General features: G+C 40.8%; 760 non-coding genes and 49 pseudogenes across 760 annotated transcripts; all 809 read left to right on the top strand.

Annotated features, from left to right (window-relative positions):
- Nucleotides 1–29,380: 29,380 nt before the first annotated feature.
- On the top strand, nt 29,381–29,499 carry LOC146031530 (5S ribosomal RNA). Its single transcript, XR_014456995.1, has one exon. It is a non-coding gene; the product is annotated as a 5S ribosomal RNA (ribosomal RNA).
- Nucleotides 29,500–29,844: 345 nt separating this feature from the next.
- LOC146032992 (5S ribosomal RNA) lies at nt 29,845–29,963 on the top strand. Its single transcript, XR_014458402.1, has one exon. It is a non-coding gene; the product is annotated as a 5S ribosomal RNA (ribosomal RNA).
- A 345-nt stretch (nt 29,964–30,308) lies between these two features.
- On the top strand, nt 30,309–30,427 carry LOC146031612 (5S ribosomal RNA). Its single transcript, XR_014457074.1, has one exon. It is a non-coding gene; the product is annotated as a 5S ribosomal RNA (ribosomal RNA).
- A 345-nt stretch (nt 30,428–30,772) lies between these two features.
- On the top strand, nt 30,773–30,891 carry LOC146031158 (5S ribosomal RNA). Its single transcript, XR_014456630.1, has one exon. It is a non-coding gene; the product is annotated as a 5S ribosomal RNA (ribosomal RNA).
- A 345-nt stretch (nt 30,892–31,236) lies between these two features.
- On the top strand, nt 31,237–31,355 carry LOC146030486 (5S ribosomal RNA). Its single transcript, XR_014455979.1, has one exon. It is a non-coding gene; the product is annotated as a 5S ribosomal RNA (ribosomal RNA).
- A 345-nt stretch (nt 31,356–31,700) lies between these two features.
- On the top strand, nt 31,701–31,819 carry LOC146032714 (5S ribosomal RNA). The gene has a single exon (XR_014458136.1). It is a non-coding gene; the product is annotated as a 5S ribosomal RNA (ribosomal RNA).
- A 344-nt stretch (nt 31,820–32,163) lies between these two features.
- Nucleotides 32,164–32,282, top strand: LOC146031556 (5S ribosomal RNA). The gene has a single exon (XR_014457021.1). It is a non-coding gene; the product is annotated as a 5S ribosomal RNA (ribosomal RNA).
- A 345-nt stretch (nt 32,283–32,627) lies between these two features.
- On the top strand, nt 32,628–32,746 carry LOC146032991 (5S ribosomal RNA). The gene has a single exon (XR_014458401.1). It is a non-coding gene; the product is annotated as a 5S ribosomal RNA (ribosomal RNA).
- A 345-nt stretch (nt 32,747–33,091) lies between these two features.
- LOC146029831 (5S ribosomal RNA) lies at nt 33,092–33,210 on the top strand. Its single transcript, XR_014455396.1, has one exon. It is a non-coding gene; the product is annotated as a 5S ribosomal RNA (ribosomal RNA).
- Nucleotides 33,211–33,555: 345 nt separating this feature from the next.
- Nucleotides 33,556–33,674, top strand: LOC146032599 (5S ribosomal RNA). Its single transcript, XR_014458026.1, has one exon. It is a non-coding gene; the product is annotated as a 5S ribosomal RNA (ribosomal RNA).
- Nucleotides 33,675–34,019: 345 nt separating this feature from the next.
- On the top strand, nt 34,020–34,138 carry LOC146032803 (5S ribosomal RNA). The gene has a single exon (XR_014458221.1). It is a non-coding gene; the product is annotated as a 5S ribosomal RNA (ribosomal RNA).
- A 345-nt stretch (nt 34,139–34,483) lies between these two features.
- On the top strand, nt 34,484–34,602 carry LOC146032144 (5S ribosomal RNA). Its single transcript, XR_014457587.1, has one exon. It is a non-coding gene; the product is annotated as a 5S ribosomal RNA (ribosomal RNA).
- Nucleotides 34,603–34,947: 345 nt separating this feature from the next.
- LOC146032990 (5S ribosomal RNA) lies at nt 34,948–35,066 on the top strand. Its single transcript, XR_014458400.1, has one exon. It is a non-coding gene; the product is annotated as a 5S ribosomal RNA (ribosomal RNA).
- Nucleotides 35,067–35,411: 345 nt separating this feature from the next.
- LOC146029830 (5S ribosomal RNA) lies at nt 35,412–35,530 on the top strand. Its single transcript, XR_014455395.1, has one exon. It is a non-coding gene; the product is annotated as a 5S ribosomal RNA (ribosomal RNA).
- Nucleotides 35,531–35,875: 345 nt separating this feature from the next.
- LOC146031980 (5S ribosomal RNA) lies at nt 35,876–35,994 on the top strand. The gene has a single exon (XR_014457430.1). It is a non-coding gene; the product is annotated as a 5S ribosomal RNA (ribosomal RNA).
- A 1,944-nt stretch (nt 35,995–37,938) lies between these two features.
- On the top strand, nt 37,939–38,057 carry LOC146031038 (5S ribosomal RNA). Its single transcript, XR_014456515.1, has one exon. It is a non-coding gene; the product is annotated as a 5S ribosomal RNA (ribosomal RNA).
- Nucleotides 38,058–38,402: 345 nt separating this feature from the next.
- Nucleotides 38,403–38,521, top strand: LOC146031833 (5S ribosomal RNA). The gene has a single exon (XR_014457285.1). It is a non-coding gene; the product is annotated as a 5S ribosomal RNA (ribosomal RNA).
- A 345-nt stretch (nt 38,522–38,866) lies between these two features.
- On the top strand, nt 38,867–38,985 carry LOC146034630 (5S ribosomal RNA). Its single transcript, XR_014460035.1, has one exon. It is a non-coding gene; the product is annotated as a 5S ribosomal RNA (ribosomal RNA).
- A 345-nt stretch (nt 38,986–39,330) lies between these two features.
- Nucleotides 39,331–39,449, top strand: LOC146032018 (5S ribosomal RNA). The gene has a single exon (XR_014457467.1). It is a non-coding gene; the product is annotated as a 5S ribosomal RNA (ribosomal RNA).
- A 344-nt stretch (nt 39,450–39,793) lies between these two features.
- Nucleotides 39,794–39,912, top strand: LOC146032326 (5S ribosomal RNA). The gene has a single exon (XR_014457767.1). It is a non-coding gene; the product is annotated as a 5S ribosomal RNA (ribosomal RNA).
- A 345-nt stretch (nt 39,913–40,257) lies between these two features.
- Nucleotides 40,258–40,376, top strand: LOC146031103 (5S ribosomal RNA). Its single transcript, XR_014456579.1, has one exon. It is a non-coding gene; the product is annotated as a 5S ribosomal RNA (ribosomal RNA).
- Nucleotides 40,377–40,721: 345 nt separating this feature from the next.
- On the top strand, nt 40,722–40,840 carry LOC146027367 (5S ribosomal RNA). Its single transcript, XR_014454771.1, has one exon. It is a non-coding gene; the product is annotated as a 5S ribosomal RNA (ribosomal RNA).
- Nucleotides 40,841–41,185: 345 nt separating this feature from the next.
- LOC146032989 (5S ribosomal RNA) lies at nt 41,186–41,304 on the top strand. Its single transcript, XR_014458399.1, has one exon. It is a non-coding gene; the product is annotated as a 5S ribosomal RNA (ribosomal RNA).
- A 345-nt stretch (nt 41,305–41,649) lies between these two features.
- On the top strand, nt 41,650–41,768 carry LOC146029829 (5S ribosomal RNA). Its single transcript, XR_014455394.1, has one exon. It is a non-coding gene; the product is annotated as a 5S ribosomal RNA (ribosomal RNA).
- Nucleotides 41,769–42,113: 345 nt separating this feature from the next.
- On the top strand, nt 42,114–42,232 carry LOC146032017 (5S ribosomal RNA). Its single transcript, XR_014457466.1, has one exon. It is a non-coding gene; the product is annotated as a 5S ribosomal RNA (ribosomal RNA).
- Nucleotides 42,233–42,576: 344 nt separating this feature from the next.
- Nucleotides 42,577–42,695, top strand: LOC146030515 (5S ribosomal RNA). Its single transcript, XR_014456006.1, has one exon. It is a non-coding gene; the product is annotated as a 5S ribosomal RNA (ribosomal RNA).
- A 345-nt stretch (nt 42,696–43,040) lies between these two features.
- On the top strand, nt 43,041–43,159 carry LOC146031102 (5S ribosomal RNA). The gene has a single exon (XR_014456578.1). It is a non-coding gene; the product is annotated as a 5S ribosomal RNA (ribosomal RNA).
- A 345-nt stretch (nt 43,160–43,504) lies between these two features.
- On the top strand, nt 43,505–43,623 carry LOC146029828 (5S ribosomal RNA). Its single transcript, XR_014455393.1, has one exon. It is a non-coding gene; the product is annotated as a 5S ribosomal RNA (ribosomal RNA).
- A 345-nt stretch (nt 43,624–43,968) lies between these two features.
- Nucleotides 43,969–44,087, top strand: LOC146032598 (5S ribosomal RNA). Its single transcript, XR_014458025.1, has one exon. It is a non-coding gene; the product is annotated as a 5S ribosomal RNA (ribosomal RNA).
- A 345-nt stretch (nt 44,088–44,432) lies between these two features.
- On the top strand, nt 44,433–44,551 carry LOC146032802 (5S ribosomal RNA). The gene has a single exon (XR_014458220.1). It is a non-coding gene; the product is annotated as a 5S ribosomal RNA (ribosomal RNA).
- A 345-nt stretch (nt 44,552–44,896) lies between these two features.
- On the top strand, nt 44,897–45,015 carry LOC146031990 (5S ribosomal RNA). The gene has a single exon (XR_014457439.1). It is a non-coding gene; the product is annotated as a 5S ribosomal RNA (ribosomal RNA).
- Nucleotides 45,016–45,360: 345 nt separating this feature from the next.
- LOC146027470 (5S ribosomal RNA) lies at nt 45,361–45,479 on the top strand. Its single transcript, XR_014454870.1, has one exon. It is a non-coding gene; the product is annotated as a 5S ribosomal RNA (ribosomal RNA).
- A 1,934-nt stretch (nt 45,480–47,413) lies between these two features.
- On the top strand, nt 47,414–47,532 carry LOC146032016 (5S ribosomal RNA). The gene has a single exon (XR_014457465.1). It is a non-coding gene; the product is annotated as a 5S ribosomal RNA (ribosomal RNA).
- A 345-nt stretch (nt 47,533–47,877) lies between these two features.
- LOC146030171 (5S ribosomal RNA) lies at nt 47,878–47,996 on the top strand. Its single transcript, XR_014455673.1, has one exon. It is a non-coding gene; the product is annotated as a 5S ribosomal RNA (ribosomal RNA).
- Nucleotides 47,997–48,341: 345 nt separating this feature from the next.
- LOC146034629 (5S ribosomal RNA) lies at nt 48,342–48,460 on the top strand. Its single transcript, XR_014460034.1, has one exon. It is a non-coding gene; the product is annotated as a 5S ribosomal RNA (ribosomal RNA).
- A 345-nt stretch (nt 48,461–48,805) lies between these two features.
- LOC146033491 (5S ribosomal RNA) lies at nt 48,806–48,924 on the top strand. Its single transcript, XR_014458900.1, has one exon. It is a non-coding gene; the product is annotated as a 5S ribosomal RNA (ribosomal RNA).
- A 344-nt stretch (nt 48,925–49,268) lies between these two features.
- On the top strand, nt 49,269–49,386 carry LOC146029038 (5S ribosomal RNA; annotated as a pseudogene).
- A 345-nt stretch (nt 49,387–49,731) lies between these two features.
- LOC146030428 (5S ribosomal RNA) lies at nt 49,732–49,850 on the top strand. Its single transcript, XR_014455923.1, has one exon. It is a non-coding gene; the product is annotated as a 5S ribosomal RNA (ribosomal RNA).
- A 345-nt stretch (nt 49,851–50,195) lies between these two features.
- On the top strand, nt 50,196–50,314 carry LOC146030411 (5S ribosomal RNA). The gene has a single exon (XR_014455907.1). It is a non-coding gene; the product is annotated as a 5S ribosomal RNA (ribosomal RNA).
- Nucleotides 50,315–50,659: 345 nt separating this feature from the next.
- LOC146030159 (5S ribosomal RNA) lies at nt 50,660–50,778 on the top strand. Its single transcript, XR_014455661.1, has one exon. It is a non-coding gene; the product is annotated as a 5S ribosomal RNA (ribosomal RNA).
- A 344-nt stretch (nt 50,779–51,122) lies between these two features.
- Nucleotides 51,123–51,241, top strand: LOC146030409 (5S ribosomal RNA). The gene has a single exon (XR_014455905.1). It is a non-coding gene; the product is annotated as a 5S ribosomal RNA (ribosomal RNA).
- A 345-nt stretch (nt 51,242–51,586) lies between these two features.
- On the top strand, nt 51,587–51,705 carry LOC146034517 (5S ribosomal RNA). Its single transcript, XR_014459922.1, has one exon. It is a non-coding gene; the product is annotated as a 5S ribosomal RNA (ribosomal RNA).
- Nucleotides 51,706–52,045: 340 nt separating this feature from the next.
- Nucleotides 52,046–52,164, top strand: LOC146029826 (5S ribosomal RNA). The gene has a single exon (XR_014455392.1). It is a non-coding gene; the product is annotated as a 5S ribosomal RNA (ribosomal RNA).
- Nucleotides 52,165–52,484: 320 nt separating this feature from the next.
- Nucleotides 52,485–52,603, top strand: LOC146034598 (5S ribosomal RNA). The gene has a single exon (XR_014460003.1). It is a non-coding gene; the product is annotated as a 5S ribosomal RNA (ribosomal RNA).
- A 345-nt stretch (nt 52,604–52,948) lies between these two features.
- Nucleotides 52,949–53,067, top strand: LOC146030084 (5S ribosomal RNA). Its single transcript, XR_014455595.1, has one exon. It is a non-coding gene; the product is annotated as a 5S ribosomal RNA (ribosomal RNA).
- Nucleotides 53,068–53,412: 345 nt separating this feature from the next.
- LOC146033811 (5S ribosomal RNA) lies at nt 53,413–53,531 on the top strand. The gene has a single exon (XR_014459220.1). It is a non-coding gene; the product is annotated as a 5S ribosomal RNA (ribosomal RNA).
- A 345-nt stretch (nt 53,532–53,876) lies between these two features.
- On the top strand, nt 53,877–53,995 carry LOC146030402 (5S ribosomal RNA). The gene has a single exon (XR_014455898.1). It is a non-coding gene; the product is annotated as a 5S ribosomal RNA (ribosomal RNA).
- Nucleotides 53,996–54,340: 345 nt separating this feature from the next.
- On the top strand, nt 54,341–54,459 carry LOC146033810 (5S ribosomal RNA). Its single transcript, XR_014459219.1, has one exon. It is a non-coding gene; the product is annotated as a 5S ribosomal RNA (ribosomal RNA).
- Nucleotides 54,460–54,800: 341 nt separating this feature from the next.
- On the top strand, nt 54,801–54,919 carry LOC146033346 (5S ribosomal RNA). Its single transcript, XR_014458756.1, has one exon. It is a non-coding gene; the product is annotated as a 5S ribosomal RNA (ribosomal RNA).
- Nucleotides 54,920–55,264: 345 nt separating this feature from the next.
- On the top strand, nt 55,265–55,383 carry LOC146030728 (5S ribosomal RNA). Its single transcript, XR_014456218.1, has one exon. It is a non-coding gene; the product is annotated as a 5S ribosomal RNA (ribosomal RNA).
- Nucleotides 55,384–55,728: 345 nt separating this feature from the next.
- LOC146034325 (5S ribosomal RNA) lies at nt 55,729–55,847 on the top strand. The gene has a single exon (XR_014459731.1). It is a non-coding gene; the product is annotated as a 5S ribosomal RNA (ribosomal RNA).
- Nucleotides 55,848–56,192: 345 nt separating this feature from the next.
- Nucleotides 56,193–56,311, top strand: LOC146032801 (5S ribosomal RNA). Its single transcript, XR_014458219.1, has one exon. It is a non-coding gene; the product is annotated as a 5S ribosomal RNA (ribosomal RNA).
- Nucleotides 56,312–56,656: 345 nt separating this feature from the next.
- LOC146030846 (5S ribosomal RNA) lies at nt 56,657–56,775 on the top strand. The gene has a single exon (XR_014456329.1). It is a non-coding gene; the product is annotated as a 5S ribosomal RNA (ribosomal RNA).
- A 345-nt stretch (nt 56,776–57,120) lies between these two features.
- LOC146029965 (5S ribosomal RNA) lies at nt 57,121–57,239 on the top strand. The gene has a single exon (XR_014455499.1). It is a non-coding gene; the product is annotated as a 5S ribosomal RNA (ribosomal RNA).
- Nucleotides 57,240–57,584: 345 nt separating this feature from the next.
- On the top strand, nt 57,585–57,703 carry LOC146034324 (5S ribosomal RNA). The gene has a single exon (XR_014459730.1). It is a non-coding gene; the product is annotated as a 5S ribosomal RNA (ribosomal RNA).
- A 345-nt stretch (nt 57,704–58,048) lies between these two features.
- LOC146032799 (5S ribosomal RNA) lies at nt 58,049–58,167 on the top strand. Its single transcript, XR_014458217.1, has one exon. It is a non-coding gene; the product is annotated as a 5S ribosomal RNA (ribosomal RNA).
- Nucleotides 58,168–58,512: 345 nt separating this feature from the next.
- Nucleotides 58,513–58,631, top strand: LOC146030845 (5S ribosomal RNA). The gene has a single exon (XR_014456328.1). It is a non-coding gene; the product is annotated as a 5S ribosomal RNA (ribosomal RNA).
- A 345-nt stretch (nt 58,632–58,976) lies between these two features.
- On the top strand, nt 58,977–59,095 carry LOC146029924 (5S ribosomal RNA). The gene has a single exon (XR_014455486.1). It is a non-coding gene; the product is annotated as a 5S ribosomal RNA (ribosomal RNA).
- Nucleotides 59,096–59,440: 345 nt separating this feature from the next.
- Nucleotides 59,441–59,559, top strand: LOC146029912 (5S ribosomal RNA). The gene has a single exon (XR_014455475.1). It is a non-coding gene; the product is annotated as a 5S ribosomal RNA (ribosomal RNA).
- A 344-nt stretch (nt 59,560–59,903) lies between these two features.
- LOC146030408 (5S ribosomal RNA) lies at nt 59,904–60,022 on the top strand. Its single transcript, XR_014455904.1, has one exon. It is a non-coding gene; the product is annotated as a 5S ribosomal RNA (ribosomal RNA).
- A 345-nt stretch (nt 60,023–60,367) lies between these two features.
- On the top strand, nt 60,368–60,486 carry LOC146030763 (5S ribosomal RNA). Its single transcript, XR_014456252.1, has one exon. It is a non-coding gene; the product is annotated as a 5S ribosomal RNA (ribosomal RNA).
- A 345-nt stretch (nt 60,487–60,831) lies between these two features.
- LOC146030844 (5S ribosomal RNA) lies at nt 60,832–60,950 on the top strand. The gene has a single exon (XR_014456327.1). It is a non-coding gene; the product is annotated as a 5S ribosomal RNA (ribosomal RNA).
- A 345-nt stretch (nt 60,951–61,295) lies between these two features.
- On the top strand, nt 61,296–61,414 carry LOC146034322 (5S ribosomal RNA). Its single transcript, XR_014459729.1, has one exon. It is a non-coding gene; the product is annotated as a 5S ribosomal RNA (ribosomal RNA).
- Nucleotides 61,415–61,759: 345 nt separating this feature from the next.
- On the top strand, nt 61,760–61,878 carry LOC146032798 (5S ribosomal RNA). The gene has a single exon (XR_014458216.1). It is a non-coding gene; the product is annotated as a 5S ribosomal RNA (ribosomal RNA).
- Nucleotides 61,879–62,223: 345 nt separating this feature from the next.
- LOC146033692 (5S ribosomal RNA) lies at nt 62,224–62,342 on the top strand. The gene has a single exon (XR_014459101.1). It is a non-coding gene; the product is annotated as a 5S ribosomal RNA (ribosomal RNA).
- Nucleotides 62,343–62,687: 345 nt separating this feature from the next.
- LOC146029901 (5S ribosomal RNA) lies at nt 62,688–62,806 on the top strand. Its single transcript, XR_014455464.1, has one exon. It is a non-coding gene; the product is annotated as a 5S ribosomal RNA (ribosomal RNA).
- Nucleotides 62,807–63,151: 345 nt separating this feature from the next.
- On the top strand, nt 63,152–63,270 carry LOC146029890 (5S ribosomal RNA). Its single transcript, XR_014455453.1, has one exon. It is a non-coding gene; the product is annotated as a 5S ribosomal RNA (ribosomal RNA).
- Nucleotides 63,271–63,614: 344 nt separating this feature from the next.
- Nucleotides 63,615–63,733, top strand: LOC146030407 (5S ribosomal RNA). The gene has a single exon (XR_014455903.1). It is a non-coding gene; the product is annotated as a 5S ribosomal RNA (ribosomal RNA).
- A 345-nt stretch (nt 63,734–64,078) lies between these two features.
- LOC146030762 (5S ribosomal RNA) lies at nt 64,079–64,197 on the top strand. The gene has a single exon (XR_014456251.1). It is a non-coding gene; the product is annotated as a 5S ribosomal RNA (ribosomal RNA).
- A 345-nt stretch (nt 64,198–64,542) lies between these two features.
- On the top strand, nt 64,543–64,661 carry LOC146030843 (5S ribosomal RNA). The gene has a single exon (XR_014456326.1). It is a non-coding gene; the product is annotated as a 5S ribosomal RNA (ribosomal RNA).
- Nucleotides 64,662–65,005: 344 nt separating this feature from the next.
- On the top strand, nt 65,006–65,124 carry LOC146031064 (5S ribosomal RNA). Its single transcript, XR_014456542.1, has one exon. It is a non-coding gene; the product is annotated as a 5S ribosomal RNA (ribosomal RNA).
- Nucleotides 65,125–65,468: 344 nt separating this feature from the next.
- LOC146030406 (5S ribosomal RNA) lies at nt 65,469–65,587 on the top strand. Its single transcript, XR_014455902.1, has one exon. It is a non-coding gene; the product is annotated as a 5S ribosomal RNA (ribosomal RNA).
- A 345-nt stretch (nt 65,588–65,932) lies between these two features.
- Nucleotides 65,933–66,051, top strand: LOC146030487 (5S ribosomal RNA). The gene has a single exon (XR_014455980.1). It is a non-coding gene; the product is annotated as a 5S ribosomal RNA (ribosomal RNA).
- Nucleotides 66,052–66,396: 345 nt separating this feature from the next.
- Nucleotides 66,397–66,515, top strand: LOC146028127 (5S ribosomal RNA; annotated as a pseudogene).
- A 346-nt stretch (nt 66,516–66,861) lies between these two features.
- On the top strand, nt 66,862–66,980 carry LOC146031563 (5S ribosomal RNA). The gene has a single exon (XR_014457028.1). It is a non-coding gene; the product is annotated as a 5S ribosomal RNA (ribosomal RNA).
- Nucleotides 66,981–67,326: 346 nt separating this feature from the next.
- Nucleotides 67,327–67,445, top strand: LOC146033669 (5S ribosomal RNA). The gene has a single exon (XR_014459079.1). It is a non-coding gene; the product is annotated as a 5S ribosomal RNA (ribosomal RNA).
- A 345-nt stretch (nt 67,446–67,790) lies between these two features.
- Nucleotides 67,791–67,909, top strand: LOC146030725 (5S ribosomal RNA). Its single transcript, XR_014456215.1, has one exon. It is a non-coding gene; the product is annotated as a 5S ribosomal RNA (ribosomal RNA).
- Nucleotides 67,910–68,254: 345 nt separating this feature from the next.
- On the top strand, nt 68,255–68,373 carry LOC146032236 (5S ribosomal RNA). Its single transcript, XR_014457681.1, has one exon. It is a non-coding gene; the product is annotated as a 5S ribosomal RNA (ribosomal RNA).
- Nucleotides 68,374–68,718: 345 nt separating this feature from the next.
- Nucleotides 68,719–68,837, top strand: LOC146033809 (5S ribosomal RNA). The gene has a single exon (XR_014459217.1). It is a non-coding gene; the product is annotated as a 5S ribosomal RNA (ribosomal RNA).
- Nucleotides 68,838–69,182: 345 nt separating this feature from the next.
- Nucleotides 69,183–69,301, top strand: LOC146031610 (5S ribosomal RNA). The gene has a single exon (XR_014457073.1). It is a non-coding gene; the product is annotated as a 5S ribosomal RNA (ribosomal RNA).
- Nucleotides 69,302–69,647: 346 nt separating this feature from the next.
- Nucleotides 69,648–69,766, top strand: LOC146033016 (5S ribosomal RNA). The gene has a single exon (XR_014458427.1). It is a non-coding gene; the product is annotated as a 5S ribosomal RNA (ribosomal RNA).
- Nucleotides 69,767–70,111: 345 nt separating this feature from the next.
- Nucleotides 70,112–70,230, top strand: LOC146032235 (5S ribosomal RNA). Its single transcript, XR_014457680.1, has one exon. It is a non-coding gene; the product is annotated as a 5S ribosomal RNA (ribosomal RNA).
- Nucleotides 70,231–70,575: 345 nt separating this feature from the next.
- Nucleotides 70,576–70,694, top strand: LOC146033808 (5S ribosomal RNA). Its single transcript, XR_014459216.1, has one exon. It is a non-coding gene; the product is annotated as a 5S ribosomal RNA (ribosomal RNA).
- Nucleotides 70,695–71,039: 345 nt separating this feature from the next.
- On the top strand, nt 71,040–71,158 carry LOC146031608 (5S ribosomal RNA). Its single transcript, XR_014457071.1, has one exon. It is a non-coding gene; the product is annotated as a 5S ribosomal RNA (ribosomal RNA).
- Nucleotides 71,159–71,503: 345 nt separating this feature from the next.
- LOC146030857 (5S ribosomal RNA) lies at nt 71,504–71,622 on the top strand. The gene has a single exon (XR_014456340.1). It is a non-coding gene; the product is annotated as a 5S ribosomal RNA (ribosomal RNA).
- Nucleotides 71,623–71,968: 346 nt separating this feature from the next.
- LOC146033015 (5S ribosomal RNA) lies at nt 71,969–72,087 on the top strand. Its single transcript, XR_014458426.1, has one exon. It is a non-coding gene; the product is annotated as a 5S ribosomal RNA (ribosomal RNA).
- A 345-nt stretch (nt 72,088–72,432) lies between these two features.
- On the top strand, nt 72,433–72,551 carry LOC146033137 (5S ribosomal RNA). The gene has a single exon (XR_014458548.1). It is a non-coding gene; the product is annotated as a 5S ribosomal RNA (ribosomal RNA).
- Nucleotides 72,552–72,896: 345 nt separating this feature from the next.
- On the top strand, nt 72,897–73,015 carry LOC146029879 (5S ribosomal RNA). The gene has a single exon (XR_014455442.1). It is a non-coding gene; the product is annotated as a 5S ribosomal RNA (ribosomal RNA).
- Nucleotides 73,016–73,359: 344 nt separating this feature from the next.
- Nucleotides 73,360–73,478, top strand: LOC146030841 (5S ribosomal RNA). The gene has a single exon (XR_014456325.1). It is a non-coding gene; the product is annotated as a 5S ribosomal RNA (ribosomal RNA).
- Nucleotides 73,479–73,823: 345 nt separating this feature from the next.
- LOC146029866 (5S ribosomal RNA) lies at nt 73,824–73,942 on the top strand. Its single transcript, XR_014455430.1, has one exon. It is a non-coding gene; the product is annotated as a 5S ribosomal RNA (ribosomal RNA).
- Nucleotides 73,943–74,287: 345 nt separating this feature from the next.
- Nucleotides 74,288–74,406, top strand: LOC146029854 (5S ribosomal RNA). The gene has a single exon (XR_014455419.1). It is a non-coding gene; the product is annotated as a 5S ribosomal RNA (ribosomal RNA).
- A 345-nt stretch (nt 74,407–74,751) lies between these two features.
- On the top strand, nt 74,752–74,870 carry LOC146033529 (5S ribosomal RNA). The gene has a single exon (XR_014458937.1). It is a non-coding gene; the product is annotated as a 5S ribosomal RNA (ribosomal RNA).
- A 345-nt stretch (nt 74,871–75,215) lies between these two features.
- LOC146032015 (5S ribosomal RNA) lies at nt 75,216–75,334 on the top strand. The gene has a single exon (XR_014457464.1). It is a non-coding gene; the product is annotated as a 5S ribosomal RNA (ribosomal RNA).
- A 344-nt stretch (nt 75,335–75,678) lies between these two features.
- On the top strand, nt 75,679–75,797 carry LOC146032287 (5S ribosomal RNA). Its single transcript, XR_014457729.1, has one exon. It is a non-coding gene; the product is annotated as a 5S ribosomal RNA (ribosomal RNA).
- Nucleotides 75,798–76,142: 345 nt separating this feature from the next.
- On the top strand, nt 76,143–76,261 carry LOC146030938 (5S ribosomal RNA). The gene has a single exon (XR_014456419.1). It is a non-coding gene; the product is annotated as a 5S ribosomal RNA (ribosomal RNA).
- A 341-nt stretch (nt 76,262–76,602) lies between these two features.
- On the top strand, nt 76,603–76,721 carry LOC146030544 (5S ribosomal RNA). Its single transcript, XR_014456035.1, has one exon. It is a non-coding gene; the product is annotated as a 5S ribosomal RNA (ribosomal RNA).
- Nucleotides 76,722–77,066: 345 nt separating this feature from the next.
- Nucleotides 77,067–77,185, top strand: LOC146031083 (5S ribosomal RNA). Its single transcript, XR_014456560.1, has one exon. It is a non-coding gene; the product is annotated as a 5S ribosomal RNA (ribosomal RNA).
- A 346-nt stretch (nt 77,186–77,531) lies between these two features.
- Nucleotides 77,532–77,649, top strand: LOC146027995 (5S ribosomal RNA; annotated as a pseudogene).
- A 345-nt stretch (nt 77,650–77,994) lies between these two features.
- On the top strand, nt 77,995–78,113 carry LOC146031978 (5S ribosomal RNA). Its single transcript, XR_014457428.1, has one exon. It is a non-coding gene; the product is annotated as a 5S ribosomal RNA (ribosomal RNA).
- A 345-nt stretch (nt 78,114–78,458) lies between these two features.
- Nucleotides 78,459–78,577, top strand: LOC146030840 (5S ribosomal RNA). Its single transcript, XR_014456324.1, has one exon. It is a non-coding gene; the product is annotated as a 5S ribosomal RNA (ribosomal RNA).
- Nucleotides 78,578–78,909: 332 nt separating this feature from the next.
- On the top strand, nt 78,910–79,028 carry LOC146029814 (5S ribosomal RNA). Its single transcript, XR_014455391.1, has one exon. It is a non-coding gene; the product is annotated as a 5S ribosomal RNA (ribosomal RNA).
- Nucleotides 79,029–79,373: 345 nt separating this feature from the next.
- On the top strand, nt 79,374–79,492 carry LOC146034644 (5S ribosomal RNA). The gene has a single exon (XR_014460048.1). It is a non-coding gene; the product is annotated as a 5S ribosomal RNA (ribosomal RNA).
- A 345-nt stretch (nt 79,493–79,837) lies between these two features.
- Nucleotides 79,838–79,956, top strand: LOC146033172 (5S ribosomal RNA). Its single transcript, XR_014458583.1, has one exon. It is a non-coding gene; the product is annotated as a 5S ribosomal RNA (ribosomal RNA).
- Nucleotides 79,957–80,301: 345 nt separating this feature from the next.
- On the top strand, nt 80,302–80,420 carry LOC146032797 (5S ribosomal RNA). Its single transcript, XR_014458215.1, has one exon. It is a non-coding gene; the product is annotated as a 5S ribosomal RNA (ribosomal RNA).
- A 345-nt stretch (nt 80,421–80,765) lies between these two features.
- Nucleotides 80,766–80,884, top strand: LOC146029843 (5S ribosomal RNA). Its single transcript, XR_014455408.1, has one exon. It is a non-coding gene; the product is annotated as a 5S ribosomal RNA (ribosomal RNA).
- Nucleotides 80,885–81,228: 344 nt separating this feature from the next.
- Nucleotides 81,229–81,347, top strand: LOC146031545 (5S ribosomal RNA). Its single transcript, XR_014457010.1, has one exon. It is a non-coding gene; the product is annotated as a 5S ribosomal RNA (ribosomal RNA).
- Nucleotides 81,348–81,692: 345 nt separating this feature from the next.
- LOC146034794 (5S ribosomal RNA) lies at nt 81,693–81,811 on the top strand. The gene has a single exon (XR_014460198.1). It is a non-coding gene; the product is annotated as a 5S ribosomal RNA (ribosomal RNA).
- A 345-nt stretch (nt 81,812–82,156) lies between these two features.
- Nucleotides 82,157–82,275, top strand: LOC146029832 (5S ribosomal RNA). Its single transcript, XR_014455397.1, has one exon. It is a non-coding gene; the product is annotated as a 5S ribosomal RNA (ribosomal RNA).
- A 344-nt stretch (nt 82,276–82,619) lies between these two features.
- Nucleotides 82,620–82,738, top strand: LOC146034642 (5S ribosomal RNA). Its single transcript, XR_014460047.1, has one exon. It is a non-coding gene; the product is annotated as a 5S ribosomal RNA (ribosomal RNA).
- A 345-nt stretch (nt 82,739–83,083) lies between these two features.
- LOC146033171 (5S ribosomal RNA) lies at nt 83,084–83,202 on the top strand. The gene has a single exon (XR_014458582.1). It is a non-coding gene; the product is annotated as a 5S ribosomal RNA (ribosomal RNA).
- A 345-nt stretch (nt 83,203–83,547) lies between these two features.
- LOC146030839 (5S ribosomal RNA) lies at nt 83,548–83,666 on the top strand. The gene has a single exon (XR_014456323.1). It is a non-coding gene; the product is annotated as a 5S ribosomal RNA (ribosomal RNA).
- Nucleotides 83,667–84,011: 345 nt separating this feature from the next.
- On the top strand, nt 84,012–84,130 carry LOC146029761 (5S ribosomal RNA). Its single transcript, XR_014455385.1, has one exon. It is a non-coding gene; the product is annotated as a 5S ribosomal RNA (ribosomal RNA).
- A 344-nt stretch (nt 84,131–84,474) lies between these two features.
- LOC146031544 (5S ribosomal RNA) lies at nt 84,475–84,593 on the top strand. Its single transcript, XR_014457009.1, has one exon. It is a non-coding gene; the product is annotated as a 5S ribosomal RNA (ribosomal RNA).
- Nucleotides 84,594–84,938: 345 nt separating this feature from the next.
- Nucleotides 84,939–85,057, top strand: LOC146033911 (5S ribosomal RNA). The gene has a single exon (XR_014459320.1). It is a non-coding gene; the product is annotated as a 5S ribosomal RNA (ribosomal RNA).
- Nucleotides 85,058–85,402: 345 nt separating this feature from the next.
- Nucleotides 85,403–85,521, top strand: LOC146029643 (5S ribosomal RNA). Its single transcript, XR_014455373.1, has one exon. It is a non-coding gene; the product is annotated as a 5S ribosomal RNA (ribosomal RNA).
- A 344-nt stretch (nt 85,522–85,865) lies between these two features.
- Nucleotides 85,866–85,984, top strand: LOC146031543 (5S ribosomal RNA). The gene has a single exon (XR_014457008.1). It is a non-coding gene; the product is annotated as a 5S ribosomal RNA (ribosomal RNA).
- A 345-nt stretch (nt 85,985–86,329) lies between these two features.
- Nucleotides 86,330–86,448, top strand: LOC146033910 (5S ribosomal RNA). Its single transcript, XR_014459319.1, has one exon. It is a non-coding gene; the product is annotated as a 5S ribosomal RNA (ribosomal RNA).
- Nucleotides 86,449–86,793: 345 nt separating this feature from the next.
- On the top strand, nt 86,794–86,912 carry LOC146030415 (5S ribosomal RNA). The gene has a single exon (XR_014455910.1). It is a non-coding gene; the product is annotated as a 5S ribosomal RNA (ribosomal RNA).
- A 345-nt stretch (nt 86,913–87,257) lies between these two features.
- On the top strand, nt 87,258–87,376 carry LOC146028126 (5S ribosomal RNA; annotated as a pseudogene).
- A 346-nt stretch (nt 87,377–87,722) lies between these two features.
- Nucleotides 87,723–87,841, top strand: LOC146031561 (5S ribosomal RNA). The gene has a single exon (XR_014457025.1). It is a non-coding gene; the product is annotated as a 5S ribosomal RNA (ribosomal RNA).
- Nucleotides 87,842–88,187: 346 nt separating this feature from the next.
- LOC146030423 (5S ribosomal RNA) lies at nt 88,188–88,306 on the top strand. The gene has a single exon (XR_014455918.1). It is a non-coding gene; the product is annotated as a 5S ribosomal RNA (ribosomal RNA).
- Nucleotides 88,307–88,651: 345 nt separating this feature from the next.
- On the top strand, nt 88,652–88,770 carry LOC146029109 (5S ribosomal RNA). The gene has a single exon (XR_014455311.1). It is a non-coding gene; the product is annotated as a 5S ribosomal RNA (ribosomal RNA).
- A 345-nt stretch (nt 88,771–89,115) lies between these two features.
- On the top strand, nt 89,116–89,234 carry LOC146033527 (5S ribosomal RNA). The gene has a single exon (XR_014458936.1). It is a non-coding gene; the product is annotated as a 5S ribosomal RNA (ribosomal RNA).
- A 347-nt stretch (nt 89,235–89,581) lies between these two features.
- On the top strand, nt 89,582–89,700 carry LOC146031875 (5S ribosomal RNA). The gene has a single exon (XR_014457327.1). It is a non-coding gene; the product is annotated as a 5S ribosomal RNA (ribosomal RNA).
- Nucleotides 89,701–90,045: 345 nt separating this feature from the next.
- Nucleotides 90,046–90,164, top strand: LOC146031082 (5S ribosomal RNA). Its single transcript, XR_014456559.1, has one exon. It is a non-coding gene; the product is annotated as a 5S ribosomal RNA (ribosomal RNA).
- Nucleotides 90,165–90,510: 346 nt separating this feature from the next.
- Nucleotides 90,511–90,628, top strand: LOC146027994 (5S ribosomal RNA; annotated as a pseudogene).
- Nucleotides 90,629–90,973: 345 nt separating this feature from the next.
- On the top strand, nt 90,974–91,092 carry LOC146029523 (5S ribosomal RNA). The gene has a single exon (XR_014455359.1). It is a non-coding gene; the product is annotated as a 5S ribosomal RNA (ribosomal RNA).
- Nucleotides 91,093–91,437: 345 nt separating this feature from the next.
- On the top strand, nt 91,438–91,555 carry LOC146027992 (5S ribosomal RNA; annotated as a pseudogene).
- A 345-nt stretch (nt 91,556–91,900) lies between these two features.
- LOC146031965 (5S ribosomal RNA) lies at nt 91,901–92,019 on the top strand. The gene has a single exon (XR_014457416.1). It is a non-coding gene; the product is annotated as a 5S ribosomal RNA (ribosomal RNA).
- A 345-nt stretch (nt 92,020–92,364) lies between these two features.
- On the top strand, nt 92,365–92,483 carry LOC146030837 (5S ribosomal RNA). Its single transcript, XR_014456321.1, has one exon. It is a non-coding gene; the product is annotated as a 5S ribosomal RNA (ribosomal RNA).
- A 345-nt stretch (nt 92,484–92,828) lies between these two features.
- LOC146029405 (5S ribosomal RNA) lies at nt 92,829–92,947 on the top strand. The gene has a single exon (XR_014455344.1). It is a non-coding gene; the product is annotated as a 5S ribosomal RNA (ribosomal RNA).
- Nucleotides 92,948–93,291: 344 nt separating this feature from the next.
- Nucleotides 93,292–93,410, top strand: LOC146031506 (5S ribosomal RNA). The gene has a single exon (XR_014456973.1). It is a non-coding gene; the product is annotated as a 5S ribosomal RNA (ribosomal RNA).
- A 345-nt stretch (nt 93,411–93,755) lies between these two features.
- Nucleotides 93,756–93,874, top strand: LOC146034670 (5S ribosomal RNA). The gene has a single exon (XR_014460074.1). It is a non-coding gene; the product is annotated as a 5S ribosomal RNA (ribosomal RNA).
- A 345-nt stretch (nt 93,875–94,219) lies between these two features.
- On the top strand, nt 94,220–94,338 carry LOC146030770 (5S ribosomal RNA). Its single transcript, XR_014456256.1, has one exon. It is a non-coding gene; the product is annotated as a 5S ribosomal RNA (ribosomal RNA).
- Nucleotides 94,339–94,683: 345 nt separating this feature from the next.
- Nucleotides 94,684–94,802, top strand: LOC146031653 (5S ribosomal RNA). The gene has a single exon (XR_014457115.1). It is a non-coding gene; the product is annotated as a 5S ribosomal RNA (ribosomal RNA).
- Nucleotides 94,803–95,146: 344 nt separating this feature from the next.
- On the top strand, nt 95,147–95,265 carry LOC146030836 (5S ribosomal RNA). Its single transcript, XR_014456320.1, has one exon. It is a non-coding gene; the product is annotated as a 5S ribosomal RNA (ribosomal RNA).
- Nucleotides 95,266–95,610: 345 nt separating this feature from the next.
- On the top strand, nt 95,611–95,729 carry LOC146029288 (5S ribosomal RNA). Its single transcript, XR_014455333.1, has one exon. It is a non-coding gene; the product is annotated as a 5S ribosomal RNA (ribosomal RNA).
- Nucleotides 95,730–96,073: 344 nt separating this feature from the next.
- LOC146031406 (5S ribosomal RNA) lies at nt 96,074–96,192 on the top strand. The gene has a single exon (XR_014456873.1). It is a non-coding gene; the product is annotated as a 5S ribosomal RNA (ribosomal RNA).
- Nucleotides 96,193–96,537: 345 nt separating this feature from the next.
- Nucleotides 96,538–96,657, top strand: LOC146028777 (5S ribosomal RNA; annotated as a pseudogene).
- A 345-nt stretch (nt 96,658–97,002) lies between these two features.
- LOC146029170 (5S ribosomal RNA) lies at nt 97,003–97,121 on the top strand. Its single transcript, XR_014455318.1, has one exon. It is a non-coding gene; the product is annotated as a 5S ribosomal RNA (ribosomal RNA).
- Nucleotides 97,122–97,466: 345 nt separating this feature from the next.
- LOC146034396 (5S ribosomal RNA) lies at nt 97,467–97,585 on the top strand. Its single transcript, XR_014459803.1, has one exon. It is a non-coding gene; the product is annotated as a 5S ribosomal RNA (ribosomal RNA).
- A 346-nt stretch (nt 97,586–97,931) lies between these two features.
- Nucleotides 97,932–98,050, top strand: LOC146032261 (5S ribosomal RNA). The gene has a single exon (XR_014457705.1). It is a non-coding gene; the product is annotated as a 5S ribosomal RNA (ribosomal RNA).
- A 345-nt stretch (nt 98,051–98,395) lies between these two features.
- Nucleotides 98,396–98,514, top strand: LOC146032106 (5S ribosomal RNA). The gene has a single exon (XR_014457550.1). It is a non-coding gene; the product is annotated as a 5S ribosomal RNA (ribosomal RNA).
- Nucleotides 98,515–98,859: 345 nt separating this feature from the next.
- On the top strand, nt 98,860–98,978 carry LOC146029048 (5S ribosomal RNA). Its single transcript, XR_014455301.1, has one exon. It is a non-coding gene; the product is annotated as a 5S ribosomal RNA (ribosomal RNA).
- A 345-nt stretch (nt 98,979–99,323) lies between these two features.
- On the top strand, nt 99,324–99,442 carry LOC146027551 (5S ribosomal RNA). The gene has a single exon (XR_014454948.1). It is a non-coding gene; the product is annotated as a 5S ribosomal RNA (ribosomal RNA).
- Nucleotides 99,443–99,787: 345 nt separating this feature from the next.
- Nucleotides 99,788–99,906, top strand: LOC146032127 (5S ribosomal RNA). The gene has a single exon (XR_014457570.1). It is a non-coding gene; the product is annotated as a 5S ribosomal RNA (ribosomal RNA).
- Nucleotides 99,907–100,252: 346 nt separating this feature from the next.
- Nucleotides 100,253–100,371, top strand: LOC146034613 (5S ribosomal RNA). The gene has a single exon (XR_014460017.1). It is a non-coding gene; the product is annotated as a 5S ribosomal RNA (ribosomal RNA).
- A 345-nt stretch (nt 100,372–100,716) lies between these two features.
- LOC146032381 (5S ribosomal RNA) lies at nt 100,717–100,835 on the top strand. Its single transcript, XR_014457819.1, has one exon. It is a non-coding gene; the product is annotated as a 5S ribosomal RNA (ribosomal RNA).
- A 345-nt stretch (nt 100,836–101,180) lies between these two features.
- Nucleotides 101,181–101,299, top strand: LOC146032379 (5S ribosomal RNA). Its single transcript, XR_014457818.1, has one exon. It is a non-coding gene; the product is annotated as a 5S ribosomal RNA (ribosomal RNA).
- Nucleotides 101,300–101,644: 345 nt separating this feature from the next.
- Nucleotides 101,645–101,763, top strand: LOC146029802 (5S ribosomal RNA). The gene has a single exon (XR_014455389.1). It is a non-coding gene; the product is annotated as a 5S ribosomal RNA (ribosomal RNA).
- A 346-nt stretch (nt 101,764–102,109) lies between these two features.
- LOC146032715 (5S ribosomal RNA) lies at nt 102,110–102,228 on the top strand. Its single transcript, XR_014458137.1, has one exon. It is a non-coding gene; the product is annotated as a 5S ribosomal RNA (ribosomal RNA).
- Nucleotides 102,229–102,573: 345 nt separating this feature from the next.
- Nucleotides 102,574–102,692, top strand: LOC146034171 (5S ribosomal RNA). Its single transcript, XR_014459577.1, has one exon. It is a non-coding gene; the product is annotated as a 5S ribosomal RNA (ribosomal RNA).
- Nucleotides 102,693–103,037: 345 nt separating this feature from the next.
- LOC146033007 (5S ribosomal RNA) lies at nt 103,038–103,156 on the top strand. Its single transcript, XR_014458418.1, has one exon. It is a non-coding gene; the product is annotated as a 5S ribosomal RNA (ribosomal RNA).
- Nucleotides 103,157–103,501: 345 nt separating this feature from the next.
- LOC146028928 (5S ribosomal RNA) lies at nt 103,502–103,620 on the top strand. The gene has a single exon (XR_014455284.1). It is a non-coding gene; the product is annotated as a 5S ribosomal RNA (ribosomal RNA).
- Nucleotides 103,621–103,965: 345 nt separating this feature from the next.
- Nucleotides 103,966–104,084, top strand: LOC146034597 (5S ribosomal RNA). Its single transcript, XR_014460002.1, has one exon. It is a non-coding gene; the product is annotated as a 5S ribosomal RNA (ribosomal RNA).
- Nucleotides 104,085–104,429: 345 nt separating this feature from the next.
- On the top strand, nt 104,430–104,548 carry LOC146031783 (5S ribosomal RNA). Its single transcript, XR_014457238.1, has one exon. It is a non-coding gene; the product is annotated as a 5S ribosomal RNA (ribosomal RNA).
- Nucleotides 104,549–104,894: 346 nt separating this feature from the next.
- On the top strand, nt 104,895–105,013 carry LOC146033332 (5S ribosomal RNA). The gene has a single exon (XR_014458741.1). It is a non-coding gene; the product is annotated as a 5S ribosomal RNA (ribosomal RNA).
- Nucleotides 105,014–105,358: 345 nt separating this feature from the next.
- LOC146032378 (5S ribosomal RNA) lies at nt 105,359–105,477 on the top strand. The gene has a single exon (XR_014457817.1). It is a non-coding gene; the product is annotated as a 5S ribosomal RNA (ribosomal RNA).
- Nucleotides 105,478–105,822: 345 nt separating this feature from the next.
- LOC146032377 (5S ribosomal RNA) lies at nt 105,823–105,941 on the top strand. Its single transcript, XR_014457816.1, has one exon. It is a non-coding gene; the product is annotated as a 5S ribosomal RNA (ribosomal RNA).
- A 345-nt stretch (nt 105,942–106,286) lies between these two features.
- On the top strand, nt 106,287–106,405 carry LOC146031203 (5S ribosomal RNA). The gene has a single exon (XR_014456674.1). It is a non-coding gene; the product is annotated as a 5S ribosomal RNA (ribosomal RNA).
- Nucleotides 106,406–106,751: 346 nt separating this feature from the next.
- Nucleotides 106,752–106,870, top strand: LOC146033331 (5S ribosomal RNA). Its single transcript, XR_014458740.1, has one exon. It is a non-coding gene; the product is annotated as a 5S ribosomal RNA (ribosomal RNA).
- Nucleotides 106,871–107,215: 345 nt separating this feature from the next.
- On the top strand, nt 107,216–107,334 carry LOC146032376 (5S ribosomal RNA). The gene has a single exon (XR_014457815.1). It is a non-coding gene; the product is annotated as a 5S ribosomal RNA (ribosomal RNA).
- Nucleotides 107,335–107,679: 345 nt separating this feature from the next.
- Nucleotides 107,680–107,798, top strand: LOC146032375 (5S ribosomal RNA). The gene has a single exon (XR_014457814.1). It is a non-coding gene; the product is annotated as a 5S ribosomal RNA (ribosomal RNA).
- A 345-nt stretch (nt 107,799–108,143) lies between these two features.
- Nucleotides 108,144–108,262, top strand: LOC146029790 (5S ribosomal RNA). The gene has a single exon (XR_014455388.1). It is a non-coding gene; the product is annotated as a 5S ribosomal RNA (ribosomal RNA).
- Nucleotides 108,263–108,608: 346 nt separating this feature from the next.
- Nucleotides 108,609–108,727, top strand: LOC146033330 (5S ribosomal RNA). Its single transcript, XR_014458739.1, has one exon. It is a non-coding gene; the product is annotated as a 5S ribosomal RNA (ribosomal RNA).
- A 345-nt stretch (nt 108,728–109,072) lies between these two features.
- LOC146032374 (5S ribosomal RNA) lies at nt 109,073–109,191 on the top strand. The gene has a single exon (XR_014457813.1). It is a non-coding gene; the product is annotated as a 5S ribosomal RNA (ribosomal RNA).
- Nucleotides 109,192–109,536: 345 nt separating this feature from the next.
- On the top strand, nt 109,537–109,655 carry LOC146031202 (5S ribosomal RNA). The gene has a single exon (XR_014456673.1). It is a non-coding gene; the product is annotated as a 5S ribosomal RNA (ribosomal RNA).
- A 346-nt stretch (nt 109,656–110,001) lies between these two features.
- On the top strand, nt 110,002–110,120 carry LOC146033328 (5S ribosomal RNA). The gene has a single exon (XR_014458738.1). It is a non-coding gene; the product is annotated as a 5S ribosomal RNA (ribosomal RNA).
- A 345-nt stretch (nt 110,121–110,465) lies between these two features.
- LOC146032373 (5S ribosomal RNA) lies at nt 110,466–110,584 on the top strand. The gene has a single exon (XR_014457812.1). It is a non-coding gene; the product is annotated as a 5S ribosomal RNA (ribosomal RNA).
- A 345-nt stretch (nt 110,585–110,929) lies between these two features.
- Nucleotides 110,930–111,048, top strand: LOC146032372 (5S ribosomal RNA). The gene has a single exon (XR_014457811.1). It is a non-coding gene; the product is annotated as a 5S ribosomal RNA (ribosomal RNA).
- A 345-nt stretch (nt 111,049–111,393) lies between these two features.
- On the top strand, nt 111,394–111,512 carry LOC146032371 (5S ribosomal RNA). The gene has a single exon (XR_014457810.1). It is a non-coding gene; the product is annotated as a 5S ribosomal RNA (ribosomal RNA).
- Nucleotides 111,513–111,857: 345 nt separating this feature from the next.
- On the top strand, nt 111,858–111,976 carry LOC146030489 (5S ribosomal RNA). Its single transcript, XR_014455982.1, has one exon. It is a non-coding gene; the product is annotated as a 5S ribosomal RNA (ribosomal RNA).
- Nucleotides 111,977–112,322: 346 nt separating this feature from the next.
- LOC146033326 (5S ribosomal RNA) lies at nt 112,323–112,441 on the top strand. Its single transcript, XR_014458736.1, has one exon. It is a non-coding gene; the product is annotated as a 5S ribosomal RNA (ribosomal RNA).
- A 345-nt stretch (nt 112,442–112,786) lies between these two features.
- Nucleotides 112,787–112,905, top strand: LOC146032368 (5S ribosomal RNA). Its single transcript, XR_014457808.1, has one exon. It is a non-coding gene; the product is annotated as a 5S ribosomal RNA (ribosomal RNA).
- A 345-nt stretch (nt 112,906–113,250) lies between these two features.
- On the top strand, nt 113,251–113,369 carry LOC146031201 (5S ribosomal RNA). Its single transcript, XR_014456672.1, has one exon. It is a non-coding gene; the product is annotated as a 5S ribosomal RNA (ribosomal RNA).
- Nucleotides 113,370–113,715: 346 nt separating this feature from the next.
- LOC146033325 (5S ribosomal RNA) lies at nt 113,716–113,834 on the top strand. Its single transcript, XR_014458735.1, has one exon. It is a non-coding gene; the product is annotated as a 5S ribosomal RNA (ribosomal RNA).
- Nucleotides 113,835–114,179: 345 nt separating this feature from the next.
- Nucleotides 114,180–114,298, top strand: LOC146032367 (5S ribosomal RNA). The gene has a single exon (XR_014457807.1). It is a non-coding gene; the product is annotated as a 5S ribosomal RNA (ribosomal RNA).
- A 345-nt stretch (nt 114,299–114,643) lies between these two features.
- LOC146032366 (5S ribosomal RNA) lies at nt 114,644–114,762 on the top strand. The gene has a single exon (XR_014457806.1). It is a non-coding gene; the product is annotated as a 5S ribosomal RNA (ribosomal RNA).
- Nucleotides 114,763–115,107: 345 nt separating this feature from the next.
- LOC146029779 (5S ribosomal RNA) lies at nt 115,108–115,226 on the top strand. Its single transcript, XR_014455387.1, has one exon. It is a non-coding gene; the product is annotated as a 5S ribosomal RNA (ribosomal RNA).
- A 346-nt stretch (nt 115,227–115,572) lies between these two features.
- On the top strand, nt 115,573–115,691 carry LOC146033324 (5S ribosomal RNA). The gene has a single exon (XR_014458734.1). It is a non-coding gene; the product is annotated as a 5S ribosomal RNA (ribosomal RNA).
- A 345-nt stretch (nt 115,692–116,036) lies between these two features.
- LOC146032365 (5S ribosomal RNA) lies at nt 116,037–116,155 on the top strand. The gene has a single exon (XR_014457805.1). It is a non-coding gene; the product is annotated as a 5S ribosomal RNA (ribosomal RNA).
- A 345-nt stretch (nt 116,156–116,500) lies between these two features.
- On the top strand, nt 116,501–116,619 carry LOC146031753 (5S ribosomal RNA). Its single transcript, XR_014457211.1, has one exon. It is a non-coding gene; the product is annotated as a 5S ribosomal RNA (ribosomal RNA).
- Nucleotides 116,620–116,964: 345 nt separating this feature from the next.
- LOC146032105 (5S ribosomal RNA) lies at nt 116,965–117,083 on the top strand. Its single transcript, XR_014457549.1, has one exon. It is a non-coding gene; the product is annotated as a 5S ribosomal RNA (ribosomal RNA).
- A 345-nt stretch (nt 117,084–117,428) lies between these two features.
- Nucleotides 117,429–117,547, top strand: LOC146031150 (5S ribosomal RNA). The gene has a single exon (XR_014456623.1). It is a non-coding gene; the product is annotated as a 5S ribosomal RNA (ribosomal RNA).
- Nucleotides 117,548–117,892: 345 nt separating this feature from the next.
- On the top strand, nt 117,893–118,011 carry LOC146034596 (5S ribosomal RNA). Its single transcript, XR_014460001.1, has one exon. It is a non-coding gene; the product is annotated as a 5S ribosomal RNA (ribosomal RNA).
- Nucleotides 118,012–118,356: 345 nt separating this feature from the next.
- Nucleotides 118,357–118,475, top strand: LOC146029767 (5S ribosomal RNA). Its single transcript, XR_014455386.1, has one exon. It is a non-coding gene; the product is annotated as a 5S ribosomal RNA (ribosomal RNA).
- Nucleotides 118,476–118,821: 346 nt separating this feature from the next.
- LOC146033323 (5S ribosomal RNA) lies at nt 118,822–118,940 on the top strand. The gene has a single exon (XR_014458732.1). It is a non-coding gene; the product is annotated as a 5S ribosomal RNA (ribosomal RNA).
- A 345-nt stretch (nt 118,941–119,285) lies between these two features.
- LOC146032364 (5S ribosomal RNA) lies at nt 119,286–119,404 on the top strand. The gene has a single exon (XR_014457804.1). It is a non-coding gene; the product is annotated as a 5S ribosomal RNA (ribosomal RNA).
- A 345-nt stretch (nt 119,405–119,749) lies between these two features.
- On the top strand, nt 119,750–119,868 carry LOC146033322 (5S ribosomal RNA). Its single transcript, XR_014458731.1, has one exon. It is a non-coding gene; the product is annotated as a 5S ribosomal RNA (ribosomal RNA).
- A 345-nt stretch (nt 119,869–120,213) lies between these two features.
- On the top strand, nt 120,214–120,332 carry LOC146032363 (5S ribosomal RNA). The gene has a single exon (XR_014457803.1). It is a non-coding gene; the product is annotated as a 5S ribosomal RNA (ribosomal RNA).
- A 345-nt stretch (nt 120,333–120,677) lies between these two features.
- Nucleotides 120,678–120,796, top strand: LOC146033321 (5S ribosomal RNA). Its single transcript, XR_014458730.1, has one exon. It is a non-coding gene; the product is annotated as a 5S ribosomal RNA (ribosomal RNA).
- Nucleotides 120,797–121,141: 345 nt separating this feature from the next.
- LOC146032362 (5S ribosomal RNA) lies at nt 121,142–121,260 on the top strand. The gene has a single exon (XR_014457802.1). It is a non-coding gene; the product is annotated as a 5S ribosomal RNA (ribosomal RNA).
- A 345-nt stretch (nt 121,261–121,605) lies between these two features.
- LOC146032104 (5S ribosomal RNA) lies at nt 121,606–121,724 on the top strand. The gene has a single exon (XR_014457548.1). It is a non-coding gene; the product is annotated as a 5S ribosomal RNA (ribosomal RNA).
- A 345-nt stretch (nt 121,725–122,069) lies between these two features.
- Nucleotides 122,070–122,188, top strand: LOC146030812 (5S ribosomal RNA). The gene has a single exon (XR_014456296.1). It is a non-coding gene; the product is annotated as a 5S ribosomal RNA (ribosomal RNA).
- Nucleotides 122,189–122,533: 345 nt separating this feature from the next.
- Nucleotides 122,534–122,652, top strand: LOC146033320 (5S ribosomal RNA). The gene has a single exon (XR_014458729.1). It is a non-coding gene; the product is annotated as a 5S ribosomal RNA (ribosomal RNA).
- A 345-nt stretch (nt 122,653–122,997) lies between these two features.
- LOC146032361 (5S ribosomal RNA) lies at nt 122,998–123,116 on the top strand. The gene has a single exon (XR_014457801.1). It is a non-coding gene; the product is annotated as a 5S ribosomal RNA (ribosomal RNA).
- A 345-nt stretch (nt 123,117–123,461) lies between these two features.
- On the top strand, nt 123,462–123,580 carry LOC146032360 (5S ribosomal RNA). Its single transcript, XR_014457800.1, has one exon. It is a non-coding gene; the product is annotated as a 5S ribosomal RNA (ribosomal RNA).
- Nucleotides 123,581–123,925: 345 nt separating this feature from the next.
- On the top strand, nt 123,926–124,044 carry LOC146031200 (5S ribosomal RNA). Its single transcript, XR_014456671.1, has one exon. It is a non-coding gene; the product is annotated as a 5S ribosomal RNA (ribosomal RNA).
- Nucleotides 124,045–124,389: 345 nt separating this feature from the next.
- Nucleotides 124,390–124,508, top strand: LOC146029753 (5S ribosomal RNA). Its single transcript, XR_014455383.1, has one exon. It is a non-coding gene; the product is annotated as a 5S ribosomal RNA (ribosomal RNA).
- Nucleotides 124,509–124,854: 346 nt separating this feature from the next.
- On the top strand, nt 124,855–124,973 carry LOC146033319 (5S ribosomal RNA). The gene has a single exon (XR_014458728.1). It is a non-coding gene; the product is annotated as a 5S ribosomal RNA (ribosomal RNA).
- Nucleotides 124,974–125,318: 345 nt separating this feature from the next.
- On the top strand, nt 125,319–125,437 carry LOC146032359 (5S ribosomal RNA). Its single transcript, XR_014457799.1, has one exon. It is a non-coding gene; the product is annotated as a 5S ribosomal RNA (ribosomal RNA).
- A 345-nt stretch (nt 125,438–125,782) lies between these two features.
- LOC146032357 (5S ribosomal RNA) lies at nt 125,783–125,901 on the top strand. The gene has a single exon (XR_014457797.1). It is a non-coding gene; the product is annotated as a 5S ribosomal RNA (ribosomal RNA).
- A 345-nt stretch (nt 125,902–126,246) lies between these two features.
- LOC146031199 (5S ribosomal RNA) lies at nt 126,247–126,365 on the top strand. The gene has a single exon (XR_014456670.1). It is a non-coding gene; the product is annotated as a 5S ribosomal RNA (ribosomal RNA).
- Nucleotides 126,366–126,710: 345 nt separating this feature from the next.
- LOC146028811 (5S ribosomal RNA) lies at nt 126,711–126,829 on the top strand. The gene has a single exon (XR_014455271.1). It is a non-coding gene; the product is annotated as a 5S ribosomal RNA (ribosomal RNA).
- Nucleotides 126,830–127,174: 345 nt separating this feature from the next.
- On the top strand, nt 127,175–127,293 carry LOC146030327 (5S ribosomal RNA). The gene has a single exon (XR_014455827.1). It is a non-coding gene; the product is annotated as a 5S ribosomal RNA (ribosomal RNA).
- A 345-nt stretch (nt 127,294–127,638) lies between these two features.
- LOC146032126 (5S ribosomal RNA) lies at nt 127,639–127,757 on the top strand. The gene has a single exon (XR_014457569.1). It is a non-coding gene; the product is annotated as a 5S ribosomal RNA (ribosomal RNA).
- Nucleotides 127,758–128,101: 344 nt separating this feature from the next.
- Nucleotides 128,102–128,220, top strand: LOC146032436 (5S ribosomal RNA). Its single transcript, XR_014457871.1, has one exon. It is a non-coding gene; the product is annotated as a 5S ribosomal RNA (ribosomal RNA).
- A 345-nt stretch (nt 128,221–128,565) lies between these two features.
- Nucleotides 128,566–128,684, top strand: LOC146034399 (5S ribosomal RNA). Its single transcript, XR_014459806.1, has one exon. It is a non-coding gene; the product is annotated as a 5S ribosomal RNA (ribosomal RNA).
- A 345-nt stretch (nt 128,685–129,029) lies between these two features.
- Nucleotides 129,030–129,148, top strand: LOC146032347 (5S ribosomal RNA). Its single transcript, XR_014457788.1, has one exon. It is a non-coding gene; the product is annotated as a 5S ribosomal RNA (ribosomal RNA).
- Nucleotides 129,149–129,480: 332 nt separating this feature from the next.
- Nucleotides 129,481–129,599, top strand: LOC146028693 (5S ribosomal RNA). Its single transcript, XR_014455255.1, has one exon. It is a non-coding gene; the product is annotated as a 5S ribosomal RNA (ribosomal RNA).
- Nucleotides 129,600–129,944: 345 nt separating this feature from the next.
- LOC146031350 (5S ribosomal RNA) lies at nt 129,945–130,063 on the top strand. The gene has a single exon (XR_014456817.1). It is a non-coding gene; the product is annotated as a 5S ribosomal RNA (ribosomal RNA).
- Nucleotides 130,064–130,396: 333 nt separating this feature from the next.
- LOC146031460 (5S ribosomal RNA) lies at nt 130,397–130,515 on the top strand. The gene has a single exon (XR_014456927.1). It is a non-coding gene; the product is annotated as a 5S ribosomal RNA (ribosomal RNA).
- Nucleotides 130,516–130,861: 346 nt separating this feature from the next.
- Nucleotides 130,862–130,980, top strand: LOC146029741 (5S ribosomal RNA). The gene has a single exon (XR_014455382.1). It is a non-coding gene; the product is annotated as a 5S ribosomal RNA (ribosomal RNA).
- A 345-nt stretch (nt 130,981–131,325) lies between these two features.
- Nucleotides 131,326–131,444, top strand: LOC146032125 (5S ribosomal RNA). Its single transcript, XR_014457568.1, has one exon. It is a non-coding gene; the product is annotated as a 5S ribosomal RNA (ribosomal RNA).
- Nucleotides 131,445–131,787: 343 nt separating this feature from the next.
- LOC146028575 (5S ribosomal RNA) lies at nt 131,788–131,906 on the top strand. The gene has a single exon (XR_014455240.1). It is a non-coding gene; the product is annotated as a 5S ribosomal RNA (ribosomal RNA).
- Nucleotides 131,907–132,251: 345 nt separating this feature from the next.
- On the top strand, nt 132,252–132,370 carry LOC146032124 (5S ribosomal RNA). Its single transcript, XR_014457567.1, has one exon. It is a non-coding gene; the product is annotated as a 5S ribosomal RNA (ribosomal RNA).
- A 343-nt stretch (nt 132,371–132,713) lies between these two features.
- On the top strand, nt 132,714–132,832 carry LOC146028456 (5S ribosomal RNA). The gene has a single exon (XR_014455225.1). It is a non-coding gene; the product is annotated as a 5S ribosomal RNA (ribosomal RNA).
- Nucleotides 132,833–133,177: 345 nt separating this feature from the next.
- Nucleotides 133,178–133,296, top strand: LOC146032132 (5S ribosomal RNA). Its single transcript, XR_014457575.1, has one exon. It is a non-coding gene; the product is annotated as a 5S ribosomal RNA (ribosomal RNA).
- Nucleotides 133,297–133,641: 345 nt separating this feature from the next.
- LOC146032356 (5S ribosomal RNA) lies at nt 133,642–133,760 on the top strand. The gene has a single exon (XR_014457796.1). It is a non-coding gene; the product is annotated as a 5S ribosomal RNA (ribosomal RNA).
- Nucleotides 133,761–134,106: 346 nt separating this feature from the next.
- On the top strand, nt 134,107–134,225 carry LOC146029729 (5S ribosomal RNA). The gene has a single exon (XR_014455381.1). It is a non-coding gene; the product is annotated as a 5S ribosomal RNA (ribosomal RNA).
- A 346-nt stretch (nt 134,226–134,571) lies between these two features.
- Nucleotides 134,572–134,690, top strand: LOC146033317 (5S ribosomal RNA). The gene has a single exon (XR_014458727.1). It is a non-coding gene; the product is annotated as a 5S ribosomal RNA (ribosomal RNA).
- A 345-nt stretch (nt 134,691–135,035) lies between these two features.
- LOC146032355 (5S ribosomal RNA) lies at nt 135,036–135,154 on the top strand. The gene has a single exon (XR_014457795.1). It is a non-coding gene; the product is annotated as a 5S ribosomal RNA (ribosomal RNA).
- A 345-nt stretch (nt 135,155–135,499) lies between these two features.
- On the top strand, nt 135,500–135,618 carry LOC146031751 (5S ribosomal RNA). The gene has a single exon (XR_014457209.1). It is a non-coding gene; the product is annotated as a 5S ribosomal RNA (ribosomal RNA).
- A 345-nt stretch (nt 135,619–135,963) lies between these two features.
- Nucleotides 135,964–136,082, top strand: LOC146032103 (5S ribosomal RNA). The gene has a single exon (XR_014457547.1). It is a non-coding gene; the product is annotated as a 5S ribosomal RNA (ribosomal RNA).
- Nucleotides 136,083–136,427: 345 nt separating this feature from the next.
- Nucleotides 136,428–136,546, top strand: LOC146028340 (5S ribosomal RNA). The gene has a single exon (XR_014455213.1). It is a non-coding gene; the product is annotated as a 5S ribosomal RNA (ribosomal RNA).
- A 345-nt stretch (nt 136,547–136,891) lies between these two features.
- Nucleotides 136,892–137,010, top strand: LOC146034595 (5S ribosomal RNA). Its single transcript, XR_014460000.1, has one exon. It is a non-coding gene; the product is annotated as a 5S ribosomal RNA (ribosomal RNA).
- Nucleotides 137,011–137,355: 345 nt separating this feature from the next.
- LOC146029718 (5S ribosomal RNA) lies at nt 137,356–137,474 on the top strand. Its single transcript, XR_014455380.1, has one exon. It is a non-coding gene; the product is annotated as a 5S ribosomal RNA (ribosomal RNA).
- Nucleotides 137,475–137,820: 346 nt separating this feature from the next.
- LOC146033316 (5S ribosomal RNA) lies at nt 137,821–137,939 on the top strand. Its single transcript, XR_014458726.1, has one exon. It is a non-coding gene; the product is annotated as a 5S ribosomal RNA (ribosomal RNA).
- Nucleotides 137,940–138,283: 344 nt separating this feature from the next.
- On the top strand, nt 138,284–138,402 carry LOC146032354 (5S ribosomal RNA). Its single transcript, XR_014457794.1, has one exon. It is a non-coding gene; the product is annotated as a 5S ribosomal RNA (ribosomal RNA).
- A 345-nt stretch (nt 138,403–138,747) lies between these two features.
- LOC146033785 (5S ribosomal RNA) lies at nt 138,748–138,866 on the top strand. The gene has a single exon (XR_014459193.1). It is a non-coding gene; the product is annotated as a 5S ribosomal RNA (ribosomal RNA).
- A 345-nt stretch (nt 138,867–139,211) lies between these two features.
- LOC146031198 (5S ribosomal RNA) lies at nt 139,212–139,330 on the top strand. The gene has a single exon (XR_014456669.1). It is a non-coding gene; the product is annotated as a 5S ribosomal RNA (ribosomal RNA).
- A 346-nt stretch (nt 139,331–139,676) lies between these two features.
- LOC146033314 (5S ribosomal RNA) lies at nt 139,677–139,795 on the top strand. Its single transcript, XR_014458724.1, has one exon. It is a non-coding gene; the product is annotated as a 5S ribosomal RNA (ribosomal RNA).
- Nucleotides 139,796–140,140: 345 nt separating this feature from the next.
- LOC146032353 (5S ribosomal RNA) lies at nt 140,141–140,259 on the top strand. Its single transcript, XR_014457793.1, has one exon. It is a non-coding gene; the product is annotated as a 5S ribosomal RNA (ribosomal RNA).
- A 345-nt stretch (nt 140,260–140,604) lies between these two features.
- LOC146030774 (5S ribosomal RNA) lies at nt 140,605–140,723 on the top strand. The gene has a single exon (XR_014456260.1). It is a non-coding gene; the product is annotated as a 5S ribosomal RNA (ribosomal RNA).
- A 346-nt stretch (nt 140,724–141,069) lies between these two features.
- LOC146033313 (5S ribosomal RNA) lies at nt 141,070–141,188 on the top strand. The gene has a single exon (XR_014458723.1). It is a non-coding gene; the product is annotated as a 5S ribosomal RNA (ribosomal RNA).
- A 345-nt stretch (nt 141,189–141,533) lies between these two features.
- LOC146032942 (5S ribosomal RNA) lies at nt 141,534–141,652 on the top strand. Its single transcript, XR_014458353.1, has one exon. It is a non-coding gene; the product is annotated as a 5S ribosomal RNA (ribosomal RNA).
- A 345-nt stretch (nt 141,653–141,997) lies between these two features.
- On the top strand, nt 141,998–142,116 carry LOC146031750 (5S ribosomal RNA). Its single transcript, XR_014457208.1, has one exon. It is a non-coding gene; the product is annotated as a 5S ribosomal RNA (ribosomal RNA).
- A 345-nt stretch (nt 142,117–142,461) lies between these two features.
- On the top strand, nt 142,462–142,580 carry LOC146027821 (5S ribosomal RNA; annotated as a pseudogene).
- A 345-nt stretch (nt 142,581–142,925) lies between these two features.
- On the top strand, nt 142,926–143,044 carry LOC146030330 (5S ribosomal RNA). Its single transcript, XR_014455829.1, has one exon. It is a non-coding gene; the product is annotated as a 5S ribosomal RNA (ribosomal RNA).
- Nucleotides 143,045–143,389: 345 nt separating this feature from the next.
- LOC146034464 (5S ribosomal RNA) lies at nt 143,390–143,508 on the top strand. The gene has a single exon (XR_014459871.1). It is a non-coding gene; the product is annotated as a 5S ribosomal RNA (ribosomal RNA).
- Nucleotides 143,509–143,853: 345 nt separating this feature from the next.
- On the top strand, nt 143,854–143,972 carry LOC146031749 (5S ribosomal RNA). The gene has a single exon (XR_014457206.1). It is a non-coding gene; the product is annotated as a 5S ribosomal RNA (ribosomal RNA).
- Nucleotides 143,973–144,317: 345 nt separating this feature from the next.
- Nucleotides 144,318–144,436, top strand: LOC146031866 (5S ribosomal RNA). Its single transcript, XR_014457319.1, has one exon. It is a non-coding gene; the product is annotated as a 5S ribosomal RNA (ribosomal RNA).
- Nucleotides 144,437–144,781: 345 nt separating this feature from the next.
- LOC146028222 (5S ribosomal RNA) lies at nt 144,782–144,900 on the top strand. Its single transcript, XR_014455199.1, has one exon. It is a non-coding gene; the product is annotated as a 5S ribosomal RNA (ribosomal RNA).
- Nucleotides 144,901–145,245: 345 nt separating this feature from the next.
- On the top strand, nt 145,246–145,364 carry LOC146030811 (5S ribosomal RNA). The gene has a single exon (XR_014456295.1). It is a non-coding gene; the product is annotated as a 5S ribosomal RNA (ribosomal RNA).
- A 345-nt stretch (nt 145,365–145,709) lies between these two features.
- LOC146034532 (5S ribosomal RNA) lies at nt 145,710–145,828 on the top strand. Its single transcript, XR_014459937.1, has one exon. It is a non-coding gene; the product is annotated as a 5S ribosomal RNA (ribosomal RNA).
- A 345-nt stretch (nt 145,829–146,173) lies between these two features.
- LOC146031582 (5S ribosomal RNA) lies at nt 146,174–146,292 on the top strand. Its single transcript, XR_014457046.1, has one exon. It is a non-coding gene; the product is annotated as a 5S ribosomal RNA (ribosomal RNA).
- A 345-nt stretch (nt 146,293–146,637) lies between these two features.
- On the top strand, nt 146,638–146,756 carry LOC146032352 (5S ribosomal RNA). Its single transcript, XR_014457792.1, has one exon. It is a non-coding gene; the product is annotated as a 5S ribosomal RNA (ribosomal RNA).
- A 345-nt stretch (nt 146,757–147,101) lies between these two features.
- On the top strand, nt 147,102–147,220 carry LOC146031196 (5S ribosomal RNA). The gene has a single exon (XR_014456667.1). It is a non-coding gene; the product is annotated as a 5S ribosomal RNA (ribosomal RNA).
- A 345-nt stretch (nt 147,221–147,565) lies between these two features.
- On the top strand, nt 147,566–147,684 carry LOC146029706 (5S ribosomal RNA). The gene has a single exon (XR_014455379.1). It is a non-coding gene; the product is annotated as a 5S ribosomal RNA (ribosomal RNA).
- Nucleotides 147,685–148,030: 346 nt separating this feature from the next.
- On the top strand, nt 148,031–148,149 carry LOC146033312 (5S ribosomal RNA). The gene has a single exon (XR_014458721.1). It is a non-coding gene; the product is annotated as a 5S ribosomal RNA (ribosomal RNA).
- Nucleotides 148,150–148,494: 345 nt separating this feature from the next.
- On the top strand, nt 148,495–148,613 carry LOC146032351 (5S ribosomal RNA). The gene has a single exon (XR_014457791.1). It is a non-coding gene; the product is annotated as a 5S ribosomal RNA (ribosomal RNA).
- Nucleotides 148,614–148,958: 345 nt separating this feature from the next.
- LOC146032350 (5S ribosomal RNA) lies at nt 148,959–149,077 on the top strand. Its single transcript, XR_014457790.1, has one exon. It is a non-coding gene; the product is annotated as a 5S ribosomal RNA (ribosomal RNA).
- Nucleotides 149,078–149,422: 345 nt separating this feature from the next.
- LOC146031195 (5S ribosomal RNA) lies at nt 149,423–149,541 on the top strand. Its single transcript, XR_014456666.1, has one exon. It is a non-coding gene; the product is annotated as a 5S ribosomal RNA (ribosomal RNA).
- Nucleotides 149,542–149,886: 345 nt separating this feature from the next.
- LOC146028103 (5S ribosomal RNA) lies at nt 149,887–150,005 on the top strand. The gene has a single exon (XR_014455184.1). It is a non-coding gene; the product is annotated as a 5S ribosomal RNA (ribosomal RNA).
- Nucleotides 150,006–150,350: 345 nt separating this feature from the next.
- LOC146030316 (5S ribosomal RNA) lies at nt 150,351–150,469 on the top strand. Its single transcript, XR_014455814.1, has one exon. It is a non-coding gene; the product is annotated as a 5S ribosomal RNA (ribosomal RNA).
- Nucleotides 150,470–150,816: 347 nt separating this feature from the next.
- LOC146029694 (5S ribosomal RNA) lies at nt 150,817–150,935 on the top strand. The gene has a single exon (XR_014455378.1). It is a non-coding gene; the product is annotated as a 5S ribosomal RNA (ribosomal RNA).
- Nucleotides 150,936–151,280: 345 nt separating this feature from the next.
- LOC146032123 (5S ribosomal RNA) lies at nt 151,281–151,399 on the top strand. Its single transcript, XR_014457566.1, has one exon. It is a non-coding gene; the product is annotated as a 5S ribosomal RNA (ribosomal RNA).
- Nucleotides 151,400–151,743: 344 nt separating this feature from the next.
- LOC146030965 (5S ribosomal RNA) lies at nt 151,744–151,862 on the top strand. Its single transcript, XR_014456445.1, has one exon. It is a non-coding gene; the product is annotated as a 5S ribosomal RNA (ribosomal RNA).
- A 345-nt stretch (nt 151,863–152,207) lies between these two features.
- On the top strand, nt 152,208–152,326 carry LOC146034398 (5S ribosomal RNA). The gene has a single exon (XR_014459805.1). It is a non-coding gene; the product is annotated as a 5S ribosomal RNA (ribosomal RNA).
- Nucleotides 152,327–152,671: 345 nt separating this feature from the next.
- On the top strand, nt 152,672–152,790 carry LOC146034759 (5S ribosomal RNA). Its single transcript, XR_014460163.1, has one exon. It is a non-coding gene; the product is annotated as a 5S ribosomal RNA (ribosomal RNA).
- Nucleotides 152,791–153,122: 332 nt separating this feature from the next.
- LOC146034573 (5S ribosomal RNA) lies at nt 153,123–153,241 on the top strand. Its single transcript, XR_014459978.1, has one exon. It is a non-coding gene; the product is annotated as a 5S ribosomal RNA (ribosomal RNA).
- Nucleotides 153,242–153,586: 345 nt separating this feature from the next.
- LOC146031338 (5S ribosomal RNA) lies at nt 153,587–153,705 on the top strand. Its single transcript, XR_014456806.1, has one exon. It is a non-coding gene; the product is annotated as a 5S ribosomal RNA (ribosomal RNA).
- Nucleotides 153,706–154,038: 333 nt separating this feature from the next.
- On the top strand, nt 154,039–154,157 carry LOC146031459 (5S ribosomal RNA). The gene has a single exon (XR_014456926.1). It is a non-coding gene; the product is annotated as a 5S ribosomal RNA (ribosomal RNA).
- Nucleotides 154,158–154,503: 346 nt separating this feature from the next.
- On the top strand, nt 154,504–154,622 carry LOC146029682 (5S ribosomal RNA). The gene has a single exon (XR_014455377.1). It is a non-coding gene; the product is annotated as a 5S ribosomal RNA (ribosomal RNA).
- A 345-nt stretch (nt 154,623–154,967) lies between these two features.
- Nucleotides 154,968–155,086, top strand: LOC146032122 (5S ribosomal RNA). The gene has a single exon (XR_014457565.1). It is a non-coding gene; the product is annotated as a 5S ribosomal RNA (ribosomal RNA).
- Nucleotides 155,087–155,429: 343 nt separating this feature from the next.
- On the top strand, nt 155,430–155,548 carry LOC146031499 (5S ribosomal RNA). Its single transcript, XR_014456965.1, has one exon. It is a non-coding gene; the product is annotated as a 5S ribosomal RNA (ribosomal RNA).
- A 345-nt stretch (nt 155,549–155,893) lies between these two features.
- On the top strand, nt 155,894–156,012 carry LOC146032605 (5S ribosomal RNA). Its single transcript, XR_014458032.1, has one exon. It is a non-coding gene; the product is annotated as a 5S ribosomal RNA (ribosomal RNA).
- Nucleotides 156,013–156,344: 332 nt separating this feature from the next.
- On the top strand, nt 156,345–156,463 carry LOC146027982 (5S ribosomal RNA). The gene has a single exon (XR_014455171.1). It is a non-coding gene; the product is annotated as a 5S ribosomal RNA (ribosomal RNA).
- Nucleotides 156,464–156,808: 345 nt separating this feature from the next.
- Nucleotides 156,809–156,927, top strand: LOC146032172 (5S ribosomal RNA). Its single transcript, XR_014457616.1, has one exon. It is a non-coding gene; the product is annotated as a 5S ribosomal RNA (ribosomal RNA).
- A 345-nt stretch (nt 156,928–157,272) lies between these two features.
- On the top strand, nt 157,273–157,391 carry LOC146031219 (5S ribosomal RNA). The gene has a single exon (XR_014456689.1). It is a non-coding gene; the product is annotated as a 5S ribosomal RNA (ribosomal RNA).
- Nucleotides 157,392–157,724: 333 nt separating this feature from the next.
- LOC146031458 (5S ribosomal RNA) lies at nt 157,725–157,843 on the top strand. Its single transcript, XR_014456925.1, has one exon. It is a non-coding gene; the product is annotated as a 5S ribosomal RNA (ribosomal RNA).
- A 346-nt stretch (nt 157,844–158,189) lies between these two features.
- Nucleotides 158,190–158,308, top strand: LOC146029671 (5S ribosomal RNA). The gene has a single exon (XR_014455376.1). It is a non-coding gene; the product is annotated as a 5S ribosomal RNA (ribosomal RNA).
- A 345-nt stretch (nt 158,309–158,653) lies between these two features.
- LOC146031693 (5S ribosomal RNA) lies at nt 158,654–158,772 on the top strand. The gene has a single exon (XR_014457153.1). It is a non-coding gene; the product is annotated as a 5S ribosomal RNA (ribosomal RNA).
- A 346-nt stretch (nt 158,773–159,118) lies between these two features.
- LOC146030293 (5S ribosomal RNA) lies at nt 159,119–159,237 on the top strand. The gene has a single exon (XR_014455791.1). It is a non-coding gene; the product is annotated as a 5S ribosomal RNA (ribosomal RNA).
- Nucleotides 159,238–159,583: 346 nt separating this feature from the next.
- On the top strand, nt 159,584–159,702 carry LOC146032101 (5S ribosomal RNA). Its single transcript, XR_014457546.1, has one exon. It is a non-coding gene; the product is annotated as a 5S ribosomal RNA (ribosomal RNA).
- Nucleotides 159,703–160,047: 345 nt separating this feature from the next.
- Nucleotides 160,048–160,166, top strand: LOC146033541 (5S ribosomal RNA). The gene has a single exon (XR_014458949.1). It is a non-coding gene; the product is annotated as a 5S ribosomal RNA (ribosomal RNA).
- A 345-nt stretch (nt 160,167–160,511) lies between these two features.
- On the top strand, nt 160,512–160,630 carry LOC146032161 (5S ribosomal RNA). The gene has a single exon (XR_014457605.1). It is a non-coding gene; the product is annotated as a 5S ribosomal RNA (ribosomal RNA).
- Nucleotides 160,631–160,975: 345 nt separating this feature from the next.
- Nucleotides 160,976–161,094, top strand: LOC146027862 (5S ribosomal RNA). The gene has a single exon (XR_014455156.1). It is a non-coding gene; the product is annotated as a 5S ribosomal RNA (ribosomal RNA).
- Nucleotides 161,095–161,426: 332 nt separating this feature from the next.
- On the top strand, nt 161,427–161,545 carry LOC146032703 (5S ribosomal RNA). The gene has a single exon (XR_014458125.1). It is a non-coding gene; the product is annotated as a 5S ribosomal RNA (ribosomal RNA).
- Nucleotides 161,546–161,891: 346 nt separating this feature from the next.
- LOC146027743 (5S ribosomal RNA) lies at nt 161,892–162,010 on the top strand. The gene has a single exon (XR_014455130.1). It is a non-coding gene; the product is annotated as a 5S ribosomal RNA (ribosomal RNA).
- Nucleotides 162,011–162,356: 346 nt separating this feature from the next.
- Nucleotides 162,357–162,475, top strand: LOC146030948 (5S ribosomal RNA). Its single transcript, XR_014456429.1, has one exon. It is a non-coding gene; the product is annotated as a 5S ribosomal RNA (ribosomal RNA).
- Nucleotides 162,476–162,820: 345 nt separating this feature from the next.
- Nucleotides 162,821–162,939, top strand: LOC146030439 (5S ribosomal RNA). Its single transcript, XR_014455934.1, has one exon. It is a non-coding gene; the product is annotated as a 5S ribosomal RNA (ribosomal RNA).
- Nucleotides 162,940–163,285: 346 nt separating this feature from the next.
- Nucleotides 163,286–163,404, top strand: LOC146030292 (5S ribosomal RNA). Its single transcript, XR_014455790.1, has one exon. It is a non-coding gene; the product is annotated as a 5S ribosomal RNA (ribosomal RNA).
- A 346-nt stretch (nt 163,405–163,750) lies between these two features.
- On the top strand, nt 163,751–163,869 carry LOC146030438 (5S ribosomal RNA). Its single transcript, XR_014455933.1, has one exon. It is a non-coding gene; the product is annotated as a 5S ribosomal RNA (ribosomal RNA).
- A 346-nt stretch (nt 163,870–164,215) lies between these two features.
- LOC146031084 (5S ribosomal RNA) lies at nt 164,216–164,334 on the top strand. The gene has a single exon (XR_014456561.1). It is a non-coding gene; the product is annotated as a 5S ribosomal RNA (ribosomal RNA).
- A 332-nt stretch (nt 164,335–164,666) lies between these two features.
- Nucleotides 164,667–164,785, top strand: LOC146029660 (5S ribosomal RNA). Its single transcript, XR_014455375.1, has one exon. It is a non-coding gene; the product is annotated as a 5S ribosomal RNA (ribosomal RNA).
- Nucleotides 164,786–165,117: 332 nt separating this feature from the next.
- LOC146032702 (5S ribosomal RNA) lies at nt 165,118–165,236 on the top strand. Its single transcript, XR_014458124.1, has one exon. It is a non-coding gene; the product is annotated as a 5S ribosomal RNA (ribosomal RNA).
- Nucleotides 165,237–165,581: 345 nt separating this feature from the next.
- LOC146027624 (5S ribosomal RNA) lies at nt 165,582–165,700 on the top strand. Its single transcript, XR_014455015.1, has one exon. It is a non-coding gene; the product is annotated as a 5S ribosomal RNA (ribosomal RNA).
- A 346-nt stretch (nt 165,701–166,046) lies between these two features.
- LOC146029649 (5S ribosomal RNA) lies at nt 166,047–166,165 on the top strand. Its single transcript, XR_014455374.1, has one exon. It is a non-coding gene; the product is annotated as a 5S ribosomal RNA (ribosomal RNA).
- A 346-nt stretch (nt 166,166–166,511) lies between these two features.
- Nucleotides 166,512–166,630, top strand: LOC146029636 (5S ribosomal RNA). Its single transcript, XR_014455372.1, has one exon. It is a non-coding gene; the product is annotated as a 5S ribosomal RNA (ribosomal RNA).
- Nucleotides 166,631–166,975: 345 nt separating this feature from the next.
- On the top strand, nt 166,976–167,094 carry LOC146032309 (5S ribosomal RNA). The gene has a single exon (XR_014457750.1). It is a non-coding gene; the product is annotated as a 5S ribosomal RNA (ribosomal RNA).
- A 345-nt stretch (nt 167,095–167,439) lies between these two features.
- On the top strand, nt 167,440–167,558 carry LOC146032160 (5S ribosomal RNA). Its single transcript, XR_014457604.1, has one exon. It is a non-coding gene; the product is annotated as a 5S ribosomal RNA (ribosomal RNA).
- A 345-nt stretch (nt 167,559–167,903) lies between these two features.
- LOC146032308 (5S ribosomal RNA) lies at nt 167,904–168,022 on the top strand. The gene has a single exon (XR_014457749.1). It is a non-coding gene; the product is annotated as a 5S ribosomal RNA (ribosomal RNA).
- Nucleotides 168,023–168,367: 345 nt separating this feature from the next.
- Nucleotides 168,368–168,486, top strand: LOC146032159 (5S ribosomal RNA). The gene has a single exon (XR_014457603.1). It is a non-coding gene; the product is annotated as a 5S ribosomal RNA (ribosomal RNA).
- Nucleotides 168,487–168,831: 345 nt separating this feature from the next.
- Nucleotides 168,832–168,950, top strand: LOC146027505 (5S ribosomal RNA). The gene has a single exon (XR_014454904.1). It is a non-coding gene; the product is annotated as a 5S ribosomal RNA (ribosomal RNA).
- A 333-nt stretch (nt 168,951–169,283) lies between these two features.
- LOC146029625 (5S ribosomal RNA) lies at nt 169,284–169,402 on the top strand. The gene has a single exon (XR_014455371.1). It is a non-coding gene; the product is annotated as a 5S ribosomal RNA (ribosomal RNA).
- A 332-nt stretch (nt 169,403–169,734) lies between these two features.
- On the top strand, nt 169,735–169,853 carry LOC146033461 (5S ribosomal RNA). The gene has a single exon (XR_014458870.1). It is a non-coding gene; the product is annotated as a 5S ribosomal RNA (ribosomal RNA).
- A 346-nt stretch (nt 169,854–170,199) lies between these two features.
- Nucleotides 170,200–170,318, top strand: LOC146027388 (5S ribosomal RNA). The gene has a single exon (XR_014454791.1). It is a non-coding gene; the product is annotated as a 5S ribosomal RNA (ribosomal RNA).
- A 332-nt stretch (nt 170,319–170,650) lies between these two features.
- LOC146033460 (5S ribosomal RNA) lies at nt 170,651–170,769 on the top strand. The gene has a single exon (XR_014458869.1). It is a non-coding gene; the product is annotated as a 5S ribosomal RNA (ribosomal RNA).
- A 346-nt stretch (nt 170,770–171,115) lies between these two features.
- LOC146035123 (5S ribosomal RNA) lies at nt 171,116–171,234 on the top strand. The gene has a single exon (XR_014460527.1). It is a non-coding gene; the product is annotated as a 5S ribosomal RNA (ribosomal RNA).
- Nucleotides 171,235–171,566: 332 nt separating this feature from the next.
- On the top strand, nt 171,567–171,685 carry LOC146031560 (5S ribosomal RNA). The gene has a single exon (XR_014457024.1). It is a non-coding gene; the product is annotated as a 5S ribosomal RNA (ribosomal RNA).
- Nucleotides 171,686–172,030: 345 nt separating this feature from the next.
- On the top strand, nt 172,031–172,149 carry LOC146031022 (5S ribosomal RNA). The gene has a single exon (XR_014456500.1). It is a non-coding gene; the product is annotated as a 5S ribosomal RNA (ribosomal RNA).
- Nucleotides 172,150–172,495: 346 nt separating this feature from the next.
- Nucleotides 172,496–172,614, top strand: LOC146029613 (5S ribosomal RNA). Its single transcript, XR_014455370.1, has one exon. It is a non-coding gene; the product is annotated as a 5S ribosomal RNA (ribosomal RNA).
- A 345-nt stretch (nt 172,615–172,959) lies between these two features.
- LOC146031681 (5S ribosomal RNA) lies at nt 172,960–173,078 on the top strand. Its single transcript, XR_014457142.1, has one exon. It is a non-coding gene; the product is annotated as a 5S ribosomal RNA (ribosomal RNA).
- A 346-nt stretch (nt 173,079–173,424) lies between these two features.
- On the top strand, nt 173,425–173,543 carry LOC146030290 (5S ribosomal RNA). Its single transcript, XR_014455788.1, has one exon. It is a non-coding gene; the product is annotated as a 5S ribosomal RNA (ribosomal RNA).
- Nucleotides 173,544–173,889: 346 nt separating this feature from the next.
- LOC146029602 (5S ribosomal RNA) lies at nt 173,890–174,008 on the top strand. Its single transcript, XR_014455369.1, has one exon. It is a non-coding gene; the product is annotated as a 5S ribosomal RNA (ribosomal RNA).
- Nucleotides 174,009–174,353: 345 nt separating this feature from the next.
- On the top strand, nt 174,354–174,472 carry LOC146032307 (5S ribosomal RNA). The gene has a single exon (XR_014457748.1). It is a non-coding gene; the product is annotated as a 5S ribosomal RNA (ribosomal RNA).
- A 345-nt stretch (nt 174,473–174,817) lies between these two features.
- Nucleotides 174,818–174,936, top strand: LOC146032158 (5S ribosomal RNA). The gene has a single exon (XR_014457602.1). It is a non-coding gene; the product is annotated as a 5S ribosomal RNA (ribosomal RNA).
- Nucleotides 174,937–175,281: 345 nt separating this feature from the next.
- On the top strand, nt 175,282–175,400 carry LOC146032306 (5S ribosomal RNA). The gene has a single exon (XR_014457747.1). It is a non-coding gene; the product is annotated as a 5S ribosomal RNA (ribosomal RNA).
- A 345-nt stretch (nt 175,401–175,745) lies between these two features.
- On the top strand, nt 175,746–175,864 carry LOC146032156 (5S ribosomal RNA). The gene has a single exon (XR_014457599.1). It is a non-coding gene; the product is annotated as a 5S ribosomal RNA (ribosomal RNA).
- Nucleotides 175,865–176,209: 345 nt separating this feature from the next.
- On the top strand, nt 176,210–176,328 carry LOC146035001 (5S ribosomal RNA). The gene has a single exon (XR_014460405.1). It is a non-coding gene; the product is annotated as a 5S ribosomal RNA (ribosomal RNA).
- Nucleotides 176,329–176,660: 332 nt separating this feature from the next.
- Nucleotides 176,661–176,779, top strand: LOC146029589 (5S ribosomal RNA). Its single transcript, XR_014455367.1, has one exon. It is a non-coding gene; the product is annotated as a 5S ribosomal RNA (ribosomal RNA).
- Nucleotides 176,780–177,111: 332 nt separating this feature from the next.
- On the top strand, nt 177,112–177,230 carry LOC146032700 (5S ribosomal RNA). Its single transcript, XR_014458122.1, has one exon. It is a non-coding gene; the product is annotated as a 5S ribosomal RNA (ribosomal RNA).
- A 346-nt stretch (nt 177,231–177,576) lies between these two features.
- On the top strand, nt 177,577–177,695 carry LOC146034879 (5S ribosomal RNA). The gene has a single exon (XR_014460282.1). It is a non-coding gene; the product is annotated as a 5S ribosomal RNA (ribosomal RNA).
- A 332-nt stretch (nt 177,696–178,027) lies between these two features.
- LOC146029577 (5S ribosomal RNA) lies at nt 178,028–178,146 on the top strand. Its single transcript, XR_014455365.1, has one exon. It is a non-coding gene; the product is annotated as a 5S ribosomal RNA (ribosomal RNA).
- A 332-nt stretch (nt 178,147–178,478) lies between these two features.
- Nucleotides 178,479–178,597, top strand: LOC146032698 (5S ribosomal RNA). Its single transcript, XR_014458121.1, has one exon. It is a non-coding gene; the product is annotated as a 5S ribosomal RNA (ribosomal RNA).
- Nucleotides 178,598–178,943: 346 nt separating this feature from the next.
- Nucleotides 178,944–179,062, top strand: LOC146034757 (5S ribosomal RNA). Its single transcript, XR_014460160.1, has one exon. It is a non-coding gene; the product is annotated as a 5S ribosomal RNA (ribosomal RNA).
- Nucleotides 179,063–179,394: 332 nt separating this feature from the next.
- LOC146035156 (5S ribosomal RNA) lies at nt 179,395–179,513 on the top strand. The gene has a single exon (XR_014460560.1). It is a non-coding gene; the product is annotated as a 5S ribosomal RNA (ribosomal RNA).
- Nucleotides 179,514–179,859: 346 nt separating this feature from the next.
- On the top strand, nt 179,860–179,978 carry LOC146027601 (5S ribosomal RNA). Its single transcript, XR_014454994.1, has one exon. It is a non-coding gene; the product is annotated as a 5S ribosomal RNA (ribosomal RNA).
- A 4,787-nt stretch (nt 179,979–184,765) lies between these two features.
- On the top strand, nt 184,766–184,884 carry LOC146034635 (5S ribosomal RNA). Its single transcript, XR_014460039.1, has one exon. It is a non-coding gene; the product is annotated as a 5S ribosomal RNA (ribosomal RNA).
- A 332-nt stretch (nt 184,885–185,216) lies between these two features.
- LOC146035155 (5S ribosomal RNA) lies at nt 185,217–185,335 on the top strand. The gene has a single exon (XR_014460559.1). It is a non-coding gene; the product is annotated as a 5S ribosomal RNA (ribosomal RNA).
- A 346-nt stretch (nt 185,336–185,681) lies between these two features.
- LOC146033294 (5S ribosomal RNA) lies at nt 185,682–185,800 on the top strand. Its single transcript, XR_014458704.1, has one exon. It is a non-coding gene; the product is annotated as a 5S ribosomal RNA (ribosomal RNA).
- A 345-nt stretch (nt 185,801–186,145) lies between these two features.
- LOC146028738 (5S ribosomal RNA) lies at nt 186,146–186,254 on the top strand (annotated as a pseudogene).
- Nucleotides 186,255–186,595: 341 nt separating this feature from the next.
- Nucleotides 186,596–186,714, top strand: LOC146032150 (5S ribosomal RNA). Its single transcript, XR_014457594.1, has one exon. It is a non-coding gene; the product is annotated as a 5S ribosomal RNA (ribosomal RNA).
- A 345-nt stretch (nt 186,715–187,059) lies between these two features.
- Nucleotides 187,060–187,178, top strand: LOC146033702 (5S ribosomal RNA). Its single transcript, XR_014459111.1, has one exon. It is a non-coding gene; the product is annotated as a 5S ribosomal RNA (ribosomal RNA).
- A 969-nt stretch (nt 187,179–188,147) lies between these two features.
- Nucleotides 188,148–188,266, top strand: LOC146032305 (5S ribosomal RNA). The gene has a single exon (XR_014457746.1). It is a non-coding gene; the product is annotated as a 5S ribosomal RNA (ribosomal RNA).
- A 345-nt stretch (nt 188,267–188,611) lies between these two features.
- Nucleotides 188,612–188,730, top strand: LOC146032155 (5S ribosomal RNA). Its single transcript, XR_014457598.1, has one exon. It is a non-coding gene; the product is annotated as a 5S ribosomal RNA (ribosomal RNA).
- A 345-nt stretch (nt 188,731–189,075) lies between these two features.
- Nucleotides 189,076–189,194, top strand: LOC146032304 (5S ribosomal RNA). The gene has a single exon (XR_014457745.1). It is a non-coding gene; the product is annotated as a 5S ribosomal RNA (ribosomal RNA).
- A 345-nt stretch (nt 189,195–189,539) lies between these two features.
- Nucleotides 189,540–189,658, top strand: LOC146032154 (5S ribosomal RNA). Its single transcript, XR_014457597.1, has one exon. It is a non-coding gene; the product is annotated as a 5S ribosomal RNA (ribosomal RNA).
- Nucleotides 189,659–190,003: 345 nt separating this feature from the next.
- LOC146034512 (5S ribosomal RNA) lies at nt 190,004–190,122 on the top strand. The gene has a single exon (XR_014459916.1). It is a non-coding gene; the product is annotated as a 5S ribosomal RNA (ribosomal RNA).
- Nucleotides 190,123–190,454: 332 nt separating this feature from the next.
- LOC146029565 (5S ribosomal RNA) lies at nt 190,455–190,573 on the top strand. The gene has a single exon (XR_014455364.1). It is a non-coding gene; the product is annotated as a 5S ribosomal RNA (ribosomal RNA).
- A 332-nt stretch (nt 190,574–190,905) lies between these two features.
- LOC146032697 (5S ribosomal RNA) lies at nt 190,906–191,024 on the top strand. Its single transcript, XR_014458120.1, has one exon. It is a non-coding gene; the product is annotated as a 5S ribosomal RNA (ribosomal RNA).
- Nucleotides 191,025–191,370: 346 nt separating this feature from the next.
- On the top strand, nt 191,371–191,489 carry LOC146027922 (5S ribosomal RNA). Its single transcript, XR_014455164.1, has one exon. It is a non-coding gene; the product is annotated as a 5S ribosomal RNA (ribosomal RNA).
- Nucleotides 191,490–191,821: 332 nt separating this feature from the next.
- LOC146033101 (5S ribosomal RNA) lies at nt 191,822–191,940 on the top strand. Its single transcript, XR_014458511.1, has one exon. It is a non-coding gene; the product is annotated as a 5S ribosomal RNA (ribosomal RNA).
- Nucleotides 191,941–192,272: 332 nt separating this feature from the next.
- Nucleotides 192,273–192,391, top strand: LOC146033759 (5S ribosomal RNA). Its single transcript, XR_014459168.1, has one exon. It is a non-coding gene; the product is annotated as a 5S ribosomal RNA (ribosomal RNA).
- Nucleotides 192,392–192,737: 346 nt separating this feature from the next.
- LOC146031194 (5S ribosomal RNA) lies at nt 192,738–192,856 on the top strand. Its single transcript, XR_014456665.1, has one exon. It is a non-coding gene; the product is annotated as a 5S ribosomal RNA (ribosomal RNA).
- A 332-nt stretch (nt 192,857–193,188) lies between these two features.
- On the top strand, nt 193,189–193,307 carry LOC146027400 (5S ribosomal RNA). Its single transcript, XR_014454803.1, has one exon. It is a non-coding gene; the product is annotated as a 5S ribosomal RNA (ribosomal RNA).
- Nucleotides 193,308–193,653: 346 nt separating this feature from the next.
- On the top strand, nt 193,654–193,772 carry LOC146027600 (5S ribosomal RNA). The gene has a single exon (XR_014454993.1). It is a non-coding gene; the product is annotated as a 5S ribosomal RNA (ribosomal RNA).
- Nucleotides 193,773–194,117: 345 nt separating this feature from the next.
- On the top strand, nt 194,118–194,236 carry LOC146034388 (5S ribosomal RNA). The gene has a single exon (XR_014459795.1). It is a non-coding gene; the product is annotated as a 5S ribosomal RNA (ribosomal RNA).
- Nucleotides 194,237–194,577: 341 nt separating this feature from the next.
- Nucleotides 194,578–194,696, top strand: LOC146030962 (5S ribosomal RNA). The gene has a single exon (XR_014456443.1). It is a non-coding gene; the product is annotated as a 5S ribosomal RNA (ribosomal RNA).
- A 345-nt stretch (nt 194,697–195,041) lies between these two features.
- LOC146033701 (5S ribosomal RNA) lies at nt 195,042–195,160 on the top strand. The gene has a single exon (XR_014459110.1). It is a non-coding gene; the product is annotated as a 5S ribosomal RNA (ribosomal RNA).
- A 959-nt stretch (nt 195,161–196,119) lies between these two features.
- LOC146034266 (5S ribosomal RNA) lies at nt 196,120–196,238 on the top strand. Its single transcript, XR_014459673.1, has one exon. It is a non-coding gene; the product is annotated as a 5S ribosomal RNA (ribosomal RNA).
- A 345-nt stretch (nt 196,239–196,583) lies between these two features.
- LOC146031182 (5S ribosomal RNA) lies at nt 196,584–196,702 on the top strand. Its single transcript, XR_014456654.1, has one exon. It is a non-coding gene; the product is annotated as a 5S ribosomal RNA (ribosomal RNA).
- A 345-nt stretch (nt 196,703–197,047) lies between these two features.
- Nucleotides 197,048–197,166, top strand: LOC146031181 (5S ribosomal RNA). Its single transcript, XR_014456653.1, has one exon. It is a non-coding gene; the product is annotated as a 5S ribosomal RNA (ribosomal RNA).
- Nucleotides 197,167–197,511: 345 nt separating this feature from the next.
- On the top strand, nt 197,512–197,630 carry LOC146031180 (5S ribosomal RNA). The gene has a single exon (XR_014456652.1). It is a non-coding gene; the product is annotated as a 5S ribosomal RNA (ribosomal RNA).
- A 348-nt stretch (nt 197,631–197,978) lies between these two features.
- On the top strand, nt 197,979–198,097 carry LOC146033468 (5S ribosomal RNA). The gene has a single exon (XR_014458877.1). It is a non-coding gene; the product is annotated as a 5S ribosomal RNA (ribosomal RNA).
- A 345-nt stretch (nt 198,098–198,442) lies between these two features.
- Nucleotides 198,443–198,561, top strand: LOC146029553 (5S ribosomal RNA). Its single transcript, XR_014455363.1, has one exon. It is a non-coding gene; the product is annotated as a 5S ribosomal RNA (ribosomal RNA).
- A 345-nt stretch (nt 198,562–198,906) lies between these two features.
- On the top strand, nt 198,907–199,025 carry LOC146031581 (5S ribosomal RNA). The gene has a single exon (XR_014457045.1). It is a non-coding gene; the product is annotated as a 5S ribosomal RNA (ribosomal RNA).
- Nucleotides 199,026–199,370: 345 nt separating this feature from the next.
- Nucleotides 199,371–199,489, top strand: LOC146033614 (5S ribosomal RNA). The gene has a single exon (XR_014459023.1). It is a non-coding gene; the product is annotated as a 5S ribosomal RNA (ribosomal RNA).
- Nucleotides 199,490–199,821: 332 nt separating this feature from the next.
- Nucleotides 199,822–199,940, top strand: LOC146030758 (5S ribosomal RNA). Its single transcript, XR_014456247.1, has one exon. It is a non-coding gene; the product is annotated as a 5S ribosomal RNA (ribosomal RNA).
- A 332-nt stretch (nt 199,941–200,272) lies between these two features.
- Nucleotides 200,273–200,391, top strand: LOC146028032 (5S ribosomal RNA; annotated as a pseudogene).
- Nucleotides 200,392–200,737: 346 nt separating this feature from the next.
- On the top strand, nt 200,738–200,856 carry LOC146034795 (5S ribosomal RNA). The gene has a single exon (XR_014460199.1). It is a non-coding gene; the product is annotated as a 5S ribosomal RNA (ribosomal RNA).
- A 345-nt stretch (nt 200,857–201,201) lies between these two features.
- On the top strand, nt 201,202–201,320 carry LOC146031935 (5S ribosomal RNA). Its single transcript, XR_014457387.1, has one exon. It is a non-coding gene; the product is annotated as a 5S ribosomal RNA (ribosomal RNA).
- Nucleotides 201,321–201,666: 346 nt separating this feature from the next.
- On the top strand, nt 201,667–201,785 carry LOC146030764 (5S ribosomal RNA). The gene has a single exon (XR_014456253.1). It is a non-coding gene; the product is annotated as a 5S ribosomal RNA (ribosomal RNA).
- A 345-nt stretch (nt 201,786–202,130) lies between these two features.
- LOC146032077 (5S ribosomal RNA) lies at nt 202,131–202,249 on the top strand. Its single transcript, XR_014457523.1, has one exon. It is a non-coding gene; the product is annotated as a 5S ribosomal RNA (ribosomal RNA).
- Nucleotides 202,250–202,594: 345 nt separating this feature from the next.
- On the top strand, nt 202,595–202,713 carry LOC146033968 (5S ribosomal RNA). The gene has a single exon (XR_014459377.1). It is a non-coding gene; the product is annotated as a 5S ribosomal RNA (ribosomal RNA).
- Nucleotides 202,714–203,058: 345 nt separating this feature from the next.
- LOC146031179 (5S ribosomal RNA) lies at nt 203,059–203,177 on the top strand. Its single transcript, XR_014456651.1, has one exon. It is a non-coding gene; the product is annotated as a 5S ribosomal RNA (ribosomal RNA).
- A 345-nt stretch (nt 203,178–203,522) lies between these two features.
- LOC146029542 (5S ribosomal RNA) lies at nt 203,523–203,641 on the top strand. Its single transcript, XR_014455362.1, has one exon. It is a non-coding gene; the product is annotated as a 5S ribosomal RNA (ribosomal RNA).
- Nucleotides 203,642–203,986: 345 nt separating this feature from the next.
- LOC146031178 (5S ribosomal RNA) lies at nt 203,987–204,105 on the top strand. The gene has a single exon (XR_014456650.1). It is a non-coding gene; the product is annotated as a 5S ribosomal RNA (ribosomal RNA).
- A 345-nt stretch (nt 204,106–204,450) lies between these two features.
- LOC146031177 (5S ribosomal RNA) lies at nt 204,451–204,569 on the top strand. Its single transcript, XR_014456649.1, has one exon. It is a non-coding gene; the product is annotated as a 5S ribosomal RNA (ribosomal RNA).
- A 345-nt stretch (nt 204,570–204,914) lies between these two features.
- Nucleotides 204,915–205,033, top strand: LOC146030977 (5S ribosomal RNA). The gene has a single exon (XR_014456457.1). It is a non-coding gene; the product is annotated as a 5S ribosomal RNA (ribosomal RNA).
- Nucleotides 205,034–205,378: 345 nt separating this feature from the next.
- On the top strand, nt 205,379–205,497 carry LOC146032690 (5S ribosomal RNA). The gene has a single exon (XR_014458113.1). It is a non-coding gene; the product is annotated as a 5S ribosomal RNA (ribosomal RNA).
- A 345-nt stretch (nt 205,498–205,842) lies between these two features.
- LOC146030976 (5S ribosomal RNA) lies at nt 205,843–205,961 on the top strand. The gene has a single exon (XR_014456456.1). It is a non-coding gene; the product is annotated as a 5S ribosomal RNA (ribosomal RNA).
- A 345-nt stretch (nt 205,962–206,306) lies between these two features.
- Nucleotides 206,307–206,425, top strand: LOC146030933 (5S ribosomal RNA). Its single transcript, XR_014456414.1, has one exon. It is a non-coding gene; the product is annotated as a 5S ribosomal RNA (ribosomal RNA).
- Nucleotides 206,426–206,770: 345 nt separating this feature from the next.
- On the top strand, nt 206,771–206,889 carry LOC146031580 (5S ribosomal RNA). The gene has a single exon (XR_014457044.1). It is a non-coding gene; the product is annotated as a 5S ribosomal RNA (ribosomal RNA).
- A 345-nt stretch (nt 206,890–207,234) lies between these two features.
- Nucleotides 207,235–207,353, top strand: LOC146035141 (5S ribosomal RNA). The gene has a single exon (XR_014460544.1). It is a non-coding gene; the product is annotated as a 5S ribosomal RNA (ribosomal RNA).
- Nucleotides 207,354–207,685: 332 nt separating this feature from the next.
- On the top strand, nt 207,686–207,804 carry LOC146032416 (5S ribosomal RNA). Its single transcript, XR_014457852.1, has one exon. It is a non-coding gene; the product is annotated as a 5S ribosomal RNA (ribosomal RNA).
- Nucleotides 207,805–208,149: 345 nt separating this feature from the next.
- On the top strand, nt 208,150–208,268 carry LOC146032929 (5S ribosomal RNA). The gene has a single exon (XR_014458340.1). It is a non-coding gene; the product is annotated as a 5S ribosomal RNA (ribosomal RNA).
- Nucleotides 208,269–208,613: 345 nt separating this feature from the next.
- On the top strand, nt 208,614–208,732 carry LOC146035074 (5S ribosomal RNA). The gene has a single exon (XR_014460477.1). It is a non-coding gene; the product is annotated as a 5S ribosomal RNA (ribosomal RNA).
- Nucleotides 208,733–209,077: 345 nt separating this feature from the next.
- On the top strand, nt 209,078–209,196 carry LOC146033613 (5S ribosomal RNA). The gene has a single exon (XR_014459022.1). It is a non-coding gene; the product is annotated as a 5S ribosomal RNA (ribosomal RNA).
- A 332-nt stretch (nt 209,197–209,528) lies between these two features.
- On the top strand, nt 209,529–209,647 carry LOC146032415 (5S ribosomal RNA). Its single transcript, XR_014457851.1, has one exon. It is a non-coding gene; the product is annotated as a 5S ribosomal RNA (ribosomal RNA).
- A 345-nt stretch (nt 209,648–209,992) lies between these two features.
- On the top strand, nt 209,993–210,111 carry LOC146031306 (5S ribosomal RNA). Its single transcript, XR_014456774.1, has one exon. It is a non-coding gene; the product is annotated as a 5S ribosomal RNA (ribosomal RNA).
- Nucleotides 210,112–210,456: 345 nt separating this feature from the next.
- LOC146035073 (5S ribosomal RNA) lies at nt 210,457–210,575 on the top strand. The gene has a single exon (XR_014460476.1). It is a non-coding gene; the product is annotated as a 5S ribosomal RNA (ribosomal RNA).
- A 346-nt stretch (nt 210,576–210,921) lies between these two features.
- On the top strand, nt 210,922–211,040 carry LOC146033612 (5S ribosomal RNA). Its single transcript, XR_014459021.1, has one exon. It is a non-coding gene; the product is annotated as a 5S ribosomal RNA (ribosomal RNA).
- Nucleotides 211,041–211,369: 329 nt separating this feature from the next.
- Nucleotides 211,370–211,488, top strand: LOC146032040 (5S ribosomal RNA). The gene has a single exon (XR_014457488.1). It is a non-coding gene; the product is annotated as a 5S ribosomal RNA (ribosomal RNA).
- A 332-nt stretch (nt 211,489–211,820) lies between these two features.
- LOC146029529 (5S ribosomal RNA) lies at nt 211,821–211,939 on the top strand. Its single transcript, XR_014455360.1, has one exon. It is a non-coding gene; the product is annotated as a 5S ribosomal RNA (ribosomal RNA).
- Nucleotides 211,940–212,284: 345 nt separating this feature from the next.
- Nucleotides 212,285–212,403, top strand: LOC146032768 (5S ribosomal RNA). Its single transcript, XR_014458187.1, has one exon. It is a non-coding gene; the product is annotated as a 5S ribosomal RNA (ribosomal RNA).
- A 345-nt stretch (nt 212,404–212,748) lies between these two features.
- LOC146031176 (5S ribosomal RNA) lies at nt 212,749–212,867 on the top strand. The gene has a single exon (XR_014456648.1). It is a non-coding gene; the product is annotated as a 5S ribosomal RNA (ribosomal RNA).
- A 332-nt stretch (nt 212,868–213,199) lies between these two features.
- LOC146031243 (5S ribosomal RNA) lies at nt 213,200–213,318 on the top strand. Its single transcript, XR_014456714.1, has one exon. It is a non-coding gene; the product is annotated as a 5S ribosomal RNA (ribosomal RNA).
- A 345-nt stretch (nt 213,319–213,663) lies between these two features.
- Nucleotides 213,664–213,782, top strand: LOC146031174 (5S ribosomal RNA). The gene has a single exon (XR_014456647.1). It is a non-coding gene; the product is annotated as a 5S ribosomal RNA (ribosomal RNA).
- A 345-nt stretch (nt 213,783–214,127) lies between these two features.
- Nucleotides 214,128–214,246, top strand: LOC146031172 (5S ribosomal RNA). The gene has a single exon (XR_014456645.1). It is a non-coding gene; the product is annotated as a 5S ribosomal RNA (ribosomal RNA).
- A 344-nt stretch (nt 214,247–214,590) lies between these two features.
- Nucleotides 214,591–214,708, top strand: LOC146029141 (5S ribosomal RNA; annotated as a pseudogene).
- Nucleotides 214,709–215,053: 345 nt separating this feature from the next.
- LOC146034587 (5S ribosomal RNA) lies at nt 215,054–215,177 on the top strand. Its single transcript, XR_014459992.1, has one exon. It is a non-coding gene; the product is annotated as a 5S ribosomal RNA (ribosomal RNA).
- A 332-nt stretch (nt 215,178–215,509) lies between these two features.
- Nucleotides 215,510–215,628, top strand: LOC146032039 (5S ribosomal RNA). Its single transcript, XR_014457487.1, has one exon. It is a non-coding gene; the product is annotated as a 5S ribosomal RNA (ribosomal RNA).
- A 332-nt stretch (nt 215,629–215,960) lies between these two features.
- LOC146030773 (5S ribosomal RNA) lies at nt 215,961–216,079 on the top strand. Its single transcript, XR_014456259.1, has one exon. It is a non-coding gene; the product is annotated as a 5S ribosomal RNA (ribosomal RNA).
- Nucleotides 216,080–216,424: 345 nt separating this feature from the next.
- On the top strand, nt 216,425–216,543 carry LOC146032409 (5S ribosomal RNA). Its single transcript, XR_014457846.1, has one exon. It is a non-coding gene; the product is annotated as a 5S ribosomal RNA (ribosomal RNA).
- A 345-nt stretch (nt 216,544–216,888) lies between these two features.
- On the top strand, nt 216,889–217,007 carry LOC146033611 (5S ribosomal RNA). The gene has a single exon (XR_014459020.1). It is a non-coding gene; the product is annotated as a 5S ribosomal RNA (ribosomal RNA).
- Nucleotides 217,008–217,339: 332 nt separating this feature from the next.
- LOC146031979 (5S ribosomal RNA) lies at nt 217,340–217,458 on the top strand. Its single transcript, XR_014457429.1, has one exon. It is a non-coding gene; the product is annotated as a 5S ribosomal RNA (ribosomal RNA).
- Nucleotides 217,459–217,790: 332 nt separating this feature from the next.
- LOC146031291 (5S ribosomal RNA) lies at nt 217,791–217,909 on the top strand. The gene has a single exon (XR_014456760.1). It is a non-coding gene; the product is annotated as a 5S ribosomal RNA (ribosomal RNA).
- A 345-nt stretch (nt 217,910–218,254) lies between these two features.
- LOC146031171 (5S ribosomal RNA) lies at nt 218,255–218,373 on the top strand. The gene has a single exon (XR_014456644.1). It is a non-coding gene; the product is annotated as a 5S ribosomal RNA (ribosomal RNA).
- A 345-nt stretch (nt 218,374–218,718) lies between these two features.
- LOC146031170 (5S ribosomal RNA) lies at nt 218,719–218,837 on the top strand. Its single transcript, XR_014456643.1, has one exon. It is a non-coding gene; the product is annotated as a 5S ribosomal RNA (ribosomal RNA).
- Nucleotides 218,838–219,181: 344 nt separating this feature from the next.
- On the top strand, nt 219,182–219,299 carry LOC146028671 (5S ribosomal RNA; annotated as a pseudogene).
- Nucleotides 219,300–219,644: 345 nt separating this feature from the next.
- LOC146027613 (5S ribosomal RNA) lies at nt 219,645–219,768 on the top strand. Its single transcript, XR_014455006.1, has one exon. It is a non-coding gene; the product is annotated as a 5S ribosomal RNA (ribosomal RNA).
- Nucleotides 219,769–220,100: 332 nt separating this feature from the next.
- Nucleotides 220,101–220,219, top strand: LOC146032038 (5S ribosomal RNA). The gene has a single exon (XR_014457486.1). It is a non-coding gene; the product is annotated as a 5S ribosomal RNA (ribosomal RNA).
- A 332-nt stretch (nt 220,220–220,551) lies between these two features.
- On the top strand, nt 220,552–220,670 carry LOC146030772 (5S ribosomal RNA). Its single transcript, XR_014456258.1, has one exon. It is a non-coding gene; the product is annotated as a 5S ribosomal RNA (ribosomal RNA).
- A 345-nt stretch (nt 220,671–221,015) lies between these two features.
- LOC146032408 (5S ribosomal RNA) lies at nt 221,016–221,134 on the top strand. Its single transcript, XR_014457845.1, has one exon. It is a non-coding gene; the product is annotated as a 5S ribosomal RNA (ribosomal RNA).
- Nucleotides 221,135–221,479: 345 nt separating this feature from the next.
- Nucleotides 221,480–221,598, top strand: LOC146033609 (5S ribosomal RNA). Its single transcript, XR_014459017.1, has one exon. It is a non-coding gene; the product is annotated as a 5S ribosomal RNA (ribosomal RNA).
- Nucleotides 221,599–221,930: 332 nt separating this feature from the next.
- On the top strand, nt 221,931–222,049 carry LOC146031977 (5S ribosomal RNA). Its single transcript, XR_014457427.1, has one exon. It is a non-coding gene; the product is annotated as a 5S ribosomal RNA (ribosomal RNA).
- Nucleotides 222,050–222,381: 332 nt separating this feature from the next.
- LOC146031290 (5S ribosomal RNA) lies at nt 222,382–222,500 on the top strand. Its single transcript, XR_014456759.1, has one exon. It is a non-coding gene; the product is annotated as a 5S ribosomal RNA (ribosomal RNA).
- A 345-nt stretch (nt 222,501–222,845) lies between these two features.
- Nucleotides 222,846–222,964, top strand: LOC146031305 (5S ribosomal RNA). Its single transcript, XR_014456773.1, has one exon. It is a non-coding gene; the product is annotated as a 5S ribosomal RNA (ribosomal RNA).
- Nucleotides 222,965–223,309: 345 nt separating this feature from the next.
- On the top strand, nt 223,310–223,428 carry LOC146032767 (5S ribosomal RNA). Its single transcript, XR_014458186.1, has one exon. It is a non-coding gene; the product is annotated as a 5S ribosomal RNA (ribosomal RNA).
- Nucleotides 223,429–223,773: 345 nt separating this feature from the next.
- Nucleotides 223,774–223,892, top strand: LOC146031549 (5S ribosomal RNA). The gene has a single exon (XR_014457013.1). It is a non-coding gene; the product is annotated as a 5S ribosomal RNA (ribosomal RNA).
- A 345-nt stretch (nt 223,893–224,237) lies between these two features.
- LOC146034129 (5S ribosomal RNA) lies at nt 224,238–224,355 on the top strand. Its single transcript, XR_014459535.1, has one exon. It is a non-coding gene; the product is annotated as a 5S ribosomal RNA (ribosomal RNA).
- A 345-nt stretch (nt 224,356–224,700) lies between these two features.
- Nucleotides 224,701–224,819, top strand: LOC146029517 (5S ribosomal RNA). Its single transcript, XR_014455358.1, has one exon. It is a non-coding gene; the product is annotated as a 5S ribosomal RNA (ribosomal RNA).
- A 332-nt stretch (nt 224,820–225,151) lies between these two features.
- LOC146032036 (5S ribosomal RNA) lies at nt 225,152–225,270 on the top strand. Its single transcript, XR_014457484.1, has one exon. It is a non-coding gene; the product is annotated as a 5S ribosomal RNA (ribosomal RNA).
- A 332-nt stretch (nt 225,271–225,602) lies between these two features.
- Nucleotides 225,603–225,721, top strand: LOC146029506 (5S ribosomal RNA). The gene has a single exon (XR_014455357.1). It is a non-coding gene; the product is annotated as a 5S ribosomal RNA (ribosomal RNA).
- A 345-nt stretch (nt 225,722–226,066) lies between these two features.
- Nucleotides 226,067–226,185, top strand: LOC146032826 (5S ribosomal RNA). Its single transcript, XR_014458242.1, has one exon. It is a non-coding gene; the product is annotated as a 5S ribosomal RNA (ribosomal RNA).
- A 345-nt stretch (nt 226,186–226,530) lies between these two features.
- Nucleotides 226,531–226,648, top strand: LOC146027626 (5S ribosomal RNA). Its single transcript, XR_014455017.1, has one exon. It is a non-coding gene; the product is annotated as a 5S ribosomal RNA (ribosomal RNA).
- A 345-nt stretch (nt 226,649–226,993) lies between these two features.
- Nucleotides 226,994–227,112, top strand: LOC146032766 (5S ribosomal RNA). The gene has a single exon (XR_014458185.1). It is a non-coding gene; the product is annotated as a 5S ribosomal RNA (ribosomal RNA).
- A 345-nt stretch (nt 227,113–227,457) lies between these two features.
- LOC146031169 (5S ribosomal RNA) lies at nt 227,458–227,576 on the top strand. Its single transcript, XR_014456641.1, has one exon. It is a non-coding gene; the product is annotated as a 5S ribosomal RNA (ribosomal RNA).
- Nucleotides 227,577–227,921: 345 nt separating this feature from the next.
- LOC146032260 (5S ribosomal RNA) lies at nt 227,922–228,040 on the top strand. The gene has a single exon (XR_014457704.1). It is a non-coding gene; the product is annotated as a 5S ribosomal RNA (ribosomal RNA).
- Nucleotides 228,041–228,385: 345 nt separating this feature from the next.
- On the top strand, nt 228,386–228,504 carry LOC146032765 (5S ribosomal RNA). Its single transcript, XR_014458184.1, has one exon. It is a non-coding gene; the product is annotated as a 5S ribosomal RNA (ribosomal RNA).
- A 345-nt stretch (nt 228,505–228,849) lies between these two features.
- LOC146031538 (5S ribosomal RNA) lies at nt 228,850–228,968 on the top strand. Its single transcript, XR_014457002.1, has one exon. It is a non-coding gene; the product is annotated as a 5S ribosomal RNA (ribosomal RNA).
- Nucleotides 228,969–229,313: 345 nt separating this feature from the next.
- On the top strand, nt 229,314–229,432 carry LOC146032259 (5S ribosomal RNA). Its single transcript, XR_014457703.1, has one exon. It is a non-coding gene; the product is annotated as a 5S ribosomal RNA (ribosomal RNA).
- A 345-nt stretch (nt 229,433–229,777) lies between these two features.
- LOC146031168 (5S ribosomal RNA) lies at nt 229,778–229,896 on the top strand. Its single transcript, XR_014456640.1, has one exon. It is a non-coding gene; the product is annotated as a 5S ribosomal RNA (ribosomal RNA).
- A 345-nt stretch (nt 229,897–230,241) lies between these two features.
- On the top strand, nt 230,242–230,359 carry LOC146034733 (5S ribosomal RNA). The gene has a single exon (XR_014460136.1). It is a non-coding gene; the product is annotated as a 5S ribosomal RNA (ribosomal RNA).
- Nucleotides 230,360–230,704: 345 nt separating this feature from the next.
- On the top strand, nt 230,705–230,823 carry LOC146029495 (5S ribosomal RNA). Its single transcript, XR_014455355.1, has one exon. It is a non-coding gene; the product is annotated as a 5S ribosomal RNA (ribosomal RNA).
- A 332-nt stretch (nt 230,824–231,155) lies between these two features.
- Nucleotides 231,156–231,274, top strand: LOC146032035 (5S ribosomal RNA). The gene has a single exon (XR_014457483.1). It is a non-coding gene; the product is annotated as a 5S ribosomal RNA (ribosomal RNA).
- A 332-nt stretch (nt 231,275–231,606) lies between these two features.
- Nucleotides 231,607–231,725, top strand: LOC146032278 (5S ribosomal RNA). Its single transcript, XR_014457720.1, has one exon. It is a non-coding gene; the product is annotated as a 5S ribosomal RNA (ribosomal RNA).
- Nucleotides 231,726–232,070: 345 nt separating this feature from the next.
- Nucleotides 232,071–232,189, top strand: LOC146032825 (5S ribosomal RNA). Its single transcript, XR_014458241.1, has one exon. It is a non-coding gene; the product is annotated as a 5S ribosomal RNA (ribosomal RNA).
- Nucleotides 232,190–232,534: 345 nt separating this feature from the next.
- Nucleotides 232,535–232,653, top strand: LOC146031302 (5S ribosomal RNA). Its single transcript, XR_014456771.1, has one exon. It is a non-coding gene; the product is annotated as a 5S ribosomal RNA (ribosomal RNA).
- A 345-nt stretch (nt 232,654–232,998) lies between these two features.
- Nucleotides 232,999–233,117, top strand: LOC146029482 (5S ribosomal RNA). The gene has a single exon (XR_014455353.1). It is a non-coding gene; the product is annotated as a 5S ribosomal RNA (ribosomal RNA).
- A 345-nt stretch (nt 233,118–233,462) lies between these two features.
- Nucleotides 233,463–233,581, top strand: LOC146030737 (5S ribosomal RNA). Its single transcript, XR_014456227.1, has one exon. It is a non-coding gene; the product is annotated as a 5S ribosomal RNA (ribosomal RNA).
- A 345-nt stretch (nt 233,582–233,926) lies between these two features.
- LOC146031167 (5S ribosomal RNA) lies at nt 233,927–234,045 on the top strand. The gene has a single exon (XR_014456639.1). It is a non-coding gene; the product is annotated as a 5S ribosomal RNA (ribosomal RNA).
- A 344-nt stretch (nt 234,046–234,389) lies between these two features.
- Nucleotides 234,390–234,508, top strand: LOC146033608 (5S ribosomal RNA). The gene has a single exon (XR_014459016.1). It is a non-coding gene; the product is annotated as a 5S ribosomal RNA (ribosomal RNA).
- A 345-nt stretch (nt 234,509–234,853) lies between these two features.
- Nucleotides 234,854–234,972, top strand: LOC146031995 (5S ribosomal RNA). Its single transcript, XR_014457445.1, has one exon. It is a non-coding gene; the product is annotated as a 5S ribosomal RNA (ribosomal RNA).
- Nucleotides 234,973–235,317: 345 nt separating this feature from the next.
- On the top strand, nt 235,318–235,436 carry LOC146032764 (5S ribosomal RNA). Its single transcript, XR_014458183.1, has one exon. It is a non-coding gene; the product is annotated as a 5S ribosomal RNA (ribosomal RNA).
- A 345-nt stretch (nt 235,437–235,781) lies between these two features.
- On the top strand, nt 235,782–235,900 carry LOC146031166 (5S ribosomal RNA). Its single transcript, XR_014456638.1, has one exon. It is a non-coding gene; the product is annotated as a 5S ribosomal RNA (ribosomal RNA).
- Nucleotides 235,901–236,245: 345 nt separating this feature from the next.
- On the top strand, nt 236,246–236,364 carry LOC146031646 (5S ribosomal RNA). Its single transcript, XR_014457108.1, has one exon. It is a non-coding gene; the product is annotated as a 5S ribosomal RNA (ribosomal RNA).
- Nucleotides 236,365–236,709: 345 nt separating this feature from the next.
- On the top strand, nt 236,710–236,828 carry LOC146031165 (5S ribosomal RNA). Its single transcript, XR_014456637.1, has one exon. It is a non-coding gene; the product is annotated as a 5S ribosomal RNA (ribosomal RNA).
- A 345-nt stretch (nt 236,829–237,173) lies between these two features.
- LOC146034732 (5S ribosomal RNA) lies at nt 237,174–237,291 on the top strand. The gene has a single exon (XR_014460135.1). It is a non-coding gene; the product is annotated as a 5S ribosomal RNA (ribosomal RNA).
- Nucleotides 237,292–237,636: 345 nt separating this feature from the next.
- On the top strand, nt 237,637–237,755 carry LOC146029471 (5S ribosomal RNA). Its single transcript, XR_014455352.1, has one exon. It is a non-coding gene; the product is annotated as a 5S ribosomal RNA (ribosomal RNA).
- Nucleotides 237,756–238,087: 332 nt separating this feature from the next.
- On the top strand, nt 238,088–238,206 carry LOC146032034 (5S ribosomal RNA). The gene has a single exon (XR_014457482.1). It is a non-coding gene; the product is annotated as a 5S ribosomal RNA (ribosomal RNA).
- Nucleotides 238,207–238,538: 332 nt separating this feature from the next.
- LOC146029460 (5S ribosomal RNA) lies at nt 238,539–238,657 on the top strand. Its single transcript, XR_014455351.1, has one exon. It is a non-coding gene; the product is annotated as a 5S ribosomal RNA (ribosomal RNA).
- Nucleotides 238,658–239,002: 345 nt separating this feature from the next.
- Nucleotides 239,003–239,121, top strand: LOC146032824 (5S ribosomal RNA). The gene has a single exon (XR_014458240.1). It is a non-coding gene; the product is annotated as a 5S ribosomal RNA (ribosomal RNA).
- Nucleotides 239,122–239,466: 345 nt separating this feature from the next.
- On the top strand, nt 239,467–239,584 carry LOC146027625 (5S ribosomal RNA). Its single transcript, XR_014455016.1, has one exon. It is a non-coding gene; the product is annotated as a 5S ribosomal RNA (ribosomal RNA).
- A 345-nt stretch (nt 239,585–239,929) lies between these two features.
- On the top strand, nt 239,930–240,048 carry LOC146034363 (5S ribosomal RNA). The gene has a single exon (XR_014459770.1). It is a non-coding gene; the product is annotated as a 5S ribosomal RNA (ribosomal RNA).
- A 345-nt stretch (nt 240,049–240,393) lies between these two features.
- Nucleotides 240,394–240,512, top strand: LOC146031163 (5S ribosomal RNA). Its single transcript, XR_014456636.1, has one exon. It is a non-coding gene; the product is annotated as a 5S ribosomal RNA (ribosomal RNA).
- Nucleotides 240,513–240,857: 345 nt separating this feature from the next.
- Nucleotides 240,858–240,976, top strand: LOC146032258 (5S ribosomal RNA). Its single transcript, XR_014457702.1, has one exon. It is a non-coding gene; the product is annotated as a 5S ribosomal RNA (ribosomal RNA).
- Nucleotides 240,977–241,321: 345 nt separating this feature from the next.
- Nucleotides 241,322–241,440, top strand: LOC146031162 (5S ribosomal RNA). Its single transcript, XR_014456635.1, has one exon. It is a non-coding gene; the product is annotated as a 5S ribosomal RNA (ribosomal RNA).
- A 345-nt stretch (nt 241,441–241,785) lies between these two features.
- LOC146034730 (5S ribosomal RNA) lies at nt 241,786–241,903 on the top strand. The gene has a single exon (XR_014460134.1). It is a non-coding gene; the product is annotated as a 5S ribosomal RNA (ribosomal RNA).
- A 345-nt stretch (nt 241,904–242,248) lies between these two features.
- Nucleotides 242,249–242,367, top strand: LOC146029448 (5S ribosomal RNA). The gene has a single exon (XR_014455350.1). It is a non-coding gene; the product is annotated as a 5S ribosomal RNA (ribosomal RNA).
- A 332-nt stretch (nt 242,368–242,699) lies between these two features.
- Nucleotides 242,700–242,818, top strand: LOC146032032 (5S ribosomal RNA). Its single transcript, XR_014457481.1, has one exon. It is a non-coding gene; the product is annotated as a 5S ribosomal RNA (ribosomal RNA).
- A 332-nt stretch (nt 242,819–243,150) lies between these two features.
- Nucleotides 243,151–243,269, top strand: LOC146032277 (5S ribosomal RNA). Its single transcript, XR_014457719.1, has one exon. It is a non-coding gene; the product is annotated as a 5S ribosomal RNA (ribosomal RNA).
- Nucleotides 243,270–244,607: 1,338 nt separating this feature from the next.
- Nucleotides 244,608–244,726, top strand: LOC146032327 (5S ribosomal RNA). Its single transcript, XR_014457768.1, has one exon. It is a non-coding gene; the product is annotated as a 5S ribosomal RNA (ribosomal RNA).
- Nucleotides 244,727–245,057: 331 nt separating this feature from the next.
- Nucleotides 245,058–245,176, top strand: LOC146032031 (5S ribosomal RNA). Its single transcript, XR_014457480.1, has one exon. It is a non-coding gene; the product is annotated as a 5S ribosomal RNA (ribosomal RNA).
- A 332-nt stretch (nt 245,177–245,508) lies between these two features.
- Nucleotides 245,509–245,627, top strand: LOC146032275 (5S ribosomal RNA). The gene has a single exon (XR_014457717.1). It is a non-coding gene; the product is annotated as a 5S ribosomal RNA (ribosomal RNA).
- Nucleotides 245,628–246,970: 1,343 nt separating this feature from the next.
- Nucleotides 246,971–247,089, top strand: LOC146032823 (5S ribosomal RNA). The gene has a single exon (XR_014458239.1). It is a non-coding gene; the product is annotated as a 5S ribosomal RNA (ribosomal RNA).
- Nucleotides 247,090–247,434: 345 nt separating this feature from the next.
- Nucleotides 247,435–247,553, top strand: LOC146031301 (5S ribosomal RNA). The gene has a single exon (XR_014456770.1). It is a non-coding gene; the product is annotated as a 5S ribosomal RNA (ribosomal RNA).
- A 345-nt stretch (nt 247,554–247,898) lies between these two features.
- LOC146029436 (5S ribosomal RNA) lies at nt 247,899–248,017 on the top strand. The gene has a single exon (XR_014455349.1). It is a non-coding gene; the product is annotated as a 5S ribosomal RNA (ribosomal RNA).
- Nucleotides 248,018–248,362: 345 nt separating this feature from the next.
- LOC146030736 (5S ribosomal RNA) lies at nt 248,363–248,481 on the top strand. The gene has a single exon (XR_014456226.1). It is a non-coding gene; the product is annotated as a 5S ribosomal RNA (ribosomal RNA).
- Nucleotides 248,482–248,826: 345 nt separating this feature from the next.
- LOC146031160 (5S ribosomal RNA) lies at nt 248,827–248,945 on the top strand. The gene has a single exon (XR_014456633.1). It is a non-coding gene; the product is annotated as a 5S ribosomal RNA (ribosomal RNA).
- Nucleotides 248,946–249,289: 344 nt separating this feature from the next.
- Nucleotides 249,290–249,408, top strand: LOC146033607 (5S ribosomal RNA). The gene has a single exon (XR_014459015.1). It is a non-coding gene; the product is annotated as a 5S ribosomal RNA (ribosomal RNA).
- A 345-nt stretch (nt 249,409–249,753) lies between these two features.
- Nucleotides 249,754–249,872, top strand: LOC146033916 (5S ribosomal RNA). Its single transcript, XR_014459324.1, has one exon. It is a non-coding gene; the product is annotated as a 5S ribosomal RNA (ribosomal RNA).
- Nucleotides 249,873–250,217: 345 nt separating this feature from the next.
- On the top strand, nt 250,218–250,336 carry LOC146032349 (5S ribosomal RNA). The gene has a single exon (XR_014457789.1). It is a non-coding gene; the product is annotated as a 5S ribosomal RNA (ribosomal RNA).
- Nucleotides 250,337–250,681: 345 nt separating this feature from the next.
- LOC146034752 (5S ribosomal RNA) lies at nt 250,682–250,800 on the top strand. The gene has a single exon (XR_014460156.1). It is a non-coding gene; the product is annotated as a 5S ribosomal RNA (ribosomal RNA).
- A 345-nt stretch (nt 250,801–251,145) lies between these two features.
- On the top strand, nt 251,146–251,263 carry LOC146027588 (5S ribosomal RNA). Its single transcript, XR_014454982.1, has one exon. It is a non-coding gene; the product is annotated as a 5S ribosomal RNA (ribosomal RNA).
- A 345-nt stretch (nt 251,264–251,608) lies between these two features.
- LOC146029423 (5S ribosomal RNA) lies at nt 251,609–251,727 on the top strand. Its single transcript, XR_014455348.1, has one exon. It is a non-coding gene; the product is annotated as a 5S ribosomal RNA (ribosomal RNA).
- A 390-nt stretch (nt 251,728–252,117) lies between these two features.
- On the top strand, nt 252,118–252,236 carry LOC146034144 (5S ribosomal RNA). The gene has a single exon (XR_014459551.1). It is a non-coding gene; the product is annotated as a 5S ribosomal RNA (ribosomal RNA).
- A 345-nt stretch (nt 252,237–252,581) lies between these two features.
- LOC146031081 (5S ribosomal RNA) lies at nt 252,582–252,700 on the top strand. Its single transcript, XR_014456558.1, has one exon. It is a non-coding gene; the product is annotated as a 5S ribosomal RNA (ribosomal RNA).
- Nucleotides 252,701–253,032: 332 nt separating this feature from the next.
- On the top strand, nt 253,033–253,151 carry LOC146031946 (5S ribosomal RNA). Its single transcript, XR_014457397.1, has one exon. It is a non-coding gene; the product is annotated as a 5S ribosomal RNA (ribosomal RNA).
- Nucleotides 253,152–253,496: 345 nt separating this feature from the next.
- Nucleotides 253,497–253,615, top strand: LOC146030792 (5S ribosomal RNA). Its single transcript, XR_014456277.1, has one exon. It is a non-coding gene; the product is annotated as a 5S ribosomal RNA (ribosomal RNA).
- A 345-nt stretch (nt 253,616–253,960) lies between these two features.
- On the top strand, nt 253,961–254,079 carry LOC146032324 (5S ribosomal RNA). Its single transcript, XR_014457765.1, has one exon. It is a non-coding gene; the product is annotated as a 5S ribosomal RNA (ribosomal RNA).
- A 345-nt stretch (nt 254,080–254,424) lies between these two features.
- On the top strand, nt 254,425–254,543 carry LOC146034022 (5S ribosomal RNA). Its single transcript, XR_014459429.1, has one exon. It is a non-coding gene; the product is annotated as a 5S ribosomal RNA (ribosomal RNA).
- A 332-nt stretch (nt 254,544–254,875) lies between these two features.
- Nucleotides 254,876–254,994, top strand: LOC146032422 (5S ribosomal RNA). Its single transcript, XR_014457858.1, has one exon. It is a non-coding gene; the product is annotated as a 5S ribosomal RNA (ribosomal RNA).
- Nucleotides 254,995–255,344: 350 nt separating this feature from the next.
- On the top strand, nt 255,345–255,463 carry LOC146031838 (5S ribosomal RNA). The gene has a single exon (XR_014457291.1). It is a non-coding gene; the product is annotated as a 5S ribosomal RNA (ribosomal RNA).
- A 346-nt stretch (nt 255,464–255,809) lies between these two features.
- LOC146031250 (5S ribosomal RNA) lies at nt 255,810–255,928 on the top strand. The gene has a single exon (XR_014456721.1). It is a non-coding gene; the product is annotated as a 5S ribosomal RNA (ribosomal RNA).
- Nucleotides 255,929–256,273: 345 nt separating this feature from the next.
- Nucleotides 256,274–256,392, top strand: LOC146032030 (5S ribosomal RNA). Its single transcript, XR_014457479.1, has one exon. It is a non-coding gene; the product is annotated as a 5S ribosomal RNA (ribosomal RNA).
- A 345-nt stretch (nt 256,393–256,737) lies between these two features.
- Nucleotides 256,738–256,856, top strand: LOC146031567 (5S ribosomal RNA). Its single transcript, XR_014457032.1, has one exon. It is a non-coding gene; the product is annotated as a 5S ribosomal RNA (ribosomal RNA).
- Nucleotides 256,857–257,202: 346 nt separating this feature from the next.
- LOC146032113 (5S ribosomal RNA) lies at nt 257,203–257,321 on the top strand. Its single transcript, XR_014457556.1, has one exon. It is a non-coding gene; the product is annotated as a 5S ribosomal RNA (ribosomal RNA).
- A 345-nt stretch (nt 257,322–257,666) lies between these two features.
- Nucleotides 257,667–257,785, top strand: LOC146033437 (5S ribosomal RNA). The gene has a single exon (XR_014458847.1). It is a non-coding gene; the product is annotated as a 5S ribosomal RNA (ribosomal RNA).
- A 345-nt stretch (nt 257,786–258,130) lies between these two features.
- On the top strand, nt 258,131–258,249 carry LOC146031529 (5S ribosomal RNA). Its single transcript, XR_014456994.1, has one exon. It is a non-coding gene; the product is annotated as a 5S ribosomal RNA (ribosomal RNA).
- Nucleotides 258,250–258,594: 345 nt separating this feature from the next.
- On the top strand, nt 258,595–258,713 carry LOC146029411 (5S ribosomal RNA). Its single transcript, XR_014455346.1, has one exon. It is a non-coding gene; the product is annotated as a 5S ribosomal RNA (ribosomal RNA).
- Nucleotides 258,714–259,058: 345 nt separating this feature from the next.
- LOC146030492 (5S ribosomal RNA) lies at nt 259,059–259,177 on the top strand. The gene has a single exon (XR_014455985.1). It is a non-coding gene; the product is annotated as a 5S ribosomal RNA (ribosomal RNA).
- A 345-nt stretch (nt 259,178–259,522) lies between these two features.
- On the top strand, nt 259,523–259,641 carry LOC146031383 (5S ribosomal RNA). The gene has a single exon (XR_014456850.1). It is a non-coding gene; the product is annotated as a 5S ribosomal RNA (ribosomal RNA).
- A 390-nt stretch (nt 259,642–260,031) lies between these two features.
- Nucleotides 260,032–260,150, top strand: LOC146030309 (5S ribosomal RNA). The gene has a single exon (XR_014455808.1). It is a non-coding gene; the product is annotated as a 5S ribosomal RNA (ribosomal RNA).
- A 345-nt stretch (nt 260,151–260,495) lies between these two features.
- Nucleotides 260,496–260,614, top strand: LOC146034116 (5S ribosomal RNA). The gene has a single exon (XR_014459522.1). It is a non-coding gene; the product is annotated as a 5S ribosomal RNA (ribosomal RNA).
- Nucleotides 260,615–260,959: 345 nt separating this feature from the next.
- LOC146028874 (5S ribosomal RNA) lies at nt 260,960–261,078 on the top strand (annotated as a pseudogene).
- A 345-nt stretch (nt 261,079–261,423) lies between these two features.
- On the top strand, nt 261,424–261,542 carry LOC146031559 (5S ribosomal RNA). The gene has a single exon (XR_014457023.1). It is a non-coding gene; the product is annotated as a 5S ribosomal RNA (ribosomal RNA).
- Nucleotides 261,543–261,887: 345 nt separating this feature from the next.
- On the top strand, nt 261,888–262,006 carry LOC146031613 (5S ribosomal RNA). Its single transcript, XR_014457075.1, has one exon. It is a non-coding gene; the product is annotated as a 5S ribosomal RNA (ribosomal RNA).
- A 345-nt stretch (nt 262,007–262,351) lies between these two features.
- LOC146029054 (5S ribosomal RNA) lies at nt 262,352–262,470 on the top strand (annotated as a pseudogene).
- Nucleotides 262,471–262,815: 345 nt separating this feature from the next.
- Nucleotides 262,816–262,934, top strand: LOC146031221 (5S ribosomal RNA). The gene has a single exon (XR_014456691.1). It is a non-coding gene; the product is annotated as a 5S ribosomal RNA (ribosomal RNA).
- Nucleotides 262,935–263,279: 345 nt separating this feature from the next.
- Nucleotides 263,280–263,398, top strand: LOC146032827 (5S ribosomal RNA). Its single transcript, XR_014458243.1, has one exon. It is a non-coding gene; the product is annotated as a 5S ribosomal RNA (ribosomal RNA).
- A 345-nt stretch (nt 263,399–263,743) lies between these two features.
- LOC146034771 (5S ribosomal RNA) lies at nt 263,744–263,862 on the top strand. The gene has a single exon (XR_014460175.1). It is a non-coding gene; the product is annotated as a 5S ribosomal RNA (ribosomal RNA).
- Nucleotides 263,863–264,206: 344 nt separating this feature from the next.
- On the top strand, nt 264,207–264,325 carry LOC146029398 (5S ribosomal RNA). The gene has a single exon (XR_014455343.1). It is a non-coding gene; the product is annotated as a 5S ribosomal RNA (ribosomal RNA).
- A 345-nt stretch (nt 264,326–264,670) lies between these two features.
- Nucleotides 264,671–264,789, top strand: LOC146032180 (5S ribosomal RNA). Its single transcript, XR_014457624.1, has one exon. It is a non-coding gene; the product is annotated as a 5S ribosomal RNA (ribosomal RNA).
- A 332-nt stretch (nt 264,790–265,121) lies between these two features.
- Nucleotides 265,122–265,240, top strand: LOC146028353 (5S ribosomal RNA; annotated as a pseudogene).
- A 345-nt stretch (nt 265,241–265,585) lies between these two features.
- Nucleotides 265,586–265,704, top strand: LOC146032402 (5S ribosomal RNA). Its single transcript, XR_014457839.1, has one exon. It is a non-coding gene; the product is annotated as a 5S ribosomal RNA (ribosomal RNA).
- Nucleotides 265,705–266,049: 345 nt separating this feature from the next.
- LOC146031341 (5S ribosomal RNA) lies at nt 266,050–266,168 on the top strand. Its single transcript, XR_014456809.1, has one exon. It is a non-coding gene; the product is annotated as a 5S ribosomal RNA (ribosomal RNA).
- Nucleotides 266,169–266,500: 332 nt separating this feature from the next.
- On the top strand, nt 266,501–266,609 carry LOC146028715 (5S ribosomal RNA; annotated as a pseudogene).
- Nucleotides 266,610–268,964: 2,355 nt separating this feature from the next.
- LOC146032401 (5S ribosomal RNA) lies at nt 268,965–269,083 on the top strand. Its single transcript, XR_014457838.1, has one exon. It is a non-coding gene; the product is annotated as a 5S ribosomal RNA (ribosomal RNA).
- Nucleotides 269,084–269,429: 346 nt separating this feature from the next.
- Nucleotides 269,430–269,548, top strand: LOC146034409 (5S ribosomal RNA). Its single transcript, XR_014459816.1, has one exon. It is a non-coding gene; the product is annotated as a 5S ribosomal RNA (ribosomal RNA).
- Nucleotides 269,549–269,894: 346 nt separating this feature from the next.
- On the top strand, nt 269,895–270,013 carry LOC146031941 (5S ribosomal RNA). Its single transcript, XR_014457393.1, has one exon. It is a non-coding gene; the product is annotated as a 5S ribosomal RNA (ribosomal RNA).
- Nucleotides 270,014–270,358: 345 nt separating this feature from the next.
- On the top strand, nt 270,359–270,477 carry LOC146029387 (5S ribosomal RNA). The gene has a single exon (XR_014455342.1). It is a non-coding gene; the product is annotated as a 5S ribosomal RNA (ribosomal RNA).
- Nucleotides 270,478–270,809: 332 nt separating this feature from the next.
- LOC146033135 (5S ribosomal RNA) lies at nt 270,810–270,928 on the top strand. The gene has a single exon (XR_014458545.1). It is a non-coding gene; the product is annotated as a 5S ribosomal RNA (ribosomal RNA).
- A 345-nt stretch (nt 270,929–271,273) lies between these two features.
- Nucleotides 271,274–271,392, top strand: LOC146030742 (5S ribosomal RNA). The gene has a single exon (XR_014456231.1). It is a non-coding gene; the product is annotated as a 5S ribosomal RNA (ribosomal RNA).
- A 346-nt stretch (nt 271,393–271,738) lies between these two features.
- On the top strand, nt 271,739–271,857 carry LOC146031340 (5S ribosomal RNA). Its single transcript, XR_014456808.1, has one exon. It is a non-coding gene; the product is annotated as a 5S ribosomal RNA (ribosomal RNA).
- Nucleotides 271,858–272,247: 390 nt separating this feature from the next.
- LOC146031339 (5S ribosomal RNA) lies at nt 272,248–272,366 on the top strand. Its single transcript, XR_014456807.1, has one exon. It is a non-coding gene; the product is annotated as a 5S ribosomal RNA (ribosomal RNA).
- Nucleotides 272,367–272,711: 345 nt separating this feature from the next.
- Nucleotides 272,712–272,830, top strand: LOC146029375 (5S ribosomal RNA). Its single transcript, XR_014455341.1, has one exon. It is a non-coding gene; the product is annotated as a 5S ribosomal RNA (ribosomal RNA).
- Nucleotides 272,831–273,220: 390 nt separating this feature from the next.
- LOC146034178 (5S ribosomal RNA) lies at nt 273,221–273,339 on the top strand. The gene has a single exon (XR_014459585.1). It is a non-coding gene; the product is annotated as a 5S ribosomal RNA (ribosomal RNA).
- A 345-nt stretch (nt 273,340–273,684) lies between these two features.
- LOC146033249 (5S ribosomal RNA) lies at nt 273,685–273,803 on the top strand. The gene has a single exon (XR_014458659.1). It is a non-coding gene; the product is annotated as a 5S ribosomal RNA (ribosomal RNA).
- Nucleotides 273,804–274,148: 345 nt separating this feature from the next.
- Nucleotides 274,149–274,267, top strand: LOC146033062 (5S ribosomal RNA). The gene has a single exon (XR_014458473.1). It is a non-coding gene; the product is annotated as a 5S ribosomal RNA (ribosomal RNA).
- Nucleotides 274,268–274,612: 345 nt separating this feature from the next.
- On the top strand, nt 274,613–274,731 carry LOC146029363 (5S ribosomal RNA). Its single transcript, XR_014455340.1, has one exon. It is a non-coding gene; the product is annotated as a 5S ribosomal RNA (ribosomal RNA).
- Nucleotides 274,732–275,076: 345 nt separating this feature from the next.
- LOC146029351 (5S ribosomal RNA) lies at nt 275,077–275,195 on the top strand. Its single transcript, XR_014455339.1, has one exon. It is a non-coding gene; the product is annotated as a 5S ribosomal RNA (ribosomal RNA).
- A 390-nt stretch (nt 275,196–275,585) lies between these two features.
- LOC146033898 (5S ribosomal RNA) lies at nt 275,586–275,704 on the top strand. The gene has a single exon (XR_014459307.1). It is a non-coding gene; the product is annotated as a 5S ribosomal RNA (ribosomal RNA).
- A 345-nt stretch (nt 275,705–276,049) lies between these two features.
- Nucleotides 276,050–276,168, top strand: LOC146029340 (5S ribosomal RNA). The gene has a single exon (XR_014455338.1). It is a non-coding gene; the product is annotated as a 5S ribosomal RNA (ribosomal RNA).
- A 332-nt stretch (nt 276,169–276,500) lies between these two features.
- Nucleotides 276,501–276,619, top strand: LOC146030633 (5S ribosomal RNA). Its single transcript, XR_014456121.1, has one exon. It is a non-coding gene; the product is annotated as a 5S ribosomal RNA (ribosomal RNA).
- A 345-nt stretch (nt 276,620–276,964) lies between these two features.
- Nucleotides 276,965–277,083, top strand: LOC146033551 (5S ribosomal RNA). The gene has a single exon (XR_014458959.1). It is a non-coding gene; the product is annotated as a 5S ribosomal RNA (ribosomal RNA).
- Nucleotides 277,084–277,429: 346 nt separating this feature from the next.
- On the top strand, nt 277,430–277,548 carry LOC146031300 (5S ribosomal RNA). Its single transcript, XR_014456769.1, has one exon. It is a non-coding gene; the product is annotated as a 5S ribosomal RNA (ribosomal RNA).
- A 349-nt stretch (nt 277,549–277,897) lies between these two features.
- On the top strand, nt 277,898–278,016 carry LOC146031005 (5S ribosomal RNA). Its single transcript, XR_014456484.1, has one exon. It is a non-coding gene; the product is annotated as a 5S ribosomal RNA (ribosomal RNA).
- A 345-nt stretch (nt 278,017–278,361) lies between these two features.
- LOC146030761 (5S ribosomal RNA) lies at nt 278,362–278,480 on the top strand. Its single transcript, XR_014456250.1, has one exon. It is a non-coding gene; the product is annotated as a 5S ribosomal RNA (ribosomal RNA).
- An 8,637-nt stretch (nt 278,481–287,117) lies between these two features.
- LOC146034234 (5S ribosomal RNA) lies at nt 287,118–287,236 on the top strand. The gene has a single exon (XR_014459641.1). It is a non-coding gene; the product is annotated as a 5S ribosomal RNA (ribosomal RNA).
- Nucleotides 287,237–287,582: 346 nt separating this feature from the next.
- Nucleotides 287,583–287,701, top strand: LOC146030514 (5S ribosomal RNA). Its single transcript, XR_014456005.1, has one exon. It is a non-coding gene; the product is annotated as a 5S ribosomal RNA (ribosomal RNA).
- A 349-nt stretch (nt 287,702–288,050) lies between these two features.
- LOC146031003 (5S ribosomal RNA) lies at nt 288,051–288,169 on the top strand. Its single transcript, XR_014456482.1, has one exon. It is a non-coding gene; the product is annotated as a 5S ribosomal RNA (ribosomal RNA).
- A 345-nt stretch (nt 288,170–288,514) lies between these two features.
- On the top strand, nt 288,515–288,633 carry LOC146031558 (5S ribosomal RNA). The gene has a single exon (XR_014457022.1). It is a non-coding gene; the product is annotated as a 5S ribosomal RNA (ribosomal RNA).
- Nucleotides 288,634–288,978: 345 nt separating this feature from the next.
- LOC146030403 (5S ribosomal RNA) lies at nt 288,979–289,097 on the top strand. The gene has a single exon (XR_014455899.1). It is a non-coding gene; the product is annotated as a 5S ribosomal RNA (ribosomal RNA).
- Nucleotides 289,098–290,066: 969 nt separating this feature from the next.
- LOC146032283 (5S ribosomal RNA) lies at nt 290,067–290,185 on the top strand. The gene has a single exon (XR_014457724.1). It is a non-coding gene; the product is annotated as a 5S ribosomal RNA (ribosomal RNA).
- A 345-nt stretch (nt 290,186–290,530) lies between these two features.
- On the top strand, nt 290,531–290,649 carry LOC146027525 (5S ribosomal RNA). Its single transcript, XR_014454923.1, has one exon. It is a non-coding gene; the product is annotated as a 5S ribosomal RNA (ribosomal RNA).
- Nucleotides 290,650–290,994: 345 nt separating this feature from the next.
- LOC146029329 (5S ribosomal RNA) lies at nt 290,995–291,113 on the top strand. The gene has a single exon (XR_014455337.1). It is a non-coding gene; the product is annotated as a 5S ribosomal RNA (ribosomal RNA).
- Nucleotides 291,114–291,458: 345 nt separating this feature from the next.
- On the top strand, nt 291,459–291,577 carry LOC146029317 (5S ribosomal RNA). Its single transcript, XR_014455336.1, has one exon. It is a non-coding gene; the product is annotated as a 5S ribosomal RNA (ribosomal RNA).
- A 390-nt stretch (nt 291,578–291,967) lies between these two features.
- On the top strand, nt 291,968–292,086 carry LOC146031617 (5S ribosomal RNA). Its single transcript, XR_014457080.1, has one exon. It is a non-coding gene; the product is annotated as a 5S ribosomal RNA (ribosomal RNA).
- Nucleotides 292,087–293,151: 1,065 nt separating this feature from the next.
- Nucleotides 293,152–293,270, top strand: LOC146032968 (5S ribosomal RNA). Its single transcript, XR_014458378.1, has one exon. It is a non-coding gene; the product is annotated as a 5S ribosomal RNA (ribosomal RNA).
- A 345-nt stretch (nt 293,271–293,615) lies between these two features.
- Nucleotides 293,616–293,734, top strand: LOC146030401 (5S ribosomal RNA). The gene has a single exon (XR_014455897.1). It is a non-coding gene; the product is annotated as a 5S ribosomal RNA (ribosomal RNA).
- A 345-nt stretch (nt 293,735–294,079) lies between these two features.
- Nucleotides 294,080–294,198, top strand: LOC146033218 (5S ribosomal RNA). Its single transcript, XR_014458628.1, has one exon. It is a non-coding gene; the product is annotated as a 5S ribosomal RNA (ribosomal RNA).
- Nucleotides 294,199–294,543: 345 nt separating this feature from the next.
- LOC146032051 (5S ribosomal RNA) lies at nt 294,544–294,662 on the top strand. The gene has a single exon (XR_014457499.1). It is a non-coding gene; the product is annotated as a 5S ribosomal RNA (ribosomal RNA).
- Nucleotides 294,663–295,007: 345 nt separating this feature from the next.
- LOC146031794 (5S ribosomal RNA) lies at nt 295,008–295,126 on the top strand. Its single transcript, XR_014457248.1, has one exon. It is a non-coding gene; the product is annotated as a 5S ribosomal RNA (ribosomal RNA).
- Nucleotides 295,127–295,471: 345 nt separating this feature from the next.
- On the top strand, nt 295,472–295,590 carry LOC146029305 (5S ribosomal RNA). Its single transcript, XR_014455335.1, has one exon. It is a non-coding gene; the product is annotated as a 5S ribosomal RNA (ribosomal RNA).
- A 345-nt stretch (nt 295,591–295,935) lies between these two features.
- LOC146033776 (5S ribosomal RNA) lies at nt 295,936–296,054 on the top strand. Its single transcript, XR_014459184.1, has one exon. It is a non-coding gene; the product is annotated as a 5S ribosomal RNA (ribosomal RNA).
- Nucleotides 296,055–296,399: 345 nt separating this feature from the next.
- LOC146029294 (5S ribosomal RNA) lies at nt 296,400–296,518 on the top strand. Its single transcript, XR_014455334.1, has one exon. It is a non-coding gene; the product is annotated as a 5S ribosomal RNA (ribosomal RNA).
- A 345-nt stretch (nt 296,519–296,863) lies between these two features.
- LOC146029282 (5S ribosomal RNA) lies at nt 296,864–296,982 on the top strand. Its single transcript, XR_014455332.1, has one exon. It is a non-coding gene; the product is annotated as a 5S ribosomal RNA (ribosomal RNA).
- Nucleotides 296,983–297,327: 345 nt separating this feature from the next.
- Nucleotides 297,328–297,446, top strand: LOC146031954 (5S ribosomal RNA). Its single transcript, XR_014457405.1, has one exon. It is a non-coding gene; the product is annotated as a 5S ribosomal RNA (ribosomal RNA).
- Nucleotides 297,447–297,791: 345 nt separating this feature from the next.
- Nucleotides 297,792–297,910, top strand: LOC146030835 (5S ribosomal RNA). The gene has a single exon (XR_014456319.1). It is a non-coding gene; the product is annotated as a 5S ribosomal RNA (ribosomal RNA).
- Nucleotides 297,911–298,255: 345 nt separating this feature from the next.
- Nucleotides 298,256–298,374, top strand: LOC146030834 (5S ribosomal RNA). Its single transcript, XR_014456318.1, has one exon. It is a non-coding gene; the product is annotated as a 5S ribosomal RNA (ribosomal RNA).
- A 345-nt stretch (nt 298,375–298,719) lies between these two features.
- LOC146027523 (5S ribosomal RNA) lies at nt 298,720–298,838 on the top strand. The gene has a single exon (XR_014454921.1). It is a non-coding gene; the product is annotated as a 5S ribosomal RNA (ribosomal RNA).
- Nucleotides 298,839–299,183: 345 nt separating this feature from the next.
- On the top strand, nt 299,184–299,302 carry LOC146029270 (5S ribosomal RNA). The gene has a single exon (XR_014455331.1). It is a non-coding gene; the product is annotated as a 5S ribosomal RNA (ribosomal RNA).
- A 345-nt stretch (nt 299,303–299,647) lies between these two features.
- Nucleotides 299,648–299,766, top strand: LOC146029259 (5S ribosomal RNA). The gene has a single exon (XR_014455330.1). It is a non-coding gene; the product is annotated as a 5S ribosomal RNA (ribosomal RNA).
- A 390-nt stretch (nt 299,767–300,156) lies between these two features.
- On the top strand, nt 300,157–300,275 carry LOC146031615 (5S ribosomal RNA). Its single transcript, XR_014457077.1, has one exon. It is a non-coding gene; the product is annotated as a 5S ribosomal RNA (ribosomal RNA).
- A 1,046-nt stretch (nt 300,276–301,321) lies between these two features.
- LOC146032967 (5S ribosomal RNA) lies at nt 301,322–301,440 on the top strand. Its single transcript, XR_014458377.1, has one exon. It is a non-coding gene; the product is annotated as a 5S ribosomal RNA (ribosomal RNA).
- A 345-nt stretch (nt 301,441–301,785) lies between these two features.
- On the top strand, nt 301,786–301,904 carry LOC146030400 (5S ribosomal RNA). The gene has a single exon (XR_014455896.1). It is a non-coding gene; the product is annotated as a 5S ribosomal RNA (ribosomal RNA).
- Nucleotides 301,905–302,249: 345 nt separating this feature from the next.
- On the top strand, nt 302,250–302,368 carry LOC146033216 (5S ribosomal RNA). Its single transcript, XR_014458626.1, has one exon. It is a non-coding gene; the product is annotated as a 5S ribosomal RNA (ribosomal RNA).
- A 345-nt stretch (nt 302,369–302,713) lies between these two features.
- Nucleotides 302,714–302,832, top strand: LOC146032050 (5S ribosomal RNA). The gene has a single exon (XR_014457498.1). It is a non-coding gene; the product is annotated as a 5S ribosomal RNA (ribosomal RNA).
- Nucleotides 302,833–303,177: 345 nt separating this feature from the next.
- Nucleotides 303,178–303,296, top strand: LOC146031793 (5S ribosomal RNA). The gene has a single exon (XR_014457247.1). It is a non-coding gene; the product is annotated as a 5S ribosomal RNA (ribosomal RNA).
- A 345-nt stretch (nt 303,297–303,641) lies between these two features.
- Nucleotides 303,642–303,760, top strand: LOC146029247 (5S ribosomal RNA). The gene has a single exon (XR_014455328.1). It is a non-coding gene; the product is annotated as a 5S ribosomal RNA (ribosomal RNA).
- A 345-nt stretch (nt 303,761–304,105) lies between these two features.
- LOC146033653 (5S ribosomal RNA) lies at nt 304,106–304,224 on the top strand. Its single transcript, XR_014459062.1, has one exon. It is a non-coding gene; the product is annotated as a 5S ribosomal RNA (ribosomal RNA).
- Nucleotides 304,225–304,569: 345 nt separating this feature from the next.
- Nucleotides 304,570–304,688, top strand: LOC146029235 (5S ribosomal RNA). The gene has a single exon (XR_014455326.1). It is a non-coding gene; the product is annotated as a 5S ribosomal RNA (ribosomal RNA).
- A 345-nt stretch (nt 304,689–305,033) lies between these two features.
- LOC146029224 (5S ribosomal RNA) lies at nt 305,034–305,152 on the top strand. Its single transcript, XR_014455325.1, has one exon. It is a non-coding gene; the product is annotated as a 5S ribosomal RNA (ribosomal RNA).
- A 345-nt stretch (nt 305,153–305,497) lies between these two features.
- Nucleotides 305,498–305,616, top strand: LOC146031942 (5S ribosomal RNA). Its single transcript, XR_014457394.1, has one exon. It is a non-coding gene; the product is annotated as a 5S ribosomal RNA (ribosomal RNA).
- A 345-nt stretch (nt 305,617–305,961) lies between these two features.
- LOC146030833 (5S ribosomal RNA) lies at nt 305,962–306,080 on the top strand. Its single transcript, XR_014456317.1, has one exon. It is a non-coding gene; the product is annotated as a 5S ribosomal RNA (ribosomal RNA).
- Nucleotides 306,081–306,425: 345 nt separating this feature from the next.
- Nucleotides 306,426–306,544, top strand: LOC146030832 (5S ribosomal RNA). The gene has a single exon (XR_014456316.1). It is a non-coding gene; the product is annotated as a 5S ribosomal RNA (ribosomal RNA).
- Nucleotides 306,545–306,889: 345 nt separating this feature from the next.
- LOC146033531 (5S ribosomal RNA) lies at nt 306,890–307,008 on the top strand. Its single transcript, XR_014458939.1, has one exon. It is a non-coding gene; the product is annotated as a 5S ribosomal RNA (ribosomal RNA).
- A 345-nt stretch (nt 307,009–307,353) lies between these two features.
- Nucleotides 307,354–307,472, top strand: LOC146032274 (5S ribosomal RNA). Its single transcript, XR_014457716.1, has one exon. It is a non-coding gene; the product is annotated as a 5S ribosomal RNA (ribosomal RNA).
- Nucleotides 307,473–307,817: 345 nt separating this feature from the next.
- LOC146031209 (5S ribosomal RNA) lies at nt 307,818–307,936 on the top strand. Its single transcript, XR_014456679.1, has one exon. It is a non-coding gene; the product is annotated as a 5S ribosomal RNA (ribosomal RNA).
- Nucleotides 307,937–308,281: 345 nt separating this feature from the next.
- LOC146030856 (5S ribosomal RNA) lies at nt 308,282–308,400 on the top strand. Its single transcript, XR_014456339.1, has one exon. It is a non-coding gene; the product is annotated as a 5S ribosomal RNA (ribosomal RNA).
- Nucleotides 308,401–308,745: 345 nt separating this feature from the next.
- On the top strand, nt 308,746–308,864 carry LOC146031931 (5S ribosomal RNA). Its single transcript, XR_014457383.1, has one exon. It is a non-coding gene; the product is annotated as a 5S ribosomal RNA (ribosomal RNA).
- A 345-nt stretch (nt 308,865–309,209) lies between these two features.
- LOC146034953 (5S ribosomal RNA) lies at nt 309,210–309,328 on the top strand. Its single transcript, XR_014460356.1, has one exon. It is a non-coding gene; the product is annotated as a 5S ribosomal RNA (ribosomal RNA).
- A 952-nt stretch (nt 309,329–310,280) lies between these two features.
- LOC146033408 (5S ribosomal RNA) lies at nt 310,281–310,399 on the top strand. The gene has a single exon (XR_014458817.1). It is a non-coding gene; the product is annotated as a 5S ribosomal RNA (ribosomal RNA).
- Nucleotides 310,400–310,744: 345 nt separating this feature from the next.
- On the top strand, nt 310,745–310,863 carry LOC146032294 (5S ribosomal RNA). The gene has a single exon (XR_014457735.1). It is a non-coding gene; the product is annotated as a 5S ribosomal RNA (ribosomal RNA).
- A 345-nt stretch (nt 310,864–311,208) lies between these two features.
- On the top strand, nt 311,209–311,327 carry LOC146033523 (5S ribosomal RNA). Its single transcript, XR_014458932.1, has one exon. It is a non-coding gene; the product is annotated as a 5S ribosomal RNA (ribosomal RNA).
- A 346-nt stretch (nt 311,328–311,673) lies between these two features.
- LOC146029212 (5S ribosomal RNA) lies at nt 311,674–311,792 on the top strand. The gene has a single exon (XR_014455324.1). It is a non-coding gene; the product is annotated as a 5S ribosomal RNA (ribosomal RNA).
- A 346-nt stretch (nt 311,793–312,138) lies between these two features.
- LOC146031517 (5S ribosomal RNA) lies at nt 312,139–312,257 on the top strand. The gene has a single exon (XR_014456982.1). It is a non-coding gene; the product is annotated as a 5S ribosomal RNA (ribosomal RNA).
- Nucleotides 312,258–312,602: 345 nt separating this feature from the next.
- On the top strand, nt 312,603–312,721 carry LOC146029200 (5S ribosomal RNA). Its single transcript, XR_014455322.1, has one exon. It is a non-coding gene; the product is annotated as a 5S ribosomal RNA (ribosomal RNA).
- A 512-nt stretch (nt 312,722–313,233) lies between these two features.
- On the top strand, nt 313,234–313,352 carry LOC146027517 (5S ribosomal RNA). Its single transcript, XR_014454916.1, has one exon. It is a non-coding gene; the product is annotated as a 5S ribosomal RNA (ribosomal RNA).
- Nucleotides 313,353–313,697: 345 nt separating this feature from the next.
- On the top strand, nt 313,698–313,816 carry LOC146031590 (5S ribosomal RNA). The gene has a single exon (XR_014457054.1). It is a non-coding gene; the product is annotated as a 5S ribosomal RNA (ribosomal RNA).
- Nucleotides 313,817–314,161: 345 nt separating this feature from the next.
- LOC146033284 (5S ribosomal RNA) lies at nt 314,162–314,280 on the top strand. Its single transcript, XR_014458694.1, has one exon. It is a non-coding gene; the product is annotated as a 5S ribosomal RNA (ribosomal RNA).
- A 345-nt stretch (nt 314,281–314,625) lies between these two features.
- On the top strand, nt 314,626–314,744 carry LOC146031265 (5S ribosomal RNA). The gene has a single exon (XR_014456735.1). It is a non-coding gene; the product is annotated as a 5S ribosomal RNA (ribosomal RNA).
- A 345-nt stretch (nt 314,745–315,089) lies between these two features.
- LOC146029188 (5S ribosomal RNA) lies at nt 315,090–315,208 on the top strand. Its single transcript, XR_014455321.1, has one exon. It is a non-coding gene; the product is annotated as a 5S ribosomal RNA (ribosomal RNA).
- Nucleotides 315,209–315,553: 345 nt separating this feature from the next.
- LOC146031792 (5S ribosomal RNA) lies at nt 315,554–315,672 on the top strand. The gene has a single exon (XR_014457246.1). It is a non-coding gene; the product is annotated as a 5S ribosomal RNA (ribosomal RNA).
- A 345-nt stretch (nt 315,673–316,017) lies between these two features.
- Nucleotides 316,018–316,136, top strand: LOC146030831 (5S ribosomal RNA). Its single transcript, XR_014456315.1, has one exon. It is a non-coding gene; the product is annotated as a 5S ribosomal RNA (ribosomal RNA).
- Nucleotides 316,137–316,236: 100 nt separating this feature from the next.
- Nucleotides 316,237–316,359, top strand: LOC146029703 (5S ribosomal RNA; annotated as a pseudogene).
- A 345-nt stretch (nt 316,360–316,704) lies between these two features.
- Nucleotides 316,705–316,823, top strand: LOC146031223 (5S ribosomal RNA). The gene has a single exon (XR_014456693.1). It is a non-coding gene; the product is annotated as a 5S ribosomal RNA (ribosomal RNA).
- A 345-nt stretch (nt 316,824–317,168) lies between these two features.
- Nucleotides 317,169–317,287, top strand: LOC146033161 (5S ribosomal RNA). The gene has a single exon (XR_014458572.1). It is a non-coding gene; the product is annotated as a 5S ribosomal RNA (ribosomal RNA).
- Nucleotides 317,288–317,632: 345 nt separating this feature from the next.
- LOC146031934 (5S ribosomal RNA) lies at nt 317,633–317,751 on the top strand. Its single transcript, XR_014457386.1, has one exon. It is a non-coding gene; the product is annotated as a 5S ribosomal RNA (ribosomal RNA).
- Nucleotides 317,752–318,097: 346 nt separating this feature from the next.
- Nucleotides 318,098–318,216, top strand: LOC146033039 (5S ribosomal RNA). The gene has a single exon (XR_014458450.1). It is a non-coding gene; the product is annotated as a 5S ribosomal RNA (ribosomal RNA).
- Nucleotides 318,217–318,561: 345 nt separating this feature from the next.
- Nucleotides 318,562–318,680, top strand: LOC146034401 (5S ribosomal RNA). Its single transcript, XR_014459807.1, has one exon. It is a non-coding gene; the product is annotated as a 5S ribosomal RNA (ribosomal RNA).
- Nucleotides 318,681–319,026: 346 nt separating this feature from the next.
- LOC146032076 (5S ribosomal RNA) lies at nt 319,027–319,145 on the top strand. Its single transcript, XR_014457522.1, has one exon. It is a non-coding gene; the product is annotated as a 5S ribosomal RNA (ribosomal RNA).
- A 346-nt stretch (nt 319,146–319,491) lies between these two features.
- On the top strand, nt 319,492–319,610 carry LOC146031933 (5S ribosomal RNA). The gene has a single exon (XR_014457385.1). It is a non-coding gene; the product is annotated as a 5S ribosomal RNA (ribosomal RNA).
- Nucleotides 319,611–319,955: 345 nt separating this feature from the next.
- LOC146027867 (5S ribosomal RNA) lies at nt 319,956–320,074 on the top strand (annotated as a pseudogene).
- Nucleotides 320,075–320,419: 345 nt separating this feature from the next.
- Nucleotides 320,420–320,538, top strand: LOC146032918 (5S ribosomal RNA). Its single transcript, XR_014458329.1, has one exon. It is a non-coding gene; the product is annotated as a 5S ribosomal RNA (ribosomal RNA).
- Nucleotides 320,539–320,883: 345 nt separating this feature from the next.
- Nucleotides 320,884–321,002, top strand: LOC146032434 (5S ribosomal RNA). The gene has a single exon (XR_014457869.1). It is a non-coding gene; the product is annotated as a 5S ribosomal RNA (ribosomal RNA).
- A 345-nt stretch (nt 321,003–321,347) lies between these two features.
- On the top strand, nt 321,348–321,466 carry LOC146034317 (5S ribosomal RNA). The gene has a single exon (XR_014459723.1). It is a non-coding gene; the product is annotated as a 5S ribosomal RNA (ribosomal RNA).
- Nucleotides 321,467–321,811: 345 nt separating this feature from the next.
- Nucleotides 321,812–321,930, top strand: LOC146031791 (5S ribosomal RNA). The gene has a single exon (XR_014457245.1). It is a non-coding gene; the product is annotated as a 5S ribosomal RNA (ribosomal RNA).
- A 345-nt stretch (nt 321,931–322,275) lies between these two features.
- LOC146030830 (5S ribosomal RNA) lies at nt 322,276–322,394 on the top strand. Its single transcript, XR_014456314.1, has one exon. It is a non-coding gene; the product is annotated as a 5S ribosomal RNA (ribosomal RNA).
- Nucleotides 322,395–322,494: 100 nt separating this feature from the next.
- Nucleotides 322,495–322,617, top strand: LOC146029702 (5S ribosomal RNA; annotated as a pseudogene).
- A 345-nt stretch (nt 322,618–322,962) lies between these two features.
- Nucleotides 322,963–323,081, top strand: LOC146031222 (5S ribosomal RNA). Its single transcript, XR_014456692.1, has one exon. It is a non-coding gene; the product is annotated as a 5S ribosomal RNA (ribosomal RNA).
- A 345-nt stretch (nt 323,082–323,426) lies between these two features.
- LOC146032800 (5S ribosomal RNA) lies at nt 323,427–323,545 on the top strand. The gene has a single exon (XR_014458218.1). It is a non-coding gene; the product is annotated as a 5S ribosomal RNA (ribosomal RNA).
- Nucleotides 323,546–323,890: 345 nt separating this feature from the next.
- On the top strand, nt 323,891–324,009 carry LOC146031932 (5S ribosomal RNA). Its single transcript, XR_014457384.1, has one exon. It is a non-coding gene; the product is annotated as a 5S ribosomal RNA (ribosomal RNA).
- A 346-nt stretch (nt 324,010–324,355) lies between these two features.
- LOC146032682 (5S ribosomal RNA) lies at nt 324,356–324,474 on the top strand. Its single transcript, XR_014458106.1, has one exon. It is a non-coding gene; the product is annotated as a 5S ribosomal RNA (ribosomal RNA).
- Nucleotides 324,475–324,819: 345 nt separating this feature from the next.
- On the top strand, nt 324,820–324,938 carry LOC146032566 (5S ribosomal RNA). The gene has a single exon (XR_014457994.1). It is a non-coding gene; the product is annotated as a 5S ribosomal RNA (ribosomal RNA).
- A 345-nt stretch (nt 324,939–325,283) lies between these two features.
- On the top strand, nt 325,284–325,402 carry LOC146031930 (5S ribosomal RNA). Its single transcript, XR_014457382.1, has one exon. It is a non-coding gene; the product is annotated as a 5S ribosomal RNA (ribosomal RNA).
- Nucleotides 325,403–325,748: 346 nt separating this feature from the next.
- On the top strand, nt 325,749–325,867 carry LOC146032447 (5S ribosomal RNA). Its single transcript, XR_014457881.1, has one exon. It is a non-coding gene; the product is annotated as a 5S ribosomal RNA (ribosomal RNA).
- Nucleotides 325,868–326,212: 345 nt separating this feature from the next.
- On the top strand, nt 326,213–326,331 carry LOC146035057 (5S ribosomal RNA). The gene has a single exon (XR_014460461.1). It is a non-coding gene; the product is annotated as a 5S ribosomal RNA (ribosomal RNA).
- Nucleotides 326,332–326,677: 346 nt separating this feature from the next.
- On the top strand, nt 326,678–326,796 carry LOC146032074 (5S ribosomal RNA). Its single transcript, XR_014457521.1, has one exon. It is a non-coding gene; the product is annotated as a 5S ribosomal RNA (ribosomal RNA).
- A 346-nt stretch (nt 326,797–327,142) lies between these two features.
- LOC146031929 (5S ribosomal RNA) lies at nt 327,143–327,261 on the top strand. Its single transcript, XR_014457381.1, has one exon. It is a non-coding gene; the product is annotated as a 5S ribosomal RNA (ribosomal RNA).
- A 345-nt stretch (nt 327,262–327,606) lies between these two features.
- LOC146027866 (5S ribosomal RNA) lies at nt 327,607–327,725 on the top strand (annotated as a pseudogene).
- A 345-nt stretch (nt 327,726–328,070) lies between these two features.
- On the top strand, nt 328,071–328,189 carry LOC146032329 (5S ribosomal RNA). Its single transcript, XR_014457770.1, has one exon. It is a non-coding gene; the product is annotated as a 5S ribosomal RNA (ribosomal RNA).
- Nucleotides 328,190–328,534: 345 nt separating this feature from the next.
- On the top strand, nt 328,535–328,653 carry LOC146032433 (5S ribosomal RNA). The gene has a single exon (XR_014457868.1). It is a non-coding gene; the product is annotated as a 5S ribosomal RNA (ribosomal RNA).
- Nucleotides 328,654–328,998: 345 nt separating this feature from the next.
- LOC146034316 (5S ribosomal RNA) lies at nt 328,999–329,117 on the top strand. The gene has a single exon (XR_014459722.1). It is a non-coding gene; the product is annotated as a 5S ribosomal RNA (ribosomal RNA).
- Nucleotides 329,118–329,462: 345 nt separating this feature from the next.
- On the top strand, nt 329,463–329,581 carry LOC146030937 (5S ribosomal RNA). Its single transcript, XR_014456418.1, has one exon. It is a non-coding gene; the product is annotated as a 5S ribosomal RNA (ribosomal RNA).
- A 345-nt stretch (nt 329,582–329,926) lies between these two features.
- On the top strand, nt 329,927–330,045 carry LOC146032432 (5S ribosomal RNA). Its single transcript, XR_014457867.1, has one exon. It is a non-coding gene; the product is annotated as a 5S ribosomal RNA (ribosomal RNA).
- A 345-nt stretch (nt 330,046–330,390) lies between these two features.
- LOC146034315 (5S ribosomal RNA) lies at nt 330,391–330,509 on the top strand. Its single transcript, XR_014459721.1, has one exon. It is a non-coding gene; the product is annotated as a 5S ribosomal RNA (ribosomal RNA).
- Nucleotides 330,510–330,854: 345 nt separating this feature from the next.
- Nucleotides 330,855–330,973, top strand: LOC146030936 (5S ribosomal RNA). Its single transcript, XR_014456417.1, has one exon. It is a non-coding gene; the product is annotated as a 5S ribosomal RNA (ribosomal RNA).
- Nucleotides 330,974–331,318: 345 nt separating this feature from the next.
- On the top strand, nt 331,319–331,437 carry LOC146032211 (5S ribosomal RNA). The gene has a single exon (XR_014457654.1). It is a non-coding gene; the product is annotated as a 5S ribosomal RNA (ribosomal RNA).
- Nucleotides 331,438–331,782: 345 nt separating this feature from the next.
- Nucleotides 331,783–331,901, top strand: LOC146029176 (5S ribosomal RNA). Its single transcript, XR_014455320.1, has one exon. It is a non-coding gene; the product is annotated as a 5S ribosomal RNA (ribosomal RNA).
- A 345-nt stretch (nt 331,902–332,246) lies between these two features.
- Nucleotides 332,247–332,365, top strand: LOC146033852 (5S ribosomal RNA). The gene has a single exon (XR_014459260.1). It is a non-coding gene; the product is annotated as a 5S ribosomal RNA (ribosomal RNA).
- A 344-nt stretch (nt 332,366–332,709) lies between these two features.
- LOC146033465 (5S ribosomal RNA) lies at nt 332,710–332,828 on the top strand. The gene has a single exon (XR_014458873.1). It is a non-coding gene; the product is annotated as a 5S ribosomal RNA (ribosomal RNA).
- A 348-nt stretch (nt 332,829–333,176) lies between these two features.
- LOC146029163 (5S ribosomal RNA) lies at nt 333,177–333,295 on the top strand. Its single transcript, XR_014455317.1, has one exon. It is a non-coding gene; the product is annotated as a 5S ribosomal RNA (ribosomal RNA).
- Nucleotides 333,296–333,640: 345 nt separating this feature from the next.
- Nucleotides 333,641–333,759, top strand: LOC146034957 (5S ribosomal RNA). Its single transcript, XR_014460361.1, has one exon. It is a non-coding gene; the product is annotated as a 5S ribosomal RNA (ribosomal RNA).
- Nucleotides 333,760–334,104: 345 nt separating this feature from the next.
- On the top strand, nt 334,105–334,223 carry LOC146032089 (5S ribosomal RNA). Its single transcript, XR_014457535.1, has one exon. It is a non-coding gene; the product is annotated as a 5S ribosomal RNA (ribosomal RNA).
- A 345-nt stretch (nt 334,224–334,568) lies between these two features.
- LOC146032431 (5S ribosomal RNA) lies at nt 334,569–334,687 on the top strand. The gene has a single exon (XR_014457866.1). It is a non-coding gene; the product is annotated as a 5S ribosomal RNA (ribosomal RNA).
- Nucleotides 334,688–335,032: 345 nt separating this feature from the next.
- LOC146034314 (5S ribosomal RNA) lies at nt 335,033–335,151 on the top strand. Its single transcript, XR_014459720.1, has one exon. It is a non-coding gene; the product is annotated as a 5S ribosomal RNA (ribosomal RNA).
- A 345-nt stretch (nt 335,152–335,496) lies between these two features.
- LOC146030935 (5S ribosomal RNA) lies at nt 335,497–335,615 on the top strand. The gene has a single exon (XR_014456416.1). It is a non-coding gene; the product is annotated as a 5S ribosomal RNA (ribosomal RNA).
- A 345-nt stretch (nt 335,616–335,960) lies between these two features.
- Nucleotides 335,961–336,079, top strand: LOC146031972 (5S ribosomal RNA). The gene has a single exon (XR_014457422.1). It is a non-coding gene; the product is annotated as a 5S ribosomal RNA (ribosomal RNA).
- A 345-nt stretch (nt 336,080–336,424) lies between these two features.
- On the top strand, nt 336,425–336,543 carry LOC146029151 (5S ribosomal RNA). The gene has a single exon (XR_014455316.1). It is a non-coding gene; the product is annotated as a 5S ribosomal RNA (ribosomal RNA).
- A 345-nt stretch (nt 336,544–336,888) lies between these two features.
- LOC146033851 (5S ribosomal RNA) lies at nt 336,889–337,007 on the top strand. Its single transcript, XR_014459259.1, has one exon. It is a non-coding gene; the product is annotated as a 5S ribosomal RNA (ribosomal RNA).
- Nucleotides 337,008–337,351: 344 nt separating this feature from the next.
- On the top strand, nt 337,352–337,470 carry LOC146033463 (5S ribosomal RNA). The gene has a single exon (XR_014458871.1). It is a non-coding gene; the product is annotated as a 5S ribosomal RNA (ribosomal RNA).
- A 348-nt stretch (nt 337,471–337,818) lies between these two features.
- Nucleotides 337,819–337,937, top strand: LOC146029140 (5S ribosomal RNA). Its single transcript, XR_014455315.1, has one exon. It is a non-coding gene; the product is annotated as a 5S ribosomal RNA (ribosomal RNA).
- Nucleotides 337,938–338,282: 345 nt separating this feature from the next.
- On the top strand, nt 338,283–338,401 carry LOC146031919 (5S ribosomal RNA). The gene has a single exon (XR_014457371.1). It is a non-coding gene; the product is annotated as a 5S ribosomal RNA (ribosomal RNA).
- A 346-nt stretch (nt 338,402–338,747) lies between these two features.
- LOC146032284 (5S ribosomal RNA) lies at nt 338,748–338,866 on the top strand. The gene has a single exon (XR_014457725.1). It is a non-coding gene; the product is annotated as a 5S ribosomal RNA (ribosomal RNA).
- A 7,266-nt stretch (nt 338,867–346,132) lies between these two features.
- Nucleotides 346,133–346,251, top strand: LOC146030963 (5S ribosomal RNA). The gene has a single exon (XR_014456444.1). It is a non-coding gene; the product is annotated as a 5S ribosomal RNA (ribosomal RNA).
- A 345-nt stretch (nt 346,252–346,596) lies between these two features.
- Nucleotides 346,597–346,715, top strand: LOC146033575 (5S ribosomal RNA). Its single transcript, XR_014458983.1, has one exon. It is a non-coding gene; the product is annotated as a 5S ribosomal RNA (ribosomal RNA).
- Nucleotides 346,716–347,060: 345 nt separating this feature from the next.
- Nucleotides 347,061–347,179, top strand: LOC146031837 (5S ribosomal RNA). The gene has a single exon (XR_014457290.1). It is a non-coding gene; the product is annotated as a 5S ribosomal RNA (ribosomal RNA).
- A 345-nt stretch (nt 347,180–347,524) lies between these two features.
- Nucleotides 347,525–347,643, top strand: LOC146032647 (5S ribosomal RNA). Its single transcript, XR_014458073.1, has one exon. It is a non-coding gene; the product is annotated as a 5S ribosomal RNA (ribosomal RNA).
- A 345-nt stretch (nt 347,644–347,988) lies between these two features.
- On the top strand, nt 347,989–348,107 carry LOC146028679 (5S ribosomal RNA; annotated as a pseudogene).
- A 345-nt stretch (nt 348,108–348,452) lies between these two features.
- Nucleotides 348,453–348,571, top strand: LOC146030760 (5S ribosomal RNA). The gene has a single exon (XR_014456249.1). It is a non-coding gene; the product is annotated as a 5S ribosomal RNA (ribosomal RNA).
- A 345-nt stretch (nt 348,572–348,916) lies between these two features.
- On the top strand, nt 348,917–349,035 carry LOC146032613 (5S ribosomal RNA). The gene has a single exon (XR_014458040.1). It is a non-coding gene; the product is annotated as a 5S ribosomal RNA (ribosomal RNA).
- Nucleotides 349,036–349,380: 345 nt separating this feature from the next.
- LOC146031362 (5S ribosomal RNA) lies at nt 349,381–349,499 on the top strand. Its single transcript, XR_014456830.1, has one exon. It is a non-coding gene; the product is annotated as a 5S ribosomal RNA (ribosomal RNA).
- A 345-nt stretch (nt 349,500–349,844) lies between these two features.
- On the top strand, nt 349,845–349,963 carry LOC146031052 (5S ribosomal RNA). The gene has a single exon (XR_014456530.1). It is a non-coding gene; the product is annotated as a 5S ribosomal RNA (ribosomal RNA).
- A 345-nt stretch (nt 349,964–350,308) lies between these two features.
- On the top strand, nt 350,309–350,427 carry LOC146029873 (5S ribosomal RNA). Its single transcript, XR_014455436.1, has one exon. It is a non-coding gene; the product is annotated as a 5S ribosomal RNA (ribosomal RNA).
- A 345-nt stretch (nt 350,428–350,772) lies between these two features.
- On the top strand, nt 350,773–350,891 carry LOC146029128 (5S ribosomal RNA). The gene has a single exon (XR_014455313.1). It is a non-coding gene; the product is annotated as a 5S ribosomal RNA (ribosomal RNA).
- A 345-nt stretch (nt 350,892–351,236) lies between these two features.
- LOC146029116 (5S ribosomal RNA) lies at nt 351,237–351,355 on the top strand. The gene has a single exon (XR_014455312.1). It is a non-coding gene; the product is annotated as a 5S ribosomal RNA (ribosomal RNA).
- Nucleotides 351,356–351,701: 346 nt separating this feature from the next.
- On the top strand, nt 351,702–351,820 carry LOC146033483 (5S ribosomal RNA). Its single transcript, XR_014458892.1, has one exon. It is a non-coding gene; the product is annotated as a 5S ribosomal RNA (ribosomal RNA).
- Nucleotides 351,821–352,165: 345 nt separating this feature from the next.
- LOC146031220 (5S ribosomal RNA) lies at nt 352,166–352,284 on the top strand. Its single transcript, XR_014456690.1, has one exon. It is a non-coding gene; the product is annotated as a 5S ribosomal RNA (ribosomal RNA).
- Nucleotides 352,285–352,629: 345 nt separating this feature from the next.
- On the top strand, nt 352,630–352,748 carry LOC146031256 (5S ribosomal RNA). The gene has a single exon (XR_014456727.1). It is a non-coding gene; the product is annotated as a 5S ribosomal RNA (ribosomal RNA).
- A 345-nt stretch (nt 352,749–353,093) lies between these two features.
- On the top strand, nt 353,094–353,212 carry LOC146031854 (5S ribosomal RNA). Its single transcript, XR_014457307.1, has one exon. It is a non-coding gene; the product is annotated as a 5S ribosomal RNA (ribosomal RNA).
- Nucleotides 353,213–353,557: 345 nt separating this feature from the next.
- Nucleotides 353,558–353,676, top strand: LOC146029103 (5S ribosomal RNA). Its single transcript, XR_014455309.1, has one exon. It is a non-coding gene; the product is annotated as a 5S ribosomal RNA (ribosomal RNA).
- Nucleotides 353,677–354,021: 345 nt separating this feature from the next.
- Nucleotides 354,022–354,140, top strand: LOC146031734 (5S ribosomal RNA). Its single transcript, XR_014457192.1, has one exon. It is a non-coding gene; the product is annotated as a 5S ribosomal RNA (ribosomal RNA).
- Nucleotides 354,141–354,485: 345 nt separating this feature from the next.
- On the top strand, nt 354,486–354,604 carry LOC146029091 (5S ribosomal RNA). Its single transcript, XR_014455307.1, has one exon. It is a non-coding gene; the product is annotated as a 5S ribosomal RNA (ribosomal RNA).
- Nucleotides 354,605–354,949: 345 nt separating this feature from the next.
- LOC146030412 (5S ribosomal RNA) lies at nt 354,950–355,068 on the top strand. Its single transcript, XR_014455908.1, has one exon. It is a non-coding gene; the product is annotated as a 5S ribosomal RNA (ribosomal RNA).
- A 346-nt stretch (nt 355,069–355,414) lies between these two features.
- On the top strand, nt 355,415–355,523 carry LOC146028737 (5S ribosomal RNA; annotated as a pseudogene).
- A 348-nt stretch (nt 355,524–355,871) lies between these two features.
- Nucleotides 355,872–355,990, top strand: LOC146029079 (5S ribosomal RNA). Its single transcript, XR_014455305.1, has one exon. It is a non-coding gene; the product is annotated as a 5S ribosomal RNA (ribosomal RNA).
- Nucleotides 355,991–356,335: 345 nt separating this feature from the next.
- LOC146033361 (5S ribosomal RNA) lies at nt 356,336–356,453 on the top strand. Its single transcript, XR_014458771.1, has one exon. It is a non-coding gene; the product is annotated as a 5S ribosomal RNA (ribosomal RNA).
- Nucleotides 356,454–356,798: 345 nt separating this feature from the next.
- On the top strand, nt 356,799–356,917 carry LOC146030829 (5S ribosomal RNA). Its single transcript, XR_014456313.1, has one exon. It is a non-coding gene; the product is annotated as a 5S ribosomal RNA (ribosomal RNA).
- A 345-nt stretch (nt 356,918–357,262) lies between these two features.
- LOC146030294 (5S ribosomal RNA) lies at nt 357,263–357,381 on the top strand. The gene has a single exon (XR_014455792.1). It is a non-coding gene; the product is annotated as a 5S ribosomal RNA (ribosomal RNA).
- A 345-nt stretch (nt 357,382–357,726) lies between these two features.
- LOC146031503 (5S ribosomal RNA) lies at nt 357,727–357,845 on the top strand. The gene has a single exon (XR_014456970.1). It is a non-coding gene; the product is annotated as a 5S ribosomal RNA (ribosomal RNA).
- Nucleotides 357,846–358,190: 345 nt separating this feature from the next.
- LOC146031264 (5S ribosomal RNA) lies at nt 358,191–358,309 on the top strand. The gene has a single exon (XR_014456734.1). It is a non-coding gene; the product is annotated as a 5S ribosomal RNA (ribosomal RNA).
- Nucleotides 358,310–358,653: 344 nt separating this feature from the next.
- LOC146033158 (5S ribosomal RNA) lies at nt 358,654–358,772 on the top strand. Its single transcript, XR_014458569.1, has one exon. It is a non-coding gene; the product is annotated as a 5S ribosomal RNA (ribosomal RNA).
- A 345-nt stretch (nt 358,773–359,117) lies between these two features.
- On the top strand, nt 359,118–359,236 carry LOC146029067 (5S ribosomal RNA). Its single transcript, XR_014455303.1, has one exon. It is a non-coding gene; the product is annotated as a 5S ribosomal RNA (ribosomal RNA).
- Nucleotides 359,237–359,583: 347 nt separating this feature from the next.
- Nucleotides 359,584–359,702, top strand: LOC146032473 (5S ribosomal RNA). Its single transcript, XR_014457906.1, has one exon. It is a non-coding gene; the product is annotated as a 5S ribosomal RNA (ribosomal RNA).
- Nucleotides 359,703–360,047: 345 nt separating this feature from the next.
- On the top strand, nt 360,048–360,166 carry LOC146029055 (5S ribosomal RNA). The gene has a single exon (XR_014455302.1). It is a non-coding gene; the product is annotated as a 5S ribosomal RNA (ribosomal RNA).
- Nucleotides 360,167–360,511: 345 nt separating this feature from the next.
- LOC146034553 (5S ribosomal RNA) lies at nt 360,512–360,630 on the top strand. The gene has a single exon (XR_014459958.1). It is a non-coding gene; the product is annotated as a 5S ribosomal RNA (ribosomal RNA).
- Nucleotides 360,631–360,975: 345 nt separating this feature from the next.
- LOC146032579 (5S ribosomal RNA) lies at nt 360,976–361,094 on the top strand. Its single transcript, XR_014458006.1, has one exon. It is a non-coding gene; the product is annotated as a 5S ribosomal RNA (ribosomal RNA).
- Nucleotides 361,095–361,440: 346 nt separating this feature from the next.
- LOC146031895 (5S ribosomal RNA) lies at nt 361,441–361,559 on the top strand. Its single transcript, XR_014457347.1, has one exon. It is a non-coding gene; the product is annotated as a 5S ribosomal RNA (ribosomal RNA).
- A 345-nt stretch (nt 361,560–361,904) lies between these two features.
- On the top strand, nt 361,905–362,023 carry LOC146030546 (5S ribosomal RNA). Its single transcript, XR_014456037.1, has one exon. It is a non-coding gene; the product is annotated as a 5S ribosomal RNA (ribosomal RNA).
- A 345-nt stretch (nt 362,024–362,368) lies between these two features.
- On the top strand, nt 362,369–362,487 carry LOC146028232 (5S ribosomal RNA; annotated as a pseudogene).
- Nucleotides 362,488–362,832: 345 nt separating this feature from the next.
- Nucleotides 362,833–362,951, top strand: LOC146031235 (5S ribosomal RNA). The gene has a single exon (XR_014456706.1). It is a non-coding gene; the product is annotated as a 5S ribosomal RNA (ribosomal RNA).
- A 345-nt stretch (nt 362,952–363,296) lies between these two features.
- On the top strand, nt 363,297–363,415 carry LOC146031157 (5S ribosomal RNA). The gene has a single exon (XR_014456629.1). It is a non-coding gene; the product is annotated as a 5S ribosomal RNA (ribosomal RNA).
- Nucleotides 363,416–363,760: 345 nt separating this feature from the next.
- LOC146033184 (5S ribosomal RNA) lies at nt 363,761–363,879 on the top strand. Its single transcript, XR_014458594.1, has one exon. It is a non-coding gene; the product is annotated as a 5S ribosomal RNA (ribosomal RNA).
- Nucleotides 363,880–364,224: 345 nt separating this feature from the next.
- Nucleotides 364,225–364,343, top strand: LOC146031156 (5S ribosomal RNA). Its single transcript, XR_014456628.1, has one exon. It is a non-coding gene; the product is annotated as a 5S ribosomal RNA (ribosomal RNA).
- Nucleotides 364,344–364,688: 345 nt separating this feature from the next.
- On the top strand, nt 364,689–364,807 carry LOC146031204 (5S ribosomal RNA). Its single transcript, XR_014456675.1, has one exon. It is a non-coding gene; the product is annotated as a 5S ribosomal RNA (ribosomal RNA).
- Nucleotides 364,808–365,154: 347 nt separating this feature from the next.
- LOC146029042 (5S ribosomal RNA) lies at nt 365,155–365,273 on the top strand. Its single transcript, XR_014455299.1, has one exon. It is a non-coding gene; the product is annotated as a 5S ribosomal RNA (ribosomal RNA).
- Nucleotides 365,274–365,618: 345 nt separating this feature from the next.
- Nucleotides 365,619–365,737, top strand: LOC146031616 (5S ribosomal RNA). Its single transcript, XR_014457078.1, has one exon. It is a non-coding gene; the product is annotated as a 5S ribosomal RNA (ribosomal RNA).
- A 345-nt stretch (nt 365,738–366,082) lies between these two features.
- On the top strand, nt 366,083–366,201 carry LOC146031253 (5S ribosomal RNA). The gene has a single exon (XR_014456724.1). It is a non-coding gene; the product is annotated as a 5S ribosomal RNA (ribosomal RNA).
- A 345-nt stretch (nt 366,202–366,546) lies between these two features.
- Nucleotides 366,547–366,665, top strand: LOC146031505 (5S ribosomal RNA). Its single transcript, XR_014456972.1, has one exon. It is a non-coding gene; the product is annotated as a 5S ribosomal RNA (ribosomal RNA).
- A 339-nt stretch (nt 366,666–367,004) lies between these two features.
- On the top strand, nt 367,005–367,113 carry LOC146029008 (5S ribosomal RNA; annotated as a pseudogene).
- A 345-nt stretch (nt 367,114–367,458) lies between these two features.
- Nucleotides 367,459–367,577, top strand: LOC146033955 (5S ribosomal RNA). Its single transcript, XR_014459364.1, has one exon. It is a non-coding gene; the product is annotated as a 5S ribosomal RNA (ribosomal RNA).
- Nucleotides 367,578–367,923: 346 nt separating this feature from the next.
- LOC146030421 (5S ribosomal RNA) lies at nt 367,924–368,042 on the top strand. The gene has a single exon (XR_014455916.1). It is a non-coding gene; the product is annotated as a 5S ribosomal RNA (ribosomal RNA).
- A 345-nt stretch (nt 368,043–368,387) lies between these two features.
- LOC146031155 (5S ribosomal RNA) lies at nt 368,388–368,506 on the top strand. Its single transcript, XR_014456627.1, has one exon. It is a non-coding gene; the product is annotated as a 5S ribosomal RNA (ribosomal RNA).
- Nucleotides 368,507–368,845: 339 nt separating this feature from the next.
- Nucleotides 368,846–368,964, top strand: LOC146030791 (5S ribosomal RNA). Its single transcript, XR_014456276.1, has one exon. It is a non-coding gene; the product is annotated as a 5S ribosomal RNA (ribosomal RNA).
- A 345-nt stretch (nt 368,965–369,309) lies between these two features.
- LOC146033102 (5S ribosomal RNA) lies at nt 369,310–369,428 on the top strand. Its single transcript, XR_014458512.1, has one exon. It is a non-coding gene; the product is annotated as a 5S ribosomal RNA (ribosomal RNA).
- A 346-nt stretch (nt 369,429–369,774) lies between these two features.
- On the top strand, nt 369,775–369,893 carry LOC146031981 (5S ribosomal RNA). Its single transcript, XR_014457431.1, has one exon. It is a non-coding gene; the product is annotated as a 5S ribosomal RNA (ribosomal RNA).
- Nucleotides 369,894–370,238: 345 nt separating this feature from the next.
- On the top strand, nt 370,239–370,357 carry LOC146031928 (5S ribosomal RNA). Its single transcript, XR_014457380.1, has one exon. It is a non-coding gene; the product is annotated as a 5S ribosomal RNA (ribosomal RNA).
- A 345-nt stretch (nt 370,358–370,702) lies between these two features.
- Nucleotides 370,703–370,821, top strand: LOC146030420 (5S ribosomal RNA). The gene has a single exon (XR_014455915.1). It is a non-coding gene; the product is annotated as a 5S ribosomal RNA (ribosomal RNA).
- Nucleotides 370,822–371,166: 345 nt separating this feature from the next.
- Nucleotides 371,167–371,285, top strand: LOC146034478 (5S ribosomal RNA). Its single transcript, XR_014459884.1, has one exon. It is a non-coding gene; the product is annotated as a 5S ribosomal RNA (ribosomal RNA).
- A 345-nt stretch (nt 371,286–371,630) lies between these two features.
- Nucleotides 371,631–371,749, top strand: LOC146029030 (5S ribosomal RNA). The gene has a single exon (XR_014455298.1). It is a non-coding gene; the product is annotated as a 5S ribosomal RNA (ribosomal RNA).
- A 345-nt stretch (nt 371,750–372,094) lies between these two features.
- Nucleotides 372,095–372,213, top strand: LOC146034956 (5S ribosomal RNA). Its single transcript, XR_014460359.1, has one exon. It is a non-coding gene; the product is annotated as a 5S ribosomal RNA (ribosomal RNA).
- A 345-nt stretch (nt 372,214–372,558) lies between these two features.
- On the top strand, nt 372,559–372,677 carry LOC146029018 (5S ribosomal RNA). The gene has a single exon (XR_014455297.1). It is a non-coding gene; the product is annotated as a 5S ribosomal RNA (ribosomal RNA).
- Nucleotides 372,678–373,022: 345 nt separating this feature from the next.
- Nucleotides 373,023–373,141, top strand: LOC146031685 (5S ribosomal RNA). Its single transcript, XR_014457146.1, has one exon. It is a non-coding gene; the product is annotated as a 5S ribosomal RNA (ribosomal RNA).
- Nucleotides 373,142–373,480: 339 nt separating this feature from the next.
- On the top strand, nt 373,481–373,599 carry LOC146030790 (5S ribosomal RNA). The gene has a single exon (XR_014456275.1). It is a non-coding gene; the product is annotated as a 5S ribosomal RNA (ribosomal RNA).
- Nucleotides 373,600–373,942: 343 nt separating this feature from the next.
- On the top strand, nt 373,943–374,061 carry LOC146031495 (5S ribosomal RNA). Its single transcript, XR_014456962.1, has one exon. It is a non-coding gene; the product is annotated as a 5S ribosomal RNA (ribosomal RNA).
- Nucleotides 374,062–374,406: 345 nt separating this feature from the next.
- On the top strand, nt 374,407–374,525 carry LOC146031926 (5S ribosomal RNA). The gene has a single exon (XR_014457379.1). It is a non-coding gene; the product is annotated as a 5S ribosomal RNA (ribosomal RNA).
- A 343-nt stretch (nt 374,526–374,868) lies between these two features.
- LOC146031381 (5S ribosomal RNA) lies at nt 374,869–374,987 on the top strand. Its single transcript, XR_014456848.1, has one exon. It is a non-coding gene; the product is annotated as a 5S ribosomal RNA (ribosomal RNA).
- A 345-nt stretch (nt 374,988–375,332) lies between these two features.
- On the top strand, nt 375,333–375,451 carry LOC146029006 (5S ribosomal RNA). The gene has a single exon (XR_014455296.1). It is a non-coding gene; the product is annotated as a 5S ribosomal RNA (ribosomal RNA).
- A 345-nt stretch (nt 375,452–375,796) lies between these two features.
- LOC146031684 (5S ribosomal RNA) lies at nt 375,797–375,915 on the top strand. Its single transcript, XR_014457145.1, has one exon. It is a non-coding gene; the product is annotated as a 5S ribosomal RNA (ribosomal RNA).
- Nucleotides 375,916–376,254: 339 nt separating this feature from the next.
- Nucleotides 376,255–376,373, top strand: LOC146030789 (5S ribosomal RNA). Its single transcript, XR_014456274.1, has one exon. It is a non-coding gene; the product is annotated as a 5S ribosomal RNA (ribosomal RNA).
- Nucleotides 376,374–376,716: 343 nt separating this feature from the next.
- LOC146031262 (5S ribosomal RNA) lies at nt 376,717–376,835 on the top strand. Its single transcript, XR_014456732.1, has one exon. It is a non-coding gene; the product is annotated as a 5S ribosomal RNA (ribosomal RNA).
- A 345-nt stretch (nt 376,836–377,180) lies between these two features.
- On the top strand, nt 377,181–377,299 carry LOC146031925 (5S ribosomal RNA). Its single transcript, XR_014457378.1, has one exon. It is a non-coding gene; the product is annotated as a 5S ribosomal RNA (ribosomal RNA).
- A 343-nt stretch (nt 377,300–377,642) lies between these two features.
- Nucleotides 377,643–377,761, top strand: LOC146031143 (5S ribosomal RNA). Its single transcript, XR_014456615.1, has one exon. It is a non-coding gene; the product is annotated as a 5S ribosomal RNA (ribosomal RNA).
- A 345-nt stretch (nt 377,762–378,106) lies between these two features.
- Nucleotides 378,107–378,225, top strand: LOC146032340 (5S ribosomal RNA). Its single transcript, XR_014457781.1, has one exon. It is a non-coding gene; the product is annotated as a 5S ribosomal RNA (ribosomal RNA).
- Nucleotides 378,226–378,570: 345 nt separating this feature from the next.
- On the top strand, nt 378,571–378,689 carry LOC146031023 (5S ribosomal RNA). The gene has a single exon (XR_014456501.1). It is a non-coding gene; the product is annotated as a 5S ribosomal RNA (ribosomal RNA).
- A 345-nt stretch (nt 378,690–379,034) lies between these two features.
- LOC146030560 (5S ribosomal RNA) lies at nt 379,035–379,153 on the top strand. Its single transcript, XR_014456051.1, has one exon. It is a non-coding gene; the product is annotated as a 5S ribosomal RNA (ribosomal RNA).
- Nucleotides 379,154–379,497: 344 nt separating this feature from the next.
- On the top strand, nt 379,498–379,606 carry LOC146029408 (5S ribosomal RNA; annotated as a pseudogene).
- Nucleotides 379,607–379,951: 345 nt separating this feature from the next.
- On the top strand, nt 379,952–380,070 carry LOC146030828 (5S ribosomal RNA). The gene has a single exon (XR_014456312.1). It is a non-coding gene; the product is annotated as a 5S ribosomal RNA (ribosomal RNA).
- Nucleotides 380,071–380,415: 345 nt separating this feature from the next.
- Nucleotides 380,416–380,534, top strand: LOC146032407 (5S ribosomal RNA). The gene has a single exon (XR_014457844.1). It is a non-coding gene; the product is annotated as a 5S ribosomal RNA (ribosomal RNA).
- Nucleotides 380,535–380,878: 344 nt separating this feature from the next.
- On the top strand, nt 380,879–380,997 carry LOC146031651 (5S ribosomal RNA). The gene has a single exon (XR_014457113.1). It is a non-coding gene; the product is annotated as a 5S ribosomal RNA (ribosomal RNA).
- A 345-nt stretch (nt 380,998–381,342) lies between these two features.
- Nucleotides 381,343–381,461, top strand: LOC146028994 (5S ribosomal RNA). Its single transcript, XR_014455294.1, has one exon. It is a non-coding gene; the product is annotated as a 5S ribosomal RNA (ribosomal RNA).
- Nucleotides 381,462–381,807: 346 nt separating this feature from the next.
- LOC146032397 (5S ribosomal RNA) lies at nt 381,808–381,926 on the top strand. Its single transcript, XR_014457834.1, has one exon. It is a non-coding gene; the product is annotated as a 5S ribosomal RNA (ribosomal RNA).
- A 345-nt stretch (nt 381,927–382,271) lies between these two features.
- LOC146028982 (5S ribosomal RNA) lies at nt 382,272–382,390 on the top strand. The gene has a single exon (XR_014455292.1). It is a non-coding gene; the product is annotated as a 5S ribosomal RNA (ribosomal RNA).
- Nucleotides 382,391–382,736: 346 nt separating this feature from the next.
- Nucleotides 382,737–382,855, top strand: LOC146032395 (5S ribosomal RNA). Its single transcript, XR_014457833.1, has one exon. It is a non-coding gene; the product is annotated as a 5S ribosomal RNA (ribosomal RNA).
- Nucleotides 382,856–383,200: 345 nt separating this feature from the next.
- Nucleotides 383,201–383,319, top strand: LOC146031489 (5S ribosomal RNA). The gene has a single exon (XR_014456955.1). It is a non-coding gene; the product is annotated as a 5S ribosomal RNA (ribosomal RNA).
- Nucleotides 383,320–383,662: 343 nt separating this feature from the next.
- Nucleotides 383,663–383,781, top strand: LOC146031477 (5S ribosomal RNA). Its single transcript, XR_014456944.1, has one exon. It is a non-coding gene; the product is annotated as a 5S ribosomal RNA (ribosomal RNA).
- Nucleotides 383,782–384,124: 343 nt separating this feature from the next.
- On the top strand, nt 384,125–384,243 carry LOC146030966 (5S ribosomal RNA). Its single transcript, XR_014456446.1, has one exon. It is a non-coding gene; the product is annotated as a 5S ribosomal RNA (ribosomal RNA).
- Nucleotides 384,244–384,588: 345 nt separating this feature from the next.
- On the top strand, nt 384,589–384,707 carry LOC146031252 (5S ribosomal RNA). Its single transcript, XR_014456723.1, has one exon. It is a non-coding gene; the product is annotated as a 5S ribosomal RNA (ribosomal RNA).
- Nucleotides 384,708–385,053: 346 nt separating this feature from the next.
- On the top strand, nt 385,054–385,172 carry LOC146028970 (5S ribosomal RNA). The gene has a single exon (XR_014455290.1). It is a non-coding gene; the product is annotated as a 5S ribosomal RNA (ribosomal RNA).
- Nucleotides 385,173–385,517: 345 nt separating this feature from the next.
- LOC146028810 (5S ribosomal RNA) lies at nt 385,518–385,626 on the top strand (annotated as a pseudogene).
- A 345-nt stretch (nt 385,627–385,971) lies between these two features.
- LOC146028958 (5S ribosomal RNA) lies at nt 385,972–386,090 on the top strand. Its single transcript, XR_014455288.1, has one exon. It is a non-coding gene; the product is annotated as a 5S ribosomal RNA (ribosomal RNA).
- Nucleotides 386,091–386,435: 345 nt separating this feature from the next.
- LOC146030419 (5S ribosomal RNA) lies at nt 386,436–386,554 on the top strand. Its single transcript, XR_014455914.1, has one exon. It is a non-coding gene; the product is annotated as a 5S ribosomal RNA (ribosomal RNA).
- A 345-nt stretch (nt 386,555–386,899) lies between these two features.
- LOC146028946 (5S ribosomal RNA) lies at nt 386,900–387,018 on the top strand. Its single transcript, XR_014455287.1, has one exon. It is a non-coding gene; the product is annotated as a 5S ribosomal RNA (ribosomal RNA).
- A 345-nt stretch (nt 387,019–387,363) lies between these two features.
- On the top strand, nt 387,364–387,482 carry LOC146028408 (5S ribosomal RNA; annotated as a pseudogene).
- Nucleotides 387,483–387,827: 345 nt separating this feature from the next.
- LOC146028934 (5S ribosomal RNA) lies at nt 387,828–387,946 on the top strand. The gene has a single exon (XR_014455285.1). It is a non-coding gene; the product is annotated as a 5S ribosomal RNA (ribosomal RNA).
- A 345-nt stretch (nt 387,947–388,291) lies between these two features.
- LOC146033115 (5S ribosomal RNA) lies at nt 388,292–388,410 on the top strand. The gene has a single exon (XR_014458526.1). It is a non-coding gene; the product is annotated as a 5S ribosomal RNA (ribosomal RNA).
- Nucleotides 388,411–388,749: 339 nt separating this feature from the next.
- Nucleotides 388,750–388,868, top strand: LOC146030788 (5S ribosomal RNA). Its single transcript, XR_014456273.1, has one exon. It is a non-coding gene; the product is annotated as a 5S ribosomal RNA (ribosomal RNA).
- A 342-nt stretch (nt 388,869–389,210) lies between these two features.
- On the top strand, nt 389,211–389,329 carry LOC146030903 (5S ribosomal RNA). Its single transcript, XR_014456385.1, has one exon. It is a non-coding gene; the product is annotated as a 5S ribosomal RNA (ribosomal RNA).
- A 345-nt stretch (nt 389,330–389,674) lies between these two features.
- LOC146031924 (5S ribosomal RNA) lies at nt 389,675–389,793 on the top strand. Its single transcript, XR_014457377.1, has one exon. It is a non-coding gene; the product is annotated as a 5S ribosomal RNA (ribosomal RNA).
- A 343-nt stretch (nt 389,794–390,136) lies between these two features.
- On the top strand, nt 390,137–390,255 carry LOC146030787 (5S ribosomal RNA). Its single transcript, XR_014456272.1, has one exon. It is a non-coding gene; the product is annotated as a 5S ribosomal RNA (ribosomal RNA).
- A 345-nt stretch (nt 390,256–390,600) lies between these two features.
- On the top strand, nt 390,601–390,719 carry LOC146028922 (5S ribosomal RNA). The gene has a single exon (XR_014455283.1). It is a non-coding gene; the product is annotated as a 5S ribosomal RNA (ribosomal RNA).
- A 345-nt stretch (nt 390,720–391,064) lies between these two features.
- On the top strand, nt 391,065–391,183 carry LOC146030826 (5S ribosomal RNA). The gene has a single exon (XR_014456310.1). It is a non-coding gene; the product is annotated as a 5S ribosomal RNA (ribosomal RNA).
- Nucleotides 391,184–391,528: 345 nt separating this feature from the next.
- Nucleotides 391,529–391,647, top strand: LOC146030825 (5S ribosomal RNA). The gene has a single exon (XR_014456309.1). It is a non-coding gene; the product is annotated as a 5S ribosomal RNA (ribosomal RNA).
- Nucleotides 391,648–391,992: 345 nt separating this feature from the next.
- Nucleotides 391,993–392,111, top strand: LOC146031656 (5S ribosomal RNA). Its single transcript, XR_014457118.1, has one exon. It is a non-coding gene; the product is annotated as a 5S ribosomal RNA (ribosomal RNA).
- A 343-nt stretch (nt 392,112–392,454) lies between these two features.
- Nucleotides 392,455–392,573, top strand: LOC146032037 (5S ribosomal RNA). The gene has a single exon (XR_014457485.1). It is a non-coding gene; the product is annotated as a 5S ribosomal RNA (ribosomal RNA).
- A 346-nt stretch (nt 392,574–392,919) lies between these two features.
- On the top strand, nt 392,920–393,038 carry LOC146031795 (5S ribosomal RNA). Its single transcript, XR_014457249.1, has one exon. It is a non-coding gene; the product is annotated as a 5S ribosomal RNA (ribosomal RNA).
- Nucleotides 393,039–393,384: 346 nt separating this feature from the next.
- Nucleotides 393,385–393,503, top strand: LOC146032394 (5S ribosomal RNA). The gene has a single exon (XR_014457832.1). It is a non-coding gene; the product is annotated as a 5S ribosomal RNA (ribosomal RNA).
- Nucleotides 393,504–393,848: 345 nt separating this feature from the next.
- Nucleotides 393,849–393,967, top strand: LOC146030821 (5S ribosomal RNA). Its single transcript, XR_014456305.1, has one exon. It is a non-coding gene; the product is annotated as a 5S ribosomal RNA (ribosomal RNA).
- A 343-nt stretch (nt 393,968–394,310) lies between these two features.
- LOC146032806 (5S ribosomal RNA) lies at nt 394,311–394,429 on the top strand. The gene has a single exon (XR_014458223.1). It is a non-coding gene; the product is annotated as a 5S ribosomal RNA (ribosomal RNA).
- Nucleotides 394,430–394,772: 343 nt separating this feature from the next.
- LOC146032909 (5S ribosomal RNA) lies at nt 394,773–394,891 on the top strand. Its single transcript, XR_014458321.1, has one exon. It is a non-coding gene; the product is annotated as a 5S ribosomal RNA (ribosomal RNA).
- A 345-nt stretch (nt 394,892–395,236) lies between these two features.
- LOC146034303 (5S ribosomal RNA) lies at nt 395,237–395,355 on the top strand. The gene has a single exon (XR_014459709.1). It is a non-coding gene; the product is annotated as a 5S ribosomal RNA (ribosomal RNA).
- A 346-nt stretch (nt 395,356–395,701) lies between these two features.
- On the top strand, nt 395,702–395,820 carry LOC146028910 (5S ribosomal RNA). The gene has a single exon (XR_014455282.1). It is a non-coding gene; the product is annotated as a 5S ribosomal RNA (ribosomal RNA).
- Nucleotides 395,821–396,165: 345 nt separating this feature from the next.
- LOC146031907 (5S ribosomal RNA) lies at nt 396,166–396,284 on the top strand. The gene has a single exon (XR_014457359.1). It is a non-coding gene; the product is annotated as a 5S ribosomal RNA (ribosomal RNA).
- A 345-nt stretch (nt 396,285–396,629) lies between these two features.
- Nucleotides 396,630–396,748, top strand: LOC146034262 (5S ribosomal RNA). The gene has a single exon (XR_014459668.1). It is a non-coding gene; the product is annotated as a 5S ribosomal RNA (ribosomal RNA).
- A 345-nt stretch (nt 396,749–397,093) lies between these two features.
- Nucleotides 397,094–397,212, top strand: LOC146032301 (5S ribosomal RNA). Its single transcript, XR_014457743.1, has one exon. It is a non-coding gene; the product is annotated as a 5S ribosomal RNA (ribosomal RNA).
- Nucleotides 397,213–397,557: 345 nt separating this feature from the next.
- On the top strand, nt 397,558–397,676 carry LOC146027329 (5S ribosomal RNA). The gene has a single exon (XR_014454733.1). It is a non-coding gene; the product is annotated as a 5S ribosomal RNA (ribosomal RNA).
- Nucleotides 397,677–398,021: 345 nt separating this feature from the next.
- Nucleotides 398,022–398,140, top strand: LOC146030723 (5S ribosomal RNA). Its single transcript, XR_014456214.1, has one exon. It is a non-coding gene; the product is annotated as a 5S ribosomal RNA (ribosomal RNA).
- Nucleotides 398,141–398,485: 345 nt separating this feature from the next.
- On the top strand, nt 398,486–398,604 carry LOC146032073 (5S ribosomal RNA). Its single transcript, XR_014457520.1, has one exon. It is a non-coding gene; the product is annotated as a 5S ribosomal RNA (ribosomal RNA).
- Nucleotides 398,605–398,949: 345 nt separating this feature from the next.
- On the top strand, nt 398,950–399,068 carry LOC146028899 (5S ribosomal RNA). The gene has a single exon (XR_014455281.1). It is a non-coding gene; the product is annotated as a 5S ribosomal RNA (ribosomal RNA).
- Nucleotides 399,069–399,413: 345 nt separating this feature from the next.
- LOC146027652 (5S ribosomal RNA) lies at nt 399,414–399,532 on the top strand. The gene has a single exon (XR_014455042.1). It is a non-coding gene; the product is annotated as a 5S ribosomal RNA (ribosomal RNA).
- Nucleotides 399,533–399,877: 345 nt separating this feature from the next.
- On the top strand, nt 399,878–399,996 carry LOC146031747 (5S ribosomal RNA). The gene has a single exon (XR_014457204.1). It is a non-coding gene; the product is annotated as a 5S ribosomal RNA (ribosomal RNA).
- Nucleotides 399,997–400,342: 346 nt separating this feature from the next.
- LOC146028987 (5S ribosomal RNA) lies at nt 400,343–400,451 on the top strand (annotated as a pseudogene).
- A 345-nt stretch (nt 400,452–400,796) lies between these two features.
- LOC146033411 (5S ribosomal RNA) lies at nt 400,797–400,915 on the top strand. The gene has a single exon (XR_014458820.1). It is a non-coding gene; the product is annotated as a 5S ribosomal RNA (ribosomal RNA).
- A 345-nt stretch (nt 400,916–401,260) lies between these two features.
- LOC146030666 (5S ribosomal RNA) lies at nt 401,261–401,379 on the top strand. The gene has a single exon (XR_014456157.1). It is a non-coding gene; the product is annotated as a 5S ribosomal RNA (ribosomal RNA).
- Nucleotides 401,380–401,724: 345 nt separating this feature from the next.
- On the top strand, nt 401,725–401,843 carry LOC146030983 (5S ribosomal RNA). Its single transcript, XR_014456462.1, has one exon. It is a non-coding gene; the product is annotated as a 5S ribosomal RNA (ribosomal RNA).
- Nucleotides 401,844–402,188: 345 nt separating this feature from the next.
- LOC146032472 (5S ribosomal RNA) lies at nt 402,189–402,307 on the top strand. Its single transcript, XR_014457905.1, has one exon. It is a non-coding gene; the product is annotated as a 5S ribosomal RNA (ribosomal RNA).
- Nucleotides 402,308–402,652: 345 nt separating this feature from the next.
- Nucleotides 402,653–402,771, top strand: LOC146034579 (5S ribosomal RNA). The gene has a single exon (XR_014459983.1). It is a non-coding gene; the product is annotated as a 5S ribosomal RNA (ribosomal RNA).
- A 345-nt stretch (nt 402,772–403,116) lies between these two features.
- On the top strand, nt 403,117–403,235 carry LOC146028887 (5S ribosomal RNA). Its single transcript, XR_014455280.1, has one exon. It is a non-coding gene; the product is annotated as a 5S ribosomal RNA (ribosomal RNA).
- Nucleotides 403,236–403,580: 345 nt separating this feature from the next.
- Nucleotides 403,581–403,699, top strand: LOC146032299 (5S ribosomal RNA). Its single transcript, XR_014457741.1, has one exon. It is a non-coding gene; the product is annotated as a 5S ribosomal RNA (ribosomal RNA).
- Nucleotides 403,700–404,044: 345 nt separating this feature from the next.
- Nucleotides 404,045–404,163, top strand: LOC146030399 (5S ribosomal RNA). The gene has a single exon (XR_014455895.1). It is a non-coding gene; the product is annotated as a 5S ribosomal RNA (ribosomal RNA).
- Nucleotides 404,164–404,508: 345 nt separating this feature from the next.
- LOC146031444 (5S ribosomal RNA) lies at nt 404,509–404,627 on the top strand. Its single transcript, XR_014456911.1, has one exon. It is a non-coding gene; the product is annotated as a 5S ribosomal RNA (ribosomal RNA).
- Nucleotides 404,628–404,972: 345 nt separating this feature from the next.
- Nucleotides 404,973–405,091, top strand: LOC146032072 (5S ribosomal RNA). Its single transcript, XR_014457519.1, has one exon. It is a non-coding gene; the product is annotated as a 5S ribosomal RNA (ribosomal RNA).
- Nucleotides 405,092–405,436: 345 nt separating this feature from the next.
- On the top strand, nt 405,437–405,555 carry LOC146028876 (5S ribosomal RNA). Its single transcript, XR_014455279.1, has one exon. It is a non-coding gene; the product is annotated as a 5S ribosomal RNA (ribosomal RNA).
- A 345-nt stretch (nt 405,556–405,900) lies between these two features.
- Nucleotides 405,901–406,019, top strand: LOC146033687 (5S ribosomal RNA). The gene has a single exon (XR_014459095.1). It is a non-coding gene; the product is annotated as a 5S ribosomal RNA (ribosomal RNA).
- A 345-nt stretch (nt 406,020–406,364) lies between these two features.
- On the top strand, nt 406,365–406,483 carry LOC146033302 (5S ribosomal RNA). The gene has a single exon (XR_014458712.1). It is a non-coding gene; the product is annotated as a 5S ribosomal RNA (ribosomal RNA).
- A 346-nt stretch (nt 406,484–406,829) lies between these two features.
- On the top strand, nt 406,830–406,938 carry LOC146028986 (5S ribosomal RNA; annotated as a pseudogene).
- A 345-nt stretch (nt 406,939–407,283) lies between these two features.
- On the top strand, nt 407,284–407,402 carry LOC146033410 (5S ribosomal RNA). Its single transcript, XR_014458819.1, has one exon. It is a non-coding gene; the product is annotated as a 5S ribosomal RNA (ribosomal RNA).
- A 345-nt stretch (nt 407,403–407,747) lies between these two features.
- On the top strand, nt 407,748–407,866 carry LOC146030286 (5S ribosomal RNA). The gene has a single exon (XR_014455784.1). It is a non-coding gene; the product is annotated as a 5S ribosomal RNA (ribosomal RNA).
- A 345-nt stretch (nt 407,867–408,211) lies between these two features.
- Nucleotides 408,212–408,330, top strand: LOC146030982 (5S ribosomal RNA). Its single transcript, XR_014456461.1, has one exon. It is a non-coding gene; the product is annotated as a 5S ribosomal RNA (ribosomal RNA).
- Nucleotides 408,331–408,675: 345 nt separating this feature from the next.
- On the top strand, nt 408,676–408,794 carry LOC146032471 (5S ribosomal RNA). Its single transcript, XR_014457904.1, has one exon. It is a non-coding gene; the product is annotated as a 5S ribosomal RNA (ribosomal RNA).
- Nucleotides 408,795–409,139: 345 nt separating this feature from the next.
- Nucleotides 409,140–409,258, top strand: LOC146028864 (5S ribosomal RNA). Its single transcript, XR_014455278.1, has one exon. It is a non-coding gene; the product is annotated as a 5S ribosomal RNA (ribosomal RNA).
- A 345-nt stretch (nt 409,259–409,603) lies between these two features.
- LOC146031217 (5S ribosomal RNA) lies at nt 409,604–409,722 on the top strand. The gene has a single exon (XR_014456688.1). It is a non-coding gene; the product is annotated as a 5S ribosomal RNA (ribosomal RNA).
- Nucleotides 409,723–410,067: 345 nt separating this feature from the next.
- Nucleotides 410,068–410,186, top strand: LOC146033973 (5S ribosomal RNA). Its single transcript, XR_014459381.1, has one exon. It is a non-coding gene; the product is annotated as a 5S ribosomal RNA (ribosomal RNA).
- Nucleotides 410,187–410,532: 346 nt separating this feature from the next.
- LOC146028852 (5S ribosomal RNA) lies at nt 410,533–410,651 on the top strand. The gene has a single exon (XR_014455277.1). It is a non-coding gene; the product is annotated as a 5S ribosomal RNA (ribosomal RNA).
- A 345-nt stretch (nt 410,652–410,996) lies between these two features.
- On the top strand, nt 410,997–411,115 carry LOC146030520 (5S ribosomal RNA). Its single transcript, XR_014456011.1, has one exon. It is a non-coding gene; the product is annotated as a 5S ribosomal RNA (ribosomal RNA).
- Nucleotides 411,116–411,460: 345 nt separating this feature from the next.
- LOC146027857 (5S ribosomal RNA) lies at nt 411,461–411,579 on the top strand (annotated as a pseudogene).
- A 345-nt stretch (nt 411,580–411,924) lies between these two features.
- Nucleotides 411,925–412,043, top strand: LOC146032646 (5S ribosomal RNA). The gene has a single exon (XR_014458072.1). It is a non-coding gene; the product is annotated as a 5S ribosomal RNA (ribosomal RNA).
- Nucleotides 412,044–412,388: 345 nt separating this feature from the next.
- On the top strand, nt 412,389–412,507 carry LOC146028678 (5S ribosomal RNA; annotated as a pseudogene).
- A 345-nt stretch (nt 412,508–412,852) lies between these two features.
- On the top strand, nt 412,853–412,971 carry LOC146031063 (5S ribosomal RNA). The gene has a single exon (XR_014456541.1). It is a non-coding gene; the product is annotated as a 5S ribosomal RNA (ribosomal RNA).
- Nucleotides 412,972–413,316: 345 nt separating this feature from the next.
- On the top strand, nt 413,317–413,435 carry LOC146034692 (5S ribosomal RNA). Its single transcript, XR_014460095.1, has one exon. It is a non-coding gene; the product is annotated as a 5S ribosomal RNA (ribosomal RNA).
- A 345-nt stretch (nt 413,436–413,780) lies between these two features.
- On the top strand, nt 413,781–413,899 carry LOC146031216 (5S ribosomal RNA). The gene has a single exon (XR_014456687.1). It is a non-coding gene; the product is annotated as a 5S ribosomal RNA (ribosomal RNA).
- A 345-nt stretch (nt 413,900–414,244) lies between these two features.
- Nucleotides 414,245–414,363, top strand: LOC146031504 (5S ribosomal RNA). Its single transcript, XR_014456971.1, has one exon. It is a non-coding gene; the product is annotated as a 5S ribosomal RNA (ribosomal RNA).
- Nucleotides 414,364–414,709: 346 nt separating this feature from the next.
- On the top strand, nt 414,710–414,828 carry LOC146030519 (5S ribosomal RNA). The gene has a single exon (XR_014456010.1). It is a non-coding gene; the product is annotated as a 5S ribosomal RNA (ribosomal RNA).
- A 345-nt stretch (nt 414,829–415,173) lies between these two features.
- On the top strand, nt 415,174–415,292 carry LOC146027855 (5S ribosomal RNA; annotated as a pseudogene).
- A 345-nt stretch (nt 415,293–415,637) lies between these two features.
- Nucleotides 415,638–415,756, top strand: LOC146032645 (5S ribosomal RNA). Its single transcript, XR_014458071.1, has one exon. It is a non-coding gene; the product is annotated as a 5S ribosomal RNA (ribosomal RNA).
- Nucleotides 415,757–416,101: 345 nt separating this feature from the next.
- LOC146028677 (5S ribosomal RNA) lies at nt 416,102–416,220 on the top strand (annotated as a pseudogene).
- A 345-nt stretch (nt 416,221–416,565) lies between these two features.
- LOC146032603 (5S ribosomal RNA) lies at nt 416,566–416,684 on the top strand. Its single transcript, XR_014458030.1, has one exon. It is a non-coding gene; the product is annotated as a 5S ribosomal RNA (ribosomal RNA).
- Nucleotides 416,685–417,029: 345 nt separating this feature from the next.
- Nucleotides 417,030–417,148, top strand: LOC146034691 (5S ribosomal RNA). Its single transcript, XR_014460094.1, has one exon. It is a non-coding gene; the product is annotated as a 5S ribosomal RNA (ribosomal RNA).
- A 2,459-nt stretch (nt 417,149–419,607) lies between these two features.
- LOC146028890 (5S ribosomal RNA) lies at nt 419,608–419,726 on the top strand (annotated as a pseudogene).
- A 342-nt stretch (nt 419,727–420,068) lies between these two features.
- LOC146032011 (5S ribosomal RNA) lies at nt 420,069–420,187 on the top strand. The gene has a single exon (XR_014457460.1). It is a non-coding gene; the product is annotated as a 5S ribosomal RNA (ribosomal RNA).
- A 7,106-nt stretch (nt 420,188–427,293) lies between these two features.
- On the top strand, nt 427,294–427,412 carry LOC146033525 (5S ribosomal RNA). The gene has a single exon (XR_014458934.1). It is a non-coding gene; the product is annotated as a 5S ribosomal RNA (ribosomal RNA).
- Nucleotides 427,413–428,389: 977 nt separating this feature from the next.
- Nucleotides 428,390–428,508, top strand: LOC146028425 (5S ribosomal RNA; annotated as a pseudogene).
- A 796-nt stretch (nt 428,509–429,304) lies between these two features.
- On the top strand, nt 429,305–429,423 carry LOC146028105 (5S ribosomal RNA; annotated as a pseudogene).
- A 342-nt stretch (nt 429,424–429,765) lies between these two features.
- LOC146027369 (5S ribosomal RNA) lies at nt 429,766–429,883 on the top strand. Its single transcript, XR_014454772.1, has one exon. It is a non-coding gene; the product is annotated as a 5S ribosomal RNA (ribosomal RNA).
- A 345-nt stretch (nt 429,884–430,228) lies between these two features.
- Nucleotides 430,229–430,347, top strand: LOC146034259 (5S ribosomal RNA). Its single transcript, XR_014459665.1, has one exon. It is a non-coding gene; the product is annotated as a 5S ribosomal RNA (ribosomal RNA).
- A 345-nt stretch (nt 430,348–430,692) lies between these two features.
- Nucleotides 430,693–430,811, top strand: LOC146031382 (5S ribosomal RNA). The gene has a single exon (XR_014456849.1). It is a non-coding gene; the product is annotated as a 5S ribosomal RNA (ribosomal RNA).
- A 345-nt stretch (nt 430,812–431,156) lies between these two features.
- On the top strand, nt 431,157–431,275 carry LOC146029100 (5S ribosomal RNA; annotated as a pseudogene).
- Nucleotides 431,276–431,620: 345 nt separating this feature from the next.
- Nucleotides 431,621–431,739, top strand: LOC146033117 (5S ribosomal RNA). Its single transcript, XR_014458528.1, has one exon. It is a non-coding gene; the product is annotated as a 5S ribosomal RNA (ribosomal RNA).
- A 345-nt stretch (nt 431,740–432,084) lies between these two features.
- Nucleotides 432,085–432,203, top strand: LOC146028484 (5S ribosomal RNA; annotated as a pseudogene).
- Nucleotides 432,204–432,548: 345 nt separating this feature from the next.
- LOC146029097 (5S ribosomal RNA) lies at nt 432,549–432,667 on the top strand (annotated as a pseudogene).
- Nucleotides 432,668–433,009: 342 nt separating this feature from the next.
- LOC146027834 (5S ribosomal RNA) lies at nt 433,010–433,127 on the top strand (annotated as a pseudogene).
- A 345-nt stretch (nt 433,128–433,472) lies between these two features.
- On the top strand, nt 433,473–433,591 carry LOC146030525 (5S ribosomal RNA). Its single transcript, XR_014456016.1, has one exon. It is a non-coding gene; the product is annotated as a 5S ribosomal RNA (ribosomal RNA).
- A 345-nt stretch (nt 433,592–433,936) lies between these two features.
- LOC146030524 (5S ribosomal RNA) lies at nt 433,937–434,055 on the top strand. The gene has a single exon (XR_014456015.1). It is a non-coding gene; the product is annotated as a 5S ribosomal RNA (ribosomal RNA).
- A 345-nt stretch (nt 434,056–434,400) lies between these two features.
- Nucleotides 434,401–434,519, top strand: LOC146029536 (5S ribosomal RNA; annotated as a pseudogene).
- Nucleotides 434,520–434,864: 345 nt separating this feature from the next.
- On the top strand, nt 434,865–434,983 carry LOC146033877 (5S ribosomal RNA). Its single transcript, XR_014459286.1, has one exon. It is a non-coding gene; the product is annotated as a 5S ribosomal RNA (ribosomal RNA).
- A 343-nt stretch (nt 434,984–435,326) lies between these two features.
- Nucleotides 435,327–435,445, top strand: LOC146028455 (5S ribosomal RNA; annotated as a pseudogene).
- A 340-nt stretch (nt 435,446–435,785) lies between these two features.
- LOC146028266 (5S ribosomal RNA) lies at nt 435,786–435,902 on the top strand (annotated as a pseudogene).
- Nucleotides 435,903–436,247: 345 nt separating this feature from the next.
- On the top strand, nt 436,248–436,366 carry LOC146034188 (5S ribosomal RNA). The gene has a single exon (XR_014459595.1). It is a non-coding gene; the product is annotated as a 5S ribosomal RNA (ribosomal RNA).
- A 345-nt stretch (nt 436,367–436,711) lies between these two features.
- On the top strand, nt 436,712–436,830 carry LOC146034186 (5S ribosomal RNA). Its single transcript, XR_014459593.1, has one exon. It is a non-coding gene; the product is annotated as a 5S ribosomal RNA (ribosomal RNA).
- A 344-nt stretch (nt 436,831–437,174) lies between these two features.
- LOC146029160 (5S ribosomal RNA) lies at nt 437,175–437,293 on the top strand (annotated as a pseudogene).
- Nucleotides 437,294–437,637: 344 nt separating this feature from the next.
- LOC146033511 (5S ribosomal RNA) lies at nt 437,638–437,756 on the top strand. Its single transcript, XR_014458919.1, has one exon. It is a non-coding gene; the product is annotated as a 5S ribosomal RNA (ribosomal RNA).
- Nucleotides 437,757–438,101: 345 nt separating this feature from the next.
- On the top strand, nt 438,102–438,220 carry LOC146031098 (5S ribosomal RNA). Its single transcript, XR_014456574.1, has one exon. It is a non-coding gene; the product is annotated as a 5S ribosomal RNA (ribosomal RNA).
- A 341-nt stretch (nt 438,221–438,561) lies between these two features.
- LOC146032131 (5S ribosomal RNA) lies at nt 438,562–438,680 on the top strand. Its single transcript, XR_014457574.1, has one exon. It is a non-coding gene; the product is annotated as a 5S ribosomal RNA (ribosomal RNA).
- Nucleotides 438,681–439,024: 344 nt separating this feature from the next.
- On the top strand, nt 439,025–439,143 carry LOC146027760 (5S ribosomal RNA; annotated as a pseudogene).
- Nucleotides 439,144–439,485: 342 nt separating this feature from the next.
- Nucleotides 439,486–439,602, top strand: LOC146029112 (5S ribosomal RNA; annotated as a pseudogene).
- A 345-nt stretch (nt 439,603–439,947) lies between these two features.
- LOC146034700 (5S ribosomal RNA) lies at nt 439,948–440,066 on the top strand. Its single transcript, XR_014460103.1, has one exon. It is a non-coding gene; the product is annotated as a 5S ribosomal RNA (ribosomal RNA).
- Nucleotides 440,067–440,408: 342 nt separating this feature from the next.
- Nucleotides 440,409–440,527, top strand: LOC146033018 (5S ribosomal RNA). The gene has a single exon (XR_014458429.1). It is a non-coding gene; the product is annotated as a 5S ribosomal RNA (ribosomal RNA).
- Nucleotides 440,528–441,083: 556 nt separating this feature from the next.
- Nucleotides 441,084–441,192, top strand: LOC146029758 (5S ribosomal RNA; annotated as a pseudogene).
- A 345-nt stretch (nt 441,193–441,537) lies between these two features.
- LOC146028526 (5S ribosomal RNA) lies at nt 441,538–441,654 on the top strand (annotated as a pseudogene).
- Nucleotides 441,655–442,000: 346 nt separating this feature from the next.
- On the top strand, nt 442,001–442,109 carry LOC146029528 (5S ribosomal RNA; annotated as a pseudogene).
- A 345-nt stretch (nt 442,110–442,454) lies between these two features.
- On the top strand, nt 442,455–442,573 carry LOC146033147 (5S ribosomal RNA). The gene has a single exon (XR_014458558.1). It is a non-coding gene; the product is annotated as a 5S ribosomal RNA (ribosomal RNA).
- Nucleotides 442,574–445,912: 3,339 nt separating this feature from the next.
- Nucleotides 445,913–446,031, top strand: LOC146033116 (5S ribosomal RNA). Its single transcript, XR_014458527.1, has one exon. It is a non-coding gene; the product is annotated as a 5S ribosomal RNA (ribosomal RNA).
- A 339-nt stretch (nt 446,032–446,370) lies between these two features.
- On the top strand, nt 446,371–446,489 carry LOC146031754 (5S ribosomal RNA). Its single transcript, XR_014457212.1, has one exon. It is a non-coding gene; the product is annotated as a 5S ribosomal RNA (ribosomal RNA).
- A 793-nt stretch (nt 446,490–447,282) lies between these two features.
- On the top strand, nt 447,283–447,401 carry LOC146034689 (5S ribosomal RNA). Its single transcript, XR_014460092.1, has one exon. It is a non-coding gene; the product is annotated as a 5S ribosomal RNA (ribosomal RNA).
- Nucleotides 447,402–447,746: 345 nt separating this feature from the next.
- LOC146031080 (5S ribosomal RNA) lies at nt 447,747–447,865 on the top strand. The gene has a single exon (XR_014456557.1). It is a non-coding gene; the product is annotated as a 5S ribosomal RNA (ribosomal RNA).
- The last annotated feature ends 28,550 nt before the right edge of the window (nt 447,866–476,415 follow it).

The raw sequence follows: 476,415 nt of genomic DNA, 5'->3' as shown, positions 1-476,415 counted from the left end.
TTGTCTTTTTTTTACAGTGCCAGCATCCGAAAGCCTCCCCACCACCCAGGAGGAGGAGATGAGCACCTCTACCCCGCCCCAGGACCATGGTAGCCCAGAAGGGGGAAGCCAGAGCTCTGGCAGTGGTAATCATTGTTACTGTATTGTTACAGTCACTATTTTCTGAAAGTACGGTATACTGTAGTACTGAACTGTATTACTTATTTTACAATACTTGATATCTTTTATACACAGGGCGTCTTGTCATTGACACAGACGTGGGGGAGGTGGAGGAAGAGGAGCAGGAGGAGGAGGGACAGGAGACAGAGGAGCCAGTCCCCAGCACGCACGGTAAGTATTGTACAGTATAACAACAGGGGTTATCCTGCCATGTGTACCGTATAATAGTGTACTGTACTGTACTTGTGGGCCCAACATGTGTACCATACTGTATAACACCTGTGGTTCACCATGTACAGTGATTAACGCTGAAAAAAGATGTTAGCCCATCAAGTTCAACCTACAGTATCAGACTTCTAACTACTGACTTCAGTAAGTCATATCTACTGTATATTGTAGAATTCCCATAGTGGCCAAAAATGTATCCAATTTTGATAGAAATTCATGCACAGTAGTTGCTGTAATCACCCCCACCGCCAATGACTTCCAGAATTTTACTGCTCTAATGGTGAAGAATCCTCTTCTTACAGTACAGTAATTCAGTATGGAATTTCTTTTCCTCCAGCATCAGTACAGTACATCGGCACGTGTCCCAAGTATACAGTAGGCATGTTAATGAACTGTTACAGTATTTGTACCGTATACCATCTGGGGTCCAACCATTTACTCTACTGTATGGTACAGTATGTTTATTTTGTCTTTTTATTTACAGTTACAACATCCGAAAGCCTCCCCACCACCCAGGTGTCCCTCCGCCCCATCAGCAGCGAAGGTCATCCCTCCGGGCCGTCGCCGGCTGGTAAGTACTGTACTCTTCATTTAATGCTCTCTGGGACCGAGATGGCAGGGTGATGCAGAAACAATGGGGACACTGACAGGAAACAGGCGCTACATGGTCTGTATGACCCCCTCTCCTCCCAGCACAGTGGCCGTGGCACATCCGGATGCCGCGGCCAGAATAGATTTTGGTGACCATAATTGAGGTGCAGCTGTCATGGTTACACTACTGAACATGTGTCCTGGATACTGTACAGTACGTTGCAAACTAACTGCTTTTCCTGTGCTTTTCTGCAGTGCCTCCCACCCAGATGACTCTCCGCCCCGGACGACGCAGAAGCAGCGAACCCTCTCCCCCCAGGCCATTGGCAGCTGGTAAGTACTGTACTGTACAGTACTCTGATTTCATCTGGGACAGAGACGGCAGGGGTGATACCTAGACAATGGGGACACTGACAGGAAACAGGTGCTACACAGTCTGTACGACCCCCCCTCTACTCCCAGCATGACGGCCGTGACCCATCCAGATGCCGCGGCTAGAATAGATTTTGGGGACCATAATTGTGGTGCAACTGTCACGGTCACTCTACTGAACATGTGTCCTGGATACTGTACAGTACATTGCAAACTAACCTCTTTTTCTGTGCTTTTCCACAGAAAACCATGAAAGGCTGCGGCAACTGTGGGCAGTGTTCCATGAGATGGTGCGGGCACTGTTCGTGGCAATTCAGAACAGCCACCCTCCGCCCGATGACCCACGATCAAGAGGTAAATCCTAATGTATAATGCTTTGAGTACAGTACCTCTATAGCATGCCGTAAGGTAGGGTTTCAGTTACTGTACAGTACTAAATGTACTACAGTACAATGTAAATATAATTTTTTTCTAAAACCATGTACTGGCAATTCTTTCATCGCCTACAAGGTTAACCAAATTCATAATGTGTACAGTATACACAGTGGGCGATGATGCGTGTACTCGCAGTCTATCTATTACATTTTTAGTTGATGATGCCGCCTGCACAATGTAGAGTACAGTACTGTATTTGGCTGTGGCTGCGGAAGAATGGATGTACAGGTCATTACTGTAGTTACTGTACTATACAGTACATCTAATCTGTGATGGCTAACTACAGTGCATTACAGTCTATCTTGATTACACATGTGGCTCAGTGCAAAACACATGGTACAGTACCTGTACCGAGTCATGTGTTTACAGTACATCCCTTAAGTTAGAGTACAGTACTACATTATCATTATTATACTGTACAGTATTTGTGTTATACTGTACAGTAATACTGTCCCTTTTTCCCCCCAACAGAAAATATGCAAAGGCTCATGTCCCGGACGGCCGTGGTGTTCCACCAGGTGGTGCGCCACATTTATTTTTATTTTTTTTTATATATATTTACTGTACAGTAAAAAAAAATTTTTATGTTGAATAGTATTGTCTATTTTTCGTTTTTACTGACAGCAGATGATGCAATCAGTGGGGAAAAGGTAACAAGGTACAGTACAGTTCAGTAACAATAAAAAAGGTACCATTACAAACACACACACACCATCAATTTTTTATTTATTTTTTATTTTTTAAGGGGGGGGGGACAGACCGTTCAAGTACAGAGATGGCAGGGTGACTCATAAACAATGGGGACACTGACAGGTATGCTACATGGTCGACACCCTCTCCTCCCAGCACAGCGACCATGACACATCCGGATGCCGCAGCCAGAATACATTTAGGTGACCAGAATTGTGGTGCAACTGTCACGGTTACACTACTGAATATGTGTTCTGGATACTCTACAGTACAGTATGTTGCAAACTAACCTCTTTTTCTGTTCTTTTCCACAGTTCCACCCACCCAGATGACCCTCCGCTCCCGCCGCAGCAGAACAACAAGCGAACCATCTTCCCCCAGGCCATTGGCAACTGGTAAGTACTGTTCAGTACTCTGACTTCATCTGGGACAGAGACGGCAGGGGTGACAATGGGGACACTGACAGGAAACAGGGGCTACATGGTTTATACTGTCCATACGACCTCCCCTCTCCAGCGGCCGTGACACATCCAGATGCCGAGGCCAGAATAGCTCCCCTCTACGGCGGCTGTGACACATCCAGATGCTGAGGCCAGAATAGATTTTGGTTACCATAATTGTGGTGCAACTGTCAGTTACTGTACAGTACATTACTGAACATGTGTCCTGGATATTGTACAGTACAATACTTTGCAAACTAACCTACAGTTTTTTTCCTTTGCTTTTTCACAGACAACCATGAAAGGCTATGTAACAAAGAAATGTGCACTGGACACATATAATTCGCTATATTTCCTCCTGCGAGCCAAGAGATTAAAAACGGACAGGGACGTTCCTATCTCACTGGGAGCGGTCCTCTTCTCCGTTGTATATATTATTATACCAGGTAGGTAGTGGGTGTAGACACTCTCCCTTCACCAGATAATTCTTAAACATGAAAAAGAGGTACCATACGCCCCTTCAGGGTAGTGGCGTCTCCTCTTCTCCGATTTGTAAAATTTCTTAAACACACCAGAACGACCCAGATATCTTGTGTATTCTCAGAGGTCTCTCCAAAGGTTAGAAGTACATGTGGGAAACACAATATGGCCACCAATAGAGTAGTACAGTACTTTTATTTTTGACAACATAAAATATACACACTGGGGTAAAGATTAAAAAATATTTTCCAAACGCCACACAAAAGAAAAACTGAACAATTACCAGAACAGGTGGAGAACAAGGTGGACCAAGTTCTCAAATGCGCTAGGTGTAAAGAGTCCCGGGAACCCTCACATGGGCACTATCCACAAAGTCCTGGCAAAAGGGGCTTCTCTCAGGTGGGCGTCTGCAGTAGGTCCAGATCCAACGCGTTTCGACCGTTCGCTACGGTCTTTTTCAAGGATGTATTCTCCATAGCTGCAGAATGGAATTTAAAAGGCATGATAACCAATCACAATATGGTGCTGTTTCGCGCCTCCTGTCACGTAATTACGTGAGGGGGCTTGCGGTGCATGTTCCGTGCCTCACTTCCGGCAACGTGTCTTCCGTCATCGCGTCTTTACGTCTATGCCCCACTTCCGGTTTTGTTATTATGCAGAGCCGGCGGGTGTGCGTTCAGAGTCCTGCTCCCGGAAACAGGGGCAGCGTGTTATTGTTCCGTTTCTGATGTTTATCTCGGGGAAGGCAAAGGATGTATGTTACTGCCCCACTTCCGTCCCGAATATATTCACGTTTTTGCCTCACTTCCGGCTCCGTTTTTGACAAGGAGGATCTTTAATGACTATGGAGAATCTCAATATAGGAAATTCCATCGGAGACAAAGTGCGCTGTGCTCCGTGCATATTTGATCAGGCATGATCCACATATGAATATAAAAAAATACAATAAATTAGTACAATAAAAAAGGGGTTACGCTGACAATATAAAAAGGCAGGTAGTAATAAGCCATATCTTTAAAAAATATGAATTTCTTAAAAAATGGGACCATAATGTATTTAAATATTTAAAAGAAGAGGCTATATCACACAGAAAGGGAATTTTTATAAAAACAGCTTAAAAGCAGAAAAAAAGGGATGATAGAATCAACATAGATAAAAGTAAGGTGGATGCTTCTTATAAGAACCATTTGATTTCGAAGTCCTTATTTAAACCATGAGGATGAAGAGTGTCAAGTTTATATATGCACTTCATCTCCTCTCGTGCTAATTGGGATGCTTTATTTTTCTTCCTGGGGTCATCTTTGACTTCTTTGATGCCTACGAATCTGATGATATGATTTGTGTTGGACCCATGTACTGTTTTGAAGTGGTGGGACAGATTATGGGTTTCAACTCCTTTTTTAATATTATTTAAATGTTCTGTTATTCTCGTTTTCAAAGGTCTAGATGTTCGTCCAATATAAAAGAGATTGCATGAACATTCGATGGTGTATATAACGTTAGGAGTATTGCACGTAATAAAATTCTCTATGGTGAAAGAGGTCTGGTTTATGGACAGTTCAGTTGTCTTAGATTGTCCACCACTTTTCACCATTTTGCATCCTCTACACAGACCACATCTATGGAAGCCCTTTGTGCGAATTCTTCCGCTTGTGTTAGAAGTAGTGAAAGCACTCCTGACTAATTTGTTCTTTATATTAGGGGCTTTTTTATAGATGAATTTAGGGGCTTTGGGTAAATGATTGCCTATAATGGGGTCTTTCAGCAGAATATTCCAGTTTTTCCTAAATGATCTTTCTATCGTTTTGTATTGTGAATTGAAGCCTGTTATGAAAGCCCACTTAAAATCATCGTTTTCCTCTTTAGCTTCTTTAGGCTTCAACAGAGTCTCTCTATCAATTTCTCCTGTCTTGACAAGGGTTTCTGAGATATTTTCAGGTTTGTAACCACTTTGAATGAAACGATCTGCCATATTGTTGGCTTGTTCAGTATAGATGGCAGTGTCAGAACAATTGCGTTTAAGTCGCTTAAACTGGCCCCCTGGGATCGCGTTTAGCCAGGTATTATGGTGACAACTGTTCCTCTGTATATAAGACAGGCAGTCAGTTGGTTTAGTATATGTTTTGGTTTCTAAGCGACCATTGTTGTCAAAAATGGTGATGTCTAGAAAGTCAATATGCATCTGGCTGATATTGAACGTAAGTTCTATATTTTCATCATTCAAATTCAAATGGTCACAAAAAGCTTTTAGGTTGGGCTCATCTCCACTCCATATGAAGACGATATCGTCGATATATCTTGCCCAAAATACCAGGTCCGCCCCAAAGCCATGCCCGCTCCATACATGTTCCTCCTCCCAGAGTCCCATGAAGATATTGGCATAGCTTGGGGCGAACCTGGTACCCATCGCAGTCCCGACTTTTTGGGTGAAAAAGCTGCCGTAGAACATGAAGTAATTATTATTCAAGATCAGGTCTACACTCTCAACAAGCATTTGTTGAAGGTCGGGATCAAGATTGCTTCTTTCCAGGAATGTAGTAGTGGCTCTGATTCCTTTATCGTGATGAATTATGGAATAAAGGGATTTGACATCCGCAGTAATTAGAAAGAAACCGGTCTTCCACGGGATTGTGGGTATAAGATTCAGCAGGCTACTGGTATCTTTCAGGTGAGAGCGATTAGTTAGGACTAAAGGTTGTAAGAAGAAATCTGTGAATTCAGATAGATTAGCGGTGGGGGAATTTATTCCGGACACTATTGGGCGTCCGGGTGGGCATGTGGAATTTTTGTGGATTTTAGGGAGTAAGTATATGACCGGTATCATGGGTTCCAAGATATTCAAAAATTTATGTTCTTTCTCCGTTATAGTTCCAAGGTCTTTGTATTTATCAAGGAGGTTGACTATTTTACTTTGAATCTTGGGTGTGGGGTCTGTTCTTATTTTTAGATAAGTTTCACCATCGCTTAGATGTTTCACAACTTCACTGATATACCACTCTTTATCTAAAATCACAACGCCACCCCCCTTGTCCGCTGGTTTTATAATAATTTCTTGGTTCTTGCTTAGATCTTTCAAGGATTGTCTCTCTTTTTTTGTTAAATTATATTTGGTCTTTTTAATTGAAACTTTCTTAATGTCTTCAAGCACCATTGTGCTGAAAGTTTCTATAAAATTCCCTTTTATATATGACGGGTAAAAAATGGATTTTGGTTTAAAATGACTCGTACTGGCGATTTCGGCCGTTTCTGGTATATCAGCTGTATTGTTACTGAGGAAAAAATTTTTTAGACACAATTTCCGAACAAATTTATGTACATCTATAAAGCTTTCAAATTTGTTTATGTTCGCTGTGGGGGCGTATTTTAATCCCTTTTCCAGGACGGATAATTCCGTAGTGGAAAGAATATGTCGGCTTAAATTAAAGATTTTAACCTTGTTCAGCTGTCCTTTTTGAATGGAGTCTTGGGTGATAGCATCATTGGGGATTGTTAATCTATTGGTTTTTTTCTTCTTTTTTCTCTTTTTTCTCCGATTAGTGGTTCCTCCCCTTTTGCCTCGATGAGTGTTTTTATTCACTACTTTATGTGGCGTTGATCGCCTGTCTCTCCTAAAAAACGTATTCTATCAGTGTTTTTTATCAAGGGAGAATATCTGTTGTAGGTATCTATGGGCGATTCGGGGTGATCTGAATAAGATATTCGTCTCCGGAAGGACCTTTTGGGGTGGTCCCATTTTTGGGTGTTAGTTTCTTTTATTGTTTCCTTTCTATAATTTCTGTGTTGGGGAATTCTATACGGACTCATTCGTTCTTTATTAGTGAAAACCTGTTTATGGTCTTCATACCTTCTATGGTTATCTCTTCTATAGTTGTCTTTTTGAATGTGGTCCTGAGAGTGATTTTCTTCAAAATCTCTCTTGTTATGGTGTCTCCATTTGTTGGGGGTATTTTTATCTGGGCGTCTATAATTGTATGTACGTCTATAATTACGTGGGTAAAGTTCAGAATTACTCTGATGATCTCTATTAGTCCTCATGATACCTTGATATTGTTTATTAGGTCTAGGATTTGAATGTATATATTTTTCTGAATGTTTACATTCACAGGTAGAGACTGGGTTGGATTTTTCTACCAAATCTAAAGTATCCTTTTTGTCCCTAATAAATTTTCTTAATTTTCGATCTATCATGGGCTTGGACATTCTTTTGATATTGCTTTCTATTCTTTTTTCATATTCTGCATATTCCGGTAGGTCAGCAAATGGTTTGATTAGTTCTTTATATTTTTTTATCTCATCATCTAAAATAGTAAGTTGTTTCCTTCTCTCTTCTATAATTAGAGTGATAAGACGTATTGAGCAATTATGTGTGATTTTTTGCCACTCCTCGACAAATTTGTCAGTGGCTGTTTCAAAAGATGCTTGTTTATCGATCACAAGACCTTTGGGGATTATGTCATGGGACAGGTATTTCTCAAGTGTAACCACTTCCCACCATATTTTATTTTCTTTAATTAACACTTTTTCAAGTTTTTTCATTATGCTCTCTAGGTCTTCATCTATTAATTCTGTACTCTCAATTTCATTACAGAAGATGTGTCCTAAGAGGGTGACTCTTTTTTCTCTGTAATTAAACATGATAGCAGCTGTAATAAATCTGTTTCACACGTGGGGGAGATAGCAATAGTGGACAGAAAGATGATAAAACAGAAAAATAGCAGCGCTGAAGGTCAGCTAGGGTGAAATATAACACGTGGTGACCCCGCACCACAAAAACACAATGTAACAAAGAAATGTGCACTGGACACATATAATTCGCTATATTTCCTCCTGCGAGCCAAGAGATTAAAAACGGACAGGGACGTTCCTATCTCACTGGGAGCGGTCCTCTTCTCCGTTGTATATATTATTATACCAGGTAGGTAGTGGGTGTAGACACTCTCCCTTCACCAGATAATTCTTAAACATGAAAAAGAGGTACCATACGCCCCTTCAGGGTAGTGGCGTCTCCTCTTCTCCGATTTGTAAAATTTCTTAAACACACCAGAACGACCCAGATATCTTGTGTATTCTCAGAGGTCTCTCCAAAGGTTAGAAGTACATGTGGGAAACACAATATGGCCACCAATAGAGTAGTACAGTACTTTTATTTTTGACAACATAAAATATACACACTGGGGTAAAGATTAAAAAATATTTTCCAAACGCCACACAAAAGAAAAACTGAACAATTACCAGAACAGGTGGAGAACAAGGTGGACCAAGTTCTCAAATGCGCTAGGTGTAAAGAGTCCCGGGAACCCTCACATGGGCACTATCCACAAAGTCCTGGCAAAAGGGGCTTCTCTCAGGTGGGCGTCTGCAGTAGGTCCAGATCCAACGCGTTTCGACCGTTCGCTACGGTCTTTTTCAAGGATGTATTCTCCATAGCTGCAGAATGGAATTTAAAAGGCATGATAACCAATCACAATATGGTGCTGTTTCGCGCCTCCTGTCACGTAATTACGTGAGGGGGCTTGCGGTGCATGTTCCGTGCCTCACTTCCGGCAACGTGTCTTCCGTCATCGCGTCTTTACGTCTATGCCCCACTTCCGGTTTTGTTATTATGCAGAGCCGGCGGGTGTGCGTTCAGAGTCCTGCTCCCGGAAACAGGGGCAGCGTGTTATTGTTCTGTTTCTGATGTTTATCTCGGGGAAGGCAAAGGATGTATGTTACTGCCCCACTTCCGTCCCGAATATATTCACGTTTTTGCCTCACTTCCGGCTCCGTTTTTGACAAGGAGGATCTTTAATGACTATGGAGAATCTCAATATAGGAAATTCCATCGGAGACAAAGTGCGCTGTGCTCCGTGCATATTTGATCAGGCATGATCCACATATGAATATAAAAAAATACAATAAATTAGTACAATAAAAAAGGGGTTACGCTGACAATATAAAAAGGCAGGTAGTAATAAGCCATATCTTTAAAAAATATGAATTTCTTAAAAAATGGGACCATAATGTATTTAAATATTTAAAAGAAGAGGCTATATCACACAGAAAGGGAATTTTTATAAAAACAGCTTAAAAGCAGAAAAAAAGGGATGATAGAATCAACATAGATAAAAGTAAGGTGGATGCTTCTTATAAGAACCATTTGATTTCGAAGTCCTTATTTAAACCATGAGGATGAAGAGTGTCAAGTTTATATATGCACTTCATCTCCTCTCGTGCTAATTGGGATGCTTTATTTTTCTTCCTGGGGTCATCTTTGACTTCTTTGATGCCTACGAATCTGATGATATGATTTGTGTTGGACCCATGTACTGTTTTGAAGTGGTGGGACAGATTATGGGTTTCAACTCCTTTTTTAATATTATTTAAATGTTCTGTTATTCTCGTTTTCAAAGGTCTAGATGTTCGTCCAATATAAAAGAGATTGCATGAACATTCGATGGTGTATATAACGTTAGGAGTATTGCACGTAATAAAATTCTCTATGGTGAAAGAGGTCTGGTTTATGGACAGTTCAGTTGTCTTAGATTGTCCACCACTTTTCACCATTTTGCATCCTCTACACAGACCACATCTATGGAAGCCCTTTGTGCGAATTCTTCCGCTTGTGTTAGAAGTAGTGAAAGCACTCCTGACTAATTTGTTCTTTATATTAGGGGCTTTTTTATAGATGAATTTAGGGGCTTTGGGTAAATGATTGCCTATAATGGGGTCTTTCAGCAGAATATTCCAGTTTTTCCTAAATGATCTTTCTATCGTTTTGTATTGTGAATTGAAGCCTGTTATGAAAGCCCACTTAAAATCATCGTTTTCCTCTTTAGCTTCTTTAGGCTTCAACAGAGTCTCTCTATCAATTTCTCCTGTCTTGACAAGGGTTTCTGAGATATTTTCAGGTTTGTAACCACTTTGAATGAAACGATCTGCCATATTGTTGGCTTGTTCAGTATAGATGGCAGTGTCAGAACAATTGCGTTTAAGTCGCTTAAACTGGCCCCCTGGGATCGCGTTTAGCCAGGTATTATGGTGACAACTGTTCCTCTGTATATAAGACAGGCAGTCAGTTGGTTTAGTATGAAAGGCTGTGGCTCCTGTGGCCCATTTTTCACAGGATGGTTCATCTGGTGTGTAGAGCTGTGGCGGACAGCCAAACTCCCCCAGAAGATCCACTGTCTAGAGGGAAATCATACTGCACTGTATATCTACACCATGCTGGAAAGGTATCTACAGTAGGAGTCATTATTTCAAGTGACTTAAAGGCAGGAAAGCAATGTACTGTACAGTAGCAAAGCAATAAGGAAGGCTAGTCAGATGCTTGGTTGCATAGGGAGAGGAATCAGTAGCAGAAAAAAAGAAGAGGGAACAGAGAAAGGAAAGGGGGGACATGATAGAAATCTTCAAATATACTGTATCAAGGGTTTGAACATAGTACAGGAGGGAAATTTTCTTCAAAGAAAAAGAAGTTATAGAACACGAGGACATGCACTGAAATTGGAGGGAGGCAGGTTCAGGGGAAATGTTAGAAATAATTACTTCACAGAAAGGGTAGTGGATAAGTGGAATAGCCTCCCATCAGAGGTAGTAGAGGCTAAGACAGTAGAACAATTTAAACATGCTTGGGATAAGCATATGAATATCCTTACAAAGAAATAAGGATCAAAAAGGGTTGAGATGACCTGAAGGATAAATAAGGGCAGACTAGATGGCCCAAATGGTTCATATCTGCCATCAAATTCTATATTTCTACAGATATGTTTCTTAAAGTAGGGTTTTAGTTACTTTGTCGTAATACTACAGTATCCCTTCCCCCCTTTTTTTAACTACAGTATATACTATACAGTAGTATTACAACTTTAATGTTTAATAGAATTGTCTCTTTCTTTATTGACAGCAGATGATATGGGATACAATCAGTGGGGAAAGGGTAACGAGGTACTGTACTGTAGAGTACCAAACAATACAAAAGATACTGTAAAGATACTGTACAAACAAACACGCACAACATCAATTTTTTATTTATTTTTATTAATTTTTAAGGGGGGGCAGGGTGGTCAATTACAGTACACTTTTATGGAAAGCGGAGGGATGACAAGGGATACAGTCCAATCAGTGGGGAAAAGGTAACAAGGTACAGTACAGCACAGAACAATAAAAACAATGGTAACATCACACACAACTTTTTTTTTTGGTATTTTTTTTTTATCTTTGTTAGGGGTGGGGGTGTAGGAACAGCAACACACACACATGGAAAACAGACCGGTGAAGAGAAATACTGTACTGTAGGGTGAAGTGAGGTGTGGGGTTTTTTTTGTATTTTTTTTTTTGCTTTTTTGGGGGGTACAGTAGTTTGGAACACTGACACCTGACACACACAGAGGACAGATCGGTGAAGGAAAATAGCAGATGCTGGATGCACGGTGCCGCAATGGACTCAGCTGCAACTGGAAAGAAACACTTTTATTGACAGCACATAGATGATATAGTCGAATCAGTGAGGTAAAGGTAACAAGGTACTGTACAGCACAGAACAATAAAAACAATGGTAAATCACACACAACTTTTTTTTTGTATTTTTGTTTTATTATAATTTTTTTTTTAGTTTTGCTTTTTGAATATTATTTTTGCTTTTTTTATGTTTGTATTTTTATTATGTTTTGTTTTAGGTTTATTTTTGCAGGGGGTTAGGAACAGTGAAACACACATGGAAAATAGACAGGTAAAAGGAAATACTGTACCATATGGTGTGGTTGAAGTTTCATTTTCGTTATGGGGATATTTTGGAACACTGACGGAGGATAAATCAGAAAATACTGTACAGTAGCTCCACAGCACAAATAGAAATTCATGCAAGATGAAAGTGCTGTGAACACCCCTGCTTCATCACCAAGTTGTGCACAAGGGAGGACAAACTCTGGGCAATGGTGATAAAGGTGTTGTGACATGATTGAGACGGACCCACGGTGTTATCCTCTTCATCCGTAGTAGTCCATTGATTGTATTGATTATCGAGGTTCTATGGTGCTTCTCAAGTTCAATCCGTTTCCCACATCTTCTCATGATGTCTTTGGCCAAATTTTTTGGCACTGCAAATTTCCCACTCTTGCCATTGTAGTTGACACGATTTGCCCATGTCAAATAGACGTCATGTGGCACATGCTCTTGGAAAAGAAATTGTGCATATCTGTTGCGTTGGTCCTCTGATTTTCCATAAATGGGTGCTCGAGGAAGCTGCAAAGTTACTTCACCCAAGTTCACCACTGGATGTGCTGTTGAAGACAGTTCTTCATGTCTATTGAAGTCCATTCTGGTGTCCACTTCACTGGGTGCATCCACTTCACCGCCAGCATCCACTTCGCAGAGTGCATCCAGTTCGCCGACTGCATCCAGTTCGCCAAATGCATCCACTTCGCCTGGTCCCTCCAATTCGCAGAGTGCATCCAGTCTGCCAGGTCCATCCTCAATTCGACATACAGGTACAGCTACTTAATGCGTTTGTGGCATTGATTTTTTCACTGCATCAACGATGGTGTCCTTCACTGCTCCGATGATGTGGTCCTTCACTGATTTGATGATGGTCTCCTTCACTGATTCGATGAGGGCGTCCTTGACTGATTCGATGAGGGCGTCCTTTATTGATTCGATGGTGTCCTTCAAGGCATCTTTCTGCACAGCATTTTCCATCTCCAGCCAATGTACCTTCGCTTGAAGGTCCTGTGCTCCATGGGCATCTTGCAGGTTGTCCGTCATCTTCCCCAATGCTTTTTCTGTAGCTTATTGAGACGCTCGTAGCCAGATAAAAGTTATGCCGTAGTTTACTCCATAGACCTTGGCTGCCACGAGGCTCCATGGAGCTGGCGGCCTGGGACACACTAGCCAATGGGACGCACTAGCTAATGAGATGCACGATCAGCCAAAACCGTAGCCAGATAATAGTTATGCCATAGTTTGCTCCGTGGACCATGGCTGCCACGAGGCTGCATGGCTTTTGGTGCCATTTTGTAAATTCCAGCGCCCGAGTGAAACTTGCTCGAGCAGTATCGAGCGAGGCTTGTCCGTAAAGCATGCCCCCCTCCTCCCCCAAGCCTGGGACACACTAGTTAATGAGACACATGAGCAGCCATGACCGTAGCCAGATAATAGTTATGCCGTAGTTTGCTCCATGGACCGTGGCTGCAACGAGGCTGCACTGCGTTTGGCGCCATTTTGTAAATTCCAGCGCCAGAGTGAAACTTGCTTAAGCAGTATCAAGCGAGGCTTGTCCGTAAAGCACGCCCCCCTCCTCCCCCGAGCCTGGGACGCACTAGCTAATGAGATGCACAAGCAGCCATGACCGTATCCAGATAATAGTTATGCCGTAGTTTGCTCCATGGACCGTGGCTGCCACGAGGCTGCATGGCGCTGGCGGCAATTTTGTAAATTTCAGCGCCCGAGTGAAACTTACTCGAGCAGTATCGAGCGAGGCTTGTCCGTAAAGCACGCCCCCTCCTCGCCTGGGACGCACTAGCTAATGAGACGCACAAGCCTCTGAGTTCTGAAGTTCTGAATAGTATCTTCTATTATAGATGCATTAGCGACTGAGTGCTGTACGTCATTTTCATTTATTATTATTGTTTTTTTGGGGGGGATAAAGATTACATTTTTAATAAAGTTTAAAGTAGTAATTTTTATTGAGAAAAAGTCCATGTCTTCTCAAGCAGTATTTAAAAATGTATTTTCTTCACACAGGAACGTGTACAGTACAGTTGTACAACATGTCAGTTAAAATCAACGAAACGATGAGCAAAATACTTGCAAACATGAAAAACGACAAGAAAACTACCAAAGAGATCCAGGCTTGGTTGAAGGAAAGTGGGATTGTAGTCACTTTACAAACAGTGCGCTATCATGCTTTCGAGAAAACAATGGCCAGAAAGCAAATATTTGCTTCAAAGTGCTTGTGGTAAGATCAGTATTGTACAATAAATTAATGTATTGTTTGTTAAACTGGCTAAAATTACTGTCTTGACTATAAACTATGGTAGTATTAACCTTTGCTGTAATAATACTGTATAGTGAAAACCATAAAACATTACTTTTCAGTCATTGCCTTGTTCATTAATTCTTATTTATGCACTGTATGAGAGCTGAAAAAATTGTGGAGCAATTAACTCATGACAATGATGAAATGACTGCTCGACAAATCAAACACATCTTCAAAACAGAGTATGACATTGACATATCACTCACCGGCATTTGAAAAATGCATCGGAATATGGGATGGCAATATGGAGCTACAAGGTAAGACTACTGTATACAGTATAAAGCACCTTTTCACATTTATTACCTGTACTTTACAAAGTACAGTATGACTGTATAATGATGTACAGTATACAGTATTTAATTATATTTTTGTGCTGTTGACAGGATATCTCCCATGATTAGAGATGTGAACAAAGAGAAGAGAGTGGAACAGGCACGTTGTTGCATTGAGAGTGGTGAAACATTTCCGGATGTAATTTTCACAGAAGAATCCTCAGTAACACTCGAGAGGTTCTCACGAATGTCATTCCGTAAGAAGAACCATATCTCATTAAAGCCACGTCCAAAGCATCCTTTAAAGATCCACGTATGGGGAGCCATATCACGATTAGGAGCTGGTCCCTTGTTAATGTTCGAAGGTACAGTACTACTGTCTATTTGATGCTGTGCCTGTGTTTGTAAGAAATACTGTACACTACAATAATTAAAATTGAATAAGGTGATTATTAATAAACAATACTGTTTGTTATTATGTCTCTAGGGATCATGGATAAACAATTCTTTCAAGAAAAAATAGTAGAGGGATGTATGGTGCCATTCGTGCAGAAATATTACCCATCGCATCACAGACTATTCCAGGATAAATGATCCCAAACACTCTGCCTCCATGAAATTCATGGAAGAGAAAGGCATCAATTGGGAACGCACACCACTAGAGTGAGTATTGCTTTAATATTGTACTTTAATGGTTTTCTATTGACATACTTTACCATACTGTTTACTTTAGATCCCCAGACATGAATCCAATTGAATTGGTATGGGCTCAACTGAAGCACTACATCAGGAACACTGCGAAGCCAACAACAAAACAGCAGCTGTTGGATGGGATCCGTAAATTTTGGGAAGAAGTGCTGACACCGGACAACTGTAATAATTACATAAATCATCTGTATACAGTATTGCCTGTTGTAGTTGAAAGAAATGGCCAATCCACTGATATGTTGTACTATACGCCGGGTGTTAAGAAGAAAGTTAATTGGAATCTACTGTATGCATTTATAAAACGGACTACTGTATCTCATATCATCCGCTGTCAATAAAAGTGTTACTTTTGAGTGGAAAAAAAGTATAAAAAATACAAAAATTTTGATTCTGTGCGATGTAACCAGTCTGTTTTCTGTGTGTGTCTCGCTGAACCCCCACCCCAAACAAATATTAAAAATACAAAAAAAAATGTTGTGTGTGTGTGATGTTACCTTTTTTTATTATTCTGTACTGTACCTTGCTACATTTTCACCACTGATTGTACTAACATAGAAACATAGAATTTGACGGCAGATAAGAACCATTTGGCCCATCTAGTCTGCCCCTACTGTATGCCATATCATCCATTTGCTGTCAATAAAAGTGTTTATTTGCAGTAGCATACAATAAGTTACTGTACAGAATTGTCCCACCCTGGAAAAATGACAATGATACATTGGAGTAACAATAAAATATTTATAAGGTAATATACATGAAGATATATAACAAAAATACAAAAAAATTAAATTAATCGGACCAAAAACTGGTAAATTGATAAACTGGTGCATCAGCACTCACACCATTTAGAGGGCCCTCAGCCGTTGAGCCCTTTGTTGCTGTTCTGTGGGGGGAAGTAAAATATTATTGTTACTGTAAGTCCAGTACAACACAAATACAGTTATGGTTTTTATTACTGTACATCTTCAATTGCTTCAGTTATTGTTATTGAACAGTGTAGTAGTGATAATACAGTACTGTATCTTGAGGGGGGTGCACACAGGCGATTTACTGTAGTCCTGAGGTGCAAAAGCAATCCAAACCGTTGAATCACTGACATTACTGTACCTCCAAAATTTGGGCCGGTGCCCGGGCCAGGGCCCTGGGAGCCTGGATCTGGCTTGCCCTGTTGAGGGCGCCGATGGGGGATGGCCAGCCACTGTTCGGGCCTTGGGCCCCGTGGACAATTGGCACTGTAGTGGGAGAAAAAAATGAGCATTAGAATACAGTACTGTACAGTATACTAATTTTAGCAACTGACAGTACCAAGGGAAATACAGTAAAGTGAGAGAGCTACTGTATGGAGAGATACTGTACAGTATTGATAGAGAGATACTGTACAATAGATTTAGAGAGCAACGGCTACACTACAGTCCATTTACTGATTTCACGAGATTAGTGACAATCCCTGCTTAAAGTGGTCCTGGAGAGGTTGTGGGGCTCCTTTCCCCTAACCCCCCCCCCCTGTACATTAGGCAGAGACTAGAGCAGTGCCAGGGAATTTGTGACATACTGTACTGTACTGTACTGTAAATGGACAATGGTGCCACAAGGAAGGGGTGTGGTCACACAACATAGTCTACTGTACAGTAGCACAATCATATACACATTACACAACATGTAGTGCCCTTCTTCATATTACAGTGTCACACAGTTTTGCCCCTTATACACATAATGTGCACAGTTGTGCTGCTTATACACATATGTCTCTGTCAATCCAGTAGCTCTCTGTCCATGTCCATTAGAAGCTCCATTCCCTGTGTCCCTCCAGCAGCTTCCCCACCTCTGAGTCCCTCCAGCCCCCTCTCACTTGTCTGCAGCATGCACAGAACCTGTTCCACTTAGTGGCCCTTCTTCACTTTGACTGCGGTGATGGTATGACATCAAATACAGTATGCCATCACAGAAGAAGAAGCTGCTGGGACAGGCTTTTCTGTTGGAATTACTGTTCAGGACTGTGGCAGAGGTGGAACTCAGTTCCCCCTACCATTAGAGGTGGTGGAAATCAGTTCCTCCCCGTTCCCCCTCACTTTAACCCTTGGTTACAATACAGTACAGTACTACAGTAATTCTTACCGCTTCCATCCTCCTCCTCATATTCCTCCAGATCAATTTGGTCATCCTCCACCTCAATGATGTCTGAGTGGAGAATAAAGGAAAAACAGTATTAAAAACATTATTTGCCTACTACTGTACAACTGCATAGAAGAAGGCCCTAATAGGCTGAAATGCCTAAACACCATCTCCAAGCAGGCACCACCCACCTACTGTACAACCAACCAAGGACCAAAGGCTGCGTGACACCCACTGCAGAGCACCCCAAAGTGAATACCTACACCAAACGGCAGCGGCAGGTCCAGAACCACCTGCACTTCCACCCTCTCCAGAAACCAACCCCCACCTCCACATCCCACAAAGTACCCCCTCCACCGGACACAGGCATCAGGCTGTCTGACATCCAGCCCCCTCCTTCTCTGGAACTGTAAAAAGTACAGTAAAGTAGGTCCAGACTAGCGAGATGAAGCAGTGAGACAAGGTGTACTGGCCACCCCCCACCACACACCCAATAACAACACGATTGTACTGTAGTTTACCCCATTCTCCATACCACCACCAGTACCCTTGGCCAATTGCAATAAGCGACCACATCACCATAGAACCACCTACTGTACTTTGTACAGTAGCAGAGATACAGTACTGTGAGATCTCTCACTTCTCTCATAATGGTTGGCAATAATATTGCACAGTACCCCTGCATTGTACAGTATAATTTACTGTATGCAAGATCGTGTATTGTTTTATTAAATACTGTAAACCTTGTTTAGCAATTACACTACATTGTTGATCGCTATTCACACACAACCCCAATTGTTAATACTGTACTGCTCCTCCTCCTCTTCCTCCTCCTCCTCCTCCACCGCGGCACTGGGAGCAGTGAAGGCCGTGAGTTCCGTGAGCCCACGTCCGTGGGTATCCGGCAAAGCAGGGGGCCTCACATTATTGTTCATTACTGTTTTTTATGTGCATTGTATGTGTAATAAAATAGGCTTCACTATTATAAGCCTTTTTTCTTTCATGTATTGGAGCATTTCACCCGTCAGAGGAGACTCTGGTCACTGATGGAACATTATTACATGGAAGTATAATTATTAGTTTATTTACCACCTCTTTCAACACCTGTATATCTTATTACATACCCACTGACACTGGGTTCACCTGGCGCCGTGTGGAGTTGTTAAGCTTTCTTCTTGTGTCTACTCACCCCCTGTCGCCGGTCGTCTCCCGTTCCCTTGGCGGTGTTAAAGTCGAGTTGCACACACTCCATTTTAGGATAGTATGGCCGCCATTTTGGTACGCAGAGTTGCGCAAATAAAGTATAAATACCCGAGTCTGTGTAACAAAGTGGATCATAAGCGCAGCCATACTAATACACATAAATTCATAATACCATACCTACGCCAAATAAAATATAGTTAATTAAAGGTTTAGAGCACTACACATAGTTTAATCAGCAATACACACTATGGGTGAAATGTAATAGGATGAGAGATTCAAAAAGTGAGAGATTTGGTAAGAAATCTCCAGGTTTTTTAAAGCGGCAATCATTTACACTGCAAAACCAGTTTGATTTTCAAATGTAAATGATTGCCGCTTTAAAAAACCTGGAGATTTCTTACCAAATCTCTCACTTTCTGAATCTCTCATCCTATTACATTTCACCCTATGTCTGCATAATGTTTAGTATCGTTATGTTCCGTTTCTCATGCGCAGCACTCCGGTCGTTACGAAAACTTCGCAACTCACATGGTCCGATAATTACGGACAAAATCCATATTTCAAAGACTATTTCTGCTAAACTGTGTGAGACAAAGGAGTCCAGTTATAACCGGTTCTTGATGCTGTTTACGACCCCCGACGACGATGCCAACACACAAAGGACACCAAAGTTCACTCCCCCTGCACCAATCCAAACCAGGTGTAATACTTTGCCCCAATCACTGAGGACTGGACATTCGAACCCTGACCAATAGGAATGGCCTTTGACCTCCCCCTTCTGACCCTATAAGATAGCTAACCCTGGGCTGCCTCAGTCACTTTTGGCATTGCTGTTGTCCCCTCACCATTGACCCGGGCTATAGTTCTATTTGAATATAGCGAGCTACGACCGGACTGCGCTGCGCTATTCCATGACGGTAACATTTGTATTCCTGTTCTGTGTAATATGGCTGTTTATAGTTGTATCTGTTTCTGTTCCTCTGTTAGTGTTTTAAAGTATACTTATTATTGTTAGATAAATTTATCACGTGTTATCCTGTATTTTCTTCTTTCTGTAATCCCCTTTTGTCCGCTAGGGACTAAATACACTATTTTGGAGGATCTATCTCCTCACTTTTTATATCGTGGTCTCGTCTATTATTCGCATTTAGCGATAACTTATATTACGGACATTGTCCTTAAAAGGTATTCGCAGATTAGAGACTAAGTACTGTGAAGGGATTTCCCATTACTGTTATTGATTCAGCATGTACAATACACGGAAAAGGTACGCTACGCTGCGCTACGTTTTGTTCGCACGTAGCTAGGAATAAAGGGTACGCAAGTTACGGAATAAGTACGTAAACTGCGCATTTCACTTATTGTTCTTTGGCTATATAAATATCAGTTTTGATAATGGGGAGCTTCGTCCGCACGTTTCACAATCTGGAACACTGTACCGAGTGCGCGGCTTGACCTATACCAGCAAAAGGGTGGAAGTGATTATTTACCCATTGCTGGAGAGGCCAAGTCCACGGCGGTGCAGGGTTCGAGAGGTGCTAGCGTCTGAACCCGAAGTACAATAAGTGAAATCCAAGGAAATATTAACCCACGTGTTTTAAAGTATATTAAGTGTTTAGTAAGCTGTACTTCTGCCTGCCACAAGTAGTTTAACGGGGTATAGTGTCTTGAGTTGCTTGTTTATTACAGTATATGTGCCACATGCGAAAAAGTTTGCACATGTGGAGGCAAAGGCCTGTGTTTATTATAGTACATAGAGGATTCCTTCTGTGCAAAACTATAATCTTTTATTGTTAGTTACTGCAGGGCCAGGGACTCCGCCACATGGCGATAAGTTCTGGGCCTTTACAGTAACGTGAAGCGTCTATTGTGCATTACGTAAGGTACGCACACACATTCTTACGTTAGGAAATTTTCGCATCTTTGTACTTAATTTACGGATTGAGTGCGGGATTTATTTCGCATCTTTATACGTAATTTTCGGACCGAGTTAAGGGATTTATTTCGCATTTCTTCACAATTACTGCGTTCAGCGAAACCCGATTGCGACCTTACAAATACACTGTAGAACACGTGGGTGGCCGATTCTTCGGCGGCCTGTGAACAGGTTTAACAAACACACGTACATACATGACTGTTTATTGGCACTGCACATGCAGCACACATAGGAGCCCAGAGGTGGCTAGTATTAATCACAAGCTCTATTTAAATGGTATATTAACATACTGTGGATAAAGCGGTAATTAATAAAAGTAAATACAGTAAGTTTTTTTTTTTGTTCATTTTTTGCAAAAAACAAGCAACTCAAGCATTATTTTAATAGATTCCTATAGCCATTTAAGGGATTTATACCTGCATAAGTATCTAGTGAGAAACTACCAACTAGGGAAGATTTTCTGTACAGCGTAAGACCAAGGTGTAACTAGCACCCAGTGTGAAACAATCATTGAGGTGAACGGGTGTGTGACGACACGAATCAGCGCAGTCCAGATCAGGATATTATTTGTGTGTTGAAATAAGACATATAGGTGCACGTGACGACGTGCCCATAGGAACTGCCCCTTTCTTGGATCTACCTATTGTGATCCACCGGGAGGGTAGAAGAAGCTAAATCGGAACCCAGTGATCTGATCAGCTGCTTTAGAAATACCAGTTTTGAGGATACAGGAAAAACAAGTTTTGTTGTGTTCTGCAAAACTCGGCCGCACCCTGCAAGTCGACTAGCAGTTCGCTGCTAGCTGAAGGCGAGTGGTGATTGAGTACAACCTCGTAGGCTGTGCGCCTCGCTTAAGTGCGGGAACGTTTCAGGAAATTGAGGAGGAGTGTTTTGGGTACTGCTCACTGATAAATTACCCACCGGCCCTTTAAAGTGAACCTATCATTCCCTTAATGTGGAACCGTAGCTCACACCAAGGGGTCGTGCTACCTAGGGAAGAATTACGCCGACCACAAGGATCGGCGGCATTCATAATGTGCAGGAAGCACGGTGAACGAGCAGTTGTTTACTTAAATAAATGGAAGGAAATGACACAAGGCAGTAGTAGAATTTCCCGGTGTTGGTAGTTTCGATCCAGAAGTCTTATCAGCAGTTAGAGATCAGATATGTTTGCTCTCGTCACTCAAGGAAAGAGTTGAACAGAATGAGTGTCTAAACTTGTGGCAGAAGGAAAGTAAAATTCAAAGGGATCATGGTTATTTGGATCCAAACGTAATCCCGGCGGTCGGGATCCCGGCGGTCGGAATCCCGACACTGGAATCCCGACCGCCGAAATCCAGACATGGGGGGGACGTGGATCGCTCGCCACGCAGCGGGCCCGGTGCCTTGCTACGCTCGGCACGCTATTTTATTCTCCCTCTATGGGTGTCGTGGACACCCACGGAGGGAGAAAGTTTCGGGATTTCGGCGGTCGGGATTCCAGTGTCGGGATTCTGAACGCCGGGATCCCGACCGCCGGTTATTTGTCAGATGCAAATATAATCGGCCCCCGGAATACGAATGTTCCTATCTCCCAATGTGTAAAAAAGGGAACAATTCAAGTCCAAAGAGAAACCAACAAAAACCTGAAAATGAATAACCTGTATACTCTTTTTACCCCATGTAAGCAAGGTAAAGGTCCACAGGAAGAGTTCCTGACACCAGCCATCCCTTGTGAAGCTAGCGGAAAGGAGAGAAAGACTGAGAAAGTCCAAGCTGCTGCTGCCATCCTGGCCGAGGAGATGGCTGGTGCCAGGAACACACTTGGAGACACAGGTAAGTACACACAACACAGCACAGAGATGGTTATTCCTGGGATGTTGTCCAGTGGTGCAGAGGGGATACAAGTCTACCCTCTGCACACAGTGGAACCTCCTTGGGGATGGGGAGACAGGGATGAGGTAATGCCTGTAAGGGATAGTGACATGCACAATACATGGACAGGATTGAAACGTCGTTCAATCATCTCAAATTTCCCTGATCCCAGGAAAAATCTGGCAAAGTGTCAGAAATTTGTAAGGGATCTGGGAAATTCAGATGAGCCCACCAATAAGGATTGGGGATACATGTTGAAGGCTTGCCTCCCTTCACACATAGATATCCCGAAATTTATTTGGGATAGTGGTGTGGAGAGCGATAAGATTTTAACTGAACAGGGCAACCAGGAAAATATACGCCTAATAAATATACAATTGGGTGTATATTTCCCTGCGACGGTTGAAAATATCCTGACGTTCACTATCAAACAAAAAGATGGTGATTCTGCCAGCGAATATTTCAACCGTGCTTTGCAAGCATTGCCAAAACACACTGGTGTCCCTGACCCCAAGGACAACATACATTGTAGAGGAGTGATTGTCTATGTGCTGATACAAGGTCTTAAGGAAAACTTGAGAACCAGTATAGAAACCATTTTTCCCAACTGCAGAGAAATGACCATAAACACGCTAAGAAAATCTGCTGTTGATATAGAAAAACAAATTATGAAAGAAATGCAAAGAAACGGTGTGTTTAAATTGATGGCAGTTAGCAGACAAGCTTTCAGTAAGGCTCCAACCAAAAACACACAACACACAAGGCCAGACACGATAAGACGGAAACAAACTGTGTGTTTCAACTGTGGTAACAAAGGACACCTAGCCAGACATTGCAGGGTAGGTAACCATAGGAAACATAACACATACGTAAGTGACTGGGAGACACACCAGGAGGAGACAGGTAGCCATAGCCCCACCTAGTAGCCAACGCCGCCCTAAGCATGACACACTATTCTCGACTCCACGCCGACGTGGATAGTGGGGGTATGAAAAGGTCGTAGGACACGTACCGCCGCCCCTCGCGGAGCTCGCTGCGCTCGCCACGCTTCGGGTTGGCGTGGATAGTGGGATTTACAAGGTCGACAGCTGTTGCGTCGACTAGTGCCACTGTGGACAGGTTTAAATAGTGTACCCCTAGACCCAACTAAATTTGGTACTCTTTACCTAGAACGGCGCCCATCGCGGCCATCGCGATGTGCCCGCGATGGCCGCGATTTCTTGCTGTGGAAAACTGAAAAGTGAAAAACTGAAAAAAAACATCAAATTACATGGCAAAAAAATTAGAATACATGCAGATTGAACCTTAGACTATTAAATGACATATAATTACATGGCATCCCTTAATTAAAAGACAAGATAACATTAAAACGGCGCCCATATCGCGGAGATTGCGGGCACATCGCGGCCACATTACTGGGCACACGTGATGTGACCGACACGATCACGACGCGATTAACGATCATGTCGCGTGTCGGTCGCATCACGAGTGCCCGTGGCCATGATCTGGCCGCAATCACCGCGATATGGGCAAGCAAAAAACAACAAAATACATGGCATCCCTCAATTTCTAAAGGGAGAAAAAAATTAAAATACACACAGGTTCAACCTTACAATAGAAAACCACATCAAATTACATGGCATCCCTCAATTAAAAGACAATGAAATAAGACACGACACAAGTTATGAATTTTAAATAATTAGTTTTTTTTTTCCCAATAGAAATGGGGGAAGAATATGTTCTGGGAGAAGGTCATTGTTCTGGGGGAAGGTCATTCACAGTTTAGGAGAATAGATGCCTCATGGGAGAAATTGCATTACAACAAGGCAAATTGGAATGAGGCATACAAAAAATGGGGCTTACTGTACAACAAGGAACCATGATGCACTGGGTACAGAACAAAATGCAAATATGCGGAACAGTCAATGGTGAAGGCGCAAAACGAGTACAGACAGCTCAAAGTTCAGGAGTCCGATACTGCGACCCTCAGTAACCGAAATTATGGTCTACGAGCTACAAAGTTCATCGTGGAGCAAATAACGAAAAGAGTGGAACAAGGACATTGCTGCATGCCAAAATAATTTAAAACGAATAAAGCCAAATTGTTAATTAATTGAAATCGCGCTCTTCACCTGGGAGGGGACTTTGTGTGCTCAACAGAGCACTTGAAATAGTCCCAGGCAAAGACGAAGGGTCTGTGACTGGTGGCATAGGGGGCCTCGGCACGTACATAAAAGGGTGAGGAGGAGGCGGAGCATAACCCGACGCACTGTACGTAGGGTAGTGATAGGGGTAGTTGGGCGTTTGGGCTGCTTACCTTACGATCGTGGCAGATGGCTCTATGGTGCACTCAGCAGAGAGACTTTTCTCTGTTGCGCGCATCATAGTGCAATATACCAACCTCTTACAATGCATGACCTGGTCTTTATCCATGGTCCGCATTTCCACGGCAAGGTTATTTGCAAAAATTTGGAAATCGTCAGGGGGATTTTGCACTGCCTCCGGTACAGACCTGCAACAATGTTGGACATTGGGAGCAGTGCTGGACAGCTGTCTTCTGCGGCGCCTCCTCGGGAGAGCGGGTGTAGTGCTCTCCGTCGTCGGAGTGTCCACCTCCGCAACTGTACCAGACTCCTGCTCTGTCTCAGGGGGAACTTCCTAGAAAAAAAAAAAAAGGGCAAATGGTAATAACATGACATTTCACAGTCACTTACATGCAAGACATGTCACAGCAAATACTTAAAACGTCCACACTCTCCACTGCACTGGACGAAGAGGTGTCCTCCGTATCCGTTCCCCATGTTCCACTCTGTTCTCTCTGCTCCAAGATGAACTTCATCCGCTCGTAGTACCATAATTTCGGCATGTAAACGTCTTCAGCATCGGCTCCGGAACTTTGAGACTGCCGTACTCGGTTAAACTCCTTCACCATGACTGTCCGCATATTTGTCATTTTCTTCTGCACCCAGGCGATGTTTGCAGCAGGTTCCCGTGTTAGACAGTAAGCCACCATTTTCTGATATGCCTCATTCCTCTTTGCCTTGTTGTAATAATCTTTATGCTTCTTCTCCCAGAGGCATCTTTTCTCCTTGTAAATGTCGATGACCTTCTCCCAGTAATGATTTGTCAATTCACGTTTTTTTGACATTTGTGGAAAAAGAAAACACAAACCATCTATAAATAATTGATGTCTATACGGTACTTGTGTAGTATCACAACTCCCATGCCATCTGATGTGATGCGATACCATTTTTCCCCAAAATCATTGACATTTGCCAGTGTACCACCCCCACTATCCAGGCGCACCCGAAGCGTGGCAAGCGCAGCGAGCCCCGCGAGGGGTGGCGGTACGCGTCCTCCGACCTTTTCATAACCCCACTATCCACGTCGGCGTGGAGTTGAGAATAGAATAGTGTGGCGAGCGCAGTGAGCCACCGAGCCCGAAGCGTGGCGAGCGGACGCGGATACCTTCACAGGTAAGCGCGTCCCTTCGCGGGCTTCACTGGTATCCGCGTCCCCTCGCGGGGCTCGCTGCGCTCGTATACCAGTGAAGCCCGCAAAGGGACGCGCTTACCTGTGAAGGTTTCCGCGTCCCCGCGCGGGGCTCGCTGCGGTCGCCACGCTTCGGGCTCGGTGGCTCGCTGCGCTCGCCACACTATTCTATTCTCAACTCCACACCGACGTGGATAGTGGGGGTATGAAAAGGTCGGAGGATGCGTACCGCCGCCACGCTTCGGGTGCGCGTGGATAGTGAGGGTGGTACACAAGGGAAGGGGGTCATTTAAAAAATTAGGGTGGGGCTCTGGGGGCCATTTGACATAGTACCCTATGTAAATTTATGGTCCATTGGATTGATCTGGTTTTTTGGAAGAGAATTTCAAATTTTACACTGTAAATTAACATTGAAATGGTGGTTGCTATGTGTAAAAACGCATAGCAACATATGTCACCAACTGATAATCAGTTAGTGACATATGTTGCTATGCGTTTTTACACATAGCAACCACCGTTTCAATGTTAATTTACAGTGTAAAATGCTGGTTGCTATGTGCAAGAGTGCATAGCAACACTTGTCACAAACATAATATATACAGGTGACGTATGTTGGTATGCGCTATTTGACATAGCAACCAGTGTTATCCACTGTAATTTTCACTGAGTTACATTGGTTGCTGTGTGCAATACCATATAGCAACATAAGCCACTCACTGATATATGGTGACATACATTGCTATGTGCTAGTGCACATAGCAAGCAGTGTTATATGCAGATTTTTGTTATAGTAACATTGATGATTCCCCCTGGCCATCTCCCCTACTCCTCTGGCCCACTCCACCTGCCCCTGGGCCCCCCTCCTACCCTTCTTCCCCACAACCCATCTGCCCCCCTCCTCCCCCCTCCCACTCCCTCCCTCCACCCCCCTATCATTTTCCAGCCCCCCCCCCCACTCTTCAAATTTAGTTAGAAACGCTTCAGGGCACTTACATTTCAGCAGGGGCAGGGTGTGTAATGGATTCCGCGCTCTTTGCTGAGTGAAGTGCTTGCTGGGACACTTCCTGTCTTCCCTGCATGCAGTTTTCCAGTTTGAGTGACATTAGTGGATGAAATCACGGTCATCGCGGTCATCGCGGGCATTGAGGTGTACATTACACAGCTCAATGCCCGCGATGACCGCGATTTCAATGTTAACTTGATTAAAATGATTCTGGAATACCATTGCTGTGATCCTCTGTCACACATAAGCAGTGTGAGAGGTGACAGCAGATGATTTGGGCAAAATTTACAGGGACACAATAATTACAGGGACACAATACGGCTAGGGGTGATACAATGGAATACCATTGCTGTGATCCTATGTCACACATAAGCAGTGTGAGAGGTGACAGCAGATGATTTGGCCAAAATTTACAGGGACACAATAATTACAGGGACACAATACGGCTAGGGGTGATACATGAATAATTACAGGGACACAATACGGCTAGGGGTGATACATGATAGGTGAACACTGCTTAAGATAACAGGGAATAATATAACTTATTTTGGGGGAAGAGTAGGAAATGGGCCTAATTCAGGTGTGTATGCAAATATAGTCATACATGCAAAATCACTCAACTGACTCAAGTCAATGCAATTTTAACTGTCTTTTTCTAATAGAGTCAATGCATATAATATTCGCTCAAATGTATTGTCCATACCCAGGCTCTTCCTCCACATAAATTCCTGGAGGTAACTTTCCAGCAAATGTCTGGCAGTCCCCCGGTAGCGTTTATTGCAACATTTTGCGGCCCCCCACATTCGTTCAATGTTTTGTGTGTGGACCCCTGTTGTGGGGTCCACAAAATTGTACCGATGGTTTACTTTTGCGTGCTGGAATCCTGCCGCCTCCAGTTGCTCGGTATTGTAGGCCCTCCAGCAGTCGCTGTATATGCTAGAGCCAGGCTCCACATGTTCCACAATGGCAGCCAATAAAGTGGGGGCATCCCGGGTGGCCACTTTCGTGGCAAAGCACTGGCCGGTTTCCCGGCAGATGCCCCCAAACACCCACTGTTGGGGTAGCACGCGGCCGACATTGGACTTTCTGCGGACAAAAAGAGTCTCGTCGACCTCGACTATTTTGTCGGGCAGACCGATGCGCCGCTGGGGCTGAGCCATGAGGTCCATGAGGCACGCCACCCTCATGTACTTATTATAAAGTACTGTTGTCTTGGGGGAGATACCAAGGTGACGCTCACAAAAGTCGCCGGTTGTCAACTCCTCTGCCCAGTTGAATATGAATCTGATGATGGTCACGTAAGACAACCGGCATCCAGGAATGAACAGCCCCGCACGCAGACTAATCTTCCCCCAGCAGGCTCTGACGTGGCAGCGCCACATCCCCTTCTTGTGGCTCAGCTTCATGGCATGGCCATTGCCACAAGTAGCTTCCTTGGGCAAAAGCTTATACTCCTGGAGGAATGATATAGCCTCCGCCTCCGTCTGGGGCAAGGAATACATGGTCACTCCAGATGCCATCACAGGAACCAGGAGCACAGAGGGGATTCAGGATCAATCAGCAGCAGGGACTCAGGAATCAGGAATAATCAGCTCACCAACTCTCCAAAAATCAATTAATACGCACAAATCTCTCTCTCTCTCAAACCACAGCTCTTATCTCCAACAAAACTACCCACAAAATGAAACTCTGACAAGCTGTCACAGGAGGTCGGTCTCAGACAGGGGGATGTACCCTTTTGTGTTATGAAAAATGTCATGTAAACATCAGTTACTATGCAGAATTAGAGTTGATATGAGCCATTGCAGATGTTACTATGCAGACTAAGGGACATTCCACCTATTACAGATGTTACTATGCAGAATTAGGGTCATTCCAACTTATTACAGATGTGAGTGTGAGCGGGAAATCGCGAAGTCGCGGGCATCGCGGCCATCGCGGGCATCTTGTCCCGCAAATAACACCCGCGATGCCTCAATCACTGCGATTTTCAATGGGGCCGATGAAAAAGTTGAGGAATCGCGGGCATCGCGGGCATCTTGTCCCACAAATAACACCCGCGATGCCTCAATCACCGCGATTTTTCATGGGGCCGATGAAAAAGTTGAGGAATCGCGGCCATCGCGGTCATCTTGTACCGCAAAAAACACCTGCGATGCCTCAATCACCGCGATGACCGCGATTTTCGGCCCGACGACCGCAATGAACATCGTGGGCGCCGTTCTAGGTAAAGAGTACCGTTTAATTTGAGACCACCTGCTAATATTATGTCCTGTAGGTCTTTTTACATTACCACCACATGATTTTTTTCAGTAAGCCAATACAGTTAGGAAACTTTTTTATTAACTTACCTGGTTATAGAAGTAGAAGAGGGCAAAAAAGTGCCTGTATCTCACCTACAGCCATACCACATTGGATACGCCCAATCTCGTCTGATCTTGGAAGCTAAGCAGTGTTGGGCCTGGTTAGTACTTTGGTGGGAGACCACATAGGAACACCAGGTGCTGTAGGTTTTTTCCCATTACTGGCAAATTGTTTTTATTCTCTAGATATTTAAATTGTAAACCTTTTTTTTTTATTGCCAGTACAGACATTTGGAAGAGGTCAAACAGACACAATAGCCATCACCTAAAAACTTAACACACTGTTTAAGCTCAATTCCAACTGCTTTTGGCAGCTAAACAGTGTTGAGCCTCTTTAGTAGTTTAATTTGAGACCACCTGCTAATATCATGTCCTGTAGGTCTTTTTACATTACCAACACATGATTTTTTTCAGTAAGCCAATACAGTTAGGAAACTTTTTTATTAACTTACCTTGTTATAGAAGTAGAAGAGGGCAAAAAAGTGCTTGCATCTCACCTACAGCCATACCACATTGGATACGCCCAATCCCGTCTGATCTTGGAAGCTAAGCAGTGTTGGGCCTGGTTAGTACTTGGGTGGGATACCACATGGGTGCACCAGGTGCTGTAGGTTTTTTCCCATTACTGGCAAATTGTTTTTATTCTCTAGCTATTTAAATTGGAAACTTTTTCTTTTTATTGCCAATACAGAGATTTAGGAGAGGTCAAACAGACACAATAGCCATCAACTAAAGACTTACCACACTGTTTAGGCCCAATTCCAACTGCTTTTGGCAGCTAAACAGTGTTGAGCCTCTTTAGTAGTTTAATTTGAGACCACCTGCTAATATCATGTCCTGTAGATCTATTTACATTACCAACACATGATTTTTTTCAGTAAGCCAATACAGTTAGGAAACTTTTTTATTAGCTTACCTGGTTATAGAAGTAGAAGAGGGCAAAAAAGTGCCTGAATCTCACCTACAGCCATACCACATTGGGTACGCCCAATCCCGTCTGATCTTGGAAGCTAAGCAGTGTTGGGCCTGGTTAGTACTTGGGTGGGAGACTACATGGGAACACCAGGTGCTGTAGGTTTTTTCCCATTACTGGCAAATTGTTTTTATTTTCTAGCTATTTAAATTGGAAACTTTTTCTTTTTATTGCCAATACAGAGATTTGGGAGAGGTCAAACAGACACAATAGCCATCACCTAAAGACTTACCACACTGTTTAGGCCCAATTCCAACTGCTTTTGGCAGCTAAACAGTGTTGAGCCTCTTTAGTAGTTTAATTTGAGACCACCTGCTAATATCATGTCCTGTAGGTCTTTTTACATTACCAACACATGATTTTTTTCAGTAAGCCAATACAGTTAGGAAACTTTTTTATTAACTTACCTTGTTATAGAAGTAGAAGAGGGCAAAAAAGTGCTTGCATCTCACCTACAGCCATACCACATTGGATACGCACAATCCCGTCTGATCTTGGAAGCTAAGCAGTGTTGGGCCTGGTTAGTACTTGGGTGGGAGACCACATGGGAACACCAGGTGCTGTAGGTTTTTTCCCATTACTGGCAAATTGTTTTTATTCTCTAGCTATTTAAATTGGAAACTTTTTCTTTTTATTGCCAATACAGAGATTTAGGAGAGGTCAAACAGACACAATAGCCATCACCTAAAGACTTACCACACTGTTTAGGCCCAATTCCAACTGCTTTTGGCAGCTAAACAGTGTTGAGCCTCTTTAGTAGTTTAATTTGAGACCACCTGCTAATATCATGTCCTGTAGTTCTATTTACATTACCAACACATGATTTTTTTCAGTAAGCCAATACAGTTAGGAAACTTTTTTATTAGCTTACCTGGTTATAGAAGTAGAAGAGGGCAAAAAAGTGCCTGAATCTCACTTACAGCCATACCACATTGGATACGCCCAATCCCGTCTGATCTTGGAAGCTAAGCAGTGTTGGGCCTGGTTAGTACTTGGTTGGGAGACCACATGGGAACACCAGGTGCTGTAGGTTTTTTCCCATTACTGTCAAATTGTTTTTATTTTCTAGCTATTTAAATTGGAAACTTTTTCTTTTTATTGCCAATACAGAGATTTGGGAGAGGTCAAACAGACACAATAGCCATCACCTAAAGACTTACCACACTGTTTAGACGCAATTCCAACTGCTTTTGGCAGCTAAACAGTGTTGAGCCTCTTTAGTAGTTTAATTTGAGACCACCTGCTAATATCATGTCCTGTAGGTCTTTTTACATTACCAACACATGATTTTTTTCAGTAAGCCAATACAGTTAGGAAACTTTTTTATTAACTTAACTTGTTATAGAAGTAGAAGAGGGCAAAAAAGTGCTTGCATCTCACCTACAGCCATACCACATTGGATACGCCCAATCCCGTCTGATCTTGGAAGCTAAGCAGTGTTGGGCCTGGTTAGTACTTGTGTGGGAGACCACACGAGAACACCAGGTGCTGTAGTTTTTTTCCATTACTGGCAAATTGTTTTTATTCTCTAGCTATTTAAATTGGAAACTTTATCTTTTTATTGCCAATACAGACATTTGGGAGAGGTCAAACAGACACAATAGCCATCACCTAAAGACTTACCACACTGTTTAGGCCCAATTCCAACTGGTTTTGGCAGCTAAACAGTGTTGAGTCTCTTTAGTAGTTTAATTTGAGACCACCTGCTAATATCATGTCCTGTAGTTCTATTTACATTACCAACACATGATTTTTTTCAGTAAGCCAATACAGTTAGGAAACTTTTTTATTAGCTTACCTGGTTATAGAAGTAGAAGAGGGCAAAAAAGTGCCTGTATTTCACTTACAGCCATACCACATTGGATACGCCCAATCTCGTCTGATCTTGGAAGCTAAGCAGTGTTGGGCCTGGTTAGTACTTGGGTGGGAGACCACATGGGAACGCCAGGTGCTGTAGGTTTTTTCCCATTACTGGCAAATTGTTTTTATTTTCTAGCTATTTAAATTGGAAACTTTTTCTTTTTATTGCCAATACAGAGATTTGGGAGAGGTCAAACAGACACAATAGCCATCACCTAAAGACTTACCACACTGTTTAGACGCAATTCCAACTGCTTTTGGCAGCTAAACAGTATTGAGCCTCTTTAGTAGTTTAATTTGAGACCACCTGCTAATATCATGTCCTGTAGGTCTTTTTACATTACCAACACATGATTTTTTTCAGTAAGCCAATACAGTTAGGAAACTTTTTTATTAACTTACCTTGTTATAGAAGTAGAAGAGGGCAAAAAAGTGCTTGCATCTCACCTACAGCCATACCACATTGGATACGCCCAATCCCGTCTGATCTTGGAAGCTAAGCAGTGTTGGGCCTGGTTAGTACTTGGGTGGGATACCACATGGGTGCACCAGGTGCTGTAGGTTTTTTCCCATTACTGGCAAATTGTTTTTATTCTCTAGCTATTTAAATTGGAAACTTTTTCTTTTTATTGCCAATACAGAGATTTAGGAGAGGTCAAACAGACACAATAGCCATCACCTAAAGACTTACCACACTGTTTAGGCCCAATTCCAACTGCTTTTGGCAGCTAAACAGTGTTGAGCCTCTTTAGTAGTTTAATTTGAGACCACCTGCTAATATCATGTCCTGTAGATCTATTTACATTACCAACACATGATTTTTTTCAGTAAGCCAATACAGTTAGGAAACTTTTTTATTAGCTTACCTGGTTATAGAAGTAGAAGAGGGCAAAAAAGTGCCTGAATCTCACCTACAGCCATACCACATTGGATACGCCCAATCTCGTCTGATCTTGGAAGCTAAGCAGTGTTGGGCCTGGTTAGTACTTGGGTGGGAGACCACATGGGAACACCAGGTGCTGTAGGTTTTTTCCCATTACTGTCAAATTGTTTTTATTTTCTAGCTATTTAAATTGGAAACTTTTTCTTTTTATTGCCAATACAGAGATTTGGGAGAGGTCAAACAGACACAATAGCCATCACCTAAAGACTTACCACACTGTTTAGGCCCAATTCCAACTGCTTTTGGCAGCTAAACAGTGTTGAGCCTCTTTAGTAGTTTAATTTGAGACCACCTGCTAATATCATGTCCTGTAGGTCTTTTTACATTACCAACACATGATTTTTTTCAGTAAGCCAATACAGTTAGGAAACTTTTTTATTAACTTACCTTGTTATAGAAGTAGAAGAGGGCAAAAAAGTGCTTGCATCTCACCTACAGCCATATCACATTGGATACGCACAATCCCGTCTGATCTTGGAAGCTAAGCAGTGTTGGGCCTGGTTAGTACTTGGGTGGGAGACCACATGGGAACACCAGGTGCTGTAGGTTTTTTCCCATTACTGGCAAATTGTTTTTATTCTCTAGCTATTTAAATTGGAAACTTTTTCTTTTTATTGCCAATGCAGAGATTTAGGAGAGGTCAAACAGACACAATAGCCATCACCTAAAGACTTACCACACTGTTTAGGCCCAATTCCAACTGCTTTTGGCAGCTAAACAGTGTTGAGCCTCTTTAGTAGTTTAATTTGAGACCACCTGCTAATATCATGTCCTGTAGTTCTATTTACATTACCAACACATGATTTTTTTCAGTAAGCCAATACAGTTAGGAAACTTTTTTATTAGCTTACCTGGTTATAGAAGTAGAAGAGGGCAAAAAAGTGCCTGAATCTCACTTACAGCCATACCACATTGGATACGCCCAATCTTGTCTGATCTTGGAAGCTAAGCAGTGTTGGGCCTGGTTAGTACTTGGGTGGGAGACCACATGGGAACACCAGGTGCTGTAGGTTTTTTCCCATTACTGGCAAATTGTTTTTAATTTCTAGCTATTTAAATTGGAAACTTTTTCTTTTTATTGCCAATACAGAGATTTGGGAGAGGTCAAACAGACACAATAGCCATCACCTGAAGACTTACCAACCTGTTTAGACGCAATTCCAACTGCTTTTGGCAGCTAAACAGTGTTGAGCCTCTTTAGTAGTTTAATTTGAGACCACCTGCTAATATCATGTCCTGTAGGTCTTTTTACATTACCAACACATGATTTTTTTCAGTAAGCCAATACAGTTAGGAAACTTTTTTATTAACTTAACTTGTTATAGAAGTAGAAGAGGGCAAAAAAGTGCTTGCATCTCACCTACAGCCATACCACATTGGATACGCCCAATCCCGTCTGATCTTGGAAGCTAAGCAGTGTTGGGCCTGGTTAGTACTTGGGTGGGAGACCACATGGGAACGCCAGGTGCTGTAGGTTTTTTCCCATTACTGGCAAATTGTTTTTATTTTCTAGCTATTTAAATTGGAAACTTTTTCTTTTTATTGCCAATACAGAGATTTGGGAGAGGTCAAACAGACACAATAGCCATCACCTAAAGACTTACCACACTGTTTAGACGCAATTCCAACTGCTTTTGGCAGCTAAACAGTATTGAGCCTCTTTAGTAGTTTAATTTGAGACCACCTGCTAATATCATGTCCTGTAGGTCTTTTTACATTACCAACACATGATTTTTTTCAGTAAGCCAATACAGTTAGGAAACTTTTTTATTAACTTACCTTGTTATAGAAGTAGAAGAGGGCAAAAAAGTGCTTGCATCTCACCTACAGCCATACCACATTGGATACGCCCAATCCCGTCTGATCTTGGAAGCTAAGCAGTGTTGGGCCTGGTTAGTACTTGGGTGGGATACCACATGGGTGCACCAGGTGCTGTAGGTTTTTTCCCATTACTGGCAAATTGTTTTTATTCTCTAGCTATTTAAATTGGAAACTTTTTCTTTTTATTGCCAATACAGAGATTTAGGAGAGGTCAAACAGACACAATAGCCATCACCTAAAGACTTACCACACTGTTTAGGCCCAATTCCAACTGCTTTTGGCAGCTAAACAGTGTTGAGCCTCTTTAGTAGTTTAATTTGAGACCACCTGCTAATATCATGTCCTGTAGATCTATTTACATTACCAACACATGATTTTTTTCAGTAAGCCAATACAGTTAGGAAACTTTTTTATTAGCTTACCTGGTTATAGAAGTAGAAGAGGGCAAAAAAGTGCCTGAATCTCACCTACAGCCATACCACATTGGATACGCCCAATCTCGTCTGATCTTGGAAGCTAAGCAGTGTTGGGCCTGGTTAGTACTTGGGTGGGAGACCACATGGGAACACCAGGTGCTGTAGGTTTTTTCCCATTACTGTCAAATTGTTTTTATTTTCTAGCTATTTAAATTGGAAACTTTTTCTTTTTATTGCCAATACAGAGATTTGGGAGAGGTCAAACAGACACAATAGCCATCACCTAAAGACTTACCACAGTGTTTAGGCCCAATTCCAACTGGTTTTGGCAGCTAAACAGTGTTGAGTCTCTTTAGTAGTTTAATTTGAGACCACCTGCTAATATCATGTCCTGTAGTTCTATTTACATTACCAACACATGATTTTTTTCAGTAAGCCAATACAGTTAGGAAACTTTTTTATTAGCTTACCTGGTTATAGAAGTAGAAGAGGGCAAAAAAGTGCCTGTATTTCACCTACAGCCATACCACATTGGATACGCCCAATCTCGTCTGATCTTGGAAGCTAAGCAGTGTTGGGCCTGGTTAGTACTTGGGTGGGAGACCACATAGGAACGCCAGGTGCTGTAGGTTTTTTCCCATTACTGGCAAATTGTTTTTATTTTCTAGCTATTTAAATTGGAAACTTTTTCTTTTTATTGCCAATACAGAGATTTGGGAGAGGTCAAACAGACACAATAGCCATCACCTAAAGCAGGGGTGGGGAACCTTTTTTCTACCGAGGGCCATTTGGAAAATTTTAAAACCCTTCGGGGGCCATATAAAAATTATCAATTATCGGCATATACGCGTGGGCATTATACACAGGGCAGCGGCATATACATGTGGGCATTATACACAGGGCAGCGGCATATACATGTGGGCATTATACACAGGGCAGCGGCATATACATGTGGGCATTATAAACACTGGCAGCGGCATATACATGTGGGCATTATACACACTGGCAGCGGCATATACATGTGGGCATTATACACACTGGCAGCGGCATATACATGTGGGCATTATACACAGGGCACCGGCATATACATGTGGGCATAATACACAAGGGCAGCGGCATATACATGTGGGCATAATACACAAGGGCAGCGGCATATACATGTGGGCATTATACACACTGGCAGCGGAATATACATGTGGGCATTATACACAGGGCACCGGCATATACATGTGGGCATTATACACACTGACAGCGGCATATACATGTGGGCATTATACACACTGGCAGCGGCATATACATGTGGGCATTATACACAGGGCACCGGCATATACATGTGGGCATAATACACAAGGGCAGCGGCATATACATGTGGGCATTATACACAGGGCACCGGCATATACATGTGGGCATAATACACAAGGGCAGCGGCATATACATGTGGGCATTATACACACTGGCAGCGGAATATACATGTGGGCATTATACACAGGGCACCGGCATATACATGTGGGCATTATACACACTGGCAGCGGCATATACATGTGGGCATTATACACACTGGCAGCGGCATATACATGTGGGCATTATACACAGGGCACCGGCATATACATGTGGGCATAATACACAAGGGCAGCGGCATATACATGTGGGCATTATACACACGGGCAGCGGCATATACTTGTGGGCATTATACACACGGGCAGCGACATAAAAAGTGACAGTGTGGAGGAAGGGGGGCTGTCACCCCCAAACAGGTTAATGTGATAATGTCTGATTATGAGAATCAGACATAATCACATTAACCTGTTTGGGGGTGAATCCAGGGGTAAATGACAACCCCTGGATGTGTCAGTCACTGCCTGGGAAGGGAGGGTGATTATCGCCCTATATTACAGCCGCCCGCCCGCCCGCCAATACTACAGAAGTATCATCCGCCCGCCGGCTGCCTACATTTCATACCAGCCGCCCGCCCGCTGTATCAGCCGCCCGCCCGCCTATATTAAAAGCCGCCCGCCCTCCTATATTACATACCAGGCGCCGGGGATGGCTGCTGCTGCTGCTGCTGCTGCCGCCGGGGAGATGTGTAGAAGACGCGCCCTCCAATCACAGTGGCTGTGGAGGGGATGCGCCGGCAGTGATTGGCGGGCGCGTCTTCTGCACATCTCCTCGGCGGCAGCAGCAGCAGCCATCCCCGGCGGCTAGTATGAAATGTAGGCAGCCGGCGGGCGGATGATACTTCTGTAGTATTGGCGGGCGGGCGGCTGTAATATAGGCAGGCGGGCGGGCCGGACAAACTGGGTGCGGGGGCCGTATCCGGCCCGCGGGCCGGAGGTTCCCCACCCCTGACCTAAAGACTTACCACACTGTTTAGACGCAATTCCAACTGCTTTTGGCAGCTAAACAGTGTGAGCCTCTTTAGTAGTTTAATTTGAGACCACCTGCTAATATCATGTCCTGTAGGTCTTTTTACATTACCAACACATGATTTTTTTCAGTAAGCCAATACAGTTAGGAAACTTTTTTATTAACTTAACTTGTTATAGAAGTAGAAGAGGGCAAAAAAGTGCTTGCATCTCACCTACAGCCATACCACATTGGATACGCCCAATCCTGTCTGATCTTGGAAGCTAAGCAGTGTTGGGCCTGGTTAGTACTTGGGTGGGAGACCACATGGGAACACCAGGTGCTGTAGGTTTTTTCCCATTACTGGCAAATTGTTTTTATTTTCTAGCTATTTAAATTGGAAACTTTTTCTTTTTATTGCCAATACAGAGATTTGGGAGAGGTCAAACAGACACAATAGCCATCACCTAAAGACTTACCACACTGTTTAGGCCCAATTCCAACTGCTTTTGGCAGCTAAACAGTGTTGAGCCTCTTTAGTAGTTTAATTTGAGACCACCTGCTAATATCATGTCCTGTAGGTCTTTTTACATTACCAACACTTGATTTTTTTCAGTAAGCCAATACAGTTAGGAAACTTTTTTATTAACTTACCTTGTTATAGAAGTAGAAGAGGGCAAAAAAGTGCTTGCATCTCACCTACAGCCATACCACATTGGATACGCCCAATCCCGTCTGATCTTGGAAGCTAAGCAGTGTTGGGCCTGGTTAGTACTTGGGTGGGAGACCACATGGGACCACCAGGTGCTGTAGGTTTTTTCCCATTACTGGCAAATTGTTTTTATTCTCTAGCTATTTAAATTGGAAACTTTTTCTTTTTATTGCCAATACAGAGATTTAGGAGAGGTCAAACAGACACAATAGCCATCACCTAAAGACTTACCACACTGTTTAGGCCCAATTCCAACTGCTTTTGGCAGCTAAACAGTGTTGAGCCTCTTTAGTAGTTTAATTTGAGACCACCTGCTAATATCATGTCCTGTAGGTCTTTTTACATTACCAACATATGATTTTTTTCAGTAAGCCAATACAGTTAGGAAACTTTTTTATTAGCTTACCTGGTTATAGAAGTAGAAGAGGGCAAAAAAGTGCCTGAATCTCACCTACAGCCATACCACATTGGATACGCCCAATCTCGTCTGATCTTGGAAACTAAGCAGTGTTGGGCCTGGTTAGTACTTTGGTGGGAGACCACATGGGAACACCAGATGCTGTAGGTTTTTTCCCATTACTGGCAAATTGTTTTTATTTTCTAGCTATTTAAATTGGAAACTTTTTCTTTTTATTGCCAATACAGAGATTTTGGAGAGGTCAAACAGACACAATAGCCATCACCTAAAGACTTACCACACTGTTTAGACGCAATTCCAACTGCTTTTGGCAGCTAAACAGTGTTGAGCCTCTTTAGTAGTTTAATTTGAGACCACCTGCTAATATCATGTCCTGTAGGTCTTTTTACATTACCAACACATGATTTTTTTCAGTAAGCCAATACAGTTAGGAAACTTTTTTATTAACTAAACTTGTTATAGAAGTAGAAGAGGGCAAAAAAGTGCTTGCATCTCACCTACAGCCATACCACATTGGATATGCCCAATCCTGTCTGATCTTGGAAGCTAAGCAGTGTTGGGCCTGGTTAGTACTTGGGTGGGAGACCACATGGGAACACCAGGTGCTGTAGGTTTTTTTCCATTACTGGCAAATTGTTTTATTCTCTAGCTATTTAAATTGAAAACTTTATCTTTTTATTGCCAATACAGACATTTGGGAGAGGTCAAACAGACACAATAGCCATCACCTAAAGACTTACCACACTGTTTAGGCCCAATTCCAACTGGTTTTGGCAGCTAAACAGTGTTGAGCCTCTTTAGTAGTTTAATTTGAGATCACCTGCTAATATCATGTCCTGTAGTTCTATTTACATTACCAACACATGATTTTTTTCAGTAAGCCAATACAGTTAGGAAACTTTTTTATAAGCTTACCTGGTTATAGAAGTAGAAGAGGGCAAAAAAGTGCCTGTATCTCACCTACAGCCATACCACATTGGATACGCCCAATCTTGTCTGATCTTGGAAGCTAAGCAGTGTTGGGCCTGGTTAGTACTTGGTTGGGAGACCACATGGGAACACCAGGTGCTGTAGGTTTTTTCCCATTACTGGCAAATTGTTTTTATTTTCTAGCTATTTAAATTGGAAACTTTTTCTTTTTATTGCCAATACAGAGATTTGGGAGAGGTCAAACAGACACAATAGCCATCACCTAAAGACTTACCACACTGTTTAGACGCAATTCCAACTGCTTTTGGCAGCTAAACAGTGTTGAGCCTCTTTAGTAGTTTAATTTGAGACCACCTGCTAATATCATGTCCTGTAGGTCTTTTTACATTACCAACACATGATTTTTTTCAGTAAGCCAATACAGTTAGGAAACTTTTTTATTAACTTAACTTGTTATAGAAGTAGAAGAGGGCAAAAAAGTGCTTGCATCTCACCTACAGCCATACCACATTGGATACGCCCAATCCCGTCTGATCTTGGAAGCTAAGCAGTGTTGGGCCTGGTTAGTACTTGTGTGGGAGACCACACGGGAACACCAGGTGCTGTAGGTTTTTTTCCATTACTGGCAAATTGTTTTTATTCTCTAGCTATTTAAATTGGAAACTTTATCTTTTTATTGCCAATACAGACATTTGGGAGAGGTCAAACAGACACAATAGCCATCACCTAAAGACTTACCACACTGTTTAGGCCCAATTCCAACTGGTTTTGGCAGCTAAACAGTGTTGAGTCTCTTTAGTAGTTTAATTTGAGACCACCTGCTAATATCATGTCCTGTAGTTCTATTTACATTACCAACACATGATTTTTTTCAGTAAGCCAATACAGTTAGGAAACTTTTTTATTAGCTTACCTGGTTATAGAAGTAGAAGAGGGCAAAAAAGTGCCTGTATTTCACCTAAAGCCATACCACATTGGATACGCCGAATCTCGTCTGATCTTGGAAGCTAAGCAGTGTTGGGCCTGGTTAGTACTTGGGTGGGAGACCACATGGGAACGCCAGGTGCTGTAGGTTTTTTCCCATTACTGGCAAATTGTTTTTATTTTCTAGCTATTTAAATTGGAAACTTTTTCTTTTTATTGCCAATACAGAGATTTGGGAGAAGTCAAACAGACACAATAGCCATCACCTAAAGACTTACCACACTGTTTAGACGCAATTCCAACTGCTTTTGGCAGCTAAACAGTATTGAGCCTCTTTAGTAGTTTAATTTGAGACCACCTGCTAATATCATGTCCTGTAGGTCTTTTTACATTACCAACACATGATTTTTTTCAGTAAGCCAATACAGTTAGGAAACTTTTTTATTAACTTAACTTGTTATAGAAGTAGAAGAGGGCAAAAAAGTGCTTGCATCTCACCTACAGCCATACCACATTGGATACGCCCAATCCCGTCTGATCTTGGAAGCTAAGCAGTGTTGGGCCTGGTTAGTACTTGGGTGGGATACCACATGGGTGCACCAGGTGCTGTAGGTTTTTTCCCATTACTGGCAAATTGTTTTTATTCTCTAGCTATTTAAATTGGAAACTTTTTCTTTTTATTGCCAATACAGAGATTAAGGAGAGGTCAAACAGACACAATAGCCATCACCTAAAGACTTACCACACTGTTTAGGCCCAATTCCAACTGCTTTTGGCAGCTAAACAGTGTTGAGCCTCTTTAGTAGTTTAATTTGAGACCACCTGCTAATATCATGTCCTGTAGATCTATTTACATTACCAACACATGATTTTTTTCAGTAAGCCAATACAGTTAGGAAACTTTTTTATTAGCTTACCTGGTTATAGAAGTAGAAGAGGGCAAAAAAGTGCCTGAATCTCACCTACAGCCATACCACATTGGATACGCCCAATCTCGTCTGATCTTGGAAGCTAAGCAGTGTTGGGCCTGGTTAGTACTTGGGTGGGAGACCACATGGGAACACCAGGTGCTGTAGGTTTTTTCCCATTACTGTCAAATTGTTTTTATTTTCTAGCTATTTAAATTGGAAACTTTTTCTTTTTATTGCCAATACAGAGATTTGGGAGAGGTCAAACAGACACAATAGCCATCACCTAAAGACTTACCACACTGTTTAGGCCCAATTCCAACTGCTTTTGGCAGCTAAACAGTGTTGAGCCTCTTTAGTAGTTTAATTTGAGACCACCTGCTAATATCATGTCCTGTAGGTCTTTTTACATTACCAACACATGATTTTTTTCAGTAAGCCAATACAGTTAGGAAACTTTTTTATTAACTAAACTTGTTATAGAAGTAGAAGAGGGCAAAAAAGTGCTTGCATCTCACCTACAGCCATACCACATTGGATATGCCCAATCCTGTCTGATCTTGGAAGCTAAGCAGTGTTGGGCCTGGTTAGTACTTGGGTGGGAGACCACATGGGAACACCAGGTGCTGTAGGTTTTTTTCCATTACTGGCAAATTGTTTTATTCTCTAGCTATTTAAATTGAAAACTTTATCTTTTTATTGCCAATACAGACATTTGGGAGAGGTCAAACAGACACAATAGCCATCACCTAAAGACTTACCACACTGTTTAGGCCCAATTCCAACTGGTTTTGGCAGCTAAACAGTGTTGAGCCTCTTTAGTAGTTTAATTTGAGATCACCTGCTAATATCATGTCCTGTAGTTCTATTTACATTACCAACACATGATTTTTTTCAGTAAGCCAATACAGTTAGGAAACTTTTTTATAAGCTTACCTGGTTATAGAAGTAGAAGAGGGCAAAAAAGTGCCTGTATCTCACCTACAGCCATACCACATTGGATACGCCCAATCTCGTCTGATCTTGGAAGCTAAGCAGTGTTGGGCCTGGTTAGTACTTGGTTGGGAGACCACATGGGAACACCAGGTGCTGTAGGTTTTTTCCCATTACTGGCAAATTGTTTTTATTTTCTAGCTATTTAAATTGGAAACTTTTTCTTTTTATTGCCAATACAGAGATTTGGGAGAGGTCAAACAGACACAATAGCCATCACCTAAAGACTTACCACACTGTTTAGACGCAATTCCAACTGCTTTTGGCAGCTAAACAGTGTTGAGCCTCTTTAGTAGTTTAATTTGAGACCACCTGCTAATATCATGTCCTGTAGGTCTTTTTACATTACCAACACATGATTTTTTTCAGTAAGCCAATACAGTTAGGAAACTTTTTTATTAACTTAACTTGTTATAGAAGTAGAAGAGGGCAAAAAAGTGCTTGCATCTCACCTACAGCCATACCACATTGGATACGCCCAATCCCGTCTGATCTTGGAAGCTAAGCAGTGTTGGGCCTGGTTAGTACTTGTGTGGGAGACCACACGGGAACACCAGGTGCTGTAGGTTTTTTTCCATTACTGGCAAATTGTTTTTATTCTCTAGCTATTTAAATTGGAAACTTTATCTTTTTATTGCCAATACAGACATTTGGGAGAGGTCAAACAGACACAATAGCCATCACCTAAAGACTTACCACACTGTTTAGGCCCAATTCCAACTGGTTTTGGCAGCTAAACAGTGTTGAGTCTCTTTAGTAGTTTAATTTGAGACCACCTGCTAATATCATGTCCTGTAGTTCTATTTACATTACCAACACATGATTTTTTTCAGTAAGCCAATACAGTTAGGAAACTTTTTTATTAGCTTACCTGGTTATAGAAGTAGAAGAGGGCAAAAAAGTGCCTGAATCTCACCTACAGCCATACCACATTGGATACGCCCAATCTCGTCTGATCTTGGAAGCTAAGCAGTGTTGGGCCTGGTTAGTACTTGGGTGGGAGACCACATGGGAACACCAGGTGCTGTAGGTTTTTTCCCATTACTGTCAAATTGTTTTTATTTTCTAGCTATTTAAATTGGAAACTTTTTCTTTTTATTGCCAATACAGAGATTTGGGAGAGGTCAAACAGACACAATAGCCATCACCTAAAGACTTACCACACTGTTTAGGCCCAATTCCAACTGCTTTTGGCAGCTAAACAGTGTTGAGCCTCTTTAGTAGTTTAATTTGAGACCACCTGCTAATATCATGTCCTGTAGGTCTTTTTACATTACCAACACATGATTTTTTTCAGTAAGCCAATACAGTTAGGAAACTTTTTTATTAACTTACCTTGTTATAGAAGTAGAAGAGGGCAAAAAAGTGCTTGCATCTCACCTACAGCCATATCACATTGGATACGCACAATCCCGTCTGATCTTGGAAGCTAAGCAGTGTTGGGCCTGGTTAGTACTTGGGTGGGAGACCACATGGGAACACCAGGTGCTGTAGGTTTTTTCCCATTACTGGCAAATTGTTTTTATTCTCTAGCTATTTAAATTGGAAACTTTTTCTTTTTATTGCCAATACAGAGATTTAGGAGAGGTCAAACAGACACAATAGCCATCACCTAAAGACTTACCACACTGTTTAGGCCCAATTCCAACTGCTTTTGGCAGCTAAACAGTGTTGAGCCTCTTTAGTAGTTTAATTTGAGACCACCTGCTAATATCATGTCCTGTAGTTCTATTTACATTACCAACACATGATTTTTTTCAGTAAGCCAATACAGTTAGGAAACTTTTTTATTAGCTTACCTGGTTATAGAAGTAGAAGAGGGCAAAAAAGTGCCTGAATCTCACTTACAGCCATACCACATTGGATACGCCCAATCTTGTCTGATCTTGGAAGCTAAGCAGTGTTGGGCCTGGTTAGTACTTGGGTGGGAGACCACATGGGAACACCAGGTGCTGTAGGTTTTTTCCCATTACTGGCAAATTGTTTTTAATTTCTAGCTATTTAAATTGGAAACTTTTTCTTTTTATTGCCAATACAGAGATTTGGGAGAGGTCAAACAGACACAATAGCCATCACCTAAAGACTTACCACACTGTTTAGACGCAATTCCAACTGCTTTTGGCAGCTAAACAGTGTTGAGCCTCTTTAGTAGTTTAATTTGAGACCACCTGCTAATATCATGTCCTGTAGGTCTTTTTACATTACCAACACATGATTTTTTTCAGTAAGCCAATACAGTTAGGAAACTTTTTTATTAACTTAACTTGTTATAGAAGTAGAAGAGGGCAAAAAAGTGCTTGCATCTCACCTACAGCCATACCACATTGGATACGCCCAATCCCGTCTGATCTTGGAAGCTAAGCAGTGTTGGGCCTGGTTAGTACTTGGGTGGGAGACCACACGGGAACACCAGGTGCTGTAGGTTTTTTTCCATTACTGGCAAATTGTTTTTATTCTCTAGCTATTTAAATTGGAAACTTTATCTTTTTATTGCCAATACAGACATTTGGGAGAGGTCAAACAGACACAATAGCCATCACCTAAAGACTTACCACAGTGTTTAGGCCCAATTCCAACTGGTTTTGGCAGCTAAACAGTGTTGAGTCTCTTTAGTAGTTTAATTTGAGACCACCTGCTAATATCATGTCCTGTAGTTCTATTTACATTACCAACACATGATTTTTTTCAGTAAGCCAATACAGTTAGGAAACTTTTTTATTAGCTTACCTGGTTATAGAAGTAGAAGAGGGCAAAAAAGTGCCTGTATTTCACCTACAGCCATACCACATTGGATACGCCCAACCTCGTCTGATCTTGGAAACTAAGCAGTGTTGGGCCTGGTTAGTACTTGGGTGGGAGACCACATAGGAACGCCAGGTGCTGTAGGTTTTTTCCCATTACTGGCAAATTGTTTTTATTTTCTAGCTATTTAAATTGGAAACTTTTTCTTTTTATTGCCAATACAGAGATTTGGGAGAGGTCAAACAGACACAATAGCCATCACCTAAAGCAGGGGTGGGGAACCTTTTTTCTACCGAGGGCCATTTGGAAAATTTTAAAACCCTTCGGGGGCCATATAAAAATTATCAATTATCGGCATATACGCGTGGGCATTATACACAGGGCAGCGGCATATACATGTGGGCATTATACACAGGGCAGCGGCATATACATGTGGGCATTATACACAGGGCAGCGGCATATACATGTGGGCATTATAAACACTGGCAGCGGCATATACATGTGGGCATTATACACACTGGCAGCGGCATATACATGTGGGCATTATACACACTGGCAGCGGCATATACATGTGGGCATTATACACAGGGCACCGGCATATACATGTGGGCATAATACACAAGGGCAGCGGCATATACATGTGGGCTTAATACACAAGGGCAGCGGCATATACATGTGGGCATTATACACACTGGCAGCGGAATATACATGTGGGCATTATACACAGGGCACCGGCATATACATGTGGGCATTATACACACTGACAGCGGCATATACATGTGGGCATTATACACACTGGCAGCGGCATATACATGTGGGCATTATACACAGGGCACCGGCATATACATGTGGGCATAATACACAAGGGCAGCGGCATATACATGTGGGCATTATACACAGGGCACCGGCATATACATGTGGGCATAATACACAAGGGCAGCGGCATATACATGTGGGCATTATACACACTGGCAGCGGAATATACATGTGGGCATTATACACAGGGCACCGGCATATACATGTGGGCATTATACACACTGGCAGCGGCATATACATGTGGGCATTATACACACTGGCAGCGGCATATACATGTGGGCATTATACACAGGGCACCGGCATATACATGTGGGCATAATACACAAGGGCAGCGGCATATACATGTGGGCATTATACACACAGGCAGCGGCATATACTTGTGGGCATTATACACACGGGCAGCGACATAAAAAGTGACAGTGTGGAGGAAGGGGGGCTGTCACCCCCAAACAGGTTAATGTGATTATGTCTGATTATGAGAATCAGACATAATCACATTAACCTGTTTGGGGGTGAATCCAGGGGTAAATGACAACCCCTGGATGTGTCAGTCACTGCCTGGGAAGGGAGGGTGATTATCGCCCTATATTACAGCCGCCCGCCCGCCCGCCAATACTACAGAAGTATCATCCGCCCGCCGGCTGCCTACATTTCATACCAGCCGCCCGCCCGCTGTATCAGCCGCCCGCCCGCCTATATTAACAGCCGCCCGCCCTCCTATATTACATACCAGGCGCCGGGGATGGCTGCTGCTGCTGCTGCCGCCGGGGAGATGTGTAGAAGACGCGCCCTCCAATCACAGTGGCTGTGGAGGGGATGCGCCGGCAGTGATTGGCGGGCGCGTCTTCTGCACATCTCCTCGGCGGCAGCAGCAGCAGCCATCCCCGGCGGCTAGTATGAAATGTAGGCAGCCGGCGGGCGGATGATACTTCTGTAGTATTGGCGGGCGGGCGGCTGTAATATAGGCGGGCGGGCCGGACAAACTGGGTGCGGGGGCCGTATCCGGCCCGCGGGCCGGAGGTTCCCCACCCCTGACCTAAAGACTTACCACACTGTTTAGACGCAATTCCAACTGCTTTTGGCAGCTAAACAGTGTGAGCCTCTTTAGTAGTTTAATTTGAGACCACCTGCTAATATCATGTCCTGTAGGTCTTTTTACATTACCAACACATGATTTTTTTCAGTAAGCCAATACAGTTAGGAAACTTTTTTATTAACTTAACTTGTTATAGAAGTAGAAGAGGGCAAAAAAGTGCTTGCATCTCACCTACAGCCATACCACATTGGATATGCCCAATCCTGTCTGATCTTGGAAGCTAAGCAGTGTTGGGCCTGGTTAGTACTTGGGTGGGAGACCACATGGGAACACCAGGTGCTGTAGGTTTTTTCCCATTACTGGCAAATTGTTTTTATTTTCTAGCTATTTAAATTGGAAACTTTTTCTTTTTATTGCCAATACAGAGATTTGGGAGAGGTCAAACAGACACAATAGCCATCACCTAAAGACTTACCACACTGTTTAGCCCCAATTCCAACTGCTTTTGGCAGCTAAACAGTGTTGAGCCTCTTTAGTAGTTTAATTTGAGACCACCTGCTAATATCATGTCCTGTAGGTCTTTTTACATTACCAACACTTGATTTTTTTCAGTAAGCCAATACAGTTAGGAAACTTTTTTATTAACTTACCTTGTTATAGAAGTAGAAGAGGGCAAAAAAGTGCTTGCATCTCACCTACAGCCATACCACATTGGATACGCCCAATCCCGTCTGATCTTGGAAGCTAAGCAGTGTTGGGCCTGGTTAGTACTTGGGTGGGAGACCACATGGGAACACCAGGTGCTGTAGGTTTTTTCCAATTACTGGCAAATTGTTTTTATTCTCTAGCTATTTAAATTGGAAACTTTTTCTTTTTATTGCCAATACAGAGATTTAGGAGAGGTCAAACAGACACAATAGCCATCACCTAAAGACTTACCACACTGTTTAGGCCCAATTCCAACTGCTTTTGGCAGCTAAACAGTGTTGAGCCTCTTTAGTAGTTTAATTTGAGACCACCTGCTAATATCATGTCCTGTAGGTCTTTTTACATTACCAACACATGATTTTTTTCAGTAAGCCAATACAGTTAGGAAACTTTTTTATTAGCTTACCTGGTTATAGAAGTAGAAGAGGGCAAAAAAGTGCCTGAATCTCACCTACAGCCATACCACATTGGATACGCCCAATCTCGTCTGATCTTGGAAACTAAGCAGTGTTGGGCCTGGTTAGTACTTTGGTGGGAGACCACATGGGAACACCAGATGCTGTAGGTTTTTTCCCATTACTGGCAAATTGTTTTTATTTTCTAGCTATTTAAATTGGAAACTTTTTCTTTTTATTGCCAATACAGAGATTTGGGAGAGGTCAAACAGACACAATAGCCATCACCTAAAGACTTACCACACTGTTAAGGCCCAATTCCAACTGCTTTTGGCAGCTAAACAGTGTTGAGCCTCTTTAGTAGTTTAATTTGAGACCACCTGCTAATATCATGTCCTGTAGGTCTTTTTACATTACCAACACATGATTTTTTTCAGTAAGCCAATACAGTTAGGAAACTTTTTTATTAACTAAACTTGTTATAGAAGTAGAAGAGGGCAAAAAAGTGCTTGCATCTCACCTACAGCCATACCACATTGGATATGCCCAATCCTGTCTGATCTCGGAAGCTAAGCAGTGTTGGGCCTGGTTAGTACTTGGGTGGGAGACCACATGGGAACACCAGGTGCTGTAGGTTTTTTTCCATTACTGGCAAATTGTTTTATTCTCTAGCTATTTAAATTGAAAACTTTATCTTTTTATTGCCAATACAGACATTTGGGAGAGGTCAAACAGACACAATAGCCATCACCTAAAGACTTACCACACTGTTTAGGCCCAATTCCAACTGGTTTTGGCAGCTAAACAGTGTTGAGCCTCTTTAGTAGTTTAATTTGAGATCACCTGCTAATATCATGTCCTGTAGTTCTATTTACATTACCAACACATGATTTTTTTCAGTAAGCCAATACAGTTAGGAAACTTTTTTATAAGCTTACCTGGTTATAGAAGTAGAAGAGGGCAAAAAAGTGCCTGTATCTCACCTACAGCCATACCACATTCGATACGCCCAATCTCGTCTGATCTTGGAAGCTAAGCAGTGTCGGGCCTGGTTAGTACTTGGGTGGGAGTCCACATGGGAACACCATTGCTGTAGGTTTTTTCCCATTACTGGCAAATTGTTTTTATTTTCTAGCTATTTGAATTGGAAACTTTTTCTTTTTATTGCCAATACAGAGATTTGGGAGAGGTCAAACAGACACAATAGCCATCACCTAAAGACTTACCACACTGTTTAGACACAATTCCAACTGCTTTTGGCAGCTAAACAGTGTTGAGCCTCTTTAGTAGTTTAATTTGAGACCACCTGCTAATATCATGTCCTGTAGGTCTTTTTACATTACCAACACATGATTTTTTTCAGTAAGCCAATACAGTTAGGAAACTTTTTTATTAACTTAACTTGTTATAGAAGTAGAAGAGGGCAAAAAAGTGCTTGCATCTCACCTACAGCCATACCACATTGGATACACCCAATCCCGTCTGATCTTGGAAGCTAAGCAGTGTTGGGCCTGGTTAGTACTTGGGTGGGAGACCACACGGGAACACCAGGTGCTGTAGGTTTTTTTCCATTACTGGCAAATTGTTTTTATTCTCTAGCAATTTAAATTGGAAACTTTATCTTTTTATTGCCAATACAGACATTTGGGAGAGGTCAAACAGACACAATAGCCATCACCTAAAGACTTACCACACTGTTTAGGCCCAATTCCAACTGGTTTTGGCAGCTAAACAGTGTTGAGCCTCTTTAGTAGTTTAATTTGAGACCACCTGCTAATATCATGTCCTGTAGTTCTATTTACATTACCAACACATGATTTTTTTCAGTAAGCCAATACAGTTAGGAAACTTTTTTATTAGCTTACCTGGTTATAGAAGTAGAAGAGGGCAAAAAAGTGCCTGTATCTCACCTACAGCCATACCACATTGGATACGCCCAATCTCGTCTGATCTTGGAAGCTAAGCAGTGTTGGGCCTGGTTAGTACTTAGATGGGAGACCACATGGGAACACCAGGTGCTGTAGGTTTTTTCCCATTACTGGCAAATTGTTTTTATTTTCTAGCTATTTAAATTGGAAACTTTTTCTTTTTATTGCCAATACAGAGATTTGGGAGAGGTCAAACAGACACAATAGCCATCACCTAAAGACTTACCACACTGTTTAGACGCAATTCCAACTGCTTTTGGCAGCTAAACAGTGTTGAGCCTCTTTAGTAGTTTAATTTGAGACCACCTGCTAATATCATGTCCTGTAGGTCTTTTTACATTACCAACACATGATTTTTTTCAGTAAGCTAATACAGTTAGGAAACTTTTTTATTAACTTAACTTGTTATAGAAGTAGAAGAGGGCAAAAAAGTGCTTGCATCTCACCTACAGCCATACCACATTGGATACGCCCAATCCCGTCTGATCTTGGAAGCTAAGCAGTGTTGGGCCTGGTTAGTACTTGGGTGGGAGACCACATGGGAACACCAGGTGCTGTAGGTTTTTCCCATTACTGGCAAATTGTTTTTATTTTCTAGCTATTTAAATTGGAAACTTTTTCTTTTTATTGCCAATACAGAGATTTGGGAGAGGTCAAACAGACACAATAGCCATCACCTAAAGACTTACCACACTGTTTAGGCCCAATTCCAACTGCTTTTGGCAGCTAAACAGTGTTGAGCCTCTTTAGTAGTTTAATTTGAGACCACCTGCTAATATCATGTCCTGTAGGTCTTTTTACATTACCAACACATGATTTTTTTCAGTAAGCCAATACAGTTAGGAAACTTTTTTATTAACTTACCTTGTTATAGAAGTAGAAGAGGGCAAAAAAGTGCTTGCATCTCACCTACAGCCATACCACATTGGATACGCCCAATCCCGTCTGATCTTGGAAGCTAAGCAGTGTTGGGCCTGGTTAGTACTTGGGTGGGAGACCACATGTGAACACCAGGTGCTGTAGGTTTTTTCCCATTACTGGCAAATTGTTTTTATTCTCTAGCTATTTAAATTGGAAACTTTTTCTTTTTATTGCCAATACAGAGATTTAGGAGAGGTCAAACAGACACAATAGCCATCACCTAAAGACTTACCACACTGTTTAGGCCCAATTCCAACTGCTTTTGGCAGCTAAACAGTGTTGAGCCTCTTTAGTAGTTTAATTTGAGACCACCTGCTAATATCATGTCCTGTAGTTCTATTTACATTACCAACACATGATTTTTTTCAGTAAGCCAATACAGTTAGGAAACTTTTTTATTAGCTTACCTGGTTATAGAAGTAGAAGAGGGCAAAAAAGTGCCTGTATCTCACCTACAGCCATACCACATTGGATACGCCCAATCTTGTCTGATCTTGGAAGCTAAGCAGTGTTAGGCCTGGTTAGTACTTGGGTGGGAGACCACACGGGAACACCAGGTGCTGTAGGTTTTTTTACATTACTGGCAAATTGTTTTTATTCTCTAGCAATTTAAATTGGAAACTTTATCTTTTTATTGCCAATACAGACATTTGGGAGAGGTCAAACAGACACAATAGCCATCACCTAAAGACTTACCACACTGTTTAGGCCCAATTCCAACTGGTTTTGGCAGCTAAACAGTGTTGAGCCTCTTTAGTAGTTTAATTTGAGACCACCTGCTGATATCATGTCCTGTAGTTCTATTTACATTACCAACACATGATTTTTTTTAAGTAAGCCAATACAGTTAGGAAACTTTTTTATTAGCTTACCTGGTTATAGAAGTAGGCAAAAAAGTGCCTGTATATCACCTACAGCCATACCACATTGGATACGCCCAATCTCGTCTGATCTTGGAAGCTAAGCAGTGTTGGGCCTGGTTAGTACTTGGGTGGGAGACCACATGGGAACACCAGGTGCTGTAGGTTTTTTTCCATTACTGGCAAATTGTTTTTATTTTCTAGCTATTTAAATTGGAAACTTTATCTTTTTATTGCCAATACAGACATTTGGGAGAGGTCAAACAGACACAATAGCCATCATCTAAATTCCAACTGGTTTTGGCAGCTAAACAGTGTTGAGCCTCTTTAGTAGTTTAATTTATGATCACCTGCTAATATCATGTCCTGTAGTTCTATTTACATTACCAACACATGATTTTTTTCAGTAAGCCAATACAGTTAGGAAACTTTTTTATAAGCTTACCTGGTTATAGAAGTAGAAGAGGGCAAAAAAGTGCCTATATCTCACCTACAGCCATACCACGTTGGATACGCCCAATCTCGTCTGATCTTGGATTCTAAGCAGTGTTGGGCCTGGTTAGTACTTGGGTGGGAGACCACATGGGAACACCAGGTGCTGTAGGTTTTTTCCCATTACTGGCAAATTGTTTTTATTCTCTAGCTATTTAAATTGAAAACTTTTTCTTTTTATTGCCAATACAGAGATTTAGGAGAGGTCAAACAGACACAATAGCCATCACCTAAAGACTTACCACACTGTTTAGGCCCAATTCCAACTGCTTTTGGCAGCTAAACAGTGTTGAGCCTCTTTAGTAGTTTAATTTGAGACCACCTGCTAATATCATGTCCTGTAGTTCTATTTACATTACCAACACATGATTTTTTTCAGTAAGCCAATACAGTTAGGAAACTTTTTTATTAACTTACCTTGTTATAGAAGTAGAAGAGGGCAAAAAAGTGCTTGCATCTCACCTACAGCCATACCACATTGGATACGCCCAATCCCGTCTGATCTTGGAAGCTAAGCAGTGTTGGGCCTGGTTAGTACTTGGGTGGGAGACCACATGGGAACACCAGGTGCTGTAGGTTTTTTCCCATTACTGGCAAATTGTTTTTATTCTCTAGCTATTTAAATTGGAAACTTTTTCTTTTTATTGCCAATACAGAGATTTAGGAGAGGTCAAACAGACACAATAGCCATCACCTAAAGACTTACCACACTGTTTAGGCCCAATTCCAACTGCTTTTGGCAGCTAAACAGTGTTGAGTCTCTTTAGTAGTTTAATTTGAGACCACCTGCTAATATCATGTCCTGTAGTTCTATTTACATTACAATCACATGATTTTTTTCAGTAAGCCAATACAGTTAGGAAACTTTTTTATTAGCTTACCTGGTTATAGAAGTAGAAGAGGGCAAAAAAGTGCCTGTATCTCACCTACAGCCATACCACATTGGATATGCCAAATCTCGTCTGATCTTGGAAGCTAAGCAGTGTTGGGCCTGGTTAGTACTTGGGTGGGAGACCACATGGGAACGCCAGGTGCTGTAGGTTTTTTCCCATTACTGGCAAATTGTTTTTATTTTCTAGCTATTTAAATTGGAAACTTTTTCTTTTTATTGCCAATACAGAGATTTGGGAGAGGTCAAACAGACACAATAGCCATCACCTAAAAACTTACCACACTGTTTAGACGCAATTCCAACTGCTTTTGGCAGCTAAACAGTGTTGAGCCTCTTTAGTAGTTTAATTTGAGACCACCTGCTAATATCATGTCCTGTAGGTCTTTTTACATTACCAACACATGATTTTTTTCAGTAAGCCAATACAGTTAGGAAACTTTTTTATTAACTTAACTTGTTATAGAAGTAGAAGAGGGCAAAAAAGTGCTTTCATCTCACCTACAGCCATACCACATTGGGTACGCCCAATCCCGTCTGATCTTGGAAGCTAAGCAGTGTTGGGCCTGGTTAGTACTTGGGTGGGAGACCACATGGGAACACCAGGTGCTGTAGGTTTTTTCCCATTACTGGCAAATTGTTTTTATTTTCTAGCTATTTAAATTGGAAACTTTTTCTTTTTATTGCCAATACAGAGATTTGGGAGAGGTCAAACAGACACAATAGCCATCACCTAAAGACTTACCACACTGTTTAGGCCCAATTCCAACTGCTTTTGGCAGCTAAACAGTGTTGAGTCTCTTTAGTAGTTTAATTTGAGACCACCTGCTAATATCATGTCCTGTAGTTCTATTTACATTACAATCACATGATTTTTTTCAGTAAGCCAATACAGTTAGGAAACTTTTTTATTAGCTTACCTGGTTATAGAAGTAGAAGAGGGCAAAAAAGTGCCTGTATCTCACCTACAGCCATACCACATTGGATATGCCAAATCTCGTCTGATCTTGGAAGCTAAGCAGTGTTGGGCCTGGTTAGTACTTGGGTGGGAGACCACATGGGAACGCCAGGTGCTGTAGGTTTTTTCCCATTACTGGCAAATTGTTTTTATTTTCTAGCTATTTAAATTGGAAACTTTTTCTTTTTATTGCCAATACAGAGATTTGGGAGAGGTCAAACAGACACAATAGCCATCACCTAAAGTCTTACCACACTAGACGCAATTCCAACTGCTTTTGGCAGCTAAACAGTGTTGAGCCTCTTTAGTAGTTTAATTTGAGACCACCTGCTAATATCATGTCCTGTAGGTCTTTTTACATTACCAACACATGATTTTTTTCAGTAAGATAATACAGTTAGAAAACTTTTTTATCAACTTAACTTGTTATAGAAGTAGAAGAGGGCAAAAAAGTGCTTGCATCTCACCTACAGCCATACCACATTGGATACACCCAATCCCGTCTGATCTTGGAAGCTAAGCAGTGTTGGGCCTGGTTAGTACTTGGGTGGGAGACCACATGGGAACACCAGGTGCTGTAGGTTTTTTTCCATTACTGGCAAATTGTTTTTATTCTCTAGCTATTTAAATTGGAAACTTTATCTTTTTATTGCCAATACAGAGATTTGGGAGAGGTCAAACAGACACAATAGCCATCACCTAAAGACTTACCACACTGTTTAGGCCCAATTCCAACTGCTTTTGGCAGCTAAACAGTGTTGAGCCTCTTTAGTAGTTTAATTTGAGACCACCTGCTAATATCATGTCCTGTAGGTCTTTTTACATTACCAACACTTGATTTTTTTCAGTAAGCCAATACAGTTAGGAAACTTTTTTATTAACTTACCTTGTTATAGAAGTAGAAGAGGGCAAAAAAGTGCTTGCATCTCACCTACAGCCATACCACATTGGATACGCCCAATCCCGTCTGATCTTGGAAGCTAAGCAGTGTTGGGCCTGGTTAGTACTTGGGTGGGAGACTACATGGGAACACCAGGTGCTGTAGGTTTTTTCCCATTACTGGCAAATTGTTTTTATTTTCTAGCTATTTAAATTGGAAACTTTTTCTTTTTATTGCCAATACAGAGATTTGGGAGAGGTCAAACAGACACAATAGCCATCACCTAAAGACTTACCACACTGTTTAGGCCCAATTCCAACTGGTTTTGGCAGCTAAACAGTGTTGAGCCTCTTTAGTAGTTTAATTTGAGACCACCTGCTAATATCATGTCCTGTAGGTCTTTTTACATTACCAACACATGATTTTTTTCAGTAAGCCAATACAGTTAGGAAACTTTTTTATTAACTTACCTTGTTATAGAAGTAGAAGAGGGCAAAAGAGTGCTTGCATCTCACCTACAGCCATATCACATTGGATACGCACAATCCTGTCTGATCTTGGAAGCTAAGCAGTGTTGGGCCTGGTTAGTACTTGGGTGGGAGACCACATGGGAACACCAGGTGCTGTAGGTTTTTTCCCATTACTGGCAAATTGTTTTTATTCTCTAGCTATTTAAATTGGAAACTTTTTCTTTTTATTGCCAATACAGAGATTTAGGAGAGGTCAAACAGACACAATAGCCATCACCTAAAGACTTACCACACTGTTTAGGCCCAATTCCAACTGCTTTTGGCAGCTAAACAGTGTTGAGCCTCTTTAGTAGTTTAATTTGAGACCACCTGCTAATATCATGTCCTGTAGTTCTATTTACATTACCAACACATGATTTTTTTCAGTAAGCCAATACAGTTAGGAAACTTTTTTATTAGCTTACCTGGTTATAGAAGTAGAAGAGGGCAAAAAAGTGCCTGAATCTCACTTACAGCCATACCACATTGGATACGCCCAATCTTGTCTGATCTTGGAAGCTAAGCAGTGTTGGGCCTGGTTAGTACTTGGGTGGGAGACCACATGGGAACACCAGGTGCTGTAGGTTTTTTCTTATTACTGGCAAATTGTTTTTATTTTCTAGCTATTTAAATTGGAAACTTTTTCTTTTTATTGCCAATACAGAGATTTGGGAGAGGTCAAACAGACACAATAGCCATCACCTAAAGACTTACCACACTGTTTAGACGCAATTCCAACTGCTTTTGGCAGCTAAACAGTGTTGAGCCTCTTTAGTAGTTTAATTTGAGACCACCTGCTAATATCATGTCCTGTAGGTCTTTTTACATTACCAACACATGATTTTTTTCAGTAAGCCAATACAGTTAGGAAACTTTTTTATTAACTTAACTTGTTATAGAAGTAGAAGAGGGCAAAAAAGTGCTTGCATCTCACCTACAGCCATACCACATTGGATACGCCCAATCTCGTCTGATCTTGGAAGCTAAGCAGTGTTGGGCCTGGTTAGTACTTGGGTGGGAGACCACATGGGAACGCCAGGTGCTGTAGGTTTTTTCCCATTACTGGCAAATTGTTTTTATTTTCTAGCTATTTAAATTGGAAACTTTTTCTTTTTATTGCCAATACAGAGATTTGGGAGAGGTCAAACAGACACAATAGCCATCACCTAAAGACTTACCACACTGTTTAGACGCAATTCCAACTGCTTTTGGCAGCTAAACAGTGTTGAGCCTCTTTAGTAGTTTAATTTGAGACCACCTGCTAATATCATGTCCTGTAGGTCTTTTTACATTACCAACACATGATTTTTTTCAGTAAGCCAATACAGTTAGGAAACTTTTTTATTAACTTAACTTGTTATAGAAGTAGAAGAGGGCAAAAAAGTGCTTGCATCTCACCTACAGCCATACCACATTGGATACGCCCAATCCCGTCTGATCTTGGAAGCTAAGCAGTGTTGGGCCTGGTTAGTACTTGGGTGGGAGACCACATGGGAACACCAGGTGCTGTAGGTTTTTTCCCATTACTGGCAAATTGTTTTTATTTTCTAGCTATTTAAATTGGAAACTTTTTCTTTTTATTGCCAATACAGAGATTTGGGAGAGGTCAAACAGACACAATAGCCATCACCTAAAGACTTACCACACTGTTTAGGCCCAATTCCAACTGGTTTTGGCAGCTAAACAGTGTTGAGCCTCTTTAGTAGTTTAATTTGAGACCACCTGCTAATATCATGTCCTGTAGGTCTTTTTACATTACCAACACATGATTTTTTTCAGTAAGCCAATACAGTTAGGAAACTTTTTTATTAACTTACCTTGTTATAGAAGTAGAAGAGGGCAAAAGAGTGCTTGCATCTCACCTACAGCCATATCACATTGGATACGCACAATCCTGTCTGATCTTGGAAGCTAAGCAGTGTTGGGCCTGGTTAGTACTTGGGTGGGAGACCACATGGGAACACCAGGTGCTGTAGGTTTTTTCCCATTACTGGCAAATTGTTTTTATTCTCTAGCTATTTAAATTGGAAACTTTTTCTTTTTATTGCCAATACAGAGATTTAGGAGAGGTCAAACAGACACAATAGCCATCACCTAAAGACTTACCACACTGTTTAGGCCCAATTCCAACTGCTTTTGGCAGCTAAACAGTGTTGAGCCTCTTTAGTAGTTTAATTTGAGACCACCTGCTAATATCATGTCCTGTAGTTCTATTTACATTACCAACACATGATTTTTTTCAGTAAGCCAATACAGTTAGGAAACTTTTTTATTAGCTTACCTGGTTATAGAAGTAGAAGAGGGCAAAAAAGTGCCTGAATCTCACTTACAGCCATACCACATTGGATACGCCCAATCTTGTCTGATCTTGGAAGCTAAGCAGTGTTGGGCCTGGTTAGTACTTGGGTGGGAGACCACATGGGAACACCAGGTGCTGTAGGTTTTTTCTTATTACTGGCAAATTGTTTTTATTTTCTAGCTATTTAAATTGGAAACTTTTTCTTTTTATTGCCAATACAGAGATTTGGGAGAGGTCAAACAGACACAATAGCCATCACCTAAAGACTTACCACACTGTTTAGACGCAATTCCAACTGCTTTTGGCAGCTAAACAGTGTTGAGCCTCTTTAGTAGTTTAATTTGAGACCACCTGCTAATATCATGTCCTGTAGGTCTTTTTACATTACCAACACATGATTTTTTTCAGTAAGCCAATACAGTTAGGAAACTTTTTTATTAACTTAACTTGTTATAGAAGTAGAAGAGGGCAAAAAAGTGCTTGCATCTCACCTACAGCCATACCACATTGGATACGCCCAATCTCGTCTGATCTTGGAAGCTAAGCAGTGTTGGGCCTGGTTAGTACTTGGGTGGGAGACCACATGGGAACGCCAGGTGCTGTAGGTTTTTTCCCATTACTGGCAAATTGTTTTTATTTTCTAGCTATTTAAATTGGAAACTTTTTCTTTTTATTGCCAATACAGAGATTTGGGAGAGGTCAAACAGACACAATAGCCATCACCTAAAGACTTACCACACTGTTTAGACGCAATTCCAACTGCTTTTGGCAGCTAAACAGTGTTGAGCCTCTTTAGTAGTTTAATTTGAGACCACCTGCTAATATCATGTCCTGTAGGTCTTTTTACATTACCAACACATGATTTTTTTCAGTAAGCCAATACAGTTAGGAAACTTTTTTATTAACTTAACTTGTTATAGAAGTAGAAGAGGGCAAAAAAGTGCTTGCATCTCACCTACAGCCATACCACATTGGATACGCCCAATCCCGTCTGATCTTGGAAGCTAAGCAGTGTTGGGCCTGGTTAGTACTTGGGTGGGAGACCACATGGGAACACCAGGTGCTGTAGGTTTTTTCCCATTACTGGCAAATTGTTTTTATTTTCTAGCTATTTAAATTGGAAACTTTTTCTTTTTATTGCCAATACAGAGATTTGGGAGAGGTCAAACAGACACAATAGCCATCACCTAAAGACTTACCACACTGTTTAGGCTCAATTCCAACTGCTTTTGGCAGCTAATCAGTGTTGAGCCTCTTTAGTAGTTTAATTTGAGACCACCTGCTAATATCATGTCCTGTAGGTCTTTTTACATTACCAACACTTGATTTTTTTCAGTAAGCCAATACAGTTAGGAAACTTTTTTATTAACTTACCTTGTTATAGAAGTAGAAGAGGGCAAAAAAGTGCTTGCATCTCACCTACAGCCATACCACATTGGATACGCCCAATCCCGTCTGATCTTGGAAGCTAAGCAGTGTTGGGCCTGGTTAGTACTTGGGTGGGAGACCACATGGGAACACCAGGTGCTGTAGGTTTTTCCCATTACTGGCAAATTGTTTTTATTTTCTAGCTATTTAAATTGGAAACTTTTTCTTTTTATTGCCAATACAGAGATTTGGGAGAGGTCAAACAGACACAATAGCCATCACCTAAAGACTTACCACACTGTTTAGGCCCAATTCCAACTGCTTTTGGCAGCTAAACAGTGTTGAGCCTCTTTAGTAGTTTAATTTGAGACCACCTGCTAATATCATGTCCTGTAGGTCTTTTTACATTACCAACACATGATTTTTTTCAGTAAGCCAATACAGTTAGGAAACTTTTTTATTAACTTACCTTGTTATAGAAGTAGAAGAGGGCAAAAAAGTGCTTGCATCTCACCTACAGCCATACCACATTGGATACGCCCAATCCCGTCTGATCTTGGAAGCTAAGCAGTGTTGGGCCTGGTTAGTACTTGGGTGGGAGACCACATGTGAACACCAGGTGCTGTAGGTTTTTTCCCATTACTGGCAAATTGTTTTTATTCTCTAGCTATTTAAATTGGAAACTTTTTCTTTTTATTGCCAATACAGAGATTTAGGAGAGGTCAAACAGACACAATAGCCATCACCTAAAGACTTACCACACTGTTTAGGCCCAATTCCAACTGCTTTTGGCAGCTAAACAGTGTTGAGCCTCTTTAGTAGTTTAATTTGAGACCACCTGCTAATATCATGTCCTGTAGTTCTATTTACATTACCAACACATGATTTTTTTCAGTAAGCCAATACAGTTAGGAAACTTTTTTATTAGCTTACCTGGTTATAGAAGTAGAAGAGGGCAAAAAAGTGCCTGTATCTCACCTACAGCCATACCACATTGGATACGCCCAATCTCGTCTGATCTTGGAAGCTAAGCAGTGTTGGGCCTGGTTAGTACTTGGGTGGGAGACCACACGGGAACACCAGGTGCTGTAGGTTTTTTTCCATTACTGGCAAATTGTTTTTATTCTCTAGCAATTTAAATTGGAAACTTTATCTTTTTATTGCCAATACAGACATTTGGGAGAGGTCAAACAGACACAATAGCCATCACCTAAAGACTTACCACACTGTTTAGGCCCAATTCCAACTGGTTTTGGCAGCTAAACAGTGTTGAGCCTCTTTAGTAGTTTAATTTGAGACCACCTGCTAATATCATGTCCTGTAGTTCTATTTACATTACCAACACATGATTTTTTTCAGTAAGCCAATACAGTTAGGAAACTTTTTTATTAGCTTACCTGGTTATAGAAGTAGAAGAGGGCAAAAAAGTGCCTGAATCTCACCTACAGCCATACCACATTGGATACGCCCAATCTCGTCTGATCTTGGAAGCTAAGCAGTGTTGGGCCTGGTTAGTACTTGGGTGGGAGACCACATGGGAACGCCAGGTGCTGTAGGTTTTTTCCCATTACTGGCAAATTGTTTTTATTTTCTAGCTATTTAAATTGGAAACTTTTTCTTTTTATTGCCAATACAGAGATTTGGGAGAGGTCAAACAGACACAATAGCCATCACCTAAAGACTTACCACACTGTTTAGACGCAATTCCAACTGCTTTTGGCAGCTAAACAGTGTTGAGCCTCTTTAGTAGTTTAATTTGAGACCACCTGCTAATATCATGTCCTGTAGGTCTTTTTACATTACCAACACATGATTTTTTTCAGTAAGCCAATACAGTTAGGAAACTTTTTTATTAACTTACCTTGTTATAGAAGTAGAAGAGGGCAAAAGAGTGCTTGCATCTCACCTACAGCCATATCACATTGGATACGCACAATCCTGTCTGATCTTGGAAGCTAAGCAGTGTTGGGCCTGGTTAGTACTTGGGTGGGAGACCACATGGGAACACCAGGTGCTGTAGGTTTTTTCCCATTACTGGCAAATTGTTTTTATTCTCTAGCTATTTAAATTGGAAACTTTTTCTTTTTATTGCCAATACAGAGATTTAGGAGAGGTCAAACAGACACAATAGCCATCACCTAAAGACTTACCACACTGTTTAGGCCCAATTCCAACTGCTTTTGGCAGCTAAACAGTGTTGAGCCTCTTTAGTAGTTTAATTTGAGACCACCTGCTAATATCATGTCCTGTAGTTCTATTTACATTACCAACACATGATTTTTTTCAGTAAGCCAATACAGTTAGGAAACTTTTTTATTAGCTTACCTGGTTATAGAAGTAGAAGAGGGCAAAAAAGTGCCTGAATCTCACTTACAGCCATACCACATTGGATACGCCCAATCTTGTCTGATCTTGGAAGCTAAGCAGTGTTGGGCCTGGTTAGTACTTGGGTGGGAGACCACATGGGAACACCAGGTGCTGTAGGTTTTTTCTTATTACTGGCAAATTGTTTTTATTTTCTAGCTATTTAAATTGGAAACTTTTTCTTTTTATTGCCAATACAGAGATTTGGGAGAGGTCAAACAGACACAATAGCCATCACCTAAAGACTTACCACACTGTTTAGACGCAATTCCAACTGCTTTTGGCAGCTAAACAGTGTTGAGCCTCTTTAGTAGTTTAATTTGAGACCACCTGCTAATATCATGTCCTGTAGGTCTTTTTACATTACCAACACATGATTTTTTTCAGTAAGCCAATACAGTTAGGAAACTTTTTTATTAACTTAACTTGTTATAGAAGTAGAAGAGGGCAAAAAAGTGCTTGCATCTCACCTACAGCCATACCACATTGGATACGCCCAATCTCGTCTGATCTTGGTAGCTAAGCAGTGTTGGGCCTGGTTAGTACTTGGGTGGGAGACCACATGGGAACGCCAGGTGCTGTAGCTTTTTTCCCATTACTGGCAAATTGTTTTTATTTTCTAGCTATTTAAATTGGAAACTTTTTCTTTTTATTGCCAATACAGAGATTTGGGAGAGGTCAAACAGACACAATAGCCATCACCTAAAGACTTACCACACTGTTTAGACGCAATTCCAACTGCTTTTGGCAGCTAAACAGTGTTGAGCCTCTTTAGTAGTTTAATTTGAGACCACCTGCTAATATCATGTCCTGTAGGTCTTTTTACATTACCAACACATGATTTTTTTCAGTAAGCCAATACAGTTAGGAAACTTTTTTATTAACTTAACTTGTTATAGAAGTAGAAGAGGGCAAAAAAGTGCTTGCATCTCACCTACAGCCATACCACATTGGATACGCCCAATCCCGTCTGATCTTGGAAGCTAAGCAGTGTTGGGCCTGGTTAGTACTTGGGTGGGAGACCACATGGGAACACCAGGTGCTGTAGGTTTTTTCCCATTACTGGCAAATTGTTTTTATTTTCTAGCTATTTAAATTGGAAACTTTTTCTTTTTATTGCCAATACAGAGATTTGGGAGAGGTCAAACAGACACAATAGCCATCACCTAAAGACTTACCACACTGTTTAGGCTCAATTCCAACTGCTTTTGGCAGCTAATCAGTGTTGAGCCTCTTTAGTAGTTTAATTTGAGACCACCTGCTAATATCATGTCCTGTAGGTCTTTTTACATTACCAACACTTGATTTTTTTCAGTAAGCCAATACAGTTAGGAAACTTTTTTATTAACTTACCTTGTTATAGAAGTAGAAGAGGGCAAAAAAGTGCTTGCATCTCACCTACAGCCATACCACATTGGATACGCCCAATCCCGTCTGATCTTGGAAGCTAAGCAGTGTTGGGCCTGGTTAGTACTTGGGTGGGAGACCACATGGGAACACCAGGTGCTGTAGGTTTTTCCCATTACTGGCAAATTGTTTTTATTTTCTAGCTATTTAAATTGGAAACTTTTTCTTTTTATTGCCAATACAGAGATTTGGGAGAGGTCAAACAGACACAATAGCCATCACCTAAAGACTTACCACACTGTTTAGGCCCAATTCCAACTGCTTTTGGCAGCTAAACAGTGTTGAGCCTCTTTAGTAGTTTAATTTGAGACCACCTGCTAATATCATGTCCTGTAGGTCTTTTTACATTACCAACACATGATTTTTTTCAGTAAGCCAATACAGTTAGGAAACTTTTTTATTAACTTACCTTGTTATAGAAGTAGAAGAGGGCAAAAAAGTGCTTGCATCTCACCTACAGCCATACCACATTGGATACGCCCAATCCCGTCTGATCTTGGAAGCTAAGCAGTGTTGGGCCTGGTTAGTACTTGGGTGGGAGACCACATGTGAACACCAGGTGCTGTAGGTTTTTTCCCATTACTGGCAAATTGTTTTTATTCTCTAGCTATTTAAATTGGAAACTTTTTCTTTTTATTGCCAATACAGAGATTTAGGAGAGGTCAAACAGACACAATAGCCATCACCTAAAGACTTACCACACTGTTTAGGCCCAATTCCAACTGCTTTTGGCAGCTAAACAGTGTTGAGCCTCTTTAGTAGTTTAATTTGAGACCACCTGCTAATATCATGTCCTGTAGTTCTATTTACATTACCAACACATGATTTTTTTCAGTAAGCCAATACAGTTAGGAAACTTTTTTATTAGCTTACCTGGTTATAGAAGTAGAAGAGGGCAAAAAAGTGCCTGTATCTCACCTACAGCCATACCACATTGGATACGCCCAATCTCGTCTGATCTTGGAAGCTAAGCAGTGTTGGGCCTGGTTAGTACTTGGGTGGGAGACCACACGGGAACACCAGGTGCTGTAGGTTTTTTTCCATTACTGGCAAATTGTTTTTATTCTCTAGCAATTTAAATTGGAAACTTTATCTTTTTATTGCCAATACAGACATTTGGGAGAGGTCAAACAGACACAATAGCCATCACCTAAAGACTTACCACACTGTTTAGGCCCAATTCCAACTGGTTTTGGCAGCTAAACAGTGTTGAGCCTCTTTAGTAGTTTAATTTGAGACCACCTGCTAATATCATGTCCTGTAGTTCTATTTACATTACCAACACATGATTTTTTTCAGTAAGCCAATACAGTTAGGAAACTTTTTTATTAGCTTACCTGGTTATAGAAGTAGAAGAGGGCAAAAAAGTGCCTGTATCTCACCTACAGCCATACCACATTGGATACGCCCAATCTCGTCTGATCTTGGAAGCTAAGCAGTGTTGGGCCTGGTTAGTACTTGGGTGGGAGACCACATGGGAACGCCAGGTGCTGTAGGTTTTTTCCCATTACTGGCAAATTGTTTTTATTTTCTAGCTATTTAAATTGGAAACTTTTTCTTTTTATTGCCAATACAGAGATTTGGGAGAGGTCAAACAGACACAATAGCCATCACCTAAAGACTTACCACACTGTTTAGACGCAATTCCAACTGCTTTTGGCAGCTAAACAGTGTTGAGCCTCTTTAGTAGTTTAATTTGAGACCACCTGCTAATATCATGTCCTGTAGGTCTTTTTACATTACCAACACATGATTTTTTTCAGTAAGCCAATACAGTTAGGAAACTTTTTTATTAACTTAACTTGTTATAGAAGTAGAAGAGGGCAAAAAGTGCTTGCATCTCACCTACAGCCATACCACATTGGATACGCCCAATCCCGTCTGATCTTGGAAGCTAAGCAGTGTTGGGCCTGGTTAGTACTTGGGTGGGAGACCACATGGGAACACCAGGTGCAGTAGGTTTTTCCCATTACTGGCAAATTGTTTTTATTTTCTAGCTATTTAAATTGGAAACTTTTTCTTTTTATTGCCAATACAGAGATTTGGGAGAGGTCAAACAGACACAATAGCCATCACCTAAAGACTTACCACACTGTTTAGGCCCAATTCCAACTGCTTTTGGCAGCTAAACAGTGTTGAGCCTCTTTAGTAGTTTAATTTGAGACCACCTGCTAATATCATGTCCTGTAGGTCTTTTTACATTACCAACACATGATTTTTTTCAGTAAGCCAACACAGTTAGGAAACTTTTTTATTAACTTACCTTGTTATAGAAGTAGAAGAGGGCAAAAAAGTGCTTGCATCTCACCTACAGCCATACCACATTGGATACGCCCAATCCCGTCTGATCTTGGAAGCTAAGCAGTGTTGGGCCTGGTTAGTACTTGGGTGGGAGACCACATGTGAACACCAGGTGCTGTAGGTTTTTTCCCATTACTGGCAAATTGTTTTTATTCTCTAGCTATTTAAATTGGAAACTTTTTCTTTTTATTGCCAATACAGAGATTTAGGAGAGGTCAAACAGACACAATAGCCATCACCTAAAGACTTACCACACTGTTTAGGCCCAATTCCAACTGCTTTTGGCAGCTAAACAGTGTTGAGCCTCTTTAGTAGTTTAATTTGAGACCACCTGCTAATATCATGTCCTTTAGGTCTTTTTACATTACCAACACATGATTTTTTTCAGTAAGCCAATACAGTTAGGAAACTTTTTTATTAACTTAACTTGTTATAGAAGTAGAAGAGGGCAAAAAAGTGCTTGCATCTCACCTACAGCCATACCACATTGGATACGCCCAATCCCGTCTGATCTTGGAAGCTAAGCAGTGTTGGGCCTGGTTAGTACTTGGGTGGGAGACCACATGGGAACACCAGGTACTGTAGGTTTTTTTCCATTACTGGCAAATTGTTTGTATTCTCTAGCTATTTAAATTGGAAACTTTATCTTTTTATTGCCAATACAGACATTTGGGAGAGGTCAAACAGACACAATAGCCATCACCTAAAGACTTACCACAATGTTTCGGCCCAATTCCAACTGCTTTTGGCAGCTAAACAGTGTTGAGCCTCTTTAGTAGTTTAATTTGAGACCACCTGCTAATATTATGTCCTGTAGGTCTTTTTACATTACCAACACATGATTTTTTTCAGGAAGCCAATACAGTTAGGAAACTTTTTTATTAGCTTACCTGGTTATAGAAGTAGAAGAGGGCAAAAAATTGCCTGTATCTCACCTACAGCCATACCTCATTGGTTACGCCCAATCTCGTCTGATCTTGGAAGCTAAGCAGTGTTGGGCTTGGTTAGTAATTGGGTGGGAGACCACATGGGAACAACAGGTGCTGTATGTTTTTTCCCATTACTGGCAAATTGTTTTTATTCTCTAGATTTTTAAATTGTAAACTTTTTTCTCTTTATTGCCAATACAGAGATTTGGGAGAGGTCAAACAGACACAATAGCCATCATCTAAAGACTTACCACACTGTTTAGGCCCAATTCCAACTGGTTTTGGCAGCTAAACAGTGTTGAGCCTCTTTAGTAGTTTAATTTGAGATCACCTGCTAATATCATGTCCTGTAGTTCTATTTACATTACCAACACATGATTTTTTTCAGTAAGCCAATACAGTTAGGAAACTTTTTTATAAGCTTTCCTGGTTATAGAAGTAGAAGAGGGCAAAAAAGTGCCTGTATCTCACCTACAGCCATACCACATTGGATACGTCCAATCTCGTCTGATCTTGGAAGCTAAGCAGTGTTGGGCCTGGTTAGTACTTGGGTGGGAGACCACATGGGAACACCAGGTGCTGTAGGTTTTTTCCCATTACTGGCAAATTGTTTTTATTTTCTAGCTATTTAAATTGGAAACTTTTTTCTTTTTATTGCCAATACAGAGATTTAGGAGAGGTCAAACAGACACAATAGCCATCACCTAAAGACTTACCACACTGTTTAGGCCCAATTCCAACTGCTTTTGGCAGCTAAACAGTGTTGAGCCTCTTTAGTAGTTTAATTTGAGACCACCTGCTAATATCATGTCCTGTAGGTCTTTTTACATTACCAACACATGATTTTTTTCAGTAAGCCAATACAGTTAGAAAACTTTTTTATTAACTTAACTTGTTATAGAAGTAGAAGAGGGCAAAAAAGTGCTTGCATCTCACCTACAGCCATACCACATTGGATACGCCCAATCCTGTCTGATCTTGGAAGCTAAGCAGTGTTGGGCCTGGTTAGTACTTGGGTGGGAGACCACATGGAAACGCCAGGTGCTGTAGGTTGTTTCCCATTACTGGCAAATTGTTTTTATTTTCTAGCTATTTAAATTGGAAACTTTTTCTTTTTATTGCCAATACAGAGATTTGGGAGAGGTCAAACAGACACAATAGCCATCACCTAAAGACTTACCACACTGTTTAGATGCAATTCCAACTGCTTTTGGCAGCTAAACAGTGTTGAGCCTCTTTAGTAGTTTAATTTGAGACCACCTGCTAATATCATGTCCTGTAGGTCTTTTTACATTACCAACACATGATTTTTTTCAGTAAGCCAATACAGTTAGGAAACTTTTTTATTAACTTAACTTGTTATAGAAGTAGAAGAGGGCAAAAAAGTGCTTGCATCTCAACTACAGCCATACCACATTGGATACGCCCAATCCCGTCTGATCTTGGAAGCTAAGCAGTGTTGGGCCTGGTTAGTACTTGGGTGGGAGACCACATGGGAACACCAGGTGCTGTAGGTTTTTTCGCCTTACTGGCAAATTGTTTTTATTTTCTAGCTATTTAAATTGGAAACTTTTTCTTTTTATTGCCAATACAGAGATTTGGGAGAGGTCAAACAGACACAATAGCCATCACCTAAAGACTTACCACACTGTTTAGATGCAATTCCAACTGCTTTTGGCAGCTAAACAGTGTTGAGCCTCTTTAGTAGTTTAATTTGAGACCACCTGCTAATATCATGTCCTGTAGGTCTTTTTACATTACCAACACATGATTTTTTTCAGTAAGCCAATACAGTTAGGAAACTTTTTTATTAACTTAACTTGTTATAGAAGTAGAAGAGGGCAAAAAAGTGCTTGCATCTCACCTACAGCCATACCACATTGGATACGCCCAATCCCGTCTGATCTTGGAAGCTAAGCAGTGTTGGGCCTGGTTAGTACTTGGGTGGGAGACAACATGGGAACACCAGGTGCTGTAGGTTTTTTCCCATTACTGGCAAATTGTTTTTATTCTCTAGCTATTTAAATTGGAAACTTTTTCTTTTTATTGCCAATACAGAGATTTAGGAGAGGTCAAACAGACACAATAGCCATCACCTAAAGACTTACCACACTGTTTAGGCCCAATTCCAACTGCTTTTGGCAGCTAAACAGTGTTGAGTCTCTTTAGTAGTTTAATTTGAGACCACCTGCTAATATCATGTCCTGTAGTTCTATTTACATTACAATCACATGATTTTTTTCAGTAAGCCAATACAGTTAGGAAACTTTTTTATTAGCTTACCTGGTTATAGAAGTAGAAGAGGGCAAAAAAGTGCCTGTATCTCACCTACAGCCATACCACATTGGATATGCCAAATCTCGTCTGATCTTGGAAGCTAAGCAGTGTTGGGCCTGGTTAGTACTTGGGTGGGAGACCACATGGGAACGCCAGGTGCTGTAGGTTTTTTCCCATTACTGGCAAATTGTTTTTATTTTCTAGCTATTTAAATTGGAAACTTTTTCTTTTTATTGCCAATACAGAGATTTGGGAGAGGTCAAACAGACACAATAGCCATCACCTAAAGACTTACCACACTGTTTAGACGCAATTCCAACTGCTTTTGGCAGCTAAACAGTGTTGAGCCTCTTTAGTAGTTTAATTTGAGACCACCTGCTAATATCATGTCCTGTAGGTCTTTTTACATTACCAACACATGATTTTTTTCAGTAAGCCAATACAGTTAACAAACTTTTTTATTAACTTAACTTGTTATAGAAGTAGAAGAGGGCAAAAAAGTGCTTTCATCTCACCTACAGCCATACCACATTGGGTACGCCCAATCCCGTCTGATCTTGGAAGCTAAGCAGTGTTGGGCCTGGTTAGTACTTGGGTGGGAGACTACATGGGAACACCAGGTGCTGTAGGTTTTTTCCCATTACTGGCAAATTGTTTTTATTTTCTAGCTATTTAAATTGGAAACTTTTTCTTTTTATTGCCAATACAGAGATTTGGGAGAGGTCAAACAGACACAATAGCCATCACCTAAAGACTTACCAAACTGTTTAGACGCAATTCCAACTGCTTTTGGCAGCTAAACAGTATTGAGCCTCTTTAGTAGTTTAATTTGAGACCACCTGCTAATATCATGTCCTGTAGGTCTTTTTACATTACCAACACATGATTTTTTTTCAGTAAGCCAATACAGTTAGGAAACTTTTTTATTAACTTACCTTGTTATAGAAGTAGAAGAGGGCAAAAAAGTGCTTGCATCTCACCTACAGCCATACCACATTGGATACGCCCAATCCCGTCTGATCTTGGAAGCTAAGCAGTGTTGAGCCTGGTTAGTACTTGGGTGGGAGACTACATGGGAACACCAGGTGCTGTAGGTTTTTTCCCATTACTGGCAAATTGTTTTTATTCTCTAGCTATTTAAATTGAAAACTTTTTCTTTTTATTGCCAATACAGACATTTAGGAGAGGTCAAACAGACACAATAGCCATCACCTAAAGACTTACCACACTGTTTAGGCCCAATTCCAACTGCTTTTGGCAGCTAAACAGTGTTGAGCCTCTTTAGTAGTTTAATTTGAGACCACCTGCTAATATCATGTCCTGTAGTTCTATTTACATTACCAACACATGATTTTTTTCAGTAAGCCAATACAGTTAGGAAACTTTTTTATTAACTTACCTTGTTATAGAAGTAGAAGAGGGCAAAAAAGTGCTTGCATCTCACCTACAGCCATACCACATTGGATACGCCCAATCCCGTCTGATCTTGGAAGCTAAGCAGTGTTGGGCCTGGTTAGTACTTGGGTGGGAGACAACATGGGAACACCAGGTGCTGTAGGTTTTTTCCCATTACTGGCAAATTGTTTTTATTCTCTAGCTATTTAAATTGGAAACTTTTTCTTTTTATTGCCAATACAGAGATTTAGGAGAGGTCAAACAGACACAATAGCCATCACCTAAAGACTTACCACACTGTTTAGGCCCAATTCCAACTGCTTTTGGCAGCTAAACAGTGTTGAGTCTCTTTAGTAGTTTAATTTGAGACCACCTGCTAATATCATGTCCTGTAGTTCTATTTACATTACAATCACATGATTTTTTTCAGTAAGCCAATACAGTTAGGAAACTTTTTTATTAGCTTACCTGGTTATAGAAGTAGAAGAGGGCAAAAAAGTGCCTGTATCTCACCTACAGCCATACCACATTGGATATGCCAAATCTCGTCTGATCTTGGAAGCTAAGCAGTGTTGGGCCTGGTTAGTACTTGGGTGGGAGACCACATGGGAACGCCAGGTGCTGTAGGTTTTTTCCCATTACTGGCAAATTGTTTTTATTTTCTAGCTATTTAAATTGGAAACTTTTTCTTTTTATTGCCAATACAGAGATTTGGGAGAGGTCAAACAGACACAATAGCCATCACCTAAAGACTTACCACACTGTTTAGACGCAATTCCAACTGCTTTTGGCAGCTAAACAGTGTTGAGCCTCTTTAGTAGTTTAATTTGAGACCACCTGCTAATATCATGTCCTGTAGGTCTTTTTACATTACCAACACATGATTTTTTTCAGTAAGCCAATACAGTTAACAAACTTTTTTATTAACTTAACTTGTTATAGAAGTAGAAGAGGGCAAAAAAGTGCTTTCATCTCACCTACAGCCATACCACATTGGGTACGCCCAATCCCGTCTGATCTTGGAAGCTAAGCAGTGTTGGGCCTGGTTAGTACTTGGGTGGGAGACTACATGGGAACACCAGGTGCTGTAGGTTTTTTCCCATTACTGGCAAATTGTTTTTATTTTCTAGCTATTTAAATTGGAAACTTTTTCTTTTTATTGCCAATACAGAGATTTGGGAGAGGTCAAACAGACACAATAGCCATCACCTAAAGACTTACCACACTGTTTAGACGCAATTCCAACTGCTTTTGGCAGCTAAACAGTATTGAGCCTCTTTAGTAGTTTAATTTGAGACCACCTGCTAATATCATGTCCTGTAGGTCTTTTTACATTACGAACACATGATTTTTTTCAGTAAGCCAATACAGTTAGGAAACTTTTTTATTAGCTTACCTGGTTATAGAAGTAGAAGAGGGCAAAAAAGTGCCTGAATTTCACTTACAGCCATACCACATTGGATACGCCCAATCTCGTCTGATCTTGGAAGCTAAGCAGTGTTGGGCCTGGTTAGTACTTGGGTGGGAGACCACATGGGAACACCAGGTGCTGTAGGTTTTTTCCCATTACTGGCAAATTGTTTTTATTTTCTAGCTATTTAAATTGGAAACTTTTTCTATTTATTGCCAATACAGAGATTTGGGAGAGGTCAAACAGACACAATAGCCATCACCTAAAGACTTACCACACTGTTTAGACGCAATTCCAACTGCTTTTGGCAGCTAAACAGTATTGAGCCTCTTTAGTAGTTTAATTTGAGACCACCTGCTAATATCATGTCCTGTAGGTCTTTTTACATTACCAACACATGATTTTTTTTCAGTAAGCCAATACAGTTAGGAAACTTTTTTATTAACTTACCTTGTTATAGAAGTAGAAGAGGGCAAAAAAGTGCTTGCATCTCACCTACAGCCATACCACATTGGATACGCCCAATCCCGTCTGATCTTGGAAGCTAAGCAGTGTTGAGCCTGGTTAGTACTTGGGTGGGAGACTACATGGGAACACCAGGTGCTGTAGGTTTTTTCCCATTACTGGCAAATTGTTTTTATTTTCTAGCTATTTAAATTGGAAACTTTTTCTTTTTATTGCCAATACAGAGATTTGGGAGAGGTCAAACAGACACAATAGCCATCACCTAAAGACTTACCACACTGTTTAGGCCCAATTCCAACTGCTTTTGGCAGCTAAACAGTGTTGAGCCTCTTTAGTAGTTTAATTTGAGACCACCTGCTAATATCATGTCCTGTAGTTCTATTTACATTACCAACACATGATTTTTTTCAGTAAGCCAATACAGTTAGGAAACTTTTTTATTAGCTTACCTGGTTATAGAAGTAGAAGAGGGCAAAAAAGTGCCTGAATCTCACTTACAGCCATACCACATTGGATACGCCCAATCTTGTCTGATCTTGGAAGCTAAGCAGTGTTGGGCCTGGTTAGTACTTGGGTGGGAGACCACATGAGAACACCAGGTGCTGTAGGTTTTTTCCCATTACTGGCAAATTGTTTTTATTTTCTAGCTATTTAAATTGGAAACTTTTTCTTTTTATTGCCAATACAGAGATTTGGGAGAGGTCAAACAGACACAATAGCCATCACCTAAAGACTTACCACACTGTTTAGACGCAATTCCAACTGCTTTTGGCAGCTAAACAGTGTTGAGCCTCTTTAGTAGTTTAATTTGAGATCACCTGCTAATATCATGTCCTGTAGGTCTTTTTACATTACCAACACATGATTTTTTTCAGTAAGCCAATACAGTTAGGAAACTTTTTTATTAACTTAACTTGTTATAGAAGTAGAAGAGGGCAAAAAAGTGCTTGCATCTCACCTACAGCCATACCACATTGGATACGCCCAATCCCGTCTGATCTTGGAAGCTAAGCAGTGTTGGGCCTGGTTAGTACTTGGGTGGGAGACCACATGGGAACACCAGGTGCTGTAGGTTTTTTTCCATTACTGGCAAATTGTTTTTATTCTCTAGCTATTTAAATTGGAAACTTTATCTTTTTATTGCCAATACAGACATTTGGGAGGGTCAAACCGACACAATAGCCATCACCTAAAGACTTACCACAGTGTTTAGGCCCAATTCCAACTGGTTTTGGCAGCTAAACAGTGTTGAGTCTCTTTAGTAGTTTAATTTGAGACCACCTGCTAATATCATGTCCTGTAGTTCTATTTACATTACCAACACATGATTTTTTTCAGTAAGCCAATACAGTTAGGAAACTTTTTTATTAGCTTACCTGGTTATAGAAGTAGAAGAGGGCAAAAAAGTGCCTGTATTTCACCTACAGCCATACCACATTGGATACGCCCAATCTCGTCTGATCTTGGAAGCTAAGCAGTGTTGGGCCTGGTTAGTACTTGGGTGGGAGACCACATGGGAACGCCAGGTGCTGTAGGTTTTTTCCCATTACTGGCAAATTGTTTTTATTTTCTAGCTATTTAAATTGGAAACTTTTTCTTTTTATTGCCAATACAGAGATTTGGGAGAGGTCAAACAGACACAATAGCCATCACCTAAAGACTTACCACACTGTTTAGACGCAATTCCAACTGCTTTTGGCAGCTAAACAGTGTTGAGCCTCTTTAGTAGTTTAATTTGAGACCACCTGCTAATATCATGTCCTGTAGGTCTTTTTACATTACCAACACATGATTTTTTTCAGTAAGCCAATACAGTTAGGAAACTTTTTTATTAACTTAACTTGTTATAGAAGTAGAAGAGGGCAAAAAAGTGCTTGCATCTCACCTACAGCCATACCACATTGGATACGCCCAATCCCGTCTGATCTTGGAAGCTAAGCAGTGTTGGGCCTGGTTAGTACTTGGGTGGGAGACCACATGGGAACACCAGGTGCTGTAGGTTTTTTCCCATTACTGGCAAATTGTTTTTATTTTCTAGCTATTTAAATTGGAAACTTTTTCTTTTTATTGCCAATACAGAGATTTGGGAGAGGTCAAACAGACACAATAGCCATCACCTAAAGACTTACCACACTGTTTAGGCCCAATTCCAACTGCTTTTGGCAGCTAAACAGTGTTGAGCCTCTTTAGTAGTTTAATTTGAGACCACCTGCTAATATCATGTCCTGTAGATCTTTTTACATTACCAACACTTGATTTTTTTCAGTAAGCCAATACAGTTAGGAAACTTTTTTATTAACTTACCTTGTTATAGAAGTAGAAGAGGGCAAAAAAGTGCTTGCATCTCACCTACAGCCATACCACATTGGATACGCCCAATCCCGTCTGATCTTGGAAGCTAAGCAGTGTTGGGCCTGGTTAGTACTTGGGTGGGAGACCACATGGGAACACCAGGTGCTGTAGGTTTTTTCCCATTACTGGCAAATTGTTTTTATTCTCTAGCTATTTAAATTGGAAACTTTTTCTTTTTATTGCCAATACAGAGATTTAGGAGAGGTCAAACAGACACAATAGCCATCACCTAAAGACTTACCACACTGTTTAGGCCCAATTCCAACTGCTTTTGGCAGCTAAACAGTGTTGAGCCTCTTTAGTAGTTTAATTTGAGACCACCTGCTAATATCATGTCCTGTAGGTCTTTTTACATTACCAACACATGATTTTTTTCAGTAAGCCAATACAGTTAGGAAACTTTTTTATTAGCTTACCTGGTTATAGAAGTAGAAGAGGGCAAAAAAGTGCCTGAATCTCACCTACAGCCATACCATATTGGATACGCCCAATCTCGTCTGATCTTGGAAACTAAGCAGTGTTGGGCCTGGTTAGTACTTTGGTGGGAGACCACATGGGAACACCAGGTGCTGTAGGTTTTTTCCCATTACTGGCAAATTGTTTTTATTTTCTAGCTATTTAAATTGGAAACTTTTTCTTTTTATTGCCAATACAGAGATTTGGGAGAGGTCAAACAGACACAATAGCCATCACCTAAAGACTTACCACACTGTTTAGACGCAATTCCAACTGCTTTTGGCAGCTAAACAGTGTTGAGCCTCTTTAGTAGTTTAATTTGAGACCACCTGCTAATATCATGTCCTGTAGGTCTTTTTACATTACCAACACATGATTTTTTTCAGTAAGCCAATACAGTTAGGAAACTTTTTTATTAACTAAACTTGTTATAGAAGTAGAAGAGGGCAAAAAAGTGCTTGCATCTCACCTACAGCCATACCACATTGGATATGCCCAATCCTGTCTGATCTTGGAAGCTAAGCAGTGTTGGGCCTGGTTAGTACTTGGGTGGGAGACCACATGGGAACACCAGGTGCTGTAGGTTTTTTTCCATTACTGGCAAATTGTTTTATTCTCTAGCTATTTAAATTGGAAACTTTATCTTTTTATTGCCAATACAGACATTTGGGAGAGGTCAAACAGACACAATAGCCATCACCTAAAGACTTACCACACTGTTTAGGCCCAATTCCAACTGGTTTTGGCAGCTAAACAGTGTTGAGCCTCTTTAGTAGTTTAATTTGAGATCACCTGCTAATATCATGTCCTGTAGTTCTATTTACATTACCAACACATGATTTTTTTCAGTAAGCCAATACAGTTAGGAAACTTTTTTATAAGCTTACCTGGTTATAGAAGTAGAAGAGGACAAAAAAGTGCCTGTATCTCACCTACAGCCATACCACATTGGATACGCCCAATCTCGTCTGATCTTGGAAGCTAAGCAGTGTTGGGCCTGGTTAGTACTTGGGTGGGAGACCACATGGGAACACCATGTGCTGTAGGTTTTTTCCCATTACTGGCAAATTGTTTTTATTCTCTAGCTATTTAAATTGGAAACTTTTTCTTTTTATTGCCAATACAGAGATTTAGGAGAGGTCAAACAGACACAATAGCCATCACCTAAAGACTTACCACACTGTTTAGGCCCAATTCCAACTGCTTTTGGCAGCTAAACAGTGTTGAGCCTCTTTAGTAGTTTAATTTGAGACCACCTGCTAATATCATGTCCTGTAGTTCTATTTACATTACCAACACATGATTTTTTTCAGTAAGCCAATACAGTTAGGAAACTTTTTTATTAGCTTACCTGGTTATAGAAGTAGAAGAGGGCAAAAAAGTGCCTGTATCTCACCTACAGCCATACCACATTGGATACGCCCAATCTCGTCTGATCTTGGAAGCTAAGCAGTGTTGGGCCTGATTAGTACTTCGGTGGGAGACCACATGGGAACACCAGGTGCTGTAGGTTTTTTCCCATTACTGGCAAATTGTTTTTATTTTCTAGCTATTTAAATTGGAAACTTTTTTCTTTTTATTGCCAATACAGAGATTTAGGAGAGGTCAAACAGACACAATAGCCATCACCTAAAGACTTACCACACTGTTTAGCCCCAATTCCAACTGCTTTTGGCAGCTAAACAGTGTTGAGCCTCTTTAGTAGTTTAATTTGAGACCACCTGCTAATATCATGTCCTGTAGTTCTATTTACATTACCAACACATGATTTTTTTCAGTAAGCCAATACAGTTAGGAAACTTTTTTATTAGCTTACCTGGTTGTAGAAGAGGGCAAAAAAAGTGCCTGTATCTCACCTACAGCCATACCACATTGGATACGCCCAATCTCGTCTGATCTTGGAAGCTAAGCAGTGTCGGGCCTGGTTAGTACTTGGGTGGGAGACCACATGGGAACACCAGGTGCTGTAGGTTTTTTCCCATTACTGGCAAATTGTTTTTATTCTCTAGCTATTTAAATTGGAAACTTTTTCTTTTTATTGCCAATACAGAGATTTAGGAGAGGTCAAACAGACACAATAGCCATCACCTAAAGACTTACCACACTGTTTAGGCCCAATTCCAACTGCTTTTGGCAGCTAAACAGTGTTGAGCCTCTTTAGTAGTTTAATTTGAGACCACCTGCTAATATCATGTCCTGTAGTTCTATTTACATTACCAACACATGATTTTTTTCAGTAAGCCAATACAGTTAGGAAACTTTTTTATTAGCTTACCTGGTTATAGAAGTAGAATAGGGCAAAAAAGTGCCTGTATCTCACCTACAGCCATACCACATTGGATACGCCCAATCTCGTCTGATCTTGGAAGCTAAGCAGTGTTGGGCTTGGTTAGTACTTGGGTGGGAGACCACATGGGAACACCAGGTGCTGTAGGTTTTTTCCCATTACTGGCAAATTGTTTTTATTTTCTAGCTATTTAAATTGGAAACTTTTTTCTTTTTATTGCCAATACAGAGATTTAGGAGAGGTCAAACAGACACAATAGCCATCACCTAAAGACTTACCACACTGTTTAGCCCCAATTCCAACTGCTTTTGGCAGCTAAACAGTGTTGAGCCTCTTTAGTAGTTTAATTTGAGACCACCTGCTAATATCATGTCCTGTAGTTCTATTTACATTACCAACACATGATTTTTTTCAGTAAGCCAATACAGTTAGGAAACTTTTTTATTAGCTTACCTGGTTATAGAAGTAGAAGAGGGCAAAAAAGTGCCTGTATCTCACCTACAGCCATACCACATTGGATACGCCCAATCTCGTCTGATCTTGGAAGCTAAGCAGTGTCGGGCCTGGTTAGTACTTGGGTGGGAGACCACATGGGAACACCATTGCTGTAGGTTTTTTCCCATTACTGGCAAATTGTTTTTATTTTCTAGCTATTTAAATTGGAAACTTTTTCTTTTTATTGCCAATACAGAGATTTGGGAGAGGTCAAACAGACACAATAGCCATCACCTAAAGACTTACCACACTGTTTAGACGCAATTCCAACTGCTTTTGGCAGCTAAACAGTGTTGAGCCTCTTTAGTAGTTTAATTTGAGACCACCTGCTAATATCATGTCCTGTAGGTCTTTTTACATTACCAACACATGATTTTTTTCAGTAAGCCAATACAGTTAGGAAACTTTTTTATTAACTTAACTTGTTATAGAAGTAGAAGAGGGCAAAAAAGTGCCTGTATCTCACCTACAGCCATACCACATTGGATACGCCCAATCCCGTCTGATCTTGGAAGCTAAGCAGTGTTGGGCCTGGTTAGTACTTGGGTGGGAGACCACACGGGAACACCAGGTGCTGTAGGTTTTTTTCCATTACTGGCAAATTGTTTTTATTCTCTAGCAATTTAAATTGGAAACTTTATCTTTTTATTGCCAATACAGACATTTGGGAGAGGTCAAACAGACACAATAGCCATCACCTAAAGACTTACCACACTGTTTAGGCCCAATTCCAACTGGTTTTGGCAGCTAAACAGTGTTGAGCCTCTTTAGTAGTTTAATTTGAGACCACCTGCTAACATCATGTCCTGTAGTTCTATTTACATTACCAACACATGATTTTTTTCAGTAAGCCAATACAGTTAGGAAACTTTTTTATTAGCTTACCTGGTTATAGAAGTAGAAGAGGGCAAAAAAGTCCCTGTATCTCACCTACAGCCATACCACATTGGATACGCCCAATCTCGTCTGATCTTGGAAGCTAAGCAGTGTTGGGCCTGGTTAGTACTTGGGTGGGAGACCACATGGGAACGCCAGGTGCTGTAGGTTTTTTCCCATTACTGGCAAATTGTTTTTATTTTCTAGCTATTTAAATTGGAAACTTTTTCTTTTTATTGCCAATACAGAGATTTGGGAGAGGTCAAACAGACACAATAGCCATCACCTAAAGACTTACCACACTGTTTAGACGCAATTCCAACTGCTTTTGGCAGCTAAACAGTGTTGAGCCTCTTTAGTAGTTTAATTTGAGACCACCTGCTAATATCATGTCCTGTAGGTCTTTTTACATTACCAACACATGATTTTTTTCAGTTAGGAAACTTTTTTATTAGCTTACCTGGTTATAGAAGTAGAAGAGGGTAAAAAAGTGCCTGTATCTCACCTACAGCCATACCACATTGGATACGCCCAATCTCGTCTGATCTTGGAAGCTAAGCAGTGTTGGGCCTGGTTAGTACTTGGGTGGGAGACCACATGGGAACACCAGGTGCTGTAGGTTTTTTCCCATTACTTGCAAATTGTTTTTATTCTCTATCTATTTAAATTGGAAACTTTTTCTTTTTATTGCCAATACAGAGATTTGGGAGAGGTCAAACAGACACAATAGCCATCACCTAAAGACTTACCACACTGTTTAGGCCCAATTCCAACTGCTTTTGGCAGCTAAACAGTGTTGAGCCTCTTTAGTAGTTTAATTTGAGACCACCTGCTAATATCATGTCCTGTAGGTCTTTTTACATTACCAACACATGATTTTTTTCAGTAAGCCAATACAGTTAGGAAACTTTTTTATTAACTTACCTTGTTATAGAAGTAGAAGAGGGCAAAAAAGTGCTTGCATCTCACCTACAGCCATACCACATTGGATACGCCCAATCCTGTCTGATCTTGGAAGCTAAGCAGTGTTGGGCCTGGTTAGTACTTGGGTGGGAGACCACATGTGAACACCAGTTGCTGTAGGTTTTTTTCCATTACTGGCAAATTGTTTTTATTCTCTAGCAATTTAAATTGGAAACTTTATCTTTTTATTGCCAATACAGACATTTGGGAGAGGTCAAACAGACACAATAGCCATCACCTAAAGACTTACCACACTGTTTAGGCCCAATTCCAACTGGTTTTGGCAGCTAAACAGTGTTGAGCCTCTTTAGTAGTTTAATTTGAGACCACCTGCTAATATCATGTCCTGTAGTTCTATTTACATTACCAACACATGATTTTTTTCAGTAAGCCAATACAGTTAGGAAACTTTTTTATTAGCTTACCTGGTTATAGAAGTAGAAGAGGGCAAAAAAGTGACTGTATCTCACCTACAGCCATACCACATTGGATACGCCCAATCTCGTCTGATCTTGGAAGCTAAGCAGTGTTGGGCCTGGTTAGTACTTGGGTGGGAGGCCACATGGGAACGCCAGGTGCTGTAGTTTTTTTCCCATTACTGGCAAATTGTTTTTATTTTCTAGCTATTTAAATTGGAAACTTTTTCTTTTTATTGCCAATACAGAGATTTGGGAGAGGTCAAACAGACACAATAGCCATCACCTAAAGACTTACCACACTGTTTAGGCCCAATTCCAACTGCTTTTGGCAGCTAAACAGTGTTGAGCCTCTTTAGTAGTTTAATTTGAGACCACCTGCTAATATCATGTCCTGTAGGTCTTTTTACATTACCAACACATGATTTTTTTCAGTAAGCCAATACAGTTAGGAAACTTTTTTATTAACTTACCTGGTTATAGAAGTAGAAGAGGGCAAAAAAGTGCCTGTATCTCACCTACAGCCATACCACATTGGATACGCCCAATCTTGTCTGATCTTGGAAGCTAAGCAGTGTTGGGCCTGGTTAGTACTTGGGTGGGAGACCACATGGGAACGCCAGGTGCTGTAGGTTTTTTCCCATTACTGGCAAATTGTTTTTATTTTCTAGCTATTTAAATTGGAAACTTTTTCTTTTTATTGCCAATACAGAGATTTGGGAGAGGTCAAACAGACACAATAGCCATCACCTAAAGACTTACCACACTGTTTAGACGCAATTCCAACTGCTTTTGGCAGCTAAACAGTGTTGAGCCTCTTTAGTAGTTTAATTTGAGACCACCTGCTAATATAATGTCCTGTAGGTCTTTTTACATTACCAACACATGATTTTTTTCAGTAAGCCAATACAGTTAGGAAACTTTTTTATTAACTTAACTTGTTATAGAAGTAGAAGAGGGCAAAAAAGTGCTTGCATCTCACCTACAGCCATACCACATTGGATACGCCCAATCCCGTCTGATCTTGGAAGCTAAGCAGTGTTGGGCCTGGTTAGTACTTGGGTGGGAGACCACATGGGAACACCAGGTGCTGTAGGTTTTTCCCATTACTGGCAAATTGTTTTTATTTTCTAGCTATTTAAATTGGAAACTTTTTCTTTTTATTGCCAATACAGAGATTTGGGAGAGGTCAAACAGACACAATAGCCATCACCTAAAGACTTACCACACTGTTTAGGCCCAATTCCAACTGCTTTTGGCAGCTAAACAGTGTTGAGCCTCTTTAGTAGTTTAATTTGAGACCACCTGCTAATATCATGTCCTGTAGGTCTTTTTACATTACCAACACATGATTTTTTTCAGTAAGCCAATACAGTTAGGAAACTTTTTTATTAACTTACCTTGTTATAGAAGTAGAAGAGGGCAAAAAAGTGCTTGCATCTCACCTACAGCCATACCACATTGGATACGCCCAATCCCGTCTGATCTTGGAAGCTAAGCAGTGTTGGGCCTGGTTAGTACTTGGGTGGGAGACCACATGTGAACACCAGGTGCTGTAGGATTTTTCCCATTACTGGCAAATTGTTTTTATTCTCTAGCTATTTAAATTGGAAACTTTTTCTTTTTATTGCCAATACAGAGATTTAGGAGAGGTCAAACAGACACAATAGCCATCACCTAAAGACTTACCACACTGTTTAGGCCCAATTCCAACTGCTTTTGGCAGCTAAACAGTGTTGAGCCTCTTTAGTAGTTTAATTTGAGACCACCTGCTAATATCATGTCCTGTAGTTCTATTTACATTACCAACACATGATTTTTTTCAGTAAGCCAATACAGTTAGGAAACTTTTTTATTAGCTTACCTGGTTATAGAAGTAGAAGAGGGCAAAAAAGTGCCTGAATCTCACCTACAGCCATACCACATTGGATACGCCTTTTCTCGTCTGATCTTGGAAGCTAAGCAGTGTTGGGCCTGGTTAGTACTTGGGTGGGAGACCACATGGGAACACCAGGTGCTGTAGGTTTTTTCCCATTGCTGGCAAATTGTTTTTATTTTCTAGCTATTTAAATTGGAAACTTTTTCTTTTTATTGCCAATACAGAGATTTGGGAGAGGTCAAACAGACACAATAGCCATCACCTAAAGACTTACCACACTGTTTAGACGCAATTCCAACTGCTTTTGGCAGCTAAACAGTGTTGAGCCTCTTTAGTAGTTTAATTTGAGACCACCTGCTAATATCATGTCCTTTAGGTCTTTTTACATTACCAACACATGATTTTTTTCAGTAAGCCAATACAGTTAGGAAACTTTTTTATTAACTTAACTTGTTATAGAAGTAGAAGAGGGCAAAAAAGTGCTTGCATCTCACCTACAGCCATACCACATTGGATACGCCCAATCCCGTCTGATCTTGGAAGCTAAGCAGTGTTGGGCCTGGTTAGTACTTGGGTGGGAGACCACATGGGAACACCAGGTGCTGTAGGTTTTTCCCATTACTGGCAAATTGTTTTTATTTTCTAGCTATTTAAATTGGAAACTTTTTCTTTTTATTGCCAATACAGAGATTTGGGAGAGGTCAAACAGACACAATAGCCATCACCTAAAGACTTACCACACTGTTTAGGCCCAATTCCAACTGCTTTTGGCAGCTAAACAGTGTTGAGCCTCTTTAGTAGTTTAATTTGAGACCACCTGCTAATATCATGTCCTGTAGGTCTTTTTACATTACCAACACATGATTTTTTTCAGTAAGCCAATACAGTTAGGAAACTTTTTTATTAACTTACCTTGTTATAGAAGTAGAAGAGGGCAAAAAAGTGCTTGCATCTCACCTACAGCCATACCACATTGGATACGCCCAATCCTGTCTGATCTTGGAAGCTAAGCAGTGTTGGGCCTGGTTAGTACTTGGGTGGGAGACCACATGTGAACACCAGTTGCTGTAGGTTTTTTTCCATTACTGGCAAATTGTTTTTATTCTCTAGCAATTTAAATTGGAAACTTTATCTTTTTATTGCCAATACAGACATTTGGGAGAGGTCAAACAGACACAATAGCCATCACCTAAAGACTTACCACACTGTTTAGGCCCAATTCCAACTGGTTTTGGCAGCTAAACAGTGTTGAGCCTCTTTAGTAGTTTAATTTGAGACCACCTGCTAATATCATGTCCTGTAGTTCTATTTACATTACCAACACATGATTTTTTTCAGTAAGCCAATACAGTTAGGAAACTTTTTTATTAGCTTACCTGGTTATAGAAGTAGAAGAGGGCAAAAAAGTGACTGTATCTCACCTACAGCCATACCACATTGGATACGCCCAATCTCGTCTGATCTTGGAAGCTAAGCAGTGTTGGGCCTGGTTAGTACTTGGGTGGGAGGCCACATGGGAACGCCAGGTGCTGTAGTTTTTTTCCCATTACTGGCAAATTGTTTTTATTTTCTAGCTATTTAAATTGGAAACTTTTTCTTTTTATTGCCAATACAGAGATTTGGGAGAGGTCAAACAGACACAATAGCCATCACCTAAAGACTTACCACACTGTTTAGGCCCAATTCCAACTGCTTTTGGCAGCTAAACAGTGTTGAGCCTCTTTAGTAGTTTAATTTGAGACCACCTGCTAATATCATGTCCTGTAGGTCTTTTTACATTACCAACACATGATTTTTTTCAGTAAGCCAATACAGTTAGGAAACTTTTTTATTAACTTACCTGGTTATAGAAGTAGAAGAGGGCAAAAAAGTGCCTGTATCTCACCTACAGCCATACCACATTGGATACGCCCAATCTCGTCTGATCTTGGAAGCTAAGCAGTGTTGGGCCTGGTTAGTACTTGGGTGGGAGACCACATGGGAACGCCAGGTGCTGTAGGTTTTTTCCCATTACTGGCAAATTGTTTTTATTTTCTAGCTATTTAAATTGGAAACTTTTTCTTTTTATTGCCAATACAGAGATTTGGGAGAGGTCAAACAGACACAATAGCCATCACCTAAAGACTTACCACACTGTTTAGACGCAATTCCAACTGCTTTTGGCAGCTAAACAGTGTTGAGCCTCTTTAGTAGTTTAATTTGAGACCACCTGCTAATATAATGTCCTGTAGGTCTTTTTACATTACCAACACATGATTTTTTTCAGTAAGCCAATACAGTTAGGAAACTTTTTTATTAACTTAACTTGTTATAGAAGTAGAAGAGGGCAAAAAAGTGCTTGCATCTCACCTACAGCCATACCACATTGGATACGCCCAATCCCGTCTGATCTTGGAAGCTAAGCAGTGTTGGGCCTGGTTAGTACTTGGGTGGGAGACCACATGGGAACACCAGGTGCTGTAGGTTTTTCCCATTACTGGCAAATTGTTTTTATTTTCTAGCTATTTAAATTGGAAACTTTTTCTTTTTATTGCCAATACAGAGATTTGGGAGAGGTCAAACAGACACAATAGCCATCACCTAAAGACTTACCACACTGTTTAGGCCCAATTCCAACTGCTTTTGGCAGCTAAACAGTGTTGAGCCTCTTTAGTAGTTTAATTTGAGACCACCTGCTAATATCATGTCCTGTAGGTCTTTTTACATTACCAACACATGATTTTTTTCAGTAAGCCAATACAGTTAGGAAACTTTTTTATTAACTTACCTTGTTATAGAAGTAGAAGAGGGCAAAAAAGTGCTTGCATCTCACCTACAGCCATACCACATTGGATACGCCCAATCCCGTCTGATCTTGGAAGCTAAGCAGTGTTGGGCCTGGTTAGTACTTGGGTGGGAGACCACATGTGAACACCAGGTGCTGTAGGATTTTTCCCATTACTGGCAAATTGTTTTTATTCTCTAGCTATTTAAATTGGAAACTTTTTCTTTTTATTGCCAATACAGAGATTTAGGAGAGGTCAAACAGACACAATAGCCATCACCTAAAGACTTACCACACTGTTTAGGCCCAATTCCAACTGCTTTTGGCAGCTAAACAGTGTTGAGCCTCTTTAGTAGTTTAATTTGAGACCACCTGCTAATATCATGTCCTGTAGTTCTATTTACATTACCAACACATGATTTTTTTCAGTAAGCCAATACAGTTAGGAAACTTTTTTATTAGCTTACCTGGTTATAGAAGTAGAAGAGGGCAAAAAAGTGCCTGAATCTCACCTACAGCCATACCACATTGGATACGCCCTTTCTCGTCTGATCTTGGAAGCTAAGCAGTGTTGGGCCTGGTTAGTACTTGGGTGGGAGACCACATGGGAACACCAGGTGCTGTAGGTTTTTTCCCATTGCTGGCAAATTGTTTTTATTTTCTAGCTATTTAAATTGGAAACTTTTTCTTTTTATTGCCAATACAGAGATTTGGGAGAGGTCAAACAGACACAATAGCCATCACCTAAAGACTTACCACACTGTTTAGACGCAATTCCAACTGCTTTTGGCAGCTAAACAGTGTTGAGCCTCTTTAGTAGTTTAATTTGAGACCACCTGCTAATATCATGTCCTTTAGGTCTTTTTACATTACCAACACATGATTTTTTTCAGTAAGCCAATACAGTTAGGAAACTTTTTTATTAACTTAACTTGTTATAGAAGTAGAAGAGGGCAAAAAAGTGCTTGCATCTCACCTACAGCCATACCACATTGGATACGCCCAATCCCGTCTGATCTTGGAAGCTAAGCAGTGTTGGGCCTGGTTAGTACTTGGGTGGGAGACCACATGGGAACACCAGGTGCTGTAGGTTTTTCCCATTACTGGCAAATTGTTTTTATTTTCTAGCTATTTAAATTGGAAACTTTTTCTTTTTATTGCCAATACAGAGATTTGGGAGAGGTCAAACAGACACAATAGCCATCACCTAAAGACTTACCACACTGTTTAGGCCCAATTCCAACTGCTTTTGGCAGCTAAACAGTGTTGAGCCTCTTTAGTAGTTTAATTTGAGACCACCTGCTAATATCATGTCCTGTAGGTCTTTTTACATTACCAACACATGATTTTTTTCAGTAAGCCAATACAGTTAGGAAACTTTTTTATTAACTTACCTTGTTATAGAAGTAGAAGAGGGCAAAAAAGTGCTTGCATCTCACCTACAGCCATACCACATTGGATACGCCCAATCCCGTCTGATCTTGGAAGCTAAGCAGTGTTGGGCCTGGTTAGTACTTGGGTGGGAGACCACATGTGAACACCAGGTGCTGTAGGATTTTTCCCATTACTGGCAAATTGTTTTTATTCTCTAGCTATTTAAATTGGAAACTTTTTCTTTTTATTGCCAATACAGAGATTTAGGAGAGGTCAAACAGACACAATAGCCATCACCTAAAGACTTACCACACTGTTTAGGCCCAATTCCAACTGCTTTTGGCAGCTAAACAGTGTTGAGCCTCTTTAGTAGTTTAATTTGAGACCACCTGCTAATATCATGTCCTGTAGTTCTATTTACATTACCAACACATGATTTTTTTCAGTAAGCCAATACAGTTAGGAAACTTTTTTATTAGCTTACCTGGTTATAGAAGTAGAAGAGGGCAAAAAAGTGCCTGAATCTCACCTACAGCCATACCACATTGGATACGCCCTTTCTCGTCTGATCTTGGAAGCTAAGCAGTGTTGGGCCTGGTTAGTACTTGGGTGGGAGACCACATGGGAACACCAGGTGCTGTAGGTTTTTTCCCATTGCTGGCAAATTGTTTTTATTTTCTAGCTATTTAAATTGGAAACTTTTTCTTTTTATTGCCAATACAGAGATTTGGGAGAGGTCAAACAGACACAATAGCCATCACCTAAAGACTTACCACACTGTTTAGACGCAATTCCAACTGCTTTTGGCAGCTAAACAGTGTTGAGCCTCTTTAGTAGTTTAATTTGAGACCACCTGCTAATATCATGTCCTTTAGGTCTTTTTACATTACCAACACATGATTTTTTTCAGTAAGCCAATACAGTTAGGAAACTTTTTTATTAACTTAACTTGTTATAGAAGTAGAAGAGGGCAAAAAAGTGCTTGCATCTCACCTACAGCCATACCACATTGGATACGCCCAATCCCGTCTGATCTTGGAAGCTAAGCAGTGTTGGGCCTGGTTAGTACTTGGGTGGGAGACCACATGGGAACACCAGGTGCTGTAGTTTTTTTTCCATTACTGGCAAATTGTTTGTATTCTCTAGCTATTTAAATTGGAAACTTTATCTTTTTATTGCCAATACAGACATTTGGGAGAGGTCAAACAGACACAATAGCCATCACCTAAAGACTTACCACAATGTTTCGGCCCAATTCCAACTGCTTTTGGCAGCTAAACAGTGTTGAGCCTCTTTAGTAGTTTAATTTGAGACCACCTGCTAATATTATGTCCTGTAGGTCTTTTTACATTACCAACACATGATTTTTTTCAGGAAGCCAATACAGTTAGGAAACTTTTTTATTAGCTTACCTGGTTATAGAAGTAGAAGAGGGCAAAAAAGTGCCTGTATCTCACCTACAGCCATACCTCATTGGTTACGCCCAATCTCGTCTGATCTTGGAAGCTAAGCAGTGTTGGGCTTGGTTAGTAATTGGGTGGGAGACCACATGGGAACAACAGGTGCTGTATGTTTTTTCCCATTACTGGCAAATTGTTTTTATTCTCTAGATTTTTAAATTGTAAACTTTTTTCTCTTTATTGCCAATACAGAGATTTGGGAGAGGTCAAACAGACACAATAGCCATCATCTAAAGACTTACCACACTGTTTAGGCCCAATTCCAACTGGTTTTGGCAGCTAAACAGTGTTGAGCCTCTTTAGTAGTTTAATTTGAGATCACCTGCTAATATCATGTCCTGTAGTTCTATTTACATTACCAACACATGATTTTTTTCAGTAAGCCAATACAGTTAGGAAACTTTTTTATAAGCTTACCTGGTTATAGAAGTAGAAGAGGGCAAAAAAGTGCCTGTATCTCACCTACAGCCATACCACATTGGATACGTCCAATCTCGTCTGATCTTGGAAGCTAAGCAGTGTTGGGCCTGGTTAGTACTTGGGTGGGAGACCACATGGGAACACCAGGTGCTGTAGGTTTTTTCCCATTACTGGCAAATTGTTTTTATTTTCTAGCTATTTAAATTGGAAACTTTTTTCTTTTTATTGCCAATACAGAGATTTAGGAGAGGTCAAACAGACACAATAGCCATCACCTAAAGACTTACCACACTGTTTAGGCCCAATTCCAACTGCTTTTGGCAGCTAAACAGTGTTGAGCCTCTTTAGTAGTTTAATTTGAGACCACCTGCTAATATCATGTCCTGTAGGTCTTTTTACATTACCAACACATGATTTTTTTCAGTAAGCCAATACAGTTAGGAAACTTTTTTATTAACTTAACTTGTTATAGAAGTAGAAGAGGGCAAAAAAGTGCTTGCATCTCACCTACAGCCATACCACATTGGATACGCCCAATCCCGTCTGATCTTGGAAGCTAAGCAGTGTTGGGCCTGTTTAGTACTTGGGTGGGAGACCACATGGGAACACCAGGTGCTGTAGGTTTTTTCCCATTACTGGCAAATTGTTTTTATTTTCTAGCTATTTAAATTGGAAACTTTTTCTTTTTATTGCCAATACAGAGATTTGGGAGAGGTCAAACAGACACAATAGCCATCACCTAAAGACTTACCACACTGTTTAGGCCCAATTCCAACTGCTTTTGGCAGCTAAACAGTGTTGAGCCTCTTTAGTAGTTTAATTTGAGACCACCTGCTAATATCATGTCCTGTAGGTCTTTTTACATTACCAACACTTGATTTTTTTCAGTAAGCCAATACAGTTAGGAAACTTTTTTATTAACTTACCTTGTTATAGAAGTAGAAAAGGGCAAAAAAGTGCTTGTATCTCACCTACAGCCATACCACATTGGATACGCCCAATCCCATCTGATCTTGGAAGCTAAGCAGTGTTGGGCCTGGTTAGTACTTGGGTGGGAGACCACATGGGAACACCAGGTGCTGTAGGTTTTTTCCCATTACTGGCAAATTGTTTTTATTCTCTAGCTATTTAAATTGGAAACTTTTTCTTTTTATTGCCAATACAGAGATTTGGGAGAGGTCAAACAGACACAATAGCCATCACCTAAAGACTTACCACACTGTTTAGGCCCAATTCCAACTGCTTTTGGCAGCTAAACAGTGTTGAGCCTCTTTAGTAGTTTAATTTGAGACCACCTGCTAATATCATGTCCTGTAGGTCTTTTTACATTACCAACACATGATTTTTTTCAGTAAGCCAATACAGTTAGGAAACTTTTTTATTAGCTTACCTGGTTATAGAAGTAGAAGAGGGCAAAAAAGTGCCTGAATCTCACCTACAGCCATACCATATTGGATACGCCCAATCTCGTCTGATCTTGGAAACTAAGCAGTGTTGGGCCTGGTTAGTACTTTGGTGGGAGACCACATGGGAACACCAGGTGCTGTAGGTTTTTTCCCATTACTGGCAAATTGTTTTTATTTTCTAGCTATTTAAATTGGAAACTTTTTTCTTTTTATTGCCAATACAGAGATTTAGGAGAGGTCAAACAGACACAATAGCCATCACCTAAAGACTTACCACACTGTTTAGCCCCAATTCCAACTGCTTTTGGCAGCTAAACAGTGTTGAGCCTCTTTAGTAGTTTAATTTGAGACCACCTGCTAATATCATGTCCTGTAGTTCTATTTACATTACCAACACATGATTTTTTTCAGTAAGCCAATACAGTTAGGAACATTTTTTATTAGCTTACCTGGTTATAGAAGTAGAAGAGGGCAAAAAAAGTGCCTGTATCTCACCTACAGCCATACCACATTGGATACGCCCAATCTCGTCTGATCTTGGAAGCTAAGCAGTGTCGGGCCTGGTTAGTACTTGGGTGGGAGACCACATGGGAACACCAGGTGCTGTTGGTTTTTTCCCATTACTGGCAAATTGTTTTTATTCTCTAGCTATTTAAATTGGAAACTTTTTCTTTTTATTGCCAATACAGAGATTTAGGAGAGGTCAAACAGACACAATAGCCATCACCTAAAGACTTACCACACTGTTTAGGCCCAATTCCAACTGCTTTTGGCAGCTAAACAGTGTTGAGCCTCTTTAGTAGTTTAATTTGAGACCACCTGCTAATATCATGTCCTGTAGTTCTATTTACATTACCAACACATGATTTTTTTCAGTAAGCCAATACAGTTAGGAAACTTTTTTATTAGCTTACCTGGTTATAGAAGTAGAATAGGGCAAAAAAGTGCCTGTATCTCACCTACAGCCATACCACATTGGATACGCCCAATCTCGTCTGATCTTGGAAGCTAAGCAGTGTTGGGCTTGGTTAGTACTTGGGTGGGAGACCACATGGGAACACCAGGTGCTGTAGGTTTTTTCCCATTACTGGCAAATTGTTTTTATTTTCTAGCTATTTAAATTGGAAACTTTTTTCTTTTTATTGCCAATACAGAGATTTAGGAGAGGTCAAACAGACACAATAGCCATCACCTAAAGACTTACCACACTGTTTAGCCCCAATTCCAACTGCTTTTGGCAGGTAAACAGTGTTGAGCCTCTTTAGTAGTTTAATTTGAGACCACCTGCTAATATCATGTCCTGTAGTTCTATTTACATTACCAACACATGATTTTTTTCAGTAAGCCAATACAGTTAGGAAACTTTTTTATTAGCTTACCTGGTTATAGAAGTAGAAGAGGGCAAAAAAGTGCCTGTATCTCACCTACAGCCATACCACATTGGATACGCCCAATCTCGTCTGATCTTGGAAGCTAAGCAGTGTCGGGCCTGGTTAGTACTTGGGTGGGAGACCACATGGGAACACCATTGCTGTAGGTTTTTTCCCATTACTGGCAAATTGTTTTTATTTTCTAGCTATTTAAATTGGAAACTTTTTCTTTTTATTGCCAATACAGAGATTTGGGAGAGGTCAAACAGACACAATAGCCATCACCTAAAGACTTACCACTCTGTTTAGACGCAATTCCAACTGCTTTTGGCAGCTAAACAGTGTTGAGCCTCTTTAGTAGTTTAATTTGAGACCACCTGCTAATATCATGTCCTGTAGGTCTTTTTACATTACCAACACATGATTTTTTTCAGTAAGCCAATACAGTTAGGAAACTTTTTTATTAACTTAACTTGTTATAGAAGTAGAAGAGGGCAAAAAAGTGCTTGCATCTCACCTACAGCCATACCACATTGGATACGCCCAATCCCGTCTGATCTTGGAAGCTAAGCAGTGTTGGGCCTGGTTAGTACTTGGGTGGGAGACCACATGGGAACACCAGGTGCTGTAGGTTTTTTTCCATTACTGGCAAAATGTTTTTATTCTCTAGCAATTTAAATTGGAAACTTTATCTTTTTATTGCCAATACAGACATTTGGGAGAGGTCAAACAGACACAATAGCCATCACCTAAAGACTTACCACACTGTTTAGGCCCAATTCCAACTGCTTTTGGCAGCTAAACAGTGTTGAGCCTCTTTAGTAGTTTAATTTGAGACCACCTGCTAATATCATGTCCTGTAGTTCTATTTACATTACCAACACATGATTTTTTTCAGTAAGCCAATACAGTTAGGAAACTTTTTTATTAGCTTACCTGGTTATAGAAGTAGAAGAGGGCAAAAAAGTGCCTGTATCTCACCTACAGCCATACCACATTGGATACGCCCAATCTCGTCTGATCTTGGAAGCTAAGCAGTGTCGGGCCTGGTTAGTACTTGGGTGGGAGACCACATGGGAACACCATTGCTGTAGGTTTTTTCCCATTACTGGCAAATTGTTTTTATTTTCTAGCTATTTAAATTGGAAACTTTTTCTTTTTATTGCCAATACAGAGATTTGGGAGAGGTCAAACAGACACAATAGCCATCACCTAAAGACTTACCACACTGTTTAGACGCAATTCCAACTGCTTTTGGCAGCTAAACAGTGTTGAGCCTCTTTAGTAGTTTAATTTGAGACCACCTGCTAATATCATGTCCTGTAGGTCTTTTTACATTACCAACACATGATTTTTTTCAGTAAGCCAATACAGTTAGGAAACTTTTTTATTAACTTAACTTGTTATATAAGTAGAAGAGGGCAAAAAAGTGCTTGCATCTCACCTACAGCCATACCACATTGGATACGCCCAATCCCGTCTGATCTTGGAAGCTAAGCAGTGTTGGGCCTGGTTAGTACTTGGGTGGGAGACCACACGGGAACACCAGGTGCTGTAGGTTTTTTTCCATTACTGGCAAATTGTTTTTATTCTCTAGCAATTTAAATTGGAAACTTTATCTTTTTATTGCCAATACAGACATTTGGGAGAGGTCAAACAGACACAATAGCCATCACCTAAAGACTTACCACACTGTTTAGGCCCAATTCCAACTGCTTTTGGCAGCTAAACAGTGTTGAGCCTCTTTAGTAGTTTAATTTGAGACCACCTGCTAATATCATGTCCTGTAGTTCTATTTACATTACCAACACATGATTTTTTTCAGTAAGCCAATACAGTTAGGAAACTTTTTTATTAGCTTACCTGGTTATAGAAGTAGAAGAGGGCAAAAAAGTCCCTGTATCTCACCTACAGCCATACCACATTGGATACGCCCAATCTCGTCTGATCTTGGAAGCTAAGCAGTGTTGGGCCTGGTTAGTACTTGGGTGGGAGACCACATGGGAACGCCAGGTGCTGTAGGTTTTTTCCCATTACTGGCAAATTGTTTTTATTTTCTAGCTATTTAAATTGGAAACTTTTTCTTTTTATTGCCAATACAGAGATTTGGGAGAGGTCAAACAGACACAATAGCCATCACCTAAAGACTTACCACACTGTTTAGACGCAATTCCAACTGCTTTTGGCAGCTAAACAGTGTTGAGCCTCTTTAGTAGTTTAATTTGAGACCACCTGCTAATATCATGTCCTGTAGGTCTTTTTACATTACCAACACATGATTTTTTTCAGTAAGCCAATACAGTTAGGAAACTTTTTTATTAACTTAACTTGTTATAGAAGTAGAAGAGGGCAAAAAAGTGCTTGCATCTCACCTACAGCCATACCACATTGGATACGCCCAATCCCGTCTGATCTTGGAAGCTAAGCAGTGTTGGGCCTGGTTAGTACTTGGGTGGGAGACCACATGGGAACACCAGGTGCTGTAGGTTTTTCCCATTACTGGCAAATTGTTTTTATTTTCTAGCTATTTAAATTGGAAACTTTTTCTTTTTATTGCCAATACAGAGATTTGGGAGAGGTCAAACAGACACAATAGCCATCACCTAAAGACTTACCACACTGTTTAGGCCCAATTCCAACTGCTTTTGGCAGCTAAACAGTGTTGAGCCTCTTTAGTAGTTTAATTTGAGACCACCTGCTAATATCATGTCCTGTAGGTCTTTTTACATTACCAACACATGATTTTTTTCAGTAAGCCAATACAGTTAGGAAACTTTTTTATTAACTTACCTTGTTATAGAAGTAGAAGAGGGCAAAAAAGTGCTTGCATCTCACCTACAGCCATACCACATTGGATACGCCCAATCCCGTCTGATCTTGGAAGCTAAGCAGTGTTGGGCCTGGTTAGTACTTGTGTGGGAGACCACATGTGAACACCAGGTGCTGTAGGTTTTTTCCCATTACTGGCAAATTGTTTTTATTCTCTAGCTATTTAAATTGGAAACTTTTTCTTTTTATTGCCAATATAGAGATTTAGGAGAGGTCAAACAGACACAATAGCCATCACCTAAAGACTTACCACACTGTTTAGGCCCAATTCCAACTGCTTTTGGCAGCTAAACAGTGTTGAGCCTCTTTAGTAGTTTAATTTGAGACCACCTGCTAATATCATGTCCTGTAGTTCTATTTACATTACCAACACATGATTTTTTTCAGTAAGCCAATACAGTTAGGAAACTTTTTTATTAGCTTACCTGGTTATAGAAGTAGAAGAGGGCAAAAAAGTGCCTGTATCTCACCTACAGCCATACCACATTGGATACGCCCAATCTCGTCTGATTGTGGAAGCTAAGCAGTGTTGGGCCTGGTTAGTACTTGGGTGGGAGACCACACGGGAACACCAGGTGCTGTAGGTTTTTTTCCATTACTGGCAAATTGTTTTTATTCTCTAGCAATTTAAATTGGAAACTTTTTCTTTTTATTGCCAATACAGAGATTTGGGAGAGGTCAAACAGACACAATAGCCATCACCTAAAGACTTACCACACTGTTTAGGCCCAATTCCAACTGCTTTTGGCAGCTAAACAGTGTTGAGCCTCTTTAGTAGTTTAATTTGAGACCACCTGCTAATATCATGTCCTGTAGGTCTTTTTACATTACCAACACATGATTTTTTTCAGTAAGCCAATACAGTTAGGAAACTTTTTTATTAACTTACCTTGTTATAGAAGTAGAAGAGGGCAAAAAAGTGCTTGCATCTCACCTACAGCCATACCACATTGGATACACCCAATCCCGTCTGATCTTGGAAGCTAAGCAGTGTTGGGCCTGGTTAGTACTTGTGTGGGAGACCACATGTGAACACCAGGTGCTGTAGGTTTTTTCCCATTACTGGCAAATTGTTTTTATTCTCTAGCTATTTAAATTGGAAACTTTTTCTTTTTATTGCCAATACAGAGATTTAGGAGAGGTCAAACAGACACAATAGCCATCACCTAAAGACTTACCACACTGTTTAGGCCCAATTCCAACTGCTTTTGGCAGCTAAACAGTGTTGAGCCTCTTTAGTAGTTTAATTTGAGACCACCTGCTAATATCATGTCCTGTAGTTCTATTTACATTACCAACACATGATTTTTTTCAGTAAGCCAATACAGTTAGGAAACTTTTTTATTAGCTTACCTGGTTATAGAAGTAGAAGAGGGCAAAAAAGTGCCTGTATCTCACCTACAGCCATACCACATTGGATACGCCCAATCTCGTCTGATCTTGGAAGCTAAGCAGTGTTGGGCCTGGTTAGTACTTGGGTGGGATACCACACGGGAACACCAGGTGCTGTAGGTTTTTTTCTATTACTGGCAAATTGTTTTTATTCTCTAGCAATTTAAATTGGAAACTTTATCTTTTTATTGCCAATACAGACATTTGGGACAGGTCAAACAGACACAATAGCCATCACCTAAAGACTTACCACACTGTTTAGGCCCAATTCCAACTGGTTTTGGCAGCTAAACAGTGTTGAGCCTCTTTAGTAGTTTAATTTGAGACCACCTGCTAATATCATGTCCTGTAGTTCTATTTACATTACCAACACATGATTTTTTTCAGTAAGCCAATACAGTTAGGAAACTTTTTTATTAGCTTACCTGGTTATAGAAGTAGAAGAGGGCAAAAAGTGCCTGTATCTCACCTACAGCCATACCACATTGGATACGCCCAATCTCGTCTGATCTTGGAAGCTAAGCAGTGTTGGGCCTGGTTAGTACTTGGGTGGGAGACCACATGGGAACGCCAGGTGCTGTAGGTTTTTTCCCATTACTGGCAAATTGTTTTTATTTTCTAGCTATTTAAATTGGAAACTTTTTCTTTTTATTGCCAATACAGAGATTTGGGAGAGGTCAAACAGACACAATAGCCATCACCTAAAGACTTACCACACTGTTTAGACGCAATTCCAACTGCTTTTGGCAGCTAAACAGTGTTGAGCCTCTTTAGTAGTTTAATTTGAGACCACCTGCTAATATCATGTCCTGTAGGTCTTTTTACATTACCAACACATGATTTTTTTCAGTAAGCCAATACAGTTAGGAAACTTTTTTATTAACTTAACTTGTTATAGAAGTAGAAGAGGGCAAAAAAGTGCTTGCATCTCACCTACAGCCATACCACATTGGATACGCCCAATCCCGTCTGATCTTGGAAGCTAAGCAGTGTTGGGCCTGGTTAGTACTTGGGTGGGAGACCACATGGGAACACCAGGTGCTGTAGGTTTTTCCCATTACTGGCAAATTGTTTTTATTTTCTAGCTATTTAAATTGGAAACTTTTTCTTTTTATTGCCAATACAGAGATTTGGGAGAGGTCAAACAGACACAATAGCCATCACCTAAAGACTTACCACACTGTTTAGGCCCAATTCCAACTGCTTTTGGCAGCTAAACAGTGTTGAGCCTCTTTAGTAGTTTAATTTGAGACCACCTGCTAATATCATGTCCTGTAGGTCTTTTTACATTACCAACACATGATTTTTTTCAGTAAGCCAATACAGTTAGGAAACTTTTTTATTAACTTACCTTGTTATAGAAGTAGAAGAGGGCAAAAAAGTGCTTGCATCTCACCTACAGCCATACCACATTGGATACGCCCAATCCCATCTGATCTTGGAAGCTAAGCAGTGTTGGTCCTGGTTAGTACTTGGGTGGGAGACCACATGTGAACACCAGGTGCTGTAGGTTTTTTCCCATTACTGGCAAATTGTTTTTATTCTCTAGCTATTTAAATTGGAAACTTTTTCTTTTTATTGCCAATACAGAGATTTAGGAGAGGTCAAACAGACACAATAGCCATCACCTAAAGACTTACCACACTGTTTAGGCCCAATTCCAACTGCTTTCGGCAGCTAAACAGTGTTGAGCCTCTTTAGTAGTTTAATTTGAGACCACCTGCTAATATCATGTCCTGTAGTTCTATTTACATTACCAACACATGATTTTTTTCAGTAAGCCAATACAGTTAGGAAACTTTTTTATTAGCTTACCTGGTTATAGAAGTAGAAGAGGGCAAAAAAGTGCCTGAATCTCACCTACAGCCATACCACATTGGATACGCCCATTCTCGTCTGATTTTTAAAAGCTAAGCAGTGTTGGGCCTGGTTAGTACTTGGGTGGGAGACCACATGGGAATACCAGGTGCTGTAGGTTTTTTCCCATTACTGGCAAATTGTTTTTATTTTCTAGCTATTTAAATTGGAAACTTTTTCTTTTTATTGCCAATACAGAGATTTGGGAGAGGTCAAACAGACACAATAGCCATCACCTAAAGACTTACCACACTGTGTAGACGCAATTCCAACTGCTTTTGGCAGCTAAACAGTGTTGAGCCTCTTTAGTAGTTTAATTTGAGACCACCTGCTAATATCATGTCCTTTAGGTCTTTTTACATTACCAACACATGATTTTTTTCAGTAAGCCAATACAGTTAGGAAACTTTTTTATTAACTTAACTTGTTATAGAAGTAGAAGAGGGCAAAAAAGTGCTTGCATCTCACCTACAGCCATACCACATTGGATACGCCCAATCCCGTCTGATCTTGGAAGCTAAGCAGTGTTGGGCCTGGTTAGTACTTGGGTGGGAGACCACATGGGAACACCAGGTGCTGTAGGTTTTTTTCCATTACTGGCAAATTGTTTGTATTCTCTAGCTATTTAAATTGGAAACTTTATCTTTTTATTGCCAATACAGACATTTGGGAGAGGTCAAACAGACACAATAGCCATCACCTAAAGACTTACCACAATGTTTCGGCCCAATTCCAACTGCTTTTGGCAGCTAAACAGTGTTGAGCCTCTTTAGTAGTTTAATTTGAGACCACCTGCTAATATTATGTCCTGTAGGTCTTTTTACATTACCAACACATGATTTTTTTCAGGAAGCCAATACAGTTAGGAAACTTTTTTATTAGCTTACCTGGTTATAGAAGTAGAAGAGGGCAAAAAAGTGCCTGTATCTCACCTACAGCCATACCTCATTGGTTACGCCCAATCTCGTCTGATCTTGGAAGCTAAGCAGTGTTGGGCTTGGTTAGTAATTGGGTGGGAGACCACATGGGAACACCAGGTGCTGTAGGTTTTTTCCCATTACTGGCAAATTGTTTTTATTTTCTAGCTATTTAAATTGGAAACTTTTTTCTTTTTATTGCCAATACAGAGATTTAGGAGAGGTCAAACAGACACAATAGCCATCACCTAAAGACTTACCACACTGTTTAGGCCCAATTCCAACTGCTTTTGGCAGCTAAACAGTGTTGAGCCTCTTTAGTAGTTTAATTTGAGACCACCTGCTAATATCATGTCCTGTAGGTCTTTTTACATTACCAACACATGATTTTTTTCAGTAAGCCAATACAGTTAGAAAACTTTTTTATTAACTTAAATTGTTATAGAAGTAGAAGAGGGCAAAAAAGTGCTTGCATCTCACCTACAGTCATACCACATTGGATACGCCCAATCCCGTCTGATCTTGGAAGCTAAGCAGTGTTGGGCCTGGTTAGTACTTGGGTGGGAGACCACATGGAAACGCCAGGTGCTGTAGGTTTTTTCCCATTACTGGCAAATTGTTTTTATTTTCTAGCTATTTAAATTGGAAACTTTTTCTTTTTATTGCCAATACAGAGATTTAGGAGAGGTCAAACAGACACAATAGCCATCACCTAAAGACTTACCACACTGTTTAGACGCAATTCCAACTGCTTTTGGCAGCTAAACAGTGTTGAGCCTCTTTAGTAGTTTAATTTGAGACCACCTGCTAATATCATGTCCTGTAGGTCTTTTTACATTACCAACACATGATTTTTTTCAGTAAGCCAATACAGTTAGGAAACTTTTTTATTAACTTAACTTGTTATAGAAGTAGAAGAGGGCAAAAAAGTGCTTGCATCTCAACTACAGCCATACCACATTGGATACGTCCAATCCCGTCTGATCTTGGAAGCTAAGCAGTGTTGGGCCTGGTTAGTACTTGGGTGGGAGACCACATGGGAACACCAGGTGCTGTAGGTTTTTTCCCATTACTGGCAAATTGTTTTTATTTTCTAGCTATTTAAATTGGAAACTTTTTCTTTTTATTGCCAATACAGAGATTTGGGAGAGGTCAAACAGACACAATAGCCATCACCTAAATACTTACCACACTGTTTAGATGCAATTCCAACTGCTTTTGGCAGCTAAACAGTGTTGAGCCTCTTTAGTAGTTTAATTTGAGACCACCTGCTAATATCATGTCCTGTAGGTCTTTTTACATTACCAACACATGATTTTTTTCAGTAAGCCAATACAGTTAGGAAACTTTTTTATTAACTTAACTTGTTATAGAAGTAGAAGAGGGCAAAAAAGTGCTTGCATCTCACCTACAGCCATACCACATTGGATACGCCCAATCCCGTCTGATCTTGGAAGCTAAGCAGTGTTGGGCCTGGTTAGTACTTGGGTGGGAGACCACATGGGAACACCAGGTGCTGTAGGTTTTTTTCCATTACTGGCAAATTGTTTTTATTCTCTAGCTATTTAAATTGGAAACTTTATCTTTTTATTGCCAATACAGACATTTGGGAGAGGTCAAACAGACACAATAGCCATCATCTAAAGACTTACCACACTGTTTAGGCCCAATTCCAACTGGTTTTGGCAGCTAAACAGTGTTGAGCCTCTTTAGTAGTTTAATTTGAGATCACCTGCTAATATCATGTCCTGTAGTTCTATTTACATTACCAACACATGATTTTTTTCAGTAAGCCAATACAGTTAGGAAACTTTTTTATAAGCTTACCTGGTTATAGAAGTAGAAGAGGGCAAAAAAGTGCCTGTATCTCACCTACAGCCATACCACGTTGGATACGCCCAATCTCGTCTGATCTTGGATTCTAAGCATAGTTGGGCCTGGTTAGTACTTGGGTGGGAGACCACATGGGAACACCAGGTGCTGTAGGTTTTTTCCCATTACTGGCAAATTGTTTTTATTCTCTAGCTATTTAAATTGAAAACTTTTTCTTTTTATTGCCAATACAGAGATTTAGGAGAGGTCAAACAGACACAATAGCCATCACCTAAAGACTTACCACACTGTTTAGGCCCAATTCCAACTGCTTTTGGCAGCTAAACAGTGTTGAGCCTCTTTAGTAGTTTAATTTGAGACCACCTGCTAATATCATGTCCTGTAGTTCTATTTACATTACCAACACATGATTTTTTTCAGTAAGCCAATACAGTTAGGAAACTTTTTTATTAGCTTTCCTGGTTATAGAAGTAGAAGAGGGCAAAAAAGTGCCTGTATCTCACCTACAGCCATACCACATTGGATACGCCCAATCTCGTCTGATCTTGGAAGCTAAGCAGTGTTGGGCCTGGTTAGTGCTTGGGTGGGAGACCACATGGGAACACCAGGTGCTGTAGGTTTTTTCCCATTACTGGCAAATTGTTTTTATTTTCTAGCTATTTAAATTGGAAACTTTTTTCTTTTTATTGCCAATACAGAGATTTAGGAGAGGTCAAACAGACACAATAGCCATCACCTAAAGACTTACCACACTGTTTAGGCCCAATTCCAACTGCTTTTGGCAGCTAAACAGTGTTGAGCCTCTTTAGTAGTTTAATTTGAGACCACCTGCTAATATCATGTCCTGTAGGTCTTTTTACATTACCAACACATGATTTTTTTCAGTAAGCCAATACAGTTAGGAAACTTTTTTATTAACTTAACTTGTTATAGAAGTAGAAGAGGGCAAAAAAGTGCTTGCATCTCACCTCCAGCCATACCATATTGGATACGCCCAATCCCGTCTGATCTTGGAAGCTAAGCAGTGTTGGGTCTGGTTAGTACTTGGGTGGGAGACCACACGGGAACACCAGGTGCTGTAGGTTTTTTTCCATTACTGGCAAATTGTTTTTATTCTCTAGCTATTTAAATTGGAAACTTTATCTTTTTATTGCCAATACAGACATTTGGGAGAGGTCAAACAGACACAATAGCCATCACCTAAAGACTTACCACACTGTTTAGGCCCAATTCCAACTGGTTTTGGCAGCTAAACAGTGTTGAGCCTCTTTAGTAGTTTAATTTGAGACCACCTGCTAACATCATGTCCTGTAGTTCTATTTACATTACCAACACATGATTTTTTTCAGTAAGCCAATACAGTTAGGAAACTTTTTTATTAGCTTACCTGGTTATAGAAGTAGAAGAGGGCAAAAAAGTGCCTGCATCTCACATACAGCCATACCACATTGGATACGCCCAATCTCGTCTGATCTTGGAAGCTAAGCAGTGTTGGGCCTGGTTAGTACTTGGGTGGGAGACCACATGGGAACGCCAGGTGCTGTAGGTTTTTTCCCATTACTGGCAAATTGTTTTTATTTTCTAGCTATTTAAATTGGAAACTTTTTCTTTTTATTGCCAATACAGAGATTTGGGAGAGGTCAAACAGACGCAATAGCCGTCACCTAAAGACTTACCACACTGTTTAGGCCCAATTCCAACTGGTTTTGGCAGCTAAACAGTGTTGAGCCTCTTTAGTAGTTTAATTTGAGACCACCTGCTAATATCATGTCCTGTAGTTCTATTTACATTACCAACACATGATTTTTTTCAGTAAGCCAATACAGTTAGGAAACTTTTTTATTAGCTTACCTGGTTATAGAAGTAGAAGAGGGCAAAAAAGTGCCTGTATCTCACATACAGCCATACCACATTGGATACGCCCAATCTCGTCTGATCTTGGAAGCTAAGCAGTGTTGGGCCTGGTTAGTACTTGGGTGGGAGACCACATGGGAACGCCAGGTGCTGTAGGTTTTTTCCCATTACTGGCAAATTGTTTTTATTTTCTAGCTATTTAAATTGGAAACTTTTTCTTTTTATTGCCAATACAGAGATTTGGGAGAGGTCAAACAGACACAATAGCCATCACCTAAAGACTTACCACACTGTTTAGACGCAATTCCAACTGCTTTTGGCAGCTAAACAGTGTTGAGCCTCTTTAGTAGTTTAATTTGAGACCACCTGCTAATATCATGTCCTGTAGTTCTATTTACATTACCAACACATGATTTTTTTCAGTAAGCCAATACAGTTAGGAAACTTTTTTATTAGCTTTCCTGGTTATAGAAGTAGAAGAGGGCAAAAAAGTGCCTGTATCTCACCTACAGCCATACCACATTGGATACGCCCAATCTCGTCTGATCTTGGAAGCTAAGCAGTGTTGGGCCTGGTTAGTACTTGGGTGGGAGACCACATGGGAACACCAGGTGCTGTAGGTTTTTTCCCATTACTGGCAAATTGTTTTTATTTTCTAGCTATTTAAATTGGAAACTTTTTTCTTTTTATTGCCAATACAGAGATTTAGGAGAGGTCAAACAGACACAATAGCCATCACCTAAAGACTTACCACACTGTTTAGGCCCAATTTCAACTGCTTTTGGCAGCTAAACAGTGTTGAGCCTCTTTAGTAGTTTAATTTGAGACCACCTGCTAATATCATGTCCTGTAGGTCTTTTTACATTACCAACACATGATTTTTTTCAGTAAGCCAATACAGTTAGGAAACTTTTTTATTAACTTAACTTGTTATAGAAGTAGAAGAGGGCAAAAAAGTGCTTGCATCTCACCTCCAGCCATACCATATTGGATACGCCCAATCCCGTCTGATCTTGGAAGTTAAGCAGTGTTGGGCCTGGTTAGTACTTGGGTGGGAGACCACACGGGAACACCAGGTGCTGTAGGTTTTTTTCCATTACTGGCAAATTGATTTTATTCTCTAGCTATTTAAATTGGAAACTTTATCTTTTTATTGCCAATACAGACATTTGGGAGAGGTCAAACAGACACAATAGCCATCACCTAAAGACTTACCACACTGTTTAGGCCCAATTCCAACTGGTTTTGGCAGCTAAACAGTGTTGAGCCTCTTTAGTAGTTTAATTTGAGACCACCTGCTAATATCATGTCCTGTAGTTCTATTTACATTACCAACACATGATTTTTTTCAGTAAGCCAATACAGTTAGGAAACTTTTTTATTAGCTTACCTGGTTATAGAAGTAGAAGAGGGCAAAAAAGTGCCTGTATCTCACATACAGCCATACCACATTGGATACGCCCAATCTTGTCTGATCTTGGAAGCTAAGCAGTGTTGGGCCTGGTTAGTACTTGGGTGGGAGACCACATGGGAACGCCAGGTGCTGTAGGTTTTTTCCCATTACTGGCAAATTGTTTTTATTTTCTAGCTATTTAAATTGGAAACTTTTTCTTTTTATTGCCAATACAGAGATTTAGGAGAGGTCAAACAGACACAATAGCCATCACCTAAAGACTTACCACACTGTTTAGACGCAATTCCAACTGCTTTTGGCAGCTAAACAGTGTTGAGCCTCTTTAGTAGTTTAATTTGAGACCACCTGCTAATATCATGTCCTGTAGGTCTTTTTACATTACCAACACATGATTTTTTTCAGTAAGCCAATACAGTTAGGAAACTTTTTTATTAACTTAACTTGTTATAGAAGTAGAAGAGGGCAAAAAAGTGCTTGCATCTCAACTATAGCCATACCACATTGGATACGTCCAATCCCGTCTGATCTTGGAAGCTAAGCAGTGTTGGGCCTGGTTAGTACTTGGGTGGGAGACCACATGGGAACACCAGGTGCTGTAGGTTTTTTCCCATTACTGGCAAATTGTTTTTATTTTCTAGCTATTTAAATTGGAAACTTTTTCTTTTTATTGCCAATACAGAGATTTGGGAGAGGTCAAACAGACACAATAGCCATCACCTAAAGACTTACCACACTGTTTCGGCCCAATTCCAACTGCTTTTGGCAGCTAAACAGTGTTGAGCCTCTTTAGTAGTTTAATTTGAGACCACCTGCTAATATCATGTCCTGTAGGTCTTTTTACATTACCAACACATGATTTTTTTCAGTAAGCCAATACAGTTAGGAAACTTTTTTATTAACTTAACTTGTTATAGAAGTAGAAGAGGGCAAAAAAGTGCTTGCATCTCACCTACAGCCATACCACATTGGATACGCCCAATCCCGTCTGATCTTGGAAGCTAAGCAGTGTTGGGCCTGGTTAGTACTTGGGTGGGAGACCACATGGGAACACCAGGTGCTGTAGGTTTTTTTCCATTACTGGCAAATTGTTTTTATTCTCTAGCTATTTAAATTGGAAACTTTATCTTTTTATTGCCAATACAGACATTTGGGAGAGGTCAAACAGACACAATAGCCATCATCTAAAGACTTACCACACTGTTTAGGCCCAATTCCAACTGGTTTTGGCAGCTAAACAGTGTTGAGCCTCTTTAGTAGTTTAATTTGAGATCACCTGCTAATATCATGTCCTGTAGTTCTATTTACATTACCAACACATGATTTTTTTCAGTAAGCCAATACAGTTAGGAAACTTTTTTATAAGCTTACCTGGTTATAGAAGTAGAAGAGGGCAAAAAAGTGCCTGTATCTCACCTACAGCCATACCACGTTGGATACGCCCAATCTCGTCTGATCTTGGATTCTAAGCAGTGTTGGGCCTGGTTAGTACTTGGGTGGGAGACCACATGGGAACACCAGGTGCTGTAGGTTTTTTCCCATTACTGGCAAATTGTTTTTATTCTCTAGCTATTTAAATTGAAAACTTTTTCTTTTTATTGCCAATACAGAGATTTAGGAGAGGTCAAACAGACACAATAGCCATCACCTAAAGACTTACCACACTGTTTAGGCCCAATTCCAACTGCTTTTGGCAGCTAAACAGTGTTGAGCCTCTTTAGTAGTTTAATTTGAGACCACCTGCTAATATCATGTCCTGTAGTTCTATTTACATTACCAACACATGATTTTTTTCAGTAAGCCAATACAGTTAGGAAACTTTTTTATTAGCTTTCCTGGTTATAGAAGTAGAAGAGGGCAAAAAAGTGCCTGTATCTCACCTACAGCCATACCACATTGGATACGCCCAATCTCGTCTGATCTTGGAAGCTAAGCAGTGTTGGTCCTGGTTAGTACTTGGGTGGGAGACCACATGGGAACACCAGGTGCTGTAGGTTTTTTCCCATTACTGGCAAATTGTTTTTATTTTCTAGCTATTTAAATTGGAAACTTTTTTCTTTTTATTGCCAATACAGAGATTTAGGAGAGGTCAAACAGACACAATAGCCATCACCTAAAGACTTACCACACTGTTTAGGCCCAATTCCAACTGCTTTTGGAAGCTAAACAGTGTTGAGCCTCTTTAGTAGTTTAATTTGAGACCACCTGCTAATATCATGTCCTGTAGGTCTTTTTACATTACCAACACATGATTTTTTTCAGTAAGCCAATACAGTTAGGAAACTTTTTTATTAACTTAACTTGTTATAGAAGTAGAAGAGGGCAAAAAAGTGCTTGCATCTCACCTCCAGCCATACCATATTGGATACGCCCAATCCCGTCTGATCTTGGAAGCTAAGCAGTGTTGGGCCTGGTTAGTACTTGGGTGGGAGACCACACGGGAACACCAGGTGCTGTAGGTTTTTTTCCATTACTGGCAAATTGTTTTTATTCTCTAGCTATTTAAATTGGAAACTTTATCTTTTTATTGCCAATACAGACATTTGGGAGAGGTCAAACAGACACAATAGCCATCACCTAAAGACTTACCACACTGTTTAGGCCCAATTCCAACTGCTTTTGGCAGCTAAACAGTGTTGAGCCTCTTTAGTAGTTTAATTTGAGACCACCTGCTAATATCATGTCCTGTAGTTCTATTTACATTACCAACACATGATTTTTTTCAGTAAGCCAATACAGTTAGGAAACTTTTTTATTAGCTTACCTGGTTATAGAAGTAGAAGAGGGCAAAAAAGTGCCTGTATCTCACATACAGCCATACCACATTGGATACGCCCAATCTCGTCTGATCTTGGAAGCTAAGCAGTGTTGGGCCTGGTTAGTACTTGGGTGGGAGACCACATGGGAACGCCAGGTGCTGTAGGTTTTTTCCCATTACTGGCAAATTGTTTTTATTTTCTAGCTATTTAAATTGGAAACTTTTTCTTTTTATTGCCAATACAGAGATTTGGGAGAGGTCAAACAGACACAATAGCCATCACCTAAAGACTTACCACACTGTTTAGGCCCAATTCCAACTGGTTTTGGCAGCTAAACAGTGTTGAGCCTCTTTAGTAGTTTAATTTGAGACCACCTGCTAATATCATGTCCTGTAGTTCTATTTACATTACCAACACATGATTTTTTTCAGTAAGCCAATACAGTTAGGAAACTTTTTTATTAGCTTACCTGGTTATAGAAGTAGAAGAGGGCAAAAAAGTGCCTGTATCTCACATACAGCCATACCACATTGGATACGCCCAATCTCGTCTGATCTTGGAAGCTAAGCAGTGTTGGGCCTGGTTAGTACTTGGGTGGGAGACCACATGGGAACGCCAGGTGCTGTAGGTTTTTTCCCATTACTGGCAAATTGTTTTTATTTTCTAGCTATTTAAATTGGAAACTTTTTCTTTTTATTGCCAATACAGAGATTTGGGAGAGGTCAAACAGACACAATAGCCATCACCTAAAGACTTACCACACTGTTTAGACGCAATTCCAACTGCTTTTGGCAGCTAAACAGTGTTGAGCCTCTTTAGTAGTTTAATTTGAGACCACCTGCTAATATCATGTCCTGTAGGTCTTTTTACATTACAAACACATGATTTTTTTCAGTAAGCCAATACAGTTAGGAAACTTTTTTATTAACTTAACTTGTTATAGAAGTAGAAGAGGGCAAAAAAGTGCTTGCATCTCACCTACAGCCATACCACATTGGATACGCCCAATCCCGTCTGATCTTGGAAGATAAGCAGTGTTGGGCCTGGTTAGTACTTGGGTGGGAGACCACATGGGAACACCAGGTGCTGTAAGTTTTTTCCCATTACTGGCAAATTGTTTTTATTTTCTAGCTATTTAAATTGGAAACTTTTTTCTTTTTATTGCCAATACAGAGATTTAGGAGAGGTCAAACAGACACAATAGCCATCACCTAAAGACTTACCACACTGTTTAGGCCCAATTCCAACTGCTTTTGGCAGCTAAACAGTGTTGAGCCTCTTTAGTAGTTTAATTTGAGACCACCTGCTAATATCATGTCCTGTAGGTCTTTTTACATTACCAACACATGATTTTTTTCAGTAAGCCAATACAGTTAGGAAACTTTTTTATTAACTTAACTTGTTATAGAAGTAGAAGAGGGCAAAAAAATGCTTGCATCTCACCTCCAGCCATACCATATTGGATACGCCCAATCCCGTCTGATCTTGGAAGCTAAGCAGTGTTGGGCCTGGTTAGTACTTGGGTGGGAGACCACACGGGAACACCAGGTGCTGTAGGTTTTTTTCCATTACTGGCAAATTGTTTTTATTCTCTAGCTATTTAAATTGGAAACTTTATCTTTTTATTGCCAATACAGACATTTGGGAGAGGTCAAACAGACACAATAGCCATCACCTAAAGACTTACCACACTGTTTAGGCCCAATTCCAACTGGTTTTGGCAGCTAAACAGTGTTGAGCCTCTTTAGTAGTTTAATTTGAGACCACCTGCTAATATCATGTCCTGTAGTTCTATTTACATTACCAACACATGATTTTTTTCAGTAAGCCAATACAGTTAGGAAACTTTTTTATTAGCTTACCTGGTTATAGAAGTAGAAGAGGGCAAAAAAGTGCCTGTATCTCACATACAGCCATACCACATTGGATACGCCCAATCTCGTCTGATCTTGGAAGCTAAGCAGTGTTGGGCCTGGTTAGTACTTGGGTGGGAGACCACATGGGAACGCCAGGTGCTGTAGGTTTTTTCCCATTACTGGCAAATTGTTTTTATTTTCTAGCTATTTAAATTGGAAACTTTTTCTTTTTATTGCCAATACAGAGATTTGGGAGAGGTCAAACAGACACAATAGCCATCACCTAAAGACTTACCACACTGTTTAGGCCCAATTCCAACTGGTTTTGGCAGCTAAACAGTGTTGAGCCTCTTTAGTAGTTTAATTTGAGACCACCTGCTAATATCATGTCCTGTAGTTCTATTTACATTACCAACACATGATTTTTTTCAGTAAGCCAATACAGTTAGGAAACTTTTTTATTAGCTTACCTGGTTATAGAAGTAGAAGAGGGCAAAAAAGTGCCTGTATCTCACATACAGCCATACCACATTGGATACGCCCAATCTCGTCTGATCTTGGAAGCTAAGCAGTGTTGGGCCTGGTTAGTACTTGGGTGGGAGACCACATGGGAACGCCAGGTGCTGTAGGTTTTTTCCCATTACTGGCAAATTGTTTTTATTTTCTAGCTATTTAAATTGGAAACTTTTTCTTTTTATTGCCAATACAGAGATTTGGGAGAGGTCAAACAGACACAATAGCCATCACCTAAAGACTTACCACACTGTTTAGACGCAATTCCAACTGCTTTTGGCAGCTAAACAGTGTTGAGCCTCTTTAGTAGTTTAATTTGAGACCACCTGCTAATATCATGTCCTGTAGTTCTATTTACATTACCAACACATGATTTTTTTCAGTAAGCCAATACAGTTAGGAAACTTTTTTATTAGCTTTCCTGGTTATAGAAGTAGAAGAGGGCAAAAAAGTGCCTGTATCTCACCTACAGCCATACCACATTGGATACGCCCAATCTCGTCTGATCTTGGAAGCTAAGCAGTGTTGGGCCTGGTTAGTACTTGGGTGGGAGACCACATGGGAACACCAGGTGCTGTAGGTTTTTTCCCATTACTGGCAAATTGTTTTTATTTTCTAGCTATTTAAATTGGAAACTTTTTTCTTTTTATTGCCAATACAGAGATTTAGGAGAGGTCAAACAGACACAATAGCCATCACCTAAAGACTTACCACACTGTTTAGGCCCAATTCCAACTGCTTTTGGCAGCTAAACAGTGTTGAGCCTCTTTAGTAGTTTAATTTGAGACCACCTGCTAATATCATGTCCTGTAGGTCTTTTTACATTACCAACACATGATTTTTTTCAGTAAGCCAATACAGTTAGGAAACTTTTTTATTAACTTAACTTGTTATAGAAGTAGAAGAGGGCAAAAAAGTGCTTGCATCTCACCTCCAGCCATACCATATTGGATACGCCCAATCCCGTCTGATCTTGGAAGCTAAGCAGTGTTGGGCCTGGTTAGTACTTGGGTGGGAGACCACACGGGAACACCAGGTGCTGTAGGTTTTTTTCCATTACTGGCAAATTGTTTTTATTCTCTAGCTATTTAAATTGGAAACTTTATCTTTTTATTGCCAATACAGACATTTGGGAGAGGTCAAACAGACACAATAGCCATCACCTAAAGACTTACCACACTGTTTAGGCCCAATTCCAACTGGTTTTGGCAGCTAAACAGTGTTGAGCCTCTTTAGTAGTTTAATTTGAGACCACCTGCTAATATCATGTCCTGTAGTTCTATTTACATTACCAACACATGATTTTTTTCAGTAAGCCAATACAGTTAGGAAACTTTTTTATTAGCTTACCTGGTTATAGAAGTAGAAGAGGGCAAAAAAGTGCCTGTATCTCACATACAGCCATACCACATTGGATACGCCCAATCTCGTCTGATCTTGGAAGCTAAGCAGTGTTGGGCCTGGTTAGTACTTGGGTGGGAGACCACATGGGAACGCCAGGTGCTGTAGGTTTTTTCCCATTACTGGCAAATTGTTTTTATTTTCTAGCTATTTAAATTGGAAACTTTTTCTTTTTATTGCCAATACAGAGATTTGGGAGAGGTCAAACAGACACAATAGCCATCACCTAAAGACTTACCACACTGTTTAGGCCCAATTCCAACTGGTTTTGGCAGCTAAACAGTGTTGAGCCTCTTTAGTAGTTTAATTTGAGACCACCTGCTAATATCATGTCCTGTAGGTCTTTTTACATTACCAACACATGATTTTTTTCAGTAAGCCAATACAGTTAGAAAACTTTTTTATTAACTTAAATTGTTATAGAAGTAGAAGAGGGCAAAAAAGTGCTTGCATCTCACCTACAGCCATACCACATTGGATACGCCCAATCCCGTCTGATCTTGGAAGATAAGCAGTGTTGGGCCTGGTTAGTACTTGGGTGGGAGACCACATGGGAACACCAGGTGCTGTAAGTTTTTTCCCATTACTGGCAAATTGTTTTTATTTTCTAGCTATTTAAATTGGAAACTTTTTTCTTTTTATTGCCAATACAGAGATTTAGGAGAGGTCAAACAGACACAATAGCCATCACCTAAAGACTTACCACACTGTTTAGGCCCAATTCCAACTGCTTTTGGCAGCTAAACAGTGTTGAGCCTCTTTAGTAGTTTAATTTGAGACCACCTGCTAATATCATGTCCTGTAGGTCTTTTTACATTACCAACACATGATTTTTTTCAGTAAGCCAATACAGTTAGGAAACTTTTTTATTAACTTAACTTGTTATAGAAGTAGAAGAGGGCAAAAAAATGCTTGCATCTCACCTCCAGCCATACCATATTGGATACGCCCAATCCCGTCTGATCTTGGAAGCTAAGCAGTGTTGGGCCTGGTTAGTACTTGGGTGGGAGACCACACGGGAACACCAGGTGCTGTAGGTTTTTTTCCATTACTGGCAAATTGTTTTTATTCTCTAGCTATTTAAATTGGAAACTTTATCTTTTTATTGCCAATACAGACATTTGGGAGAGGTCAAACAGACACAATAGCCATCACCTAAAGACTTACCACACTGTTTAGGCCCAATTCCAACTGGTTTTGGCAGCTAAACAGTGTTGAGCCTCTTTAGTAGTTTAATTTGAGACCACCTGCTAATATCATGTCCTGTAGTTCTATTTACATTACCAACACATGATTTTTTTCAGTAAGCCAATACAGTTAGGAAACTTTTTTATTAGCTTACCTGGTTATAGAAGTAGAAGAGGGCAAAAAAGTGCCTGTATCTCACATACAGCCATACCACATTGGATACGCCCAATCTCGTCTGATCTTGGAAGCTAAGCAGTGTTGGGCCTGGTTAGTACTTGGGTGGGAGACCACATGGGAACGCCAGGTGCTGTAGGTTTTTTCCCATTACTGGCAAATTGTTTTTATTTTCTAGCTATTTAAATTGGAAACTTTTTCTTTTTATTGCCAATACAGAGATTTGGGAGAGGTCAAACAGACACAATAGCCATCACCTAAAGACTTACCACACTGTTTAGGCCCAATTCCAACTGGTTTTGGCAGCTAAACAGTGTTGAGCCTCTTTAGTAGTTTAATTTGAGACCACCTGCTAATATCATGTCCTGTAGTTCTATTTACATTACCAACACATGATTTTTTTCAGTAAGCCAATACAGTTAGGAAACTTTTTTATTAGCTTACCTGGTTATAGAAGTAGAAGAGGGCAAAAAAGTGCCTGTATCTCACATACAGCCATACCACATTGGATACGCCCAATCTCGTCTGATCTTGGAAGCTAAGCAGTGTTGGGCCTGGTTAGTACTTGGGTGGGAGACCACATGGGAACGCCAGGTGCTGTAGGTTTTTTCCCATTACTGGCAAATTGTTTTTATTTTCTAGCTATTTAAATTGGAAACTTTTTCTTTTTATTGCCAATACAGAGATTTGGGAGAGGTCAAACAGACACAATAGCCATCACCTAAAGACTTACCACACTGTTTAGGCCCAATTCCAACTGGTTTTGGCAGCTAAACAGTGTTGAGCCTCTTTAGTAGTTTAATTTGAGACCACCTGCTAATATCATGTCCTGTAGTTCTATTTACATTACCAACACATGATTTTTTTCAGTAAGCCAATACAGTTAGGAAACTTTTTTATTAGCTTACCTGGTTATAGAAGTAGAAGAGGGCAAAAAAGTGCCTGTATCTCACATACAGCCATACCACATTGGATACGCCCAATCTCGTCTGATCTTGGAAGCTAAGCAGTGTTGGGCCTGGTTAGTACTTGGGTGGGAGACCACATGGGAACGCCAGGTGCTGTAGGTTTTTTCCCATTACTGGCAAATTGTTTTTATTTTCTAGCTATTTAAATTGGAAACTTTTTCTTTTTATTGCCAATACAGAGATTTGGGAGAGGTCAAACAGACACAATAGCCATCACCTAAAGACTTACCACACTGTTTAGACGCAATTCCAACTGCTTTTGGCAGCTAAACAGTGTTGAGCCTCTTTAGTAGTTTAATTTGAGACCACCTGCTAATATCATGTCCTGTAGTTCTATTTACATTACCAACACATGATTTTTTTCAGTAAGCCAATACAGTTAGGAAACTTTTTTATTAGCTTTCCTGGTTATAGAAGTAGAAGAGGGCAAAAAAGTGCCTGTATCTCACCTACAGCCATACCACATTGGATACGCCCAATCTCGTCTGATCTTGGAAGCTAAGCAGTGTTGGGCCTGGCTAGTACTTGGGTGGGAGACCACATGGGAACACCAGGTGCTGTAGGTTTTTTCCCATTACTGGCAAATTGTTTTTATTTTCTAGCTATTTAAATTGGAAACTTTTTTCTTTTTATTGCCAATACAGAGATTTAGGAGAGGTCAAACAGACACAATAGCCATCACCTAAAGACTTACCACACTGTTTAGGCCCAATTCCAACTGCTTTTGGCAGCTAAACAGTGTTGAGCCTCTTTAGTAGTTTAATTTGAGACCACCTGCTAATATCATGTCCTGTAGGTCTTTTTACATTACCAACACATGATTTTTTTCAGTAAGCCAATACAGTTAGGAAACTTTTTTATTAACTTAACTTGTTATAGAAGTAGAAGAGGGCAAAAAAGTGCTTGCATCTCACCTCCAGCCATACCATATTGGATACGCCCAATCCCGTCTGATCTTGGAAGCTAAGCAGTGTTGGGCCTGGTTAGTACTTGGGTGGGAGACCACACGGGAACACCAGGTGCTGTAGGTTTTTTTCCATTACTGGCAAATTGTTTTTATTCTCTAGCTATTTAAATTGGAAACTTTATCTTTTTATTGCCAATACAGACATTTGGGAGAGGTCAAACAGACACAATAGCCATCACCTAAAGACTTACCACACTGTTTAGGCCCAATTCCAACTGGTTTTGGCAGCTAAACAGTGTTGAGCCTCTTTAGTAGTTTAATTTGAGACCACCTGCTAATATCATGTCCTGTAGTTCTATTTACATTACCAACACATGATTTTTTTCAGTAAGCCAATACAGTTAGGAAACTTTTTTATTAGCTTACCTGGTTATAGAAGTAGAAGAGGGCAAAAAAGTGCCTGTATCTCACATACAGCCATACCACATTGGATACGCCCAATCTCGTCTGATCTTGGAAGCTAAGCAGTGTTGGGCCTGGTTAGTACTTGGGTGGGAGACCACATGGGAACGCCAGGTGCTGTAGGTTTTTTCCCATTACTGGCAAATTGTTTTTATTTTCTAGCTATTTAAATTGGAAACTTTTTCTTTTTATTGCCAATACAGAGATTTGGGAGAGGTCAAACAGACACAATAGCCATCACCTAAAGACTTACCACACTGTTTAGGCCCAATTCCAACTGGTTTTGGCAGCTAAACAGTGTTGAGCCTCTTTAGTAGTTTAATTTGAGACCACCTGCTAATATCATGTCCTGTAGGTCTTTTTACATTACCAACACATGATTTTTTTCAGTAAGCCAATACAGTTAGAAAACTTTTTTATTAACTTAAATTGTTATAGAAGTAGAAGAGGGCAAAAAAGTGCTTGCATCTCACCTACAGCCATACCACATTGGATACGCCCAATCCCGTCTGATCTTGGAAGATAAGCAGTGTTGGGCCTGGTTAGTACTTGGGTGGGAGACCACATGGGAACACCAGGTGCTGTAAGTTTTTTCCCATTACTGGCAAATTGTTTTTATTTTCTAGCTATTTAAATTGGAAACTTTTTTCTTTTTATTGCCAATACAGAGATTTAGGAGAGGTCAAACAGACACAATAGCCATCACCTAAAGACTTACCACACTGTTTAGGCCCAATTCCAACTGCTTTTGGCAGCTAAACAGTGTTGAGCCTCTTTAGTAGTTTAATTTGAGACCACCTGCTAATATCATGTCCTGTAGGTCTTTTTACATTACCAACACATGATTTTTTTCAGTAAGCCAATACAGTTAGGAAACTTTTTTATTAACTTAACTTGTTATAGAAGTAGAAGAGGGCAAAAAAATGCTTGCATCTCACCTCCAGCCATACCATATTGGATACGCCCAATCCCGTCTGATCTTGGAAGCTAAGCAGTGTTGGGCCTGGTTAGTACTTGGGTGGGAGACCACACGGGAACACCAGGTGCTGTAGGTTTTTTTCCATTACTGGCAAATTGTTTTTATTCTCTAGCTATTTAAATTGGAAACTTTATCTTTTTATTGCCAATACAGACATTTGGGAGAGGTCAAACAGACACAATAGCCATCACCTAAAGACTTACCACACTGTTTAGGCCCAATTCCAACTGGTTTTGGCAGCTAAACAGTGTTGAGCCTCTTTAGTAGTTTAATTTGAGACCACCTGCTAATATCATGTCCTGTAGTTCTATTTACATTACCAACACATGATTTTTTTCAGTAAGCCAATACAGTTAGGAAACTTTTTTATTAGCTTACCTGGTTATAGAAGTAGAAGAGGGCAAAAAAGTGCCTGTATCTCACATACAGCCATACCACATTGGATACGCCCAATCTCGTCTGATCTTGGAAGCTAAGCAGTGTTGGGCCTGGTTAGTACTTGGGTGGGAGACCACATGGGAACGCCAGGTGCTGTAGGTTTTTTCCCATTACTGGCAAATTGTTTTTATTTTCTAGCTATTTAAATTGGAAACTTTTTCTTTTTATTGCCAATACAGAGATTTGGGAGAGGTCAAACAGACACAATAGCCATCACCTAAAGACTTACCACACTGTTTAGGCCCAATTCCAACTGGTTTTGGCAGCTAAACAGTGTTGAGCCTCTTTAGTAGTTTAATTTGAGACCACCTGCTAATATCATGTCCTGTAGTTCTATTTACATTACCAACACATGATTTTTTTCAGTAAGCCAATACAGTTAGGAAACTTTTTTATTAGCTTACCTGGTTATAGAAGTAGAAGAGGGCAAAAAAGTGCCTGTATCTCACATACAGCCATACCACATTGGATACGCCCAATCTCGTCTGATCTTGGAAGCTAAGCAGTGTTGGGCCTGGTTAGTACTTGGGTGGGAGACCACATGGGAACGCCAGGTGCTGTAGGTTTTTTCCCATTACTGGCAAATTGTTTTTATTTTCTAGCTATTTAAATTGGAAACTTTTTCTTTTTATTGCCAATACAGAGATTTGGGAGAGGTCAAACAGACACAATAGCCATCACCTAAAGACTTACCACACTGTTTAGACGCAATTCCAACTGCTTTTGGCAGCTAAACAGTGTTGAGCCTCTTTAGTAGTTTAATTTGAGACCACCTGCTAATATCATGTCCTGTAGTTCTATTTACATTACCAACACATGATTTTTTTCAGTAAGCCAATACAGTTAGGAAACTTTTTTATTAGCTTTCCTGGTTATAGAAGTAGAAGAGGGCAAAAAAGTGCCTGTATCTCACCTACAGCCATACCACATTGGATACGCCCAATCTCGTCTGATCTTGGAAGCTAAGCAGTGTTGGGCCTGGTTAGTACTTGGGTGGGAGACCACATGGGAACACCAGGTGCTGTAGGTTTTTTCCCATTACTGGCAAATTGTTTTTATTTTCTAGCTATTTAAATTGGAAACTTTTTTCTTTTTATTGCCAATACAGAGATTTAGGAGAGGTCAAACAGACACAATAGCCATCACCTAAAGACTTACCACACTGTTTAGGCCCAATTCCAACTGCTTTTGGCAGCTAAACAGTGTTGAGCCTCTTTAGTAGTTTAATTTGAGACCACCTGCTAATATCATGTCCTGTAGGTCTTTTTACATTACCAACACATGATTTTTTTCAGTAAGCCAATACAGTTAGGAAACTTTTTTATTAACTTAACTTGTTATAGAAGTAGAAGAGGGCAAAAAAGTGCTTGCATCTCACCTCCAGCCATACCATATTGGATACGCCCAATCCCGTCTGATCTTGGAAGCTAAGCAGTGTTGGGCCTGGTTAGTACTTGGGTGGGAGACCACACGGGAACACCAGGTGCTGTAGGTTTTTTTCCATTACTGGCAAATTGTTTTTATTCTCTAGCTATTTAAATTGGAAACTTTATCTTTTTATTGCCAATACAGACATTTGGGAGAGGTCAAACAGACACAATAGCCATCACCTAAAGACTTACCACACTGTTTAGGCCCAATTCCAACTGGTTTTGGCAGCTAAACAGTGTTGAGCCTCTTTAGTAGTTTAATTTGAGACCACCTGCTAATATCATGTCCTGTAGTTCTATTTACATTACCAACACATGATTTTTTTCAGTAAGCCAATACAGTTAGGAAACTTTTTTATTAGCTTACCTGGTTATAGAAGTAGAAGAGGGCAAAAAAGTGCCTGTATCTCACATACAGCCATACCACATTGGATACGCCCAATCTCGTCTGATCTTGGAAGCTAAGCAGTGTTGGGCCTGGTTAGTACTTGGGTGGGAGACCACATGGGAACGCCAGGTGCTGTAGGTTTTTTCCCATTACTGGCAAATTGTTTTTATTTTCTAGCTATTTAAATTGGAAACTTTTTCTTTTTATTGCCAATACAGAGATTTGGGAGAGGTCAAACAGACACAATAGCCATCACCTAAAGACTTACCACACTGTTTAGGCCCAATTCCAACTGGTTTTGGCAGCTAAACAGTGTTGAGCCTCTTTAGTAGTTTAATTTGAGACCACCTGCTAATATCATGTCCTGTAGGTCTTTTTACATTACCAACACATGATTTTTTTCAGTAAGCCAATACAGTTAGAAAACTTTTTTATTAACTTAAATTGTTATAGAAGTAGAAGAGGGCAAAAAAGTGCTTGCATCTCACCTACAGCCATACCACATTGGATACGCCCAATCCCGTCTGATCTTGGAAGCTAAGCAGTGTTGGGCCTGGTTAGTACTTGGGTGGGAGACCACATGGAAACGCCAGGTGCTGTAGGTTTTTTCCCATTACTGGCAAATTGTTTTTATTTTCTAGCTATTTAAATTGGAAACTTTTTCTTTTTATTGCCAATACAGAGATTTAGGAGAGGTCAAACAGACACAATAGCCATCACCTAAAGACTTACCACACTGTTTAGACGCAATTCCAACTGCTTTTGGCAGCTAAACAGTGTTGAGCCTCTTTAGTAGTTTAATTTGAGACCACCTGCTAATATCATGTCCTGTAGGTCTTTTTACATTACCAACACATGATTTTTTTCAGTAAGCCAATACAGTTAGGAAACTTTTTTATTAACTTAACTTGTTATAGAAGTAGAAGAGGGCAAAAAAGTGCTTGCATCTCAACTACAGCCATACCACATTGGATACGTCCAATCCCGTCTGATCTTGGAAGCTAAGCAGTGTTGGGCCTGGTTAGTACTTGGGTGGGAGACCACATGGGAACACCAGGTGCTGTAGGTTTTTTCCCATTACTGGCAAATTGTTTTTATTTTCTAGCTATTTAAATTGGAAACTTTTTCTTTTTATTGCCAATACAGAGATTTGGGAGAGGTCAAACAGACACAATAGCCATCACCTAAAGACTTACCACACTGTTTAGATGCAATTCCAACTGCTTTTGGCAGCTAAACAGTGTTGAGCCTCTTTAGTAGTTTAATTTGAGACCACCTGCTAATATCATGTCCTGTAGGTCTTTTTACATTACCAACACATGATTTTTTTCAGTAAGCCAATACAGTTAGGAAACTTTTTTATTAACTTAACTTGTTATAGAAGTAGAAGAGGGCAAAAAAGTGCTTGCATCTCACCTACAGCCATACCACATTGGATACGCCCAATCCCGTCTGATATTGGAAGCTAAGCAGTGTTGGGCCTGGTTAGTACTTGGGTGGGAGACCACATGGGAACACCAGGTGCTGTAGGTTTTTTTCCATTACTGGCAAATTGTTTTTATTCTCTAGCTATTTAAATTGGAAACTTTATCTTTTTATTGCCAATACAGACATTTGGGAGAGGTCAAACAGACACAATAGCCATCATCTAAAGACTTACCACACTGTTTAGGCCCAATTCCAACTGGTTTTGGCAGCTAAACAGTGTTGAGCCTCTTTAGTAGTTTAATTTGAGATCACCTGCTAATATCATGTCCTGTAGTTCTATTTACATTACCAACACATGATTTTTTTCAGTAAGCCAATACAGTTAGGAAACTTTTGTATAAGCTTACCTGGTTATAGAAGTAGAAGAGGGCAAAAAAGTGCCTGTATCTCACCTACAGCCATACCACGTTGGATACGCCCAATCTCGTCTGATCTTGGATTCTAAGCAGTGTTGGGCCTGGTTAGTACTTGGGTGGGAGACCACATGGGAACACCAGGTGCTGTAGGTTTTTTCCCATTACTGGCAAATTGTTTTTATTCTCTAGCTATTTAAATTGAAAACTTTTTCTTTTTATTGCCAATACAGAGATTTAGGAGAGGTCAAACAGACACAATAGCCATCACCTAAAGACTTACCACACTGTTTAGGCCCAATTCCAACTGCTTTTGGCAGCTAAACAGTGTTGAGCCTCTTTAGTAGTTTAATTTGAGACCACCTGCTAATATCATGTCCTGTAGTTCTATTTACATTACCAACACATGATTTTTTTCAGTAAGCCAATACAGTTAGGAAACTTTTTTATTAGCTTTCCTGGTTATAGAAGTAGAAGAGGGCAAAAAAGTGCCTGTATCTCACCTACAGCCATACCACATTGGATACGCCCAATCTCGTCTGATCTTGGAAGCTAAGCAGTGTTGGGCCTGGTTAGTACTTGGGTGGGAGACCACATGGGAACACCAGGTGCTGTAGGTTTTTTCCCATTACTGGCAAATTGTTTTTATTTTCTAGCTATTTAAATTGGAAACTTTTTTCTTTTTATTGCCAATACAGAGATTTAGGAGAGGTCAAACAGACACAATAGCCATCACCTAAAGACTTACCACACTGTTTAGGCCCAATTCCAACTGCTTTTGGCAGCTAAACAGTGTTGAGCCTCTTTAGTAGTTTAATTTGAGACCACCTGCTAATATCATGTCCTGTAGGTCTTTTTACATTACCAACACATGATTTTTTTCAGTAAGCCAATACAGTTAGTAAACTTTTTTATTAACTTAACTTGTTATAGAAGTAGAAGAGGGCAAAAAAGTGCTTGCATCTCACCTCCAGCCATACCATATTGGATACGCCCAATCCCGTCTGATCTTGGAAGCTAAGCAGTGTTGGGCCTGGTTAGTACTTGGGTGGGAGACCACACGGGAACACCAGGTGCTGTAGGTTTTTTTCCATTACTGGCAAATTGTTTTTATTCTCTAGCTATTTAAATTGGAAACTTTATCTTTTTATTGCCAATACAGACATTTGGGAGAGGTCAAACAGACACAATAGCCATCACCTAAAGACTTACCACACTGTTTAGGCCCAATTCCAACTGCTTTTGGCAGCTAAACAGTGTTGAGCCTCTTTAGTAGTTTAATTTGAGACCACCTGCTAATATCATGTCCTGTAGTTCTATTTACATTACCAACACATGATTTTTTTCAGTAAGCCAATACAGTTAGGAAACTTTTTTATTAGCTTACCTGGTTATAGAAGTAGAAGAGGGCAAAAAAGTGCCTGTATCTCACATACAGCCATACCACATTGGATACGCCCAATCTCGTCTGATCTTGGAAGCTAAGCAGTGTTGGGCCTGGTTAGTACTTGGGTGGGAGACCACATGGGAACGCCAGGTGCTGTAGGTTTTTTCCCATTACTGGCAAATTGTTTTTATTTTCTAGCTATTTAAATTGGAAACTTTTTCTTTTTATTGCCAATACAGAGATTTGGGAGAGGTCAAACAGACACAATAGCCATCACCTAAAGACTTACCACACTGTTTAGGCCCAATTCCAACTGCTTTTGGCAGCTAAACAGTGTTGAGCCTCTTTAGTAGTTTAATTTGAGACCACCTGCTAATATCATGTCCTGTAGGTCTTTTTACATTACCAACACATGATTTTTTTCAGTAAGCCAATACAGTTAGGAAACTTTTTTATTAACTTAACTTGTTATAGAAGTAGAAGAGGGCAAAAAAGTGCTTGCATCTCACCTCCAGCCATACCATATTGGATACGCCCAATCCCGTCTGATCTTGGAAGCTAAGCAGTGTTGGGCCTGGTTAGTACTTGGGTGGGAGACCACACGGGAACACCAGGTGCTGTAGGTTTTTTTCCATTACTGGCAAATTGTTTTTATTCTCTAGCTATTTAAATTGGAAACTTTATCTTTTTATTGCCAATACAGACATTTGGGAGAGGTCAAACAGACACAATAGCCATCACCTAAAGACTTACCACACTGTTTAGGCCCAATTCCAACTGGTTTTGGCAGCTAAACAGTGTTGAGCCTCTTTAGTAGTTTAATTTGAGACCACCTGCTAATATCATGTCCTGTAGTTCTATTTACATTACCAACACATGATTTTTTTCAGTAAGCCAATACAGTTAGGAAACTTTTTTATTAGCTTACCTGGTTATAGAAGTAGAAGAGGGCAAAAAAGTGCCTGTATCTCACATACAGCCATACCACATTGGATACGCCCAATCTCGTCTGATCTTGGAAGCTAAGCAGTGTTGGGCCTGGTTAGTACTTGGGTGGGAGACCACATGGGAACGCCAGGTGCTGTAGGTTTTTTCCCATTACTGGCAAATTGTTTTTATTTTCTAGCTATTTAAATTGGAAACTTTTTCTTTTTATTGCCAATACAGAGATTTGGGAGAGGTCAAACAGACACAATAGCCATCACCTAAAGACTTACCACACTGTTTAGGCCCAATTCCAACTGGTTTTGGCAGCTAAACAGTGTTGAGCCTCTTAAGTAGTTTAATTTGAGACCACCTGCTAATATCATGTCCTGTAGGTCTTTTTACATTACCAACACATGATTTTTTTCAGTAAGCCAATACAGTTAGGAAACTTTTTTATTAACTTAACTTGTTATAGAAGTAGAAGAGGGCAAAAAAGTGCTTGCATCTCACCTCCAGCCATACCATATTGGATACGCCCAATCCCGTCTGATCTTGGAAGCTAAGCAGTGTTGGGCCTGGTTAGTACTTGGGTGGGAGACCACACGGGAACACCAGGTGCTGTAGGTTTTTTTCCATTACTGGCAAATTGTTTTTATTCTCTAGCTATTTAAATTGGAAACTTTATCTTTTTATTGCCAATACAGACATTTGGGAGAGGTCAAACAGACACAATAGCCATCACCTAAAGACTTACCACACTGTTTAGGCCCAATTCCAACTGGTTTTGGCAGCTAAACAGTGTTGAGCCTCTTTAGTAGTTTAATTTGAGACCACCTGCTAATATCATGTCCTGTAGTTCTATTTACATTACCAACACATGATTTTTTTCAGTAAGCCAATACAGTTAGGAAACTTTTTTATTAGCTTACCTGGTTATAGAAGTAGAAGAGGGCAAAAAAGTGCCTGTATCTCACATACAGCCATACCACATTGGATACGCCCAATCTCGTCTGATCTTGGAAGCTAAGCAGTGTTGGGCCTGGTTAGTACTTGGGTGGGAGACCACATGGGAACGCCAGGTGCTGTAGGTTTTTTCCCATTACTGGCAAATTGTTTTTATTTTCTAGCTATTTAAATTGGAAACTTTTTCTTTTTATTGCCAATACAGAGATTTAGGAGAGGTCAAACAGACACAATAGCCATCACCTAAAGACTTACCACACTGTTTAGACGCAATTCCAACTGCTTTTGGCAGCTAAACAGTGTTGAGCCTCTTTAGTAGTTTAATTTGAGACCACCTGCTAATATCATGTCCTGTAGGTCTTTTTACATTACCAACACATGATTTTTTTCAGTAAGCCAATACAGTTAGGAAACTTTTTTATTAACTTAACTTGTTATAGAAGTAGAAGAGGGCAAAAAAGTGCTTTCATCTCAACTACAGCCATACCACATTGGATACGTCCAATCCCGTCTGATCTTGGAAGCTAAGCAGTGTTGGGCCTGGTTAGTACTTGGGTGGGAGACCACATGGGAACACCAGGTGCTGTAGGTTTTTTCCCATTACTGGCAAATTGTTTTTATTTTCTAGCTATTTAAATTGGAAACTTTTTCTTTTTATTGCCAATACAGACATTTGGGAGAGGTCAAACAGACACAATAGCCATCATCTAAAGACTTACCACACTGTTTAGGCCCAATTCCAACTGGTTTTGGCAGCTAAACAGTGTTGAGCCTCTTTAGTAGTTTAATTTGAGATCACCTGCTAATATCATGTCCTGTAGTTCTATTTACATTACCAACACATGATTTTTTTCAGTAAGCCAATACAGTTAGGAAACTTTTTTATAAGCTTACCTGGTTATAGAAGTAGAAGAGGGCAAAAAAGTGCCTGTATCTCACCTACAGCCATACCACGTTGGATACGCCCAATCTCGTCTGATCTTGGAAGCTAAGCAGTGTTGGGCCTGGTTAGTACTTGGGTGGGAGACCACATGGGAACACCAGGTGCTGTAGGTTTTTTCCCATTACTGGCAAATTGTTTTTATTTTCTAGCTATTTAAATTGGAAACTTTTTCTTTTTATTGCCAATACAGAGATTTGGGAGAGGTCAAACAGACACAATAGCCATCACCTAAAGACTTACCACACTGTTTAGATGCAATTCCAACTGCTTTTGGCAGCTAAACAGTGTTGAGCCTCTTTAGTAGTTTAATTTGAGACCACCTGCTAATATCATGTCCTGTAGGTCTTTTTACATTACCAACACATGATTTTTTTCAGTAAGCCAATACAGTTAGTAAACTTTTTTATTAACTTAACTTGTTATAGAAGTAGAAGAGGGCAAAAAAGTGCTTGCATCTCACCTCCAGCCATACCATATTGGATACGCCCAATCCCGTCTGATCTTGGAAGCTAAGCAGTGTTGGGCCTGGTTAGTACTTGGGTGGGAGACCACACGGGAACACCAGGTGCTGTAGGTTTTTTTCCATTACTGGCAAATTGTTTTTATTCTCTAGCTATTTAAATTGGAAACTTTATCTTTTTATTGCCAATACAGACATTTGGGAGAGGTCAAACAGACACAATAGCCATCACCTAAAGACTTACCACACTGTTTAGGCCCAATTCCAACTGCTTTTGGCAGCTAAACAGTGTTGAGCCTCTTTAGTAGTTTAATTTGAGACCACCTGCTAATATCATGTCCTGTAGTTCTATTTACATTACCAACACATGATTTTTTTCAGTAAGCCAATACAGTTAGGAAACTTTTTTATTAGCTTACCTGGTTATAGAAGTAGAAGAGGGCAAAAAAGTGCCTGTATCTCACATACAGCCATACCACATTGGATACGCCCAATCTCGTCTGATCTTGGAAGCTAAGCAGTGTTGGGCCTGGTTAGTACTTGGGTGGGAGACCACATGGGAACGCCAGGTGCTGTAGGTTTTTTCCCATTACTGGCAAATTGTTTTTATTTTCTAGCTATTTAAATTGGAAACTTTTTCTTTTTATTGCCAATACAGAGATTTGGGAGAGGTCAAACAGACACAATAGCCATCACCTAAAGACGTACCACACTGTTTAGGCCCAATTCCAACTGGTTTTGGCAGCTAAACAGTGTTGAGCCTCTTTAGTAGTTTAATTTGAGACCACCTGCTAATATCATGTCCTGTAGTTCTATTTACATTACCAACACATGATTTTTTTCAGTAAGCCAATACAGTTAGGAAACTTTTTTATTAGCTTACCTGGTTATAGAAGTAGAAGAGGGCAAAAAAGTGCCTGTATCTCACATACAGCCATACCACATTGGATACGCCCAATCTCGTCTGATCTTGGAAGCTAAGCAGTGTTGGGCCTGGTTAGTACTTGGGTGGGAGACCACATGGGAACGCCAGGTGCTGTAGGTTTTTTCCCATTACTGGCAAATTGTTTTTATTTTCTAGCTATTTAAATTGGAAACTTTTTCTTTTTATTGCCAATACAGAGATTTGGGAGAGGTCAAACAGACACAATAGCCATCACCTAAAGACTTACCACACTGTTTAGACGCAATTCCAACTGCTTTTGGCAGCTAAACAGTGTTGAGCCTCTTTAGTAGTTTAATTTGAGACCACCTGCTAATATCATGTCCTGTAGGTCTTTTTACATTACAAACACATGATTTTTTTCAGTAAGCCAATACAGTTAGGAAACTTTTTTATTAACTTAACTTGTTATAGAAGTAGAAGAGGGCAAAAAAGTGCTTGCATCTCACCTACAGCCATACCACATTGGATACGCCCAATCCCGTCTGATCTTGGAAGATAAGCAGTGTTGGGCCTGGTTAGTACTTGGGTGGGAGACCACATGGGAACACCAGGTGCTGTAAGTTTTTTCCCATTACTGGCAAATTGTTTTTTTTTTCTAGCTTTTTAAATTGGAAACTTTTTCTTTTTATTGCCAATACAGAGATTTGGGAGAGGTCAAACAGACACAATAGCCATCACCTAAAGACTTACCACACTGTTTAGGCCCAATTCCAACTGCTTTTGGCAGCTAAACAGTGTTGAGCCTCTTTAGTAGTTTAATTTGAGACCACCTGCTAATATCATGTCCTGTAGTTCTATTTACATTACCAACACATGATTTTTTTCAGTAAGCCAATACAGTTAGGAAACTTTTTTATTAGCTTTCCTGGTTATAGAAGTAGAAGAGGGCAAAAAAGTGCCTGTATCTCACCTACAGCCATACCACATTGGATACGCCCAATCTCGTCTGATCTTGGAAGCTAAGCAGTGTTGGGCCTGGTTAGTACTTGGGTGGGAGACCACATGGGAACACCAGGTGCTGTAGGTTTTTTCCCATTACTGGCAAATTGTTTTTATTTTCTAGCTATTTAAATTGGAAACTTTTTTCTTTTTATTGCCAATACAGAGATTTAGGAGAGGTCAAACAGACACAATAGCCATCACCTAAAGACTTACCACACTGTTTAGGCCCAATTCCAACTGCTTTTGGCAGCTAAACAGTGTTGAGCCTCTTTAGTAGTTTAATTTGAGACCACCTGCTAATATCATGTCCTGTAGGTCTTTTTACATTACCAACACATGATTTTTTTCAGTAAGCCAATACAGTTAGGAAACTTTTTTATTAACTTAACTTGTTATAGAAGTAGAAGAGGGCAAAAAAGTGCTTGCATCTCACCTCCAGCCATACCATATTGGATACGCCCAATCCCGTCTGATCTTGGAAGCTAAGCAGTGTTGGGCCTGGTTAGTACTTGGGTGGGAGACCACACGGGAACACCAGGTGCTGTAGGTTTTTTTCCATTACTGGCAAATTGTTTTTATTCTCTAGCTATTTAAATTGGAAACTTTATCTTTTTATTGCCAATACAGACATTTGGGAGAGGTCAAACAGACACAATAGCCATCACCTAAAGACTTACCACACTGTTTAGGCCCAATTCCAACTGGTTTTGGCAGCTAAACAGTGTTGAGCCTCTTTAGTAGTTTAATTTGAGACCACCTGCTAATATCATGTCCTGTAGTTCTATTTACATTACCAACACATGATTTTTTTCAGTAAGCCAATACAGTTAGGAAACTTTTTTATTAGCTTACCTGGTTATAGAAGTAGAAGAGGGCAAAAAAGTGCCTGTATCTCACATACAGCCATACCACATTGGATACGCCCAATCTCGTCTGATCTTGGAAGCTAAGCAGTGTTGGGCCTGGTTAGTACTTGGGTGGGAGACCACATGGGAACGCCAGGTGCTGTAGGTTTTTTCCCATTACTGGCAAATTGTTTTTATTTTCTAGCTATTTAAATTGGAAACTTTTTCTTTTTATTGCCAATACAGAGATTTGGGAGAGGTCAAACAGACACAATAGCCATCACCTAAAGACTTACCACACTGTTTAGGCCCAATTCCAACTGGTTTTGGCAGCTAAACAGTGTTGAGCCTCTTTAGTAGTTTAATTTGAGACCACCTGCTAATATCATGTCCTGTAGTTCTATTTACATTACCAACACATGATTTTTTTCAGTAAGCCAATACAGTTAGGAAACTTTTTTATTAGCTTACCTGGTTATAGAAGTAGAAGAGGGCAAAAAAGTGCCTGTATCTCACATACAGCCATACCACATTGGATACGCCCAATCTCGTCTGATCTTGGAAGCTAAGCAGTGTTGGGCCTGGTTAGTACTTGGGTGGGAGACCACATGGGAACGCCAGGTGCTGTAGGTTTTTTCCCATTACTGGCAAATTGTTTTTATTTTCTAGCTATTTAAATTGGAAACTTTTTCTTTTTATTGCCAATACAGAGATTTGGGAGAGGTCAAACAGACACAATAGCCATCACCTAAAGACTTACCACACTGTTTAGACGCAATTCCAACTGCTTTTGGCAGCTAAACAGTGTTGAGCCTCTTTAGTAGTTTAATTTGAGACCACCTGCTAATATCATGTCCTGTAGGTATTTTTACATTACAAACACATGATTTTTTTCAGTAAGCCAATACAGTTAGGAAACTTTTTTATTAACTTAACTTGTTATAGAAGTAGAAGAGGGCAAAAAAGTGCTTGCATCTCACCTACAGCCATACCACATTGGATACGCCCAATCCCGTCTGATCTTGGAAGATAAGCAGTGTTGGGCCTGGTTAGTACTTGGGTGGGAGACCACATGGGAACACCAGGTGCTGTAAGTTTTTTCCCATTACTGGCAAATTGTTTTTATTTTCTAGCTTTTTAAATTGGAAACTTTTTCTTTTTATTGCCAATACAGAGATTTGGGAGAGGTCAAACAGACACAATAGCCATCACCTAAAGAATTACCACACTGTTTAGGCCCAATGCCAACTGCTTTTGGCAGCTAAACAGTGTTGAGCCTCTTTAGTAGTTTAATTTGAGACCACCTGCTAATATCATGTCCTGTAGGTCTTTTTACATTACCAACACATGATTTTTTTCAGTAAGCCAATACAGTTAGGAAACTTTTTTATTAACTTACCTTGTTATAGAAGTAGAAGAGGGCAAAAAAGTGCTTGCATCTCACCTACAGCCATACCACATTGGATACGCCCAATCCCGTCTGATCTTGGAAGCTAAGCAGTGTTGGGCCTGGTTAGTACTTGGGTGGGAGACCACATGGGAACACCAGGTGCTGTAGGTTTTTTCCCATTACTGGCAAATTGTTTTTATTCTCTAGCTATTTAAATTGGAAACTTTTTCTTTTTATTGCCAATACAGAGATTTAGGAGAGGTCAAACAGACACAATAGCCATCACCTAAAGACTTACCACACTGTTTAGGCCCAATTCCAACTGCTTTTGGCAGCTAAACAGTGTTGAGTCTCTTTAGTAGTTTAATTTGAGACCACCTGCTAATATCATGTCCTGTAGTTCTATTTACATTACCAACACATGATTTTTTTCAGTAAGCCAATACAGTTAGGAAACTTTTTTATTAGCTTACCTGGTTATAGAAGTAGAAGAGAGCAAAAAAGTGCCTGAATCTCACCTACAGCCATACCACATTGGATACACCCAATCTCGTCTGATCTTGGAAGCTAAGCAGTGTTGGGCCTGGTTAGTACTTGGGTGGGAGACCACATGGGAACACCAGGTGCTGTAGGTTTTTTCCCATTACTTGCAAATTGTTTCTATTCTCTAGCTATTTAAATTGGAAACTTTTTCTTTTTATTGCCAATACAGAGATTTAGGAGAGGTCAAACAGACACAATAGCCATCACCTAAAGACTTACCACACTGTTTAGGCCCAATTCCAACTGCTTTTGGCAGCTAAACAGTGTTGAGCCACTTTAGTAGTTTAATTTGAGACCACCTGCTAATATCATGTCCTGTAGTTCTATTTACATTACCAACACATGATTTTTTTCAGTAAGCCAATACAGTTAGGAAACTTTTTTATAAGCTTACCTGGTTATAGGAGTAGAAGAGGGCAAAAAAGTGCCTGTATCTCACCTACAGCCATACCACATTGGATACGCCCAATCTCGTCTGATCTTGGAAGCTAAGCAGTGTTGGGCCTGGTTAGTGCTTGGGTGGGAGACCACATGGGAACACCAGGTGCTGTAGGTTTTTCCCATTACTGGCAAATTGTTTTTATTTTCTAGCTATTTAAATTGGAAACTTTTTCTTTTTATTGCCAATACAGAGATTTGGGAGAGGTCAAACAGACACAATAGCCATCACCTAAGGACTTACCACACTGTTTAGACGCAATTCCAACTGCTTTTGGCAGCTAAACAGTGTTGAGCCTCTTTAGTAGTTTAATTTGAGACCACCTGCTAATATCATGTCCTGTACGTCTTTTTACATTACCAACACATGATTTTTTTCAGTAAGCCAATACAGTTAGGAAACTTTTTTATTAACTTAACTTGTTATAGAAGTAGAAGAGGGCAAAAAAGTGCTTGCATCTCACCTACAGCCATACCACATTGGATACGCCCAATCCCGTCTGATCTTGGAAGCTAAGCAGTGTTGGTCCTGGTTAGTATTTGGGTGGGAGACCACATGGGAACACCAGGTGCTGTAGGTTTTTTTCCATTACTGGCAAATTGTTTTTATTCTCTAGCTATTTAAATTGGAAACTTTATCTTTTTATTGCCAATACAGAGATTTGGGAGAGGTCAAACAGATACAAAAGCCATCACCTAAAGACTTACCACACTGTTTAGACGCAATTCCAACTGCTTTTGGCAGCTAAACAGTGTTGAGCCTCTTTAGTAGTTTAATTTGAGACCACCTGCTAATATCATGTCCTGTAGGTCTTTTTACATTACCAACACATGATTTTTTGCAGTAAGCCAATACAGTTAGGAAACTTTTTTATTATCTTAACTTGTTATAAAGGTAGAAGAGGGCAAAAAAGTGCTTGCATCTTACCTATAGCCATACCACATTGGATACGCCCAATCCTGTCTGATCTTGGACGCTAAGCAGTGTTGGGCCTGGTTAGTACTTGGGTGGGAGACCACATGGGAACACTAGGTGCTGTAGGTTTTTTTCCATTACTGGCAAATTGTTTTTATTCTCTAGCTATTTAAATTGGAAACTTTATCTTTTTATTGACAATACAGACATTTGGGAGAGGTCAAACAGACACAATAGCCATCACCTAAAGACTTACCACACTGTTTAGGCCCAATTCCAACTGGTTTTGGCAGCTAAACAGTGTTGAGCCTCTTTAGTAGTTTAATTTGATACCACCTGCTAATATCATGTCCTGTAGTTCTATTTACATTACCAACACATGATTTTTTTCAGTAAGCCAATACAGTTAGGAAACGTTTTTATAAGCTTACCTGGTTATAGAAGTAGAAGAGGGCAAAAAAGTGCTTGCAGCTCACCTACAGCCATACCACATTGGATACGCCCAATCCTGTCTGATCTTGGACGCTAAGCAGTGTTGGGCCTGGTTAGTACTTGGGTGGGAGACCACATGGGAACACCAGGTGCTGTAGGTTTTTTCCCATTACTGGCAAATTGTTTTTATTCTCTAGCTCTTTAAATTGGAAACTTTTTCTTTTTATTGCCAATACAGAGATTTGGGAGAGGTCAAACAGACACAATAGCCATCACTTAAAGACTTACCACACTGTTTTGGCCCAATTCCAACTGCTTTTGGCAGCTAAACAGTGTTGAGCCTCTTTAGTAGTTTAATTTGAGACCACCTGCTAATATCATGTCCTGTAGGTCTTTTTACATTACCAACACATGATTTTTTTCAGTTAGGAAACTTTTTTATTAGCTTACCTGGTTATAGAAGTAGAAGAGGGCAAAAAAGTGCCTGTATCTCACCTACAGCCATACCACATTGGATACGCCCAATCCCGTCTGATCTTGGAAGCTAAGCAGTGTTGGGCCTGGTTAGTACTTGGGTGGGAGACCACATGGGAACACCAGGTGCTGTAGGTTTTTTCCCATTACTTGCAAATTGTTTTTATTCTCTATCTATTTAAATTGGAAACTTTTTCTTTTTATTGCCAATACAGAGATTTGGGAGAGGTCAAACAGACACAATAGCCATCACCTAAAGACTTACCACACTGTTTCGGCCCAATTCCAACTGCTTTTGGCAGCTAAACAGTGTTGAGCCTCTTTAGTAGTTTATTTTGAGACCACCTGCTAATATCATGTCCTGTAGGTCTTTTTACATTACCAACACATGATTTTTTTCAGTAAGCCAATACAGTTAGGAAACTTTTTTATTAGCTTACCTGGTTATAGAAGTAGAAGAGGGCAAAAAAGTGCCTGTATCTCATCTACAGCCATACCACATTGGATGCGCCCAATCCCGTCTGATCTTGGAAGCTAAGCAGTGTTGGGCCTGGTTAGTACTTGGGTGGGAGACCACATGGGAACACCAGGTGCTGTAGGTTTTTTTCCCATTACTGGCAAATTGTTTTTATTCTCTAGCTCTTTAAATTGAAAACTTTTTCTTTTTATTGCCAATGCAGAGATTTGGGAGAGGTCAAACAGACACAAAAGCCATCACTTAAAGACTTACCACACTGTTTTGGCCCAATTCCAACTGCTTTTGGCAGCTAAACAGTGTTGAGCCTCTTTAGTAGTTTAATTTGAGACCACCTGCTAATATCATGTCCTGTAGGTCTTTTCACATTACCAACACATGATTTTTTTCAGTTAGGAAACTTTTTTATTAGCTTACCTGGTTATAGAAGTAGAAGAGGGCAAAAAAGTGCCTGTATCTCACCTACAGCCATACCACATTGGATACGCCAAATCTCGTCTGAACTTGGAAGCTAAGCAGTGTTGGGCCTGGTTAGTACTTGGGTGGGAGACCACATGGGAACACCAGGTGCTGTAGGTTTTTTCCCATTACTGGCAAATTGTTTTTATTTTCTAGCTATTTAAATTGGAAACTTTTTTCTTTTTATTGCCAATACAGAGATTTGGGAGAGGTCAAACAGACACAATAGCCATCACCTAAAGACTTACCACACTGTTTAGGCCCAATTCCAACTGCTTTTGGCAGCTAAACAGTGTTGAGCCTCTTTAGTAGTTTAATTTGAGACCACCTGCTAATATCATGTCCTGTAGGTCTTTTTACATTACCAACACATGATTTTTTTCATTAAGCCAATACAGTTAGGAAACTTTTTTATTAGCTTATCTGGATATAGAAGTAGAAGAGGGCAAAAAAGTGCGTGTATCTCACCTACAGCCATACCACATTGGATACGCCCAATCTCGTCTGATCTTGGAAGCTAAGCAGTGTTGGGCCTGGTTAGTACTTGGGTGGGAGACCACATGGGAACACCAGGTGCTGTAGGTTTTTTCCCATTACTGGCAAATTGTTTTTATTCTCTAGCTATTTAAATTGGAAACTTTTTCTTTTTATTGCCAATACAGAGATTTAGGAGAGGTCAAACAGACACAATAGCCATCACCTAAAGACTTACCACACTGTTTAGGCCCAATTCCAACTGGTTTTGGCAGCTAAACAGTGTTGAGCCTCTTTAGTAGTTTAATTTGAGATCACCTGCTAATATCATGTCCTGTAGTTCTATTTACATTACCAACACATGATTTTTTTCAGTAAGCCAATACAGTTAGGAAACTTTTTTATAAGCTTACCTGGTTATAGGAGTAGAAGAGGGCAAAAAAGTGCCTGTATCTCACCTACAGCCATACCACATTGGATACGCCCAATCTCGTCTGATCTTGGAAGCTAAGCAGTGTTGGGCCTGGTTAGTGCTTGGGTGGGAGACCACATGGGAACACCAGGTGCTGTAGGTTTTTCCCATTACTGGCAAATTGTTTTTATTTTCTAGCTATTTAAATTGGAAACTTTTTCTTTTTATTGCCAATACAGAGATTTGGAGAGGTCAAACAGACACAATAGCCATCACCTAAAGACTTACCACACTGTTTAGACGCAATTCCAACTGCTTTTGGCAGCTAAACAGTGTTGAGCCTCTTTAGTAGTTTAATTTGAGACCACCTGCTAATATCATGTCCTGTACGTCTTTTTACATTACCAACACATGATTTTTTTCAGTAAGCCAATACAGTTAGGAAACTTTTTTATTAACTTAACTTGTTATAGAAGTAGAAGAGGGCAAAAAAGTGCTTGCATCTCACCTACAGCCATACCACATTGGATACGCCCAATCCCGTCTGATCTTGGAAGCTAAGCAGTGTTGGGCCTGGTTAGTACTTGGGTGGGAGACCACATGGGAACACCAGGTGCTGTAGGTTTTTTTCCATTACTGGCAAATTGTTTTTATTCTCTAGCTATTTAAATTGGAAACTTTTTCTTTTTATTGCCAATACAGAGATTTAGGAGAGGTCAAACAGACACAATAGCCATCACCTAAAGACTTACCACACTGTTTAGGCCCAATTCCAACTGGTTTTGGCAGCTAAACAGTGTTGAGCCTCTTTAGTAGTTTAATTTGAGATCACCTGCTAATATCATGTCCTGTAGTTCTATTTACATTACCAACACATGATTTTTTTCAGTAAGCCAATACAGTTAGGAAACTTTTTTATAAGCTTACCTGGTTATAGGAGTAGAAGAGGGCAAAAAAGTGCCTGTATCTCACCTACAGCCATACCACATTGGATACGCCCAATCTCGTCTGATCTTGGAAGCTAAGCAGTGTTGGGCCTGGTTAGTGCTTGGGTGGGAGACCACATGGGAACACCAGGTGCTGTAGGTTTTTCCCATTACTGGCAAATTGTTTTTATTTTCTAGCTATTTAAATTGGAAACTTTTTCTTTTTATTGCCAATACAGAGATTTGGAGAGGTCAAACAGACACAATAGCCATCACCTAAAGACTTACCACACTGTTTAGACGCAATTCCAACTGCTTTTGGCAGCTAAACAGTGTTGAGCCTCTTTAGTAGTTTAATTTGAGACCACCTGCTAATATCATGTCCTGTACGTCTTTTTACATTACCAACACATGATTTTTTTCAGTAAGCCAATACAGTTAGGAAACTTTTTTATTAACTTAACTTGTTATAGAAGTAGAAGAGGGCAAAAAAGTGCTTGCATCTCACCTACAGCCATACCACATTGGATACGCCCAATCCCGTCTGATCTTGGAAGCTAAGCAGTGTTGGGCCTGGTTAGTACTTGGGTGGGAGACCACATGGGAACACCAGGTGCTGTAGGTTTTTTTCCATTACTGGCAAATTGTTTTTATTCTCTAGCTATTTAAATTGGAAACTTTTTCTTTTTATTGCCAATACAGAGATTTGGGAGAGGTCAAACAGACACAATAGCCATCACCTAAAGACTTACCACACTGTTTACTCCCAATTCCAACTGCTTTTGGCAGCTAAACAGTGTTGAGCCTCTTTAGTAGTTTAATTTGAGACCACCTGCTAATATCATGTCCTGTAGATCTTTTTACATTACCAACACATGATTTTTTTTAGTAAGCCAATACAGTTAGGAAACTTTTTTATTAGCTTACCTGGTTATAGAAGTAGAAGAGGGCAAAAAAGTGCTTGCATCTCACCTACAGCCATACCACATTGGATACGCCCAATCCCGTCTGATCTTGGAAGCTAAGCAGTGTTGGGCCTGGTTAGTACTTGGGTGGGAGACCACATGGGAACGCCAGGTGCTGTAGGTTTTTTCCCATTACTGGCAAATTGTTTTTATTTTCTAGCTATTTAAATTGGAAACTTTTTCTTTTTATTGCCAATACAGAGATTTGGGAGAGGTCAAACAGACACAATAGCCATCACCTAAAGACTTACCACACTGTTTAGGCCCAATTCCAACTGGTTTTGGCAGCTAAACAGTGTTGAGCCTCTTTAGTAGTTTAATTTGAGACCACCTGCTAATATCATGTCCTGTAGTTCTATTTACATTACCAACACATGATTTTTTTCAGTAAGCCAATACAGTTAGGAAACTTTTTTATTAGCTTACCTGGTTATAGAAGTAGAAGAGGGCAAAAAAGTGCCTGTATCTCACATACAGCCATACCACATTGGATACGCCCAATCTCGTCTGATCTTGGAAGCTAAGCAGTGTTGGGCCTGGTTAGTACTTGGGTGGGAGACCACATGGGAACGCCAGGTGCTGTAGGTTTTTTTCCCATTACTGGCAAATTGTTTTTATTTTCTAGCTATTTAAATTGGAAACTTTTTCTTTTTATTGCCAATACAGAGATTTGGGAGAGGTCAAACAGACACAATAGCCATCACCTAAAGACTTACCACACTGTTTAGACGCAATTCCAACTGCTTTTGGCAGCTAAACAGTGTTGAGCCTCTTTAGTAGTTTAATTTGAGACCACCTGCTAATATCATGTCCTGTAGTTCTATTTACATTACCAACACATGATTTTTTTCAGTAAGCCAATACAGTTAGGAAACTTTTTTATTAGCTTTCCTGGTTATAGAAGTAGAAGAGGGCAAAAAAGTGCCTGTATCTCACCTACAGCCATACCACATTGGATACGCCCAATCTCGTCTGATCTTGGAAGCTAAGCAGTGTTGGGCCTGGTTAGTACTTGGGTGGGAGACCACATGGGAACACCAGGTGCTGTAGGTTTTTTCCCATTACTGGCAAATTGTTTTTATTTTCTAGCTATTTAAATTGGAAACTTTTTTCTTTTTATTGCCAATACAGAGATTTAGGAGAGGTCAAACAGACACAATAGCCATCACCTAAAGACTTACCACACTGTTTAGGCCCAATTTCAACTGCTTTTGGCAGCTAAACAGTGTTGAGCCTCTTTAGTAGTTTAATTTGAGACCACCTGCTAATATCATGTCCTGTAGGTCTTTTTACATTACCAACACATGATTTTTTTCAGTAAGCCAATACAGTTAGGAAACTTTTTTATTAACTTAACTTGTTATAGAAGTAGAAGAGGGCAAAAAAGTGCTTGCATCTCACCTCCAGCCATACCATATTGGATACGCCCAATCCCGTCTGATCTTGGAAGCTAAGCAGTGTTGGGCCTGGTTAGTACTTGGGTGGGAGACCACACGGGAACACCAGGTGCTGTAGGTTTTTTTCCATTACTGGCAAATTGATTTTATTCTCTAGCTATTTAAATTGGAAACTTTATCTTTTTATTGCCAATACAGACATTTGGGAGAGGTCAAACAGACACAATAGCCATCACCTAAAGACTTACCACACTGTTTAGGCCCAATTCCAACTGGTTTTGGCAGCTAAACAGTGTTGAGCCTCTTTAGTAGTTTAATTTGAGACCACCTGCTAATATCATGTCCTGTAGTTCTATTTACATTACCAACACATGATTTTTTTCAGTAAGCCAATACAGTTAGGAAACTTTTTTATTAGCTTACCTGGTTATAGAAGTAGAAGAGGGCAAAAAAGTGCCTGTATCTCACATACAGCCATACCACATTGGATACGCCCAATCTCGTCTGATCTTGGAAGCTAAGCAGTGTTGGGCCTGGTTAGTACTTGGGTGGGAGACCACATGGGAACGCCAGGTGCTGTAGGTTTTTTCCCATTACTGGCAAATTGTTTTTATTTTCTAGCTATTTAAATTGGAAACTTTTTCTTTTTATTGCCAATACAGAGATTTGGGAGAGGTCAAACAGACACAATAGCCATCACCTAAAGACTTACCACACTGTTTAGGCCCAATTCCAACTGGTTTTGGCAGCTAAACAGTGTTGAGCCTCTTTAGTAGTTTAATTTGAGACCACCTGCTAATATCATGTCCTGTAGGTCTTTTTACATTACCAACACATGATTTTTTTCAGTAAGCCAATACAGTTAGAAAACTTTTTTATTAACTTAAATTGTTATAGAAGTAGAAGAGGGCAAAAAAGTGCTTGCATCTCACCTACAGCCATACCACATTGGATACGCCCAATCCCGTCTGATCTTGGAAGCTAAGCAGTGTTGGGCCTGGTTAGTACTTGGGTGGGAGACCACATGGAAACGCCAGGTGCTGTAGGTTTTTTCCCATTACTGGCAAATTGTTTTTATTTTCTAGCTATTTAAATTGGAAACTTTTTCTTTTTATTGCCAATACAGAGATTTAGGAGAGGTCAAACAGACACAATAGCCATCACCTAAAGACTTACCACACTGTTTAGACGCAATTCCAACTGCTTTTGGCAGCTAAACAGTGTTGAGCCTCTTTAGTAGTTTAATTTGAGACCACCTGCTAATATCATGTCCTGTAGGTCTTTTTACATTACCAACACATGATTTTTTTCAGTAAGCCAATACAGTTAGGAAACTTTTTTATTAACTTAACTTGTTATAGAAGTAGAAGAGGGCAAAAAAGTGCTTGCATCTCAACTACAGCCATACCACATTGGATACGTCCAATCCCGTCTGATCTTGGAAGCTAAGCAGTGTTGGGCCTGGTTAGTACTTGGGTGGGAGACCACATGGGAACACCAGGTGCTGTAGGTTTTTTCCCATTACTGGCAAATTGTTTTTATTTTCTAGCTATTTAAATTGGAAACTTTTTCTTTTTATTGCCAATACAGAGATTTGGGAGAGGTCAAACAGACACAATAGCCATCACCTAAAGACTTACCACACTGTTTCGGCCCAATTCCAACTGCTTTTGGCAGCTAAACAGTGTTGAGCCTCTTTAGTAGTTTAATTTGAGACCACCTGCTAATATCATGTCCTGTAGGTCTTTTTACATTACCAACACATGATTTTTTTCAGTAAGCCAATACAGTTAGGAAACTTTTTTATTAACTTAACTTGTTATAGAAGTAGAAGAGGGCAAAAAAGTGCTTGCATCTCACCTACAGCCATACCACATTGGATACGCCCAATCCCGTCTGATCTTGGAAGCTAAGCAGTGTTGGGCCTGGTTAGTACTTGGGTGGGAGACCACATGGGAACACCAGGTGCTGTAGGTTTTTTTCCATTACTGGCAAATTGTTTTTATTCTCTAGCTATTTAAATTGGAAACTTTATCTTTTTAATGCCAATACAGACATTTGGGAGAGGTCAAACAGACACAATAGCCATCATCTAAAGACTTACCACACTGTATAGGCCATATTCCAACTGGTTTTGGCAGCTAAACAGTGTTGAGCCTCTTTAGTAGTTTAATTTGAGATCACCTGCTAATATCATGTCCTGTAGTTCTATTTACATTACCAACACATGATTTTTTTCAGTAAGCCAATACAGTTAGGAAACTTTTTTATAAGCTTACCTGGTTATAGAAGTAGAAGAGGGCAAAAAAGTGCCTGTATCTCACCTACAGCCATACCACGTTGGATACGCCCAATCTCGTCTGATCTTGGATTCTAAGCAGTGTTGGGCCTGGTTAGTACTTGGGTGGGAGACCACATGGGAACACCAGGTGCTGTAGGTTTTTTCCCATTACTGGCAAATTGTTTTTATTCTCTAGCTATTTAAATTGAAAACTTTTTCTTTTTATTGCCAATACAGAGATTTAGGAGAGGTCAAACAGACACAATAGCCATCACCTAAAGACTTACCACACTGTTTAGGCCCAATTCCAACTGCTTTTGGCAGCTAAACAGTGTTGAGCCTCTTTAGTAGTTTAATTTGAGACCACCTGCTAATATCATGTCCTGTAGTTCTATTTACATTACCAACACATGATTTTTTTCAGTAAGCCAATACAGTTAGGAAACTTTTTTATTAGCTTTCCTGGTTATAGAAGTAGAAGAGGGCAAAAAAGTGCCTGTATCTCACCTACAGCCATACCACATTGGATACGCCCAATCTCGTCTGATCTTGGAAGCTAAGCAGTGTTGGGCCTGGTTAGTACTTGGGTGGGAGACCACATGGGAACACCAGGTGCTGTAGGTTTTTTCCCATTACTGGCAAATTGTTTTTATTTTCTAGCTATTTAAATTGGAAACTTTTTTCTTTTTATTGCCAATACAGAGATTTAGGAGAGGTCAAACAGACACAATAGCCATCACCTAAAGACTTACCACACTGTTTAGGCCCAATTCCAACTGCTTTTGGAAGCTAAACAGTGTTGAGCCTCTTTAGTAGTTTAATTTGAGACCACCTGCTAATATCATGTCCTGTAGGTCTTTTTACATTACCAACACATGATTTTTTTCAGTAAGCCAATACAGTTAGGAAACTTTTTTATTAACTTAACTTGTTATAGAAGTAGAAGAGGGCAAAAAAGTGCTTGCATCTCACCTCCAGCCATACCATATTGGATACGCCCAATCCCGTCTGATCTTGGAAGCTAAGCAGTGTTGGGCCTGGTTAGTACTTGGGTGGGAGACCACACGGGAACACCAGGTGCTGTAGGTTTTTTTCCATTACTGGCAAATTGTTTTTATTCTCTAGCTATTTAAATTGGAAACTTTATCTTTTTATTGCCAATACAGACATTTGGGAGAGGTCAAACAGACACAATAGCCATCACCTAAAGACTTACCACACTGTTAGGCCCAATTCCAACTGCTTTTGGCAGCTAAACAGTGTTGAGCCTCTTTAGTAGTTTAATTTGAGACCACCTGCTAATATCATGTCCTGTAGTTCTATTTACATTACCAACACATGATTTTTTTCAGTAAGCCAATACAGTTAGGAAACTTTTTTATTAGCTTACCTGGTTATAGAAGTAGAAGAGGGCAAAAAAGTGCCTGTATCTCACATACAGCCATACCACATTGGATACGCCCAATCTCGTCTGATCTTGGAAGCTAAGCAGTGTTGGGCCTGGTTAGTACTTGGGTGGGAGACCACATGGGAACGCCAGGTGCTGTAGGTTTTTTCCCATTACTGGCAAATTGTTTTTATTTTCTAGCTATTTAAATTGGAAACTTTTTCTTTTTATTGCCAATACAGAGATTTGGGAGAGGTCAAACAGACACAATAGCCATCACCTAAAGACTTACCACACTGTTTAGGCCCAATTCCAACTGGTTTTGGCAGCTAAACAGTGTTGAGCCTCTTTAGTAGTTTAATTTGAGACCACCTGCTAATATCATGTCCTGTAGTTCTATTTACATTACCAACACATGATTTTTTTCAGTAAGCCAATACAGTTAGGAAACTTTTTTATTAGCTTACCTGGTTATAGAAGTAGAAGAGGGCAAAAAAGTGCCTGTATCTCAAATACAGCCATACCACATTGGATACGCCCAATCTCGTCTGATCTTGGAAGCTAAGCAGTGTTGGGCCTGGTTAGTACTTGGGTGGGAGACCACATGGGAACGCCAGGTGCTGTAGGTTTTTTCCCATTACTGGCAAATTGTTTTTATTTTCTAGCTATTTAAATTGGAAACTTTTTCTTTTTATTGCCAATACAGAGATTTGGGAGAGGTCAAACAGACACAATAGCCATCACCTAAAGACTTACCACACTGTTTAGACGCAATTCCAACTGCTTTTGGCAGCTAAACAGTGTTGAGCCTCTTTAGTAGTTTAATTTGAGACCACCTGCTAATATCATGTCCTGTAGGTCTTTTTACATTACAAACACATGATTTTTTTCAGTAAGCCAATACAGTTAGGAAACTTTTTTATTAACTTAACTTGTTATAGAAGTAGAAGAGGGCAAAAAAGTGCTTGCATCTCACCTACAGCCATACCACATTGGATACGCCCAATCCCGTCTGATCTTGGAAGATAAGCAGTGTTGGGCCTGGTTAGTACTTGGGTGGGAGACCACATGGGAACACCAGGTGCTGTAAGTTTTTTCCCATTACTGGCAAATTGTTTTTATTTTCTAGCTATTTAAATTGGAAACTTTTTTCTTTTTATTGCCAATACAGAGATTTAGGAGAGGTCAAACAGACACAATAGCCATCACCTAAAGACTTACCACACTGTTTAGGCCCAATTTCAACTGCTTTTGGCAGCTAAACAGTGTTGAGCCTCTTTAGTAGTTTAATTTGAGACCACCTGCTAATATCATGTCCTGTAGGTCTTTTTACATTACCAACACATGATTTTTTTCAGTAAGCCAATACAGTTAGGAAACTTTTTTATTAACTTAACTTGTTATAGAAGTAGAAGAGGGCAAAAAAATGCTTGCATCTCACCTCCAGCCATACCATATTGGATACGCCCAATCCCGTCTGATCTTGGAAGCTAAGCAGTGTTGGGCCTGGTTAGTACTTGGGTGGGAGACCACACGGGAACACCAGGTGCTGTAGGTTTTTTTCCATTACTGGCAAATTATTTTTATTCTCTAGCTATTTAAATTGGAAACTTTATCTTTTTATTGCCAATACAGACATTTGGGAGAGGTCAAACAGACACAATAGCCATCACCTAAAGACTTACCACACTGTTTAGGCCCAATTCCAACTGGTTTTGGCAGCTAAACAGTGTTGAGCCTCTTTAGTAGTTTAATTTGAGACCACCTGCTAATATCATGTCCTGTAGTTCTATTTACATTACCAACACATGATTTTTTTCAGTAAGCCAATACAGTTAGGAAACTTTTTTATTAGCTTACCTGGTTATAGAAGTAGAAGAGGGCAAAAAAGTGCCTGTATCTCACATACAGCCATACCACATTGGATACGCCCAATCTCGTCTGATCTTGGAAGCTAAGCAGTGTTGGGCCTGGTTAGTACTTGGGTGGGAGACCACATGGGAACGCCAGGTGCTGTAGGTTTTTTCCCATTACTGGCAAATTGTTTTTATTTTCTAGCTATTTAAATTGGAAACTTTTTCTTTTTATTGCCAATACAGAGATTTGGGAGAGGTTAAACAGACACAATAGCCATCACCTAAAGACTTACCACACTGTTTAGACGCAATTCCAACTGCTTTTGGCAGCTAAACAGTGTTGAGCCTCTTTAGTAGTTTAATTTGAGACCACCTGCTAATATCATGTCCTGTAGTTCTATTTACATTACCAACACATGATTTTTTTCAGTAAGCCAATACAGTTAGGAAACTTTTTTATTAGCTTTCCTGGTTATAGAAGTAGAAGAGGGCAAAAAAGTGCCTGTATCTCACCTACAGCCATACCACATTGGATACGCCCAATCTCGTCTGATCTTGGAAGCTAAGCAGTGTTGGGCCTGGTTAGTACTTGGGTGGGAGACCACATGGGAGCACCAGGTGCTGTAGGTTTTTTCCCATTACTGGCAAATTGTTTTTATTTTCTAGCTATTTAAATTGGAAACTTTTTTCTTTTTATTGCCAATACAGAGATTTAGGAGAGGTCAAACAGACACAATAGCCATCACCTAAAGACTTACCACACTGTTTATGCCCAATTCCAACTGCTTTTGGCAGCTAAACAGTGTTGAGCCTCTTTAGTAGTTTAATTTGAGACCACCTGCTAATATCATGTCCTGTAGGTCTTTTTACATTACCAACACATGATTTTTTTCAGTAAGCCAATACAGTTAGGAAACTTTTTTATTAACTTAACTTGTTATAGAAGTAGAAGAGGGCAAAAAAGTGCTTGCATCTCACCTCCAGCCATACCATATTGGATACGCCCAATCCCGTCTGATCTTGGAAGCTAAGCAGTGTTGGGCCTGGTTAGTACTTGGGTGGGAGACCACACGGGAACACCAGGTGCTGTAGGTTTTTTTCCATTACTGGCAAATTGTTTTTATTCTCTAGCTATTTAAATTGGAAACTTTATCTTTTTATTGCCAATACAGACATTTGGGAGAGGTCAAACAGACACAATAGCCATCACCTAAAGACTTACCACACTGTTTAGGCCCAATTCCAACTGGTTTTGGCAGCTAAACAGTGTTGAGCCTCTTTAGTAGTTTAATTTGAGACCACCTGCTAATATCATGTCCTGTAGTTCTATTTACATTACCAACACATGATTTTTTTCAGTAAGCCAATACAGTTAGGAAACTTTTTTATTAGCTTACCTGGTTATAGAAGTAGAAGAGGGCAAAAAAGTGCCTGTATCTCACATACAGCCATACCACATTGGATACGCCCAATCTCGTCTGATCTTGGAAGCTAAGCAGTGTTGGGCCTGGCTAGTACTTGGGTGGGAGACCACATGGGAACGCCAGGTGCTGTAGGTTTTTTCCCATTACTGGCAAATTGTTTTTATTTTCTAGCTATTTAAATTGGAAACTTTTTCTTTTTATTGCCAATACAGAGATTTGGGAGAGGTCAAACAGACACAATAGCCATCACCTAAAGACTTACCACACTGTTTAGGCCCAATTCCAACAGGTTTTGGCAGCTAAACAGTGTTGAGCCTCTTTAGTAGTTTAATTTGAGACCACCTGCTAATATCATGTCCTGTAGGTCTTTTTACATTACCAACACATGATTTTTTTCAGTAAGCCAATACAGTTAGAAAACTTTTTTATTAACTTAAATTGTTATAGAAGTAGAAGAGGGCAAAAAAGTGCTTGCATCTCACCTACAGCCATACCACATTGGATACGCCCAATCCCGTCTGATCTTGGAAGCTAAGCAGTGTTGGGCCTGGTTAGTACTTGGGTGGGAGACCACATGGAAACGCCAGGTGCTGTAGGTTTTTTCCCATTACTGGCAAATTGTTTTTATTTTCTAGCTATTTAAATTGGAAACTTTTTCTTTTTATTGCCAATACAGAGATTTAGGAGAGGTCAAACAGACACAATAGCCATCACCTAAAGACTTACCACACTGTTTAGACGCAATTCCAACTGCTTTTGGCAGCTAAACAGTGTTGAGCCTCTTTAGTAGTTTAATTTGAGACCACCTGCTAATATCATGTCCTGTAGGTCTTTTTACATTACCAACACATGATTTTTTTCAGTAAGCCAATACAGTTAGGAAACTTTTTTATTAACTTAACTTGTTATAGAAGTAGAAGAGGGCAAAAAAGTGCTTGCATCTCAACTACAGCCATACCACATTGGATACGTCCAATCCCGTCTGATCTTACAAGCTAAGCAGTGTTGGGCCTGGTTAGTACTTGGGTGGGAGACCACATGGGAACACCAGGTGCTGTAGGTTTTTTCCCATTACTGGCAAATTGTTTTTATTTTCTAGCTATTTAAATTGGAAACTTTTTCTTTTTATTGCCAATACAGAGATTTGGGAGAGGTCAAACAGACACAATAGCCATCACCTAAAGACTTACCACACTGTTTAGATGCAATTCCAACTGCTTTTGGCAGCTAAACAGTGTTGAGCCTCTTTAGTAGTTTAATTTGAGACCACCTGCTAATATCATGTCCTGTAGGTCTTTTTACATTACCAACACATGATTTTTTTCAGTAAGCCAATACAGTTAGGAAACTTTTTTATTAACTTAACTTGTTATAGAAGTAGAAGAGGGCAAAAAAGTGCTTGCATCTCACCTACAGCCATACCACATTGGATATGCCCAATCCCGTCTGATCTTGGAAGCTAAGCAGTGTTGGGCCTGGTTAGTACTTGGGTGGGAGACCACATGGGAACACCAGGTGCTGTAGGTTTTTTTCCATTACTGGCAAATTGTTTTTATTCTCTAGCTATTTAAATTGGAAACTTTATCTTTTTATTGCCAATACAGACATTTGGGAGAGGTCAAACAGACACAATAGCCATCATCTAAAGACTTACCACACTGTTTAGGCCCAATTCCAACTGGTTTTGGCAGCTAAACAGTGTTGAGCCTCTTTAGTAGTTTAATTTGAGATCACCTGCTAATATCATGTCCTGTAGTTCTATTTACATTACCAACACATGATTTTTTTCAGTAAGCCAATACAGTTAGGAAACTTTTTTATTAGCTTACCTGGTTATAGAAGTAGAAGAGGGCAAAAAAGTGCCTGTATCTCATATACAGCCATACCACATTGGATACGCCCAATCTCGTCTGATCTTGGAAGCTAAGCAGCGTTGGGCCTGGTTAGTACTTGGGTGGGAGACCACATGGGAACGCCAGGTGCTGTAGGTTTTTTCCCATTACTGGCAAATTGTTTTTATTTTCTAGCTATTTAAATTGGAAACTTTTTCTTTTTATTGCCAATACAGAGATTTGGGAGAGGTCAAACAGACACAATAGCCATCACCTAAAGACTTACCACACTGTTTAGGCCCAATTCCAACTGGTTTTGGCAGCTAAACAGTGTTGAGCCTCTTTAGTAGTTTAATTTGAGACCACCTGCTAATATCATGTCCTGTAGGTCTTTTTACATTACCAACACATGATTTTTTTCAGTAAGCCAATACAGTTAGAAAACTTTTTTATTAACTTAAATTGTTATAGAAGTAGAAGAGGGCAAAAAAGTGCTTGCATCTCACCTACAGCCATACCACATTGGATACGCCCAATCCCGTCTGATCTTGGAAGCTAAGCAGTGTTGGGCCTGGTTAGTACTTGGGTGGGAGACCACATGGAAACGCCAGGTGCTGTAGGTTTTTTCCCATTACTGGCAAATTGTTTTTATTTTCTAGCTATTTAAATTGGAAACTTTTTCTTTTTATTGCCAATACAGAGATTTAGGAGAGGTCAAACAGACACAATAGCCATCACCTAAAGACTTACCACACTGTTTAGACGCAATTCCAACTGCTTTTGGCAGCTAAACAGTGTTGAGCCTCTTTAGTAGTTTAATTTGAGACCACCTGCTAATATCATGTCCTGTAGGTCTTTTTACATTACCAACACATGATTTTTTTCAGTAAGCCAATACAGTTAGGAAACTTTTTTATTAACTTAACTTGTTATAGAAGTAGAAGAGGGCAAAAAAGTGCTTTCATCTCAACTACAGCCATACCACATTGGATACGTCCAATCCCGTCTGATCTTGGAAGCTAAGCAGTGTTGGGCCAGGTTAGTACTTGGGTGGGAGACCACATGGGAACACCAGGTGCTGTAGGTTTTTTCCCATTACTGGCAAATTGTTTTTATTTTCTAGCTATTTAAATTGGAAACTTTTTCTTTTTATTGCCAATACAGAGATTTGGGAGAGGTCAAACAGACACAATAGCCATCACCTAAAGACTTACCACACTGTTTAGATGCAATTCCAACTGCTTTTGGCAGCTAAACAGTGTTGAGCCTCTTTAGTAGTTTAATTTGAGACCACCTGCTAATATCATGTCCTGTAGGTCTTTTTACATTACCAACACATGATTTTTTTCAGTAAGCCAATACAGTTAGGAAACTTTTTTATTAACTTAACTTGTTATAGAAGTAGAAGAGGGCAAAAAAGTGCTTGCATCTCACCTACAGCCATACCACATTGGATACGCCCAATCCCGTCTGATCTTGGAAGCTAAGCAGTGTTGGGCCTGGTTAGTACTTGGGTGGGAGACCACATGGGAACACCAGGTGCTGTAGGTTTTTTTCCATTACTGGCAAATTGTTTTTATTCTCTAGCTATTTAAATTGGAAACTTTATCTTTTTATTGCCAATACAGACATTTGGGAGAGGTCAAACAGACACAATAGCCATCATCTAAAGACTTACCACACTGTTTAGGCCCAATTCCAACTGGTTTTGGCAGCTAAACAGTGTTGAGCCTCTTTAGTAGTTTAATTTGAGATCACCTGCTAATATCATGTCCTGTAGTTCTATTTACATTACCAACACATGATTTTTTTCAGTAAGCCAATACAGTTAGGAAACTTTTTTATAAGCTTACCTGGTTATAGAAGTAGAAGAGGGCAAAAAAGTGCCTGTATCTCACCTACAGCCATACCACGTTGGATACGCCCAATCTCGTCTGATCTTGGAAGCTAAGCAGTGTTGGGCCTGGTTAGTACTTGGGTGGGAGACCACATGGGAACACCAGGTGCTGTAGGTTTTTTCCCATTACTGGCAAATTGTTTTTATTTTCTAGCTATTTAAATTGGAAACTTTTTCTTTTTATTGCCAATACAGAGATTTGGGAGAGGTCAAACAGACACAATAGCCATCACCTAAAGACTTACCACACTGTTTAGATGCAATTCCAACTGCTTTTGGCAGCTAAACAGTGTTGAGCCTCTTTAGTAGTTTAATTTGAGACCACCTGCTAATATCATGTCCTGTAGGTCTTTTTACATTACCAACACATGATTTTTTTCAGTAAGCCAATACAGTTAGTAAACTTTTTTATTAACTTAACTTGTTATAGAAGTAGAAGAGGGCAAAAAAGTGCTTGCATCTCACCTCCAGCCATACCATATTGGATACGCCCAATCACGTCTGATCTTGGAAGCTAAGCAGTGTTGGGCCTGGTTAGTACTTGGGTGGGAGACCACACGGGAACACCAGGTGCTGTAGGTTTTTTTCCATTACTGGCAAATTGTTTTTATTCTCTAGCTATTTAAATTGGAAACTTTATCTTTTTATTGCCAATACAGACATTTGGGAGAGGTCAAACAGACACAATAGCCATCACCTAAAGACTTACCACACTGTTTAGGCCCAATTCCAACTGCTTTTGGCAGCTAAACAGTGTTGAGCCTCTTTAGTAGTTTAATTTGAGACCACCTGCTAATATCATGTCCTGTAGTTCTATTTACATTACCAACACATGATTTTTTTCAGTAAGCCAATACAGTTAGGAAACTTTTTTATTAGCTTACCTGGTTATAGAAGTAGAAGAGGGCAAAAAAGTGCCTGTATCTCACATACAGCCATACCACATTGGATACGCCCAATCTCGTCTGATCTTGGAAGCTAAGCAGTGTTGGGCCTGGTTAGTACTTGGGTGGGAGACCACATGGGAACACCAGGTGCTGTAGGTTTTTTCCCATTACTGGCAAATTGTTTTTATTTTCTAGCTATTTAAATTGGAAACTTTTTCTTTTTATTGCCAATACAGAGATTTGGGAGAGGTCAAACAGACACAATAGCCATCACCTAAAGACTTACCACACTGTTTAGGCCCAATTCCAACTGGTTTTGGCAGCTAAACAGTGTTGAGCCTCTTTAGTAGTTTAATTTGAGACCACCTGCTAATATCATGTCCTGTAGTTCTATTTACATTACCAACACATGATTTTTTTCAGTAAGCCAATACAGTTAGGAAACTTTTTTATTAGCTTACCTGGTTATAGAAGTAGAAGAGGGCAAAAAAGTGCCTGTATCTCACATACAGCCATACCACATTGGATACGCCCAATCTCGTCTGATCTTGGAAGCTAAGCAGTGTTGGGCCTGGTTAGTACTTGGGTGGGAGACCACATGGGAACGCCAGGTGCTGTAGGTTTTTTCCCATTACTGGCAAATTGTTTTTATTTTCTAGCTATTTAAATTGGAAACTTTTTCTTTTTATTGCCAATACAGAGATTTGGGAGAGGTCAAACAGACACAATAGCCATCACCTAAAGACTTACCACACTGTTTAGACGCAATTCCAACTGCTTTTGGCAGCTAAACAGTGTTGAGCCTCTTTAGTAGTTTAATTTGAGACCACCTGCTAATATCATGTCCTGTAGGTCTTTTTACATTACAAACACATGATTTTTTTCAGTAAGCCAATACAGTTAGGAAACTTTTTTATTAACTTAACTTGTTATAGAAGTAGAAGAGGGCAAAAAAGTGCTTGCATCTCACCTACAGCCATACCACATTGGATACGCCCAATCCCGTCTGATCTTGGAAGATAAGCAGTGTTGGGCCTGGTTAGTACTTGGGTGGGAGACCACATGGGAACACCAGGTGCTGTAAGTTTTTTCCCATTACTGGCAAATTGTTTTTATTTTCTAGCTTTTTAAATTGGAAACTTTTTCTTTTTATTGCCAATACAGAGATTTGGGAGAGGTCAAACAGACACAATAGCCATCACCTAAAGACTTACCACACTGTTTAGGCCCAATTCCAACTGCTTTTGGCAGCTAAACAGTGTTGAGCCTCTTTAGTAGTTTAATTTGAGACCACCTGCTAATATCATGTCCTGTAGTTCTATTTACATTACCAACACATGATTTTTTTCAGTAAGCCAATACAGTTAGGAAACTTTTTTATTAGCTTTCCTGGTTATAGAAGTAGAAGAGGGCAAAAAAGTGCCTGTATCTCACCTACAGCCATACCACATTGGATACGCCCAATCTCGTCTGATCTTGGAAGCTAAGCAGTGTTGGGCCTGGTTAGTACTTGGGTGGGAGACCACATGGGAACACCAGGTGCTGTAGGTTTTTTCCCATTACTGGCAAATTGTTTTTATTTTCTAGCTATTTAAATTGGAAACTTTTTTCTTTTTATTGCCAATACAGAGATTTAGGAGAGGTCAAACAGACACAATAGCCATCACCTAAAGACTTACCACACTGTTTAGGCCCAATTCCAACTGCTTTTGGCAGCTAAACAGTGTTGAGCCTCTTTAGTAGTTTAATTTGAGACCACCTGCTAATATCATGTCCTGTAGGTCTTTTTACATTACCAACACATGATTTTTTTCAGTAAGCCAATACAGTTAGGAAACTTTTTTATTAACTTAACTTGTTATAGAAGTAGAAGAGGGCAAAAAAGTGCTTGCATCTCACCTCCAGCCATACCATATTGGATACGCCCAATCCCGTCTGATCTTGGAAGCTAAGCAGTGTTGGGCCTGGTTAGTACTTGGGTGGGAGACCACACGGGAACACCAGGTGCTGTAGGTTTTTTTCCATTACTGGCAAATTGTTTTTATTCTCTAGCTATTTAAATTGGAAACTTTATCTTTTTATTGCCAATACAGACATTTGGGAGAGGTCAAACAGACACAATAGCCATCACCTAAAGACTTACCACACTGTTTAGGCCCAATTCCAACTGGTTTTGGCAGCTAAACAGTGTTGAGCCTCTTTAGTAGTTTAATTTGAGACCACCTGCTAATATCATGTCCTGTAGTTCTATTTACATTACCAACACATGATTTTTTTCAGTAAGCCAATACAGTTAGGAAACTTTTTTATTAGCTTACCTGGTTATAGAAGTAGAAGAGGGCAAAAAAGTGCCTGTATCTCACATACAGCCATACCACATTGGATACGCCCAATCTCGTCTGATCTTGGAAGCTAAGCAGTGTTGGGCCTGGTTAGTACTTGGGTGGGAGACCACATGGGAACGCCAGGTGCTGTAGGTTTTTTCCCATTACTGGCAAATTGTTTTTATTTTCTAGCTATTTAAATTGGAAACTTTTTCTTTTTATTGCCAATACAGAGATTTGGGAGAGGTCAAACAGACACAATAGCCATCACCTAAAGACTTACCACACTGTTTAGGCCCAATTCCAACTGGTTTTGGCAGCTAAACAGTGTTGAGCCTCTTTAGTAGTTTAATTTGAGACCACCTGCTAATATCATGTCCTGTAGTTCTATTTACATTACCAACACATGATTTTTTTCAGTAAGCCAATACAGTTAGGAAACTTTTTTATTAGCTTACCTGGTTATAGAAGTAGAAGAGGGCAAAAAAGTGCCTGTATCTCACATACAGCCATACCACATTGGATACGCCCAATCTCGTCTGATCTTGGAAGCTAAGCAGTGTTGGGCCTGGTTAGTACTTGGGTGGGAGACCACATGGGAACGCCAGGTGCTGTAGGTTTTTTCCCATTACTGGCAAATTGTTTTTATTTTCTAGCTATTTAAATTGGAAACTTTTTCTTTTTATTGACAATACAGAGATTTGGGAGAGGTCAAACAGACACAATAGCCATCACCTAAAGACTTACCACACTGTTTAGACGCAATTCCAACTGCTTTTGGCAGCTAAACAGTGTTGAGCCTCTTTAGTAGTTTAATTTGAGACCACCTGCTAATATCATGTCCTGTAGGTCTTTTTACATTACAAACACATGATTTTTTTCAGTAAGCCAATACAGTTAGGAAACTTTTTTATTAACTTAACTTGTTATAGAAGTAGAAGAGGGCAAAAAAGTGCTTGCATCTCACCTACAGCCATACCACATTGGATACGCCCAATCCCGTCTGATCTTGGAAGATAAGCAGTGTTGGGCCTGGTTAGTACTTGGGTGGGAGACCACATGGGAACACCAGGTGCTGTAAGTTTTTTCCCATTACTGGCAAATTGTTTTTATTTTCTAGCTTTTTAAATTGGAAACTTTTTCTTTTTATTGCCAATACAGAGATTTGGGAGAGGTCAATCAGACACAATAGCCATCACCTAAAGAATTACCACACTGTTTAGGCCCAATGCCAACTGCTTTTGGCAGCTAAACAGTGTTGAGCCTCTTTAGTAGTTTAATTTGAGACCACCTGCTAATATCATGTCCTGTAGGTCTTTTTACATTACCAACACATGATTTTTTTCAGTAAGCCAATACAGTTAGGAAACTTTTTTATTCACTTACCTTGTTATAGAAGTAGAAGAGGGCAAAAAAGTGCTTGCATCTCACCTACAGCCATACCACATTGGATACGCCCAATCCCGTCTGATCTTGGAAGCTAAGCAGTGTTGGGCCTGGTTAGTACTTGGGTGGGAGACCACATGGGAACACCAGGTGCTGTAGGTTTTTTCCCATTACTGGCAAATTGTTTTTATTCTCTAGCTATTTAAATTGGAAACTTTTTCTTTTTATTGCCAATACAGAGATTTAGGAGAGGTCAAACAGACACAATAGCCATCACCTAAAGACTTACCACACTGTTTAGGCCCAATTCCAACTGCTTTTGGCAGCTAAACAGTGTTGAGTCTCTTTAGTAGTTTAATTTGAGACCACCTGCTAATATCATGTCCTGTAGTTCTATTTACATTACCAACACATGATTTTTTTCAGTAAGCCAATACAGTTAGGAAACTTTTTTATTAGCTTACCTGGTTATAGAAGTAGAAGAGAGCAAAAAAGTGCCTGAATCTCACCTACAGCCATACCACATTGGATACACCCAATCTCGTCTGATCTTGGAAGCTAAGCAGTGTTGGGCCTGGTTAGTACTTGGGTGGGAGACCACATGGGAACACCAGGTGCTGTAGGTTTTTTCCCATTACTTGCAAATTGTTTCTATTCTCTAGCTATTTAAATTGGAAACTTTTTCTTTTTATTGCCAATACAGAGATTTAGGAGAGGTCAAACAGACACAATAGCCATCACCTAAAGACTTACCACACTGTTTAGGCCCAATTCCAACTGCTTTTGGCAGCTAAACAGTGTTGAGCCACTTTAGTAGTTTAATTTGAGACCACCTGCTAATATCATGTCCTGTAGTTCTATTTATATTACAAACACATTATTTTTTTTTAAGTAAGCCAATACAGTTAGGAAACTTTTTTATTAGCTTACCTGGTTATAGAAGTAGAAGAGGGCAAAAAAGTGCCTGTATCTCACCTACAGCCATACCACATTGGATACGCCCAATCTCGTCTGATCTTGGAAGCTAAGCAGTGTTGGGCCTGGTTAGTACTTGGGTGGGAGACCACATGGGAACACCAGGTGCTGTAGGTTTTTTTCCATTACTGGCAAATTGTTTTTATTCTCTAGCTATTTAAATTGGAAACTTTATCTTTTTATTGCCAATACAGACATTTGGGAGAGGTCAAACTGACACAATAGCCATCACCTAAAGACTTACCACACTGTTTAGGCCCAATTCCAACTGGTTTTGGCAGCTAAACAGTGTTGAGCCTCTTTAGTAGTTTAATTTGAGATCACCTGCTAATATCATGTCCTGTAGTTCTATTTACATTACCAACACATGATTTTTTTCAGTAAGCCAATACAGTTAGGAAACTTTTTTATAAGCTTACCTGGTTATAGGAGTAGAAGAGGGCAAAAAAGTGCCTGTATCTCACCTACAGCCATACCACATTGGATACGCCCAATCTCGTCTGATCTTGGAAGCTAAGCAGTGTTGGGCCTGGTTAGTGCTTGGGTGGGAGACCACATGGGAACACCAGGTGCTGTAGGTTTTTCCCATTACTGGCAAATTGTTTTTATTTTCTAGCTATTTAAATTGGAAACTTTTTCTTTTTATTGCCAATACAGAGATTTGGGAGAGGTCAAACAGACACAATAGCCATCACCTAAGGACTTACCACACTGTTTAGACGCAATTCCAACTGCTTTTGGCAGCTAAACAGTGTTGAGCCTCTTTAGTAGTTTAATTTGAGACCACCTGCTAATATCATGTCCTGTACGTCTTTTTACATTACCAACACATGATTTTTTTCAGTAAGCCAATACAGTTAGGAAACTTTTTTATTAACTTAACTTGTTATAGAAGTAGAAGAGGGCAAAAAAGTGCTTGCATCTCACCTACAGCCATACCACATTGGATACGCCCAATCCCGTCTGATCTTGGAAGCTAAGCAGTGTTGGTCCTGGTTAGTACTTGGGTGGGAGACCACATGGGAACACCAGGTGCTGTAGGTTTTTTTCCATTACTGGCAAATTGTTTTTATTCTCTAGCTATTTAAATTGGAAACTTTATCTTTTTATTGCCAATACAGAGATTTGGGAGAGGTCAAACAGATACAAAAGCCATCACCTAAAGACTTACCACACTGTTTAGACGCAATTCCAACTGCTTTTGGCAGCTAAACAGTGTTGAGCCTCTTTAGTAGTTTAATTTGAGACCACCTGCTAATATCATGTCCTGTAGGTCTTTTTACATTACCAACACATGATTTTTTGCAGTAAGTTAATACAGTTAGGAAACTTTTTTATTATCTTAACTTGTTATAGAAGTAGAAGAGGGCAAAAAAGTGCTTGCATCTTACCTATAGCCATACCACATTGGATACGCCCAATCCTGTCTGATCTTGGACGCTAAGCAGTGTTGGGCCTGGTTAGTACTTGGGTGGGAGACCACATGGGAACACTAGGTGCTGTAGGTTTTTTTCCATTACTGGCAAATTGTTTTTATTCTCTAGCTATTTAAATTGGAAACTTTATCTTTTTATTGACAATACAGACATTTGGGAGAGGTCAAACAGACACAATAGCCATCACCTAAAGACTTACCACACTGTTTAGGCCCAATTCCAACTGGTTTTGGCAGCTAAACAGTGTTGAGCCTCTTTAGTAGTTTAATTTGATACCACCTGCTAATATCATGTCCTGTAGTTCTATTTACATTACCAACACATGATTTTTTTCAGTAAGCCAATACAGTTAGGAAACGTTTTTATAAGCTTACCTGGTTATAGAAGTAGAAGAGGGCAAAAAAGTGCTTGCAGCTCACCTACAGCCATACCACATTGGATACGCCCAATCCTCTCTGATCTCGGAAGCTAAGCAGTGTTGGGCCTGGTTAGTATTTGGGTGGGAGACCACATGGGAACACCAGGTGCTGTAGGTTTTTTCCCATTACTGGCAAATTGTTTTTATTCTCTAGCTCTTTAAATTGGAAACTTTTTCTTTTTATTGCCAATACAGAGATTTGGGAGAGGTCAAACAGACACAATAGCCATCACTTAAAGACTTACCACACTGTTTTGGCCCAATTCCAACTGCTTTTGGCAGCTAAACAGTGTTGAGCCTCTTTAGTAGTTTAATTTGAGACCACCTGCTAATATCATGTCCTGTAGGTCTTTTTACATTACCAACACATGATTTTTTTCAGTTAGGAAACTTTTTTATTAGCTTACCTGGTTATAGAAGTAGAAGAGGGCAAAAAAGTGCCTGTATCTCACCTACAGCCATACCACATTGGATACGCCCAATCCCGTCTGAACTTGGAAGCTAAGCAGTGTTGGGCCTGGTTAGTACTTGGGTGGGAGACCACATGGGAACACCAGGTGCTGTAGGTTTTTTCCCATTACTTGCAAATTGTTTTTATTCTCTATCTATTTAAATTGGAAACTTTTTCTTTTTATTGCCAATACAGAGATTTGGGAGAGGTCAAACAGACACAATAGCCATCACCTAAAGACTTACCACACTGTTTCGGCCCAATTCCAACTGCTTTTGGCAGCTAAACAGTGTTGAGCCTCTTTAGTAGTTTATTTTGAGACCACCTGCTAATATCATGTCCTGTAGGTCTTTTTACATTACCAACACATGATTTTTTTCAGTAAGCCAATACAGTTAGAAAAATTTTTTATTAGCTTACCTGGTTATAGAAGTAGAAGAGGGCAAAAAAGTGCCTGTATCTCATCTACAGCCATACCACATTGGATGCGCCCAATCCCGTCTGATCTTGGAAGCTAAGCAGTGTTGGGCCTGGTTAGTACTTGGGTGGGAGACCACATGGGAACACCAGGTGCTGTAGGTTTTTTTCCCATTACTAACAAATTGTTTTTATTCTCTAGCTCTTTAAATTGAAAACTTTTTCTTTTTATTGCCAATGCAGAGATTTGGGAGAGGTCAAACAGACACAATAGCCATCACTTAAAGACTTACCACACTGTTTTGGCCCAATTCCAACTGCTTTTGGCAGCTAAACAGTGTTGAGCCTCTTTAGTAGTTTAATTTGAGACCACCTGCTAATATCATGTCCTGTAGGTCTTTTCACATTACCAACACATGATTTTTTTCAGTTAGGAAACTTTTTTATTAGCTTACCTGGTTATAGAAGTAGAAGAGGGCAAAAAAGTGCCTGTATCTCACCTACAGCCATACCACATTGGATACGCCAAATCTCGTCTGAACTTGGAAGCTAAGCAGTGTTGGGCCTGGTTAGTACTTGGGTGGGAGACCACATGGGAACACCAGGTGCTGTAGGTTTTTTCCCATTACTGGCAAATTGTTTTTATTTTCTAGCTATTTAAATTGGAAACTTTTTTCTTTTTATTGCCAATACAGAGATTTGGGAGAGGTCAAACAGACACAATAGCCATCACCTAAAGACTTACCACACTGTTTAGGCCCAATTCCAACTGCTTTTGGCAGCTAAACAGTGTTGAGCCTCTTTAGTAGTTTAATTTGAGACCACCTGCTAATATCATGTCCTGTAGGTCTTTTTACATTACCAACACATGATTTTTTTCATTAAGCCAATACAGTTAGGAAACTTTTTTATTAGCTTATCTGGTTATAGAAGTAGAAGAGGGCAAAAAAGTGCGTGTATCTCACCTACAGCCATACCACATTGGATACGCCCAATCTCGTCTGATCTTGGAAGCTAAGCAGTGTTGGGCCTGGTTAGTACTTGGGTGGGAGACCACATGGGAACACCAGGTGCTGTAGGTTTTTTCCCATTACTGGCAAATTGTTTTTATTCTCTAGCTATTTAAATTGGAAACTTTTTCTTTTTATTGCCAATACAGAGATTTAGGAGAGGTCAAACAGACACAATAGCCATCACCTAAAGACTTACCACACTGTTTAGGCCCAATTCCAACTGGTTTTGGCAGCTAAACAGTGTTGAGCCTCTTTAGTAGTTTAATTTGAGATCACCTGCTAATATCATGTCCTGTAGTTCTATTTACATTACCAACACATGATTTTTTTCAGTAAGCCAATACAGTTAGGAAACTTTTTTATAAGCTTACCTGGTTATAGGAGTAGAAGAGGGCAAAAAAGTGCCTGTATCTCACCTACAGCCATACCACATTGGATACGCCCAATCTCGTCTGATCTTGGAAGCTAAGCAGTGTTGGGCCTGGTTAGTGCTTGGGTGGGAGACCACATGGGAACACCAGGTGCTGTAGGTTTTTCCCATTACTGGCAAATTGTTTTTATTTTCTAGCTATTTAAATTGGAAACTTTTTCTTTTTATTGCCAATACAGAGATTTGGAGAGGTCAAACAGACACAATAGCCATCACCTAAAGACTTACCACACTGTTTAGACGCAATTCCAACTGCTTTTGGCAGCTAAACAGTGTTGAGCCTCTTTAGTAGTTTAATTTGAGACCACCTGCTAATATCATGTCCTGTACGTCTTTTTACATTACCAACACATGATTTTTTTCAGTAAGCCAATACAGTTAGGAAACTTTTTTATTAACTTAACTTGTTATAGAAGTAGAAGAGGGCAAAAAAGTGCTTGCATCTCACCTACAGCCATACCACATTGGATACGCCCAATCCCGTCTGATCTTGGAAGCTAAGCAGTGTTGGGCCTGGTTAGTAATTGGGTGGGAGACCACGTGGGAACACCAGGTGCTGTAGGTTTTTTTCCATTACTGGCAAATTGTTTTTATTCTCTAGCTATTTAAATTGGAAACTTTATCTTTTTATTGACAATACAGACATTTGGGAGAGGTCAAACAGACACAATAGCCATCACCTAAAAACTTACCACACTGTTTAGGCCCAATTCCAACTGGTTTTGGCAGCTAAACAGTGTTGAGCCTCTTTAGTAGTTTAATTTGATACCACCTGCTAATATCATGTCCTGTAGTTCTATTTACATTACCAACACATGATTTTTTTCAGTAAGCCAATACAGTTAGGAAACGTTTTTATAAGCTTACCTGGTTATAGAAGTAGAAGAGGGCAAAAAAGTGCTTGCAGCTCACCTACAGCCATACCACATTGGATACGCCCAATCCTGTCTGATCTTGGAAGCTAAGCAGTGTTGGGCCTGGTTAGTATTTGGGTGGGAGACCACATGGGAACACCAGGTGCTGTAGGTTTTTTCCCATTACTGGCAAATTGTTTTTATTCTCTAGCTCTTTAAATTGGAAACTTTTTCTTTTTATTGCCAATACAGAGATTTGGGAGAGGTCAAACAGACACAATAGCCATCACTTAAAGACTTACCACACTGTTTTGGCCCAATTCCAACTGCTTTTGGCAGCTAAACAGTGTTGAGCCTCTTTAGTAGTTTAATTTGAGACCACCTGCTAATATCATGTCCTGTAGGTCTTTTTACATTACCAACACATGATTTTTTTCAGTTAGGAAACTTTTTTATTAGCTTACCTGGTTATAGAAGTAGAAGAGGGCAAAAAAGTGCCTGTATCTCACCTACAGCCATACCACATTGGATACGCCCAATCCCGTCTGATCTTGGAAGCTAAGCAGTGTTGGGCCTGGTTAGTACTTGGGTGGGAGACCACATGGGAACACCAGGTGCTGTAGGTTTTTTCCCATTACTTGCAAATTGTTTTTATTCTCTATCTATTTAAATTGGAAACTTTTTCTTTTTATTGCCAATACAGAGATTTGGGAGAGGTCAAACAGACACAATAGCCATCACCTAAAGACTTACCACACTGTTTCGGCCCAATTCCAACTGCTTTTGGCAGCTAAACAGTGTTGAGCCTCTTTAGTAGTTTATTTTGAGACCACCTGCTAATATCATGTCCTGTAGGTCTTTTTACATTACCAACACATGATTTTTTTCAGTAAGCCAATACAGTTAGGAAACTTTTTTATTAGCTTACCTGGTTATAGAAGTAGAAGAGGGCAAAAAAGTGCCTGTATCTCATCTACAGCCATACCACATTGGATACGCCAAATCTCGTCTGAACTTGGAAGCTAAGCAGTGTTGGGCCTGGTTAGTACTTGGGTGGGAGACCACATGGGAACACCAGGTGCTGTAGGTTTTTTCCCATTACTGGCAAATTGTTTTTATTTTCTAGCTATTTAAATTGGAAACTTTTTCTTTTTATTGCCAATACAGAGATTTGGGAGAGGTCAAACAGACACAATAGCCATCACCTAAAGACTTACCACACTGTTTAGGCCCAATTCCAACTGCTTTTGGCAGCTAAACAGTGTTGAGCCTCTTTAGTAGTTTAATTTGAGACCACCTGCTAATATCATGTCCTGTAGGTCTTTTTACATTACCAACACATGATTTTTTTCAGTAAGCCAATACAGTTAGGAAACTTTTTTATTAACTTACCTTGTTATAGAAGTAGAAGAGGGCAAAAAAGTGCGTGCATCTCATCTACAGCCATACCACATTAGATGCGCCCAATCCCGTCTGATCTTGGAAGCTAAGCAGTGTTGGGCCTGGTTAGTACTTGGGTGGGAGACCACATGGGAACACCAGGTGCTGTAGGTTTTTTTCCCATTACTGGCAAATTGTTTTTATTCTCTAGCTCTTTAAATTGAAAACTTTTTCTTTTTATTGCCAATGCAGAGATTTGGGAGAGGTCAAACAGACACAATAGCCATCACTTAAAGACTTACCACACTGTTTTGGCCCAATTCCAACTGCTTTTGGCAGCTAAACAGTGTTGAGCCTCTTTAGTAGTTTAATTTGAGACCACCTGCTAATATCATGTGCTGTAGGTCTTTTCACATTACCAACACATGATTTTTTTCAGTTAGGAAACTTTTTTATTAGCTTACCTGGTTATAGAAGTAGAAGAGGGCAAAAAAGTGCCTGTATCTCACCTACAGCCATACCACATTGGATACGCCAAATCTCGTCTGAACTTGGAAGCTAAGCAGTGTTGGGCCTGGTTAGTACTTGGGTGGGAGACCACATGGGAACACCAGGTGCTGTAGGTTTTTTCCCATTACTGGCAAATTGTTTTTATTTTCTAGCTATTTAAATTGGAAACTTTTTTCTTTTTATTGCCAATACAGAGATTTGGGAGAGGTCAAACAGACACAATAGCCATCACCTAAAGACTTACCACACTGTTTAGGCCCAATTCCAACTGCTTTTGGCAGCTAAACAGTGTTGAGCCTCTTTAGTAGTTTAATTTGAGACCACCTGCTAATATCATGTCCTGTAGGTCTTTTTACATTACCAACACATGATTTTTTTCATTAAGCCAATACAGTTAGGAAACTTTTTTATTAGCTTATCTGGTTATAGAAGTAGAAGAGGGCAAAAAAGTGCGTGTATCTCACCTACAGCCATACCACATTGGATACGCCCAATCTCGTCTGATCTTGGAAGCTAAGCAGTGTTGGGCCTGGTTAGTACTTGGGTGGGAGACCACATGGGAACACCAGGTGCTGTAGGTTTTTTCCCATTACTGGCAAATTGTTTTTATTCTCTAGCTATTTAAATTGGAAACTTTTTCTTTTTATTGCCAATACAGAGATTTAGGAGAGGTCAAACAGACACAATAGCCATCACCTAAAGACTTACCACACTGTTTAGGCCCAATTCCAACTGCTTTTGGCAGCTAAACAGTGTTGAGCCTCTTTAGTAGTTTAATTTGAGACCACCTGCTAATATCATGTCCTGTAGTTCTATTTACATTACCAACACATGATTTTTTTCAGTAAGCCAATACAGTTAGAAAACTTTTTTATTAGCTTACCTGGTTATAGAAGTAGAAGAGGGCAAAAAAGTGCCTGTATCTCACCTACAGCCATACCACATTGGATGCGCCCAATCTCGTCTGATCTTGGAAGCTAAGCAGTGTTGGGCCTGGTTAGTACTTGGGTGGGAGACCACATGGGAACACCAGGTGCTGTAGGTTTTTTCCCATTACTGGCAAATTGTTTTTATTTTCTAGCTATTTAAATTGGAAACTTTTTCTTTTTATTGCCAATACAGAGATTTGGGAGAGGTCAAACAGACACAATAGCCATCACCTAAAGACTTACCACACTGTTTAGACGCAATTCCAACTGCTTTTGGCAGCTAAACAGTGTTTAGCCTCTTTAGTAGTTTAATTTGAGACCACCTGCTAATATCATGTCCTGTAGGTCTTTTTACATTACCAACACATGATTTTTTTTCAGTAAGCCAATACAGTTAGGAAACTTTTTTATTAACTTAACTTGTTATAGAAGTAGAAGAGGGCAAAAAAGTGCTTGCATCTCACCTACAGCCATACCACATTGGATTCGCCCAATCCCGTCTGATCTTGGAAGCTAAGCAGTGTTGGGCCTGGTTAGTACTTGGGTGGGAGACCACATGGGAACACCAGGTGCTGTAGGTTTTTTTTCCATTACTGGCAAATTGTTTTTATTCTCTAGCTATTTAAATTGGAAACTTTATCTTTTTATTGCCAATACAGACATTTGGGAGAGGTCAAACAGACACAATAGCCATCACCTAAAGACTTACCACACTGTTTAGGCCCAATTCCAACTGGTTTTGGCAGCTAAACAGTGTTGAGCATCTTTAGTAGTTTAATTTGAGACCACCTGCTAATATCATGTCCTGTAGTTCTATTTACATTACCAACACATGATTTTTTTCAGTAAGCCAACACAGTTAGGAAACTTTTTTATAAGCTTACCTGGTTATAGAAGTAGAAGAGGGCAAAAAAGTGCCTGTATGTCACCTATAGCCATACCACATTGGATACGCCCAATCTCGTCTGATCTTGGAAGCTAAGCAGTGTTGGGCCTGGTTAGTACTTGGGTGGGAGACCACATGGGAACACCAGGTGCTGTTGGTTTTTTCCCATTACTGGCAAATTGTTTTTATTTTCTAGCTATTTAAATTGGAAACTTTTTCTTTTTATTGGCAATACAGAGATTTGGGAGAGGTCAAACAGACACAATAGCCATCACCTAAAGACTTACCACACTGTTTAGGCCCAATTCCAACTGCTTTTGGCAGCTAAACATTGTTGAGCCTCTTTAGTAGTTTAATTTGAGACCACCTGGTAATATCATGTCCTGTAGGTCTTTTTACATTACCAACACATGATTTTTTTCAGTAAGCCAATACAGTCAGGAAACTTTTTTATTAACTTACCTTGTTATAGAAGTAGAAGAGGGCAAAAAAGTGCTTGCATCTCACCAACAGCCATTCCAAATTGGATACGCCCAATCCCGTCTGATCTTGGAAGCTAAGCAGTGTTGGGCCTGGTTAGTACTTGGGTGGGAGACCACATGGGAACACCAGGTGCTGTAGGTTTTTTCCCATTACTGGCAAATTGTTTTTATTCTCTAGCTCTTTAAATTGGAAACTTTTTCTTTTTATTGACAATACAGAGATTTAGGAGAGGTCAAACAGACACAATAGCCATCACCTAAAGACTAACCACACTGTTTAGGCCCAATTCCAACTGCTTTTGGCAGCTAAACAGTGTTGAGCCTCTTTAGTAGTTTAATTTGAGACCACCTGCTAATATCATGTCCTGTAGGTCTTTTTACATTACCAACACATGATTTTTTTCAGTAAGCCAATACAGTTAGGAAACTTTTTTATTAACTTAACTTGTTATAGAAGTAGAAAAGGGAAAAAAAGTGCTTGCATCTCACCTACAGCCATACCACATTGGAAATGCCCAATCCCGTCTGATCTTGGAAGGTAAGCAGTGTTGGGCCTGGTTAGTACTTGGGTGGGAGACCACATGGGAACACCAGGTGCTGTAGATTTTTTCCCATTACTGGCAAATTGTTTTTATTTTCTAGCTATTTAAATTGGAAACTTTTTCTTTTTATTGCCAATACAGAGATTTGGGAGAGGTCAAACAGACACAATAGCCATCACCTAAAGACTTACCACACTGTTTAGGCCCAATTCCAACTGCTTTTGGCAGCTAAACAGTGTTGAGCCTCTTTAGTAGTTTAATTTGAGACCACCTGCTAATATCATGTCCTGTAGGTCTTTTTACATTACCAACACATGATTTTTTTCAGTAAGCCAATACCGTTAGGAAACTTTTTTATTAACTTACCTTGTTATAGAAGTAGAAGAGGGCAAAAAAGTGATTGCATCTCACCTACAGCCATACCACATTGGATACGCCCAATCCCGTCTGATCTTGGAAGCTAAGCAGTGTTGGGCCTGGTTAGTACTTGGGTGGGAGACCACATGGGAACACCAGGTGCTGTAGGTTTTTTCCCATTACTGGCAAATTGTTTTTATTCTCTAGCTCTTTAAATTTTAAACTTTTTCTTTTTATTGCCAATACAGAGATTTGGGAGAGGTCAAACCGACACAATAGCCATCACTTAAAGACTTACCACACTGTTTTGGCCCAATTCCAACTGCTTTTGGCAGCTAAACAGTGTTGAGCCTCTTTAGTAGTTTAATTTGAGACCACCTGCTAATATCATGTCCTGTAGGTCTTTTTACATTACCAACACATGATTTTTTTCAGTTAAGAAAATTTTTTATTAGCTTACCTGGTTATAGAAGTAGAAGAGGTCAAAAAAGTGCCTGAATCTCACCTACAGCCATACCACATTGGATACGCCCAATCTCGTCTGATCTTGGAAGCTAAGCAGTGTTGGGCCTTGTTAGTACTTGGGTGGGAGACCACATGGGAACACCAGGTGCTGTAGGTTTTTTCCCATTACTGGCAAATTGTTTTTATTCTCTAGCTCTTTAAATTGGAAACTTTTTCTTTTTATTGATAAATACAGAGATTTGGGAGAGGTCAAACAGACACAATAGCCATCATTTAAAGACTTACCATACTGTTTTGGCCCAATTCCAACTGCTTTTGGCAGCTAAACAGTGTTGAGCCTCTTTAGTAGTTTAATTTGAGACCACCTGCTAATATCATGTCCTGTAGGTCTTTTTACATTACCAACACATGATTTTTTTCAGTAAGCCAATACAGTTAGGAAACTTTTTTAGTAACTTACCTTGTTATAGAAGTAGAAGAGGGCAAAAAAGTGCTTGCATCTCACCTACAGCCATACCACATTGGATACGCCCAATCCCGTCTGATCTTGGAAGCTAAGCAGTGTTGGGCCTGGTTAGTACTTGGGTGGGAGACCACATGGGAACACCAGGTGCTGTAGGTTTTTTCCCATTACTGGCAAATTGTTTTTATTTTCTAGCTATTTAAATTGGAAACTTTTTTCTTTTTATTGCCAATACAGAGATTTGGGAGAGGTCAAACAGACACAATAGCCATCACCTAAAGACTTACCACACTGTTTAGGCCCAATTCCAACTGCTTTTGGCAGCTAAACAGTGTTGAGCCTCTTTAGTAGTTTAATTTGAGACCACCTGCTAATATCATGTCCTTTAGGTCTTTTTACATTACCAACACATGATTTTTTTCATTAAGCCAATACAGTTAGGAAACTTTTTTATTAGCTTATCTGGTTATAGAAGTAGAAGAGGGCAAAAAAGTGCGTGTATCTCACCTACAGCCATACCACATTGGATACGCCCAATCTCGTCTGATCTTGGAAGCTAAGCAGTGTTGGGCCTGGTTAGTACTTGGGTGGGAAACCACATGGGAACACCAGGTGCTGTAGGTTTTTTCCCATTACTGGCAAATTGTTTTTATTCTCTAGCTATTTAAATTGGAAACTTTTTCTTTTTATTGCCAATACAGAGATTTAGGAGAGGTCAAACAGACACAATAGCCATCACCTAAAGACTTACCACACTGTTTAGGCCCAATTCCAACTGCTTTTGGCAGCTAAACAGTGTTGAGCCTCTTTAGTAGTTTAATTTGAGACCACCTGCTAATATCATGTCCTGTAGTTCTATTTACATTACCAACACATGATTTTTTTCAGTAAGCCAATACAGTTAGAAAACTTTTTTATTAGCTTACCTGGTTATAGAAGTAGAAGAGGGCAAAAAAGTGCCTGTATCTCACCTACAGCCATACCACATTGCATGCGCCCAATCTCGTCTGATCTTGGAAGCTAAGCAGTGTTGGGCCTGGTTAGTACTTGGGTGGGAGACCACATGGGAACACCAGGTGCTGTAGGTTTTTTCCCATTACTGGCAAATTGTTTTTATTTTCTAGCTATTTAAATTGGAAACTTTTTCTTTTTATTGCCAATACAGAGATTTGGGAGAGGTCAAACAGACACAATAGCCATCACCTAAAGACTTACCACACTGTTTAGACGCAATTCCAACTGCTTTTGGCAGCTAAACAGTGTTTAGCCTCTTTAGTAGTTTAATTTGAGACCACCTGCTAATATCATGTCCTGTAGGTCTTTTTACGTTACCAACACATGATTTTTTTTCAGTAAGCCAATACAGTTAGGAAACTTTTTTATTAACTTAACTTGTTATAGAAGTAGAAGAGGGCAAAAAAGTGCTTGCATCTCACCTACAGCCATACCACATTGGATTCGCCCAATCCCGTCTGATCTTGGAAGCTAAGCAGTGTTGGGCCTGGTTAGTACTTGGGTGGGAGACCACATGGGAACACCAGGTGCTGTAGGTTTTTTTTCCATTACTGGCAAATTGTTTTTATTCTCTAGCTATTTAAATTGGAAACTTTTTCTTTTTATTGCCAATACAGAGATTTAGGAGAGGTCAAACAGACACAATAGCCATCACCTAAAGACTTACCACACTGTTTAGGCCCAATTCCAACTGCTTTTGGCAGCTAAACAGTGTTGAGCCTCTTTAGTTGTTTAATTTGAGACCACCTGCTAATATCATGTCCTGTAGTTCTATTTACATTACCAACACATGATTTTTTTCAGTAAGCCAATACAGTTAGAAAACTTTTTTATTAGCTTACCTGGTTATAGAAGTAGAAGAGGGCAAAAAAGTGCCTGTATCTCACCTACAGCCATACCACATTGCATGCGCCCAATCTCGTCTGATCTTGGAAGCTAAGCAGTGTTGGGCCTGGTTAGTACTTGGGTGGGAGACCACATGGGAACACCAGGTGCTGTAGGTTTTTTCCCATTACTGGCAAATTGTTTTTATTTTCTAGCTATTTAAATTGGAAACTTTATCTTTTTATTGCCAATACAGACATTTGGGAGAGGTCAAACAGACACAATAGCCATCACCTAAAGACTTACCACACTGTTTAGACGCAATTCCAACTGCTTTTGGCAGCTAAACAGTGTTTAGCCTCTTTAGTAGTTTAATTTGAGACCACCTGCTAATATCATGTCCTGTAGGTCTTTTTACATTACCAACACATGATTTTTTTTCAGTAAGCCAATACAGTTAGGAAACTTTTTTATTAACTTAACTTGTTATAGAAGTAGAAGAGGGCAAAAAAGTGCTTGCATCTTACCTACAGCCATACCATATTGGATTCGCCCAATCCCGTCTGATCTTGGAAGCTAAGCAGTGTTGGGCCTGGTTAGTACTTGGGTGGGAGACCACATGGGAACACCAGGTGCTGTAGGTTTTTTCCCATTACTGGCAAATTGTTTTTATTCTCTAGCTCTTTAAATTTTAAACTTTTTCTTTTTATTGCCAATACAGAGATTTGGGAGAGGTCAAACCGACACAATAGCCATCACTTAAAGACTTACCACACTGTTTTGGCCCAATTCCAACTGCTTTTGGCAGCTAAACAGTGTTGAGCCTCTTTAGTAGTTTAATTTGAGACCACCTGCTAATATCATGTCCTGTAGGTCTTTTTACATTACCAACACATGATTTTTTTCAGTTAGGAAACTTTTTTATTAGCTTACCTGGTTATAGAAGTAGAAGAGGGTAAAAAAGTGCCTGTATCTCACCTACAGCCATACCACATTGGATACGCCCAATCTCGTCTGATCTTGGAAGCTAAGCAGTGTTGGGCCTGGTTAGTACTTGGGTGGGAGACCACATGGGAACACCAGGTGCTGTAGGTTTTTTCCCATTACTTGCAAATTGTTTTTATTCTCTATCTATTTAAATTGGAAACTTTTTCTTTTTATTGCCAATACAGAGATTTGGGAGAGGTCAAACAGACACAATAGCCATCACCTAAAGACTTACCACACTGTTTAGGCCCAATTCCAACTGCTTTTAACAGCTAGACAATGTTGAGCCTCTTTAGTAGTTTAATTTGAGACCACCTGCTAATATCATGTCCTGTAGGTCTTTTTACATTACCAACACATGATTTTTTTCAGTTAGGAAACTTTTTTATTAGCTTACCTGGTTATAGAAGTAGAAGAGGTCAAAAAAGTGCCTAAATCTCACCTACAGCCATACCACATTGGATACGCCCAATCTCGTCTGATCTTGGAAGCTAAGCAGTGTTGGGCCTTGTTAGTACTTGGGTGGGAGACCACATGGGAACACCAGGTGCTGTAGGTTTTTTCCCATTACTGGCAAATTGTTTTTATTCTCTAGCTCTTTAAATTGGAAACTTTTTCTTTTTATTGCCAATACAGAGATTTGGGAGAGGTCAAACAGACACAATAGCCATCATTTAAAGACTTACCATACTGTTTTGGCCCAATTCCAACTGCTTTTGGCAGCTAAACAGTGTTGAGCCTCTTTAGTAGTTTAATTTGAGACCACCTGCTAATATCATGTCCTGTAGGTCTTTTTACATTACCAACACATGATTTTTTTCAGTAAGCCAATACAGTTAGGAAACTTTTTTAGTAACTTACCTTGTTATAGAAGTAGAAGAGGGCAAAAAAGTGCTTGCATCTCACCTACAGCCATACCACATTGGATACGCCCAATCCCGTCTGATCTTGGAAGCTAAGCAGTGTTGGGCCTGGTTAGTACTTGGGTGGGAGACCACATGGGAACACCAGGTGCTGTAGGTTTTTTCCCATTACTGGCAAATTGTTTTTATTTTCTAGCTATTTAAATTGGAAACTTTTTTCTTTTTATTGCCAATACAGAGATTTGGGAGAGGTCAAACAGACACAATAGCCATCACCTAAAGACTTACCACACTGTTTAGGCCCAATTCCAACTGCTTTTGGCAGCTAAACAGTGTTGAGCCTCTTTAGTAGTTTAATTTGAGACCACCTGCTAATATCATGTCCTGTAGGTCTTTTTACATTACCAACACATGATTTTTTTCATTAAGCCAATACAGTTAGGAAACTTATTTATTAGCTTTTCTGGTTATAGAAGTAGAAGAGGGCAAAAAAGTGCGTGTATCTCACCTACAGCCATACCACATTGGATACGCCCAATCTCGTCTGATCTTGGAAGCTAAGCAGTGTTGGGCCTGGTTAGTACTTGGGTGGGAGACCACATGGGAACACCAGGTGCTGTAGGTTTTTTCCCATTACTGGCAAATTGTTTTTATTCTCTAGCTATTTAAATTGGAAACTTTTTCTTTTTATTGCCAATACAGAGATTTAGGAGAGGTCAAACAGACACAATAGCCATCACCTAAAGACTTACCACACTGTTTAGGCCCAATTCCAACTGCTTTTGGCAGCTAAACAGTGTTGAGCCTCTTTAGTAGTTTAATTTGAGACCACCTGCTAATATCATGTCCTGTAGGTCTTTTTACATTACCAACACATGATTTTTTTTCAGTAAGCCAATACAGTTAGGAAACTTTTTTATTAACTTAACTTGTTATAGAAGTAGAAGAGGGCAAAAAAGTGCGTGCATCTCACCTACAGCCATACCACATTGGATACGCCCAATCTCGTCTGATCTTGGAAGCTAAGCAGTGTTGGGCCTGGTTAGTACTTGGGTGGGAGACCACATGGGAACACCAGGTGCTGTAGGTTTTTTCCCATTACTGGCAAATTGTTTTTATTTTCTAGCTATTTAAATTGGAAACTTTTTCTTTTTATTGCCAATACAGAGATTTGGAAGAGGTCAAACAGACACAATAGCCATCACCTAAAGACTTACCACACTGTTTAGGCCCAATTCCAACTGCTTTTGGCAGCTAAACAGTGTTGAGCCTCTTTAGTAGTTTAATTTGAGACCACCTGCTAATATCATGTCCTGTAGGTCTTTTTACATTACCAACACATGATTTTTTTCAGTAAGCCAATACAGTCAGGAAACTTTTTTATTAACTTACCTTGTTATAGAAGTAGAAGAGGGCAAAAAAGTGCTTGCATCTCACCTACAGCCATTCCAAATTGGATACGCCCAATCCCGTCTGATCTTGGAAGCTAAGCAGTGTTGGGCCTGGTTAGTACTTGGGTGGGAGACCACATGGGAACACCAGGTGCTGTAGGTTTTTTCCCATTACTGGCAAATTGTTTTTATTCTCTAGCTCTTTAAATTGGAAACTTTTTCTTTTTATTGACAATACAGAGATTTAGTAGAGGTCAAACAGACACAATAGCCATCACCTAAAGACTAACCACACTGTTTAGGCCCAATTCCAACTGCTTTTGGCAGCTAAACAGTGTTGAGCCTCTTTAGTAGTTTAATTTGAGACCACCTGCTAATATCATGTCCTGTAGGTCTTTTTACATTACCAACACATGATTTTTTTCAGTAAGCCAATACAGTTAGGAAACTTTTTTATTAACTTAACTTGTTATAGAAGTAGAAAAGGGAAAAAAAGTGCTTGCATCTCACCTACAGCCATACCACATTGGAAATGCCCAATCCCGTCTGATCTTGGAAGGTAAGCAGTGTTGGGCCTGGTTAGTACTTGGGTGGGAGACCACATGGGAACACCAGGTGCTGTAGATTTTTTCCCATTACTGGCAAATTGTTTTTATTTTCTAGCTATTTAAATTGGAAACTTTTTCTTTTTATTGCCAATACAGAGATTTGGGAGAGGTCAAACAGACACAATAGCCATCACCTAAAGACTTACCACACTGTTTAGGCCCAATTCCAACTGCTTTTGGCAGCTAAACAGTGTTGAGCCTCTTTAGTAGTTTAATTTGAGACCACCTGCTAATATCATGTCCTGTAGGTCTTTTTACATTACCAACACATGATTTTTTTCAGTAAGCCAATACAGTCAGGAAACTTTTTTATTAACTTACCTTGTTATAGAAGTAGAAGTGGGCAAAAAAGTGCTTGCATCTCACCTACAGCCATTCCAAATTGGATACGCCCAATCCCGTCTGATCTTGGAAGCTAAGCAGTGTTGGGCCTGGTTAGTACTTGGGTGGGAGACCACATGGGAACACCAGGTGCTGTAGGTTTTTTCCCATTACTGGCAAATTGTTTTTATTCTCTAGCTCTTTAAATTGGAAACTTTTTCTTTTTATTGACAATACAGAGATTTAGGAGAGGTCAAACAGACACAATAGCCATCACCTAAAGACTAACCACACTGTTTAGGCCCAATTCCAACTGCTTTTGGCAGCTAAACAGTGTTGAGCCTCTTTAGTAGTTTAATTTGAGACCACCTGCTAATATCATGTCCTGTAGGTCTTTTTACATTACCAACACATGATTTTTTTCAGTAAGCCAATACAGTTAGGAAACTTTTTTATTAACTTAACTTGTTATAGAAGTAGAAAAGGGAAAAAAAGTGCTTGCATCTCACCTACAGCCATACCACATTGGAAATGCCCAATCCCGTCTGATCTTGGAAGGTAAGCAGTGTTGGGCCTGGTTAGTACTTGGGTGGGAGACCACATGGGAACACCAGGTGCTGTAGATTTTTTCCCATTACTGGCAAATTGTTTTTATTTTCTAGCTATTTAAATTGGAAACTTTTTCTTTTTATTGCCAATACAGAGATTTGGGAGAGGTCAAACAGACACAATAGCCATCACCTAAAGACTTACCACACTGTTTAGGCCCAATTCCAACTGCTTTTGGCAGCTAAACAGTGTTGAGCCTCTTTAGTAGTTTAATTTGAGACCACCTGCTAATATCATGTCCTGTAGGTCTTTTTACAATACCAACACATGATTTTTTTCAGTAAGCCAATACCGTTAGGAAACTTTTTTATTAACTTACCTTGTTATAGAAGTAGAAGAGGGCAAAAAAGTGATTGCATCTCACCTACAGCCATACCACATTGGATACGCCCAATCCCGTCTGATCTTGGAAGCTAAGCAGTGTTGGGCCTGGTTAGTACTTGGGTGGGAGACCACATGGGAACACCAGGTGCTGTAGGTTTTTTCCCATTACTGGCAAATTGTTTTTATTCTCTAGCTCTTTAAATTTTAAACTTTTTTCTTTTTATTGCCAATACAGAGATTTGGGAGAGGTCAAACCGACACAATAGCCATCACTTAAAGACTTACCACACTGTTTTGGCCCAATTCCAACTGGTTTTGGCAGCTAAACAGTGTTGAGCCTCTTTAGTAGTTTAATTTGAGACCACCTGCTAATATCATGTCCTGTAGGTCTTTTTACATTACCAACACATGATTTTTTTCAGTTAGGAAACTTTTTTATTAGCTTACCTGGTTATAGAAGTAGAAGAGGGTAAAAAAGTGCCTGTATCTCACCTACAGCCATACCACATTGGATACGCCCAATCTCGTCTGATCTTGGAAGCTAAGCAGTGTTGGGCCTGGTTAGTACTTGGGTGGGAGACCACATGGGAACACCAGGTGCTGTAGGTTTTTTCCCATTACTTGCAAATTGTTTTTATTCTCTATCTATTTAAATTGGAAACTTTTTCTTTTTATTGCCAATACAGAGATTTGGGAGAGGTCAAACAGACACAATAGCCATCACCTAAAGACTTACCACACTGTTTAGGCCCAATTCCAACTGCTTTTGGCAGCTAAACAGTGTTGAGCCTCTTTAGTAGTTTAATTTGAGACCACCTGCTAATATCATGTCCTGTAGGTCTTTTTACATTACCAACACATGATTTTTTTCAGTTAGGAAACTTTTTTATTAGCTTACCTGGTTATAGAAGTAGAAGAGGTCAAAAAAGTGCCTGAATCTCACCTACAGCTATACCACATTGGATACGCCCAATCTCGTCTGATCTTGGAAGCTAAGCAGTGTTGGGCCTTGTTAGTACTTGGGTGGGAGACCACATGGGAACACCAGGTGCTGTAGGTTTTTTCCCATTACTGGCAAATTGTTTTTATTCTCTAGCTCTTTAAATTGGAAACTTTTTCTTTTTATTGCCAATACAGAGATTTGGGAGAGGTCAAACAGACACAATAGCCATCATTTAAAGACTTACCATACTGTTTTGGCCCAATTCCAACTGCTTTTGGCAGCTAAACAGTGTTGAGCCTCTTTAGTAGTTTAATTTGAGACCACCTGCTAATATCATGTCCTGTAGGTCTTTTTACATTACCAACACATGATTTTTTTTCAGTAAGCCAATACAGTTAGGAAACTTTTTTAGTAACTTACCTTGTTATAGAAGTAGAAGAGGGCAAAAAAGTGCTTGCATCTCACCTACAGCCATACCACATTGGATACGCCCAATCCCGTCTGATCTTGGAAGCTAAGCAGTGTTGGGCCTGGTTAGTACTTGGGTGGGAGACCACATGGGAACACCAGGTGCTGTAGGTTTTTTCCCATTACTGGCAAATTGTTTTTATTCTCTAGCTCTTTAAATTGGAAACTTTTTCTTTTTATTGCCAATACAGAGATTTGGGAGAGGTCAAACAGACACAATAGCCATCACTTAAAGACTTACCACACTGTTTTGGCCCAATTCCAACTGCTTTTGGCAGCTAAACAGTGTTGAGCCTCTTTAGTAGTTTAATTTGAGACCACCTGCTAATATCATGTCCTGTAGGTCTTTTTACATTACCAACACATGATTTTTTTCAGTTAGGAAACTTTTTTATTAGCTTACCTGGTTATAGAAGTAGAAGAGGTCAAAAAAGTGCCTGAATCTCACCTACAGCTATACCACATTGGATACGCCCAATCTCGTCTGATCTTGGAAGCTAAGCAGTGTTGGGCCTTGTTAGTACTTGGGTGGGAGACCACATGGGAACACCAGGTGCTGTAGGTTTTTTCCCATTACTGGCAAATTGTTTTTATTCTCTAGCTCTTTAAATTGGAAACTTTTTCTTTTTATTGCCAATACAGAGATTTGGGAGAGGTCAAACAGACACAATAGCCATCATTTAAAGACTTACCATACTGTTTTGGCCCAATTCCAACTGCTTTTGGCAGCTAAACAGTGTTGAGCCTCTTTAGTAGTTTAATTTGAGACCACCTGCTAATATCATGTCCTGTAGGTCTTTTTACATTACCAACACATGATTTTTTTTCAGTAAGCCAATACAGTTAGGAAACTTTTTTAGTAACTTACCTTGTTATAGAAGTAGAAGAGGGCAAAAAAGTGCTTGCATCTCACCTACAGCCATACCACATTGGATACGCCCAATCCCGTCTGATCTTGGAAGCTAAGCAGTGTTGGGCCTGGTTAGTACTTGGGTGGGAGACCACATGGGAACACCAGGTGCTGTAGGTTTTTTCCCATTACTGGCAAATTGTTTTTATTCTCTAGCTCTTTAAATTGGAAACTTTTTCTTTTTATTGCCAATACAGAGATTTGGGAGAGGTCAAACAGACACAATAGCCATCACTTAAAGACTTACCACACTGTTTTGGCCCAATTCCAACTGCTTTTGGCAGCTAAACAGTGTTGAGCCTCTTTAGTAGTTTAATTTGAGACCACCTGCTAATATCATGTCCTGTAGGTCTTTTTACATTACCAACACATGATTTTTTTCAGTTAGGAAACTTTTTTATTAGCTTACCTGGTTATAGAAGTAGAAGAGGGTAAAAAAGTGCCTGTATCTCACCTACAGCCATACCACATTGGATACGTCCAATCTCGTCTGATCTTGGAAGCTAAGCAGTGTTGGGCCTGGTTAGTACTTGGGTGGGAGACCACATGGGAACACCAGGTGCTGTAGGTTTTTTCCCATTACTGGCAAATTGTTTTTATTCTCTAGCTCTTTAAATTGGAAACTTTTTCTTTTTATTGCCAATACAGAGATTTGGGAGAGGTCAAACAGACACAATAGCCATCATTTAAAGACTTACCATACTGTTTTGGCCCAATTCCAACTGCTTTTGGCAGCTAAACAGTGTTGAGCCTCTTTAGTAGTTTAATTTGAGACCACCTGCTAATATCATGTCCTGTAGGTCTTTTTACATTACCAACACATGATTTTTTTCAGTAAGCCAATACAGTTAGGAAACTTTTTTAGTAACTTACCTTGTTATAGAAGTAGAAGAGGGCAAAAAAGTGCTTGCATCTCACCTACAGCCATACCACATTGGATACGCCCAATCCCGTCTGATCTTGGAAGCTAAGCAGTGTTGGGCCTAGTTAGTACTTGGGTGGGAGACCACATGGGAACACCAGGTGCTGTAGGTTTTTTCCCATTACTGGCAAATTGTTTTTATTTTCTAGCTATTTAAATTGGAAACTTTTTTCTTTTTATTGCCAATACAGAGATTTGGGAGAGGTCAAACAGACACAATAGCCATCACCTAAAGACTTACCACACTGTTTAGGCCCAATTCCAACTGCTTTTGGCAGCTAAACAGTGTTGAGCCTCTTTAGTAGTTTAATTTGAGACCACCTGCTAATATCATGTCCTGTAGGTCTTTTTACATTACCAACACATGATTTTTTTCATTAAGCCAATACAGTTAGGAAACTTATTTATTAGCTTATCTGGTTATAGAAGTAGAAGAGGGCAAAAAAGTGCGTGTATCTCACCTACAGCCATACCACATTGGATACGCCCAATCTCGTCTGATCTTGGAAGCTAAGCAGTGTTGGGCCTGGTTAGTACTTGGGTGGGAGACCACATGGGAACACCAGGTGCTGTAGGTTTTTTCCCATTACTGGCAAATTGTTTTTATTCTCTAGCTATTTAAATTGGAAACTTTTTCTTTTTATTGCCAATACAGAGATTTAGGAGAGGTCAAACAGACACAATAGCCATAACCTAAAGACTTACCACACTGTTTAGGCCCAATTCCAACTGCTTTTGGCAGCTAAACAGTGTTGAGCCTCTTTAGTAGTTTAATTTGAGACCACCTGCTAATATCATGTCCTGTAGTTCTATTTACATTACCAACACATGATTTTTTTCAGTAAGCCAATACAGTTAGAAAACTTTTTTATTAGCTTACCTGGTTATAGAAGTAGAAGAGGGCAAAAAAGTGCCTGTATCTCACCTACAGCCATACCACATTGGATGCGCCCAATCTCGTCTGATCTTGGAAGCTAAGCAGTGTTGGGCCTGGTTAGTACTTGGGTGGGAGACCACATGGGAACACCAGGTGCTGTAGGTTTTTTCCCATTACTGGCAAATTGTTTTTATTTTCTAGTTATTTAAATTGGAAACTTTTTCTTTTTATTGCCAATACAGAGATTTGGGAGAGGTCAAACAGACACAATAGCCATCACCTAAAGACTTACCACACTGTTTAGACGCAATTCCAACTGCTTTTGGCAGCTAAACAGTGTTTAGCCTCTTTAGTAGTTTAATTTGAGACCACCTGCTAATATCATGTCCTGTAGGTCTTTTTACATTACCAACACATGATTTTTTTTCAGTAAGCCAATACAGTTAGGAAACTTTTTTATTAACTTAACTTGTTATAGAAGTAGAAGAGGGCAAAAAAGTGCGTGCATCTCACCTACAGCCATACCACATTGGATTCGCCCAATCCCGTCTGATCTTGGAAGCTAAGCAGTGTTGGGCCTGGTTAGTACTTGGGTGGGAGACCACATGGGAACACCAGGTGCTGTAGGTTTTTTTTCCATTACTGGCAAATTGTTTTTATTCTCTAGCTATTTAAATTGGAAACTTTATCTTTTTATTGCCAATACAGACATTTGGGAGAGGTCAAACAGACACAATAGCCATCACCTAAAGACTTACCACACTGTTTAGGCCCAATTCCAACTGGTTTTGGCAGCTAAACAGTGTTGAGCCTCTTTAGTAGTTTAATTTGAGACCACCTGCTAATATCATGTCCTGTAGTTCTATTTACATTACCAACACATGATTTTTTTCAGTAAGCCAACACAGTTAGGAAACTTTTTTATAAGCTTACCTGGTTATAGAAGTAGAAGAGGGCAAAAAAGTGCCTGTATGTCACCTACAGCCATACCACATTGGATACGCCCAATCTCGTCTGATCTTGGAAGCTAAGCAGTGTTGGGCCTGGTTAGTACTTGGGTGGGAGACCACATGGGAACACCAGGTGCTGTAGGTTTTTTCCCATTACTGGCAAATTGTTTTTATTTTCTAGCTATTTAAATTGGAAACTTTTTCTTTTTATTGCCAATACAGAGATTTGGAAGAGGTCAAACAGACACAATAGCCATCACCTAAAGACTTACCACACTGTTTAGGCCCAATTCCAACTGCTTTTGGCAGCTAAACAGTGTTGAGCCTCTTTAGTAGTTTAATTTGAGACCACCTGCTAATATCATGTCCTGTAGGTCTTTTTACATTACCAACACATGATTTTTTTCAGTAAGCCAATACAGTCAGGAAACTTTTTTATTAACTTACCTTGTTATAGAAGTAGAAGAGGGCAAAAAAGTGCTTGCATCTCACCTACAGCCATTCCAAATTGGATACGCCCAATCCCGTCTGATCTTGGAAGCTAAGCAGTGTTGGGCCTGGTTAGTACTTGGGTGGGAGACCACATGGGAACACCAGGTGCTGTAGGTTTTTTCCCATTACTGGCAAATTGTTTTTATTCTCTAGCTCTTTAAATTGGAAACTTTTTCTTTTTATTGACAATACAGAGATTTAGTAGAGGTCAAACAGACACAATAGCCATCACCTAAAGACTAACCACACTGTTTAGGCCCAATTCCAACTGCTTTTGGCAGCTAAACAGTGTTGAGCCTCTTTAGTAGTTTAATTTGAGACCACCTGCTAATATCATGTCCTGTAGGTCTTTTTACATTACCAACACATGATTTTTTTCAGTAAGCCAATACAGTTAGAAAACTTTTTTATTAACTTAACTTGTTATAGAAGTAGAAAAGGGAAAAAAAGTGCTTGCATCTCACCTACAGCCATACCACATTGGAAATGCCCAATCCCGTCTGATCTTGGAAGGTAAGCAGTGTTGGGCCTGGTTAGTACTTGGGTGGGAGACCACATGGGAACACCAGGTGCTGTAGATTTTTTCCCATTACTGGCAAATTGTTTTTATTTTCTAGCTATTTAAATTGGAAACTTTTTCTTTTTATTGCCAATACAGAGATTTGGGAGAGGTCAAACAGACACAATAGCCATCACCTAAAGACTTACCACACTGTTTAGGCCCAATTCCAACTGCTTTTGGCAGCTAAACAGTGTTGAGCCTCTTTAGTAGTTTAATTTGAGACCACCTGCTAATATCATGTCCTGTAGGTCTTTTTACATTACCAACACATGATTTTTTTCAGTAAGCCAATACAGTCAGGAAACTTTTTTATTAACTTACCTTGTTATAGAAGTAGAAGTGGGCAAAAAAGTGCTTGCATCTCACCTACAGCCATTCCAAATTGGATACGCCCAATCCCGTCTGATCTTGGAAGCTAAGCAGTGTTGGGCCTGGTTAGTACTTGGGTGGGAGACCACATGGGAACACCAGGTGCTGTAGGTTTTTTCCCATTACTGGCAAATTGTTTTTATTCTCTAGCTCTTTAAATTGGAAACTTTTTCTTTTTATTGACAATACAGAGATTTAGGAGAGGTCAAACAGACACAATAGCCATCACCTAAAGACTAACCACACTGTTTAGGCCCAATTCCAACTGCTTTTGGCAGCTAAACAGTGTTGAGCCTCTTTAGTAGTTTAATTTGAGACCACCTGCTAATATCATGTCCTGTAGGTCTTTTTACATTACCAACACATGATTTTTTTCAGTAAGCCAATACAGTTAGGAAACTTTTTTATTAACTTAACTTGTTATAGAAGTAGAAAAGGGAAAAAAAGTGCTTGCATCTCACCTACAGCCATACCACATTGGAAATGCCCAATCCCGTCTGATCTTGGAAGGTAAGCAGTGTTGGGCCTGGTTAGTACTTGGGTGGGAGACCACATGGGAACACCAGGTGCTGTAGATTTTTTCCCATTACTGGCAATTTGTTTTTATTTTCTAGCTATTTAAATTGGAAACTTTTTCTTTTTATTGCCAATACAGAGATTTGGGAGAGGTCAAACAGACACAATAGCCATCACCTAAAGACTTACCACACTGTTTAGGCCCAATTCCAACTGCTTTTGGCAGCTAAACAGTGTTGAGCCTCTTTAGTAGTTTAATTTGAGACCACCTGCTAATATCATGTCCTGTAGGTCTTTTTACATTACCAACACATGATTTTTTTCAGTAAGCCAATACCGTTAGGAAACTTTTTTATTAACTTACCTTGTTATAGAAGTAGAAGAGGGCAAAAAAGTGATTGCATCTCACCTACAGCCATACCACATTGGATACGCCCAATCCCGTCTGATCTTGGAAGCTAAGCAGTGTTGGGCCTGGTTAGTACTTGGGTGGGAGACCACATGGGAACACCAGGTGCTGTAGGTTTTTTCCCATTACTGGCAAATTGTTTTTATTCTCTAGCTCTTTAAATTTTAAACTTTTTCTTTTTATTGCCAATACAGAGATTTGGGAGAGGTCAAACCGACACAATAGCCATCACTTAAAGACTTACCACACTGTTTTGGCCCAATTCCAACTGGTTTTGGCAGCTAAACAGTGTTGAGCCTCTTTAGTAGTTTAATTTGAGACCACCTGCTAATATCATGTCCTGTAGGTCTTTTTACATTACCAACACATGATTTTTTTCAGTTAGGAAACTTTTTTATTAGCTTAACTGGTTATAGAAGTAGAAGAGGGTAAAAAAGTGCCTGTATCTCACCTACAGCCATACCACATTGGATACGCCCAATCTCGTCTGATCTTGGAAGCTAAGCAGTGTTGGGCCTGGTTAGTACTTGGGTGGGAGACCACATGGGAACACCAGGTGCTGTAGGTTTTTTCCCATTACTTGCAAATTGTTTTTATTCTCTATCTATTTAAATTGGAAACTTTTTCTTTTTATTGCCAATACAGAGATTTGGGAGAGGTCAAACAGACACAATAGCCATCACCTAAAGACTTACCACACTGTTTAGGCCCAATTCCAACTGCTTTTGGCAGCTAAACAGTGTTGAGCCTCTTTAGTAGTTTAATTTGAGACCACCTGCTAATATCATGTCCTGTAGGTCTTTTTACATTACCAACACATGATTTTTTTCAGTTAGGAAACTTTTTTATTAGCTTACCTGGTTATAGAAGTAGAAGAGGTCAAAAAAGTGCCTGAATCTCACCTACAGCCATACCACATTGGATACGCCCAATCTCGTCTGATCTTGGAAGCTAAGCAGTGTTGGGCCTTGTTAGTACTTGGGTGGGAGACCACATGGGAACACCAGGTGCTGTAGGTTTTTTCCCATTACTGGCAAATTGATTTTATTCTCTAGCTCTTTAAATTGGAAACTTTTTCTTTTTATTGCCAATACAGAGATTTGGGAGAGGTCAAACAGACACAATAGCCATCATTTAAAGACTTACCATACTGTTTTGGCCCAATTCCAACTGCTTTTGGCAGCTAAACAGTGTTGAGCCTCTTTAGTAGTTTAATTTGAGACCACCTGCTAATATCATGTCCTGTAGGTCTTTTTACATTACCAACACATGATTTTTTTTCAGTAAGCCAATACAGTTAGGAAACTTTTTTAGTAACTTACCTTGTTATAGAAGTAGAAGAGGGCAAAAAAGTGCTTGCATCTCACCTACAGCCATACCACATTGGATACGCCCAATCCCGTCTGATCTTGGAAGCTAAGCAGTGTTGGGCCTGGTTAGTACTTGGGTGGGAGACCACATGGGAACACCAGGTGCTGTAGGTTTTTTCCCATTACTGGCAAATTGTTTTTATTCTCTAGCTCTTTAAATTGGAAACTTTTTCTTTTTATTGCCAATACAGAGATTTGGGAGAGGTCAAACAGACACAATAGCCATCACTTAAAGACTTACCACACTGTTTTGGCCCAATTCCAACTGCTTTTGGCAGCTAAACAGTGTTGAGCCTCTTTAGTAGTTTAATTTGAGACCACCTGCTAATATCATGTCCTGTAGGTCTTTTTACATTACCAACACATGATTTTTTTCAGTTAGGAAACTTTTTTATTAGCTTACCTGGTTATAGAAGTAGAAGAGGGTAAAAAAGTGCCTGTATCTCACCTACAGCCATACCACATTGGATACGCCCAATCTCGTCTGATCTTGGAAGCTAAGCAGTGTTGGGCCTGGTTAGTACTTGGGTGGGAGACCACATGGGAACACCAGGTGCTGTAGGTTTTTTCCCATTACTTGCAAATTGTTTTTATTCTCTATCTATTTAAATTGGAAACTTTTTCTTTTTATTGCCAATACAGAGATTTGGGAGAGGTCAAACAGACACAATAGCCATCACCTAAAGACTTACCACACTGTTTAGGCCCAATTCCAACTGCTTTTGGCAGCTAAACAGTGTTGAGCCTCTTTAGTAGTTTAATTTGAGACCACCTGCTAATATCATGTCCTGTAGGTCTTTTTACATTACCAACACATGATTTTTTTCAGTTAGGAAACTTTTTTATTAGCTTACCTGGTTATAGAAGTAGAAGAGGTCAAAAAAGTGCCTGAATCTCACCTACAGCCATACCACATTGGATACGCCCAATCTCGTCTGATCTTGGAAGCTAAGCAGTGTTGGGCCTTGTTAGTACTTGGGTGGGAGACCACATGGGAACACCAGGTGCTGTAGGTTTTTTCCCATTACTGGCAAATTGTTTTTATTCTCTAGCTCTTTAAATTGGAAACTTTTTCTTTTTATTGCCAATACAGAGATTTGGGAGAGGTCAAACAGACACAATAGCCATCATTTAAAGACTTACCATACTGTTTTGGCCCAATTCCAACTGCTTTTGGCAGCTAAACAGTGTTGAGCCTCTTTAGTAGTTTAATTTGAGACCACCTGCTAATATCATGTCCTGTAGGTCTTTTTACATTACCAACACATGATTTTTTTTCAGTAAGCCAATACAGTTAGGAAACTTTTTTAGTAACTTACCTTGTTATAGAAGTAGAAGAGGGCAAAAAAGTGCTTGCATCTCACCTACAGCCATACCACATTGGATACGCCCAATCCCGTCTGATCTTGGAAGCTAAGCAGTGTTGGGCCTGGTTAGTACTTGGGTGGGAGACCACATGGGAACACCAGGTGCTGTAGGTTTTTTCCCATTACTGGCAAATTGTTTTTATTCTCTAGCTCTTTAAATTGGAAACTTTTTCTTTTTATTGCCAATACAGAGATTTGGGAGAGGTCAAACAGACACAATAGCCATCACTTAAAGACTTACCACACTGTTTTGGCCCAATTCCAACTGCTTTTGGCAGCTAAACAGTGTTTAGCCTCTTTAGTAATTTAATTTGAGACCACCTGCTAATATCATGTCCTGTAGGTCTTTTTACATTACCAACACATGATTTTTTTCAGTTAGGAAACTTTTTTATTTGCTTACCTGGTTATAGAAGTAGAAGAGGGCAAAAAAGTGCCTGTAACTCACCTACAGCCATACCACATTGGATACGCCAAATCTCGTCTGAACTTGGAAGCTAAGCAGTGTTGGGCCTGGTTAGTACTTGGGTGGGAGACCACATGGGAACACCAGGTGCCTTAGGTTTTTTCCCATTACTGGCAAATTGTTTTTATTTTCTAGCTATTTAAATTGGAAACTTTTTTATTTTTATTGCCAATACAGAGATTTGGGAGAGGTCAAACAGACACAATAGCCATCACCTAAAGACTTACCACACTGTTTAGGCCCAATTCCAACTGCTTTTGGCAGCTAAACAGTGTTGAGCCTCTTTAGTAGTTTAATTTGAGACCACCTGCTAATATCATGTCCTGTAGGTCTTTTTACATTACCAACACATGATTTTTTTCAGTAAGCCAATACAGTTAGGAAACTTTTTTATTAGCTTACCTGGTTATAGAAGTAGAAGAGGGCAAAAAAGTGCATGCATCTCACCTACAGCCATATCACATTGTATACGCCCAATCTTGTCTGATCTTGGAAGCTAAGCAGTGTTGGGCCTGGTTAGTACTTAGGTGGGAGACCACATGGAAACACCTGGTGCTGTAGGTTTTTTCCCATTACTGGCAAATTGTTTTTATTCTCTAGCTATTTAAATTGGAAACTTTTTCTTTTTATTGCCAATACAGAGATTTAGGAGAGGTCAAACAGACACAATAGCCATCACCTAAAGACTTACCACACTGTTTAGGCCCAATTCCAACTGCTTTTGGCAGCTAAACAGTGTTGAGCCTCTTTAGTAGTTTAATTTGAGACCACCTGCTAATATCATGTCCTGTAGTTCTATTTACATTACCAACACATGATTTTTTTCAGTAAGCCAATACAGTTAGGAAACTTTTTTAGTAACTTACCTTGTTATAGAAGTAGAAGAGGGCAAAAAAGTGCTTGCATCTCACCCAGGGGCGGATTGGCCATTGTATCTACCGGGAACTTTCCCGGGAGGCCGACACTACAGAGAGGCCGCCGCTGCTGAAAGGTGCGCATGCGCACACTCACAGTCACGAATTTAGAGTGACAGCCTGGGACTGAGACCGGGGCTGCTCAGCCGCTCTGCGGCAGGAGGCTTCGCCCACGGTGTGGGCCGACATCCTCATTGGTGGGTGGCTGCCGTCCGTCATAGATAGTGGCCCGCCTCTCCCCCCCCGCCCGATATATCGAATGCTGTTTCCGATGGCCGTGAGTAACAGAGCAGTAAGCTGCTGCAGCTGCATTGAGCTGCAGATACAGCCACTGACAGGCAGGGGGAGCACCTCTTAGACTGAGGACGGAGAGGGGAGAGAGACGAAGAGCAGCAGCGCTGTGGCCGGGCTGCAGCATTCGGAAAGAATAATGTAAGTCACACTGTGGGCTTTGGGGATGCCAACACTGGTTGGCAACCCTGTTAGGGAATGATGAAAGTACACTGGTGGTGGGGGCCGCCGGGGGTGGGGGGGGGGGTGGGCAGGGAGGGAGGGGAGAGAGATTCTGTGTATATGTGCCATGCCTGCATATGGGAGGAAGGGGGGTCTGTGACTGCCTGCTGTCAGCATTAGGGCAGACAGACTCACTGTGACAACTCAGATCCCCCTCCAGCTCAGCCCCCCCATAGGCAGACATGTGACATATTCAGGACCCCCCCCCCCCCCCATAGGCATATCAGACATAAAATGTCTGCCTATGGGGTGGGGGGAGAATGAGCTGTGCTGTGCTGTGCTGTTGGGATGTGACATGTCTGTCTATAGGGGCTGTGCTGGAGGGGTATGTGACATGTCTGCCTATGGGGTGGGGGCTGTGCTGGAGGGCCTGTGGCATGTGAATATGTGAGTCTGCATATTTGTGGGGGGCTGTGCTGGAGGGGGATCTGATTATGTGACATGTCTGCCTATGGGGGTGGGGATGTACTCAGTCCCGGCAACAGGCACGGTCCAAGGGTACAGCTGACCCAGGCCCCTGCGTCCTCAGGGGCCCCAAAGCATGGCTGCGGCGATGATGCACTCAGCCGCCTACACAGCACCCTACTCAGCCGACCGCCCACTCAACCCTCCTGCCGTGCAAGTTCCTTCACCCACAACCCAGCCACACTGTGTGCATTACATGTATAGGCGTCATTACTACTGCGGGCATTATGTGTATAAGTAGTGTTACTACTGCGGGCGTTATGTGTATAAGTATCGTTACTACTGTGGGCATTATGTGTATAAGTATCATTACTACTGCGGGCGTTATGTGTATAAGTATCGTTACTAATGCGGGCGTTATGTGTATAAATATTGTTACTACTGCTGGCGTTATGTGTATAAGTATCGTTACTACTGTGGGCGTTATGTTTACAAGCGTCGTTACTACTGTGGGAATTATGTGTATAAGTATCGTTACTACTGTGGGCATTACGTGTATAAGTATTGTTACTACTGTGGGCGTTATGTGTATAAGTATCGTTACTACTGCGGGTGTAATGTGTATAAGCGTGGTTACTACTGTGGGCATTATGTGTACAAGTATCGTTACTATTGCGGGCATTATGTGTATAAGTATCGTTACTACTGCGGGTGTTATGTGTATAAGTATCGTTACTACTGTGGGCGCTATGTGTATAAGTATCGTTACTACTGCTGGCTTTATGTGTATAAGCATTGTTACTACTGCTGGCGTTATGTGTATAAGCGTAGTTTCTACTGTGGGCATTATGTGTATAAGTATCGTTACTACTGCGGGTGTTATGTTTATAAGCGTTGTTACTACTGTGTGCGTTACGTGTATAAGTATATGCCCAAATGTTATTTCATATTATTTATTGTTACACAATAAATTGTATATTGGACATTTATTCTGCTCAATATTTTTTTTCATTGGTCTGTAACCCCTTTTAAAATCCTGTTTGCCACTGCCTATACCTTGTTAGTAAGCAGAGCTGCAGCAGTACACAGCATCAGTGTCTGCTCTGATGCACTGCAGAACTAAATTAATGATAATAAATAAGTGTGCTGTACGTCCCAATATTTTTATTTCATTTATTTACCATTTTTTAAATACGTTCTTGGAAGTGGCATATTCAATAATATGGGACGAGGAACTTTTGGCACTCAAGCTGTTGTTGAAATACACTTAACAACATGTCAGTTTTGCTATTAAAACTGTTGCAAGGCATGCTGGAATGTGTAGTTCAACAACAGCTGGAGTGCCAAAGGGTTCCTCACTCATACTGTATATTCCAAAATGTTTTCCTTTGATAGGGCCTGGGCCAATTATCATTACTGTGGGTGTTAGAGTCAGAGGAGAGTGCAAAATACCTATATGCCCTATATATCCTGTCTCTGCAGATGGGGGCCCCTTCAAAACCTTGCTATGGGGCCCGAAAAAAGTTCTGGTTACGGCCTTGAGCTGCCCCTTTCAAAAATGTCTGCTGGTCATAGAGGAGGGCTGCAGCGTATGGCGAGCCGCAGCAACTTCTACTCCCATGTGCCTTTGTGGAGTCAGTCTGTCTTCAGGCACTGAGCAACAGCCACCACCCTCCTATATCCAGTCTCCACCGCAGAACACCAAGCTCAGACCCCAGAGCTGTAATCCCCCTGGGCAACAAGCATGTAACACCTTCCCCCCCCCCATGGCAAGGAGTATAAATCCCCTGACATCTATCATGTAATCCCCTGGGAATGAGGATGTATATCCTGGCAACAAGCATGCAACCCCTGACATTGCATATGTAGCCCCTAATATTGGGCATGTAGGTAAGTGGCCCTTATGTGGCATAATATGTGATGAGCATTACAGTGTATGGTATAATGTGTAATGGGCATTATGGCATGTTGTATCGTATGTAAGGGGCATTTTTGTGTGTGGTATAATGTGTAATAGCATTACAGTGTGCGGTGTAATGTGTAATGGGAATCATGGTGTGTGAATGTGTAATGAGCATTACAGTGTGTGAATGTATAATGGGCACTAGTGTGTAATGGGCTTTAAATTTGAAGTAAACAAAACAAGCCACAATGTGTTTTTTTTGTGTGTGTTTGGGGGCCCAAACCATATTTTTGAACCTGGGCCCACAACTCGCTTGTTCCACCTCTGTTTGGACCAGTGCAGTGGATAGCGCTGCTGCATGCGGCGTGGACGGCTGCTGATCGGCAATGGCCGGGGACTCATTTTTATTTTATTTTATATAACATACATGGCCTGGAGAGGAGGCAGGACAGTAGCCGCTTGGAGAGAGGCCGCATCCAGTAGCAGGCAGGGCACTGTTCGCCGGGGAGTGCACTGGGAGGAGGCAGGGCAGCGGACTCTGGAGTGACAGTCTCACTCTGAGTCTGTGATTGTATGTGTGTTGGGACGTCATGACGTCACCGCGCACATTACAAGAGGCGCAAACTGTGCTGGGGCAGGGTGGGAGGATCAGAACGGAAGAAGCCTGTGTTGGAGTCCTCAGTTGTGGCTCCTGCTCCCCTGAGTCCGCTCACAGCAGCAGAAGACTGCTCTCAGCAGTCCAATGGCTGTGGCGTCAACTAACTGTGCACTAGCATGAGGGAGGGATGGGATCAATAGGAACAGTGTATGCATGCATGTATGTATGTATGAGAGTTGCGGTGTTGTATGTAAGACAGCGGTTTATGTATGAGATTGGTGTGTGTATGTATTAGAACGGTGTATGTATGTATGAGAGTAGCGGTGTTGTATGTAAGACAGAGGTTTATGTATGAGATTGGTGTGTGTATGAGAGTGGCGGTGTATGTATGTATGTATGTATGAGAGTGGTGGTGTAAGTATGTATGTATGTATGAGAGTGGCGGTGTATGTATGTATGAGAGTGGCGGTGTATGTATGTATGGTCAAGAGTGGCGGAGTATGTATGAGAGCGATGTATGTTTTAATACAGGATTACGGTTGAAAAAAAGTCTGCAGTAAGTTGCTTTGTGGACTAGCATGAAAATCATCGGTAACACTAACAACGGTTCTTGTACGGCACTAGCCATAGTGCCGTAGTGTAGTTGTTAGTTGGGGGGGTCTGGGGGCCTGGCACCAGCAAGCCTGGCAGGCCATTGTTGCATGTGGTATGCTATGTAATGGGCATGTGACGTGTCATAGGCATTATGGTGTGATTTTTTTGGGGAGCTCCTGCGGCGCGCACTATCCCAGTTGTCCCTGCTTTACAAAAATGAGTAAAGTCCTGACATGATGTGTAATGTGCATTACGGGGTGTGGCATTCGTTTTGCCTGTCAACAATTTATCTAAGTATAGTGATGTAATAATCCCGCCTGATGTAATGTTGGCTCCACCCCTTATTGATTTGTTGCCGCCCACATGAGGCCACTTTCAGAAATTTTCCAGGGCCACTTTTAGTTCCCAATCCGCCCCTGATCTCACCTACAGCCATACCACATTGGATACGCCCAATCCCGTCTGATCTTGGAAGCTAAGCAGTGTTGGGCCTGGTTAGTACTTGGGTGGGAGACCACATGGGAACACCAGGTGCTGTAGGTTTTTTCCCATTACTGGCAAATTGTTTTTATTCTCTAGCTCTTTAAATTGGAAACTTTTTCTTTTTATTGCCAATACAGAGATTTGGGAGAGGTCAAACAGACACAATAGCCATCACTTAAAGACTTACCACACTGTTTTGGCCCAATTCCAACTGCTTTTGGCAGCTAAACAGTGTTTAGCCTCTTTAGTAATTTAATTTGAGACCACCTGCTAATATCATGTCCTGTAGGTCTTTTTACATTACCAACACATGATTTTTTTCAGTTAGGAAACTTTTTTATTTGCTTACCTGGTTATAGAAGTAGAAGAGGGCAAAAAAGTGCCTGTAACTCACCTACAGCCATACCACATTGGATACGCCAAATCTCGTCTGAACTTGGAAGCTAAGCAGTGTTGGGCCTGGTTAGTACTTGGGTGGGAGACCACATGGGAACACCAGGTGCCTTAGGTTTTTTCCCATTACTGGCAAATTGTTTTTATTTTCTTGCTATTTAAATTGGAAACTTTTTTCTTTTTATTGCCAATACAGAGATTTGGGAGAGGTCAAACAGACACAATAGCCATCACCTAAAGACTTACCACACTGTTTAGGCCCAATTCCAACTGCTTTTGGCAGCTAAACAGTGTTGAGCCTCTTTAGTAGTTTAATTTGAGACCACCTGCTAATATCATGTCCTGTAGGTCCTTTTACATTACCAACACATGATTTTTTTCAGTAAGCCAATACAGTTAGGAAACTTTTTTATTAGCTTACCTGGTTATAGAAGTAGAAGAGGGCAAAAAAGTGCATATATCTCACCTACAGCCATATCACATTGGATACGCCCAATCTTGTCTGATCTTGGAAGCTAAGCAGTGTTGGGCCTGGTTAGTACTTGGGTGGGAGACCACATGGGAACACCAGGTGCTGTAGGTTTTTTTCCATTACTGGCAAATTGTTTTTATTCTCTAGCTATTTAAATTGGAAACTTTTTCTTTTTATTGCCAATACAGAGATTTAGGAGAGGTCAAACAGACACAATAGCCATCACCTAAAGACTTACCACACTGTTTAGGCCCAATTCCAACTGCTTTTGGCAGCTAAACAGTGTTGAGCCTCTTTAGTAGTTTAATTTGAGACCACCTGCTAATATCATGTCCTGTAGTTCTATTTACATTACCAACACATGATTTTTTTCAGTAAGCCAATACAGTTAGGAAACTTTTTTATTAGCTTACCTGGTTATAGAAGTAGAAGAGGGCAAAAAAGTGCCTGTATTTCACCTACAGCCATACCACATTGGATACGCCTGATCTTGGAAGCTAAGCAGTGTTGGGCCTGGTTAGTACTTGGGTGGGAGACCACATGGGAACACCAGGTGCTGTAGGTTTTTTCCCATTACTGGCAAATTGTTTTTATTTTCTAGCTATTTAAATTGGAAACTTTTTCTTTTTATTGCCAATACAGAGATTTGGGAGAGGTCAAACAGACACAATAGCCATCACCTAAAGTCTTACCACACTAGACGCAATTCCAACTGCTTTTGGCAGCTAAACAGTGTTGAGCCTCTTTAGTAGTTTAATTTGAGACCACCTGCTAATATCATGTCCTGTAGGTCTTTTTACATTACCAACACATGATTTTTTTCAGTAAGATAATACAGTTAGAAAACTTTTTTATCAACTTAACTTGTTATAGAAGTAGAAGAGGGCAAAAAAGTGCTTGCATCTCACCTACAGCCATACCACATTGGATACACCCAATCCCGTCTGATCTTGGAAGCTAAGCAGTGTTGGGCCTGGTTAGTACTTGGGTGGGAGACCACATGGGAACACCAGGTGCTGTAGGTTTTTTTCCATTACTGGCAAATTGTTTTTATTCTCTAGCTATTTAAATTGGAAACTTTATCTTTTTATTGCCAATACAGAGATTTGGGAGAGGTCAAACAGACACAATAGCCATCACCTAAAGACTTACCACACTGTTTAGGCCCAATTCCAACTGCTTTTGGCAGCTAAACAGTGTTGAGCCTCTTTAGTAGTTTAATTTGAGACCACCTGCTAATATCATGTCCTGTAGGTCTTTTTACATTACCAACACATGATTTTTTTCAGTAAGCCAATACAGTTAGGAAACTTTTTTATTAGCTTACCTGGTTATAGAAGTAGAAGAGGGCAAAAAAGTGCATGGATCTCACCTACAGCCATATCACATTGTATACGCCCAATCTTGTCTGATCTTGGAAGCTAAGCAGTGTTGGGCCTGGTTAGTACTTGGGTGGGAGACCACATGGGAACACCAGGTGCTGTAGGTTTTTTCCCATTACTGGCAAATTGTTTTTATTCTCTAGCTATTTAAATTGGAAACTTTTTCTTTTTATTGCCAATACAGAGATTTAGGAGGGTACTTGTGAGTTATCCGGGCGTCCGATTTTAAAATTGTATGCCTTAAGTTAAGGCATACAATCAGATGCGATACGATATCGCATCGCATCGCATCGCATGCGACCATCGGATGCGATGACCCGATTTTTCCATAGGAATCAATGTTAAAATGGACTGAGTCCATTTTAACATAGAATTCAATGGGAAAAAGGGGTCCTTTTCATACCCCTACTATCCAAGTGGGCATGGAGTTGGATATAAACCTGTGGCGAGCGTAGCGAGCCACCGAGCCCGAAGCGTGGCGAGCGAAGCGAGCCCCGCGAGGGGACGGTATTCCGTGTCCCCTCGCGGGGCTCGCTACGCTCGCCACGCTTCGGGCTCGGTGGCTCGCTACGCTCGCCACAGGTTTATATCCAACTCCATGCCCACTTGGATAGTAGGGGTATGAAAAGGACCCCTTTTTCCCATTGAATTCCATGTTAAAATGGACTCAGTCCATTTTAACATTGATTCCTATGGAAAAATCGGGTCATCGCATCGCATCGCATCGCATCCGATGGTCGCATGCGATGCGATGCGATGTCCCGATCCGACCCGATTTTAAAATCGGACGCCCGGATAACTCACAAGTACCTTTAGGAGAGGTCAAACAGACACAATAGCCATCACCTAAAGACTTACCACACTGTTTAGGCCCAATTCCAACTGCTTTTGGCAGCTAAACAGTGTTGAGCCTCTTTAGTAGTTTAATTTGAGACCACCTGCTAATATCATGTCCTGTAGGTCTTTTTACATTACCAACACATGATTTTTTTCAGTAAGCCAATACAGTCAGGAAACTTTTTTATTAACTTACCTTGTTATAGAAGTAGAAGAGGGCAAAAAAGTGCTTGCATCTCACCTACAGCCATTCCAAATTGGATACGCCCAATCCCGTCTGATCTTGGAAGCTAAGCAGTGTTGGGCCTGGTTAGTACTTGGGTGGGAGACCACATGGGAACACCAGGTGCTGTAGGTTTTTTCCCATTACTGGCAAATTGTTTTTATTCTCTAGCTCTTTAAATTGGAAACTTTTTCTTTTTATTGACAATACAGAGATTTAGTAGAGGTCAAACAGACACAATAGCCATCACCTAAAGACTAACCACACTGTTTAGGCCCAATTCCAACTGCTTTTGGCAGCTAAACAGTGTTGAGCCTCTTTAGTAGTTTAATTTGAGACCACCTGCTAATATCATGTCCTGTAGGTCTTTTTACATTACCAACACATGATTTTTTTCAGTAAGCCAATACAGTTAGGAAACTTTTTTATTAACTTAACTTGTTATAGAAGTAGAAAAGGGAAAAAAAGTGCTTGCATCTCACCTACAGCCATACCACATTGGAAATGCCCAATCCCGTCTGATCTTGGAAGGTAAGCAGTGTTGGGCCTGGTTAGTACTTGGGTGGGAGACCACATGGGAACACCAGGTGCTGTAGATTTTTTCCCATTACTGGCAAATTGTTTTTATTTTCTAGCTATTTAAATTGGAAACTTTTTCTTTTTATTGCCAATACAGAGATTTGGGAGAGGTCAAACAGACACAATAGCCATCACCTAAAGACTTACCACACTGTTTAGGCCCAATTCCAACTGCTTTTGGCAGCTAAACAGTGTTGAGCCTCTTTAGTAGTTTAATTTGAGACCACCTGCTAATATCATGTCCTGTAGGTCTTTTTACATTACCAACACATGATTTTTTTCAGTAAGCCAATACAGTAAGGAAACTTTTTTATTAACTTACCTTGTTATAGAAGTAGAAGTGGGCAAAAAAGTGCTTGCATCTCACCTACAGCCATTCCAAATTGGATACGCCCAATCCCGTCTGATCTTGGAAGCTAAGCAGTGTTGGGCCTGGTTAGTACTTGGGTGGGAGACCACATGGGAACACCAGGTGCTGTAGGTTTTTTCCCATTACTGGCAAATTGTTTTTATTCTCTAGCTCTTTAAATTGGAAACTTTTTCTTTTTATTGACAATACAGAGATTTAGGAGAGGTCAAACAGACACAATAGCCATCACCTAAAGACTAACCACACTGTTTAGGCCCAATTCCAACTGCTTTTGGCAGCTAAACAGTGTTGAGCCTCTTTAGTAGTTTAATTTGAGACCACCTGCTAATATCATGTCCTGTAGGTCTTTTTACATTACCAACACATGATTTTTTTCAGTAAGCCAATACAGTTAGGAAACTTTTTTATTAACTTAACTTGTTATAGAAGTAGAAAAGGGAAAAAAAGTGCTTGCATCTCACCTACAGCCATACCACATTGGAAATGCCCAATCCCGTCTGATCTTGGAAGGTAAGCAGTGTTGGGCCTGGTTAGTACTTGGGTGGGAGACCACATGGGAACACCAGGTGCTGTAGATTTTTTCCCATTACTGGCAAATTGTTTTTATTTTCTAGCTATTTAAATTGGAAACTTTTTCTTTTTATTGCCAATACAGAGATTTGGGAGAGGTCAAACAGACACAATAGCCATCACCTAAAGACTTACCACACTGTTTAGACGCAATTCCAACTGCTTTTGGCAGCTAAACAGTGTTGAGCCTCTTTAGTAGTTTAATTTGAGACCACCTGCTAATATCATGTCCTGTAGGTCTTTTTACATTACCAACACATGATTTTTTTCAGTAAGCCAATACCGTTAGGAAACTTTTTTATTAACTTACCTTGTTATAGAAGTAGAAGAGGGCAAAAAAGTGATTGCATCTCACCTACAGCCATACCACATTGGATACGCCCAATCCCGTCTGATCTTGGAAGCTAAGCAGTGTTGGGCCTGGTTAGTACTTGGGTGGGAGACCACATGGGAACACCAGGTGCTGTAGGTTTTTTCCCATTACTGGCAAATTGTTTTTATTCTCTAGCTCTTTAAATTTTAAACTTTTTCTTTTTATTGCCAATACAGAGATTTGGGAGAGGTCAAACCGACACAATAGCCATCACTTAAAGACTTACCACACTGTTTTGGCCCAATTCCAACTGGTTTTGGCAGCTAAACAGTGTTGAGCCTCTTTAGTAGTTTAATTTGAGACCACCTGCTAATATCATGTCCTGTAGGTCTTTTTACATTACCAACACATGATTTTTTTCAGTTAGGAAACTTTTTTATTAGCTTACCTGGTTATAGAAGTAGAAGAGGGTAAAAAAGTGCCTGTATCTCACCTACAGCCATACCACATTGGATACGCCCAATCTCGTCTGATCTTGGAAGCTAAGCAGTGTTGGGCCTGGTTAGTACTTGGGTGGGAGACCACATGGGAACACCAGGTGCTGTAGGTTTTTTCCCATTACTTGCAAATTGTTTTTATTCTCTATCTATTTAAATTGGAAACTTTTTCTTTTTATTGCCAATACAGAGATTTGGGAGAGGTCAAACAGACACAATAGCCATCACCTAAAGACTTACCACACTGTTTAGGCCCAATTCCAACTGCTTTTGGCAGCTAAACAGTGTTGAGCCTCTTTAGTAGTTTAATTTGAGACCACCTGCTAATATCATGTCCTGTAGGTCTTTTTACATTACCAACACATGATTTTTTTCAGTTAGGAAACTTTTTTATTAGCTTACCTGGTTATAGAAGTAGAAGAGGTCAAAAAAGTGCCTGAATCTCACCTACAGCCATACCACATTGGATACGCCCAATCTCGTCTGATCTTGGAAGCTAAGCAGTGTTGGGCCTTGTTAGTACTTGGGTGGGAGACCACATGGGAACACCAGGTGCTGTAGGTTTTTTCCCATTACTGGCAAATTGTTTTTATTCTCTAGCTCTTTAAATTGGAAACTTTTTCTTTTTATTGCCAATACAGAGATTTGGGAGAGGTCAAACAGACACAATAGCCATCATTTAAAGACTTACCATACTGTTTTGGCCCAATTCCAACTGCTTTTGGCAGCTAAACAGTGTTGAGCCTCTTTAGTAGTTTAATTTGAGACCACCTGCTAATATCATGTCCTGTAGGTCTTTTTACATTACCAACACATGATTTTTTTTCAGTAAGCCAATACAGTTAGGAAACTTTTTTAGTAACTTACCTTGTTATAGAAGTAGAAGAGGGCAAAAAAGTGCTTGCATCTCACCTACAGCCATACCACATTGGATACGCCCAATCCCATCTGATCTTGGAAGCTAAGCAGTGTTGGGCCTGGTTAGTACTTGGGTGGGAGACCACATGGGAACACCAGGTGCTGTAGGTTTTTTCCCATTACTGGCAAATTGTTTTTATTCTCTAGCTCTTTAAATTGGAAACTTTTTCTTTTTATTGCCAATACAGAGATTTGGGAGAGGTCAAACAGACACAATAGCCATCACTTAAAGACTTACCACACTGTTTTGGCCCAATTCCAACTGCTTTTGGCAGCTAAACAGTGTTGAGCCTCTTTAGTAGTTTAATTTGAGACCACCTGCTAATATCATGTCCTGTAGGTCTTTTTACATTACCAACACATGATTTTTTTCAGTTAGGAAACTTTTTTATTAGCTTACCTGGTTATAGAAGTAGAAGAGGGTAAAAAAGTGCCTGTATCTCACCTACAGCCATACCACATTGGATACGTCCAATCTCGTCTGATCTTGGAAGCTAAGCAGTGTTGGGCCTGGTTAGTACTTGGGTGGAAGACCACATGGGAACACCAGGTGCTGTAGGTTTTTTCCCATTACTTGCAAATTGTTTTTATTCTCTATCTATTTAAATTGGAAACTTTTTCTTTTTATTGCCAATACAGAGATTTGGGAGAGGTCAAACAGACACAATAGCCATCACCTAAAGACTTACCACACTGTTTAGGCCCAATTCCAACTGCTTTTGGCAGCTCAACAGTGTTGAGCCTCTTTAGTAGTTTAATTTGAGACCACCTGCTAATATCATGTCCTGTAGGTCTTTTTACATTACCAACACATGATTTTTTTCAGTTAGGAAACTTTTTTATTAGCTTACCTGGTTATAGAAGTAGAAGAGGTCAAAAAAGTGCCTGAATCTCACCTACAGCCATACCACATTGGATACGCCCAATCTCGTCTGATCTTGGAAGCTAAGCAGTGTTGGGCCTTGTTAGTACTTGGGTGGGAGACCACATAGGAACACCAGGTGCTGTAGGTTTTTTCCCATTACTGGCAAATTGTTTTTATTCTCTAGCTCTTTAAATTGGAAACTTTTTCTTTTTATTGCCAATACAGAGATTTGGGAGAGGTCAAACTGACACAATAGCCATCATTTAAAGACTTACCATACTGTTTTGGCCCAATTCCAACTGCTTTTGGCAGCTAAACAGTGTTGAGCCTCTTTAGTAGTTTAATTTGAGACCACCTGCTAATATCATGTCCTGTAGGTCTTTTTACATTACCAACACATGATTTTTTTTCAGTAAGCCAATACAGTTAGGAAACTTTTTTAGTAACTTACCTTGTTATAGAAGTAGAAGAGGGCAAAAAAGTGCTTGCATCTCACCTACAGCCATACCACATTGGATACGCCCAATCCCGTCTGATCTTGGAAACTAAGCAGTGTTGGGCCTGGTTAGTACTTGGGTGGGAGACCACATGGGAACACCAGGTGCTGTAGGTTTTTTCCCATTACTGGCAAATTGTTTTTATTCTCTAGCTCTTTAAATTGGAAACTTTTTCTTTTTATTGCCAATACAGAGATTTGGGAGAGGTCAAACAGACACAATAGCCATCACCTAAAGACTTACCACAATGTTTCGGCCCAATTCCAACTGCTTTTGGCAGCTAAACAGTGTTTAGCCTCTTTAGTAATTTAATTTGAGACCACCTGCTAATATCATGTCCTGTAGGTCTTTTTACATTACCAACACATGATTTTTTTCAGTTAGGAAACTTTTTTATTTGCTTACCTGGTTATAGAAGTAGAAGAGGGCAAAAAAGTGCCTGTAACTCACCTACAGCCATACCACATTGGATACGCCAAATCTCGTCTGAACTTGGAAGCTAAGCAGTGTTGGGCCTGGTTAGTACTTGGGTGGGAGACCCCATGGGAACACCAGGTGCCTTAGGTTTTTTCCCATTACTGGCAAATTGTTTTTATTTTCTAGCTATTTAAATTGGAAACTTTTTTATTTTTATTGCCAATACAGAGATTTGGGAGAGGTCAAACAGACACAATAGCCATCACCTAAAGACTTACCACACTGTTTAGGCCCAATTCCAACTGCTTTTGGCAGCTAAACAGTGTTGAGCCTCTTTAGTAGTTTAATTTGAGACCACCTGCTAATATCATGTCCTGTAGGTCTTTTTACATTACCAACACATGATTTTTTTCAGTAAGCCAATACAGTTAGGAAACTTTTTTATTAGCTTACCTGGTTATAGAAGTAGAAGAGGGCAAAAAAGTGCATGCATCTCACCTACAGCCATATCACATTGTATACGCCCAATCTTGTCTGATCTTGGAAGCTAAGCAGTGTTGGGCCTGGTTAGTACTTAGGTGGGAGACCACATGGAAACACCTGGTGCTGTAGGTTTTTTCCCATTACTGGCAAATTGTTTTTATTCTCTAGCTATTTAAATTGGAAACTTTTTCTTTTTATTGCCAATACAGAGATTTAGGAGAGGTCAAACAGACACAATAGCCATCACCTAAAGACTTACCACACTGTTTAGGCCCAATTCCAACTGCTTTTGGCAGCTAAACAGTGTTGAGCCTCTTTAGTAGTTTAATTTGAGACCACCTGCTAATATCATGTCCTGTAGTTCTATTTACATTACCAACACATGATTTTTTTCAGTAAGCCAATACAGTTAGGAAACTTTTTTAGTAACTTACCTTGTTATAGAAGTAGAAGAGGGCAAAAAAGTGCTTGCATCTCACCTACAGCCATACCACATTGGATACGCCCAATCCCGTCTGATCTTGGAAGCTAAGCAGTGTTGGGCCTGGTTAGTACTTGGGTGGGAGACCACATGGGAACACCAGGTGCTGTAGGTTTTTTCCCATTACTGGCAAATTGTTTTTATTTTCTAGCTATTTAAATTGGAAACTTTTTCTTTTTATTGCCAATACAGAGATTTGGGAGAGGTCAAACAGACACAATAGCCATCACCTAAAGACTTACCACACTAGACGCAATTCCAACTGCTTTTGGCAGCTAAACAGTGTTGAGCCTCTTTAGTAGTTTAATTTGAGACCACCTGCTAATATCATGTCCTGTAGGTCTTTTTACATTACCAACACATGATTTTTTTCAGTAAGATAATACAGTTAGAAAACTTTTTTATCAACTTAACTTGTTATAGAAGTAGAAGAGGGCAAAAAAGTGCTTGCATCTCACCTACAGCCATACCACATTGGATACACCCAATCCCGTCTGATCTTGGAAGCTAAGCAGTGTTGGGCCTGGTTAGTACTTGGGTGGGAGACCACATGGGAACACCAGGTGCTGTAGGTTTTTTTCCATTACTGGCAAATTGTTTTTATTCTCTAGCTATTTAAATTGGAAACTTTATCTTTTTATTGCCAATACAGAGATTTGGGAGAGGTCAAACAGACACAATAGCCATCACCTAAAGACTTACCACACTGTTTAGGCCCAATTCCAACTGCTTTTGGCAGCTAAACAGTGTTGAGCCTCTTTAGTAGTTTAATTTGAGACCACCTGCTAATATCATGTCCTGTAGGTCTTTTTACATTACCAACACATGATTTTTTTCAGTAAGCCAATACAGTTAGGAAACTTTTTTATTAGCTTACCTGGTTATAGAAGTAGAAGAGGGCAAAAAAGTGCATGGATCTCACCTACAGCCATATCACATTGTATACGCCCAATCTTGTCTGATCTTGGAAGCTAAGCAGTGTTGGGCCTGGTTAGTACTTGGGTGGGAGACCACATGGGAACACCAGGTGCTGTAGGTTTTTTCCCATTACTGGCAAATTGTTTTTATTCTCTAGCTATTTAAATTGGAAACTTTTTCTTTTTATTGCCAATACAGAGATTTAGGAGGGTACTTGTGAGTTATCCGGGCGTCCGATTTTAAAATTGTATGCCTTAAGTTAAGGCATACAATCAGATGCGATGCGATACGATATCGCATCGCATCGCATGCGACCATCGGATGCGATGACCCGATTTTTCCATAGGAATCAATGTTAAAATGGACTGAGTCCATTTTAACATAGAATTCAATGGGAAAAAGGGGTCCTTTTCATACCCCTACTATCCAAGTGGGCATGGAGTTGGATATAAACCTGTGGCGAGCGTAGCGAGCCACCGAGCCCGAAGCGTGGCGAGCGAAGCGAGCCCCGCGAGGGGACGGTATTCCGTGTCCCCTCGCGGGGCTCGCTACGCTCGCCACGCTTCGGGCTCGGTGGCTCGCTACGCTCGCCACAGGTTTATATCCAACTCCATGCCCACTTGGATAGTAGGGGTATGAAAAGGACCCCTTTTTCCCATTGAATTCCATGTTAAAATGGACTCAGTCCATTTTAACATTGATTCCTATGGAAAAATCGGGTCATCGCATCGCATCCGATGGTCGCATGCGATGCGATGCGATGTCCCGATCCGACCCGATTTTAAAATCGGACGCCCGGATAACTCACAAGTACCTTTAGGAGAGGTCAAACAGACACAATAGCCATCACCTAAAGACTTACCACACTGTTTAGGCCCAATTCCAACTGCTTTTGGCAGCTAAACAGTGTTGAGCCTCTTTAGTAGTTTAATTTGAGACCACCTGCTAATATCATGTCCTGTAGTTCTATTTACATTACCAACACATGATTTTTTTCAGTAAGCCAATACAGTTAGGAAACTTTTTTAGTAACTTACCTTGTTATAGAAGTAGAAGAGGGCAAAAAAGTGCTTGCATCTCACCTACAGCCATACCACATTGGATACGCCCAATCCCGTCTGATCTTGGAAGCTAAGCAGTGTTGGGCCTGGTTAGTACTTGGGTGGGAGACCACATGGGAACACCAGGTGCTGTAGGTTTTTTCACATTACTGGCAAATTGTTTTTATTTTCTAGCTATTTAAATTGGAAACTTTTTCTTTTTATTGTCAATACAGAGATTTGGGAGAGGTCAAACAGACACAATAGCCATCACCTAAAGACTTACCACACTGTTTAGGCCCAATTCCAACTGCTTTTGGCAGCTAAACAGTGTTGAGCCTCTTTAGTAGTTTAATTTGAGACCACCTGCTAATATCATGTCCTGTAGGTCTTTTTACATTACCAACACATGATTTTTTTCAGTAAGCCAATACAGTTAGGAAACTTTTTTATTAACTTACCTTGTTATAGAAGTAGAAGAGGGCAAAAAAGTGCCTGTATCTCACCTACAGCCATACCACATTGGATATGCCCAATCACGTCCGATCTTGGAAGCTAAGCAGTGTTGGGCCTGGTTAGTACTTGGGTGGGAGACCACATGGGAACACCAGGTGCTGTAGGTTTTTTCCCATTACTGGCAAATTGTTTTTATTCTCTGGCTATTTAAATTGGAAACTTTTTCTTTTTATTGCCAATACAGACATTTGGGAGAGGTCAAACAGACACAATAGCCATCACCTAAAGACTTACCACAATGTTTCGGCCCAATTCCAACTGCTTTTGACAGCTAAACAGTGTTTAGCCTCTTTAGTAGTTTAATTTGAGACCACCTGCTAATATTATGTCCTGTAGGTCTTTTTACATTACCAACACATGATTTTTTTCAGTAAGCCAATACAGTTAGGAAACTTTTTTATTAACTTACCTTGTTATAGAAGTAGAAGAGGGCAAAAAAGTGCCTGTATCTCACCTACAGCCATACCACATTGGATATGCCCAATCACGTCCGATCTTGGAAGCTAAGCAGTGTTGGGCCTGGTTAGTACTTGGGTGGGAGACCACATGGGAACACCAGGTGCTGTAGGTTTTTTCCCATTACTGGCAAATTGTTTTTATTATCTAGCTATTTAAATTGGAAACTTTTTCTTTTTATTGCCAATACAGACATTTGGGAGAGGTCAAACAGACACAATAGCCATCACCTAAAGACTTACCACAATGTTTCGGCCCAATTCCAACTGCTTTTGGCAGCTAAACAGTGTTGAGCCTCTTTAGTAGTTTAATTTGAGACCACCTGCTAATATTATGTCCTGTAGGTCTTTTTACATTACCAACACATGATTTTTTTCAGTAAGCCAATACAGTTAGGAAACTTTTTTATTAACTTACCTTGTTATAGAAGTAGAAGAGGGCAAAAAAGTGCCTGCATCTCACCTACAGCCATACCACATTGGATATGCCCAATCACGTCCGATCTTGGAAGCTAAGCAGTGTTGGGCCTGGTTAGTACTTGGGTGGGAGACCACATGGGAACACCAGGTGCTGTAGGTTTTTTCCCATTACTGGCAAATTGTTTTTATTCTCTAGCTATTTAAATTGGAAACTTTTTCTTTTTATTGCCAATACAGACATTTGGGAGAGGTCAAACAGACACAATAGCCATCACCTAAAGACTTACTACAATGTTTCGGCCCAATTCCAACTGCTTTTGGCAGCTAAACAGTGTTGAGCCTCTTTAGTAGTTTAATTTGAGACCACCTGCTAATATTATGTCCTGTAGGTCTTTTTACATTACCAACACATGATTTTTTTCAGTAAGCCAATACAGTTAGGAAACTTTTTTATTAGCTTACCTGGTTATAGAAGTAGAAGAGGGCAAAAAAGTGCCTGTATCATACCTACTACAGCCATACCACATTGGATACGCCCAATCTCGTCCGATCTTGGAAGCTAAGCAGTGTAGGGCCTGTATAGTACTTGGGTGGGAGACCACGTGGGAACATCAGGTGCTGTAGGTCTTTTCCCATTACTGGCAAATTGTTTTTATTCTCTAGCTATTTAAATTGGAAACTTTTTCTTTTTATTGCCAATACAGAGATTTGGGAGAGGTCAAACAGACACAATAGCCATCACCTAAAGACTTACCACACTGTTTACTCCCAATTCCAACTGCTTTTGGCAGCTAAACAGTGTTGAGCCTCTTTATTAGTTTAATTTGAGACCACCTGCTAATATCATGTCCTGTAGGTCTTTTTACATTACCAACACATGATTTTTTTCAGTAAGCCAATACAGTTAGGAAACTTTTTTAGTAACTTACCTTGTTATAGAAGTAGAAGAGGGTAAAAAAGTGCTTGCATCTCACCTACAGCCATACCACATTGGATACGCCCAATCTCGTCTGATCTTGGAAGCTAAGCAGTGTTGGGCCTGGTTAGTACTTGGGTGGGAGACCACATGGGAACACCAGGTGCTGTAGGTTTTTTCCCATTACTGGCAAATTGTTTTTATTCTCTAGCTATTTAAATTGGAAACCTTTTCTTTTTATTGCCAATACAGAGATTTAGGAGAGGTCAAACAGACACAATAGCCATCACCTAAAGACTTACCACACTGTTTAGGCCCAATTCCAACTGCTTTTGGCAGCTAAACAGTGTTGAGCCTCTTTAGTAGTTTAATTTGAGACCACCTGCTAATATCATGTCCTGTAGGTCTTTTTACATTACCAACACATGATTTTTTTCAGTAAGCCAATACAGTTAGGAAACTTTTTTATTAGCTTACCTGGTTATAGAAGTAGAAGAGAGCAAAAAAGTGCATATATCTCACATACAGCCATACCACATTGGATACGCCCAATCTCGTCTGATCTTGGAAGCTAAGCAGTGTTGGGCCTGGTTAGTACTTGGGTGGGAGACCACATGGGAACACCAGGTGCTGTAGGTTTTTTCCCATTACTGGCAAATTGTTTTTATTCTCTAGCTATTTAAATTGGAAACTTTTTCTTTTTATTGCCAATACAGAGATTTAGGAGAGGTCAAACAGACACAATAGCCATCACCTAAAGACTTACCACACTGTTTAGGCCCAATTCCAACTGCTTTTGGCAGCTAAACAGTGTTGAGCCTCTTTAGTAGTTTAATTTGAGATCACCTGCTAATATAATGTCCTGTAGGTCTTTTTACATTACCAACACATGATTTTTTTCAGTAAGCCAATACAGTTAGGAAACTTTTTTATTAACTTAACTTGTTATAGAAGTAGAAGAGGGCAAAAAAGTGCTTGCATCTCACATACAGCCATACCACATTGGATATGCCCAATCCTGTCTGATCTTGGAAGCTAAGCAGTGTTGGGCCTGGTTAGTACTTGGGTGGGAGACCACATGGGAACACCAGGTGCTGTAGGTTTTTTTCCATTACTGGCAAATTGTTTTTATTCTCTAGCTATTTAAATTGGAAACTTTATCTTTTTATTGCCAATACAGACATTTGGGAGAGGTAAAACAGACACAATAGCCATCACCTAAAGACTTACCACACTGTTTAGGCCCAATTCCAACTGGTTTTGGCAGCTAAACAGTGTTGAGCCTCTTTAGTAGTTTAATTTGAGACCACCTGCTAATATCATGTCCTGTAGGTCTTTTTACATTACCAACACATAATTTTTTTCAGTTAGGAAACTTTTTTAGTAACTTACCTTGTTATAGAAGTAGAAGAGGGCAAAAAAGTGCTTGCATCTCACCTACAGCCATTCCACATTGGATACACCCAATCCCGTCTGATCTTGGAAGCAAAGCAGTGTTGGGCCTGGTTAGTACTTGGGTGGGAGACCACATGGGAACACCAGGTGCTGTAGGTTTTTTCCCATTACTGGCAAATAGTTTTTATTCTCTAGCTCTTTAAATTGGAAACTTTTTCTTTTTATTGCCAATACAGAGATTTGGGAGAGGTCAAACAGACACAATAGCCATCACTTAAAGACTTACCACACTGTTTTGGCCCAATTCCAACTGCTTTTGGCAGCTAAACAGTGTTTAGCCTCTTTAGTAATTTAATTTGAGACCACCTGCTAATATCATGTCCTGTAGGTCTTTTTACATTACCAACACATGATTTTTTTCAGTTAGGAAACTTTTTTATTTGCTTACCTGGTTATAGAAGTAGAAGAGGGCAAAAAAGTGCCTGTAACTCACCTACAGCCATACCACATTGGATACGCCAAATCTCGTCTGAACTTGAAAGCTAAGCAGTGTTGGGCCTGGTTAGTACTTGGGTGGGAGACCACATGGGAACACCAGGTGCCTTAGGTTTTTTCCCATTACTGGCAAATTTTTTTTATTTTCTAGCTATTTAAATTGGAAACTTTTTTCTTTTTATTGCCAATACAGAGATTTGGGAGAGGTCAAACAGACACAATAGCCATCACCTAAAGACTTACCACACTGTTTAGGCCCAATTCCAACTGCTTTTGGCAGCTAAACAGTGTTGAGCCTCTTTAGTAGTTTAATTTGAGACCACCTGCTAATATCATGTCCTGTAGGTCTTTTTACATTACCAACACATGATTTTTTTCAGTAAGCCAATACAGTTAGGAAACTTTTTTATTAGCTTACCTGGTTATAGAAGTAGAAGAGGGCAAAAAAGTGCATGTATCTCACCTACAGCCATATCACATTGGATACGCCCAATCTTGTCTGATCTTGAAAGCTAAGCAGTGCTGGGCCTGGTTAGTACTTGGGTGGGAGACCACATGGGAACACCAGGTGCTGTAGGTTTTTTCCCATTACTGGCAAATTGTTTTTATTCTCTAGCTATTTAAATTGGAAACTTTTTCTTTTTATTGCCAATACAGAGATTTGGGAGAGGTCAAACAGACACAATAGCCATCACCTAAAGACTTACCACACTGTTTAGGCCCAATTCCAACTGCTTTTGGCAGCTAAACAGTGTTGAGCCTCTTTAGTAGTTTAATTTGAGACCACCTGCTAATATCATGTCCTGTAGTTCTATTTACATTACCAACACATGATTTTTTTCAGTAAGCCAATACAGCTAGGAAACTTTTTTAGTAACTTACCTTGTTATAGAAGTAGAAGAGGGCAAAAAAGTGCTTGCATCTCACCTACAGCCATACCACATTGGATACGCCCAATCTTGTCTGATCTTGGAAGCTAAGCAGTGTTGGGCCTGGTTAGTACTTGGGTGGGAGACCACATGGGAACACCAGGTGCTGTAGGTTTTTTCCCATTACTGGCAAATTGTTTTTATTCTCTAGCTATTTAAATTGGAAACTTTTTTCTTTTTATTGCCAATACAGAGATTTAGGAGAGGTCAAACAGACACAATAGCCATCACCTAAAGACTTACCACACTGTTTAGGCCCAATTCCAACTGCTTTTGGCAGCTAAACAGTGTTGAGCCTTTTTAGTAGTTTAATTTGAGACCACCTGCTAATATCATGTCCTGTAGGTCTTTTTACATTACCAACACATGATTTTTTTCAGTAAGATAATACAGTTAGAAAACTTTTTTATCAACTTAACTTGTTATAGAAGTAGAAGAGGGCAAAAAAGTGCTTGCATCTCACCTACAGCCATACCACATTGGATACGCCCAATCCCGTCTGATCTTGGAAGCTAAGCAGTGTTGGGTCTGGTTAGTACTTGGGTGGGAGACCACATGGGAACACCAGGTGCTGTAGGTTTTTTTCCATTACTGGCAAATTGTTTTTATTCTCTAGCTATTTAAATTGGAAACTTTATCTTTTTATTGCCAATACAGACATTTGGGAGAGGTCAAACAGACACAATAGCCATCACCTAAAGACTTACCACACTGTTTAGGCCCAATTCCAACTGGTTTTGGCAGCTAAACAGTGTTGAGCCTCTTTAGTAGTTTAATTTGAGACCACCTGCTAATATCATGTCCTGTAGGTCTTTTTACATTACCAACACATGATTTTTTTCAGTAAGCCAATACAGTTAGGGAACTTTTTTATAAGCTTACCTGGATATAAAAGTAGAAGAGGGCAAAAAAGTGCTTGTATCTCACCTACAGCCATACCACATTGGATACGCCCAATCTCGTCTGATCTTGGAAACTAAGCAGTGTTGGGCCTGGTTAGTACTTGGGTGGGAGACCACATGGGAACACCAGGTGCTGTAGGTTTTTTCCCATTACTGGCAAATTGTTTTTATTTTCTAGCTATTTAAATTGGAAACTTTTTCTTTTTATTGCCAATACAGAGATTTGGGAGAGGTCAAACAGACACAATAGCCATCACCTAAAGACTTACCACACTGTTTAGGCCCAATTCCAACTGCTTTTGGCAGCTAAACAGTGTTGAGCCTCTTTAGTAGTTTAATTTGAGACCACCTGCTAATATCATGTCCTGTAGGTCTTTTTACATTACCAACACATGATTTTTTTCAGTAAGCCAATACAGTTAGGAAACTTTTTTATTAACTTACCTTGTTATAGAAGTAGAAGAGGGCAAAAAAGTGCCTGTATCTCACCTACAGCCATACCACATTAGATATGCCCAATCACGTCCGATCTTGGAAGCTAAGCAGTGTTGGGCTTGGTTAGTACTTGGGTGGGAGACCACATGGGAACACCAGGTGCTGTAGGTTTTTTCCCATTACTGGCAAATTATTTTTATTTTCTAGCTATTTAAATTGGAAACTTTTTCTTTTTATTGCCAATACAGAGATTTGGGAGAGGTCAAACAGACACAATAGCCATCACCTAAAGACTTACCACACTGTTTAGGCCCAATTCCAACTGCTTTTGGCAGCTAAACAGTGTTGAGCCTCTTTAGTAGTTTAATTTGAGACCACCTGCTAATATCATGTCCTGTAGGTCTTTTTACATTACCAACACATGATTTTTTTCAGTAAGCCAATACAGTTAGGAAACTTTTTTATTAACTTACCTTGTTATAGAAGTAGAAGAGGGCAAAAAAGTGCCTGTATCTCACCTACAGCCATACCACATTGGATATGCCCAATCACGTCCGATCTTGGAAGCTAAGCAGTGTTGGGCCTGGTTAGTACTTGGGTGGGAGACCACATGGGAACACCAGGTGCTGTAGGTTTTTTCCCATTACTGGCAAATTGTTTTTATTCTCTAGCTATTTAAATTGGAAACTTTTTCTTTTTATTGCCAATACAGACATTTGGGAGAGGTCAAACAGACACAATAGCCATCACCTAAAGACTTACCACAATGTTTCGGCCCAATTCCAACTGCTTTTGACAGCTAAACAGTGTTGAGCCTCTTTAGTAGTTTAATTTGAGACCACCTGCTAATATTATGTCCTGTAGGTCTTTTTACATTACCAACACATGATTTTTTTCAGTAAGCCAATACAGTTAGGAAACTTTTTTATTAACTTACCTTGTTATAGAAGTAGAAGAGGGCAAAAAAGTGCCTGTATCTCACCTACAGCCATACCACATTGGATACGCCCAATCTCGTCTGATCTTGGAAGCTAAGCAGTGTTGGGCCTGGTTAGTACTTGGGTGGGAGACCACATGGGAACACCAGGTGCTGTAGGTTTTTTCCCATTACTGGCAAATTGTTTTTATTTTCTAGCTATTTAAATTGGAAACTTTTTATTTTTATTGCCAATACAGAGATTTGGGAGAGGTCAAACAGACACAATAGCCATCACCTAAAGACTTACCACACTGTTTAGGCCCAATTCCAACTGCTTTTGGCAGCTAAACAGTGTTGAGCCTCTTTAGTAGTTTAATTTGAGACCACCTGCTAATATCATGTCCTGTAGGTCTTTTTACATTACCAACACATGATTTTTTTCAGTAAGCCAATACAGTTAGGAAACTTTTTTATTAACTTACCTTGTTATAGAAGTAGAAGAGGGCAAAAAAGTGCCTGTATCTCACCTACAGCCATACCACATTGGATATGCCCAATCACGTCCGATCTTGGAAGCTAAGCAGTGTTGGGCCTGGTTAGTACTTGGGTGGGAGACCACATGGGAACACCAGGTGCTGTAGGTTTTTTCCCATTACTGGCAAATTGTTTTTATTCTCTAGCTATTTAAATTGGAAACTTTTTCTTTTTATTGCCAATACAGACATTTGGGAGAGGTCAAACAGACACAATAGCCATCACCTAAAGACTTACCACAATGTTTCGGCCCAATTCCAACTGCTTTTGACAGCTAAACAGTGTTGAGCCTCTTTAGTAGTTTAATTTGAGACCACCTGCTAATATTATGTCCTGTAGGTCTTTTTACATTACCAACACATGATTTTTTTCAGTAAGCCAATACAGTTAGGAAACTTTTTTATTAACTTACCTTGTTATAGAAGTAGAAGAGGGCAAAAAAGTGCCTGTATCTCACCTACAGCCATACCACATTGGATATGCCCAATCACGTCCGATCTTGGAAGCTAAGCAGTGTTGGGCCTGGTTAGTACTTGGGTGGGAGACCACATGGGAACACCAGGTGCTGTAGGTTTTTTCCCATTACTGGCAAATTGTTTTTATTCTCTAGCTATTTAAATTGGAAACTTTTTCTTTTTATTGCCAATACAGACATTTGGGAGAGGTCAAACAGACACAATAGCCATCACCTAAAGACTTACCACAATGTTTCGGCCCAATTCCAACTGCTTTTGGCAGCTAAACAGTGTTGAGCCTCTTTAGTAGTTTAATTTGAGACCACCTGCTAATATTATGTCCTGTAGGTCTTTTTACATTACCAACACATGATTTTTTTCAGTAAGCCAATACAGTTAGGAAACTTTTTTATTAGCTTACCTGGTTATAGAAGTAGAAGAGGGCAAAAAAGTGCATGTATCATACCTACAGCCATACCACATTGGATACGCCCAATCTCGTCCGATCTTGGAAGCTAAGCAGTGTAGGGCCTGTTTAGTACTTGGGTGGGAGACCACGTGGGAACATCAGGTGCTGTAGGTTTTTTCCCATTACTGGCAAATTGTTTTTATTCTCTAGCTATTTAAATTGGAAACTTTTTCTTTTTATTGCCAATACAGAGATTTGGGAGAGGTCAAACAGACACAATAGCCATCACCTAAATACTTACCACACTGTTTACTCCCAATTCCAACTGCTTTTGGCAGCTAAACAGTGTTGAGCCTCTTTAGTAGTTTAATTTGAGACCACCTGCTAATATTATGTCCTGTAGGTCTTTTTACATTACCAACACATGATTTTTTTCAGTAAGCCAATACAGTTAGGAAACTTTTTTATTAACTTACCTTGTTATAGAAGTAGAAGAGGGCAAAAAAGTGCCTGTGTCTCACCTACAGCCATACCACATTGGATATGCCCAATCACGTCCGATCTTGGAAGCTAAGCAGTGTTGGGCCTGGTTAGTACTTGGGTGGAAGACCACATGGGAACACCAGGTGCTGTAGGTTTTTTCCCATTACTGGCAAATTGTTTTTATTCTCTAGCTATTTAAATTGGAAACTTTTTCTTTTTATTGCCAATACAGACATTTGGGAGAGGTCAAACAGACACAATAGCCATCACCTAAAGACTTACCACAATGTTTCGGCCCAATTCCAACTGCTTTTGGCAGCTAAACAGTGTTGAGCCTCTTTAGTAGTTTAATTTGAGACCACCTGCTAATATTATGTCCTGTAGGTCTTTTTACATTACCAACACATGATTTTTTTCAGTAAGCCAATACAGTTAGGAAACTTTTTTATTAGCTTACCTGGTTATAGAAGTAGAAGAGGGCAAAAAAGTGCCTGTATCATACCTACAGCCATACCACATTGGATACGCCCAATCTCGTCCGATCTTGGAAGCTAAGCAGTGTAGGGCCTGTTTAGTACTTGGGTGGGAGACCACGTGGGAACATCAGGTGCTGTAGGTTTTTTCCCATTACTGGCAAATTGTTTTTATTCTCTAGCTATTTAAATTGGAAACTTTTTCTTTTTATTGCCAATACAGAGATTTGGGAGAGGTCAAACAGACACAATAGCCATCACCTAAAGACTTACCACACTGTTTACTCCCAATTCCAACTGCTTTTGGCAGCTAAACAGTGTTGAGCCTCTTTAGTAGTTTAATTTGAGACCACCTGCTAATATTATGTCCTGTAGGTCTTTTTACATTACCAACACATGATTTTTTTCAGTAAGCCAATACAGTTAGGAAACTTTTTTATTAACTTACCTTGTTATAGAAGTAGAAGAGGGCAAAAAAGTGCCTGTATCTCACCTACAGCCATACCACATTGGATATGCCCAATCACGTCCGATCTTGGAAGCTAAGCAGTGTTGGGCCTGGTTAGTACTTGGATGGGAGACCACATGGGAACACCAGGTGCTGTAGGTTTTTTCCCATTACTGGCAAATTGTTTTTATTCTCTAGCTATTTAAATTGGAAACCTTTTCTTTTTATTGCCAATACAGAGATTTAGGAGAGGTCAAACAGACACAATAGCCATCACCTAAAGACTTACCACACTGTTTAGGCCCAATTCCAACTGCTTTTGGCAGCTAAACAGTGTTGAGCCTCTTTAGTAGTTTAATTTGAGACCACCTGCTAATATCATGTCCTGTAGGTCTTTTTACATTACCAACACATGATTTTTTTCAGTAAGCCAATACAGTTAGGAAACTTTTTTATTAGCTTACCTGGTTATAGAAGTAGAAGAGAGCAAAAAAGTGCATATATCTCACATACAGCCATACCACATTGGATACGCCCAATCTCGTCTGATCTTGGAAGCTAAGCAGTGTTGGGCCTGGTTAGTACTTGGGTGGGAGACCACATGGGAACACCAGGTGCTGTAGGTTTTTTCCCATTACTGGCAAATTGTTTTTATTCTCTAGCTATTTAAATTGGAAACTTTTTCTTTTTATTGCCAATACAGAGATTTAGGAGAGGTCAAACAGACACAATAGCCATCACCTAAAGACTTACCACACTGTTTAGGCCCAATTCCAACTGCTTTTGGCAGCTAAACAGTGTTGAGCCTCTTTAGTAGTTTAATTTGAGACCACCTGCTAATATAATGTCCTGTAGGTCTTTTTACATTACCAACACATGATTTTTTTCAGTAAGCCAATACAGTTAGAAAACTTTTTTATTAACTTAACTTGTTATAGAAGTAGAAGAGGGCAAAAAAGTGCTTGCATCTCACATACAGCCATACCACATTGGATATGCCCAATCCTGTCTGATCTTGGAAGCTAAGCAGTGTTGGGCCTGGTTAGTACTTGGGTGGGAGACCACATGGGTACACCAGGTGCTGTAGGTTTTTTTCCATTACTGGCAAATTGTTTTTATTCTCTAGCTATTTAAATTGGAAACTTTATCTTTTTATTGCCAATACAGACATTTGGGAGAGGTAAAACAGACACAATAGCCATCACCTAAAGACTTACCACACTGTTTAGGCCCAATTCCAACTGGTTTTGGCAGCTAAACAGTGTTGAGCCTCTTTAGTAGTTTAATTTGAGACCACCTGCTAATATCATGTCCTGTAGGTCTTTTTACATTACCAGCACATGATTTTTTTCAGTTAGGAAACTTTTTTATTAGCTTACCTGGTTATAGAAGTAGAAGAGGTCAAAAAAGTACCTGAATCTCACCTCCAGCCATACCACATTGGATACGCCCAATCTCGTCTGATCTTGGAAGCTAAGCAGTGTTGGGCCTGGTTAGTACTTGGGTGGGAGACCACATGGGAACACCAGGTGCTGTAGGTTTTTTCCCATTACTGGCAAATTGTTTTTATTCTCTAGCTCTTTAAATTGGAAACTTTTTCTTTTTATTGCCAATACAGAGATTTGGGAGAGGTCAAACATACACAATAGCCATCACTTAAAGACTTACCATACTGTTTTGGCCCAATTCCAACTGCTTTTGGCAGCTAAACAGTGTTGAGCCTCTTTAGTAGTTTAATTTGAGACCACCTGCTAATATCATGTCCTGTAGGTCTTTTTACATTACCAACACATGATTTTTTTCAGTAAGCCAATACAGTTAGGAAACTTTTTTATTAGCTTACCTGGTTATAGAAGTAGAAGAGGGCAAAAAAGTGCATGTATCTCACCTACAGCCATATCACATTGGATACGCCCAATCTCGTCTGATCTTGGAAGCTAAGCAGTGTTGGGCCTGGTTAGTACTTGGGTGGTAGACCACATGGGAACACCAGGTGCTGTAGGTTTTTTCCCATTACTGGCAAATTGTTTTTATTCTCTAGCTATTTAAATTGGAAACTTTTTATTTTTATTGCCAATACAGAGATTTAGGAGAGGTCAAACAGACACAATAGCCATCACCTAAAGACTTACCACACTGTTTAGGCCCATTTCCAACTGCTTTTGGCAGCTAAACAGTGTTGAGCCTCTTTAGTAGTTTAATTTGAGACCACCTGCTAATATAATGTCCTGTAGGTCTTTTTAAATTACCAACACATGATTTTTTTCAGTAAGCCAATACAGTTAGGAAACTTTTTTATTAACTTAACTTGTTATAGAAGTAGAAGAGGGCAAAAAAGTGCTTGCATCTCACATACAGCCATACCACATTGGATATGCCCAATCCTGTCTGATCTTGGAAGCTAAGCAGTGTTGGGCCTAGTTAGTACTTGGGTGGGAGACCACATGGGAACACCAGGTGCTGTAGGTTTTTTTCCATTACTGGCAAATTGTTTTTATTCTCTAGCTATTTAAATTGGAAACTTTTTCTTTTTATTGCCAATACAGAGATTTAGGAGAGGTCAAACAGACACAATAGCCATCACCTAAAGACTTACCACACTGTTTAGGCCCAATTCCAACTGCTTTTGGCAGCTAAACAGTGTTGAGCCTCTTTAGTAGTTTAATTTGAGACCACCTGCTAATATAATGTCCTGTAGGTCTTTTTACATTACCAACACATGATTTTTTTCAGTAAGCCAATACAGTTAGGAAACTTTTTTATTAACTTAACTTGTTATAGAAGTAGAAGAGGGCAAAAAAGTGCTTGCATCTCACATACAGCCATACCACATTGGATATGCCCAATCCTGTCTGATCTTGGAAGCTAAGCAGTGTTGGGCCTGGTTAGTACTTGGGTGGGAGACCACATGGGAACACCAGGTGCTGTAGGTTTTTTTCCATTACTGGCAAATTGTTTTTATTCTCTAGCTATATAAATTGGAAACTTTATCTTTTTATTGCCAATACAGACATTTGGGAGAGGTAAAACAGACACAATAGCCATCACCTAAAGACTTACCACACTGTTTAGGCCCAATTCCAACTGGTTTTGGCAGCTAAACAGTGTTGAGCCTCTTTAGTAGTTTAATTTGAGACCACCTGCTAATATCATGTCCTGTAGGTCTTTTTACATTACCAGCACATGATTTTTTTCAGTTAGGAAACTTTTTTATTAGCTTACCTGGTTATAGAAGTAGAAGAGGTCAAAAAAGTACCTGATTCTCACCTCCAGCCATACCACATTGGATACGCCCAATCTCGTCTGATCTTGGAAGCTAAGCAGTGTTGGGCCTGGTTAGTACTTGGGTGGGAGACCACATGGGAACACCAGGTGCTGTAGGTTTTTTCCCATTACTGGCAAATTGTTTTTATTCTCTAGCTCTTTAAATTGGAAACTTTTTCTTTTTATTGCCAATACAGAGATTTGGGAGAGGTCAAACATACACAATAGCCATCACTTAAAGACTTACCATACTGTTTTGGCCCAATTCCAACTGCTTTTGGCAGCTAAACAGTGTTGAGCCTCTTTAGTAGTTTAATTTGAGACCACCTGCTAATATCATGTCCTGTAGGTCTTTTTACATTACCAACACATGATTTTTTTCAGTAAGCCAATACAGTTAGGAAACTTTTTTATTAGCTTACCTGGTTAAAGAAGTAGAAGAGGGCAAAAAAGTGCATGTATCTCACCTACAGCCATATCACATTGGATACGCCCAATCTCGTCTGATCTTGGAAGCTAAGCAGTGTTGGGCCTGGTTAGTACTTGGGTGGGAGACCACATGGGAACACCAGGTGCTGTAGGTTTTTTCCCATTACTGGCAAATTGTTTTTATTCTCTAGCTATTTAAATTGGAAACTTTTTCTTTTTATTGCCAATACAGAGATTTAGGAGAGGTCAAACAGACACAATAGCCATCACCTAAAGACTTACCACACTGTTTAGGCCCATTTCCAACTGCTTTTGGCAGCTAAACAGTGTTGAGCCTCTTTAGTAGTTTAATTTGAGACCACCTGCTAATATAATGTCCTGTAGGTCTTTTTAAATTACCAACACATGATTTTTTTCAGTAAGCCAATACAGTTAGGAAACTTTTTTATTAACTTAACTTGTTATAGAAGTAGAAGAGGGCAAAAAAGTGCTTGCATCTCACATACAGCCATACCACATTGGATATGCCCAATCCTGTCTGATCTTGGAAGCTAAGCAGTGTTGGGCCTAGTTAGTACTTGGGTGGGAGACCACATGGGAACACCAGGTGCTGTAGGTTTTTTTTCCATTACTGGCAAATTGTTTTTATTCTCTAGCTATTTAAATTGGAAACTTTTTCTTTTTATTGCCAATACAGAGATTTAGGAGAGGTCAAACAGACACAATAGCCATCACCTAAAGACTTACCACACTGTTTAGGCCCATTTCCAACTGCTTTTGGCAGCTAAACAGTGTTGAGCCTCTTTAGTAGTTTAATTTGAGACCACCTGCTAATATAATGTCCTGTAGGTCTTTTTACATTACCAACACATGATTTTTTTCAGTAAGCCAATACAGTTAGGAAACTTTTTTATTAACTTAACTTGTTATAGAAGTAGAAGAGGGCAAAAAAGTGCTTGCATCTCACATACAGCCATACCACATTGGATATGCCCAATCCTGTCTGATCTTGGAAGCTAAGCAGTGTTGGGCCTGGTTAGTACTTGGGTGGGAGACCACATGGGAACACCAGGTGCTGTAGGTTTTTTTCCTTTACTGGCAAATTGTTTTTATTCTCTAGCTATTTAAATTGGAAACTTTTTCTTTTTATTGCCAATACAGACATTTGGTGGTCAAACAGACACAATAGCCATCACCTAAAGACTTACCACACTGTTTAGGCCCAATTCCAACTGGTTTTGGCAGCTAAACAGTGTTGAGCCTCTTTAGTAGTTTAATTTGAGACCACCTGCTAATATCATGTCCTGTAGGTCTTTTTACATTACCAACACATGATTTTTTTCAGTTAGGAAACTTTTTTATTAGCTTACCTGGTTATAGAAGTAGAAGAGGGTAAAAAAGTGCCTGTATCTCACCTACAGCCATACCACATTGGATACGCCCAATCTCGTCTGATCTTGGAAGCTAAGAAGTGTTGGGCCTGGTTAGTACTTGGGTGGGAGACCACATGGGAACACCAGGTGCTGTAGGTTTTTTCCCATTACTTGCAAATTGTTTTTATTCTCTATCTATTTAAATTGGAAACTTTTTCTTTTTATTGCCAATACAGAGATTTGGGAGAGGTCAAACAGACACAATAGCCATCACCTAAAGACTTACCACACTGTTTAGGCCCAATTCCAACTGCTTTTGGCAGCTAAACAGTGTTGAGCCTCTTTAGTAGTTTAATTTGAGACCACCTGCTAATATCATGTCCTGTAGGTCTTTTTACATTACCAACACATGATTTTTTTCAGTTAGGAAACTTTTTTATTAGCTTACCTGGTTATAGAAGTAGAAGAGGTCAAAAAAGTGCCTGAATCTCACCTACAGCCATACCACATTGGATACGCCCAATCTCGTCTGATCTTGGAAGCTAAGCAGTGTTGGGCCTGGTTAGTACTTGGGTGGGAGACCACATGGGAACACCAGGTGCTGTAGGTTTTTTCCCATTACTGGCAAATTGTTTTTATTCTCTAGCTATTTAAATTGGAAACTTTTTCTTTTTATTGCCAATACAGAGATTTAGGAGAGGTCAAACAGACACAATAGCCATCACCTAAAGACTTACCACACTGTTTAGGCCCAATTCCAACTGCTTTTGGCAGCTAAACAGTGTTGAGCCTCTTTAGTAGTTTAATTTGAGACCACCTGCTAATATCATGTCCTGTAGGTCTTTTTACATTACCAACACATGATTTTTTTCAGTAAGCCAATACAGTTAGGGAACTTTTTTATAAGCTTACCTGGTTATAGAAGTAGAAGAGGGCAAAAAAGTGCTTGTATCTCACCTACAGCCATACCACATTGGATACGCCCAATCTCGTCTGATCTTGGAAGCTAAGCAGTGTTGTGCCTGGTTAGTACTTGGGTGGGAGACCACATGGGAACACCAGGTGCTGTAGGTTTTTTCCCATTACTGGCAAATTGTTTTTATTTTCTAGCTATTTAAATTGGAAACTTTTTCTTTTTATTGCCAATACAGAGATTTGGGAGAGGTCAAACAGACACAATAGCCATCACCTAAAGACTTACCACACTGTTTTGGCCCAATTCCAACTGCTTTTGGCAGCTAAACAGTGTTGAGCCTCTTTAGTAGTTTAATTTGAGACCACCTGCTAATATCATGTCCTGTAGGTCTTTTTACATTACCAACACATGATTTTTTTCAGTAAGCCAATACAGTTAGGAAACTTTTTTATTAACTTACCTTGTTATAGAAGTAGAAGAGGGCAAAAAAGTGCTTGTATCTCACCTACAGCCATACCACATTGGATATGCCCAATCACGTCCGATCTTGGAAGCTAAGCAGTGTTGGGCCTGGTTAGTACTTGGGTGGGAGACCACATGGGAACACCAGGTGCTGTAGGTTTTTTCCCATTACTGGCAAATTGTTTTTATTCTCTAGCTATTTAAATTGGAAACTTTTTCTTTTTATTGCCAATACAGACATTTGGGAGAGGTCAAACAGACACAATAGCCATCACCTAAAGACTTAACACAATGTTTCGGCCCAATTCCAACTGCTTTTGGCAGCTAAACAGTGTTGAGCCTCTTTAGTAGTTTAATTTGAGACCACCTGCTAATATCATGTCCTGTAGGTCTTTTTACATTACCAACACATGATTTATTTCAGTTAGGAAACTTTTTTATTAGCTTACCTGGTTATAGAAGTAGAAGAGGTCAAAAAAGTGCCTGAATCTCACCTACAGCCATACTACATTGGATACTCCCAATCTCGTCTGATCTTGGAAGCTAAGCAGTGTTGGGCCTGGTTAGTACTTGGGTGGGAGACCACATGGGAACACCAGGTGCTGTAGGTTTTTTCCCATTACTGGCAAATTGTTTTTATTTTCTAGCTATTTAAATTGGAAACTTCTTCTTTTTATTGCCAATACAGAGATTTGGGAGAGGTCAAACAGACACAATAGCCATCACCTAAAGACTTACCACACTGTTTTGGCCCAATTCCAACTGCTTTTGGCAGCTAAACAGTGTTGAGCCTCTTTAGTAGTTTAATTTGAGACCACCTGCTAATATCATGTCCTGTAGGTCTTTTTACATTACCAACACATGATTTTTTTCAGTAAGCCAATACAGTTAGGAAACTTTTTTATTAACTTACCTTGTTATAGAAGTAGAAGCGGGCAAAAAAGTGCATGTATCTCACCTACAGCCATACCACATTGGATATGCCCAATCACGTCCGATCTTGGAAGCTAAGCAGTGTTGGGCCTGGTTAGTACTTGGGTGGGAGACCACATGGGAACACCAGGTGCTGTAGGTTTTTTCCCATTACTGGCAAATTGTTTTTATTCTCTAGCTATTTAAATTGGAAACTTTTTCTTTTTATTGCCAATACAGACATTTGGGAGAGGTCAAACAGACACAATAGCCATCACCTAAAGACTTAACACAATGTTTCGGCCCAATTCCAACTGCTTTTGGCAGCTAAACAGTGTTGAGCCTCTTTAGTAGTTTAATTTGAGACCACCTGCTAATATTATGTCCTGTAGGTCTTTTTACATTACCAACACATGATTTTTTTCAGTAAGCCAATACAGTTAGGAAACTTTTTTATTAACTTACCTTGTTATAGAAGTAGAAGAGGGCAAAAAAGTGCTTGTATCTCACCTACAGCCATACCACATTGGATATGCCCAATCACGTCCGATCTTGGAAGCTAAGCAGTGTTGGGCCTGGTTAGTACTTGGGTGGGAGACCACATGGGAACACCAGGTGCTGTAGGTTTTTTCCCATTACTGGCAAATTGTTTTTATTCTCTAGCTATTTAAATTGGAAACTTTTTCTTTTTATTGCCAATACAGACATTGGGAGAGGTCAAACAGACACAATAGCCATCACCTAAAGACTTACCACAATGTTTCGGCCCAATTCCAACTGCTTTTGGCAGCTAAACAGTGTTGAGCCTCTTTAGTAGTTTAATTTGAGACCACCTGCTAATATTATGTCCTGTAGGTCTTTTTACATTACCAACACATGATTTTTTTCAGTAAGCCAATACAGTTAGGAAACTTTTTTATTAGCTTACCTTGTTATAGAAGTAGAAGAGGGCAAAAAAGTGCTTGCATCTCACATACAGCCATACCACATTGGATATGCCCAATCCTGTCTGATCTTGGAAGCTAAGCAGTGTTGGGCCTGGTTAGTACTTGGGTGGGAGACACATGGGAACACCAGTTGCTGTAGGTTTTTTCCCATTACTGGCAAATTGTTTTTATTCTCTAGCTATTTAAATTGGAAACTTTTTCTTTTTATTGCCAATACAGAGATTTGGGAGAGGTCAAACAGACACAATAGCCATCACCTAAAGACTTACCACACTGTTTAGGCCCAATTCCAACTGCTTTTGGCAGCTAAACAGTGTTGAGCCTCTTTAGTAGTTTAATTTGAGACCACCTGCTAATATCATGTCCTGTAGTTCTATTTACATTACCAACACATGATTTTTTTCAGTAAGCCAATACAGTTAGGAAACTTTTTTATTAGCTTACCTGGTTATAGAAGTAGAAGAGGGCAAAAAAGTGCCTGTATCTCACCTACAGCCATACCACATTGGATACGCCCAATCTCGTCTGATCTTGGAAGCTAAGCAGTGTTGGGCCTGGTTAGTACTGTACTTGGGTGGGAGACCACATGGGAACACCAGGTGCTGTAGGTTTTTTCCCATTACTGGCAAATAGTTTTTATTTTCTAGCTATTTAAATTGGAAACTTTTTCGTTTTAATGCCAATACAGACATTTGGGAGAGGTAAAACAGACACAATAGCCATCACCTATAGACTTACCACACTGTTTAGGCCCAATTCCAACTGGTTTTGGCAGCTAAACAGTGTTGAGCCTCTTTAGTAGTTTAATTTGAGACCACCTGCTAATATCATGTCCTGTAGGTCTTTTTACATTACCAACACATGATTTTTTTCAGTTAGGAAACTTTTTTATTAGCTTACCTGGTTATAGAAGTAGAAGAGGGTAAAAAAGTGCCTGTATCTCACCTACAGCCATACCACATTGGATACGCCCAATCTCGTCTGATCTTGGAAGCTAAGAAGTGTTGGGCCTGGTTAGTACTTGGGTGGGAGACCACATGGGAACACCAGGTGCTGTAGGTTTTTTCCCATTACTTGCAAATTGTTTTTATTCTCTATCTATTTAAATTGGAAACTTTTTCTTTTTATTGCCAATACAGAGATTTGGGAGAGGTCAAACAGACACAATAGCCATCACCTAAAGACTTACCACACTGTTTAGGCCCAATTCCAACTGCTTTTGGCAGCTAAACAGTGTTGAGCCTCTTTAGTAGTTTAATTTGAGACCACCTGCTAATATCATGTCCTGTAGGTCTTTTTACATTACCAACACATGATTTTTTTCAGTTAGGAAACTTTTTTATTAGCTTACCTGGTTATAGAAGTAGAAGAGGTCAAAAAAGTGCCTGAATCTCACCTACAGCCATACCACATTGCATACGCCCAATCTCGTCTGATCTTGGAAGCTAAGCAGTGTTGGGCCTGGTTAGTACTTGGGTGGGAGACCACATGGGAACACCAGGTGCTGTAGGTTTTTTCCCATTACTGGCAAATTGTTTTTATTCTCTAGCTCTTTAAATTGGAAACTTTTTCTTTTTATTGCCAATACAGAGATTTGGGAGAGGTCAAACATACACAATAGCCATCACTTAAAGACTTACCATACTGTTTTGGCCCAATTCCAACTGCTTTTGGCAGCTAAACAGTGTTGAGCCTCTTTAGTAGTTTAATTTGAGACCACCTGCTAATATCATGTCCTGTAGGTCTTTTTACATTACCAACACATGATTTTTTTCAGTAAGCCATTACAGTTAGGAAACTTTTTTATTAGCTTACCTGGTTATAGAAGTAGAAGAGGGCAAAAAAGTGCATTTATCTCACCTACAGCAATATCACATTGGATACGCCCAATCTCGTCTGATCTTGGAAGCTAAGCAGTGTTGGGCCTGGTTAGTACTTGGGTGGGAGACCACATGGGAACACCAGGTGCTGTAGGTTTTTTCCCATTACTGGCAAATTGTTTTTATTCTCTAGCTATTTAAATTGGAAACTTTTTCTTTTTATTGCCAATACAGAGATTTAGGAGAGGTCAAACAGACACAATAGCCATCACCTAAAGACTTACCACACTGTTTAGGTCCATTTCCAACTGCTTTTGGCAGCTAAACAGTGTTGAGCCTCTTTAGTAGTTTAATTTGAGACCACCTGCTAATATAATGTCCTGTAGGTCTTTTTACATTACCAACACATGATTTTTTTCAGTAAGCCAATACAGTTAGGAAACTTTTTTATTTACTTAACTTGTTATAGAAGTAGAAGAGGGCAAAAAAGTGCTTGCATCTCACATACAGCCATACCACATTGGATATGCCCAATCCTGTCTGATCTTGGAAGCTAAGCAGTGTTGGGCCTGGTTAGTACTTGGGTGGGAGACCACATGGGAACACCAGGTGCTGTAGGTTTTTTTCCATTACTGGCAAATTGTTTTTATTCTCTAGCTATTTAAATTGGAAACTTTATCTTTTTATTGCCAATACAGACATTTGGGAGAGGTAAAACAGACACAATAGCCATCACCTAAAGACTTACCACACTGTTTAGGCCCAATTCCAACTGGTTTTGGCAGCTAAACAGTGTTGAGCCTCTTTAGTAGTTTAATTTGAGACCACCTGCTAATATCATGTCCTGTAGGTCTTTTTACATTACCAACACATGATTTTTTTCAGTTAGGAAACTTTTTTATTAGCTTACCTGGTTATAGAAGTAGAAGAGGGTAAAAAAGTGCCTGTATCTCACCTACAGCCATACCACATTGGATACGCCCAATCTCGTCTGATCTTGGAAGCTAAGAAGTGTTGGGCCTGGTTAGTACTTGGGTGGGAGACCACATGGGAAAACCAGGTGCTGTAGGTTTTTTCCCATTACTTGCAAATTGTTTTTATTCTCTATCTATTTAAATTGGAAACTTTTTCTTTTTATTGCCAATACAGAGATTTGGGAGAGGTCAAACAGATACAATAGCCATCACCTAAAGACTTACCACACTGTTTAGGCCCAATTATAACTGCTTTTGGCAGCTAAACAGTGTTGAGCCTCTTTAGTAGTTTAATTTGAGACCACCTGCTAATATCATGTCCTGTAGGTCTTTTTACATTACCAACACATGATTTTTTTCAGTTAGGAAACTTTTTTATTAGCTTACCTGGTTATAGAAGTGGAAGAGGTCAAAAAAGTGCCTGAATCTCACCTACAGCCATACCACATTGGATACGCCCAATCTCGTCTGATCTTGGAAGCTAAGCAGTGTTGGGCCTGGTTAGTACTTGGGTGGGAGACCACATGGGAACACCAGGTGCTGTAGGATTTTTCCCATTACTGGCAAATTGTTTTTATTCTCTAGCTCTTTAAATTGGAAACTTTTTCTTTTTATTTCCAATACAGAGATTTGGGAGAGGTCAAACATACACAATAGCCATCACTTAAAGACTTACCATACTGTTTTGGCCCAATTCCAACTGCTTTTGGCAGCTAAACAGTGTTGAGCCTCTTTAGTAGTTTAATTTGAGACCACCTGCTAATATCATGTCCTGTAGGTCTTTTTACATTACCAACACATGATTTTTTTCAGTAAGCCAATACAGTTAGGAAACTTTTTTATTAACTTACCTTGTGATAGAAGTAGAAGCGGGCAAAAAAGTGCATGTATCTCACCTACAGCCATACCACATTGGATATGCCCAATCACGTCCGATCTTGGAAGCTAAGCAGTGTTGGGCCTGGTTAGTACTTGGGTGGGAGACCACATGGGAACACCAGGTGCTGTAGGTTTTTTCCCATTACTGGCAAATTGTTTTTATTCTCTAGCTATTTAAATTGGAAACTTTTTCTTTTTATTGCCAATACAGACATTTGGGAGAGGTCAAACAGACACAATAGCCATCACCTAAAGACTTAACACAATGTTTCGGCCCAATTCCAACTGCTTTTGGCAGCTAAACAGTGTTGAGCCTCTTTAGTAGTTTAATTTGAGACCACCTGCTAATATTATGTCCTGTAGGTCTTTTTACATTACCAACACATGATTTTTTTCAGTAAGCCAATACAGTTAGGAAACTTTTTTATTAACTTACCTTGTTATAGAAGTAGAAGAGGGCAAAAAAGTGCTTGTATCTCACCTACAGCCATACCACATTGGATATGCCCAATCACGTCCGATCTTGGAAGCTAAGCAGTGTTGGGCCTGGTTAGTACTTGGGTGGGAGACCACATGGGAACACCAGGTGCTGTAGGTTTTTTCCCATTACTGGCAAATTGTTTTTATTCTCTAGCTATTTAAATTGGAAACTTTTTCTTTTTATTGCCAATACAGACATTGGGAGAGGTCAAACAGACACAATAGCCATCACCTAAAGACTTACCACAATGTTTCGGCCCAATTCCAACTGCTTTTGGCAGCTAAACAGTGTTGAGCCTCTTTAGTAGTTTAATTTGAGACCACCTGCTAATATTATGTCCTGTAGGTCTTTTTACATTACCAACACATGATTTTTTTCAGTAAGCCAATACAGTTAGGAAACTTTTTTATTAGCTTACCTTGTTATAGAAGTAGAAGAGGGCAAAAAAGTGCTTGCATCTCACATACAGCCATACCACATTGGATATGCCCAATCCTGTCTGATCTTGGAAGCTAAGCAGTGTTGGGACTGGTTAGTACTTGGGTGGGAGACACATGGGAACACCAGTTGCTGTAGGTTTTTTCCCATTACTGGCAAATTGTTTTTATTCTCTAGCTATTTAAATTGGAAACTTTTTCTTTTTATTGCCAATACAGAGATTTGGGAGAGGTCAAACAGACACAATAGCCATCACCTAAAGACTTACCACACTGTTTAGGCCCAATTCCAACTGCTTTTGGCAGCTAAACAGTGTTGAGCCTCTTTAGTAGTTTAATTTGAGACCACCTGCTAATATCATGTCCTGTAGTTCTATTTACATTACCAACACATGATTTTTTTCAGTAAGCCAATACAGTTAGGAAACTTTTTTATTAGCTTACCTGGTTATAGAAGTAGAAGAGGGCAAAAAAGTGCCTGTATCTCACCTACAGCCATATCACATTGGATACGCCCAATCTCGTCTGATCTTGGAAGCTAAGCAGTGTTGGGCCTGGTTAGTACTGTACTTGGGTGGGAGACCACATGGGAACACCAGGTGCTGTAGGTTTTTTCCCATTACTGGCAAATAGTTTTTATTTTCTAGCTATTTAAATTGGAAACTTTTTCGTTTTAATGCCAATACAGACATTTGGGAGAGGTAAAACAGACACAATAGCCATCACCTATAGACTTACCACACTGTTTAGGCCCAATTCCAACTGGTTTTGGCAGCTAAACAGTGTTGAGCCTCTTTAGTAGTTTAATTTGAGACCACCTGCTAATATCATGTCCTGTAGGTCTTTTTACATTACCAACACATGATTTTTTTCAGTTAGGAAACTTTTTTATTAGCTTACCTGGTTATAGAAGTAGAAGAGGGTAAAAAAGTGCCTGTATCTCACCTACAGCCATACCACATTGGATACGCCCAATCTCGTCTGATCTTGGAAGCTAAGAAGTGTTGGGCCTGGTTAGTACTTGGGTGGGAGACCACATGGGAACACCAGGTGCTGTAGGTTTTTTCCCATTACTTGCAAATTGTTTTTATTCTCTATCTATTTAAATTGGAAACTTTTTCTTTTTATTGCCAATACAGAGATTTGGGAGAGGTCAAACAGACACAATAGCCATCACCTAAAGACTTACCACACTGTTTAGGCCCAATTCCAACTGCTTTTGGCAGCTAAACAGTGTTGAGCCTCTTTAGTAGTTTAATTTGAGACCACCTGCTAATATCATGTCCTGTAGGTCTTTTTACATTACCAACACATGATTTTTTTCAGTTAGGAAACTTTTTTATTAGCTTACCTGGTTATAGAAGTAGAAGAGGTCAAAAAAGTGCCTGAATCTCACCTACAGCCATACCACATTGCATACGCCCAATCTCGTCTGATCTTGGAAGCTAAGCAGTGTTGGGCCTGGTTAGTACTTGGGTGGGAGACCACATGGGAACACCAGGTGCTGTAGGTTTTTTCCCATTACTGGCAAATTGTTTTTATTCTCTAGCTCTTTAAATTGGAAACTTTTTCTTTTTATTGCCAATACAGAGATTTGGGAGAGGTCAAACATACACAATAGCCATCACTTAAAGACTTACCATACTGTTTTGGCCCAATTCCAACTGCTTTTGGCAGCTAAACAGTGTTGAGCCTCTTTAGTAGTTTAATTTGAGACCACCTGCTAATATCATGTCCTGTAGGTCTTTTTACATTACCAACACATGATTTTTTTCAGTAAGCCATTACAGTTAGGAAACTTTTTTATTAGCTTACCTGGTTATAGAAGTAGAAGAGGGCAAAAAAGTGCATTTATCTCACCTACAGCAATATCACATTGGATACGCCCAATCTCGTCTGATCTTGGAAGCTAAGCAGTGTTGGGCCTGGTTAGTACTTGGGTGGGAGACCACATGGGAACACCAGGTGCTGTAGGTTTTTTCCCATTACTGGCAAATTGTTTTTATTCTCTAGCTATTTAAATTGGAAACTTTTTCTTTTTATTGCCAATACAGAGATTTAGGAGAGGTCAAACAGACACAATAGCCATCACCTAAAGACTTACCACACTGTTTAGGTCCATTTCCAACTGCTTTTGGCAGCTAAACAGTGTTGAGCCTCTTTAGTAGTTTAATTTGAGACCACCTGCTAATATAATGTCCTGTAGGTCTTTTTACATTACCAACACATGATTTTTTTCAGTAAGCCAATACAGTTAGGAAACTTTTTTATTTACTTAACTTGTTATAGAAGTAGAAGAGGGCAAAAAAGTGCTTGCATCTCACATACAGCCATACCACATTGGATATGCCCAATCCTGTCTGATCTTGGAAGCTAAGCAGTGTTGGGCCTGGTTAGTACTTGGGTGGGAGACCACATGGGAACACCAGGTGCTGTAGGTTTTTTTCCATTACTGGCAAATTGTTTTTATTCTCTAGCTATTTAAATTGGAAACTTTATCTTTTTATTGCCAATACAGACATTTGGGAGAGGTAAAACAGACACAATAGCCATCACCTAAAGACTTACCACACTGTTTAGGCCCAATTCCAACTGCTTTTGGCAGCTAAACAGTGTTGAGCCTCTTTAGTAGTTTAATTTGAGACCACCTGCTAATATCATGTCCTGTAGGTCTTTTTACATTACCAACACATGATTTTTTTCAGTTAGGAAACTTTTTTATTAGCTTACCTGGTTATAGAAGTAGAAGAGGGTAAAAAAGTGCCTGTATCTCACCTACAGCCATACCACATTGGATACGCCCAATCTCGTCTGATCTTGGAAGCTAAGAAGTGTTGGGCCTGGTTAGTACTTGGGTGGGAGACCACATGGGAAAACCAGGTGCTGTAGGTTTTTTCCCATTACTTGCAAATTGTTTTTATTCTCTATCTATTTAAATTGGAAACTTTTTCTTTTTATTGCCAATACAGAGATTTGGGAGAGGTCAAACAGATACAATAGCCATCACCTAAAGACTTACCACACTGTTTAGGCCCAATTCCAACTGCTTTTGGCAGCTAAACAGTGTTGAGCCTCTTTAGTAGTTTAATTTGAGACCACCTGCTAATATCATGTCCTGTAGGTCTTTTTACATTACCAACACATGATTTTTTTCAGTTAGGAAACTTTTTTATTAGCTTACCTGGTTATAGAAGTTGAAGAGGTCAAAAAAGTGCCTGAATCTCACCTACAGCCATACCACATTGGATACGCCCAATCTCGTCTGATCTTGGAAGCTAAGCAGTGTTGGGCCTGGTTAGTACTTGGGTGGGAGACCACATGGGAACACCAGGTGCTGTAGGATTTTTCCCATTACTGGCAAATTGTTTTTATTCTCTAGCTCTTTAAATTGGAAACTTTTTCTTTTTATTTCCAATACAGAGATTTGGGAGAGGTCAAACATACACAATAGCCATCACTTAAAGACTTACCATACTGTTTTGGCCCAATTCCAACTGCTTTTGGCAGCTAAACAGTGTTGAGCCTCTTTAGTAGTTTAATTTGAGACCACCTGCTAATATCATGTCCTGTAGGTCTTTTTACATTACCAACACATGATTTTTTTCAGTAAGCCAATACAGTTAGGAAACTTTTTTTTTAGCTTACCTGGTTATAGAAGTAGAAGAGGGCAAAAAAGTGCATGTATCTCACCTACAGCCATATCACATTGGATACGCCCAATCTCGTCTGATCTTGGAAGCTAAGCAGTGTTGGGCCTGGTTAGTACTTGGGTGGGAGACCACATGGGAACACCAGGTGCTGTAGGTTTTTTCCCATTACTGGCAAATTGTTTTTATTCTCTAGCTATTTAAATTGGAAACTTTTTCTTTTTATTGCCAATACAGAGATTTAGGAGAGGTCAAACAGACACAATAGCCATCACCTAAAGACTTACCACACTGTTTAGGCCCAATTCCAACTGCTTTTGGCAGCTAAACAGTGTTGAGCCTCTTTAGTAGTTTAATTTGAGACCACCTGCTAATATCATGTCCTGTAGGTCTTTTTACATTACCAACACATGATTTTTTTCAGTAAGCCAATACAGTTAGGGAACTTTTTTATAAGCTTACCTGGTTATAGAAGTAGAAGAGGGCAAAAAAGTGCTTGTATCTCACCTACAGCCATACCACATTGGATACGCCCAATCTCGTCTGATCTTGGAAGCTAAGCAGTGTTGTGCCTGGTTAGTACTTGGGTGGGAGACCACATGGGAACACCAGGTGCTGTAGGTTTTTTCCCATTACTGGCAAATTGTTTTTATTTTCTAGCTATTTAAATTGGAAACTTTTTCTTTTTATTGCCAATACAGAGATTTGGGAGAGGTCAAACAGACACAATAGCCATCACCTAAAGACTTACCACACTGTTTTGGCCCAATTCCAACTGCTTTTGGCAGCTAAACAGTGTTGAGCCTCTTTAGTAGTTTAATTTGAGACCACCTGCTAATATCATGTCCTGTAGGTCTTTTTACATTACCAACACATGATTTTTTTCAGTAAGCCAATACAGTTAGGAAACTTTTTTATTAACTTACCTTGTTATAGAAGTAGAAGAGGGCAAAAAAGTGCCTGTATCTCACCTACAGCCATACCACATTGGATATGCCCAATCACGTCCGATCTTGGAAGCTAAGCAGTGTTGGGCCTGGTTAGTACTTTGGTGGGAGACCACATGGGAACACCAGGTGCTGTAGGTTTTTTCCCATTACTGGCAAATTGTTTTTATTCTCTAGCTATTTAAATTGGAAACTTTTTCTTTTTATTGCCAATACAGAGATTTGGGAGAGGTCAAACAGACACAATAGCCATCACCTAAAGACTTATTACACTGTTTACTCCCAATTCCAACTGCTTTTGGCAGCTAAACAGTGTTGAGCCTCTTTAGTAGTTTAATTTGAGACCACCTGCTAATATCATGTCCTGTAGGTCTTTTTACATTACCAACACATGATTTTTTTCAGTAAGCCAATACAGTTAGGAAACTTTTTTAGTAACTTACCTTGTTATAGAAGTAGAAGAGGGCAAAAAAGTGCTTGCATCTCACCTACAGCCATACCACATTGGATACGCCCAATCTCGTCTGATCTTGGAAGCTAAGCAGTGTTGGGCCTGGTTAGTACTTGGGTGGGAGACACATGGGAACACCAGGTGCTGTAGGTTTTTTCCCATTACTGGCAAATTGTTTTTATTCTCTAGCTATTTAAATTGTAAACTTTTTCTTTTTATTGCCAATACAGAGATTTAGGAGAGGTCAAACAGACACAATAGCCATCACCTAAAGACTAACCACACTGTTTAGGCCCAATTCCAACTGCTTTTGGCAGCTAAACAGTGTTGAGCCTCTTTAGTAGTTTAATTTGAGACCACCTGCTAATATCATGTCCTGTAGTTCTATTTACATTACCAACACATGATTTTTTTCAGTAAGCCAATACAGTTAGGAAACTTTTTTATTAGCTTACCTGGTTATAGAAGTAGAAGAGGGCAAAAAAGTGCCTGTATCTCACCTACAGCCATACCACATTGGATACGCCCAATCTCGTCTGATCTTGGAAGCTAAGCAGTGTTGGGCCTGGTTAGTACTTGGGTGGGAGACCACATGGGAACACCAGGTGCTGTAGGTTTTTTCCCATTACTGGAAAATAGTTTTTATTTTCTAGCTATTTAAATTGGAAACTTTTTCTTTTTATTGCCAATACAGACATTTGGGAGAGGTAAAACAGACACAATAGCCATCACCTAAAGACTTACCACACTGTTTAGGCCCAATTCCAACTGGTTTTGGCAGCTAAACAGTGTTGAGCCTCTTTAGTAGTTTAATTTGAGACCACCTGCTAATATCATGTCCTGTAGGTCTTTTTACATTACCAACACATGATTTTTTTCAGTTAGGAAACTTTTTTATTAGCTTACCTGGTTATAGAAGTAGAAGAGGGTAAAAAAGTGCCTGTATCTCACCTACAGCCATACCACATTGGATACGCCCAATCTCGTCTGATCTTGGAAGCTAAGAAGTGTTGGGCCTGGTTAGTACTTGGGTGGGAGACCACATGGGAACACCAGGTGCTGTAGGTTTTTTCCCATTACTTGCAAATTGTTTTTATTCTCTATCTATTTAAATTGGAAACTTTTTCTTTTTATTGCCAATACAGAGATTTGGGAGAGGTCAAACAGACACAATAGCCATCACCTAAAGACTTACCACACTGTTTAGGCCCAATTCCAACTGCTTTTGGCAGCTAAACAGTGTTGAGCCTCTTTAGTAGTTTAATTTGAGACCACCTGCTAATATCATGTCCTGTAGGTCTTTTTACATTACCAACACATGATTTTTTTCAGTTAGGAAACTTTTTTATTAGCTTACCTGGTTATAGAAGTAGAAGAGGTCAAAAAAGTGCCTGAATCTCACCTACAGCCATACCACATTGGATACGCCCAATCTCGTCTGATCTTGGAAGCTAAGCAGTGTTGGGCCTGGTTAGTACTTGGGTGGGAGACCACATGGGAACACCAGGTGCTGTAGGTTTTTTCCCATTACTGGCAAATTGTTTTTATTCTCTAGCTCTTTAAATTGGAAACTTTTTCTTTTTATTGCCAATACAGAGATTTGGGAGAGGTCAAACATACACAATAGCCATCACTTAAAGACTTACCATACTGTTTTGGCCCAATTCCAACTGCTTTTGGCAGCTAAACAGTGTTGAGCCTCTTTAGTAGTTTAATTTGAGACCACCTGCTAATATCATGTCCTGTAGGTCTTTTTACATTACCAACACATGATTTTTTTCAGTAAGCCAATACAGTTAGGAAACTTTTTTATTAGCTTACCTGGTTATAGAAGTAGAAGAGGGCAAAAAAGTGCATGTATCTCACCTACAGCCATATCACATTGGATACGCCCAATCTCGTCTGATCTTGGAAGCTAAGCAGTGTTGGGCCTGGTTAGTACTTGGGTGGGAGACCACATGGGAACACCAGGTGCTGTAGGATTTTTCCCATTACTGGCAAATTGTTTTTATTCTCTAGCTCTTTAAATTGGAAACTTTTTCTTTTTATTTCCAATACAGAGATTTGGGAGAGGTCAAACATACACAATAGCCATCACTTAAAGACTTACCATACTGTTTTGGCCCAATTCCAACTGCTTTTGGCAGCTAAACAGTGTTGAGCCTCTTTAGTAGTTTAATTTGAGACCACCTGCTAATATCATGTCCTGTAGGTCTTTTTACATTACCAACACATGATTTTTTTCAGTAAGCCAATACAGTTAGGAAACTTTTTTATTAGCTTACCTGGTTATAGAAGTAGAAGAGGGCAAAAAAGTGCATGTATCTCACCTACAGCCATATCACATTGGATACGCCCAATCTCGTTGTTCTTGGAAGCTAAGCAGTGTTGGGCCTGGTTAGTACTTGGGTGGGAGACCACATGGGAACACCAGGTGCTGTAGGTTTTTTCCCATTACTGGCAAATTGTTTTTATTCTCTAGCTATTTAAATTGGAAACTTTTTCTTTTTATTGCCAATACAGAGATTTAGGAGAGGTCAAACAGACACAATAGCCATCACCTAAAGACTTACCACACTGTTTAGGCCCAATTCCAACTGCTTTTGGCAGCTAAACAGTGTTGAGCCTCTTTAGTAGTTTAATTTGAGACCACCTGCTAATATCATGTCCTGTAGGTCTTTTTACATTACCAACACATGATTTTTTTCAGTAAGCCAATACAGTTAGGGAACTTTTTTATAAGCTTACCTGGTTATAGAAGTAGAAGAGGGCAAAAAAGTGCTTGTATCTCACCTACAGCCATACCACATTGGATACGCCCAATCTCGTCTGATCTTGGAAGCTAAGCAGTGTTGTGCCTGGTTAGTACTTGGGTGGGAGACCACATGGGAACACCAGGTGCTGTAGGTTTTTTCCCATTACTGGCAAATTGTTTTTATTTTCTAGCTATTTAAATTGGAAACTTTTTCTTTTTATTGCCAATACAGAGATTTGGGAGAGGTCAAACAGACACAATAGCCATTACCTAAAGACTTACCACACTGTTTTGGCCCAATTCCAACTGCTTTTGGCAGCTAAACAGTGTTGAGCCTCTTTAGTAGTTTAATTTGAGACCACCTGCTAATATCATGTCCTGTAGGTCTTTTTACATTACCAACACATGATTTTTTTCAGTAAGCCAATACAGTTAGGAAACTTTTTTATTAACTTACCTTGTTATAGAAGTAGAAGAGGGCAAAAAAGTGCCTGTATCTCACCTACAGCCATACCACATTGGATATGCCCAATCACGTCCGATCTTGGAAGCTAAGCAGTGTTGGGCCTGGTTAGTACTTGGGTGGGAGACCACATGGGAACACCAGGTGCTGTAGGTTTTTTCCCATTACTGGCAAATTGTTTTTATTCTCTAGCTATTTAAATTGGAAACTTTTTCTTTTTATTGCCAATACAGACATTTGGGAGAGGTCAAACAGACACAATAGCCATCACCTAAAGACTTAACACAATGTTTCGGCCCAATTCCAACTGCTTTTGGCAGCTAAACAGTGTTGAGCCTCTTTAGTAGTTTAATTTGAGACCACCTGCTAATATTATGTCCTGTAGGTCTTTTTACCTTACCAACACATGATTTTTTTCAGTAAGCCAATACAGTTAGGAAACTTTTTTATTAACTTACCTTGTTATAGAAGTAGAAGAGGGCAAAAAAGTGCTTGTATCTCACCTACAGCCATACCACATTGGATATGCCCAATCACGTCCGATCTTGGAAGCTAAGCAGTGTTGGACCTGGTTAGTACTTGGGTGGGAGACCACATGGGAACACCAGGTGCTGTAGGTTTTTTCCCATTACTGGCAAATTGTTTTTATTTTCTAGCTATTTAAATTGGAAACTTTTTCTTTTTATTGCCAATACAGAGATTTGGGAGAGGTCAAACAGACACAATAGCCATCACCTAAAGACTTACCACACTGTTTTGGCCCAATTCCAACTGCTTTTGGCAGCTAAACAGTGTTGAGCCTCTTTAGTAGTTTAATTTGAGACCACCTGCTAATATCATGTCCTGTAGGTCTTTTTACATTACCAACACATGATTTTTTTCAGTAAGCCAATACAGTTAGGAAACTTTTTTATTAACTTACCTTGTTATAGAAGTAGAAGAGGGCAAAAAAGTGCTTGTATCTCACCTACAGCCATACCACATTGGATACGCCCAATCTCGTCTGATCTTGGAAGCTAAGCAGTGTTGTGCCTGGTTAGTACTTGGGTGGGAGACCACATGGGAACACCAGGTGCTGTAGGTTTTTTCCCATTACTGGCAAATTGTTTTTATTTTCTAGCTATTTAAATTGGAAACTTTTTCTTTTTATTGCCAATACAGAGATTTGGGAGAGGTCAAACAGACACAATAGCCATTACCTAAAGACTTACCACACTGTTTTGGCCCAATTCCAACTGCTTTTGGCAGCTAAACAGTGTTGAGCCTCTTTAGTAGTTTAATTTGAGACCACCTGCTAATATCATGTCCTGTAGGTCTTTTTACATTACCAACACATGATTTTTTTCAGTAAGCCAATACAGTTAGGAAACTTTTTTAGTAACTTACCTTGTTATAGAAGTAGAAGAGGGCAAAAAAGTGCCTGCATCTCACCTACAGCCATACCACATTGGATACGCCCAATCTCGTCCGATCTTGGAAGCTAAGCAGTGTTGGGCCTGGTTAGTACTTGGGTGGGAGACCACATGGGAACACCAGGTGCTGTAGGTTTTTTCCCATTACTGGCAAATTGTTTTTATTCTCTAGCTATTTAAATTGGAAACTTTTTCTTTTTATTGCCAATACAGACATTTGGGAGAGGTCAAACAGACACAATAGCCATCACCTAAAGACTTAACACAATGTTTCGGCCCAATTCCAACTGCTTTTGGCAGCTAAACAGTGTTGAGCCTCTTTAGTAGTTTAATTTGAGACCACCTGCTAATATTATGTCCTGTAGGTCTTTTTACCTTACCAACACATGATTTTTTTCAGTAAGCCAATACAGTTAGGAAACTTTTTTATTAACTTACCTTGTTATAGAAGTAGAAGAGGGCAAAAAAGTGCTTGTATCTCACCTACAGCCATACCACATTGGATATGCCCAATCACGTCCGATCTTGGAAGCTAAGCAGTGTTGGACCTGGTTAGTACTTGGGTGGGAGACCACATGGGAACACCAGGTGCTGTAGGTTTTTTCCCATTACTGGCAAATTGTTTTTATTTTCTAGCTATTTAAATTGGAAACTTTTTCTTTTTATTGCCAATACAGAGATTTGGGAGAGGTCAAACAGACACAATAGCCATCACCTAAAGACTTACCACACTGTTTTGGCCCAATTCCAACTGCTTTTGGCAGCTAAACAGTGTTGAGCCTCTTTAGTAGTTTAATTTGAGACCACCTGCTAATATCATGTCCTGTAGGTCTTTTTACATTACCAACACATGATTTTTTTCAGTAAGCCAATACAGTTAGGAAACTTTTTTATTAACTTACCTTGTTATAGAAGTAGAAGAGGGCAAAAAAGTGCCTGTATCTCACCTACAGCCATACCACATTGGATATGCCCAATCACGTCCGATCTTGGAAGCTAAGCAGTGTTGGGCCTGGTTAGTACTTGGGTGGGAGACCACATGGGAACACCAGGTGCTGTAGGTTTTTTCCCATTACTGGCAAATTGTTTTTATTCTCTAGCTATTTAAATTGGAAACTTTTTCTTTTTATTGCCAATACAGAGATTTGGGAGAGGTCAAACAGACACAATAGCCATCACCTAAAGACTTATTACACTGTTTACTCCCAATTCCAACTGCTTTTGGCAGCTAAACAGTGTTGAGCCTCTTTAGTAGTTTAATTTGAGACCACCTGCTAATATCATGTCCTGTAGGTCTTTTTACATTACCAACACATGATTTTTTTCAGTAAGCCAATACAGTTAGGAAACTTTTTTAGTAACTTACCTTGTTATAGAAGTAGAAGAGGGCAAAAAAGTGCTTGCATCTCACCTACAGCCATACCACATTGGATACGCCCAATCTCGTCTGATCTTGGAAGCTAAGCAGTGTTGGGCCTGGTTAGTACTTGGGTGGGAAACACATGGGAACACCAGGTGCTGTAGGTTTTTTCCCATTACTGGCAAATTGTTTTTATTCTCTAGCTATTTAAATTGTAAACTTTTTCTTTTTATTGCCAATACAGAGATTTAGGAGAGGTCAAACAGACACAATAGCCATCACCTAAAGACTTACCACACTGTTTAGGCCCAATTCCAACTGCTTTTGGCAGCTAAACAGTGTTGAGCCTCTTTAGTAGTTTAATTTGAGACCACCTGCTAATATCATGTCCTGTAGTTCTATTTACATTACCAACACATGATTTTTTTCAGTAAGCCAATACAGTTAGGAAACTTTTTTATTAGCTTACCTGGTTATAGAAGTAGAAGAGGGCAAAAAAGTGCCTGTATCTCACCTACAGCCATACCACATTGGATACGCCCAATCTCGTCTGATCTTGGAAGCTAAGCAGTGTTGGGCCTGGTTAGTACTTGGGTGGGAGACCACATGGGAACACCAGGTGCTGTAGGTTTTTTCCCATTACTGGCAAATAGTTTTTATTTTCTAGCTATTTAAATTGGAAACTTTTTCTTTTTATTGCCAATACAGACATTTGGGAGAGGTAAAACAGACACAATAGCCATCACCTAAAGACTTACCACACTGTTTAGGCCCAATTCCAACTGGTTTTGGCAGCTAAACAGTGTTGAGCCTCTTTAGTAGTTTAATTTGAGACCACCTGCTAATATCATGTCCTGTAGGTCTTTTTACATTACCAACACATGATTTTTTTCAGTTAGGAAACTTTTTTATTAGCTTACCTGGTTATAGAAGTAGAAGAGGGTAAAAAAGTGCCGGTATCTCACCTACAGCCATACCACATTGGATACGCCCAATCTCGTCTGATCTTGGAAGCTAAGAAGTGTTGGGCCTGGTTAGTACTTGGGTGGGAGACCACATGGGAACACCAGGTGCTGTAGGTTTTTTCCCATTACTTGCAAATTGTTTTTATTCTCTATCTATTTAAATTGGAAACTTTTTCTTTTTATTGCCAATACAGAGATTTGGGAGAGGTCAAACAGACACAATAGCCATCACCTAAAGACTTACCACACTGTTTAGGCCCAATTCCAACTGCTTTTGGCAGCTAAACAGTGTTGAGCCTCTTTAGTAGTTTAATTTGAGACCACCTGCTAATATCATGTCCTGTAGGTCTTTTTACATTACCAACACATGATTTTTTTCAGTTAGGAAACTTTTTTATTAGCTTACCTGGTTATAGAAGTAGAAGAGGTCAAAAAAGTGCCTGAATCTCACCTACAGCCATACCACATTGGATACGCCCAATCTCGTCTGATCTTGGAAGCTAAGCAGTGTTGAGCCTGGTTAGTACTTGGGTGGGAGACCACATGGGAACACCAGGTGCTGTAGGTTTTTTCCCATTACTGGCAAATTGTTTTTATTCTCTAGCTCTTTAAATTGGAAACTTTTTCTTTTTATTGCCAATACAGAGATTTGGGAGAGGTCAAACATACACAATAGCCATCACTTAAAGACTTACCATACTGTTTTGGCCCAATTCCAACTGCTTTTGGCAGCTAAACAGTGTTGAGCCTCTTTAGTAGTTTAATTTGAGACCACCTGCTAATATCATGTCCTGTAGGTCTTTTTACATTACCAACACATGATTTTTTTCAGTAAGCCAATACAGTTAGGAAACTTTTTTATTAGCTTACCTGGTTATAGAAGTAGAAGAGGGCAAAAAAGTGCATGTATCTCACCTACAGCCATATCACATTGGATACGCCCAATCTCGTCTGATCTTGGAAGCTAAGCAGTGTTGGGCCTGGTTAGTACTTGGGTGGGAGACCACATGGGAACACCAGGTGCTGTAGGATTTTTCCCATTACTGGCAAATTGTTTTTATTCTCTAGCTCTTTAAATTGGAAACTTTTTCTTTTTATTTCCAATACAGAGATTTGGGAGAGGTCAAACATACACAATAGCCATCACTTAAAGACTTACCATACTGTTTTGGCCCAATTCCAACTGCTTTTGGCAGCTAAACAGTGTTGAGCCTCTTTAGTAGTTTAATTTGAGATCACCTGCTAATATCATGTCCTGTAGGTCTTTTTACATTACCAACACATGATTTTTTTCAGTAAGCCAATACAGTTAGGAAACTTTTTTATTAGCTTACCTGGTTATAGAAGTAGAAGAGGGCAAAAAAGTGCATGTATCTCACCTACAGCCATATCACATTGGATACGCCCAATCTCGTCTGATCTTGGAAGCTAAGCAGTGTTGGGCCTGGTTAGTACTTGGGTGGGAGACCACATGGGAACACCAGGTGCTGTAGGTTTTTTCCCATTACTGGCAAATTGTTTTTATTCTCTAGCTATTTAAATTGGAAACTTTTTCTTTTTATTGCCAATACAGAGATTTAGGAGAGGTCAAACAGACACAATAGCCATCACCTAAAGACTTACCACACTGTTTAGGCCCAATTCCAACTGCTTTTGGCAGCTAAACAGTGTTGAGCCTCTTTAGTAGTTTAATTTGAGACCACCTGCTAATATCATGTCCTGTAGGTCTTTTTACATTACCAACACATGATTTTTTTCAGTAAGCCAATACAGTTAGGGAACTTTTTTATAAGCTTACCTGGTTATAGAAGTAGAAGAGGGCAAAAAAGTGCTTGTATCTCACCTACAGCCATACCACATTGGATACGCCCAATCTCGTCTGATCTTGGAAGCTAAGCAGTGTTGGGCCTGGTTAGTACTTGGGTGGGAGACCACATGGGAACACCAGGTGCTGTAGGTTTTTTCCCATTACTGGCAAATTGTTTTTATTCTCTAGCTATTTAAATTGGAAACTTTTTCTTTTTATTGCCAATACAGAGATTTGGGAGAGGTCAAACAGACACAATAGCCATCACCTAAAGACTTACCACACTGTTTTGGCCCAATTCCAACTGCTTTTGGCAGCTAAACAGTGTTGAGCCTCTTTAGTAGTTTAATTTGAGACCACCTGCTAATATCATGTCCTGTAGGTCTTTTTACATTACCAACACATGATTTTTTTCAGTAAGCCAATACAGTTAGGAAACTTTTTTATTAACTTACCTTGTTATAGAAGTAGAAGAGGGCAAAAAAGTGCCTGTATCTCACCTACAGCCATACCACATTGGATATGCCCAATCACATCCGATCTTGGAAGCTAAGCAGTGTTGGGCCTGGTTAGTACTTGGGTGGGAGACCACATGGGAACACCAGGTGCTGTAGGTTTTTTCCCATTACTGGCAAATTGTTTTTATTCTCTAGCTATTTAAATTGGAAACTTTTTCTTTTTATTGCCAATACAGACATTTGGGAGAGGTCAAACAGACACAATAACCATCACCTAAAGACTTAACACAATGTTTCGGCCCAATTCCAACTGCTTTTGGCAGCTAAACAGTGTTGAGCCTCTTTAGTAGTTTAATTTGAGACCACCTGCTAATATTATGTCCTGTAGGTCTTTTTACCTTACCAACACATGATTTTTTTCAGTAAACCAATACAGTTAGGAAACTTTTTTATTAACTTACCTTGTTATAGAAGTAGAAGAGGGCAAAAAAGTGCTTGTATCACACCTACAGCCATACCACATTGGATATGCCCAATCACGTCCGATCTTGGAAGCTAAGCAGTGTTGGGCCTGGTTAGTACTTGGGTGGGAGACCACATGGGAACACCAGGTGCTGTAGGTTTTTTCCCATTACTGGCAAATTGTTTTTATTCTCTAGCTATTTAAATTGGAAACTTTTTCTTTTTATTGCCAATACAGACATTGGGAGAGGTCAAACAGACACAATAGCCATCACCTAAAGACTTACCACAATGTTTCGGCCCAATTCCAACTGCTTTTGGCAGCTAAACAGTGTTGAGCCTCTTTAGTAGTTTAATTTGAGACCACCTGCTAATATTATGTCCTGTAGGTCTTTTTACATTACCAACACATGATTTTTTTCAGTAAGCCAATACAGTTAGGAAACTTTTTTATTAGCTTACCTTGTTATAGAAGTAGAAGAGGGCAAAAAAGTGCTTGCATCTCACATACAGCCATACCACATTGGATATGCCCAATCCTGTCTGATCTTGGAAGCTAAGCAGTGTTGGGCCTGGTTAGTACTTGGGTGGGAGACCACATGGGAACACCAGGTGCTGTAGGTTTTTTTCCATTACTGGCAAATTGTTTTTATTCTCTAGCTATTTAAATTGGAAACTTTATCTTTTTATTGCCAATACAGACATTTGGGAGAGGTAAAACAGACACAATAGCCATCACCTAAAGACTTACCACACTGTTTCGGCCCAATTCCAACTGGTTTTGGCAGCTAAACAGTGTTGAGCCTCTTTAGTAGTTTAATTTGAGACCACCTGCTAATATCATGTCCTGTAGGTCTTTTTACATTACCAACACATGATTTTTTTCAGTAAGCCAATACAGTTAGGGAACTTTTTTATAAGCTTACCTGGTTATAGAAGTAGAAGAGGGCAAAAAAGTGCTTGTATCTCACCTACAGCCATACCACATTGGATACGCCCAATCTCGTCTGATCTTGGAAGCTAAGCAGTGTTGGGCCTGGTTAGTACTTGGGTGGGAGACCACATGGGTACACCAGGTGCTGTAGGTTTTTTCCCATTACTGGCAAATTGTTTTTATTCTCTAGCTATTTAAATTGGAAACTTTTTCTTTTTATTGCCAATACAGAGATTTAGGAGAGGTCAAACAGACACAATAGCCATCACCTAAAGACTTACCACACTGTTTAGGCCCAATTCCAACTGCTTTTGGCAGCTAAACAGTGTTGAGCCTCTTTAGTAGTTTAATTTGAGACCACCTGCTAATATCATGTCCTGTAGGTCTTTTTACATTACCAACACATGATTTTTTTCAGTAAGCCAATACAGTTAGGGAACTTTTTTATAAGCTTACCTGGTTATAGAAGTAGAAGAGGGCAAAAAAGTGCTTGTATCTCACCTACAGCCATACCACATTGGATACGCCCAATCTCGTCTGATCTTGGAAGCTAAGCAGTGTTGTGCCTGGTTAGTACTTGGGTGGGAGACCACATGGGAACACCAGGTGCTGTAGGTTTTTTCCCATTACTGGCAAATTGTTTTTATTTTCTAGCTATTTAAATTGGAAACTTTTTCTTTTTATTGCCAATACAGAGATTTGGGAGAGGTCAAACAGACACAATAGCCATTACCTAAAGACTTACCACACTGTTTTGGCCCAATTCCAACTGCTTTTGGCAGCTAAACAGTGTTGAGCCTCTTTAGTAGTTTAATTTGAGACCACCTGCTAATATCATGTCCTGTAGGTCTTTTTACATTACCAACACATGATTTTTTTCAGTAAGCCAATACAGTTAGGAAACTTTTTTATTAACTTACCTTGTTATAGAAGTAGAAGAGGGCAAAAAAGTGCCTGTATCTCACCTACAGCCATACCACATTGGATATGCCCAATCACGTCCGATCTTGGAAGCTAAGCAGTGTTGGGCCTGGTTAGTACTTGGGTGGGAGACCACATGGGAACACCAGGTGCTGTAGGTTTTTTCCCATTACTGGCAAATTGTTTTTATTCTCTAGCTATTTAAATTGGAAACTTTTTCTTTTTATTGCCAATACAGACATTTGGGAGAGGTCAAACAGACACAATAGCCATCACCTAAAGACTTAACACAATGTTTCGGCCCAATTCCAACTGCTTTTGGCAGCTAAACAGTGTTGAGCCTCTTTAGTAGTTTAATTTGAGACCACCTGCTAATATTATGTCCTGTAGGTCTTTTTACCTTACCAACACATGATTTTTTTCAGTAAGCCAATACAGTTAGGAAACTTTTTTATTAACTTACCTTGTTATAGAAGTAGAAGAGGGCAAAAAAGTGCTTGTATCTCACCTACAGCCATACCACATTGGATATGCCCAATCACATCCGATCTTGGAAGCTAAGCAGTGTTGGACCTGGTTAGTACTTGGGTGGGAGACCACATGGGAACACCAGGTGCTGTAGGTTTTTTCCCATTACTGGCAAATTGTTTTTATTTTCTAGCTATTTAAATTGGAAACTTTTTCTTTTTATTGCCAATACAGAGATTTGGGAGAGGTCAAACAGACACAATAGCCATCACCTAAAGACTTACCACACTGTTTTGGCCCAATTCCAACTGCTTTTGGCAGCTAAACAGTGTTGAGCCTCTTTAGTAGTTTAATTTGAGACCACCTGCTAATATCATGTCCTGTAGGTCTTTTTACATTACCAACACATGATTTTTTTCAGTAAGCCAATACAGTTAGGAAACTTTTTTATTAACTTACCTTGTTATAGAAGTAGAAGAGGGCAAAAAAGTGCCTGTATCTCACCTACAGCCATACCACATTGGATATGCCCAATCACGTCCGATCTTGGAAGCTAAGCAGTGTTGGGCCTGGTTAGTACTTGGGTGGGAGACCACATGGGAACACCAGGTGCTGTAGGTTTTTTCCCATTACTGGCAAATTGTTTTTATTCTCTAGCTATTTAAATTGGAAACTTTTTCTTTTTATTGCCAATACAGAGATTTGGGAGAGGTCAAACAGACACAATAGCCATCACCTAAAGACTTATTACACTGTTTACTCCCAATTCCAACTGCTTTTGGCAGCTAAACAGTGTTGAGCCTCTTTAGTAGTTTAATTTGAGACCACCTGCTAATATCATGTCCTGTAGGTCTTTTTACATTACCAACACATGATTTTTTTCAGTAAGCCAATACAGTTAGGAAACTTTTTTAGTAACTTACCTTGTTATAGAAGTAGAAGAGGGCAAAAAAGTGCTTGCATCTCACCTACAGCCATACCACATTGGATACGCCCAATCTCGTCTGATCTTGGAAGCTAAGCAGTGTTGGGCCTGGTTAGTACTTGGGTGGGAAACACATGGGAACACCAGGTGCTGTAGGTTTTTTCCCATTACTGGCAAATTGTTTTTATTCTCTAGCTATTTAAATTGTAAACTTTTTCTTTTTATTGCCAATACAGAGATTTAGGAGAGGTCAAACAGACACAATAGCCATCACCTAAAGACTTACCACACTGTTTAGGCCCAATTCCAACTGCTTTTGGCAGCTAAACAGTGTTGAGCCTCTTTAGTAGTTTAATTTGAGACCACCTGCTAATATCATGTCCTGTAGTTCTATTTACATTACCAACACATGATTTTTTTCAGTAAGCCAATACAGTTAGGAAACTTTTTTATTAGCTTACCTGGTTATAGAAGTAGAAGAGGGCAAAAAAGTGCCTGTATCTCACCTACAGCCATACCACATTGGATACGCCCAATCTCGTCTGATCTTGGAAGCTAAGCAGTGTTGGGCCTGGTTAGTACTTGGGTGGGAGACCACATGGGAACACCAGGTGCTGTAGGTTTTTTCCCATTACTGGCAAATAGTTTTTATTTTCTAGATATTTAAATTGGAAACTTTTTCTTTTTATTGCCAATACAGACATTTGGGAGAGGTAAAACAGACACAATAGCCATCACCTAAAGACTTACCACACTGTTTAGGCCCAATTCCAACTGGTTTTGGCAGCTAAACAGTGTTGAGCCTCTTTAGTAGTTTAATTTGAGACCACCTGCTAATATCATGTCCTGTAGGTCTTTTTACATTACCAACACATGATTTTTTTCAGTTAGGAAACTTTTTTATTAGCTTACCTGGTTATAGAAGTAGAAGAGGGTAAAAAAGTGCCTGTATCTCACCTACAGCCATACCACATTGGATACGCCCAATCTCGTCTGATCTTGGAAGCTAAGAAGTGTTGGGCCTGGTTAGTACTTGGGTGGGAGACCACATGGGAACACCAGGTGCTGTAGGTTTTTTCCCATTACTTGCAAATTGTTTTTATTCTCTATCTATTTAAATTGGAAACTTTTTCTTTTTATTGCCAATACAGAGATTTGGGAGAGGTCAAACAGACACAATAGCCATCACCTAAAGACTTACCACACTGTTTAGGCCCAATTCCAACTGCTTTTGGCAGCTAAACAGTGTTGAGCCTCTTTAGTAGTTTAATTTGAGACCACCTGCTAATATCATGTCCTGTAGGTCTTTTTACATTACCAACACATGATTTTTTTCAGTTAGGAAACTTTTTTATTAGCTTACCTGGTTATAGAAGTAGAAGAGGTCAAAAAAGTGCCTGAATCTCACCTACAGCCATACCACATTGGATACGCCCAATCTCGTCTGATCTTGGAAGCTAAGCAGTGTTGGGCCTGGTTAGTACTTGGGTGGGAGACCACATGGGAACACCAGGTGCTGTAGGTTTTTTCCCATTACTGGCAAATTGTTTTTATTCTCTAGCTCTTTAAATTGGAAACTTTTTCTTTTTATTGCCAATACAGAGATTTGGGAGAGGTCAAACATACACAATAGCCATCACTTAAAGACTTACCATACTGTTTTGGCCCAATTCCAACTGCTTTTGGCAGCTAAACAGTGTTGAGCCTCTTTAGTAGTTTAATTTGAGACCACCTGCTAATATCATGTCCTGTAGGTCTTTTTACATTACCAACACATGATTTTTTTCAGTAAGCCAATACAGTTAGGAAACTTTTTTATTAGCTTACCTGGTTATAGAAGTAGAAGAGGGCAAAAAAGTGCATGTATCTCACCTACAGCCATATCACATTGGATACGCCCAATCTCGTCTGATCTTGGAAGCTAAGCAGTGTTGGGCCTGGTTAGTACTTGGGTGGGAGACCACATGGGAACACCAGGTGCTGTAGGATTTTTCCCATTACTGGCAAATTGTTTTTATTCTCTAGCTCTTTAAATTGGAAACTTTTTCTTTTTATTTCCAATACAGAGATTTGGGAGAGGTCAAACATACACAATAGCCATCACTTAAAGACTTACCATACTGTTTTGGCCCAATTCCAACTGCTTTTGGCAGCTAAACAGTGTTGAGCCTCTTTAGTAGTTTAATTTGAGACCACCTGCTAATATCATGTCCTGTAGGTCTTTTTACATTACCAACACATGATTTTTTTCAGTAAGCCAATACAGTTAGGAAACTTTTTTATTAGCTTACCTGGTTATAGAAGTAGAAGAGGGCAAAAAAGTGCATGTATCTCACCTACAGCCATATCACATTGGATACGCCCAATCTCGTTGTTCTTGGAAGCTAAGCAGTGTTGGGCCTGGTTAGTACTTGGGTGGGAGACCACATGGGAACACCAGGTGCTGTAGGTTTTTTCCCATTACTGGCAAATTGTTTTTATTCTCTAGCTATTTAAATTGGAAACTTTTTCTTTTTATTGCCAATACAGAGATTTAGGAGAGGTCAAACAGACACAATAGCCATCACCTAAAGACTTACCACACTGTTTAGGCCCAATTCCAACTGCTTTTGGCAGCTAAACAGTGTTGAGCCTCTTTAGTAGTTTAATTTGAGACCACCTGCTAATATCATGTCCTGTAGGTCTTTTTACATTACCAACACATGATTTTTTTCAGTAAGCCAATACAGTTAGGGAACTTTTTTATAAGCTTACCTGGTTATAGAAGTAGAAGAGGGCAAAAAAGTGCTTGTATCTCACCTACAGCCATACCACATTGGATACGCCCAATCTCGTCTGATCTTGGAAGCTAAGCAGTGTTGTGCCTGCTTAGTACTTGGGTGGGAGACCACATGGGAACACCAGGTGCTGTAGGTTTTTTCCCATTACTGGCAAATTGTTTTTATTTTCTAGCTATTTAAATTGGAAACTTTTTCTTTTTATTGCCAATACAGAGATTTGGGAGAGGTCAAACAGACACAATAGCCATTACCTAAAGACTTACCACACTGTTTTGGCCCAATTCCAACTGCTTTTGGCAGCTAAACAGTGTTGAGCCTCTTTAGTAGTTTAATTTGAGACCACCTGCTAATATCATGTCCTGTAGGTCTTTTTACATTACCAACACATGATTTTTTTCAGTAAGCCAATACAGTTAGGAAACTTTTTTATTAACTTACCTTGTTATAGAAGTAGAAGAGGGCAAAAAAGTGCCTGTATCTCACCTACAGCCATACCACATTGGATATGCCCAATCACGTCCGATCTTGGAAGCTAAGCAGTGTTGGGCCTGGTTAGTACTTGGGTGGGAGACCACATGGGAACACCAGGTGCTGTAGGTTTTTTCCCATTACTGGCAAATTGTTTTTATTCTCTAGCTATTTAAATTGGAAACTTTTTCTTTTTATTGCCAATACAGACATTTGGGAGAGGTCAAACAGACACAATAGCCATCACCTAAAGACTTAACACAATGTTTCGGCCCAATTCCAACTGCTTTTGGCAGCTAAACAGTGTTGAGCCTCTTTAGTAGTTTAATTTGAGACCACCTGCTAATATTATGTCCTGTAGGTCTTTTTACCTTACCAACACATGATTTTTTTCAGTAAGCCAATACAGTTAGGAAACTTTTTTATTAACTTACCTTGTTATAGAAGTAGAAGAGGGCAAAAAAGTGCTTGTATCTCACCTACAGCCATACCACATTGGATATGCCCAATCACGTCCGATCTTGGAAGCTAAGCAGTGTTGGACCTGGTTAGTACTTGGGTGGGAGACCACATGGGAACACCAGGTGCTGTAGGTTTTTTCCCATTACTGGCAAATTGTTTTTATTTTCTAGCTATTTAAATTGGAAACTTTTTCTTTTTATTGCCAATACAGAGATTTGGGAGAGGTCAAACAGACACAATAGCCATCACCTAAAGACTTACCACACTGTTTTGGCCCAATTCCAACTGCTTTTGGCAGCTAAACAGTGTTGAGCCTCTTTAGTAGTTTAATTTGAGACCACCTGCTAATATCATGTCCTGTAGGTCTTTTTACATTACCAACACATGATTTTTTTCAGTAAGCCAATACAGTTAGGAAACTTTTTTATTAACTTACCTTGTTATAGAAGTAGAAGAGGGCAAAAAAGTGCCTGTATCTCACCTACAGCCATACCACATTGGATATGCCCAATCACGTCCGATCTTGGAAGCTAAGCAGTGTTGGGCCTGGTTAGTACTTGGGTGGGAGACCACATGGGAACACCAGGTGCTGTAGGTTTTTTCCCATTACTGGCAAATTGTTTTTATTCTCTAGCTATTTAAATTGGAAACTTTTTCTTTTTATTGCCAATACAGAGATTTGGGAGAGGTCAAACAGACACAATAGCCATCACCTAAAGACTTATTACACTGTTTACTCCCAATTCCAACTGCTTTTGGCAGCTAAACAGTGTTGAGCCTCTTTAGTAGTTTAATTTGAGACCACCTGCTAATATCATGTCCTGTAGGTCTTTTTACATTACCAACACATGATTTTTTTCAGTAAGCCAATACAGTTAGGAAACTTTTTTAGTAACTTACCTTGTTATAGAAGTAGAAGAGGGCAAAAAAGTGCTTGCATCTCACCTACAGCCATACCACATTGGATACGCCCAATCTCGTCTGATCTTGGAAGCTAAGCAGTGTTGGGCCTGGTTAGTACTTGGGTGGGAAACACATGGGAACACCAGGTGCTGTAGGTTTTTTCCCATTACTGGCAAATTGTTTTTATTCTCTAGCTATTTAAATTGTAAACTTTTTCTTTTTATTGCCAATACAGAGATTTAGGAGAGGTCAAACAGACACAATAGCCATCACCTAAAGACTTACCACACTGTTTAGGCCCAATTCCAACTGCTTTTGGCAGCTAAACAGTGTTGAGCCTCTTTAGTAGTTTAATTTGAGACCACCTGCTAATATCATGTCCTGTAGTTCTATTTACATTACCAACACATGATTTTTTTCAGTAAGCCAATACAGTTAGGAAACTTTTTTATTAGCTTACCTGGTTATAGAAGTAGAAGAGGGCAAAAAAGTGCCTGTATCTCACCTACAGCCATACCACATTGGATACGCCCAATCTCGTCTGATCTTGGAAGCTAAGCAGTGTTGGGCCTGGTTAGTACTTGGGTGGGAGACCACATGGGAACACCAGGTGCTGTAGGTTTTTTCCCATTACTGGCAAATAGTTTTTATTTTCTAGCTATTTAAATTGGAAACTTTTTCTTTTTATTGCCAATACAGACATTTGGGAGAGGTAAAACAGACACAATAGCCATCACCTAAAGACTTACCACACTGTTTAGGCCCAATTCCAACTGGTTTTGGCAGCTAAACAGTGTTGAGCCTCTTTAGTAGTTTAATTTGAGACCACCTGCTAATATCATGTCCTGTAGGTCTTTTTACATTACCAACACATGATTTTTTTCAGTTAGGAAACTTTTTTATTAGCTTACCTGGTTATAGAAGTAGAAGAGGGTAAAAAAGTGCCTGTATCTCACCTACAGCCATACCACATTGGATACGCCCAATCTCGTCTGATCTTGGAAGCTAAGAAGTGTTGGGCCTGGTTAGTACTTGGGTGGGAGACCACATGGGAACACCAGGTGCTGTAGGTTTTTTCCCATTACTTGCAAATTGTTTTTATTCTCTATCTATTTAAATTGGAAACTTTTTCTTTTTATTGCCAATACAGAGATTTGGGAGAGGTCAAACAGACACAATAGCCATCACCTAAAGACTTACCACACTGTTTAGGCCCAATTCCAACTGCTTTTGGCAGCTAAACAGTGTTGAGCCTCTTTAGTAGTTTAATTTGAGACCACCTGCTAATATCATGTCCTGTAGGTCTTTTTACATTACCAACACATGATTTTTTTCAGTTAGGAAACTTTTTTATTAGCTTACCTGGTTATAGAAGTAGAAGAGGTCAAAAAAGTGCCTGAATCTCACCTACAGCCATACCACATTGGATACGCCCAATCTCGTCTGATCTTGGAAGCTAAGCAGTGTTGAGCCTGGTTAGTACTTGGGTGGGAGACCACATGGGAACACCAGGTGCTGTAGGTTTTTTCCCATTACTGGCAAATTGTTTTTATTCTCTAGCTCTTTAAATTGGAAACTTTTTCTTTTTATTGCCAATACAGAGATTTGGGAGAGGTCAAACATACACAATAGCCATCACTTAAAGACTTACCGGTACTTGTTTCCTATCTGGGCGCCCAGGTTTTCTACGTACGGCACCGTACTGAAATCGGATCGCATCGCATCGTACACATACACGATATTGAACGATGCGATGCGATGCGATGCGATCCGATTTCCCATAGGAAACAATGTTAAATGGCTCAATTTAGCCAAATTATCATAGGAACAATAGTAAATGGGCCAAAAACACCCCTGAACATTGAAATGTCCCCCCAAAAGTAGTTGACGCCACCCCGCCATCAACGTGAACCCGAAGCGTGGCGAGCGCAGCGAGCCCGCGAGGGGCGGCGGTACGCGTCCTCCGACCTTTTCATGCCCTACTATCCACTAGGGCGTGGAGTGAGAATAGAATAGTGTGGCGAGCGCAGCGAGCCACCGAGCCCGAAGCGTGGCGAGCGCAGCGAGCCCCGCGAGGGGACGCGGATACCTTCACAGTTATACGCGTCCCCTCGCGGGCTTCCCAGGTGTCCATGGCGACGCGGACACCTGGGAAGCCCGCAAAGGGACGCGTTTACCTGTGAAGGTATCCGCGTCCCCTCGCGGGGCTCGCTGCGCTCGCCACGCTTCGGGCTCGGTGGCTCGCTGCGCTCGCCACACTATTCTATTCTCACTCCACGCCCTAGTGGATAGTAGGGCATGAAAAGGTCGGAGGACGCGTACCGCCGCCCCTCGCGGGCTCGCTGCGCTCGCCACGCTTCGGGTTCACGTTGATGGCGGGGTGGCGTCAACTACTTTTGGGGGGACATTTCAATGTTCAGGGGTGTTTTTGGCCCATTTACTATTGTTCCTATGATAATTTGGCTAAATTGAGCCATTTAACATTGTTTCCTATGGGAAATCGAATCGGATCGCATCGCATCGCATCGCATCGTTCAATATCGTGTATGTGTACGATGCGATGCGATCAGATTTCACTACGGAGAATAGCATGGTGCTCAATTAACTTAGTGGGCGCCCAGATAGGAAACAAGTACCGACTTACCATACTGTTTTGGCCCAATTCCAACTGCTTTTGGCAGCTAAACAGTGTTGAGCCTCTTTAGTAGTTTAATTTGAGACCACCTGCTAATATCATGTCCTGTAGGTCTTTTTACATTACCAACACATGATTTTTTTCAGTAAGCCAATACAGTTAGGAAACTTTTTTATTAGCTTACCTGGTTATAGAAGTAGAAGAGGGCAAAAAAGTGCATGTATCTCACCTACAGCCATATCACATTGGATACGCCCAATCTCGTCTGATCTTGGAAGCTAAGCAGTGTTGGGCCTGGTTAGTACTTGGGTGGGAGACCACATGGGAACACCAGGTGTTGTAGGTTTTTTCCCATTACTTGCAAATTGTTTTTATTCTCTATCTATTTAAATTGGAAACTTTTTCTTTTTATTGCCAATACAGAGATTTGGGAGAGGTCAAACAGACACAATAGCCATCTCTAAAGACTTACCACACTGTTTAGGCCCAATTCCAACTGGTTTTGGCAGCTAAACAGTGTTGAGCCTCTTTAGTAGTTTAATTTGAGACCACCTGCTAATATCATGTCCTGTAGGTCTTTTTACATTACCAACACATGATTTTTTTCAGTTAGGAAACTTTTTTATTAGCTTACCTGGTTATAGAAGTAGAAGAGGGTAAAAAAGTGCCTGTATCTCACCTACAGCCATACCACATTGGATACGCCCAATCTCGTCTGATCTTGGAAGCTAAGAAGTGTTGGGCCTGGTTAGTACTTGGGTGGGAGACCACATGGGAACACCAGGTGCTGTAGGTTTTTTCCCATTACTTGCAAATTGTTTTTATTCTCTATCTATTTAAATTGGAAACTTTTTCTTTTTATTGCCAATACAGAGATTTGGGAGAGGTCAAACAGACACAATAGCCATCACCTAAAGACTTACCACACTGTTTAGGCCCAATTCCAACTGCTTTTGGCAGCTAAACAGTGTTGAGCCTCTTTAGTAGTTTAATTTGAGACCACCTGCTAATATCATGTCCTGTAGGTCTTTTTACATTACCAACACATGATTTTTTTCAGTTAGGAAACTTTTTTATTAGCTTACCTGGTTATAGAAGTAGAAGAGGTCAAAAAAGTGCCTGAATCTCACCTACAGCCATACCACATTGGATACGCCCAATCTCGTCTGATCTTGGAAGCTAAGCAGTGTTGAGCCTGGTTAGTACTTGGGTGGGAGACCACATGGGAACACCAGGTGCTGTAGGTTTTTTCCCATTACTGGCAAATTGTTTTTATTCTCTAGCTCTTTAAATTGGAAACTTTTTCTTTTTATTGCCAATACAGAGATTTGGGAGAGGTCAAACATACACAATAGCCATCACTTAAAGACTTACCGGTACTTGTTTCCTATCTGGGCGCCCAGGTTTTCTACGTACGGCACCGTACTGAAATCGGATCGCATCGCATCGTACACATACACGATATTGAACGATGCGATGCGATGCGATGCGATGCGATCCGATTTCCCATAGGAAACAATGTTAAATGGCTCAATTTAGCCAAATTATCATAGGAACAATAGTAAATGGGCCAAAAACACCCCTGAACATTGAAATGTCCCCCCAAAAGTAGTTGACGCCACCCCGCCATCAACGTGAACCCGAAGCGTGGCGAGCGCAGCGAGCCCGCGAGGGGCGGCGGTACGCGTCCTCCGACCTTTTCATGCCCTACTATCCACTAGGGCGTGGAGTGAGAATAGAATAGTGTGGCGAGCGCAGCGAGCCACCGAGCCCGAAGCGTGGCGAGCGCAGCGAGCCCCGCGAGGGGACGCGGATACCTTCACAGTTATACGCGTCCCCTCGCGGGCTTCCCAGGTGTCCATGGCGACGCGGACACCTGGGAAGCCCGCAAAGGGACGCGTTTACCTGTGAAGGTATCCGCGTCCCCTCGCGGGGCTCGCTGCGCTCGCCACGCTTCGGGCTCGGTGGCTCGCTGCGCTCGCCACACTATTCTATTCTCACTCCACGCCCTAGTGGATAGTAGGGCATGAAAAGGTCGGAGGACGCGTACCGCCGCCCCTCGCGGGCTCGCTGCGCTCGCCACGCTTCGGGTTCACGTTGATGGCGGGGTGGCGTCAACTACTTTTGGGGGGACATTTCAATGTTCAGGGGTGTTTTTGGCCCATTTACTATTGTTCCTATGATAATTTGGCTAAATTGAGCCATTTAACATTGTTTCCTATGGGAAATCGAATCGGATCGCATCGCATCGCATCGCATCGTTCAATATCGTGTATGTGTACGATGCGATGCGATCAGATTTCACTACGGAGAATAGCATGGTGCTCAATTAACTTAGTGGGCGCCCAGATAGGAAACAAGTACCGACTTACCATACTGTTTTGGCCCAATTCCAACTGCTTTTGGCAGCTAAACAGTGTTGAGCCTCTTTAGTAGTTTAATTTGAGACCACCTGCTAATATCATGTCCTGTAGGTCTTTTTACATTACCAACACATGATTTTTTTCAGTAAGCCAATACAGTTAGGAAACTTTTTTATTAGCTTACCTGGTTATAGAAGTAGAAGAGGGCAAAAAAGTGCATGTATCTCACCTACAGCCATATCACATTGGATACGCCCAATCTCGTCTGATCTTGGAAGCTAAGCAGTGTTGGGCCTGGTTAGTACTTGGGTGGGAGACCACATGGGAACACCAGGTGCTGTAGGATTTTTCCCATTACTGGCAAATTGTTTTTATTCTCTAGCTCTTTAAATTGGAAACTTTTTCTTTTTATTTCCAATACAGAGATTTGGGAGAGGTCAAACATACACAATAGCCATCACTTAAAGACTTACCATACTGTTTTGGCCCAATTCCAACTGCTTTTGGCAGCTAAACAGTGTTGAGCCTCTTTAGTAGTTTAATTTGAGATCACCTGCTAATATCATGTCCTGTAGGTCTTTTTACATTACCAACACATGATTTTTTTCAGTAAGCCAATACAGTTAGGAAACTTTTTTATTAGCTTACCTGGTTATAGAAGTAGAAGAGGGCAAAAAAGTGCATGTATCTCACCTACAGCCATATCACATTGGATACGCCCAATCTCGTCTGATCTTGGAAGCTAAGCAGTGTTGGGCCTGGTTAGTACTTGGGTGGGAGACCACATGGGAACACCAGGTGCTGTAGGTTTTTTCCCATTACTGGCAAATTGTTTTTATTCTCTAGCTATTTAAATTGGAAACTTTTTCTTTTTATTGCCAATACAGAGATTTAGGAGAGGTCAAACAGACACAATAGCCATCACCTAAAGACTTACCACACTGTTTAGGCCCAATTCCAACTGCTTTTGGCAGCTAAACAGTGTTGAGCCTCTTTAGTAGTTTAATTTGAGACCACCTGCTAATATCATGTCCTGTAGGTCTTTTTACATTACCAACACATGATTTTTTTCAGTAAGCCAATACAGTTAGGGAACTTTTTTATAAGCTTACCTGGTTATAGAAGTAGAAGAGGGCAAAAAAGTGCTTGTATCTCACCTACAGCCATACCACATTGGATACGCCCAATCTCGTCTGATCTTGGAAGCTAAGCAGTGTTGGGCCTGGTTAGTACTTGGGTGGGAGACCACATGGGAACACCAGGTGCTGTAGGTTTTTTCCCATTACTGGCAAATTGTTTTTATTCTCTAGCTATTTAAATTGGAAACTTTTTCTTTTTATTGCCAATACAGAGATTTGGGAGAGGTCAAACAGACACAATAGCCATCACCTAAATACTTACCACACTGTTTACTCCCAATTCCAACTGCTTTTGGCAGCTAAACAGTGTTGAGCCTCTTTAGTAGTTTAATTTGAGACCACCTGCTAATATCATGTCCTGTAGGTCTTTTTACATTACCAACACATGATTTTTTTCAGTAAGCCAATACAGTTAGGAAACTTTTTTATTAACTTACCTTGTTATAGAAGTAGAAGAGGGCAAAAAAGTGCCTGTATCTCACCTACAGCCATACCACATTGGATATGCCCAATCACATCCGATCTTGGAAGCTAAGCAGTGTTGGGCCTGGTTAGTACTTGGGTGGGAGACCACATGGGAACACCAGGTGCTGTAGGTTTTTTCCCATTACTGGCAAATTGTTTTTATTCTCTAGCTATTTAAATTGGAAACTTTTTCTTTTTATTGCCAATACAGACATTTGGGAGAGGTCAAACAGACACAATAACCATCACCTAAAGACTTAACACAATGTTTCGGCCCAATTCCAACTGCTTTTGGCAGCTAAACAGTGTTGAGCCTCTTTAGTAGTTTAATTTGAGACCACCTGCTAATATTATGTCCTGTAGGTCTTTTTACCTTACCAACACATGATTTTTTTCAGTAAACCAATACAGTTAGGAAACTTTTTTATTAACTTACCTTGTTATAGAAGTAGAAGAGGGCAAAAAAGTGCTTGTATCTCACCTACAGCCATACCACATTGGATATGCCCAATCACGTCCGATCTTGGAAGCTAAGCAGTGTTGGGCCTGGTTAGTACTTGGGTGGGAGACCACATGGGAACACCAGGTGCTGTAGGTTTTTTCCCATTACTGGCAAATTGTTTTTATTCTCTAGCTATTTAAATTGGAAACTTTTTCTTTTTATTGCCAATACAGACATTGGGAGAGGTCAAACAGACACAATAGCCATCACCTAAAGACTTACCACAATGTTTCGGCCCAATTCCAACTGCTTTTGGCAGCTAAACAGTGTTGTGCCTCTTTAGTAGTTTAATTTGAGACCACCTGCTAATATTATGTCCTGTAGGTCTTTTTACATTACCAACACATGATTTTTTTCAGTAAGCCAATACAGTTAGGAAACTTTTTTATTAGCTTACCTTGTTATAGAAGTAGAAGAGGGCAAAAAAGTGCTTGCATCTCACATACAGCCATACCACATTGGATATGCCCAATCCTGTCTGATCTTGGAAGCTAAGCAGTGTTGGGCCTGGTTAGTACTTGGGTGGGAGACCACATGGGAACACCAGGTGCTGTAGGTTTTTTTCCATTACTGGCAAATTGTTTTTATTCTCTAGCTATTTAAATTGGAAACTTTATCTTTTTATTGCCAATACAGACATTTGGGAGAGGTAAAACAGACACAATAGCCATCACCTAAAGACTTACCACACTGTTTCGGCCCAATTCCAACTGGTTTTGGCAGCTAAACAGTGTTGAGCCTCTTTAGTAGTTTAATTTGAGACCACCTGCTAATATCATGTCCTGTAGGTCTTTTTACATTACCAACACATGATTTTTTTCAGTAAGCCAATACAGTTAGGAAACTTTTTTATTAACTTACCTTGTTATAGAAGTAGAAGAGGGCAAAAAAGTGCCTGTATCTCACCTACAGCCATACCACATTGGATATGCCCAATCACGTCCGATCTTGGAAGCTAAGCAGTGTTGGGCCTGGTTAGTACTTGGGTGGGAGACCACATGGGAACACCAGTTGCTGTAGGTTTTTTCCCATTACTGGCAAATTGTTTTTATTCTCTAGCTATTTAAATTGGAAACTTTTTCTTTTTATTGCCAATACAGAGATTTGGGAGAGGTCAAACAGACACAATAGCCATCACCTAAAGACTTACCACACTGTTTAGATGCAATTCCAACTGCTTTTGGCAGCTAAACAGTGTTGAGCCTCTTTAGTAGTTTAATTTGAGACCACCTGCTAATATCATGTCCTGTAGGTCTTTTTACATTACCAACACATGATTTTTTTCAGTAAGCCAATACAGTTAGGAAACTTTTTTATTAACTTAACTTGTTATAGAAGTAGAAGAGGGCAAAAAAGTGCTTGCATCTCAACTACAGCCATACCACATTGGATACGCCCAATCTCGTCCGATCTTGGAAGCTAAGCAGTGTAGGGCCTGTTTAGTACTTGGGTGGGAGACCACGTGGGAACATCAGGTGCTGTAGGTTTTTTCCCATTACTGGCAAATTGTTTTTATTCTCTAGCTATTTAAATTGGAAACTTTTTCTTTTTATTTCCAATACAGAGATTTGGGAGAGGTCAAACAGACACAATAGCCATCACCTAAAGACTTATTACACTGTTTACTCCCAATTCCAACTGCTTTTGGCAGCTAAACAGTGTTGAGCCTCTTTAGTAGTTTAATTTGAGACCACCTGCTAATATCATGTCCTGTAGGTCTTTTTACATTACCAACACATGATTTTTTTCAGTAAGCCAATACAGTTAGGAAACTTTTTTATTAACTTAACTTGTTATAGAAGTAGAAGAGGGCAAAAAAGTGCTTGCATCTCAACTACAGCCATACCACATTGGATACGCCCAATCTCGTCCGATCTTGGAAGCTAAGCAGTGTAGTGCCTGTTTAGTACTTGGGTGGGAGACCACGTGGGAACATCAGGTGCTGTAGGTTTTTTCCCATTACTGGCAAATTGTTTTTATTCTCTAGCTATTTAAATTGGAAACTTTTTCTTTTTATTGCCAATACAGAGATTTGGGAGAGGTCAAACAGACACAATAGCCATCACCTAAAGACTTATTACACTGTTTACTCCCAATTCCAACTGCTTTTGGCAGCTAAACAGTGTTGAGCCTCTTTAGTAGTTTAATTTGAGACCACCTGCTAATATGATGTCCTGTAGGTCTTTTTACATTACCAACACATAATTTTTTTCAGTAAGCCAATTCAGTTAGGAAACTTTTTTAGTAACTTACCTTGTTATAGAAGTAGAAGAGGGCAAAAAAGTGCTTGCATCTCACCTACAGCCATACCACATTGGATACGCCCAATCTCGTCTGATCTTGGAAGCTAAGCAGTGTTGGGCCTAGTTAGTACTTGGGTGGGAGACACATGGGAACACCAGGTGCTGTAGGTTTTTTCCCATTACTGGCAAATTGTTTTTATTCTCTAGCTATTTAAATTGGAAACTTTTTCTTTTTATTGCCAATACAGAGATTTAGGAGAGGTCAAACAGACACAATAGCCATCACCTAAAGACTTACCACACTGTTTAGGCCCAATTCCAACTGCTTTTGGCAGCTAAACAGTGTTGAGCCTCTTTAGTAGTTTAATTTGAGACCACCTGCTAATATCATGTCCTGTAGTTCTATTTACATTACCAACACATGATTTTTTTCAGTAAGCCAATACAGTCAGGAAACTTTTTTATTAGCTTACCTGGTTATAGAAGTAGAAGAGGGCAAAAAAGTGCCTGTATCTCACCTACAGCCATACCACATTGGATACGCCCAATCTCGTCTGATCTTGGAAGCTAAGCAGTGTTGGGCCTGGTTAGTACTTGGGTGGGAGACCACATGGGAACACCAGGTGCTGTAGGTTTTTTCCCATTACTGGCAAATAGTTTTTATTTTCTAGCTATTTAAATTGGAAACTTTTTCTTTTTATTGCCAATACAGAGATTTGGGAGAGGTCAAACAGCCATCACCTTTTTCTTTTTATTGCCAATACAGAGATTTGGGAGAGGTCAAACAGCCATCACCTAAAGACTTACCACACTGTTTAGACGCAATTCCAACTGCTTTTGGCAGCTAAACAGTGTTGAGCCTCTTTAGTAGTTTAATTTGAGACCACCTGCTAATATCATGTCCTGTAGGTCTTTTTACATTACCAACACATGATTTTTTTCAGTAAGCCAATACAGTTAGGAAACTTTTTTATTAACTTAACTTGTTATAGAAGTAGAAGAGGGCAAAAAAGTGCTTCCATCTCACCTACAGCCATACCACATTGGATACGCCCAATCCCGTCTGATCTTGGAAGCTAAGCAGTGTTGGGCCTGGTTAGTACTTGGGTGGGAGACCACATGGGAACACCAGGTGCTGTAGGTTTTTTTCCATTACTGGCAAATTGTTTTTATTCTCTAGCTATTTAAATTGGAATCTTTTTCTTTTTATTGCCAATACAGAGATTTGGGAGAGGTCAAACAGACACAATAGCCATCACCTAAAGACTTACCACACTGTTTACTCCCAATTCCAACTGCTTTTGGCAGCTAAACAGTGTTGAGCCTCTTTAGTAGTTTAATTTGAGACCACCTGCTAATATCATGTCCTGTAGGTCTTTTTACATTACCAACACATGATTTTTTTCAGTAAGCCAATACAGTTTGGAAACTTTTTTAGTAACTTACCTTGTTATAGAAGTAGAAGAGGGCAAAAAAGTGCTTGCATCTCACCTACAGCCATACCACATTGGATACGCCCAATCTCGTCTGATCTTGGAAGCTAAGCAGTGTTGGGCTTGGTTAGTACTTGGGTGGGAGACCACATGGGAACACCAGGTGCTGTAGGTTTTTTCCCATTACTGGCAAATTGTTTTTATTCTCTAGCTCTTTAAATTGGAAACTTTTTCTTTTTATTGCCAATACAGAGATTTGGGAGAGGTCAAACAGACACAATAGCCATCACTTAAAGACTTACCACACTGTTTTGGACCAATTCCAACTGCTTTTGGCCGCTAAACAGTGTTGAGCCTCTTTAGTAGTTTAATTTGAGACCACCTGCTAATATCATGTCCTGTAGGTCTTTTTACATTACCAACACATGATTTTTTTCAGTTAGGAAACTTTTTTATTAGCTTACCTGGTTATAGAAGTAGAAGAGGGTAAAAAAGTGCCTGTATCTCACCTACAGCCATACCACATTGGATTCGCCCAATCTCGTCTGATCTTGGAAGCTAAGCAGTGTTGGGCCTGGTTAGTACTTGGGTGGGTGACCACATGGGAACACCAGGTGCTGTTGGTTTTTTCCCATTACTTGCAAATTGTTTTTATTCTCTAGCTATTTAAATTGGAAACTTTTTCTTTTTATTGCCAATACAGAGATTTGGGAGAGGTCAAACAGACACAATAGCCATCACCTAAAGACTTACCACACTGTTTCGGCCCAATTCCAACTGCTTTTGGCAGCTAAACAGTGTTGAGCCTCTTTAGTAGTTTAATTTGAGACCACCTGCTAATATCATGTCCTGTAGGTCTTTTTACATTACCAACACAAGATTTTTTTCAGTAAGCCAATACAGTTAGGAAACTTTTTTATTAGCTTACCTGGTTATAGAAGTAGAAGAAGGCAAAAAAGTGCACGTATCTCATCTACAGCCATACCACATTGGATACGCCCAATCTCGTCTGATCTTGGAAGCTAAGCAGTGTTGGGCCTGGTTAGTACTTGGGTGGGAGACCACATGGGAACACCAGGTGCTGTAGGTTTATTCCCATTACTGGCAAATTGTTTTTATTCTCTAGCTATTTAAATTGGAAACTTTTTATTTTTATTGCCAATACAGAGATTTAGGAGAGGTCAAACAGACACAATAGCCATCACCTAAAGACTTACCACACTGTTTAGGCCCAATTCCAACTGCTTTTGGCAGCTAAACAGTGTTGAGCCTCTTTATTAGTTTAATTTGAGACCACCTGCTAATATCATGTCCTGTAGTTCTATTTACATTACCAACACATGATTTTTTTCAGTAAGCCAATACAGTTAGGAAACTTTTTTATTAGCTTACCTGGTTATAGAAGTAGAAGAGGGCAAAAAAGTGCCTGTATCTCACCTACAGCCATTCCACATTGGATATGCCCAATCTCGTCTGATCTTGGAAGCTAAGCAGTGTTGGGCCTGGTTAGTACTTGGGTGGGAGACCACATGGGAACTCCAGGTGCTGTAGGTTTTTTTCCATTACTGGCAAATTGTTTTTATTTTCTAGCTATTTAAATTGGAAACTTTTTCTTTTTATTGCCAATACAGAGATTTGGGAGAGGTCAAACAGACACAATAGCCATCACCTAAAGACTTACCACACTGTTTAGGCCCAATTCCAACTGGTTTTGGCAGCTAAACATTGTTGAGCCTCTTTAGTAGTTTAATTTGAGACCACCTGCTAATATCATGTCCTGTAGTTCTATTTACATTACCAACACATGATTTTTTTTAGTAAGCCAATACAGTTAGGAAACTTTTTTATAAGCTTACCTGGTTATAGAAGTAGAAGAGGGCAAAAAAGTGCTTGTATCTCACCTACAGCCATACCACATTGGATACGCCCAATCCCGTCTGATCTTGGAAGCTAAGCAGTGTTGGGCCTGGTTAGTACTTGGGTGGGAGACCACATGGGAACACCAGGTGCTGTAGGTTTTTTCCCATTACTGGCAAATTGTTTTTATTCTCTAGCTCTTTAAATTGGAAACTTTTTCTTTTTATTGCCAATACAGAGATTTGGGAGAGGTCAAACAGACACAATAGCCATCACTTAAAGACTTACCACACTGTTTTGGCCCAATTCCAACTGCTTTTGGCAGCTAAACAGTGTTGAGCCTCTTTAGTAGTTTAATTTGAGACCACCTGCTAATATCATGTCCTGTAGGTCTTTTTACATTACCAACACATGATTTTTTTCAGTTAGGAAACTTTTTTATTAGCTTACCTGGTTATAGAAGTAGAAGAGGGCAAAAAAGTGCCTGTATCTCACCTACAGCCATACCACATTGAATACGCCCGATCTTGTCTGATCTTGGAAGCTAAGCAGTGTTGGGCCTGGTTAGTACTTGGGTGGGAGACCACATGGGAACACCAGGTGCTGTAGGTTTTTTCCCATTACTTGCAAATTGTTTTTATTCTCTATCTATTTAAATTGGAAACTTTTTCTTTTTATTGCCAATACAGAGATTTGGGAGAGGTCAAAAAGACACAATAGCCATCACCTAAAGACTTACCACACTGTTTCGGCCCAATTCCAACTGCTTTTGGCAGCTAAACAGTGTTGAGCCTCTTTAGTACTGTAGTTTAATTTGAGACGACCTGCTAATATCATGTCCTGTAGGTCTTTTTACATTACCAACACATGATTTTTTTCAGTAAGCCAATTCAGTGAGGAAACTTTTTTATTAGCTTACCTGGTTATAGAAGTAGAAGAGGGCAAAAAAGTGCCTGTATCTCACCTACAGCCATACCACATTGGATACGCCAAATCTCGTCAGAACTTGGAAGCTAAGCAGTGTTGGGCCTGGTTAGTACTTAGGTGGGAGACCACATGGGAACACCAGGTGCTGTAGGTTTTTTCCCATTACTGGCAAATTGTTTTTATTTTCTAGCTATTTAAATTGGAAACTTTTTTCTTTTTATTGCCAATACAGAGATTTGGGAGAGGTCAAACAGACACAATAGCCATCACCTAAAGACTTACCACACTGTTTAGGCCCAATTCCAACTGCTTTTGGCAGCTAAACAGTGTTGAGCCTCTTTAGTAGTTTAATTTGAGACCACCTGCTAATATCATGTCCTGTAGGTCTTTTTACATTACCAACACATGATTTTTTTCATTAAGCCAATACAGTTAGGAAACTTTTTTATTAGCTTACCTGGTTATAGAAGTAGAAGAGGGCAAAAAAGTGCCTGTATCTCACCTACAGCCATACCACATTGGATACGCCCAATCTCGTCTGATCTTGGAAGCTAAGCAGTGTTGGGCCTGGTTAGTACTTGGGTGGGAGACCACATGGGAACAACAGGTGCTGTAGGTTTCTTCCCATTACTGGCAATTTGTTTTTATTCTCTAGCTATTTAAATTGGAAACTTTTTCTTTTTATTGCCAATACAGAGATTTAGGAGAGGTCAAACACACACAATACCCATCACCTAAAGACTTACCACACTGTTTAGGCCCAATTCCAACTGCTTTTGGCAGCTAAACAGTGTTGAGCCTCTTTAGTAGTTTAATTTGAGACCACCTGCTAATATCATGTCCTGTAGTTCTATTTACATTACCAACACATGATTTTTTTCAGTAAGCCAATACAGTTAGGAAACTTTTTTATTAGCTTACCTGGTTATAGAAGTAGAAGAGGGCAAAAAAGTGCCTGTATCTCACCTACAGCCATACCACATTGGATACGCCCAATCTCGTCTGATATTGGAAGCTAAGCAGTGTTGGGCCTGGTTAGTACTTGGGTGGGAGACCACATGGGAACACCAGGTGCTGTAGGTTTTTTTCCATTACTGGCAAATTGTTTTTATTCTCTAGCTATTTAAATTGGAAACTTTATCTTTTTATTGCCAATACAGACATTTGGGAGAGGTCAAACAGACACAATAGCCATCACCTAAAGACTTACCACACTGTTTAGGCCCAATTCCAACTGGTTTTGGCAGCTAAACAGTGTTGAGCCTCTTTAGTAGTTTAATTTGAGACCACCTGCTAATATCATGTCCTGTAGTTCTATTTACATTACCAACACATGATTTTTTTCAGTAAGCCAATACAGTTAGGAAACTTTTTTATAAGCTTACCTGGTTATAGAAGTAGAAGAGGGCAAAAAAGTGCCTGTATCTCACCTACAGCCATACCACATTGGATACACCCAATCTCGTCTGATCTTGGAAGCTAAGCAGTGTTGGTCCTGGTAAGTACTTGGGTGGGAGACCACATGGGAACACCAGGTGCTGTAGGTTTTTTCCCATTACTGGCAAATTGTTTTTTATTTTCCAGCTATTTAAATTGGAAACTTTTTCTTTTTATTGCCAATACAGAGATTTGGGAGAGGTCAAACAGACACAATAGCCATCACCTAAAGACTTACCACACTGTTTAGGCCCAATTCCAACTGCTTTTGGCAGCTAAACAGTGTTGAGCCTCTTTAGTAGTTTAATTTGAGACCACCTGCTAATATCATGTCCTGTAGGTCTTTTTACATTACCAACACATGATTTTTTTCAGTAAGCCAATACAGTTAGGAAACTTTTTTATTAACTTACCTTGTTATAGAAGTAGAAGAGGGCAAAAAAGTGCATGTATCTCACCTACAGCCATACCACATTGGATACGCCCAATCATGTCCGATCTTGGAAGCTAAGCAGTGTTGGGCCTGGTTAGTACTTGGGTGGGAGACCACTTGGGAACACCAGGTGCTGTAGGTTTTTTCCCATTACTGGCAAATTTTTTTTATTCTCTAGCTATTTAAATTGGAAACTTTTTCTTTTTATTGCCAATACAGACATTTGGGAGAGGTCAAACAGACACAATAGCCATCACCTAAAGACTTACCACAATGTTTCGGGCCAATTCCAACTGCTTTTGGCAGCTAAACAGTGTTGAGCCTCTTTAGTAGTTTAATTTGAGACCACCTGCTAATATTATGTCCTGTAGGTCTTTTTACATTACCAACACATGATTTTTTTCAGTAAGCCAATACAGTTATGAAACTTTTTTATTAGCTTACCTGGTTATAGAAGTAGAAGAGGGCAAAAAAGTGCCTGTATCTCACCTACAGCCATACCACATTGGATACGCCCAATCTCGTCCGATCTTGGAAGCTAAGCAGTGTAGGGCTTGTTTGGTACTTGGGTGGGAGACCACGTGGGAACATCAGGTGCTGTAGGTTTTTTCCCATTACTGGCAAATTGTTTTTATTCTCTAGCTATTTAAATTGGAAACGTTTTCTTTTTATTGCCAATACAGAGATTTGGGAGAGGTCAAACGGACACAATAGCCATCACCTAAAGACTTACCACACTGTTTCGGCCCAATTCCAACTGCTTTTGGCAGCTAAACAGTGTTGAGCCTCTTTAGTAGTTTAATTTGAGACCACTTGCTAATATCATGTCCTGTAGGTCTTTTTACATTACCAACACATGATTTTTTTCAGTAAGCCAATACAGTTAGGAAACTTATTTATTAGCTTACCAGGTTATAGAAGTAGAAGAGGGCAAAAAAGTGCCTGTATCTCACCTACAGCCATACCACATTGGATACGCCAAATCTCGTCAGAACTTAGAAGCTAAGCAGTGTTGGGCCTGGTTAGTACTTGGGTGGGAGACCACATGGGAACTCCAGGTGCTGTAGGTTTTTTCCCATTACTGGCAAATTGTTTTTATTTTCTAGCTATTTAAATTGGAAACTTTTTCTTTTTATTGCCAATACAGAGATTTGGGAGAGGTCAAACAGACACAATAGCCATCACCTAAAGACTTACCACACTGATTAGGCCCAATTCCAACTGCTTTTGGCAGCTAAACAGTGTTGAGCCTCTTTAGTAGTTTAATTTGAGACCACCTGCTAATATCATGTCCTGTAGGTCTTTTTACATTACTAACACATGATTTTTTTCAGTAATCCAATACAGTTAGGAAACTTTTTTATTAGCTTACCTGGTTATAGAAGTAGAAGAGGGCAAAAAAGTGCATGTATCTCACCTACAGCCATACCACATTGGATACGCCCAATCTCGTCTGATCTTGGAAGCTAAGCAGTGTTGGGCCTGGTTAGTACTTGGGTGGGAGACCACATGGGAACACCAGGTGCTGTAGGTTTTTTCCCATTACTGGCAAATTGCTTTTATTCTCTAGCTATTTAAATTGGAAACTTTTTCTTTTTATTGCCAATACAGAGATTTAGGAGAGGTCAAACAGACACAATAGCCATCACCTAAAGACTTACCACACTGTTTAGGCCCAATTCCAACTGCTTTTGGCAGCTAAACAGTGTTGAGCCTCTTTAGTAGTTTAATTTGAGACCACCTGCTAATATCATGTCCTGTAGGTCTTTTTACATTACCAACACATGATTTTTTTCAGTAAGCCAATACAGTTAGGAAACTTTTTTATTAGCTTACCAGGTTATAGAAGTAGAAGAGGGCAAAAAAGTGCATGTATCTCACCTACAGCCATACCACATTGGATACGCCCAATCTCGTCTGATCTTGGAAGTTAAGCAGTGTTGGGCCTGGTTAGTACTTGGGTGGGAGACCACATGGGAACACCAGGTGCTGTAGGTTTTTTCCCATTACTGGCAAATTGCTTTTATTCTCTAGCTATTTAAATTGGAAACTTTTTCTTTTTATTGCCAATACAGAGATTTAGGAGAGGTCAAACAGACACAATAGCCATCACCTAAAGACTTACCACACTGTTTAGGCCCAATTCCAACTGCTTTTGGCAGCTAAACAGTGTTGAGCCTCTTTAGTAGTTTAATTTGAGACCACCTGCTAATATCATGTCCTGTAGTTCTATTTACATTACCAACACATGATTTTTTTCAGTAAGCCAATACAGTTAGGAAACTTTTTTATTAGCTTACCTGGTTATAGAAGTAGAAGAGGGCAAAAAAGTGCCTGTATCTCACCTACAGCCATACCACATTGGATACGCCCAATCTCGTCTGATCTTGGAAGCTAAGCAGTGTTGGGCCTGGTTAGTACTTGGGTGGTAGACCACATGGGAACACCAGGTGCTGTAGGTTTTTTCCCATTACTGGCAAATTGTTTTTATTTTCTAGCTATTTAAATTGGAAACTTTTTCTTTTTATTGCCAATACAGAGATTTGGGAGAGGTCAAACAGCCATCACCTTTTTCTTTTTATTGCCAATACAGAGATTTGGGAGAGGTCAAACAGCCATCACCTAAAGACTTACCACACTGTTTAGACGCAATTCCAACTGCTTTTGGCAGCTAAACAGTGTTGAGCCTCTTTAGTAGTTTAATTTGAGACCACCTGCTAATATCATGTCCTGTAGGTCTTTTTACATTACCAACACATGATTTTTTTCAGTAAGCCAATACAGTTAGGAAACTTTTTTATTAACTTAACTTGTTATAGAAGTAGAAGAGGGCAAAAAAGTGCTTGCATCTCACCTACAGCCATACCACATTGGATACGCCCAATCCCGTCTGATCTTGGAAGCTAAGCAGTGTTGGGCCAGGTTAGTACTTGGGTGGGAGACCACATGGGAACACCAGGTGCTGTAGGTTTTTTTCCATTACTGGCAAATTGTTTTTATTCTCTAGCTATTTAAATTGGAAACTTTTTCTTTTTATTGCCAATACAGAGATTTGGGAGAGGTCAAACAGACACAATAGCCATCACCTAAAGACTTACCACACTGTTTACTCCCAATTCCAACTGCTTTTGGCAGCTAAACAGTGTTGAGCCTCTTTAGTAGTTTAATTTGAGACCACCTGCTAATATCATGTCCTGTAGATCTTTTTACATTACCAACACATGATTTTTTTTAGTAAGCCAATACAGTTAGGAAACTTTTTTATTAGCTTACCTGGTTATAGAAGTAGAAGAGGGCAAAAAAGTGCCTGAATCTCACCTACAGCCATACCACATTGGATACGCCCATTCTCGTCTGATCTTGGAAGCTAAGCAGTATTGGGCCTGGTTAGTACTTGGGTGGGAGACCACATGGGAACACCAGGTGCTGTAGGTTTTTTCCCATTACTGGCAAATTGTTTTTATTTTCTAGCTATTTAAATTGGAAACTTTTTCTTTTTATTGCCAATACAGAGATTTGGGAGAGGTCAAACAGACACAATAGCCATCACCTAAAGACTTACCACACTGTTTACTCCCAATTCCAACTGCTTTTGGCAGCTAAACAGTGTTGAGCCTCTTTAGTAGTTTAATTTGAGACCACCTGCTAATATCATGTCCTGTAGATCTTTTTACATTACCAACACATGATTTTTTTCAGGAAGCCAATACAGTTAGGAAACTTTTTTATTAGCTTACCTGGTTATAGAAGTAGAAGAGGGCAAAAAAGTGCCTGTATCTCACCTACAGCCATACCTCATTGGTTACGCCCAATCTCGTCTGATCTTGGAAGCTAAGCAGTGTTGGGCTTGGTTAGTAATTGGGTGGGAGACCACATGGGAACAACAGTTGCTGTATGTTTTTTCCCATTACTGGCAAATTGTTTTTATTCTCTAGATTTTTAAATTGGAAACTTTTTCTCTTTATTGCCAATACAGAGATTTGGGAGAGGTCAAACAGACACAATAGCCATCATCTAAAGACTTACCACACTGTTTAGGCCCAATTCCAACTGGTTTTGGCAGCTAAACAGTGTTGAGCCTCTTTAGTAGTTTAATTTGAGATCACCTGCTAATATCATGTCCTGTAGTTCTATTTACATTACCAACACATGATTTTTTTCAGTAAGCCAATACAGTTAGGAAACTTTTTTATAAGCTTACCTGGTTATAGAAGTAGAAGAGGGCAAAAAAGTGCCTGTATCTCACCTACAGCCATACCACATTGGATACGTCCAATCTCGTCTGATCTTGGAAGCTAAGCAGTGTTGGGCCTGGTTAGTACTTGGGTGGGAGACCACATGGGAACACCAGGTGCTGTAGGTTTTTTCCCATTACTGGCAAATTGTTTTTATTTTCTAGCTATTTAAATTGGAAACTTTTTCTTTTTATTGCCAATACAGAGATTTGGGAGAGGTCAAACAGACACAATAGCCATCACCTAAAGACTTACCACACTGTTTAGACGCAATTCCAACTGCTTTTGGCAGCTAAACAGTGTTAAGCCTCTTTAGTAGTTTAATTTGAGACCACCTGCTAATATCATGTCCTGTAGGTCTTTTTACATTACCAACACATGATTTTTTTCAGTAAGCCAATACAGTTAGGAAACTTTTTTATTAACTTAACTTGTTATAGAAGTAGAAGAGGGAAAAAAAGTGCTTGCATCTCAACTACAGCCATACCACATTGGATACGCCCAATCCCGTCTGATCTTGGAAGCTAAGCAGTGTTGGGCCTGGTTAGTACTTGGGTGGGAGACCACATGTGAACACCAGGTGCTGTAGGTTTTTTCCCATTACTGGCAAATTGTTTTTATTCTCTAGCTATTTAAATTGGAAACTTTTTCTTTTTATTGCCAATACAGAGATTTAGGAGAGGTCAAACAGACACAATAGCCATCACCTAAAGACTTACCACACTGTTTAGGCCCAATTCCAACTGCTTTTGGCAGCTAAACAGTGTTGAGCCTCTTTAGTAGTTTAATTTGAGACCACCTGCTAATATCATGTCCTGTAGTTCTATTTACATTACCAACACATGATTTTTTTCAGTAAGCCAATACAGTTAGGAAACTTTTTTATTAGCTTACCTGGTTATAGAAGTAGAAGAGGGCAAAAAAGTGCCTGAATCTCACCTACAGCCATACCACATTGGATACGCCTATTCTCGTCTGATCTTGGAAGCTAAGCAGTGTTGCGCTTTGTTAGTACTTGGGTGGGAGACCACATGGGAACACCAGGTGCTGTAGGTTTTTTCCCATTACTGGCAAATTGTTTTTATTTTCTAGCTATTTAAATTGGAAACTTTTTCTTTTTATTGCCAATACAGAGATTTGGGAGAGGTCAAACAGACACAATAGCCATCACCTAAAGACTTACCACACTGTTTAGGCCCAATTCCAACTGCTTTTGGCAGCTAAACAGTGTTGAGCCTCTTTAGTAGTTTAATTTGAGACCACCTGCTAATATCATGTCCTGTAGGTCTTTTTACATTACCAACACAAGATTTTTTTCAGTAAGCCAATACAGTTAGGAAACTTTTTTATTAGCTTACCTGGTTATAGAAGTAGAAGAAGGCAAAAAAGTGCATGTATCTCACCTACAGCCATACCACATTGGATACGCCCAATCTCATCTGATCTTGGAAGCTAAGCAGTGTTGGGCCTGGTTAGTACTTGGGTGGGAGACCACATGGGAACACCAGGTGCTGTAGGTTTTTTCCCATTACTGGCAAATTGTTTTTATTCTCTAGCTATTTAAATTGGAAACTTTTTCTTTTTATTGCCAATACAGAGATTTAGGAGAGGTCAAACAGACACAATAGCCATCACCTAAAGACTTACCACACTGTTTAGGCCCAATTCCAACTGCTTTTGGCAGCTAAACAGTGTTGAGCCTCTTTATTAGTTTAATTTGAGACCACCTGCTAATATCATGTCCTGTAGTTCTATTTACATTACCAACACATGATTTTTTTCAGTAAGCCAATACAGTTAGGAAACTTTTTTATTAGCTTACCTGGTTATAGAAGTAGAAGAGGGCAAAAAAGTGCCTGTATCTCACCTACAGCCATACCACATTGGATATGCCCAATCTCGTCTGATCTTGGAAGCTAAGCAGTGTTGGGCCTGGTTAGTACTTAAGTGGGAGACCACATGGGAACCCCAGGTGCTGTAGGTTTTTTCCCAATACTGGCAAATTGTTTTTATTTTCTAGCTATTTAAATTGGAAACTTTTTCTTTTTATTGCCAATACAGAGATTTGGGAGAGGTCAAACAGACACAATAGCCATCACCTAAAGACTTACCACACTGTTTAGACGCAATTCCAACTGCTTTTGGCAGCTAAACAGTGTTGAGCCTCTTTAGTAGTTTAATTTGAGACCACCTGCTAATATCATGTCCTGTAGGTCTTTTTACATTACCAACACATGATTTTTTTCAGTAAACCAATACAGTTAGGAAACTTTTTTATTAACTTAACTTGTTATAGAAGTAGAAGAGGGCAAAAAAGTGCTTGCATCTCATCTACAGCCATACCACATTGGATACGGCCAATCCTGTCTGATCTTGGAAGCTAAGCAGTGTTGGGCCTGGTTAGTACTTGGGTGGGAGACCACATAGGAACACCAGGTGCTGTAGGTTTTTTCCATTACTGGCAAATTGTTTTTATTCTCTAGCTATTTAAATTGGAAACTTTATCTTTTTATTGCCAATACAGACATTTGGGAGAGGTCAAACAGACACAATAGCCATCACCTAAAGACTTACCACACTGTTTAGGCCCAATTCCAACTGGTTTTGGCAGCTAAACATTGTTGAGCCTCTTTAGTAGTTTAATTTGAGACCACCTGCTAATATCATGTCCTGTAGTTCTATTTACATTACCAACACATTATTTTTTTTAGTAAGCCAATACAGTTAGGAAACTTTTTTATAAGCTTACCTGGTTATAGAAGTAGAAGATGGCAAAAAAGTGCCTGTATCTCACCTACAGCCATACCACATTGGATACGCCCAATCTCGTCTGATCTTGGAAGCTAAGCAGTGTTGGGCCTGGTTAGTACTTGGGTGGGAGACCACATGGGAACACCAGGTGCTGTAGGTTTTTTCCCATTACTGGCAAATTGTTTTTATTTTCTAGCTATTTAAATTGGAAACTTTTTCTTTTTATTGCCAATACAGAGATTTGGGAGAGGTCAAACAGACACAATAGCCATCACCTAAATACTTACCACACTGTTTAGGCCCAATTCCAACTGCTTTTGGCAGCTAAACAGTGTTGAGCCTCTTTAGTAGTTTAATTTGAGACCACCTGCTAATATCATGTCCTGTAGGTCTTTTTACATTACCAACACATGATTTTTTTCAGTAAGCCAATACAGTTAGGAAACTTTTTTAGTAACTTACCTTGTTATAGAAGTAGAAGAGGGCAAAAAAGTGCTTGCATCTCACCTACAGCCATACCACATTGGATACGCCCAATCCCGTCTGATCTTGGAAGCTAAGCAGTGTTGGGCCTGGTTAGTACTTGGGTGGGAGACCACATGGGAACATCAGGTGCTGTAGGTTTTTTCCCATTACTGGCAAATTGTTTTTATTCTCTAGCTCTTTAAATTGGAAACTTTTTCTTTTTATTGCCAATACAGAGATTTGGGAGAGGTCAAACAGACACAATAGCCATCACTTAAAGACTTACCACACTGTTTTGGCCCAATTCCAACTGCTTTTGGCAGCTAAACAGTGTTGAGCCTCTTTAGTAGTTTAATTTGAGACCACCTGCTAATATCATGTCCTGTAGGTCTTTTTACATTACCAACACATGATTTTTTTTAGTTAGGAAACTTTTTTATTAGCTTACCTGGTTATAGAAGTAGAAGAGGGCAAAAAAGTGCCTGTATCTCACCTACAGCCATACCACATTGAATACGCCCAATCTTGTCTGATCTTGGAAGCTAAGCAGTGTTGTGCCTGGTTAGAACTTGGGTGGGAGACCACATGGGAACACCAGGTGCTGTAGGTTTTTTCCCATTACTTGCAAATTGTTTTTATTCTCTATCTATTTAAATTGGAAACTTTTACTTTTTATTGCCAATACAGAGATTTGGGAGAGGTCAAACAGACACAATAGCCATCACCTAAAGACTTACCACACTGTTTCGGCCCAATTCCAACTGCTTTTGGCAGCTAAACAGTGTTGAGCCTCTTTAGTAGTTTAATTTGAGACGACCTGCTAATATCATGTCCTGTAGGTGTTTTTACATTACCAACACATGATTTTTTTCAGTAAGCCAATTCAGTTAGGAAACTTTTTTATTAGCTTACCTGGTTATAGAAGTAGAAGAGGGCAAAAAAGTGCCTGTATCTCACCTACAGCCATACCACATTGGATACGCCAAATCTCGTCAGAACTTGGAAGCTAAGCAGTGTTGGGCTTGGTTAGTACTTGGGTGGGAGACCACATGGGAACACCAGGTGCTGTAGGTTTTTTCCCATTACTGGCAAATTGTTTTTATTTTCTAGCTATTTAAATTGGAAACTTTTTTCTTTTTATTGCCAATACAGAGATTTGGGAGAGGTCAAACAGACACAATAGCCATCACCTAAAGACTTACCACACTGTTTAGGCCCAATTCCAACTGCTTTTGGCAGCTAAACAGTGTTGAGCCTCTTTAGTAGTTTAATTTGAGACCACTTGCTAATATCATGTCCTGTAGGTCTTTTTACATTACCAACACATGATTTTTTTCAGTAAGCCAATACAGTTAGGAAACTTTTTTATTAGCTTACAGGTTATAGAAGTAGAAGAGGGCAAAAAAGTGCCTGTATCTCACCTACAGCCATACCACATTGGATACGCCAAATCTCGTCAGAACTTAGAAGCTAAGCAGTGTTGGGCCTGGTTAGTACTTGGGTGGGAGACCACATGGGAACACCAGGTGCTGTAGGTTTTTTCCCATTACTGGCAAATTGTTTTTATTTTCTAGCTATTTAAATTGGAAACTTTTTCTTTTTATTGCCAATACAGAGATTTGGGAGAGGTCAAACAGACACAATAGCCATCACCTAAAGACTTACCACACTGTTTAGGCCCAATTCCAACTGCTTTTGGCAGCTAAACAGTGTTGAGCCTCTTTAGTAGTTTAATTTGAGACCACCTGCTAATATCATGTCCTGTAGGTCTTTTTACATTACCAACACATGATTTTTTTTAGTTAGGAAACTTTTTTATTAGATTACCTGGTTATAGAAGTAGAAGAGGGCAAAAAAGTGCCTGTATCTCACCTACAGCCATACCACATTGAATACGCCTGATCTTGGAAGCTAAGCAGTGTTGGGCCTGGTTAGTACTTGGGTGGGAGACCACATGGGAACACCAGGTGCTGTAGGTTTTTTTCCCATTACTTGCAAATTGTTTTTATTCTCTATCTATTTAAATTGGAAACTTTTTCTTTTTATTGCCAATACAGAGATTTGGGAGAGGTCAAACAGACACAATAGCCATCACCTAAAGACTTACCACACTGTTTCGGCCCAATTCCAACTGCTTTTGGCAGCTAAACAGTGTTGAGCCTCTTTAGCAGGGCCGCCGAGAGGGGAGGGGGGCGGGTACAATTTACCTGGGCCCGGTCATGTCAGGGGGGCCCGGGTCTGAGTTCAGTCACACACTTTTTTTTTTTTATTCGGCCGGCGCCCGGCGGCTGTGCATGTGGCCAGGAGGAGGTGGATGAGCTGTATAGCGGCTGCTCATTCCCTATATCTGTTCCCGGCCACAGCTTCCTGCAGAGCAGACTCCGCAGCGGTCAACTGACTGCCTGTCCATGACAAGTGATTCACAGTCACACGCAGCCAGTCCAGTCCACCGCTGCGGAGTCTGCAGGAAGCTGTAGCTGGGGGAAAGGGACGGACAGAGAGGGAGGGGCAGCTCAGTGAGGCTGTGAGAACAGAGGGGTCTGAGGGGGGAGAGGAGAATGGCGGCAGACTTAAAGGAATACACCACTGCCCAACATACCCTGCCACACAATGACAGTAGTCATCCCCCACTTGCCTCACTGCTTCAGCATTATCAGACTCCCCACCCCCTCCATCAGTTCGGGTGTGCTGTCTCATCACATGGCTGGCTGCAGCTGAAGAAGAAACTGTTACTGGACTAGGCAACGGAGGAGCTGCTCAGGGCGGAGCTTATGGAGTAGCACAGTGTTCTTCTGCTGTGATCGTGATGGAGAGAAGCTGAACTGACTGAGGAGGTAATCAAAGGAGAGATGAGGAGAGGGGACTAACCTGCAGGCATACTCACAGATAGGAAGTGCCACTGACAGAATGGGGCCCACTGATGCTACTGCAGTGGCTGCAGCCTGATTCTCACTCACAGGCAGATATCTGCCTGTACAAGTGTGAGTGAAAGAAGCAGCATGGGGCTTGGATCATCAGCACCAGTGGGTCTCTCTGTGTCAGTTTTGAGAAGGTGGCTTGGGGGGTTGTGTGCCCCCTCCTGGGGAACGGACTTGCAGGAAGCTGGCTGGGTTACTCCCCCTTCTATCACTTAGCCCCTCCACCCCTTGTATGCCTCTGTCACCTCCCTCTCCCCATGTGTGCCTCTTCCCCCTCCCCATGCATGCCTCCACCTCCCCTCCTCATGTGTGTCTATGACACATTCTCCCCATGTATGCCTTCTGCCACATCTGCTTTTTTGTCTACCAAGTGTGTCAGCCCTGGACCCCTCACAGTGCACAACAGCTGGACCTGCCGCTGGGCCCTTCTGCTGCTGCTGGATCCTGCTGTTTGCAAGGCTGTGTTTCCCACCACTGATCCCCTTACAAACCCCACTGGAGCCCACCCCATCCCCACTGCTTCTGGAGCACTGCCGGACTCCATCACTGGACCCCTTGTAGGTAGGCTTGCACATTAAGTAGCCCACTATAATGCATCTCTGTCCCTGCATCCCCACCATCTCTGTCGCTGTCTCTGTCCCTGCGTCCCCACCATGACTGTCTCGGTGTCCATGGCGTCTCTGTCTCTGCATCCCCACCATCTCTCCATGTGGCATAATGTGAATTTTGGAACAATTTATGTGGCGTAATGGAAATTTTGGCTCATGCTGTGTTTTTTTTTTTTTTATTCTGTGAGGCATAATGTGAATTTTGACTCATTCCGTGTGCATAATGTGAATTTTGGCTCATTCCTTGTAGCATAATGTGTAAGGGGGTTTACTATTGTATTGAATAAATGCTATATGGTGTGGTACACTACACTCAAGGATATGCCCCTTTTGAGTGGCCACACCCCTTGAACGTAGCATGTGCCTTAGGCGCACGTATTACTTCAACCTTCACTTTTCCATCCTCCTATGTGCTAAACATGCCCCCAAAATTATGTGGTCTCACCTCCTCCAGCGGGGCCCTGGGAAGCTGTTGTACCGGGGCCCAGGATTTCTCTTGGCAGCCCTGCTCTTTAGTAGTTTAATTTGAGACGACCTGCTAATATCATGTCCTGTAGGTCTTTTTACATTACCAACACATGATTTTTTTCAGTAAGCCAATTCAGTTAGGAAACTTTTTTATTAGCTTACCTGGTTATAGAAGTAGAAGAGGGCAAAAAAGTGCCTGTATCTCACCTACAGCCATACCACATTGGATACGCCAAATCTCGTCAGAACTTGGAACACATGATTTTTTTTAGTTAGGAAACTTTTTTATTAGCTTACCTGGTTATAGAAGTAGAAGAGGGCAAAAAAGTGCCTGTATCTCACCTACAGCCATACCACATTGGATACGCCAAATCTCGTCAGAACTTGGAAGCTAAGCAGTGTTGGGCTTGGTTAGTACTTGGGTGGGAGACCACATGGGAACACCAGGTGCTGTAGGTTTTTTCCCATTACTGGCAAATTGTTTTTATTTTCTAGCTATTTAAATTGGAAACTTTTTTCTTTTTATTGCCAATACAGAGATTTGGGAGAGGTCAAACAGACACAATAGCCATCACCTAAAGACTTACCACACTGTTTAGGCCCAATTCCAACTGCTTTTGGCAGCTAAACAGTGTTGAGCCTCTTTAGTAGTTTAATTTGAGACCACTTGCTAATATCATGTCCTGTAGGTCTTTTTACATTACCAACACATGATTTTTTTCAGTAAGCCAATACAGTTAGGAAACTTTTTTCTTAGCTTACCAGGTTATAGAAGTAGAAGAGGGCAAAAAAGTGCCTGTATCTCACCTACAGCCATACCACATTGGATACGCCAAATCTCGTCAGAACTTAGAAGCTAAGCAGTGTTGGGCCTTGTTAGTACTTAGGTGGGAGACCACATGGGAACACCAGGTGCTGTAGGTTTTTTCCCATTACTGGCAAATTGTTTTTATTTTCTAGCTATTTAAATTGGAAACTTTTTTCTTTTTATTGCCAATACAGAGATTTGGGAGAGGTCAAACAGACACAATAGCCATCACCTAAAGACTTACCACACTGTTTAGGCCCAATTCCAACTGCTTTTGGCAGCTAAACAGTGTTGAGCCTCTTTAGTAGTTTAATTTGAGACCACTTGCTAATATCATGTCCTGTAGGTCTTTTTACATTACCAACACATGATTTTTTTCAGTAAGCCAATACAGTTAGGAAACTTTTTTCTTAGCTTACCAGGTTATAGAAGTAGAAGAGGGCAAAAAAGTGCCTGTATCTCACCTACAGCCATACCACATTGGATACGCCAAATCTCGTCAGAACTTAGAAGCTAAGCAGTGTTGGGCCTGGTTAGTACTTAGGTGGGAGACCACATGGGAACACCAGGTGCTGTAGGTTTTTTCCCATTACTGGCAAATTGTTTTTATTTTCTAGCTATTTAAATTGGAAACTTTTTCTTTTTATTGCCAATACAGAGATTTGGGAGAGGTCAAACAGACACAATAGCCATCACCTAAAGACTTACCACACTGTTTAGGCCCAATTCCAACTGCTTTTGGCAGCTAAACAGTGTTGAGCCTCTTTAGTAGTTTAATTTGAGACCACCTGCTAATATCATGTCCTGTAGGTCTTTTTACATTACCAACACATGATTTTTTTCAGTAATCCAATACAGTTAGGAAACTTTTTTATTAGCTTACCTGGTTATAGAAGTAGAAGAGGGCAAAAAAGTGCATGTATCTCACCTACAGCCATACCACATTGGATACGCCCAATCTCGTCTGATCTTGGAAGCTAAGCAGTGTTGGGCCTGGTTAGTACTTGGGTGGGAGACCACATGGGAACACCAGGTGCTGTAGGTTTTTTCCCATTACTGGCAAATTGTTTTTATTCTCTAGCTATTTAAATTGGAAACTTTTTCCTTTTATTGCCAATACAGAGATTTAGGAGAGGTCAAACAGACACAATAGCCATCACCTAAAGACTTACCACACTGTTTAGGCCCAATTCCAACTGCTTTTGGCAGCTAAACAGTGTTGAGCCTCTTTAGTAGTTTAATTTGAGACCACCTGCTAATATCATGTCCTGTAGGTCTTTTTACATTACCAACACATGATTTTTTTTAGTTAGGAAACTTTTTTATTAGATTACCTGGTTATAGAAGTAGAAGAGGGCAAAAAAGTGCCTGTATCTCACCTACAGCCATACCACATTGAATACGCCTAATCTTGTCTGATCTTGGAAGCTAAGCAGTGTTGGGCCTGGTTAGTACTTGGGTGGGAGACCACATGGGAACACCAGGTGCTGTAGGTTTTTTCCCATTACTTGCAAATTGTTTTTATTCTCTATCTATTTAAATTGGAAACTTTTTCTTTTTATTGCCAATACAGAGATTTGGGAGAGGTCAAACAGACACAATAGCCATCACCTAAAGACTTACCACAATGTTTCGGCCCAATTCCAACTGCTTTTGGCAGCTAAACAGTGTTGAGCCTCTTTAGTAGTTTAATTTGAGACGACCTGCTAATATCATGTCCTGTAGGTCTTTTTACATTACCAACACATGATTTTTTTCAGTAAGCCAATTCAGTTAGGAAACTTTTTTATTAGCTTACCTGGTTATAGAAGTAGAAGAGGGCAAAAAAGTGCCTGTATCTCACCTACAGCCATACCACATTGGATACGCCAAATCTCGTCAGAACTTGGAAGCTAAGCAATGTTGGGCCTGGTTAGTACTTGGGTGGGAGACCACATGGGAACACCAGGTGCTGTAGGTTTTTTCCCATTACTGGCAAATTGTTTTTATTTTCTAGCTATTTAAATTGGAAACTTTTTTCTTTTTATTGCCAATACAGAGATTTGGGAGAGGTCAAACAGACACAATAGCCATCACCTAAAGACTTACCACACTGTTTAGGCCCAATTCCAACTGCTTTTGGCAGCTAAACAGTGTTGAGCCTCTTTAGTAGTTTAATTTGAGACCACTTGCTAATATCATGTCCTGTAGGTCTTTTTACATTACCAACACATGATTTTTTTCAGTAAGCCAATACAGTTAGGAAACTTTTTTATTAGCTTACCAGATTATAGAAGTAGAAGAGGGCAAAAAAGTGCCTGTATCTCACCTACAGCCATACCACATTGGATACGCCAAATCTCGTCAGAACTTAGAAGCTAAGCAGTGTTGGGCCTGGTTAGTACTTGGGTGGGAGACCACATGGGAACACCAGGTGCTGTAGGTTTTTTCCCATTACTGGCAAATTGTTTTTATTCTCTAGCTATTTAAATTGGAAACTTTTTCTTTTTATTGCCAATACAGAGATTTGGGAGAGGTCAAACAGCCATCACCTTTTTCTTTTTATTGCCAATACAGAGATTTGGGAGAGGTCAAACAGCCATCACCTAAAGACTTACCACACTGTTTAGGCCCAATTCCAACTGCTTTTGGCAGCTAAACAGTGTTGAGCCTCTTTAGTAGTTTAATTTGAGACCACTTGCTAATATCATGTCCTGTAGGTCTTTTTACATTACCAACACATGATTTTTTTCAGTAAGCCAATACAGTTAGGAAACTTTTTTATTAGCTTACCAGATTATAGAAGTAGAAGAGGGCAAAAAAGTGCCTGTATCTCACCTACAGCCATACCACATTGGATACGCCAAATCTCGTCAGAACTTAGAAGCTAAGCAGTGTTGGGCCTGGTTAGTACTTGGGTGGGAGACCACATGGGAACACCAGGTGCTGTAGGTTTTTTCCCATAACTGGCAAATTGTTTTTATTTTCTAGCTATTTAAATTGGAAACTTTTTCTTTTTATTGCCAATACAGAGATTTGGGAGAGGTCAAACAGACACAATAGCCATCACCTAAAGACTTACCACACTGTTTAGGCCCAATTTCAACTGCTTTTGGCAGCTAAACAGTGTTGAGCCTCTTTAGTAGTTTAATTTGAGACCACCTGCTAATATCATGTCCTGTAGGTCTTTTTACATTACCAACACATGATTTTTTTCAGTAATCCAATACAGTTAGGAAACTTTTTTATTAGCTTACCTGGTTATAGAAGTAGAAGAGGGCAAAAAAGTGCATGTATCTCACCTACAGCCATACCACATTGGATACGCCCAATCTCGTCTGATCTTGGAAGCTAAGCAGTGTTGGGCCTGGTTAGTACTTGGGTGGGAGACCACATGGGAACACCAGGTGCTGTAGGTTTTTTCCCATTACTGGCAAATTGTTTTTATTCTCTAGCTATTTAAATTGGAAACTTTTTCTTTTTATTGCCAATACAGAGATTTGGGAGAGGTCAAACAGCCATCACCTTTTTCTTTTTATTGCCAATACAGAGATTTGGGAGAGGTCAAACAGCCATCACCTAAAGACTTACCACACTGTTTAGGCCCAATTCCAACTGCTTTTGGCAGCTAAACAGTGTTGAGCCTCTTTAGTAGTTTAATTTGAGACCACTTGCTAATATCATGTCCTGTAGGTCTTTTTACATTACCAACACATGATTTTTTTTAGTAAGCCAATACAGTTAGGAAACTTTTTTATTAGCTTACCAGGTTATAGAAGTAGAAGAGGGCAAAAAAGTGCCTGTATCTCACTTACAGCCATACCACATTGGATACGCCAAATCTCGTCAGAACTTAGAAGCTAAGCAGTGTTGGGCCTGGTTAGTACTTGGGTGGGAGACCACATGGGAACACCAAGTGCTGTAGGTTTTTTCCCATTACTGGCAAATTGTTTTTATTTTCTAGCTATTTAAATTGGAAACTTTTTCTTTTTATTGCCAATACAGAGATTTGGGAGAGGTCAAACAGACACAATAGCCATCACCTAAAGACTTACCACACTGTTTAGGCCCAATTCCAACTGCTTTTGGCAGCTAAACAGTGTTGAGCCTCTTTAGTAGTTAAATTTGAGACCACCTGCTAATATCATGTCCTGTTGGTCTTTTTACATTACCAACACATGATTTTTTTCAGTAAGCCAATACAGTTATGAAACTTTTTTATTAGCTTACCTGGTTATAGAAGTAGAAGAGGGCAAAAAAGTGCCTGTATCTCACCTACAGCCATACCACTTTGGATACGCCCAATCTCGTCCGATCTTGGAAGCTAAGCAGTGTAGGGCCTGTTTGGTACTTGGGTGGGAGACCACGTGGGAACATCAGGTGCTGTAGGTTTTTTCCCATTACTGGCAAATTGTTTTTATTCTCTAGCTATTTAAATTGGAAACGTTTTCTTTTTATTGCCAATACAGAGATTTGGGAGAGGTCAAACAGACACAATAGCCATCACCTAAAGACTTACCACACTGTTTCAGCCCAATTCCAACTGCTTTTGGCAGCTAAACAGTGTTGAGCCTCTTTAGTAGTTTAATTTGAGACCACTTGCTAATATCATGTCCTGTAGGTCTTTTTACATTACCAACACATGATTTTTTTCAGTAAGCCAATACAGTTAGGAAACTTTTTTATTAGCTTACCAGGTTATAGAAGTAGAAGAGGGCAAAAAAGTGCCTGTATCTCACCTACAGCCATACCACATTGAATACGCCAAATCTCGTCAGAGCTTAGAAGCTAAGCAGTGTTGGGCCTGGTTAGTACTTGGGTGGGAGACCACATGGGAACTCCAGGTGCTGTAGGTTTTTTCCCATTACTGGCAAATTGTTTTTATTTTCTAGCTATTTAAATTGGAAACTTTTTCTTTTTATTGCCAATACAGAGATTTGGGAGAGGTCAAACACACACAATAGCCATCACCTAAAGACTTACCACACTGTTTAGGCCCAATTCCAACTGCTTTTGGCAGCTAAACAGTGTTGAGCCTCTTTAGTAGTTTAATTTGAGACCACCTGCTAATATCATGTCCTGTAGGTCTTTTTACATTACTAACACATGATTTTTTTCAGTAATCCAATACAGTTAGGAAACTTTTTTATTAGCTTAACTGGTTATAGAAGTAGAAGAGGGCAAAAAAGTGCATGTATCTCACCTACAGCCATACCACATTGGATACGCCCAATCTCGTCTGATCTTGGAAGCTAAGCAGTGTTGGGCCTGGTTAGTACTTGGGTGGGAGACCACATGGGAACACCAGGTGCTGTAGGTTTTTTCCCATTACTGGCAAATTGTTTTTATTCTCTAGCTATTTAAATTGGAAACTTTTTCTTTTTATTGCCAATACAGAGATTTAGGAGAGGTCAAACAGACACAATAGCCATCACCTAAAGACTTACCACACTGTTTAGGCCCAATTCCAACTGCTTTTGGCAGCTAAACAGTGTTGAGCCTCTTTAGTAGTTTAATTTGAGACCACCTGCTAATATCATGTCCTGTAGTTCTATTTACATTACCAACACATGATTTTTTTCAGTAAGCCAATACAGTTAGGAAACTTTTTTATTAGCTTACCTGGTTATAGAAGTAGAAGAGGGCAAAAAAGTGCCTGTATCTCACCTACAGCCATACCACATTGGATACGCCCAATCTCGTCTGATCTTGGAAGCTAAGCAGTGTTGGGCCTGGTTAGTACTTGGGTGGGAGACCACATGGGAACACCAGGTGCTGTAGGTTTTTTCCCATTACTGGCAAATTGTTTTTATTTTCTAGGTATTTAAATTGGAAACTTTTTCTTTTTATTGCCAATACAGAGATTTGGGAGAGGTCAAACAGCCATCACCTTTTTCTTTTTATTGCCAATACAGAGATTTGGGAGAGGTCAAACAGCCATCACCTAAAGACTTACCACACTGTTTAGACGCAATTCCAACTGCTTTTGGCAGCTAAACAGTGTTGAGCCTCTTTAGTAGTTTAATTTGAGACCACCTGCTAATATCATGTCCTGTAGGTCTTTTTACATTACCAACACATGATTTTTTTCAGTAAGCCAATACAGTTAGGAAACTTTTTTATTAACTTAACTTGTTGTAGAAGTAGAAGAGGGCAAAAAAGTGCTTGCATCTCACCTACAGCCATACCACATTGGATACGCCCAATCCCGTCTGATCTTGGAAGCTAAGCAGTGTTGGGCCTGGTTAGTACTTGGGTGGGAGACCACATGGGAACACCAGGTGCTGTAGGTTTTTTTCCATTACTGGCAAATAGTTTTTATTCTCTAGCTATTTAAATTGGAAACTTTTTCTTTTTATTGCCAATACAGAGATTTGGGAGAGGTCAAACAGACACAATAGCCATCACCTAAAGACTTACCACACTGTTTACTCCCAATTCCAACTGCTTTTGGCAGCTAAACAGTGTTGAGCCTCTTTAGTAGTTTAATTTGAGACCACCTGCTAATATCATGTCCTGTAGGTCTTTTTACATTACCAACACATGATTTTTTTCAGTAAGCCAATACAGTTAGGAAACTTTTTTAGTAACTTACCTTGTTATAGAAGTAGAAGAGGGCAAAAAAGTGCTTGTATCTCACCTACAGCCATACCACATTGGATACGCCCAATCTCGTCTGATCTTGGAAGCTAAGCAGTGTTGGGCCTGGTTAGTACTTGGGTGGGAGACCACATGGGAACACCAGGTGCTGTAGGTTTTTTCCCATTACTGGCAAATTGTTTTTATTCTCTAGCTCTTTAAATTGGAAACTTTTTCTTTTTATTGCCAATACAGAGATTTGGGAGAGGTCAAACAGACACAATAGCCATCACTTAAAGACTTACCACACTGTTTTGGCCCAATTCCAATTGCTTTTGGCCGCTAAACAGTGTTGAGCCTCTTTAGTAGTTTAATTTGAGACCACCTGCTAATATCATGTCCTGTAGGTCTTTTTACATTACCAACACATGATTTTTTTCAGTTAGGAAACTTTTTTATTAGCTTACCTGGTTATAGAAGTAGAAGAGGGTAAAAAAGTGCCTGTATCTCACCTACAGCCATACCACATTGGATACGCCCAATCTCGTCTGATCTTGGAAGCTAAGCAGTGTTGGGCCTGGTTAGTACTTAGGTGGGAGACCACATGGGAACACCAGGTGCTGTAGGTTTTTTCCCATTACTTGCAAATTGTTTTTATTCTCTATCTATTTAAATTGGAAACTTTTTCTTTTTATTGCCAATACAGAGATTTGGGAGAGGTCAAACAGACACAATAGCCATCACCTAAAGACTTACCACACTGTTTCGGCCCAATTCCAACTGCTTTTGGCAGCTAAACAGTGTTGAGCCTCTTTAGTAGTTTAATTTGAGACCACCTGCTAATATCATGTCCTGTAGATCTTTTTACATTACCAACACATGATTTTTTTCAGTAAGCCAATACAGTTAGGAAACTTTTTTATTAGCTTACCTGGTTATAGAAGTAGAAGAGGGCAAAAAAGTGCCTGTATCTCACCTACAGCCATACCACACTGGATACGCCAAATCTCGTCTGAACTTGGAAGCTAAGCAGTGTTGGGCCTGGTTAGCACTTGGGTGGGAGACCACATGGGAACACCAGGTGCTGTAGGTTTTTTCCCATTACTGGCAAATTGTTTTTATTTTCTAGCTATTTAAATTGGAAACTTTTTTCTTTTTATTGCCAATACAGAGATTTGGGAGAGGTCAAACAGACACAATAGCCATCACCTAAAGACTTACCACACTGTTTAGGCCCAATTCCAACTGCTTTTGGCAGCTAAACAGTGTTGAGCCTCTTTAGTAGTTTAATTTGAGACCACCTGCTAATATCATGTCCTGTAGGTCTTTTTACATTACCAACACAAGATTTTTTTCAGTAAGCCAATACAGTTAGGGAACTTTTTTATTAGCTTACCTGGTTATAGAAGTAGAAGAAGGCAAAAAAGTGCATGTATCTCACCTACAGCCATATCACATTGGATACGCCCAATCTCGTCTGATCTTGGAAGCTAAGCAGTGTTGGGCCTGGTTAGTACTTGGGTGGGAGACCACATGGGAACACCAGGTGCTGTAGGTTTTTTCCCATTACTGGCAAATGGTTTTTATTCTCTAGCTAGCTATTTAAATTGGAAACTTTTTCTTTTTATTGCCAATACAGAGATTTAGGAGAGGTCAAACAGACACAATAGCCATCACCTAAAGACTTACCACACTGTTTAGGCCCAATTCCAACTGCTTTTGGCAGCTAAACAGTGTTGAGCCTCTTTAGTAGTTTAATTTGAGACCACCTGCTAATATCATGTCCTGTAGTTCTATTTACATTACCAACACATGATTTTTTTCATTAAGCCAATACAGTTAGGAAACTTTTTTATTAGCTTACCTGGTTATAGAAGTAGAAGAGGGCAAAAAAGTGCCTGTATCTCACCTACAGCCATACCACATTGGATATGCCCAATCTCGTCTGATCTTGGAAGCTAAGCAGTGTTGGGCCTGGTTAGTACTTGGGTGGGAGACCACATGGGAACACCAGGTGCTGTAGGTTTCTTCCCATTACTGGCAATTTGTTTTTATTCTCTAGCTATTTAAATTGGAAACTTTTTCTTTTTATTGCCAATACAGAGATTTAGGAGAGGTCAAACACACACAATAGCCATCACCTAAAGACTTACCACACTGTTTAGGCCCAATTCCAACTGCTTTTGGCAGCTAAACAGTGTTGAGCCTCTTTAGTAGTTTAATTTGAGACCACCTGCTAATATCATGTCCTGTAGTTCTATTTACATTACCAACACATGATTTTTTTCAGTAAGCCAATACAGTTAGGAAACTTTTTTATAAGCTTACCTGGTTATAGAAGTAGAAGAGGGCAAAAAAGTGCCTGTATCTCACCTACAGCCATACCACATTGGATACGCCCAATCTCGTCTGATCTTGGAAGCTAAGCAGTGTTGGGCCTGGTTAGTACTTGGGTGGGAGACCACACGGGAACACCAGGTGCTGTAGGTTTTTTTCCATTACTGGCAAATTGTTTTTATTCTCTAGCTATTTAACCCCTTCCTGACAGAGCCAGTTTTTGCGTTCCTGACAGAGCCCTTTTTTTCAAATCTGACATGTCTCACTTAAGTGGGGATAACTTTTTTTTGCTTTTACTTATCCCAGTGATTTTGAGATTGTTTTTTCGTGACACATTGTACTTCAAATTAGTGGTAAATTTGGGTCGATACAGTCTGTGTTTTTTTGTGAAAAATACCAAAATATCGTGAAAAAATGGAAAATTTAGCGATTTGCAAAATGTTAAATTTTCTGCTTGTGAGACAAATAATCTTACCACTCAAAATAGTGAATAACTAACATAGACCATATGTCTACTTTATGTTGACATCATTATTTCAACTTCCTTTTAATTTTTTGGGACACTAGGAGGCTTACAATATGAATAGCAAATTCTCAAATTTTCAAGAAAATTTCAAACACTGATTTTTTTAGGGACCAGTTCAGTTCTGATGTGACTTTGAGGGACTTGTATGTGAGACACCCCCATAAATGATGCCATTTCAAAAACTGCACCCCTCACAGTATTCAAAACAGCATTTTGGAAGTTTGTTAACCCTTTAGGTGTTTCACAGGAATTAAAACAAAGTGTAGGTGAAATTTCAAAATTTCTTTTTTTTTGCAGATTTGCAATTTTAATACATTTTTCTAAGGAACACAGTACATTTTACTAGAGAAATGTGACTGAAAATTGATTCCCCCAATTCTTTTGTTTTCATAAATATCCTATATGTGGCCCTAGTGTGCACGGTGACCAAACCACAGGCTTCATAATAGAAGGAGCACCTACTTGATTTTGGAGCCTCCTTTTTATGAGATTATTTTTTAGGCACCATGTAGGTTTCTAGGCACCATAAGATGCTAAAAGTTAGGAACCCCCCCACAAGTGACCCCATTTTGCAAACTACACCCCTCAGGGAATTCATCTAGGGGTACAGTGTACATTTCAAACCCCCAGGGGTTTCACCAATTGTGGTACAACTGGGCAGTGAAAATGAAAAATTATTTTTTTTACACAAAAATACAGTTCTGGCTCCAAATTTGTCATTTTCAGAAGGTATGAAGGAGACAAAGCACCCCAAAATCTGTGCCCCAATTTCTCCCGAGTACGGCAATGCCTCACATGTGACCAAAAAATACCAGTTGGGTGCATGGCAGGACTCAGAAGGGAAGGAGTGATTTTTGGATTTTGCAGCTCAGATTCTGGTGGAATTTTGGTGGGTGCTATGTCGCATTAGCAAGACCCCCAAAGCACCAATACAGTGGAACCCCCCCACAAGTCACCCCATTTTGAAAACTACACCCCTCAGGGAATTCATCTAGGGGTATAGTGTACATTTCAAACCCCCAGGGGTTTCACCAATTTTGATACAAGTGGGCAGTGAAAATGAAAAATTACATTTTTTTACACAAAAATGCAGTTCTGGCTCAAAATTTTTCATTTTCAGAAGGTATGAAGGAGAAAAAGCACCCCAAAATCTGTGCCCCAATTTCTCCCGAGTACGGCAATGCCTCACATGTGACCAAAAAATACCAGTTGGGTGCATGGCAGGACTCAGAAGGGAAGGAGTGATTTTTGGATTTTGCAGCACAGATTCTGGTGGAATGAATGGTGGGTGCTATGTTGCACCAATACAGTGGAACCCCCCCACAAGTCACCCCATTTTGCAAAGTACACACCTCAGGGAATTCATCTAGGGGTATAGTGTACATTTCAAACCCCCAGGGGTTTCACCAATTTTGATACAAGTGGGCAGTGAAAATGAAAAATTACATTTTTTTACACAAAAATGCAGTTCTGGCTCAAAATTTTTCATTTTCAGAAGGTATGAAGGAGAAAAAGCACCCCAAAATATGTGCCCCAATTTCTCCCGAGTACGGAAATGCCTCACATGTGACCAAAAAATACCAGTTGGGTGCATGGCAGGACTCAGAACGGAAGGAGTGATTTTTGGATTTTGCGGCTCAGATTCTGGTGGAATTTTGGTGGGTGCTATGTCGCATTAGCAAGACCCCCCAAGCACCAATACAGTGGAACCCCCCCACAAGTCACCCCATTTTGAAAACTACACCCCTCAGGGAATTCATCTAGGGGTATAGTGTACATTTCAAACCCCCAGGGGTTTCACCAATTTTGATACAAGTGGGCAGTGAAAATGAAAAATTACATTTTTTACACAAAAATGCAGTTCTGGCTCAAACTTTTTCATTTTCAGAAGGTATGAAGGAGAAAAAGCACCCCAAAATATGTGCCCCAATTTCTCCCGAGTACGGAAATGCCTCACATGTGACCAAAAAATACCAGTTGGGTGCATGGCAGGACTCAGAACGGAAGGAGTGATTTTTGGATTTTGCGGCTCAGATTCTGGTGGAATTTTGGTGGGTGCTATGTCGCATTAGCAAGACCCCCCAAGCACCAATACAGTGGAACCCCCCCACAAGTCACCCCATTTTGAAAACTACACCCCTCAGGGAATTCATCTAGGGGTATAGTGTACATTTCAAACCCCCAGGGGTTTCACCAATTTTGATACAAGTGGGCAGTGAAAATGAAAAATTACATTTTTTACACAAAAATGCAGTTCTGGCTCGAAATTTTTCATTTTCAGAAGGTATGAAGGAGAAAAAGCACCCCAAAATCTGTGCCCCAATTTCTCCCGAGTACGGCAATGCCTCACATGTGACCAAAAAATACCAGTTGGGTGCATGGCAGGACTCAGAACGGAAGGAGTGATTTTTGGATTTTGCAGCTCAGATTCTGGTGGAATTTTGGTGGGTGCTATGTCGCATTAGCAAGACCCCCCAAGCACCAATACAGTGGAACCCCCCCACAAGTCACCCCATTTTGAAAACTACACCCCTCAGGGAATTCATCTAGGGGTATAGTGTACATTTCAAACCCCCAGGGGTTTCACCAATTTTGATACAAGTGGGCAGTGAAAATGAAAAATTACATTTTTTTACACAAAAATGCAGTTCTGGCTCAAAATTTTTCATTTTCAGAAGGTATGAAGGAGAAAAAGCACCCCAAAATCTGTGCCCCAATTTCTCCCGAGTACGGAAATGCCTCACATGTGACCAAAAAATACCAGTTGGGTGCATGGCAGGACTCAGAACGGAAGGAGTGATTTTTGGATTTTGCAGCACAGATTTTGGTGGAATGAATGGTGGGTGCTATGTTGCACCAATACAGTGGAACCCCCCCACAAGTCACCACATTTTGCAAAGTACACCCCTCAGGGAATTCATCTAGGGGTATAGTGTACATTTCAAACCCCCAGGGGTTTCACCAATTTTGATACAAGTGGGCAGTGAAAATGAAAAATTACATTTTTTTACACAAAAATGCAGTTCTGGCTCAAAATTTTTCATTTTCAGAAGGTATGAAGGAGACAAAGCACCCCAAAATCTGTGCCCCAATTTCTCCCGAGTACGGCAATGCCTCACATGTGACCAAAAAATACCAGTTGGGTGCATGGCAGGACTCAAAAGGGAAGGAGTGATTTTTGGATTTTGCAGCTCAGATTCTGGTGGAATTTTGGTGGGTGCTATGTCGCATTAGCAAGACCCCCCAAGCACCAATACAGTGGAACCCCCCCACAAGTGACCCCATTTTGCAAACTACACCCCTCAGGGAATTCATCTAGGTGTATAGTGTACATTTCAAACCCCCAGGGGTTTCACCAATTTTGATACAAGTGGGCAGTGAACATGAAAAATTACATTTTTTACACAAAAATGCAGTTCTGGCTCAAAATTTTTCATTTTCAGAAGGTATGAAGGAGAAAAAGCACCCCAAAATCTGTGCCCCAATTTCTCCCGAGTACGGCAATGCCTCACATGTGACCAAAAAATACCAGTTGGGTGCATGGCAGGACTCAGAAGGGAAGGAGTGATTTTTGGATTTTGCAGCACAGATTCTGGTGGAATGAATGGTGGGTGCTATGTTGCACCAATACAGTGGAACCCCCCCACAAGTCACCCCATTTTGCAAACTACACCCCTCAGGGAATTCATCTAGGGGTATGGTGTACATTTCAAACCCCCAGGGGTTTCACCAATTTTGATACAAGTGGGCAGTGAAAATGAAAAATTACATTTTTTTACACAAAAATGCAGTTCTGGCTCAAAATTTTTCATTTTCAGAAGGAATGAAGGAGACAAAGCACCCCAAAATCTGTGCCCCAATTTCTCCCGAGTACGGCAATGCCTCATGTGTGACCAAAAAGTGGCAGGACTCAGAAGGGAAGGAGTGATATTTGGATTTTGCAGCACAAATTCTGGTGGAATGATGGTGGGTGCTATGTCGCATTAGCAAGACCCCCAAAGCACCAATACAGTGGAACCCCCCCACAAGTGACCCCATTTTGCAAACTACACCCCTCAGGGAATTCATCTAGGGGTATAGTGTACATTTCAAACCCCCAGGGGTTTCACCAATTTTGATAAAACTGGGCAGTGAACATGAAAAATTACATTTTTTTACACAAAAATGCAGTTCTGGCTCAAAATTTTTCATTTTCACAAGGAATGAAGGAGACAAAGCACCCCAAAATCTGTGCCCCAATTTCTCCCGAGTACGGCAATGCCTCACATGTGACCAAAAAATACCAGTTGGGTGCATGGCAGGACTCAGAAGGGAAGGAGTGATTTTTGGATTTTGCGGCTCAGATTCTGGTGGAATGAATGGTGGGTGCTATGTGGCATTAGCAAGACCCCCGAAGCACGGTGAAATTATGAACCTAATATTCCATAGATGTGTGGTATATTTTAAAACACTCCTTTATACATAGGCCGGGTTTGTCGGGGCAAGTGTCACACTGGAAAATAGTTTGCTTTCTTATTCCCTTTTTATAGCAAACTTTGCACCTTTTTTGTGTCCTGCCCTTTTTTCCAGTGGAGGGGATTTCATCAGGAAAATGCTGCCCTGGTACAATACGGGGGCCAGTACTAGAAGTACTGGGGCCCTCTGCCTGCTGGTTCCCAAATATTAGGCCCTTTATGACTTCCTCTTGAAAGTGCATAAATGTCCCCCTCTGGCCGGTAGAACGGAATAGCACGTAAGCGTTATACAGTGCCATCTGGATGATATACACGGCCACCTTCTTGTACCAGATTTTTGTTTTCCGCAGGGCACTGTACGGCTTCAGTACCTGATCTGAAAGATCCACTCCGCCCATGTACCTATTGTAATCCAGGATACAATTAGGTTTGGAGGTGTGGGTACTGGTACCTCGTACAGGGACGGAGGTGGTACTGTCTCCGTGAATTGTTGTCAGTATAAGGACATCCCTCTTGTCCTTATATTTGACCAACAACATATTTTCGTTGCATATTCCCCTGCTTTCACCCCTTCTCATTACTTGGGCAATGTGCGTTTTTGGGAGGCCTCTTTGGTTCTTGCGCACAGTACCGCAAGCTGCTGTACCTCTTGAACCAAGGGCCTTAAACAGGGGGATGCTAGTGTAAAAGTTATCCACATAAAGGTGATAACCTTTATCCAGGAAGGGGTGCACTAAATCCCAGACAATTTTCCCACTAACACCTACGAGGGAGGGGGGGCATTCTGGCGGTTGAATTCTTGAATCCTTCCCTTCATAAACCCTAAACCTGTGGGTGTACCCTGAGGTGCTTTCACACAGTTTATACATTTTTATGCCATACCTTGCCCTCTTACTGGGAAGGTACTGGCGGAATTTAACCCTTCCTTTAAAATGTATAAGGGACTCGTCGATACAAATAAATTTTTCAGGGATGTACACCTCTTCAAATTTGGCACTGAAATGATCAATGACCGGCCTGACTTTGAATAGCCGGTCAAAGGTGGGATCATCTCTGGGTGGGCACTGTGCATTATCGGTGTAATGTATAAATTTAAGAATTGTCTCAAATCGAGTCCGGGGCATGGCCATACGGTAAAATGGAGTACTGTACAGAACATCTGTACTCCAATATTGCCTAATTTCTGGCTTTTTTACTATGCCCATATGAAACACCAGACCCCAAAACGTCATCATCTCTACTGCATCTACAGGGGTCCACCTAGCAAATGATGACATGGGGTTTTGAGCAATAAACTGCTGGGCATATAAATTAGTTTGGTCCACCATTAAATTTATAAAATCATCAGAGAAAAATAATTTGAAAAAGTCAATTTCTCTGAGACCTGTGGAATCAAATTGGATTCCTGGCATGGCCAAAAACTCAGGAACCTGGGGCTCAAAATTGTCTGGTGGTGGGGTCCATACTAGATCAATTATTGGGGGGGGAATCTCAGCTGATCTACGGGGGCGTCTTTGAGGGGGTCCCTCATCACCAGAGGAGGAAGAGGAGCTTAAGACGAATCCTTCAAATTCCCCGCTTGCATCACTGCCTGTGTCAGAGTCAGAGGCAAGCATGGCATATGCCTCCTCCACTGAATACATTCTCCTGGATGACTGGGAGGACATTTGGGAGGACATTTGGGAGGACATTTGGGATGCCATTTTTATTTTTGTGTTACTGGTAGTGAAATGTTTCAACACGTGTATAGTGTAGGGGGGGGTACAAACTTTATTTCAATCCGGGGGGTATGTAGTGTGTATGTGGTGCAGAAAAAAAAAATACTTTATACCAATAAAAAAAAAAAAAAATGAAGGGGTTAAAAATAAAAAATTGAAGGGGTTAAAAAAAAAAAAAAAGGTCCTGCGCCAAAAATTGAGCACAGATGTTGGTCAGTAACGTCTGTCACTGAACAGCGCTCAAAGGCAACAGGAATCTGATCAAAAAAAAAAAAAAAAATTGATCAACCCTGTGCCGAAAAAGCTGATCAGTGATGTACGTCACTGATCGGCGCACAGTGGCCACAGGACACCCACAAAATCAGTGTGTGTAAAAAAAAAATTAAAAAAAGACCCCACAGCACTCACAAAAAAAAAAAAAGGTGATCAGTGATGCGACACTGATTACCAGTGAGGGACAGCAGGTGCACAACCTTTGGTGCAACTGACAGTGCAACTGGCAGCAACTGACAGGTATATATATAAAAAAAAAACCTCTGCGCCCCCAAAAAGTTGCTGATCAGCACAGATATACTGATCAGCACAAAAGGGGGGGTAGCAGACACAAAATATACACTCTCTATCACTCTCTGTCACTATCTCTCTCTATCTCTCTATCTCTCACTATCTCTCACTATCTATCACTCTAGGACACTGCAGCAGCAGCACTGACAGTTATATGTATAAAAAAAAACTGCACCCCCAAAAAGGGGGGGTAGCAGACACAAAATATACACTCTCTATCACTCTCTGTCACTATCTCTCTCTATCTCTCTATCTCTCACTATCTATCACTATCTATCACTCTATGACACTGCAGCAGCAGCACTGACAGTTATATATATAAAATAAAACCCCTGCACCCCCAAAAAGGGGGGGTAGCAGACACAAATCTCTCTATCTCTCTACCTCTCACTATCTATCACTATCTATCACTATCTATCACTGTATGACACTGCAGCAGCAGCACTGACAGTTATATATATATAGAAAACCCCTGCACCCCCAAAAAGGGGGGGTAGCAGACACAAAATATAGCTCTCTCTGTCACTATCTCTCTATCTCTCTCTATCTCTCTCTATCTCTCTCTCTATCTCTCTATCTCTCTATCACACTGCAGCAGCAGCAGGAAGTCTCAGGAAGTCAGATCCAGGAAGCGTCCAGCACGCTACAAGCAGTGATAAGGTGATCAGGTAAGGTATTTGCAAGGATCAGGTAAGTATTAGCAAGGATCAGGTCGGTATTCACGGCAGGCAGGCACGGTGACCGTTCTGCACGCTATTCCAGACCGGAATGGCGTCTGCAGCGCAGTCACCGTCAGTTTAAATGTCGCGCCTTGGCTGTGATTGGTCCGTGGGTCCCACGGACCAATCACAGCCTTGGGGGCAGGTGGGGTGAGGGTGGGGTGAGGTGTCATCGTCACCGATGACCCCCTCATGCCCCCTGACGCCCGGCGGTGATTGACACCTGTGTTACCGAGCGTCCGATTCGCTGGTAACACAGGAAAACGCTGTGAATGGCTGTTCACACTGAACAGCCAATCACAGCGATCGCCGACGGGGGGGTGACATCGCAGCCCCCCCTGGGCATGCAGGGACATGTCTGCTGTCAGGGACAGCAGACATCGTCCCTCTGTCACTGCGTCTCGAGACGCAGTGACAGTTTAAACTCATGACGTACATTTATGCCATGTGTCGGGAAGTACCTCCCGGCCATGACGTAAATGTACGTCAAATGTCGGGAAGGGGTTAAATTGGAAACTTTTTCTTTTTATTGCCAATACAGAGATTTGGGAGAGTTCAAACAGACACAATAGCCATCACCTAAAGACTTACCACACTGTTTCGGCCCAATTCCAACTGCTTTTGGCAGCTAAACAGTGTTGAGCCTCTTTAGTAGTTTAATTTGAGACCACCTGCTAATATCATGTCCTGTAGATCTTTTTACATTACCAACACATGATTTTTTTCAGTAAGCCAATACAGTTAGGAAACTTTTTTATTAGCTTACCTGGTTATAGAAGTAGAAGAGGGCAAAAAAGTGCCTGTATCTCACCTACAGCCATACCACATTGGATACGCCAAATCTCGTCTGAACTTGGAAGCTAAGCAGTGTTGGGCCTGGTTAGCACTTGGGTGGGAGACCACATGGGAACACCAGGTGCTGTAGGTTTTTTCCCATTACTGGCAAATTGTTTTTATTTTCTAGCTATTTAAATTGGAAACTTTTTTCTTTTTATTGCCAATACAGAGATTTGGGAGAGGTCAAACAGACACAATAGCCATCACCTAAAGACTTACCACACTGTTTAGGCCCAATTCCAACTGCTTTTGGCAGCTAAACAGTGTTGAGCCTCTTTAGTAGTTTAATTTGAGACCACCTGCTAATATCATGTCCTGTAGGTCTTTTTACATTACCAACACAAGATTTTTTTCAGTAAGCCAATACAGTTAGGGAACTTTTTTATTAGCTTACCTGGTTATAGAAGTAGAAGAAGGCAAAAAAGGGCATGTATCTCACCTACAGCCATACCACATTGGATACGCCCAATCTCGTCTGATCTTGGAAGCTAAGCAGTGTTGGGCCTGGTTAGTACTTGGTTGGGAGACCACATGGGAACACCAGGTGCTGTAGGTTTTTTCCCATTACTGGCAAATGATTTTTATTCTCTAGCTAGCTATTTAAATTGGAAACTTTTTCTTTTTATTGCCAATACAGAGATTTAGGAGAGGTCAAACAGACACAATAGCCATCACCTAAAGACTTACCACACTGTTTAGGCCCAATTCCAACTGCTTTTGGCAGCTAAACAGTGTTGAGCCTCTTTAGTAGTTTAATTTGAGACCACCTGCTAATATCATGTCCTGTAGTTCTATTTACATTACCAACACATGATTTTTTTCATTAAGCCAATACAGTTAGGAAACTTTTTTATTAGCTTACCTGGTTATAGAAGTAGAAGAGGGCAAAAAAGTGCCTGGATCTCACCTACAGCCATACCACATTGGATATGCCCAATCTCGTCTGATCTTGGAAGCTAAGCAGTGTTGGGCCTGGTTAGTACTTGGGTGGGAGACCACATGGGAACACCAGGTGCTGTAGGTTTCTTCCCATTACTGGCAATTTGTTTTTATTCTCTAGCTATTTAAATTGGAAACTTTTTCTTTTTATTGCCAATACAGAGATTTAGGAGAGGTCAAACACACACAATAGCCATCACCTAAAGACTTACCACACTGTTTAGGCCCAATTCCAACTGCTTTTGGCAGCTAAACAGTGTTGAGCCTCTTTAGTAGTTTAATTTGAGACCACCTGCTAATATCATGTCCTGTAGTTCTATTTACATTACCAACACATGATTTTTTTCAGTAAGCCAATACAGTTAGGAAACTTTTTTATAAGCTTACCTGGTTATAGAAGTAGAAGAGGGCAAAAAAGTGCCTGTATCTCACCTACAGCCATACCACATTGGATACGTCCAATCTCGTCTGATCTTGGAAGCTAAGCAGTGTTGGGCCTGGTTAGTACTTGGGTGGGAGACCACATGGGAACACCAGGTGCTGTAGGTTTTTTCCCATTACTGGCAAATTGTTTTTATTTTCTAGCTATTTAAATTGGAAACTTTTTCTTTTTATTGCCAATACAGAGATTTGGGAGAGGTCAAACAGACACAATAGCCATCACCTAAAGACTTACCACACTGTTTCGGCCCAATTCCAACTGCTTTTGGCAGCTAAACAGTGTTGAGCCTCTTTAGTAGTTTAATTTGAGACCACCTGCTAATATCATGTCCTGTAGGTCTTTTTACATTACCAACACATGATTTTTTTCAGTAAGCCAATACAGTTAGGAAACTTTTTTATTAACTTACCTTGTTATAGAAGTAGAAGAGGGCAAAAAAGTGCCTGTATCTCACCTACAGCCATACCACATTGGATACGCCCAATCACGTCCGATCTTGGAAGCTAAGCAGTGTTGGGCCTGGTTAGTACTTGGGTGGGAGACCACATGGGAACACCAGGTGCTGTAGGTTTTTTCGCATTACTGGCAAATTGTTTTTATTCTCTAGCTATTTAAATTGGAAACTTTTTCTTTTTATTGCCAATACAGACATTTGGGAGAGGTCAAACAGACACAATAGCCATCACCTAAAGACTTACCACAATGTTTCGGCCCAATTCCAACTGCTTTTGGCAGCTAAACAGTGTTGAGCCTCTTTAGTAGTTTAATTTGAGACCACCTGCTAATATTATGTCCTGTAGGTCTTTTTACATTACCAACACATGATTTTTTTCAGTAAGCCAATACAGTTATGAAACTTTTTTGGTACTTATGTAGTATCTGGGCTGCCGATTTTTTGATTGTATGCCTTAAGTTAAGGCATACAATCAGATGCGATGCGATACGATATCGCATCGCATCGCATACGATGCGATGCGATGCGATGACCCGATTTTTCCATAGGATTCAATGTTAAAATGGACTGAGTCCATTTTAACATGGAATTCAATAGGAAAAAGGGGTCCTTTTCATACCCCTACTATCCAAGTGGGCATGGAGTTGGATATAAACCTGTGGCGAGCGTAGCGAGCCACCGAGCCCGAAGCGTGGCGAGCGAAGCGAGCCCCGCGAGGGGACGGTATTCTGTGTCCCCTCGCGGGGCTCGCTACGCTCGCCACGCTTCGGGCTCGGTGGCTCGCTACGCTCGCCACAGGTTTATATCCAACTCCATGCCCACTTGGATAGTAGGGGTATGAAAAGGACCCCTTTTCCCATTGAATTCCATGTTAAAATGGACTCAGTCCATTTTAACATTGAATCCTATGGAAAAATCGGGTCCATCGCATCGCATCGCATCGCATCGCATGCGATATGGTCGGGTGCGATGCGATGCAATGGACCCGATTTCAAAATCGGCAGCCCAGTTACTACATAAGTACCACTTTTTTATTAGCTTACCTGGTTATAGAAGTAGAAGAGGGCAAAAAAGTGCTTGTATCTCACCTACAGCCATACCACATTGGATACGCCCAATCTCGTCCGATCTTGGAAGCTAAGCAGTGTAGGGCCTGTTTGGTACTTGGGTGGGAGACCACGTGGGAACATCAGGTGCTGTAGGTTTTTTCCCATTACTGGCAAATTGTTTTTATTCTCTAGCTATTTAAATTGGAAACGTTTTCTTTTTATTGCCAATACAGAGATTTGGGAGAGGTCAAACAGACACAATAGCCATCACCTAAAGACTTACCACACTGTTTCGGCCCAATTCCAACTGCTTTTGGCAGCTAAACAGTGTTGAGCCTCTTTAGTAGTTTATATTGAGACTACTTGCTAATATCATGTCCTGTAGGTCTTTTTACATTACCAACACATGATTTTTTTCAGTAAGCCAATACAGTTAGGAAACTTTTTTATTAGCTTACCAGGTTGAAGAAGTAGAAGAGGGCAAAAAAGTGCCTGTATCTCACCTACAGCCATACCACATTGGATACGCCAAATATCGTCAGAGCTTAGAAGCTAAGCAGTGTTGGGCCTGGTTAGTACTTGGGTGGGAGACCACATGGGAACTCCAGGTGCTGTAGGTTTTTTCCCATTACTGGCAAATTGTTTTTATTTTCTAGCTATTTAAATTGGAAACTTTTTCTTTTTATTGCCAATACAGAGATTTGGGAGAGGTCAAACACACACAATAGCCATCACCTAAAGACTTACCACACTGTTTAGGCCCAATTCCAACTGCTTTTGGCAGCTAAACAGTGTTGAGCCTCTTTAGTAGTTTAATTTGAGACCACCTGCTAATATCATGTCCTGTAGGTCTTTTTACATTACTAACACATGATTTTTTTCAGTAATCCAATACAGTTAGGAAACTTTTTTATTAGCTTACCTGGTTATAGAAGTAGAAGAGGGCAAAAAAGTGCATGTATCTCACCTACAGCCATACCACATTGGATACGCCCAATCTCGTCTGATCTTGGAAGCTAAGCAGTGTTGGGCCTGGTTAGTACTTGGGTGGGAGACCACATGGGAACACCAGGTGCTGTAGGTTTTTTCCCATTACTGGCAAATTGTTTTTATTCTCTAGCTATTTAAATTGGAAACTTTTTCTTTTTATTGCCAATACAGAGATTTAGGAGAGGTCAAACAGACACAATAGCCATCACCTAAAGACTTACCACACTGTTTAGGCCCAATTCCAACTGCTTTTGGCAGCTAAACAGTGTTGAGCCTCTTTAGTAGTTTAATTTGAGACCACCTGCTAATATCATGTCCTGTAGTTCTATTTACATTACCAACACATGATTTTTTTCAGTAAGCCAATACAGTTAGGAAACTTTTTTATTAGCTTACCTGGTTATAGAAGTAGAAGAGGGCAAAAAAGTGCCTGTATCTCACCTACAGCCATACCACATTGGATACGCCCAATCTCGTCTGATCTTGGAAGCTAAGCAGTGTTGGGCCTGGTTAGTACTTGGGTGGGAGACCACATGGGAACACCAGGTGCTGTAGGTTTTTTCCCATTACTGGCAAATTGTTTTTATTTTCTAGGTATTTAAATTGGAAACTTTTTCTTTTTATTGCCAATACAGAGATTTGGGAGAGGTCAAACAGCCATCACCTTTTTCTTTTTATTGCCAATACAGAGATTTGGGAGAGGTCAAACAGCCATCACCTAAAGACTTACCACACTGTTTAGACGCAATTCCAACTGCTTTTGGCAGCTAAACAGTGTTGAGCCTCTTTAGTAGTTTAATTTGAGACCACCTGCTAATATCATGTCCTGTAGTTCTATTTACATTACCAACACATGATTTTATTCAGTAAGCCAATACAGTTAGGAAACTTTTTTATTAGCTTACCTGGTTATAGAAGTAGAAGAGGGCAAAAAAGTGCCTGTATCTCACCTACAGCCATACCACATTGGATACGCCCAATCTCGTCTGATCTTGGAAGCTAAGCAGTGTTGGGCCTGGTTAGTACTTGGGTGGGAGACCACATGGGAACACCAGGTGCTGTAAGTTTTTTCCTATTACTGGCAAATTGTTTTTATTTCTAGCTATTTAAATTGGAAACTTTTTTCGGTACTTATGTAGTATCTGGGCGTCCGATTTAGAAATCGGATCGGATCGCATCGCATCGTATCGCATCGCATGCGACCAAATCGTATGCGATGCGATGGTCAAGATTTTTCCATAGGATTCAATGTTAAAATGGTCTGAGTCCATTTTAACATAGAATTCAATGGGGTTCAAAAGGGGTCCTTTTCCTTTCCCCACTATCCAAGTGGGCATGGAGTTGGATATAAACCTGTGGCGAGCGTAGCGAGCCACCGAGCCCGAAGCGTGGCGAGCGTAGCGAGCCCCGCGAGGGGACACAGAATACTTTTTAAGAAATATGCGTCCCCTCGCGGGGCTCGCTTCGCTCGCCACGCTTCGGGCTCGGTGGCTCGCTGCGCTCGCCACGCTATATAAAATCAACTCTATGCCCACTTGGATAGTGGGGAAATGAACAGGACCTTCTTAACATTGAATCCTATGCAAAATCGCATCGCATCGCATCTGATTGTATGCCTTAAGGTAAGGCATACAATCACAAAATCGGCAGCCCAGATACTACATAAGTACCCTTTTTTCTTTTTATTGCCAATACAGAGATTTAGGAGAGGTCAAACAGACACAATAGCCATCACCTAAAGACTTACCACACTGTTTAGGCTAGGGTTACCACCTAGGCCCTTTAATTCCGGACACATATTAATTACACAGGTTCTGTGGCTGGCTGACTTCAAGACTCCACTTCACCTGATTTTAAACTGCCACAGAACCTGTGTAATTAACATGTGTCCGGAATTAAAGGGCCTAGGTGGTAACCCTAGTTTAGGCCCAATTCCAACTGCTTTTGGCAGCTAAACAGTGTTGAGCCTCTTTAGTAGTTTAATTTGAGACCACCTGCTAATATCATGTCCTGTAGTTCTATTTACATTACCAACACATGATTTTTTTCAGTAAGCCAATACAGTTATGAAACTTTTTTATTAACTTACCTGGTTATAGAAGTAGAAGAGGGCAAAAAAGTGCCTGTATCTCACCTACAGCCATACCACATTGGATACGCCCAATCGTGTCTGATCTTGGAAGCTAAGCAGTGTTGGGCCTGGTTAGTACTTGGGTGGGAGACCACATGGGAACACCAGGTGCTGTAGGTTTTTTCCCATTACTGGCAAATTGTTTTTATTTTCCAGCTATTTAAATTGGAAACTTTTTCTTTTTATTGCCAATACAGAGATTTGGGAGAGGTCAAACAGACACAATAGCCATCACCTAAAGACTTACCACACTGTTTAGACGCAATTCCAACTGCTTTTGGCAGCTAAACAGTGTTGAGCCTCTTTAGTAGTTTAATTTGAGACAACCTGCTAATATCATGTCCTGTAGGTCTTTTTACATTACCAACACATGATTTTTTTCAGTAAGCCAATACAGTTAGGAAACTTTTTTATTAACTTAACTTGTTATAGAAGTAGAAGAGGGCAAAAAAGTGCTTGCATCTCACCTACAGCCATACCACATTGGAAACGCCCAATCCCGTCTGATCTTGGAAGCTAAGCAGTGTTGGGCCTGGTTAGTACTTGGGTGGGAGACCACACGGGAACGCCAGGTGCTGTAGGTTTTTTTCCATTACTGGCAAATTGTTTTTATTCTCTAGCTATTTAAATTGGAAACTTTATCTTTTTATTGCCAATACAGACATTTGGGAGAGGTCAAACAGACACAATAGCCATCACCTAAAGACTTACCACACTGTTTAGGCCCAATTCCAACTGCTTTTGGCAGCTAAACAGTGTTGAGCCTCTTTAGTAGTTTAATTTGAGACCACCTGCTAATATCATGTCCTGTAGTTCTATTTACATTACCAACACATGATTTTTTTCAGTAAGCCAATACAGTTAGGAAACTTTTTTATTAGCTTACCTGGTTATAGAAGTAGAAGAGGGCAAAAAAGTGCCTGTATCTCACCTACAGCCATACCACATTGGATACGCCCAATCTCGTCTGGTCTTGGAAGCTAAGCAGTGTTGGGCCTGGTTAATACTTGGGTGGGAGACCACATGGGAACACCAGGTGCTGTAGGTTTTTTCCCATTACTGGCAAATTGTTTTTATTCTCTAGCTATTTAAATTGGAAACTTTTTCTTTTTATTGCCAATACAGAGATTTAGAAGAGGTCAAACAGACACAATAGCCATCACCTAAAGACTTACCACACTGTTTAGGCCCAATTCCAACTGCTTTTGGCAGCTAAACAGTGTTGAGCCTCTTTAGTAGTTTAATTTGAGACCACCTGCTAATATCATGTCCTGTAGTTCTATTTACATTACCAACACATGATTTTATTCAGTAAGCCAATACAGTTAGGAAACTTTTTTATTAGCTTACCTGGTTATAGAAGTAGAAGAGGGCAAAAAAGTGCCTGTATCTCACCTACATCCATACCACATTGGATACGCCCAATCTCGTCTGATCTTGGAAGCTAAGCAGTGTTGGGCCTGGTTAGTACTTGGGTGGGAGACCACATGGGAACACCAGGTGCTGTAGGTTTTTTCCCATTACTGGCAAATTGTTTTTATTTTCTAGCTATTTAAATTGGAAACTTTTTCTTTTTATTGCCAATACAGAGATTTGGGAGAGGTCAAACAGACACAATAGCCATCACCTAAAGACTTACCACACTGTTTAGACGCAATTCCAACTGCTTTTGGCAGCTAAACAGTGTTGAGCCTCTTTAGTAGTTTAATTTGAGACCACCTGCTAATATCATGTCCTGTAGGTCTTTTTACATTACCAACACATGATTTTTTTCAGTAAGCCAATACAGTTAGGAAACTTTTTTATTAACTTAACTTGTTATAGAAGTAGAAGAGGGCAAAAAAGTGCTTGCATCTCACCTACAGCCATACCAAATTGGATACGCCCAATCCCGTCTGATCTTGGAAGCTAAGCAGTGTTGGGCCTGGTTAGTACTTGGGTGGGAGACCACACGGGAACACCAGGTGCTGTAGGTTTTTTTCCATTACTGGCAAATTGTTTTTATTCTCTAGCTATTTAAATTGGAAACTTTATCTTTTTATTGCCAATACAGACATTTGGGAGAGGTCAAACAGACACAATAGCCATCACCTAAAGACTTACCACACTGTTTAGGCCCAATTCCAACTGGTTTTGGCAGCTAAACAGTGTTGAGCCTCTTTAGTAGTTTAATTTGAGACCACCTGCTAATATAATGTCCTGTAGTTCTATTTACATTACCAACACATGATTTTATTCAGTAAGCCAATACAGTTAGGAAACTTTTTTATTAGCTTACCTGGTTATAGAAGTAGAAGAGGGCAAAAAAGTGCCTGTGTCTCACCTACAGCCATACCACATTGGATACGCCCAATCTCGTCTGATCTTGGAAGCTAAGCAGTGTTGGGCCTGGTTAGTACTTGGGTGGGAGACCACATGGGAACACCAGGTGCTGTAGGTTTTTTCCTATTACTGGCAAATTGTTTTTATTTCTAGCTATTTAAATTGGAAACTTTTTTCTTTTTATTGCCAATACAGAGATTTAGGAGAGGTCAAACAGACACAATAGCCATCACCTAAAGACTTACCACACTGTTTAGGCCCAATTCCAACTGCTTTTGGCAGCTAAACAGTGTTGAGCCTCTTTAGTAGTTTAATTTGAGACCACCTGCTAATATCATGTCCTGTAGTTCTATTTACATTACCAACACATGATTTTTTTCAGTAAGCCAATACAGTTAGGAAACTTTTTTATTAACTTACCTGGTTATAGAAGTAGAAGAGGGCAAAAAAGTGCTTGCATCTCACCTACAGCCATACCACATTGGATACGCCCAATCCCGTCTGATCTTGGAAGCTAAGCAGTGTTGGGCCTGGTTAGTACTTGGGTGGGAGACCACATGGGAACACCAGGTGCTGTAGGTTTTTTTCCATTACTGGCAAATTGTTTTTATTCTCTAGCTATTTAAATTGGAAACTTTATCTTTTTATTGCCAATACAGACATTTGGGAGAGGTCAAACAGACACAATAGCCATCACCTAAAGACTTACCACACTGTTTAGGCCCAATTCCAACTGGTTTTGGCAGCTAAACAGTGTTGAGCCTCTTTAGTAGTTTAATTTGAGATCACCTGCTAATATCATGTCCTGTGGTTCTATTTACATTACCAACACATGATTTTTTTCAGTAAGCCAATACAGTTAGGAAACTTTTTTATAAGCTTACCTGGTTATAGAAGTAGAAGAGGGCAAAAAAGGGCCTGTATCTCACCTACAGCCATACCACATTGGATACGCCCAATCTCGTCTGATCTTGGAAGCTAAGCAGTGTTGGGCCTGGTTAGTACTTGGGTGGGAGACCACATGGGAACACCAGGTGCTGTAGGTTTTTTCCCATTACTGGCAAATTGTTTTTATTCTCTAGCTATTTAAATTGGAAACTTTTTCTTTTTATTGCCAATACAGAGATTTAGGAGAGGTCAAACAGACACAATAGCCATCACCTAAAAACTTACCACACTGTTTAGGCCCAATTCCAACTGCTTTTGGCAGCTAAACAGTGTTGAGCCTCTTTAGTAGTTTAATTTGAGACCACCTGCTAATATCATGTCCTGTAGTTCTATTTACATTACCAACACATGATTTTATTCAGTAAGCCAATACAGTTAGGAAACTTTTTTATTAGCTTACCTGGTTATAGAAGTAGAAGAGGGCAAAAAAGTGCTTGTATCTCACCTACAGCCATACCACATTGGATACGCCCAATCTCGTCTGATCTTGGAAGCTAAGCAGTGTTGGGCCTGGTTAGTACTTGGGTGGGAGACCACATGGGAACACCAGGTGCTGTAGGTTTTTTCCTATTACTGGCAAATTGTTTTTATTTCTAGCTATTTAAATTGGAAACTTTTTTCTTTTTATTGCCAATACAGAGATTTAGGAGAGGTCAAACAGACACAATAGCCATCACCTAAAGACTTACCACACTGTTTAGGCCCAATTCCAACTGCTTTTGGCAGCTAAACAGTGTTGAGCCTCTTTAGTAGTTTAATTTGAGACAACCTGCTAATATCATGTCCTGTAGGTCTTTTTACATTACCAACACATGATTTTTTTCAGTAAGCCAATACAGTTAGGAAACTTTTTTATTAACTTAACTTGTTATAGAAGTAGAAGAGGGCAAAAAAGTGCTTGCATCTCACCTACAGCCATACCACATTGGATACGCCCAATCCCGTCTGATCTTGGAAGCTAAGCAGTGTTGGGCCTGGTTAGTACTTGGGTGGGAGACCACACGGGAACACCAGGTGCTGTAGGTTTTTTTCCATTACTGGCAAATTGTTTTTATTCTCTAGCTATTTAAATTGGAAACTTTATCTTTTTATTGCCAATACAGACATTTGGGAGAGGTCAAACAGACACAATAGCCATCACCTAAAGACTTACCACACTGTTTAGGCCCAATTCCAACTGGTTTTGGCAGCTAAACAGTGTTGAGCCTCTTTAGTAGTTTAATTTGAGACCACCTGCTAATATCATGTCCTGTAGTTCTATTTACATTACCAACACATGATTTTTTTCAGTAAGCCAATACAGTTAGGAAACTTTTTTATTAGCTTACCTGGTTATAGAAGTAGAAGAGGGCAAAAAAGTGCCTGTATCTCACCTACAGCCATACCACATTGGATACGCCCAATCTCGTCTGATCTTGGAAGCTAAGCAGTGTTGGGCCTGGTTAGTACTTGGGTGGGAGACCACATGGGAACGCCAGGTGCTGTAGGTTTTTTTCCATTACTGGCAAATTGTTTTTATTCTCTAGCTATTTAAATTGGAAACTTTATCTTTTTATTGCCAATACAGACATTTGGGAGAGGTCAAACAGACACAATAGCCATCACCTAAAGACTTACCACAATGTTTAGGCCCAATTCCAACTGGTTTTGGCAGCTAAACAGTGTTGAGCCTCTTTAGTAGTTTAATTTGAGACCACCTGCTAATATCATGTCCTGTAGTTCTATTTACATTACCAACACATGATTTTTTTCAGTAAGCCAATACAGATAGGAAACTTTTTTATTAGCTTACCTGGTTATAGAAGTAGAAGAGGGCAAAAAAGTGCCTGTATCTCACCTACAGCCATACCACATTGGATACGCCCAATCTCGTCTGATCTTGGAAGCTAAGCAGTGTTGGGCCTGGTTAGTACTTGGGTGGGAGACCACATGGGAACGCCAGGTGCTGTAGGTTTTTTCCCATTACTGGCAAATTGTTTTTATTTTCTAGCTATTTAAATTGGAAACTTTTTCTTTTTATTGCCAATACAGAGATTTGGGAGAGGTCAAACAGACACAATAGCCATCACCTAAAGACTTACCACACTGTTTCGGCCCAATTCCAACTGCTTTTGGCAGCTAAACAGTGTTGAGCCTCTTTAGTAGTTTATATTGAGACTACTTGCTAATATCATGTCCTGTAGGTCTTTTTACATTACCAACACATGATTTTTTTCAGTAAGCCAATACAGTTAGGAAACTTTTTTATTAGCTTACCAGGTTAAAGAAGTAGAAGAGGGCAAAAAAGTGCCTGTATCTCACCTACAGCCATACCACATTGGATACGCCAAATATCGTCAGAGCTTAGAAGCTAAGCAGTGTTGGGCCTGGTTAGTACTTGGGTGGGAGACCACATGGGAACTCCAGGTGCTGTAGGTTTTTTCCCATTACTGGCAAATTGTTTTTATTTTCTAGCTATTTAAATTGGAAACTTTTTCTTTTTATTGCCAATACAGAGATTTGGGAGAGGTCAAACACACACAATAGCCATCACCTAAAGACTTACCACACTGTTTAGGCCCAATTCCAACTGCTTTTGGCAGCTAAACAGTGTTGAGCCTCTTTAGTAGTTTAATTTGAGACCACCTGCTAATATCATGTCCTGTAGGTCTTTTTACATTACTAACACATGATTTTTTTCAGTAATCCAATACAGTTAGGAAACTTTTTTATTAGCTTACCTGGTTATAGAAGTAGAAGAGGGCAAAAAAGTGCATGTATCTCACCTACAGCCATACCACATTGGATACGCCCAATCTCGTCTGATCTTGGAAGCTAAGCAGTGTTGGGCCTGGTTAGTACTTGGGTGGGAGACCACATGGGAACACCAGGTGCTGTAGGTTTTTTCCCATTACTGGCAAATTGTTTTTATTCTCTAGCTATTTAAATTGGAAACTTTTTCTTTTTATTGCCAATACAGAGATTTAGGAGAGGTCAAACAGACACAATAGCCATCACCTAAAGACTTACCACACTGTTTAGGCCCAATTCCAACTGCTTTTGGCAGCTAAACAGTGTTGAGCCTCTTTAGTAGTTTAATTTGAGACCACCTGCTAATATCATGTCCTGTAGTTCTATTTACATTACCAACACATGATTTTTTTCAGTAAGCCAATACAGTTAGGAAACTTTTTTATTAGCTTACCTGGTTATAGAAGTAGAAGAGGGCAAAAAAGTGCCTGTATCTCACCTACAGCCATACCACATTGGATACGCCCAATCTCGTCTGATCTTGGAAGCTAAGCAGTGTTGGGCCTGGTTAGTACTTGGGTGGGAGACCACATGGGAACACCAGGTGCTGTAGGTTTTTTCCCATTACTGGCAAATTGTTTTTATTTTCTAGGTATTTAAATTGGAAACTTTTTCTTTTTATTGCCAATACAGAGATTTGGGAGAGGTCAAACAGCCATCACCTTTTTCTTTTTATTGCCAATACAGAGATTTGGGAGAGGTCAAACAGCCATCACCTAAAGACTTACCACACTGTTTAGACGCAATTCCAACTGCTTTTGGCAGCTAAACAGTGTTGAGCCTCTTTAGTAGTTTAATTTGAGACCACCTGCTAATATCATGTCCTGTAGTTCTATTTACATTACCAACACATGATTTTATTCAGTAAGCCAATACAGTTAGGAAACTTTTTTATTAGCTTACCTGGTTATAGAAGTAGAAGAGGGCAAAAAAGTGCCTGTATCTCACCTACAGCCATACCACATTGGATACGCCCAATCTCGTCTGATCTTGGAAGCTAAGCAGTGTTGGGCCTGGTTAGTACTTGGGTGGGAGACCACATGGGAACACCAGGTGCTGTAAGTTTTTTCCTATTACTGGCAAATTGTTTTTATTTCTAGCTATTTAAATTGGAAACTTTTTTCGGTACTTATGTAGTATCTGGGCGTCCGATTTAGAAATCGGATCGGATCGCATCGCATCGTATCGCATCGCATGCGACCAAATCGTATGCGATGCGATGGTCAAGATTTTTCCATAGGATTCAATGTTAAAATGGTCTGAGTCCATTTTAACATAGAATTCAATGGGGTTCAAAAGGGGTCCTTTTCCTTTCCCCACTATCCAAGTGGGCATGGAGTTGGATATAAACCTGTGGCGAGCGTAGCGAGCCACCGAGCCCGAAGCGTGGCGAGCGTAGCGAGCCCCGCGAGGGGACACAGAATACTTTTTAAGAAATATGCGTCCCCTCGCGGGGCTCGCTTCGCTCGCCTCGCTGCGCTCGCCACGCTATATAAAATCAACTCTATGCCCACTTGGATAGTGGGGAAATGAACAGGACCTTCTTAACATTGAATCCTATGCAAAATCGCATCGCATCGCATCTGATTGTATGCCTTAAGGTAAGGCATACAATCACAAAATCGGCAGCCCAGATACTACATAAGTACCCTTTTTTCTTTTTATTGCCAATACAGAGATTTAGGAGAGGTCAAACAGACACAATAGCCATCACCTAAAGACTTACCACACTGTTTAGGCTAGGGTTACCACCTAGGCCCTTTAATTCCGGACACATATTAATTACACAGGTTCTGTGGCTGGCTGACTTCAAGACTCCACTTCACCTGATTTTAAACTGCCACAGAACCTGTGTAATTAACATGTGTCCGGAATTAAAGGGCCTAGGTGGTAACCCTAGTTTAGGCCCAATTCCAACTGCTTTTGGCAGCTAAACAGTGTTGAGCCTCTTTAGTAGTTTAATTTGAGACCACCTGCTAATATCATGTCCTGTAGTTCTATTTACATTACCAACACATGATTTTTTTCAGTAAGCCAATACAGTTAGGAAACTTTTTTATTAACTTACCTGGTTATAGAAGTAGAAGAGGGCAAAAAAGTGCCTGTATCTCACCTACAGCCATACCACATTGGATACGCCCAATCGTGTCTGATCTTGGAAGCTAAGCAGTGTTGGGCCTGGTTAGTACTTGGGTGGGAGACCACATGGGAACACCAGGTGCTGTAGGTTTTTTCCCATTACTGGCAAATTGTTTTTATTTTCCAGCTATTTAAATTGGAAACTTTTTCTTTTTATTGCCAATACAGAGATTTGGGAGAGGTCAAACAGACACAATAGCCATCACCTAAAGACTTACCACACTGTTTAGACGCAATTCCAACTGCTTTTGGCAGCTAAACAGTGTTGAGCCTCTTTAGTAGTTTAATTTGAGACAACCTGCTAATATCATGTCCTGTAGGTCTTTTTACATTACCAACACATGATTTTTTTCAGTAAGCCAATACAGTTAGGAAACTTTTTTATTAACTTAACTTGTTATAGAAGTAGAAGAGGGCAAAAAAGTGCTTGCATCTCACCTACAGCCATACCACATTGGAAACGCCCAATCCCGTCTGATCTTGGAAGCTAAGCAGTGTTGGGCCTGGTTAGTACTTGGGTGGGAGACCACACGGGAACGCCAGGTGCTGTAGGTTTTTTTCCATTACTGGCAAATTGTTTTTATTCTCTAGCTATTTAAATTGGAAACTTTATCTTTTTATTGCCAATACAGACATTTGGGAGAGGTCAAACAGACACAATAGCCATCACCTAAAGACTTACCACACTGTTTAGGCCCAATTCCAACTGCTTTTGGCAGCTAAACAGTGTTGAGCCTCTTTAGTAGTTTAATTTGAGACCACCTGCTAATATCATGTCCTGTAGTTCTATTTACATTACCAACACATGATTTTTTTCAGTAAGCCAATACAGTTAGGAAACTTTTTTATTAGCTTACCTGGTTATAGAAGTAGAAGAGGGCAAAAAAGTGCCTGTATCTCACCTACAGCCATACCACATTGGATACGCCCAATCTCGTCTGGTCTTGGAAGCTAAGCAGTGTTGGGCCTGGTTAATACTTGGGTGGGAGACCACATGGGAACACCAGGTGCTGTAGGTTTTTTCCCATTACTGGCAAATTGTTTTTATTCTCTAGCTATTTAAATTGGAAACTTTTTCTTTTTATTGCCAATACAGAGATTTAGAAGAGGTCAAACAGACACAATAGCCATCACCTAAAGACTTACCACACTGTTTAGGCCCAATTCCAACTGCTTTTGGCAGCTAAACAGTGTTGAGCCTCTTTAGTAGTTTAATTTGAGACCACCTGCTAATATCATGTCCTGTAGTTCTATTTACATTACCAACACATGATTTTATTCAGTAAGCCAATACAGTTAGGAAACTTTTTTATTAGCTTACCTGGTTATAGAAGTAGAAGAGGGCAAAAAAGTGCCTGTATCTCACCTACATCCATACCACATTGGATACGCCCAATCTCGTCTGATCTTGGAAGCTAAGCAGTGTTGGGCCTGGTTAGTACTTGGGTGGGAGACCACATGGGAACACCAGGTGCTGTAGGTTTTTTCCCATTACTGGCAAATTGTTTTTATTTTCTAGCTATTTAAATTGGAAACTTTTTCTTTTTATTGCCAATACAGAGATTTGGGAGAGGTCAAACAGACACAATAGCCATCACCTAAAGACTTACCACACTGTTTAGACGCAATTCCAACTGCTTTTGGCAGCTAAACAGTGTTGAGCCTCTTTAGTAGTTTAATTTGAGACCACCTGCTAATATCATGTCCTGTAGGTCTTTTTACATTACCAACACATGATTTTTTTCAGTAAGCCAATACAGTTAGGAAACTTTTTTATTAACTTAACTTGTTATAGAAGTAGAAGAGGGCAAAAAAGTGCTTGCATCTCACCTACAGCCATACCAAATTGGATACGCCCAATCCCGTCTGATCTTGGAAGCTAAGCAGTGTTGGGCCTGGTTAGTACTTGGGTGGGAGACCACACGGGAACACCAGGTGCTGTAGGTTTTTTTCCATTACTGGCAAATTGTTTTTATTCTCTAGCTATTTAAATTGGAAACTTTATCTTTTTATTGCCAATACAGACATTTGGGAGAGGTCAAACAGACACAATAGCCATCACCTAAAGACTTACCACACTGTTTAGGCCCAATTCCAACTGGTTTTGGCAGCTAAACAGTGTTGAGCCTCTTTAGTAGTTTAATTTGAGACCACCTGCTAATATAATGTCCTGTAGTTCTATTTACATTACCAACACATGATTTTATTCAGTAAGCCAATACAGTTAGGAAACTTTTTTATTAGCTTACCTGGTTATAGAAGTAGAAGAGGGCAAAAAAGTGCCTGTATCTCACCTACAGCCATACCACATTGGATACGCCCAATCTCGTCTGATCTTGGAAGCTAAGCAGTGTTGGGCCTGGTTAGTACTTGGGTGGGAGACCACATGGGAACACCAGGTGCTGTAGGTTTTTTCCTATTACTGGCAAATTGTTTTTATTTCTAGCTATTTAAATTGGAAACTTTTTTCTTTTTATTGCCAATACAGAGATTTAGGAGAGGTCAAACAGACACAATAGCCATCACCTAAAGACTTACCACACTGTTTAGGCCCAATTCCAACTGCTTTTGGCAGCTAAACAGTGTTGAGCCTCTTTAGTAGTTTAATTTGAGACCACCTGCTAATATCATGTCCTGTAGTTCTATTTACATTACCAACACATGATTTTTTTCAGTAAGCCAATACAGTTAGGAAACTTTTTTATTAACTTACCTGGTTATAGAAGTAGAAGAGGGCAAAAAAGTGCTTGCATCTCACCTACAGCCATACCACATTGGATACGCCCAATCCCGTCTGATCTTGGAAGCTAAGCAGTGTTGGGCCTGGTTAGTACTTGGGTGGGAGACCACATGGGAACACCAGGTGCTGTAGGTTTTTTTCCATTACTGGCAAATTGTTTTTATTCTCTAGCTATTTAAATTGGAAACTTTATCTTTTTATTGCCAATACAGACATTTGGGAGAGGTCAAACAGACACAATAGCCATCACCTAAAGACTTACCACACTGTTTAGGCCCAATTCCAACTGGTTTTGGCAGCTAAACAGTGTTGAGCCTCTTTAGTAGTTTAATTTGAGATCACCTGCTAATATCATGTCCTGTGGTTCTATTTACATTACCAACACATGATTTTTTTCAGTAAGCCAATACAGTTAGGAAACTTTTTTATAAGCTTACCTGGTTATAGAAGTAGAAGAGGGCAAAAAAGGGCCTGTATCTCACCTACAGCCATACCACATTGGATACGCCCAATCTCGTCTGATCTTGGAAGCTAAGCAGTGTTGGGCCTGGTTAGTACTTGGGTGGGAGACCACATGGGAACACCAGGTGCTGTAGGTTTTTTCCCATTACTGGCAAATTGTTTTTATTCTCTAGCTATTTAAATTGGAAACTTTTTCTTTTTATTGCCAATACAGAGATTTAGGAGAGGTCAAACAGACACAATAGCCATCACCTAAAGACTTACCACACTGTTTAGGCCCAATTCCAACTGCTTTTGGCAGCTAAACAGTGTTGAGCCTCTTTAGTAGTTTAATTTGAGACCACCTGCTAATATCATGTCCTGTAGTTCTATTTACATTACCAACACATGATTTTATTCAGTAAGCCAATACAGTTAGGAAACTTTTTTATTAGCTTACCTGGTTATAGAAGTAGAAGAGGGCAAAAAAGTGCTTGTATCTCACCTACAGCCATACCACATTGGATACGCCCAATCTCGTCTGATCTTGGAAGCTAAGCAGTGTTGGGCCTGGTTAGTACTTGGGTGGGAGACCACATGGGAACACCAGGTGCTGTAGGTTTTTTCCTATTACTGGCAAATTGTTTTTATTTCTAGCTATTTAAATTGGAAACTTTTTTCTTTTTATTGCCAATACAGAGATTTAGGAGAGGTCAAACAGACACAATAGCCATCACCTAAAGACTTACCACACTGTTTAGGCCCAATTCCAACTGCTTTTGGCAGCTAAACAGTGTTGAGCCTCTTTAGTAGTTTAATTTGAGACAACCTGCTAATATCATGTCCTGTAGGTCTTTTTACATTACCAACACATGATTTTTTTCAGTAAGCCAATACAGTTAGGAAACTTTTTTATTAACTTAACTTGTTATAGAAGTAGAAGAGGGCAAAAAAGTGCTTGCATCTCACCTACAGCCATACCACATTGGATACGCCCAATCCCGTCTGATCTTGGAAGCTAAGCAGTGTTGGGCCTGGTTAGTACTTGGGTGGGAGACCACACGGGAACACCAGGTGCTGTAGGTTTTTTTCCATTACTGGCAAATTGTTTTTATTCTCTAGCTATTTAAATTGGAAACTTTATCTTTTTATTGCCAATACAGACATTTGGGAGAGGTCAAACAGACACAATAGCCATCACCTAAAGACTTACCACACTGTTTAGGCCCAATTCCAACTGGTTTTGGCAGCTAAACAGTGTTGAGCCTCTTTAGTAGTTTAATTTGAGACCACCTGCTAATATCATGTCCTGTAGTTCTATTTACATTACCAACACATGATTTTTTTCAGTAAGCCAATACAGTTAGGAAACTTTTTTATTAGCTTACCTGGTTATAGAAGTAGAAGAGGGCAAAAAAGTGCCTGTATCTCACCTACAGCCATACCACATTGGATACGCCCAATCTCGTCTGATCTTGGAAGCTAAGCAGTGTTGGGCCTGGTTAGTACTTGGGTGGGAGACCACATGGGAACGCCAGGTGCTGTAGGTTTTTTTCCATTACTGGCAAATTGTTTTTATTCTCTAGCTATTTAAATTGGAAACTTTATCTTTTTATTGCCAATACAGACATTTGGGAGAGGTCAAACAGACACAATAGCCATCACCTAAAGACTTACCACACTGTTTAGGCCCAATTCCAACTGGTTTTGGCAGCTAAACAGTGTTGAGCCTCTTTAGTAGTTTAATTTGAGACCACCTGCTAATATCATGTCCTGTAGTTCTATTTACATTACCAACACATGATTTTTTTCAGTAAGCCAATACAGTTAGGAAACTTTTTTATTAGCTTACCTGGTTATAGAAGTAGAAGAGGGCAAAAAAGTGCCTGTATCTCACCTACAGCCATACCACATTGGATACGCCCAATCTCGTCTGATCTTGGAAGCTAAGCAGTGTTGGGCCTGGTTAGTACTTGGGTGGGAGACCACATGGGAACGCCAGGTGCTGTAGGTTTTTTCCCATTACTGGCAAATTGTTTTTATTTTCTAGCTATTTAAATTGGAAACTTTTTCTTTTTATTGCCAATACAGAGATTTGGGAGAGGTCAAACAGACACAATAGCCATCACCTAAAGACTTACCACACTGTTTAGACGCAATTCCAACTGCTTTTGGCAGCTAAACAGTGTTGAGCCTCTTTAGTAGTTTATTTTGAGACCACCTGCTAATATCATGTCCTGTAGGTCTTTTTACATTACCAACACATGATTTTTTTCAGTAAGCCAATACAGTTAGGAAACTTTTTTATTAACTTAACTTGTTATAGAAGTAGAAGAGGGCAAAAAAGTGCTTGCATCTCACCTACAGCCATACCACATTGGATACGCCCAATCCCGTCTGATCTTGGAAGCTAAGCAGTGTTGGGCCTGGTTAGTACTTGGGTGGGAGACCACATGGGAACACCAGGTGCTGTAGGTTTTTTTCCATTACTGGCAAATTGTTTTTATTCTCTAGCTATTTAAATTGGAAACTTTATCTTTTTATTGCCAATACAGACATTTGGGAGAGGTCAAACAGACACAATAGCCATCACCTAAAGACTTACCACACTGTTTAGGCCCAATTCCAACTGGTTTTGGCAGCTAAACAGTGTTGAGCCTCTTTAGTAGTTTAATTTGAGACCACCTGCTAATATAATGTCCTGTAGTTCTATTTACATTACCAACACATGATTTTATTCAGTAAGCCAATACAGTTAGGAAACTTTTTTATTAGCTTACCTGGTTATAGAAGTAGAAGAGGGCAAAAAAGTGCCTGTATCTCACCTACAGCCATACCACATTGGATACGCCCAATCTCGTCTGATCTTGGAAGCTAAGCAGTGTTGAGCCTGGTTAGTACTTGGGTGGGAGACCACATGGGAACACCAGGTGCTGTAGGTTTTTTCCTATTACTGGCAAATTGTTTTTATTTCTAGCTATTTAAATTGGAAACTTTTTTCTTTTTATTGCCAATACAGAGATTTAGGAGAGGTCAAACAGACACAATAGCCATCACCTAAAGACTTACCACACTGTTTAGGCCCAATTCCAACTGCTTTTGGCAGCTAAACAGTGTTGAGCCTCTTTAGTAGTTTAATTTGAGACCACCTGCTAATATCATGTCCTGTAGTTCTATTTACATTACCAACACATGATTTTTTTCAGTAAGCCAATACAGTTAGGAAACTTTTTTATTAACTTACCTGGTTATAGAAGTAGAAGAGGGCAAAAAAGTGCTTGCATCTCACCTACAGCCATACCACATTGGATACGCCCAATCTCATCTGATCTTGGAAGCTAAGCAGTGTTGGGCCTGGTTAGTACTTGGGTGGGAGACCACATGGGAACACCAGGTGCTGTAGGTTTTTTCCCATTACTGGCAAATTGTTTTTATTCTCTAGCTATTTAAATTGGAAACTTTTTCTTTTTATTGCCAATACAGAGATTTAGGAGAGGTCAAACAGACACAATAGCCATCACCTAAAGACTTACCACACTGTTTAGGCCCAATTCCAACTGCTTTTGGCAGCTAAACAGTGTTGAGCCTCTTTAGTAGTTTAATTTGAGACCACCTGCTAATATCATGTCCTGTAGTTCTATTTACATTACCAACACATGATTTTATTCAGTAAGCCAATACAGTTAGGAAACTTTTTTATTAGCTTACCTGGTTATAGAAGTAGAAGAGGGCAAAAAAGTGCCTGTATCTCACTTACAGCCATACCACATTGGATACGCCCAATCTCGTCTGATCTTGGAAGCTAAGCAGTGTTGGGCCTGGTTAGTACTTGGGTGGGAGACCACATGGGAACACCAGGTGCTGTAGGTTTTTTCCTATTACTGGCAAATTGTTTTTATTTCTAGCTATTTAAATTGGAAACTTTTTTCTTTTTATTGCCAATACAGAGATTTAGGAGAGGTCAAACAGACACAATAGCCATCACCTAAAGACTTACCACACTGTTTAGGCCCAATTCCAACTGCTTTTGGCAGCTAAACAGTGTTGAGCCTCTTTAGTAGTTTAATTTGAGACAACCTGCTAATATCATGTCCTGTAGGTCTTTTTACATTACCAACACATGATTTTTTTCAGTAAGCCAATACAGTTAGGAAACTTTTTTATTAACTTAACTTGTTATAGAAGTAGAAGAGGGCAAAAAAGTGCTTGCATCTCACCTACAGCCATACCACATTGGATACGCCCAATCCCGTCTGATCTTGGAAGCTAAGCAGTGTTGGGCCTGGTTAGTACTTGGGTGGGAGACCACACGGGAACACCAGGTGCTGTAGGTTTTTTCCCATTACTGGCAAATTGTTTTTATTCTCTAGCTATTTAAATTGGAAACTTTATCTTTTTATTGCCAATACAGACATTTGGGAGAGGTCAAACAGACACAATAGCCATCACCTAAAGACTTACCACACTGTTTAGGCCCAATTCCAACTGGTTTTGGCAGCTAAACAGTGTTGAGCCTCTTTAGTAGTTTAATTTGAGACCACCTGCTAATATCATGTCCTGTAGTTCTATTTACATTACCAACACATGATTTTTTTCAGTAAGCCAATACAGTTAGGAAACTTTTTTATTAGCTTACCTGGTTATAGAAGTAGAAGAGGGCAAAAAAGTGCCTGTATCTCACCTACAGCCATACCACATTGGATACGCCCAATCTCGTCTGATCATGGAAGCTAAGCAGTGTTGGGCCTGGTTAGTACTTGGGTGGGAGACCACATGGAAACGCCAGGTGCTGTAGGTTTTTTCCCATTACTGGCAAATTGTTTTTATTTTCTAGCTATTTAAATTGGAAACTTTGGTACTTGTGAGTTATCCGGACGCCCGATTTCTAAATCGGGTCGGATCGGGCACATCGCATCGCATCGCATGCGACCATCGGATGCGATGCGATGCGATGACCCGATTTTTCCATAGGAATCAATGTTAAAATGGACTGAGTCCATTTTAACATGGAATTCAATGGGAAAAAGGGGTCCTTTTCATACCCCTACTATCCAAGTGGGCATGGAGTTGGATATAAACCTGTGGCGAGCGTAGCGAGCCACCGAGCCCGAAGCGTGGCGAGCGTAGCGAGCCCCGCGAGGGGACACGGAATACCGTCCCCTCGCGGGGCTCGCTTCGCTCGCCACGCTTCGGGCTCGGTGGCTCGCTACGCTCGCCACAGGTTTATATCCAACTCCATGCCCACTTGGATAGTAGGGGTATGAAAAGGACCCCTTTTTCCATAGGAATCATTTTAACATTGATTCCTATGGAAAAATCGGGTCATCGCATCCGATGGTCGCATGCGATGCGATGCGATGCGATGCGATATCGCATCGCATCGCATCTGATTGTATGCCTTAACTTAAGGCATACAATCAAAAAATCGGGCGTCCAGATAACTCACAAGTACCGAAACTTTTTCTTTTTATTGCCAATACAGAGATTTGGGAGAGGTCAAACAGACACAATAGCCATCACCTAAAGACTTACCACACTGTTTAGACGCAATTCCAACTGCTTTTGGCAGCTAAACAGTGTTGAGCCTCTTTAGTAGTTTATTTTGAGACCACCTGCTAATATCATGTCCTGTAGGTCTTTTTACATTACCAACACATGATTTTTTTCAGTAAGCCAATACAGTTAGGAAACTTTTTTATTAACTTAACTTGTTATAGAAGTAGAAGAGGGCAAAAAAGTGCTTGCATCTCACCTACAGCCATACCACATTGGATACGCCCAATCCCGTCTGATCTTGGAAGCTAAGCAGTGTTGGGCCTGGTTAGTACTTGGGTGGGAGACCACATGGGAACACCAGGTGCTGTAGGTTTTTTTCCATTACTGGCAAATTGTTTTTATTCTCTAGCTATTTAAATTGGAAACTTTATCTTTTTATTGCCAATACAGACATTTGGGAGAGGTCAAACAGACACAATAGCCATCACCTAAAGACTTACCACACTGTTTAGGCCCAATTCCAACTGGTTTTGGCAGCTAAACAGTGTTGAGCCTCTTTAGTAGTTTAATTTGAGATCACCTGCTAATATCATGTCCTGTGGTTCTATTTACATTACCAACACATGATTTTTTTCAGTAAGCCAATACAGTTAGGAAACTTTTTTATAAGCTTACCTGGTTATAGAAGTAGAAGAGGGCAAAAAAGTGCCTGTATCTCACCTACAGCCATACCACATTGGATATGCCCAATCTCGTCTGGTCTTGGAAGCTAAGCAGTGTTGGGCCTGGTTAGTACTTGGGTGGGAGACCACATGGGAACACCAGGTGCTGTAGGTTTTTTCCCATTACTGGCAAATTGTTTTTATTCTCTAGCTATTTAAATTGGAAACTTTTTCTTTTTATTGCCAATACAGAGATTTAGAAGAGGTCAAACAGACACAATAGCCATCACCTAAAGACTTACCACACTGTTTAGGCCCAATTCCAACTGCTTTTGGCAGCTAAACAGTGTTGAGCCTCTTTAGTAGTTTAATTTGAGACCACCTGCTAATATCATGTCCTGTAGTTCTATTTACATTACCAACACATGATTTTATTCAGTAAGCCAATACAGTTAGGAAACTTTTTTATTAGCTTACCTGGTTATAGAAGTAGAAGAGGGCAAAAAAGTGCCTGTATCTCACCTACATCCATACCACATTGGATACGCCCAATCTCGTCTGATCTTGGAAGCTAAGCAGTGTTGGGCCTGGTTAGTACTTGGGTGGTAGACCACATGGGAACACCAGGTGCTGTAGGTTTTTTCCCATTACTGGCAAATTGTTTTTATTTTCTAGCTATTTAAATTGGAAACTTTTTTCTTTTTATTGCCAATACAGAGATTTAGGAGAGGTCAAACAGACACAATAGCCATCACCTAAAGACTTACCACACTGTTTAGGCCCAATTCCAACTGCTTTTGGCAGCTAAACAGTGTTGAGCCTCTTTAGTAGTTTAATTTAAGACCACCTGCTAATATCATGTCCTGTAGTTCTATTTACATTACCAACACATGATTTTTTTCAGTAAGCCAATACAGTTAGGAAACTTTTTTATTAACTTACCTGGTTATAGAAGTAGAAGAGGGCAAAAAAGTGCCTGTATCTCACCTACAGCCATACCACATTGGATACGCCCAATCTCGTCTGATCTTGGAAGCTAAGCAGTGTTGGGCCTGGTTAGTACTTGGGTGGGAGACCACATGGGAACACCAGGTGCTGTAGGTTTTTTCCCATTACTGGCAAATTGTTTTTATTTTCCAGCTATTTAAATTGGAAACTTTTTCTTTTTATTGCCAATACAGAGATTTGGGAGAGGTCAAACAGACACAATAGCCATCACCTAAAGACTTACCACACTGTTTAGACGCAATTCCAACTGCTTTTGGCAGCTAAACAGTGTTGAGCCTTTTTTAGTAGTTTAATTTGAGACCACCTGCTAATATCATGTCCTGTAGGTCTTTTTACATTACCAACACATGATTTTTTTCAGTAAGCCAATACAGTTAGGAAACTTTTTTATTAACTTAACTTGTTATAGAAGTAGAAGAGGGCAAAAAAGTGCTTGCATCTCACCTACAGCCATACCAAATTGGATACGCCCAATCCCGTCTGATCTTGGAAGCTAAGCAGTGTTGGGCCTGGTTAGTACTTGGGTGGGAGACCACACGGGAATACCAGGTGCTGTAGGTTTTTTTCCATTACTGGCAAATTGTTTTTATTCTCTAGCTATTTAAATTGGAAACTTTATCTTTTTATTGCCAATACAGACATTTGGGAGAGGTCAAACAGACACAATAGCCATCACCTAAAGACTTACCACACTGTTTAGGCCCAATTCCAACTGGTTTTGGCAGCTTAACAGTATTGAGCCTCTTTAGTAGTTTAATTTGAGACCACCTGCTAATATAATGTCCTGTAGTTCTATTTACATTACCAACACATGATTTTATTCAGTAAGCCAATACAGTTAGGAAACTTTTTTATTAGCTTACCTGGTTATAGAAGTAGAAGAGGGCAAAAAAGTGCCTGTATCTCACCTACAGCCATACCACATTGGATACGCCCAATCTCGTCTGATCTTGGAAGCTAAGCAGTGTTGGGCCTGGTTAGTACTTGGGTGGGAGACCACATGGGAACACCAGGTGCTGTAGGTTTTTTCCTATTACTGGCAAATTGTTTTTATTTCTAGCTATTTAAATTGGAAACTTTTTTCTTTTTATTGCCAATACAGAGATTTAGGAGAGGTCAAACAGACACAATAGCCATCACCTAAAGACTTACCACACTGTTTTGGCTAGGGTTACCACCTAGGCCCTTTAATTCCGGACACATATTAATTACACAGGTTCTGTGGCTGGCTGACTTCAAGACTCCACTTCACCTGATTTTAAACTGCCACAGAACCTGTGTAATTAACATGTGTCCGGAATTAAAGGGCCTAGGTGGTAACCCTAGTTTAGGCCCAATTCCAACTGCTTTTGGCAGCTAAACAGTGTTGAGCCTCTTTAGTAGTTTAATTTGAGACCACCTGCTAATATCATGTCCTGTAGTTCTATTTACATTACCAACACATGATTTTTTTCAGTAAGCCAATACAGTTAGGAAACTTTTTTATTAACTTACCTGGTTATAGAAGTAGAAGAGGGCAAAAAAGTGCCTGTATCTCACCTACAGCCATACCACATTGGATACGGCCAATCTTGTCTGATCTTGGAAGCTAAGCAGTGTTGGGCCTGGTTAGTACTTGGGTGGGAGACCACATGGGAACACCAGGTGCGGTAGGTTTTTTCCCATTACTGGCAAATTGTTTTTATTTTCTAGCTATTTAAATTGGAAACTTTTTCTTTTTATTGCCAATACAGAGATTTGGGAGAGGTCAAACAGACACAATAGCCATCACCTAAAGACTTACCACACTGTTTAGACGCAATTCCAACTGCTTTTGGCAGCTAAACAGTGTTGAGCCTCTTTAGTAGTTTAATTTGAGACAACCTGCTAATATCATGTCCTGTAGGTCTTTTTACATTACCAACACATGATTTTTTTCAGTAAGCCAATACAGTTAGGAAACTTTTTTATTAACTTAACTTGTTATAGAAGTAGAAGAGGGCAAAAAAGTGCTTGCATCTCACCTACAGCCATACCACATTGGATACGCCCAATCCCGTCTGATCTTGGAAGCTAAGCAGTGTTGGTCCTGGTTAGTACTTGGGTGGGAGACCACACGGGAACACCAGGTGCTGTAGGTTTTTTTCCATTACTGGCAAATTGTTTTTATTCTCTAGCTATTTAAATTGGAAACTTTATCTTTTTATTGCCAATACAGACATTTGGGAGAGGTCAAACAGACACAATAGCCATCACCTAAAGACTTACCACACTGTTTAGATGCAATTCCAACTGCTTTTGGCAGCTAAATAGTGTTGAGCCTCTTTAGTAGTTTATTTTGAGACCACCTGCTAATATCATGTCCTGTAGGTCTTTTTACATTACCAACACATGATTTTTTTCAGTAAGCCAATACAGTTAGGAAACTTTTTTATTAACTTAACTTGTTATAGAAGTAGAAGAGGGCAAAAAAGTGCTTGGATCTCACCTACAGCCATACCACATTGGATACGCCCAATCCCGTCTGATCTTGGAAGCTAAGCAGTGTTGGGCCTGGTTAGTACTTGGGTGGGAGACCACATGGGAACACCAGGTGCTGTAGGTTTTTTTCCATTACTGGCAAATTGTTTTTATTCTCTAGCTATTTAAATTGGAAACTTTATCTTTTTATTGCCAATACAGACATTTAGGAGAGGTCAAACAGACACAATAGCCATCACCTAAAGACTTACCACACTGTTTAGGCCCAATTCCAACTGGTTTTGGCAGCTAAACAGTGTTGAGCCTCTTTAGTAGTTTAATTTGAGATCACCTGCTAATATCATGTCCTGTGGTTCTATTTACATTACCAACACATGATTTTTTTCAGTAAGCCAATACAGTTAGGAAACTTTTTTATAAGCTTACCTGGTTATAGAAGTAGAAGAGGGCAAAAAAGTGCCTGTATCTCACCTACAGCCATACCACATTGGATACGCCCAATCTCGTCTGGTCTTGGAAGCTAAGCAGTGTTGGGCCTGGTTAGTACTTGGGTGGGAGACCACATGGGAACACCAGGTGCTGTAGGTTTTTTCCCATTACTGGCAAATTGTTTTTATTCTCTAGCTATTTAAATTGGAAACTTTTTCTTTTTATTGCCAATACAGAGATTTAGAAGAGGTCAAACAGACACAATAGCCATCACCTAAAGACTTACCACACTGTTTAGGCCCAATTCCAACTGCTTTTGGCAGCTAAACAGTGTTGAGCCTCTTTAGTAGTTTAATTTGAGACCACCTGCTAATATCATGTCCTGTAGTTCTATTTACATTACCAACACATGATTTTTTTCAGTGAGCCAATACAGTTAGGAAACTTTTTTATTAACTTACCTGGTTATAGAAGTAGAAGAGGGCAAAAAAGTGCCTGTATCAAACCTACAGCCATACCACATTGGATACGCCCAATCTCGTCTGATCTTGGAAGCTAAGCAGTGTTGGGCCTGGTTAGTACTTGGGTGGGAGACCACATGGGAACACCAGGTGCTGTAGGTTTTTTCCCATTACTGGCAAATTGTTTTTATTTTCCAGCTATTTAAATTGGAAACTTTTTCTTTTTATTGCCAATACAGAGATTTGGGAGAGGTCAAACAGACACAATAGCCATCACCTAAAGACTTACCACACTGTTTAGACGCAATTCCAACTGCTTTTGGCAGCTAAACAGTGTTGAGCCTCTTTAGTAGTTTAATTTGAGACCACCTGCTAATATCATGTCCTGTAGGTCTTTTTACATTACCAACACATGATTTTTTTCAGTAAGCCAATACAGTTAGGAAACTTTTTTATTAACTTAACTTGTTATAGAAGTAGAAGAGGGCAAAAAAGTGCTTGCATCTCACCTACAGCCATACCAAATTGGATACGCCCAATCCCGTCTGATCTTGGAAGCTAAGCAGTGTTGGGCCTGGTTAGTACTTGGGTGGGAGACCACACGGGAACACCAGGTGCTGTAGGTTTTTTTCCATTACTGGCAAATTGTTTTTATTATCTAGCTATTTAAATTGGAAACTTTATCTTTTTATTGCCAATACAGACATTTGGGAGAGGTCAAACAGACACAATAGCCATCACCTAAAGACTTACCACACTGTTTAGGCCCAATTCCAACTGGTTTTGGCAGCTAAACAGTGTTGAGCCTCTTTAGTAGTTTAATTTGAGACCACCTGCTAATATCATGTCCTGTAGTTCTATTTACATTACCAACACATGATTTTTTTCAGTAAGCCAATACAGTTAGGAAACTTTTTTATTAGCTTACCTGGTTATAGAAGTAGAAGAGGGCAATAAAGTGCTTGCATCTCACCTACAGCCATACCACATTGGATACGCCCAATCTCGTCTGATCTTGGAAGCTAAGCAGTGTTGGGCCTGGTTAGTACTTGGGTGGGAGACCACATGGGAACGCCAGGTGCTGTAGGTTTTTTCCCATTACTGGCAAATTGTTTTTATTTTCTAGCTATTTAAATTGGAAACTTTTTCTTTTTATTGCCAATACAGAGATTTGGGAGAGGTCAAACAGACACAATAGCCATCACCTAAAGATTGGATACGCCCAATCTCGTCTGATCTTGGAAGCTAAGCAGTGTTGGGCCTGGTTAGTACTTGGGTGGGAGACCACATGGGAACGCCAGGTGCTGTAGGTTTTTTCCCATTACTGGCAAATTGTTTTTATTTTCTAGCTATTTAAATTGGAAACTTTTTCTTTTTATTGCCAATACAGAGATTTGGGAGAGGTCAAACAGACACAATAGCCATCACCTAAAGACTTACCACACTGTTTAGACGCAATTCCAACTGCTTTTGGCAGCTAAACAGTGTTGAGCCTCTTTAGTAGTTTAATTTGAGACCACCTGCTAATATCATGTCCTGTAGGTCTTTTTACATTACCAACACATGATTTTTTTCAGTAAGCCAATACAGTTAGGAAACTTTTTTATTAACTTAACTTGTTATAGAAGTAGAAGAGGGCAATAAAGTGCTTGCATCTCACCTACAGACATACCACATTGGATACGCCCAATCCCGTCTGATCTTGGAAGCTAAGCAGTGTTGGGCCTGGTTAGTACTTGGGTGGGAGACCACATGGGAACACCAGGTGCTGTAGGTTTTTTCCCATTACTGGCAAATTGTTTTTATTTTCTAGCTATTTAAATTGGAAACTTTTTCTTTTTATTGCCAATACAGAGATTTGGGAGAAGTCAAACAGACACAATAGCCATCACCTAAAGACTTACCACACTGTTTAGGCCCAATTCCAACTGCTTTTGGCAGCTAAACAGTGTTGAGCCTCTTTAGTAGTTTAATTTGAGACCACCTGCTAATATCATGTTCTGTAGGTCTTTTTACATTACCAACACATGATTTTTTTCAGTAAGCCAATACAGTTAGGAAACTTTTTTATTAACTTACCTTGTTATAGAAGTAGAAGAGGGCAAAAAAGTGCTTGCATCTCACCTACAGCCATACCACATTGGATACGCCCAATCCCGTCTGATCTTGGAAGCTAAGCAGTGTTGGGCCTGGTTAGTACTTGGGTGGGAGACCACATGGGAACACCAGGTGCTGTAGGTTTTTTCCCATTACTGGCAAATTGTTTTTATTCTCTAGCTATTTAAATTGGAAACTTTTTCTTTTTATTGCCAATACAGAGATTTAGGAGAAGTCAAACAGACACAATAGCCATCACCTAAAGACTTACCACACTGTTTAGGCCCAATTCCAACTGCTTTTGGCAGCTAAACAGTGTTGAGCCTCTTTAGTAGTTTAATTTGAGACCACCTGCTAATATCATGTCCTGTAGTTCTATTTACATTACCAACACATGATTTTTTTCAGTAAGCCAATACAGTTAGGAAACTTTTTTATCAGCTTACCTGGTTATAGAAGTAGAAGAGGGCAAAAAAGTGCCTGAATCTCACCTACAGCCATACCACATTGGATACGCCCAATCTTGTCTGATCTTGGAAGCTAAGCAGTGTTGGGCCTGGTTAGTACTTGGGTGGGAGACCACATGGGAACACCAGGTGCTGTAGGTTTTTTTCCCATTACTGGCAAATTGTTTTTATTTTCTAGCTATTTAAATTGGAAACTTTTTCTTTTTATTGCCAATACAGAGATTTGGGAGAGGTCAAACAGACACAATAGCCATCACCTAAAGACTTACCACACTGTTTAGACGCAATTCCAACTGCTTCTGGCAGCTAAACAGTGTTGAGCCTCTTTAGTAGTTTAATTTGAGACCACCTGCTAATATCATGTCCTGTAGGTCTTTTTACATTACCAACACATGATTTTTTTCAGTAAGCTAATACAGTTAGGAAACTTTTTTATTAACTTAACTTGTTATAGAAGTAGAAGAGGGCAAAAAAGTGCTTGTATCTCACCTACAGCCATACCACATTGGATACGCCCAATCCCGTCTGATCTTGGAAGCTAAGCAGTGTTGGGCCTGGTTAGTACTTGGGTGGGAGACCACATGGGAACACCAGGTGCTGTAGGTTTTTTTCCATTACTGGCAAATTGTTTTTATTCTCTAGCTATTTAAATTGGAAACTTTTTCTTTTTATTGCCAATACAGAGATTTAGGAGAGGTCAAACAGACACAATAGCCATCACCTAAAGACTTACCACACTGTTTAGGCCCAATTCCAACTGCTTTTGGCAGCTAAACAGTGTTGAGCCTCTTTAGTAGTTTAATTTGAGAACACCTGCTAATATCATGTCCTGTAGTTCTATTTACATTACCAACACATGATTTTTTTCAGTAAGCCAATACAGTTAGGAAACTTTTTTATTAGCTTACCTGGTTATAGAAGTAGAAGAGGGCAAAAAAGTGCCTGTATCTCACCTACAGCCATACCACATTGGATACGCCCAATCTCGTCTAATCTTGGAAACTAAGCAGTGTTGGGCCTGGTTAGTACTTGGGTGGGAGACCACATGGGAACACCAGGTGCTGTAGGTTTTTTCCCATTACTGGCAAATTGTTTTTATTTTCTAGCTATTTAAATTGGAAACTTTTTTCTTTTTATTGCCAATACAGAGATTTAGGAGAAGTCAAACAGACACAATAGCCATCACCTAAAGACTTACCACACTGTTTAGGCCCAATTCCAACTGCTTTTGGCAGCTAAACAGTGTTGAGCCTCTTTAGTAGTTTAATTTGAGACCACCTGCTAATATCATGTCCTGTAGTTCTATTTACATTACCAACACATGATTTTTTTCAGTAAGCCAATACAGTTAGGAAACTTTTTTATTAGCTTACCTGGTTATAGAAGTAGAAGAGGGCAAAAAAGTGCCTGTATCTCACCTACAGCCATACCACATTGGATACGCCCAATCTCGTCTGATCTTGGAAACTAAGCAGTGTTGGGCCTGGTTAGTACTTGGGTGGGAGACCACATGGGAACACCAGGTGCTGTAGGTTTTTTCCCATTACTGGCAAATTGTTTTTATTTTCTAGCTATTTAAATTGGAAACTTTTTTCTTTTTATTGCCAATACAGAGATTTAGGAGAAGTCAAACAGACACAATAGCCATCACCTAAAGACTTACCACACTGTTTGGGCCCAATTCCAACTGCTTTTGGCAGCTAAACAGTGTTGAGCCTCTTTAGTAGTTTAATTTGAGACCACCTGCTAATATCATGTCCTGTAGTTCTATTTACATTACCAACACATGATTTTTTTCAGTAAGCCAATACAGTTAGGAAACTTTTTTATTAGCTTACCTGGTTATAGAAGTAGAAGAGGGCAAAAAAGTGCCTGTATCTCACCTACAGCCATACCACATTGGATACGCCCAATCTTGTCTGATCTTGGAAGCTAAGCAGTGTTGGGCCTGGTTAGTACTTGGGTGGGAGACCACATGGGAACACCAGGTGCTGTAGGTTTTTTCCCATTACTGGCAAATTGTTTTTATTTTCTAGCTATTTAAATTGGAAACTTTTTCTTTTTATTGCCAATACAGAGATTTGGGAGAGGTCAAACAGACACAATAGCCATCACCTAAAGACTTACCACACTGTTTAGACGCAATTCCAACTGCTTTTGGAAGCTAAACAGTGTTGAGCCTCTTTAGTAGTTTAATTTGAGACCACCTGCTAATATCATTTCCTGTAGGTCTTTTTACATAACCAACACATGATTTTTTTCAGTAAGCCAATACAGTTAAGAAACTTTTTTATTAACTTAACTTGTTATAGAAGTAGAAGAGGGCAAAAAAGTGCTTGCATCTCACCTACAGCCATACCACATTGGATACGCCCAATCCCGTCTGATCTTGGAAGCTAAGCAGTGTTGTGTCTGGTTAGTACTTGGGTGGGAGAGCACACGGGAACACCAGGTGCTGTAGGTTTTTTTCCATTACTGGCAAATTGTTTTTATTCTCTAGCTATTTAAATTGGAAACTTTATCTTTTTTTTGCCAATACAGACATTTGGGAGAGGTCAAACAGACACAATAGCCATCACCTAAAGACTTACCACACTGTTTAGGCCCAATTCCAACTGGTTTTGGCAGCTAAACAGTGTTGAGCCTCTTTAGTAGTTTAATTTGAGACCACCTGCTAATATCATGTCCTGTAGTTCTATTTACATTACCAACACATGATTTTTTTCAGTAAGCCAATACAGTTAGGAAACTTTTTTATTAGCTTAACTTGTTATAGAAGTAGAAGAGGGCAAAAAAGTGCTTGTATCTCACCTACAGCCATACCACATTGGATACGCCCAATCCCGTCTGATCTTGGAAGCTAAGCAGTGTTGGGCCTGGTTAGTACTTGGGTGGGAGACCACATGGGAACACCAGGTGCTGTAGGTTTTTTTCCATTACTGGCAAATTGTTTTTATTCTCTAGCTATTTAAATTGGAAACTTTTTCTTTTTATTGCCAATACAGAGATTTAGGAGAGGTCAAACAGACACAATAGCCATCACCTAAAGACTTACCACACTGTTTAGACGCAATTCCAACTGCTTTTGGAAGCTAAACAGTGTTGAGCCTCTTTAGTAGTTTAATTTGAGACCACCTGCTAATATCATTTCCTGTAGGTCTTTTTACATAACCAACACATGATTTTTTCCAGTAAGCCAATACAGTTAAGAAACTTTTTTATTAACTTAACTTGTTATAGAAGTAGAAGAGGGCAAAAAAGTGCTTGCATCTCACCTACAGCCATACCACATTGGATACGCCCAATCCCGTCTGATCTTGGAAGCTAAGCAGTGTTGTGCCTGGTTAGTACTTGGGTGGGAGACCACACGGGAACACCAGGTGCTGTAGGTTTTTTTCCATTACTGGCAAATTGTTTTTATTCTCTAGCTATTTAAATTGGAAACTTTATCTTTTTTTTGCCAATACAGACATTTGGGAGAGGTCAAACAGACACAATAGCCATCACCTAAAGACTTACCACACTGTTTAGGCCCAATTCCAACTGGTTTTGGCAGCTAAACAGTGTTGAGCCTCTTTAGTAGTTTAATTTGAGACCACCTGCTAATATCATGTCCTGTAGTTCTATTTACATTACCAACACATGATTTTTTTCAGTAAGCCAATACAGTTAGGAAACTTTTTTATTAGCTTACCTGGTTATAGAAGTAGAAGAGGGCAAAAAAGTGCCTGCATCTCACCTACAGCCATACCACATTGGATACGCCCAATCTAGTCTGATCTTGGAAGCTAAGCAGTGTTGGGCCTGGTTAGTACTTGGGTGGGAGACCACATGGGAACGCCAGGTGCTGTAGGATTTTTCCCATTACTGGCAAATTGTTTTTATTTTCTAGCTATTTAAATTGGAAACTTTTTCTTTTTATTGCCAATACAGAGATTTGGGAGAGGTCAAACAGACACAATAGCCATCACCTAAAGACTTACCACACTGTTTAGGCCCAATTCCAACTGGTTTTGGCAGCTAAACAGTGTTGAGCCTCTTTAGTAGTTTAATTTGAGACCACCTGCTAATATCATGTCCTGTAGGTCTTTTTACATTACCAACACATGATTTTTTTCAGTAAGCCAATACAGTTAGGAAACTTTTTTATTAACTTAACTTGTTATAGAAGTAGAAGAGGGCAAAAAAGTGCTTGCATCTCACCTACAGCCATACCAAATTGGATACGCCCAATCCCGTCTGATCTTGGAAGCTAAGCAGTGTTGGGCCTGGTTAGTACTTGGGTGGGAGACCACACGGGAACACCAGGTGCTGTAGGTTTTTTTCCATTACTGGCAAATTGTTTTTATTATCTAGCTATTTAAATTGGAAACTTTATCTTTTTATTGCCAATACAGACATTTGGGAGAGGTCAAACAGACACAATAGCCATCACCTAAAGACTTACCACACTGTTTAGGCCCAATTCCAACTGGTTTTGGCAGCTAAACAGTGTTGAGCCTCTTTAGTAGTTTAATTTGAGACCACCTGCTAATATCATGTCCTGTAGTTCTATTTACATTACCAACACATGATTTTTTTCAGTAAGCCAATACAGTTAGGAAACTTTTTTATTAGCTTACCTGGTTATAGAAGTAGAAGAGGGCAATAAAGTGCTTGCATCTCACCTACAGCCATACCACATTGGATACGCCCAATCTCGTCTGATCTTGGAAGCTAAGCAGTGTTGGGCCTGGTTAGTACTTGGGTGGGAGACCACATGGGAACGCCAGGTGCTGTAGGTTTTTTCCCATTACTGGCAAATTGTTTTTATTTTCTAGCTATTTAAATTGGAAACTTTTTCTTTTTATTGCCAATACAGAGATTTGGGAGAGGTCAAACAGACACAATAGCCATCACCTAAAGATTGGATACGCCCAATCTCGTCTGATCTTGGAAGCTAAGCAGTGTTGGGCCTGGTTAGTACTTGGGTGGGAGACCACATGGGAACGCCAGGTGCTGTAGGTTTTTTCCCATTACTGGCAAATTGTTTTTATTTTCTAGCTATTTAAATTGGAAACTTTTTCTTTTTATTGCCAATACAGAGATTTGGGAGAGGTCAAACAGACACAATAGCCATCACCTAAAGACTTACCACACTGTTTAGACGCAATTCCAACTGCTTTTGGCAGCTAAACAGTGTTGAGCCTCTTTAGTAGTTTAATTTGAGACCACCTGCTAATATCATGTCCTGTAGGTCTTTTTACATTACCAACACATGATTTTTTTCAGTAAGCCAATACAGTTAGGAAACTTTTTTATTAACTTAACTTGTTATAGAAGTAGAAGAGGGCAATAAAGTGCTTGCATCTCACCTACAGACATACCACATTGGATACGCCCAATCCCGTCTGATCTTGGAAGCTAAGCAGTGTTGGGCCTGGTTAGTACTTGGGTGGGAGACCACATGGGAACACCAGGTGCTGTAGGTTTTTTCCCATTACTGGCAAATTGTTTTTATTTTCTAGCTATTTAAATTGGAAACTTTTTCTTTTTATTGCCAATACAGAGATTTGGGAGAAGTCAAACAGACACAATAGCCATCACCTAAAGACTTACCACACTGTTTAGGCCCAATTCCAACTGCTTTTGGCAGCTAAACAGTGTTGAGCCTCTTTAGTAGTTTAATTTGAGACCACCTGCTAATATCATGTTCTGTAGGTCTTTTTACATTACCAACACATGATTTTTTTCAGTAAGCCAATACAGTTAGGAAACTTTTTTATTAACTTACCTTGTTATAGAAGTAGAAGAGGGCAAAAAAGTGCTTGCATCTCACCTACAGCCATACCACATTGGATACGCCCAATCCCGTCTGATCTTGGAAGCTAAGCAGTGTTGGGCCTGGTTAGTACTTGGGTGGGAGACCACATGGGAACACCAGGTGCTGTAGGTTTTTTCCCATTACTGGCAAATTGTTTTTATTCTCTAGCTATTTAAATTGGAAACTTTTTCTTTTTATTGCCAATACAGAGATTTAGGAGAAGTCAAACAGACACAATAGCCATCACCTAAAGACTTACCACACTGTTTAGGCCCAATTCCAACTGCTTTTGGCAGCTAAACAGTGTTGAGCCTCTTTAGTAGTTTAATTTGAGACCACCTGCTAATATCATGTCCTGTAGTTCTATTTACATTACCAACACATGATTTTTTTCAGTAAGCCAATACAGTTAGGAAACTTTTTTATCAGCTTACCTGGTTATAGAAGTAGAAGAGGGCAAAAAAGTGCCTGAATCTCACCTACAGCCATACCACATTGGATACGCCCAATCTTGTCTGATCTTGGAAGCTAAGCAGTGTTGGGCCTGGTTAGTACTTGGGTGGGAGACCACATGGGAACACCAGGTGCTGTAGGTTTTTTTCCCATTACTGGCAAATTGTTTTTATTTTCTAGCTATTTAAATTGGAAACTTTTTCTTTTTATTGCCAATACAGAGATTTGGGAGAGGTCAAACAGACACAATAGCCATCACCTAAAGACTTACCACACTGTTTAGACGCAATTCCAACTGCTTCTGGCAGCTAAACAGTGTTGAGCCTCTTTAGTAGTTTAATTTGAGACCACCTGCTAATATCATGTCCTGTAGGTCTTTTTACATTACCAACACATGATTTTTTTCAGTAAGCTAAAACAGTTAGGAAACTTTTTTATTAACTTAACTTGTTATAGAAGTAGAAGAGGGCAAAAAAGTGCTTGTATCTCACCTACAGCCATACCACATTGGATACGCCCAATCCCGTCTGATCTTGGAAGCTAAGCAGTGTTGGGCCTGGTTAGTACTTGGGTGGGAGACCACATGGGAACACCAGGTGCTGTAGGTTTTTTTCCATTACTGGCAAATTGTTTTTATTCTCTAGCTATTTAAATTGGAAACTTTTTCTTTTTATTGCCAATACAGAGATTTAGGAGAGGTCAAACAGACACAATAGCCATCACCTAAAGACTTACCACACTGTTTAGGCCCAATTCCAACTGCTTTTGGCAGCTAAACAGTGTTGAGCCTCTTTAGTAGTTTAATTTGAGAACACCTGCTAATATCATGTCCTGTAGTTCTATTTACATTACCAACACATGATTTTTTTCAGTAAGCCAATACAGTTAGGAAACTTTTTTATTAACTTACCTTGTTATAGAAGTAGAAGAGGGCAAAAAAGTGCTTGCATCTCACCTACAGCCATACCACATTGGATACGCCCAATCCCGTCTGATCTTGGAAGCTAAGCAGTGTTGGGCCTGGTTAGTACTTGGGTGGGAGACCACATGGGAACACCAGGTGCTGTAGGTTTTTTCCCATTACTGGCAAATTGTTTTTATTCTCTAGCTATTTAAATTGGAAACTTTTTCTTTTTATTGCCAATACAGAGATTTAGGAGAAGTCAAACAGACACAATAGCCATCACCTAAAGACTTACCACACTGTTTAGGCCCAATTCCAACTGCTTTTGGCAGCTAAACAGTGTTGAGCCTCTTTAGTAGTTTAATTTGAGACCACCTGCTAATATCATGTCCTGTAGTTCTATTTACATTACCAACACATGATTTTTTTCAGTAAGCCAATACAGTTAGGAAACTTTTTTATCAGCTTACCTGGTTATAGAAGTAGAAGAGGGCAAAAAAGTGCCTGAATCTCACCTACAGCCATACCACATTGGATACGCCCAATCTTGTCTGATCTTGGAAGCTAAGCAGTGTTGGGCCTGGTTAGTACTTGGGTGGGAGACCACATGGGAACACCAGGTGCTGTAGGTTTTTTTCCCATTACTGGCAAATTGTTTTTATTTTCTAGCTATTTAAATTGGAAACTTTTTCTTTTTATTGCCAATACAGAGATTTGGGAGAGGTCAAACAGACACAATAGCCATCACCTAAAGACTTACCACACTGTTTAGACGCAATTCCAACTGCTTCTGGCAGCTAAACAGTGTTGAGCCTCTTTAGTAGTTTAATTTGAGACCACCTGCTAATATCATGTCCTGTAGGTCTTTTTACATTACCAACACATGATTTTTTTCAGTAAGCTAATACAGTTAGGAAACTTTTTTATTAACTTAACTTGTTATAGAAGTAGAAGAGGGCAAAAAAGTGCTTGTATCTCACCTACAGCCATACCACATTGGATACGCCCAATCCCGTCTGATCTTGGAAGCTAAGCAGTGTTGGGCCTGGTTAGTACTTGGGTGGGAGACCACATGGGAACACCAGGTGCTGTAGGTTTTTTTCCATTACTGGCAAATTGTTTTTATTCTCTAGCTATTTAAATTGGAAACTTTTTCTTTTTATTGCCAATACAGAGATTTAGGAGAGGTCAAACAGACACAATAGCCATCACCTAAAGACTTACCACACTGTTTAGGCCCAATTCCAACTGCTTTTGGCAGCTAAACAGTGTTGAGCCTCTTTAGTAGTTTAATTTGAGAACACCTGCTAATATCATGTCCTGTAGTTCTATTTACATTACCAACACATGATTTTTTTCAGTAAGCCAATACAGTTAGGAAACTTTTTTATTAGCTTACCTGGTTATAGAAGTAGAAGAGGGCAAAAAAGTGCCTGTATCTCACCTACAGCCATACCACATTGGATACGCCCAATCTCGTCTAATCTTGGAAACGAAGCAGTGTTGGGCCTGGTTAGTACTTGGGTGGGAGACCACATGGGAACACCAGGTGCTGTAGGTTTTTTCCCATTACTGGCAAATTGTTTTTATTTTCTAGCTATTTAAATTGGAAACTTTTTTCTTTTTATTGCCAATACAGAGATTTAGGAGAAGTCAAACAGACACAATAGCCATCACCTAAAGACTTACCACACTGTTTAGGCCCAATTCCAACTGCTTTTGGCAGCTAAACAGTGTTGAGCCTCTTTAGTAGTTTAATTTGAGACCACCTGCTAATATCATGTCCTGTAGTTCTATTTACATTACCAACACATGATTTTTTTCAGTAAGCCAATACAGTTAGGAAACTTTTTTATTAGCTTACCTGGTTATAGAAGTAGAAGAGGGCAAAAAAGTGCCTGTATCTCACCTACAGCCATACCACATTGGATACGCCCAATCTCGTCTGATCTTGGAAACTAAGCAGTGTTGGGCCTGGTTAGTACTTGGGTGGGAGACCACATGGGAACACCAGGTGCTGTAGGTTTTTTCCCATTACTGGCAAATTGTTTTTATTTTCTAGCTATTTAAATTGGAAACTTTTTTCTTTTTATTGCCAATACAGAGATTTAGGAGAAGTCAAACAGACACAATAGCCATCACCTAAAGACTTACCACACTGTTTGGGCCCAATTCCAACTGCTTTTGGCAGCTAAACAGTGTTGAGCCTCTTTAGTAGTTTAATTTGAGACCACCTGCTAATATCATGTCCTGTAGTTCTATTTACATTACCAACACATGATTTTTTTCAGTAAGCCAATACAGTTAGGAAACTTTTTTATTAGCTTACCTGGTTATAGAAGTAGAAGAGGGCAAAAAAGTGCCTGTATCTCACCTACAGCCATACCACATTGGATACGCCCAATCTTGTCTGATCTTGGAAGCTAAGCAGTGTTGGGCCTGGTTAGTACTTGGGTGGGAGACCACATGGGAACACCAGGTGCTGTAGGTTTTTTCCCATTACTGGCAAATTGTTTTTATTTTCTAGCTATTTAAATTGGAAACTTTTTCTTTTTATTGCCAATACAGAGATTTGGGAGAGGTCAAACAGACACAATAGCCATCACCTAAAGACTTACCACACTGTTTAGACGCAATTCCAACTGCTTTTGGAAGCTAAACAGTGTTGAGCCTCTTTAGTAGTTTAATTTGAGACCACCTGCTAATATCATTTCCTGTAGGTCTTTTTACATAACCAACACATGATTTTTTTCAGTAAGCCAATACAGTTAAGAAACTTTTTTATTAACTTAACTTGTTATAGAAGTAGAAGAGGGCAAAAAAGTGCTTGCATCTCACCTACAGCCATACCACATTGGATACGCCCAATCCCGTCTGATCTTGGAAGCTAAGCAGTGTTGTGTCTGGTTAGTACTTGGGTGGGAGAGCACACGGGAACACCAGGTGCTGTAGGTTTTTTTCCATTACTGGCAAATTGTTTTTATTCTCTAGCTATTTAAATTGGAAACTTTATCTTTTTTTTGCCAATACAGACATTTGGGAGAGGTCAAACAGACACAATAGCCATCACCTAAAGACTTACCACACTGTTTAGGCCCAATTCCAACTGGTTTTGGCAGCTAAACAGTGTTGAGCCTCTTTAGTAGTTTAATTTGAGACCACCTGCTAATATCATGTCCTGTAGTTCTATTTACATTACCAACACATGATTTTTTTCAGTAAGCCAATACAGTTAGGAAACTTTTTTATTAGCTTAACTTGTTATAGAAGTAGAAGAGGGCAAAAAAGTGCTTGTATCTCACCTACAGCCATACCACATTGGATACGCCCAATCCCGTCTGATCTTGGAAGCTAAGCAGTGTTGGGCCTGGTTAGTACTTGGGTGGGAGACCACATGGGAACACCAGGTGCTGTAGGTTTTTTTCCATTACTGGCAAATTGTTTTTATTCTCTAGCTATTTAAATTGGAAACTTTTTCTTTTTATTGCCAATACAGAGATTTAGGAGAGGTCAAACAGACACAATAGCCATCACCTAAAGACTTACCACACTGTTTAGACGCAATTCCAACTGCTTTTGGAAGCTAAACAGTGTTGAGCCTCTTTAGTAGTTTAATTTGAGACCACCTGCTAATATCATTTCCTGTAGGTCTTTTTACATAACCAACACATGATTTTTTCCAGTAAGCCAATACAGTTAAGAAACTTTTTTATTAACTTAACTTGTTATAGAAGTAGAAGAGGGCAAAAAAGTGCTTGCATCTCACCTACAGCCATACCACATTGGATACGCCCAATCCCGTCTGATCTTGGAAGCTAAGCAGTGTTGTGCCTGGTTAGTACTTGGGTGGGAGACCACACGGGAACACCAGGTGCTGTAGGTTTTTTTCCATTACTGGCAAATTGTTTTTATTCTCTAGCTATTTAAATTGGAAACTTTATCTTTTTTTTGCCAATACAGACATTTGGGAGAGGTCAAACAGACACAATAGCCATCACCTAAAGACTTACCACACTGTTTAGGCCCAATTCCAACTGGTTTTGGCAGCTAAACAGTGTTGAGCCTCTTTAGTAGTTTAATTTGAGACCACCTGCTAATATCATGTCCTGTAGTTCTATTTACATTACCAACACATGATTTTTTTCAGTAAGCCAATACAGTTAGGAAACTTTTTTATTAGCTTACCTGGTTATAGAAGTAGAAGAGGGCAAAAAAGTGCCTGCATCTCACCTACAGCCATACCACATTGGATACGCCCAATCTAGTCTGATCTTGGAAGCTAAGCAGTGTTGGGCCTGGTTAGTACTTGGGTGGGAGACCACATGGGAACGCCAGGTGCTGTAGGATTTTTCCCATTACTGGCAAATTGTTTTTATTTTCTAGCTATTTAAATTGGAAACTTTTTCTTTTTATTGCCAATACAGAGATTTGGGAGAGGTCAAACAGACACAATAGCCATCACCTAAAGACTTACCACACTGTTTAGGCCCAATTCCAACTGGTTTTGGCAGCTAAACAGTGTTGAGCCTCTTTAGTAGTTTAATTTGAGACCACCTGCTAATATCATGTCCTGTAGGTCTTTTTACATTACCAACACATGATTTTTTTCAGTAAGCCAATACAGTTAGGAAACTTTTTTATTAACTTAACTTGTTATAGAAGTAGAAGAGGGCAATAAAGTGCTTGCATCTCACCTACAGACATACCACATTGGATGCGCCCAATCCCGTCTGATCTTGGAAGCTAAGCAGTGTTGGGCCTGGTTAGTACTTGGGTGGGAGACCACATGGGAACACCAGGTGCTGTAGGTTTTTTTCCATTACTGGCAAATTGTTTTTATTCTCTAGCTATTTAAATTGGAAACTTTTTCTTTTTATTGCCAATACAGAGATTTAGGAGAGGTCAAACAGACACAATAGCCATCACCTAAAGACTTACCACACTGTTTAGACGCAATTCCAACTGCTTTTGGAAGCTAAACAGTGTTGAGCCTCTTTAGTAGTTTAATTTGAGACCACCTGCTAATATCATTTCCTGTAGGTCTTTTTACATAACCAACACATGATTTTTTCCAGTAAGCCAATACAGTTAAGAAACTTTTTTATTAACTTAACTTGTTATAGAAGTAGAAGAGGGCAAAAAAGTGCTTGCATCTCACCTACAGCCATACCACATTGGATACGCCCAATCCCGTCTGATCTTGGAAGCTAAGCAGTGTTGTGCCTGGTTAGTACTTGGGTGGGAGACCACACGGGAACACCAGGTGCTGTAGGTTTTTTTCCATTACTGGCAAATTGTTTTTATTCTCTAGCTATTTAAATTGGAAACTTTATCTTTTTTTTGCCAATACAGACATTTGGGAGAGGTCAAACAGACACAATAGCCATCACCTAAAGACTTACCACACTGTTTAGGCCCAATTCCAACTGGTTTTGGCAGCTAAACAGTGTTGAGCCTCTTTAGTAGTTTAATTTGAGACCACCTGCTAATATCATGTCCTGTAGTTCTATTTACATTACCAACACATGATTTTTTTCAGTAAGCCAATACAGTTAGGAAACTTTTTTATTAGCTTACCTGGTTATAGAAGTAGAAGAGGGCAAAAAAGTGCCTGCATCTCACCTACAGCCATACCACATTGGATACGCCCAATCTAGTCTGATCTTGGAAGCTAAGCAGTGTTGGGCCTGGTTAGTACTTGGGTGGGAGACCACATGGGAACGCCAGGTGCTGTAGGATTTTTCCCATTACTGGCAAATTGTTTTTATTTTCTAGCTATTTAAATTGGAAACTTTTTCTTTTTATTGCCAATACAGAGATTTGGGAGAGGTCAAACAGACACAATAGCCATCACCTAAAGACTTACCACACTGTTTAGGCCCAATTCCAACTGGTTTTGGCAGCTAAACAGTGTTGAGCCTCTTTAGTAGTTTAATTTGAGACCACCTGCTAATATCATGTCCTGTAGGTCTTTTTACATTACCAACACATGATTTTTTTCAGTAAGCCAATACAGTTAGGAAACTTTTTTATTAACTTAACTTGTTATAGAAGTAGAAGAGGGCAATAAAGTGCTTGCATCTCACCTACAGACATACCACATTGGATGCGCCCAATCCCGTCTGATCTTGGAAGCTAAGCAGTGTTGGGCCTGGTTAGTACTTGGGTGGGAGACCACATGGGAACACCAGGTGCTGTAGGTTTTTTCCCATTACTGGCAAATTGTTTTTATTTTCTAGCTATTTAAATTGGAAACTTTTTCTTTTTATTGCCAATACAGAGATTTGGGAGAGGTCAAACAGACACAATAGCCATCACCTAAAGACTTACCACACTGTTTAGGCCCAATTCCAACTGCTTTTGGCAGCTAAACAGTGTTGAGCCTCTTTAGTAGTTTAATTTGAGACCACCTGCTAATATCATGTTCTGTAGGTCTTTTTACATTACCAACACATGATTTTTTTAAGTAAGCCAATACAGTTAGGAAACTTTTTTATTAACTTACCTTGTTATAGAAGTAGAAGAGGGCAAAAAAGTGCTTGCATCTCACCTACAGCCATACCACATTGGATACGCCCAATCCCGTCTGATCTTGGAAGCTAAGCAGTGTTGGGCCTGGTTAGTACTTGGGTGGGAGACCACATGGGAACACCAGGTGCTGTAGGTTTTTTCCCATTACTGGCAAATTGTTTTTATTCTCTAGCTATTTAAATTGGAAACTTTTTCTTTTTATTGCCAATACAGAGATTTAGGAGAGGTCAAACAGACACAATAGCCATCACCTAAAGACTTACCACACTGTTAAGGCCCAATTCCAACTGCTTTTGGCAGCTAAACAGTGTTGAGCCTCTTTAGTAGTTTAATTTGAGACCACCTGCTAATATCATGTCCTGTAGTTCTATTTACATTACCAACACATGATTTTTTTCAGTAAGCCAATACAGTTAGGAAACTTTTTTATTAGCTTACCTGGTTATAGAAGTAGAAGAGGGCAAAAAAGAGCATGAATCTCACCTACAGCCATACCACATTGGATACGCCCAATCTCGTCTGATCTTGGAAGCTAAGCAGTGTTGGGCCTGGTTAGTACTTGGGTGGGAGACCACATGGGAACACCAGGTGCTGTAGGTTTTTTCCCATTACTGGCAAATTGTTTTTATTTTCTAGCTATTTAAATTGGAAACTTTTTCTTTTTATTGCCAATACAGAGATTTGGGAGAGGTCAAACAGACACAATAGCCATCACCTAAAGACTTACCACACTGTTTAGACGCAATTCCAACTGCTTTTGGCAGCTAAACAGTGTTGAGCCTCTTTAGTAGTTTAATTTGAGACCACCTGCTAATATCATGTTCTGTAGGTCTTTTTACATTACCAACACATGATTTTTTTCAGTAAGCCAATACAGTTAGGAAACTTTTTTATTAACTTAACTTGTTATAGAAGTAGAAGAGGGCAAAAAAGTGCTAGCAACTCACCTACAGCCATACCACATTGGATACGCCCACTCCCGTCTGATCTTAGAAGCTAAGCAGTGTTGGGCCTGGTTAGTACTTGGGTGGGAGACCACATGGGAACACCAGGTGCTGTAGGTTTTTTTCCATTACTGGCAAATTGTTTTTATTCTCTAGCTATTTAAATTGGAAACTTTATCTTTTTATTGCCAATACAGACATTTGGGAGAGGTCAAACAGACACAATAGCCATCACCTAAAGACTTACCACACTGTTAGGCCCAATTCCAACTGGTTTTGGCAGCTAAACAGTGTTGAGCCTCTTTAGTAGTTTAATTTGAGACCACCTGCTAATATCATGTCCTGTGGTTCTATTTACATTACCAACACATGATTTTTTTCAGTAAGCCAATACAGTTAGGAAACTTTTTTATAAGCTTACCTGGTTATAGAAGTAGAAGAGGGCAAAAAAGTGCCTGTATCTCACCTACAGCCATACCACATTGGATACGCCCAATCTCGTCTGATCTTGTAAGCTAAGCAGTGTTGGGCCTGTTTAGTACTTGGGTGGGAGACCACATGGGAACACCAGGTGCTGTAGGTTTTTTCCCATTACTGGCAAATTGTTTTTATTTTCTAGCTATTTAAATTGGAAACTTTTTTCTTTTTATTGCCAATACAGAGATTTAGGAGAGGTCAAACAGACACAATAGCCATCACCTAAAGACTTACCACACTGTTTAGGCCCAATTCCAACTGCTTTTGGCAGCTAAACAGTGTTGAGCCTCTTTAGTAGTTTAATTTGAGACCACCTGCTAATATCATGTCCTGTAGTTCTATTTACATTACCAACACATGATTTTTTTTTCAGTAAGCCAATACAGTTAGGAAACTTTTTTATTAACTTACCTGGTTATAGAAGTAGAAGAGGGCAAAAAAGTGCCTGTATCTCACCTACAGCCATACCACATTGGATACGCCCAATCTCGTCTGATCTTGGAAGCTAAGCAGTGTTGGGCCTGGTTAGTACTTGGGTGGGAGACCACATGGGAACACCAGGTGCTGTAGGTTTTTTCCCATTACTGGCAAATTGTTTTTATTTTCTAGCTATTTAAATTGGAAACTTTTTCTTTTTATTGCCAATACAGAGATTTGGGAGAGGTCAAACAGACACAATAGCCATCACCTAAAGACTTACCACACTGTTTAGGCCCAATTCCAACTGGTTTTGGCAGCTAAACAGTGTTGAGCCTCTTTAGTAGTTTAATTTGAGACCACCTGCTAATATCATGTCCTGTAGTTCTATTTACATTATCAACACATGATTTTTTTCAGTAAGCCAATACAGTTAGGAAACTTTTTTATTAGCTTACCTGGTTATAGAAGTAGAAGAGGGCAAAAAAGTGCCTGTATCTCACCTACAGCCATACCACATTGGATACGCCCAATCTCGTCTGATCTTGGAAGCTAAGCAGTGTTGGTCCTGGTTAGTACTTGGGTGGGAGACCACATGAGAACGCCAGGTGGTGTAGGTTTTTTCCCATTACTGGCAAATTGTTTTTATTTTCTAGCTATTTAAATTGGAAACTTTTTCTTTTTATTGCCAATACAGAGATTTGGGAGAGGTCAAACAGACACAATAGCCATCACCTAAAGACTTACCACACTGTTTAGGCCCAATTCCAACTGCTTTTGGCAGCTAAACAGTGTTGAGCCTCTTTAGTAGTTTAATTTGAGACCACCTGCTAATATCATGTCCTGTAGTTCTATTTACATTACCAACACATGATTTTTTTCAGTAAGCCAATACAGTTAGGAAACTTTTTTATTAGCTTAACTTGTTATAGAAGTAGAAGAGGGCAAAAAAGTGCTTGTATCTCACCTACAGCCATACCACATTGGATACGCCCAATCCCGTCTGATCTTGGAAGCTAAGCAGTGTTGGGCCTGGTTAGTACTTGGGTGGGAGACCACATGGGAACACCAGGTGCTGTAGGTTTTTTTCCATTACTGGCAAATTGTTTTTATTCTCTAGCTATTTAAATTGGAAACTTTTTCTTTTTATTGCCAATACAGAGATTTAGGAGAGGTCAAACAGACACAATAGCCATCACCTAAAGACTTACCACACTGTTTAGACGCAATTCCAACTGCTTTTGGAAGCTAAACAGTGTTGAGCCTCTTTAGTAGTTTAATTTGAGACCACCTGCTAATATCATTTCCTGTAGGTCTTTTTACATAACCAACACATGATTTTTTCCAGTAAGCCAATACAGTTAAGAAACTTTTTTATTAACTTAACTTGTTATAGAAGTAGAAGAGGGCAAAAAAGTGCTTGCATCTCACCTACAGCCATACCACATTGGATACGCCCAATCCCGTCTGATCTTGGAAGCTAAGCAGTGTTGTGCCTGGTTAGTACTTGGGTGGGAGACCACACGGGAACACCAGGTGCTGTAGGTTTTTTTCCATTACTGGCAAATTGTTTTTATTCTCTAGCTATTTAAATTGGAAACTTTATCTTTTTTTTGCCAATACAGACATTTGGGAGAGGTCAAACAGACACAATAGCCATCACCTAAAGACTTACCACACTGTTTAGGCCCAATTCCAACTGGTTTTGGCAGCTAAACAGTGTTGAGCCTCTTTAGTAGTTTAATTTGAGACCACCTGCTAATATCATGTCCTGTAGTTCTATTTACATTACCAACACATGATTTTTTTCAGTAAGCCAATACAGTTAGGAAACTTTTTTATTAGCTTACCTGGTTATAGAAGTAGAAGAGGGCAAAAAAGTGCCTGCATCTCACCTACAGCCATACCACATTGGATACGCCCAATCTAGTCTGATCTTGGAAGCTAAGCAGTGTTGGGCCTGGTTAGTACTTGGGTGGGAGACCACATGGGAACGCCAGGTGCTGTAGGATTTTTCCCATTACTGGCAAATTGTTTTTATTTTCTAGCTATTTAAATTGGAAACTTTTTCTTTTTATTGCCAATACAGAGATTTGGGAGAGGTCAAACAGACACAATAGCCATCACCTAAAGACTTACCACACTGTTTAGGCCCAATTCCAACTGGTTTTGGCAGCTAAACAGTGTTGAGCCTCTTTAGTAGTTTAATTTGAGACCACCTGCTAATATCATGTCCTGTAGGTCTTTTTACATTACCAACACATGATTTTTTTCAGTAAGCCAATACAGTTAGGAAACTTTTTTATTAACTTAACTTGTTATAGAAGTAGAAGAGGGCAATAAAGTGCTTGCATCTCACCTACAGACATACCACATTGGATGCGCCCAATCCCGTCTGATCTTGGAAGCTAAGCAGTGTTGGGCCTGGTTAGTACTTGGGTGGGAGACCACATGGGAACACCAGGTGCTGTAGGTTTTTTCCCATTACTGGCAAATTGTTTTTATTTTCTAGCTATTTAAATTGGAAACTTTTTCTTTTTATTGCCAATACAGAGATTTGGGAGAGGTCAAACAGACACAATAGCCATCACCTAAAGACTTACCACACTGTTTAGGCCCAATTCCAACTGCTTTTGGCAGCTAAACAGTGTTGAGCCTCTTTAGTAGTTTAATTTGAGACCACCTGCTAATATCATGTTCTGTAGGTCTTTTTACATTACCAACACATGATTTTTTTAAGTAAGCCAATACAGTTAGGAAACTTTTTTATTAACTTACCTTGTTATAGAAGTAGAAGAGGGCAAAAAAGTGCTTGCATCTCACCTACAGCCATACCACATTGGATACGCCCAATCCCGTCTGATCTTGGAAGCTAAGCAGTGTTGGGCCTGGTTAGTACTTGGGTGGGAGACCACATGGGAACACCAGGTGCTGTAGGTTTTTTCCCATTACTGGCAAATTGTTTTTATTCTCTAGCTATTTAAATTGGAAACTTTTTCTTTTTATTGCCAATACAGAGATTTAGGAGAGGTCAAACAGACACAATAGCCATCACCTAAAGACTTACCACACTGTTAAGGCCCAATTCCAACTGCTTTTGGCAGCTAAACAGTGTTGAGCCTCTTTAGTAGTTTAATTTGAGACCACCTGCTAATATCATGTCCTGTAGTTCTATTTACATTACCAACACATGATTTTTTTCAGTAAGCCAATACAGTTAGGAAACTTTTTTATTAGCTTACCTGGTTATAGAAGTAGAAGAGGGCAAAAAAGAGCATGAATCTCACCTACAGCCATACCACATTGGATACGCCCAATCTCGTCTGATCTTGGAAGCTAAGCAGTGTTGGGCCTGGTTAGTACTTGGGTGGGAGACCACATGGGAACACCAGGTGCTGTAGGTTTTTTCCCATTACTGGCAAATTGTTTTTATTTTCTAGCTATTTAAATTGGAAACTTTTTCTTTTTATTGCCAATACAGAGATTTGGGAGAGGTCAAACAGACACAATAGCCATCACCTAAAGACTTACCACACTGTTTAGACGCAATTCCAACTGCTTTTGGCAGCTAAACAGTGTTGAGCCTCTTTAGTAGTTTAATTTGAGACCACCTGCTAATATCATGTTCTGTAGGTCTTTTTACATTACCAACACATGATTTTTTTCAGTAAGCCAATACAGTTAGGAAACTTTTTTATTAACTTAACTTGTTATAGAAGTAGAAGAGGGCAAAAAAGTGCTTGCAACTCACCTACAGCCATACCACATTGGATACGCCCACTCCCGTCTGATCTTAGAAGCTAAGCAGTGTTGGGCCTGGTTAGTACTTGGGTGGGAGACCACATGGGAACACCAGGTGCTGTAGGTTTTTTTCCATTACTGGCAAATTGTTTTTATTCTCTAGCTATTTAAATTGGAAACTTTATCTTTTTATTGCCAATACAGACATTTGGGAGAGGTCAAACAGACACAATAGCCATCACCTAAAGACTTACCACACTGTTAGGCCCAATTCCAACTGGTTTTGGCAGCTAAACAGTGTTGAGCCTCTTTAGTAGTTTAATTTGAGACCACCTGCTAATATCATGTCCTGTGGTTCTATTTACATTACCAACACATGATTTTTTTCAGTAAGCCAATACAGTTAGGAAACTTTTTTATAAGCTTACCTGGTTATAGAAGTAGAAGAGGGCAAAAAAGTGCCTGTATCTCACCTACAGCCATACCACATTGGATACGCCCAATCTCGTCTGATCTTGTAAGCTAAGCAGTGTTGGGCCTGTTTAGTACTTGGGTGGGAGACCACATGGGAACACCAGGTGCTGTAGGTTTTTTCCCATTACTGGCAAATTGTTTTTATTTTCTAGCTATTTAAATTGGAAACTTTTTTCTTTTTATTGCCAATACAGAGATTTAGGAGAGGTCAAACAGACACAATAGCCATCACCTAAAGACTTACCACACTGTTTAGGCCCAATTCCAACTGCTTTTGGCAGCTAAACAGTGTTGAGCCTCTTTAGTAGTTTAATTTGAGACCACCTGCTAATATCATGTCCTGTAGTTCTATTTACATTACCAACACATGATTTTTTTTTCAGTAAGCCAATACAGTTAGGAAACTTTTTTATTAACTTACCTGGTTATAGAAGTAGAAGAGGGCAAAAAAGTGCCTGTATCTCACCTACAGCCATACCACATTGGATACGCCCAATCTCGTCTGATCTTGGAAGCTAAGCAGTGTTGGGCCTGGTTAGTACTTGGGTGGGAGACCACATGGGAACACCAGGTGCTGTAGGTTTTTTCCCATTACTGGCAAATTGTTTTTATTTTCCAGCTATTTAAATTGGAAACTTTTTCTTTTTATTGCCAATACAGAGATTTGGGAGAGGTCAAACAGACACAATAGCCATCACCTAAAGACTTACCACACTGTTTAGACGCAATTCCAACTGCTTTTGGCAGCTAAACAGTGTTGAGCCTCTTTAGTAGTTTAATTTGAGACCACCTGCTAATATCATGTCCTGTAGGTCTTTTTACATTACCAACACATGATTTTTTTCAGTAAGCCAATACAGTTAGGAAACTTTTTTATTAACTTAACTTGTTATAGAAGTAGAAGAGGGCAAAAAAGTGCTTGCATCTCACCTACAGCCATACCACATTGGATACGCCCAATCCCGTCTGATCTTGGAAGCTAAGCAGTGTTGGGCCTGGTTAGTACTTGGGTGGGAGACCACACGGGAACACCAGGTGCTGTAGGTTTTTTTCCATTACTGGCAAATTGTTTTTATTCTCTAGCTATTTAAATTGGAAACTTTATCTTTTTATTGTCAATACAGACATTTGGGAGAGGTCAAACAGACACAATAGCCATCACCTAAAGACTTACCACACTGTTTAGGCCCAATTCCAACTGGTTTTGGCAGCTAAACAGTGTTGAGCCTCTTTAGTAGTTTAATTTGAGACCACCTGCTAATATCATGTCCTGTAGTTCTATTTACATTACCAACACATGATTTTTTTTCAGTAAGCCAATACAGTTAGGAAACTTTTTTATTAGCTTACCTGGTTATAGAAGTAGAAGAGGGCAAAAAAGTGCCTGTATCTCACCTACAGCCATACCACATTGGATACGCCCAATCTCGTCTGATCTTGGAAGCTAAGCAGTGTTGGGCCTGGTTAGTATTTGGGTGGGAGACCACATGGGAACGCCAGGTGCTGTAGGTTTTTTCCCATTACTGGCAAATTGTTTTTTTTTTTCATCATTGGTTTTTTTATTAAAGAAAGGAAAAAGATAGGACATACAATGATACCTAAAACATCTTATCAGTCAGGAGCAGGCTTATACGAAATGGATACAGAGCAATAACTAGTACATTTTCAGTCTCCAGAATGTGGTCCTGCATAGCCTCCGCTTCAGGGCCATTAAGGCTGGGAATTAAGTCCTGCTCTATTGCATAACCATGCCCTAGCAACTCAAGAGCAGAATAATATCATTTAGTAAGAGAAAAGAAAAAAAAAATACAAATACAAATAAGATAAAAAAGTAAATAAAAATAAAAAAGGGAACAAGGGGAATAGGACAGGACAGACACAGTAGGGGAGTGTACATAGGGGGGGGGGAACATATAACAAGGGGTTAAATCTGAGTATCGGGTCCCTAGTCTTCAAAGAGACATGGCCCGTTTTAAGTTATGTATGCTACTTATGGCGAGTGTAGGTTGGACAAATCCGCTTGGTCATTGAGGTCTAGTGGTTGACCGCTCTTCTCCCGAAACTCTCCCCATCGGAACCATTTCATGTGGATGGAAGAAGGGGAAGGGGAGTATTTACAACCTGCGGTTTCAAAAACATAGTGTTTATGTACAGCATTAGTAATATTTTGTATCGTAGGCACAGAGGGGGATTTCCACATTCGTCCAATAGCCGCTTTAGTTGCTATTAGAATGTGGCCCAATATATACCTATCACAGCTAGGCACTGGGAATGGGAGCTGGTGCAGTAAGGCCGCCAGGGGGTCCTCAGGAACGGAGATACCCAGGACTTCATCTATCAGGGAATACACCTCTCGCCATAGTGACCTTAGGTTCGCACAACTCCAGAAGATATGTACTAGTGATCCCACACATCCACAACCCCTCCAACAAAGATTAGATATGGAGGGCCAGATGGCATTGAGCCGGGTGGGAGTAAAATACGCTCTACTACATAGTTTATAGTACATTTCACAATGATGCGCACATTTAGAGATTTTAAAACAGTTCCTGAAAATAGCATCCCAGACTGATTCAGGGAGTTCACGAGATAAATCTTTTTCCCAGCCAACCTGCGACACCGACTTCCCACCCCTGCCCAGGAGTACTGTGTATTGGTACCATCTGGAGATACCTCCCTTGTGATTGGAGGACGATATGAGAAGGGACAGGGCTGGCGGAAATTTAGGAGCTTGTCTCCCCGTGTGTTCCGACAGCCAGTGCCGTATCTGTAAATATTTAAAGAAGTCATGTCTAGGGATGTTGAATTGCGTCTGTAATTGGGAGAAGGAGAGGAGGGCATCTGTGCCGTAAATATCTTTCAGACACTTGATTCCTCCCTCCGTCCACGCCTCTAAGCGTAGGTCAGGAATCAGGTTGCCAAACGAACTAATGGGGAGACAGGGGGCCAGTAACAAAATATCTGGGTCAATCGCAACAACCTCTTGCCAGGCGCGCAGAGTGGCTCTAATCGATATCCCCGGGCCTGTCCATTGGGGAATCGCCCTGGCTGGCAGGAAAAAGAGCTCGGAGAGTGTGAAGTTCTTCAGGAAGGCTCTTTCAATGCAAACCCAGGGCTTGGGACTAGACTCCACAAACCAGTCGCGAGCCTGACTCAGAATGCAGGCCGCTTGGTATCGCTCAAGGTCTGGGTACGCAACACCGCCTGAGTCCTTTGGGAGCACCAATGTACGCCTGGCAATACGAGGTCTCGTTCCCTTCCAGATGAAGCTAGAGAATAATCTATTAATCCTGAGGGTTAGCTTTCTAGGGGTAGGTCTAGGTATAGCTCTAAACAGATATAGAAGCTTGGGAAGCAGCGTCATTTTGGCTGCCGCTACCCGGCCTAGCCAGGAGATTTCATGTAGCAGCCAATCCTTTGTAAGTTTCTCAAGCGAGCTTAGGAGGGGGGTATAATTGCATTCGATAATGTCAGGTTCCCTGGCCAACTGGACACCGAGGTATTTAATAGCTTGTGCTTGCCAGGCGTATTTATACTCATCTTTAAGTCTCGCCAAGGATTTAGGAGGGATATGTAGTGGGAAGGCTTCAGTCTTGGTCGTGTTTAGTTTATAGTACGAAATTTTTGTGTATAGGTCTAAGATGTTATGCAGTATAGGGAGGGAGGAGGTGGGGTTCGAGATGCATAATAAGATGTCGTCAGCGAAAAGGCTGATTTTATGGGAGAGTCCTCCAATTGTCGGACCCTCGACTCCCCTGTTCCTCCTAATTGTCTCAGCCAGAGGTTCTATTGCTAAAGCGAAGATGAGGGGCGACAGGGGGCAGCCCTGCCTAGTCCCGTTTGAGATGCCAAAAGGCGCCGAGAGAGTGCCATTGGTGAAGATCCTTGCCGATGGATTAGAATAAAGAGACATAATGGAACCCAGGAACCTCCCCCGAAAACCAAAGGAGTCTAGAACTGAGTTGAGGTATCCCCAGTGTAGCCTATCAAAGGCTTTTTCTGCGTCCAGGGACAACACCAACAGGGGCAGCCTCTGGGAATCGCAATATTCCATAACATTAAAGACCCTGCGGGTATTATCTGGTGCCTGCCTTCCTGGGACAAACCCCACCTGATCTGCTGCTATTAGGGAGGGGAGTAAGGGGGATAGGCGATTGGCTATTAATTTGGCATAGATTTTAACATCAACGTTTAGGAGCGCGATCGGGCGGTAGTTGGTTACTGAGGTCGGTGACTTACCCGGTTTGGGAATGGTAACTATTTGTGCCTCCAGCATCTCCCTGGGGAACGCATGGGAGGATGAAGCCTCGTTGAAGACCCTTAACAGTACCGGCGCTAGCTCGGGCTTATATTTTTTATAGAAATTAGAGGGATAGCCATCGGGGCCCGGGGCTTTATCCTGAGGGAGATCCTCAATCACTTTCTCAATCTCCAGGAGGGACCAGGGGGCATCCAGCGAGAGGCAAGTTTCAGGGCTAAGCTTAGGTAAATTCAATGTGCTCAGAAAGGCCTGAATATCAGATTCCGCAGGCTGGGGAGTTTCAGCATCCGATTTTAAATTATATAGCTGAGTGTAATACTCGGCGAATAAATTGGCTATCTCACTCGGGTCGGAGACCCTGGACCCTCCAGGAGCCGAGATGTACCGGATCCGGGCCTTAGCCCGCTTCCCTCTTAGTTTACGGGCCAAGAGTCTTCCAGCTTTATTACTAAAGACGTAAAATCTTTGATTCAGGCGAGCCAGATTGCGCTGCACTTCCTGAAGGTAGAAACCGTTCACCTCCTCTCTAGCTAGCAATAATTGTTTGTATATAGATTTATTAAGAGGATTTAACTTATGTTCCTCCTCAAGCCTCGCCAGTTTCCTCTCTGCAGAATCTAAATTGATTTTATGAGCTCTTTTAATCCTAGCAGCTGCCTGGATCAGTGACCCTCGGATTACAGCTTTCAGCGAGCACCAGTGGTTGAAAGTATTGGTGTCGTCAGGGGAGTTGTTGTCTAGATAAGATGTGATATCTTGCTGAATTGTTTGGAAAACCTCCGGCTGAGACAAAATGAACCTACCCATCCTCCAGGGGCCGGGAATCAGAGTGCGTGCTCCTATGTCCCAATCAATAAAGAGAGGGGAATGGTCAGACCAAGACATGGGCAGAATCCTGATGTCGGTTATTGATGCTAGCGTCAGTCTGTCCGTCAATAGCAAGTCGATCCTGGAGTAAGAGGCGTGGGGATGGGAGTAGAAGGTAAAGTCTCTTTCCCTCGGATGTTTGACACGCCATGCGTCATAAAGGTCAAATTCTCCTAATATCTGTCCGAGGCCGGTAGGGGACCTAGCACCAGAAGGTCTCGACCTGCCGGGGGAGATTCTAGGTACACTAGATCTGTCGACGACCGGGTCAACAACTAAATTAAAGTCGCCCAGCATCAGGATGGCACCCTTTGCGTTTCGCTGGACAGCTGCACAGACTTTCCTGCAGAATTGTATTTGTCTGGAGTTAGGGGCGTAGCATGACACCAGAGTGACATCCTTACCTTCCAAGGTCCCCACTAGAATAAGGAACCTTCCCTCCGGGTCAGAGATTTGGGTCTCTAAAGTGAAGGGGCATGCCTGTGAAAATAAAATAGCTACCCCAGCCTTTTTGGTCTGGGCATTTGCCATATAGCAAGAGGGATAACGGCTATCAGAGAATCGGGGGGGGTCAGAGCTCTTGAAATGGGTTTCTTGGATGGCAACTATACTCGCCCTCTTTTTATGAAAGAAGGATAGAGCTATTCTACGCTTTTGGGGAGAGTTTAGGCCCTTCACATTTAATGTAATGATTTTAACCATAGCTCACAGAATTATGTAGCATAACGACTAAGATAAGAGATATCAGAGAAGGCATTGTTTTGGATACCCAGATTGGATAGCATAAGGGGAGTGAGCTGAAGACAGGGGGGGTACACACACAAGGGAAATCTAGGGAACAGACACAATACAAAAACAACTTAAGTAGAGAGGCTCTCAAGGGAGCCCAAGTGAGGCGCCAAAGTAGTAACACCTCACGCATGTAGGGGGGGGGTAGCAACGAGCTGCCCCGCTCCCCTCGGGAAAATTTCCTATTGGTACATAACTAACATTGTGGATATTCAAGGCTAACAGTAATGCGGTATCGAGGAGGTCCCCCACGGCCAGTCCCGCCACGCGAGCAGCGCACAGTACTAGCCGACAGGGGCATAGAGCTAACAGCTACAGCTGAGTCGCTAGGCCCACTTAATCACGGTGTAGGCACAGTAGACAAGTGATCAGCCGCCGGGGATCCCCCCGGACCTATGGTACAACATAACCTCCAAGCAGTTAGAGTGCATAGGGGAGAAAAAGAGTCGAAGTGAGAAGGGAAAAAACACTACATTTCAACTTCTAAAAAAATAACCTGGAACTGTAATACAAAGTCCACTGCAGAGCCTCCACCGGGAATTCTAGTTGTGTTTCTCGGCCACCGACCAGTCCGGCTGGAGTCGGCGGGGGGGAGAGGAGGCGTTGGGGTTGTCCAAAATGTTCCATCTCGCAAGCAGCTTCTGGCCCTCCTCCACGCTCGAGATGATTATTGTGGAGCCTTCTCTGGAGACAAGGAGTTTAGTCGGAAAGCCCCATCTATATGGGATAGAGGCCTTGCGCAGGGCTGTTGTAATCGGAAGGAGAGAGCGTCTCTTAGCCAATGTGAACTGGGAGAAGTCTCCAAATAATTGTAGGGAGCCCAGGGCAGCAGCAGTGTCAGAAGAGGGTCTGGCCGCCTTTAGGAGAGCCTCCTTGATGTGATAGAAGTGGACTCTCATCAAAACGTCTCTTGGGGCACCGTCCGGGGCAGATCTAGGCCTTGGCAAACGATGGATCCGGTCTAATAGCAGGTCTTGGGAGGAGGCAGAAGGAAGTAGTTTTTTGAATATGTCAACTGCGAAGTCGTGAAGGCTGCTGTTAGAGATGGATTCTGGAACTCCCCTCAACTTTAAGTTGTTTCTGCGGGAGCGGTCCTCCAGATCGGCCACCTTCTCCCTCAGGGCCGACACCTCCCCCTCCATGGTATCATGGGAGTCGATTAGGGCGTTGTGGGATTCGACTATCTCTCCCATCTTGGTTTCTAGATGGCCAGTGCGTTCCCCCAAGTCATCAATGGATTTTTGGCACGTCTGAAACATGGAGCGAAATTCAGAGGTAACCTCGTCCTTAAATTGATGAAACAGAAGTCTCAATGTGCCCACCGTCAAGGCCTCTGAGTCATCTAACCGCGGTTGGGTGGAAAGCGATTGTGATGAAGGTGGGTTTAGAGGGACCATTTGTTGGGGAGTCTCGGACGCAGGTTGAGACTGTGGAGCCAATAAGTCTCCTCCAGTGGAGCGTTTGGGGGAGGGTTTGAAGAAGGGGACCTGGGGAACCGATCCCACTGCCTTATGTTTTTTGGGAGGCATGATACTGAGAGGTGCTTAAATGAGTAGTGCCAGTTAGGGGGGCTCTTAGTAGCTAGACGTATGGGTTATTGACAGGGCTCTTAGAGGATATCAGACCTGATGTGCATGGAATTCCCAAGGGGAGCAGGGGGTTGCCAGACGCATCACATTAAGCCTGGAGGTTACATATCACAAAGGTGGGGTGAGAGGGAGTCCTGGGAGTCCCAAATCTGACCTGGCCAGGCCGCACCCCTATTTATATATTTAGCAAGCTATATAGATAATTTCCCCTAGGAGGGGATAGGGGGACCAGGTGAGGAGACCTCTGCCGTGTAGTGTGCGGCAAGTGAAGGAGAGTGAAGGGGCGCTGGGGACCAGGCAGCCGGCTCTGGGGGGCTGGGAGCTCTGAAATGCTGCCGGGCTGACACAACAGCTTCCGGCGCACTATGCGCTCCAGCAAGCCCGCCGAGCAGCGGGCGACCTCACTGTAGAGGAGCCCAGCCGAGTATATGCCAGGGCAGGGGGGAAGTGCCGCTGCCCAGCCCGCCGAGCGTCGGGACCCCTGCACCTCCGCCGTGCGGTCAGCGGCCGCCGGCGCACTATCGCTCCCAGCGCTCCCCGGACCCGCCGCGTGTATAGAGCGGCCGGGGCACTCACCGGGGTGTCGCTGTGTCTAAGTGGTGCGGCGGTGCGTTCTGGATGGCTTCTCTCCTCAGCCGGCGTCCCCTCTATGCGGCTCCAGGTGGTTCCGGCGCTATGGAGCTTCCCACCCGGCTCGGCCTCCAACTCTAGGCCCTGGATCCCCGAAGCTCAAGGCCGCAATCCGCAGAAGCCGTTAAAACGGCTTCCCGACTCCGCTGCCTCAGGAGGACGGTATGGGGGGACTCAGGGGGAGCCGGGGGAACGGGGAGGGTGCTCTATAATGTAGACAGCCGGTTCCTGTGGTAGGATTCAGCGGGATCAGCCCGGAGCTTAGCGGGGTTGCTGCCTGCTCGTATGGCCGCCAAGCCACGCCCCCACTGGCAAATTGTTTTTATTTTCTAGCTATTTAAATTGGAAACTTTTTCTTTTTATTGCCAATGCAGAGATTTGGGAGAGGTCAAACAGACACAATAGCCATCACCTAAAGACTTACCACACTGTTTAGACGCAATTCCAACTGCTTTTGGCAGCTAAACAGTGTTGAGCCTCTTTAGTAGTTTAATTTGAGACCACCTGCTAATATCATGTCCTGTAGGTCTTTTTACATTACCAACACATGATTTTTTTCAGTAAGCCAATACAGTTAGGAAACTTTTTTATTAACTTAACTTGTTATAGAAGTAGAATAGGACAAAAAAGTGCGTGCATCTCACCTACAGCCGTACTACATTGGATACACCCAATCCCGTCTGATCTTGGAAGCTAAGCAGTGTTGGGCCTGGTTAGTACTTGGGTGGGAGACCACATGGGAACACCAGGTGCTGTAGGTTTTTTCCCATTACTGGCAAATTGTTTTTATTTTCTAGCTATTTAAATTGGAAACTTTTTCTTTTTATTGCCAATACAGAGATTTGGGAGAGGTCAAACAGACACAATAGCCATCACCTAAAGACTTACCACACTGTTTAGGCCCAATTCCAACTGCTTTTGGCAGCTAAACAGTGTTGAGCCTCTTTAGTAGTTTGATTTGAGACCACCTGCTAATATCATGTCCTGTAGGTCTTTTTACATTACCAACACATGATTTTTTTCAGTAAGCCGATACAGTTAGGAAACTTTTTTATTAACTTACCTTGTTATAGAAGTAGAAGAGGGCAAAAAAGTGCTTGCATCTCACCTACAGCCATACCACATTGGATACGCCCAATCCCGTCTGATCTTGGAAGCTAAGCAGTGTTGGGCCTTGTTAGTACTTGGGTGGGAGACCACACAGGAACACCAGGTGCTGTAGGTTTTTTCCCATTACTGGCAAATTGTTTTTATTTTCTAGCTATTTAAATTGGAAACTTTTTCTTTTTATTGCCAATGCAGAGATTTGGGAGAGGTCAAACAGACACAATAGCCATCACCTAAAGACTTACCACACTGTTTAGATGCAATTCCAACTGCTTTTGGCAGCTAAACAGTGTTGAGCCTCTTTAGTAGTTTAATTTGAGACCACCTGCTAATATCATGTCCTGTAGGTCTTTTTACATTACCAACACATGATTTTTTTCAGTAAGCCAATACAGTTAGGAAACTTTTTTATTAACTTAACTTGTTATAGAAGTAGAAGAGGGCAAAAAAGTGCCTGTATCTCACCTACAGCCATACCACATTGGATACGCCCAATCTCGTCTGATCTTGGAAGCTAAGCAGTGTTGGGCCTGGTTAGTACTTGGGTGGGAGACCACACAGGAACACCAGGTGCTGTAGGTTTTTTTCCATTACTGGCAAATTGTTTTTATTCTCTAGCTATTTAAATTGGAAACTTTATCTTTTTATTGCCAATACAGACATTTGGGAAAGGTCAAACAGACACAATAGCCATCACCTAAAGACTTACCACACTGTTTCGGCCCAATTCCAACTGCTTTTGGCAGCTAAACAGTGTTGAGCCTCTTTAGTAGTTTAATTTGAGACCACATGCTAATATTATGTCCTGTATGTCTTTTTACATTACCAACACATGATTTTTTTCAGTAAGCCAATACAGTTAGAAAACTTTTATATTAGCTTACCTGGTTATAGAGGTAGAAGAGGGCAAAAAAGTGCTGGTATCTCACCTACAGCCATACCACATTGGATACGCCCAATCTCGTCTGATCTTGGAAGCTAAGCAGTGTTGGGCCTGGTTAGTACTTGGGTGGGAGACCACATGGGATCACCAGGTGCTGTAGGTTTGTTCCCATTACTGGCAAATTGTTTTTATTCTCTAGCTATTTAAATTGGAAACTTTTTCGTTTTATTGCCAATACAGACATTTGGGAGAGGTCAAACAGACACAATAGCCATCACCTAAAGACTTACCACACTGTTTAGGCCCAATTCCAACTGCTTTTGGCAGCTAAAGAGTGTTGAGCCTCTTTAGTAGTTTGATTTGAGACCACCTGCTAATATCATGTCCTGTAGGTCTTTTTACATTACCAACACATGATTTTTTTCAGTAAGCCAATACCGTTAGGAAACTTTTTTATTAGCTTACCTGGTTATAGAAGTAGAAGAGGGCAAAAAAGTGCCTGTATCTCACCTACAGCCATATCACATTGGATACGCCCAATCTAGCCTGATCTTGGAAGCTAAGCAGTGTTGATCCTTGTTAGTACTTGGGTGGGAGACCACATGGGAACACCAGGTGCTGTAGGTTTTTTCCCATAACTGGCAAATTGTTTTTATTCTCTAGCTATTTAAATTGGAAACTTTTTCTTTTTATTTCCAATACAGAGATTTGGGAGAGGTCAAACAGACACAATAGCCATCACCTAAAGACTTACCACACTGTTTAGGCCCAATTCCAACTGGTTTTGGCAGCTAAACAGTGTTGAGCCTCTTTAGTAGTTTAATTTGAGATCACCTGCTAATATCATGTCCTGTAGTTCTATTTACATTACCAACACATGATTTTTTTCAGTAAGCCAATACAGTTAGGAAACTTTTTTATAAGCTTACCTGGTTATAGAAGTAGAAGAGGGCAAAAAAGTGCCTGCATCTCACCTACAGCCATACCACATTGGATACGCCCAATCTCGTCTGATCTTGGAAGCTAAGCAGTGTTGGGCCTGGTTAGTACTTGGGTGGGAGACCACACGGGAACACCAGGTGCTGTAGGTTTTTTTCCATTACTGGCAAATTGTTTTTATTCTCTAGCTATTTAAATTGGAAACTTTATCTTTTTATTGCCAATACAGACATTTGGGAGAGGTCAAACAGACACAATAGCCATCACCTAAAGACTTACCACACTGTTTAGGCCCAATTCCAACTGGTTTTGGCAGCTAAACAGTGTTGAGCCTCTTTAGTAGTTTAATTTGAGACCACCTGCTTATATCATGTCCTGTAGTTCTATTGACATTACCAACACATGATTTTTTTCAGTAAGCCAATACAGTTAGGAAACTTTTTTATTAGCTTACCTGGTTATAGAAGTAGAAGAGGGCAAAAAAGTGCCTGTATCTCACCTACAGACATACCACATTGGATACGCCCAATCCCGTCTGATCTTGGAAGCTAAGCAGTGTTGGGCCTGGTTAGTACTTGCGTGGGAGACCACATGGGAACACCAGGTGCTGTAGGTTTTTTCCCATTACTGTCAAATTGTTTTTATTTTCTAGCTATTTAAATTGGAAACTTTTTCTTTTTATTGCCAATACAGAGATTTGGGAGAGGTCAAACAGACACAATAGCCATCACCTAAAGACTTACCACACTGTTTAGGCCCAATTCCAACTGCTTTTGGCAGCTAAACAGTGTTGAGCCTCTTTAGTAGTTTAATTTGAGACCACCTGCTAATATCATGTTCTGTAGGTCTTTTTACATTACCAACACATGATTTTTTTCAGTAAGCCAATACAGTTAGGAAACTTTTTTATTAACTTACCTTGTTATAGAAGTAGAAGAGGGCAAAAAAGTGCTTGCATCTCACCTACAGCCATACCACATTGGATACGCCCAATCCCGTCTGATCTTGGAAGCTAAGCAGTGTTGGGCCTGGTTAGTACTTTGGTGGGAGACCACATGGGAACACCAGGTGCTGTAGGTTTTTTCCCATTACTGGCAAATTGTTTTTATTCTCTAGCTATTTAAATTGGAAACTTTTTCTTTTTATTGCCAATACAGAGAGTTAGGAGAGGTCAAACAGACACAATAGCCATCACCTAAAGACTTACCACACTGTTTAGGCCCAATTCCAACTGCTTTTGGCAGCTAAACAGTGTTGAGCCTCTTTAGTAGTTTAATTTGAGACCACCTGCTAATATCATGTCCTGTAGTTCTATTTACATTACCAACACATGATTTTTTTCAGTAAGCCAATACAGTTAGGAAACTTTTTTATTAGCTTACCTGGTTATAGAAGTAGAAGAGGGAAAAAAAGTGCCTGAATCTCACCTACAGCCATACCATATTGGATACGCCCAATCTCGTCTGATCTTGGAAGCTAAGCAGTGTTGGGCCTGGTTAGTACTTGGGTGGGAGACCACATGGGAACACCAGGTGCTGTAGGTTTTTTCCCATTACTGGCAAATTGTTTTTATTTTCTAGCTATTTAAATTGGAAACTTTTTCTTTTTATTGCCAATACAGAGATTTGGGAGAGGTCAAACAGACACAATAGCCATCACCTAAAGACTTACCACACTGTTTAGACGCAATTCCAACTGCTTTTGGCAGCTAAACAGTGTTGTGCCTCTTTAGTAGTTTAATTTGAGACCACCTGCTAATATCATGTCCTGTAGGTCTTTTTACATTACCAACACATGATTTTTTTCAGTAAGCCAATAAAGTTAGGAAACTTTTTTATTAACTTAACTTGTTATAGAAGTAGAAGAGGGCAAAAAAGTGCCTGCATCTCACCTACAGCCATACCACATTGGAAACGCCCAATCCCGTCTGATCTTGGAAGCTAAGCAGTGTTGGGCCTGGTTAGTACTTGGGTGGGAGACCACATGGGAACACCAGGTGCTGTAGGTTTTTTTCCATTACTGGCAAATTGTTTTTATTCTCTAGCTATTTAAATTGGAAACTTTATCTTTTTATTGCCAATACAGACATTTGGGATAGGTCAAACAGACACAATAGCCATCACCTAAAGACTTACCACACTGTTTAGGCCCAATTCCAACTGGTTTTGGCAGCTAAACAGTGTTGAGCCTCTTTAGTAGTTTAATTTGAGATCACCTGCTAATATCATGTCCTGTGGTTCTATTTACATTACCAACACATGATTTTTTTCAGTAAGCCAATACAGTTAGGAAACTTTTTTATAAGCTTACCTGGTTATAGAAGTAGAAGAGGGCAAAAAAGGGCCTGTATCTTACCTACAGCCATACCACATTGGATACGCCCAATCTCGTCTGATCTTGGAAGCTAAGCAGTGTTGGGCCTGGTTAGTACTTGGGTGGGAGACCACATGGGAACACCAGGTGCTGTAGGTTTTTTCCCATTACTGGCAAATTGTTTTTATTCTCTAGCTATTTAAATTGGAAACTTTTTCTTTTTATTGCCAATACAGAGATTTAGGAGAGGTCAAACAGACACAATAGCCATCACCTAAAGACTTACCACACTGTTTAGGCCCAATTCCAACTGCTTTTGGCAGCTAAACAGTGTTGAGCCTCTTTAGTAGTTTAATTTGAGACCACCTGCTAATATCATGTCCTGTAGTTCTATTTACATTACCAACACATGATTTTATTCAGTAAGCCAATACAGTTAGGAAACTTTTTTATTAGCTTACCTGGTTATAGAAGTAGAAGAGGGCAAAAAAGTGCCTGTATCTCACCTACAGCCATACCACATTGGATACGCCCAATCTCGTCTGATCTTGGAAGCTAAGCAGTGTTGGGCCTGGTTAGTACTTGGGTGGGAGACCACATGGGAACACCAGGTGCTGTAGGTTTTTTCCCATTACTGGCAAATTGTTTTTATTTTCTAGCTATTTAAATTGGAAACTTTTTTCTTTTTATTGCCAATACAGAGATTTAGGAGAGGTCAAACAGACACAACAGCCATCACCTAAAGACTTACCACACTGTTTAGGCCCAATTCCAACTGCTTTTGGCAGCTAAACAGTGTTGAGCCTCTTTAGTAGTTTAATTTGAGACCACCTGCTAATATCATGTCCTGTAGTTCTATTTACATTACCAACACATGATTTTTTTCAGTAAGCCAATACAGTTAGGAAACTTTTTTATTAACTTACCTGGTTATAGAAGTAGAAGAGGGCAAAAAAGTGCCCGTATCTCACCTACAGCCATACCACATTGGATACGCCCAATCTCGTCTTATCTTGGAAGCTAAGCAGTGTTGGGCCTGGTTAGTACTTGGGTGGGAGACCACATGGGAACACCAGGTGCTGTAGGTTTTTTCCCATTACTGGCAAATTGTTTTTATTTTCCAGCTATTTAAATTGGAAACTTTTTCTTTTTATTGCCAATACAGAGATTTGGGAGAGGTCAAACAGACACAATAGCCATCACCTAAAGACTTACCACACTGTTTAGACGCAATTCCAACTGCTTTTGGCAGCTAAACAGTGTTGAGCCTCTTTAGTAGTTTAATTTGAGACCACCTGCTAATATCATGTCCTGTAGGTCTTTTTACATTACCAACACATGATTTTTTTCAGTAAGCCAATACAGTTAGGAAACTTTTTTATTAACTTAACTTGTTATAGAAGTAGAAGAGGGCAATAAAGTGCTTGCATCTCACCTACAGACATACCACATTGGATACGCCCAATCCCGTCTGATCTTGGAAGCTAAGCAGTGTTGGGCCTGGTTAGTACTTGGGTGGGAGACCACATGGGAACACCAGGTGCTGTAGGTTTTTTCCCATTACTGGCAAATTGTTTTTATTTTCTAGCTATTTAAATTGGAAACTTTTTCTTTATATTGCCAATACAGAGATTTGGGAGAGGTCAAACAGACACAATAGCCATCACCTAAAGACTTACCACACTGTTTAGGCCCAATTCCAACTGCTTTTGGCAGCTAAACAGTGTTGAGCCTCTTTAGTAGTTTAATTTGAGACCACCTGCTAATATCATGTCCTGTAGTTCTATTTACATTACCAACACATGATTTTTTTCAGTAAGCCAATACCGTTAGGAAACTTTTTTATTAGCTTACCTGGTTATAGAAGTAGAAGAGGGCAAAAAAGTGCCTGAATCTCACCTACAGCCATACCACATTGGATACGCCCAATCTCGTCTGATCTTGGAAGCTAAGCAGTGTTGGGCCTGGTTAGTACTTGCGTGGGAGACCACATGGGAACACCAGGTGCTGTAGGTTTTTTCCCATTACTGGCAAATTGTTTTTATTTTCTAGCTATTTAAATTGGAAACTTTTTCTTTTTATTGCCAATACAGAGATTTCGGAGAGGTCAAACAGACACAATAGCCATCACCTAAAGACTTACCACACAGTTTAGGCCCAATTCCAACTGCTTTTGGCAGCTAAACAGTGTTGAGCCTCTTTAGTAGTTTAATTTGAGACCACCTGCTAATATCATGTTCTGTAGGTCTTTTTACATTACCAACACATGATTTTTTTCAGTAAGCCAATACAGTTAGGAAACTTTTTTATTAACTTACCTTGTTATAGAAGTAGAAGAGGGCAAAAAAGTGCTTGCATCTCACCTACAGCCATACCACATTGGATACGCCCAATCCCGTCTGATCTTGGAAGCTAAGCAGTGTTGGGCCTGGTTAGTACTTGGGTGGGAGACCACATGGGAACACCAGGTGCTGTAGGTTTTTTCCCATTACTGGCAAATTGTTTTTATTCTCTAGCTATTTAAATTGGAAACTTTTTCTTTTTATTGCCAATACGGAGATTTAGGAGAGGTCAAACAGACACAATAGCCATCACCTAAAGACTTACCACACTGTTTAGGCCCAATTCCAACTGCTTTTGGCAGCTAAACAGTGTTGAGCCTCTTTAGTAGTTTAATTTGAGACCACCTGCTAATATCATGTCCTGTAGTTCTATTTACATTACCAACACATGATTTTTTTCAGTAAGCCAATACAGTTAGAAAACTTTTTTATTAGCTCACCTGGTTATAGAAGTAGAAGAGGGCAAAAAAGTGCCTGAATCTCACCTACAGCCATACCACATTGGATACGCCCAATCTCGTCTGATCTTGGAAGCTAAGCAGTGTTGGGCCTGGTTAGTACTTGGGTGGGAGACCACATGGGAACACCAGGTGCTGTAGGTTTTTTCCCATTACTGGCAAATTGTTTTTATTTTATAGCTATTTAAATTGGAAACTTTTTCTTTTTATTGCCAATACAGAGATTTGGGAGAGGTCAAACAGACACAATAGCCATCACCTAAAGACTTACCACACTGTTTAGACGCAATTCCAACTGCTTTTGGCAGCTAAACAGTGTTGAGCCTCTTTAGTAGTTTAATTTGAGACCACCTGCTAATATCATGTCCTGTAGGTCTTTTTACATTACCAACACATGATTTTTTTCAGTAAGCCAATACAGTTAGGAAACGTTTTTATTAACTTAACTTGTTATAGAAGTAGAAGAGGGCAAAAAAGTGCTTGCATCTCACCTACAGCCATACCACATTGGATACGCCCAATCCCGTCTGATCTTGGAAGCTAAGCAGTGTTGGGCCTGGTTAGTACTTGGGTGGGAGACCACATGGGAACACCAGGTGCTGTAGGTTTTTTTCCATTACTGGCAAATTGTTTTTATTCTCTAGCTATTTAAATTGGAAACTTTATCTTTTTATTGCCAATACAGACATTTGGGAGAGGTCAAACAGACACAATAGCCATCACCTAAAGACTTACCACACTGTTTAGGCCCAATTCCAACTGGTTTTGGCAGCTAAACAGTGTTGAGCCTCTTTAGTAGTTTAATTTGAGATCACCTGCTAATATCATGTCCTGTGGTTCTATTTACATTACCAACACATGATTTTTTTCAGTAAGCCAATACAGTTAGGAAACTTTTTTATAAGCTGACCTGGTTATAGAAGTAGAAGAGGGCAAAAAAGGGCCTGTATCTCACCTACAGCCATACCACATTGGATACGCCCAATCTCGTCTGATCTTGGAAGCTAAGCAGTGTTGGGCCTGGTTAGTACTTGGGTGGGAGACCACATGGGAACACCAGGTGCTGTAGGTTTTTTCCCATTACTGGCAAATTGTTTTTATTCTCTAGCTATTTAAATTGGAAACTTTTTCTTTTTATTGCCAATACAGAGATTTAGGAGAGGTCAAACAGACACAATAGCCATCACCTAAAGACTTACCACACTGTTTAGGCCCAATTCCAACTGCTTTTGGCAGCTAAACAGTGTTGAGCCTCTTTAGTAGTTTAATTTGAGACCACCTGCTAATATAATGTCCTGTAGTTCTATTTACATTACCAACACATGATTTTATTCAGTAAGCCAATACAGTTAGGAAACATTTTTATTAGCTTACCTGGTTATAGAAGTAGAAGAGGGCAAAAAAGTGCCTGTATCTCACCTACAGCCATACCACATTGGATACGCCCAATCTCGTCTGATCTTGGAAGCTAAGCAGTGTTGGGCCTGGTTAGTACTTGGGTGGGGGACCACATGGGAACACCAGGTGCTGTAGGTTTTTTCCCATTACTGGCAAATTGTTTTTATTTTCTAGCTATTTAAATTGGAAACTTTTTTCTTTTTATTGCCAATACAGAGATTTAGGAGAGGTCAAACAGACACAATAGCCATCACCTAAAGACTTACCACACTGTTTAGGCCCAATTCCAACTGCTTTTGGCAGCTAAACAGTGTTGAGCCTCTTTAGTAGTTTAATTTGAGACCACCTGCTAATATCATGTCCTGTAGTTCTATTTACATTACCAACACATGATTTTATTCAGTAAGCCAATACAGTTAGGAAACTTTTTTATTAGCTTACCTGGTTATAGAAGTAGAAGAGGGCAAAAAAGTGCCTGTATCTCACCTACAGCCATACCACATTGGATACGCCTGATCTTGGAAGCTAAGCAGTGTTGGGCCTGGTTAGTACTTGGGTGGGAGACCACATGGGAACACCAGGTGCTGTAGGTTTTTTCCCATTACTGGCAAATTGTTTTTATTTTCCAGCTATTTAAATTGGAAACTTTTTTCTTTTTATTGCCAATACAGAGATTTAGGAGAGGTCAAACAGACACAATAGCCATCACCTAAAGACTTACCACACTGTTTAGGCCCAATTCCAACTGCTTTTGGCAGCTAAACAGTGTTGAGCCTCTTTAGTAGTTTAATTTGAGACCACCTGCTGATATCATGTCCTGTAGTTCTATTTACATTACCAACACATTATTTTTTTTTAAGTAAGCCAATACAGTTAGGAAACTTTTTTATTAACTTACCTGGTTATAGAAGTAGAAGTGGGCAAAAAAGTGCCTGTATATCACCTACAGCCATACCACATTGGATACGCCCAATCTCGTCTGATCTTGGAAGCTAAGCAGTGTTGGGCCTGGTTAGTACTTGGGTGGGAGACCACATGGGAACACCAGGTGCTGTAGGTTTTTTCCCATTACTGGCAAATTGTTTTTATTTTCCAGCTATTTAAATTGGAAACTTTTTCTTTTTATTGCCAATACAGAGATTTGGGAGAGGTCAAACAGACACAATAGCCATCACCTAAAGACTTACCACACTGTTTAGACGCAATTCCAACTGCTTTTGGCAGCTAAACAGTGTTGAGCCTCTTTAGTAGTTTAATTTGAGACAACCTGCTAATATCATGTCCTGTAGGTCTTTTTACATTACCAACACATGATTTTTTTCAGTAAGCCAATACAGTTAGGAAACTTTTTTATTAACTTAACTTGTTATAGAAGTAGAAGAGGGCAAAAAAGTGCTTGCATCTCACCTACAGCCATACCACATTGGATACGCCAATCCCGTCTGATCTTGGAAGCTAAGCAGTGTTGGGCCTGGTTAGTACTTGGGTGGGAGACCACACGGGAACACCAGGTGCTGTAGGTTTTTTTCCATTACTGGCAAATTGTTTTTATTCTCTAGCTATTTAAATTGGAAACTTTATCTTTTTATTGCCAATACAGACATTTGGGAGAGGTCAAACAGACACAATAGCCATCACCTAAAGACTTACCACACTGTTTAGGCCCAATTCCAACTGGTTTTGGCAGCTAAACAGTGTTGAGCCTCTTTAGTAGTTTAATTTGAGACCACCTGCTAATATCATGTCCTGTAGTTTTATTTACATTACCAACACATGATTTTTTTCAGTAAGCCAATACAGTTAGGAAACTTTTTTATTAGCTTACCTGGTTATAGAAGTAGAAGAGGGCAAAAAAGTGCCTGTATCTCACCTACAGCCATACCACATTGGATACGCCCAATCTCGTCTGATCTTGGAAGCTAAGCAGTGTTGGGCCTGGTTAGTACTTGGGTGGGAGACCACATGGGAACGCCAGGTGCTGTAGGTTTTTTCCCATTACTGGCAAATTGTTTTTATTTTCTAGCTATTTAAATTGGAAACTTTTTCTTTTTATTGCCAATACAGAGATTTGGGAGAGGTCAAACAGACACAATAGCCATCACCTAAAGACTTACCACACTGTTAAGGCCCAATTCCAACTGGTTTTGGCAGCTAAACAGTGTTGAGCCTCTTTAGTAGTTTAATTTGAGAGCACCTGCTAATATCATGTCCTGTAGTTCTATTTACATTACCAACACATGATTTTTTTCAGTAAGCCAATACAGTTAGGAAACTTTTTTATTAACTTAACTTGTTATAGAAGTAGAAGAGGGCAAAAAAGTGCTTGCATCTCACCTACAGCCATACCACATTGGATACGCCCAATCCCGTCTGATCTTGGAAGCTAAGCAGTGTTGGGCCTGGTTAGTACTTGGGTGGGCGACCACACGGGAACACCAGGTGCTGTAGGTTTTTTTCCATTAATGGCAAATTGTTTTTATTCTCTAGCTATTTAAATTGGAAACTTTATCTTTTTATTGCCAATACAGACATTTGGGAGAGGTCAAACAGACACAATAGCCATCACCTAAAGACTTACCACACTGTTTAGGCCCAATTCCAACTGGTTTTGGCAGCTAAACAGTGTTGAGCCTCTTTAGTAGTTTAATTTGAGACCACCTGCTAAAATCATGCCCTGTAGTTCTATTTACATTACCAACACATGATTTTTTTCAGTAAGCCAATACAGTTAGGAAACTTTTTTATTAGCTTACCTGGTTATAGAAGTAGAAGAGGGCAAAAAAGTGCCTGTATCTCACCTATAGCCATACCACATTGGATACGCCCAATCTCGTCTGATCTTGGAAGCTAAGCAGTGTTGGGCCTGGTTAGTACTTGGGTGGGAGACCACATGGGAACGCCAGGTGCTGTAGGTTTTTTCCCATTACTGGCAAATTGTTTTTATTTTCTAGCTATTTAAATTGGAAACTTTTTCTTTTTATTGCCAATACAGAGATTTAGGAGAGGTCAAACAGACACAATAGCCATCACCTAAAGACTTACCACACTGTTTAGGCCCAATTCCAACTGGTTTTGGCAGCTAAACAGTGTTGAGCCTCTGTAGTAGTTTAATTTGAGATCACCTGCTAATATCATGTCCTGTGGTTCTATTTACATTACCAACACATGATTTTTTTCAGTAAGCTAATACAGTTAGGAAACTTTTTTATAAGCTTACCTGGTTATAGAAGTAGAAGAGGGCAAAAAAGTGCCTGTATCTCACCTACAGCCATACCACATTGGATACGCCCAATCTCGTCTGGTCTTGGAAGCTAAGCAGTGTTGGGCCTGGTTAGTACTTGGGTGGGAGACCACATGGGAACACCAGGTGCTGTAGGTTTTTTCCCATTACTGGCAAATTGTTTTTATTCTCTAGCTATTTAAATTGGAAACTTTTTCTTTTTATTGCCAATACAGAGATTTAGAAGAGGTCAAACAGACACAATAGCTATCACCTAAAGACTTACCACACTGTTTAGGCCCAATTCCAAATGCTTTTGGCAGCTAAACAGTGTTGAGCCTCTTAAGTAGTTTAATTTGAGACCACCTGCTAATATCATGTCCTGTAGTTCTATTTACATTACCAACACATGATTTTTTCAGTAAGCCAATACAGTTAGGAAACTTTTTTATTAACTTAACTTGTTATAGAAGTAGAAGAGGGCAATAAAGTGCTTGCATCTCACCTACAGACATACCACATTGGATACGCCCAATCCCGTCTGATCTTGGAAGCTAAGCAGTGTTGGGCCTAGTTAGTACTTGGGTGGGAGACCACATGGGAACACCAGGTGCTGTAGGTTTTTTCCCCTTACTGGCAAATTGTTTTTATTCTCTAGCTATTTAAATTGGAAACTTTTTCTTTTTATTGCCAATACAGAGATTTAGGAGAGGTCAAACAGACACAATAGCCATCACCTAAAGACTTACCACACTGTTTAGGCCCAATTCCAACTGCTTTTGGCAGCTAAACAGTGTTGAGCCTCTTTAGTAGTTTAATTTGAGACCACCTGCTAATATCATGTCCTGTAGTTCTATTTACATTACCAACACATGATTTTTTTCAGTAAGCCAATACAGTTAGGAAACTTTTTTATTAGCTTACCTGGTTATAGAAGTAGAAGAGGGCAAAAAAGTGCCGGAATCTCACCTACAGCCATACCACATTGGATACGCCCAATCTCGTCTGATCTTGGAAGCTAAGCAGTGTTGGGCCTGGTTAGTACTTGGGTGGGAGACCACATGGGAACACCAGGTGCTGTAGGTTTTTTCCCATTACTGGCAAATTGTTTTTATTTTCTAGCTATTTAAATTGGAAACTTTTTCTTTTTATTGCCAATACAGAGATTTGGGAGAGGTCAAACAGACACAATAGCCATCACCTAAAGACTTACCACACTGTTTAGACGCAATTGAAAAACGGCTTTTGGCAGCTAAACAGTGTTGAGCCTCTTTAGTAGTTTAATTTGAGACCACCTGCTAATATCATGTCCTGTAGGTCTTTTTACATTACCAACACATGATTTTTTTCAGTAAGCCAATACAGTTAGGAAACATTTTTATTAACTTAACTTGTTATAGAAGTAGAAGAGGGCAAAAAAGTGCTTGCATCTCACCTACAGCCATACCAAATTGGATACGCCCAATTCCGTCTGATCTTGGAAGCTAAGCAGTGTTGGGCCTGGTTAGTACTTGGGTGGGAGACCACATGGGAACACCAGGTGCTGTAGGTTTTTTTCCATTACTGGCAAATTGTTTTTATTCTCTAGCTATTTAAATTGGAAACTTTATCTTTTTATTGCCAATACAGACATTTGGGAGAGGTCAAACAGACACAATAGCCATCACCTAAATACTTACCACACTGTTTAGGCCCAATTCCAACTGGTTTTGGCAGCTAAACAGTGTTGAGCCTCTTTAGTAGTTTAATTTGAGATCACCTGCTAATATCATGTCCTGTAGTTCTATTTACATTACCAACACATGATTTTTTTCAGTAAGCCAATACAGTTAGGAAACTTTTTTATTAGCTTACCTGGTTATAGAAGTAGAAGAGGGCAAAAAAGTGCCTGTATCTCACCTACAGCCATACCACATTGGATACGCCCAATCTCGTCTGATCTTGGAAGCTAAGCAGTGTTGGGCCTGGTTAGTACTTGGGTGGGAGACCACATGGGAACACCAGGTGCTGTAGGTTTTTTCCCATTACTGGCAAATTGTTTTTATTTTCTAGCTATTTAATCTGGAAACTTTTTCTTTTTATTGCCAATACAGAGATTTGGGAGAGGTCAAACAGACACAATAGCCATCACCTAAAGACTTACCACACTGTTTAGACGCAATTCCGACTGCTTTTGGCAGCTAAACAGTGTTGAGCCTCTTTAGTAGTTTAATTTGAGACCACCTGCTAATATCATGTCCTGTAGGTCTTTTTACATTACCAACACATGATTTTTTTCAGTAAGCCAATACAATTAGGAAACTTTTTTATTAACTTAACTTGTTATAGAAGTAGAAGAGGGCAAAAAAGTGCTTGCATCTCACCTACAGCCATACCACATTGGATACGCCCAATCCCGTCTGATCTTAGTAGCTAAGCAGTGTTGGGCCTGGTTAGTACTTGGGTGGGAGACCACATGGTAACACCAGGTGCTGTAGGTTTATTCCTATTACTGCCAAATTGTTTTTATTTTCTAGCTATTTAAATTGGAAACTTTTTCTTTTTATTGCCAATACAGAGATTTGGGAGAGGTCAAACAGACACAATAGCCATCACCTAAAAACTTACCACACTGTTTAGGCCCAATTCCAACTGCTTTTGGCAGCTAAACAGTGTTGAGCCTCTTTAGTAGTTTAATTTGAGACCACCTGCTAATATCATGTCCTGTAGTTCTATTTACATTACCAACACATGATTTTTTTCAGTAAGCCAATACAATTAGGAAACTTTTTTATTAACTTAACTTGTTATAGAATTAGAAGAGGGCAAAAAAGTGCTTGCATCTCACCTACAGCCATACCACATTGGATACGCCCAATCTCGTCTGATCTTGGAAGCTAAGCAGTGTTGGGCCTGGTTAGTACTTGGGTGGGAGACCACATGGTAAAACCAGGTGCTGTAGGTTTTTTCCCATTACTGGCAAATGGTTTTTATTTTCTAGCTATTTAAATTGGAAATTTTTTTCTTTGTATTGCCAATACAGAGATTTAGGAGAGGTCAAACAGACACAATAGCCATCACCTAAAGACTTACCACACTGTTTAGGCCCAATTCCAACTGCTTTTGGCAGCTAAACAGTGTTGAGCCTCTTTAGTAGTTTAATTTGAGACCACCTGCTAATATCATGTCCTGTAGTTCTATTTACATTACCAACACATGATTTTTTTCAGTAAGCCAATACAGTTAGGAAACTTTTTTATTAGCTTACCTGGTTATAGAAGTAGAAGAGGGCAAAAAAGTGCCTATATCTCACCTACAGCCATACCACATTGGATACGCCCAATCTCGTCTGATCTTGGAAGCTAAGCAATGTTGGGCCTGGTTAGTACTTAGGTGGGAGACCACATGGGAACACCAGGTGCTGTAGGTTTTTTCCCATTACTGGCAAATTGTTTTTATTTTCTAGCTATTTAAATTGGAAACTTTTTCTTTTTATTGCCAATACAGAGATTTGGGAGAGGTCAAACAGACACAATAGCCATCACCTAAAGACTTACCACACTGTTTAGACGCAATTCCAACTGCTTTTGGCAGCTAAACAGTGTTGAGCCTCTTTAGTAGTTTAATTTGAGACCACCTGCTAATATCATGTCCTGTAAGTCTTTTTACATTACCAACACATGATTTTTTTCAGTAAGCCAATACAGTTAGGAAACTTTTTTATTAACTTAACTTGTTTTAGAAGTAGAAGAGGGCAAAAAAGTGCTTGCATCTCACCTACAGCCATACCACATTGGATACGCCCAATCCCGTCAGATCTTGGAAGCTAAGCAGTGTTGGGCCTGGTTAGTACTTGGGTGGGAGACCACATGGGAACACCAGGTGCTGTAGGTTTTTTTCCATTACTGGCAAATTGTTTTTATTCTCTAGCTATTTAAATTGGAAACTTTATCTTTTTATTGCCAATACAGACATTTGGGAGAGGTCAAACAGACACAATAGCCATCACCTAAAGACTTACCACACTGTTTTGGCCCAATTCCAACTGGTTTTGGCAGCTAAACAGTGTTGAGCCTCTTTAGTAGTTTAATTTGAGACCACCTGCTAATATCATGTCCTGTAGTTCTATTTACATTACCAACACATGATTTTTTTCAGTAAGCCAATACAGTTAGGAAACTTTTTTATTAGCTTACCTGGTTATAGAAGTAGAAGAGGGCAAAAAAGTGCCTGTATCTCACCTACAGCCATACCACATTTGATACGCCCAATCTCGTCTGATCTTAGAAGCTAAGCAGTGTTGGGCCTGGTTATTACTTGGGTGGGAGACTACATGGGAACGCCAGGTGCTGTAGGTTTTTTCCCATTACTGGCAAATTGTTTTTATTTTCTAGCTATTTAAATTAGAAACTTTTTCTTTTTATTGCCAATACAGAGATTTGGGAGAGGTCAAACAGACACAATAGCCATCACCTAAAGACTTACCACACTGTTTAGACGCAATTCCAACTGCTTTTGGCAGCTAAACAGTGTTGAGCCTCTTTAGTAGTTTAATTTGAGACCACCTGCTAATATCATGTCCTGTAGGTCTTTTTACATTACCAACACATGATTTTTTTCAGTAAGCCAATACAGTTAGGAAACTTTTTTATTAACTTACCTTGTTATAGAAGGAGAAGAGGGCAAAAAAGTGCTTGCATCTCACCTACAGCCATACCACATTGGATACGCCCAATCCCGTCTGATCTTGGAAGCTAAGCAGTGTTGGGCCTGGTTAGTGCTTGGGTGGGAGACCACATGGGAACACCAGGTGCTGTAGGTTTTTTCCCATTACTGGCAAATTGTTTTTATTCTCTAGCTATTTAAATTGGAAACTTTTTCTTTTTATTGCCAATACAGAGATTTAGGAGAGGTCAAACAGACACAATAGTCATCACCTAAAGACTTACCACACTGTTTAGGCCCAATTCCAACTGGTTTTGGCAGCTAAACAGTGTTGAGCCTCTTTAGTAGTTTAATTTGAGACCACCTGCTAATATCATGTCCTGTAGTTCTATTTACATTATCAACACATGATTTTTTTCAGTAAGCCAATACAGTTAGGAAACTTTTTTATTAGCTTACCTGGTTATAGAAGTAGAAGAGGGCAAAAAAGTGCCTTTATCTCACCTACAGCCATACCACATTGGATACGCCCAATCTCGTCTGATCTTGGAAGCTAAGCAGTGTTGGGCCTGGTTAGTACTTGGGTGGGAGACCACATGAGAACGCCAGGTGCTGTAGGTTTTTTCCCATTACTGGCAAATTGTTTTTATTTTCTAGCTATTTAAATTGGAAACTTTTTCTTTTTATTGCCAATACAGAGATTTGGGAGAGGTCAAACAGACACAATAGCCATCACCTAAAGACTTACCACACTGTTTAGACGCAATTCCAACTGCTTTTGGCAGCTAAACAGTGTTGAGCCTCTTTAGTAGTTTAATTTGAGACCACCTGCTAATATCATGTCCTGTAGGTCTTTTTACATTACCAACACATGATTTTTTTCAGTAAGCCAATACAGTTAGGAAACTTTTTTATTAACTTACCTTGTTATAGAAGTAGAAGAGGGCAAAAAAGTGCTTGCATCTCACCTACAGCCATACCACATTGGATACGCCCAATCCCGTCTGATCTTGGAAGCTAAGCAGTGTTGGGCCTGGTTAATGCTTGGGTGGGAGACCACATGGGAACACCAGGTGCTGTAGGTTTTTTCCCATTACTGGCAAATTGTTTTTATTCTCTAGCTATTTAAATTGGAAACTTTTTCTTTTTATTGCCAATACAGAGATTTAGGAGAGGTCAAACAGACACAATAGTCATCACCTAAAGACTTACCACACTGTTTAGGCCCAATTCCAACTGGTTTTGGCAGCTAAACAGTGTTGAGCCTCTTTAGTAGTTTAATTTGAGACCACCTGCTAATATCATGTCCTGTAGTTCTATTTACATTATCAACACATGATTTTTTTCAGTAAGCCAATACAGTTAGGAAACTTTTTTATTAGCTTACCTGGTTATAGAAGTAGAAGAGGGCAAAAAAGTGCCTGTATCTCACCTACAGCCATACCACATTGGATACGCCCAATCTCGTCTGATCTTGGAAGCTAAGCAGTGTTGGGCCTGGTTAGTACTTGGGTGGGAGACCACATGAGAACGCCAGGTGCTGTAGGTTTTTTCCCATTACTGGCAAATTGTTTTTATTTTCTAGCTATTTAAATTGGAAACTTTTTCTTTTTATTGCCAATACAGAGATTTGGGAGAGGTCAAACAGACACAATAGCCATCACCTAAAGACTTACCACACTGTTTAGACGCAATTCCAACTGCTTTTGGCAGCTAAACAGTGTTGAGCCTCTTTAGTAATTTAATTTGAGACCACCTGCTAATATCATGTCCTGTAGGTCTTTTTACATTACCAACACATGATTTTTTTCAGTAAGCCAATACAGTTAGGAAACTTTTTTATTAACTTATCTTGTTATAGAAGTAGAAGAGGGCAAAAAAGTGCCTGAATCTCACCTACAGCCATACCACATTGGATACGCTCAATCCCGTCTGACCTTGGAAGCTAAGCAGTGTTGGGCCTGGTTAGTACTTGGTTGGGAGACCACATGGGAACACCAGGTGCTGTAGGTTTTTTTTCCCATTACTGGCAAATTGTTTTTATTCTCTAGCTATTTAAATTGGAAACTTTATCTTTTTATTGCCAATACAGACATTTGGGAGAGGTCAAACAGACACAATAGCCATCACCTAAAGACTTACCACACTGTTTAGGCCCAATTCCAACTGGTTTTGGCAGCTAAACAGTGTTGAGCCTCTTTAGTAGTTTAATTTGAGATCACCTGCTAATACCATGTCCTGTAGTTCTATTTACATTACCAACACATGATTTTTTTCAGTAAGCCAATACAGTTAGGAAACTTTTTTATAAGCTTACCTGGTTATAGAAGTAGAAGAGGGCAAAAAAGTGCCTGTATCTCACCTACAGCCATACCACATTGGATACGCCCAATCTCGTCTGATCTTGGAAGCTAAGCAGTGTTGGGCCTGGTTAGTACTTGGGTGGGAGACCACATGGGAACACCAGGTGCTGTAGGTTTTTTCCCATTACTGGCAAATTGTTTTTATTTTCTAGCTATTTAAATTGGAAACTTTTTCTTTTTATTGCCAATACAGAGATTTGGGAGAGGTCAAACAGACACAATAGCCATCACCTAAAGACTTACCACACTGTTTAGATGCAATTCCAACTGCTTTTGGCAGCTAAACAGTGTTGAGCCTATTTAGTAGTTTAATTTGAGACCACCTGCTAATATCATGTCCTGTAGGTCTTTTTACATTACCAACACATGATTTTTTTCAGTAAGCCAATACAGTTAGGAAACTTTTTTATTAACTTACCTTGTTATAGAAGTAGAAGAGGGCAAAAAAGTGCTTGCATCTCACCTACAGCCATACCACATTGGATACGCCCAATCCCGTCTGATCTTGGAAGCTAAGCAGTGTTGGGCCTGGTTAGTACTTGGGTGGGAGACCACATGGGAACACCAGGTGCTGTAGGTTTTTTTCCATTACTAGCAAATTGTTTTTATTCTCTAGCTATTTAAATTGGAAACTTTATCTTTTTATTGCCAATACAGACATTTGGGAGAGGTCAAACAGACACAATAGCCATCACCTAAAGACTTACCACACTGTTTAGGCCCAATTCCAACTGGTTTTGGCAGCTAAACAGTGTTGAGCCTCTTTAGTAGTTTAATTTGAGACCACCTGCTAATATCATGTCCTGTAGTTCTATTTACATTACCAACACATGATTTTTTTCAGTAAGCCAATACAGTTAGGAAACTTTTTTATTAGCTTACCTGGTTATAGAAGTAGAAGAGGGCAAAAAAGTGCATGTATCTCACCTACAGCCATACCACATTGGATACGCCCAATCTCGTCTGATCTTGGAAGCTAAGCAGTGTTGGGCCTGGTTAGTACTTGTGTGGGAGACCACATGGGAACACCAGGTGCTGTAGGTTTTTTCCCATTACTGGCAAATTGTTTTTATTTTCTAGCTATTTAAATTGGAAACTTTTTCTTTTTATTGCCAATACAGAGATTTGGGAGAGGTCAAACAGACACAATAGCCATCACCTAAAGACTTACCACACTGTTTAGGCCCAATTCCAACTGCTTTTGGCAGCTTAACAGTGTTGAGCCTCTTTAGTAGTTTAATTTGAGACCACCTGCTAATATCATGTCCTGTAGGTCTTTTTACATTACCAACACATGATTTTTTTCAGTAAGCCAATACAGTTAGGAAACTTTTTTATTAACTTACCTTGTTATAGAAGTAGAAGAGGGCAAAAAAGTGCTTGCATCTCACCTACAGCCATACTACATTGGATACGCCCAATCCCGTCTGATCTTGGAAGCTAAGCAGTGTTGGGCCTGTTTAGTACTTGGGTGGGAGACCACATGGGAACACCAGGTGCTGTAGGTTTTTTCCCATTACTGGCAAATTGTTTTTATTCTCTAGCTATTTAAATTGGAAACTTTTTCTTTTTATTGCCAATACAGAGATTTAGGAGAGGTCAAACAGACACAATAGCCATCACCTAAAGACTTACCACACTGTTTAGGCCCAATTCCAACTGGTTTTGGCAGCTAAACAGTGTTGAGCCTCTTTAGTAGTTTAATTTGAGACCACCTGCTAATATCATGTCCTGTAGTTCTATTTACATTACCAACACATGATTTTTTTCAGTAAGCCAATACAGTTAGGAAACTTTTTTATTAGCTTACCTGGTTGTAGAAGAGGGCAAAAAAGTGCCTGAATCTCATCTACAGCCATACCACATTGGATACGCCTGATCTTGGAAGCTAAGCAGTGTTGGGCCTGGTTAGTACTTGGGTGGGAGACCACATGGGAACACCAGGTGCTGTAGGTTTTTTCCCATTACTGGCAAATTGTTTTTATTCTCTAGCTATTTAAATTGGAAACTTTTTCTTTTTATTGCCAATACAGAGATTTAGGAGAGGTCAAACAGACACAATAGCCATCACCTAAAGACTTACCACACTGTTTAGGCCCAATTCCAACTGGTTTTGGCAGCTAAACAGTGTTGAGCCTCTTTAGTAGTTTAATTTGAGACCACCTGCTAATATCATGTCCTGTAGTTCTATTTACATTATCAACACATGATTTTTTTCAGTAAGCCAATACAGTTAGGAAACTTTTTTATTAGCTTACCTGGTTATAGAAGTAGAAGAGGGCAAAAAAGTGCCTGTATCTCACCTACAGCCATACCACATTGGATACGCCCAATCTCGTCTGATCTTGGGAGCTAAGCAGTGTTGGGCCTGGTTAGTACTTGGGTGGGAGACCACATGGTAACACCAGGTGCTGTAGGTTTTTTCCCATTACTGGCAAATGGTTTTTATTTTCTAGCTATTTAAATTGGAAACTTTTTTCTTTTTATTGCCAATACAGAGATTTAGGAGAGGTCAAACAGACACAATAGCCATCACCTAAAGATTTACCACACTGTTTAGGCCCAATTCCAACTGCTTTTGGCAGCTAAACAGTGTTGAGCCTCTTTAGTAGTTTAATTTGAGACCACCTGCTAATATCATGTCCTGTAGGTCTTTTTACATTACCAACACATGATTTTTTTCAGTAAGCCAATACAGTTAGGAAACTTTTTTATTAACTTACCTTGTTATAGAAGTAGAAGAGGGCAAAAAAGTGCTTGCATCTCACCTACAGCCATACCACATTGGATACGCCCAATCCCGTCTGATCTTGGAAGCTAAGCAGTGTTGGGCCTGTTTAGTACTTGGGTGGGAGACCACATGGGAACACCAGGTGCTGTAGGTTTTTTCCCATTACTGGCAAATTGTTTTTATTCTCTAGCTATTTAAATTGGAAACTTTTTCTTTTTATTGCCAATACAGAGATTTAGGAGAGGTCAAACAGACACAATAGCCATCACCTAAAGACTTACCACACTGTTTAGGCCCAATTCCAACTGGTTTTGGCAGCTAAACAGTGTTGAGCCTCTTTAGTAGTTTAATTTGAGACCACCTGCTAATATCATGTCCTGTAGTTCTATTTACATTATCAACACATGATTTTTTTCAGTAAGCCAATACAGTTAGGAAACTTTTTTATTAGCTTACCTGGTTATAGAAGTAGAAGAGGGCAAAAAAGTGCCTGTATCTCACCTACAGCCATACCACATTGGATACGCCCAATCTCGTCTGATCTTGGAAGCTAAGCAGTGTTGGGCCTGGTTAGTACTTGGGTGGGAGACCACATGAGAACGCCAGGTGCTGTAGGTTTTTTCCCATTACTGGCAAATTGTTTTTATTTTCTAGCTATTTAAATTGGAAACTTTTTCTTTTTATTGCCAATACAGAGATTTGGGAGAGGTCAAACAGACACAATAGCCATCACCTAAAGACTTACCACACTGTTTAGGCCCAATTCCAACTGCTTTTGGCAGCTAAACAGTGTTGAGCCTCTTTAGTAGTTTAATTTGAGACCACCTGCTAATATCATGTCCTGTAGTTCTATTTACATTACCAACACATGATTTTTTTCAGTAAGCCAATACAGTTAGGAAACTTTTTTATTAGCTTACCTGGTTGTAGAAGAGGGCAAAAAAGTGCCTGAATCTCATCTACAGCCATACCACATTGGATACGCCCAATCTCGTCTGATCTTGGAAGCTAAGCAGTGTTGGGCCTGGTTAGTACTTGGGTGGGAGACCACATGGGAACACCAGGTGCTGTAGGTTTTTTCCCATTACTGGCAAATTGTTTTTATTTTCTAGCTATTTAAATTGGAAACTTTTTCTTTTTATTGCCAATACAGAGATTTGGGAGAGGTCAAACAGACACAATAGCCATCACCTAAAGACTTACCACACTGTTTAGACGCAATTCCAACTGCTTTTGGCAGCTAAACAGTGTTGAGCCTCTTTAGTAGTTTCATTTGAGACCACCTGCTAATATCATGTCCTGTACGTCTTTTTCCATTACCAACACATGATTTTTTTCAGTAAGCCAATACAGTTAGGAAACTTTTTTATTAACTTAACTTGTTATAGAAGTAGAAGAGGGCAAAAAAGTGCTTGCATCTCACCTACAGCCATACCACATTGGATACGCCAAATCCCGTCTGATCTTGGAAGCTAAGCAGTGTTGGGCCTGGTTAGTACTTGGGTGGGAGACCAAACGGGAACACCAGGTGCTGTAGGTTTTTTTTCCATTACTGGCAAATTGTTTTTATTCTCTAGCTATTTAAATTGGAAACTTTATCTTTTTATTGCCAATACAGACATTTGGGAGAGGTCAAACAGACACAATAGCCATCACCTAAAGACTTACCACACTGTTTAGGCCCAATTCCAACTGGTTTTGGCAGCTAAACAGTGTTGAGCCTCTTTAGTAGTTTAATTTGAGATCACCTGCTAATATCATGTCCTGTAGTTCTATTTACATTACCAACACATGATTTTTTTCAGTAAGCCAATACAGTTAAGAAACTTTTTTATAAGCTTACCTGGTTATAGAAGTAGAAGAGGGCAAAAAAGTGCCTGTATCTCACCTACAGCCATACCACATTGGATACGCCCAATCTTGTCTGATCTTGGAAGCTAAGCAGTGTTGGGCCTGGTTAGTACTTGGGTGGGAGACCACTTGGGAACACCAGGTGCTGTAGGTTTTTTCCCATTACTGGCAAATTGTTTTTATTCTCTAGCTATTTAAATTGGAAACTTTTTCTTTTTATTGCCAATACATAGATTTAGGAGAGGTCAAACAGACACAATAGCCATCACCTAAAGACTTACCACACTGTTTAGGCCCAATTCCAACTGCTTTTGGTAGCTAAACAGTGTTGAGCCTCTTTAGTAGTTTAATTTGAGACCACCTGCTAATATCATGTCCTGTAGTTCTATTTACATTACCAACACATGATTTTTTTCAGTAAGCCAATACAGTTAGGAAACTTTTTTATTAGCTTACCTGGTTATAGAAGTAGAAGAGGGCAAAAAAGTGCCTGTATCTCACCTACAGCCATACCACATTGGATACGCCCAATCTTGTCTGATCTTGGAAGCTAAGCAGTGTTGGGCCTGGTTAGTACTTGGGTGGGAGACCACATGGGAACACCAGGTGCTGTAGGTTTTTTCCCATTACTGGCAAATTGTTTTTATTTTCTAGCTATTTAAATTGGAAACTTTTTCTTTTTATTGCCAATACAGAGATTTGGGAGAGGTCAAACAGACACAATAGCCATCACCTAAAGACTTACCACACTGTTTAGGCCCAATTCCAACTGCTTTTGGCAGCTAAACAGTGTTGAGCCTCTTTAGTAGTTTAATTTGAGACCACCTGCTAATATCATGTCCTGTAGGTCTTTTTACATTACCAACACATGATTTTTTTCAGTAAGCCAATACAGTTAGGAAACTTTTTTATTAACTTACCTTGTTATAGAAGTAGAAGAGGGCAAAAAAGTGCTTGCATCTCACCTACAGCCATACCACATTGGATACGCCCAATCCCGTCTGATCTTGGAAGCTAAGCAGTGTTGGGCCTGTTTAGTACTTGGGTGGGAGACCACATGGGAACACCAGGTGCTGTAGGTTTTTTCCCATTACTGGCAAATTGTTTTTATTCTCTAGCTATTTAAATTGGAAACTTTTTCTTTTTATTGCCAATACAGAGATTTAGGAGAGGTCAAACAGACACAATAGCCATCACCTAAAGACTTACCACACTGTTTAGGCCCAATTCCAACTGGTTTTGGCAGCTAAACAGTGTTGAGCCTCTTTAGTTGTTTAATTTGAGACCACCTGCTAATATCATGTCCTGTAGTTCTATTTACATTATCAACACATGATTTTTTTCAGTAAGCCAATACAGTTAGGAAACTTTTTTATTAGCTTACCTGGTTATAGAAGTAGAAGAGGGCAAAAAAGTGCCTGTATCTCACCTACAGCCATACCACATTGGATACGCCCAATCTCGTCTGATCTTGGAAGCTAAGCAGTGTTGGACCTGGTTAGTACTTGGGTGGGAGACCACATGAGAACGCCAGGTGGTGTAGGTTTTTTCCCATTACTGGCAAATTGTTTTTATTTTCTAGCTATTTAAATTGGAAACTTTTTCTTTTTATTGCCAATACAGAGATTTGGGAGAGGTCAAACAGACACAATAGCCATCACCTAACGACTTACCACACTGTTTAGGCCCAATTCCAACTGCTTTTGGCAGCTAAACAGTGTTGAGCCTCTTTAGTAGTTTAATTTGAGACCACCTGCTAATATCATGTCCTGTAGTTCTATTTACATTACCAACACATGATTTTTTTCAGTAAGCCAATACAGTTAGGAAACTTTTTTATTAGCTTACCTGGTTATAGAAGTATAAGAGGGCAAAAAAGTGCCTGTATCTCACCTACAGCCATACCACATTGGATACGCCCAATCTCGTCTGATCTTGGAAGCTAAGCAGTGTTGGGCCTGGTTAGTACTTGGGTGGGAGACCACATGGGAACACCAGGTGCTGTAGGTTTTTTCCCATTACTGGCAAATTGTTTTTATTTTCTAGCTATTTAAATTGGAAACTTTTTCTTTTTATTGCCAATACAGAGATTTGGGAGAGGTCAAACAGACACAATAGCCATCACCTAAAGACTTACCACACTGTTTAGGCCCAATTCCAACTGGTTTTGGCAGCTAAACAGTGTTGAGCCTCTTTAGTAGTTTAATTTGAGACCACCTGCTAATATCATGTCCTGTAGTTCTATTTACATTATCAACACATGATTTTTTTCAGTAAGCCAATACAGTTAGGAAACTTTTTTATTAGCTTACCTGGTTATAGAAGTAGAAGAGGGCAAAAAAGTGCCTGTATCTCACCTACAGCCATACCACATTGGATACGCCCAATCTCGTCTGATCTTGGAAGCTAAGCAGTGTTGGTCCTGGTTAGTACTTGGGTGGGAGACCACATGAGAACGCCAGGTGGTGTAGGTTTTTTCCCATTACTGGCAAATTGTTTTTATTTTCTAGCTATTTAAATTGGAAACTTTTTCTTTTTATTGCCAATACAGAGATTTGGGAGAGGTCAAACAGACACAATAGCCATCACCTAAAGACTTACCACACTGTTTAGGCCCAATTCCAACTGCTTTTGGCAGCTAAACAGTGTTGAGCCTCTTTAGTAGTTTAATTTGAGACCACCTGCTAATATCATGTCCTGTAGTTCTATTTACATTACCAACACATGATTTTTTTCAGTAAGCCAATACAGTTAGGAAACTTTTTTATTAGCTTACCTGGTTATAGAAGTAGAAGAGGGCAAAAAAGTGCATGTATCTCACCTACAGCCATACCACATTGGATACGCCCAATCTCGTCTGATCTTGGAAGCTAAGCAGTGTTGGGCCTGGTTAGTACTTGGGTGGGAGACCACATGGGAACACCAGGTGCTGTAGGTTTTTTCCCATTACTGGCAAATTGTTTTTATTTTCTAGCTATTTAAATTGGAAACTTTTTCTTTTTATTGCCAATACAGAGATTTGGGAGAGGTCAAACAGACACAATAGCCATCACCTAAAGACTTACCACACTGTTTAGGCCCAATTCCAACTGGTTTTGGCAGCTAAACAGTGTTGAGCCTCTTTAGTAGTTTAATTTGAGACCACCTGCTAATATCATGTCCTGTAGGTCTTTTTACATTACTAACACATGATTTTTTTCAGTAAGCCAATACAGTTAGGAAACTTTTTTATTAACTTACCTTGTTATAGAAGTAGAAGAGGGCAAAAAAGTGCTTGCATCTCACCTACAGCCATACCACATTGGATACGCCCAATCCCGTCTGATCTTGGAAGCTAAGCAGTGTTGGGCCTGTTTAGTACTTGGGTGGGAGACTACATGGGAACACCAGGTGCTGTAGGTTTTTTCCCATTACTGGCAAATTGTTTTTATTCTCTAGCTATTTAAATTGGAAACTTTTTCTTTTTATTGCCAATACAGAGATTTAGGAGAGGTCAAACAGACACAATAGCCGTCACCTAAAGACTTACCACACTGTTTAGGCCCAATTCCAACTGCTTTTGGCAGCTAAACAGTGTTGAGCCTCTTTAGTAGTTTAATTTGAGACCACCTGCTAATATCATGTCCTGTAGTTCTATTTACATTACCAACACATGATTTTTTTCAGTAAGCCAATACAGTTAGGAAACTTTTTTATTAGCTTACCTGGTTGTAGAAGAGGGCAAAAAAGTGCCTGAATCTCATCTACAGCCATACCACATTGGATACGCCCAATCTCGTCTGATCTTGGAAGCTAAGCAGTGTTGGGCCTGGTTAGTACTTGGGTGGGAGACCACATGGGAACACCAGGTGCTGTAGGTTTTTTCCCATTACTGGCAAATTGTTTTTATTCTCTAGCTATTTAAATTGGAAACTTTCTTTTTATTGCCAATACAGAGATTTGGGAGAGGTCAAACAGACACAATAGCCATCACCTAAAGACTTACCACACTGTTTAGACGCAATTCCAACTGCTTTTGGCAGCTAAACAGTGTTGAGCCTCTTTAGTAGTTTAATTTGAGACCACCTGCTAATATCATGTCCTGTACGTCTTTTTACATTACCAACACATGATTTTTTTCAGTAATCCAATACAGTTAGGAAACTTTTTTATTAACTTACCTTGTTATAGAAGTAGAAGAGGGCAAAAAAGTGCTTGCATCTCACCTACAGCCATACCACATTGGATACGCCCAATCCCGTCTGATCTTGGAAGCTAAGCAGTGTTGGGCCTGGTTAGTACTTGGGTGGGAGACCACATGGGAACACCAGGTGCTGTAGGTTTTTTCCCATTACTGGCAAATTGTTTTTATTCTCTAGCTATTTAAATTGGAAACTTTTTCTTTTTATTGCCAATACAGAGATTTAGGAGAGGTCAAACAGACACAATAGCCATCACCTAAAGACTTACCACACTGTTTAGGCCCAATTCCAACTGGTTTTGGCAGCTAAACAGTGTTGAGCCTCTTTAGTAGTTTAATTTGAGATCACCTGCTAATATCATGTCCTGTAGTTCTATTTACATTACCAACACATGATTTTTTTCAGTAAGCCAATACAGTTAAGAAACTTTTTTATAAGCTTACCTGGTTATAGAAGTAGAAGAGGGCAAAAAAGTGCCTGTATCTCACCTACAGCCATACCACATTGGATACGCCCAATCTTGTCTGATCTTGGAAGCTAAGCAGTGTTGGGCCTGGTTAGTACTTGGGTGGGAGACCACATGGGAACACCAGGTGCTGTAGGTTTTTTCCCATTACTGGCAAATTGTTTTTATTCTCTAGCTATTTAAATTGGAAACTTTCTTTTTATTGCCAATACAGAGATTTGGGAGAGGTCAAACAGACACAATAGCCATCACCTAAAGACTTACCACACTCTTTAGACGCAATTCCAACTGCTTTTGGCAGCTAAACAGTGTTGAGCCTCTTTAGTAGTTTAATTTGAGACCACCTGCTAATATCATGTCCTGTAGGTCTTTTTACATTACCAACACATGATTTTTTTCAGTAAGCCAATACAGTTAGGAAACTTTTTTATTAACTTACCTTGTTATAGAAGTAGAAGAGGGCAAAAAAGTGCTTGCATCTCACCTACAGCCATACCACATTGGATACGCCCAATCCCGTCTGATCTTGGAAGCTAAGCAGTGTTGGGCCTGGTTAGTACTTGGGTGGGAGACCACATGGGAACACCAGGTGCTGTAGGTTTTTTCCCATTACTGGCAAATTGTTTTTATTCTCTAGCTATTTAAATTGGAAACTTTTTCTTTTTATTGCCAATACAGAGATTTAGGAGAGGTCAAACAGACACAATAGCCATCACCTAAAGACTTACCACACTGTTTAGGCCCAATTCCAACTGGTTTTGGCAGCTAAACAGTGTTGAGCCTCTTTAGTAGTTTAATTTGAGACCACCTGCTAATATCATGTCCTGTAGTTCTATTTACATTACCAACACATGATTTTTTTCAGTAAGCCAATACAGTTAGGAAACTTTTTTATTAGCTTACCTGGTTATAGAAGTAGAAGAGGGCAAAAAAGTGCATGTATCTCACCTACAGCCATACCACATTGGATACGCCCAATCTCGTCTGATCTTGGAAGCTAAGCAGTGTTGGGCCTGGTTAGTACTTGGGTGGGAGACCACATGGGAACACCAGGTGCTGTAGGTTTTTTCCCATTACTGGCAAATTGTTTTTATTTTCTAGCTATTTAAATTGGAAACTTTTTCTTTTTATTGCCAATACAGAGATTTGGGAGAGGTCAAACAGACACAATAGCCATCACCTAAAGACTTACCACACTGTTTAGGCCCAATTCCAACTGGTTTTGGCAGCTAAACAGTGTTGAGCCTCTTTAGTAGTTTAATTTGAGACCACCTGCTAATATCATGTCCTGTAGGTCTTTTTACATTACTAACACATGATTTTTTTCAGTAAGCCAATACAGTTAGGAAACTTTTTTATTAACTTACCTTGTTATAGAAGTAGAAGAGGGCAAAAAAGTGCTTGCATCTCACCTACAGCCATACCACATTGGATACGCCCAATCCCGTCTGATCTTGGAAGCTAAGCAGTGTTGGGCCTGTTTAGTACTTGGGTGGGAGACTACATGGGAACACCAGGTGCTGTAGGTTTTTTCCCATTACTGGCAAATTGTTTTTATTCTCTAGCTATTTAAATTGGAAACTTTTTCTTTTTATTGCCAATACAGAGATTTAGGAGAGGTCAAACAGACACAATAGCCGTCACCTAAAGACTTACCACACTGTTTAGGCCCAATTCCAACTGCTTTTGGCAGCTAAACAGTGTTGAGCCTCTTTAGTAGTTTAATTTGAGACCACCTGCTAATATCATGTCCTGTAGTTCTATTTACATTACCAACACATGATTTTTTTCAGTAAGCCAATACAGTTAGGAAACTTTTTTATTAGCTTACCTGGTTGTAGAAGAGGGCAAAAAAGTGCCTGAATCTCATCTACAGCCATACCACATTGGATACGCCCAATCTCGTCTGATCTTGGAAGCTAAGCAGTGTTGGGCCTGGTTAGTACTTGGGTGGGAGACCACATGGGAACACCAGGTGCTGTAGGTTTTTTCCCATTACTGGCAAATTGTTTTTATTCTCTAGCTATTTAAATTGGAAACTTTCTTTTTATTGCCAATACAGAGATTTGGGAGAGGTCAAACAGACACAATAGCCATCACCTAAAGACTTACCACACTGTTTAGACGCAATTCCAACTGCTTTTGGCAGCTAAACAGTTTTGAGCCTCTTTAGTAGTTTAATTTGAGACCACCTGCTAATATCATGTCCTGTACGTCTTTTTACATTACCAACACATGATTTTTTTCAGTAAGCCAATACAGTTAGGAAACTTTTTTATTAACTTACCTTGTTATAGAAGTAGAAGAGGGCAAAAAAGTGCTTGCATCTCACCTACAGCCATACCACATTGGATACGCCCAATCCCGTCTGATCTTGGAAGCTAAGCAGTGTTGGGCCTGGTTAGTACTTGGGTGGGAGACCACATGGGAACACCAGGTGCTGTAGGTTTTTTCCCATTACTGGCAAATTGTTTTTATTCTCTAGCTATTTAAATTGGAAACTTTTTCTTTTTATTGCCAATACAGAGATTTAGGAGAGGTCAAACAGACACAATAGCCATCACCTAAAGACTTACCACACTGTTTAGGCCCAATTCCAACTGGTTTTGGCAGCTAAACAGTGTTGAGCCTCTTTAGTAGTTTAATTTGAGATCACCTGCTAATATCATGTCCTGTAGTTCTATTTACATTACCAACACATGATTTTTTTCAGTAAGCCAATACAGTTAAGAAACTTTTTTATAAGCTTACCTGGTTATAGAAGTAGAAGAGGGCAAAAAAGTGCCTGTATCGCACCTACAGCCATACCACATTGGATACGCCCAATCTTGTCTGATCTTGGAAGCTAAGCAGTGTTGGGCCTGGTTAGTACTTGGGTGGGAGACCACATGGGAACACCAGGTGCTGTAGGTTTTTTCCCATTACTGGCAAATTGTTTTTATTCTCTAGCTATTTAAATTGGAAACTTTCTTTTTATTGCCAATACAGAGATTTGGGAGAGGTCAAACAGACACAATAGCCATCACCTAAAGACTTACCACACTCTTTAGACGCAATTCCAACTGCTTTTGGCAGCTAAACAGTGTTGAGCCTCTTTAGTAGTTTAATTTGAGACCACCTGCTAATATCATGTCCTGTAGGTCTTTTTACATTACCAACACATGATTTTTTTCAGTAAGCCAATACAGTTAGGAAACTTTTTTATTAACTTACCTTGTTATAGAAGTAGAAGAGGGCAAAAAAGTGCTTGCATCTCACCTACAGCCATACCACATTGGATACGCCCAATCCCGTCTGATCTTGGAAGCTAAGCAGTGTTGGGCCTGGTTAGTACTTGGGTGGGAGACCACATGGGAACACCAGGTGCTGTAGGTTTTTTCCCATTACTGGCAAATTGTTTTTATTCTCTAGCTATTTAAATTGGAAACTTTTTCTTTTTATTGCCAATACAGAGATTTAGGAGAGGTCAAACAGACACAATAGCCATCACCTAAAGACTTACCACACTGTTTAGGCCCAATTCCAACTGGTTTTGGCAGCTAAACAGTGTTGAGCCTCTTTAGTAGTTTAATTTGAGACCACCTGCTAATATCATGTCCTGTAGTTCTATTTATATTACCAACACATGATTTTTTTCAGTAAGCCAATACAGTTAGGAAACTTTTTTATTAGCTTACCTGGTTATAGAAGTAGAAGAGGGCAAAAAAGTGCCTGAATCTCACCTACAGCCATACCACATTGGATACGCCCAATCTCGTCTGATCTTGGAAGCTTAGCAGTGTTGGGCCTGGTTAGTACTTGGGTGGGAGACCACATGGGAACACCAGGTGCTGTAGGTTTTTTTCCATTACTGGCAAATTGTTTTTATTCTCTAGCTATTTAAGTTGGAAACTTTATCTTTTTATTGCCAATACAGACATTTGGTAGAGGTCAAAAAGACACAATAGCCATCACCTAAAGACTTACCACACTCTTTAGACGCAATTCCAACTGCTTTTGGCAGCTAAACAGTGTTGAGCCTCTTTAGTAGTTTAATTTGAGACCACCTGCTAATATCATGTCCTGTAGGTCTTTTTACATTACCAACACATGATTTTTTTCAGTAAGCCAATACAGTTAGGAAACTTTTTTATTAACTTACCTTGTTATAGAAGTAGAAGAGGGCAAAAAAGTGCTTGCATCTCACCTACAGCCATACCACATTGGATACGCCCAATCCCGTCTGATCTTGGAAGCTAAGCAGTGTTGGGCCTGGTTAGTACTTGGGTGGGAGACCACATGGGAACACCAGGTGCTGTAGGTTTTTTCCCATTACTGGCAAATTGTTTTTATTCTCTAGCTATTTAAATTGGAAACTTTTTCTTTTTATTGCCAATACAGAGATTTAGGAGAGGTCAAACAGACACAATAGCCATCACCTAAAGACTTACCACACTGTTTAGGCCCAATTCCAACTGGTTTTGGCAGCTAAACAGTGTTGAGCCTCTTTAGTAGTTTAATTTGAGACCACCTGCTAATATCATGTCCTGTAGTTCTATTTATATTACCAACACATGATTTTTTTCAGTAAGCCAATACAGTTAGGAAACTTTTTTATTAGCTTACCTGGTTATAGAAGTAGAAGAGGGCAAAAAAGTGCCTGAATCTCACCTACAGCCATACCACATTGGATACGCCCAATCTCGTCTGATCTTGGAAGCTAAGCAGTGTTGGGCCTGGTTAGTACTTCGGTGGGAGACCACATGGGAACACCAGGTGCTGTAGGTTTTTTTCCATTACTGGCAAATTGTTTTTATTCTCTAGCTATTTAAGTTGGAAACTTTATCTTTTTATTGCCAATACAGACATTTGGTAGAGGTCAAACAGACACAATAGCCATCACCTAAAGACTTACCACACTGTTTAGGCCCAATTCCAACTGGTTTTGGCAGCTAAACAGTGTTGAGCCTCTTTAGTAGTTTAATTTGAGACCACCTGCTAATATCATGTCCTGTAGTTCTATTTACATTACCAAAACATGATTTTTTTCAGTAAGCCAATACAGTTAGGAAACTTTTTTATTAGCTTACCTGGTTATAGAAGTAGAAGAGGGCAAAAAGTGCCTGTATCCCACCTACAGCCATACCACATTGGATACGCCTGATCTTGGAAGCTAAGCAGTGTTGGGCCTGGTTAGTACTTGGGTGGGAGACCACATGGGAACGCCAGGTGATGTAGGTTTTTTCCCATTACTGGCAAATTGTTTTTATTTTCTAGCTATTTAAATTGGAAACTTTTTCTTTTTATTGCCAATACAGAGATTTGGGAGAGGTCAAACAGACACAATAGCCATCACCTAAAGACTTACCACACTGTTTAGGCCCAATTCCAACTGGTTTTGGCAGCTAAACAGTGTTGAGCCTCTTTAGTAGTTTAATTTGAGACCACCTGCTAATATCATGTCCTGTAGTTCTATTTACATTACCAACACATGATTTTTTTCAGTAAGCCAATACAGTTAGGAAACTTTTTTATTAGCTTACCTGGTTATAGAAGTAGAAGAGGGCAAAAAAGTGCCTGTATCTCACCTACAGCCATACCACATTGGATACGCCCAATCTCGTCTGATCTTGGAAGCTAAGCAGTGTTGGGCCTGGTTAGTACTTGGGTGGGAGACCACATGGGAACGCCAGGTGCTGTAGGTTTTTTCCCATTACTGGCAAATTGTTTTTATTTTCTAGCTATTTAAATTGGAAACTTTTTCTTTTTATTGCCAATACAGAGATTTGGGAGAGGTCAAACAGACACAATAGCCATCACCTAAAGACTTACCACACTGTTTAGACGCAATTCCAACTGCTTTTGGCAGCTAAACAGTGTTGAGCCTCTTTAGTAGTTTAATTTGAGACCACCTGCTAATATAATGTCCTGTAGGTCTTTTTACATTACCAACACATGATTTTTTTCAGTAAGCCAATACAGTTAGGAAACTTTTTTATTAACTTAACTTGTTATAGAAGTAGAAGAGGGCAATAAAGTGCTTGCATCTCATCTACAGCCATACCACATTGGATACGCCCAATCCCGTCTGATTTTGGAAGCTAAGCAGTGTTGGGCCTGGTCAGTACTTGGGTGGGAGACCACATGGGAACACCAGGTGCTGTAGGTTTTTTCCCATTACTGGCAAATTGTTTTTATTTTCTAGCTATTTAAATTGGAAACTTTCTTTTTATTGCCAATACAGAGATTTGGGAGAGGTCAAACAGACACAATAGCCATCACCTAAAGACTTACCACACTGTTTAGGCCCAATTCCAACTGCTTTTGGCAGCTAAACAGTGTTGAGCCTCTTTAGTAGTTTAATTTGAGACCACCTGCTAATATCATGTCCTGTAGGTCTTTTTACATTACCAACACATGATTTTTTTCCAGTAAGCCAATACAGTTAGGAAACTTTTTTATTAACTTAACTTGTTATAGAAGTAGAAGAGGGCAAAAAAGTGCTTGCATCTCACCTACAGACATACCACATTGGATACGCCCAATCCCGTCTGATCTTGGAAGATAAGCAGTGTTGGGCCTGGTTAGTACTTGGGTGGGAGACCACATGGGAACACCAGGTGCTGTAGGTTTTTTCCCATTACTGGCAAATTGTTTTTATTCTCTAGCTATTTAAATTGGAAACTTTTTCTTTTTATTGCCAATACAGAGATTTAGGAGAGGTCAAACAGACACAATAGTTATCACCTAAAGACTTACCACACTGTTTAGGCCCAATTCCAACTGCTTTTGGCAGCTAAACAGTGTTGAGCCTCTTTAGTAGTTTAATTTGAGACCACCTGCTAATATCATGTCCTGTAGTTCTATTTACATTACCAACACATGATTTTTTTCAGTAAGCCAATACAGTTAGGAAACTTTTTTATTAGCTTACCTGGTTATAGAAGTAGAAGAGGGCAAAAAAGTGCCTGTATCTCACCTACAGCCATACCACATTGGATACGCCCAATCTCGTCTGATCTTGGAAGCTAAGCAGTGTTGGGCCTGGTTAGTACTTGGGTGGGAGACCACATGGGAACACCAGGTGCTGTAGGTTTTTTCCCATTACTGGCAAATTGTTTTTATTTTCTAGCTATTTAAATTGGAAACTTTTTTCTTTTTATTGCCAATACAGAGATTTAGGAGAGGTCAAACAGACACAATAGCCATCACCTAAAGACTTACCACACTGTTTAGCCCCAATTCCAACTGCTTTTGGCAGCTAAACAGTGTTGAGCCTCTTTAGTAGCTTAATTTGAGACCACCTGCTAATATCATGTCCTGTAGTTCTATTTACATTACCAACACATGATTTTTTTCAGTAAGCCAATACAGTTAGGAAACTTTTTTATAAGCTTACCTGGTTATAGAAGTAGAAGAGGGCAAAAAAGGGCCTGTATCTCACCTACAGCCATACCACATTGGATACGCCCAATCTCGTCTAATCTTGGAAGCTAAGCAGTGTTGGGCCTGGTTAGTACTTGGGTGGGAGACCACATGGGAACACCAGGTGCTGTAGGTTTTTTCCCATTACTGGCAAATTGTTTTTATTCTCTAGCTATTTAAATTGGAAACTTTTTCTTTTTATTGCCAATACAGAGATTTAGGAGAGGTCAAACAGACACAATAGCCATCACCTAAAGACTTACCACACTGTTTAGGCCCAATTCCAACTGCTTTTGGCAGCTAAACAGTGTTGAGCCTCTTTAGTAGTTTAATTTGAGACCACCTGCTAATATCATGTCCTGTAGTTCTATTTACATTACCAACACATGATTTTTTTCAGTAAGCCAATACAGTTAGGAAACTTTTTTATTAGCTTACCTGGTTATAGAAGTAGAAGAGGGCAAAAAAGTGCCTGTATCTCACCTACAGCCATACCACATTGGATACGCCCAATCTCGTCTGATCTTGGAAGCTAAGCAGTGTTGGGCCTGGTTAGTACTTGGGTGGGAGACCACATGGGAACACCAGGTGCTGTAGGTTTTTTCCCATTCCTGGCAAATTGTTTTTATTTTCTAGCTATTTAAATTGGAAACTTTTTTCTTTTTATTGCCAATACAGAGATTTAGGAGAGGTCAAACAGACACAATAGCCATCACCTAAAGACTTACCACACTGTTTAGCCCCAATTCCAACTGCTTTTGGCAGCTAAACAGTGTTGAGCCTCTTTAGTAGCTTAATTTGAGACCACCTGCTAATATCATGTCCTGTAGTTCTATTTACATTACCAACACATGATTTTTTTCAGTAAGCCAATACAGTTAGGAAACTTTTTTATAAGCTTACCTGGTTATAGAAGTAGAAGAGGGCAAAAAAGGGCCTGTATCTCACCTACAGCCATACCACATTGGATACGCCCAATCTCGTCTAATCTTGGAAGCTAAGCAGTGTTGGGCCTGGTTAGTACTTGGGTGGGAGACCACATGGGAACACCAGGTGCTGTAGGTTTTTTCCCATTACTGGCAAATTGTTTTTATTCTCTAGCTATTTAAATTGGAAACTTTTTCTTTTTATTGCCAATACAGAGATTTAGGAGAGGTCAAACAGACACAATAGCCATCACCTAAAGACTTACCACACTGTTTAGGCCCAATTCCAACTGCTTTTGGCAGCTAAACAGTGTTGAGCCTCTTTAGTAGTTTAATTTGAGACCACCTGCTAATATCATGTCCTGTAGTTCTATTTACATTACCAACACATGATTTTTTTCAGTAAGCCAATACAGTTAGGAAACTTTTTTATTAGCTTACCTGGTTATAGAAGTAGAAGAGGGCAATAAAGTGCTTGCATCTCACCTACAGCCATACCACATTGGATACGCCCAATCCCGTTTGATCTTGGAAGCTAAGCAGTGTTGGGCCTGGTTAGTACTTGGGTGGGAGACCACATGGGAACACCAGGTGCTGTAGGTTTTTTCCCATTACTGGCAAATTGTTTTTATTTTCTAGCTATTTAAATTGGAAACTTTCTTTTTATTGCCAATACAGAGATTTGGGAGAGGTCAAACAGACACAATAGCCATCACCTAAAGACTTACCACACTGTTTAGGCCCAATTCCAACTGCTTTTGGCAGCTAAACAGTGTTGAGCCTCTTTAGTAGTTTAATTTGAGACCACCTGCTAATATCATGTCCTGTAGGTCTTTTTACATTACCAACACATGATTTTTTTCAGTAAGCCAATACAGTTAGGAAACTTTTTTATTAGCTTACCTGGTTATAGAAGTAGAAGAGGGCAATAAAGTGCTTGCATCTCACCTACAGCCATACCACATTGGATACGCCCAATCCCGTTTGATCTTGGAAGCTAAGCAGTGTTGGGCCTGGTTAGTACTTGGGTGGGAGACCACATGGGAACACCAGGTGCTGTAGGTTTTTTCCCATTACTGGCAAATTGTTTTTATTTTCTAGCTATTTAAATTGGAAACTTTCTTTTTATTGCCAATACAGAGATTTGGGAGAGGTCAAACAGACACAATAGCCATCACCTAAAGACTTACCACACTGTTTAGGCCCAATTCCAACTGCTTTTGGCAGCTAAACAGTGTTGAGCCTCTTTAGTAGTTTAATTTGAGACCACCTGCTAATATCATGTCCTGTAGGTCTTTTTACATTACCAACACATGATTTTTTTCAGTAAGCCAATACAGTTAGGAAACTTTTTTATTAACTTAACTTGTTATAGAAGTAGAAGAGGGCAAAAAAGTGCTTGCATCTCACCTACAGCTATACCACATTGGATATGCCCAATCCCGTCTGATCTTGGAAGCTAAGCAGTGTTGGGCCTGGTTAGTACTTGGGTGGGAGACCACATGGGAACACCAGGTGCTGTAGGTTTTTTCCCATTACTGGCAAATTGTTTTTATTCTCTAGCTATTTAAATTGGAAACTTTTTCTTTTTATTGCCAATACAGAGATTTCGGAGAGGTCAAACAGACACAATAGCCATCACCTAAAGACTTACCACACTGTTTAGGCCCAATTCCAACTGCTTTTGGCAGCTAAACAGTGTTGAGCCTCTTTAGTAGTTTAATTTGAGACCACCTGCTAATATCATGTCCTGTAGTTCTATTTACATTACCAACACATGATTTTTTTCAGTAAGCCAATACAGTTAGGAAACTTTTTTATTAGCTTACCTGGTTATAGAAGTAGAAGAGGGCAAAAAAGTGCCTGTATCTCACCTACAGCCATACCACATTGGATACGCCCAATCTCGTCTGATCTTGGAAGCTAAGCAGTGTTGGGCCTGGTTAGTACTTGTGTGGGAGACCACATGGGAACACCAGGTGCTGTAGGTTTTTTCCCATTACTGGCAAATTGTTTTTATTTTCTAGCTATTTAAATTGGAAACTTTTTTCTTTTTATTGCCAATACAGAGATTTAGGAGAGGTCAAACAGACACAATAGCCATCACCTAAAGACTTACCACACTGTTTAGCCCCGATTCCAATTGCTTTTGGCAGCTAAACAGTGTTGATCCTCTTTAGTAGCTTAATTTGAGACCACCTGCTAATATCATGTCCTGTAGTTCTATTTACATTACCAACACATGATTTTTTTCAGTAAGCCAATACAGTTAGGAAACTTTTTTATTAGCTTACCTGGTTATAGAAGTTGAAGAGGGCAAAAAAGTGCCTGTATCTCACCTACAGCCATACCACATTGGATACGCCCAATCTCGTCTGATCTTGGAAGCTAAGCAGTGTTGGGCCTGGTTAGTACTTGGGTGGGAGACCACATGGGAACACCAGGTGCTGTAGGTTTTTTCCCATTACTGGCAAATTGTTTTTATTTTCTAGCTATTTAAATTGGAAACTTTTTCTTTTTATTGCCAATACAGAGATTTGGGAGAGGTCAAACAGACACAATAGCCATCACCTAAAGACTTACCACACTGTTTAGACGCAATTCCAACTGCTTTTGGCAGCTAAACAGTGTTGAGCCTCTTTAGTAGTTTAATTTGAGACCACCTGCTAATATCATGTCCTGTAGTCCTATTTACATTACCAACACATGATTTTTTTCAGTAAGCCAATACAGTTAGGAAACTTTTTTATTAGCTTACCTGGTTATAGAAGTAGAAGAGGGCAAAATAGTGCCTGTATCTCACCTACAGCCATACCACATTGGATACGCCTGATCTTGGAAGCTAAGCAGTGTTGGGCCTGGTTAGTACTTGGGTGGGAGACCACTTGGGAACACCAGGTGCTGTAGGTTTTTTCCCATTACTGGCAAATTGTTTTTATTCTCTAGCTATTTAAATTGGAAACTTTTTCTTTTTATTGCCAATACATAGATTTAGGAGAGGTCAAACAGACACAATAGCCATCACCTAAAGACTTACCACACTGTTTAGGCCCAATTCCAACTGCTTTTGGCAGCTAAACAGTGTTGAGCCTCTTTAGTAGTTTAATTTGAGACCACCTGCTAATATCATGTCCTGTAGTTCTATTTACATTACCAACACATGATTTTTTTCAGTAAGCCAATACAGTTAGGAAACTTTTTTATTAGCTTACCTGGTTATAGAAGTAGAAGAAGGCAAAAAAGTGCCTGTATCTCACCTACAGCCATACCACATTGGATACGCCCAATCTCGTCTGATCTTGGAAGCTAAGCAGTGTTGGGCCTGGTTAGTACTTGGGTGGGAGACCACATGGGAACACCAGGTGCTGTAGGTTTTTTCCCATTACTGGCAAATTGTTTTTATTTTCTAGCTATTTAAATTGGAAACTTTTTCTTTTTATTGCCAATACAGAGATTTGGGAGAGGTCAAACAGACACAATAGCCATCACCTAAAGACTTACCACACTGTTTAGGCCCAATTCCAACTGCTTTTGGCAGCTAAACAGTGTTGAGCCTCTTTAGTAGTTTAATTTGAGACCACCTGCTAATATCATGTCCTGTAGGTCTTTTTACATTACCAACACATGATTTTTTTCAGTAAGCCAATACAGTTAGGAAACTTTTTTATTAACTTACCTTGTTATAGAAGTAGAAGAGGGCAAAAAAGTGCTTGCATCTCACCTACAGCCATACCACATTGGATACGCCCAATCCCGTCTGATCTTGGAAGCTAAGCAGTGTTGGGCCTGTTTAGTACTTGGGTGGGAGACCACATGGGAACACCAGGTGCTGTAGGTTTTTTCCCATTACTGGCAAATTGTTTTTATTTTCTAGCTATTTAAATTGGAAACTTTTTCTTTTTATTGCCAATACAGAGATTTGGGAGAGGTCAAACAGACACAATAGCCATCACCTAAAGACTTACCACACTGTTTAGGCCCAATTCCAACTGCTTTTGGCAGCTAAACAGTGTTGAGCCTCTTTAGTAGTTTAATTTGAGACCACCTGCTAATATCATGTCCTGTAGTTCTATTTACATTACCAACACATGATTTTTTTCAGTAAGCCAATACAGTTAGGAAACTTTTTTATTAGCTTACCTGGTTATAGAAGTAGAAGAGGGCAAAAAAGTGCCTGTATCTCACCTACAGCCATACCACATTGGATACGCCCAATCTCGTCTGATCTTGGAAGCTAAGCAGTGTTGGGCCTGGTTAGTACTTGGGTGGGAGACCACATGGGAACACCAGGTGCTGTAGGTTTTTTCCCATTACTGGCAAATTGTTTTTATTTTCTAGCTATTTAAATTGGAAACTTTTTCTTTTTATTGCCAATACAGAGATTTGGGAGAGGTCAAACAGACACAATAGCCATCACCTAAAGACTTACCACACTGTTTAGGCCCAATTCCAACTGGTTTTGGCAGCTAAACAGTGTTGAGCCTCTTTAGTAGTTTAATTTGAGACCACCTGCTAATATCATGTCCTGTAGTTCTATTTACATTATCAACACATGATTTTTTTCAGTAAGCCAATACAGTTAGGAAACTTTTTTATTAGCTTACCTGGTTATAGAAGTAGAAGAGGGCAAAAAAGTGCCTGTATCTCACCTACAGCCATACTACATTGGATACGCCCAATCTCGTCTGATCTTGGAAGCTAAGCAGTGTTGGTCCTGGTTAGTACTTGGGAGGGAGACCACATGAGAACGCCAGGTGGTGTAGGTTTTTTCCCATTACTGGCAAATTGTTTTTATTTTCTAGCTATTTAAATTGGAAACTTTTTCTTTTTATTGCCAATACAGAGATTTGGGAGAGGTCAAACAGACACAATAGCCATCACCTAAAGACTTACCAAACTGTTTAGGCCCAATTCCAACTGCTTTTGGCAGCTAAACAGTGTTGAGCCTCTTTAGTAGTTTAATTTGAGACCACCTGCTAATATCATGTCCTGTAGTTCTATTTACATTACCAACACATGATTTTTTTCAGTAAGCCAATACAGTTAGGAAACTTTTTTATTAGCTTACCTGGTTATAGAAGTAGAAGAGGGCAAAAAAGTGCATGTATCTCACCTACAGCCATACCACATTGGATACGCCCAATCTCGTCTGATCTTGGAAGCTAAGCAGTGTTGGGCCTGGTTAGTACTTGGGTGGGAGACCACATGGGAACACCAGGTGCTGTAGGTTTTTTCCCATTACTGGCAAATTGTTTTTATTTTCTAGCTATTTAAATTGGAAACTTTTTCTTTTTATTGCCAATACAGAGATTTGGGAGAGGTCAAACAGACACAATAGCCATCACCTAAAGACTTACCACACTGTTTAGGCCCAATTCCAACTGCTTTTGGCAGCTAAACAGTGTTGAGCCTCTTTAGTAGTTTAATTTGAGACCACCTGCTAATATCATGTCCTGTAGGTCTTTTTACATTACTAACACATGATTTTTTTCAGTAAGCCAATACAGTTAGGAAACTTTTTTATTAACTTACCTTGTTATAGAAGTAGAAGAGGGCAAAAAAGTGCTTGCATCTCACCTACAGCCATACCACATTGGATACGCCCAATCCCGTCTGATCTTGGAAGCTAAGCAGTGTTGGGCCTGTTTAGTACTTGTGTGGGAGACTACATGGGAACACCAGGTGCTGTAGGTTTTTTCCCATTACTGGCAAATTGTTTTTATTCTCTAGCTATTTAAATTGGAAACTTTTTCTTTTTATTGCCAATACAGAGATTTAGGAGAGGTCAAACAGACACAATAGCCATCACCTAAAGACTTACCACACTGTTTAGGCCCAATTCCAACTGCTTTTGGCAGCTAAACAGTGTTGAGCCTCTTTAGTAGTTTAATTTGAGACCACCTGCTAATATCATGTCCTGTAGTTCTATTTACATTACCAACACATGATTTTTTTCAGTAAGCCAATACAGTTAGGAAACTTTTTTATTAGCTTACCTGGTTGTAGAACAGGGCAAAAAAGTGCCTGAATCTCATCTACAGCCATACCACATTGGATACGCCCAATCTCGTCTGATCTTGGAAGCTAAGCAGTGTTGGGCCTGGTTAGTACTTGGGTGGGAGACCACATGGGAACACCAGGTGCTGTAGGTTTTTTCCCATTACTGGCAATTTTTTTTATTCTCTAGCTATTTAAATTGGAAACTTTCTTTTTATTGCCAATACAGAGATTTGGGAGAGGTCAAACAGACACAATAGCCATCACCTAAAGATTTACCACACTGTTTAGACGCAATTCCAACTGCTTTTGGCAGCTAAACAGTGTTGAGCCTCTTTAGTAGTTTAATTTGAGACCACCTGCTAATATCATGTCCTGTACGTCTTTTTACATTACCAACACATGATTTTTTTCAGTAAGCCAATACAGTTAGGAAACTTTTTTATTAACTTACCTTGTTATAGTAGTAGAAGAGGGCAAAAAAGTGCTTGCATCTCACCTACAGCCATACCACATTGGATACGCCCAATCCCGTCTGATCTTGGAAGCTAAGCAGTGTTGGGCCTGGTTAGTACTTGGGTGGGAGACCACATGGGAACACCAGGTGCTGTAGGTTTTTTCCCATTACTGGCAAATTGTTTTTATTCTCTAGCTATTTAAATTGGAAACTTTTTCTTTTTATTGCCAATACAGAGATTTAGGAGAGGTCAAACAGACACAATAGCCATCACCTAAAGACTTACCACACTGTTTAGGCCCAATTCCAACTGGTTTTGGCAGCTAAACAGTGTTGAGCCTCTTTAGTAGTTTAATTTGAGATCACCTGCTAATATCATGTCCTGTAGTTCTATTTACATTACCAACACATGATTTTTTTCAGTAAGCCAATACAGTTAAGAAACTTTTTTATAAGCTTACCTGGTTATAGAAGTAGAAGAGGGCAAAAAAGTGCCTGTATCTCACCTACAGCCATACCACATTGGATACGCCCAATCTTGTCTGATCTTGGAAGCTAAGCAGTGTTGGGCCTGGTTAGTACTTGGGTGGGAGACCACATGGGAACACCAGGTGCTGTAGGTTTTTTCCCATTACTGGCAAATTGTTTTTATTCTCTAGCTATTTAAATTGGAAACTTTCTTTTTATTGCCAATACAGAGATTTGGGAGAGGTCAAACAGACACAATAGCCATCACCTAAAGACTTACCACACTCTTTAGAGGCAATTCCAACTGCTTTTGGCAGCTAAACAGTGTTGAGCCTCTTTAGTAGTTTAATTTGAGACCACCTGCTAATATCATGTCCTGTAGGTCTTTTTACATTACCAACACATGATTTTTTTCAGTAAGCCAATACAGTTAGGAAACTTTTTTATTAACTTACCTTGTTATAGAAGTAGAAGAGGGCAAAAAAGTGCTTGTATCTCACCTACAGCCATACCACATTGGATACGCCCAATCCCGTCTGATCTTGGAAGCTAAGCAGTGTTGGGCCTGGTTAGTACTTGGGTGGGAGACCACATGGGAACACCAGGTGCTGTAGGTTTTTTCCCATTACTGGCAAATTGTTTTTATTCTCTAGCTATTTAAATTGGAAACTTTTTCTTTTTATTGCCAATACAGAGATTTAGGAGAGGTCAAACAGACACAATAGCCATCACCTAAAGACTTACCACACTGTTTAGGCCCAATTCCAACTGGTTTTGGCAGCTAAACAGTGTTGAGCCTCTTTAGTAGTTTAATTTGAGACCACCTGCTAATATCATGTCCTGTAGTTCTATTTATATTACCAACACATGATTTTTTTCAGTAAGCCAATACAGTTAGGAAACTTTTTTATTAGCTTACCTGGTTATAGAAGTAGAAGAGGGCAAAAAAGTGCCTGAATCTCACCTACAGCCATACCACATTGGATACGCCCAATCTCGTCTGATCTTGGAAGCTAAGCAGTGTTGGGCCTGGTTAGTACTTGGGTGGGAGACCACATGGGAACACCAGGTGCTGTAGGTTTTTTTCCATTACTGGCAAATTGTTTTTATTCTCTAGCTATTTAAGTTGGAAACTTTATCTTTTTATTGCCAAAACAGACATTTGGTAGAGGTCAAACAGACACAATAGCCATCACCTAAAGACTTACCACACTGTTTAGGCCCAATTCCAACTGGTTTTGGCAGCTAAACAGTGTTGAGCCTTTTTAGTAGTTTAATTTGAGACCACCTGCTAATATCATGTCCTGTAGTTCTATTTACATTACCAAAACATGATTTTTTTCAGTAAGCCAATACAGTTAGGAAACTTTTTTATTAGCTTACCTGGTTATAGAAGTAGAAGAGGGCAAAAAAGTGCCTGTATCCCACCTACAGCCATACCACATTGGATACGCCCAATCTCGTCTGATCTTGGAAGCTAAGCAGTGTTGGGCCTGGTTAGTACTTGGGTGGGAGACCACATGGGAACGCCAGGTGCTGTAGGTTTTTTCCCATTACTGGCAAATTGTTTTTATTTTCTAGCTATTTAAATTGGAAACTTTTTCTTTTTATTGCCAATACAGAGATTTGGGAGAGGTCAAACAGACACAATAGCCATCACCTAAAGACTTACCACACTGTTTAGGCCCAATTCCAACTGGTTTTGGCAGCTAAACAGTGTTGAGCCTCTTTAGTAGTTTAATTTGAGACCACCTGCTAATATCATGTCCTGTAGTTCTATTTACATTACCAACACATGATTTTTTTCAGTAAGCCAATACAGTTAGGAAACTTTTTTATTAGCTTACCTGGTTATAGAAGTAGAAGAGGGCAAAAAAGTGCCTGTATCTCACCTACAGCCATACCACATTGGATACGCCCAATCTCGTCTGATCTTGGAAGCTAAGCAGTGTTGGGCCTGGTTAGTACTTGGGTGGGAGACCACATGGGAACGCCAGGTGCTGTAGGTTTTTTCCCATTACTGGCAAATTGTTTTTATTTTCTAGCTATTTAAATTGGAAACTTTTTCTTTTTATTGCCAATACAGAGATTTGGGAGAGGTCAAACAGACACAATAGCCATCACCTAAAGACTTACCACACTGTTTAGACGCAATTCAAACTGCTTTTGGCAGCTAAACAGTGTTGAGCCTCTTTAGTAGTTTAATTTGAGACCACCTGCTAATATAATGTCCTGTAGGTCTTTTTACATTACCAACACATGATTTTTTTCAGTAAGCCAATACAGTTAGGAAACTTTTTTATTAACTTAACTTGTTATAGAAGTAGAAGAGGGCAATAAAGTGCTTGCATCTCACCTACAGCCATACCACATTGGATACGCCCAATCCCGTCTGATTTTGGAAGCTAAGCAGTGTTGGGCCTGGTCAGTACTTGGGTGGGAGACCACATGGGAACACCAGGTGCTGTAGGTTTTTTCCCATTACTGGCAAATTGTTTTTATTTTCTAGCTATTTAAATTGGAAACTTTCTTTTTATTGCCAATACAGAGATTTGGGAGAGGTCAAACAGACACAATAGCCATCACCTAAAGACTTACCACACTGTTTAGGCCCAATTCCAACTGCTTTTGGCAGCTAAACAGTGTTGAGCCTCTTTAGTAGTTTAATTTGAGACCACCTGCTAATATCATGTCCTGTAGGTCTTTTTACATTACCAACACATGATTTTTTTCAGTAAGCCAATACAGTTAGGAAACTTTTTTATTAACTTAACTTGTTATAGAAGTAGAAGAGGGCAAAAAAGTGCTTGCATCTCACCTACAGCCATACCACATTGGATACGCCTAATCCCGTCTGATCTTAGAAGATAAGCAGTGTTGGGCCTGGTTAGTACTTGGGTGGGAGACCACATGGGAACACCAGGTGCTGTAGGTTTTTTCCCATTACTGGCAAATTGTTTTTATTCTCTAGCTATTTAAATTGGAAACTTTTTCTTTTTATTGCCAATACAGAGATTTAGGAGAGGTCAAACAGACACAATAGCCATCACCTAAAGACTTACCACACTGTTTAGGCCCAATTCCAACTGCTTTTGGCAGCTAAACAGTGTTGAGCCTCTTTAGTAGTTTAATTTGAGACCACCTGCTAATATCATGTCCTGTAGTTCTATTTACATTACCAACACATGATTTTTATCAGTAAGCCAATACAGTTAGGAAACTTTTTTATTAGCTTACCTGGTTATAGAAGTAGAAGAGGGCAAAAAAAGTGCCTGTATCTCACCTACAGCCATACCACATTGGATACGCCCAATCTCGTCTGATCTTGGAAGCTAAGCAGTGTTGGGCCTGGTTAGTACTTGGGTGGGAGACCACATGGGAACACCAGGTGCTATAGGTTTTTTCCCATTACTGGCAAATTGTTTTTATTTTCTAGCTATTTAAATTGGAAACTTTTTTCTTTTTATTGCCAATACAGAGATTTAGGAGAGGTCAAACAGACACAATAGCCATCACCTAAAGACTTACCACACTGTTTAGCCCCAATTCCAACTGCTTTTGGCAGCTAAACAGTGTTGAGCCTCTTTAGTAGCTTAATTTGAGACCACCTGCTAATATCATGTCCTGTAGTTCTATTTACATTACCAACACATGATTTTTTTCAGTAAGCCAATACAGTTAGGAAACTTTTTAATAAGCTTACCTGGTTATAGAAGTAGAAGAGGGCAAAAAAGGGCCTGTATCTCACCTACAGCCATACCACATTGGATACGCCCAATCTCGTCTAATCTTGGAAGCTAAGCAGTGTTGGGCCTGGTTAGTACTTGGGTGGGAGACCACATGGGAACACCAGGTGCTGTAGGTTTTTTCCCATTACTGGCAAATTGTTTTTATTCTCTAGCTATTTAAATTGGAAACTTTTTCTTTTTATTGCCAATACAGAGATTTAGGAGAGGTCAAACAGACACAATAGCCATCACCTAAAGACTTACCACACTGTTTAGGCCCAATTCCAACTGCTTTTGGCAGCTAAACAGTGTTGAGCCTCTTTAGTAGTTTAATTTGAGACCACCTGCTAATATCATGTCCTGTAGTTCTATTTACATTACCAACACATGATTTTTTTCAGTAAGCCAATACAGTTAGGAAACTTTTTTATTAGCTTACCTGGTTATAGAAGTAGAAGAGGGCAATAAAGTGCTTGCATCTCACCTACAGCCATGCCACATTGGATACGCCCAATCCCGTTTGATCTTGGAAGCTAAGCAGTGTTGGGCCTGGTTAGTACTTGGGTGGGAGACCACATGGGAACACCAGGTGCTGTAGGTTTTTTCCCATTACTGGCAAATTGTTTTTATTTTCTAGCTATTTAAATTGGAAACTTTCTTTTTATTGCCAATACAGACATTTGGGAGAGGTCAAACAGACACAATAGCCATCACCTAAAGACTTACCACACTGTTTAGGCCCAATTCCAACTGCTTTTGGCAGCTAAACAGTGTTGAGCCTCTTTAGTAGTTTAATTTGAGACCACCTGCTAATATCATGTCCTGTAGGTCTTTTTACATTACCAACACATGATTTTTTTCAGTAAGCCAATACAGTTAGGAAACTTTTTTATTAGCTTACCTGGTTATAGATGTAGAAGAGGGCAATAAAGTGCTTGCATCTCACCAACAGCCATACCACATTGGATACGCCCAATCCCGTTTGATCTTGGAAGCTAAGCAGTGTTGGGCCTGGTTAGTACTTGGGTAGGAGACCACATGGGAACACCAGGTGCTGTAGGTTTTTTCCCATTACTGGCAAATTGTTTTTATTTTCTAGCTATTTAAATTGGAAACTTTCTTTTTATTGCCAATACAGAGATTTGGGAGAGGTCAAACAGACACAATAGCCATCACCTAAAGACTTACCACACTGTTTAGGCCCAATTCCAACTGCTTTTGGCAGCTAAACAGTGTTGAGCCTCTTTAGTAGTTTAATTTGAGACCACCTGCTAATATCATGTCCTGTAGGTCTTTTTACATTACCAACACATGATTTTTTTCAGTAAGCCAATACAGTTAGGAAACTTTTTTATTAACTTAACTTGTTATAGAAGTAGAAGAGGGCAAAAAAGTGCTTGCATCTCACCTACAGCTATACCACATTGGATATGCCCAATCCCGCCTGATCTTGGAAGCTAAGCAGTGTTGGGCCTGGTTAGTACTTGGGTGGGAGACCACATGGGAACACCAGGTGCTGTAGGTTTTTTCCCATTACTGGCAAATTGTTTTTATTCTCTAGCTATTTAAATTGGAAACTTTTTCTTTTTATTGCCAATACAGAGATTTCGGAGAGGTCAAACAGACACAATAGCCATCACCTAAAGACTTACCACACTGTTTAGGCCCAATTCCAACTGCTTTTGGCAGCTAAACAGTGTTGAGCCTCTTTAGTAGTTTAATTTGAGACCACCTGCTAATATCATGTCCTGTAGTTCTATTTACATTACCAACACATGATTTTTTTCAGTAAGCCAATACAGTTAGGAAACTTTTTTATTACCTTACCTGGTTATAGAAGTAGAAGAGGGCAAAAAAGTGCCTGTATCTCACCTACAGCCATACCACATTGTATACGCCCAATCTCGTCTGATCTTGGAAGCTAAGCAGTGTTGGGCCTGGTTAGTACTTGTGTGGGAGACCACATGGTAACACCAGGTGCTGTAGGTTTTTTCCCATTACTGGCAAATTGTTTTTATTTTCTAGCTATTTAAATTGGAAACTTTTTTCTTTTTATTGCCAATACAGAGATTTAGGAGAGGTCAAACAGACACAATAGCCATCACCTAAAGACTTACCACACTGTTTAGCCCCGATTCCAATTGCTTTTGGCAGCTAAACAGTGTTGATCCTCTTTAGTAGCTTAATTTGAGACCACCTGCTAATATCATGTCCTGTAGTTCTATTTACATTACCAACACATGATTTTTTTCAGTAAGCCAATACAGTTAGGAAACTTTTTTATTAGCTTACCTGGTTATAGAAGTTGAAGAGGGCAAAAAAGTGCCTGTATCTCACCTACAGCCATACCACATTGGATACGCCCAATCTCGTCTGATCTTGGAAGCTAAGCAGTGTTGGGCCTGGTTAGTACTTGGGTGGGAGACCACATGGGAACACCAGGTGCTGTAGGTTTTTTCCCATTACTGGCAAATTGTTTTTATTTTCTAGCTATTTAAATTGGAAACTTTTTATTTTTATTGCCAATACAGAGATTTGGGAGAGGTCAAACAGACACAATAGCCATCACCTAAAGACTTACCACACTGTTTAGACGCAATTCCAACTGCTTTTGGCAGCTAAACAGTGTTGAGCCTCTTTAGTAGTTTAATTTGAGACCACCTGCTAATATCATGTCCTGTAGGTCTGTTTACATTACCAACACATGATTTTTTTCAGTAAGCCAATACAGTTAGGAAACTTTTTTATTAACTTAACTTGTTATAGAAGTAGAAGAGGGCAAAAAAGTGCTTGCATCTCACCTACAGCCATACCACATTGGATACGCCCAATCCCGTCTGATCTTGGAAGCTAAGCAGTGTTGGGCCTGGTTAGTACTTGGGTGGGAGACCACACGGGAACACCAGGTGCTGTAGGTTTTTTTCCATTACTGGCAAATTGTTTTTATTCTCTAGCTATTTAAATTGGAAACTTTATCTTTTTATTGCCAATACAGACATTTGGGAGAGGTCAAACAGACACAATAGCCATCACCTAAAGACTTACCACACTGTTTAGGCCCAATTCCAACTGGTTTTGGCAGCTAAACAGTGTTGAGCCTCTTTAGTAGTTTAATTTGAGACCACCTGCTAATATCATGTCCTGTAGTCCTATTTACATTACCAACACATGATTTTTTTCAGTAAGCCAATACAGTTAGGAAACTTTTTTATTAGCTTACCTGGTTATAGAAGTAGAAGAGGGCAAAATAGTGCCTGTATCTCACCTACAGCCTTACCACATTGGATACGCCCAATCTCGTCTGATCTTGGAAGCTAAGCAGTGTTGGGCCTGGTTAGTACTTGGGTGGGAGACCACATGGGGACGCCAGGTGCTGTAGGTTTTTTCCCATTACTGGCAAATTGTTTTTATTTTCTAGCTATTTAAATTGGAAACTTTTTCTTTTTATTGCCAATACAGAGATTTGGGAGAGGTCAAACAGACACAATAGCCAACACCTAAAGACTTACCACACTGTTTAGACGCAATTCCAACTGCTTTTGGCAGCTAAACAGTGTTGAGCCTCTTTAGTAGTTTAATTTGAGACCACCTGCTAATATCATGTCCTGTAGGTCTTTTTACATTACCAACACATGATTTTTTTCAGTAAGCCAATACAGTTAGGAAACTTTTTTATTAACTTAACTTGTTATAGAAGTAGAAGAGGGCAAAAAAGTGCCTGCATCTCACCTACAGCCATACCACATTGGATACGCCCAATCCTGTCTGATCTTGGAAGCTAAGCAGTGTTGGGCCTGGTTAGTACTTGCGTGGGAGACCACATGGGAACACCAGGTGCTGTAGGTTTTTTCCCATTACTGGCAAATTGTTTTTATTTTCTAGCTATTTAAATTGGAAACTTTTTCTTTTTATTGCCAATACAGAGATTTGGGAGAGGTCAAACAGACACAATAGCCATCACCTAAAGACTTACCACACTGTTTAGGCCCAATTCCAACTGCTTTTGGCAGCTAAACAGTGTTGAGCCTCTTTAGTAGTTTAATTTGAGACCACCTGCTAATATCATGTCCTGTAGGTCTTTTTACATTACCAACACATGATTTTTTTCAGTAAGCCAATACAGTTAGGAAACTTTTTTATTAACTTAACTTGTTATAGAAGTAGAAGAGGGCAAAAAAGTGCTTGCATCTCACCTACAGCCATACCACATTGGATACACCCAATCCCGTCTGATCTTGGAAGCTAAGCAGTGTTGGGCCTGGTTAGTACTTGGGTGGGAGACCACATGGGAACACCAGGTGCTGTAGGTTTTTTCCCATTACTGGCAAATTGTTTTTATTTTCTAGCTATTTAAATTGGAAACTTTTTCTTTTTATTGCCAATACAGAGATTTGGGAGAGGTCAAACAGACACAATAGCCATCACCTAAAGACTTACCACACTGTTTAGACGCAATTCCAACTGCTTTTGGCAGCTAAACAGTGTTGAGCCTCTTTAGTAGTTTAATTTGAGACCACCTGCTAATATCATGTCCTGTAGGTCTTTTTACATTACCAACACATGATTTTTTTCAGTAAGCCAATACAGTTAGGAAACTTTTTTATTAACTTAACTTGTTATAGAAGTAGAAGAGGGCAAAAAAGTGCTTGCATCTCAACTACAGCCATACCACATTGGATACGCCCAATCCCGTCTGATCTTGGAAGCTAAGCAGTGTTGGGCCTGGTTAGTACTTGGGTGGGAGACCACATGGGAACACCAGGTGCTGTAGGTTTTTTCCCATTACTGGCAAATTGTTTTTATTTTCTAGCTATTTAAATTGGAAACATTTTCTTTTTATTGCCAATACAGAGATTTGGGAGAGGTCAAACAGACACAATAGCCATCACCTAAAGACTTACCACACTGTTTAGGCCCAATTCCAACTGCTTTTGGCAGCTAAACAGTGTTGAGCCTCTTTAGTAGTTTAATTTGAGACCACCTGCTAATATCATGTCCTGTAGTTCTATTTACATTACCAACACATGATTTTTTTCAGTAAGCCAATACAGTTAGGAAACTTTTTTATTAGCTTACCTGGTTATAGAAGTAGAAGAGGGCAAAAAAGTGCCTGAATCTCACCTACAGCCATACCACATTGGATACGCCCAATCTCGTCTGATCTTGGAAACTAAGCAGTGTTGGGCCTGGTTAGTACTTGGGTGGGAGACCACATGGGAACACCAGGTGCTGTAGGTTTTTTCCCATTACTGGCAAATTGTTTTTATTTTCTAGCTATTTAAATTGGAAACTTTTTCTTTTTATTGCCAATACAGAGATTTGGGAGAGGTCAAACAGACACAATAGCCATCACCTAAAGACTTACCACACTGTTTAGACGCAATTCCAACTGCTTTTGGCAGCTAAACAGTGTTGAGCCTCTTTAGTAGTTTAATTTGAGACCACCTGCTAATATCATGTCCTGTAGTTCTATTTACATTACCAACACATGATTTTTTTCAGTAAGCCAATACAGTTAGGAAACTTTTTTATTAGCTTACCTGGTTATAGAAGTAGAAGAGGGCAAAAAAGTGCCTGAATCTCACCTACAGCCATACCACATTGGATACGCCCAATCTCGTCTGATCTTGGAAGCTAAGCAGTGTTGGGCCTGGTTAGTACTTGGGTGGGAGACCACATGGGAACACCAGGTGCTGTAGGTTGTTTCCCATTACTGGCAAATTGTTTTTATTTTCTAGCTATTTAAATTGGAAACTTTTTCTTTTTATTGCCAATACAGAGATTTGGGAGAGGTCAAACAGACACAATAGCCATCACCTAAAGACTTACCACACTGTTTAGACGCAATTCCAACTGCTTTTGGCAGCTAAACAGTGTTGAGCCTCTTTAGTAGTTTAATTTGAGACCACCTGCTAATATCATGTCCTGTAGGTCTTTTTACATTACCAACACATGATTTTTTTCAGTAAGCCAATACAGTTAGGAAACTTTTTTATTAACTTAACTTGTTATAGAAGTAGAAGAGGGCAAAAAAGTGCTTGCATCTCACCTAAAGCCATACCAAATTGGATACGCCCAATTCCGTCTGATCTTGGAAGCTAAGCAGTGTTGGGCCTGGTGAGTACTTGGGTGGGAGACCACATGGGAACACCAGGTGCTGTAGGTTTTTTTCCATTACTGGCAAATTGTTTTTATTCTCTAGCTATTTAAATTGGAAACTTAATCTATTTATTGCCAATACAGACATTTGGGAGAGGTCAAACAGACACAATAGCCATCACCTAAAGACTTACCACACTGTTTAGGCCCAATTCCAACTGGTTTTGGCAGCTAAACAGTGTTGAGCCTCTTTAGTAGTTTAATTTGAGACCACCTGCTAATATCATGTCCTGTAGTTCTATTTACATTACCAACACATGATTTTTTTCAGTAAGCCAATACAGTTAGGAAACTTTTTTATTAGCTTACCTGGTTATAGAAGTAGAAGAGGGCAAAAAAGTGCCTGTATCTTACCTACAGCCATACCACATTGGATACGCCCAATCTCGTCTGATCTTGGAAGATAAGCAGTGTTGGGCCTGGTTAGTACTTGTGTGGGAGACCACATGGGAACACCAGGTGCTGTAGGTTTTTTCCCATTACTATCAAATTGTTTTTATTTTCTAGCTATTTAAATTGGAAACTTTTTTCTTTTTATTGCCAATACAGAGATTTAGGAGAGGTCAAACAGACACAATAGCCATCACCTAAAGACTTACCACACTGTTTAGCCCCAATTCCAACTGCTTTTGGCAGCTAAACAGTGTTGAGCCTCTTTAGTAGCTTAATTTGAGACCACCTGCTAATATCATGTCCTGTAGTTCTATTTACATTACCAACACATGATTTTTTTCAGTAAGCCAATACAGTTAGGAAACTTTTTTATTAGCTTACCTGGTTATAGAAGTTGAAGAGGGCAAAAAAGTGCCTGTATCTCACCTACAGCCATACCACATTGGATACGCCTGATCTTGGAAGCTAAGCAGTGTTGGGCCTGGTTAGTACTTGGGTGGGAGACCACACGGGAACACCAGGTGCTGTAGGTTTTTTTCCATTACTGGCAAATTGTTTTTATTCTCTAGCTATTTAAATTGGAAACTTTATCTTTTTATTGCCAATACAGACATTTGGGAGAGGTCAAACAGACACAATAGCCATCACCTAAAGACTTACCACACTGTTTAGGCCCAATTCCAACTGGTTTTGGCAGCTAAACAGTGTTGAGCCTCTTTAGTAGTTTAATTTGAGACCACCTGCTAATATCATGTCCTGTAGTCCTATTTACATTACCAACACATGATTTTTTTCAGTAAGCCAATACAGTTAGGAAACTTTTTTATTAGCTTACCTGGTTATAGAAGTAGAAGAGGGCAAAAAAGTGCCTGTATCTCACCTACAGCCATACCACATTGGATACGCCCAATCTCGTCTGATCGTGGAAGCTAAGCAGTGTTGGGCCTGGTTAGTACTTGGGTGGGAGACCACATGGGAACGCCAGGTGCTGTAGGTTTTTTCCCATTACTGGCAAATTGTTTTTATTTTCTAGCTATTTAAATTGGAAACTTTTTCTTTTTATTGCCAATACAGAGATTTGGGAGAGGTCAAACAGACACAATAGCCATCACCTAAAGACTTACCACACTGTTTAGACGCAATTCCAACTGCTTTTGGCAGCTAAACAGTGTTGAGCCTCTTTAGTAGTTTAATTTGAGACCACCTGCTAATATCATGTCCTCTAGGTCTTTTTACATTACCAACACATGATTTTTTTCAGTAAGCCAATACAGTTAGGAAACTTTTTTATTAACTTAACTTGTTATAGAAGTAGAAGAGGGCAAAAAAGTGCTTGCATTTCACCTACAGCCATACCACATTGGATACGCCCAATCCCGTCTGATCTTGGAAGCTAAGCAGTGTTGGGCCTGGTTAGTACTTGGGTGGGAGACCACATGGGAACACCAGGTGCTGTAGGTTTTTTCCCATTACTGGCAAATTGTTTTTATTTTCTAGCTATTTAAATTGGAAACTTTTTCTTTTTATTGCCAATACAGAGATTTGGGAGAGGTCAAACAGACACAATAGCCATCACCTAAAGACTTACCACACTGTTTAGGCCCAATTCCAACTGCTTTTGGCAGCTAAACAGTGTTGAGCCTCTTTAGTAGTTTAATTTGAGACCACCTGCTAATATCATGTCCTGTAGTTCTATTTACATTACCAACACATGATTTTTTTCAGTAAGCCAATACAGTTAGGAAACTTTTTTATTAGCTTACCTGGTTATAGAAGTAGAAGAGGGCAAAAAAGTGCCTGAATCTCACCTACAGCCATACCACATTTGATACGCCCAATCTCGTCTGATCTTGGAAGCTAAGCAGTGTTGGGCCTGGTTAGTACTTGGGTGGGAGACCACATGGGAACACCAGGTGCTGTAGGTTTTTTCCCATTACTGGCAAATTGTTTTTATTTTCTAGCTATTTAAATTGGAAACTTTTTCTTTTTATTGCCAATACAGAGATTTGGGAGAGGTCAAACAGACACAATAGCCATCACCTAAAGACTTACCACACTGTTTAGACGCAATTCCAACTGCTTTTGGCAGCTAAACAGTGTTGAGCCTCTTTAGTAATTTAATTTGAGACCACCTGCTAATATCATGTCCTGTAGGTCTTTTTACATTACCAACACATGATTTTTTTCAGTAAGCCAATACAGTTAGGAGACTTTTTTATTAACTTAACTTGTTATAGAAGTAGAAGAGGGCAAAAAAGTGCTTGCATCTCACCTACAGCCATACCAAATTGGATACGCCCAATTCCGTCTGATCTTGGAAGCTAAGCAGTGTTGGGCCTGGTTAGTACTTGGGTGGGAGACCACATGGGAACACCAGGTGCTGTAGGTTTTTTTCCATTACTGGCAAATTGTTTTTATTCTCTAGCTATTTAAATTGGAAACTTAATCTATTTATTGCCAATACAGACATTTGGGAGAGGTCAAACAGACACAATAGCCATCACCTAAAGACTTACCACACTGTTTAGGCCCAATTCCAACTGGTTTTGGCAGCTAAACAGTGTTGAGCCTCTTTAGTAGTTTAATTTGAGATCACCTGCTAATATCATGTAATGTAGTTCTATTTACATTACCAACACATGATTTTTTTCAGTAAGCCAATACAGTTAGGAAACTTTTTTATAAGCTTACCTGGTTATAGAAGTAGAAGAGGGCAAAAAAGTGCCTGTATCTCACCTACAGCCATACCACATTGGATACGCCCAATCTCGTCTGATCTTGGAAGCTAATCAGTGTTGGGCCTGGTTAGTACTTGGGTGGGAGACTACATGGAAACACCAGGTGCTGTAGGTTTTTTCCCATTACTGGCAAATTGTTTTTATTCTCTAGCTATTTGAATTGGAAACTTTTTCTTTTTATTGCCAATACAGAGATTTAGGAGAGGTCAAACAGACACAATAGCCATCACCTAAAGACTTACCACACTGTTTAGGCCCAATTCCAACTGGTTTTGGCAGCTAAACAGTGTTGAGCCTCTTTAGTAGTTTAATTTGAGATCACCTGCTAATATCATGTCCTGTAGTTCTATTTACATTACCAACACATGATTTTTTTCAGTAAGCCAATACAGTTAGGAAACTTTTTTATAAGCTTACCTGGTTATAGAAGTAGAAGAGGGCAAAAAAGTGCCTGTATCTCACCTACAGCCATACCACATTGGATACGCCCAATCTCGTCTGATCTTGGAAGCTAAGCAGTGTTGGGCCTGGTTAGTACTTGGGTGGGAGACCACATGGGAACACCAGGTGCTGTAGGTTTTTTCCCATTACTGGCAAATTGTTTTTATTCTCTAGCTATTTAAATTGGAAAGTTTTTCTTTTTATTGCCAATACAGAGATTTAGGAGAGGTCAAACAGACACAATAGCCATCACCTAAAGACTTACCACACTGTTTAGACGCAATTCCAACTGCTTTTGGCAGCTAAACAGTGTTGAGCCTCTTTAGTAGTTTAATTTGAGACCACCTGCTAATATCATGTCCTGTAGGTCTTTTTACATTACCAACACATGATTTTTTTCAGTAAGCCAATACAGTTAGGAAACTTTTTTATTAACTTAACTTGTTATAGAAGTAGAAGAGGGCAAAAAAGTGCCTGCATCTCACCTACAGCCATACCACATTGGATACGCCCAATCCTGTCTGATCTTGGAAGCTAAGCAGTGTTGGGCCTGGTTAGTACTTGCGTGGGAGACCACATGGGAACACCAGGTGCTGTAGGTTTTTTCCCATTACTGGCAAATTGTTTTTATTTTCTAGCTATTTAAATTGGAAACTTTTTCTTTTTATTGCCAATACAGAGATTTGGGAGAGGTCAAACAGACACAATAGCCATCACCTAAAGACTTACCACACTGTTTAGGCCCAATTCCAACTGCTTTTGGCAGCTAAACAGTGTTGAGCCTCTTTAGTAGTTTAATTTGAGACCACCTGCTAATATCATGTCCTGTAGGTCTTTTTACATTACCAACACATGATTTTTTTCAGTAAGCCAATACAGTTAGGAAACTTTTTTATTAACTTAACTTGTTATAGAAGTAGAAGAGGGCAAAAAAGTGCTTGCATCTCACCTACAGCCATACCACATTTGATACACCCAATCCCGTCTGATCTTGGAAGCTAAGCAGTGTTGGGCCTGGTTAGTACTTGGGTGGGAGACCACATGGGAACACCAGGTGCTGTAGGTTTTTTCCCATTACTGGCAAATTGTTTTTATTTTCTAGCTATTTAAATTGGAAACTTTTTCTTTTTATTGCCAATACAGAGATTTGGGAGAGGTCAAACAGACACAATAGCCATCACCTAAAGACTTACCACACTGTTTAGACGCAATTCCAACTGCTTTTGGCAGCTAAACAGTGTTGAGCCTCTTTAGTAGTTTAATTTGAGACCACCTGCTAATATCATGTCCTGTAGGTCTTTTTACATTACCAACACATGATTTTTTTCAGTAAGCCAATACAGTTAGGAAACTTTTTTATTAACTTAACTTGTTATAGAAGTAGAAGAGGGCAAAAAAGTGCTTGCATCTCACCTACAGCCATACCACATTGGATACGCCCAATCCCGTCTGATCTTGGAAGATAAGCAGTGTTGGGCCTGGTTAGTACTTGGGTGGGAGACCACATGGGAACACCAGGTGCTGTAGGTTTTTTCCCATTACTGGCAAATTGTTTTTATTTTCTAGCTATTTAAATTGGAAACATTTTCTTTTTATTGCCAATACAGAGATTTGGGAGAGGTCAAACAGACACAATAGCCATCACCTAAAGACTTACCACACTGTTTAGGCCCAATTCCAACTGCTTTTGGCAGCTAAACAGTGTTGAGCCTCTTTAGTAGTTTAATTTGAGACCACCTGCTAATATCATGTCCTGTAGTTCTATTTACATTACCAACACATGATTTTTTTCAGTAAGCCAATACAGTTAGGAAACTTTTTTATTAGCTTACCTGGTTATAGAAGTAGAAGAGGGCAAAAAAGTGCCTGAATCTCACCTACAGCCATACCACATTGGATACGCCCAATCTCGTCTGATCTTGGAAACTAAGCAGTGTTGGGCCTGGTTAGTACTTGGGTGGGAGACCACATGGGAACACCAGGTGCTGTAGGTTTTTTCCCATTACTGGCAAATTGTTTTTATTTTCTAGCTATTTAAATTGGAAACTTTTTCTTTTTATTGCCAATACAGAGATTTGGGAGAGGTCAAACAGACACAATAGCCATCACCTAAAGACTTACCACACTGTTTAGACGCAATTCCAACTGCTTTTGGCAGCTAAACAGTGTTGAGCCTCTTTAGTAGTTTAATTTGAGACCACCTGCTAATATCATGTCCTGTAGTTCTATTTACATTACCAACACATGATTTTTTTCAGTAAGCCAATACAGTTAGGAAACTTTTTTATTAGCTTACCTGGTTATAGAAGTAGAAGAGGGCAAAAAAGTGCCTGAATCTCACCTACAGCCATACCACATTGGATACGCCCAATCTCGTCTGATCTTGGAAGCTAAGCAGTGTTGGGCCTGGTTAGTACTTGGGTGGGAGACCACATGGGAACACCAGGTGCTGTAGGTTGTTTCCCATTACTGGCAAATTGTTTTTATTTTCTAGCTATTTAAATTGGAAACTTTTTCTTTTTATTGCCAATACAGAGATTTGGGAGAGGTCAAACAGACACAATAGCCATCACCTAAAGACTTACCACACTGTTTAGACGCAATTCCAACTGCTTTTGGCAGCTAAACAGTGTTGAGCCTCTTTAGTAGTTTAATTTGAGACCACCTGCTAATATCATGTCCTGTAGGTCTTTTTACATTACCAACACATGATTTTTTTCAGTAAGCCAATACAGTTAGGAAACTTTTTTATTAACTTAACTTGTTATAGAAGTAGAAGAGGGCAAAAAAGTGCTTGCATCTCACCTACAGCCATACCAAATTGGATACGCCCAATTCCGTCTGATCTTGGAAGCTAAGCAGTGTTGGGCCTGGTGAGTACTTGGGTGGGAGACCACATGGGAACACCAGGTGCTGTAGGTTTTTTTCCATTACTGGCAAATTGTTTTTATTCTCTAGCTATTTAAATTGGAAACTTAATCTATTTATTGCCAATACAGACATTTGGGAGAGGTCAAACAGACACAATAGCCATCACCTAAAGACTTACCACACTGTTTAGGCCCAATTCCAACTGGTTTTGGCAGCTAAACAGTGTTGAGCCTCTTTAGTAGTTTAATTTGAGACCACCTGCTAATATCATGTCCTGTAGTTCTATTTACATTACCAACACATGATTTTTTTCAGTAAGCCAATACAGTTAGGAAACTTTTTTATTAGCTTACCTGGTTATAGAAGTAGAAGAGGGCAAAAAAGTGCCTGTATCTCACCTACAGCCATACCACATTGGATACGCCCAATCTCGTCTGATCTTGGAAGATAAGCAGTGTTGGGCCTGGTTAGTATTTGTGTGGGAGACCACATGGGAACACCAGGTGCTGTAGGTTTTTTCCCATTACTATCAAATTGTTTTTATTTTCTAGCTATTTAAATTGGAAACTTTTTTCTTTTTATTGCCAATACAGAGATTTAGGAGAGGTCAAACAGACACAATAGCCATCACCTAAAGACTTACCACACTGTTTAGCCCCAATTCCAACTGCTTTTGGCAGCTAAACAGTGTTGAGCCTCTTTAGTAGCTTAATTTGAGACCACCTGCTAATATCATGTCCTGTAGTTCTATTTACATTACCAACACATGATTTTTTTCAGTAAGCCAATACAGTTAGGAAACTTTTTTATTAGCTTACCTGGTTATAGAAGTTGAAGAGGGCAAAAAAGTGCCTGTATCTCACCTACAGCCATACCACATTGGATACGCCTGATCTTGGAAGCTAAGCAGTGTTGGGCCTGGTTAGTACTTGGGTGGGAGACCACACGGGAACACCAGGTGCTGTAGGTTTTTTTCCATTACTGGCAAATTGTTTTTATTCTCTAGCTATTTAAATTGGAAACTTTATCTTTTTATTGCCAATACAGACATTTGGGAGAGGTCAAACAGACACAATAGCCATCACCTAAAGACTTACCACACTGTTTAGGCCCAATTCCAACTGGTTTTGGCAGCTAAACAGTGTTGAGCCTCTTTAGTAGTTTAATTTGAGACCACCTGCTAATATCATGTCCTGTAGTCCTATTTACATTACCAACACATGATTTTTTTCAGTAAGCCAATACAGTTAGGAAACTTTTTTATTAGCTTACCTGGTTATAGAAGTAGAAGAGGGCAAAAAAGTGCCTGTATCTCACCTACAGCCATACCACATTGGATACGCCCAATCTCGTCTGATCGTGGAAGCTAAGCAGTGTTGGGCCTGGTTAGTACTTGGGTGGGAGACCACATGGGAACGCCAGGTGCTGTAGGTTTTTTCCCATTACTGGCAAATTGTTTTTATTTTCTAGCTATTTAAATTGGAAACTTTTTCTTTTTATTGCCAATACAGAGATTTGGGAGAGGTCAAACAGACACAATAGCCATCACCTAAAGACTTACCACACTGTTTAGACGCAATTCCAACTGCTTTTGGCAGCTAAACAGTGTTGAGCCTCTTTAGTAGTTTAATTTGAGACCACCTGCTAATATCATGTCCTCTAGGTCTTTTTACATTACCAACACATGATTTTTTTCAGTAAGCCAATACAGTTAGGAAACTTTTTTATTAACTTAACTTGTTATAGAAGTAGAAGAGGGCAAAAAAGTGCTTGCATTTCACCTACAGCCATACCACATTGGATACGCCCAATCCCATCTGATCTTGGAAGCTAATCAGTGTTGGGCCTGGTTAGTACTTGGGTGGGAGACCACATGGGAACACCAGGTGCTGTAGGTTTTTTCCCATTACTGGCAAATTGTTTTTATTTTCTAGCTATTTAAATTGGAAACTTTTTCTTTTTATTGCCAATACAGAGATTTGGGAGAGGTCAAACAGACACAATAGCCATCACCTAAAGACTTACCACACTGTTTAGGCCCAATTCCAACTGCTTTTGGCAGCTAAACAGTGTTGAGCCTCTTTAGTAGTTTAATTTGAGACCACCTGCTAATATCATGTCCTGTAGTTCTATTTACATTACCAACACATGATTTTTTTCAGTAAGCCAATACAGTTAGGAAACTTTTTTATTAGCTTACCTGGTTATAGAAGTAGAAGAGGGCAAAAAAGTGCCTGAATCTCACCTACAGCCATACCACATTTGATACGCCCAATCTCGTCTGATCTTGGAAGCTAAGCAGTGTTGGGCCTGGTTAGTACTTGGGTGGGAGACCACATGGGAACACCAGGTGCTGTAGGTTTTTTCCCATTACTGGCAAATTGTTTTTATTTTCTAGCTATTTAAATTGGAAACTTTTTCTTTTTATTGCCAATACAGAGATTTGGGAGAGGTCAAACAGACACAATAGCCATCACCTAAAGACTTACCACACTGTTTAGACGCAATTCCAACTGCTTTTGGCAGCTAAACAGTGTTGAGCCTCTTTAGTAATTTAATTTGAGACCACCTGCTAATATCATGTCCTGTAGGTCTTTTTACATTACCAACACATGATTTTTTTCAGTAAGCCAATACAGTTAGGAGACTTTTTTATTAACTTAACTTGTTATAGAAGTAGAAGAGGGCAAAAAAGTGCTTGCATCTCACCTACAGCCATACCAAATTGGATACGCCCAATTCCGTCTGATCTTGGAAGCTAAGCAGTGTTGGGCCTGGTTAGTACTTGGGTGGGAGACCACATGGGAACACCAGGTGCTGTAGGTTTTTTCCCATTACTGGCAAATTGTTTTTATTCTCTAGCTATTTGAATTGGAAACTTTTTCTTTTTATTGCCAATACAGAGATTTAGGAGAGGTCAAACAGACACAATAGCCATCACCTAAAGACTTACCACACTGTTTAGGCCCAATTCCAACTGGTTTTGGCAGCTAAACAGTGTTGAGCCTCTTTAGTAGTTTAATTTGAGATCACCTGCTAATATCATGTCCTGTAGTTCTATTTACATTACCAACACATGATTTTTTTCAGTAAGCCAATACAGTTAGGAAACTTTTTTATAAGCTTACCTGGTTATAGAAGTAGAAGAGGGCAAAAAAGTGCCTGTATCTCACCTACAGCCATACCACATTGGATACGCCCAATCTCGTCTGATCTTGGAAGCTAAGCAGTGTTGGGCCTGGTTAGTACTTGGGTGGGAGACCACATGGGAACACCAGGTGCTGTAGGTTTTTTCCCATTACTGGCAAATTGTTTTTATTCTCTAGCTATTTAAATTGGAAAGTTTTTCTTTTTATTGCCAATACAGAGATTTAGGAGAGGTCAAACAGACACAATAGCCATCACCTAAAGACTTACCACACTGTTTAGGCCCAATTCCAACTGCTTTTGGCAGCTAAACAGTGTTGAGCCTCTTTAGTAGTTTAATTTGAGACCACCTGCTAATATCATGTCCTGTAGTTCTATTTACATTACCAACACATGATTTTTTTCAGTAAGCCAATACAGTTAGGAAACTTTTTTATAAGCTTACCTGGTTATAGAAGTAGAAGAGGGCAAAAAAGTGCCTGTATCTCACCTACAGCCATACCACATTGGATACGCCCAATCCCGTCTGATCTTGGAAGCTAAGCAGTGTTGGGCCTGGTTAGTACTTGGGTGGGAGACCACATGGGAACACCAAGTGCTGTAGGTTTTTTCCTATTACTGGCAAATTGTTTTTATTTTCTAGCTATTTAAATTGGAAACTTTTTCTTTTTATTGCCAATACAGAGATTTGGGAGAGGTCAAACAGACACAATAGCCATCACCTAAAGACTTACCACACTGTTTAGGCCCAATTCCAACTGCTTTTGGCAGCTAAACAGTGTTGAGCCTCTTTAGTAGTTTAATTTGAGACCACCTGCTAATATCATGTCCTGTAGGTCTTTTTACATTACCAACACATGATTTTTTTCAGTAAGCCAATACAGTTAGGAAACTTTTTTATTAACTTACCTTGTTATAGAAGTAGAAGAGGGCAAAAAAGTGCTTGCATCTCACCTACAGCCATACCACATTGGATACGCCCAATCCCGTCTGATCTTCGAAGCTTAGCAGTGTTGGGCCTGGTTAGTACTTGGGTGGGAGACCACATGGGAACACCAGGTGCTGTAGGTTTTTTTCCCATTACTGGCAAATTGTTTTTATTCTCTAGCTATTTAAATTGGAAACTTTTTCTTTTTATTGCCAATACAGAGATTTAGGAGAGGTCAAACAGACACAATAGCCATCACCTAAAGACTTACCACACTGTTTAGGCCCAATTCCAACTGCTTTTGGCAGCTAAACAGTGTTGAGCCTCTTTAGTAGTTTAATTTGAGACCACCTGCTAATATCATGTCCTGTAGTTCTATTTACATTACCAACACATGATTTTTTTCAGTAAGCCAATACAGTTAGGAAACTTTTTTATTAGCTTACCTGGTTATAGAAGTAGAAGAGGGCAAAAAGGTGTCTGAATCTCACCTACAGCCATACCACATTGGATACGCCCAATCTCGTCTGATCTTGGAAGCTAAGCAGTGTTGGGCCTGGTTAGTACTTGGGTGGGAGACCACATGGGAACACCAGGTGCTGTAGGTTTTTTCCCATTACTGGCAAATTGTTTTTATTTTCTAGCTATTTAAATTGGAAACTTTTTCTTTTTATTGCCAATACAGAGATTTGGGAGAGGTCAAACAGACACAATAGCCATCACCTAAAGACTTACCACACTGTTTAGACGCAATTCCAACTGCTTTTGGCAGCTAAACAGTGTTGAGCCTCTTTAGTAGTTTAATTTGAGAACACCTGCTAATATCATGTCCTGTAGGTCTTTTTACATTACCAACACATGATTTTTTTCAGTAAGCCAATACAGTTAGGAAACTTATTTATTAACTTAACTTGTTACAGAAGTAGAAGAGGGCAAAAAAGTGCTTGCATCTCACCTACAGCCATACCACATTGGATACGCCCAGTCCCGTCTGATCTTGGAAGCTAAGCAGTGTTGGGCCTGGTTAGTACTTGGGTGGGAGACCACATGGGAACACCAGGTGCTGTAGGTTTTTTTCCATTACTGGCAAATTGTTTTTATTCTCTAGCTATTTAAATTGGAAACTTTATCTTTTTATTGCCAATACAGACATTTGGGAGAGGTCAAACAGACACAATAGCCATCACCTAAAGACTTACCACACTGTTTAGGCCCAATTCCAACTGGTTTTGGCAGCTAAACAGTGTTGAGCCTCTTTAGTAGTTTAATTTAAGATCACCTGCTTATATCATGTCCTGTAGGTCTTTTTACATTACCAACACATGATTTTTTTCAGTAAGCCAAAACAGTTAGGAAACTTTTTTATTAGCTTACCTGGTTATAGAAGTAGAAGAGTGCAAAAAAGTGCCCGTATCTCACCTACAGCCATACCACATTGGATACGCCCAATCTCGTCTAATCCTGGAAGCTAAGCAGTGATGGGTCTGGTTAGTACTTGGGTGGGTGACCACATGGGAACACCAGGTGCTGTAGGTTTTTTCCCATTACTGGCAAAAAAAATTTATTCTCTAGCTATTTAAATTGGAAACTTTTTCTTTTTATTGCCAATACAGACATTTGGGAAAGGTCAAACAGACACAATAGCCATCACCTAAAGACTTACCACACTGTTTCGGCCCAATTCCAACTGCTTTTGGCAGCTAAACAGTGTTGAGCCTCTTTAGTAGTTTAATTTGAGACCACATGCTAATATTATGTCCTGTATGTCTTTTTACATTACCAACACATGATTTTTTTCAGTAAGCCAATACAGTTAGAAAACTTTTATATTAGCTTACCTGGTTATAGAGGTAGAAGAGGGCAAAAAAGTGCTGGTATCTCACCTACAGCCATACCACATTGGATACGCCCAATCTCGTCTGATCTTGGAAGCTAAGCAGTGTTGGGCCTGGTTAGTACTTGGGTGGGAGACCACATGGGATCACCAGGTGCTGTAGGTTTGTTCCCATTACTGGCAAATTGTTTTTATTCTCTAGCTATTTAAATTGGAAACTTTTTCGTTTTATTGCCAATACAGACATTTGGGAGAGGTCAAACAGACACAATAGCCATCACCTAAAGACTTACCACACTGTTTAGGCCCAATTCCAACTGCTTTTGGCAGCTAAAGAGTGTTGAGCCTCTTTAGTAGTTTAATTTGAGACCACCTGCTAATATCATGTCCTGTAGGTCTTTTTACATTACCAACACATGATTTTTTTCAGTAAGCCAATACCGTTAGGAAACTTTTTTATTAGCTTACCTGGTTATAGAAGTAGAAGAGGGCAAAAAAGTGCCTGTATCTCACCTACAGCCATATCACATTGGATACGCCCAATCTAGCCTGATCTTGGAAGCTAAGCAGTGTTGATCCTTGTTAGTACTTGGGTGGGAGACCACATGGGAACACCAGGTGCTGTAGGTTTTTTCCCATAACTGGCAAATTGTTTTTATTCTCTAGCTATTTAAATTGGAAACTTTTTCTTTTTATTTCCAATACAGAGATTTGGGAGAGGTCAAACAGACACAATAGCCATCACCTAAAAACTTACCACACTGTTTAGGCCCAATTCCAACTGCTTTTGGCAGCTAAACAGTGTTGAGCCTCTTTAGTAGTTTAATTTGAGACCACCTGCTTATATCATGTCCTGTAGGTCTTTTTACATTACCAACACATGATTTTTTTCAGTAAGCCAGAACAGTTAGGAAAATTTTTTATTATCTTACCTGGTTATAGAAGTAGAAGAGGGCAAAAAAGTGCCAGTATCTCACCTACAGCCATACCACAGTGGATACGCCCAATCTCATCTGATCTTGGAAGTCAAGCAGTGTTGGGCCTGGTTAGTACTTGGGTGGGAGACCACATGGGAACACCAGGTGCTGTAGGTTTTTTCCCATTACTGGCAAATTGTTTTTATTCTCTAGCTATTTAAATTGGAAACTTTTTCTTTTTATTGCCAATACAGACATTTGGGAGAGGTCAAACAGACACAATAGCCATCACCTAAAGACTTACCACACTGTTTCGGCCCAATTCCAACTGCTTTTGGCAGCTAAACAGTGTTGAGCCTCTTTAGTAGTTTAATTTGAGACCACCTGCTAATATCATGTCCTGCAGGTCTTTTTACATTACCAATACATGATTTTTTTCAGTAAGCCAATACAGTTAGGAAACTTTTATATTAGCTTACCTGGTTATAGAAGTAGAAGAGGGCAAAAAAGTGCATGTATCTCACCTACAGCCATACCATATTGGATACGCCCAATCTTGTTTGATCTTGGAAGCTAAGCAGTGTTGGGCCTGCTTAGTACTAGGGTGGGAGACCACATGGGAACACCAGGTGCTGTAGGTTTTTTCCCATTACTGGCAAATTGTTTTTATTCTCTTGCTATTTTAATTGGAAACTTTTTATTTTTATTGCCAATACAGACATTTGGGAGAGGTCAAACAGACACAATAGCTATCACCTGAAAACTTACCACACTGTTTAGGACCAATTCCAACTGCTTTTGGCAGCTAAACAGTGTTGAGCCTCTTTAGTAGTTTAATTTGAGACCACCTGCTTATATCATGTCCTGTAGTTCTATTTACATTACCAACACATGATTTTTTTCAGTAAGCCAATACAGTTAGGAAACTTTTTTATAAGCTTACCTGGTTATAGAAGTAGAAGAGGGCAAAAAAGTGCCTGTATCTCACCTACAGCCATACCACATTGGATACGCCCAATCCCGTCTGATCTTGGAAGCTAAGCAGTGTTGGGCCTGGTTAGTACTTGGGTGGGAGACCACATGGGAACACCAAGTGCTGTAGGTTTTTTCCTATTACTGGCAAATTGTTTTTATTTTCTAGCTATTTAAATTGGAAACTTTTTCTTTTTATTGCCAATACAGAGATTTGGGAGAGGTCAAACAGACACAATAGCCATCACCTAAAGACTTACCACACTGTTTAGGCCCAATTCCAACTGCTTTTGGCAGCTAAACAGTGTTGAGCCTCTTTAGTAGTTTAATTTGAGACCACCTGCTAATATCATGTCCTGTAGGTCTTTTTACATTACCAACACATGATTTTTTTCAGTAAGCCAATACAGTTAGGAAACTTTTTTATTAACTTACCTTGTTATAGAAGTAGAAGAGGGCAAAAAAGTGCTTGCATCTCACCTACAGCCATACCACATTGGATACGCCCAATCCCGTCTGATCTTGGAAGCTTAGCAGTGTTGGGCCTGGTTAGTACTTGGGTGGGAGACCACATGGGAACACCAGGTGCTGTAGGTTTTTTTCCCATTACTGGCAAATTGTTTTTATTCTCTAGCTATTTAAATTGGAAACTTTTTCTTTTTATTGCCAATACAGAGATTTAGGAGAGGTCAAACAGACACAATAGCCATCACCTAAAGACTTACCACACTGTTTAGGCCCAATTCCAACTGCTTTTGGCAGCTAAACAGTGTTGAGCCTCTTTAGTAGTTTAATTTGAGACCACCTGCTAATATCATGTCCTGTAGTTCTATTTACATTACCAACACATGATTTTTTTCAGTAAGCCAATACAGTTAGGAAACTTTTTTATTAGCTTACCTGGTTATAGAAGTAGAAGAGGGCAAAAAGGTGTCTGAATCTCACCTACAGCCATACCACATTGGATACGCCCAGTCCCGTCTGATCTTGGAAGCTAAGCAGTGTTGGGCCTGGTTAGTACTTGGGTGGGAGACCACATGGGAACACCAGGTGCTGTAGGTTTTTTTCCATTACTGGCAAATTGTTTTTATTCTCTAGCTATTTAAATTGGAAACTTTATCTTTTTATTGCCAATACAGACATTTGGGAGAGGTCAAACAGACACAATAGCCATCACCTAAAGACTTACCACACTGTTTAGGCCCAATTCCAACTGGTTTTGGCAGCTAAACAGTGTTGAGCCTCTTTAGTAGTTTAATTTAAGATCACCTGCTTATATCATGTCCTGTAGGTCTTTTTACATTACCAACACATGATTTTTTTCAGTAAGCCAAAACAGTTAGGAAACTTTTTTATTAGCTTACCTGGTTATAGAAGTAGAAGAGTGCAAAAAAGTGCCCGTATCTCACCTACAGCCATACCACATTGGATACGCCCAATCTCGTCTAATCCTGGAAGCTAAGCAGTGATGGGTCTGGTTAGTACTTGGGTGGGTGACCACATGGGAACACCAGGTGCTGTAGGTTTTTTCCCATTACTGGCAAAAAAAATTTATTCTCTAGCTATTTAAATTGGAAACTTTTTCTTTTTATTGCCAATACAGACATTTGGGAAAGGTCAAACAGACACAATAGCCATCACCTAAAGACTTACCACACTGTTTCGGCCCAATTCCAACTGCTTTTGGCAGCTAAACAGTGTTGAGCCTCTTTAGTAGTTTAATTTGAGACCACATGCTAATATTATGTCCTGTATGTCTTTTTACATTACCAACACATGATTTTTTTCAGTAAGCCAATACAGTTAGAAAACTTTTATATTAGCTTACCTGGTTATAGAGGTAGAAGAGGGCAAAAAAGTGCTGGTATCTCACCTACAGCCATACCACATTGGATACGCCCAATCTCGTCTGATCTTGGAAGCTAAGCAGTGTTGGGCCTGGTTAGTACTTGGGTGGGAGACCACATGGGATCACCAGGTGCTGTAGGTTTGTTCCCATTACTGGCAAATTGTTTTTATTCTCTAGCTATTTAAATTGGAAACTTTTTCGTTTTATTGCCAATACAGACATTTGGGAGAGGTCAAACAGACACAATAGCCATCACCTAAAGACTTACCACACTGTTTAGGCCCAATTCCAACTGCTTTTGGCAGCTAAAGAGTGTTGAGCCTCTTTAGTAGTTTAATTTGAGACCACCTGCTAATATCATGTCCTGTAGGTCTTTTTACATTACCAACACATGATTTTTTTCAGTAAGCCAATACCGTTAGGAAACTTTTTTATTAGCTTACCTGGTTATAGAAGTAGAAGAGGGCAAAAAAGTGCCTGTATCTCACCTACAGCCATATCACATTGGATACGCCCAATCTAGCCTGATCTTGGAAGCTAAGCAGTGTTGATCCTTGTTAGTACTTGGGTGGGAGACCACATGGGAACACCAGGTGCTGTAGGTTTTTTCCCATAACTGGCAAATTGTTTTTATTCTCTAGCTATTTAAATTGGAAACTTTTTCTTTTTATTTCCAATACAGAGATTTGGGAGAGGTCAAACAGACACAATAGCCATCACCTAAAAACTTACCACACTGTTTAGGCCCAATTCCAACTGCTTTTGGCAGCTAAACAGTGTTGAGCCTCTTTAGTAGTTTAATTTGAGACCACCTGCTTATATCATGTCCTGTAGGTCTTTTTACATTACCAACACATGATTTTTTTCAGTAAGCCAGAACAGTTAGGAAAATTTTTTATTATCTTACCTGGTTATAGAAGTAGAAGAGGGCAAAAAAGTGCCAGTATCTCACCTACAGCCATACCACAGTGGATACGCCCAATCTCATCTGATCTTGGAAGTCAAGCAGTGTTGGGCCTGGTTAGTACTTGGGTGGGAGACCACATGGGAACACCAGGTGCTGTATGTTTTTTCCCATTACTGGCAAATTGTTTTTATTCTCTAGCTATTTAAATTGGAAACTTTTTCTTTTTATTGCCAATACAGACATTTGGGAGAGGTCAAACAGACACAATAGCCATCACCTAAAGACTTACCACACTGTTTCGGCCCAATTCCAACTGCTTTTGGCAGCTAAACAGTGTTGAGCCTCTTTAGTAGTTTAATTTGAGACCACCTGCTAATATCATGTCCTGCAGGTCTTTTTACATTACCAATACATGATTTTTTTCAGTAAGCCAATACAGTTAGGAAACTTTTATATTAGCTTACCTGGTTATAGAAGTAGAAGAGGGCAAAAAAGTGCATGTATCTCACCTACAGCCATACCATATTGGATACGCCCAATCTTGTTTGATCTTGGAAGCTAAGCAGTGTTGGGCCTGCTTAGTACTAGGGTGGGAGACCACATGGGAACACCAGGTGCTGTAGGTTTTTTCCCATTACTGGCAAATTGTTTTTATTCTCTTGCTATTTTAATTGGAAACTTTTTATTTTTATTGCCAATACAGACATTTGGGAGAGGTCAAACAGACACAATAGCTATCACCTGAAAACTTACCACACTGTTTAGGACCAATTCCAACTGCTTTTGGCAGCTAAACAGTGTTGAGCCTCTTTAGTAGTTTAATTTGAGACCACCTGCTTATATCATGTCCTGTAGGTCCTTTTACATTACCAACACATGATTTTTTTCAGTAAGCCAAAACAGTTAGGAAACTTTTTTATTAGCTTACCTGGTTATAGAAGTAGAAGAGGGCAAAAAAGTGCCTGTATCTCACCTACAGCCATATCACGTTTGATACACCAAATCTATTCTGATCTTGGAAGCTAAGCAGTGTTGGGCCTGGTTAGTACTTGGGTGGGAGACCACCATAGGCGAATCTAGAATTATGGTAATGGGTGGTCCCAAATCTAGACACAAAGTAGGGGACCTTTGCGCGGCGTAGCCGCGCGACAAAAAGGGGCGTGGCCCCATGGGAAGGAGGCGTGGCATCACAAAAAGGGGTGTGGTGTTACACTTTAGACCATACACAGTAATGCCCATAACACATTTTAGCAAACTCCGTAATACCCATTACACATAAAGCTACACGCCGTAATGCCACTTACACATAAGGCCACACACCATAATGCCCATTACACATTGTGCCACACATCATGATGCCCATTACATACTATATAACAAACCGTTATGCCCATTACATATTTTCAACATAAGTGCTGCTTACCTACGTGCTCATTGCTAGAGGGTTCTTGCTTGATGGCACCATAGCACCCATTACACATGATGCCGCGCACCATAGTACCCATTACACATGATACTGCACACATAATGTCCCTTACACATGATGCTGCACACATAATGCCGCTTACACATGATGCTGCACAACGTAATGCCCCTTACACATTAAGCCACACATTATGCATAATGCCCCCACATACCGCCACTTGTAGCGTCCCTTAAGCAATGCCCCTAAAAGTGCCACTTACTGTAAATTTTTATATGAGCCTTCGCTGCTGCTGCAGGGAGAGATGGAGAGCGGTGCAGCTGCTTCTATGGGGAGAGGAGCAGAGCACAGCGCAGAGCACGCTCCCACTCCCCTCCTGGTGTCCCCTCTGGTGTCCGAGTGGACATTTGAAATATTGTGCGCACTGTTGTTGTGCGTGATGTCGGGGGAGCACGCCGGGCGCCGGCACCACATGATTAAGGGGGGGGGAGGCTGAGGTGAAAGCGGAAAGAAGAATTGGAGTGGAAGCTGCAGGGGTGACACTCATTGACAGCTGGGCAGAGAGCAGGGGGCTGCCCGGCTGTATTCAGAGCACTGCAGGTCACGGCTGTTTGAAATAATACCCCTTTCACAACAGAAAATTCAGGGATTTACCCGGGAATATGGTCCCAGGATCATGCAGGGACATTCCCAGGCTGACCCCTTATACACCAGCCTAGTCCCTGCATTTTCTGGTGTGAGGGGGAGAGACAACCACTCCCCTCTCCCTACCCCCCTTTAACCAACCAGCTATATCTTCGGAACCAAATGACCCATTTACATGATACCAGTATCATATTGAAGAACTTGTGAGTTGGCTTCGAATGATTTTGGTCCGATGAAACTGGGCTGTTTGGTTCCAGAGAAATCTGCCCTCAAAGAACATAAACAGTCATGAAATTACATTTACGGTTTAACCTCAATATCCCTGGAACCAATTAAACCATATGGATCCAACCTGGTATCAGATTGAAGGCCCAGAGTTTTGGGTTCGACTGAGATCAACCTCGAGCTTCAGTGATGCCGAAGGGGGAACTGGCAGCCGTTGAACTGGGTGGGGGTCGGAATTAGCGGGTCCCATGTTATCCTATAGGGAAAACGTTCCAGCTTTGCCTGGTCGTATCTCCGGTTCCCAGGGGGCTAGAGACACGGGGCTGGGCTCGTTGCAAAGCCCCATCCCTCAGCTACAAAATGGGCTAATGGGTGGTCCTGTGCACCCCCGGACCACCCCCTAGATTCGCCTATGGAGACCACATAGGAACACCAGATGCTGTAGGTTTTTTCCCATTACTGGCAAATTGTTTTTATTCTCTAGCTATTTAAATTGGAAACTTTTTTTTTTATTGCCAATACAGACATTTGGGAAAGGTCAAACAGACACAATAGCCATCACCTAAAAACTTACCACACTGTTTAGGCCCAATTCCAACTGCTTTTGGCAGCTAAACAGTGTTGAGCCTCTTAATAGTTTAATTTGAGACCACCTTCTTATATTATGTCCTGTAGGTCTTTTTACATTACCAACACATGATTTTTTTCAGTAAGCCAAAACAGTTAGGAAACTTTTTTTATTAGCTTACCTGGTTATAGAAGTAGAAGAGGGCAAAAAAGTGCCTGTATCTCACCTATAGCCATACCACATTGGATACGCCCCATCTCGTCTGATCTTGAAAGCTAAGCAGTGTTGGGCCTGGTTAGTACTTACGTGGGAAACCACATGGGAACACCATGTGCTGTAGGTTTTTTCCCATTACTGGCAAATTGTTTTTATTCTCTAGCTATTTAAATTGGAAACTTTTTTTTATTGCAAGTACAGACATTTGGAAGAGGTCAAACAGACACAATAGCCATTACCTAAAAACTTACCACAGTGTTTAGGCCCAATTCCAACTGCTTTTGGCAGCTAAACAGTGTTGAGCCTCTTTAGTAGTTTAATTTGAGACCACCTGCTAATATCATGTCCTGTAGGTCTTTTTACATTACCAACACATGATTTTTTTCATTAAGCCAATACAGTTAGGAAACTTTTTTATTAGCTTACCTGGTTATAGAAGTAGAAGAGGACAAAAAAGTGCCTGTATCTCACCTACAGCCATACCACATTGGATACGCCCAATCTCGTTTGATCTTGGAAGCTAAGCAGTGTTGGGCCTGCTTAGTACTAGGGTGGGAGACCACATGGGAACACCAGGTGCTGTAGGTTTGTTCCCATTACTGGCAAATTGTTTTTATTCTCTAGCTATTTATTGCAAATATATTTTTATTTATTTTAGGTACAGCTTAAACAATACAGTTCAGTTATAAGTTTGCCAAGTATGGGACAGTGTATTAGCTTAATAAAGCACATATAAACTGGTGCGGAAACAGTAGTACATGTAAGGAGAAAGGGGAAGGTAAAAGGAGAGAAAGAGGATAGAGGAGGGGGAGAGGGAGGGGGGGGGGTATTCCGGTACATTCGAAAATATATGACTAGCAAGGATAAAACACATAGTTATATATATATATGGAAGTGCGTGAGCAGATCGACAAATACTTTCAGCAGAGTAGAGGGTTGGCAGGGAAGAGAGTGCGGAGGAGGAGCGTTAAGGTGCAGGTCGCTGGGAGGGTGGGGACGCTAGGTGGGCTAGGAAGCCATTACATCTTTGTAGGTCTTGGTGTCCCTGAAGAACAGCCATCTGGACCACGTACTCCTAAACTGGGCATGTCTATCATCAGCAGAGGATAGGATGTCCTCCATGTCCATGTAAAAGTCTATTTTCTTGAACCAGTCTTTTATTGTTGGAGGAGAGGAGGAACGCCATCTCACCGGGATAACCGATTTAGCTGCGTTGTTCAGGTGACACAGCAGAGAATTTTTATATCTTGAGAGGGGGGCTGGGGAAAGGTGGAACAGCCAAAATAGTTGGTCGGAGGGGATTTGATCGCCTAGGATAATTCCTGACAACCTGATGATCTCTGTCCAAAAAGGCCGGATGAGAGGGCACTGCCACCATATATGCAGTGGGTTCCCTGGGGCCCCCGAGCAGCGCCAGCAGATGTTGGGAACTCCAGTACCCATTTTGGAGAGAGTGTCTGGACATCTGTACCAGCGGGACAGTAGCTTGTATTGTGTCTCACGGACTCCTACATTGGTGGAGCAAGCGTGAGCCAGGCAGAAAATCTTTTCCCAGCTGGATTCGCCTATGTCTTTTCCTAATTCGTGGTCCCATGTTACCGTAAAGTGGGGGAGTCTGAGACTGGTATCAGCCAAAATAAGATTGTATAGCGTAGAGATGGTGTGTTGGGGGGGGTCGAATTGGCGCAGAGGAGTTCAAAGGGCGTTGGGGGTGTGGTAAGTGCGGTGGGTGGGCCGAGAGAGTGAAGGTAATGACTGACCTGAAGGTATCGCCAGAATTCCACATCTGGCAGATTCCACTCAGCTTTAGCTTCGGCAAAAGACAGAAGACGCCCCCCTCTCACCAGCTGTCCCACTCGGAAGAGTCCTACGTCTAGCCAGCGGCTGAAGGCCTTTAGATCGATACCGGGGGGAAAGCTGTTTAGGGCAAGGAAGGATTTAAACGGGGAGGCCTTTGAGGAAATGGAGGGGAGTTTCCTAAGAGATTTCCAGGCTTGCATAGTGGGCCCTATCGTGGGGTGGTCTGAACCAGGCAGGGAGGGGAGCCATGGGGCTAGGTATACCGGGATGTGTAGTTCCTGCTGCTCAATCTGAACCCATTGCTTCAATGTATCTCTTCTTGACCATTCAAGGATCCTAGTTAGTAGGGAGGCCTGATAGTACCCTTGGATGTTTGGGAGTCTAAGGCCCCCTCTAAGTGTTGTTCTGTGCATGAGGTCCAGTTTCAAGCGCGGTCGTTTTCCTGCCCATACAAAGTCTCGTATAATGGCCTGTATATCTTTGAACCAATGTTGGGGGATCTTAATGGGGAGAGTCTGAAGGAGGTAAAGAATCCTCGGGAGGAAATTCATTTTCAGGATTCCCAATCTGCCAAACCAAGAGAAGGGCCGAGCCCTCCACGCACACAGGTCGTGCCGCAGTTTTGCAAGAAGGGGGGTGAAGTTAGCTTCAAAAAGCCGGGAAGGGCTTCTGGTGATGACTACTCCTAGATATTTTAATTGGGAGTCATGCCAGGTGAAAGGGAACGCTGCTTTGAGGCCGGAGATTATGTTAGGGGGCGTGGAAATATTTAGTGCGATTGACTTTGTGTAGTTGATTTTGAAGTTGGAGAGAGTTCCAAAGAGGCGAAACTCCTCCATTAAGTTGGGGAGGGAGGTAATCGGAGAGGTGAGTGTTGCGAGTAAATCGTCTGCGAATAGGGCCAGTTTATATTCTTGGCCGTGAAGGGTAAAGCCGGAGATATTAGGGTTTGCTCTAATGGAGAGGGCTAGAGCCTCCATACACAGAACAAATATCAGAGGCGAGAGGGGGCATCCCTGACGGGTGCCATTCCTAATATTAAAGGAGGGGGAGAGAGAGCCGTTGACCCTAACCCTTGCCGATGGGCTACGATAAAGGGAGAGAATGTGTTGGGAGAAGGTGGGACCAAGTCCCATGTGTTGGAGAATACCTGACATGAAGCTCCAGTCTACCCTGTCAAACGCTTTTTCAGCGTCAGTAGAGAGCAGGATCGCTGGTGCTCCCGTTTTGGAGATGTGGTGGACAAGGGCCAGAATTTTGGAGGTATTGTCACGAGCCTCACGTCCCGGGACAAACCCAACCTGGTCACTGTGTATGATACTAGGAAGGAGTAGTTTCATTCTATTTGCTAAGAGTTTGGCGAAGAGTTTTAAGTCCGAATTCAAGAGTGATATAGGGCGGTAGCTGGGACATAGGGACGGGTCTTTGCCTTCTTTGGGGATCACTGTAATAATAGCTTCCAGGGATTGGGTTGAAAAGGGTGTTGAATCTGAAACCGAATTGAAAGCTTCCAGTAGCATGGGGATCAATCTGTCTTTAAAGGCCTTATAGTAAACAATGGGGAAGCCATCAGGGCCTGGGCTCTTCCCAGTGGGAGTCGATTTTATGGCTTCTTCTAGTTCGTGTAGCGTGAATGGTTTTTCTAGTTCCTCTATGTTGGCTGGGCTAAGCTTCGGGAACCCTACCCTAGTGAGATATTCACCTACCGCGCGTTGCTTTTCCCCGACCTCTAGGAAGGGGCCCGTGGGCGGGAGGTTGTAAAGCGAGGAGTAATAGGAGCAGAAGGCTTCTGCTATCTTATCAGTCTCATGGAGAGTTTGGCCTCCTCCATCCCCAATAGAGGGTATGAAGGAGGCAGCTCTTTTTTCGCGGAGAGCGCGTGCCAGCATTTTGCCAGGTTTGTTGCCCCATTTATAGTATTTGCTTCGGCATTTTCTGTAGGAGAATTTAATCTTATCCAGGAGGATCTTATCTCAGGACACATTTATGCGCCTCCCATATTGAGAGTTTGGATACATCTGGGGTCGAGTTATGTTCAATGTAATCCCTGATGGCCTCGTCTAGTTGAGATCTGCAGTATGCATCATTAAGCAAGGATTCATTTAAGCACCAGGGTCGGTGGCGAGGCGAAGCGGGACTTAAGGAAAGATCTAGTGAGATGGGGGCGTGATCAGACCAGGTCACTGGGCCAATATTAGCAGCAGAGGCAAACTGGAGGTGGCAATGATCTATCAGTATGTAGTCTATTCTAGAGTAGGATTGGTGAGGGGGGGAGAAGTGTGTGTAGTCTCTTTCCGACGGGTGTAAGATATGCCAGATGTCAGACAGCTGGTGAGTGTGGAGCAAGCGCCTAACCCTGCGTAGCGTTCGCTCAGGGCGGGAGGGCCCAGAGGAGGCATCTAGTCGGGGGTCCAAGGCCCAATTCAGATCCCCTCCAATGACCAGAAGGCCGGCCCGTAGGTTCGATATCTTATCTAGCATTTTCTCTATGAAGGCCGGCTGGCCCTGGTTGGGGGCATAGATATTAGCTATGGTAATATTGGAGTTGGCTATAGTGCAGGTAACAAGAAGGCATCTCCCCTCCTCCAACTCGTGTACCACAATATTGGTTACTGGTAAGTGCTTAGCAAATAGGATTGCTACTCCCTTAGACTTAGACTGGGCGAAGTTAGAGTAGTGGGCAGTGGGGAAGTAGTGATTGCTAAGTTTGGGTGCTGTTTCGGACTTACGGAAATGGGTTTCCTGGACCAGAACTATGTCAGCCCTCTCGGCACGGAATGAGCGGAGGGCCTGGGATCTCTTTTCCGGGACGTTTAGCCCTCTGGCATTTATGGAGAGAATCTTAAGGGAAGTAGTCATGTGGGGGGAAAAGGACCGAGATGTATAAAGCTAGGATACCGGAATGGGGGGGAGAGGGGGGAGGGATGGGGAGAAGGACAGCTGTAGAGGGGGAAAGTGAGACATATGTAATCATAGTAGGTAACTGATTGCAATACAACATAATAAAAGACAATTTGAGAACAAAAATAGAATAGCCGCATCCGGACAAAAAAAAAAAGGGTAACTACCAGAGCCCCTATGTCACGGAAAAAAAGGTTGCGGCAGGGGGCACACTGGGGGGCAGTGCCTTCGTCCACCCGAGTGGAGGGGATATAACAGGCGAACAGTCGCATGTAGCAATAAACAATAAACACGGTGCATATTAATAGGTAGCTAAACATAGAGTAACACATTTGAATATATGGAAAAAGGATATGTTCAGCCTCCAGACGCTGCTGGGTGCATCAGGAGGGTGAGAGATGGGTGTGGGCAAGAGGGGGGGTCGATGCATTTCACGGGGGGTCTGAGGTACAAGGAGGGCCTGCATCTCTGGGCTTTTTCTTGGAGGATTTGACCAGGTCCCAGCGGGGTCTTCTCGGGAGGCTTGGTGTGGGAATGACGGGGAGAGAGAAGGCCTGCCAGTCCGGTAGTTGTATTGGGTCCAGGCCGAGCGTGGAGCAGAAGTTCGAGAGACCTGAGGGATCTTTGAGGGTGATAAGTTGGCCCCCCTGCGAAACCTGGAGGGACAACGGGAATCCCCAGCGGTACTTGATCTCTTTGTGGCGTAGGGCCTCAGTAAGTGGCTTCAGCATCCGTCGTTGTTGCAGGGTTCGCCAGGAAAGGTCTTGATAGATTTGGATACTAGCTCCCTCAAATTCAATTGCTTCCAAGGCGCGTACCTTGCGGAGAATTTCCTCCTTTTGGGAGAAATAATGGACCCGGCAAATAACATCTCTCGGACGATCCGTTGCCGCTCCTCTCGGGCGTAAGGCCCTATGGGCTCGGTCAAATTCGATTAAGTCATTTGGGTCCAGGTTCAGGATCTCCCCAAAGATTTTATTGAGAGCGTCCATCAGGCCTGAAGTGGGGATGTCCTCTGGGAGTCCACGGACCCGCAAGTTGTTCCTACGGCGTCGATTGTCCAGATCATCTAATTTACTCTGCGCTGTCCTTAGGTCCGTGGCTTGTTGGGATAATGATTCTCGTAGATGAAGGAGCTGGGCGTGGACTTCGTCTCTATCATCTTCCAGCGCAGAGACGCGTGTGCCTATGTGGGTCACGTCAGTCTGGACCAGCGCAATTTGGGATTGAAGGGATTCGTGAAGTCTCGTTTCAAGGGCCTGCATGTCTTGTTTAGAGGGCAGTGATTTAACATGAGATAGGATCTCTGATATTTCGCCTCTTAACTGTGTTATGGTGTCCTGTGAGGGCCCTGGTGGAGGGATTGCGGCCATATTAGGAGAGGGGGAAGCGGTTTCGTCCGAGGGGACTTCTGGGGGACCCTCGGAGCGGGGGGTTGAAAGAAAGGAGCGCAAGCTCTGTTGGTAGGAGCTGGCACAGGGTTTTTGAGGGGTTCGACTTTGGGATCCCTTCCCTCTCTTGCCCATTTAGGAGAGGTAGCTAGGAGATGGTTACATGAAGATGGAGCACTGTGTGTTGTGTTGTAGTGGACGAAGGTCACATTCCCCCGTTAGTGGGGCGGCATGGCAGGTGGTGGAGGCTCACATTTGTTAGCTCCGGGAGGCCACCGTAAGAGAGCGTTTACTATTTGTACGTGTACGCTAGGTACTGTTTCTTCACTTCTTTTCCCCTTTTTATTAATTAATTGTGTGATGTTTGGTAAGTCTTTATACTTTCTTTTAGTTTTATTTTCTCTCTCTTTAACAGGGGCTTCTCAGTAGAAGTGCTGAGAGAGTTTGAGAGTGAGCCACAAGAGGGAGCCCTTAACCAGGGGATCTGTGTGGTCCAAGAGATCTTAATGTAAGAATGGAGGCTGTTTGTGGGCGCCAGGGGGGGGTTTATTGCCTGCAATTAGGTGGGTTGCTGGGAGCAGGTGAGTGGCATAGAGGTCTTGCCCAGTCCTGCCCTGCAGGGGACAGTGGGCCACAGATAGGAGGTAGGACTGCAAGTCACAGCAGGCGGCCGCCTGCACAACTGATGTTGCTTGGCCCCCCTGGGTCTCTCCGCAGGCAGTCCCTGTGCCTGAGGGAACCAGGCAGAAAGCGTGTCTCCTCACAGCAGGGGGCAGAGGGCCCCGGGCGCAGGGTGTAGCGTGAGCGTTTTAGTGTGTTAATTCACTGAGGTCCCCCAGGCAGCCCCAGGACAGGCGCAGGGGAATGGCGCCCGTCCACTTCCGGGTCTCAGCGTGTCTGGTGCGGCGTCTGGACCGGCAGTGCGACCTAGGTCACCAACGGCAAGTGGGGGAGGAGAGGGGTACCTGTCAGGCGCCCGGACGGCCGGCAGCTGGATCCTCTTCGCGGCCGCGTCACCGCAGCACACGAACCGCCTCCGGGTCCGCCACCAAATTTAGTCCCCGGCCTCGGACCGCAGGTAGGCCGCAGTCCGCAGGAGCCTTGAAAAAGGCACCCCGACTCAGCAGCCCAGGGAGACCGGCGTCGGAGGGCACAGGTGAGGGAAAGGCACTACGTAGGCAGCTATTCGGGAGGTAAGGTGCCTCCAGGAGCCTGTTTGGTGTCAGAGCCACCGGAGCCCTGTAGAAAAGCAGCTTCTGCCGATGGCCGCCAAGCCACGCCCTCCTTCTCTAGCTATTTAAATTGGAAACTTTTTCGTTTTATTGCCAATACAGACATTTGGGATAGGTCAAACAGACACAATAGCCATCACCTAAAGACTTACCACACTGTTTAGGCCCAATTCCAACTGCTTTTGGCAGCTAAAGAGTGTTGAGCCTCTTTAGTAGTTTAATTTGAGACCACCTGCTAATATCATGTCCTGCAGGTCTTTTTACATTACCAATACATGATTTTTTTCAGTAAGCCAATACAGTTAGGAAACTTTTATATTAGCTTACCTGGTTATAGAAGTAGAAGAGGGCAAAAAAGTGCATGTATCTCACCTACAGCCATACCATATTGGATACGCCCAATCTCGTTTGATCTTGGAAGCTAAGCAGTGTTGGGCCTGCTTAGTACTAGGTTGGGAGACCACATGGGAACACCAGGTGCTGTAGGTTTTTTCCCATTACTGGCAAATTGTTTTTATTCTCTTGCTATTTTAATTGGAAACTTTTTATTTTTATTGCCAATACAGACATTTGGGAGAGGTCAAACAGACACAATAGCCATCACCTGAAAACTTACCACACTGTTTAGGCTCAATTCCAACTGCTTTTGGCAGCTAAACAGTGTTGAGCCTCTTTAGTAGTTTAATTTGAGACCACCTGCTAATATCATGTCCTGTAGGTCTTTTTACATTACCAACACATGATTTGGTACTTATGTAGTAACTGGGCTGCCGATTTTGAAATCGGGTCCATCGCATCGCATCGCACCCGACCATATCGCATGCGATGCGATGCGATGCGATGCGATGGACCCGATTTTTCCATAGGATTCAATGTTAAAATGGACTCTGTCCATTTTAACATAGAATTCAATGGGAAAAGGGGTCCTTTTCATACCCCTACTATCCAAGTGGGCATGGAGTTGGATATAAACCTGTGGCGAGCGTAGCGAGCCACCGAGCCCGAAGCGTGGCGAGCGTAGCGAGCCCCGCGAGGGGACACAGAATACCGTCCCCTCGCGGGGCTCGCTTCGCTCGCCACGCTTCGGGCTCGGTGGCTCGCTACGCTCGCCACAGGTTTATATCCAACTCCATGCCCACTTGGATAGTAGGGGTATGAAAAGGACCCCTTTTTCCCATTGAATTCCATGTTAAAATGGACTCAGTCCATTTTAACATTGAATCCTATGGAAAAATCGGGTCATCGCATCGCATCGCATCGCATGGTCGTATGCGATGCGATGCGATATCGCATCGCATCGCATCTGATTGTATGCCTTAACTTAAGGCATACAATCAAAAAATCGGCAGCCCAGATACTACATAAGTACCCATGATTTTTTTCAGTAAGCCAATACAGTTAGGAAACTTTTTTATTAGCTTACCTGGTTATAGAAGTAGAAGAGGGCAAAAAAGTGCCTGTATCTCACCTACAGCCATATCACATTTGATACACCCAATCTATTCTGATCTTGGAAGCTAAGCAGTGTTGGGCCTGGTTAGTACTTGGGTGGGAGACCACATAGGAACACCAGATGCTGTAGGTTTTTTCCCATTACTGGCAAATTGTTTTTATTCTCTAGCTATTTAAATTGGAAACTTTTTTTTTTATTGCCAATACAGACATTTGGGAAAGGTCAAACAGACACAATAGCCATCACCTAAAAACTTACCACACTGTTTAGGCCCAATTCCAACTGCTTTTGGCAGCTAAACAGTGTTGAGCCTCTTAATAGTTTAATTTGAGACCACCTGCTTATATTATGTCCTGTAGGTCTTTTTACATTACCAACACATGATTTTTTTCAGTAAGCCAATACAGTTAGGAAACTTTTTTATTAGCTTACCTGGTTATAGAAGTAGAAGAGAACAAAAAAGTGCCTGTATCTCACCTACAGCCATATCACTTTAGATACGCCTGATCTTGGAAGCTAAGCAGTGTTGGGCCTCGTTAGTACTTGGGTGGGAGACCACATAGGAACACCAGATGCTGTAGGTTTTTTCCCATTACTGGCAAATTGTTTTTATTCTCTAGCTATTTAAATTGGAAACTTTTTTTTTTATTGCCAATACAGACATTTGGGAAAGGTCAAACAGACACAATAGCCATCACCTAAAAACTTACCACACTGTTTAGGCCCAATTCCAACTGCTTTTGGCAGCTAAACAGTGTTGAGCCTCTTAATAGTTTAATTTGAGACCACCTGCTTATATTATGTCCTGTAGGTCTTTTTACATTACCAACACATGATTTTTTTCAGTAAGCCAAAACAGTTAGGAAACTTTTTTTATTAGCTTACCTGGTTATAGAAGTAGAAGAGGGCAAAAAAGTGCCTCTATCTCACCTATAGCCATACCACATTGGATACGCCCAATCTCGTCTGATCTTGAAAGCTAAGCAGTGTTGGGCCTGGTTAGTACTTACGTGGGAAACCACATGGGAACACCATGTGCTGTAGGTTTTTTCCCATTACTGGCAAATTGTTTTTATTCTCTAGCTATTTAAATTGGAAACTTTTTTTTATTGCAAGTACAGACATTTGGAAGAGGTCAAACAGACACAATAGCCATTACCTAAAAACTTACCACAGTGTTTAGGCCCAATTCCAACTGCTTTTGGCAGCTAAACAGTGTTGAGCCTCTTTAGTAGTTTAATTTGAGACCACCTGCTAATATCATGTCCTGTAGGTCTTTTTACATTACCAACACATGATTTTTTTCATTAAGCCAATACAGTTAGGAAACTTTTTTATTAGCTTACCTGGTTATAGAAGTAGAAGAGGACAAAAAAGTGCCTGTATCTCACCTACAGCCATACCACATTGGATACGCCAATCTCGTCTGCTCTTGGAAGCTAAGCATTGTTGGGCCTGGTTAGTACTTGGGTGGGAGACCACATGGGAACACCAGGTGCTGTAGGTTTTTTCCCATGACTGGCAAATTGTTTTTATTCTCTTGCTATTTAAATTGGAAACTTTTTATTTTTATTGCCAATACAGACATTTGGGAGAGGTCAAACAGACACAATAGCCATTACCTAAAAACTTACCACACTGTTTAGGCCCAATTCCAACTGTTTTTGGCAGCTAAACAGTGTTGAGCCTCTTTAGTAGTTTAATTTGAGACCACCTGCTTATATCATGTCCTGTAGGTCTTTTTACATTACCAACACATGATTTTTTTCAGTAAGCCAAAACAGTTAGGAAACTTTTTTATTAGCTTACCTGGTTATAGAAGTAGAAGAGTGCAAAAAAGTGCCCGTATCTCACCTACAGCCATACCACATTGGATACGCCCAATCTCGTCTAATCTTGGAAGCTAAGCAGTGATGGGTCTGGTTAGTACTTGGGTGGGTGACCACATGGGAACACCAGGTGCTGTAGGTTTTTTCCCATTACTGGCAAAAAAATTTTATTCTCTAGCTATTTAAATTGGAAACTTTTTCTTTTTATTGCCAATACAGACATTTGGGAAAGGTCAAACAGACACAATAGCCATCACCTAAAGACTTACCACACTGTTTCGGCCCAATTCCAACTGCTTTTGGCAGCTAAACAGTGTTGAGCCTCTTTAGTAGTTTAATTTGAGACAACATGCTAATATTATGTCCTGTATGTCTTTTTACATTACCAACACATGATTTTTTTCAGTAAGCCAATACAGTTAGGAAACTTTTATATTAGCTTACCTGGTTATAGAAGTAGAAGAGGGCAAAAAAGTGCTGATATCTCACCTACAGCCATACCACATTGGATACGCCCAATCTCGTCTGATCTTGGAAGCTAAGCAGTGTTGGGCCTGGTTAGTACTTGGGTGGTAGACCACATGGGAACACCAGGTGCTGTAGGTTTGTTCCCATTACTGGCAAATTGTTTTTATTCTCTAGCTATTTAAATTGGAAACTTTTTCGTTTTATTGCCAATACAGACATTTGGGAGAGGTCAAACAGACACAATAGCCATCACCTAAAGACTTACCACACTGTTTAGGCCCAATTCCAACTGCTTTTGGCAGCTAAAGAGTGTTGAGCCTCTTTAGTAGTTTAATTTGAGACCACCTGCTAATATCATGTCCTGTAGGTCTTTTTACATTACCAACACATGATTTTTTTCAGTAAGCCAATACCGTTAGGAAACTTTTTTATTAGCTTACCTGGTTATAGAAGTAGAAGAGGGCAAAAAAGTGCCTGTATCGCACCTACAGCCATATCACATTGGATACGCCCAATCTCGCCTGATCTTGGAAGCTAAGCAGTTTTGGGCCTGTTTAATACTTGGGTGGGAGACCACATGGGAATACCAGGTGCTGTGGGATTTTTCCCATTACTGGCAAATTGTTTTTTTTCTCTTGCTATTTTAATTGGAAACTTTTTCTTTTTATTGCCAATACAGACATTTGGGAGAGGTCAAACAGACACAATAGCCATCACCTAAAGACTTACCACAGTGTTTAGGCCCAATTCCAACTGCTTTTGGCAGCTAAACAGTGTTGAGCCTCTTTAGTAGTTTAATTTGAGACCACCTGCTAATATCATGTCCTGTAGGTCTTTTTACATTACCAACACATGATTTTGTTCAGTAAGACAATACAGTTAGGAAACTTTTTTATTAGCTTACCTGGTTATAGAAGTAGAAGAGGGCAAAAAAGTGCATGTATCTCACCTACAGCCATACCATATTGGATACGCCCAATCTCGTTTGATCTTGGAAGCTAAGCAGTGTTGGGCCTGCTTAGTACTAGGGTGGGAGACCACATGGGAACACCAGGTGCTGTAGGTTTTTTCCCATTACTGGCAAATTGTTTTTATTCTCTTGCTATTTTAATTGGAAACTTTTTATTTTTATTGCCAATACAGACATTTGGGAGAGGTCAAACAGACACAATAGCCATCACCTGAAAACTTACCACACTGTTTAGGCCCAATTCCAACTGCTTTTGGCAGCTAAACAGTGTTGAGCCTCTTTAGTAGTTTAATTTGAGACCACCTGCTAATATCATGTCCTGTAGGTCTTTTTACATTACCAACACATGATTTTTTTCAGTAAGCCAATACAGTTAGGAAACTTTTTTATTAACTTACCTGGTTATAGAAGTAGAAGAGGGCAAAAAAGTGCCTGTATCCCACATACAGCCATACCACATTGGATACGCCCAATCTCGTCTGATCTTGGAAGCTAAGCAGTGTTGATCCTTGTTAGTACTTGGGTGGGAGACCACATGGGAACACCAGGTGCTGTAGGTTTTTTCCCATAACTGGCAAATTGTTTTTATTCTCTAGCTATTTAAATTGGAAACTTTTTCTTTTTATTTCCAATACAGAGATTTGGGAGAGGTCAAACAGACACAATAGCCATCACCTAAAAACTTACCACACTGTTTAGGCCCAATTCCAACTGCTTTTGGCAGCTAAACAGTGTTGAGCCTCTTAATAGTTTAATTTGAGACCACCTGCTTATATTATGTCCTGTAGGTCTTTTTAAATTACCAACACATGATTTTTTTCAGTAAGCCAAAACAGTTAGTAAACTTTTTTTATTAGCTTACCTGGTTATAGAAGTAGAAGAGGGCAAAAAAGTGCCTGTATCTCACCTATAGCCATACCACATTGGATATGCCCAATCTCGTCTGATCTTAAAAGCTAAGCAGTGTTGGGCCTGGTTAGTACTTACGTGGGAAACCACATGGGAACACCATGTGCTGTAGGTTTTTTCCCATTACTGGCAAATTGTTTTTATTCTCTAGCTATTTAAATTGGAAACTTTTTTTTATTGCAAGTACAGACATTTGGAAGAGGTCAAACAGACACAATAGCCATTACCTAAAAACTTACCACAGTGTTTAGGCCCAATTCCAACTGCTTTTGGCAGCTAAACAGTGTTGAGCCTCTTTAGTAGTTTAATTTGAGACCACCTGCTAATATCATGTCCTGTAGGTCTTTTTACATTACCAACACATGATTTTTTTCATTAAGCCAATACAGTTAGGAAACTTTTTTATTAGCTTACCTGGTTATAGAAGTAGAAGAGGACAAAAAAGTGCCAGTATCTCACCTACAGCCATACCACATTTAATACGCCAATCTCGTCTGCTCTTGGAAGCTAAGCATTGTTGGGCCTGGTTAGTACTTGGGTGGGAGACCACATGGGAACACCAGGTGCTGTAGGTTTTTTCCCATTACTGGCAAATTGTTTTTATTCTCTTGCTATTTAAATTGGAAACTTTTTATTTTTATTGCCAATACAGACATTTGGGAGAGGTCAAACAGACACAATAGCCATTACCTAAAAACTTACCACACTGTTTAGGCCCAATTCCAACTGCTTTTGGCAGCTAAACAGTGTTGAGCCTCTTTAGTAGTTTAATTTGAGACCACATGCTAATATTATGTCCTGTATGTCTTTTTACATTACCAACACATGATTTTTTTCAGTAAGCCAATACAGTTAGGAAACTTTTATATTAGCTTACCTGGTTATAGAAGTAGAAGAGGGCAAAAAAGTGCTGGAATCTCACCTACAGCCATACCACATTGGGTACGCCCAATCTCATCTGATCTTGGAAGCTAAGCAGTGTTGGGCCTGGTTAGTACTTGGGTGGGAGACCACATGGGAACACCAGGTGCTGTAGGTTTGTTCCCATTACTGGCAAATTGTTTTTATTCTCTTGCTATTTAAATTGGAAACTTTTTATTTTTATTGCCAATACAGACATTTGGGAGAGGTCAAACAGACACAATAGCCATTACCTAAAAACTTACCACACTGTTTAGGCCCAATTCCAACTGCTTTTGGCAGCTAAACAGTGTTGAGCCTCTTTAGTAGTTTAATTTGAGACCACATGCTAATATTATGTCCTGTATGTCTTTTTACATTACCAACACATGATTTTTTTCAGTAAGCCAATACAGTTAGGAAACTTTTATATTAGCTTACCTGGTTATAGAAGTAGAAGAGGGCAAAAAAGTGCTGGAATCTCACCTACAGCCATACCACATTGGGTACGCCCAATCTCATCTGATCTTGGAAGCTAAGCAGTGTTGGGCCTGGTTAGTACTTGGGTGGGAGACCACATGGGAACACCAGGTGCTGTAGGTTTGTTCCCATTACTGGCAAATTGTTTTTATTCTCTAGCTATTTAAATTGGAAACTTTTTCGTTTTATTGCCAATACAGACATTTGGGATAGGTCAAACAGACACAATAGCCATCACCTAAAGACTTACCACACTGTTTAGGCCCAATTCCAACTGCTTTTGGCAGCTAAAGAGTGTTGAGCCTCTTTAGTAGTTTAATTTGAGACCACCTGCTAATATCATGTCCTGTAGGTCTTTTTACATTACCAACACATGATTTTTTTCAGTAAGCCAATACCGTTAGGAAACTTTTTTATTAGCTTACCTGGTTATAGAAGTAGAAGAGGGCAAAAAAGTGCCTGTATCTCACCTACAGCCATATCACATTGGATACACCCAATCTAGTCTGATCTTGGAAGCTAAGCAGTTTTGGGCCTGGTTAATACTTGGGAGGGAGACCACATGGGAACACGAGGTGCTGTGGGATTTTTCCCATTACTGGCAAATTGTTTTTATTCTCTAGCTATTTAAATTGGAAACTTTTTATTTTTATTGCCAATACAGAGATTTGAGAGAGGTCAAACAGACACAATAGCCATCACCTAAAGACTTACCACACTGTTTCGGCCCAATTCCAACTGCTTTTGGCAGCTAAACAGTGTTGAGCCTCTTTAGTAGTTTAATTTGAGACCACCTGCTAATATTATGTCCTGTAGGTCTTTTTACATTACCAACACATGATTTTTTTCAGTAAGCCAATATAGTCAGGAAACTTTTTTATTAGCTTACATGGTTATAGAAGTAGAAGAGGGCAAAAAAGTGCCAGTATGTCATCTACAGCCATACCACATTGGATACGCCCAATCTCGTCTGATCTTGAAAGCTAAGCAGTGTTGGGCCTGGTTAGTATTTAGGTGGGAGACCACATGGGAATACCAGGTGCTGTAGGTTTTTTCCCATTACTGGCAAATTGTTTTTATTCTCTAGCTATTTAAATTGGAAACTTTTTTTTTATTGCCAGTACAGACATTTGGAAGAGGTCAAACAGACACAATAGCCATCACCTAAAGACTTACCACACTGTTTCGACCCAATTCCAACTGCTTTTGGCAGCTCAACAGTGTTGAGCCTCTTTAGTAGTTTAATTTGAGACCACCTGCTAATATTATGTCCTGTAGGTCTTTTTACACTACCAACACATAATTTTTTTCAGTAAGCCAATATAGTTAGGAAACTTTTTTATTAGCTTACCTGGTTATAGAAGTAGAAGAGGGCAAAAAAGTGCCTGTATCTCACCTACAGCCATACCACATTTCATACGCCCAATCTCGTCTGATCTTTAAAGCTAAGCAGTGTTGGGCCTGGTTAGTACTTAGGTGGGAGACCACATGGGAACACCATGTGCTGTAGGTTTTTCCCATTAGTGGCAAATTGTTTTTATTCTCTAGCTATTTAAATTGGAAACTTTTTTTATTGCAAGTACAGACATTTGGAAGAGGTCAAACAGACACAATAGCCATTACCTAAAAACTTACCACACTGTTTAGGCCCAATTCCAACTGCTTTTGGCAGCTAAACAGTGTTGAGCCTCTTTAGTAGTTTAATTTGAGACCACCTGCTAATATCATGTCCTGTAGGTCTTTTTACATTACCAACACATTATTTTTTTCATTAAGCCAATACAGTTAGGAAACTTTTTTATTAGCTTACCTGGTTATAGAAGTAGAAGAGGACAAAAAAGTGCCTGTATCTCACCTACAGCCATACCACATTGGATACGCCAATCTCGTCTGATCTTGGAAGCTAAGCAGTGTTGGCCTGGTTAGTACTTGGGTGGGAGACCACATGGGAACACCAGGTGCTGTAGGTTTTTCCCATTACTGGCAAATTGTTTTTATTCTCTAGCTTTTTAAATTGGAAACTTTTTTCTCTTTATAGCCATTACAGACATTTGGAAGAGGTCAAAGAGATACAATAGCTATCACCTAAAAACTTACCACACTGTTTAGGCCCAATTCAAACAGCTTTTGGCAGCTAAACAGTGTTGAGCCTCTTTAGTAGTTTAATTTGAGACCACCTGCTAATATTATGTCCTGTAGGTCTTTTTACATTACCAACACATGATTTTTTTCAGTAAGCCAATACAGTTAGGAAACTTTTATATTAGCTTATCTGGTTATAGAAGTAGAAGAGGGCAATAAAGTACTGGTATCTCACCTACAGCCATACCACATTGGATACGCCCAATCTCGTCTGATTTTGGAAGCTAAGCAGTGTTGTGCCTGGTTAGTACTTGGGTGGGAGACCACATGGGAACACCAGGTGCTGTAGGTTTTTCCCATTACTGGCAAATTGTTTTTATTCTCTAGCTTTTTAAATTGGAAACTTTTTTCTCTTTATAGCCATTACAGACATTTGGAAGAGGTCAAAGAGATACAATAGCCATCACCTAAAAACTTACCACACTGTTTAGGCCCAATTCAAACAGCTTTTGGCAGCTAAACAGTGTTGAGCCTCTTTAGTAGTTTAATTTGAGACCACCTGCTAATATTATGTCCTGTAGGTCTTTTTACATTACCAACACATGATTTTTTTCAGTAAGCCAATACAGTTAGGAAACTTTTATATTAGCTTACCTGGTTATAGAAGTAGAAGAGGGCAATAAAGTACTGGTATCTCACCTACAGCCATACCACATTGGATACGCCCAATCTCGTCTGATTTTGGAAGCTAAGCAGTGTTGTGCCTGGTTAGTACTTGGGTGGGAGACCACATGGGAACACCAGGTGCTGTAGGTTTTTCCCATTACTGGCAAATTGTTTTTATTCTCTAGCTATTTAAATTGGAAACTTTTTCGTTTTATTGCCAATACAGACATTTGGGAGAGGTCAAACAGACACAATAGCCATCACCTAAAGACTTACCACACTGTTTAGGCCCAATTCCAACTGCTTTTGGCAGCTAAAGAGTGTTGAGCCTCTTTAGTAGTTTAATTTGAGACCACCTGCTAATATCATGTCCTGTAGGTCTTTTTACATTACCAACACATGATTTTTTTCAGTAAGCCAATATAGTTAGGAAACTTTTTTATTAGCTTACCTGGTTATAGAAGTAGAAGAGGGCAAAAAAGTGCCTGTATCTCACCTACAGCCATATCACATTGGATACGCCCAATCTCGCCTTATCTTGGAAGCTAAGCAGTGTTGGGCCTGGTTAATACTTGGGTGGGAGACCACATGGGAACACCAGGTGCTGTGGGATTTTTCCCATTACTGGCAAATTGTTTTTATTCTCTAGCTATTTAAATTGGAAACTTTTTATTTTTATTGCCAATACAGAGATTTGGGAGAAGTCAAACAGACACAATAGCCATCACCTAAAGACTTACCACACTGTTTCGGCCCAATTCCAACTGCTTTTGCAGCTAAACAGTGTTGAGCCTCTTTAGTAGTTTAATTTGAGACCACCTGCTAATATTATGTCCTGTAGGTCTTTTTACATTACCAACACATGATTTTTTTCAGTAAGCCAATATAGTTAGGAAACTTTTTTATTAGCTTACCTGGTTATAGAAGTAGAAGAGGGCAAAAAAGTGCCTTTATGTCACCTACAGCCATACCACATTGGATACACCCAATCTCGCCTGATCTTCGAAGCTAAGCAGTGTTGGGCCTGGTTAGTACTTGGGTGGGAGACCACATGGGAACACCAGGTGCTGTAGGTTTTTTCCCATTACTGGCAAATTGTTTTTATTCTCTATCTATTTAAATTGGAAACTTTTTATTTTTATTGCCAATACAGAGATTTGGGAGAGGTCAAACAGACACAATAGCCATCACCTAAAGACTTACCACACTGTTTCGGCCCAATTCCAACTGCTTTTGGCAGCAAAACAGTGTTGAGCCTCTTTAGTAGTTTAATTTGAGACCACCTGCTAATATTATGTCCTGTAGGTCTGTTTACATTACCAACACATGATTTTTTTCAGTAAGCCAATATAGTTAGGAAACTTTTTTATTAGCTTACCTGGTTATAGAAGTAGAAGAGGGCAAAAAAGTGCCTGTATGTCACCTACAGCCATACCACATTGGCTGCGCCCAATCTCGTCTGATCTTGGAAGCTAAGCAGTGTTGGGCCTGGTTAGTACTTAGGTGGGAGACCACATGGGAACACCAGGTGCTGTAGGTTTTTTCCCATTACTGGCAAATTGTTTTTATTCTCTAGCTATTTAAATTGGAAACTTTTTTTTTATTGCCAGTACAGACATTTGGAAGAGGTCAAACAGACACAATAGCCATCACCTAAAGACTTACCACACTGTTTCGACCCAATTCCAACTGCTTTTGGCAGCTAAACAGTGTTGAGCCTCTTTAGTAGTTTAATTTAAGACCACCTGCTAATATTATGTCCTGTAGGTCTTTTTACATTACCAACACATGATTTTTTTAGTAATCCAATACAGTTAGGAAACTTTTTATTAGCTTACCTGCTTATAGAAGTAGAAGAGGGCAAAAAAGTGCCTGTAACTCACCTACAGCCATATCACATTGGATACGCCCAATCTCGTCTGATCTTGGAAGCTAAGCAGTGATGGGCCTGGTTAGTACTTGGGTGGGAGACCACATGGGAACACCAGGTGCTGTAGGTTTTTTCCCATTACTGGCAAATTGTTTTTATTCTCTAGCTATTTAAATTGGAAACTTTTTTTTTTATTGCCAGTACAGACATTTGGTAGAGGTCAAACAGACACAATAGCCATCACCTAAATACTTACCACACTGTTTCATCCCAATTCCAACTGCTTTTGGCAGCTAAACAGTGTTGAGCCTCTTTAGTAGTTTAATTTGAGACCACCTGCTAATATTATGTCCTGTAGGTCTTTTTACATTACCAACACATAATTTTTTTCAGTAAGCCAATATAGTTAGGAAACTTTTTTATTAACTTACCTGGTTATAGAAGTAGAAGAGGGCAAAAAAGTGCCTGTATCTTACCTACAGCCATACCACATTGGATACGCCCAATCTCGTCTGATCTTTAAAGCTAAGCAGTGTTGGGCCTGGTTAGTACTTAGGTGGGAGACCACATGGGAACACCATGTGCTGTAGGTTTTTTCCCATTAGTGGCAAATTGTTTTTATTCTCTAGCTATTTAAATTGGAAACTTTTTTTTATTGCAAGTACAGACATTTGGAAGAGGTCAAACAGACACAATAGCCATTACCTAAAAACTTACCACACTGTTTAGGCCCAATTCCAACTGCTTTTGGCAGCTAAACAGTGTTGAGCCTCTTTAGTAGTTTAATTTGAGACCACCTGCTAATATCATGTCCTGTAGGTCTTTTTACATTACCAACACATGATTTATTTCATTAAGCCAATACAGTTAGGAAACTTTTTTATTAGCTTACCTGGTTATAGAAGTAGAAGAGGATAAAAAAGTGCCTGTATCTCACCTACAGCCATACCACATTGGATACGCCAATCTCATCTGATCTTGGAAGCGAAGCAGTGTTGGCCTGGTTAGTACTTGGGTGAGAGACCACATGGGAACACCAGGTGCTGTAGGTTTTTCCCATTACTGGCAAATTGTTTTTGTTCTCTAGCTTTTTAAAATGGAAACTTTTTTCTCTTTATAGCCATTACAGACATTTGGAAGAGGTCAAAAAGATACAATAGCCATCACTTAAAAACTTACCACACTGTTTAGGCCTAATTCAAACAGCTTTTGGCAGCTAAACAGTGTTGAGCCTCTTTAGTAGTTTAATTTGAGACCACCTGCTAATGTCATGTCCTGTAGGTTTTTTTACATTACCAACACATGATTTTTTTCAGTAAGCCAATACAGTTAGGAAACTTTTATATTAGCTTACCTGGTTATAGAAGTAGAAGAGGGCAATAAAGTACTGGTATCTCACCTACAGCCATACCACATTGGATACGCCCAATCTCGTCTGATCTTGGAAGCTAAGCAGTGTTGTGCCTGGTTAGTACTTGGGTGGGAGACCACATGGGAACACCATGTGCTGTAGGTTTTTTCCCATTACTGGCAAATTGTTTTTTTTCTCTTGCTATTTTAATTGGAAACTTTTTATTTTTATTGCCAATAGACATTTGGGAGAGGTCAAACAGACACAATAGCCATCACCTAAAAACTTACCACACTGTTTAGGCCCAATTCCAACTGCTTTTGGCAGCTAAACAGTGTTGAGCCTCTTTAGTAGTTTCATTTGAGACCACCTGCTAATATCATGTCCTGTAGGTCTTTTTACATTACCAACACATGATTTTTTCAGTAAGCCAATACAGTTAGGAAACTTTTTTATTAACTCACCTGGTTATAGAAGTAGAAGAGGGCAAAAAAGTGCCTGTATCTCACCTACAGACATACCACGTTGGATACGCCCAATCTCGTCTGATCTTGGAAGCTAAGCAGTGTTGGGCCTGGTTAGTACTTGGGTGGGAGACCACATGGGAACACCAGGTGCTGTAGGTTTTTTCCCATTACTGGCAAATTGTTTTTATTCTCTAGCTATTTAAATTGGAAACTTTTTCGGTACTTATGTAATATCTGGACTCCCATTTTTCTTATGAGACCGCGTCCCCTCGCGGGGCTCGCTGCACTCACCACGCTTCGGGCACGGTGGCTCGCTGCGCTCGCCACACTATATAGAATCAACTCCATGCGTAGTTGGATAGTAGGGGTATGAAAAAACGGGGTGCATTTAACATGGGAGTCCAGATAATACATAAGTACCACTTTTTCTTTTTATTGCCAATACAGACATTTGGGAGAGGTCAAACAGACACAATAGCCATCACCTAAATACTTACCACACTGTTTAGGCCCAATTCCAACTGCTTTTGGCAGCTAAACAGTGTTGAGCCTCTTTAGTACTTTAATTTGAGACCACCTGCTAATATCATGTCCTGTAGGTCTTTTTACATTACCAACACATGATTTTTTTCAGTAAGCCAATACAGTTAGGAAACTTTTTTATTAGCTTACCTGGTTATAGAAGTAGAAGAGGGCAAAAAAGTGCCTGTATCCCACATACAGCCATACCACATTGGATACGCCTGATCTTGGAAGCTAAGCAGTGTTGGGCCTTGTTAGTACTTGGGTGGGAGACCACATGGGAACACCACGTGCTGTAGGTTTTTTCCCATTACTGGCAAATTGTTTTTATTCTCTAGCTATTTAAATTGGAAACTTTTTCTTTTTATTTCCAATACAGAGATATGGGAGAGGTCAAACAGACACAATAGCCATCACCTAAAAACTTACCACACTGTTTAGGCCCAATTCCAACTGCTTTTGGCAGCTAAACAGTGTTGAGCCTCTTTAGTAGTTTAATTTGAGACCACCTGCTAATATCATGTCCTGTAGGTCTTTTTACATTACCAACACATGATTTTTTTCATTAAGCCAATACAGTTAGGAAACTTTTTTATTAGCTTACCTGGTTATAGAAGTAGAAGAGGACAAAAAAGTGCCTGTATCTCACCTACAGCCATACCACATTGGATACGCCAATCTCATCTGATCTTGGAAGCTAAGCAGTGTTGGCCTGGTTAGTACTTGGGTGGGAGATCACATGGGAACACCAGGTGCTGTAGGTTTTTTCCCATTACTGGCAAATTGTTTTTATTCTCTAGCTTTTTAAATTGGAAACTTTTTTCTCTTTATAGCCAGTACAGACATTTGGGAGAGGTCAAAAAGATACAATAGCCATCACCTAAAAACGTACCACACTGTTTAGGCCCAATTCAAACAGCTTTTGGCAGCTAAACAGTGTTGAGCCTCTTTAGTAGTTCAATTTGAGACCACCTGCTAATGTCATGTCCTGTAGGTCTTTTTACATTACCAACACATGATTTTTTTCAGTAAGCCAATACAGTTAGGAAACTTTTATATTAACTTACCTGGTTATAGAAGTAGAAGAGGGCAAAAAAGTGCCTGTATCCCACATACAGCCATACCACATTGGATACGCCTGATCTTGGAAGTTAAGCAGTGTTGGGCCTGGTTAGTACTTGGGTGGGAGACCACATGGGAACACCACGTGCTGTAGGTTTTTTCCCATTACTGGCAAATTGTTTTTATTCTCTAGCTATTTAAATTGGAAACTTTTTCTTTTTATTTCCAATACAGAGATTTGGGAGAGGTCAAACAGACACAATAGCCATCACCTAAAAACTTACCACACTGTTTAGGCCCAATTCCAACTGCTTTTGGCAGCTAAACAGTGTTGAGCCTCTTTAGTAGTTTAATTTGAGACCACCTGCTTATATCATGTCCTGTAGGTCTTTTTACATTACCAACACATGATTTTTTTCAGTAAGCCAGAACAGTTAGGAAATTTTTTTATTAACTTACCTGGTTATAGAAGTAGAAGAGGGCAAAAAAGTGCCTGTATCTCACCTACAGCCATACCACAGTGGATACGCCCAATCTCGTCTGATCTTGGAAGTCAAGCAGGGTTGGGCCTGGTTAGTACTTGGGTGGGAGACCACATGGGAACACCAGGTGCTGTAGGTTTTTTCCCATTACTGGCAAATTGTTTTTATTCTCTAGCTATTTAAATTGGAAACTTTTTCTTTTTATTGCCAATACAGACATTTGGGAGAGGTCAAACAGACACAATAGCCATCACTCGCAAAGAGAAAAAGGGGGTGTGGATCCGCACAGACAGTACATAAATTTTATGTATATCTGAAAAGCATAGAAAAAACCAATATATTGGACTACTAATAATAGATTGGAGTAGTCATGGATTGGTGGTGCGCCCAACACATTCAGTATTTGTAACTGAGTAGAGGGGGGTTGTCTGCAAGAAGCAGACCGAAAGACAAATGTGCCTTTTTGGGCGCACTCTTAATAATATAAATTTGATATGATTATTGCATTAAGACATAACTTTTAATAAACTTCTTACACTAAAAAACTATGAGCATTCATCAATTTATGATCAATCATTTGATGGATATTCAATTTAATTGTAGGTCAAAAAACAAAACAACACATAACATAGAGATAAGACTTGGACAGACAAACAAACAATTAAAGACATGCTGTGCCAATGGCTATGTCTGGATATGCACCCTATTAGTGGGTCACGTTCTGATATTGATTGCCTCAGCAAGGTATCATTTTGTCAGTATCGTTATCAACTACTTTTATGAAATTTGATGCCTCAGCAAATTATCAACTGATGGCTCAGCCGTTTAGACTCCAACCATCTCTTATGCTCCTCAAATAAATGTCCAGTTATTTGCTGCCCCTTATGCTCTGGTGAACAAGAGAAGATGCAGAAAAGAATCCTCGCCAGGTGGTTGAGGATGGAAAGAAAATAATAAGAAGAGGGAAAATAAAAGACCCCAGTGAACAGTACTCCTACAACCGGTGGCTCCTGAGTGTCTACTAATCAATCACCCGTCTGAGTTACCTACCAGTCAGGTCGCCAGGAGTCTCCTCACTGGTTAGTGAACTGGCCCCATCAAGGCACCGCTGGATTCTGGCCTGTGTGGGGATATGTGGGTAACCTAATGGACTGAGTGTTGAATGAGAGTACCAGGTTGGTTGTTATGGGGAGTTAATTAAAGTACACTTCTGCTGTCCTATTCAGCTCCGTGAGTCACCTTGGTGCTTTTCAGTATTGCAAGGAGACACCGCGGGCTGAATGGATGAGAGAGTGTTGCAGAAAGGGTGAATCCCAGTAACAGATTGTCTGTTTGACCATTAGATGGGACTTCTGCTTTCAGAGATCTGCAAGCATCGAATCACTGATGAGAGAGCCCCAAATGAATGGATACCTAACCGACATTTAGAGAGGACATTGGGATAGAAAGTAGGAATATAACAAAAAAAAAAAAAAAAAAAATTAAAGGTTTTATTAGGTGAATAGATTAATCTGTAGATATTGTATATTAGAATACACTGGGTAGCTGAAATCCAGCGTCACTCGAAATATCCCAGTGTGTACCAAGTCGCGATCAATCTGTTAGTGATCTCCTAATGAACCAGATTATCACCTGGAAAGGTGCAACAAATTATTCCTTATTATACAGTGTAGTTAAATTACCAAGGTGTTAAATCACTAATTTGGTTTGCTATGTAGCTTATTATCTAAAATGGATACAGTGTGAGTTATAAACTTATACTCTACAATATTAGCATTGGCACATGATATTGATACAATTTCGCATTACTGGACTGACATTCTATATATTTAGTTGAGCTAACCATTAAACAAGAGGTCAGTAGATGCTCATCCATGTAACAACCAACAATGCATGTATATGTCCAGTATTAGTAAAATCAGCTGTATCCACACAAATTTAAACACATAAGAGGGACTTGTTCTAATCTACTTATCAAAAAAATATATATATAGACAAGTCCTAAGCTACTGAATAAATGTGGTTAGCAAAAAATAAGAGTGAGGTTATTGGCAATATCAGCTCACTTAACGAGGAATTATGCTGCCTGCAATCTCCCAAAAGCTATAATAGAAATGCAACTGTAAAATACAAGCACAACTCTAATCACCATCTGAGGATAACTGGTACTTATAGAGGTGGCCGTTAATATCTGCTCATTTACAGGTGCATACTGCCACATGCATCTGCCATGTAAGCTCCGTTACGGCTAAAACACCTGTGGGGTTGATCGTTAGGCATTCAAATAGTTCACCTGGGGCTATATGGAAAGGACTGTAGAAGCGCAAAAAATGGGAGAGACTGAACATTAACATATGCAGCCCGCACAAGTCAACTAACAGTGCCCAAATAGTTTACAGTGAAGCGCTACTCTAGTAGTGGTATTCTATATGGTGTTGGTATAGCTCCGTGGGGCTGTAGACATACAGGTGCATACACCTGCAGTGTCTCTCGCTCGCAGACTCAGCTGAGCTGCGGCGAGAGTTACCTCCTCTGTGCGCTGGTATCCCCCTGCCGATGGTAGCGTGTCTGGGCTGCAGCTGCTGGCGATAATTCCTCTGTTACCCCTGACGATATGTGAAGAGCAGGAGATGGTCTGAGTGCAAAGGTTTTTAGTGTAAGAAGTTTATTAAAAGTTATGTCTTAATGCAATAATCATATCAAATTTATATTATTAAGAGTGCGCCCAAAAAGGCACATTTGTCTTTCGGTCTGCTTCTTGCAGACAACCCCCCTCTACTCAGTTACAATAGCCATCACCTAAAGACTTACCACACTGTTTCGGCCCAATTCCAACTGCTTTTGGCAGCTAAACAGTGTTGAGCCTCTTTAGTAGTTTAATTTGAGAACACCTGCTAATATTATGTCCTGTAGGTCTTCTTACATTACCAACACATGATTTTTTTCTGTAAGCCAATACAGTTAGGAAACTTTTTTATTAGCTTACCTGGTTATGGAAGTAGAAGAGGGCAAAAAAGTGCCTGTATGTCAGCTACAGCCATACCACTTTAGATACGCCTGATCTTGGAAGCTAAGCAGTGTTGGGCCTCGTTAGTACTTGGGTGGGAGACCACATGGGAACACCAGATGCGGCAGGTTTTTTCCCATTACTGGCAAATTGTTTTTATTCTCTAGCTATTTAAATTGGAAACTTTTTTTTTTATTGCCAATACAGACATTTGGGAAAGGTCAAACAGACGCAATAGCCATCACCTAAAAACTTACCACACTGTTTAGGCCTCCAACTGCTTTTGGCAGCTAAACAGTGTTGAGCCTCTTTAGTAGCTTAATTTGAGACCACCTGCTAATATCATGTCCTGCAGGTCTTTTTACATTACCAACACATGATTTTTTTCAGTAAGCCAATACAGTTAGGAAACTTTTATATTAGCTTACCTGGTTATAGAAGTAGAAGAGGGCAAAAAAGTGCATGTATCTCACCTACAGCCATACCATATTGGATACGCCCAATCTCGTTTGATCTTGGAAGCTAAGCAGTGTTGGGCCTGCTTAGTACTAGGGTGGGAGACCACATGGGAACACCAGGTGCTGTAGGTTTTTTCCCATTACTGGCAAATTGTTTTTATTCTCTAGCTATTTAAATTGGAAACTTTTTTTTATTGCCAGTACAGACATTTGGAAGAGGTCAAACAGACACAATAGTCACCTAAAAACTTACCACACTGTTTAGGCCCAATTCCAACTGCTTTTGGCAGCTAAACATTGTTGAGCCTCTTTAGTAGTTTAATTTGAGACCACCTGCTTATATCATGTCCTGTAGGTCTTTTTACATTACCAACACATGATTTTTTTCAGTAAGCCAGAACAGTTAGGAAATTTTTTTATTAACTTACCTGGTTATAGAAGTAGAAGAGGGCAAAAAAGTGCCAGTATCTCACCTACAGCCATACCACAGTGGATACGCCCAATCTCGTCTGATCTTGGAAGTCAAGCAGTGTAGGGCCTGGTTAGTACTTGGGTGGGAGACCACATGGGAACACCAGGTGCTGTAGGTTTTTTCCCATTACTGGCAAATTGTTTTTATTCTCTAGCTATTTAAATTGGAAACTTTTTCTTTTTATTGCCAATACAGACATTTGGGAGAGGTCAAACAGACACAATAGCCATCACCTAAAGACTTACCACACTGTTTCGGCCCAATTCCAACTGCTTTTGGCAGCTAAACAGTGTTGAGCCTCTTTAGTAGTTTAATTTGAGAACACCTGCTAATATTATGTCCTGTAGGTCTTCTTACATTACCAACACATGATTTTTTTCTGTAAGCCAATACAGTTAGGAAACTTTTTTATTAGCTTACCTGGTTATGGAAGTAGAAGAGGGCAAAAAAGTGCCTGTATGTCAGCTACAGCCATACCACTTTAGATACGCCTGATCTTGGAAGCTAAGCAGTGTTGGGCCTCGTTAGTACTTGGGTGGGAGACCACATGGGAACACCAGATGCTGCAGGTTTTTTCCCATTACTGGCAAATTGTTTTTATTCTCTAGCTATTTAAATTGGAAACTTTTTTTTTATTGCCAATACAGACATTTGGGAAAGATCAAACAGACACAATAGCCATCACCTAAAAACTTACCACACTGTTTAGGCCTCCAACTGCTTTTGGCAGCTAAACAGTGTTGAGCCTCTTTAGTAGTTTAATTTGAGACCACCTGCTAATATCATGTCCTGCAGGTCTTTTTACATTACCAACACATGATTTTTTTCAGTAAGCCAATACAGTTAGGAAACTTTTATATTAGCTTACCTGGTTATAGAAGTAGAAGAGGGCAAAAAAGTGCATGTATCTCACCTACAGCCATACCATATTGGATACGCCCAATCTTGTTTGATCTTGGAAGCTAAGCAGTGTTGGGCCTGCTTAGTACTAGGGTGGGAGACCACATGGGAACACCAGGTGCTGTAGGTTTTTTCCCATTACTGGCAAATTGTTTTTATTCTCTTGCTATTTTAATTGGAAACTTTTTATTTTTATTGCCAATACAGACATTTGGGAGAGGTCAAACAGACACAATAGCCATCACCTGAAAACTTACCACACTGTTTAGGCCCAATTCCAACTGCTTTTGGCAGCTAAACAGTGTTGAGCCTCTTTAGTAGTTTAATTTGAGACCACCTGCTAATATCATGTCCTGTAGGTCTTTTTACATTACCAACACATGATTTTTTTCAGTAAGCCAATATAGTTAGGCAACTTTTATATTAGCTTACCTGGTTATAGAAGTAGAAGAGGGCAAAAAAGTGCCTGTATCTCACCTACAGCCATACCACATTGGATACGCCCAATCTCGTCTGATCTTGGAAGCTAAGCAGTGTTGGGCTTGGTTAGTACTTGGGTGGGAGACCACATGGGAACACCAGGTGCTGTAGGTTTTTTCCCATTACTGGAAAATTGTTTTTATTCTCTAGCTATTTAAATTGGAAACTTTTTTTTATTGCCAGTACAGACATTTGGAAGAGGTCAAACAGACACAATAGTCACCTAAAAACTTACCACACTGTTTAGGCCCAATTCCAACTGCTTTTGGCAGCTAAACAGTGTTGAGCCTCTTTAGTAGTTTAATTTGAGACCACCTGCTTATATCATGTCCTGTAGGTCTTTTTACATTACCAACACATGATTTTTTTCAGTAAGCCAAAACAATTAGGAAACTTTTTGGTACTCTTTACCTAGAACAGCTCCCATCGCGGCCATCGCGGCCACTTTACTTGGCACCCGCGATGCGACCGACGCGATGAATGATCGCGTCGGTCGCATCGCGGGTGCCCAGTAATGTGGCCGCGATGGGCACGATTTCTTGCTGTGGAAAAACTGAAAAGTGAAAAACTGAAAAAAAAAAATCAAATTACATGGCATCTCTCAATTCTAAAATAAAAAAAAAAAATTAGAATACATGCAGATTGAACCTTAGACTATTAAATGACTATTAAATGACATGGCATCCCTTAATTAAAAGACAAGATAACATTAAAACGGCGCCCATATCGCGGTGATTGCGGGCACATCGCAGCCACATTACTGGGCACACGTGATGTGACCGACACGATCACGACGCGATCAACGATCTTGTCGCGTGTCGGTCGCATCACGGGTGCCCGTGGCCGTGATGTGGCCGCAATCATCGCGATATGGGCGAGCAAAAAACAACAAAATACATGGCATCCCTCAATTTCTGAAGGGAGAAAAAAATTAAAATACACGCAGGTTCAACCTTACAATAGAAAAACACATAAAATTACATGGCATCCCTCAATTAAAAGACAATGAAATGACACGACTGAATTTTAAATAATTTGTTTTTTTTATTTTTTCCCAGTATAAATGGGGGAAGAATATGTTCTGGGGGAAGGTCATTGTTCTGGGGGAAGGTAATTCACAGTTTAGGAGAATAGATGCCTCATGGGAGAAATTGCATTACAACAAGGCAAATTGGAATGAGGCATACAAAAAATGGGGCTTAATGTACAACAAGGAACCATGATGCAAACATGCACTGGGTACAGAACAAAATGCAAATATGCGGAACAGTCAATGGTGAAGGCGCAAAACGAGTACGGACAGCTCAAAGTTCAGGAGTCCGATACTGCGACCCTCAGTAACCGAAATTATGGTCTACGAGCTACAAAGTTCATCGTGGAGCAAATAACGAAAAGAGTGGAACAAGGACATTGCTGCATGCCAAAATAATTTAAAACGAATAAAGCCAAATTGTTAATTAATTGAAATTGCGCTCTTCACCTGGGAGGGGACTTTGTGTGCTCAACAGAGCACTTGAAATAGTCCCAGGCAAAGACGAAGGGTCTGTGACTGGTGGCATAGGGGGCCTCGGCGCGTACATAAAAGGGTGAGAAGGAGGCGGAGCATAACCCGACGCACTGTACGTAGGGTAGTGATAGGGGTAGTTGGGCGTTTGGGCTGCTTGCCTTACGATCGTGGCAGATGGCTCTATGGTGCACTCAGCAGAGAGACTTTTCTCTGTTGCGCGCATCATAGTGCAATATACCAACCCCTTACAATGCATGACCTGGTCTTTATCCATGGACCGCATTTCCATGGCAAGGTTATTTGCAAAAATTTGGAAATCGTCAGGGGGATTTTGCACTGCCTCCGGTACAGACCTGCAACAATGCCCTTGGACATTGGGAGCCGTGCTGGACAGCTGTCTTCTGCGGCGCCTCCTCGGGAGAGCGGGTGTAGTGCTCTCCGTCGTCGGAGTGTCCACCTCCGCAACTGTCCCAGACTCCTGCTCTGTCTCAGGGGGAACTTCCTAGAAAGAAAAAAAAAGGGCAAATGGTAATAACATGACATTTCACAGTCACTTACATGCAAGACATGTCACAGCAAATACTTACAACGTCCACACTCTCCACTGCACCGGACGAAGAGGTGTCCTCCGCATCCGTTCCCCCTGTTCCACTCTGTTCTCTCTGCTCCAAGATGAACTTCATCCGCTCGTAGTACCATAATTTCGGCAAGTAAACGTCTTCAGCATCGGCTCCGGAACTTTGAGACTGCCGTACTCGGTTAAACTCTTTCACCATGACTGTCCGCATATTTGTCATTTTCTTCTGCACCCAGGCGATGTTTGCAGCAGGTTCCCGTGTTAGACAGTAAGCCACCATTTTCTGATATGCCTCATTCCTCTTTGCCTTGTTGTAATAATCTTTATGCTTCTTCTCCCAGAGGCATCTATTCTCCTTGTAAATGTCGATGACCTTCGCCCAGTAATGATTTGTCAATTCACGTTTTTTTTTACATTTCTGGAAAAAGAAAACACAAACAAAACCATCTATAAATAATTGATGTCTATACTGTACTTGTGTGGTATCACAACTCCCATGCCATCTGATGTGATGCGATACCATTTTTCCCAAAAATCATTGACATTTGCCAGTGTACCACCCCCACTATCCACGCGCACCCGAAGTGTGGCGAGCGCAGCGAGCCCCGCGAGGGGTGGCGGTACGCGTCCTCCGACCTTTTCATACCCCCACTATCCACGTCGACGTGGAGTTGAGAATAGAATAGTGTGGCGAGCGCACCGAGCCACCGAACCCGAAGCGTGGCGAGCGCAGAGAGCCCCGCGATGGGACGCGGATACCTTCACAGGTAAGCACGTCCCTTCGCGGGCTTCACTGGTATATGAGCGCAGCGAGCCCCGTGAGGGGACGTGGATACCAGTGAAGCCCGCGAAGGGACGCGCTTACCTGTGAAGGTATCCGCGTCCCCTCGCGGGGATCGCTGCGCTCGCCACGCTTCGGGCTCGGTGGCTCGCTTCTATTCTCAACTCCACGCCGACGTGGATAGTGGGGGTATGAAAAGGTCGGAGGACGCGTACCGCTGCGCTCGCCACGCTTTGGGTGCGCGTGGATAGTGGGGGTGGTACACTGGCAAAAATGGCATTTTTTTTGGTACATTTACAAGTAAATTTGAAGAACAGTTCAAGCAGGATTTACCTTATTTGGGAAAAGGTATTTAGGTCCTAATAGGTTTTTATTAATTTCAACTTTAAAAGCAACTGCAATACAGAAAAAAAAAACAGCATTAATCAAAGTTCAATGACATATAAATCCACCACCACTATCCACGCGCACCCGAAGCGTGGTGAGCGCAGCGAGCCCCACGAGGGGCGGCGGTACGCGTTCTATGACCTTTTTTATACCCCCACTATCCACGTCGGCGTGGAGTTGAGAATAGAAAGTCTCCGAGCCCGAAGCGTGGCGAGCGCAGCGAGCCCCGCGAGGGGACGCGGATACCTTCACAGGTAAGCGCGTCCCTTCGCAGGCTTCACTGGAATCCACGTCCCCTCGCGGGGCTCGCTGCGCTCGTATACCAGTGAAGCCCGCGAAGGGATGCGCTTACCACGCTTCGGGCTCGCCACACTATTCTATTCTCAACTCCACGCCGACGTGGATAGTGGGGGTATGAAAAGGTCGGAGGACGCATACCGCTGCGCTCGCCACGCTTCGGGTGCACGTGGATAGTGGGGGTGGTACACTGGCAAAAATGGCATTTAGGGTACATTTACAAGTAAATTTGAAGAACAATTCAAGCAGGATTTACCTTATTTGGGAAAAAGGATTTAGGTCCTAATAGGTTTTATATTGATTTCAACTTTAACAGCAACTGCAATACAAAAAAAAAAAAAAAGCTTTAATCAAAATTCAATGACATATAAATCCACCACCACTATCCACGCGCACCCGAAGCGTGGCGAGCGCAGCGAGTCCCGCGAGGGGCGGCGGTACGCGTCCTCCGACCTTTTCATACCCCCACTATCCATGTCGGCGTGGAGTTGAGAATAGAAAGTGTGACGAGCGCAGCGAGCCACCGAGCCCGAAGCGTGGCGAGCGGACGCGGATACCTTCACCGGTAAGCGCGTCCCTTCGCGGGCTTCACTGGTATCCGCGTCCCCTCGCGGGGCTCGCTGCGCTCGTATACCAGTGAAGCCCGCGAAGGGACGCGCTTACCGGTGAAGGTATCCGCGTCTGCTCGCCACGCTTCGGGTGCGCGTAGATAGTGAGGGTGGTACACAAGGGAAGGGGGTAATTTCAAAAATTAGGGTGGGGCTCTGGGGGCCATTTGACATAGTACCCTATGTAAATTTATGGTCCTTTGGATTGATCTGTTTTTTTTGGAAGAGAATTTCAAATTTGACACTGTAAATTAACATTTAACATGTTGGTATGCGCTATTTGACATAGCAACCATTGTTATCCACTGTAATTTTCACTGAGTTACATTGGTTGCTGTGTGCAATACCATACAGCAACATAAGCCACTCACTGATAATATGGTGACATACATTGCTATGTGCTAGTGCACATAGCAAGCAGTGTTATATGCAGATTTTTGTTATAGTAACATTGATTCCCCCTGGCCATCTCCCCTACTCCTCTGGCCCACTCCAACTGCCCCTGGGCCCCCCTCCTACCCTTCTTCCCCACAACCCATCTGCCCCCCTCACATCCCCCCCGCCCCCTCCCCCTCCCTCCCCCCCCCCCCTATCATTTCCCAGCCCCCCCCCCCTCCACTCTTCAAATTTAGTTAGAAATGCTTCAGGGCACTTACATTTCAGCAGGGGCAGAGTGTGTAATGGATTCCGCGCTCTTTGCTGAGTGAAGTGCTTGCTGGGACACTTCCTGTCTTCCCTGCATGCAGTTTTCCAGTTTGAGTGACATTAGTGGATGAAATCGCAGTCATCGCGGTCCTCGCGGGCATTGAGGTGTACATTACACAGCTCAATGCCCGCGATGACCGCGATGGCCGCGATTTCAATGTTAACTTTAGTAGTGCTATAAGTGCATAAAATCGCAGTCATCGCGGGCATTGAGGTGTACATTACACAGCTCAATGCCCGCGATGCCCGCGATGACCGCGATTTCAATGTTAACTTGATTAAAATGATTCTGGAATACCATTGCTGTGATCCTCTGTCACACATAAGCAGTGTGAGAGGTGACAGCAGATGATTTGGGCACAATTTACAGGGACACAATAATTACAGGGACACAATATGGCTAGGGGTGATACATTGGAATACCATTGCTGTGATCCTATGTCACACATAAGCAGTGTCAGAGGTGACAGCAGATGATTTGGCCAAAATTTACAGGGACACAATAATTACAGGGACACAATACTGCTAGGGGTGATACATGAATAATTACAGGGACACAATACGGCTAGGGGTGATACATGATAGGTGAACACTGCTTCAGATAACAGGGAATGATATTACTTATTTTGGGGGAAGAGTAGGAAATGGGCCTAATTCAGGTGTGTATGCAAATACAGTCATACATGCAAAATCACTCAACTGACTCAGTAAAGACAACATTGGGTAAAAGACATAAAGTAATTTACTTCCAAAAAAAAGCATAAAGTACAGAAAAGTAAGCATGAAAGATGAAGTACCAAACAGTCCAATTAGAAAACATGAAAGGCTTAAACGGTTTTTCAAACAAGGAAAAGTCAATGCAATTTTAACTGTCTTTTTCTAATAGAGTCAATGCATATAATATTCGCTCAAATGTATTGTCCATACCCAGGCTCTTCCTCCACATAAATTCCTGGAGATAACTTTCCAGCAAATGTCTGGCAGTCCCCCGGTGGCATTTATTGCGCCATTTTGCGGCCCCCCACATTCGTTCAATGTTTTGTGTGTGGACCCCTGTTGTGGGGTCCACAAAATTGTACCGATGGTTTACTTTTGCGTGCTGGAATCCTGCCGCCTCTAGCTGCTCGGTATTGTAGGCCCTCCAGCAGTCGCTGTATATGCTAGAGCCAGGCTCCACATGTTCCACAATGGCAGCCAATAAAGTGGGGGCATCCCGGGTGGCCACTTTCGTGGCAAAGCACTGGCCGGTTTCCCGGCAGATGCCCCCAAACACCCACTGCTGGTGTAGCACACGGCCGACATTGGACTTTCTGCGGACAAAAAGAGTCTCGTCGACCTCGACTATTTTGTCAGGCCCAGCGATGCGCCGCTGGGGCTGAGCCATTAGGTCCATGAGGCACGCCTCCCTCATGTACTTATTATAAAGTACTGTTGTCTTGGGGGAGATACCAAGGTGACGCTCACAAAAGTCGCCGGTCGTCAACTCCTCTGCCCAGTTGAATATGAATCTGATGATGTTCACGTAAGACAACCAGCATCCAGGAATGAACAGCCCCACATGCAGACTAATCTTCTGCCGGCAGGCTCTGACGTGGCAGCACCACATCCCCTCCTTGTGGCTCAGCTTCATGGCATGGCCATTGCCACAAGTAGCTTCCTTGGGCAAAAGCTTATGCTCCTGGAGGAATGATATAGCCTCCGCCTCCATCTGGGGCAAGGAATACATGGTCACTCCAGATGCCATCACAGGAACCAGCACAGGATCCAGGAGCACAGAGGGGAATCAGGATCATTCAGCAGCAGGGACTCAGGAATCAGGATCAATCAGCAGCAGGGACTCAGGAACCAGGATCAATCAGCAGCAGGGACTCAGGAATCAGGATCAATCAGCAGCAGGGACTCAGGAATCAGGAATAATCAGCTCACCAACTCTCCAAAAATCAATTAATACGCACAAATCTCTCTCTCTCAAACCACAGCTCTTATCTCCAACAAAACTACCCACAAAATGAAACTCTGACAAGCTGTCACAGGGGGTTGGTCTCAGACAGGGGGATGTACCCTTTTGTGTTATGAAAACTGTCCTGTAAACATCAGTTACTATGCAGAATTAGAGTTGATATGAGCCATTGCAGATGTTACTATGCAGACTAAGGGTCATTCCACCTATTACAGATGTTACTACGCAGAATTAGGGTCATTCCAACCTATTACAGATGTGAGTGTGAGCGGGAAATCGCGAAATCGCGGCCATCGCGGCCATCGCGGGCATCTTGTCCCGCAAATAACACCCGCGATGCCTCAATCACCGCGATTTTTCATGGGGCCAATGAAAAAGTTGAGGAATCGCGGCCATCGCGGTCATCTTGTACCACAAATATCACCCGCGATGCCTCAATCACCGCGATGACCGCGATTTTCGGCCCGACGACCGCGATGAACATCGTGGGCGCCGTTCTAGGTAAAGAGTACCCTAAATTTAGATGCTTTAGCGTAAAAATTTAGATGTACCCCTAGTCCCAACTAAATTCAGAGGCTTTAGCGTCTAAGTCCAGAAACCCCCGGCTTCTTAGCGGCTAGCAGGTAGTCCGGTTTTCAGACGCCAAAGCGTCTAAGTTTTAGCGTCTGCATGGGGGACACGATCCCTTCGTAGCGGCTAGCAGGTAGTCGGGTTTCAGACGCTTTAGAGATGGAGATGGAGGTCACATAATGTCGCGTTTGGAGATACATGAAGAATTGCGTTTTTTGTAGGTCATATTTGGATTGTAAAGCTTGGAAGGAAAACAGTGTTCCTCCTGGGTCAAAGAGTTTCGTGGCAAGGTCTAGTCCTTTGTGTCGCCACGTTCTGTACAGTGGGTTAGTCAGTGAAGGTGGAAAGTTGGGATTTCCCCAGATTGGGATAAACGTAGAGATCAGGGGGTCTCTGTGGAGTTTTTTGTTTATGAGGTGCCAGGCATTATATGTACCCTTAAAGAGGACATGGTTTTGGATGTGTTGCGGGATTTTTGCTATAGGGGAATGAAGTAGGGCGGTTGGTGAGTAAGGGTAAAAAATGCTTTCATCAAGGTCAGAATCTACAAATGTGGAGTTGCCGTACATCCAGTCTGATATGTACCTGAAATGTACAGAACATGAGTATAAGAGGAAATTTGGGATTTTAAGTCCTCCTTGTGATTTAGGGCGCATTAGTTTGGCAAGTGACATTCTGGGTCTTTTTCCCGCCCATAGAAATTTGGACATCAGTTTTTCGAGTTTACGAATATCTGGTGTCGGGAGGATGCATGGTATCATCTGTAATCTGTAGAATATTTTTGGGAATATAATGCTTTTAAAAAAACTGCTGCTCTTCCGAGAAGTGATATCGGGAGCTTGGTCCAGGTCTCTAATTGGTCTGCGATTTTATTTATCAGTGGGGTAAAGTTAGCCTTGTACATTGAGTAAGGGTTTTTTGTGATAGTTATACCTAGGTATTTTATGGTATCAGGATGGTTATTGAATTGGGCAACTGTAGGGTGTGTTGCTACATCTGGTGGTAGAGGTGTGAGTGGTAGGAGTTCCATTTTGTTTATGTTTATTCTGTATCCTGAGATGGGGCCAAAGGAGTTTATTAAGTTCATTATAGTTGGGATGGATGTCAGGGGGTTAGACACAAACAGTAATTGATCATCTGCAAATAATGCCAGTTTTAATTCTTCCTTGTGAATGGTTATGCCAGTGTAGTGTTGGGTGGATCGCAGAGCAATGGTGAGAGGTTCAATAGCTAGTGCGAAGAGAAGGGGGGAAAGAGGGCAACCTTGTCTTGTTCCTCTTTGGATGGGAAATGGGGGGGAAAGAAAACCGTTACATGCAATTTGCGATGTAGGGTTGGTGTAGAGGGTCTGGAGAAATGAGATATATTTTTGGGGGATGCCGAAGTTTGACATGGTACGGAAGAGGTGAGTCCACCGCACCATGTCAAAGGCTTTCTCTGCGTCAATGGCCAAAATCAGTTTAGATGACTGGGGTTGTGTCCGGGAGATTGAGTTTTGTGTGACCGCCAGAACTTTCCGTACATTTCTAATTGAGTGCCTCCCAGTTATGAAGCCAGTCTGGTCACTGTGAATAATGTGTGGAAGTAGTGGGTTTAACCTGTCCGCTAAGATCTTTGTCATCAGCTTATAGTCACAGTTCAGTAAGGAAATTGGGCGATAGGATCCCGGGAGTGTTAGATCTTGTCCTGGTTTTGGGATTAATTTAATAATTGCAGAGTTAAAATAAGGGGGTAAAGTATTATTGACTAAAATATGATTGAAGACTGAGATAAGTATAGTGGCAGCCCTGTCAGGATACATCCTGTAAAAGTCTCCTGAGAACCCATCTGGTCCAGGCGCTTTTGCTGTTTTTAACGTTTTTATTGCACCTAGAACCTCAGAGACTGTGATAAGGTTTGTCAATGTCTGTGCCTGTTCTGTAGTTAATTGCGGGAAAACTAGGTTTTCCCAAATGTCTGAGGTAGAGGGAGGAAGGGGTTCAGAATCATTAGGGTTGGTGAGTGTCGGCTGGTTTTGTTGATGGGAATAGATGTTTGTATAGAAGTCAGCCATTACTTGTGTGATTTGTGAGTTGGAAGTAGTGAGCTCTCCTGTGGGGGTCTGTAGGTGGGTAGGAGCTTTTGGTGATCAGTTGCACAGGAAGGGAGATGGATATCAGAATATTTTTTTAATTTATTCAATTGGCCCCCTCTGGTCAAGTTTATTCAGTTTCTATTAGATCCAGGGGTGTGCTCCCACCGACAATTTATTTAATGAGATTTTTACAGAAAAGAGAATGGATTGTCATATGGTGGTGCACCATTTATAGAAAAGAGTCATAAAATTTACCTTTTATTATTTTTATTTTAAAAGTGAAGAACACGAAATATGACAAACAACAAATAACATTAAAACAAGTGAAAACAGTGTGCTATTAAAAGGCACGTGCGAGTTCCCGGAGCAAATTCCCTCTATTCAATATTATCAATTACACTACTAGCTTCCTCCTTCTTGACCTTTAAACAATTGTTTGAGGAGAGAAGTGTGTCAATCTTAAATAGGTTTGTGTTCTATATACAAATGTAACAGCCTGTCTGTTAGCTACTTGGATGCGGTATTTGGTACTCAATTGGTTGGGATTGAATTAATTAGCTCAATTAATTACCAGTTTATCTGGCGTGGTGCTGTTTGTATTATTTGTATATTGATAATACAATTGAGCTGTGTGTTATCACAGAAATGCAGTAATATCACTAATCGGTTACCCCTTTCCGTCTGAGGTCACTATTAAATCAGTGCTTACAGAGCGGGTTTTTAGGGTGATGCAGCACCTCTATTATATGTATGGGTTACTGCTAGTGAATCAATTCAATGCCCGGATAAACATTGCTACCTGGGCTAGGGTTATTAATTAAGCTGATGGTGTGGAGTTATTTCCTTACGCCGTTTATTGAGAATATAGCTTATAGTTGCGGTCGCAGGGAGACTTTAACCAGTACAGCTTAAACCTGCCCTATATGGACGGTATGCAATGATTCCCCCAAAAGGAGAGGCTGGTGGTAACAGTAACAATAGTATCACAGGTACTAGGTAGAACCCCGTGCTGTCGACCTGATACTATGGTCGCGTACAGCTAGCGGGGAGCCGTCCGTTCTCCGTATAACAGGTAGCTATCGGCGCGCACTCCCTGTCCTAGGGACAAGTGCCGCAAACAGGATTTCAGTTGCCGTATGTCTTTGAGTCCAACCCTGTGCCACTGTCAGCTCGTACTGCTGCTGGCGTGGTCTTAGGGTGACTAGTGACAAGAGGCTGCTAATACATTAGAGTCCTGAAAAGGACTAATAAATACATTTCATAGAACACAAAAAAAGGGGGGTAGGGAATTGCTGGAGGAACGTGCGCACGGCTGGGTCGGCCGGCGTACGCTTTGTAGGTCTTCCTCAGGGCAACCAGTATAGGTGCCCAGGGTAGGCTTATAAGGCTTGTTCTGATTTGAATGGTCCAATAATCAGGTTCTTGGTCACAGAGGTCCCGCCCCTGCTACAGTTCACCTGTCATTTGAGGGTATATATCCCTTCAATTATTCCTTAATACGAATGTATATATCCTTAGTTAGTTCTTCAAATTATGGGTACATTATCCATGTATATGTGAATATTTTTACTGTTTGAAACAGCTTAAGACAGCTGAGATTGGCTTAATTAATGCGTATATGTGTTCAATTAGTATCTTCTCTTGTTGGTTTCTGGGTAATAATGTTGGGCTTCAGTGCACCCATGTGTCCACATGGGATGTATGTCGACCAATACCAACAATAGAATATTACTCCAATGTTGGGCTCCAGTGCATCCATGTGTCAACATGAGATGCATGTCGACCAATACGTATAGGTGTTCAATCGTTTTCTGAGTTTTTGGAGTCATAGAATATTACAATATAAGGCTCCAGTGCATCCATGTGTCAACATGAGGGGCATGTCGACTAGTGCATTGAATGCTTGACATAATTCAAGTTATTGCATTTCTATAGGTACCGTCGGGATCTGGTCCCGTGTATGTTAGTATATTGAGATGTATGTCGACCAATACCAAAATAGAATATTGCCCCAATGTTAGGCTCCAGTGCACCCATGTGTCAACATGAGATGCATGTCGACCAATACGTATAGGTGTTCAATCGTTTTCTGGGTTTTTGGAGTCATAGAATATTACAATATAAGGCTCCAGTGCATCCATGTGTCAACATGAGGGGCATGTCGACTAGTGCATTGAATGCTTGACATAATTCAAGTTATTGCATTTCTATAGGTACCGTCGGGATCTGGTCCCGTGTATGTTAGTATATTGAGATGTATGTCGACCAATACCAAAATAGAATATTGCCCCAATGTTAGGCTCCAGTGCACCCATGTTGAGATGCATGTCGACCAATACGTATAGGTGTTCAATCGTTTTCTGGGTTTTTGGAGTCATAGAATATTACAATATAAGGCTCCAGTGCATCCATGTGTCAACATGAGGGGCATGTCGATGGTTCACTAGCATTGGGGGACGGGTGGCATTTAAGATATTAGAGAGGAGTTTTCCCGTTTTATTGCCTAGTTTATGGAACTTGTAGTTCGTAATGAATTGGGATTTATCTGACATGGATTGCAAAATGTTTTCTACCACTGTTTTAGATTGTAAGTAGTTGGATTTGTGAGTGTGTGTAGGGTGTTTCAGATATTCAGCGTATGTCTCTTCAAGTGAGCTCAGGGCCAAAGCGTAGGATTGAGATAGACGTTTCTTTTGTGTTTTTTCATAAGACATGATCACACCTCTTAGTACTGATTTCACTGTCATCCAATAAAGTGATGGGTTAGAGGCCAGACATTGCTCATGATTGGTGTGGAAGTCATCCCACGCTTTGGTCAAGTGGTCACGGAAGGGTACTGATGTGTTGAGGTGTGAGGGGAATTTCCAGGTTCTGTGTGGTGAGAATTCTTTAGAAATTTGTAGAGTGATTTGGACTAAAGCGTGGTCGGAAATCAGAATAGGGTGTATTTTAGCTGCTTAACCTGCAGGAGAAGGTTGGATGAGGTGCACATGTAATCTATACGCGATAGGGTGTGGTGTGCTGCAGAGAGGCAAGTATACTCTCTTTTGGTAGGATGAAGAGCTCTCCATGTATCTGTCAGTTGTAGGCTTTTTAATATGAATGGGATGTTTATTCTGGGTACATATCTGTCTTTTTTCGGTATGTTAGAGCGGTCAAGAGTAGGATGAGCCGCTAAATTAAAATCTCCACATAGTATTTGAGGGGAGGAAGCATGCGGGGTAAGTAGGGTGATGATTTTTTTGAAGTATATCTTGGAGTAAGCATTTGGGGCGTAGATGGAACATATGACATGCGGCTTGCCAGCTATTTTTAGACTTGCTATAAGGTATCTGCCTTCTATGCGCTTATGAATAAGCAGCAGTCCAGGGGGGGGGGAGAGGGGGTTGGTGGAGGAGAAGTTAGGAGAAGGGATTCTTTGAGACCTAGTAAGAAGTCTGTGATGTCTTAGGAGAGAAACTAGGGCGTTCTTAGATTGAGAGGATCAGGTCCATGAGCCAATCATGGGCTAGAGTGACGGGATCATTTGTCTGTTATGTCAGCAGACGTTGCAGAATATTTTTCTTTAAGGAAATCAGTAGCTTCATCTGGATCCGAAAAGTCGTAATGGGTGTCTTCAGTGAAGATTCTCAGGCGGGCTGGGTACATCAAGGCAAATTTCAGCTTCTTGTGTACTAGCTGGGTGCATATTGGGGAGAAGGCTTTTCTTTGCTTGGATAATTCTGCAGAAAAGTCCTGAAAGATACATAATCTTTTACCTTCCCAGAGAAGGTTTTGATGTTTGCGCAAGGCTTTCCAGAAGGCAATCTTATGTAAATAGTTCAAGCACCGGAAGAGGACAGGCCTTGGTCTAGGGTCATTATGCTTTGGAAGATATCCCAGACGATGGACCCTTTCGACTACTAGATCTTTACATTCTGCAGTTATGCCTAGTAGGTCAGGGAGTGTCTTGGTAACAAAATCCATGAGAGCAGGGCCCTTCACCTCTTCTGGTAATCCTACTAGTCTCACGTTGTTCCTTCTGGAACGGTTCTCCAACTCATCCAGTTTGTTCCAGAGGTGGTAATTGTAATTTTGGAGTCTTATAATATCTTTTTGTACTACATGAAGGTCATGTGAGACTGCTCCCAGTCTGTTCTCGTTTACAGAAACTCTGGTAGTAAGTTGTTGGAGCTGCTGAGAAATCTCCTGCACTGCATTGGAGAGTAGTGGCGTCATGGTAGATTTAATGGCTTCTACAATGTCCCTGTATGTAACAGGTGAGTCAGGGTCTCTGCGTATTTGGGGTATATCAGAGTTCTCTTGGGCTGCTGCTGATTTTTTAGAAGCAGGGGAGAGAGGGGAGATCCCATCCTCATCTTCTGTTGTCATATTGAACTCAGCCCTGCGTTTTTCATTCCTTGTTGGGGTCTGTTTGCGGGTTCCCTCTGGTGGGAGGGTTTTTTCCATGGTTATGGGTTAAATGTCTGCTGCAGGTTTACACTGAATAGTGTATATCTTTCTGGAGGGATATGAGTGCTGGGGGGAGTCAGCTGTGACTCACTGCAGAGCTGAGATTATCTTGGCAAAAATGCCTGCGTATAGTGATGAGGAATAGGGGAGAGGGGGGGGGGGAAGGGAGATGTGGGCTGGAGTGGCGGCTGTTTTGATGCCAGCGGCGCTGTGGGTGCCAGAAAAGTGTAGTCTGTGAGGTTTTTGTGGGCACTGTACCTCTGGTGTGGTGGCCGGAGCTGCGTCCTCCTGCAGCGTGATCAGGCTGTCTGGGTGATTTTATCCCTTCTTAATGGCCGCTCTGGCGTTGGTGGATGGCGCTGAGCAATATATGGATATAGGCGGCAGGGGTGCTCGGCTGGTGTTGAGGGGATCTGGGTATGCGTCCCGTCTCCGGCGTGGGAGCCGCTGTGAAGTCTGCTTTAGTGGAAGCAGACTGGCGTCTCACTTCAATGGCGCCTGGCGGCGGTGACGTCACCCGGTCTTCAGCGGGTCCGATCACCGCTATGAGGGGGTCTCGGGTCCCGCAAATGACTCTGCAGCGTCAGCAGGATATGAGGAGGTAGGCTGCGGTGTGTGAGGGCAGTAAACTGCTCTCAAATTGCCCGGTATGAGGATTCCGCCCGAAGCTGCGGTGTCAAGCAGCGTCTTCCATGCAGCCGGAAGCGGAAGTCTCAATCATGACTTTTTAATTAATGTTGGACTGTTCTTTATGCTGATTACCTACATGTTGTATTATTTGAATCATTAATATCCTCAAGTTATCTTCAAGTTAAATTTCAACTAAAAAAGTTGCCGAAAATGTCGTCATTACTGTCTCAGGTGTGTGAGTGTGCAGGCGTGAATGTGTTCCTGAAATAGCACCACTATCCACGCCAACCCGAAGCTTGGCGAGCGCAGCGGTACGCGTCCTACGACCTTTTCATACCCCCACTATCCACGTCGGCATGGAGTTTAGAATAGAAAGTGTGCCGAGCGCAGCGAGCCACCGAGCCCGAAGCGTGGCGAGCGGACGCAGACACCTGTGAAGCCCCGCGAGGGGACGCAGACACCTGTGAAGCCCGCAAGGGGACGCGGATATCGCTCGCCAAACTTTCTATTCTCGACTCCACGCCGACTTGGATAGTGGGGGTATGAAAAGGTCGTAGGACACGTACCGCCGCCGCTCGCCATACTTCGGTGTGTCGGTTTGTTTTTTTGCAAAGACCCTTACCTGGACTACATCGCCCTGGGACAGGTGAGTATGGTTTCTTTCCACAGCTTCCTCCATGGATTTCGTCGGACTCCGGACGCCGACACCATCGCCGACAGCGACGTCGACATGGAGCAGAACGCCGACACAGGACCAGGACATCAGGACCAGGGCTACCTACGGGAAGAAGATAGGTAAGTATCAGTATGTAAGGGCTTTGTATGTATTAAAGTTTTATTTTAAGTGTGTGTCAGTGTGTTTTATTTTACTATTTTTAATACTGTGGAACTACAAGACCCAGCGGGCCCTTTAATGCCCCGCAGGCTGGGACTTGTGGTTCTCCAAGTCCCAGCTTGCGGGGGAGGCTTGCTAAGACTCATAGTGCCCCAGTATTAGATTATAGATAGTATAGTAATAGATTATTCCTTTTTTTTACACCACTATCAGCTCGATGCCCACCGCCCAGGGGCATCGAGGACAGCACCAGGCTTCAGCTTGGTCAGGTAAGTTCTAGAGGGGGGGGACCCCTTCTTTGGGGGGTCCCCACTCCCCCAGGGCTCCTGGCCAGGCTGACTGATTGGTAGGGTTAATGTTTTGGCCGCTGAGCCTTATATCATAAGTGTCCCCCGGCTGTGACATTACCCTGCTGGCTGGTTTGGCCTGGGGCTGGTACTTAAAATACGGGGGACCCCTAGTCATTTTGTCCCCCGTATTTTGGGAACCAGCCCCAGACCTGGAGCCTGGGGCTGGTTGTTAAAAATCGGGGAACCCCTATTTGTCGGGTTCCCTGATTTTTAATTACCGGCCCCGGCTCTTTCAGCCTGGTGCTGGTTATGGCTGTGGGGGGGACCCCACGCTGTTTTTTTTTTAATATATATATTTTTTTCTATTTTTTAACACTAAAGCCTGCACGGATCTGACTGATCCGTGCAGGCTAAAAGCAAATACGACAGGACAATCAAGGTGTATTTTCCTGTCGTATTTGCGTGGGTGTTTTACACCACTTAGCAGCCGTATTATCAATACGGCTGCGTAGTACATCAGGAACCACAATTCTTTTGAATGGTGATTTCTGTCGTATTCTATCGATGGTGTAGACATTCGTATTTGTAAATACAAATACGAATGTTCCAACTTTAGGAATACGAATTGTTGTATTTTCGGGATTGTAAATCCCGAAAATACAAATGTGTAAAAAATAGGTGTATTTCTGCCTACGAATACACCTATTTTTTACGAATCCATTTTGGTAAATTTCCCCCAATATGTCAGCACCTTTTATGTGGTAACCTAAGTTTACCACACCATATACTCCTTCTACAAATCATGCAACACAATAGTAACCCCTTATACTGTACTTGCTTCTTACACATTATGCCACATGGAATGAGACAAAATTAACACCAATTGAGCAAAAATTCACACTATGGCACACAGATTGTGTCAAAATTCACGTTATGCCACACAGATTAAGGCAACATTCACATTTTACCACATGGATTGAGCCAAAATATACACTATACCAGGCATGTCCAAACAGTGGCCCTCCAGCTGCTGTGAAACTACACGTCCCAGCATGCCTTGACATAGTTTTAGCATTCCCTAATTGCAAAACTGTGGCAATGCATGATGGGACTTGTAGTTTCACAGCTGGAGGGCCATAGTTTGGACATGCCTGCACTATACCAGACAGATTGAGCAATAATGCACAATATGCTTAATAAATAGGGGCATTGCCAGGGGCTGGCTGGCAACTTTTAGCCTGGGGGGCAAGTCCAGAGCACCGGCCCATAAGTAACAGCGTATCGATAAATGGAGGTTTTTCGTATATGTATTAATAAAATAAAAAAACAATAATAGGACACCACAGGCTGCTCACCTGTATAATATCAGGAGCCCCACAGGATGCTCCCCCTGGCTAGTTATGCCAGAACCAGTGGCATTACTAGCCACTTTGGTACCCTGTGGCAGAAAGGAAATTGGTGCTTGCCCTACCACCACACTAAAAACAGGAGAGTGCGCGCCGATGGCGCGCGGCAAAATGCAAGAGCGATACTTCATGGGGAAGAGGCGTGGCCCTATAAAAGTACTAATAACATCGTAATGCCCATAACACATTATACCACACACAGTAATGCCCATTATGTATTGTGCCACACAGCATAATGCCCCTTACACAATATGCCGCACACCATAACGCCCAAATGATATTACGACACACATTATGCTCCACGCAATGCCCCGAGTACACCTGCATATGACTAGATAATGGCCCAGGGTTACCGACAGTAGTAGCGCTGTATATATATATATATATATATATATATATACATATATATATATATATATATATAGCGGGTGATGGTGCGGCATTCACGGCACTTGCACAGAAACACGAATAGACCAGTTATAGATCAACGTTTCAAAATTTATTAATTTTTTCCTGACAAAAAAAAAAAATTATTAATAAAATTTGAAACGTTGATCTATAACTGGTCTATTCGTGTTTCTGTGCAAGTGCCGTGAGTGCCGCACCATCACCCGCTACATTGCTATTTGCTGTGCGGGCACCGGCCTGGATACATGATCTTTGGGAGTGCCGGACCCTCGTTGTCTATATATATATATATATATATATATATATATATATATATATATATATCGCACACAGTTACCGACAGTAGCAGCGCAACTTACATTGTACATAACGTCCACATCAGTTGCCGACAGTAGTAGTATCACAACTTATACATAATGCCCACAGCAGTTGCTGACAGTAGTAGCACTGCTTATACGTAACACCCACACCAGTTGCCGACAATAGTAGCGTTGCCTATACATAACAACCGCACCAGTTTCTGACAGTAGTAGTGCTGCTTATACGTAACACCCACACCAACACCAGATGCAACAGCAGTAGTGCTGCCTATACATATGCCCCCACCAGTTGCCGACACTAGTAACGCTGCCTGTACATATGTCCACACCAGTTGCCGACACTAGTAACGCTGCCTGTACATATGTCCACACCAGTTGCCGACACTAGTAGCACTGATTATACATATGCCCACACCAGTTGCCGACACTAGTAAAGCTGCCTGTACATATGCCCACACCAGTTGACGACACTAGTAGCGCTGATTATACATATGCCCACACCAATTGCCGACACTAGTAGCACTGCCTGTACATATGCCCACACCAGTTGCCGACACTAGTAACGCTGCCTGTACATATGTCCACACCAGTTGCCGACACTAGTAGCGCTGATTATACATATGCCACACCAGTTGCCGACGCTAGTAGCGCTGCATGTACATATGCCCACACCAGTTGCCGACACTAGTAGCGCTGCTTGTACACATGCCCACACCAGTTGCCGACACTAGTAGCGCTGATTATACATATTCTCACACCAGTTGCCGACACTAGTAACGCTGCCTGTACATATGTCCACACCAATTGCCGACACTAGTAGCGCTGATTATACATATGTTCACACCAGTTGCCGACACTAGTAGCGCTGCCTGTACATATGCCCACACCAGTTGCCGACACTAGTACCGCTGCTTGTACACATGCCCACACACCAGTTGCTGACACTAGTATCGCTGCTTGTACATATGCCCACACCAGTTGCCGACACTAGTACCGCTGCTTGTACACATGCCCACACACCAGTTGCCGACACTAGTATCGCTGCTTGTACATATGCTTACACCACTTGCTGACACTAGTAGCGCTGCTTGTACACATGCCCACACCAGTTAAAGTACACTCACATTTTACTTAACTGGTTCAGGGCACTTCAGGCTGGCAGCTCATCATCTCCTTCACAGTCGTGTAGCTCCGCCCCCTCCGGACGTTAACCCCGCCCCTTTTTCGATCCCTACAGGGACGCTGACCAGGAGCAGGGAGGAATCCTCTGTGTTGTCCACGCTGCTGCCTGTAATGCAGTGTGATACAGGCGCAGCAGCTGCTGGCAGCCACAGAGGTCTGAGCTCCTCAGAGAGTCCAAAGCCACTCTCTGTAGCGGCCTCCTGCACTAGACGTCCTCAGTGCAGGAGGCCGGCGGCCATGTTTCCGAAGACCAGTCGGAGACTGGTTAGCCCTGGCTGCAGCAGCAGCCTCAGAAACAAACAGGCGGCCCGCACACAATAGATTGAGCGGCCTGGGGGGCACATGGCACCCTGCCCCCCGGCCCAGCCCGCCCCTGGGCATTGCGCGCCGAAGACGCACATTAAAAATTTACACCATAATGCCCATTACATGTTAAGCCTCACACCATAATCTCCATTACGTATTATGCCAAACACCATAATGCCTATTAAAAATTATGCTACATAAGTGTTGCTTACCTACATGTTCATTGCCAGGGGTTCCATGCTCATTGCCAGGGGTTCCATGTCGTTGCTATGTGGGATTACATGCTCATTGCCAAGGGGGAATACATGCTCGCAGTAACTGGGGGACAGTCACCACCGGGCAAAAATGACAGCCATTAACAGCTGTGTAGAGAGCAGGGGCTGCCCGGCTGTATTCAGAGCACTGCTTGTCCCTGCTATTTGAAATAATACCACTTTCATACCAGATAATGCTGGGAATATGGTCCCAGGATCATGCAGGGACATTCTCGGACTGGCCCCTTTTACACCAGCCTAGTCCCTGCATTTTCTGGTGTGAGGGGAAGAGAAAACCAACCCCGCCCCCCTTTAAACAACCAGCTATATCTTCAGAACCAACTGACCCATTTACATGTAGCCAAAGAAATCTTTCCTCAAACAACATGAACAGCCATGAAAATACATTTCAGAAATGAAAAAAATATATATCTCTAGAACCAATGAACCCATATGGACCCGCCTGATATCAGATTGAAGGCCCAGCAATTTGGGTTAGACTGAGATCAACCTCGAGTTTCTGTGATGCTGTAGGGGGAACTGGCAGCCGTTGGAACCAGGTGGTGGTCAGAATTAGCGGGTCCTATGTTATCCTATGGGGAAAACGTTCCAAGTTTTCCTGGCGATATCTCCGGTTCCCGGGGGGCTAGGGATGCAGGGCTGGTCTCGTTGGAAAGCCCTGACCCTCAGCTACAAAATGGGTCTATTTGGAGAGTGGGACTGGAGCTATAGCTCCATCAGGCCCATTGTTAATCCGGCTCTGGCCGGATGTGGGAGTCACAATGCTCCCCCATATCTCCACGCAAGTCTCCACTCTGGAGATCCCATTATCCCATAATTGTATATTTTAAAACCAATCTACTCTACCCAGGGCCGGCGCTACCACTAGGCAGCTTTAGGCAGCTGCCTAGGGCGCTGGCCACTAGGGGGCGCTGTTACATCTGTTATACTAAAAAAAAAGGAAGAATTTCTCTAAAGAGCATCCTTCGTGTACATTGCGCTAGGCGCTGTGACTGTCACCTCACCAGCAGCAGCAGTGGGTCTAAGTCTGACCCGTTTCGCTGTGACTGTCCGTCACCTCACCAGCAGCCTGTTCCTGCGGTATAGGACGGAGTACAAGAACTGAAGGGAAACTAGCCACTGCCCTGTTCCTGCTCTCCTCTGCGCTGTGGAAGCACCCGCCCACACATCCTGTCAGACGCTGAGGAGTGCTCACTGCTGTCTGAAATGTATGCTCCTACCCCATATCTGTGCTGTGGCGGGCTGGGCCAGGGGAAAGGGTGCCACCTGCCCCCCCAGGCCAATATTCTTAGAGATGGGGGTCGGCATCTGCCTACAGCCTGTATACACGTCTGTCAGGCACTGTCCTGACTCGGCTGAGTCGAATGCTACCGCTGATGATAGAAGGCTGAGAGGAAGCTGTGCTGCTTGATGACTCATTGAGTCTCAGCCTCAGAGGAGCAAACTGCTAGCAGCTAGTAGCAAGCTGTAAGAAAAGCCTAGCCTGGACACCTTTCTCTTTCTGGCTGCTATTTTAGGTGAGTGCAACATGGATGTGGAGTGTAGGGGATGGGAGTTAGATTGCACAGTGTGTATGATGGGATGCTTAGTGTGGGAGTTAGGATGTAAAGTATGGAGATAGGGTGCACAGCATGGGGCATTGGAGGCACAGTATTTGAGATAGGGGATGGTATACAGTGTGTGGAATGCGTTCAGGTGCACAGTGTGTGGAATAGGGGGGTCTAGTACACAATGGAGGATGGGGTGCAATAGGCTGAAGTTTTGCCTAGGGTGCCACTAAGCCATGCACCGGCCCTGACTCTACCAAACAAACAAACAGACAGACAAACAGATATTGGACCCCATTATTGTTGCTATTCCTGAATATTATATTCAGACCTATATTTCCATGATTTTAAACATCCAAATTGCCACAATTGTTGCAGAAAATATATGTTACAGTCATAAAGACTTATAAATCGTTTGACCAAAAAGTAAATATCCAAGGTTACTATTTCAAAGTGAATTAATTTTATGTTATATTGTAAAAAATATCTTTTATTGTGTATATTATTGTTTTGCTTATAGGTGGCCACCTAAATACATTTTAAAATCTATTTTAATAAAATTTGATGATATACAAAACCATCATTTAAAAACCAATTTGTGTGAAAGTGTATTCCTACATGGTGCCAGAATATTAACGCAGTCCTTCCTATGCTCTTTTGTTTTGCATTTCTTCAGCTACCTAATTGGACACACGTGTGTGGGTCAGTGGCGTAACTATATATTTTGCGCCCCCCCACCAAATTTTTTCGGCGCCCCCCCCCCATACTCATACCTGACGGTCACTGTCTCCCTCAGTCACCGCTGCGCTGCTGCCCGGCCGCATCTGCGTCACTGTCCCGTCACTCGCTCCCGGCGCCGGCTCCTGCTGATAATGAAAAGTGACTCTTAGAAAATGGCTGCCAAAACTGTCTGCAATACGGGGGCAGCCATTTTCTAAGTGTCACTTTTCATTATCAGCAGGAGCCGGCGCCGGGAGCGAGTGACGGGACAGTGACCGCAGATGCGGCCGGGCAGCAGCGCAGCGGGTAACTATAGCACCGCAGCCCCCCAGGCGCCCATAGTTACTCTGCCCCTCCCCGCCATGGCGGGGGCTGCGGAGGCTTAGTTACGCCACTGGTGTGGGTCCAAGATAAGGTTAGTTGCACACACTTGAAAGACTGCAGCTGGAGTATATTTAATTCAATATTGACTAAATTGAACAGGCATTTTTATTTAGACATACAGATGGAGCCACTGCCATATATCTCTATAATAGGATTAAGTGAGTAATTGGATTACTCTGCTACTGTAATACCCTACTCTATTGTTCTATGTATTGTATTGCAGCTGAGAACAATAGGATAGCCATCCTAACAGAGGCGTAACTAGAAGTTCACGGGCCCCATAGCAAAATATTGAAAGGGCCCCCCCTGCATTGAGAGAGAGAGGGTGTGAGGGAGCGACAGGGAGAGGATGTGAGGGAGAGATGTGCAGAGTCAGGGAGTGAGAGAATATGTCAAGGAAAACAGATACAGAAAGGGAGTGAGAGAGGGTGTCAGGGAGTGAAGGGAGAGAGACAGGGGGCCAGATGCAATGCTGCCCAAGTTCAATGGCTGTGCGGATGCCAGCAGAACTCAGACATTTTTTTTAAAGGGGCAATCACTTACAAGGCATGGTTTTTGCTTGTAAGTGGTTGCCTCTTTAAAAAAAATTCTGATTTTGGCCGGCATCCTGCATGGCTGCCAAAGTAGGACTTTATTACATTCCAGCTAGAGAGTGAGAGAGGGTGTCAGGGAGAGAACGGGGAGAGACAGGGAATCAAAGAGAGAGAAGGTGTCAGGTAGAGAGAGAGGGGGAGATAAAGAGAGACTGTTAGAGGGAGAGGGAAGAAAGAGGGATGGGATGTGTGGAGAAAGAGGGGATATAAGAGAAAGATTGAGAATAGGGGCAGAGACGATAGGGAGGCGAGACAGAGGAGAAGGGAGAATGTGTTGAAAGAAAAGAAAGAGTCCCGGGGGTAGAAAGAGCTGGCATGGGGCGAGAAAGAGTGGAAAGACGGCAGGGGGAGAGAGATGGTGTGGGAGAGGGGACACAGGAGAGAGAGGAGGTGGTGGAGATAGGGTGTTGGGGACACAAAAGATAGAGGTGTAGGAGAGGGGACATGGGAGAGAGAGAGGGTGTGGTAGAGGGGACATGAGAGAGAAAAAGTAAAAACAAAAGGGGATGCAGAGAGAGAGAGTGAAAATCAGGGAAGACTGGTGGTGGTGGGGGTGGGTGAGAGGTTTGAGAGAAAGGAGGAAGAGAGGGGAGACAGAGAGGGGGATTGAGAGAGCCAGGGGGAAAGAGGTAATATGAGGGGGGAGCAATGGTGTTGAGAGGCGGGAGAGGGTAAAGAGCAAAGGAATTGACAGGCATCCGTTTGTAGCCCCCACCCTCCCCCGTGCAAACGGCACTATATACTGTACATCTGGCAGTGGCAGGTCTTCCACTCACCAGCCCCCAGCGCTGGGTCTCCCATTAACCTGCAGTGCCATTTCTCCACTCCTGTATGGCTCCGGACCTCCTGATGTGATATAGGGTCTCCTGATGTGGTGGTGTGTGTGCTGATGCAATGTCAGATCTCCTGATGCGCCAGCGCTGTCTGATGTGGAGCTAGACTTCCTGATATGATGTTGTGTGTATCCTACTGCAGCGCTGGCGCTTTCTGATGTGGCGCTAGCTGGGTATCCTGTGTGGGCAGCGCATATCAAGTGCGCCGGGTCTCCTGGTGCGCTGGTGGATTTCTTCTGGTGACGACCATGCAGACCATTTTTCTTCAAATGCCTCCTTATTGTGCATCCGGAAACAACCATAACCACACCACTTTTTTTCAGAGAGTCCTGTATTTCAGCTGAAGTTGTTTCTGGATTTTTCTTTGCATCCCGAACAATTTTCCTGGCAGTTTTGGCTGAAATTTTTGTTGGTCTACCTGACCGTGATTTGATTTCCACAGAATCCCTCATTTTCCACTTAATTAGACTTTAAACACTGCTAATTGGCAATCTTAGTTGCTTTGATATCTTTTTATATCCCTTTCCTGTTTTATCCAGTTCAATTACCTTTTCCCGCAGATACTTTGACAATACTTTTGCTTTCCCCATGACTCAGAATCCAGACATGTCAGTGCAGCACTGGATCAAAAATGTAAGGGTCTTTCAGGAGTCCAGAAACTCACTGACCTTTTATACATACATACTGATTAAAAGCAAACAGATAAAAGGTGAGGATGGTTACCTTTAGTAGTCATTCAAACCCGTTTTTGTCAATTGTGTACATGTTATCAGGCCAAAATCTCCAGGGTATGTAAACTTTTGATCAGGGTCATTTGGGTAGTTTCTGTTATCATTATGATTTAAAAAGAGTAAACACAGTTGTTTGCCAACAAATGACTTCACCCAAACACTAACCATGAGTTAAAGAAAAGTTTTGTGAGTTATCATTCATAGTCTCTGACAAATGGCCAAAAATCACAACTTCTGCTAGGGTATGTAAACTTAAGAGCACAGCTTTATGTGCATAAAATAAAGGGGGTTACTCAGACCTGATTGCTGTTTTGTACAATTGTAAAATAGGCCCCTCATCGAAATGTGCCATATTGGACCAAACCGATACTCATAGTTTACTAAATACCCCTTTCACATCACACAAATAAACCAGGTCTAACCCGGGTTGTTGCCAGGTCAGCGTGCGATGTGAAAGGGTATTTTGAAATTACCCGGGTCCAGCAACCCGGCATTCCAAGAAAGTTTAAAAGAAGGATTAATCCCGGGTTTGAACTGGGTTGCTGTGCAGTATGAATGGGTAACCCAGGTCAAGTGACCCAAGTCCCATTCGCATTATAGGGAGTAGGCAGCATTATCTCCAAGTGCTGCCTCCTCCTCAGCACCCTGATGAAGCGGTGCCACTTCGCCCCATCCCTCTCTGGCATTGTGGGAGTTAAACATCACAAATGCGGGGTCACTCCCGGGACAAACCCGTGTCCATTTCCCGATGTGAAAGTTTAATATTTTGGGGCTCTGTGTTTTACAACTCATTGCAGGAGCCGTGTAGCACTAGACTGACTAGAGTAGCTGCGATGCAAACAGGCATATCCAGCCTTTTGCTGAAATCACACACCCTCCCTTAAAGCTCTTAAGGGAGGGTTTTCCTTGACAATGCATTTTTCCTTGACAATGCCAGAAATTTTCCAGCATGCCTAATATATTTCTTAGCACTACCTAGCTGCCTAATTCATGTCAATTACCTTGCAAATCGCATCCAAACAAAAATATTAGCAGAAATTCATTTCTGGGTGGCATCATGCATGTGTTCTGAGGATCGTACGTATGTGCAGTGTATCAACAATCAGCCGCCATGCGATCAGGTCTGAATTACCCCCTTAATGAACTTATTAAAATAGTACTTTTTAAACAGCGAAGTAAAACTAACACCACTATTTCTATAGCCTAACAGCTGTAGCATTGACTCAACTTTACACAATTTCCATAATGTTCTGTTGAATAAAATGTTGATAAAATTCATATGAAATATTTTTTGATGAAAACCTGAAATGCAATAACAGTGTTTATTACTGTATAATTGTATAATGCCTAAATGTCTAAAATATCAGTTGTATTCAGTTATAATCCATGAAATAAAGATTTAAAAAAAAAAATACTGTAGTTTTTGCTAAATATTTTTATTTAACCCAGCAATTATTTATTTATTTATTTATTTATTTTGGTATTATAAAAACTCTTTTTTTTTTGTATTCAGAAATTTTGATTCAGTCACATAAATGAGGTCAGGCACTGTCTGTAACTTAGGTTCGAATTGTTCTGGATTAAATTGCCTCTTGCCTGATTACACACATCAATAACCCACAGCCCTTCCCCTCCCTATTATACTATAATGTGGCTCTAAAGCCTGTTAACCTTCATCTAGCTGCCAATGAACAAATTCACACAATTTCTCTCTTGTCATTAAAAAGCTACTGTTAGCCTTTGCCTATTGATTTCTGCTTTAAATATCTTCCCTGTTCCCATGAACTGGAAGAAAGAATGAAGGGCAACAGCTAAAAAATACAGGTTTTGTGCCACTGTATGCCACGGATTTGTAACTATAAACTGACAGCCGGGCAGACAGAGAGCTGGGGGCTGCCCAGCTGTATTCACAGTGCTGCATGTCCTGGACTCCCGAGTCCAGGCTATTTGATATCTTGCGCTGCCACAGCATCAGCGCAAGATTTGAAATAGCCAGGAGTCTGGAACATGCAGCACTGCATACCCTCCAACATTTGAGGGGCAGAAATCGGTACACATTTAGGAAGGGGGCGTGGTCACAGACAAAGTGGGCGTGGCCACGGAAAATTGAGTGTGACCACGCCCCCTTTCCGAATGTGCAGTGGGCAGTTTTTCCCCCACATTATTCTTGTTGCCCGAGACAGTGTGAAATAACATAGTGGCCCTGGGGGGCATATGGCAGTGACCCTGCCCCCTGGCTGAGCACATGAAGAAGCTGATGAGCTGCTGGCATATAAAATCAATATATTTAATATACTTATTTTTTAAATAATATATTAAATATACTGATTTAATATGCCAGCAGCCCACTACTAAGCCACTATGTCACATGAGCTGCAGACAAACGTCTGCAGCTCATGTGACATGGTGGCTTAGTAGTGGGCTGCTGGCATATTAAATCAGTATATTATATTTAATATACTTAAAAAAAAAAAAGTATATTAATATGCTGATTTAATATGCCAGCAGCCCTATAAGCCACCATGTGAGACAGTCACATGGTGGCTTGGTGGGCTGCTGGCATATTAAATCAGCATATATTTATACTTATTTAAAAAATATATATATTAAATATAATATACTATTTTAATATGCCAGCAGCCTACTTATAAGACTAAGCTACCAATCAGACACGTCTGTGCAGAAAGGTGGAACATGATAATATATGGCCAGGCTGCAGCCTTCCCACACATGTGCCCTCTCTGTTATACAGTACAGACACAGTCACAATGTCCAGGCTATACGTCCTGGAATGACATTTTGTGACAGTGACTCACGGAGAGGATGATCTCTCTCAGGAGGCGTTGGTGCACTGCAGCTTGAACAAGTTAAGCAGCTGGGCTGAGCTTCGGGTCACCAGGATCAGACTCCTCAGATCCCCCCTCATGCGCGCCCCGGCTGGCGGCCACCGCGCACCTGCCAGTCTGCCTCTGCCGACAGTGAGGCAGGGCAGTACAGTTATCTCTCCGCCCCCTGAGCGCACAGACTGTCATGACGTCATGCAATGCCCGCCGGCACCGGAAGAGCAGAAGACACTTGAAAAAACCGCAAGGGACACTTGGGAACGGGAGGGGAGAGCCGTGCACCGCACAAAGCAGAGGACACTTGAAAAAAAGCGGTACATTCGGTACAAAATGATTTTGCAGGTACAGACTGTTAAAAAACTGTACTGTACCGGCAAAATCTGTACAGTTGGAGGGTATGAGCACTGTGAATACAGCCGAACACGCCCCCTTTTGCATGGACTCACCCCCTTTTCTGGAGCACACTACTACATCCTTCACTTTGGACGCCAAGTGTGTACTTTAAAGGCCAGGGTCTATGTATAATACCATTCGCTGCTCTCCTCCTCTCTCTCTGAGCGGGCACATTGGCACCCCCCATGCACTCCCTCTCATGGTGCCCCCCCCCCCCCCTGTAATTTTCTCCTGGATCTGCCCCTGTATCCATGGCACACAAATGTGAAAAATTTGAATTAGAGTAATCTCTATGAATACATTTCCTAGGGTTCAGTATGTACAAACTGCCGACATTCATTATGCCGGCATGATCAAAATGCCAACATTTAAAATGTCTACAGGACAAAAAGTCAACATGATTTTGTTAATTGTTTTTGGGTGTTTATCTCAACATCGGTCAACAAGGAAACCATGGGGTAAATTTAATAGGATGAGAGATTCAGAAAGTGAGAGATTTGGTAAGAAATCTCCAGTTTTTTTAAAGCGGCAATCCCTTACACTGCAAAATCAGTTTGATTTTGAAGTGTAAATGATTGGTTTAAAAAAACTGAAGATTTCTTACCAAATCTCTCAGTTTCTGAATCTCTCATCCTATTAAATTTCACCCCATATGTGTGCCACATCCCTTAGCATGGCTCATTGCACTCTCTATGTGTAAGGCACACTATTATAGTCTAATTCTATGCCCACTTGGATTGTGAAGTAAGAACAAGTTGGTTTCAAAGGAAAAGTTCTGAAAAACTTTGTCAGCTTTTTGCCTGTCAACATTTTTAATGGCAGCATTTTGGCCATGTCAGCATAATGAATGTAGGCATTTTAAACATGTCGGTATGTTGTCCGTTGGTCAATAGTGGCCCGTATTTAGACTGCATTCAAGCTTCTTTTATTGAAAGTGAAATTACATTGCAATTAATTTTTATTCTATAGTGTTTTTTTTTTATGTTTTTCATACAGCATTTGACTACAGAGAGGTACACTTGGATAATCATACACCTTACAGCCAGGGCC

This window comes from Crinia signifera, chromosome 8 (genome assembly GCF_055691185.1).
Source record: "Crinia signifera chromosome 8, ASM5569118v1, whole genome shotgun sequence".
NCBI classification, from domain to species: Eukaryota; Metazoa; Chordata; class Amphibia; order Anura; family Myobatrachidae; genus Crinia; species Crinia signifera.
The sequence above is the reverse complement of the archived record's forward strand: the minus strand, read 5'-3'. Positions and strand labels throughout refer to the sequence as shown.